The 576,716-nt window shown below is 40.9% G+C and overlaps 5 protein-coding genes and 1 long non-coding RNA gene across 8 annotated transcripts; 5 read left to right on the top strand and 1 right to left on the bottom strand.

The window, feature by feature from the left end:
- Positions 1-76,249: 76,249 nt before the first annotated feature.
- Positions 76,250-138,207, top strand: sema3b (semaphorin 3B). The gene is made up of 18 exons (XM_008105030.2): positions 76,250-76,461; positions 100,966-101,109; positions 108,584-108,741; positions 111,795-111,857; positions 120,481-120,600; positions 120,761-120,854; positions 121,757-121,876; positions 123,888-124,033; positions 124,880-124,994; positions 126,085-126,154; positions 127,282-127,426; positions 127,996-128,215; positions 129,358-129,449; positions 129,624-129,665; positions 130,615-130,772; positions 131,181-131,236; positions 132,332-132,471; positions 133,119-138,207. The coding sequence occupies exons 2-18, from the start codon at positions 101,022-101,024 to the stop codon at positions 133,578-133,580; spliced, it is 2,289 nt and encodes a 762-aa protein (XP_008103237.2). The 5' UTR covers positions 76,250-76,461; positions 100,966-101,021; the 3' UTR covers positions 133,581-138,207.
- A 2,910-nt stretch (positions 138,208-141,117) lies between these two features.
- Positions 141,118-154,779, top strand: LOC100562806 (2'-5'-oligoadenylate synthase 1). Its single transcript, XM_008105031.3, has 6 exons — positions 141,118-141,354; positions 145,945-146,233; positions 149,687-149,871; positions 151,066-151,310; positions 152,236-152,380; positions 153,755-154,779. Exons 1-6 carry the CDS (start codon positions 141,157-141,159, stop codon positions 153,797-153,799), a joined length of 1,107 nt encoding a protein of 368 aa, XP_008103238.2. The 5' UTR covers positions 141,118-141,156; the 3' UTR covers positions 153,800-154,779.
- Positions 154,780-188,047: 33,268 nt separating this feature from the next.
- On the top strand, positions 188,048-519,442 carry LOC100567769 (acylamino-acid-releasing enzyme). Of its 3 annotated transcripts, XM_062970102.1 has the most exons (24): positions 475,846-475,929; positions 477,559-477,613; positions 480,877-480,974; positions 501,784-501,913; positions 503,420-503,546; positions 506,106-506,196; positions 506,519-506,594; positions 507,104-507,264; positions 508,190-508,327; positions 510,397-510,488; positions 511,039-511,079; positions 511,168-511,289; positions 512,573-512,633; positions 513,818-513,915; positions 514,672-514,723; positions 514,908-514,996; positions 516,088-516,226; positions 516,348-516,431; positions 516,525-516,605; positions 517,172-517,260; positions 518,222-518,412; positions 518,502-518,604; positions 518,721-518,827; positions 519,017-519,442. In XM_062970102.1, the coding sequence occupies exons 3-24, from the start codon at positions 480,924-480,926 to the stop codon at positions 519,117-519,119; spliced, it is 2,226 nt and encodes a 741-aa protein (XP_062826172.1). In that variant the 5' UTR covers positions 475,846-475,929; positions 477,559-477,613; positions 480,877-480,923; the 3' UTR covers positions 519,120-519,442. The 3 variants fall into 3 exon arrangements, with proteins under 3 accessions (XP_008103239.2, XP_062826172.1, XP_062826171.1); XM_062970101.1 differs by lacking the exons at positions 475,846-475,929; positions 477,559-477,613; positions 480,877-480,974 and adding an exon at positions 496,790-496,915 and having other exon boundaries at positions 513,779-513,915; XM_008105032.2 differs by lacking the exons at positions 501,784-501,913; positions 503,420-503,546; positions 506,106-506,196; ... (16 more) ...; positions 518,721-518,827; positions 519,017-519,442 and adding exons at positions 188,048-188,394; positions 229,180-229,579; positions 279,040-279,882; ... (4 more) ...; positions 474,699-474,795; positions 482,868-487,743 and having other exon boundaries at positions 475,789-475,929.
- LOC103277915 (uncharacterized) lies at positions 253,374-262,661 on the bottom strand. The gene is made up of 3 exons (XR_505766.3): positions 262,510-262,661; positions 257,987-258,039; positions 253,374-254,205 (listed from the first exon to the last, which is right to left on the bottom strand). It is a non-coding gene; the product is annotated as an uncharacterized LOC103277915 (long non-coding RNA).
- Positions 519,443-530,924: 11,482 nt separating the features above from the next.
- Positions 530,925-576,002, top strand: LOC103277916 (acylamino-acid-releasing enzyme). The gene is made up of 21 exons (XM_062970099.1): positions 530,925-531,244; positions 534,958-535,084; positions 535,494-535,581; positions 537,105-537,180; positions 538,442-538,572; positions 540,238-540,372; positions 544,754-544,845; positions 547,989-548,029; positions 551,120-551,241; positions 551,939-551,999; positions 554,765-554,859; positions 557,141-557,192; positions 561,569-561,657; positions 562,148-562,286; positions 569,074-569,160; positions 569,854-569,934; positions 571,527-571,615; positions 572,958-573,148; positions 573,411-573,513; positions 574,973-575,079; positions 575,637-576,002. The coding sequence occupies exons 1-21, from the start codon at positions 531,031-531,033 to the stop codon at positions 575,770-575,772; spliced, it is 2,256 nt and encodes a 751-aa protein (XP_062826169.1). The 5' UTR covers positions 530,925-531,030; the 3' UTR covers positions 575,773-576,002.
- On the top strand, positions 544,844-547,605 carry LOC134296097 (uncharacterized). Its single transcript, XM_062970100.1, has 2 exons — positions 544,844-546,027; positions 546,227-547,605. The coding sequence occupies exons 1-2, from the start codon at positions 545,628-545,630 to the stop codon at positions 547,282-547,284; spliced, it is 1,458 nt and encodes a 485-aa protein (XP_062826170.1). The 5' UTR covers positions 544,844-545,627; the 3' UTR covers positions 547,285-547,605.
- Positions 576,003-576,716: the final 714 nt, after the last annotated feature.

Genomic DNA, 576,716 nt, shown 5'->3' with positions numbered 1-576,716 from the left:
AAGCAGATGCTATGGTGGGAGAGAGAGACAGATCATAGCCATAAGGAGTTTTGTTTGTTTCATATGTCACACCTAATGGTCTCCAAAATAGTTCTCAGGGATAGCGTAAGATTTAATTGTCAATTTACTCAGTATGTGCAATGGATGGAAGAAAACCCTTTTCTCCTTCGCCACAGACATCAAAATGACTCAAAGGTTCATTGCATGGAAGAGGAAATTGGCTCATCAATACGTGATGCCTATTGCCAGTTTGCCATCCCTCCATGATGAAACCATCCCATCAGTATCCCCTGATCACAGCATGGTTCCCGGATGTACCTTGTGTGATGCAGTCTGGCATTTCTGTGACAGCAAGCTGTCTTCTCGAGCTGAAACTTTTGTTAAAAAAAACAAATACTTTATAATTGTGTGGTGTGTTTTAAAAACTCTATTAACCCTGCAGGGGGACAGGAGAAGAAGGGGCATATTCTTCCCAAGAGGATCAGACAAAAGTAAACTGCTGCCACCTTTCCTAGGTTTTGTGTTCTTTCTCATTAGTAACCTTTGTCACCCTGACCACAATCAGATGTTGCTTGGCCATGCATGTTCCAGTTTTTATTTGTTAAATGTTGGAAATGGTGTGGTTTGTATCAATGGGCTAACAAACCATTATATACCAAGCAAATTGGAAGGAACACTTATGCAGCAGGGAAATGGACATGGAAATGAGAAAATAGTGATAAATCTCCCTGGGAGGGTTAGTCTTTTGACTCTAATGTCTAAGGGCCCCTTCAGACTACACAGTTATAACACTATGATTCCACTTTAACTGCCTTGGCTGGATCCTGTGGAATCTGAGGACTAGTTGTTTGGTGTGGAAGGAGAGTTCTCCAGTTCATAATTCCACATTCTTAAACTACACCACACTCTCTATGCTCCCTAATTTACAAGTTTCAGGATTCCATAGAATGAAACCTTGACAGATGAAGTGGAATCAAAGTGCTATAATTACATAGTGTGAAAGGATCATATAGAACATAATGGGAAAGTCTCATGGCCCTGACTTATCCTCAAAGTGAACAGACACCAATTAATTAAGAAAAGAAAAAACCTTGGAATTCAATGTGACTATCTTATCGAGGGGATGTTTGGCACCCTGTCTCAACTGCTGTTTACAGGGAAAGGAACAGAAGGGCCATTGAAGTCTTCCTTTGGCATGGTGAGTAGTCTGGTCTCTTTGGCACAGAATGGCTTCCTTTTTTATGAAGGGACTGTCAACAGCTATCCCATAGCGGAGTGATATTATGCAAAAAGAGAGAAGCAACATTCACCCGGTACTCTTTCTATCAAAAAACCAAGGCTGGGATAGACAGACCTCACCCTAACCTTTGACACTGAATCACAATTTGACTCCTAATCCAGAGAGGGGATGTTAAGAAATGAAGATGGACACTTCCCACCCCACCTCCAACACACACACTGCAAGTACCTTCCACTTGGTAAGCACCAGTTTCGCAGTTTTTTCCCTCCATCCTTCTCACTCCTGCTTCAATCACATTGTTAAATTGTCATATTTTTTTCCTGCACTCGGCCATTGAACCAGACTCAGTTGGCTGAGGAAGGCAACCACCAGGTAGATGGCGGGTGGCAGCAGTAGTTCTCCAAACCATTATTTCTGAGACTGCTGTCCATTGCCCCTGTTTTAAAGTGGTTGTCACATGGTCTGGTCTGTTCCTTTTGAACTAGCCTACTTCCCTCAGTTATGGTAGTGCAATATTAATTGATTAATTGCTGCAACTTGCAATGATTTGCTAAAAGGTCTATGTATTCACTTGGTTAGCATCCTCTTTGTAGTAAAATATGTATTTCACTCCAAATTTGGTGTCAGGGATCATCCTGCTTTACATCCACCTTCTGGGCAGGGGTGTGTGTGTATGCAGGTGTGTGTGCATTCAAGTTACATGTCAATCTACTGCGATCCCATGCATAGAGTTTTCTTAGTCAAGGAATATTCAGACATGTTTTTGCCATTTTTTCCTTGTTATTCATTAGTGATTACTATCCAAGTACTAACCAGGGTTGACATTGCTTAACTTCCAAGATCAGGCAGGACTTGATGCCTTATGCAAGCTAGTTCTTTTTATCTATTTCATGTCAAAAGCATTGCATAAATAAATAAGTTTAAAACTGATAAAAAAATAAATGGAACACAAGCAGCTAAATAATTTTAGACCAAAAATGGGCAACAGTGACTGCATTGTCTGTAGCTTTAAACACTTCTTCCTCTGTGCATAAGGCAGGGAATTGTAGGTAAGCATACAGATGCTCAGTTGTTTGTTCTACTCCACAGTCACACAAGGCAGAGGATTTTTTTAGGTAGTGCCATTTTGTCAGGATGTCTTTTGATCTACCAATTCCACTTCTACGTCTGTTCAGGGACTTCCAAGTTGCCTGTTCTTGGTTTGCCATTGGACAGAGGTGGTCCAACAGTGAGGTGAATTAAGCCATCACTTGTAGCGCACACCAACAGGGGGTGCACTCGAGGTGCCCCTGTGTAAGCATGGTGTTGCCCATGCTGCCGCTGTTGCTCGCCGCCATCGGCCCATCGCCCATGCTTTTTACTGCCTGCTGGCTGCCTCAGAAGCCCTGCGCGTGTGCACAGGAGTCCCATTGCCCAAAAAAGTTGTTGTTGTTGTTGTTGTTGTTGTTGTTATTATTATTATTATTATTATTATTATTATTATTATCCATCTTTAAAGAAGTCAAAACAATTACTTACCCCCATCAAACAGGATCGCCTCTTCCTGTCTAAACCATCCACATAGAAGAGACCTAAGGGCACAATTCTTAAGACAGACACCACTTCTGGGATATTTGACTTTTCCCCTCAATCCCCTGCTCTGGAGGAGACCCAAGGCACCTTTCTTAAGAACGCCCATTCCTCCACATTACTGAAATGATTCAACACAAGCAAATCTGTAAGATCCCACCCCTGGTGTTTTAAAGCACTTCCTCCTATTTCCAGATGCATCAGGAGATCCAAAGAAGATTTCTTCCTGGCTCCAGTTCCCCATTTCACCACACTTCTGACATAGTTTACTGACAAAACACCATTGATGACATCCAAAAGTCTCTTTTCATCATATGATGGGCTCCCTGGTACTTTGCCTACTATTTTTTTTTATAAGTGTGTGGAAACAGTGTGTGCGTGGAGGGAGGGGGTTGAATATAATGAATGCGATTTCCTGCTTCTTGGCAGGGGGTTGGACTGGATGGCCCATGAGGTCACTTCCAACTCTATGATTCTATGAAGTTGTCCCAGGTTATGTATCTGAAACATCAGGGCCTGGAATGATCCTAAATCACCAACCCTTAAGAAACCTTATTATGCCCATTCTCAGTGGTTTTTAGTTTGCACACATCTCTCAGGGTTTGATGATAGCATGTATCCACAATCTTAGTCACATCTTTCTTTTTCCTACATCAATATACAATTAGGCCAAGTTCATTCATTCACCATTTTGTAATTTGCAGATTACCTGATTATTCCCTTCATGTTTGAAGGGTACATACTACAGCTCTTATCATTGGAAATTATGAAACCTTTAATACTTGTTAGTAAACCTACTTTGTGTGTGTTTTAGAAAGAAGACTAAGCCTGGTTTATATCTCTGCTTGAATGGGAATTGGGGTAGACTGGTTTAATACTAATGGCTGCTTGTGAGATACACAATTATCTCTCACTTTTTCCAAGTGAGGTTTGGTGTACCCATCTTGTCCCTTGGCCCAAATATACAATATATCTTGAGGTATCCCTACCACACAGCTATGGAGATGACAGGTTCTCAGTGTGCAAATTCAATATTTAAAGCAATGATATAAAAGAATGGATTTGGAATGATGCCTCTGAAAATATGCAGTTGCTCACTGCAAAGCATCCGGGTTCACTGTGTGGCTGGCTTTTAAATACATGTTAATCTGCTGGCAAATATTAGTTTGTTGGAGTCCCACCAAGAACTTGATCTTTATTGGGAAATCTACTATAAAAACACGCACACTGAGGTCTCTTTTCTTGCAACAGATAATATGTCAGTGTTCAAGATTTATTATGTAACAATACTTGGTATTTCTACTAACAGATTACAGAAGATTAGAGCTATAGCCACATGACTTTAAAACAGAACAACTAAAAAACTATATTTGTTGTCTTAAGAAATCCTGCAGGGATAGGAGAGAAGAAACAAATGACTCTCGACAAAAGCTCCCAGTGCTAGGTTCTGTGTATACAGTCCCAACATTTGAGTGTCTTGATGAGAAACTTGTACTCAGGACCAGAGTCAGAGTGAGAAAAAATTGGAAGAAACAGAATGATTTCCAATTGTTTGGAAGCCAAGGTTAGTGAAAAATGCAACAGCCAAACTAATGTTGAGTAGGCATTTTAGAAATCATGTAACACTAGTCTTGCCAAAACTACTCAATTCAAAGTGTTAGTGTTGACCTACAAAGCTCTAAATGGCTAAAAGACCACTTCCTCCAATGTGAGTTTGCCATACATTTGAAAAGATGTTCGGAGGAGGCCTTGCTGTGTGTGAAGTTAGATTGATGTGTAACAGGACTTTCTCTGTAGTAATGCCTCAATTGTGGAACTCTCTACTCAAGAAAGTTAGGCTGGTCCTGTCTCTTTTAAGCTTTCAGAGGGCAGACAAATCAGTGCTATTCTGTGTGGCATTCAATGTTTGCAACAGCTGTTTTGACAGTTTAAAGGATGGATTGTAGTAGTGATTTTAAACTTCTCTTAGGAATTTCTAAAGGGTATCTTTGTATTATATGTAATTGGTTTTTATTTTTTCATTGCCTTGGGAACCCTTTTGAGTTGGGAGGCAATATGGAAATACTTCAAATCAACAGTAAATATATAAATAAATCTCTCCCTGTAAGCCAATATGACTACTTTGGACATGACTCACTAGAAAAGACAAGGATGCTTGGTAGAGTAGAAGAGGGAAGAAAAAGGAGTCCTCATTCCAAATGGATAGACTCAGTCAAGGAAGTCAACAACTGCAAGACCTGAGTGGGTTTTGCAATGCCCAAAGGTTTATGATAAGGTTACTTTGAGATCTCTCATTCATAGGCTCACCATAAGTTAAAGTTGACTTGAAGGCACTTAACAACAACAACAATTTACTTATCACTATCGGGGAGACAAAAATTCCCAGTTGCAATCTGGAGTCAAGACAAAAACAATATAGGAGAGATATGGGGATGTGGCAAAAAATGCAATCTCCAAGATTCTCTGGAAGTATGCAGCCCCCTAACAACTACTATTGTCCACCCTTTATGTAGGATGAGTGCCAACATCTTTCTTGAAAAGGTAGACTAACCTCCTTGAAGAAAAACGTGAAATAATCCGTGAAACAACTACTTAGAAAAAGTCAAGACGGAACAAGATGCTTCAGCCTACTTGGTAGTTTCTCCCTCACAGATAATTTGCAGCAATGCTTCAAACCAACCCCAAATTTTGTTGCCCACATAGATAGATTCATAGAATAGTAGAGTTGGAAGAGACCACATGGGCCATCTAGTCCAACCCCCTGCTAAGAAGCAGGAAATCGCATTCAAAGCACCCCCGACAGATGGCCATCCAGCCTCTGCTTGAAAGCCTCCAAGGAAGGAGCCTCCACCACGGCCCCGGGGAGAGAGTTCCACTGTCGAACAGCTCTCACAGTGAGGAAGTTCTTCCTGATGTTCTTCCTGATGTGCCATCAGAGCTATTTCCTCTGCTTCTTTTCTTTTCTGCTAGGCAAGATCAATGTCTACTGTAGTGTGTCTACTCTGCCAGCAGGGCTCAGACTTTTAGCAGTTCTAGTTCAGTCTGGGAGCTGGCAGTCCAGACACAGCATAGTACCCCCTCTCTTTCCCAGCCCATGTCCCAATGAACTTCAGTCTTTGTTCCCTAAGACACTTGTCTTAAGTAAGGAACTAAGGAGAAAGGGACCCCCACTGCTGGCGTCTTACAGAGATATACAAAAACCTTCTCTGCTTAGCTTTGTTCCACTTACACAGGCAAACAGTAAATTTTCCCTGGCTCCCAGGGACAGAATTGATCACAACTTGGCTCAAATGAATACCTTTGCCTGTTCCCTGCTGGGAGATGATACAAGAAAACAAGCTGGGGCTGCTTTGGAGGCTTTTGTTGGCACAGTAAGGAGCAATGCCTCAGTTACCAAGAGGCATCAAGTCTGGTGCAACTTGAATACCACAAACAACTGCAGACACAGAGGGACTTCAAGGCTACAATCCTACATGGCTCAGCACAGCCTAATAGGTCTACATGTGGAACTCTGCTACACTGAGCCATTTGCCACCCTCTATTCAGAATGAAGTTCTTCTGAATAGCAAGTCCTTATCTTCATTGCCGTGGCGGGATAATGAAGATGTAGGAAGGTGTTGCTGGAAACAAAGAAGACCTTGGCTGCTGCTGAAATACGCATCACTTGACCATCAGAAGAAAATAAGTTTTTTTCATGTGGCAGACTTCCTTGTAAATAAAATAGTCTATATCCAGCCTGTGCTGGATGTGGTCATGCTCCCCCTGAAGATACAGGTTCACAGTTTGGGGGTTCTGCTGGACTTGGCACTGAACCTGGAGGCCCAGGTGTCAGAGGTGGCCAGGACACTCTTTGCACAATAAAAACTTGTGTGCCAACTGCGCCTGTTTCTTGGGAAGCCAGATCTGGCCACAGTGGTACATGCCTTAGTCACATCCTGTCTGGATTACTGTAATACTCTCTACATGGGGCTGCCTCTGAAAAGTGCTCGGAAACTTCAGCTGGTCCAAAGAGCTGCAGCCAGGTTGCTAACTGAGGCTGGCTATAGGGAGCGGACAACCCCCTGTTGCAGCAGCTCCACTGGTGGTCAGTCTGTTTCTGAGCATAATTCAAAATGCTGGTTATGACCTTTAAAGCCCTAGACAGTTCAGGTCCAGGCTATTTGGCGAACCACATCTCCTTGTTCAGTCCTGCTTCTTAGCAGGGGGTTGGACTAGATGGCCCATGAGGTCTCTTCCAACTCTACTATTCTATGATTCTATGCCTGAGCCCTGAGATCTTCAGGAGAGGCCCTTCTCTCGGTCCCACCTCCACCTCAAGCTCAGTTGGTGGGATCGAGAGAGTGGGCCTTCCTTCTCAGTGGCTGCCCCCTTGTCTCTGGAACTTCCTTCTTCCTAGGGAAGCCAGAATGGCCCCCTCCCTGCTATCCTTCTGGCGGCTGGCTAAAACCTTTTTATTCAGACAGGCATTTAAGAATGAAGGTGTTTACGATCTAGTCAGGGGGTGCTATGGTTTTATATGCTTTTATGGTTTTAACTTAAATTTTTTAAAATATTAATTATGTTTAATACTGTTTTAATATTTGTATATTTGTATATTTTAAGTTGTATTGTATTGCTTTTAATTGTGAGCTACTGTAAGTCTCTGTATGGAGAGAAAAAGTAGGATATAAATAATAATAATAATAATAATAATAATAATAATAATAATAATAATAATAAAGATGATTTACCATCAGCACATTTCCTTCCTTCCTTCCTTCCTTCCTTCCTTCCTTCCTTCCTTCCTTCCTTCCTTCCTTCCTTCCTTCCTTTATAGTAACCAGTTATCCTAGCTTCTTTTTGGTAATATGCTTCTATTCCTTGAAAGGCTATAGGATTAGCTCTGAAATATTTAGGAGATGACAATTCTTTCTCAAGTTTTTCATGAAAAATTGACCACACAGCTCTCCTTGCTCATGTTATGTGTTATATAATATAACAATATGATTTCCAGGCCTTAATCTGTTTGGCAGGCATAGGCCATGGCATTTTGCTGCCTGAGGCAAAGGATAAAAGAGGAAGACAACCTGATTCCTTGTCCCGCTTGGCTGGTCATCCAGGGAAGAGATGCAATTCGATCTCAAATACAACAAATTATTAATGCATCTCTCAGGAAAGAGAAATTTCTATCCTGTTTAAAAGAAGCAGTAGTTAGACCATTGCTGAAAAACCCCTCCCTGGATCCCTGGATCTTAATAATTACAGACCAGTTAATAACCTTCCTTTTTTGAGCAAAATGATTGAAAAGGCAGTTACCCTCCAACTTCAAACAGTCTTGGATGACACACACTTCCTTGACCCATTTCAAACTGGCTTCAGAGCAGGATACGGAGTTGAGACTGCTATGGTCACCTTAGTGGATGATCTCCATCTTAACACTGACAAGGGATGTGGGTCTCCATTGGTGCTTCTAGACCACTCAGTGGCCTCCGATACTATCGACCATGGTGTCCTTCTGGAATGCGGTGGGTGGGTGGGTGGGGGGTTGAAGGCACTGTGCTGCAGTGGTTCCGATAATACCTCACAGGCAGGTTCCACATGGTGGCACTTGGGGATAGCTGATCCTCAAAAAAGTTGCTGTTATATGGCATCCCACAAGGTGTCATTCTGCCCCCAATGCTCTTTAATATTTACATGAAGCCACTTGGAGAGATCATCCATAGGCATGGGGCAGGGTGTTATCAGTATGCTGATGATACCCAAATATATTTCTCCATGCCTTCAAAAACAGTTTCAATTAATGATAGTGTGTCTCCTCTGAATGCATGCCTGGAGGAGGTAATGGGCTGGATGATGAAAAACAAATTGAAACTCAGTCCAGACAACACAGAGGTGCTTGCCATAAAAGGTTCTCATCTGGGGGTGGAGGCATGTCAACCAGTTCTGGATGGGTTACACACCCCCTGAAAGACTATGTTTGCAGCTTGGGAGTGCTCTTGGATCCATCACTCCAAATGCCAACCCAGGTAGATGCAACAGTCAGGAGTGCTTACTAGCTTCTGCTCATACACCAACTGCGCCCCTTCCTAGATTTGGAGGAACTAAAGATGGTAGTGTACACACTGAAAACCGCAAGGTTGGACTTCTGGAATGCATTTTACGTTGGGCTACCTCTGTACCAAGTTCGGGAACTCCAACTGGTTTAAAATATGGCATCCAGATTGATTACAGGAACATCCAGGAGTGAGCATATTACTCCAATAATAAAGTCACTCCACTCAATTCGTTTCCAGGCAAAGCACAAAGTGTTTGTTTTGACCTTTAAAACTCTACATGGTTTGGGCTCAGATTACCTACAGGATCGCCTTCTCTTGTACAATCCACCCCAAACACTTAGGTCCTCTGGGGGGCGGCTACTCCACCCTGCCATAACCTGACTGATGACTGTCACCTAGAGATTCCATTTCTGCAGTGAATTGAAATTGAGCCCAAACTGTATTTTCAAAAGTCAAGTGTTACCAAACTGGAAAAAAAATGGGAGAAAATGGGGGAAAGATTGGGAAAGGGCATGAGATGTTTGGCCAGATCCAGAAATTCCATATTTTTTCCAGCTTGATTACTTGCATTACTGGCTGAATGGATGTTTAGTCCAGAGAATGATAGTTTTGTTTTCATTTAAAGTTAATTGCTTGGGATTTTCAGTGGAAGAAGGACTGGGTTTTTTTAGGCTGACCTAAAGGCAACCTAAAAATCACTGTTCTTTTTCTACAAGACTGCAAGAAAATTTGGGGGAGAATTTGCTGTGAAATCTTCTCCTAGCTCAAAACTTCTGTTGTGTTGCTATTAGCAGGGCCGTAGCCAGAAAAAAATTTCGGGAGGGGTTTTGAAAATTTCGGGGGGGGGGGGGTTTGAACCCCTAGCACATACCCCTCCCCGCTACAAACCTGTCAATATCCGCTTGAGATAGTGCCTGGAGGGACTCTTAATGTTTTGCATCTCATAGACTTAGCATGGGGATTTGGTTAACCAGTTAAAATTCATGAGTAAACGAGATTTTTTTTATAACTTGAAAAATTTCGGGGGGGGGGGGGGTTGAACCCCTTAAAAAAAAACCTCGCTACAGGCCTGGCTATTAGGTTGTGTTTTTTCAATCAAGAGTACCCAGTACAAAGCAAACTTGGTAGAGCAGACCTTGGGAGATGTGAAGAGCAAAGGTTGAGGAGGCATTTCCCTTTGATCTCTAGAACAGAACCAATTTACTTTCTACTTGAAGAGGCTGAGGGCTTCAGGTGAAAAGGATTTTACTGGGTCAACTTCACTTCAAGGAGATCAGGAGATATACCATTAGGGAATATGTGATCAGGTTTCAAAGCCTTTCCTTCCATGTCAGGGTTGCCATATTTGGAAAAGCTACTTCAAATCACTGATTGCTGTGACGACTCTCACTTTAAATACCCTTACTCACTTAAATACCCTTTCCAGAACTCTGTTTCTGGAAATATTCCTAACTTTTATTGTATTCAAATAACAGAAATTTCAATCAATTATTTGTTTTTATTGTCAACTGCCATCAAGTTGACTTTGATTTATGGGTAACCCTATGAATAAGAGACCTCCACGTCATTTTATCATTATCATTTTATCAGGTCTTGCAGACTCCGAGCCATGGTTTCTTTGACTGGGTCTTTTCATCTGTAATGTTGCCTTCCTCTTTTCCTACTGCCTTCCACTTTCCACCTTGTCTAGAATCATTGCCCCCCCCCCCCCAGGTAAGAGTCATGCTTTCTCATTTTCAAAGTAAAACTGCCTCAGTTTAGTCCTCTTGGTTTCTAGGGACCATTCAGGCTTGATTTGCTCTAAGACTGTGGTATCTGCTGAACTCTTTTCCTGCCTCATATTTAAATAGGTTGGTGTTCTTCCTTTCAGCTTTCTTTTTCTTCACTGTCCAGCTTTCTAAGCCATACATAGAAATGGTCAAATGTGATGCCACGGACATTCCTAACTGTAATATTTCATTATATATCTTTACTCTTCAGGATCTTGTGACAGGAGGAAACAGTGTAAGATGGTTCCCTTCCCTTTCCCCCACTTTCCTGTCTGATGAGGTCTTATAATTCCATTTTAATTGCATCCTATGATATCCCGCTTTTTATAGTCTGGTAGTGTATTAGAATTCTACACACCACTCCCTAAACTATAAATTCCAGAATGCCACAGGATGTTGCCATTGTAGGAAGGTGTGAAATGTCCCCTTGTATATGTATTCATAATACTGTCCTTGGAAGGAAGATCAATTGGAACCTTGAACAGGAACACACCCATCACTGTAACAATCACTTCTTTATTCATCCCATTTATCATGCTTTGATTAATACTTTGATTCTCCCCTCGTCGGATAGTCACCTTATCATGGGGAGAGGGCTTGTGTGTTCCAGGGAACCTATGAGAAAGCCATCAGGAGTCATGGTTTCACAGTGGGGCCACCTGTGGCAGCAAGGGCACAGGAGGAACTAGACAAAGAATGACCCAAAAACTTCAATGGCGGAGTGGACAGATGATAACATCGTACATGTTCCAATGGCTTTGAAGGCAGACAAAGGCTGCAATAGATGAGAGGACAGCAATTGTCATGATTTCCATACAATTGGGTCAGAACCACTTTCTGTGAAGACTATACTGTGCTCCGATCTCCACACATAAAACAAATTCATGCACAGTCTTATAGATTTTGAAGAGACATGAATAGAGGGTGCAATGGAGAAATGTGCCAACAGGAAGGTGTGCCAAACAAACCCTTGTTGTGACTGCCTTCCATCTGGAAATGTATGTCCTCATTGTGAAAGACAATGCAGATCCAGAATAGGCCTCCACAGTCACTTATGGACCCACCACTAAGACTCGACCCTTGGAAGATGATCATACTTGCATTATTCCCATCTCTTGTTAAAAAGGAATAATAAAATGATCATAAAAATAATAATTACAAAGAAAACACGTTTACTCTACCCCACCCCCCACCCTCAAAAATCAGGCTAGAAAATGTTCAAGCAACCATCACAGGGATCACAAGGCCAGGCTGTGGTGCAGGCTGGTTAGCAGCCCGCTGCAACAAATCACTCTGACCAAGAGGTCATGAGTTTGAGGCCCGCCCGTGCCTGCATCTGTCTCTGTCTCTGTCTCTGTTCTATGTTATGGCATTGAATGTTTGCCATATATGTGCAGTGTGATCCGCCCTGAGACCCCTTCGGGGTGAGAAGGGCGGACTATAAATACATACATACATACATACATACATACATACATACAAGCAAGTGCCTATAGATAGAGCTTTGATTCTGTGTTTTTACATGGCAGGGGTTGGACTGGGTTGCTCTTGTGGTCTCTCTCAATTCTATGATTCTATGTGATAGAAATGCAAGAAATATGTTTAACTGGTTCAGGAAATGTATCAGGATAAAGCAAATATTTTTTTAATCTCATGAGAAGAACTTGTTTGGGATGAAGTCTGTTGATCCAAAAGAGGACTAGTCAGGAAAACCAATCCGGCAATGTAAGGTTTTTACACTGGGTAGTTTGGGGAAAGGATGACTGAAATCAGCAGTGCAGATATAGCCATAAGTGCCTGGCAAAAGGCTTGCTCCCTGTGGAAAGTGAAAGTGGAGAAAGGAAAGAATCTTGGCTTGCATAGACAGATAAAATGCTTTAGAAGTTTCCATGATGGGCACACCCAGCTTAAAAACAGCAGCCCAATGGCAGGGTGGAACAAAGACACAGGGGAACTATTTTTAATACTTGGAGGTGTGCCACAATGGCATTGGCTTTCAGCTGGAAGTCAAAGGGAGCAGGAAAGGAGAGAAGAAAGCTATATGATTTGTAGTCAGGTTCTAGTATACAAACTGATACTCTGCTGCAGCAGAACCAACCCTTACAGGACTAATTCTACAGAGATGGAAGACATATAGTCCTTCATATGTTGTTAGATTGGTTCTCCAAACAGTCCTAGCCAGCGGGGAGTGCTTGGAGTTGCATAGGCAGTAAGCACCCTGCCAGATGCTATGCAACTCCCAGCACTCCCAACTTCTGTTTAATTACCATTCAGTTTAATTCAGTTTAATTTCCATTGAAGAAGAATTGGAAAAGAATATATGAAGACCAGGAGACAATGTGAGAAGACAGAAGAAGATACAACCAATTGACTTAAAATTAAAATGATTAGAACCCTCAATATATTATTTATTTACTATTTATTTACTACATTTATATCCCGCTCTTCTCACCCCGAAGGGGACTCAGAGCGGCTTACAAATCAAATGAACATACAATATATTATTAGCATAGCACAATATAAGCATTAAATTACTATATTGTACTAAATCATTATATGATAATATTACTAGTAATATTACATTTAATATATAATATATAATTAATATTATATTGTATTATTAGTAGTATAATATTGTATTCCATTATAATATTATTATCAATATTATATGTATATACAGTATATTATATATTTATAAATTATTATAAATTGCATGTATGTGTGTGTGTGTGTATATATATATATATATATATATACAGTAGAGTCTCACTTATCTAGCGTTCTGGATTATCCAACGCATTTTTGTAGTCAATGATTTCAATATATCATAATATTTTGGTGCTAAATTCGTAAATACAGTAATTACTACATAGCATTACTGCGTATTGAACTACTTTTTCTGTCAAATTTGTTGTAGAACATGATGTTTTGGTGCTTAATTTGTAAAATCATAACCTAATTTAATGTTTAACAGGCATTTCCTTAATCTCTCCTTATTATCCAACATATTTGCTTATCCAACGTTCTGCCGGCCTGTTTACGTTGTATAAGCGAGACTCTTCTGTATATATAATTAGCATAGCATGTTGCTATGGCACAGGAGACAAGATGGAACTATCTTCCTGGCTCTCAGGTAGGTATGATGTCTTCCTGGCCCCCTCCTTCTTCACTCTGGCCCCAGAGTGGCAGTTATTCCTTGAGAGGAGGGGCTCCCAACCAATGACACAGGAGACAGACATATTATGTAATATGTGTTAAAGAAATATAGATGAAGACTTGTTGTAACAATAATAATAATACTGTAAAAGAACCCTCTCATTCCTTAGCAACCTTCACCCTCTTTGTTTTCTCCTTGTGACATACTAGACATTTGTAAAATGCAACTAACCAATATTATCTATTATCCCCATGTTTTTTTTCTTTTTCCTTCCCTTGTCCCCCCAGACCATACTTTCCTAGTGAATTTTTAATTAAAATATTTGGGGGGGGGGGAGAGAAGTTGAGTAAAGGAAGAGACAAAATCTTGCATTTTTCCAGTAGATTTGGCCAAAAATGTACTGTTTCTCCTATTTCTGGGTGCAGATGATAGAAAAGAAAGCAAACTGTCCCAGCTCTGTGCATGCTGTCAAGAGGAAGAGGAGGCAAAACTGCTGTGATCATGCTCTGGTGCACCCAATGGAGAAGAATGCAATGATAAATGGCAGCTGCAGCCATTTGAACACCATGAAAGGCTTCCTTAGTAGCAAAGAAACAATTCTGTCCTTTTGTTGAGGATAAGAGCATCTCTCAGGCATGGCTGCTTTTTAAATTTACCTTCTCATGTTATTTCTGCCTCTCCTACCCTTTCCCCCCAGTTTCTCTCCTCCATATTGTACAATAGGCAAGTTGGAGCCACTAAACTGGGGTCCTGGACCTATTCCACAGAAACCCAACAGCTCATTACCATCCTGAATCACTTCCTGAATCACTTCCAAGTGTCCTTGCTTGAAAAACTCTTGTGCCCAAGCAGAACATCCCCAAAGATTTATTGCAACTTCTTTATCCTTTCTCACTGTGCTTTTTAGGAACAACATTTTTTTTGGCTATAAAGATGCATCTATCTCACTCCAAACAAAAATTAAATTAATGGTGACTTCACGTGGGTTTATTATAATGGCCATTGTGGTTTATTTGTTTTCTTCATGCTTGCTTGGGAGGAAAATGTTCAGTATAAACATGCTGGTGTTCAATTGACTCTTCCTTTATGTTTTAATTTTTTTTATGAAACTCCAGAGCCAAAGTTTTTTACTTGTCTCCTGGAGCATTCATTCCATTCTATCATCTGTCACAGACTGGGGTCCAAGAAGCCAACAATTGAGCCTAAGAGCCCTTCCACACAGCCATATAATCCATAATGTCAAAGCAGAAAATCCCACAATATCTGCTTTGAACTGGGTTATCTGTGTCCACACTGCCATATATTCCAGTTCAAAGCAGAAAATGTTGGATTTTATTCAGCTGTGTAGAAGGGCCCTAAGACTACACAAAAGGTATATCTATCAGATTGAAGCATATGTGAGCCTACTGTATATGCAGTAAATGCTCTAAAGTACACAAAGTATTGCGTGACTACATTCTGCCTCTATGGATTGTCTTTGTGCATTGTGTACTGTAATTTCATAATGACTTGTTATCCATGTGGATTGTTAATAGGTCCACATACATGGCACTGCTTTGGCATTCATTACAGGGGTTGTGTAACTTCACCAATATTTACACTGCAGTGAAACGATGTAAGATCTTGGCTATTGTCTTCACCTAAATTAGTGCTAGGAACATTCTGGCCCAATAGATATTGTGAAATTTGGCTTCCCTAACCAGTATGACCAGTGGTAGAAAATGATGGGAATTGCTGTCCAACAAGATCTGACCCACCCCAGTCCTGAAAGGTTAACCACTACAGAACAAAGACAACATCCCCTGTCTCTTGATCACTGAACACTCCAGTTCTTGCAGCACAAGCTTTCTACCCTGCTTCCTGTTTAATATGCATTCACCTAAGATGCTTCCAGACTGGGTAGTGCAAAGCAAATCTATCCAAGCTGATATCCCTGCTCATTTACTCTCCCCCACTCCTTAGCATAACTACTGACAGCAATGAACATACACAGAACTGTTTCTGCAGTTGACCCACATTCCTCAAGGGACAGGAAAAACCATTTCAACTGCACAGTTGTTGGCGTTGCTCCCTCCCACTAATGGGAGGAACAGTGTCATTCCTGGTCACTTTACCCTCCACATGGACCATCTCCAGCATCATAAGGAATGGGACCTCATGTCCTGGCCACATTCATAATTTTCAGCGCCTTTGCCATGAAAGCAGCCTGGCCAAAACAAAACCACAGCCCGTGCTGTGCAAAACCACAGTAGTTTCTTCTTTCCTAAAAGCAAGCTAACATAAAAGCATATTGCCCTATCTAGCATCCCATTCCTTCTCTTGAAAAACCCGGGAGGGATCTTGGTAAAGAGCAGGCATGGAGGCTGAGATGAGAACTAAGTGTTGTTATTTCTTTTTAGGTTCACTTTTTAAGCTGCTAGGGTAAGAGAGGCTCTTCTCTTTACCAGATTGGAGTGCATAGGTCACAGCTGTATTAGTATGCAGGTTTACAGCAAGTTACTTGGGTTAATAGGAAGAAATCTCCTTTCCCTTTGAACCTCCCCTATAGCAGCAGAGGAGTGTCAGTACTTGTAATGAGCTAAAGAAATAAAGGGATAGAGGAGATGCGGGTGCCATTGTGAATTTTTTGTTGGCATGAGTTGATTTCACTCTCTAGCTCAGGGAAGGAGAAACCAATATATACATATGGACAGGAATGAGTAAAGAGCAGTTTCCCAGATGTCAGTAGGTTTCAAGTCTCATCAACCTTAGCCAGTGTGGTAAAGAATGATAGAGTTTGTTGTCCAGGAAAATTGCCCATCGAATTTGTCAGTCTTGTTCAGCTGATACAGTTGTTTATTTAGTTAATTGTATTTCTCAAAAACAAGAAGGGTTCTTTTCTTTTTATCCCAAGAATGACACTCATATTGACATAATTAAAAGTCATAATGATGGCTGGCTGCCTTCTGGGGAAAAACAGAATCAAAACTTCCTTTCTGAGATGATTCTGTGGCATTTGTTTCATGCCACAAATTCTTTGTGAAATTTTTATATGATGGAGACTTATAAATGTGCTCCACAGACTTTACAGCATTAATGCTTGTGGTCTATAGGTTTTTCAAGAATGATCTCTTTGAGGCCTGGAAAGAGGCTTAATAATTTGGAAATTATTCCTTTTGGAAGTTCAGCCTGATTCTTTTGTCTGGATTTTGTTTGGCTAGAGCATTTCTAGCACAGATATGATAAGAAATTAGAACCCATCATGGTTCTGAAAATTGTTCACCCAATATCAATTGGTATTATGAGCAGCTTCCCCCTAGCTTTGGCAAGAGTATCATGCCCTGCAGTAGTTAACCATTTCTCAGTAGGATAAAAGTATTTTAAAGGGCTTAGTATCAGAGAGTATAGTATCAAATGAAAGGGCTTAGTATTAAAAAAAATGTTCTGAATCTACCGTGGAACTTCAACGGTAGGTGTGAAACAAGAAGCTCAGATTTGGGAGGAGGACTACATGTCTTTAAATCAAAATATTTTGATTTAAATCCCAGCAGGACCACCCAAGATATTTGATTGTATAACATGGGCTCCTTGAAAGTATCTGGGCAATGGATCTTTTCACCACCTTCTGGGATCCCCTTTTCCCTCTGTTCAATCGGGAATCAAAGACCTCTAGGGCCAACTTATTTGGCTGGTATACCCTCTTGTAGGTTCAGAACATTGATTTTACTGTGGCATTATTATGTATTATGATGTGAATTATGTTTCCTTTTGATATTTATGTATCTGTATTTATTGCACCGTATGTATTGTTACCTTATGAGTGCTTTGTAAGCTGCCCGGGTCCCTTTTGAGAGATGGTGGTGGGATAGAAATAAATAAATAAATATAATAATAATAATAATAATAATAATAATAATAATAATAATCATCTTACTTAAGAAAACACTATGATATTGTTAGACTTCTAGTAGTGACAAGATAGCATCCTCCACAGCATCTGAAGATAGCAGGTTAAGTTAGTGAGTATGTTTGTTGTTATTAACCACCATCAAGTCAATGGTAATTTATGGTGACAGGTCACTCAATCTTCGAAAGCCCTAATCAGGAGGACTACAAACTCAGGACTAGGGCTTCTATGACTGAGGTTATCCATCTGCAATGTAGTCTTCCTTTTCTCATGCCTTGCACAAATTTTGCCACATGGTTTTCCATTTTCTTATTTTTAAAGTAGTCATTGATAAAGGATGATAGCAAGCTAGCACCTCACGCCCCACTAGCGGAGCTGTGGCCACTACTGACACACACCTACCACAGAGACTCTGCACATGCTGGTCCCCTCACATCCTGCCATTGGGGAGAAACACTTTTGGCAGACCCACATCCCCTTTGTTAATGGGGCTATCCAGGGTGCTTAATCTATGTGGGATACAGTTCCTATTTGTTGTAGTTTTTAATTAGTATGTTTCTGCATTTGATTTAATTCTTTTAAACCTCTGGTGGTGCAGTGTGTTAAAGCACTGAGCTGCAGAACTTGCAGATTGCAAGATTGCAGGTTCGAATCCAGGGAGCAGAGTGAGCGCCCGCTGTTAGCTCCAGCTTATGCCAACCTAGCAGTTCGAAAACATGCAAATGTGAGTAGATCAATAGGTACCACTCCGGCGGGAAGGTAATGGCATTCCTTGTAGTCATGCCGGCCACATGACCTTGGAGGTGTCTATGGACAACGCCGGCTCTTCAGCTTAGAAATGGAGATGAGCACCAACCCCCAGAGTCGGACACGACTGGACTTAACATCAATGGAAACCTTTACCTTTGCTGCTGCTCAGTCGTTTAGTCATCTCCGACTCTTTGTGACTTCATGGACCAGTCCACGCCAGAGCTCCCTGTCGGCCGTTGCCGCCCCCAGTTCCTTCAAGGTCAAGCCAGTCACTTCAAGGATACCATCCATCCATCTCGCCCTTGGTCGGCCCCTCTTCCTTTTTCCTTCCATTTTCCCCAGCATAGTGATCTTTTCCAAGCTTTCCTGTCTCCTCATGATGTGGCCAAAATACTTCAACTTTGCCTCTAATATACTTCCCGCCAGTGAGCAGCTGGGCATTATTTCCTGGAGGATGGACTGGTTGGATCTTCTTGTGGTCCAAGGCACTCTCAGGATTTTCCTCCAGCACCAAAGTTCAAAAGCGTCTATCTTCCTTCGCTCAGCAGAGCTATTAAGTCAAAGTTATTAAGAAAATTAACCATTTCAGCATTTGAATTTACCCCCGTCCCAGCCACATTCCATGACAGGATCTTCATGTCATTCATGGCTATGTTCCAGGGGATAATCTTTGGATGGGAAGTCTCCTGGAACCCCAAGTGGCTGTGTAGCTTTCATGTTATTTCCACGTTTGACCCCTTACCCACTACTTCAGTATCTAGGGATGTTTCGCCTGAACGTATGATAAAGGAGTTATCAGTGTAAACACAGGGGTTAGTAGTTTGGGTTTTCATAATATTGATCTTCGGGGACAGTGGGAAGTGTTTAGTGATGGTCTTGTCTTTCTCCTCAGGATATAAAAATCTCATCTCTAACCAGTTAGTGTCCTTCGCTCAGCCTTCCTTATGGTCCAGCTCTCGCATCCATAGGTTACTATGGGGAATACCACTGCTTTGACTATGCGGACCTTCGTTGCCAGTGTGATGTCTCTGCTCTTCACTATTTTGTCAAGGTTGGCCATTGCTCTCCTCCCAAGAAGTAATTGTCTTCTGATTTCCTGGCTGCAGTCTGCATCTGCAGTGATCTTCGTGCCTACAAATATAAAGTCTGTCACTGCCTCCACATTTTCTCCTCCTATTTGCCAGTTATCAATAGGTGTAGTTGCCATGATCTTGGTTTTCTTGACGTTTAACTGCAACCCAGCTTTTGCACTTTCTTCTTTCACCTTGGCAATAAGGCTTCTCAGCTCCTCCTCGCTTTCGGCCATCAGAGTGGTATCATCTGCATACCTAAGGTTGTTAATGTTTCTTCCAGCAATTTTAACTCCGGCCTTGGATTCCTCAAGCCCCGCATGTCGCATGATGTGTTCTGCGTACAAGTTGAATAGGGAGGGTGAAAGTATGCAGCCCTGCCGCACTCCTTTACCTTTACTATAATTAAATGATTGCAGGGTTTTAAATAAAGTGAATTTTTTACTTCAATCTGTTTTTATTCCTATAAATAGGCTTGACTTCTAGGGGAAAAAGCTGCTAAATAAATAACTGAGAGGAGGAAGAGGAAGAGGAAGAAGAGAATTGCAGATCCTACTGGCCTTAGCAACATAGGCAATGGTGAAAAAAATCTGGGAGTTGCAGTACATGAACATCCGGAGAGCTACCTGTTTCCCAATCCTCTACTAAACCAGTCATTTAGCAGAAGAAGGAAAGAAAGCCAATTTTCATCCAACAGGTAATTTATTATAATGGTTTATAGCATTCCTAGTTTAAAAATAAAAGCATGCACCTGGCCTGAAGAAACTACATTCAAGTGAAAAGAGAGTTTTCTCACTACAGAGTTGATAAATGAAGTTTAACATCCTAAGCAAGATGGATCTGGAAAAGAGAGAGGAGGATTACCCAAACCAATTCAGTAGAATACAAAGGCCAAACCACATGAGATGTTAGCAAGTCATATTTAGAACTTGGAACTTTAAAACGTTGCTATTTTGGAGCAAGTAAGGAAAGCAATTCTGGGGTGGAAGCATTTAACTTTCTGTCCTATTCTCTTTTCCCAGTTGAATTCACTCAATCTCCATGATATTAGCCCCAATAGGGAATCCTTCCCACCCCACCCCCCTTTTATTCACCTCCAGCAGGGGGAAGAGCATCCTCAGAGGGCTAGTTTAAATTTGGAACAGCACACAAAAGGAGCTAAAATATTCTTTTCCTGTAGTACAACCACTCTGGTTAGGAAAAAAAACCCACTGGATACATTTTCACCTAGTTTGAAGTAAAAAGAATCCATGTCGGTCTAGTAGTCAGAGGTATGAATCATATAACTTTCCAGATGTGATTGAACTGAAATACCATAGTGATAAATATTTGGAGCTGGTGTCCAACTAATCTGCAGAACCACATGATTCAAATGCATGAGTTTAGACCAAAGTATGAGTAATCCATGTTCACCCTCCTGCTCACACAGAATGCCAGGCTGGGAGCCAGCTACTCTCCTTCGGATTGCTTCATATTGTTTTTGTGAAACTCAAAGAAGAAGGGGGGAGAAAATGTAAGCTGCCCAGCATTCCTTGGAGAGAAAGAAAATATAAGCATGTGGTTACACATTGCAAATAACAACATTTAAATTGGCGTCTCCATCTCTTCACCTGCAGTTTAGATCCAAATCTTTTAAACATTCAAAATATAACCTTTCATATTACAGGGTGCCCTTAGTATCTGCCAGAATTAGTTTCCAGGACTGCCATGGATATCGAAATCGTGCCCCTTATATAAAATGGTAAAATCAAAGATTACTTTTTGGATTTTTCTTGTGTGGAGGCATATTTTCAAGCATGGATAGTTGAATCTGTAACTGCACAACTGCATCACACTTCCCTGCTTTATACTAAAGAGTTGGCTCCCCGCACTATACGGATTAAATGAGTGAACTGGATTGGCCTTCATCTTCTAAAGATCCCGTTGCCTATATGTGGCTTCTTCTGGCCTTGATACAATCTTTTCCTCTGAAGGGCCAGTTGGCTTAGTCAATATTTATTCTAGTCCAGGCTTAGATTATCTAAGGGTGTGTATTACCAGGTAATACTGTGATATTATGAAATATGTGCTACAATGTGACCAACATCATCACATCCAAACTTCCATGCCTTTCTCTGGTTTGCCTTCATTCCATTCCATTGTCATTTGTGCCTAAGAGCTATTTAGACTCATTTGTGGGTTCTCTTTAGGTAGGGGATCACAGTGAAATAGAAACTTATTATCTACTCACCGCATTTATCGATGAAAGTCTGTAGCAATGCCAGAATATCCACCCTTAGATTCAATATCTAAGCCTTATTTTTTCAACTTCCTATCAATAGTAGGAATAGTAGGAACAGCAGAACATCTAATGACATTTTATAGAAGAGCAAATGTAGTATGGCAAAAAAAAATGACACCATGGAGCTGTATCAGCTACATATTTCTTTGAATTCAAAGGAAGATCCGGTGGAGTTTACAAATCTTTGATATTTCCAAACCTTGCTTAATTCAACCTGAATCTCTTCCATGGCAGAAACCATACAAGTGCCCAAACTCAGGGAGAGCCCTAAGTTTTGGTTCATTCATTTATTCATCTGTTCATTCATTCATTTTATGTTATTTTGTTATTGTATTTTATTGTTTTATATGCTGCCTTTCTCCAGAGTGTGACTCAAGGTGCCTCCCAGAGACAGTCCATTATATTACCTTTATTATGTTCTAATGACATCTACATAGCAAAACTATAATGAAAGAACAAAAAAAAAGAAAAACAGAACAAGAAACAAATACAGAAACCCCAGAAAAGTCACTAATCTATCCTCCATCCAACCCACCACACATCTAATCAAATTACAAAACATCAATACAAAACTGCCACAAACCTTTTATTACTACATAACTAAATTGTACACTCATGCTTAACAATCAAACAATAAAACACAATCTTCAAGTCCTATGGGTGTTATGATTTCTTCTTTCATATTTATAAAGGATAAAAATGGTTCCCAATATTTTAAGCAAGTAGACTTGTTGATAGATCTCTATGCTTCAATATTTGTGCATGCAGTAGTTCTGCTGCTAAGAACCTAAAACCTGCATTTTGTTATCCACCGCTTTAACTTGCTCATTTGGAAGTCCCAATAAAAATAGTTCTGCTTTCAGATGAATTCTATTTTGAAAAAATTATTTGCATCAGTGCCAGCTTCCGCTATTTCCTAGCTTATTCTCAAGACCGCAACATATGGCAGAGTACGTTCTTGACTTTCACACTTCCATCACACATTTTTGCCCCTTATACATTTTGGATAACTTTGTTGAGGTTACGTATTCCCAATACATCATTTTATAAAAGCTTTCACCTTATTTCCCAAGAAGTTCAATTCAATATTATACCCAAAATTTTGGAACCATTTAACTATACACACTTAATTTGTTCTCATGGATAGTCAATTTAAAAAACCTTCACATTCAATTCATGCCCTTGCTTTCCACTATAAATAGAGCTCAAGACAGTTAATCCTGATCAACCTGCCAAGTGTAAAGAGAATTTTCCCCATATATCTGGTACAGATGTGAAGTAAAATTATTCCCTATGATCACCCACAAACCTCTTCCTGAATTGTGTTCATTATATTTTTATTATGCAGCAGTCATATTGAAGATAAGAAGAAAGAAGTTGAAAAGTGAGACCAAATTTAACAAATTTGTTTAATCAATTGGTTGATTTATTGTATTCATCTTTAAATTTAGTTGTTAAATTATCAACCAGGATTCCTTGTTGAATGGTAAGTTGAATGGTATTAGTGTGAAATGTGTGTATGTGAGATTAAAAGAATCAAGCTGTGCTTGAAATTAATGTGGTTTAAGTAGCTACACACTTTGACTTAAGTGTTTAGTGCAACAAAAGGCTTAGAATGTACAAATAACTTCACATAAACTATTGCTTTCCATATAAGAGTTTCAAAGCCAGGGGCATTTATTCCAATTTTTTCTGAATGCTTTGAGCCAACAAATAAACAAATGCTGGGGAGAAAGAGGTCACTGTTTCTGCTCTTTCATATGAAGCGATCAATGCATCGTACACTCTGTTACAGTATATTGTGCAAGTCCCTTGGCTTTTCCTCTTTCACTGACATGTGTCATCTAACCCTTTCCCTTGGCAACAACATTCATCTATTCCCCATCTCCACAGTGTGCATAACAGCCTGACTTGGATCCTCCAGTCTGTTACTTTTCTGCATCACGTGTAACCTGACCCTCTGAAAACATCCGCATTTCTCATCAATTGCTGGTGCGGCAGTGCTGATCTTCCGTCACAAGATTATTGCACATAAACACAGTGTTATTATTCTCATTGCTTCTGAAAAGTATGAATCAACCCAAATAACAAGAGCAACTGCTCCTTTTGGCCTTTCTGAAGGTTTGCTGAAGAACTAGTGAGGTGTGGTAATTTGAGTGTTGGACTACAAACCTCTTCTGAATAAATCTTGCCAAGTAAAGCCCAGGATAGGGTCACTGTAGGGTCACCACAGGATAGAAACAACTTGAAGGCTCACAGCAACATCAACAACAGTCTGGTCCCTTGTCTGTCTCTGACACATCAGAATGAGAGTTTTCATTCTCACCACGGAAAACAGGGAATAGGCTTTTCTTTACTTTCCAGACAGCTGTAATCTTCCTTCATTTGAGGCAGATAGGATACAATTTTGGTCGCTCTGTTTCATTCCCTGGAGACAAAGGTAATTGACGTACTTCTCACACTGTTTGTTTCTTGGAGCAAATCATCAGTTTGCACCAAGACATACCTTTACCATAAACATGGCTAGCTCTTGTCTATATGGGAAAGAAAGCCTGATCAGATATATCAAACTCTTATGCAAAAGTGCAGTGGAGCCAAGGATCCTGGGGTCAAAGCCCAAAGGCTTTTTTGGTTAGCATTATCTATGACATCATCTGCCACCCTCATAGCACCCCTCTTCCAGTCACAATACCATTTGTGTTTTCTCAGCTTGCTTTTATACAGTTATAAATTGTCATTTTCTATTTCTTAATAATCACATCACTCCAGTTACAAGCCAGCTCTTCAGAACACAAATGGTCACAATTCAAACATTGACTCACTCTGCTCTGCCTCCTACTCCTTCACTCATTGTTTAACCTTCTTTCCTTTTTGTGTCACATTCCTCCTACCCTTCTACAGTTGTTTAGACCTGCCTGCAACATCATAGAAAGTAGGAACAGAAACTATGCCAATTAAGTAGGAAACATGTAAGAGCCAGGGAGTAAATCTCAAGAATGTGCCAACTCTATTATTTCCAGCCAGTGACATTCCCAGCAAGTGAGCACACTATGAGGGTCTGTTGGAGGCTGGGGCAGTGACCTTTCTGCCAAGCAATCCCTCTCTTCTGATTAGTATGTTAGTCAACATTCACTCCCCTTACTACCCTCATTAAGAAGTATTGGATTAGGATGGCAACAACCAAAACAAAAACAGCAAAGCTTTCTACAACCAGCCTTCAAAGAAAATGTTCTGGCACAACTGTGCCTATCGGTGGGCATGAAATGCAATATGTGTTCTTATAGCTTGTTTTAACCCTCCATATCTTCTGCTGAAACGGCAATAGTCGGGACTCATGAGTGGTGTGACAAATCACATAAGTTTCCCATGTATTAATGAAGACTTGAACAATTTCACCTTTTTAACACAACTTTGCGGAATGCAATTTCCCTTTCTAAAAATAAAACAACAACATCAACTACATACAACAGTATTTTCCTGCCTTTACAGAAAGCAGCCTGGGAGAGAAGCAGGTTTGACTGGGAAAATTGGTTAATACCCCTACACCCAAAAGTACAGAAATGTATTAGCAGTTGCTTCTTGCATTGTTTCAGTAAAATGAAAAAATAGGGGAAAAAAAGAAAATATCTGGTAAATCAGGATACACCTACACTGTAGAATTCATGCAGTCTGACAACTTTAACTGCCATGGCTCCATGCTATGGAATCCTGGAAGATGTAGTTGTACAAGGTCTGTAGCCTTCTCTGCCAGAACAACAACTTCCACTACACATGCACCTAAGTCATAAATCTTGCTGTTTGATCCTTTGTAGAAAAAGACATGTATTTCCCCATAAATGTGCTATCTTTTCTTGTGTATCAGTCTTTAGAGTGCCTTTGATATCATCTATCTGGGAGTGGGTTGTTGAGTTAGAGTTAGATTCAGACAATACCTGAAAAGTTCTGATGCCCTGCCTCTTCATCCACCATGAACAGATGCCATACGGGGATGGCTTGTCCAAATGGAGCCATGGACACAAACAATATTCAGAAAACAGAGGAATTCCAGACATGAATCACTCAGTGGCAGCTAACTCTCCCAACTAAGGATTCCCCCAGGCAGTAAACAGCCAGACCCTGAAACTGAATAGGCTAATCAATGCTACTCAAGGTGGTCAATTGCAACATTCACACTTTCCCTCAACAGACAAGAGTTCTTTCTCCCACCCTGGAGTTTCCACAGATATACCTTGCCTAGTTTCCAACAGACCTCACAAGCCCTGAGGATGCCTACCATAGATGTGGGCAAAATGTCAGGAGAAAATGCTTATGGAACATGGTCTTACAGCCCAGAAAACTCACAGCAACCCAGTGATTCCAACCATGAAAGCCTTCAACAACACTTCTGTAAATTGATCTTAACTTTGCAATTGTTTCCCAGATAATCTTCCACACATGAGATTTTGTGTTCATAAAATCAGCACTTTGAAGTACTATCCATGGCCTTTTTGACTGATGAATGTGTACAAATATATGTCAAAACTCAATTCTGCAACATACTAGGAATATAAAGACAAAGCCCACAGCATTGATGTGCAGCCAAAAGAGAATATGAAAGAAGTTCAGCTTCCTTTCAATCCTGATATTTGAACAGTAGACTCTCAGTATCCACTGGAGTTTGGTTCTGAGATTCCTCCTACTGTGGTTACTAACATACAAGTCCCATTAAATGCAATGGTGTAGTAAAGTGGTGTACCTTATATAAAATGGTAAAATCAAGGTGAGGGTTTTGGATCTTTTTAAATATTTTCAAATTTTGGATGGTTGATCTAGTGAATGATATATGGAAAACTGACTGTATTGTAAGTCACTACTGGTAGTATATCTCATGTCAGTGAACTGTTGAATCCGATCCAGCATTTGGTTAGCTTTAAAGGAGCTATCCAATGTGTTGAGTCTGTTTCGAGTCATTGGTTCAGTACCTTGGATAACTCCTTCAAAGAATGAGTGAGAAAAATCAAAAATATATTCACCGCTGACATAGGACCCACCAGCCCAAGACAATGTATCCCAGCTGAATATGATCAGTTCCTAGATACATGGCAGTCGCATCTTTAGGCTTTTTTGCCTAGATGATTAAAGATTATGCAGCTACGTATAACTCATTTTAATAGGCACATCAGCTGTGGTCATCGTGATGACTTTTCCATGTAGCTGCATGAAATACACAGTCTGTCAATACATATGTAATTTAATTCACACTTAGAGACAGAGAATCTCATCTGTAATTCTGCAACCCAGTCACTCAATTTGCTTGGATCATTCCAAACTTTTTTTGCACTCTGCTTTCAATTAAAATGTTCTTCATATTTCAGTTCCATCAATAAATTTGGCTTTACCATCATTAATTCCCTTTTCCAGATTATTCATGAAAACTAAAAGAGCCTGTTTCAATACTGAAATAATAATCAGCCCTTTTGTTTATTTTAAGTTACAGCCAAAAAAACCCACTTTCTATGTCTAGAAAAAAAGGCCAGTGTGGTGGGATGGTTTGGATGTTACACTATCACTCTGGAGACCAGAGAGGCTCACTGGGAGAGTTTAGGGAAGTCACATTCTCTCAGCTCAGAGGAAAGAAAAGGCTCCTGCAATCCCCCTCTGAACAATTCTTGTCAAGAAAACCATGTGTCAGGGTCACCATAAATTGGAAATGACTTAAAGGCACACAATAACATGTATAAGGAAGTATCAACGGGCTTGGAGTCTGAAAAGGAAAAATTAGGAAAAATAAGGAAATTGAGAAGAATTGGAAAATAAAACCTTGAGAAGGGTCCCTTATTCCCTAAATGATAAAATAAAATGATCACAGGAATGAGCCACATGATATCCAATTCATTGGCTTGATTTTCAAGAAAATCAGGTCTATCTAAACCAAATATAGAAAACACATGTCCTTCCAAACATTGTTCGACTCCATCACCCATAATCCCTTACCATTGATTATTATTGAGCCCCAGTGGCGAAGTGCGTTAAAGCACTGAGCTGCTGAACTTGCAGACCGAAAGGTCCCAGGTTCAAATCCCAGGAGCGGCTTGAGCACCCGCTGTTAGCTCCAGCTCCTGCCAACCTAGCAGTTCGAAAACATGCAAATGTGAGTAGATTAATAGGTACCACTCTGGTGGGAAGGTAACAGCGCTCCATGCAGTCAGGCCGGCCACATGACCTTGGAGGTGTCTACGGACAACGCCGGCTCTTCAGCTTAGAAATGGAGATGAGCACTAACCTCCAGAGTCAGACATGACTGGACGTAACGTCAGGGGAAACCTTACTGATTATTATTATTAATTTTATTTGTTACCCGCCTCTCCTTGAGGCAGGTCACAGCATTATTCTGTTTAATGCTGATGGGAGTTGCAGACCCATAATATCTAGAAAAGTGTAGTCCAACCTGTAGCCCATGGGCCGCATGCAGCCCACCAATTCAGGCCCTTGCCCTTCTTACTGGAAAAATATTTTAATTTAATATTGGGGGAAAAAGTTTACCCTTCTTACTGCTTTAAGTTTTTAAGAAATAGCCATATAATGGCCATATTGAAGCTTCACTCTGGCCCTCACATTCCTATAGTAAAGTCTGATTGGCTCTCGGGTAACTAAAGGTTGGACCACACTGATCTAGAAGATAAACCACCCCTGATTACAAGAGAGACCAGGGTTCACAATTCCAGACAGGCTCAAAGAAAAGCATTATGCTTCATTACACAGACTGTAAGGCTGAAGCTACATAGTAGGGAAAAAAGGCAGAAAATAGGGTCACCATGAAATCTGACCTAATGAAAATTGGTTGAGCATGTGAGACCTGACATGTAAAATCAAAACCTGCACTTTTATCTTCCTCAAGAAAGACTTATATCTGCATCTGTCTTCATCTTACACTCGTAATATCTTAGAAGAATTCTGTGGCACTTTTAGTTATTTTCCCTATGACCTCCCAGCCTGTTATTGAACTAAAACAAAAGGCCCTTTCTTCTTAGGATATTGATGTTGCAGTAGCTCATTTGTTATATGAATAAAGCCCAACATTTGAACAAAAAGGTTACAAATAATTAACAACCTATTGCTGTCTCCCTACTAGGAAAAGACCAGAGGCAGGACAGGCATGCATATGAAGAGGATCTGAAAAGAGAATATTTGCATAGTTATTCAATGAATAAAAGGAGCAATAACAAAAAAGAATAATCATAATGAAGGAACAGAAACATCCCAGGAACTCTACTAAAAGTAGAGTTTTCTAAAGAAATCATCACAAAGTGATTCAGTTTAAAGTTGAAAATGGGAATTCTCTCGCATTCGCTGGTGAAATATCTTTCCAAACTGTCTTATAAAATCAAAGGGTTCAGCACACAAAATTTCACTGGACTAGGCTAGACACAGTACACCCTTTGTTAACCACAATTCAAGTAACTGGTAAAAAATCAAAGAAATAATATTTTTTAAATATACAGTAAAACCATGTTACATTAAGTCAGGCTTGTCCTTATCTGTTTAAATTTGCTTTTAGTGTCTGTATTTCACTATCAATATCAAGTCAATACAGAGTGTATGGTGTGTTATAGTGTAGTATGGGGTATAGTATTAGTTAGTCCTACTTTTAATAGTAACTGTCAAACAACCAGAAACTAGATTTTATCCTGTCCCTATCAACCCCAAGGGTGCCAGTTAACTGAGAGTCTACTCAAATATTTTTTATATCCAACTTCTCTTGATAATTTTCCTTTGTAAATATAATTTCTAGATAAGAAAAGTGATTCTATTTCATTGTGATATGCACACAAATGTGGAACCGGGACTCAAGGGAACTGGGACTCAAAAAGATCTTGTGGTGGGTGTCTACTACAGACCTCTGAGTCAGGATGAAGGACTTGATGAAGCCTTCTGTCAACAGCTGACCAAACAGGCACAAAGAAGAGATATAGTAGTCATGGGCGATTTCAATTATCCCGATATCTGCTGGAAAACAAACTCGGCCAAGAGTACAAAGTCCAACAAATTCCTCACTTGCCTTGCAGACAATTTTATGGTACAGAAGGTAGAAGAGGCAACAAGGGGATTGGCTACTCTTGATCTAATCTTAACAAATGTGGAAGACCTGATCAATACAGTCAAAGTGGTTGGATCCTTAGGGGCAAGTGACCATGTGCTCCTGCAGTTTGCCATACAAAGGAAGGCTGAAACTAAGACAAGTCAAACACGCATTCTGGACTTTAAGAGAGCTGACTTCCAAAAATTGAAGGATTAACTGAGCAGCATTCCATGGATGCCAATATTAAAAGACAAGGGAGTTAAGGATGGATGGGAGTTTTTAAAAAGTGAAATACTCAAGGCACAAATGCAAACAGTGCCAACAAAGAAGAAAAATAAGACAAGTGCAGACATGCCAGAATGGATGTCCAAAGAACTTCTAACTGAGCTAAGACTCAAAAGTGACATGCACAAGAAGTGGAAAAGGGGAGAAATCACCAAAGAAGAATTCAAACGTATAGCCAACTCCTGTAGGGAAAAGGTTCGCAAGGCTAAAGTGCAAAATGACCTCAGGCTTGCCAGGGACATAAAAAACAACAAAAAAGGCTTTTTTGCTTACGTTGGTAGAAAAAGGAAGAACAAGGAGGCGATAGGGCCACTGCAAGGAGAAGATGGGGTGATGGTGACAAGGGACAGGGGAAAGGCAGAACTACTTAATGCCTTCTTTGCCTTGGTCTTCTCACAAAAAGAAAGCCATCTTCAACCTCAGCAACATGGAATGGACAAAGGATTGGGGGAAATCCAACCCCAAATAGGGAAACAAGTAGTCCAGGAACACCTGGCCTCTCTAAACGAATTCAAGTCCCCAGGGCCAGATCAGCTACATCCAAGAGTATTAAAGGAACTAGCGAAAGTTATTTCAGAACCACTGGCAATTATCTTCGAGAGTTCTTGGAGAACGGGAGAAGTCCCAGAAGATTGGAGGAGGGTGAATGTGGTCCCTATCTTCAAGAAGGGAAAAAGAATGACTCAAACAATTACTATCTGGTTAGCCTCACGTTGATACCAGGCAAGATTCTGGAAAAGATCATTAAGGAAGTGGTCTGCGAACACTTAGAAACAAATGCGGTCATTGCTAATAGTCAACACGGATTTACCAAAAACAAGTCATGCCAGACTAATCAGATCTTTTTTTTCGATAGAGTTACGAGTTGGGTCAATACAGGGAATGCTGTGGATGTAGCGTACCTGGATTTCAGTAAGGCCTTCGACAAAGTCCCCCACGACCTTCTGGCAAACAAACTAGTAAAATGTGGGCTAGACAAAACTACGGTTAAGTGGATCTGTAATTGGCTAAGCGAACGAACCCAAAGGGTGCTCACCAATGCGTTGTCTTCATCATGGAAAGAAGTAACAAGTGGAGTGCCGCAGGGCTCCGTCCTGGGCCCGGTTCTGTTCAACATCTTTATTAACGACTTAGATGAAGGGTTAGAAGGCATGATCATCAAGTTTGCAGATGACACCAAACTGGGAGGGATAGCCAACACTCCAGAAGACAGGAGCAGAATTCAAAATGATCTTGACAGTTTAGAGAGATGGGCCAAAACTAACAACAGGGACAAATGCAAGACACTTCGGCAGAAAAAACGGAATGCAAAGATACAGAATGCGGGACGCCTGGCTTGACAGCAGTGTGTGCGAAAAAGACCTTGGAGTCCTCGTGGACAACAAGTTAAACATGAGCCAATAATGTGATGCGGCAGCTAAAAAAGCCAACGGGATTCTGGCCTGCATCAATAGGGGTATAGCATCTAGATCCAGGGAAGTCATGCTCCCCCTCTATTCTGCCTTGGTCAGACCACACCTGGAATACTGTGTCCAATTTTGGGCACCGCAGTTTAAGGGAAATGTTGACAAGCTGGAAAACGTCCAGAGGAAGACAACTAAAATGATTAAGGGTCTGGAGAACAAGCCCTATGAGGAGCCGCTTAAAGAGCTGGGCATGTTTAGCCTGCAAAAGAGAAGGCTGAGAGGAGACATGATAGCCATGTACAAATATGTGAGGGGAAGTCATAGGGAAGAGGGAGCAAGCTTGTTTTCTGCTGCCCTGCAGACTAGGACACGGAACAATGGCTTCAAACTACAGGAAAGGAGATTCCACCTGAACATCAGGAAGAACTTCCTCACTGTGAGAGCTGTTCGGCAGTGGAACTCTCTCCCCCGGGCTGTGGTGGAGGCTCCTTCTTTGGAGGCTTTTAAGCAGAGGCTGGATGGCCATCTGTCGGGGGTGCTTTGAATGTGATTTCCTGCTTCTTAGCGGGGGGTTGGACTGGATGGCCCATGAGGTCTCTTCCAGCTCTACTATTCTATGATTCTATGATTCTATGATTCTAATGTATTTACCTGCATTGATACTTATCACAGACCTAGTGTCCTTCTGCTCTACACAATTATAGTGTTATGATTCCGCTATAATTGCCCTGGCTGAATCACTATGGAATCCTGGGGTTTATAATTTGCTCAGAGGCACAAGAGGTGAGCATTCTTGTTCAGAAATTTAAAAACTAAAAATCCCAGGGTTCCATAGGATTTTACTGTGGTAGTTAAAATGGAATACAGGTTGAACATCCCTTGACTAGAATTCTTAAATACAAAATACTCCAAAATCCAAAATACAAATTCATGACTGAGAAAGTACAACTTTTGCTTTCTGATGGTTCAATGCTCAGAAATATTGTGTATAAAATTACCTCCAATCTATGTATTTAAGGTGCATATGGACATTCATGATATCAAAGATATCTCATTACGTATGCATGTCTATTCCAAATCTGACAAAATGTGAAATCCAAAACACTTTCTTGTCCCACATATCTTGGAGAAGAGACACTCAAATTGCAAGAGTGTTATAATAGGAGGACAGTTACAGCAGCAGCAGCAGCAGCAGCAGCAACGTCCTTTTCACTCTATCAGATCTCCATCAGAATTACTGGTTTGAAAATGTTATTTCCTGTTTAATTGTGTAGTAATTACTTTGAAAGTAGTTGTTATGCACAAGAAACTTTGGAACAAAAGTGTTTCATAGTGTTATAAGAGCACTTCTGTAAACTGTTCATTTCCATGATAATTTGTTCCAGAAGGACAGCTTTATTAGACAGTTGTAAGAAAAAGCCACATGGTCTTATACCACCATATAGATCAATACATGTAATATGGCATAAACTTTCTTGGGTCAAAATCCCTTTTATTAAATGCATTTAGGATTGTCCCTAGATGGCAAGACTGGATGTAGAGAAAAAATATTGTATTGTTGAAGGCTTTCATGGCTGGAACCAGTGAGTTGTTGTGAGTTTGCTGGGCTGTATGGCCATGTTCCAGAAATATTATCTCCTGATGTTTCACCCACATCTATGGCAGGCATAGATGTGGGTGAAATGTCAGGAGAGAATACTTCTAGAACATGGCCATACAGCCCAGCAAACTCACAGCAACCCAAAAATATTATAAACAGCCGGGTCCACAGCACGTTAGACAGGAAAATTTATGCTAGAAGTGCTGCATTTGTTATCAATTGATCATAATAAAAATAAACCACAAAAACCTGGCAATGCGCTCTCAAACAAGACTTTGTTAGGATGGAAAATCTTCCATTTCAAAAGAATCCGCAGCCAAGATTAATATCTGTTCTTAACCCAGTCACTGCACTTATTTTGCATTTGTTTGAACATTAATTAAATTGTCACATACTATACTGTTTAAATTTCAGTGTGTGTGGATGCATACTTCTTTGCCATTTGAGTAAATAATACTTCAGTCACCCAATGAAGTGCATTCCAATTGATGGAAGTTTACACCACAGTAAATCTCATAGTCTTCAAGATGCAACAAGACACAGTTGTTGATTTTAGAAACTTGGAAGAAGAGCATGTTCCTTCTTACGCACGAGCTTTTATTTCACTAAATATAGGATCTGCCCTAGAGGTCAAGTTTCCACTTCCATTATCACAATCACTTGTCTGACTGTTAAAGTCAAACTGTGTTCTGATCGGAAAGGAAAGGCAGTGCCAAGATGCTCATCACCGGCCAAACATGGAAAGAGTCAAAGGGTCCCCCTTAGTGGGTTGAGATAGGTTACTCAAGAGCCACATTGAGAATGGTGATGAGTGACAGCATGTCATTTTGACCTCACTGGGGTCTAGATAGTCTATATTAAGGAAGGCAACTTTTCCAGCTCTGGGAGTGGATATTATGTCCCTGAGACCCTTCATGGACTGCCAAGATGAACAACAAAAAACCCCACACAAATGGTTAAGCATCCCCTTCTAGCTTTAAACGATGGCTCTAATTACATTAAACAGGTACTGTGAACCCAATGCAGGCCCGTAGCCAGGATTTTGTTCCGGGAGGGGCTGGGATTTTGGTTTTGGGGGGGGGGGGGGCTGAGTCTGAGCATGAGAGGGTCTGCCCTAGCAAACCTTTTGTATGGTTATCCCAATACTCCCATGCATATGGGATATATTGAGCATGGTGATCAGATCATGATATGAAAAAACATAACAGTTTAAATAATAAATGTAAGGCCTTCTCGTGGACCAACCTGAGAATTTGGGGGGAGGGGGCTGAAGCCCCTCAAGCCCCCCCCCCCCCCCCCCGGCTACATGCCTGACCCAGTGAATTACTCTATTAAAAGGATGAATTGCTGTTCCGTTGGAGGCATTTCAGTCCCTTTTTGCCATTTCCCATAGTCTCTAATAGGGACTCTTAAAGGTTTGTGATAATGCCAATCTGATAAAGGAATATAATAATTTTAGCTTCACACTTAATATCTTCTAGATATGTGAAACTAAATGATAATGGGTTGTCTAAGGCAACCCAGTAAAGCTTGAATCTTGACTTTGGGATCAAAGCTTTGTCAGTGTCTTAGGCCCCTTCTACAATGTCATATAATCCAGTTCAAAATGGATAATCAGGATTTTATATTGCATATGGAGACATTTGGACATTTTTGTTTGATGTATAACATTTGCATCTATTTCAAGATCTTGCAAGCAAAGTGGTAGATGTGTTGCTGTTCCATATGTGAATGTGCATTTTTACACAGTATATATCATCTGCTCCTGCTGAACTTCTTTACTTGTGCATTAGATGCATGTTCTGTTGCACAACATTGTCACTCAACAGAAAACCTGTGCAACACATTCACTGTTTAGTTCCGCATATCGAAATGTATGCTACATAATCCCATACCCAGCAATATTTCACAGATGAAAACCAGAACGTTTATGACCAAGCAAGATCAGAGGGGTCAAAAATGTTATTAATAAAGAAGAACAGATAATAATAATAATAATAATAATAATAATAATAATAATAATTATTATTATTATTATTATTATTATTATTATTATTATTATTATTTTATTTTATTTTTGTACCCTGCCACCATCTCCCCAGAGGGACTCGGGGCGGCTTACAGATATAAAACCAGCATACAGGATACGGTTTTACAAAAACACACAAGTAAATTTAAAAGGCATTAAAAATCACGATCATTATAAAACACATGAAAAACAGCAATAAAAACATAAAATGAGCTGGGCAAAGTGCACTGAGTGGAACTTGTAAACAAGAAGGAAGATTAAGGTGCTACAACGTCATGGGAAGAGCCTTAAACTGGGGTGAACACTGAGGCTATGTCAAGGAGTTAACCAACAACTGGTCAGAAGAACCCGCTAGTACCAGGGTTTAGCGAACAGTGGGCGGTACTTCTTCAAAGGCCTGTTTGAAGAGCCAGGTTTTCAGGCTCTTCCTGAACACTTCCAAGGTGGCAGCTTGCCTAATTTCCCTGGGGAGCGCGTTCCAGAGCCGGTGTGATGCCTCATGGGCCTTGTAGTCCTGTTCCTAGTGCCATCGTGGCAGATGAAGACGAAAACATGGGGTTTTCGCCGGTTCAACAAGAGCCGGAGTCTTTTCACCTGCCGGATGTTGATGTTTGTACCCAAGAATTCAGTAAAACAGACCTTGGACATTCCTCGCCTCCGTTCCCTAAGAGAGAATCCTATTGTGCAGATAGAGGAGTGAGGGAACAGAATCGCAGGAGTTTACGGATTGCAGCCAAACAACAGGCTGATTAGACCTGCTTCCCTTGGGAAATTCTAAGGAGTCTTGCATCTGGACAAAGTTGGGTTTCGCTTCCCGTTCTCTAGGGAAAGAGATTGTTGGCGGGAAAACGAGACCCCAATATAGGTGCCTGACGCGGGAGAATCTTTGCGGAGTCAACAGAGCTGCTTCAGCAGTAAGATCGTGTGTGGACTTCGTAACCCCAGTTCCTTGCTTCCCGGATCAAGAATTCAAGTACTGCCTTGCCTTGCTTTTAACCACGGATCTAGTTCCAAGAATCACTGTTTGCCTTGTTCCTAGTCACGGACCTTGTTAAAGAACCAAGATTATATCCAGCCTTGTTGTCAAGTTACCTTGGACTCCTAAGACTCTGGCATTTCCCCACACTATTGCTTGACAATAGTGTGTGTTTCGGTATTGGATTTAAACTTTGAACTCTAATATCATTTATTGGACAATACATTTTTGGACTATATTTGACCTCATTTGAAAGGTCTGCTTCTGAACTATATTCTTCACTTGTTTTTATTACTTTTATACATTTCTTTAATAAAGATATTAGATAGAGATTGGCCTCCGTGTATGGTTCTTGGTGCCCTGCTGCCAGGGGTCTGACAGCTGGGGGGCCGCCACGGAGAAGGCCCTCTCTCTCGTCCCCACCAACCGTGACTGTGAGAGTGGTGGGAGCGAGAGAAGGGCCTCCCCCGACGAACGAAGAGATCGTGCGGGTTCGTAGGGGGAGATGCGGTCAGAAAGGTAAGTGGGTCCCAAACCGTTCAGGGCTTTGTAGGTCAGCACCTGCACCTTGAATTGGGTCCGGAAGGTGAACGGCAGCCAGTGGAGCTCCTTGAACAGGGGCGTAGACCGCTCCCTGTAATTCGCTCCTGTTAGGAACCTGTCTGCCGCCCGCTGAACTAGTTGGAGTTTCCGGGCCGTCTTCAAAGGCAGCCCCACGTAGAGTGCGTTGCAATAATCCAATCTAGAGGTAACTAAGGCATGGACCACCGTAGCCAGATCAGACTTCACGAGGTATGGTCGCAGCTGGTGCACAAGTTTTATTTGTGCAAAGGCCCTCCCGGCCACTGCCGACACCTGAGCCTCAAGTGTCAGTGATGAGTCCAGGAGGACCCCCAAGCTGCGGACCTGCACCTTCAGGGGGAGTGCGACCCCGTCAATCACAGGTTGCCACCCAATACCCCGATCAGACATGATAAGATAGGAGGGGCTGAAGCAGACTGTATTTGCCTGAGCTTGCTGGGAAGGGCAAGACTTAGGGGACTTCCATACTGCCCTTTATTCCAGGATCTGGTGCCAGATTATCTGCTTTAAACTAGAATATATGATTGCCCACTGCCAGATAACCTGGGATAAGTAGATAATTTGTGATCAGATCCTGGGATAAAGGGGCAGTGTGGAAAGGCCCTTAGATAATAGAATCATAGAATTAGAAGAGACCACATGGGCCATCTAGTTAAACCCCCTGCTATGCAGGAAAAGCACAATAAAAGTACCCCTGACAGATGGCCATCCAGCCTTTGTTTAAATCATCACTGCCCTGCTGAGTTAACTGAGTGAAAAATATTTTTGCAAGTTGAACCTATTTTGCAGCAATTGAAGAAAGATGATGATCATAGGAGATAATGGAGGAGAAGAGAGAAACTGGGATATTTTAAATGTAGTTGAAAAGATGAAAAGAGAGAGGATTAATCAGAACTGTCTCTGCTAACTTTGGGCTTTTGGAAGGCGTGCAATCCTTAATAGAATAGAATCTTCCAAATAAGTACAATAACCATTAAATTTTCTATCTGCCACACCATTGTGTCTAGGGTGATGCTGTAAATAATACTCTTTCTGCTGAACCATCCGTTGAAGGAATAAATAAACAAAACTGGGAGCAAACAAAAATGGTTTAAAAAGAAAACAGATCAGAGGAAGGATATGACAGGTTGGAGAGGCCCAAGTCCTGAAAGAAGCCAGATGTGGTTAATAAGCATGCAGGAAGGGGTTAAAGGCAAGCAAAGCAAAGTACCTGGCCTCCAACTATTTATCAGGAAAATTCCCCTTAAGTAGGGCTGGAAGCAAGCCAGAATTAATTCTCATGCTCATTGCGGTACCAGGCAAACACGCCAAGGATTTCAGCCGTCTGGTTCAGCCCCTGAGTCCCCCCCCCCCCCACATGCGCGCACACACATGCGTGCACGCACACACAGCCTCAGCTCTTTGGTGTGAGCTGCTTTGAACCAATTTCCTATTTTAGGGACCAAACTGATTAGAGAAAAAGAGCACACCCCTTTGCAAAGGAATCTATTTGCATTCCTAAGAGCCCCTTTGCTGTATTTCTGCTTTAAGGGTTACAATTGTCTTTTAGTCTCACTTTTCCTTTCTGGCTCAGAGGAATACTCTTACAGGGGTTTTTACTAATACCCGTCAATACCGCTCTTTTAACAAGCACCGATTTGGGTCTATTCCACCCCTGAGAAATGACACCTGCTGAAGTCTCCCTAATCCAGGATCTAGTTTTTTTTTCAGGTCTGTGTTTCCAACCCACATTGCTTTCTTCAGTACTGAGCCACAGTCTTCATGGAAACTCCTGGGCTCTTTATTGTACACTCTCCTTCTCAGCCCCTTATCCGCTTGGCATAATGGAATATAAAAGTTTAAGAAAGAAAAGCTCTCTAAATCCTGTCTAATCTCCCACCTTTTGTTAGCAGAAGTTTATTTGTTATGGTGCATTTAAAATCCAGCTTCAATCAAGATTTTCTTTATCCCAGTGAAGGCAAGGGGCTTTACCATTTCCTAGTAATATTTTTACTTTCAATGTAAACTTGAACTTTAAAAATGGCCTTTAATGGATTCACAGTTCAGTTTCATCCCAGGCATCTTGTTCAGTATTTTTCTGTCCCCTCATTTCAATAGTCCTGCTGTTAAGGGCTTTTTTCTTTAAGATGTGCCAGCGTTTTATTTTTCACAGAGGTAAACTTGAGTCTGCAGCTATCTCACTTCAGCTTGTTACATTAAGGAGGCAGCTGACATTGTTCAATGCTCCCCTGTATAACATCAGCAAGAAAGGATATAGTGAAGTCTGATTCTTGACATGCTAGTTTTCTATGTGCAGGGAATATTGCAGGGAATATTGCAAAGAGAGACTCTGAAATGGTCCTTTACTGAATCATAAAAGCCAATGTTTTATCTTTAAGTTAAAAATCTGATGACTTGAATGCAGTAATCTAAGCACAGGGGCATAGAATTTCTAATTACATTGACTGCTCATGCTTTCATGACGTGAATTAATTGCCTTCTGATAACTTAGCTGGCTGCCAGTTCCTTTCTCCCACAATGTTATGCATTAATCCTACAGCTTTAATCCACTTTGCACTCCATTTTCACAATCCACAAAGAGGAAATCCAGTCTGTCAATACCCACAGAGGAACTGCAAAGAGGGATGGAGGTTTTCTTCCCATAATGGAAATGCATACAACACCAGGCCAAGAGGTTTATTTACTACTTAGCTTTTATTTACTTGAATTGTAGATGAATACCTACTGTTAGGTAAACTGCTATAATCAGCAGTGCAGCAGTCTTGGTTTATATATAAGAAAATCACCTGCATGCTGCTAAACAATGTCCTTGACTTTATTTTGACTTTACTATAAGGTTAACAAGAGAAAAACGGGAAACATTTACAGGTCAATTTCAGAATATTGTGTTCCATTTTCTTAAAAAGGAAGTTGATGAATAGTTCCACACCTTACCCGTTGTTCTTTGTGTACTTTTCTCTGGTATCAACATTAATTTTACTTCCATTTATTTAGTGATATGCAATGTTAGCAGCCCAGAAATTATTGAAGTCCAAGAACCTATCATCTTCTATCAAGAAACACTCTTGCACATCCAGACATAACTGGGAAGAAGACACCCTAGACACAATACAGGTTGAACAGCCCTTATCCAGAATCGGAAATATTCCTAAATCCAACATTGTCCATAGTGACGATGACACTTTTGCTTTCTGGTGGTTCAGGGTACACAAACATATTGTATAAAATTACCTTCAGGCTCATAAGTGAAAGATGTCAACAAAATTTAAATAAATTTCATGTTTAGACTTGATCCCATCTTTGGGCCTTTCTGCACACTTCCCTAAAACCTGGAAGGAAGTGGGTTAAAATAACTGGCTCCTCCCGGGTTTCTGTCCATACTCGCAACCCAAATTCCAGGCTTTCCCATGAAGGGGAAGCTAGATACCATCTGAACCGTAGCTTTAGGTCTGTACCTTTCCAGGTGTTCAATTAATGCAGAGCAAACTGGGAAATCCCAGTTTTCTCTGCATTATTTCACTTTTACCTGAGGTGTTGTTTGGACGCCTCAGGCAAAAGCAAGACAAGTCCCACATTTTGGGCCTGTTTGGAAGGGTCTTTTAACTCATTATGTACCCATCTCATTATGTGCTTATATGCAAATACAGATATTCCAAGTTCTGGGCAGGGGGGGGGATCTGAAATCCAAAACTCTTCTACTCTCAAGCTTCTTAGATAAGTGACATTCAACCTCTACTCCCTTTTCAATCCATTCTAAGATAAGCATAGGCTGTTTTATGAATAACTTTTTCCAGTGTTACCATCATGTGTGAATTATTACATGGAAATTTATTTCAGCATATAGGTGGAAGCAGAAGTTCTTACTGCTACAGCTTTGAAGAAGGTTACAAATCACGTGTGATGGAAGGTGTAAGCAGGAAGAAATATTGCAATTTTATGATCTATTTCAAAGTGATTGACATTTTTAGCATATTTTTATCCCCACAAATATCCCCTCTGGGAAGGAGGTACAGGACAAAATCCCTGAGCAAAATGAAGATATAAACAAGTGCTGATTACAAACGCAGGCAATATTAAAGTCAGCAGAGAAGTGCCACCATTCCTATGTAAAAACGTAAAAAGTATATAATAAGGGAACGAAAAGAAAATACCGAAAGTCATTATGTTCTACAGAACTACTTGCCAGATTCTAGCACTGAATTGCAATGGATTTGTTATTCTGAAATGGGAACATGGCAGCTCTTACCACTGATTATTTTCACAGGCAGAGCAAAATGTTGAAATACACACAGAGACCATGCATATAGATACAGCAATGAAGTCCACATGTGCGAGGCATTTCTGAAGACTTTGCTGACAGCTCTTGTTATGGTTGAGCCTTCGGGCTCCGGTAATAGACGAAGGGGTCATAAGACTCCTCGAGAGTCAGACTCTTTCGAGGAGCGTGAAAGGAAACGGCTCCGGGATTTGTTTACAGACCTGACAGATGAGGACTCATTTGAGGGTTTTTCTCAGGGTTTGGAGGAAGAGATGGCCAGCTCGGAGGAGGACGACATGGAATGGACTCGTGTGAGGGAGGATTTGGGTGTTGGGGAAACAGGCAATGAAAGCATGGGAGGTGATTGGCGGGTTGCAGGATCAGACCCATGGACTGGCTGGAGGGATGGAGCGGGATCCACAGCTGGGGATGCTGTGGGGCATAGTCAAAGGTGCTTAAGCTCTGATGAGGATGAGGATGTTGGGGCGCCTGGAATTGGGATGGCAGCTGACAGCGATGATGAGCTTGAACTGGGATAAAATGGGGTTTGGGACCAATGTCTAATTGCGTTGGGCAAGGTAATCTGGATGGACGCTTGGGCTTTTGTTGGGGAACTTCCTGAAGACGGGTGTGATTCTTTACTGGATACGTAAGTTTACCAAGGACACTGGGCATCGACGGCGGGAGGAACTGTGCGGGGTTTTTCTCTGTGCAACTTGTGTTTAATCTCGATAGCTTGACCTCCGTCGTCTTTTTGACGGGCAATACCTACTCGCACTGGATTGACGCTGGACTGACTGACTTCGATTCCGGATTATCCCTTCTGCTGGCTATCGGTGAGACCTTTGGATTTCTTGACGACTACGCTTGGCTGCAGACCTCTGGACCGGATTGGGACCCTGCTGACTGCCGTTACCCTGACTGCTGTGCCTGGACCTGGATATCGTTGGCCGCTGAACCCTAAACTGAATCCTGACTGCGACCACTCTTTTCGCTTGCTGCAGGAAGGAATAAACAAGCCTGGTTTATTCCCCTGCTGTTTCTGAGTAGCAGAGAGGAATCTGCCACCAGTCTGTTGTTTACATTTTGTCTCCTGTTGATCCTCTTTTGTTTGCATTGTTTGCCAGGCTGAAGTAAGCACTTTTGATTTAATCCGGATTATACTTCTGTTTAACCCGGTTTATCCCTTTGAACCGTTTAAGCTCAAACTGAGCTGTTTTTTTGTTACTTATCACACTGAAGTCAAGTGTTTGCCCTGTTCTTTGTTTCCTACGGGCGTTTTTAGTTCTGTAACCTCAATAAACTGAGTTTTGTTTTACTTGCTGGCGTTCTGTCTCTGACAGCTCTCAAGTTATATCCTCAATATCCAAAACACCTGCTAGGAATCTGCAACTAACTACGTATGTATACATCTATATATGTATCTACTCACAGTGGATGGTGGTCACAGCAGGAAAAGGCTCAGAAAAAAACTACAGCATGGGTTTTGATTTATTGTATCATGCTAATCCTGTCAAAATGATTTCCAAATAATTGTCTACGTGGAAGAGGAATCAGACTGCAACAGTAAGCACACTGATGTCTGAATAAATAAAAATTGTCCTTCCGTTGATCCATAGAAACTTGGATGAACTGGTCATTGAAACTGCCCAATTTCAAGGAAGAACTGGATCCCTTGAGCATTGTAACAGTGTTTCTTTCCATGCATAATCACTCCTTTTGGAGAACAGAGTGGCTTTCAGTCAGATCTGAACAATTCCAATATTCCAGTTCTCTGCTGATTCAGTAGTGTGTTTGCAAGATCCAGAATGAAATTCAGCAGCAGGCCACTCCCTATATTTCACAAGGAAACTATTGAATTACATTTTTAAAAAAGACTGATTTCAATGCACTATTGAAATTATTGATGATACTGATTATCCAGGCTGGATTTAAAATTGCTGGAAGAAACATTAACAATCTAAGATATGCAGATGATACCACTTTGATGGCTGAAAGTGAGGAGTAGCTGAGGAACCTTATAACCAAGGTGAAAGAAGAAAGTGCAAAAGCTGGGTTACAGTTAAACATCAGGAAAACCAAGATTATGGCAACCAAGGTGGCTGATACCTGTCAAATAGAAGGAGAAAACATGGAGGCAGTAACAGACTTTGTATTTCTAGGCGTGAAGATTACAGCAGATGCAGACTACAGCCAGGAAATCAGAAGATATTTACTTCTTGGGAAGAGAGCAATGAACAATCTCAATAAAATAGTGAAGAGCAGAGACATCACACTGGCAACAAAGGTCCACATAGTTAAAGCAATGTTATTCACCATAGTAACCCATGGATGTAAGAGCTGGACCATAAAAAAGGCTGAGCAAAGGAAGATAGATGCTTTTGAACTGTGGTGTTGGAGGAAAATTCTGAGAGTGCCTTGTACCACAAGAAGATCCAACCAGTCCATACGCCAGGAAATAATGCCTGGAGGGAAGGATATTAGAGGCAAAGATGAAGTACTTTGGCCACATAATGAGAAGACAGGGAAGCCTAGGGAAGAGAATGATGCTGGGGAAAATGGAAGGAAAAAGGAAGACGGGTCAGCCAAGGGCAAGATGGATGGATGGTATCCTTGAAGTGACTGGCTTGATCTTCAAGGAGCTGAGGGTGGCTACCGCCGACAGGGAGCTCTGGCATGCGCTGGTCCATGAGAACACAAAGAGTTGGAAGCAACTGATCGAATAAACAACGAACTGATTATCCATTGCAATAAAACCCCTGCATTTGTACCTACAACGGCAATGTTTTGATAATGAAATTCAGTAGATACATCATTTGAATTTTTTTCACCTACATAAAATGCCATGCCCGGTTAACTAAGCAACATATTAAATAATTATTGTAAAAATAAATACTATTACAATACTGAAAGCATGAAGTCATCATCTTTGGACACAATTCCTCCTTGTCTTATCAGAAGGGAGTGTATCTTTCAACTCCTTCTTTGACCTACAGATTTATCCAAGGGGTATTTTTCCCTCTCCCCCCCCCTCCTCCTCCTCCTCCTCCTTTTTAAACCATGTAATGAAGACAAAACATTTTTAAAAAGCATTTTTTCAAACTTTCTTTGCAAAATAAATGCAGAGTATTTTTTTTTAAAAAAAAATACATTTTAAAATGCACCCTGTGCCTACAGGATCAAGAAGGAAAATGTCAGCTGAAAAGCAGTGTCTGCCCTGGACTAAAGGGTAACCACCAGATCTAGACAAAACATACCTTCCAACTCATTACCTCAGAGAATACATGCACTTATTTGCATATAATATAGAACTTTTCCATCACCCATCAATTTTCTAAAATGCACAGGTTGGTTCATAGTATCACAATATAAAATACAAACAAGAGTACAATTACTCAGCAGAGTCCTGAAAACAACACTTCAGAGTTACGTGTTTTGTTTTGTTTTTAAGAATCCAGATTACAAAACCAGTTAGATAGCATGTTGGAAGAATAAGAAAAGCTCCACTTAGTGCTGGAATGGCATGGAATTTGGTGCCAGAATTATTACTCATGTAACTTCAAACAGATAAAGGCACTGAGAAAAGGGCCTCTGAAGACCATGTTAACATTTGGGTAGATCTGTGCAGAAAACAACTTTTTCTCTAACTTGGCCAGGCATATCAGAACATGTTAATTTAGCAATGGAAATAGTGTCTACACTAAAGATACTCCAGAACCGAGGTTTAGCATAGAACAGCTCTTTTACACACACCTAAATCCAGACCTTTGAAAAGTTATTTTTGGACTCCATATCCCAGAATGCTTGAATCAGTAGCTATACTGCCTATGGGATCCTGGTCATTGTGGTCGAGGAAGTAATTTTTCCAAGCTCTGTACATACTTCCCCTACAGAGGGTTCTTGAAGAAGGACCTGTATGGAAAATCTTAAGATATTGGCAAACTGTAATATTATAGAAATCTAATCTGGAGTCTGCCTAACAGGGCCCTTCTACAGAGCCATATAACCCAGAATATCAAGGCAGATAATCAACAATATCTGCTTTGAACTGGATTATCTGAGTCCACACTGCCATGTAATCCAGTTCAATGTGGATTTTATATAGCTGTGTAGAAGTGGCCTAAATCATGGAACTAATTTAAGAATTCAGGGATTGGTGGAAGAAAATTGAACCAACAATGTGTCACTGGGCTCCCCTTGACATGAGCAAGGCCAACAGGGAAATGCTTTGGAGCTGTGTCAGGTCACCTGAGGACTTCTTTCTCACTGGGCACACAATTCCTGGCACTCTGTCAAACAAGGCACAAGCAGTCACAAGCACAGATGTCCCCTGAAGGCTTCCAAAGCCTCCTACTCTCCATGGGCTCAGCAGCTAAAATCTTATTCTCCTTGTGATTTCTAGGGTGGGAAGTTTTAACTGGGAGAGGAAGCCGAATCGAGAGTTTAGAATGCTCATGAGGGAAAGAAATGGCATCTGGAGCTCATTTTAGAGAAGAAGCTGGGGCAGTCTGCTATGGTCACCCCACCCTCTTCTGACAATTCTGCTGCCTAAACCTAGCAAAATTACAGTTGGTTCTCCATGTTCCAAAAAGCAAACTTTGATTTTGCCATTATAAATAAAGGAAAGCATTTTACTCCACCCTTATATATAATGGGACCTGAGCATCCTCAGATTTTGGATCCAGGAGTCCTGAAACCAAACCTTTACAAATACTGAGGATCCACTGTACTAAGGACTTTATTTGATCTTGGAAGTGAAGCAGAGTTCACCCTGGGTAGTAACTGGATGATTGAGTACCTGAATGCCTAATGCTGATGCTTTATTCCAGGGGAAGGAAGTGGCAAACCACTTCTGAGTATTCTTTTCCTAAGAAAACCCTATGGAATTCATGAGGTTGCCATAAATGAAGAGGCAGCTTAAAGGCACATGTATAAATGCATAGACCATTTATCCCTGGGCCAATCTGGAGCACTGAATGCCAGGTTAATCCTAAAATGGTTTTGATTGCAATTTCCTGTCTCTACAGAGGCAGGAAGGAATCCTGATCATTCAGCAGCACTGAACCTTGTTCACCATAATCAGAGGGCCACCTTTATCATCCTCCTCATTCTTGTCATTGCAGTAGCCAGCAGGCGCGACATGGCCAGTGTCCATCACTTGTTGCTTGGAGTGATATAAGATATTGTTCCAAAAATTGAGAGGTGGCAGTCTTCCCCCCAACCCCTTTTTGTTTTTTATATTTTTGGCAATGTGGAAAGGACACCTTTATCATCCTCCCCATTCTTGTCATTGCAGTAGCCAGCAGGCGCGACATGGCCAGTGTCCATCACTTGTTGCCTGGAGTGATATAAGATGTTGTTCCAGAAATTGAGAGGTGGCAGTCTTCCCCCCAACCCCCTTTTTGTTTTTTATATTTTTGGCAATGTGGAAAAGTGTGAACTTCTCTCTATAAATTTTTGCAAAGTGCATGCTGATGAAAAGTCAGTTCAATCTGGTTTCTAAACTATCATCTTGATTGCAGCAGGATACACTGCCCCTAATGTTACCACAAAGTCAGTTGTCCATCAGGGCCGGTTGAACATGAGGCTGCTGAAGCGGCGGCCTCGGGCGCTGGCCGCTAGGGGTGCTGTCGAAGCGTTGATAGCAGTCCATAGCGCCACAGCAGAGATCGCCCAATTCTCCCTTAGTTCCTGGACACGGCCGCAGATCGCCATGGCGCCAGGGCGATCTGCGGCTGCGTCCAGGAACTAAGGGAGAATTGGGCGATCTCTGCTGTGTGCACGTGCATAGCAGAGATCGCCCAATTCGCCCTTAGGTCCTGGATGCGGCCGCAGATTGCCCTGGCGATCTGCGGCTACGTCCAGGAACTAAGGGAGAATTGGGCGATCTCACAACCTCTGGATACCTCACAACCTCTGAGGATGCCTGCCATAGTTGTGGGCGAAACATCAGGAGAGAATACTTCTGGAACATGGCCACGCAGCCCGAAAGACATACAACAACCCTAAAGGGTAAGTGTTTTCCCCCTGACATTAAGTCCAGTCATGTCTGATTCCGGGGTTTGGTGCTCATCTCCATGTCTAAGCCAAAGAGCCAGCGTTGTCCGTAGACTCCTCCAAGGTCATGTGGGATGACTGCATGGAGCGGCGTTACCTTCCTGCTGGAGCAGTACCTATTGATGCACTCACATTTGCATGTTTTTGAACTTCTGGGTTGGCAGAAGCTGGGGCTAACAGTGAGGGCTCACTCTGGTCCCCCAATTCAAACCCGCTGCGGCCTTTCGGTCCAGAATTTCAGCAGCTCGGCGCTTTCACACGCTGTGCCATCAGGGGATATTATTTCCTAAAGGTTGTGAATATACAATATTTCTGATTGGTTTTTTTTTTTGTCTGTTAGAGGCAAGTATGAATGCTGCAATTAGGAAAAATGATAAGGATGTAAAGGCCTTGCAGCTTTAAAGCCTGGCTGTTTCCTCCCTGAGTGAATTTTTTGTTGGGAGGTGTAAGCTGGCCCTGATTGTTTCCTGTATGGAATTCCCCTGTTTTCAGAGTGGTGTTCTATGCGATATGTTATGTGCTTCTGCCGTCTGTGGCCGTGAGAAAACAGAGCATTTACCAGACTTTGATGATGGGAATACTTTGTTGGGAGGTGTTAGCTGGCCCTCTCACAATATATTGAAAACATTGACTACAAAAATGCGTTGGATAATCCAGAACATTGGATAAGCGAGTGTTGGATAAGTGAGACTCCACTGTAATTACTACATAGCATTACTACGCATGGAACTACTTTTTCTGTCAAATTTGTTGTCCAACATGATGTTTTGGTGCTTAATTTGTAAAATCATAACCTATTTTGATGTTTAATAGGCTTTTTCTTAATCTCTCCTTATTATCCAACATATTTGCTTATCCAACGTTCTGCCGGCCTACTTATGTTGGATAAGTGAAACTCTACTGTACATGTTTAATGTTTAATCCCTTGTTTTGGGAGTTGTAGTTGGTGACTGAATGTTTTGTTAATTAATTAATTGAGTAGGGAGTTGTAGTTTCTGGGATTTATAGTTTTAATAATTATATATTATATATACTAGTTGTGCCCGACCACGCTTTGTTGTGGCGAAGTATGGTGGTATGGGAAATAAAGTATTGAGGAACTGGTGGTAGTTAAGGTAAAGGGTAAATGTGTTGTCGAAGGCTTTCATGGCCGGGATCACAGGGTTGTTGTATGTCTTTCGGGCTGTGTGGCCATGTTCCAGAAGTATTCTCTCCTGACGTTTCGCCCACATCTATGGCAGGCATCCTCAGAGGTTGTGAGGGATACCTCACAACCTCTGAGGATGCCTGCCATAGATATGGGTGAAACGTCAGGAGAGAATACTTCTGGAACATGGCCACACAGCCCGAAAGACATACAACAACCCTAAAGGGTAAATGTTTTCCCCCTGACATTAAGTCCAGTCATGTCTGATTCTGGGGTTTGGTGCTCATCTCCATTTCTAAGCCAAAGAGCCAGCGTTGTCCGTAGACTCCTCCAAGGTCATGTGGGATGACTGCATGGAGCGGTGTTACCTTCCCGCTGGAGCAGTACCTATTGATGCACTCACATTTGCATGTTTTTGAACTTCTGGGTTGGCAGAAGCTGGGGCTAACAGTGAGGGCTCACTCTGGTCCCCCAATTCAAACCCGCTGCGGCCTTTCGGTCCAGAATTTCAGCAGCTCAGCGATTTCACATGCTGTGCCATCAGGGGATATTATTTCTTAAAGGTTGTGAATATGCAATATTTCTGATTGTTTTTTTTTTGTCTGTTAGAGGCAAGTATGAATGCTGCAATTAGGAAAAATGATAAGGATGTAATGGCTTTGCAGATTTACAGCCTGGCTGTTTCCTCTCTGAGTGAATTTTTTGTTGGGAGGTGTTAGCTGGCCCTGATTGTTTCCTGTCTGGAATTCCCCTGTTTTCAGAGTGGTGTTCTTTGCGATATGGTATGTACTTCTACCGTCTGTGGCCATGAGAAAACAGAGGATTTACCAGACTTTGATGATGGGAATACTTTGTTGGGAGGTGTTAGCTGGCCCTGATTGATTCATGACTGGATTTCCCCTGCTTTGCTACACCCATTACAATGGTCCACGCTGGCGTGGCACTTCTGAAGGACAAGAGTTCACTTCCTGAGAAAGGAAGTGTCTATTCTCCTGGGGCTGCGTTCTCCCAAACAAAACTGATCTGAAGCTAGTCCGAAGTCTGAAAAATCTTCTGAAGAGATATCATGAACAGGAAACTTTTGTGTAGTACTTGTAGACTAGAAATAACAAAAAAATAAAATTGTTGCAAAGTTTATTAAAATATTTATTAAAATGCAAGGTTGGTGTTAATTCTATGTAATGTTACTATATGAACATAATGTTGTTAATAAACTTCTGGTTGTAAGGTAAACTCTTTTATCCATTCTATTCACCTCTACCTTCTACCTTTTATTTCTCGGTGATTGGGGGTTTTTTGGGGGGGGGGCACCAAAATCCTGTTTCGCTTACACTTGAAAAATTCCTTGGGCCGGCCCTGTTGCCAATGCATAAACCTGTAACTCAGTAGTCCACCCTTCCGCAAATGAGATTCAGCTAAAAGCCTTCACACTACGTTGCATGAGGAAATATTTTGCAAGCATACACAACTATAAGCAGGTGTGCAACTGATTTCCCCTTGGCTAAATGGTTCCCTCAGCTGGGATCATTTACTGCTCCATGGTGTGATAAGGGTCACATCAAGTAAAGAAAAGCACACTTTCTGCCAGGCCTTGGGCAGGAACTCTTTCCTGCTTTCCAAACCTTACCCCACTCCCATCTCCTCCCCTTCTCTGTGTCTTCTGCCAGTGGTTGGATATTTTTGTCGGTCCTGAAGCAATTCCACAACACTTAATTCCTATATGCTAATGGGTGTTGATTTTTCCAGCAAGAACTGAGCATGTCATTGGCAAGTGCACTAAGAACTTAAATACTTAAATAAGATGGTCCAGACAAGAGAAGCGGAAAGTACAGAGCTTGAGAACTGAAGAAGTATGTCACGGCTTTCTTGCTTTTTGTTTCAGGAACATTTTGTGCATAGACTTTGAGCAATTTACCACATACTAGGCAGGTGACACATTTGACAGGTCTTGCTGTCATCTTGCTCTGACTGGGAATGTAAAAACCTCTGAAGTATTTGAGAGGCCCTTCAGGAAAGTGTCTATCAATTTATTCAAGGAGCTAATATTCTGAACCTCCAGTAAATAGCAGAATAGCTGAAATATTCCATTACTATTATTCTTCTCCTTTTTCAGTGCCTCACCATCTGTTCCAAGAAAGCCTCATCCATGTCCTCATTTTAGGATCTGTAGTGGACACTCACAATGACATCAGTGCTGTTTCTCTGCCCCTTAATTTTTACCCATATGTTTTCAAACTGGCTCTCTAGATTTAGGTCAACACTCTCTTAAGATATGTAAACATCCTTGACATATAATGCTGCTACTCCTTACAGAGAAATAGACCATACCCCTCTATTACTATAATCCAATCATTAGACTCATCTCACCAAATTTCAGTGATGCAACTTGTTTTCAAAGCAGAGTCTGTGTGCTTTTAACATTTTACAATAAACATTTTTCTCAGTATGGACAGTAGTAGGAAGAAAAATATCTCAGTGATATTATTTCAGTAAGTAAGGGAACCTTTTGTAGGAAACCTTTTGTATTCTTGAATTTTTTTAAATGACTACAGTGTCCTACTGAGCTGAAAGGTTAACACCTCTGAGGAGTGGACTGTAAGGCCATAGAAGTACTCCTGGTAAAATTTAGCAGCCATAGCTCTTTAAGAATATGCCAAAATGTCATACATGGCTCAAGTCCTAGGCTATCTCAACATTCTAATCCTATAGTAGCCAAAATCTGTGGGGAGTCCACAAGCAGGATGTGGCCAGTTCTCAAGGTGCTGGTTTAGATCAATCATTCATTTTCATGGTCTAATTATGTGAATGGATATGGTAGCAGATAATCTTTGAAACTAAGGATCAGTAAAAGACTGAGTCTGGAAAAATTATTTTGAGAGACTATCTCCTTGAGTCCCTGCAACCAGCATAGAAATAAAGGGATCTGTTATGCTTTTTTCTATGGATGATTTTTTTTCTTATGTGCCAATTATATTGAGGTTTATGAACATTATCAAATGAATGTATTAAATTACATATGCTCCAAGAAATGCATGGATCTCCAACTGCAAATTGGGTCATTTTCCATGCTCAGTCCAGATAGTGAAGATTTTTTTTAAGAAAAATTGGTACAAGAAAATTCTCATAAATCCCCATTCAGAAATAGAGAATGCGATGTCAGCATCTCAAAACTTGTGGCATGTAGCTGCCAGGCCACTCAAAACTTTATGCCACCACAGCATAAACACTACAAAATGCTTGGTCTTAGGCCAGTTTGAGATACATTATATTCCTAAACATATCTTCTGAGAACTGTATACATTCAAAACTAACAGACTGTCACACAGTTTTCTGAGCTACGGTTTTATATCTATTTTGCACAGTGTATTGCTTGTGCCATATTTAAATCAAAATATATTTGAACAGCCTCGGCCAAAAACAAGACATTCCAAATGTATTTTTTCCCCATTCCATTAATTCAATTGGTGGTGGAATTATTAATTAAATCATTATTCTAGTTTGTTTTGGTCTCTGATATTAGTTGTCCAGAATTGCTTTGCTATTGAGCAATGCCCAGCCTTCTGTCTCTCCATTGTAAAATGTGCCTACGTTGCTAAATATATAACACCACACTCTGAAAAGGTTACTGAGTGAGATGTTTGTGAACGTATGTGCCTTCAAGCTGTCTGTCATGACCACCCCATGGTTTTCTTGGGCAGCAAACACTCCGAGATAGTGCCTTATTCTGATATATAGCCTACAGAACCTGGTTGTTGTTGTTGTTGTTGTTATTATTACCTGCCTCTTCTTGTGGCTCAAGGTGGGTCACAGCACAATCAAAATACACAAACATTGCAAAAATTCTATAAACACACATATTAAAATGTAGTTCTATAAATGATACATATTAAAATGTATTTCTATAAAATACATATTAAATACACAGGACAGAGATTAAAACACTAATTGGCACCCTCCAATCCAAAAACAAACACGGGCTGACTGTTCTGCTTCCAAAATCAGAAATCAGATAGGACAGAATCTGGTGCCTTTAGATTAGGCAAAATTAATGGGCGAGGTACGATCCCAAAAAGAGTGTTTCAGAAGAAAGAACATTTATACAAGGGATGCTAAAAAGGACTTACAGAAGTTGGGGATCTACAGTGGCCTGGACAATTCTCTTTGGTATTCAATTTGAAATTGAATTTTGGTATTCAATTTGGTGCTTTGAATGCGGTTTTCCTGCTTCTTGTCAGGAGGTTGGACTGGATGGCTCATGAGGTCTCTTCCAACTCTGTGATTCTAATTATATTTCTTTACCCTTCAAGATGTTGTTTAGCTCCTTCACAGCTGCTCTTCCAAGTAGTCTTCCTCTAAGTTTTTGACTGCAGTCTCCATTCTGATTAATGACTAAACCAACATATGGAAAATTTTGAAATATTTTATCATATTATTTCAAGGTATGTAAAACATTTGTGATCATTATTTTTGTTTTCTTAATGTTCAGCTGTAGACCTGCCTTTGGACTTTCCTTTTTCATGTTGTTTAGTATTTGTTCCAATTCTTTGCTATTTGATGTGGTGTCATCTGCATATTCCTCCAGTTTTCAAACATCCATACTTTGAGTCTAATCCTGCTTTACATATGATATGTTCAGTTTAAAATGGAGCCTTGCCTGAACTCTTTGCCAGCTTGGAACCATTTCATTTCTTCAAAATCTGTCTTGCGAGTGGCCTCTTCTCTTGGGTAGAGGTTGTTCATCAAAACATTCTAATGTTTTGGTACTCCTATTTCTTTAAGAAAAATCCATATTTTTCATTATTTACACCATCAAAATTTTCTTTTTCTTTTCTTCTGAAATTATTTAGTCTATTATCCAATGTCCCCTAGTAACTCTCCCTTTCCTGAACCAAATTGGGCATTTGGCATTTTCATTCCAGATATGACAAAAGTTTTTTGTTATAGAATTGTCAGCATGACTTTGTTTGCATAGGAGATTAATGCAATGACCCTGTGGTTACTGCAATCCCTGGTGAACTCTCTTTTGGGAATTGAAATGTATATTCAGCATTTCAAATATGTGGGTCAATCTTTTGTTTTTCATATTTATTGACAGATTTTGGCTAGAATAAGAACAGATTCTATCTCTGGGTTTCATTGCCATTTATTTTTGGTGCTTTATTTCTTCCAAGTACTTCTGAGTGCAACTTCCACTTTACTTTCTAAAGTTATGGGTTCATCTTCAAATGTTTCTTCTTCCTTTCATACCTTTTCTATAGTACTTAAGTGCTTTATTTCCATTGGATTTTTCATTGTACTTGATCCATACTTACTGGGATTTGGGGCATAGAGCTCCCGTGAAAGTATTTATTTTATTTATTTATTTACATCACTTTTACGCCGCCCTTCTCACCCGGAGAGACTCAGGGCCGCTTACAACAGTCGACAAGTATATTGTCCAAAATACATTCAATAAAACAGTAACAGAATCCATAAACAATAAAACAGTACCGCATTAATTAAAACTCTAATTAAAATCAGTTAAACCATGAATTATAAAATTTAAAATGCATATATAGTTAAGTTCATCCACTAACACCTTCGAGTACGCCTTGATTCACATCATATCGACTTCAGATGTTACTCCTCAAACGCTTGAGTACATAGCCATGTCTTCACAGCTTTCCTGAAACCTAGGAGAGTTGGAGCTTGTCAACCATTACTGGCCAAATGCCAAATTTATTTAATGCTTAGACCATAGGTCTTTCGCATGCAAGACAAACAAACAAATACACAAAAGCCAGGCCATCAAATACAATATAAAACATGCTATTAAAACCCTATATAAATCATTAAAACATTAAAATGCTGCAAATATCAATCTCAGGATATGCCCTTCAAATACTACATATGTCATGGATTAGCACCAACATAATTAAAAACAAGATAAAACCAAGTACAGCATTATTAAAACCCAAGCAGTGAACACCTTGGATATAAAAAAACACTATTAGTTAAAAGCATCCCCAGCACAGTTGATCGCGACATCGGAGATCAGTTTTGCCCGGATTTTCTGAGCAGCCAGGGCAAAAAGGGCCATCTTATGAGTAACTGCAGGGTTAATGTTGGACAGAAGGTAGGAAATCCTTTCTGACACCGTATTCATTAGGAGGGGATAAAGAATAGGTCCCAGAATTTTAGTTCTTGGCTCAGAATACAGAGGGCAGGAAAACAAATAGTGAGGCAAATCCTCAATTTCTGGGGCCCCACACACACATAAACGAAGAGCCAGAGGGATGCCTGTATGTCTACCATCAATCACAGCTGTGGGCATACTTTGGAAACGAAGGGCTGTGAAGGCTTGCCTAAGTTTTGGAAATGTGAGCCTAGTCAGGTAGATAGCCCTCTCATGGTCAAGTTGTACAGTCTGTACCAGTGAGAAAATTTTGAGTTATTAATAGCCTGCCTATCCAGGTGAACACTGTGATTGAAAATATATTCCTTGAGCTTCTCCCTTGAGTTCAAGATGGAGGGTGTATTGGTCAGAGTGGGGTGAAATTCAAGCAGCTTCTGGTATCTTGTATTCCAGACTGCATTTTGCTATCTGTTCAAAACATCCCCTGGGGAGGACCCTAACTGATGAATCTTTTACACTTCTCCAATAATTAAATAGGGTGAAGTGAATACGTGATCTAATGGAAGGGAGACCAACCTCTGCCCGGACTAAGGCTGCTGGGGCGCCTGGTGGGAGCCTCAGTAGTTTCTTAAGAAATGTATTTTGAAGGGTCTCTAGTTTCACTGTCTGAGTCTCATCCCATCCCCAAACAGCAGCACCATACAAAATCTGGGCTATGACTTTACTCTGGAATATTTTGAGTGCTGGGACAACAAGATGACCCCCTGCAGTGATTGGCAGGGATGAGTGACAGGGTCTTCTCAGTGATGGCCCCTCGGCTGTGGAACTCCCTCCCCAGGGAGATTACATCAGCCCCCTCCATTTGATCTTTCGCAAGAAAGTTAAAACATGGCTCTTTGACCAAGCCTTTGTAAATTTGGTGCAGTAATAGATATGAAGATAAGGAAATGACCAATGGAATGGCCCAGACCACGCTCTTGGATCACGTGTTTTACTCTGCTGTCAGAGTTAAATGTTTATTGTTTTAATTATGTTTTAATTGTATTTTAATGTTTGTTATTATTATTATTTAAATGACTATTTTAGAACTTGTTTTTAAAAGGCATTGAATTATTGCCACACTGTGAAGCCACTGTGAAGCCACACTGTGAAGCCACACTGTGAAGCCCTCCGGGGTGAGAAAGGCAGGGTAAAAGTATCATAAATAAATAAATACATAAATAAGTGGCATTATACATGTGCAAAAAATCACTTCATGCTGGCAACCGAGAGCATATCATTCTGAGACCGAGAACTACCAAAAAGCAACAAGAGAAGAGAAGAGAAGAGAAGAGAAGAGAAGAGAAGAGAAGAGAAGAGAAGAGGGACTATTAGAGCCTTTCCCTGGTCCCCTAATAGTGGGAATGTCTTGGCAACAATTTCGCCCTTCATTCTCTCAGTATGAATTAGTGCCCCCTCTTTCTTCCTCTCAAGTGGTGGAAAGAAACAGACGCACCATTATTAGCACGTGTGCCTTTAGCTGCCACCCAATTTATGGGATGGCCATTGCTAACATCCAGACCCCACAAAATAAGAATTGTATTGAGTCAGCCAAAAATGCACTAAATACATGATGCAAGTTTTCCAAAGTCCCTTGGCTTCTTCATCAGACCAAGATGTTAAAAATCTCACATGAAATGTTCTTATTAACAATTGATAAGATTTGCTATTCACGCAGGGGCAACTTTTGCTTGATAAGTCCAGGGTTTCTAGCTATTGTTCACAAGAACAGGCCGAACCCTACGATCACATCACACGTGAAAAAAATAAGTGTCCTATGATGCTTCTTCCGCAGTTCACTTATGGAGCTCCACGCTGCCCATCAGACAACATAGGACAACTTCTGGTGTGGCTCTGAGGCTGGGGCTCTGTGGGTGAGTTGGGGTGGCAGCGTAGTAGGATGCTGCACTAACACGGTAGCCTCCCTGTGTTCCATTAGAAACAATGGAGCTACTGCAGAATTAAGCCATGTGGAGATGCTTCCCCATGTGCACCAGAATTGGTGACTCACAAAGCTGGACCTCATCCATATGATGGAGTGGGGGTGGGATTTAAATGAATTAAATAAGTGAAAAAATGTAATGCTGGTCTCTAATTTGGAAGGTTATAAAACCTGCTCACAAATTCATGAAGAATAATCAGGCTGTCAATGGCAACTAGACATATGACTCTCCCCCTGTATTCAAGGGAATTTGCTGTTTTTCATACCAAATGCTTGAGAACAGGTAAAAGGAGTGCTATTGTATTTATGTTACATTTGAGGGCTTCTCAAACATTTCTGGCTGGCCATTTGGTTGCTTTGATGCCCAGCAGCATTGACTTTGCTCTGAATTCTAGTCCAAATTTGTTCTTGGATAGCCTCTTTAAGGTGGTTCACTTTGTTGTGCTATCACTGGAGCACTGAAAAACAGAAGTTTGGTCTGTAGTCTGGTCTGGGCCATATGATCTCTCTTAGAATCATAGAGTTTGAAGATCAAGCTCCTGCCATATAAGGAAGCACAACTAAAAACCCCACAAAAGATGGTCATCCAACCTCTGATTAAGAACCACCAAAAAGAGTGTTAATTACCCTCAAAGGGGGTCTATTCCACTGCAGAACATCCCCCCCCCCCCACACACACACACACTATCATGAAGTTCTTACAGTGTCATGTTCTTACTGGGCCTTCTGGAAAGAAAGTGAGAATATTCACTTTTTCCTTCTGGCAAGGCTCCTGAGTCACCTTTAGATGACAGCACAAAGGCAATAATTTAGTATCAATATGTGAGTGACAGAGAAAACTACAGCAACTGCGTTTCCGACTGTTGTGTGCAATGCCATAATTGTACAGACAATAGCAAGGCACCCAAGGGGCATAGTAGGGATATAAAATACTTGTAGCTCAATTTGAATGCCACTCTGAAAAAGTATTTGCAAAGCCTGGGCTACAGAACCTTAGAAGTTATTAAATAAAAGACCAGGGTAGATCTGAACGTAGACAAAAAGAGTTTTTCCCTCCCCAGGGATTTACCTTAACAATTAGCACCAATCTATATGAAAATATGAATTGAGAGAGAAAAGATCTCTCCACCAGTAAGCTCTCCTTTTATAAATTAAGCACTGGAAATGCCTTGCTTAATAAGGTCAGGCATGTGACGGTGGGGAAAGGTTCCAGAATGAGTCTGTGTTAATGTACAAACCAGGGTTCCTCAGGCAGCGGCAGCAGAAGCAGGCCAGAGCTTGTAGGGGGAGCCAGATTACATTCCAAGGCAGAAAAAGAGAAATTAGATCAACAGAGACCCAGGCATGTTGGCGTGGGCTCACCTTCTTTGGCTTTCTTTTCTCTACTCATTTCCTCTTGGTTGACCAGTTCTATCTTCCTTCTCAAATATTCTCATCTAGGTCACATCATATACTCCATTTGAGCATCCAATGAAATCAATACCTGTTAAGTAACCAGGAATAGGTAGGTCACAGGAACTGTGTCAGGAAGCTTGCAAGTAATTTTCATCTCAAGATTGCAATCTGCAATACCAATAATGGACACAGGAGAGAGGGGGGGGGGAAGCAAAGAAGAATGGGATTTGGGCAAGTGAGTCCACATCTCTGTTGATCTAATTTATTCTTTATTTTTCCAGGACATGACATATGTGCAGAATGCTTTAAATGTGCTTGTCACCGTTAAACTATTCTCTGTTCATATTTTGAAAGGATCTGTATTTGCCATGAATATTGCACATGCTAAAATGTACCAACCTACTTGAAATGAGCCAGAAAGGAAAATGAAGGAATAAAATCTGGTGCTCAAAGAAAAGAGAACTAAGAATGTTTATAATATGATACTAAAGCTGTGCCTTTGAGTCTCACCCAAATAGCTTTTTGCTAGCCAGAGTTGTGTACTTTGTAGAAGTGCATGTTCTGCAGGAAATGTGAGTGTTATATTTAAAATCTCACTGGAAAATAATTGTTCTTGTGTGAAAATGCCGTGGAAATTCCTGGCTTTGGAGTCTAGTTTGAACTGGAAATATGATTTTCCTGCAACCCTGGAGGGACTATGTCAGTAAAAATTGACAATACCAGACTAGATAGACCAACGGTTTCTCCTATATATGTCAATTCCCTGTATTCCTATGCTCCTAACCACTTGTTTTTGGATCTTGCTGCAATGTGTGTACAATACATGTTCCTTCAAGTCACCTGTTGACTTATGGAGACCCCATTAATTTCATAAAGTTTTCCTAGGCAAGGAATACTCAGAGGTGATTTTACAACTCCTTCCTCTGAAATAAAGCCAACAGAACTTAGTATGGGTTGGCATTCTCCCGCCCAACTACTAACCAGGGTTGACCTTGCTTAACTTCCAGGGCCAGACAGGATCTGGATACCCGTTAGGGTATTTAGGCCCCTTACTCTTAGTACCAAAATTGCAATAAATTAATTTTCTAAAGTAGCTTTCCATGTTCTGGAAGCAAAGTCTTAGGATTTTTAAGGATTGGGGCTTCAAGAATCCCTTCATCCCTTTCTGTAGCTTTGTGATCTGATATACATTAGAGATTCTCTCATTGCTTAGTTTGGCAACTCTGTTCAAGATCCACATTGCAACATATACAGTAGTAAGACTTAGTTTGCCACATAATACAGAGTACTCACTTGGTAACTATGCTCAATCCTGTCTCTCTAGGGCAGTGGTTCCCAGCCTTTAGGCCTTCAGGTGTTTTGGACTTCAACTCCCAGAAATCCTAGCCAGTTTACTAGCTGTTAGGAACTGTGGGAATTGAAGTTCAAAACACCTGGAGGCCCAAAGGTTGGAAACCACTGATCTAGGGGGTGTACCTGCCCAATGCAAGTATTTGCATCCAGTATGAGTAAGGATTCAGCAGGCACTCTATCCTGAAAAGTGTTATTCACTCTTGAAGCACTATGTACAGAGTAATTTTCGATAGACCAAAGTGTGAACCTTTCATCATCATTGACCCTACAGAAATGATAAAACTAGACTTGTTTGGGGGACAGTGCAATTGTTTGTCCTTGAGAAGCACTTGAGAGGGAAAGGTATTTCAAATGAATTTTCAACAGCCACAACTGTGGAGAAATGGAAATGTTACTTCCCCTTCTACTTACAGTGTAAGTTGATGAGTATAACTAAAATATTTACACATTGTTATTGCTCAGCTAAGATTCTCTATATACAATATTATCCTTTCATGTCATCATGCTACAGATTTTTGATGGCAAGAATACATTAGAGCAGTGGTTCTCAAAGTAGGCTCTGGGAAACAAACTGAGGGGCTCCATGCTTTCCTCCTCCCACTCCAAGCTTTTCCTCCTCTTTCCTGCTCCTCCCCTCCCCCTCTCTTGCCGCTAAAAGCCTTTTTTCCTCACCTTCCTCACCATCCAGATCCTTTCTCTCTTGCCTTGCTTGCTTCCAAAACCCCACCACCACCTAGGGTGTAGTTTGATTGTGATTTTCCTATATGGCAGAAGGGGGTTGGACTAGATGCCCCCTGTGGTTGTTCCAATCATCATCATCATCATCATTATCATCATCATCATCAAACTGATGAAAAACAACAGGAAAAACTCAGCTGTTACCAGGACCTCAAGATGGAACTGCAAAGGATCTGGCATAAACCAGTACAGGTGGTCCTGTAATCGGCACAATGGGTGCCATGCCAAAGGATCTCAGCCAGCCTTTGGAAACAATAAACATTGACAAAATTACAATCTTTCAATTGCAAAAGGCCACCTTACTGGGATTTGCACGCATAATCCGAAAATACATCACACACTTGGGAAGTGTTCGATTTGTGATTTTGTAATACGAAATCCAGCATATTTATCTCGTTTGCTGTGTCATACTATGTCTTTGTGTCGATGATGTTGATGATGATGATGATCATCATCATCATCAAAAGCTGGATGGCCATCTATTGGGGATGCTTTCATTATGCTTTTCCTGCATGGCAGAAAGGGGTTGGATTGGATGGCCCCTGGGATCTTCTACTAAAAAACTGTTGCGTTTATTTTTGTCAAAAGGTTTGCCCATGCCTCATATATGTACATTATATATAATATATAATAACATATATAAACATTTGTGGGGGCTGCAATGGTTTCCAAGATCAGACAGAATCTTGTGCCTTTAGGATGATTCCTTCCAATTTTTTGACAGAACACAAGACAAACATGTATGCCTTGTTGCTGTTGCTTCATCACCACAGAGATGCTAAGAAACATAGGGCAGGAGGAATGCATACATAGAGTAGGCGCTCAGATACAAATGCACACAACACTGTGGTCCCCATGACAATTTTAGAGTACAGTACTATGTAAATACTGTAAACTATGCTTAAAAGATTTTGAAGGGCTCTTCATCAGGGGACTGTCATCTTATGAAACAAGATAGGGTTTACATCAGGGGTTGGGGATTTGCCAGTCATACACCCCACCCCACCCACACACACCGAGAAAGTGGGGGGGGGGGGGACTGATAAAGCTGGCAGGAATTGGGCCTCATTTAAAGGAAACTGCTATGTTGGATCAGAGTCAGCCTGATGATTCATCTAGCCCATATCCTGTCTCTAGGGCCTTGTACCCGTGGACCATAATAACTAGTGGTACGGCAACCAACATCTGTGCTTTTTAAAGTGGGCAATGCTGGCCATGTAAATGCTTTTGCATGCTTCTTACAGGGATGATGTCATAACTTTTTTTAGTTCAGAGCATCAAATTGGCTCTATGCAATAAAGTCAGCGGTGATTAAGGCTCCAATCCAAAGCAGGCTCATTTGGGAAAGACTCATCAATACTACTATTGTCACTAAATATTCCTACCAGCTACGACATCAGAATTTGATTGGAGTTACAAGGAATAACATTTCTAAGGGGGCATCTACACTGAAGAATGAATTCAGTTTGAGCCCTCAGTGGCACAGCAAGTTAAACCACTGAGCTGCTGAACTTGCTGACCAAAAGGTTGGTGGTTCAAATCCGGTGAGTGGGGTGAGCTCCCGCTGTTAGCCCCAGCTTCTGCCAACCTAGCAGTTCGAAAACATGCAAATGTGAGTAGATCAATAGATACCGCCCCGGCGGGAAGGTAACGGCACTCCATGCAGTCATGCTGGCCACATCAGCTTGGAGGTGTCTATGGACAACGGCGGCTCCTTAGGTTAGGAATGGAGATGAGCACCAACCTCCACAGTTGGACATGACTAGACTTAATGTTAGGGGAAAACCTTTACCTTTACCTTTACCTACCACTTTAACTGTCCTGGCCTAATGTTACATATCATGGGATTTTTAGTTTATTGAGTTACCAGCACTCTTTGGCAGAGAAGATCTTGTAATAACACAACTCCCATGATTCTATAGTATTGAGTCATAGCAATTAAGGTATCAAACTGCATTATTTCTACAGTGTAGATACATCTTCAGTCTAGAGCAAAATTATATTACAGAAAAATGCATGCAAAGTCTTCTGGATAAGTTACGTTCCTTAAGATATCAAAGAGATGCTATATTGGTGTTGACCCTTGCTACAGTGAAGAGGGTCAATTTCTCCCATTTTTCTCACTATAACCATATCTCAATTAGCAAAGCCTCTGACAAAGTAGCTTATTTTTACAAAGGTTTTCCCGCTTGCCAAGGGGAGGTCCTTCTTGTCCTTTGTTTAGCTACCATTGGGAGAACAGATAAGGAGGGATGAAGAAACACAGATGGTATTAGGTTGCCACAGGTGTCTGCAGAAAAAAGTACAATAAAACTTGAGCTGAGAAAGAATAGGATTCTGTTCTAGCCCGATCCTACTGTAGTTGTGTGCCTACCTACAGCAGACAAAGTACACAGCAGCTGCCTCCAGAATCCCTTGCTGTGCTCGTGTGAGCGGAAAAAGAGAGACGCTGCTTCATCAACTTCTCCCAGCTCTCTCCTCCCCATGTTAAGTAAGCATAGCCTTGCAAATTTCCCCATAAATGAAAATCATAAGCAGAGTCTGGTAAAAGAAAAAAATGCTCCCTGGTTACAGCTTGGAATACATTTTGAAATTGTCTTTACAAGGCCTTTTGTTATTTCTGCAAGGCTTACCTGACTTAGTTGTTTCATTTCATATATACATATTGTTTTGACCAAAAGGTTTGATGAAATGTGTTGAATTGGTCTTCCTTTTTTGTTATGTGGGAAACTATTCCTATTTTCCCTTTTTATTTTGCTCTGTTAAAGAAGTAATGTCCAGGAACATATCTACTTCATTACTTATAGTCTCCAGTTCCTATTCTGTCTCAGGGACCATAATAACTAGTGGTACGGCAACCAAATTAAATTACCAAGCTATTAAAAATGCCCTTCATCTTAACACTATTATAGAACATTTGGGACCATTTAACAGGTCATTGCATTACAATGAAGCCTTCAGGAACTGGACAACCCTGTTCTACAGAGAGGTATTCTCAGATCTCTATGCCAATGAAGACACTTAGTTTTACTCAATTGGCCCAGAACTTTGGCAGCTCTGTATATGCTGGGGGAGAAGACAGGAGACCTTCACACAGGAAGAGGCTGCCAACAGCCTAAACAACACACGGAAGCCCAGACAGCAAGCGGGTGAAATGCTGGGAAGTGTTTACATCTCACTGTTTTGGAGAGTATGACCTCACTAACTGCTCTAAATGAGGGAGATAAAGCACTGCTGCTTTTGTTACTCATCCCGGATGAACTGGTACTTGAGGCACTGAGTCATTCTTGGTGCACACAGGGTATGCTGGACTAGAATCCTTCTTCAAATAGCTACTCACCATCATAAAAGAGAGATACAGGTTGACCATCACACACACACACAAAACCCTCTCCTTTCCCACATTTATTTTCCTCAATCACTGTCACATTTCAGGGTACTAGTATTCCTCTTGGCTGTCAACAAGTTAGTCCACCAACAGTAGCCACTTCCAAAATATTGTACCCTGGTGTTATCAGAAAAGGTTCTCATGACCAACATTACTGTGATTGAATTTAAATCCCATCCTTAGATGGATTGCCAAATTACTCAGCTGTTCTCACAGAAATCCATGGAACTGGTAGACTGTCAAAGTTCATCTAGTATAGTCCACCACTCTGTTGGTACTACTAAAAAATCTTTAACAGCAAATTTGAAATTAATTGGCCCATTTTCTACATTGTCTATTTGGTTATAACTACTGACTTGTACATCTCTCACCTATTTTACCAGACAGCAGCTGTCCCATCAGCATAGTTGTTGACACATGGCAAAATATTTGTTTTTTGAACCCCCCCCCCCCCAACCCGAAAAATATTTTCAAACCATGCTTGATTGAAATAGTGGATGCAGATAATGTGGATACAAAGGGCTGATTGTGAAATGGTTTCCTTTTATGTTAACTCGTTAGGGTCAGTATTGTGCCATTTTAAATGATATTTTTAAGTTTCATAATCACACAAATTAATGCTGAAAGTAAATTTATTAACATTTTAATATCAATGATTGAAATCTCTTAATGAGTTGACATTGCACTGGCATTAATATTAACATTTCAAGGCTTTGCCCTTCCATCAGACTCATGATATGTAATATTTCTTATCACCAATAAATATATAAATAATATATGTAATTCAAACAACTGTATGGAAAGAAAATATTCAAACCTGCCCCCCCCCAACACACACACACACACACACACACACACAAACACACACACATTTTTCTTGTGGGAGATGGAGGTTAAAATATAGGTCCTGTCTCTTTCTCCCACTGTCGTTAGTCTTCTGTCTGAAAAAAAAATCAGACAAATGGGACTTGTACTCTCAAACAAACATTCGTGCTTTCTTTTCTGCCAATGGGAAATAAGTTAATAGCTACCATTTCTTCACTATCTAAACCTCTTTGAATGTCCATCTCACCACTGAGGCTTCCAGATAGTGTGAATTGCAGCATACAAGCATTACACAAGTTTTGTTGCTAACTGCTTTCAAGTCGCCCTCAATCCACAGTGACATCATCAATGGGGGACCTTCAGGTCACCTTCAGGTCACCGTTGCTCCATGTCCTTCTACCTCATCAGACAGGTGGCTTTCCCTGTCTTAGCATGCTTGAATACGTATGCATCAGCTGCCCATGGGATTCCCTATTCTGCCAGAGCGCACATGTTGCAGGGTGCATCAAAGTCAGTGTAGAGGTCACAATTTGTGTTGTTTGTGCTCTTGGTCCTTCTGATAAAAGGCAGAGAGGTAGTTGCTTGGAAGTTGGACAGAACTTGATAGTCTTGGCAACAGTGGCTGGAAAACTGGAACCTTCAAAATAATTTTGTTTTCATTTATTTGGGAGGAAGCCAGGCATCTGGGATACAGCTGCAGAGAAAGAGAGTAACCAGAGGGAACCTGTGTAGATCACATCATCCAGAGCGGCTTGTCTCCAGAGGTTGTGATATCCCCAGGGAACATCTGTATATCTCTTGGCCTGTTTCCAAATGTGGTTGGTCTTCCTCAGTGCTGTCTTAATGCATAGGCACACTGGATAGTTGTCCAGGAGCCCCATGAATAGGGGGCCCATGCTAATTATGCACAGACAAGAATTTACGGTAATTTTCTAATCATCCGCCTCAACATTAAAATTTCCTGCTAACTCCGTAGAAGAAAAATTACCACTTGTAAATTTTACTAAGTACAATTTTTACATTAAAATGTTGGTTTTTCAAGTAAAAGGCTCATGTTTGTATTGATTAATTTTTGCTGTGCAAGCATGTTTTTAATGGCAAAACATTGATCTTATTGGAGATACCATTAAATATAATTTTATTTTATCAATAATTTACATTTTTATGGAGTGGTTGAGTAAGCAAGGCTCAATGCACTGCTTTGGGGACCTATAATGCCACCCTGATTACCCATTTCTAAAGGTGCAGTTATATGCAAAATGATTGAGTTGCACAGACTACTAAGAACACTTGCCTCTAATCTAGCCTAAATCTCACAATTGAGAGGCTGCAAAAAGAATTCAGCTGAGCATTCCAGAAATTCCAAATTCCACGAAAGCAGCATGTGCTAATCACTTACTTAATATGGGGCATACTTACCAGTACTTTTATTTATCATTTGCTGATAGTTGTAGACTTTTAGTACTCTCTAATCACTCTGTCAGTTCTTGATAATCTCATTTAAAACATATTGCTAATGTGAATATTTTTACATTTTTGAGAAGTCTATTTTACTAGAAGACCACTTACTTCCATATTAATGTTAAATTGCTCTGTGAATGTGAAGTGACATCATGGGAGTATTACTGAGCTCCTTTGTTTGTTTGTTTGTTTTTAAAAAAGCCTCAGTGTCAGATATTTATTTAGTATTAATGATTAAATGGATTTATGTATTGCATTTTTGCCATCAGAGTCCTCCATGTGATTATATACCACTAGCTGTGCCCGGCCATGCGTTGCTGTGGCGTAGTCCTAAGTGGGGTTTTCTTTGTGGCATTCAAGGTGGCCTAGAAAGGATTCCCCTAGGTATAAAGTAGCCAGGCTTTGAAGCTGCAAGGTTATTCAATGGTATTCAAGTTGGCCAACAATGGAGTCCTCTAGGTATGAAGCAACCAGGCTTTGAAGCTGCAAGGCTATTCAATGGTATTCAAGTTGGCAATTCAAATATTATTTTAACAGTCTTAAAAGTCAAAGGTCTTTCAAAGGGATAGAAGAAGAGTACAGCCAGCCCTCCTTATTTGCAGTGTTTAACTTTTGTGGATTTGATTACTGACATACTGTATTTGATTAACATGTTCTCCCTAGGAATGCCTAGGTATTCCAGAATGACTCTGGTGAATTATGATAGTTGATTACTGAATCATCCAGGAGGACATAGAGAATCCTCGAGAAGTCTTATCTGAAGTACAAAAAAATAGCGTTTTTAAAAATGCATGGTTTTCCCACTTGTGCCATGTGCCTAACCCCAATAAAAATGGAGAGGATACTCTACACAGCTTTTTTTACTATCTGTTTAAAACTCAGTGGCAATGCTGCTAACCTGAATTCCCTAAGTTTGTTTCCTCCAGTTCAGGATGAACCAAAGAAAGCCTCTTTTCACCCATAATGCACAGATAAAGATGGGACTCACTGCCACAAAATGTGATGATGGTCACTAACTTTATATAATTTTAAAATAGGATTAGACACATTCATGGCAGGCAGGACTGTCAGTGTCTACTGGACATAATGATTATGTCCTACATTTATGCTCAGAGCTTTCATGAAATTTCTGAGCAACAGCTGTTGGCAAAGGTTCTTAGTTTCATGTCCTATTTGTGGCCTTCTGAGAAGAATGTGGTTTGCCCTGTGGGAAACAGGGCGCTGGATTAGAAAGACCTTTCTTCTGACCCTGCGGGGCTTTCCTCATAACCTTATGCTTGTGACCTTCGATCACAATTGTGGACCAAATTTCAGATTTAGGAAAATATTGGATTTATGAGTAAGGGAGCCTCAATCTGTCTAAGATCTTTTCTGATGGACTAACTCCACATTTTTGACCTATTTACTCACATTTACATCTGGCCAAATAAAATGTGGGTAAGAAAGGAATGCCATTTACCCCAGCAATGTTAACTCTATCCGAGAAACAAAATAACAGCTACAAGGGAAAGGGTGCAGAAAGGATTTGTCAAGGGAAAATACAAGGATATCAGTGTATATGAGGAGAAAAAAATATCTGTCACATTTTTATTGTATCTAAGAAGACCTTTGAATATTTTCAAAAGGGTAGTTGTGTTGGATTTTTACAGCAAATATAACATGAAGTAGTATCCACCTTTATCTGGCCAACAATATCTACGCTACACATTTAACTTGGCGCAAGCTTTTGTGGATTTCAGCACACTTTATCAGAGGCATGGAGTTGCCTCAGCTGTCAGATATTCATACACAAGATTGCGGGAGAGGATGTAATGAATGAGGTAAGAGGGAATTGAAATGTAAGGAGAACAAACATTTGCTATTCCCTTAACTGGCATTAATAACCAGCCATTTGGGTGGATAACCTGGCATGTGAACTGCTTTGCATGTACATTGTGATTAACAGTCAAAGAGGTGAAATGTGTTATAACAGACTGTTTTCTAGCTAAAATAAAATACTTATTCTGTATACATATATGAAATCAGACCATGTATGCCGATGTCACAGGCTTCTTTTCTCAACAGGACAGAGCTTTTATTCACATTTGCTTGTGAATTAAGCAGCAATAGATTTCTGTAAACTTGCACAGAATTGCATGTGAGATCAAACTATGCAGCAATTTTTAAGTTTTATATAATGAAATGTTGAAAGATATACTCTTATTCTAATACCCCTCAGTCATAGTCTCTGCTTCCCTCTCTTTCTATTTCTCATTATCAGCCACTAATCAACAGTCATCATATGTATAGGGCTTTGGGTACATGTATCACATCTATATTCTTCTAAAATAAAATAAAAACCCCTACATTAGGCAACTCTGACAGTCTCCAAAAAGTTGATATTTCCCTTTTATTTCCCAGTAGCCCATTTTGGCTTCATTTCTGTTGGCACTCAAACTCAAACTCTCTGTTTGCTGTTAAAGGAGGTGATTATTATATATTTGGAGTGTGGATAATATAGTCCTCCAGATACTGTTGAACTTCATATCACATGAGTCCTAGTCACTACAGTGTTCCCTCTCTACTTCACAGTTTGCTTTTTGCAGATTTGCTGTTTAGCGGTTTTTCAATAAACTCTAAAATAGTATTATAAATCGTAAAAAATTACAATTTACAGCCTAAGGAAGGGAGGAAGGAGAAGCCGAAGGGAGAGAAAAGGAGCCCAAGCAGCAACGGAAGGAGAAGGAGGCAATTTATCAACACACGATTGGTTGACAAAGACTTAAAATAGTGTATAACTACTAAAATAATGTATAAATATACAGCATCCCTACTTTGCGGATTTTCACTTATTGCGGGTGGTCTTGGAACCTAACCCCCGCAATAAGTGAGGGAACGCTGTATACATAATTAAGAGGACTGACTGGAATTTCAGGCAATAGCATCTGGCAGACAGTAAGGTTCTCATTTGTTATACACATTCTTTCTTTCATATGTTATTTTTGCATTTTTTATGCCTTGGCACATTACATATATTAATACATCAGTTGCTATGTCAGCTGCAAGTGTAACAAAAATTTTCATTGGAAAATGTTTCTATTTCAAGAAATAGACTTTAGGGGAAGCAGATTTTATTATTTCCTCACTTCAGGAGCAAAAGACCTGTCATTTGACAAACCCTCTGAGGATGCCTGCCATAGATGTGGGCGAAACGTCAGGAGAGAATACTTCTGGAACACGGCCACACAGCCCGAAAGACATACAACAACCCTGTGATCCCGGCCATGAAAGCCTTCGACAACACATTAAACCTGGATCACTTTACTTAATTCACTGAAGATTCAAATTATTACAATCTGTATATTTCTGTATCCTGAGATATACAATCTCACTCATCTATTCCAATTATGGTTGCTTAAATACTGTACTTGTAATTTTACTATCACTCCATCAGTGCATTTAAATAAGTAGCTTACAATCCACAAAAACTAATGTTAAAATCATCTAGTACTAAAATGCTAAATACCTCCCCTCCCTTTAACAGACTAAAATGACTTTTTAAAATATTATAGTTACTAGTCTCCACTTAGTCATGTAAATATATTATAGAATCTAAACTTTGACTATAGAATCTAAATGAAACATTTGACTGCATGCGATAGTCCATAGTTTTAGGATCCTTTCTGAGGTTAGCATGTGGTGTGTTCAACAATGAAAATACAACCATGAAGAAGAAGAAAAGTCAAAATGACACACAGAATCACAGTGATTGCAGATACATCTATTTGACTGAAAAGCTACAAATAGCCCCTGCTTTCCTGTACATATGATGAGTGCATGGGTACAACCAGAAGCATGTGCGGTTTACACCAGGAAAGAAAAGAGCTGACTGTCTCTGGTGAGTCCTAGGAAATTTCAAAACACAATAATCTCTGTCTTTCTCTCTGTTTTTAAACAAAAGGGCAGCAAAAGTGTATCAAGCCAAAGTTTATATTATGCCTGTTGCTATGAATTTTTTTAGGTCTCTTACTTTTACTTCTCTTTATTGCAAGGCATCAGATTTTAAATGCCATAAAAGGAAAGTTTACTTATTATGGTATGTTTACAACTAGGAATAGGCATGTGTGCAATTTTATGCCATAGGTATCAAAATCACTTGGCTAATTTTAAGTGTGTACTGGTATGGTGTTGACTTGTGGGCATCTCATGTATCCCCCAGGGTTTCCTTGGGCAAGGAATACTCAGGGGTGGTTTTGCCTGTTCTTTACTCTGAAATGTAACTGACAGCACCTGGTATTTGTTGGCAGTCTTCCATCCAAGTTCTAACTAGGAGTGACCCTGCTTAGCTTCCAAGCTCAGAGAGAATCTGATGGCTTTAGGGTATTTAGGATATTCATAATTTCCTGACTTGATGCTGGTGATTTCAGTGAAAGAAAAGTTGGGTGGTGGTACTGTAATATTTAAAATCAATATACATGAAATTCCATGGAAAATGAATCAAATATTTTTTTAAAAAAGAAAAAACAACATTTTGTTAAGCGCAGAAAAATGAAAGGATTGTCCACATAAATATCAAGTCTGGTCATGTTTGTTTCATAACACCAAACTTGAACAAAATATATAGAAATCAAGAGTGGTTGTTTGACAGATATCAAACTTCAGTTATAGCAGTAACTATATAGGTCCAAAATCTTACTATGATCTTCATTTTCATCCCATTACCTAACATAACAAGACTGAAATCCCAATGGTTAGTCCCAACTAAAATAAAAATCATTCAATCAATTGTTAACAAGTGAATCAACATGTACATACATCAGATTGATTCAATGGGTCTACTGTAGTGAGGATTAAAAATGAATTTACATCAAAATTTGTGAATTCATCAGACATGTGGATTTAAGTAACACAAGAGACAGGGAAATATTTTAAAATCATAGTACAAATTACTTGTTTGTGTGTAAAAGGGGAGACCATTTGATGCTTTTAACAAAGTGCCCTAGGCTGACCCAGACACTCTGGGAAGCCTGTCATAATGGACAGAGGAGCCCTTAGGGTCACTCTGTTGGACATTTCTGCGTAGCAGTTGGACATATCAACAGTCCTTCTCATCTTGCCAAAACATTTTCATCCCACACACATCCTGGAACATCTAGGATAAGCCAGTGAGCGGGAAGACAATCTCAGGCACACAACATTGTGTCCAAGAGATATAATATACACTTGAAGAGAAAAACAGCGGGGGAGAAATTGAAGTTTTTATTCTTTTTCTCTCTTCTCCAAAAGATGTACAGATTCTTTTTTTCTTTTCTTTTCTTTCTTTTTTTGTGTGTGGATATTGTTGAGGGTGGGGGTGGGGGTTAAAGAAAACAATGGAGATATCAGAAGCTGGTGTGGGGTTATTTTTGGTTTGCACCTCAAAGAATGGGTGGTGATGGGATGGGGAGGATGTAGAGTTTATTGGTCCATAAGAATCCTTCAATCAAGCTAATAGTTTTAACTCTATTAAGGAAATAGTTTGTATGACAGGAAATAGTTCACAGAACATAGTTTTTCATCACATCCATGAACATTCCCTAATCAAAATGGGAAATATTAGGATGGGAGACTTTCATTTTGTCAAAACCCATAGATGCAAGAGATGCTCTCTAGATCTTGGCATTTACTCCATATGGCCAAAGCTCTTGAGAAAAAGGTCTTGTCAGCAAAGATATCCAAATTTCAAAACTTATTACAACCCTCTTCCTCACAATCATCACCATACACATAAATACCTTCAGTTCTAGATGTCTAGTATTCCACTTATTAGGATTATCAGGCTCTCTGCACAATGGCATCCCTTATTTGCATTTGCATTCATTTTTGTTCTATGTGGCTTAGAGCAAAGGAAGATAGACGCTTTTGAACTCTGGTGCTGGAGGAAAATCCTGAGAGTGCCTTGGACCGCAGGAAGATCCAACCAGTCCATCCTCCAGGAAATAATGCCCAATGGCTGCTCACTGGGGGGAAGGATATTAGAGGCAAAGTTGAAGTATTTTGGCCACATCATGAGAAGACAGGAAAGCTTGGAGAAGATCATGATGCTGGGGAAAATGGAAGGAAAAAGGAAGAGAGGCTGACCAAGGGTGAGATGGATGGACGGTATCCTTGAACTGGCTCGACCTTGAAGGAACTGGAGACGGTGACGGCCGACAGGGATCTATGGCGTGGACTGGTCCATGAGGTCACAAAGAGTCGAAAACGACTGAACGAGTGAGACGACGACGTGGCTTAGATATTGATATTTACAGAATACATATGATACTTCCACCTTTTAAAATTACAAACTTTGGCTATATATTCTCCCTTTCACCTGTTCTCACAAACAAGATGTTTAAATGTACCCTTAGAGGCAGAGAGAACAAAACTGTTAGAAACAGAAAGAACAATCTTTCTTCATTAAAGTCCATGACCAGCACAAAGTGGGGTAAAAACGCCTTGGGAAGGGGAAATGCAGTTCCCTAGCATAGCAGTTATATATAAAAAAGGATTAGAAAACACAGTTTAAAAACACAAGTTCATGGAGCAGGTATGGAACCGAGGATAGGTGGGGGGGGGAGACTGATAGGAGGGGTCGAAGCACTGAGGAGGGGCACTAAAGGGGACGGGGGTGCATTACAAGTCTAGTAGCATTTCAGCTGTAACAGGTTGCTCTAGCTACATTCCCAACCCGGTGTTGCCTTGCGGGGTCGATAATCATCCGTTTAATTTTAATTACTGCAGCACATAACTTAGCAACACTGTAAGTGATTGTAGTGCAGAGAAAACAGTTGTCTCTTTTAAACATAAAAATCTGACTTAAATTTTGCTTGAGATGGAAACAAATACAATAACAAAAATGGATACAGACACACTTTGGAAGCTATTACTATTCCACCAGAAGCCAGCAGCAGATAAAAACGCCATCACTTGGACCCAGAGCCTGCTTTGCTGAGCAACAGAGGCAGCCAGAGGGTGAGAGCTCTACCTAAGAACTTCTGCCTGGGGCCAGCCTCACCAAACAAACGTGCGATGATCTGGGAATCTTTGGGCGGGCATAAAGACTGGGGCTAGACATTATGGGGAGGGAATTCGGGAGGCAGGTGGGGGAGGGGAATGGTAACCAAACCTTCTTAACTTGGCCCTTTTTATCTTGTGGAATTGTGCAATATAATCTAATTCAGACAGCACTTTAAACACTGACACAATATCTGCCTGTTGGCTTGTTGCAAATTGCCTTTTTACGTTTAATGTTTTAACTGTTTACTAATATTAGATCTATTAGTAAATATGTCCTAAATGTTTGATTTATATATTTAAATTTCTATTTTTGTTAGTTTTGAGTTGTTTGATAAGTACACTTGATGTTGCTCATTTTATTGTTTATGATGTAATCAGTCTGTTATGTTTTCTAATGTATGGTTGGCATTTTGCCATTATGTTGTAAACCGCTTTGAGTCCCCCCAGGGGTGAGAAAAGCGGTATATAAATGCAGTAAATAAATAAATAAATATTACAATTTTATTCAATTGTTACAAGCAGTTTGGGGAAGGCTGTATTTAACAGCACAGATCTGTTATGACTCACTCTTATGTTTGATCAAAAATGTTTTTCTTGAAATCATACAGAAAAATTCAAATCCTAGGTTGCTGTGAGTTTTCCAGGCTTCATGGCCATGTTCCAGAAGCATTTTCTCCTTATGTTTTGCCCACATCTATAGCAGTCATCCTCACAGGTTGTGAGGTCTGTTGGAAACTAGGCAAGTGGGGTTTATATCTCTGTGGAAGATTCAGGGTGGGAGAAAGAACTCTTGTCTGCTTGAGGCAAGTGTGAATGTTGCAGTTAATTACCTTGATTCACATTGAATAGCCTTGCAGCTTCAAGGTCTGGCTACTCACTGCTTTGTTGGGAGATGTTAGCTGGCCTTGATTATTTTCTGTCTGGAATTCCCATTTTTTGAGTATTGTTCCTTATTTACCATCCTAATTTTAGAATTTTTAAATACTGGTAGCTAGATTTTGTTCATTTTCACTGTTTCCTCCTTTCTGTTGAAATGGTCCACCTGCTTGTGGATTTCAGTGGTTTCTCTGTGTAGTCTAACATGGTGGTTGTTAATGCATTTCTGTGTTCTCAAATAATATGCTGTGTCCAGGTTGGATCATTGAGTGCTCTGCTATGGCTGACTTTTCTGGTTGAAGTAGAAACTCAAGCCCTTCAATGAAATGTCCAACCCTGCATACTTCCAACTGAAAAAAGTAAATAAAACCAATCAAAAAAGCTCATATACTCTTTTGTGACATTTTAATTCAAATAATGATATGGCCCAGCTATGGAGTTTTCTTTCTTTCTCTCTATCAGTTCCACAGAGCAATGTTATTGTTGTTTATTAAAAATGTATAAGGAAAAGGATGAGTTGGGAGAGAGAGAGAGAGATGCCACAGAGGTACAGAGAGATTTCCAAAGAAGCAGTAAATTTCCTAAGAAGACAGCAGCCTCCATAGCCCTGCTGATCCCTTAAGCTGCCCTCAGAGGGATCTCTGGCCACGAACATCTGAGAGAAGGGCCATGTCCAAGTGTGGGAGGCAAAGAGAATGCCTTACAGTAAGAACAGACTGCAAGAGCAGCCATGAACTTTCCCAGAACCCTGTGCCAAAGACTGGGCCTCTGTTAGCAGAATGCAAGGTCAGAAGGGCCTGGTGCCCGTTCCACCCCCAGACGCTCTTGCAAAGGAGGCCCAAGAATGGACAATGGAGACAGCAAATACTGAGGTCATCGAGCTCTTGCAAAAAGGGTTGTGTGGGTGGGGGGGGGGGGGGAGAGCGCCTCCTCCCCTAGCCCCACCACCAACACTGGAAAGACGAGTTTGGGGGGGGAGGGGGGCAGGCCTATATTCACAGCGACTTGGACTACTACTTTAGAAACACTGCCTTGGGGAAGATCCAGAGTTCAAAAAGTAACTTTCCCAAACTCTTGGAAACTATGTATCCATAAACATTTATTCGATTTCTATCCCATCTTTTTCATAGAACTGGAAAATGCCTTCCAACATATTTTTAAAGGCACCAATGATGTAGTGACTTTACATCACTGAGGATGCATCTATACTTTACAATGACTGCAGCTTGACACCACTTTAACTGCCATGGCTCAATACTATGGAATCATGGGAACTGAAGACAATAAACAATCAGGGCCAGCTAACACCTCCCAACAAAGGATTACCCTGGGCAGGAATCAGCTAGGCCTTGAAGCTGCAAGGCTTTGCAATGCTAATCAAGGTGATTAATTGCAAAATTCACACTTGCCTCCAACAGACAAGAGTTTTTTCTCCCACCTTGGATCTTTTACAGAGATATAAACCTCCCTTGCCTAGTTTCCAATATGCCTCACAAACTCTGAAGATGCCTGCCATAGATGTGGGTGAAACATCAGGAGGGAATGCTTCTGGAACATGGCCATACAGCCCGGAAAACTCAGCAGCGCAGTGATTCCGGCCATGAAAGCCTTCGACAACACATTGAAGGGGAGGATCGTGGCCAAGGGGTGACTGCCCGCGCCTCGCTTCCCCGGCTGCGCGTTTCCGCCGGAGAGCGGCGGCGTTGGCGTCCCACAACGAGCGACAAGGAAACGGCAGAGGCGCGGGAGAGGGTGGTGCCGGGCTCCTCCCCGGGGCCTGGCTTCCCTGCTGCGCCCTCCGGCTCCCCTCCCTCGGCAGCCACAGCGCCTCGGGTCTGGCTCGAGCGCGCCAACACGGCAGAACGAGGGCGCTTCCAAGCCGCTTCACGGCTCAAGGCTAGGGAATCATTACAACTGGAGCCGCCTCTGCCCAAGAGTGCCGTATTGTCAAAGGCTTTCATGACTGGAATCACTGGGTTGCTGTGTTTTCCGGGCTGTATGCCCATGTTTCAGAAGCGTTATCTCCTGACGTTTCGCCCGCATGTACGGCAAGCATCCTCAGAGGTTGTGAGGTCTGTTGTAAACTAAGCAAGGGAGGTTTATATATCCAGAGTGGGAGAAAGAACCCTGGTCTGCCTGAGGCAAGTGTGAATGTTGCAATTGCCCCCTTGATTAGCAGAGCACCTGATGATCCAACCTGGACAGGGCGTATTATGGGAGAGCACAGAAATGCTGGACCATTCTAACCACCATCATGTCAAGCCACTGAAATCCACAAGCATGTGGACAATTTCAACAGAAAGGAGGAAACCATGAACACGAACAAAATCTGGCTACCAGTATTAAAAAAAACTCTAAAATTAGTAAATAAAAAACAACACTCTGAGAATAGGGGAATTCCAGGCAGGAAACAATCAGGGCCAGATAACACCTCCTAACAAAAGATTCCCTCAGGCAGGAAACTCAATGTTAATCAAGCTACCAGGCTACTCAATGCTAATCAAGCTGGTCAGTTGCTATATTTCATACTTGCCTCAAGCAGACAAGAGTTCTTTCTCCCACCCTGGACTTTCCATAGATATATAAACCCCATTTACATAGTTTCCAACAGACCTCACAGCCTCTAAGGATGCCTGCCTGCCATAGATGTGGGAGAAACGTCAGGAGAGAATGCTTCTGGAACATAACTATACAGCTCAGAAAATTCACAGCAACACAAAACCCAAACAACCCAGGCTTCCATACCCCTGAGCCATGGCGGTGAAAAGCTGTGCCCATTCCCCAATGGAGATGCGCCCTGGGGCGCTACTCCCGCGCTCCGCTCCTGCCTTTCCCCTCTGCGGGCTCCGAGGAGCCCCACCCAGCCCGAGCCGCTCCGGATCCGCCCCCTTTGCGCCTGAGTTGCCAGCGGGGCGGAGAGAGAAGGAGAAGGCGGCGGGGGGGGGGGGGGGACAGCCCTCCCTCCCTCTCTCTCTCCCGCTCGCTCGCTCTGCCCGCAATCTTCGAAGCCTCGGTCATTTGCCGCCGGCAGCAGGAGGCTTCGCACCAGCAGAGGCCTGGGCTCAGGGATTTCGTTGCTTTTCTTCACTTTGCGAGAGAGAGGTCGAGCCTGAGCCGCGGCAGGACACCGAAGAAGGGCTTCAACTGGCCAGGCAGGTGGGTTCCGTTGCCTGATAGGATGCATCTAATCTACACCAGGCACTGGCAAACTTGGGACCCGCCAGGTGTTTTGGACTTCAAATCCCACCATCCGAACAGCCTCAGGCCCCTTCCTTTTTCCCCTCAGCCGCTTAAGCGGCTGAGGGGAAAAAGGAAAGGGCCTGAGGCTGTTCGGAATGGTGGGAGTTGAAGTCCAAAACACCTGGCGGGCCCTAAATTTCCACATGACTGATCTACACTGTAGAATTAATGAATGCAGTTTGACACCTTTGCACTGCTATGACTCAATTCTATGGGGTCCTCGGTGTTGTACTTTGGTGTGGTGCCAGCTCTCTGTGGCAGAGAAGACTGAGGACCTTGTAAAACTCCCACTCCGAAGACTCCACCGCATGCAGGCCTGACAGTTCAAATGGTGTCACTCTGGGGAAGATAACTCCGCAGGGATAATTGATCCCAGTCCAGCAAACAATTTGAGTGTTGGGCCAGGATTGTGGAGACTGGGCAGGATTTCCTGCTCAACTGCGACAGGTCACACACTCTCAGCCTCAGAGGAAGGCAACTTCTTCGGAACAAATCTGACACATGAAACAGTACTGATTTCACACAAAAGAAATGCCCCAAAAAGTGGATTGAAGGGACCGTCTGAGTTCAGGGTGTGGGTGAGGTTGGGTTCAGAGCTCACCCTTCCTGTCTTCTGGGCTTTCCTTTGTTGTGTCAGAAGTTAAGACAAATGTTGTGTAGGTTTAAAGGCTGTGGAAGAGAAGGGGGGTTGTTGTCTTTGTTCAGTACCGCAAGGGGTAGGAGCCCCCTGGAGCGCAGTGGGTTAAACCCTTGTGGCGGCAGGACTGATGACTTGAAGGTTGGGTTGCTGATCTGAAGCTTGCTGGTTTGAATCCAACCCTGGGAGAGCATGGATGAGCTCCCTCTATCAGCTCCAGCTCCATGCAGGGATATAAGAGAAGCCTCCAACAAGGATGGTAAAAACATTAAAACATCAGGGCATCCCCTGGGCAACGTCCTTGCAGGCAGCCAATTCTCTCACACCAGAAGTGACTTGCAGTTTCTCAAGTTGCTCCTGACATGAAAAATCCCCCTGCAAGGGGTGTCCCAAAGAGGTGGGACCAGGTCTAATGGTTTGAAGTTAAGGGAAACTAAATTTTGACTGAACATCAGAAGGAACCCCCAGTGGCATAGCAGTTAAAACCACTGAGCTCCTGAACCTGCTGACCAAAAGGTCAGCAGTTTGAATCCGGGGAGCGGAGTGAGCTTTCACTGCTAGCCCAGCTTCTGCCAATGTAGCAGTTAAAAAACATGCAAATGTGAGTAGATCAATAGGTACCGCTCTGGTGGGAAAGTAATGGTGCTCCATGCAGTCATGCCAGCACATGATGTTGGAGGTGTCTATGGACAACAACGGCTGTTCGGTTTAGAAATGGAGTGGCACCATCTGCCACTTACATGTCTTGCTTGCCAGAAAATATTCTGGGTATCCCAAGTGAAGTCCCCAGCTTCCTGAACCATCGCTATCTGTTATGACAGTTTTCCCCTCACACAACAGACATTTTCCACATGCCCTCCTTGTGCCATGGGTAAAGGAACCATTTCAATTCTTCAGCCTCTGTGAGGTGGACCATGTGAAGTGGGATTGAAGTGGAAAATGTGCTGAAGAGATTGTTTCATTTGCTGTCAGTAACACTGAAAGTCTACTCTGCAGTGTGTGCAAAAAAACCTTGTGAAAGAGTCAGACTCATTCCACACAGCTGAATAAAATCCCACATTATCTGCTTTGAATTGGGATATATGGCAGTGTGAACTCAGATATTCCAGTTCAAAGCAGATATTGTGGGTTATTCTGCCTTGATATTGTGGGTTATATGGCTGTGCGGAAGGGCCCTCAGTCTGCTCTACAGAATCAGGGAATTCCAAAGTGGAGCAGAGTTTAAGGTCACTTGGGGTGCATCTCCATTGTAGAATTAATTGAGTTTGACACACTTTCACTGCCATGGCTCAATGCCAGGATTTGTGAGGCATCAGCTCTCTTTGGCAGAGTAGGTTATAGATTTTGTAAAACTATAGCTCCCTGGATTCCAAAACATTGCACCATGGCAGTTAAAGTGGTATCAAACTGCCTTCTTTTTGCAGTGGAGATGCACCCTTGTCCTCCATCCCTCACCCCAGGCCATCATATCTAAAGAGTTAGAACAGTGGTTCACAACCTGTGGGTCCCCAGATGTTTTGACCTTCAACTCCCAGAAATCCTAACAGCTAGTAAGCTGGCTGGGATTTCTGGGAGTTGTAGGACAAAACACATGGGGACCCACAGGTTGAGAACCACTGGGTTAGAAAACTGGGACAGGAACTAAGAAAAGATCCTGAATTGTGAAAAGGAAACAAAATCTTCTTGTCCTTTGAGGAAGTACGGTAAAACTATAAAAGAATTAGGCAAAGAAACAGAGAAGCAGCCACCTCAGGCAGCAGATAGCTGGGTGTTATGAAATTATATGTTACTGATTTGGTTGTGACTGTTTCTATATTTCCAGGAAGGGGAAGAAACTTTTGTAGGATTTACTGCCTCATGGGCCAAAATAACCATCTAGATTCTGTTTAAGTATATTGTCACTGGATGATGGGATGAGTATCTCCAGCATCAACACTGTTAGAAAGCCAACATTGGGATTCTGTGGGTCTTCCCAGTTTGAGACTACCGTGTATGGGTCTATTGATGTGGTGTCCAAAGAAGCAGATGTCCTTCATTTTGTGGGTGAGATGGCAAAAAGAGGAACAGGTGACTTGACGAAGAAGGTAGAAACAGCAGGCAAATCAGACTCTGTTCTGCTGCATGCAGACTATGTGGCTCAAAGTAGGCCTTCCTTTCTTAGAAATCTTTTTTAGGAGACTTTAACTGGGTATTCCTTGAGTCAGCACTTCTCCCAGCAAAGCCACTGGAGCCAGGCTGAGTGGAAAGAGGCCAGGCCAATGTGGGACAGGGGCATCATTATTTTGGGATAGGGGTTTGGGGAACTACAGAAGCTGCTTCCTTGTGACAGCTCGCTCTGTAATTTTCTCTGCTGTTGCACAGAGCAGCCTGAGATTTAACATTCCCCACATCACGGGATCTAAAACTAAGTATTAAAGCAGCCCTCCTATTTTGTAGCTTTCATGTTGGAAAAACTCAGAGCCCAAGGAGGGATTTTGAAGACCCATCTGGTCTAGGCAGAGAATCAGAGCTAGAGGGTTGTTCCTCCTTGCTTGAAGACTTCCTGGGAAAGAGTGCTCATCATTCACATTCCTTGAACTAAGAATTCATGCAATTAATTAGAATTAATCCAGTTCAACATCGCTTTAACTCCAATGGCTGAATGCTATGGAATCCTAGGATTTGTAGTTTGGTGGCACCCCAGCTCTTTTTGGCAAAGAAAGCTAAAGGCCTCTTAAAACGACAACTCCTATGATTCCATAACATTAAACCATGGAAAGTAAAGCGGTGTCAAATTGCAGTAATTCTACAGTATATTCACCCTGATTCATTTTAGAGCTTGGAATTTGACTGTGAACTAAAATTCCCAACCACTCAGAAATTCTGTAAGTTATAATCCAAAATGTAACTCTGGTACCATTATCAAACTACTCTTCCTGCTTTTCCAATGTTCAACTGAGATGTTGTCCCCTCTAGATGTAGTCTTGCCTTCCAGGGTAGTTGCAAACAAGTCTCACCCTGCTTTGTGCAACAGCCCTTCAGATATTTGAAAAGTGCTATCATATCTTCCTCCGATCTTCTATTTACTGGGCTAAACATGTCTAATTCCTTCAACCTGTCTGTACTGGCCATATTCTTGACCACATTAATTGTACTCTCTTTCCAGTTTGCATCATTACAGCAACAAAACAGAGTACCCATTGAGGACTGACTAATGCACAATAAAAATAGAATACTGTACTGCTGATGACTTAACAACTAGGGTTGTTAACCGAAAAACATTCATTTTGTAGGTTTTTAAAATATTTCTAAGATCCCGTGTTACTGTTAGATCCTCCTTTCTATACATGTGATTTTGATTATTTATATATTGCTCACTTACAATTGAATCAACTTACACTTGATATTTATTTTGTTGGCTTTGGACCAGTTTTCCATTCCTTCAAGGTTGTTTCAAAATGTTTTCAGACATCTGTGATGTTACTGTCCCTGTGTTTGTTTGACCTTATTGTCCTGCTCTAAGTCAGGCATCCTCAAACTGTGGCCTTCCAGCTGTTTGGATCTCCAACTCCCAGAATTCCTGACCATTGAACAAGCTGTCTAGGGCTTCTGGGAGCTGGAGGCTCAGACAGCTGGAGGGCTGCAGCTTGAGGATGCTTGCTCTATGCTATTGACTAAAATATTCCAGAATGCTCAGATGTGGGGACTGAGTTTGGAAAAAGCTGTTTTTTAGAATACAATTCACCAGATCTCTCAGTCAGCATAGCCACTAAGAATTTTGGTCCATAAAAGAGAACTCTTCAAGGCTGTCAAGGACAACATCTAGCAGCAGGTGATTCAAGCTCTTCTATTTCTTGTGATGAGGAACCTGTGGTGAACATTCTTATTTTTTGATATGGTTTTAATACTAGCAACGAACCTTCCTATGTTATTATCTAGTTCACAATTAACAATTTTCCTCACAAAAATATTAAAAAGACATTTGCTGATGATGGAGTTGACTCAGTGAAGAAGATTTTGGATGGAGCTCTTGAACATTTCATTTTTCAGATAGCAAGAAGGTAGCTTGAAAGAGCAAAGAGGGACTTTGGCTGTTCCAAGGGAAGAAACTTTCATGATGTGTTTTGCCTTTGATCTGTACATGTTCCCTTTGTGATGGGAACATGCACACAGCTGGGTAATATTTTACACACGTTTTGTCTAAGCAAGGGATATATTTCTCCTGGCCTCAAAGTGCAAGTAGATCTATAGAGTTTGAAGTCCTGCACCTCAGTAATCTGAATATAGTAATCAAGTAGTATGGATCTTTAGACTTTAACAAGGCCTACATAAGGCATGGAGCTCCCGGTGACACAGCGTGTTAAACCAACTGACTGAAAGGTCAGTGTTTTGAATCTGGAGAGCAGGGTGAGCTTCCACTGTTAGCCCCAGCTTCTGCCAACCAACAGTCTGAAAACATGCAAATGTTAGTAGATCAATAGGTATTGCTCTGATGGGAAAGTAATGGTACTCCACGCAGTCATGCCAGACACATGACCTTAGAGGTCTCTATGGACAGTGCCAGTGCTTCGACTTCGATATGCAGATGAGCACCAACCCCCAGAGTAGGACATGACTAGACTTAATGTCAGGGGAAAACCTTTACCTTTACCTAAGGCATAGAAAGGAGGAGGGGTATTTTAAAACATATCTGCGGTGTATAAGCAGTATATAAAATAAATATAGCCCACTCTTAGGGTAAAAAAGGTAAAGGTTTCCCCTGACATTAAGTGCAGTCATGTCTGACTCTGGGGGTTGGTGCTCATCTCCATTTCTAAGCCGACGAGGCGGCGTTGTCCAGAGCGGTACCTATTGATGTACTCACATTGGTATGTTTTCAAACTGCTAGGTTGGCAGAAGCTGGAGCTAACAATGGGTGCTCACTCCGCTCCTGGGATTTGAACCTGCGACCTTTCGGTCTGCAAGTTCAGCAGCTCAGTGTTTTAACACACTTTGCCACTGGGGCTCCTTTTATTCTTAGGGTACACAACCTATATTCTAAAACTCACTACATCCGTTATAAAATCAAGAAAAAAATAATGCTGTAGGAAAAAGTTTCTCTGTATCATTCAAAAATAGACATAAGGCTTTGCTTGTGGTTTTAGGAGGCTTCAAAATGCTTGTTAAGAGTTAGTGTGGTGAACTATGGGAGGCCAGGTTTTGAATCCTCAGGGAAAGTCAGAATATGGCCTTGGGAAAATCACACTTTCTCAATTTGAAGGAAGGTACGAGTAAAATTCTCCTGAATAAATTTCACTAAAAAAGCCCTAGGGGTAAAGGTCTCCATAACTTACAACTGAAGCAGCAACAAATCTTGTCACGTTAATATCTTTATGATTAAACCACACTATTAGCTTAGGCGATCCCTCGTCGTTCGAGGACGATAGTCTTCCAACCTTGGTATCTTGGGCGTGTGTTCTTAGGTGACTGAAGAGACCGATTTTTGACCCGCATATTCTCCCGCAGTGAGGGCATCGGTTTCCAGGTGGAAGGCGGTCCCGGTCGGGGTTAGCTTGACGCTCCTTCCTCTTGGCACGTTTCTCCCTTAAGCCCTCCGTTCGTGCCTCTTCGAACTCCGCAGCACTGCTGGTCACAGCTGACCTCCAATTAGAGCGCTCAAGGGCCAGGGCTTCCCAGTTCTCAGTGTCTATGCCACAGTTTTTAAGGTTGGCTTTGAGCCCATCTTTAAATCTCTTTTCCTGCCCACCAACATTCCGTTTCCCATTCTTGAGTTCGGAGTAGAGGAGCTGCTTTGGGAGACGGTGATCGGGCATTCGGACAACGTGGCCAGTCCAGCGGAGTTGATGGCGTAGGAGCATCGCTTCAATGCTGGTGGTCTTTGCTTCCTCAAGCACGCTGACATTTGTCCGCCTGTCTTCCCAAGAGATTTGCAGGATTTTCCTGAGGCAACGCTGATGGAAACGCTCCAGGAGTTTGGTGTGACGTCTGTACACAGTCCACGTTTCGCAGGCGTAGAGCAGGGTTGGGAGGACGATGGCTTTATAAACAAGCACCTTGGTCTCTCTACGGATGTCCCGGTCATCAAACACTCCCTGCTTCATACGGAAAAATGCTGCACTCGCAGAGCTCAGGCGGTGTTGTATTTCAGTGTCGATGTTGACTTTTGTGGAGAGGTGGCTACCAAGGTAGCGGAAATGGTCAATGTTTTCTAATGTTACACCGTTAAGCTGTATTCCTGGCTTTGCAGAGGGATTAGCTGGTGCCTGTTGGAAGAGCACTTTGGTTTTCTCAATGTTCAGTGAGAGGCCGAGCTTCTCGTATGCTTCTGCGAAGGTGTTTAGAGTGGCTTGTAGGTCTTCTTCTGAATGTGCACAGACTACGTTGTCATCAGCATATTGGAGTTCTATAACAGATTTTGTGGTGACCTTGGTTTTGGCTCTCAGTCTGCTGAGGTTAAATAGCTTGCCATCTGTCCAATAGATGATTTCCACTCCGGTGGGAAGCTTCCCATCAACAAGGTGAAGTATCATAGCGATGAAGATGGAAAATAAGGCGGGGGCAATAACACATCCCTGCTTGACGCCTGATTCCACCTTAAATGGGTCACTTTGGGAGCCGTTGCTGTCCAAGACTGTTGCCATCATGTCATCATGGAGGAGCCGCAGGATGTTCACAAATTTGTCAGGGCACCCGATTTTTTGGAGGATGGTCCAGAGGTTGGTTTTGTTCCCTGCATTTTTCTTGGAGCTGTCGAGCAGTTAAGATCATGTCCACTGTTCCTCTGGAGGGATGGAAGCCATTCTGGGATTCTGGGAGGGTGTCTTCTGAGACAGGGAGAAGGCGGTTTGCAAGGATTCTTGCAAGGATTTTCCCGGCTGAGGTTAGAAGGGAGATACCACGATAGTTCCCGCAGTCTGTTCTGTCCCCTTTCTTGAAAAGGGTGATGATGGTGGCATCCTTGAAGTCAGCTGGGATTTTCTCGGTCATCCACACCTTTTTAATGAGCTGGTGGAGTTGTTGTATCAGCTCAGGTCCACCCTCTTTGAAGATTTCAGCAGGAATCCCATCAGGTCCGCTGGCTTTGTTGTTTTTTTGTTGGCTGATGGCATTGCTGACTTCTTCCAAACTAGGCAGTGCTGCAAGCTCATCCCTGGTTTGTTGTTGCGGGATTTGTGAGAGGGTCTCTTCGGCTACATTGGAGCTGCGATTCAGCAGGTTCTGGTAGTGCTCTTCCCAACGTAGTGCAATTGATGTTTTGTCCTTCAGAATTTTGGTTCCATCTGATGAGCGTAGGGGCTGTATGCCATGGTTTCTTGTGGCTTTGAAAAATCCCTGAGCGTCATGGGTATCTGCAAGGTGTTGGATTTCTTCAGCCTTCTTTGTCCACCAGATGTTCTTGAGTTCTCTGGTCCTTCTTTGGACCTCAGCTTTTGCACTGGCATAGATCTTTTTCTTGGCTTCTTGTTTCTTAGTTAGGTATCCAATGCTTTCTTTGCAGGCTGTGATGATGGAGGTCTTCAGTTTGTTCCAATGTTCCTCAACATTTTCGGGGTGTTCTGTGGGTAGATGATCTTTGAGTGTTGTTTGGAGAAGGGCTCGTTTGGAGGGCTCCTGAAGGGCTTGGGTGTTCATTTTGCGCCTTGTTTTTCTTCCTTGGAGTCTGCGTTTGGGGACGATCTTGATAGCCATCCTGGATCGGATTAACCTGTGGTCTGTCCAGCAGTCAACAGTACCTGTCATGGCTCTTATGAGAAGCACATCGCGGCGGTCTCTGGCATGTGTGATAACATAGTCCAGGAGGTGCCAATGCTTTGACCGAGGGTGCTTCCATGATGTCTTGAGCTTGTTTTTCTGGCGGAAGAGCGTATTGGTGATGACAAGGTTGTGCTCTCCGCATTTGGTGAGAAGCAAGATGCCATTCGAGTTGCTGTTTCCGACCCCTTCTTTTCCTATGATCCCTGGCCACAGGTCAGAGTCCCTTCCGACTCTTGCATTAAAGTCCCCCAGGAGGATGATTTTGTCCTCCTTAGGTATCTCCGATAGGATGGTATCCAGCTGACAGTAAAAATTTTCCTTGATGTCTTCATCAGCATCTAGAGTTGGTGCATAGGCACATATGATGGTTGCCTGTTGGTTTTTGGCAAGGTTAATTCGGAGGGTTGAAAGTCGTTCGTTGATGCCAGTGGGTGCTTCAGTCAGGTGCTTCACCAGGTCGTTTCTGATCGCAAAGCCAACTCCGTGTATTCTTCACTCTTCTTCAGGCAGTCCCTTCCAGAAGAAGGAGTAGCCTCCCTTTTCTTCCTTCAGCTGTCCCTCTCCTGCTCTCCGGGTCTCCTGAAGGGCTGCTATGTCGATCTTAAAGCGTCCCAGCTCCCTTGCAATGAGAGCAGTCCTGCGTTCGGGGCGTTCGCTGTCAGTGTTATCTAACAATGTCCGTACGTTCCATGTTCCAAAGTTCATTTTTCTTTTTTGGCCGCAGAGTGGTGACCCCTCTGGACGCGGCAGTCCAGTCAGGGTAGGAGAGGCAGACTATGTTTAGGGCACCTTTTCTAGCCCCTTCCCCGTGTGGGGTGAGCAGAGCGGATCCTAAAAAGGGCTGCTCAGTCATGGATACAGCTGCCGGACTACTCAACTGCCTCGGTCCTTGAGGTAGAATGACTGAGTCCATATCCACCGCCCATGTGCCAGTCTGTGACTAGGGGCTTCCAGATTTCACAGTCCTGCCCCCGTCGCCACTCGCTGATCGCCATGGGACTTTTGTAGGTTTGTTTTTATTTTTGTTGGAAGACGCCTGTGCGTGATTTTTTTTAATGTGTGGAGGTCGGTGCACGGCCGGTCAACACACAGTCTTCACAGAGTGAGGTTCCAGCAGTGGTGTGGTTAACACAACGACAGTGGCTTCTCAGTCTGTTGCAGCCTTCTTCCGCCTTCACAGCCGTTGTAACATGTACCATGTTATCCTCCGCCTGCTCCGCCGTTGAGGTCTTTGGGTCTTCGGATTGTGCTTGGTCTGGAACCTCCCCTGCGGCCACTCCTGGGAGTGCATCACTCCAGTGGTTGTGCCCACAGGTTCATCGGAACACGCAAGCCCCCTCACCACGGCAATCCATCGAGGGGGTACCCATTTGATGCCCTCTGTGTATTATCCAGAATTCTTAAATCTAAAATACTCAAAAATCTAAAGTGATTCAGATGGGTGGCTGAGATAGTGTCAACTTTGTTTTCATAGAATCATAGAATAATAGAGCTAGATGAGCCCATGCAGGAAAAGTACGATCAAACCACCTCCCACAGATGGCCATCCAGCCTCTGTTTAAAACCCTCCAAGGAAAGGAGCTTTCTGATGGTTTGGTGTACATCAATCTTTCTTTACATGCACAAATTATTTAAAATGTTATGTATAAAATTACTGTCAGGCTAGATGTATCAAGTTTGTATGAAACATAAGTGAGTTTGGTGTTTAGACTTCACTCCTATCTTCCAGATATCTCACTATGTACATATATGCTAATACAGATATTCCAGAATCCCCCCAAATCCAAAACACTTCTGGTCCTAAAGATTTTGGATAAGGAATACTCAATCTGTATGATCTTCAGTTTCTATTCTCCCAGCCATCATTCCTTACTAAATATTGAAGATCTACTTAGTAGTTAATTCCAGTGAGCAAAATGTCTTTAGCGTGGCTACATCACGATTTTCTCTTGCATGAGCAACATACAGTGCTAAACATGCCTAATATGGACAGGTTTTCTGGGACCACAGAGTTTTCTTCATAATACAGAACATTGCATAATAGCAGCTGAGCATATGATGCAAGTTTTGCTGGAGGCAGCTTCTCCATCTTTTACCCTCTGCCCCCTTTCTCCTCCGTGGAAAAGGGATGGAGTGCCAGGCAGTTCAGAGTAGTTCTTTACCAGCTGACTCTTGTTTTGCTTGTCACCCAGTCCATGTACAGTAATAAACTTTTACAGTCTTCAAGCAGCTTTTTCTGGCACTGCTTTCCTTCGCTGGCAGTCCTGGAGCATTGAACCTCTTGCAGTTAAAGGAACAGTGTGTACTTTTTGAAATAAAATTGGAGGGGAAGTGATGCTGTCCCCATGTTGGCAACACAGGTCTGAAAAGGAGCACCACGTCGTCAAGAAATGCATGCACTACCATCTGGAACAGGTTGCTTTTTCCGCAGGCAGGGAACACATACAGCACCCAATCCCATAGTTTGAGAGCAGTCGTTTATTTTGCAATCAGCATAAACATAGCCAGTTACAAATAGTTTTTTTAAGGAGTTCTACTTAAAATGACCTCAGTCTTCTAGATTTTAAAAACAACATCAGAAAGACTGTAGGAAACTACAAAGAAAAGCTATACAAGTTGAGTAACCCTTATCAAAAAGGCGTGAGAGTAAAATATTTGTATATATGTATAATGAGACATCTTGAAGATAGGACTTAAGTCTAAACTCAACATATCTTTATGTTTTACATACACTTTGAACACATAGCCTGAAAGTAATTTTATACAGTCTTTTAAATAATGTTGTACATGAAACAAAGTTTATGTATACTGAATCATCAGAAAGCAAAAGTGTCAGTATATTCTCAGCCACCCATGTGGTTGGAGTATTTCAGAATTCCAGATAAAGGGTGCTCTACCTGTAATGTAATTCAGCATGAAGGCCATACCTAACTTTGGTGAAAACATGGTCCTATGATTTAATAGATGCCTGTGGTGTCTCTTTTGCAATAATGTTATGAAAACTGAGGAGTGGCTATAGACTCCATAAAGCAGAAATGTGTCAACCACAGCAAAAGCTGCCCTCCTTAGAGCCAAAGAAACCCGGATGTTCTTAGAATGGCGGCATTTTCAGAGCAATTGATTCAGAGCAATTGCTTGGCAGTAAGATTCAGAGCTCTGTCCTCTAACTTGGAGGCAATGATACATAAATAATAACTCCTGAATCTCAAAAGCCCTTTCCACAACTTGGCATTATGCCTCTAGAGGGCAGTGATGGATATTAAAAACATCACTGTAGCTGCTATTAATTTGTGGCAGGATTATAGCGGAGGGGTATGACCAAGCCACCTTTCATTATTGTCCCTATTACAGATACATTAAAAAGTGAATAAACAAAAAAATTACTCTAAGAAAGCAGAATTTCTTCTACTCTCATATGAGAGGCCACAACTTGTTTAGCTCCTTTAATGGTGAGATTATAATCCAGAGCAGATTCACTAACATGAGAACCAGCAGCAGCCATCGCAAGCAGCAGTTGGCAACCATTGTGCCAAGACGGCCACATGTAGGTTCAGAGATCCAGTCCAGTTCAATCTGTACTGTTTGTATAGACAGATGATGAAAATTTGACTGCTCAGGAATTATCTTGAAATTATAATGAAACAACCCACTGAGTTAATTAAACTAAATTACTAAAGCAGACCTCTGACAAATCTTTCTCAATTTCCGCCTTCTTAAATTCCATTACTAACGAGTCTTACCAGTTTCAAAGGGAAATTAAAATGACAAAGGGGTTTCTCCTTCTATATAACAAGTATCTTACAATTAGAAAAAAAAATCCAAGGTAACCTGGATTTGTCAACAGGGAAAGTTGAATCCCACAACCTGATTAAAGTGCACAGATTTGGGGGATTTCTTTCCTGATTTGACTGGCAAGGGGCCAAACAGATCAGGCTTTTTTTTTTTTGCAGCCTGAGGATCTAGTCTAGGTTAGTAATATGATAGGCTATGACACTCTTCAGCTTGACAGTCTTATATTGGCAGTAAATTGAGTAGCTTATTCTCAGGGTACTATATTTGTTATATTAAGTACTGTATCAGAGCTTTCCAAATAGTTGATGTTGGTGACATATTTTTAAGACATGCATCATTTTGTGACACAGTAATCCAGTTTTACTAGCAAAATGGAAGCTAAATCAACCCTTTAAAAGATATACGAACACATTCATAAATTGTAATAACAAAATGTATAGGGACACAACATATAATAATAATAATAATCATCATCATCATCTTGTGGCAGGTTACAATACAATTAAAAACACAAACATTGCAAAATTCAACAAATATACATATTTCTACAAAAGATTCATATTAAACCTGCATTTCTATAAAATACATATTAAAATACACAAAAAGGATATCAAACAAAGGACATGAGTTTAAGATTCATAGTTAAAAACTGTCTGGGTAGGCCTACTGGAAGAGATGGGTCTTGAGATGGTTTTAAAATTCTGACAGCTGATGAAGCTGTCGGAGTTCTACCGGCAGGTCATTCCAGAGTCTTGGGGTGGCTGATGAAAAGGTCCTCTAGGTGGTGGTCAGCAGTCGGATTCTGGGAGGCTGGAGCAGATGCCCCCCAGAGGGCCTAAGTGTTCTGAGCGGATTGTACAGGAGAAGGCAATTCTGACAGTAACCTGGACCTAAATCATGTAGGACAAAACCAACGCCTTGTACTTTGCTTGGGAAATAATGGACAGCCAGTGGAGTGACTTTAGAATAGATGTAATATTATCACTCCTAGATGTTCCCGTAAGCAATCTGGCTGCAATATTTTGAACCAGCTGGAGTTTCTGAACTCATAGTAACCCAATGTAGAGCACATTGCAGAACTCCAACCTTGAGGTCAACAGTGTGTGCACTACCATCTTTAGGTCCTCCAAATCAAGGAAGGGGCGCATTTTAGCCAGACTTTTCCCATGAATTTTTTTTGTGTGCCCTTTTCTATAACATGCATTTTGTATCCTTCATGAGAATATACATTCCTTTATGCATTGTTTGCTTTGCAAATTACATTGAAAACTTCATGAAAGTACATATCCTGATATACAAGCAACTCCTGATGTGTGTTTTAACTATTCTTAATTCACCAGTGTATCTAGTAGAAGATGATGCATGTACAGTTTTTGGTTTTTCTGCTTTAGTTGTTTGAATCCACTAATCCCACAGAGGTTTTCACTGCTATCCTGGGATTGAAAAAGAAAAGCTTCATTATTTTGTCTTTTTCATAGAGGGCAGAGGTCTTTTCTGACCCAGTAGCCACATTAGTCTTACAATTCCCACTTAGTTCAAAACAAAGAGGTGGCCACTTGCCTGCTCCACACTTTTCTTGCAAAGATCAGATCAATCCTGGCTCAGCAGGTGACAGATTTGCACTAGGTGGATGGGCTTATTGCTGCCCTTTTTTCTTGATCCAGTTTTTGGCTCTGGGAAAAGAGACCAACATTTGATGAATGAATGCTAGGCTGGCTGTACTAAACTGCTCAGGCCTAACTGGTCTTATTGTGGGAAAGCAGATCTTACCAAGAGACAGTAAAGACAAGGGTAAGGAAATGGGAAGAGGTTTTGTAGTTCTTAAATAATGGGGTGGAGATGGCAAGTTCTGATATTGAAAGCAGGATCCATGCTCCTTGAGAGTTAAAGAGAATCTGACTAATGTGTAAATAGGATACACCAGGCCTATGGGATTGAAAGAATCAGCTTTGTAAGAAAGAGAGAGAGAAAGAGAGCTCCCCATATCCCCTATTGTGTTTTCCATTTACAGTGTAAGATTCCATTTTCCGGGGGCACTTAACATACCCTTCTGCTTCATCTAAATCCTTTGCTTTTATGTTTGAGCAAACTTTTTTTGCCCCTTTTGCCACAATCACAGCAATCATGGAGAGATGGGTCAGTGGTAATTCTGTTCACCCTTGGGCTGTCTTCTGCATTGATGCCATGTTGAACTTTAGGACTACACTGCCCAAAATGTCATGGGTTTGTTGGCCTGGGAGTTGTAGTAAAAGGGTAGTTTTCCCATGCTCTGATCATTTGGGGCAGGGGGGACAACATACTCTTACTCAGCCTTTTGTTTACTCCTTTTCAAGGAGGAGTGTTGGTGTGCAGTAATCTTAATGTGTTCTCATTAGGCATCTGCTGGGTGGAAAGAAGGGTTTCTCTAGTAATTGCAGCACAAAGCCCCTCCCTGCTGGGTTGAGAGAATGCTCTTGTTTTGGGATGGGGTGAATCTTGACTACAGAAAAATAATACCCACATCCAGTCCTCCAGATCCAATTTGGGCAGTCACCATGCATGTATAGAGATTGTGTGTTTAAGTGCTTTGAGTCCTGATCCTTCTGTAACTAAAACAGTGCCAGATAGAGCACCTGCAAGAGAAAGTGATTGTCACACTTGGGGAAAGTCCAAGGTTTGCAAAAGTACAAAAATGTTGATGGTGAATGTTGTTAACTGGGTTGGGGAATACAACTAAACAGCATAAGGTGAGCAATGCATACATAGGGATATTATAACTGATTATTGGGGGACCAGCATGGTGGGTAAGAAATGAGCAAAGAAAGAATAGAGTGTGGTGCATGAAATTCCAAATAGAAACACTTCACACTTCAACATTTTATTGTAGGCCTCACCAGCTCTACCTAACAGTGATTCTTCTACAGATCCAAGAACATAGAAACCAAGAATAAACCTTTTGCCTGAGGAACAATTATAAGATAATCCTCCAGATGCACATCCACCCCACGTCAGACCTTAGTTAAGACCATCTAGAGTTAATTAAGCAAGTTTGTAAAGGGTTGGTCTTTTTTTTCTTTGCCTCATTATTCATAGCTTAACAGATTCCCTGGGAAGGGAGCCCTGTGCTTGCCTGAGGTCGGGGCAGGCTTCGTTAGCTGACATACCAACCATGGCCTGCTGCTTATCATAAAATCCCCCTCTATTACAGATGGGCTTACATGGCTTCTCTATAATTGCTTGAGGAAGCTGGCATCCTTTAATTGACAGGGAGGCAAGGAAATAATTGCAGCAGACAAATGGGCTCAGAGGTGGCCAACTTTCTCTGAAAAGAACAGGCTGGGGAAGATTCATTGGGGGAAATGCAAAACAGGACTGAAATAAAGGAAGACAGAGAGAAGAAAGGTACTGAATCTATTCTCTTTGCTAGGAGTTTGGCAAGCAGCCCTACTTCTTCACCCAGGAAAGAATTTCTTGCTGAGACCTTCCATATTTCAGAATTATAGCAAATTGAAACTACTTTCTGCCATGGCTTTATGCTATGGAATTCTGTTGTGGCACCAGAGCTTTCCTGAGAGATTAGGATAAATATCTCACAAAACTACAGATCCCATAATTATATAGCATGTGGCATAAAATCTCTATCATTCTGAGTGTGGGTACAACCTTCTGCTCTTGATGGTTGGCATCTACACCAGGTTTGGAAAACAGTCCCAGCCAGTAGAGGCAGTGGTGAGAGATGATGGGAGCTGATGTCCATATTCTCCAGACATGTGCTATATACAATGGGAATAATTTGTTACGAAGACCACTTATTATAATAGAGATGCCATCTTTGCAAAGCCAACAACTCTGGTCGATTTGAGAAGAGAGCCAAACTGGACTGTCATCTGTAGGTTGCTCATACATTTGGCTTCCTGGACCATGGTCTTAGCCAACAATGAGGACCTGATAAATGGATTGGAAGTGGTGGGATATTTAGGTGGGAGTGACCATGTGTTGCTGGAGTTTGTGATAGGTGAAACTAAGAGAAATGAAACATGCATTCTAGACTTTAGGAGAGCTGACTAGGAAATTTAAGAAATACTGAGCGTAATTCCATGGTCAGGAATACTAAAAGAGAAAGGAGTTAATGATGGATGGACATTTCTTAAAAGTGAGATACTAAAGGCACAAATGCAAATAGTGCCAACAATGAGAAAAATGAGAGAAGTATAAAAGAAACCAGAATGGATGTCCAAGGAACTTTCAGCTGAGCTAAGATTTAAAGGAATCATGTACAAGAAATGGAAAGGCTCAGGAATCACCAAAAAGGAATTCAAACAAATAAATAACATATGTAGGGAAAAGGTTGAAAAGGTCAAAAATGAACTCAAGTTTGCCAGAGAGATTAAAAACAAAAAAGGGGGTTCTTTGGTTATGTCAGTAGTAAAAGGAAGAACAAGGAAATTGTAGGGCCTCTGCATGGAGAGGATGGTGAAATCCTGACGGGAAGGGAAAAGGCAGAATTACTCAATACCTGCTTTGCCTCAGTCTTCTTTCAAAAGAAAATTTGTATTCAGTCTGAGAAATATGGGGTGGACTAGGCACTAGGAGATGTGTAATCAAAAACAGGTAAAGAAGTAGTCAAGGAATAACCCAAACAGTCAGCCTGATATCAATACCAGGAAAGATTCTGGAGCAGATAATTAAGGAGACAGTCTGCAGTGACTTAGAAAGGAATGCTGTGATGACTAAAAGTTGCCTAAAGTTGCCTAAAAGTCAACATAGATTTCTCAAAAATAGGTCATGCCAGACTAATTTTATCTCTTTTCTCAATAGAGTTACAAGCTTGGTAGATGCAGGGAATGCTGTGGATATAGCACATCTTGATTTCAGTAAGGCCTTTAACAACGTCCCCCATAACCTTCTTGCAAACAAACTAGTCAAACGTGGGCTAGGCAATGCTAGTGTTAGGTGGATTTGTAATTGGTTAAGCGACCAAGCCCAAAGAGTGCTCACCAATTATTCCTCTTCATCCTGGAAATAAGTGATTAGTGGAGTGCCACAGGGTTCGATATGGGACCAAGTTCTGTTCAACATCTTTATTAATTACTTTGATGAGAGTTTAGAGGGTGTGCTGATCAGGTTTGCAGATGACACCACAAATTGGGAGGGATAGGAGAGGAAGACAGGAGCAGAATTCAAAATGACAGATTAGAGAGCTGGGCCAAAACTAACAAAATATATTTCAACAAGGACAAATGAATGATACTACACTTAGGCTTAAAAAATGAAATGCAAAGATATAGGATGTGTGATGCCTGGCTTGACAACAGTCCATGTGAAAAATATCATGGAGTCTTAGTGGACAAGTTAAACATGAGCCAACAATGTGATTTAGTAGCTAAAAAAAGCCTATGTGATTTTGGTCTCCATCAGAAGGAGTTAAGTCTCTAGAGCAAGCAAGTCATGGTGCCTCTCTATTCTGCTTTGGTCAGACCTCACCTGGAATACTTTGTCTTGTTCTGGGCACAACAATTCAAGAGGGATATTGACAAGCTGAAAGGTGTCCAGAGAAGGGCAACTGAAATGATCAAAGGCCTGGAGACCATGCCTTATGAGGAGCATCTTAAAGAGCTGGGTATGTTTAGCCTGCAGAAGAGAAGGTTGAGAAGAGACATGATAAATGTGTGAAAGGATGTCATAAGGAAGAGGGAGCAGGCTTGTTTTGTGCTGTCCTGGAGACGAGTACTAGGACTCAGAGCAATAAGTTCAAATTAAGGAGAGGAGATTCCACTTGAACATTAGGAAGGACTTCCTTACTGTTAGAGCAGTGGAACTCTCTGCCTCAGAGTGTACTGGAAGCTCCTTCCTTAGAAGTTTTTAAACAGAGGCTGGATGGTGATCTATTAGGTGTTTTTTCTGCATGGCAGGCGGTTGGACTAGATGGCCCATGTGATCTCTTTCAACACTATGATTCTATGAGTCATTAGTCTAGAAAGCTGGTGGTGATCATTCCAAATAGTATAAATTCCAAGCAAGGCAGGGAGAACAGAGTGGTACAGTCTACTGTCTGAGGCTAAATCTACATTGCCATATACTCTTGTTTCAGAATGCGGATTAACTGCATAGAACTGGGTTTTATGAGTCTACACTGCCATATAATACAGTTCAATGCAGTTAATCTGCATTCTGAAACTGAATTATATGGCATTGTAGATCCAGCCTATGTGTAACATGTAGACAACTCATAATTTTGGAATAGATCACCTACTTAATTTATATGCAACTTCAGGTTTGCTCACCAGTGAAGGCAACTATCATAACATCCTGCAAAACCGGAATCAAGATATAGCTGAAGCCAGAATTTGCAAAGGAAGAAAGGTTCACTATGGATTTTTTGGATTATATTCTCACCTAAGAAATCTATCCCACCAAGAACAACACTGGGGTGGGAGCTGGGGGAGGTGTTGCCTCCATTCCCACCTGCTCTTGCCCTGGGTCTTTATAACTCCAGTTTGGGCAAGCAGGGGAAGTCAGGCTGAGAAAAAGGATAAGGGTCAAATCTCTCTATTGGCTGTAATTTTGGGAGCCAATGAGGACCTAAAAGTAATGGATAACAGGACTCGGCCACTGCTTCATATATTTTAACTTGATTTTTTATTTGATAAGCCACTTAGGAGTTTCAACTTTATTTAAGGTTCTAAATAAAGTAATAAAACAATCAAGCAGAACTCTTGACATAATAGTTCAAAGAGGCTAGGGTGATTTACTTAGTTTGTTGGTTTTCTATTTTCCTACTGCCTTTGTTTGCCGTCCTTTATTCACAGTTTGCTTCTGTTTGTCTTTCTCTTCTCTCCTTCACTTCTTCCTACAAGTGGAATTATTCTGCCTTCCTGCCTGCTGCCTGTCTTCTTCTTTTTCATTATTGAGTTCAACTTGTTTGTTTCTTTCCACTTGTTTTCTCCCAATAAATACTAATTAGTTTTATTTACCCATGTATGTATGTTATCTGCATCTTGTTAACTGTGATTTTTGCTTTTTTGAAGGAAGAGTCCTGTTTCAAATAGGATTGTTTGCTAAACTAAACAAAGCCTTACTCCTTTAGAATAGCAGAAATAATTGTTTAAAAGATGCATGAATCTTTGCACTCGTGTGGTCATGGGTAAACAAAGTCAAAAAGTTATTTGAGAGGAGTGAATTTATTACCTTAATGCTCCCATTTGTCTATTAAATTGGTTGCCGTTGTTCCTAACATTGTTTAACATTTTAAAAAAGTCCAATTTAAAATTAAACTGCCTCTGTTTTGGTTCCCCCCTCCCCATTTTTGGTATTTTTGGCTGTCTATGCATCTCCCAGAGGGTTCCAAGACAGAAAATTGGCCCTGTGACTTGCTGCCGTTACCGATCTCTGTTTTACTTGAATAGCATTAAACACTTGGATACTCTCTATGAACTTGGACTATTGAACTTGTGTTATTCTGCAACCAGTTCACATTCAACATTTTAAATTCCAGCATTCAGACCAAATGTAGTTCTGAAAACATTCCTTGACTCAACCCACACATCATATTAAAGGCTATCCATTACTATGATATAAGGGTGTTGCTGTACTGCGTAGCATCTCAGTCTGCATAGTCTTTTTATATGCCCAGATCAGAAACGTAATGCCATTTATCATAGAAGAATAAACTTGAACTGTATTAGAGCACAGTTTACTTCAAAAATCCTTCTGTGATGTTGAATTGTTATAGTTTCTGTGATGAACAAAGTATATGATGCTGCTATGGCTTGGTCTGGAAAAGTTGGAGTACCTGCTATGATATGATTTCATGAAGTTGGAGTAGACCAAAGAAACATAACAACTGTGACAACAACTATGGATGTAGAATTAATGCAGTTTGACACCACTTTATCTGTCATGGCTCAATGCTATGAAATCATGGGAGTTGTGTGTTTTCCGGGCTGTATTGCCATGTTCCATATACCTCACAACCTCTGAGGATGCCTGCCATAGATGTGGGTGAAACGTCAGGAGAGAATACTTCTGGAACCATACAGCCCAGAAAACACACAACAACCCTGTGATCCCGGCCATGAAAGCCTTCGACAACACATCATGGGAGTGGTTTTAGAAGATTTTAGCCTTCTCTGGCAAAGAATGTTGATGCCTCATCAATCTACAAATCCCAGGATTCTATAGCATTGATTCAGGGCAGTTAAAGTGCTGTGAAACTTGATTAATTTTACAATATAGATGCAGCCCATGTTACAAATTACTATCTTCTATTTGATAGAGATGAGGATGAAAGCATTAATAAATGATACGACACATTACTGGAAGCATTCTAGGTGAAAAATAGGCAGCCAAGGATATAAATGTTATATTTAAGCTCCAAAACATCATATTCCAGTAGAGAGGAGAACTGTTAAGCCATTTTATACACTTCTTGGACCTGCTACTTTGCTCCACCCTTCCCCAATCGGCCACTACATCTCGGAAATTCTCCATGGGATATTTCTGTCTCCATGTTTCCAGAAATCCATTATTGTTTAGGTCATGGGCTTCTTGCTCTTTATTCCTCCATATGGGCCAACAACCTGGTACAAGTTGGGCTATCATATTCCTAGGTTGCAAGTTTTATAGCTGTTTTTACCACTATCACATCCAGTAAGGGCTCATCAATTAGATTGCCTAGTAGTAAAAGAGGAACTGAGGCAATGAAGGCATATACAGAAATTTATCCTTATCTCTGTTGGAAAGTCCCGGAAATAAAATTTAAAATAACAACTTTGCCAAATCCCAAAACTTTTGACCAGTCAAAGATGATCTCTTAGTCTGGAGCCCCCAGATGGCGTAGTGGACTAAGTGACTTGAAGGTTGGGTTGCTGACCTGAAAGCTGCCAGGTTCGAATCCCACCTGGGGAGAGTGTGGATGAGCTCCCTCTATCAGCTTCAGCTCCATGCGGGGACACGAGAGAAGCCTCCCACAAGGATGGTAAAAACATCAAAACATCCGGGCGTCCCCTGGGCAACGTCCTTGCAGACGGCCAATTCTCTCACTCCAGAAGCAACTCCGGTTGCTCCTGACACGAAAAAAAAAAGGTCTGGGAATAAACACTATTGCTCTCTGAACTTACTTTTGAGGGGAATGTACAGGATTGTACTCCAAATATGTTTTCCTTGAGTATATCAGTACTTTAAACTCTATGTGTGTGTACCTTCAAGTATCCTGTTAACTTATGGGAGCTTCATGAATTTCATAGGGGTTTCTTAGGCAAGAAACTCCTTGGGCTGTGGCGCAGGCTGGAGAGCAGCTGCAATCAATCACTGCAATGAATCACTCTGACCAGGAGGTCATGAGTTCGAGGCCCGGCTCGGAGCCTATGTTTGTTTGTCTTTGTTCTATGTTAAAAGGCATTGAATGTTTGCCTATATGTGTAATGTGATCCGTCCTGAGTCCCCTTCGGGGTGAGAAGGGTGGAATATTAATGCTGTAAATAAATAAATAGGCAAGAAATACTCACAGGTGTTTCTGCCAATTCCTACTTCTCTAGATAAATAGATAAAAATTATTTTAGGTCAAAAGTTGGAAACTGGTGGCCACAGCAGCATGGTCAATCATGTCAAAATGAGCATCATAGCCCACCAACATCTGGCAAACCATAGTTTCCCCCATCCTTGCTTAAGGCATGGCTTGATAGGGTTTAAAGGCCCATTCATATGGGACTTGCACCCAGCCTTTTGTAGTCAACAGGATGCCTGTGTTCAGCCTTTCCATTCAGTTATGTGATAAATACCTCTGTGTTCCTGTGAGTGGCTATTCTGTGGAATCCAGGTTTATCTTCACAGGATTGTTGGGGAGTACATGACTAAACTATGCTCTCCAGTGCTATGTTTGTACATGTGTTTTTCTGTGTTTCCTGGACTGTTAACAGCATATTGGAATGAATGCAGTACAAAGCCAAAATGTTATAGTTCTGGAGAATTGTTATTATTTTGGCTATGAAACTCAAATGAAATAAGGTAATCTATGAAAGCCACATGACATTTGCTGGTTTTGGGATACTACACAAAGATTGACAACCTGTTAGTGAGATACTCGGATGTAAGTTCAGCTTAATTCTGTGTAACTTGCTTTTCTGTTTGTTGCAGAGATAAAAATTCTCTACCAACCATGTGACAACCAAACTCTCTCACCAAAGCCACCATTTAGCTTCTGCAGCCCTCAACACTAAATAGTTATTTACTGACCTGTGGAGAGGGTGGTGGGGAAGAAGCATGGGGATTAAACATGGTTAGCAATAAATCTCAGTCATGATTGTCATCACTTCCAAGTATTAGAGACAGCATACTTTTTTATATCAGTTGCTGAAGAACATGTGCAGGCTGGTGCTTTTCTGCTCACCATGTTCTGCTTCTGAGTTTTTTTTTATCACATATTGTAGGTCATTATATGCACAGAGTACTAGCCAAAATGCCTCTTCATTTGATGCATCAGAAATTTTATTTTATTGTTTATTGCTGCCATTCAACAAGAAAAGTTACTTCATCATGTGCTGAGTCCCATGGTTGCTCAATTTAAGAAGACATTAACAAAATGGAACAGAAAATGGGATCTGAATGTGTGTGTTCAAGTTAAAATAAAAGTATTTCAGCTAAGTATCAAAAGAACTTCCTGATGGTAAGAGCTGTTAGAAGCGGAACAGACTGCCTCAGGAATTCATAGACTTTCCTTCACTGTTAGATGTCCACCTTTGGGGTACTTTCCAATTTTCTGATTTTATGAGCATTCATCCGATAAGGTGCTTTGCTTTAGAAACTACTGCTGTTGGAAAAAATCTAGATGACACCAGGCTAGGGAAGGCTGGAAGATGTTAAAGCTGACAGTTTGCACATAGTCTCAATGTTTGTGTCATAGCATTGCAGCAGAAGCAGTTGGATCAGCACCAGAATATGACATGGTTCTCAATGTTAATGCTCAGTGGTACCAAACACTATAGATCTGTGACTTAGAAAGTTGAGAGTTTATATTGAAAACAACTGAGAAAAGGGACCCAACTGAGGCATTTGTAGGAAAGTGGTAAAGACATGCATGATAAATATAGATAATTATGGTAACAGCTGTTGGAAATTCTAAGAAAAACCTTGAAAATGCAAAATACTTTTTTATTTATTGTCTTTGTCTCCTTAGTTTTGTTCTATAAACAACATTTTAAATTTTTAATTCTGTGAATCAGTATGATTCAGGTAGATCAGGTAAATTACTGATTGTTGCAAGGTAATGTAGGCTATGTCTACACCAGCTGCATTATACTCCAGACTGGCCCTGGATCAGTTGTGATAACTCACTAGGCCCAACTTTGTGTGTCATCATGTTGGCCAAAACCACATTGGCCCCAATGGCCTGTCCCCTTGTCAATGTTATTGGTCCTTGGCAGCTACAGAGCTCTCCGCAAGCTTCTGGCCATTGGTTGTCATGCCTGCTGAGGTCATAACAGGTCACCTACTCAATCACCAAAGAGAGGTGTAGCACAACCTCCTCCTCCTTGCTATTAAGGCAGGTGCAAAATTCTGACCTTAGCAGATGAGGCACGCAATGGCCAGGTGCTTGCAGGGAGTTCAATGGTTGGCAAGGAGTAGTGGCAGCAACACGTGGATGACTCATCCCTTTTCCCACATTGTTTAACACAGGGAAAGCATAAGTGGCAGCATAAGTGTGGATAACAAATCAGGCCAAACTAAACTTACAAACTCCAGAATATCTTGTGACTTCAGTTAGTGTGTAATAAAGTCAGGCTAAGGGCAGAACATTCCAGATACTTACCCAAAGTCACTATGTATCATGAATACTTCTAGAACTGGATTTGGGGTCTGTATGTTTTGTTTTCTATTCTGTGCAAACAAGCAGTCAGTGAACTTCCTGGCTGAATGGGGGGGGGGGGGGGGGCGGGGTGTTCAGGCCCAAATTATCTGTTCCAAGCGTAATGTTCTAACTGATCTACCTCACTGAACTACTGCCTAATGAAGAATTAAGGTGCATTCCCTTTTGCCTCACCCTCTGTCATACTCCACATTTTTGTAGGAAAGATCTTTTTAGTAATTCTTTTGGATGTGACTAGACAAGTATCAAACAGGCAAGAAGGTCTGGGAGGACTCCAGTGTTTATCTGGATGGGTCTTTCCCTTTCTAAGGCGGGGTGAGGATTTTCCCCTTCACTGCCTCCTCCCCTTCATTCATTCTGCGAAGGCTGTTGTAACCTGATCAGGCAGACCGGCTCACTCTTGCTTCTCTTTCAGCTGCCGGAGGTTCAGAGTCCAGCCCTTGTGAAGGAGGCAAAGGGGCAGTGGATACTATGATCCAGGCACTGGTGCTCCTGTTGCTGGCCGGGAGCAGAGTCACGGGTACCAATACCAACCCACGCCTGAAACTCTCCTTCCATGGTAAGTGGAGGATGTTGATGGGATGGGGAGCTTGCTTTTTCATAATGAAGCTATGAACTAGGTATCAGCTTTGTATTGTTTCTGTAGCCCTTTGAATGGGGAATAATCTGATCAGAAGGTCGACTGCAGGTGATATATTTTCTTGGAGCAAATCTCAGAGAGGCAAGCTTTGAGATGGTAAATGGAGAAGTGGCTCAGGGTGGGAGGGGGGATACACAGTGGTGAAGAAATATAGGTGGATAAATGTTAACATTGTAGTAGATATAAATCAACAGTAGATATAAAAAAATAATGCAAGTATTGTATGATACATTATATATCTGCTAGGTGATAAAAGTAATTATTGTATGAAATTTTTTAAATTCAATAAAAACTATTTAAAAAAGAGATGGTAAATGGAGACAGAAGTTAAAGTTTGTGAAGCAGGGATAAGCACTGGAAAGAAATGTGATGATTGACAGCATGCTGTGTGTTTGCATCTTATGATAACCCACTCTCCCTGCATGCGATGACAGGGCAAGCGGCCTTTACAGTGACACACAATTGTGGACTCTGCACTGTTCTGATACTCCTGGTTGTAGCTGGGACAGACAACTTCTGTTGAAACCACAGATGTGTGAGATCTCTGGAAAGCTAACATTTGTTTAGTTTAGTCGCAGCAATTCTGTTCTTGTAACAGCAGAGTGAAAAACAGATTCTATGTCTTTTTTATCTTATATAAAGCCAGAGAATGAGTTTTCATGGTGTCAGATTTATTTCCTGGTATCACAAAAATCTGTACTTGATAGTTAGTGGATAATTCCAGTTCAGAGGGGGGTAATGCAGACAGTAGACCTGGGGTCTGTACAAATGCAAATACTGTGAGAAAATCCAAAATCAGAACATTTGTTCACTTCTATCTAATGACATGGACTAAATGGTGATATTAATACCCTGCTGGTTTAAAGTGAATAGAAAGAATCTGAGAAAGATTTGATCATGGGCAACAGTACAACTTTAATAATAATAATAACTTTATTTTTATACCCCGCCTCTATCTCCCCGAAGGGGACTCAGGGCGGCTTACATGGGGCCAAGCCCGAATAAAAACAGTAGCAGTATAAAACACAGCAATAGACAACAACTTGCACAATAAAAAAATAAAAAAATAAAAATAAAACATTAGCCAATAAAAAACAAGTACAACTGCACTTTAGAAAGGACTAGACAGACTAATGAACAACAGGCAGATTTGTGGGTGATAATAACCAAGCTGTTTGGAAGATGTAGCTCAGTATTTGGCTTATTTCAGTTTAAATGCTCTACTTATGGGATTTTTTAAAAGCACCACTAGAATCTATTTGGCCTATTACAATGTTTTAAATTTAGGAAGGCATACTCAGGGGTTTTTAATTTTAATGCATAACCATTCATTGCCAAGTGGTCCAGAGTGCATACCTTCTCTTGTGATAGAGAGGGGATATCAATATTTCAAAGAGAGAGAAGAGAAGAAACAATAAGGTTTGAAATTGGATCAGATTAAGATTCACCTAATTGAAGGTCTTGGCATGACTCATAGCAACCAACAAGTATTAAATAGACACAGGCCATATGTTGGCTGAAGGGCGGCCTAACATCATCTACTCAGTTGTCTTGGATGATGGAAATTGTTGTCCAAAACATCTGGAGAGCACCAGGTTGAAGAAAGATATTAGAAAGTATCTGGAAGTGTTTTACAGATGAGATAATCAATTTGTTTGTAATGGGTGTTCTCATATGAAACAAGATATAAAAGCATACGTTTCTCAGAGAGGAAGAAACAATAGATTGATCCCATAATGCACTGAAAGAGATGATCTCACTGAATTTCATGCTGGAATCAACCACAGAATGGCATCTAGTTCATTGCTTAATTTAAGGAGAAACCGGGTCCACTGAAATCAGAGAGGAGGCCCTGCACATGTTGTTGGAATACAATTCCTATCAATGTTCAGTGTTGGCTCTTGTATGCTGTTGTTGGAAATGAAGGCACAATTTCAGACAGTTCCAGTGAAGAGGAAAATACCTATTTACTCAAATCTAATGCTCTTTTTTTGTCTAAATGACCTCACCCAAATTAAGGTGTGCATTAGATTCACATAATAAAGTAATTTTAGTGCAAAGGTTCTTCAGGAGTTTTACCTGGAATTCCTATTTGAGGAACTTCATCTCTAATTAAATGAGCTTAATGCTATGGAATCCTGGGATTTGTAGTTTGATGAGGCGCTAGCATCCTTTAGCAGAGAAGGCTCAAGACCTTATCAAACTGCAAGCCCCCATGACTCCATAGCATTGAACTAAGGCAATTAAAGTAGATTCATTCTACAGCATAGATGCACCTCAAAGCTTTATTTCTCCTGCTGGAAGCTTTGGTGTTTTAAATAACAAAGAGTGCACCTTTTTGCTGCTGTGCATGACATTTGGCAGGAAATCCTTTTTTTGGTTTCAGGCAGGCCTGTAGCGAGGGGGGAGGGTTAGGGGTTCAAACCCCCCCACCCCCAAATTTTTCAGGTTATAAAACAACCCTGCTTTACTCATGAATTTTAACTGGTTAACCAAATCCCCATGCCAAGTCTATGAGACGCAAAACATTAAGAGTCCCTCCAGGCACTATCTCAAGCAGATATTGACAGGTTTGTAGCGGGGGGGGGGGGGGGGGTGCTAGGAGTTCACCCCCCCCCAAATTTTCAAAACCCCCCTCAACATTTATTTCTGGCTACAGCCCTGGTTTCAGGGTTTTGAAAATGGAGGTATGCATTAGATTTGATGGTGCATTACACTCAAGTAAATGGTTGTCTAAACAACCCAGGTAGTGGTTGTCTAAACAACCCAGGATGTATGTCTAAAGAACTTTCAGATGAACTAAGATTTAAAAGGAACATGTATAAGAAATGGAAAAGTGAATGAATGAATGAAAGTTTCCAGAGCTGGATAGCCATCTGTTGGGGAGTGCTTTGATTGTCTATTCCTGCATGGCATGGATTTGGACTGGGTAATCCTTATGATCCTTTCTAGCTGTATGATCTATAATCTCTCATGAGTCACATGTCTTTCATTCCTGTAGACCAGAGATTCTCAAATTGTGCTCCTTCAGATGTTTTGGACCTTAGCTCCCATTGTTCCTAACAGCTGGTAAGCTGGTTGGGATTTATGGGAGCTGAAGTCTAAAACACCTGGAGGAGCAGAGTTTGAGAAATATTGCTATGGACTGTTCTGGATCCATAAAATCCTGCATTTTTAATGGAGTTAAAATGTTTAATAATAGTGACCTAGAATTGTCATACTTCTACTAGTTACAAATTCCTGAGCTATATGTTACTCTGTTTTTGAACATTTTGCTGCAAACATTGGACATGTTAGATTTCTAAAATTCTAAAAATTATTAGATTATTGCTAAAGTCCATGGACACTAGAATACACCCAAGGATAAGTCCATTCTGCCAAAATACTCTATCATTTTGACTGAGTTCTTTTTTGCTCTTTGGGTAAGTCAAATTAGACTCAGTAAGATGCAGGCTTGTCTAGTATCTCTAGTTTTATTCCACATGTGGTGATGAACCACTGGCCCAGGGAGTGGTCTTCAGAGAAACTTTTGCTGAACTCTGTTTACTCCTGCAAATGTTATCCTGAAATTTTCTTATCTTCTGGCATTTGGGCCAAAACTAGCAGTATGTTGGAGTATTTCATCTTGAAAGCTTGGAAGAGTTGTTTGTAGATTCCACATCTCAAAATCCCACCTCCAGCACATACAAAATTGTGGGAGCTATAGTCTAAAATGTATTTTAACAAGCTCTGTTGTTGCTCTGTGCCTACAAATTGTTTCTAGCTTATAACAACAATAAGGTGATCATATCATGAACTTTTCTTGGCAATGCTCGCTCAAAGGAGGATTGCCTTTGCCTTCCTCTGAGTCAAAGAGAATATGACTTTCCCAGCGCCCGTCAGTATGTTTCTTTGACTAAACTATGATCTTGTGCAACCCTTATCATCAGTCAATTGACTGTACCATGATGGTTGTTAAACTCTGCTCATATTTCAGATGAATTCCATGACAAACTTTAGATTGGTCAGCTATCTTGTATCTTGTGGGCCAAATCCTCTGGAGGCTGGCAAATCGACCCAGGGGTCCTCAACAATGTGATGAGGTCCCATGTCCCAACTGGAATTACTTTGGAAGCATTGGTCTCTTGCATTTTAACTCCAGCAACTTGCTTGTGATCCCCCCCCCCTTACTCCCATTTATTTATTTCAGCCTGAACACTCTATCAAAGTAATAAACATTAAAAAGAACACACCAAAAAGAAGAAAAAAGGAAAACAAGTAATATAAAATACTATATATATGGCAGGAACTAATGCTAAATTAAAACTAAAATATGATATTGATACACTGAACACTAACTTACCGCACCCACTCCAGCTGCAGTCTCAAGAGGTCAATTCCTTCCTAGATCAGACAGAAAGAAAGAAAGAGAACAAACAATTTCAAGGGATGTGTGTAGACATACCATGTTGTAGCCTCCTGCCATGTCACAGATCGTCCAGCAATCCCTAGCACTCATTTCAGTTGTCTGTCATTTTACTATGTCATTGAGCATCCAAATATTTTGGTATTTGCAATGGGTCTTGGAATCCAGCAAATACCAAGGATCTACTGAATTGTTGGGCAAATCTACATTGGCCACTCCACCTGAGGTCAGACACACTCAGTCAAGCTCTGTGTGGCATCATGTTGTTATCCATACAGTTCAGCTAGGCCCACATTGGCCTCATTTCACCATCATCTCAACTTCCATGTCATCACAGCTGCTCCCAGCTGACCATGGAATGGCATCTCAGCTAAGCCCGTGTGGCCTGTAAGGAGGAAGGGGCAATCTCCCATCTTGCTTTCTTCTCCTGCTGCTAATTGAAAACAAACTGTTTTTGCACTTTGAACTCAGTTTTGACAATGAAACAAGCTGAGGACCAAGAAAAATAGGAGGGAGATAGAGGAACTGAAAACAACTGAAAAGGTGGATGACAGAGGACTGTCCCCACCAAATCAGGATTGTTGAGAGGTTTCTTATTCTTAATAGAGCTCATGTCGGGGATACAACACAACACAACCCAGTCCTTTGCAGAGAGTCAGTGAATAAAAGCCAGTTTTTTTTTTGTTTTTTTTTTTTTGCAGAGGTACTCTTTCTTGCCTTCCTGACTCATTCTTGCATGGGTTCTCCCTCCCCTCCATGCACTTTATATTTCTCCCACAGAACAGTTAGGGATTGGCCTGGAGGTGAAAATGTAAACATAACAGGTGGAATAACTATGCTGGTCAGGTGCAAAGCAGCATGCCAGTTTATATGCAAATTAAAAGAGATCTATAGCTTTTAAAGGTCAAAGTCAATGAGCTCATTCAAGTTTTGTTTGTACTAGTGTTTGCTGCCATCCCGATAAGCTTTCATTGATAATTCCAGGGATGTGACAGCCAAAGCTCCTTTTAAATCAAAAATGGGATAAGGAAAATATTGGAAGAAAAATATTGGAAGCCTATTATAATATAGCAGTAATAGTGTAGTACTAGGTTCAAATCTACCCTCAGATGTGAAACATGTAGTTATAATCATTATTGTTGTGAGTCTTCAAGTGATATCTGATGTAGAAGACCATAAGTGAACCTATTGTGGATGTTCTGGGAGTTCGTCCAAAAGCTGTGGTGTTTCTGGACCTAAAGGTTCTGAAACCCAGTGCTTACAAGACAGTGAGCCTGACCTGACAGTGACTTCCCTATGGACCTATACACACTCTCTCAAAGGCATTAACTCATTAAGGGGTAGATTGCTCCCCTGTCAGCCACTCTCCTTCACTTCCCCACAATGCTTTATTTGTTTCTGCTGCCGAAAGCAGATTAGGCTCCATGGGGAGAGAAAAAGCCCTTTCTCTATCCAGATGCCTGTTGTGCTGGGAGATTAATGTCATGTTGCTGATGAGGCTGGTAACCTGTTAAAGCTGGCCGGACCAATCGGGGGTCTTTAAAGGGGGGTGTCCTGCAGGAGGGCATCTGACGTAGGTAGGCATTGGTTTTCTCTACCTACCCACCGCCTCCTTCCTGCAAACTATTTGAACCATACACAGTTAAGAGTGTGTTCATGTAATGCTGAGATTATGTTCCTGTTACAAGTCTTGAATCTGCAAGCGGCATGCAAGAGTTTCCAGATCCTGGCTGCCACTCCCTATGTTTCCCAATGGCAGCCTTCACTGGAATATGAAGGCTTCCCCACACTGGCCTTCTAAAGCTAAAATACATGAACCTGGGTACTGCAAAGTGGTAGAGACTTAATGGAGTCTTGCCAAATGTTTGTTTTATCACAAAATGTTGCAAAACTACTACACAACTTTGGCACAGGTTTAGAGTGAATCAGGCAACATCTTATTTGGGATCATCTTTAGGAACTCTGAGCTGAGGTGCCTGTTCTCATTCATAGGGCTTTCATTGTAAAACACTACAAAATGATTGCAAAACTTTGGTGGTTTGGGGTGATTTGAGAATATTGAATTTGCTTGCGGGGGCGGGGGGGGGGGGGGGTTAATAGAAATTCTGGTTTGCAATCTTCATTGCTTCATTTTGTGAATGTTGTAAAAAATATATTGTTTTTAAACATGCAAAATGAATGCATAATTTTGGCTCAGGTTTGGGGGGATTTCAAATGACAAGAGTTTTTAATTGCAAAGGCATTTAATGGCTGCCCTGAGAAACCTTCAGTCTGAAGAAACAAAGGGATGTGAATGAAGAACTCAGGGGCCTAGAAAGGAGCACCAGTTTGAATAGTCACATAAAGGTAATCTATAGAGTCACAACTTGAACATTGCCTTATCTCTCAGAGAATGTTGGACAAACTCTTTTGCTTGCCTCGTGGGCTTGCTGATCAAAGTGACAGACAGATGGCAAGCATCCTCAGAGATTGTGAGGCCTAGTTTCCAACAGACATCAAAACCTCTGAGGATGCTTGCCATAGATGTGGGCGAAACGTCAGGAGAGAATGCTTCTGGAACATGGCCATACAGCCCCAAAAATGCACAACAACCCAGTAACAGACTTTCCATTGCAGTACAAGAACATTAGAAGTCTGTACAAGGACAGTCACTTCCTTATGTACATCAGGATACCCTTGGAATTCACATATGTGGGAATGAGCTCCTTTGACAGCCCTTGGTTTTGCTTGTTTATGTTAACATTTATGACTCTATTCCTCTTTCTGTAGGCAAAGGAAATCTGTAACCATTAAAACCAATTACAAAAACATGAATTAATTATGGATTGTTTACATTCATATCTTTGCTTGAGCTATATTCTGTTGGCTCCAGCTAAGTCTCCCTGGCTTGCCTTTTTCTAAGAATGTAAACAGTACATTGTGTAAAATGCCAACACCTCTGCGCTTAGCAATTTTCAAACATCCTCCTTCTGTCCTTTTGCTCTCCAGATCTACCGGGGCGTCATGGACTACGTACCTATGAGTTGGAACGCTCCTGCTGCTATGATTCCTTGTTACTGGACGAAGAAAGAGGGCGGCTTTTTGTGGGTGGGAAAAACTACCTGGCATCCCTGAGCTTAGACAACATCAGCAAGCAGGACAAGAAGGTAATGAATATCTGGACTGCTGCCATAGGGAACCTCTGGCCTACAAAGCCACCCCTTCCCTTTCTTAAACCACGCACCCCTTAATTCTGGAATGGGAGTCACAGGGGGATGTTATGGAATGGCAGTGGAAATTAGTTCTGGGAGTTGCAATCCAATAACATCTGGAGGTACAAATGATTCCCACCATTGCCTTATTTAGAATTGGCTTCTTGGTGTTTTGGCTCCAAGTACTTTGCCTGCCACTCAGCTTTCCTGCTGGACTGCCCATCCCAAATGTGTTTGAATACATTTGTGGGGAGTGGGCAGCGGTTATTTAACCTAGCTTGGAAAAAATGTGCCGAGCTTCCAGATAATCTGTTGTTTATGTTATTTATCATCAAGCCAATTTTTACTTCTATTATTGTTTGCCTTCATTTCTGACATATGGAAATCCTTAGGCAAACCTTAATGTCCTAAGGCAAAATTCGTTCAGAGAGAATTTGCTTTTACCTTCCTCTGAGGCTGAGACAGTGTATCCTGCCCAAAGTCACCTAATGGGTTTCCATGGCTAAAGAGGTATTCAAACCCTGGCCTCCATGAATGCTCAAATCACTGCACCATATCGCTCTCTTATCATAGTCCTTTAATTGAGAGAATTCCCCCCTCCTTTTTTAATCAAGAGCCCTGTTCAAGTCTTGCAAATTCAGAGTAGTCTTGGCCTGCTTTACTGAATTGATCTATCTATACTATTGCTTCCTTTTTCCTACTACCTCCAACTTTACCAGACATTATAATTGATTTCAATGAATCATGCCATTTCAAGATTTGTCCAAAGTATCACCTCTAAAATTCAAACCTTTTACTTTTAACCATCCTGGGAATTATATATTGAGTGGCAGTATAGAAGTTTTAAAAAATAAATAAAGAGGAAAAATTATTTAACAAGCTGGATGATTGTGTCCATCCTTTCTCTGTCCCTTCTCTGCCCTGGAGTCTCCAGTGACTCCTTTTCCTATATGGAAAGGGCTTTCTGCTTGTCATGACAACAGGTCCTGCATTCCAGACTCCTCCGTGAAATCTCGTATAATAAAACCTCCCTGTTTACTGAAACAGGACAGAGGGTGGCTTGAGTCTGCTGGTGCCCTCACCGCTGGTTGCAAATGGAGGCTGCATTCCAAGCCCAGCAGGGGAAACATTCTGGGGACACAATGGAGCCTCCTCCACTGACCTCTTGCTCTGGGGGGGGGGGCTTTCTTTCTTTTCTTTTTTTGTCATGTAAAGCTGGTGGACAACAGAACACGACTCCAGTTCTGTCCTTTGCTCCTTCGCCGTGTCGCAAGACAGATGGTTAAATGCCCGATCTTCTGACTTACCTTTGATGTCTGCAGTACATACAGAGCTTTGCTCCCAGTTAGTAACATAGGATACCATTCACACTAAATAACTGGTACATTACTGCTTCCTAAGTTGTTTGATGTATGGGACCATCTGGTTCTTATTTCCAGTAACACCCCTGTAGAGCACCCTCTTTCTACCATGGAACACCAAAGTGCTCCCATTGTTCCCATTTGCAGGGCAGGCACACTACAGTTTAGGAAAGTTGTCTTTTTTTGGAATACAACCCTCAGAATCCCTCAACCAGAATCACAACTGACAATACAGACTGGACAATTGTGTAAGTTAGAATCCAAAAAGGCTCTGGAAACTCTGGAAAACAGGATAAAAAACTAAGGTTGAGGTACAAACAGAAGTTGTTTTCTGCACCAGAAAGATGTGATTGCTTCAAGTGTCTTCTTGGGTTCAAGCTTGATCAACAGTAGATGTAAGCCACACTCCCTAAAACTGGGATCATGTTGGTGATGCTGACAGTCTAGTTTTCCTCAAATATCCTATTGTATTTATTTATTTATTTCAATTATTTATACCCCGCCCTTCTCACCCGAGGGGACTCAGGGCGGCTTACAAGTGGCAATTGATGCCGTTACACTGATATAAAATAAACTAAAATGATTAAAACAGTTAAAACAATCATAAAATAGTCATAAAATAGTCATAAAATACAATATACAAAGTTTAAAACAATGCAAAGTGCTTATGCCTTTCATCCACCAGACGTTATACAAGAGCCGTAATTCAGACCGAGTCGAAGCCAACACATGCTTATTCTTCAAATGCCTGCGTACATAGCATACATAGTGTATGCTTCTAAACACAAGAAAAGTGCAAGTTGATGGGTATTGTGAGACAAGTAGAGGTGGGCAAACATATACATGCTTGCTTTTTCTCACATTTAAACTTTTAAAACCTCAACTTCTGTCCATCCAATGTAGGGAAAATGTGCAATTTTTAGTAAGCTGTTATCAGAAATAAAATAAGATGCTTGATAATGTTTTAGTTTCATTTTCTCCTTTTAATGAAATATATAATTATTTCCACTGAATTTATGATAGTTTTTTAAATGGGAAAATTCATGGATATTTGATAGGGGCTATTTTTATGTGTAGCAGAACCTAGTTGCAGAACTGGCCATCAATTTCATGTCTATGATAAATACATGTTTATCTTGATTGTTGTTTTTTTAAACAACAGACCAAGCCTGATTTTATTGTACTCCTCATGAGATTTTATTAGATCTGTTCTTAATCTTTGTTGCTGTTAAAATTGTTTTAATATTTGCTTTGCATACTTCCTGGATGGTCTTATGCCAAAAGGTGATCCATAAATATATCAATCAATTGAAGCAAATCAGTTGGGATGACCTTTGGTATGCAAGGTATTCACCTGCTTAGTCCTGGGCTTGGAACATGAGCCTTACAATTCATCCAGAGGAACCACTGTAGTTGTCACACACTGTTCTGTGTCCCATCCTGTTACAGTGCTTAAATAGCACAGGGACAATGGGCCATGACAAAGGGAATCCAGCAGTGTTATGTTGCATTACATTACAGGCAGGGGCTTGATCTTACTAGGGGTTATATAGTATTTGACTAACATCAAGTGAGATGAACAACAGAGCTGGAAAGCCTCATTAATCTATGTCAATGTCAATGATCTGCCTTGTTTTACTCCCACAGATTTATTGGCCAGCTCCAGTGGAATGGAGAGAAGAATGCAACTGGGCAGGAAAAGACATAAACGTAAGTGGCCCATTAGGATGGGGAGTGGCTAGGGAGAGGGATAATCCTCTGCTCAATTCATGCATGATCCAGAGGGCAAAGCAAAGACAAGATAAAGCACTGGGAAATATGAGACAGGTTAGTGGCTTCCAGAATGTACACAGCAACATCATCATACTGATGGACTGTGATGTGCTGTGGGAGCTTCCCTCTCTCTTATTCACCCATGACCTTCTCTTGCTATTAAAGATGACATGAGTCTATCCACTTGAGGCAAACATGAATATTTTACCCTTAGCTTGCCTTTCCAACAGTACCATTGAGTCCCAGGCCTGTGATCTCTCCCTCCCACTGTTGTGGAGGAGTAAAGTTGATGTGGAAAGACTATTTGATGCACTTAGAGATTCCTGCTGTGCTGTGACCCATCCTGACCTTCCAAGAGATAAGGAGAAGGTTCCCACCATCCTTTGGCAGGAGTAGAGATGAAACAGGACACACTTAGATGGTCTTTGATAACTAAGGGCCACCATCAGAGTACAGCCTTGGATGTATTGGTTGTAACTCATTTTGAAAAGGCACAGCTTTGGAAATGTAAGCATTGTGAGAAACCTTTTTCTTACTTGGTTTTACAGAGTAACCATTGAATCTCTGTTTCTGTGGGGGGGGGGAGGGCAATTTGGGCCTGGATCAGACAAGAGGCCAATGTTCCTCTTGATGGTGTTTAAAGCAGACCAGCCTGAAGAGCACCAAAAGATTTCAGCATATCCCTTTGATGTTGGTTGGTTGCTGTCTATAATGCCAATTAAAGTTCCAGTATAACTTTGTACACCAGCATTGCAGAAGTTGTTGTCTGCCTTTAAATCATTTCAGAGGCAATGCTATCTTGTGATTTTCTATGGCTGAGGGTATGTCATTCACCCAAAGTCTCTCAGTGAATTTCCATAGCCAAACAAAGAATTGAACTCTGGTCTCCAGTATCCTAGTCCAGTGCTCAAACCACTATGTCATGCTGGCTCCCACTGTAGAGGTGGCCAAACCATAAACCTTGCTGCTATTGTTAGTGTCCTGCCCCTGATCCCTCACTACTTCATGCCTTCTTTTGTGACCAAAGTCATGCATATTGATCATATTAAAATACAAACAGATAAAATATATGCGACAGATCTAGATAAACATATCCACAAAGAATTCATACTAAAAAAAATACTTACAAATTGTTGGCTTCCTGGGCCCTTAAAACATTGGTCATCCAGGTGGCTGTCAAATATCCCAAAATAGATATGGCTAATACAAAGCAGAAATAAAACAGTTTAGAGTATGCAGTAAGACTGATGTGTTTTCACAAGGCTCTCTCAATTTTTTCTTGTCACAAGATCAAAGCAGACTGCCTTATTAGGCTCTGATCACTGAGTAAAACTACTTTTTTCTGTATTGGGTCATCCACCAGAACTGTCAGGTAGTAAGATAAAAATCTTTGCCTGGGGGAATTGCAGTGATCAAGAAAAGATATAGTAAAGGAGATCCTCAATTTTTGCCAACTCGACACACACATTCCCTCTGGGTCACAGGGATTTCTGATATCTGCCAGTCAAAACGAAGGTTGACATTGCCCAGAAGTGCAAGTCACTAAATGTTTTCCTTATCTGTGGGACAGTTATTGTCTTGAGATAACTTGGACTAGAGTGATCTTCCATTAGTACAGCATAGCAACTGGAAAAGTGACTAGACTGGATTAAGACGTTATCAATTGATTTTTTTATAGTTCAACACCTGATCTCTTAGTTTTTCCGTTGGACCTAAAACTCAGGACTGATGGGAAATGCAGTAACATTTTGAGGGCTGTAAATTGACCATCGCTGCTGTGGATGCATGGAAAGTATAAGAAGGGATTGCTGAGTTCCCAAGCTGTCAGGAAGCAACACAAGCTCAAGGGCCTTAGCAAAGAGATTGTAGCTGGAATTTAGGAGTTGCATGTGCTGGTTCAATGTATCTAGAGTCCACAATCGATACCCCCCTGCCTCAGCTCACTTCAGTCCCCACAGCAATTGTGCCTGGATGCATTTCCTCTGGCTGAATTTCCCCCATTCATCAGGCTGAAGGGGAAAAGATATTACTTTCTCCCACATGCTTCCCTTCTGTGTTCTGGCACAGAAACTTTGATCAAGTCCCAGTCTCTCAGTCTTAGAGGAAGGGAATGGCAAAGGAACCTCTGAATAAACCATTTCAAGAAATTCCCATGTTTCTGTCCATAAGTCAGAAAAAACTAGAAGGCACACAACAACAAATCCAGCACATCAGTATGGGGAGGTTCCCTATGCAGTTAGTGGTTCCCAAGTGTTTCTGAAAGCCAGTGTCCAACCTGCGACCTTTGGTGTTTTGAAAAGAAGAACTCTTCTCTCCTCAGCCTCTGTCTGAAATACAGCCATATGAATTGGATCAGCTCCACTTGTGAGCTACAGATTTTATTTTGCTCATAAGAAACTGAGGTCTGAATGATAAGCCCAGGATTACTGAAACTATGGATTTTCTCGGAAGGCATTGGATTGTGGAGTAACCAGGAACAATGTTAGCATGAAAGCTACCCACATCATATTGTTTGTCTTTGGTATTAACATTTTACTGAACAAGTTGTTTTATTGATGTGCATAGACAACCCACACCACCCTTTGCCCCTATTTCTCAACAGTTTATCCTCTTCTTCCTATCATCCAAACAAGTTTAAAATAAAATGTAAAAATAACAGCATAAAATAACTCAATGTATAGAAGAAGAAGAAGAAGAAGAAAATGGGCCTGTATAGACATACACCAACTGTCAAAAACAAACATTATACAAAACATCACAAGTTAGAACCATCCTGACAGAGTATTAGATGAAGGTTGGTGAGACCTAGGTTTAAACACAGCTGCTTGAACTACTCTGGACCAGTCTCTCTCAGCTGAACTTCTACCCTAACCTACCTCACAGAGTTGTTGTGGTAAGACATTAATATAGAGGAAGATTAAGTAGGCTTTCTTAAGTTCCTTGGGGAAAAGCGGAATAGAAATATAATGCATAGCAACAGCAGGTGACTCCTTGGACATCAAGAGTCCATGCCAGGTCCTTTCATAGGCTCCCACTTTTTCTTACCTGTTGTAGATCAGCTTCTCCAACTCCATTTGCAGGTGGTGCAGTGGGCTATTCCAGATGTAGCAGAATGGCCTAATGACTCAGAGACATCACCACCATTCCCTTGGCAAACTCAAGAACCTAACACTGGGCATAGTGTCGTATTGTGGCAGTCCCCACCTGACTCCATTCTTTTGCTTCAGAGCTAAGCTCTCCAAAGCCTGGTGTAGGTGGATTGGGAAGCCAGCACCTTGCTCTCTAGTGAGCAAAAATCAAAGTAGATGACCTGGAAACAGCTGGCAGGGAAGCTTTGGTTGCTGGCTGTGAAAAGCAATAGTAGCCTGACATTTCTCTCTGTCAAGGATCCCAGACTTCTTTTTCTCCTCCTGTCAACAGCTCTCAATATTCAGCCTGCTTTATCCATCAGGGCAAAAGGGCAGGAAAACAGAGTCCCAAAGTTGTTTGTCTTCCTAGGCTGGCTCAGCAGTGATGATAGTGGGATGTGACAGTTTCCACCAAGGCTTGTTTACGCCAGGCCTGTTTGGCAGTAGGTAGGTGGGTGAATTGAGACTTGCTTGTCCAGTGGCTAAAAACTCAGTAGTTGTTCTGGAGAAGACACACACACACATACACATGTGTGTATGTGTGTAAGTATAAGAGAAAGAAAACAGCTAGTGACAACCTAATACATTTGGCTGCCTGAGGCAAATGAACAAATGGACAACAGCCTCATCTACTGTAGAAGTGCACAAATCCCAAAGCTAAATAAATCCCACTGGATAGGATTTAGCACCTTGAATACCCCAGTAAATTCCACTTGAGTTGCTATCAGTCTGACTATTTAATGTTAGGGCCTGCCATGATTGCAGTTTATGATCATGTAAGTGCCACCTTCTTGCACCCAATTCAATATCAGAGTACGGTAATTTTTGCAACAAGCAAGTCTGATTCATAGGTTAATAAGATTCTCCCTGATTTCATGCCTTTTCATTTGAGTGCCATAGCTGAGCTTCACTCTGAGAGCAAATCTTACATAAGAGGCATCTGCAGAAAATGAAATAATAGAATCCTAGAGTTTGAAAAGACCCCAAGGGCCATCTAGTTCAACCCCCTGCCATGCAGGGATACTCAATCAAAGGACTCTTGACAGATGGCCAGCCAACCTCTGTTTAAAAACCTCCAAAAAAAGGAGACTCAAGCACACTCGAAGGCAGTGTACTCCATTGTGGAACAGAAACAATAAGAACATTCTTCTATTTTGCTGTGCAAATGATTCAGAAGCAGGGCAATTATTATTGGAGGGGTGCACAACTCCCAATATTTCTTCAGCTGTGAAGAAAGGATCATGGGCCACATGGTGCGCTCACCCCATTCCAGGCTCTTGAAGGGAGAATCATGCTGATGCTAACAGGACTAGGAAAGTGTCCAGCCATTTTTCAGAGCTCAGCCCTCTACGGTGGATGTTCTTTTAAATTCAACACTACAGATTTGGCGCCAGAGTGTTGAGGTTAAGTATTATGGCAAGATCACAACCTCTCACACTCTGGATGAATAAGAATGTTAATGAAGAGGAGATAGGGGAGTTGCAGCAAAGAGCCCAGTGAGAGAAAAAGAGCTGAAAGTACTATTAGGGGAGTGTGATAGGAAAAGAAATGTGGTGAATTTTGAAGTTAGGTTGGATGAACTAGGATATATTTTTCTGTGTAGATAAAATGGCCCTACCATGAACTTGATGCACATTTTGTATATTTGGCTAGAGTTCTTTTTTTAAACTCATCTTGAGTGCCCTGTGTGTGGCCTGCTTTTGCTGTATACCTTTCTCATTGGTATGCACTGTTAGCTATTGCCAAGACCAAGCAAGGGGAGCATGTGGTGGTAGTGCCAAGCATCCCTAGGCAGCATAGCTACACTTGGGAATAATGGGAACTGCAGTCCAACAAAATCAGAAGGCCCACATGCCCCCTGTATAGGCTATAGGTTTTCCTTTGTCTGTGCCAATGATTGACCACAGAGCCATTTGCATGCAAAGTACAGTGCACTATCACTGAACCTAGACTTAACCTGTAACTTGACCTAATTCATTTTGTGTGGTGTGAAAAGCACAGTCTCCCAAAGTGCTTCCCAGCTGCAGCCTTCTAAACTGTGCCACAAGGGTCATTGGCCGCATTATCCTTCCCTAGGACTTACCATCGCTGTGATAGATGGCTTGACAGAGATAGGGGCAGGGAGGAGCTCTGCAGAAGTTTACTGGTTCAGCCTCTGGGAGAGGTGCTCAGACAACTAGGTTGTAACATCTTCCCCACCCCTGATGCATTGATCCATTCATGTTTGTGTCTGGCTCATTTTCCTTTCTCATTAGCTAGGCAGGTGGACAGCCCAAAGGGGTAAGGGAAGCCAAGCCCTTTGTGTATATTGAACGTTGTCCCTCTTCTTAGATTTCAGTTCACTTTGACCTAAATGAGAATGCTTGCTATCAGGAGTCCAAGTCAGTAACTCCAGGTCCAAAGAGAAAGCCTTGGATATGGATGTTTTTTTTCCAAATGAAAAAAGCTTGATTGCATAGTAGAGACAAATGAGTGCAAAACTCATGGACACATGGATGCTGCTGGTTGTGAATATGACTGCAGACTAACAGAAGGGAGAAGGAGGGTTGTGGTTAATTTTAGAGGATTTCCTAGTTCTTTGTTTTGGGTGAGGGATTCCAAACACAGCCAAACTAAATCCTTCCTTGCCAGTTAAAGGGGAAATGATTGGTGGGGGAAAGGATTATTCATCTCTTCTTCCCTTATTGGGCTCAGAATGGTTGCTTCTCAAAAGCACCAGGAACCAATAAACCATCTCATGATTAGTCTGGATGCAATTATATATGCTCTTCTCAGACTCTTCCACACCTCTCTCTCTTACAATTCATCTAAGCTTTCTTTCCTGTTCAGAGTGATTTTGTGCCGATGCCCATTGTCAGCAATGACACCATGTTAATATTTTCTGTAACTTTTAATATTGTAGAATATTGTCTATTTCAAGATGCCCAGGAACATTATGTTGCCTTATTCAGCACCACTGTTGCTTTTGTACTGCTGTTGTAACAGCATTGAAGAGGAGAAAATAAAATGCTTCAGTCCAAACTGTGTGCCTATGGGGGAAAGCAATACAAAACCATGGGAAAGATCCAGCCTTTCCTTTCTGTTCATGGAGTACTTTTAATAGTAGCTGATGGCTTCTATTTCAGCAGGCAAGGAATCTACTCCTGGATTTTTTATCTGCAATGTAAAGCAACTGCCTAAGTTGTTGACATTTTGGACATAAGGAGCAACATCTTGAACAGATCCTTTGAAATTCCAGCTAAAACCTGGAGTGGCTTCTCCATCTCCACTGACATGGGGCTCTTTCAAACTATGCAGTTAAGAGTGTTGTGATTGTGTTTGAATTGCCATGGCTTCATTCAGTGGAATCCTGGTATTTGTAGTTTGGTGCAGCACTTGAGCTCTCTGGCCAAGAATTCTACTTGTCCTTATACTGCAAATCACAGGATTCCCTAGGATGGAACCATGGAAATTAAAGTGGAATCATAGCATTACAATTACGAGGCCCATTTCAGCTTCTTGCTTCACTGCTGTCCATCTGTGGAACTAGGAGTCTATTTCCACAGTACACACACACATGCAATGTGCCCATTGCCCTGAAGCTGTTTCAGGGTGATGCAGAGGACTGAAAAGAGCATCTCTCTAAACATCACTGACTCTGTGCTTTCTTCCTCCTTTGCTGCCTGAAATATATATTTGCTTGCTGCTATGGCTGTGTTTGCCATGTGATTGATGGCCACGTGCAAAGTGGGTCCTTGGGGAGCCAGCCTTCCATTCAGTTCCCTTCAGCCCTTGTTTGCATTGGCTGCTCCTTTTGAGCTTGCCTTCAACAACAAAAAAGATCAAGAGGAGAAACCTCTGCACCACTCATATCCTAGGAACATGGGCAGCTGCTTAAAAGCCTTGGTCCCGCAAGCCTGAGGTTTTCAGCTCCAAATGACAGGAATGATGCTCTGCCACAAAGATGGTTTTCCATAATAAAAAATAATAACCAGGCCTCATCCTGCTTAATTCCCAAAGTCAAAGGAAAGTGGGAGTTCCAGGGCAGCATAGAGATCTGTTGCAAGCCAGGATAGTTTAGAGGTGCTTAGCCATGGAAACTCACTGAGTGAAGTCACTTTTGTTTTACAATCTCCAGGGAAGGCAAAGGCAAGCCCCCCTGAACAAATCCCCCTACCCCACCCCCAAAAACATGGGCTGCCATAGGGTTCTGCATGTTGGAGCTTTGATTTTCTCACCTTCCATGCTTGCTCTAAGTTTTTTTGACTAAAACTCCCAGAATCCTTCCCCTAGTATAGTTGTGTTGGATGAAGGATTCTGAAAGTCATCGTTCAAAAATATCATTTTTTCATGCACCTCCTTTTCTTGCCCATTTATCATGGAGAAGGTGTCCCTTCTGCCTGAGTTATTCCAGACATTTGATGAGTCAGCCACTTTTTAATGAGCTGTCCAGGCAGAAGTGATTTGTCGGCAGCTAATTGTGCTCAGCAGCAAGTCACACAGATGTTCATCCTCTGACCCTGCATCATGCTTTGCAGGAAAAACAAACTGAAGCAGGGTGGTTGAACGGGAGTCTGTGTCTTTTGGTGGAATCTCTCTGCCCTCCAAACTTACTGGGGTGAGGCATGTTGTTCTGTAGACCCTCTGTTTGCAACAGTGCCCTCTACTGTTGAAAGAAAGTGGTGGTAAAATACAAGGATTCCCATCAGCCGCGGATATCATGGCACCTGCTATTCCCACCCACCCAGAGTGGAAATATAGCACAGTCCTGAATGCAAAGAGAGGCTCCCACAGGCTCTGGTATTTCAGCAATGCCATAGGAGGATGCCTGGGAGCAAGAATAGGACTGACATAGCACATGCCAACACCTGGGGGCAAGCAATCTTGCACACTGCTTTTGGCAACTTTCTATGCCCTCTCCCTCTCTATTCCCAGTTTTCTCTCCTCCTTTCTGGCAAGGAGGAGGATGCACATCTGAAATAGTCATTTGGACAGAGTCTGGAGATGGAATGTAATAGGCCAGGAATTGAGAAATCATCTTTTCTTTTTAGCTTCGTTTTTCTGACAGCCATCCAAACCCTTGGCTCCCCTTTTTGGTTGCTCTGCTGATGAAGCCCAGGTATATAACAGTCACACAACACCGTTATAACACCTCAATGCCACTAAAATGCCAGAGCTCCATTCTCTATAATCCTGGGATTTGTAACTTGTTCATGCTTTTTGTCAGAGGATTCTACATTTCCACCCCTAAACTACAAATCTTAGGATTCCTTAGGATGGAGCCATGGCAGTTAAAGTTAAATAAAAGCACTATAGTTGTGTCTATATATTTAGTTCCATGCCCATCCACCCATCTTTCTTTCCATTTTACTTTACAGTTTCTTTTGAATAAGCCAGAAAATCACATCCTGGATTTACAATGAAACAGTTGCTGTTCTTGCTTCATGTTGCAGGCCGAGTGCATGAACTTTGTCAAGATTCTGCACCTCTACAACCGTACACACCTGTATGCCTGTGGCACTGGGGCCTTTCACCCCATCTGTGGCTTTGTAGAAGTTGGGCAGCGTGTGGAGGTAAGTCTGGGAGTAAGAGTTTCATCAAGTGAAGAGAAATGCAGGGGAGAGGGAAGTCCTGAGATGTGGAAAGGCTGAGGCTGGAGAAATAAAAATTCCCAGACTCTCCTGTCAGGTTCTTCTTGTAGACATGTTTACTTTTGCCTTTTTCCTTCTCTAGGATGCTGTATTTAAACTGGACTTTAAGAGCTTGGAGGATGGAAAAGGCAAGAGCCCTTATGACCCACGCCACATGGCTGCCTCAGTGTTTGCAGGTGAGCAACCCATGTGCCTCTCTTTTCCAGATTATTAATAATAACACCAGAAGCATCCTATGAAGTTCTGACCTAGGACACTTCACTGCCACAGGCAAAGGTTTTCCCCACTACCATTGCATGTACCAAAGCAAACTCTGCTTACCAGTGAATCTCACTTCAACATGAGAAGTGGGACAGTGTCCTCTACCACTTCTGAAGTCCACATGATAGCTAAAGGCTTTTCAACTCAAAACAGTGATCCATTGACTGGCACCATCAGATCCCAATCCCTGGAAAATTTCCAAGAAAGAAAGAAGCTGTGGAGAGAGGGACTCGATACTTCTTTTAGGTTCTCCCAGAATAGGCTAAGCTCTTGACTTTTCCCACTCTACTCAGAAAATACCTCACAACCTCTGAGGATGCCTGCCATAGATGTGGGTGAAATGTCAGGAGAGAATGCTTCTGGGAACATCGCCATACAGCCTAGAAAACATACAACAACCCTGTTCTAATAAATTTCTTTGCAACCTTGAGGTTTACCTTAAAGAATAGTTGATACATTTTTGAGACATGTAAAGAATAAGAAAGAGTGTGGTAGTGGCTAGGGTGCCTTGGGCCGGGGGTTGGAAGATTCTTGCCTAGGCCTGGCAAACTTTGACCCTCCAGGTAAGCTGGCTGGGATTTCTGGGAGTTGTAGTCCAAAACACCTGGAGAGCTGATATTTACCTATGCCTTTATCTAGTACCTATGATGATCCCTGAGTGAGCCCAAGACAATCACTTTATGTTAGCTTGACCTGCCTCACTGTTATTCTTGGGATAAACACCCATGCAGCTTTTACCTGGGGTAAAAGCAGGTATAAATGCAACTCATAAATACATGCATAAAGCTGTGTTTCTTTTTTTATCTGTTGTGGCTAGGTGAGGAGCTTTATTCCGGTGTGGCTACTGATCTGATGGGCCGGGACTTTACCATCTTCCGCAGCCTGGGCTCCAGGCCATCCATCCGTACAGAGCAGCATGACTCCCGATGGCTCAATGGTCAGTGAAGGATTTGGCGAGAGCATCCTCAAAAAGGGGGGAAAGGGTCAGAAACTGGGCCAGAGGCTGCAAGATCAGGGATTTTTAATCACTCTTCCTGTTGTCCTTTTTTTAACCATATAAGCTTAGAGATTGTTGGATATAGAAGAAAAAATGTCCTTTAAGTGCCAGAGAAAGCTATGGGTTTTGACAACTCTTTGCCCCTCTGCTTCAGAGTTAGGGCCATCACAGCTACTAAGAGACTGTTTGATAAAGGCTGCCATCTAGCGGCCAGATTCTGATTGGCAGGTTCCTCATCCATCACAGGCCAGAAGGCTGATAAGTTGCTAGGGAGTAGACACAATATGGGAAATCTATCGCTGGCATCCTCCCCAGGGTTTTTGTTTGTCCCTTTTTGTTCTGTTTTATTCATGTGAGGGGAAGTCATAGGGAGGAGGGAGCAAGCTTGTTTTCTGCTGCCCTGCTGACTAGGACGCGGAACAATGGCTTCAAACTACAGGAAAGGAGATTCCACCTGAACATCAGGAAGAACTTCCTCACTGTGAGGGCTGTTCGGCAGTGGAACTCTCTCCCCTAGACTGTGGTGGAAGCTCCTTCTTTGGAGGCTTTTATGCAGATGCTGGATGGCCATCTGTCGGGGGTGCTTTGAATGCGATTTCCTGCTTCTTGGCAGGGGGTTGGACTGGATGGCCCATGAGGTCTCTTCCAACTCTACTGTTCTATGATTCTATGATTAATGGATCCATATTGCTGTTTTGAAGATCAGGGAGATCTCCTGCAGAGAGAACTGTTGGGTAGGACTGAAGTATCAGCCCTACAGTATCCTCCCAGGTGGAACATGAAGCTAGGATGAGCCCCAAAACTGAACAGAAAGACAAACAGACAGCAAACAATAACTTTGGCCAAAAGATCTCCCAAGCCTCAGCGCTGCTTTTAGTTCAACCTATTCACAACAATGATCAAAACTGATAAAGTTTATTACAAGCTTTAGTATTTTGTAGAACTTCAGAGTTGTGCAGACAAAGACAAAGTATGCATGAGTAATATCTAATGCATATATGGTAGTCTTTATCTGAGGTCTGTGTGACCAGTACAAAATGTTTTTAGGACTTCTTGTTGATGAGGATATTTCTCAGAGTCTGTCATTGTATGTAGCCATGACATCAGGTTGGTGGCCGTAGACTCATAATATTGCAGTTACAGCATATCTAACATAGGACAAATAGAAGAGTTCAGTTAAACAATACAGGCCATGACTGAGATGTCAACTTTTGCCAAAATGAAGTTAATCAATGCCCAGAATCCACCACATTTGCTGCAGTTCTGGGAGTTGTGGTCCAAAGATTATGGGGAAAATATTATGTTGGATTGCTGTGGATAAAGGGAAGATGGGCCCTGCGTTTGCAATTGTCTCCTCTCCCTTACGAAGTTCCACAGATTTCAGTCATGAAAATAGTGGGTCCTGGGGACAATTAGCCTTCTACACAGTATTCACATGTCCATCTCTCTCACACACACACACATACACACACACACACATCAACATACATAAAAGGATGGACTTAGTGCTTTGCATGCTGAGAATCCTAATTCAGTTCCTACATAGTTTTAATGTGTAATGAACTACTTTTTCTGTCAAATTTGTTGTATAACATGATGTTTTGGTGCTTAATTTGTAAAATCATAACCTATTTTGATGTTTAATAGGCTTTTTCTTAATCTCTCCTTATTATCCAACATATTTGCTTATCCAACATTCTGCCGGCCCGTTTATGTTGGATAAGTGAGACTCTACTGTATTAAGAAAATGTTGGAGAGCTTGATTGTAGCCCTCCTGTGTTGAGCCTAATTTCTCCCTTGAAAGAACTTGGCACAGATTGTATGGGAGAGCATTGCTAATTGCCAACATTTATGCCAAGTTGGAAGATAAACTACGTGGTAGCTACACTTCCAAATCTCAGTTCCTTGCCTTGTCCTTCACTTACCTTTTTCCTCTTCTTTTTGATCAAAGAGCCTAAGTTTGTAGATGTCTTCTGGATCCCAGAAAGTGAGAACCCAGACGATGACAAGATCTTCTTTTTCTTCCGGGAAACGGCTGTGGAGGGATCCCAAGGGCTGGGCAAGCAGACTTTTGCCCGGATTGGCCAGATTTGCCGGGTGAGAATCCTGCTCCTGCTGGGGGTGAACAGGATCCCTGGACAGAGGGTGGATGCAAGGAGGAGGGCAAGGACCAGTGGGTACTAGTCATACAGGTGTGTGTGTGGAAGAGAGGGAGGTTGCTTTGGCTAAGAGGGATCCCAGCAGAAGGACAGAAGCTTGCAATGGTTCTTGAGGCCAGAAGTAGTGTGTCTCAAGCCCTGAAGCTTCTGACAGATGGTTTACTACCAGAACTTTAGGGGAATGTTCATCTCAGCTATGCTGATAAAGCACCAAAGCTTGGTAAAAAAAATAAGTATCCTTGAACTGCAATCCCCCTAATTCTTCAGCACTAATCATGCTGGTTGGAGGATCATGGGAGATGTAGTCCCAAGCTCTGTTCAAGGTGGGACCAGGTCTAACAAATTCAAGTGAAAAGAAGGGCTAATTTGGCTGAACATTAGAACAAACGTATTCAGAGTAAGCATGGTCCAGCAATGGAATCTGTCCTCTAAAGTGGTGTGGTGGGATCTCCTTCTGTGGATGTCTTCAAAAAGAGGCTGAACCTGCTGTGGGTGCTTTAGCATTGAACAGAAGGTTGGATATGAAGACCTGCAAATCCCCTTCTACCTTTAGGACTCTTTGACTCTTAGGTTCATCCCCACTTTTAGATCTTTCTACTTTGTACATGGTTGGGCCCTTGCTGGGCTGATTGGGTCAATTGGCCTTCCTGGGGATCAAGCTGTGTTGTAACAGCCAGTTGAATTGGAACACCTGACTGAAGGAGAAAAAAACCCTGACGTGTGGGGTAACAGAGGGAAGAGGTGTCTGGCTGGCTTTTTAACCAGTCTCTTTGTCTCCTTGCAGAATGACATGGGTGGGCAAAGGAGCCTGGTGAATAAATGGACAACCTTTCTGAAAGCCCGGCTGGTCTGTGCTGTGCAGGGGAGTGATGGGAGTGACACCTACTTTGACCAACTCCGTGAGTGGCTTGAGAGGTTGGGTTAGGCTGGGCCAAATTAGACCGAGATTGCTGGGGCTGGCTTTCACTGGAATCAGTACACAACAGAAAAAGGAAGGAAGTGATGGGCAGGGAGCAATATTGAAGCTGTCCAGGCAGGATATACATCCTATGCTATTTTTATTTTTCCCACAGAGGATAACTTAAAAGCTATTGAATGTCTCCCATTTTCTAGACTGGAGTAGTGAAACTTCAACCCTCTACCATGGGAGATCTGTGGTCCAATCAGGGAGACACTTGATCCTTCTGGGGTGAAGCTTCCCACTCTATGTATCATGAATTGCCACATCTTTTGGAAGGCCCAGGCAATTTGTCCATTGGTTAGAGATTCTGAGAGTTGTGGGCCAAAACATCTGGCACAATTTGACCAGATATGAGTTCACCACCTCTGGTCTAGATTTTAGCCTAGAATGTTCTGAACATATGTGCCCATAGAGAACCAAGTCAACGGGGAAGATTTTTCAGAACATGACCTAGAAGAATCAAATGTATTTTTTAAAAAACTAGCTTGATGGAGATAATTATAGTTCTAGTACTATATAATATTTTCATGCTAAACCTAGAGTTCTTTCCACAGCAATTATTATTTTTAAAAATCCACATTCGTGCTACTTGCAAATCTCAGCAAGTAACACAATTTACTTTGAAACAATGTGAACCTATAATTTCTTAATTTTAATATTTAATATAGGTTTCTAATACGTATAGCTTCCCAATCCCCTCCCACCTCTGCATCATAGCTTGATCCTTTAAAAACTAAGTTGTAAACTCTAGTATTTTTGTATTCTTGTAGACTGACAATATGATTTTCTACATTTTTAATTTTTTTTAAACCCATAGCTATGGTACCTCTTAGTTCCTATTAAATCACACCAGATAACAGTGAGAGGGCCTTGATTTCTATTTTCCTTGAGGATTTTGGTGAATGGATTACAGAATAATCACTCTTGAGGAAGATCACTGTTTCCTTTGGATGAAGAGGGCATTGCCATGGTTTTGGTTGAAATGTAGAGGCTAATCATTATTTCCATTCATCTTCTGTCCTGTTCAGGTGATGTCTTCCTGCTCCCAACCAGAGAAAAGCGTAACCCATTGCTTTATGCAGTTTTCACTACCTCCAGGTAAGAATAATACTCTCCAGTGAGTGGCTTACATCAGGGCAGGAAGATTTCACTTTTGTCAGCCTTACTTTGTTTTAGTATAAGAATCCCAACATTAACCAGAGCTGGGACACAGTGTACACTTATAGTCATTCCACATCACACAATTATAGCACAGTGGTTCCACTTGAACAGCCATGGTTGCTTCTCATGGAATCCTGGGATTTGCAATATGGGGAGGGAAACTTAGAATTGTTGGCTAGATAGCAATAATGCCTCACAAAACTACAAACCCTATTTATTTATTTATTTATTTATTTATTTATTTATTTACAGCATTTATATTCCGCCCTTCTCACCCCGAAGGGGACTCAGGGCGGATCACATTACACATGGAGGCAAACATTCAATGCCTTTTAACATAGAACAAAGACAGACAAACATAGGCTCCGAGCGGGCCTCGAACTCATGACCTCCTGGTCAGAGTGATTCATTGCAGTGATTCATTGCAGCTGCTCTCCAGCCTGCACCACAGCCCGAGCCCTAGGATTCCATAGGACATTGCAACAACATTTAAGGTGATATAAATGTTCTATAATGATGTATTATGGTAGGACACTCAGACTCAATAATGGAATACCAATGATCATATTTTGAAGTTAGGAACTTGTTTTTGGTGCCAGGCATGAACTGAGCTGCCAGGGGATGTCCCTACTTTAGAAGTCAAAAAAATATGTATTCATTTTGCTATCCAATCCTAGTTACCCAAAGCTTTTTTTTCCATTTCAGCATTTGAATATAAATCAGAAAAGTAATTTTGTCACTGTTCTTGAGAGTTAGGAACACTGTCTGGTTGGTTATAGATCAGTAAATGCCAGTACTTTCTCTCAATCCCATCCTTATCTTATTTTCACTCAAAGTTGTATTTTCCCACCTGACCTTCTAATAAAGGTTTCTCCAGACATGGTGGGTCCAGACTAGTTTCAAACATTACATTTTAGAATACAATTCCTCACATCCTCCAACCAGTATAGACTGTGCCCATGCTGACTCAAGGATTTTAAGAGGTTTATTCTATGGCTACTTCCATATTTCCTCCCAGCTTCTTTATCCTTCCACTAATGGTTCTCTTTACTCTGTACCCACAGCACTGTTTTCAAAGGCTCTGCTGTCTGCGTCTACCACATGAATGACATTCGCAGGGCTTTCTTGGGGCCCTTTGCTCACAAAGAGGGGCCCAATTACCAGTGGGTGTCCTTCCAGGGCCGTGTCCCTTATCCCCGCCCAGGAATGGTACGTGCATTGAACTTAGGAACATGAAATGGGGCAAAGTATTTTTCTTCCCCTGTTGAGATGTGGACACACACAGAACTAGGCCTTTAGAAACTTGAAGTCTAGAAAGATAAAATCAGGCTGAGAAGAAAACTTGGAATATAGATATAAGGGAAGGGAAGGGACTAGGGAAGGTGGGGCAGGATGCAGTACTGAGACTGGACTGCTTTGCCAATATTCTGTGGGACTTAAGAGCTTCAGTAAACAAAGGAAATATAAATCAAAATAGAGGAGCATCAGACAGTCTGCATGGAAGTATACGGGAAGTATTGAAGTTATGACTGGTGCCAATGTAAGCTTTAAAAAGTTAATTGCTGGAGTACCACACCCAGAATCCCCCAGCTAGCATGACTACTGGAATGTTGGGTGCTATATTTCCAAAAGAACTTACTTGCTCAAGTTCCAGAACAGCAAGTGAGCAATGCAGAAAAACATGAAGGACTGCAATTGTGAGTTTCTTGGCATAGATAACCTTGTTATGTTGGGGTATTCTGTCCCCATTCACCTGTCTTTTCTTTCTACCCCCTCAGTGTCCCAGCAAAACCTTTGGCACTTTCAGTTCCACCAAGGATTTCCCAGATGATGTGATCCAATTTGCCCGCAACCACCCATTAATGTACAACCCTGTCTTGCCTCATGGCCAGAAGCCTGTCTTTTTACAAACCAATGTGGGCTACAGCTTCACTCGCATTGCAGTGGACCGCGTAGCAGCTGCAGATGGGCATTATGATGTTCTCTTCATTGGCACAGGTGTGTCTGCTTTCCTCTCCTTCTGATGGGGGCCAGGTTTCTACCAGATGCTCCATAAAGCTGCCTGCCAGGGGATGTCCCTACTTTAGAAGTCAAGAAAATATGTATTTATAAGACCTTTTGCTCATACCAATGTGAGTTATGAGCCACATTTTCCTTACCAGATTTCCTTACCCATTCTGGAACAACCATAGGCAATGTTTGTAGAGTACTGGTGTGATGTGTAAAAGATGTCCCCTTGCCATCATTTCATTTGCTGCATCATTTCTCTGTTTCTCTATGGTCACAGAGATTCACAGATAGCTGCCATGTTTCCTCATGATGCCATTTAACTTCACATAAATGAACACATGCTTACTATAACCAGAGAATAGGGGACCAAAGGTAACATCAGCAAGTAATGAAGCTTGGTTTGGTAATCAAAGAAGGCCCACCTATTGAATGCATTGAATAGCATTTATGTATTTCATTGACAAGAGCAGACTGGGAACATACAATATTGATGGTTTCAATCTGTGGGTCCCCAGGTGTTTTGGCCCACAACTCCCAGAAACCCCAGCCAGTTTACTAGCTGTTAGGATTTGTGGGAATTGAAGGCCAAAACATCTGGGGACCCACAGGTTGAGAACCACTGATATAAATGAAGCTCTAGGAGGTTTCCCATCCTTGTAAGTTAAGCAGAGACCAGAAGCAAAGCCTTGCACGAGAGACTTGAGAACACTTTTTAACCTTGCCCACTTTTGATACATTAAGTAGTTTGGCTGTTAGCCTTTGCTTGGCCTCTGGGAAAACTTTCCTGATATGCAAAGAATGGAGGCGAGAGTAATAATTCTACAGAGCTTCCAGAGAAATACTCTTTTTTGTTTGCTGCCATCAAGTGAACTTTGACTTATGGCAACCCTATGAATGAATCTGGAATGCAGGCCTGCCTCTTTTCCTAGACCTCCGTCTTACCAAGCATTATAATCTTTTCTAGTGAGCCATCGCTTCAAAACAAAACAGCCTCAGTTGTCTTGTCTTCTAAAGAGAGTCTATGCCTGATTTGTTCCATTTATTTGTATTTATAGCAAGTAAAAATTCTCTACCTGCCTGCAACCTCCTTATTTGAGTGCTGTTGTCTTACTTTTCCCCCTGCCTGGCAGATGTTGGCACAGTCCTGAAGGTGGTCTCTGTGCCCAAGGAGACTTGGCAAAACATGGAGGAGCTGCTGCTGGAGGAGCTGCAAGTGTTCAAGGTAGGTTTGGCCAAAAGGAGAGAGGTGGGCTGGAACTGAGGCAAAACCCTGGGTACTCTGGGAAGATGCTTGGATCCTTGATTGCAAATGAGCAGTCATTGAGAGGATATCTGGGAATAGAGGTTACCAGCAATCCAGACATGTTACTTTCCCTTTTCCCCTCTTTATTGACAGGACCCTACTCCAGTTACCAGCATACAAATCTCCTCCAAGCGGGTATGTGGTACTTTGACCCAAAAAGCAACTTACAGATATTCTAGTTTTATTGAATAAATACTGCCAGAGAAAGAATAATATCCATTAGGCCCTGAATAGGGACTGGAATGCATGTATATTTTTCCTCGTGATAATATTAATTCTGTCCCAGCTTTTTCCATACATCCTTTGATATCCATCTATGTGCTTTGTAATGTTAACTCTTTTGAACTACAACATCCAGAATCTCCCAATCAGTGGTTCAATAGTCATGATGACTGAGAGGTTAATCTATAGAATTTAAGGGACCTTCTACTCTGAATCCCTTATCTGTGATTTGGAAATTACTCTTTTGACTTTTTTCTCCCATTGGTTGATGAATCATTGCTTTCATTGTAGCTCACCATTTTCTACAATGCGGAACATAGGAAATTGGCTTATACTGAGTCAGATAATTGACCCATCTAGCTAAGTATTGTTGGTACTGAGTGCTAGCATCTCTCTAAGGTTTCTGTCATGGGTAATTTTCAACCTAATACTACCTGGAGATCTTTAGTATTCCAAACCTTGCTGGGATTCCAAAATCAGACAAGTTCTGGGTGATGTCGTTGGGGAAGTGGGTCTCATGAGAAATGGGACTGATGTTCTGCTAGGAATGACTGGAATAAAAGGGAAATTAAGTCAAGATCTGATTAAATGGGATATGGGAGTTTAGGAGCAGAAGAAGAATACTTCTCCCATGAGAACAAAGAGGCTGCTTCTGTCTGCTTCCATCTATCAGTCATTGTCCAAAAGCACAAGATTGGCCAAGGGCCTGGCTACCATTTCCCACACCAAACCAGGGAGAACTCTTGCCTTTCCTCTCTCTAGAGAAGGGTGGTCTAGGTTGGATCATACTATTGAATGTGATGTGACTGCAGAAAGCACTTAGATGATTTTAATAAGGCTAAGTTACTTTGTCATCTCACAGCAACAGCTCTATGTGGGCTCCAGGACAGCCATCTCCCAGCTGCCTTTGCATCGTTGTGGGATCTATGGCAAAGCCTGTGCAGAATGCTGCCTTGCAAGGGACCCTTACTGTGCTTGGGATGGCACTTCCTGCACTCGCTACATGCACAACACCAAAAGGTAATGGCAGGCCAGGAAACCTCCTCTTGATGATGGGCAGTGTGGGGAGGACAGAGCCTGTTTTCGGCTTTGAACCATTTTTTAATTGCTGAACCTCAAATGAAAACCCTAACATTTCCATTTGTAGGCTTGACATGTGCACAATTCTTCTCTGTTTGAAAGCAATGATTTCTGATAGTCCTGAAAAGGTCCAGAGATTATGTAACTTCCATTACATTATGTAACTGGCATTACTCTATGCAAACTTGCCACACATACTAAAGATTCATCTCTAGATTGTTATTACTGGATTGCTCCTCTTGTATGGCTCCTGCATGGAAAATTGGGAAAGTTCAGAGGAGAAGCCCTCAGGTAGAAACAGAAAGTTCCCAGCTCCCTGACTATTTGTTTCTTTCTCTCATCTGATAGGCGGTTCCGGCGCCAGGATGTGAGGAATGGAGATCCCAGTACCTTGTGCTCTGGAGGTGAGTGTGTTTAAATCCCTTGTTTTGTGCCTTCAGATTGTTTCTGGTTTATGACAACCCTAAGACAAACCTATCACAAGATTTGTTCAGAGGGGGTTTGCCCTTTGCCTTTGATTCAGACCCTGGTCTCCAGGCTCATTGCAGTGATCACATCACTACACCATGCTGACTTTGACTATTGGTACAATGAGTAAATATATTTCTTCTCACCACAATTCTCCCATTCCTTGCCTTCACTCACTGTTTTTCTCAAATTTGATGCACAAGATTTAACACCAGGACACATTGGCAGATAGGGAGTTTACAAGTCTGTCAGTTACTTTGCTATTGGGAGCAAGTTGCCCTAACTTGGAATGGACAACTTGAATCTACTTTGTTTAAATAGCTTCCTGACCTTTTTCTATATAGTAATCTGAAAGATTAGTAAATATTTGTGACTGGATGTACTGTTTTATCAAAATAGATAGCCGAGTAATAAAAGACCACTGAGTAGAATCCATGCTTTGAGGTGAGGATGGACCCAGAGGCCCATGGCTATCTTTCAGAACCCTTGATAGCCTTTGAAATGTAAATTTCCAGACAAAAACACAACTGTTATCTCCTAGAAGCTTTCAGGTATTGTAGGTTTGCAAGGAGATATAACTCTGTGGCCCACATCCCTAACCTCTTTCAGTTTTGATTTTGTTTGTTTGGGGGTTTGTTTGGGGGGGCATTTTCTGGCAACAAAATATTAGCACTTGGACTTTCCAAAATTATCTTCATGTGCTTTAAGCAGAAGTGACTCACAGTGTAAGGGTTTTTGCTTGTTTGCAAGGGGAATAATTCCCTTCCATGTACAAATCCTTTGTATCTTAAAATAGTGAAGCTCCACATATAGCCAGTACTTCATCCTGAAACCATATACTGTAAGGATGCATACAACTGTGTACCAGGAACTGTGGCCTTTTTTTGCCAACAAGGTACAACTGGCATTCAGTCAGGCTTTATCTCTATCTTGGATATCTATGTTTGCTCCTACCTATCCTCGCCTTACTGTGTTCACTGCTAGCAGCATTCCATCACTTATGTTATGTTGCCCCTAATGTATCTGTTCAGATCCCCAACGAAACAGTGTGCAGGAAAAGAAGCTGTATGGAGTAGAGGGCAGCAGTGCCTTCCTGGAGTGTCTTCCTAAATCCCTGCAGGCCCAGATTATGTGGACATACCAGAAAACCAGCAGTGCCCCGTGGAAGGAGGTATGAGTCTGGCTGTTGTGTGAGAGTAGACTGACAGAACAAAATAGAAACAAGCCTGGCAAAATCAAATTATGGCTGTGGGATACAAGAGGAAATGATGCTCCTGCTTCCATTTCCCTTTGTCTCGCTCCTTCTCAGATTAAGGCCCATCCTTTACCACAGTAGTAAGCAACTTCTTTGGGGTCAGGGGCCAGTATGCTCCCAGATGTCCTTATAGACCACACTTCCATCCTATAGCAAGCCCAAATACCTTCCTTTTCCCTCTGCAGTCCCTCTCAAAATGGTGAAAGGAAATATTTGAGTTATTATGGGTAGAATACTGAGCTCTTTATGTGGGGGTATTTTGTATGTTTTCACACATTTGCGTATTTTTCTGTGTGGTTTGGGCCTAAAAGATGACCTTTATTATGGAATGGGGAGATTCAGAGGCCACAAAAATGGGATCAAAGGGCTGCATTCAGACCATGAGCCACACTTTGCCTGCCCCTACTTTGAACCTGTTTTCAAATAGAATTGCTGTTAATGTGACCATTTGCCTCTTGATTGCTAATGCTCACCTACCTCCTCTCAATCTCTCACCCATCCTGATTTCTGATCTCCAGTTCTGTTCCCAGAAATCCATTTCTCTTTCTTGTGTTGACATTCAGGTGTTGTGGGACGATCGAGTCATCAAGATGGAGCGGGGAGTCCTGCTGCGAAGTGTGCAGCGCAAAGATGCCGGCCTCTACCACTGCCAAGCCACAGAGCATGGCTTTACCCAGAATTTGTTGCATCTCAGGCTTGAAGTCATCAATGCCCAGCAGGCTGAAACTATCTCCCTCTCTTGGGAAGAGGAACCCACACAGCCCTTCCATCGCAAGCTTTGGTACCAAGACTTCCTGCAACTGGTAGATCACCCCAACCTCAGCACCATGGACCAGGTCTGTGAGCAACTGTGGAGCCGCAAGAACCAGCAGCCCAAGAGAAAGCCACTGCTGCCCCCTCCACTTAGTGTCAAGGCCAAAAACCACAAGTGGAAGTACTTAGAGGAGAAGAAAAGAGCCCGCAGCCGAAGAACACATGAAGTTCCCCGTTCAGAAAGAGGACCCCGGAGCACAGACTTCTGGTGACCTGCAAAGGCCACAGCTGGACAACGTCTATGGCTGGGAGGGGCAGGGTGAGAGTGTGACTGACAGGAGAGGAGAAAGACAAGTCAGGAGCTGGAGTGACCCATCTGTTTTGCAGGGAGAGAACTTCCTTACCTCCTGCCTTCATGTGTAGCTTGTAGAGGAAGTGTTGTTGTCATCATAGCCACTTAGTTGCTCCCCTTCTGAACTTGGCATGAACAATGGAACCTGATAGGACAAAGAGTTCTTCACCCTGCCTGTTCCACAATTCACAGCCAAAGATGGAGGCACTGGCCTCCAAAGGCCAAATGAACCAAAAGGCCATCTCCTGGGTGCCCTGTGCAGTGGGAATTAAAGTTGGCAGGAGTTGTGGTTCATTTCCATTCACTGACTGCCTGAGGTTTCGTTTTTGATCCAACCTCCAGCTGTGGAGCCTTAATTGGTGCTCAGACATTTCCCAGTGACAAAACAGCCTCATGGAGCCCCTTGCAAAGGGAGCTGAATCCCATGCTCAAAACTCTTCCTCAAAAAGAAGGCTGTTTGCTCCCTTTCCTCTTCCTCCCTTAACATCTCCCCCAGTCCACCAGCCTTGTGTGCATATGTGTAGCAGTGTGAGTCCCACCCCCAGAGACACAACAGAACCACTGATATATTTATTAACAGATTGTTTACTGATGAATGTAAACCCACTATACAATGATCCACTAGAATTTTGCTTCTGACTGAAGGAACAAGACTGCTGTTACCCAAAAGACTATGGGTACATTACTGACAGATTTTCTTGGGCATGTATCTTACATATATGATACATGGAGATGGAAGTGAAGATGAAAGAAGGAGGGAAATGGACAAGTAACTAAACAGTACATACTGCTCTCACTCCTCTCTCTCTCTCCCCCTCCCTCCCCCTCTCTCTGACACACACACACACACACGTGTGTGTGTGTGTGTGTGTGTGTGTGTGTGTGTGTGTTTAGCCAGTGTCTTTTTCAGGGAGCAAACCAGGAAGAAAAACCTCTACTATGAGAAAACCTTTATGAGGACTCCATCCAACGGTGAGGCTGAAGCCCAATCTGTCAACCTCCCAAGCTGTCCCTTTGTCCTGGGACCCCTAAACAAGCCTGTTGTCTGAGGCATAGTGGGAAATAGTATCACATCCCATGTTCAAGAAAGTATCAGCTGTCTATTCATTCAATCCATTTCTTATCCTTCACTTTAGAAAGCAAAATGCAATTACAGGTAAATAATCTATATACCCATCCCAATTTGGCAGTCACAGACCAATGAATTCTTTGTCCATCCACTTTTTCAGCTGTTTTCAAATGTCCCAGTTTTTCAGTCTTCTTTCTTCCTGCTTTCTCATTGTCCTCAGCAGATGGCCAATTCTCTCACTCCAGAAGTGACTTGCAGTTTCTCAAGTTGCTCCTGACACACACACACAAAATTGTTACCAACTGAGTGCAAAAATAGTTTGTACACAATTTAACCGGGGGGGGGGGGGAGAGAGACAGAGAGACAGAGAGAGACAGAGATGGTGGAATTGAGAGTTGGCTTAGACCAGTGGTTCCCAAACTTATTTGGCCTACTGCCTCCTTTCCAGAAAAAAATATTACTCAGTGCCCCTTGGAAATTAATTTTTATTTTATTTTAATAGCAATTAAACACAAAGATATATGTATTGCCTATAGCAAATGCACCTGTGGCCATCACCTGTGGATTGCTGCAGCGCCCACCAGGGGGCGGTAGCGCCCACTTTGGGAATCACTGGCTTAGACAAAAGCAAACTTCTGCAGCCCTCTTCCCAGTTGTGTGCCTTGACCATACTCTGATATTGCTTTGCAACAACATCCCAATTTTCATCTGTGAAATGGTTTTAGATTGTTCTGGGATTTAGGGAGTATTTCTCTGCAGCTAATGTACTTTCTGATTTATGGTATACAAGCAGTGCCTGTGGTGTACAATGCATTATGGAAAGATAGAGTTGGAACTCGTTGGTCTGGCTGAAAGTGAGCAGAATCCAGTCTTTGGGAACAGAGTGGAACAAATAGCTGTTTATAATGTGCATTCAGTGTGCAAGTCAGAAAAGCATGCCTTCTTTAGGGCCCTCTGGCTCTCAGCACCCTGCTCCACGCTTGACCTTCTTGGATGCAGGCTTCCCTCAATTCTCCTGTTGGTGAGAAAAGTCTGAGACGATTAGACCATTTGGAGCCTTAATGAATTCTGACACTGTATTATTTTCTTTCAAAATACTGAATCATTCTTTGTCTTTTACTTCCTTTTAGCTCTAGGGTAGTCTCTGCTGCTGTGGCTTCAGGATTTTAAAGTCAGATTCTGAATACTGAAATACTCTACAAACGGACTCTGCTCCCACTATTTTTCTTTTCTCCTTTGGGGCAAGCTATGACTTAAGAAGGAACAATTATACTATACATGCACTACTCTTTCAGGACATACATCTAAAATCATTACGTTCCTTTGCAGCACTGTAAGCCATGGCTCTCGTGTCAGCAAGGAGATGAACCCAGTCTGCATTTTAATCTGACTCAGAAAATGCTGTCCAAGGTAGTGGACTATTCTGAGGACAGGGGTCACTTCTTTAAAGCTCAAGATAAAGCCTGGAGTTCATTTAGCAAGCTACTGATATGGAAGCTACCAGCTGCCACAAACTTCGGGCTCTATGGGAGTCATGTGTAGAAACACACATGGTAAAAAGAAGCAGTAAACACATGATCCCAGATTTATAGTCTACCATGACTTTTAGACCTTATGACTGAAGTCTGTGAATACTAATGGCTACTGAGAGGGAGATATGCGTTAAAGAACAAGGAAAAACAGTGTTATGAGAAAGATACATTTCCAGTATCTTCATTTCCTGTCACCCTGTTCACTGCCATAGCAGGACCAATGCCTGATAGAGACGAGAGAGAGAGAGGCATATCTCTTGGTTCCCACTGCCAGAATGGCAGCAATAGCCTCAAGTAAGCAAGCATGTAAGTAGTTTGGAAGAGCTTGGTAGGCCCAGCTGTGAAGCATACTACAAAGAGGGATCAGACCTCCTTGCACTCTGAGATGCACAACTATGGCCACAACTGTTGGCTTATGCTGGTGTAATCCCTGCTTGTGCCAGTAGTAACATAGTCTTTTCACCAATGCCTCCCCACATGGTGCCTTTGCCCTGGATACTAAAGGCAGTGAGAACTTGCAAGTCATAGCTGTACTCCCCACAAATACTCTGAGTAGGGATGCCCAGCCACTGTCCAGCTGCCCTTGTGGACCTAGGAATTAAGAAGTATGTTTTGTCCTTAGCAAAGAGGAGGGTACAGTTCCTACTCTGAATAGACTTAACACTTTCCTATGAAAAAAATGGTATGAGTACTTACATTATTTACTGGATTGATTTGTCAAGATAATCATAAAGTTAGTTCTAGCAAATACCAAATAACTGCATCTGTGCTTAGGAACCGCTGCTAATGGCTCCAAATGATGCTGGCAGTGTACTTAAGATATTATCCACCTCAGGACAGTATTCACCTTGCGACCGCTGCTGCATCTTTCTTTGGTGAAAGGGGACAACCCAGAGCATCCCTGCAAAGAACCAAAATGAGGGAGAAAATTGTGATTCCTCTCCCCAAAAAGGATCACAACCTCCCCCCTCATTTTGTTGCATGGAGAAGGGCTGGCTGTGCCATGAATGAGTTTGATTTGCACTTCCTAAGGGTTTTAAGGAGAAGGCTTTGTGAAGTGAGATGGTAATGGCCATGTCTGCAGCCAGCCTCCTAAGTTTGCTGCATATACTGTGTATGGCAGATGTGAAAAATAAAGGTATGTACAATGTAGACTTTTCCCTCCTGTAAAGAATTAGAAGAGGGAGAAAGCCATTTGCCTGTATTTAAATGAGAATACCATAAGCTATGTGTATGTGTAATTTTTACAGCCAGGATGGCTCACATTTCTTTGTATCTGTACAGCAGTCTTCCCCAACTTGGTGTCCTCAAGATGTGTTGGCCTGCAATTCCAAGAAAACATAGCTCATGGTAACAGGAATGGTGGGAGTTGTAGTCCCAAAGCATCAAAGGGATGCCAGATTGGGCAAGGCTGCTGTGTCACTTCAAAGATTTGTAGAAAAAAACCTAATTAAGTCAAGAGGACAAAGTTGCTTCTATTATTTTAAAAGATGCACATACACATGTACAAGGCAAAACTGAATGTAATTGCTACTTATCAAGCAGTTCCTATGTGTTGTTTTCAAAGGTTCCATCCTCTTCTCTTATTCCCATTTGCTCAGGAAGAATAAGTATACAGTATTTCCAATGTAGCCACTAGCACTTTGGGATTCTAGCATGTTGACAACCAAGTTTTTCATATTGAAAAGTAACAGATGTGTAAGCTGGCTTTGGAAATGCTCCACTACTAATTTTGCATTACTACATATATATGTCATCTGTGCCAATGGCAAACTCTAAAGCAAAAAGGAATGAAGGTCAGGAGAATAGAAAAATTAAAAGAAGTTGCAAGAAAGGTGAGATGGCCTTGTGGAATTATAGGTAAATCAAGATGGGTCTCTTAATCCCAGAATGTGCCAATTATGATGTGGTGGGTACGTATTAACACAATAAAGCAGTCATTTTAATGTTTTGTGTTTGTTTTCTATTAGCAGGAATCTCACACACAAAAGAACTGCACACATGACAGGTACTGCCTCCAAAATGGTCATTATTACCATAGGAACTGAATGGTTTTCATGGAATTAGACCATGTTCTCTATTCGTGGTTCTACTGGATGACCTTGTGCAAGTCACATTCTCTCAGCCTCAGAGGAGGCAAAGGTAAATCCCCTGTGAACAAAGCTTGGCAAAAAACTGTGATTAGGTGCACCATAGGGTTGCCATAAGTCAGACTTTAGTGCACACAGTGATAACAGCTGGAATTGAATTATGGATATGCTACGAACAAAGATGTGAGTCGTTGGTGCTAATCAATTTGTAAGATGAAGAAACGGAAGCAGCCCTACCTAGGGCATACATGAGGGCATGACTCATTAAGAAAGCTATAGAAAAAGAAGGAGACCACACTACAGGTAGATTGCATCAAGAAACCAGTGTTCTGAGCTCCCAAGACTTGGAAGACGGGGAATCTTGGAGGCCTCTCAGTCAAAGGTGTCCCACAATTCAAAGTCAACTTCAGGATGAGTGGCATCCAGTAAACAGAAGCTTCGTCCAGATTGCACCACTTTATGAGGATAAAAGGGGATCCCTCTTTTTTATATATAAAAATGTTATGGGTGACAATGACGTTTGGAAGGAGTGTTCTATGCTTCCTCTCTTGGCTACCATCCAAAGAGGTGGGATGGTGGGAGTTGTTGTCTCATACAAACTTCGTCTGTTCAAAGCCCAGAAGGGCCTCATAACGGAAGTATTTTCTCGTTGCTGCCTTTTGGAGATGACCTTGAATGCTGCTTGATCTCCTTTCCTGCTGAGCTTTGCTTCTGCCCAAGCCTTTGTGGCAAAAGCCTGTCCTTTGACACTCCCTCCTCACCGGCTCTCCTTTAACTTTCGTTTCTAACCTTTAAGTTTCATTTCTTGCTGAACTAGAGGGATTCCTTTTGAAGTCTAGGCATTTTTTAAGGTGGACTTAAAAATCCCATGAACAGCAGACCCCGAATTTCAGAAACCAAGTTACCCAATTTAATATTTTTGTTTACATGCTTTCATTGTAGGGTTCCAAAACTATTTTTTAATAATAGTTATGTTTCTAATGATGATTCTGTTGGGGGGTTTTTCAACCTTTTCCAGACAAAGACTACAGTCTTTGAAGCACTATACCAATATTAGTCCTGCCTATAGCAGAGGTGTTGAAATTGTTGGGATTAAGCAGCCTCTTTGTTTCAAAGGGTCTACTCCAAATCAGACAAGTATTGAAATTATCCCCCCTATAGATACCCTGTTTCCCTGAAAATAAGACAGGTTCTTATATTAATATTTGTTCCAAAGGATCCATTAGGGCAGGGGTCCCAAAACTTTTTAAACAGGGGGCCAGTTCACGGTCTCTCAAACCGTTGGAGGGCCGAACTATAGTTTTTTAAAAAACTATGAACAAATTCATATGCACACTGCACATATCTTATTTTAAAGTAAAAAACAAAATGGGAACAAATACAGCCTCTATGTTAATAATCATCATCATCATCATCAAAATAATAAAGGGGGTTGGACCATTTAGTTCAACCCCTTCAGCCTTTGTGCACCAAAAGCACAAACAAAGCACCCCTGACAGATGGCCACCCAGCCTCAATGTTGTTGTTGATAATAATAATAATAATAATAATAATAATAATAATAATAATAATAATAATAATAAATATCACAGAGCCCTAAACGCTTGGGAAACATTCGACTTGTGATTTTGTGATTCGAAATCCAGCATATAGATCTCATTTCCTGTGTTATATTATGTCTTTGTGCCAATAACAACAACAACAACAACAACAACAACAACAACAACAAAGAGAGTTGGAAGAGACCCCTTGTGCTATTTAGTCCAACCCCCTTCTGCTTTTGTGCACCAAAAACACTAGCAAAACACCCCTTAATAATTAATAATTAATTAAATAATAATTAAAATGCCATTATAAATAAGCAAAGCTTTGGAAGGCGCGCACCAGGTGAAGGAGGAGGAGGGAGCCGGTGCTGCAGGGGCCGGATAAATGGCTTGGATGGGCCGCATGTGGCCCCCGGGCCTTAGTTTGGGGACCCCTGCATTAGGGCCTACGTATAGCTGCTGGGACACTATTTAAATTGACTCTTTAATGAACTATAACTACTGTATGACTTATTATTTGAATTAGGGCTTATATTTTGAGCATCCTCAAAAATCCTGAAAAATCATGCTTGGGCTTTTCAGAGTAGGTCTTATTTTCGGGAAAACAGGGTATTATACCCATTATGTCACTCCTTCCTCATGAAATCTTTGGCACTGCACTTCTAGTAAATGTTCAAAAAAATTGAGTCTCTACAAAAAAATCACATTTTGGAATAGTGTTTTCAGTGCAGGTGCTATCATTGAGTGAATCTACACTGCCAGATTAATACAGTTTAACACCACTTTTAACTGCCATGGCTCAGTACTATGGAATCATGGGGGATGTAGATTTACAAGACCTTTAACTATACCTAGCAAATATTGTTGGTGCCTCACCAAACTACTAGGGCAGTTAAAGTGGTGTCAAACTGTAGTAATTCTACAGCAACTCAGATAAAACTGATGTCGAGACCTCAAAATCACTACGCTAAAATGTGGTGTTAATTCTATAGAGACTCAGAAATAGAATCCTACAAAATCCTAAATCCACACAATGGTCATAGTCGTAAAGATGGATTTGGGATTTTGTTGGATGTTGATACATGCCAATGCAGCTAGGCCGAATATGGAAAATCCCTGACGTAGTATTTGCCTAGCAAATGTCCTTCAATGCCACATCAAATCCACCTTAACGGTTTGGGTGTGACACCAGTGATGGGTGTGCCAATAAAAAGGACTGAGCAGAGAGGAAATCTGGCACAGCAGCAGCAGCCAGTGAGAAATGATGGACTTGTGGCAGTGTCAGAGAGAAATGATGGAGCTGTACCAAACCCCCTCCAACAAACTCAATTCTTATATTACTGACCACCTCTTGCCCAATGAGGTCTTCCGCAAAAATGTCCAAGATGCTGTTGATAGAATCTGTTCTTTCCTGAAGGAGAAATGCTCCATGAATGCCAGGGTCATCAAGACCGTCAAGGTAAGCCTGCCCTCCTCTCTGGGGCCTGGTCTCTTTTTACTGAATGCCTCTTATCAGAAAAAGCACCAATGGGTCCTGATGTCAAGCACTGGGGAGACACCCCTCTTTTCCATTCTTTAATAGTCTTTGACTTTAATAGTCAAGTCTCAGGGCTCTATCACACTATACTGTTATAATGCGATTATTCCAATTTAACCACATCCTATGAAATCCTGGGAGTAAGAAGTTTAGGAAGAGGACTTTAGAAATCTGATTCAGAGAGTTCTCCTGTGGTGCCTCTGACCTATACTATATGTCCCAGGAGTGCATGGGATGGAGCCATAGCAGTTAAAGTGTAATTGCAGTGTGAATGGATGCCCAGGAGAGAAACATATGCCCTTGTCACCTTCCATCACTCAGGGAGGCAGTGAGCTCCAGATCGAACTGCTGTTTCTTCTTTGCTTCCCTCTTTCTGAATCAAAAAAGCAACATAGGTGACATTTTGAAGAGATGTTTTACATCTTCTCTCCTAGAATAGAATCATAGAGTTGGAATAAATAACATGGGCTATCCAGGGGTTGTCCTGGATAGGGTGCACATGTATGCGCATGCACACACACATATACACCCAGTAAGTCTATACTTTTTTGTGTATTCTCCACTGTATAAAAGCCTCCAAGGAAGGAGCCTCCACCACACCCCTGAGGCAGAAAGTTCTGTGGGTCAGGAAGTTCTTCCTAATGTTCAGGTGGAATCTCTTTTCTCTAATTTGAACCCATTGCTCTGAAACCTATTAAGTCTCAAGGGCAACAAAAAACAAACCTGCTCCCCTTTCCTTATTATGTGCTTTCAAATATTTAAGCATAGTGATCATGTCTTCTCTCATCCCTCTCTTCGGCAGGATATATAAACAGCTCTTTAAGCCACTCCTCATAGGGCATGGTCTCCAGACCCTTGATCATTTTAGTTGCCTTCCTCTGGACACCTTCCAATTTGCCAATTGTGGTGACCAGAATTGGTGCCCTTGAATTGTGGTGCCCAGAATTGGGTACAGTATTATTCCAGGTGAGGTCTGATCAAAACAGAATAGAGGGGCACTTTTAATCTAGACCAGTGGTTCTCAACTTATGGGTCCCCAGATGTTTTGACCTTCAGCTCCCAGTAATCTTAACAGTTGGTAAACTGGCTGGGATTTCTGGGAGCTGTAGGACAAAACACCTGGGGACCCACAGGCTGAGAACCACTGATCGAGACACACTACTCCTTTTGATACAGCACAAAATCTACACTGAAAAATTAACTCAGTTTGACACCACTTTAATTATCATTGCTCAGTTCTATGGAATCCTGGGAGTTGTACTTTGGTGTGACACCAGCACATTTGTACAGAGAAGAATAAAGACCTTGTAAATCTACAACTCCTATGATTCTATATAGCATTGATCCACATCATTATACTGTTACTAATATAATCATCATCATCATAATCAAACTGCATTATTTCTACAGTATAGTTGTGATCTGAACAGGTGAGATGATGGTGATTGTCGTCCCATACAAACTAGAAGGTTTGGGCTGGATAAGCCTGTTCATTTACTAGCAATATCTCACCAGGAATTCTTTCCTCATGGCTGCCTCTTGGGATTCTTTGTGAACGCAAGAATGCCGGGGGGTGGGGGGGCGGACTTGAATCTAGGACTACCTGCTAGGCTGCTGAGCTCTACTTCTACAGAGACCCTGGAGTAAAATAACTTGCCCTTTGAGACTCCCACCTCCGCTTTCGGCCTCTGGCACGCCTCCAAAAAAAAAAAAGCCTTCCTTTAGGTTTCCTTTCTATTTTTTTGCGGAAAGCGAAACTTTGCCGATCTAGAGGGACGCCTTTTGCCAAGTCTCACATTTTTTAAGGTGGACTTCGAAAGGAACCTCAGAGTTCAGAAATCAAAATACCCAGTGAAACTAAGACTTAATCTTATTGTCTAAATGCTTTGATTTGAGGATTAGAATACAATGTGTTATAATAGTGACATTTCTAATTATGATACTTTCCTTTTGCCATTTTTCTTCTGACAAAGAGGCCAGAAGTTTTGATGTTGGGGGGAGGGGAGTCCCAACTGGTGCCAAAATTGTTTGAAAATAATCTGGGACAGTAGAAACGTCATTTAGAAATGCCCTACATTCTAGAGGACAGAAAGAAAAGTGATTTGCATGGTAGACACATGGAGCAGATCTGTAAACCTCCATTCAAGACTTCCAGAAATGAAATGCCTTCATCCATGGAGTTCTCGGGTATAGAGCCGGAATATGGAGTTGGTATGTGCTTTCAAATTTGAGTTATAGCAGCCCTAAGGCAAACCTATCACAGAGTTTTCTGAGGCTAAGAATGTCAAGGTCTTAACCTGCATTGGGCTTCCAAGGGTGACAAAGACAAGGACAAACAGACTGAGAGATAGCTTTATCCTAGAGCTGTAGCTATGTTGAACTCAATGGTTTTACATTGGTGTGGCATTGGGGGCTGTGCGGTCGTGGTCGGGGTGTAGAGAGATGGGTATGTTATTTTTCGGTGTGTGCTGGGGAAGGCATTTAATTTTGTTGTGCAATAGCAGAATGTCAATAAAGCTATTCTAGTCTATATTCTATATATTGAGCAAGGATCTGAACCTTAATCTCCAGAGTCATAGTTAAATGCACAAACTGGAATATAATCTTAAAATATCTGTAATCATTTCTAGAGGAGTAATGTTGGAGTATCTCTGTTCTATGAGATATGTCAAGTCTCCCATGCATTTTGACATGTAGGTACAACCACTGGCCAAAGAAATCTGTAGGTCTGTATGCCAACTGTATGAAGCTAATTCAGACTCATCTAGCTGTTATTTCCATTAGGTAGTACCATGGGGGCCATGGAAATCACAAAAAGATGTCTTGAGATGGTTTAATAATAGATTAATGTAGTGGAGGGCTTAGGGTAAAGGTAAAGGTTTTCCCCTGACATAAAATCTAGTCGTATCAAACTCTGGGGGGTTGGTGCTCATCTCCATTTCTAAGCCGAAGAATCCGTAGACACCTCCAAGGTCATGTGGCTGGCATGACTGCATGGAATGCCATTACCTTCCCACTGGAGTGGTATCTATTGATATACTCACATTTGCATGTTTTCAAACTGCTAGGTTGGCAGAAGAGTGGGAGCTCACCCCGCTCCCCGGATTCAAACTGCTGACCTTGCCAATCTCAGCAAGTTCAGCAGCAGAGCAGTTTAACCCACTGTGCCACCGGGGCTTAATCCAAGTAAAATAGATGTGCCTGTGAATAGGAAAATCTTCTGGTTTTGGTACAGCTGTCAGAGCAATGTTGGTTGTGATGATGCTCCCCTAAAGAAGCAAGTGTGTAGTCTAGGGTTTTCTCTGGACTTGGTTGTATTGAAGTGGTGGTGCATAGTATACGCATTACAATTATGTTGATCCATTTCAGAAGCAACAGATGAAATTGGGACTTCACTTATAATGACAAAGACTGTTATATGGATAAAGTAGGAGGATATTGGATGAACAGATTTTAAGCATATGTTTTATGTTTTATATTTTATACTGTATTTAATTGGTTGTAATACATTTTTATTTGTTGTTGTTTTTAATGATGTGTCGGCATTGAATTGTTGCCAATTGTACGCCGCCCTGAGTCCCTTCGGGTGAGAAGGGCGGGATAGAAATATAGGAAATAAAATAAATAAATAAATAAATAAATAAATAAAATAATGAGTTAAGAAAGAAGGGAGTTGAGGACCTAATCGGCCATTTCCATTTACCAGAGAAAATTTTGTCAAAACTTAAAAACAAAGTGAAAGAGGGGTTTGACTCTTCTTCCAGTCAGCAGACCTTAGAATGATAGAATCATAGAGTTGGAAGAGACCTCATGGGCCATCCATTCCAATCCCCTGCCAAGAAGCAGGAAAATCGCATTCAAAGTACCTCTGGCACGTGGCCACTCAATCTCTGTTCAAGCCTTATTCTAGACTGTGAACCACTTCCATGCTGAGGATAATGTCCTTACATTGACCTAACGCTGGGTGACAGAATAAAACACAGGTTCAACCAGTGCTGTAACCCTAATTTTTTCAGGGTTTTTTTTTTAAAAAACTGTTTTATTCATGAATTTTAACTGATTAACCAAAACTGATTAACCATGAGTGTCCACTGAAATTTATCAAAAGAACCCGATTTCTAAATTATTTTGCATTATGGAACTACTCTTCATGATTTGCTTTAAAAAAAAGTGTCAACCCCCCCCCCCAAGTTTTTTCTGGCTATGATCCTGGGTGCAACTTCAATGAGTCCAGGGATCTCCTTACTGCACAGACTCCCCAAAACACCACCCAGACCACCACCAGCTCATTTCTGGAAGTGGCTGGTTTTGAAAAACAGAGCCTTTGAAGTTAAATAGTACAGGAAGTACATGCATGCAACTTATTTTTAAAATTAATCAGTAATTTCTGTTGTCATAATGAAAGCAACATGGGAAAACCAAGCCCTTCTCTGCTTTGTGGGGAACATATACAGCCCCAGGATCATATTTTATATGACCCTGTAATGACCATGTTTTTATTCTTTTTTACAGGGGGGTTCTGCAGGAAAAGGGACAACCTTGTATGAAAATTCAGATGTTGACCTGGTTATCTTCCTCGACTGCTTTGACAGCTATGCAGAACAGGCACAGACACGTGATTCTGTGATCAAAATTATCGAGCAGAATCTGGAACATTGCCGCAGGAGTCTAGCTTTCCAAGTTGATATCTCACCCCCACGGTCAAAAGGTGAACTACGACGCTCACTCTCACTCACGATCCAATCAAAAAAGAAAAATGAAGCTGTTGAGGTGGATGTTCTTCCAGCATTTGATGTTTTAGGTAAGATACTTGATCATCATTGTAGTTACAATGACCACAAATCTTGCCTGATTTCAGAAACTAATCAAGAAAGACCCTAGCTATTGCTTGGGGGAAGACTACAGGCAGTCTCCAAGTTACGTACAAGATAAATTCTGTAGGTTTGTTCTTAAGTTGAATTTCTTTGTAAATCCAAACAGGTCCTTTTTAAAGTGAAACTCCACATACACACACACACACACACACACACAAGCTTTGGATAGCATAGGGAAGGGGTTTGCTTTGCTGCCTGTGTTCCTGTTCTGAAAAATTGGCCTCACTTACTATCCCTGTGATAATTGCATTTTGAAAAAAATGACTTGTTGTGGAAACAAGGATTCATGAGAAAAAATATTCAAGAGAGGCCCTTCTCTCGGTCCCACTTGCATCTCAAGCTCGGTTGGTGGGAACGAAAGAGTGGGCCTTCCTTCTTTGTGGCTGCCCCTCAACTCTGGAACTCCCTGCCAAGGGAAGCCAGAGTGGCCCCCTCCCTGCTGTCCTTCTGGCAGCAGCCTAAAACATTTTATTCAGGCAGGCTTTTAAAGAAGAAGGTTTTTAAGATCAAGTCAGGGGCTCCTGTGGTTTTCAGTTTTGAATATGTTTTTATGGATTTTAACTGAGTTTTTAATACTAATGAGATTTAATTCTGTTTTCATGTTTGTATATCTATTGATTTAAATGATATGGAAATGCCTTCAATGTATGCCACTTTGAGTCTTCTGGTAGAGAGAAAAGTGGGGTGTAAATAAACATAATGAACATAATATTAATATTAATATTAATATTAATAATAGCCATTAGAACCTTATCTATGAAGATTGTGTGCTAGTAGTTGTGCACCAGTCTTCACATATAAAACAAATTCATGCACAGGCATCTTTCAAGAAAATGAAAACCAACAACAGTGCCATGGTGATTAGTGAGTGGCGATGGGGGCAGAACTGTGAAATCTGTAAAGCCCAAGTTACAGACCGATGGATATGAATTCATTCATTCTAACTCAAGGTCTGAGACAGTTGAGTAGCTGATAATGTAATCTGTGCTCCTTCAGAGGAAGACCTACAAGCCACTTTAAACACCTTCGCAGAAGCATATGAAAAGCTTGACCTTTCACTTAACACTGAAAACACCAAAGTGCTCTACCAGCAGGCACCAATCGATCTCTCTGCAATGCTCATACCCTGTTTCCCCGAAACTAAGACATCCCCTGAAAATAAAATCTAGTACAGGTTTTGCTGAATTGCTAAATATAAGGCCTCCCCTGAAAGTAAGACCTAGCAAAGTTTTTGTTTGGAAGCTTTCCTGCCGAACAGAACACTAGAGCATGCAGGATTGGTAAATGTACGTACCATAGATGGTTGTACTTGAAATAATGGTAGTAACAAGAAATTTGTGATAAGATTTCACAGTTTGTCTGGTTATGCTGGTTTGTGATGACAACTACTGTACAGTATATAATAAATGTTCACTTTTTTTTGTTCAACAATAAATGTGAAAATAAGACATCCCCTGAAAATAAGATCTAGCACATCTTTGGGAGTAAAAATTATATACTTAATTCCCTCATGGACTTCCACACAGAATATTTAAATTTATTCTGCCTCTGTCATGGGGGCATAATTAAGTCCTCTGGGGGGCATCTGTTCCAGACTGCCAGAACCCAACTGGCAACCACCACCCAGAGGACCTTTTCATCAGCCACCTAAGATTGTGGAATGACCTGCTGGAAGAGTTCCAATATCTAAATGAGCTGCCAGAATTTAAAAATCATCTAAAGACCTATCTCTTCCAGCATGCCTACCCAGCCAGTGTTTAAGCATGAATTTTAAACTTGTGTCCTTTGTTTAATCTCTGGTTTATGTATTTTAATATCTATTTTAAAGAAATACTTTTTAATATGTTTATTTATAGTATTTTTACAATATGTATGTGTTTTATTCTGTAACTCGCCTGGGCCATGAGGAGAGGGGGGTAAGAAATAAGGTAATAATAATAATGATTGGGTTGTTGTGTGTTTTCCAGGCTGTTTGGCCATGTTCCAGAAGTATTCTCTCCTGACATTTTGCCCACATCTATGGCGGGCATCCTCAGAGGTTGTGAGGTATATGACACAACCTCACATATACCTCACAACCTCTGATGATGCCTGCCATAGATGTGGGCAAAACGTCAGGAGAGAATACTTCTGGAACATGGTCATGCAGCTTGGAAAACACACAACAACCCTGTGATTCCAGCCGTGAAAGCCTTCGACAACATCATCATCATCATCATCATCATCATCAACCTGGAATATGATTATATTGATAAGGTTGTTGTATGTCTTTTGGGCTGTGTGGCCATGTTCCAGAAGGTTCCTCACAACCTCTGAGGATGCCTGCCATAGATGTGGGCGAAACGTCAGGAGAGAATACTTCTGGAACATGGCCACACAGCTCGAAAGACATACAACAACCCTGTGATCCCGGCCATGAAAGCCTTCGACAACACATTGATTATATTGATAGCTTGTCCCTGAATTCTTATTGATGTTATTTGCTCAGATTTTGCATTATATTCTGTGACTGCTTTTGCTGCATTTTTCTTCACTATTAATGCAAGCCCATCCGATTTCATCTTAAGATTTTTAATTCCTGAGTAAAACTGACTCAAATTGTCCCATTTCTGTATAGTTTAGCTCACTTGCCTCAATGTTTGTACATTTCATCCCTTGTTTTACTATGTTTGGCTCCCTTGATTCATGCTCCTCACATGCAATGTTCCTATAGGTTGTGCAAGGGCAATAGAACTACTTCTGCTTGGAAGCTGCCTTTTCTCTCCCTTTTAGTCCAGTCAAGAAGGCAGTTGAAAAAAGGTTTTTCTCTCCTCCCACTTGCTATTGCTAAGGCAGGTGCTGAAATCTTTGTACATAATGTAATTGGTTTATAGCAAATGTGGGGAACCTTTGACATCAAAGCAGGGCCATAGCCAGAAAAAAAACTCAGGCGGGGGGGGGGGGGGGTTGAACCCCTAACACACACACACACACACACACACACACACATAGAGCTACAGGTCTGTCAATATTTGCTTGAGATAGTGCTTGCAGTTCTGGAGGGACTCTTAATTTTTTGCGTTTCATAGACTTAGCATGGGGATTTGGTTAATCAGTTAAAATTCATGAGTAAACCAGTTTTTTTTTAACCTGAAAAATTTGGGGGGGGGGGGAGGTTGAATCCCTAAACTCCCCCCCCCCCCACCCCGCTACAGGCCTGCATCCCAGGTGTTCTGGGCAACAACTCACTCACTCCTCCCCACCATTGGCAATCATGAGTTTGATGAGATTTGAAGACCAACACAGATGGTGGGTCAGAGGTTCCCCAATTGTAATTTAGAATACAGCATACATAATACAGTTTTATGATAACCCACTTTGAATTTTTGTTTCTACTTCAGGACAAATAACTGATACATACAAGCCACATCCTAAAGTTTACATAGATCTCATTCATGCTGGTGGAAAACCTGGTGAGTTCAATACTTCTTTCACAGAGCTGCAAAGGAATTTCATAAAGCGTTGCCCAGCCAAATGCAAGGACCTGTTGCGTCTAGTCAAGCACTGGTACAAGATGTACAAGAAGGTGAGCTGTCCCTCATTTCTGGATTGTAGTAAGTATGATAGTAAGGTTCCCCAGTCTATGCTTCAGTCTCTGATTTTTTTATTTTTTTTGTCTTCTTCTCTGCCAATGGAAGAATATGGATTTCATATCAGTGAGTGGTGAAACAGCTATGAATTTAAAACTGAACTTGACAAGTGCTTATCCAAGTGCTGAACCTGTTAGCAAAGTCAGGGGTCACTGCTATGAACATCTTATTTAAAGTCTAGACTAACGCATGGAGCAGATTCACAGCTCCGACTAATATGAAGGCTGTTGGCATTTATGTTTTCCTGCCCCCGAGGAAAATGTAAATGATCTCTTAGGCTTGCCATCCCAACAAGTTCCTGCACTATTCCTCTCTTTCCTTATCCTCACAGAAGAAAACTTTGGAGGTAAGTGTACTTCTTCTATATTTAATTCATGTACAAATGTATCTGTGCTTCAAGATCATAAGAGATCCTATTTATTCCAGTTAAGGGATATAGATAATGCAAAGAGAGAGGGTGCCTTTCTCCCTCTCCTGGTACCTCAGTTGTGGTATTGACAATGCTATCTTTTCAGCTAAAAAGAAAACATAATCCCAAAATTTCAAGTTAGGTATGTCCTTCATTTGATTTTAAGATGGGTTTCAGTTATGACATTATGTTGTTTTATATAACATTACTTGCATAAGTAATCACTAGTATTTGTTTTTGTTGCACGTAGCTTACTGGTAAGTAAGCACAAAGGAATGTGAAAGCTTCCACTCCTGTAAACCACACTGTTTTAAGGTTTCTATTTCCTCTTTCTGGCACTAGTTTTATCTAGGTGTTTCCTTCAGGCACACAAGGCACCACCTGGTGCTGAAGTCCACAAGTGAATAGCGTATTGCAGAGAACTGAAAAAGTTGATTTGTGGAGTTACAATATCCAGAAACAGCTCAGCTAGCAGTTTGCCATACTCTGGAAACTATGGCCCAAAAAGTAATTTTACTAGCTTTGCCATAAAAGTATAATCTCACTTTTACAGTGCGATTGCCACAGAATAAATAGACTGGCAAATAAATAGGATTGTTTGCACACATGCACATACAATTCTATATAATGTGCGATGGTTGCTAGAATGGAAATTGACAAGAAACTGATAAACTTCAGTCTTCTTGATTTAATTTTTTTCATTCCCTCTCTTTTGAAACAGTGCCTGAGAGAGACTTATCAGTCATCAGTGCCCCTTCCATCCAAGTTTGCCTTGGAACTGCTGACCATCTATGCTTGGGAGGAAGGAACTGGCAAAGCAGAACAGTTCAACACAGCAGAAGGGTTTTACACAGTGATGGTGCTGCTTGTTCAATATCAACATCTCTGCATCTATTGGACAGAGTACTACAGCCTTGAAGTGCCTACAATAGGGGAATATGTAAAAAAACAGTTAAGGGGAACACGGTAAGAATACTCACTTTCTCTTGTTGCCCTTCCTGACAGAACCTTTTCTCAGCTTGCCCAAAGACACCATCTGTCTTCCCTTCCATCTCTCTTTAAAGACATCAATGATTTGGTCTTCAGCAAAGTTGTGTTGCCTAGATTTATCCATTTGCAAAATCTACATTTCGGTACACAAGAGCAGCATTGCCTACTAGACTAGACCAAAACAAAATGTTGTTATTATTGTAGTAGTAATGGTTTCTATCTTGCCTTTTTCCTACATTGAGATTCAGGGCCCTTCCAGACAGGTCCCTCTATCCCAGGATCTGATCCCAGGTTTTCTGCTTTAAACTGGATTATATGAGTCTGTGCTGCCAGATAAGGATCTGGAAGGGCCCTCAAAGTGGCTTACAACAAATTTAAAAACATGCAGCTAAAAATCTGAAAGACACAAAAGTTAAAATGAGATTATGCAATGATATTTTTAAAAATAATTTGAAGGAGTTTGTAGGAGTTATTAATAATTTGTAGGAGTTATTAATCTATAACGATGTTTAACTCTCTCATAACACTATGTAATATGATTTCTGTTCCTGGGTTATAAATGTCATTTTCTAATTGCTTCTATTATAAAAACATGGAAAAATTTGTTTTTGTGGTCTGCAAAAAAAGGCTAAAAATGGCATATGAAAAGTTAAAAATGGTGCATTGAAAGGTCAAAAATGGCAGCCACAAAAACGAGGTTTCTGGAGTATAACTTTCAAAGTAAGTACAGCACACTTAAATAGGAAATAACACTTTCAAACCAGGAACAAAACATTTTTCAAATTTTGTTACATAGTGTAATCAAATAGTTACTTGTGTTTTACTTCATAGTTATTTTATGAGAGATTATATATACACTGAAATATTACTTCATTAATATAGTGTGCATTTTTCTTCATAGTCCTGTAATCATGGATCCAGCAGATCCAACAGGAAATGTTGCCCGGGGAAAAGGTTGGAATCTGTTGGCCGAGGAAGCATTAAAGTGCCTAAGCATGCCATGCTGCATGAAAGGTGGTGAGCCTGTGGGTTCCTGGCTTGTACAGGTAATGTTGACACATGTGGAGCTCCTTTTGATACCCATCTTAAAAAACACATACATTTGGGTCATTTTTCATATAATATTTTGTAATCTTCAACTGATTGTTCAAAGATCTCAAAACATTGTGCATGCACAACTAGAGTATGTTTTAGACTCACTCACATGTGCTGCGTTCAATGAAAACAATAGAATTATAAAACTGGAAGATCACAAGGACAATTTAGTCCAACCCCCTTCCATGCAGGAAAATGTAATGAAAGCACTCTCAAACAGCCTCTGTTTAAAAACTTCCAGAGAAGGAAACTTCACCACACTCTGAGGTGATGCATTCAACTGTCTAACAGTATCATCAGGATCCTTAAATATTTTCTTCTTCATCTTGACATTTATGAACCACAATCATATTTTCATGGGAGATTTGCAGTGGCAGAACTGCATGAATAAACTATCCCATAATGATGCGCTGAGTCATTGGAAAGATGTTGTTGTTGTTGTTGTTGTTGTTGTTGTTGTTGTTGTTGTTACATATTCCAATCTTTTTCATAATATCCCATAGCAAACAACAACATCTTTAGAACCACAAATAACTCTTTTTTACCATTACAATTGTAATACTTTCATTTCAGTTTAATTGACATGGCTGCATCTTATGGAATCCTAGGATTTCTGCTTTGGTCAGAGGACTTAGAAGTCTCTGGAAAAGAATTTGAAATGTTTTGTACCTCAAGAGCCTACATATCCTGAGCCACATCAAAGTGGTATATACACTTCAGGGGTATATTTGAGTAGTGTGAAAGGGGCCAAAACCAACACAATACATTCTAATATAACAAGTCAATAGAAAGGAAGATAACACTTACTTATATCCTTAAACCCTGTGCATATAAATACATTTTCAGTTGGATCTGAACTCATAATAAACCATGGAAAGATTATTCGATAACACTTTCTAGTTTAATCTTTCCATATTGTCAATGGTCTTAACAACAGCACATACATTTTCTAAAATGGAGTTGTATAGAGCTAATTCTCAACAATGGCTCCTGCCTTACTCGTAGCAATACACAGAGAACTTATTTCACTCACACACTTTTCATCTAAGCCTTTTCAACATTTCTCTATCATTTGGTTGGGTTTATAAAAAATCATCCAAATGCACTCTTCATGATCCCTGCAAAACAATGATTTCCACTGTATTTAGTGGGTCCTATTTTCAGGTAAAGGTGCATAGGATTGCCACCTAGGGATGGATTTGCTGAAACCTTCTTGATCCTTTTGTTTGGACATTCTTAAATACAAGTCATTGGAGCTTTTCAGTTTTAAAATTTGTACGCTGGCAAATGATGTTCAATATTTTGATCATCTTTTTCTCTTCTAGCCAGCTAAGCCATTCGATGACCCTGGTTTCTGTATTATCATATGAAGCAGAACCAGTTTTTTCTGAACCAGAAAAAAAAGAGGGGGAGGAGGAGATGATGATGATGATGATGATGATGATGATGAAGAAGAAGAAGAAGAAGAAGAAGAAGAAAAGATATAAGCCATGTACTGAATCAGCAGAGCCTACTACAATGTTAAAGAACTAGATGAATAAATATATCCACCATTTATATTATTAGGAGCTAAGATACTGTTTACCTACTACTTTTGAGAGTTAGAGCTGGTCATATTTCCTTTGGAATTGTTATTTTACGGCTGTTTTGGGACTTCAGTTCCCATAACTCATCACCACCAATGATATTGGCTAGGGTTTATAGACGTAAGAAACCAGAAATGTCTGGAAGAACACAGTTATCTACCATTACTTTATACAAAATTATAATCAAAGTGTTTGAGATTTCCAAAACTTTTTAAGTTTTAGCATAGTTGCTCAGTAGCACTTCTGTTTGCTCTAGATATTAAGCTTGATAATTGTACAAATAAATTATACATTGCACAAATAAATTATAAGAAATACAATAAATTTGACAAGAAAAGTCAATATTTGCTGTCATATCATTGTGCAGGTGAAATTCCTAACAGTGTAACCCTTATTCATGTGGATTCAAGGGGACTTCTCTGAATTTTGCCACTTTACCTGAAAAATTGCTGATTATTGTTTTTACAGATTATATCTTACAGGATACGTACTAAAGATAAGTTGCAGAATATATACTGTTCAAATATTCTGTAAACCTTAGCCAAATTTCAGCAAAAGTTAATATGCCAGACATTTCGTCATGCACTTGGACATTTCTCCATTTTAGGGCTTTATGAACTTTTAATCTGATACTCTGTCCCCTTAACATTTGTTTCCAACTTACATTGTAATATTTTCTGTGTTTGATAGTTTGATTAAGAATAATATTTCTGGTAACTTGATATCTCAAAATGACCTCTGAATAAAATCTGATTCAAAACCTTCCCAAATGTGCATGACCATAATCTATTTTAAAGTTTGGGTAGTATTGTATTTCCAGCAATATACACTCTGTTCAACTGGAAAAGTGTAACATACTGACTGTTAAGATAACTTTGTTGCTTAAATGGTGATTCTTCCCCCCCGTTCCACATATAAGGACAACAAAAGTGGTAGCTGACTTTTACTTCAACGTTGGAAACAGAGGTCCATTCACACTACATAGTTATGGCACTATTATTCCACTTTAACTGCACTCGTCCATGCTATGGGATTCTGAAAATAACACACAGTTTGCTGTTTATTCATTTAGTCACTTCAGATTCTTTGTGACCTCATGGACCAGTCCACACCAGAGCTCCCTGTTGATTGTTGCCACCCCCAGCTCCTTCAAGATCAAGCCAGTCCCTTCAAGGATACCATCCATCCATCTTGTCCTTGGTCGGCCTCTCTTCCTTTTTCCTTCCATTTTCCCCAGCATCATTCTCTTCTCCAAGCTTTCCTGTCTTCTCATGATGTGGCCAAAATACTTCATCTTTGCCCCTAGTATCCTTCCCTCCAGTGAGCAGTCAGGCATTATTTCCTGGAGGATGGACTGGTTGGATCTTCTTGAGGTCCAAGGAACTCGCAGAATTTTCCTCTCACACCACAGTTCAAATGAGTCTATCTTCCTTTGCTCAACACAGGAACATTTAGAATTCTCAGTCAAAGGCCTTTCTGTGCCTTTGATCAAACAACAAGGAGCTCCCGGTGGCACAGTGGGTTAAACCCTTGTGCCGGCAGAATTGACAACTTGAAGGTTTGGTTGCTGACCTGAAGCTTGCAGGTTCAAATCCAACCCAGGGAGAGTGTAGATGAGTTCCCTCTATCAGCTCCAGCTCCATGCGGGGACATGAGAGAAGCCTCCCCCAAGGATGGTAAAAACATCAAAACATCCAGGTGTCCCCTGGGCAATGTCCTTGCAGACGGCCAATTCTCTTACACCAATAGTGAATTGCAGTTTCTCAAGTTGCTCCGGACACGAAAAAAACAAACAAACTACAAACTCCAGGGTTCCATAGGATAGAACCACAGAAAATAAAGTCGAATCATAGTTCAATAATTGTGTAGTGTGGGTGACCCCATGTTGTCAGTGTTGAAGTAAGATTCAAATATCAGTACTGTAGCTGTTATATGCAGAATAGGGAAGGAGCCACTACTGAAGCAAGAAAATGACCCTGATAGTCAAAACCTTCAGATGTCATTCACTGCATTGCGCCTTATGCTAATTTAGGCCACATGGGGCTTGCATTGTTTCAAAGCCCATTCCTCCCAAAACTTCACAACCACTACAGCAATTACTGCCTGAGGTGGTTGCTCATGAGCAGTTCTAGCACCCACACATCTATCCATGACTTTAGGTTACAATGGCAGTTCCTTTAGAGTTTAAAAGATGGGATTCCATTCTTTCTCCTTCACTGCTATTAATATTTGAATCAATCCATTTTGATATTGGCCAATTCAGATAGGGCAGTATACGTTTGGAATATAATCCCTTGTTGCTTTTCTTCCAAGAGGAATCCATCCAATTTAGATAATTTGCTCCTCATACTGGCTTGATGCAATTCAACAGTTGTCTGCACTGCAAACATAAAACAGGATCTAGATAAATACTTGCTATTGCTTATGTGACTAAACATCATTGGTGAAACTATCACCAGAAAAACATTGTGGCTTAAACCCAATTGCAAATCCCAGTAGTGTGGCTCAATTTAATCTACTGCTGGATGACAAATCAACACATAAATCTCATTGTTTTGATGAGTTTATTCTTTGTGAGACTAGCAATTGGATATAGGAATGTGATGCCACCCTAACATATGAGTCCCTTCAGCTTTGCTCAGAAATAAAATAATTTAAAAGTACTAAAGCTGGTGTCGAGAGTATATCTATTCTGAATCATAGCCCCTCAGGTGGTAGTGTTAACCAATAATCTCATTTCATAGCTGTCAGAGCTAACAAAATCTGCTGCATTGAATATCCCTTTCCCTACATTCCAGCCCTGGGCTGTCTTGAATCATGCTTGGTCTAAACATACAGTTCATCATGTGGGAAAACTGATTTTGGGCTTAATTGTTAATCATTCTTGACTGTTCACACAGTTACTATTGATTGCATTTTTCACCTTTCATTTCGATCTGACCACACTATTTATCCCTCCACCCCAATATGTATATATAACTGCCAAAGTATATAACTTATATTCATTTTAAAGTGATATAGCCTGGTTTTCTCCTGCAATGGACAAACATGTCACTCTTCTATAAAATTATTAACCAAAGGGGTATATATAGTTATATTATACTTGTTACTCAATCTGTATTAGGCAGAATGCATGGCCATCCAGGTATTTCTGGACTTTCCATCCCATCGCCCCTCTTCATTTTGGCTAACAATGATGTGAGATGTAGTCCAATAACCCCTGGAGAGGCACACACATATCCCAATCTTGACCTGTAGACTGTGCTAGACTCTGTTTGATCTAATCTGCAACCACTTTCCATTTTTGAATGCTACTGCTTGTTCACTGAATCAGAACTGATCTAATATCATGTATACTGAGGAAGCATTGCTTGGTGACAGCTGCCTTATAAAAAAATAAGTCTGTATACTTTGGGATAGAGCCAACTCAGTGTTGTCTTTTGACTGTGGAACAACCACACTGGAAAACCAGCCTCCAGATTAGCCATGGGAACTCACAAGATGACCCTAGGCAAATCATATTCTCTCAACCTTAGAACAGGGCTACATATGTTAGAGTCCTCTTGAAAGCACATAACGACAGAATTTTAAATCTGTGCCCCTCCAGATGTTTTGGGGAAACTTTCATAACTTCTCACTGTTGGCTGTGCTGGTTAAGCTTTACAGGAGCTGTAGGTCAAAGCCATCTGGAAGCCATAGCGTACCTTTTAATTTAAACTCATGGTTTTCAGCCGATGATGCAATTCAGTGCACATTTTTGACAAGTGTCATCTATCCATCACCACCCCTTTTATCCCACTTTCTCTTGGATTTTGAGCCTATGTAGAAGGCCCCTAATGGCTCCCAGTCAAGGAATATAGGGCTTTTTTTTTAGTACAGCCCTCACATTACTTAAACTTTGCATGAATGCTGCGACTGTGTCCCTGAGATGGAAGCAGTTTGAATGCAACATGTATCCTGATTAGCTCCTCGGGAGATGAGGCAAAATGGCCAATTCTGGTATCAGCTGGCAGAAAAGGGTTCTAGCAGAATAGGATTTCTGCTGCCAGAAGGGACTTGTGGCTAACTCTAACTCCTTGCTCCAGAGCTGATAATTTTTTGAGCTAGGGTTGCATTGCCCATCTCTTACTCTCAGCTCAGACACTGCATATATAGGGTTGATTATGGTAGCCTATCTCAAGTTGGTACAATGGTTATTGAGTTTATATAAGCAAAGCACTTTACTTGCTAAAAGAAAAGAAATGATTTATGTCATTCTGGTCCTTTTTTAACCACTAGATTGGAATAGATTACATGCAGCCTTTTCCTAAGAATCAGGCATGTAGCCGGGGGGGGGGGGGCTTGAGGGGGTTCAGCCCCCCCCCCCAAATTCTCATGGTGGTTTATTATCATTTAAACTGTTATGTTTATTCATATCATGATCTGATCACCATGCTCAATATATCCCATATGCATTGGGATAACAATACAAAAGGTTTGCTAGGGTGGATCCTCTCTCACTCAGACTCAGCCTCCCTCCCCGAACCAAAATCCCAGCCCCCCCCCCCCTCCATTAAAATCCTGGCTATGAGCCAGCTAAGAATAATCCTAGATATTTTTCTGCCTGGTGCAAAGTAGAAGATGGCACTCTCCTGTGCCCACTTTCAATGGCATCAAAGTGATAATTTAGGAGAATAGTTTAGGGAGTGTGGGATAAACCTTTTGGCACACAGGTCTGTCTTTCAAGAGAGAGGAATGTCCAAGGGCAAAGAAGATTGCTCCCGCTGGCCTCCACCAACACCTGCCTGAGGCATTGCTCATTTTGTTTATTCACTGGGCCAGCCCTGTCTCTTCCAGCTCTACAGCTTTTTGAAACAAAGAGGAAGACTGTGCTGTCAGTCATTACCTTTAACTATTGTGAAACAGACAATTGTCAGCTCTATATGTATCAAAATAACAAGCAAGAGATTGCTATATAACAATGTCCCCTTACAAACAGAAGTCACTCAGATTCACAGAAATAATGAAAACTTTTTAAAAAACACTCTTATGTGAGCTGCATAAAAATAACCACAGGGAGGCAGAGGAGGACTTTTGAGTTATTATCAAACTCCTTATTTTTGAATATTACTTTGAGATTGTTGCTGCTGGGGTATAGAAACCACTAGACACATGTAAAGAAAGCATTGTCTGTTAAGAAAACTGGTTGCACTGGAGATTCAATTATTGCATTAAATCAATAAAACTGTATGTATAAAATACTTTTTTAAATGTGATTTTTGTTTTCTGAGTGATACATATTTTAGTTAAGCTAAAACCCACAATTTCCCCCCATTCATCTCATGAACTAAGACCCCTTCTATATCCCAGGATCTTATCACAGATTATCTGCTTTAACCTGAATTATATGAGTCTCCACTGCCAGATAATCTAGGATAAGAGATATTCTCGGGTCATATCCTGGGATATAGGGGCAGTGTGGAAGGGGTCTAAGAAACAGATTGAGGGCCCTTCCACAAAGTCATATAACCCAGAATGTCAAGGCAGAAAATCCCACAATATCTGCTTTGAACTGGGTTATCTCATCATCATCATCATCATCATCATCATCATTTAATTACTTATTAATCGCCCTCCATCCAAGATGCTCTAGGCGATTCCCTTCCCTGTGCCACATGAGCATCCCTGTTCCCTCCCCTCCCCTTAATTCCATAAATATTGTTGGGTTTTAATATAATCCTGTATATGGCTTTTAACTTAGCTTAGATTCTTAAGTTAATTATCTTAATGTCCTAACAATAATACACCTATTTTAAAGCTTGTACGGGACTATGTCCCTCTTCTCTCGAACTGGTCATTAACCATAATAAAGTGAATTTGTAAATGACATTGGAGTGCCGCATTCTACCTGTGGACCCCTGGTCTAAATCAAGCTATTTTCTAGCAGAGGAGGAGGGAAGATAGATCTCCTCACTATATTAATGTGTAACTGAGCCAGAACAAGGCCATCACTAGAGAGAGAGAGAGAAAGAATGGCTGAGATTCTGAATAATTAGATGCAATAATGACAGCAGAATTTCACTGCTGTACTTACATGCCTTCACAATCTGATAGCATCCCAATTGAAGGCTTTCCTTCAGATCAGGACTAGTATAGTATAGAAGTTTGAACGTTGGACTGGGACTCTAAGATTGAATCTACACTGCCCTATATCCCAGGATCTGATCCCAGATTATCTGCTTTGAACTGGATTATATGAGTCTACGCTGCCAGATAATCTGGGATAAAAAGATAATCTGGGATCAGATCCTGGGATATAGGGCAATGTAGAAGGGGCCAAAGAGATTGGGAGTCAAATCTCTCCTTGGCCACGGAAACCCCCTGGATAGCCTTGGGCAAGTCACATTTGGCAAGGCTCAGAGGACAGCAGCCACCCTCTGAACAAAGTATACCAAGAAAACCTCATGATGGATTCTACTTAGGGTTGCAATACAATGGAAATGGCTTGAAGGCAAACAACAAGATCAACAGCAGCAGCAGCAGCAGCAGCAGCAACAACAACAACAACAACAACAACAACAACAACAACAACAACAACATGCAGATTTATGCACAAGGCAATGACATCTGCAGTAGTCTCCTGAGACAGTTCAAGATTAGGTAGTTGGAGATACATCCTTGGATACACTACTTATCCCAATATGCTCCATGACTAGGAAAGTGCTGCAAGCATAATTGCCCAATGCTTTGATCTATAGTTCCAGGAGCTCTTCAGTTGGGCTGCTGCTGGGCTGAAAAAGTAGGTTGGGGATCATGTCCAATTGTTTTGAATTGTTTTGCCTTTAGATTATAGAGCAGGGCTTGGAAATATTGCTTTTTTGTTTTGTTTTGTAGACGATGCAATTCATGCTCAGCATGAATAATGGTGCAATGTATACAATAGCTTAAGAACTAAAAGACTTTGGGGTTCTCTTCTTGTTTCAATGTGTGACTCTGAGTTTGTTTTTACTATACATGGGTCAACCATGCTTTTAGAATCAGTGGATTAAAAAGCAGGGTATACAGGTTCTGAATCAGTACTTCTCAATTCTTTTTTTTTCAATATGTTTTTATTGTAAACACAGGTAGAATACTATCAAAATCCATCACCATTTCAATATACTGACCTTGCTGATTCCACCTTTATCTCCCATTTTTTCTATTGGTATTTCACACACACACCCCACAGCCTCTGGGAACAGTACTTTCCTTCATTCAGATATTATTTTAATTGATCATTCATAAAAAGATAATGGTTCAGTTCTTTATATTTTCCTTTTCCTTTGACTTTATCTATCAATCTTCCCCATTTCAGAAGAACTGGGATCTGGAGTGCTTCTCAATTCTGATGTTTTGGGGCATTCTGAACTTTATCTTCCAGAATGCCTTAATATTGGTCATACTGGCTGGGGCTAGTGGGAGCTGAAGTCTAAAACATCTGAAAAGTTAAAGGTTGAGAAATACTTCTTGAAAGCAAAGGCTGTTTTACACAGTATGTTTGCATGCCTAAAACATTTGTACCTGTCATATAATTTATTAAACAAATACATCCATTACAGTTGGGAGGTGGGAAGGTGAAAGCAGAATTTCCCCACACTAATAAACACAGTCAAGAAAATTGGGCTATGAAACCAAAAAGCCAAAGTGAATGTTCCCATACAGGGAAGATTCTGGGAGTTCTAGTCCCCAAAATTAACTTTTAATCATTTTCAATTATAATATGAGTTTATTGGCTACACCAGTTTTTAGACAGAAATGAAAAGATCTTCCAGAAATTATTAACCAAAAGAGTGAGATAAGTAGATGATATACAAAAATTTGCAATGCAAATAGCCAATTAGGATTGCTTCCTTTTAAATTGCAGCCTTCACAGAACATGTTTGGATGATCATTGAACTGAAAAATTATTTTATAGAGAACTATAAAGCATGCCATGAAATAACAAGACTAAAAGTTTTATTTAAAATATAGATCTAACACTTTATGCTATGTATAAAATATTATGGGCACTGGGCTGTTCACAGAAAGTCATTTTGATATTTAATAAAAAAAGACCATCAGGACTTAGGGGTGTAAGATCTTATCAAGTTAAGCAATTAACTTTATGACACTTAGATTAATGCATGAAATTATGTCAGTTGAGATTTACAGACCTGTCTGATATTGTGCTCAATGAGTCTGATACAGCCCTGTTTTAAGCATTTTGAAGCTGAAATCCTAAATTCACTTACATGAAAAAACATACCACTGAACTTAGTAGGATTTACTTAGGAGGAAATGTTAGGTTTGTGGTACAAGCTACATGGATTTCAGTAGAGAATGAATAATTAGATGTTGTGTCTATACAAGTTAAAACAACATTGTAAGACATTTTAAACAGAATAACAAAAATACTACATCTCCTCTGAGTAAAAGATTTATTTTCCACAGCATACTAAAGATCCTTATATAAAAAGGTAGCTACATGTCTATGGAAAGACAGCCAGGAAGAAGCCCAGGGAGAGGAGTTCTATAACTCGGGAGCAGCCACCAAGAAGGCTCTCTTCTGTCCTCACCAAATGTGCTTGGAATGGCAGTGGAGCCAAGAGAAAGCCTTCTCCTGCAAACCTGAGAGCATAAGCATCTTCATGTTGGAAGATATAGTTCTTCAAATACAGTCATCCCTATACATTTTTCTGGTTTCACTTTTATGGATTCCACTACATGCTAATTTGATTAATACGTTCTCCCTAGCAATTTCTAGATCCTCCAGCATAGATTGACCATAGAATTATGCCAGAAAGTCTAGAAATTCCTAGAGAAGTGTTCTTAGGTTTTAAATTTTTTTATTAATTGGTTTTGTACTCTCACGGGGGTTCTGCGCCCTTAATGAATGTGGAGTGTTGACTGTAGTCTGAATCCAAGCCAAGAGGGCTTCAAAGGCCATAGAGAGCACTTTGAATTTTTCCTGGAAACGAGTTAGCGTCCCTTGATCTCTGATTGTTTGATAATTCTTTCATGAAGATTCGACTTTTTTAATAAATGGGCTACAGAAGCATTTTATCCTTGAGCAATTTGTGTTCATTGTGTTTGCATCAATGTTGTGTAAAGTGAGTTTTCTATCCATGGAAAGTGAATTTTTGTGGCTCATTCATTCGGATGAAAGGGCAGGGCCCGACTCACCGGGCCCTGCAGGTTGCTGGGAAGGGCGCTCCCTCCCTCCAGCATGGCGGCGACCAGGGGGCTTCTTCTTCCCAGGAGCCCCCTCGGCGCGGCGGGAAAGTTTCCCGCCGTCAGGGCCCTCCGTGGGCGGGGCCGCACCAGGCTCCGCCCCCAACAAGGTCTTCAACATCCTTAGCAGGCTCATCTCGTCACTGAAGAAAATCTGCACTTCACGTTACGAGGTGAAACTTTTCACAGCAGCTTATACCACAGCTTTCTTCGGGGCACTCAGACTGGGGGAGGTGGTAGCCGACTCCAAGGCTGATGGGTCAGGGAAGGCACTACAGCTCAGGGATGTCTCCATTGGGCATAACTCGTTGGTCATCAGGATCAGACAATCCAAGACCGATCAAGGGGGGAGAGGGGCATCCCTCAGCATTCAAGGGTTAGAACCAGGGCGGTTGTGTCCAGTCAGGGCACTTTCCGAATATCTACACATACGCAGGTCATCCCCAGGTACGCTTTTCATTCATCAAAACGGTACCCCCGCTATCTAGGTACCAGTTCATGGCTATATTCCGCAGCGCCCTAACCGGCCTGGGCCTCCCCGCAGCGGAATACGGAGGGCATTCATTCAGAATAGGAGCAGCCACCACTGCAGCGGTGGGGGGCGTGCCAGTGGACATCATAAAAACTATGGGAAGGTGGAAATCAGAGGCTTATACTTCATACATCAGACCCGGCCTTCTACAGGAGGCTACGAGGTCTGCCGGCCCCTCTCCTCCTTTTCTTCAGGTGTGCTGCCGTGAACTGAGAAGATCGATCGAAGGGACGGAGATGGCATCATACAGTAGTGGTCACTCGGGAGGAGCCGGGCGCCGAGGACGCCACAGGAAGGACAAAATTGCCCGCTAGGCACTGGACGGATTGTCTAGGACTCTCGCATACAGTGGCGAGGTGGTGGAGGACTCAGGTTATCGGACAGCTGCATGGCAGCGCCTCAGGACCACTGCTGGGGCAAGCGGCATCCAGTTACTCACATTGTTTTCAAGTTATTGTTTTATTTGTTGGCTACGGAAGTTAGGGTTGGCGGCAAGGAGAGTGGGGGGTCCCCACCCTCCTTTTGTGGCGTATGACATGGGTCGCGGATCTCGTAAAATACTCCACCCCCCCCCCCCCTTTTCATTGGCATTAGGGGGGAGGGGATATGTTGGCCACCGCCAGGTGGCGCTGGAGACCGACTACCGGGTCAGGTGTCGGTTGTGCCGTGACTCTTGTGGATCAGACAGCATTGGGCTGTCTGATCGTTGATCCGGGACCCATGCAGGCAGCCAACCCTTCTTTCTGTAACCAATAAAATGTTGTGGCCAGTTTTACCCAAAAGCAGTTATTGTCAGTGTGTTTATTGTTAACCAGCATACGACGGGGACAGTCGACCATGCCCACGCAAAGGGCAGGGCCCGACTCACCGGGCCCTGCAGGTTGCTGGGAAGGGCGCTCCCTCCCTCCAGCATGGCGGCGACCAGGGGGCTTCTTCTTCCCAGGAGCCCCCTCGGCGCGGCGGGAAAGTTTCCCGCCGTCAGGGCCCTCCGTGGGCGGGGCCGCACCAGGCTCCGCCCCCAACAAGGTCTTCAGCAGCCATTCTGAGGCTGCAGCTTGCCATCCCGCCCACCCTGCTGGCTTTCATGTTACTTTGTTTGTCACAACTGTTGGTGGCGTATGACATGGGTCGCGGATCTCGTAAAATACTCCACCCCCCCCCCTTTTCATTGGCATTAGGGGGGAGGGGATATGTTGGCCACCGCCAGGTGGCGCTGGAGACCGACTACCGGGTCAGGTGTCGGTTGTGCCGTGACTCTTGTGGATCAGACAGCATTGGGCTGTCTGATCGTTGATCCGGGACCCATGCAGGCAGCCAACCCTTCTTTCTGTAACCAATAAAATGTTGTGGCCAGTTTTACCCAAAAGCAGTTATTGTCAGTGTGTTTATTGTTAACCAGCATACGACGGGGACAGTCGACCATGCCCACGCAATGGTGAATCTCTCTGCCTGTGCAAACAAATCCTCTGTATTGGATCAATAAATCCCTGAATGTTTGGATCAATAAATCCCTGAATGTATACACCTTTTCATTCAATCACATTCATTGATTTTGTCATCAGCTTTTGAGAGGCCTAAATACTAACAAAAGCACCCTGACATGCATCTCCTTTTAAGAATCTTTTCATAAGGGGCATGGCTGTGAGAGAGAGAGACTATCTTTTATTATAGGATATTTTTACGGAATGGACTTCAAAATTTACATACAGCATCTGGATGAAATTATTCTAACAGGCTCTCAGTGTTCTGTTACAAGGTCCCTCATCATATCAGCGATTTGGCATTTCATTACACAGCAATTCTCAGTATCCTTGTTAGGAAATTCAAGTGGCATATTGCACTGCCTGTGTCTGTCACTTTTATAGTTGCTGTTTCTTCTTAGGACACTGGTGCTTTTGAACAATATTGTGGCAAGTCACAGATGTTCTATAGATATTGGGTTTTTTTCCTACCATTGGAATACAATTATATGCAAAAGCTTCTTCTGGTGAATCTGTGCCTGTTATATGACTAACAAAGCACAGAAGTCTATACCTGAAATCAAGATGGCAAACAGTTTTCAGATGAAGTTTTTATCTTCATACAACAGTCTGGAACTCCAGACATCACCACCGTCCCTTTGCAACCTACCTTTGTTTTCCTGCTACTTCTCCCCACACCAGCTTTGTCTGATTCTTACCATCCACCCCCCTACAAAATCCATTAAGACAAAATAGCTGCCTTTGGATTGGTAGCCATCCACCTGAAAGCAACTGCTTCTTGCACTTAATTTCTTGCCTCAGTGCTTTTTATATGGTATCTAAGAGTGGGGGGGAAACTTTAATAGTGATTTACAGGTGGTCTGGGATCCAACTGGGACTATACACTATATATAACTGGCCAGTTGGATTTTTTTTCCTTTGGCTTGTATAAGGAATTCTCAGAGATTCCTTTGTGAAAGCATTTCCAGAGTTGTACTACAATTCATGTCTCTTCTGGAAAGACACATAGACATCTACAATTGTCTCCCACCAGTCTAGATATCTCAGGCCTTGCACAACCCTGTTATGGAAGGAGCTACAACACGATCTTGGCTATGATTCACTCAATGGGTGTTTTATTTTGTTTTTAGAACATATTCATACTGCCTTTTTTTTTAGAAAAACAAATCTCAGAGTGATGTACAAAAATGGGTAAAATAGATCCAATTGATGACATTTAGTGAAACAATAAATAAAGGTAAAGGTTTTCCCCTGACGTTAAGTCCAGTCGTGACCGATTCTGGGGGTTGGTGCTCATCTCAATTTCTAAGCCGAAGAGCCGGCGTTATCTGTAGACACCTCCAAGGTTATGTGGCCAGCATGACTGCATGGAGCGCTGTTACCTTCCTGCCGGAACGGTACCTATTGATCTACTCACATTTGCATGTTTTCAAACTGCTAGGTTGGTAGAAGCTGGGGCTAAGAGCGGGTGCTCATTCCGCTCCCAGGATTTATTTATTTTTATTTATTTATTTATTTACAGCATTTATATTCCGCCATTCTCACCCCGAAGGGGACTCAGGGTGGATCACATTACACATATAGGCAAACATTCAATGCCTTTTAACATACAACAAAGACAAGACAAACATAGCTCCGAGCGGGCCTCGAACTCATGACCTCCTGGTCAGTGATTCATTGCAGTTAATTGCAACTGGTTTGCTCTCCCGTCTGCGCCACAGCCCCGGAACCTTTTGGTCCGCAAGTACAGCAGCTCAGCGCTTTAACGCACTGTGCCACCAGGGCCCCCGAAACAATAAACAATAAATATCCCAGGGGATGTTTTGAACAGATAGCAAAATGCAAAGTCTGGAATACAAGACACCAGAAACTGCTTGAATTTCACCCCACTCTGACCAATACACCCTCCATCTTGAACTCAAGGGAGAAGCTCAAGGAATATATTTTCAATCAGAGTGTTCACCTGGATAGGCAGGCTATTAATAACTCAAAATTTTCTCACTGGTACAGACTGTACAACTTGACCATGAGAGGGCTATCTACCTGACTAGGCTCACATTTCCAAAACTTAGGCAAGCCTTCACAGCCCTTCGTTTCCAAAGTATGCCCACAGCTGTGATTGATGGTAGACATACAGGCATCCCTCTGGCTCTTCGTTTATGTGTGTGGGGGGCCCCAGAAATTGAGGATTTGCCTCACTATTTGTTTTCCTGCCCTTTGTATTCTGAGCCAAGAACTAAAATTCTGGGACCTATTCTTTATCCCCTCCTAATGAATACGGTGTCAGAAAGGATGTTCTACCCTCTGTCCGACATTAACCCTGCAGTTACTCAAAAGGTGGCCCTTTTTGCCCTGGCAGCTCAGAAAATCCGGGCAAAACTGATCTCCGATATCGCGGTCAACTGTGCTGGGGATGCTTTTAACTAATAGTGTTTTTTTAATATCCAAGGTGTTCACTGCTTGGGTTTTAATAATGCTGTACTTACTTGGTTTTATCTTGTTTTTAATTATGTTGGTGCTAATCCATGACATATGTAGTATTTAAAGGGCATATCCTGACATTGATATTTGCAGCATTTTAATGTTTTAATGATTTATATAGGGTTTTAATGGCATGTTTTATATTGTATTTGATGGTCTGGCTTTTGTGTATTTGTTTGTTTGTCTTGCATGCGAAAGACCTATGGTCTAAGCATTAAATAAATTTGGATTTGGATAAACAATAAATAAGACCCATTAAAAGACGTTCTTGAAAATAGTTGTATTTTTAAGAACCAAGGGCCATAGCAAATCAGACTGTTGAGTAACTTGTGTGGGATGTTGTCTTTCACATAGTAATTGAGCTGATATAAAGACATCAATGCTTGTATTACTGACTTATTGGTGGATTATTGTAGTGTCACTATCTGTATTGACTTTTCTTTGCATGAGAACACTGGAGTCTCACAATACAAAAAAATCTATGTAACTGTGGGAGATACTATCCTGGCCAGACCAGTTAACTGAAATCATGGATACGACCAAACACCATTAAATTAACTGATTTCTGGTCCCAATTTATCATAAAGTTGCACTAGAGATTCTAGAAAATCTAGAGATTCCTAGAGAAACAGTAATTTGCTAGGCCCTTAACACAACTCTGAGGTAACATCGGGGGATGGGGGGAGCATAGCATGGAATCACTTGAAGAATCTACCAGATTCTTAAACAGAAATGTAAGATACTTCACTTAAGTAGAAAAAAATTAAATGAACAGATATAGGATGGGTGATGTCTGACTTGACAACAGTACATGTGAAAGATATCTTGGAATCTTAGTACACCACAAGCTGTGTACACAACAGTGTGATGCGGCAGCTAACAGGTCAATATGAATCCAGGCTGCATCAATAAGAGTGTAGTATAGATCGAGGGAAGAAATAGAACCATTCTGTTCTGTTTTGGTCTGACCTCACCTCGAACAAGTTATTTACTTCTGCTTGTTTTTACATTAACACATGAGTATTCCAACAGTTTCTATCTCTAGACTTGTCCACCAAACGCAGCACCCAAACATGAGTCAAAGAACATGAAAGGCACTGCAGACTAACTCAACCAGAGAAATTAGCCATAGCAGAGCACCTGATGAACCATCCTGGACACAGTATATTATTTGAGAACACAGAAATGCTGGACCACTCCAACAACTATCATGTCAGACTACACAGAGAAGCCATTGAAATCCACAAGCATGTGGACAACTTCAACAAAATTTAAAAAATCTAGCTACCAGTATTAAAAATCTCAAAAATCAGAACAGTGGATAGGAAGCAAAACTTTGAAAAAAGAGGAGTTCCAGACATGAATCAACCAGGGGCAGCTAATGACTCTGAACAAAGGATGCCCCCAGGCAGGAAGAAGCCAGGAGATGAAGCTATACAATGCTAATTAAGGTGATTAACTACAATATTCACACTGGCCTCCAACTGACAAGAGTTTTCTCACCCTGGACTTTCCACAGATATATATAAACTTTCCTTGCTTAGTTTCTCCATACCTCACAACCTCTGAGGATGCCTGCCATAGATGTGGGTGAAACGTCAGGAGAGAATACTTCTGGAACATGGCCATACAGCCCGGAAAACATACAACAACCTTGTCCATTAGGTCTCTCTCTCCCTCCCTCCCTCCCTCTCTCTCTCCCTCTCTTCCCCCCCCCCTCCTTCCCTTCCTCTTTCTAATATATATTGATAGAAAGACTTCCATTCTTGTCAGTATTTTTGTCTTAACATTCTTGTCCAACTTGTTTTTTTTAAAAAAACTGTGCTCAAAATAAAGTGGTACTAATACGATTTTATTATTACTTTTGGACACTGTGGTTCTTTTAATACAGCCATAAATTTGCTTAAGCTCTTTGGTGCCATTGCATTACTATGCATAGTAGTTGATCCATTAGGACCCTTACATAATTTTAATGCATACTTCTATCAGTCCAAATACCACATATCTTACATTTGTGCATCTGATTTGTCCACTGTCTAAAATGCAATACAGTGTCTTACATTTATCCTTGTTGAAATTCATTTTGTTACTATTGGCCCAGTTCACCAAGCGGTTAAAGTAATTTTAAATCCTAATTCTGGCATCTGAAATATGAGCTATCCTTCCAAGCTTGGTGTCATCTGCAAATTTGATGGAGAAGTCCTCCATTTCTTCATTAAACTCATCTACATCAGACCTTTGTCAATTCCACAGTGCTCTTCTTCCATTCTTACCTTAAATGAAAAAATATAACATTGTTTTGAAACTCATTTCTTCTTTTCTTTGTTAATGAGAGTAATCCTGTACACATTTGCCTGGAAATTAGAAGCACAGAACTCAACAGGACTTATCTCTGAATAAGTGTGTGTGTGTGTGTGTGTGTGTGTGTGTGTGTATACAAGTCCCCTTTATGGCTCTTAGAAAAAGTTTTCAAAAGTAATACCAGAAGCAATTAACTTTGGAACCATAATGACATGTTTGCTAGCTATAGGAACAGCTTGGCAAAGCTACTTTTTAAACTATACATTCCCAATTCCCTGCCTGCATAGTCATGTTCAACCTGGCTGAAATTTCTTGGGTTGTAATCCAGAAAGAATAACTTTGCCAAGTTTTGGGTATGACTGTTTGCTCTGTTCTAAAACCATTAAGTGAAGCTGGCCCATTCACACTTCTCTGGGATTCTTCCAAAGAGAGCGCTTTGAGAGCTGAAACTTTGTTCACTGTGTGTGGGCATGTGTTACATTCTGGAAACAGATGCTCAGGGACCTTCTATGCCTCTCCTAGTATCTTCTCTTACATTATGTTAATTATTCTTTAAAAATCATAAATAAATAATAAGGTGCCTGATCAAAGGCTAGATTTCTTGCTGTTGTAGCAGAGATGTTAATGAGCCAGTTGAACTCACACAGCAGAAAAGCAACAGGTTTGTTCTTTAATTACAGGGAACTGCTCCCGGGCTCCTTGTGCTGGGCCAGCTGGTCTCCCAGCTTTCATTATGGACCCCTTCCTTAAGCAATGCATTGTGCATATCTACGTGTGTGTCTGCATTCATGTTTACTGTGTTCATTTGTGTTCATGTGTTGTATTTTCACTTACACTTTGCTTAGAGGCATGAAAGCTGACTGGGATTTAGGTCAGTGGTAGGCAAAGGGCAGCTTTCTCAGTGTTGTTAGGTTGCAACTCTCAGCATCCCTATTCAGTGCAGCCGTTGGTGATGAAATCTGGAAGCTGCATTTCTGCATGTCTACAGAGGCATGGAGGCTTCTTCTTGTTGAGGGATGTATAAAATCAAAGGTTGAAAAAAGGATTGGATGATATATTTTGGAGGATAATTTGGGAAGGGGAAACCTGTTTTTTGTCTCTCCAAGGAGTTTCATACTAATCCAAAGTGGAGCAACTGTTTTTTTTTCCTGTTTCCTACGACTTTATCACACATGTATGCGCAAACATCTGAAGACACTTGCAGCACAGTGATCCACAGAGTCACACGCCACACATCACACAACACACTCACTTCTGGCGGGGCTTCATCAATCAACTGTCCTGCAAGCATCATATGTTACTTCACCCAGAATATGAAAGGCTTCCTGTGTTCCATAGCCAGCAACAGGGCCAGGCAGGGGGAAGCCATTGCTGAGGTGAGATGGGCTGTGTGACAATGGGATTGCCTTGCAGATTCGCATTATAGACTGGCAAATCACCCTGCTGCCCCTCATCAATGTGATGAGGTCCTTAGAAGAATCTATGTATCTGTGGGACTCTGGCGATCCATATGAGAGGAACCATATTGAGGCTTTGAGTCTAAGAGAGGAAAGTTGGGCATAAATATAATAACAATAACTAACAAAAACAACAATGAACAATAACAACAACTAACAATTCAACAGTCCCAACCTAAGCTAATAGGTGTCCTGCAGAACCATATTCCTTCCAACAAGATCATGGTCCTGCACCTTCAATTCAGGATATCTAAAGTAGTATTCTATACCATTTAATAATAATTTTAATGAATATTCTTGAATATGGAAAAAGACAATCAAAATGGTTTTCAAGACCAAATTTAGGGCTATACTGTTCAGTATGGTTTCCTACAAATCTGGTTTCCAACTCATGTTCAGTCCTTTTTTATTAGTTATTATTTGAGAAGTCATACAATATGTATAATATTCCCTTCATGTTGTAAACAATATCTAGAGCTAATTCATCATCTTCCAATTTTTAAAATAGCTATCTGTTTTATTCTACCTGCTCTTTGGTGCGTGCCTTCAACTTACAATACTCCTAGGTTTTCTAGAACTGAGAGTATATGACTCTCCATTCCAGAAATGCTGGCCCTAATCTACCAAGGTTTTAATTTAAAGAAATGAAAGCCAATTAATCCTGTATGGATACAAAAGCTGATCCATCTGCTTAAAAGATAAAAGCTTCCTTTCCTTATAAAAATCCATATGTCTGTATAGATTACATGTTCTCCAAATTGTCCAGTTAATTGATCCCAAATCGATAATTGATGGATCTGCTTCCCTCTCCCTCTCTTCCTGTGGCTTGACAGTTTCTGGGCATGGGAAACATTTTTAAAGGGCACAGGTAAAAGATAATGCCCCCTGTGCCCATCGTGCAGGGCACTTCCACATTTGTAAGGTGCACTTATGCCACTAACAAGTTGCCAGCCTATGCATTAATAAAAAGAAGGCATGCATAGCACAAATTGTCATAAAAACTGGATATCCTCATTTTTATTTATACTCGTAGATGCAAATGCAAAAAGGATTCTGAAAGGATGTAATACATCTTGTTACAAAAGGATAAAATGTGATCTGGTCACTTGACTGCTTAGCTTGCTATCCCTTTGGTAACTTTTCTCAGACAAACAAAAGGCTTTTTCTCTGCATGTGTGCACATTCAAGTCACTGATTAATCTATGCTAACCTCACACATTTTGTGGTGTTTTCTTAGGCAAAGAATACTCAGAAGTGGTTCTGCGAGTTGCTTCTTCTGAAATACAGCCTGCAATACCTGGTACCCACTGGAGTTTTCCCATACAAATACTAATCAGAGCTGACCCTGCATAGCTTCCAAGGTCCTCATTACACTGAGGTCCAGCTCCATAGAGCAGTGGGAGAAAACCTTTGCCCTGTGTTGCACATTGGCCGCTACGCCCCTTTAACCTCATCCCACAGGGGAAAGCATCACCACCCAGCTCCCCCCCCCCCCATTCTTTTCCATGGAACATGGGAAGCCTCTGCGGAGCCCCACCATAAGTTGCCTTACATTGTCTGATGGCATCTGGCAGGCTTTGTGAAGGAAGCATCCTGGCAGAATGCTAGGATGCTTCTCAAACTGTGTGTGATGAGGTTGCAAGATCAGACAGAATCCATTGCCTTTATGACCTTCAGCTATAACATGAACTGAGGAAGTGTAGTCCCTGGACAACAAGCAACCCAGAAATCCACTTTCTTTTTTTATTTAATAATATTTCATTAGGGTTTTCTTTACATATCATAAAATTAAAAAAAGAAAAAAGGAAAGAGAAGGAGGGAAAAAAAGATAGCGTGGGAGAAAAGGGGGGGGGGGATTATACCGGAAATATGGTGGGAGTGGGGGAAAGGGATAGGAGTAAATAAAAAGAGTAAAAAGTTGTGTCCTTCTAATCTTCTTCATCTCAGATTAGTTTAGTCCTTTATCTCTTTTATTTCAGACTTTGTGCTTCATCCATTTTGCTTTTCTTTTTTGTGCGGCAAGTTTTCTTTATTTCATGGAATTGATTGTATTAATAAGTTTCTATTCTCTTGTGTCATGTAATTTTAAAGGGTTGTCAATCCATTGTTTTCTTCAATCTTCATTAATGTTTTGTTAATAGTTGTGTCAATTTATCCATGTTCATAACTTCCATTATTTTGAATAGCCATTGTTTTGTTGTAGGTATTTCTTTTTATCTCCAGACTCTTGCATATACTATTCTAGCTGCAGTTACTAGATAGTTAAAAAGTACTTCTTTGTTTGCTTCCATTTTCATATCTGTTTTCCCCAACAGGAAATATTGAGGTTTTAATTGTATTTAACATTTAATATTTTCTGGGATATTTCTTTATTTCCTATATATATATATATGGTAGAAAGTGTCCTCTTGACTTTTCCAACTTTTTTTGCATGTTTTTGTAATATTTTCCTAATTTTTGTGAGATTACACACCACATAATTTTGTACCAATTTTCCTTCAGATCGTATGCATAAGTTTGTTTTCATTTAATTTGTCACTTTACACCAACCAGTCTCTTGTTTTAATTTGGAGGACCAATTTTGAAATAGTGTTTCCCCCCAATTTATGCCAAAACACTCTCAAATGAGTGAGGGCCTGCCTAAATAGAAAGTGTTTTTTCCTTTTGGTGGAAGGACAACAGAGAAAGAACAATAATAGCCTCCTTCGGAATCATAATCTGGAAGCAACCACTAAGAAGACCCTCTCCTGTGTTTGCACCAGCTGTATCACTGAAGGGAGTTGGGCTGAGAAAAGTCCCCTCCTGCATCTGCAGTTTGACACCACTTTGGCTGCCATGACACAATGCTGTGAAAACTTGGGATTTGAACTTTGGTGACATACCAACACTCTGGCAGAGAAGGTTAAGACCATGCAAAATAACAACTCCTATGATTCCATAGCACAAAGAATGGCAATTAATGTCACTGCATTAACTCTATAATGTAGATGCACCCCTATATAGGTTAGATGGGAGACTATAACTATTCAGACAGGCTGACTCCAGATATTGGCCCAAGCAACATGTGGTCCAACGGTTCTCACTTGCTTAAACTTATGATGCTACGTTCAGTGTTTTACTCCTGTGGAGAAGGGACATTTCATGTTCCTGGGCGGAATTTAGATGACACTGGGATACTTATTTTTTTACTTTCTGATAAACATCAGTGACTCAGATTCGTTAGACAGAAAGAGATTCAAGATCAGATTTTTGAGACATCAGCTGCTGTAAAAATAGATGTCTTTTCTTTTCCTGCTTCTGAATCTAGATTCCTATCCTCTCCATCTACACAAAAAGGAAAGCCTAATAAATATAAATTGAATCTTTGATTTTATCATTAGAAAAAATTACTAGTGTCATGAGCAAATCCGAGTGGACAAGTGGCTTTAATCATGTTAATAAGTGGCCCACACGCAGGCGGCACAAGTCAGCGGAATGGTTTAAATCACACAGTTTAATCATTTGCATAACATCAGGGGGAAAAGATTTATTAATTCATTGAATATTTAAGAAGTCTTTTCCCCTAAAACTATATCAGCTTTGCTCATCTGCCTGAGAAGCAGCAGAGATGGGGAAATGGTCATAGATTAGGATAAGATGTTTCAGAAAATTAATCAATGATATTCATACTAGGAAAACAAGACTTGTGTACATTTGAAGCCCACTGGGGACTGTGATAATCAATCCAGTCTAATTTGGTGAATAATCTAGGCCTGGGGATGTCTGTACTTCTGAGGAAACAATTACAGGGATTGTCTCTTTTACTAGATAGCCAGTGTTATCAATAAGTTAGTGTGTTTGATACAGTACACTAAGGCTTGAGTTCAAATTCAGTAGCTAAAAGTCTCTGAGAATGATCTTGAGCCAGTGGTTATCACTTGTTCCCATCACTCTCACAATAATTGTGTTGTGACACAAAAAGACTTGAGGTATCTTCAACAACTTCTGTATCTTCACTGCTGCTGTGCACCTTCAAGTCATTTCTAGTTTATGAAGTACCTGTTTGCTGTTTATTCATTCAGTCGCTTCCGACTCTTTGTGACCTCATGTACCTGCCCACGCCAGAGCTTCCTGTTGACTGTCGGCACCCCCAGTTTCCTTCAAGGTCAAGCAAGACAATTCAAGGATACTATCCATCCATCTTGCCCTTGGTCGGCCTCTCTTCCTTTTCCCTTCCATTTTCCTCAGCATCCTTATCTTCTCTAAGCTTTCCTGTCTTCTCATGATGTGGCCAAAGTAACACCCTATCTCCACAGCGTCATCCAGCCCAGTCTCTGAATGCTAAGTTGAAGTACCTGTTTGCTGTTTATTCATTCAGTCGCTTCCGACTCTTTGTGACCTCATGTACCTGCCCACGCCAGAGCTTCCTGTCGACTGTCGGCACCCCCAGTTTCCTTCAAGGTCAAGCAAGACAATTCAAGGATACTATCCATCCATCTTGCCCTTGGTCGGCCTCTCTTCCTTTTCCCTTCCATTTTCCCCAGCATCCTAATCTTTTCCAAGCTTTCCTGTCTTCTCATGATGTGGCCAAAGTAACACCCTATCTCCACAGCGTCATCCAGCCCAGTCTCTGAATGCTAAGTTGGCACACTCATCCAGCATCACATTCTAAATAACTGAACTATTGTTATCAAAAATAGACCCCAGAAATATGAATTATGAAATGTGGCTCCATTGGGACATACAGTGTGCCCACATTGCCTTTTCTATTTTGCCCTGTAAAAATCTCTCATGAATTTCCTTGGAATGTTGCCTCACCACATTTCAGACTTCAGGAAAGGATTCCCCAAATTATCAATCCTTTCACAATGCACCCCTGGTGGTGCAATGTGTTAAATCCTTGTGCCAGCAGGACTGCTGATCGACAGGTCAACAGTTCAAATCCAGGGAGAGTGGGTGAGCTCCCTCTGTCAGCTCCAGTTCCCCATGTGGGGACATGAGAGAAGCCTCCCAAAAAGATGGTAAAACATCAAACATCTGGGCGTCCCCTGGGCAACGTCCTTGCAAACAGCCAATTCTTTCACACCAGAAGCAATTTGCAGTTTCTCAAGTCACTCCTGACACACACACACACCCCTGCAATAATGCACCAGGGTCAGACAATGGACTTGCATAAGAGCTCCTGGGACTTTTTTCCTGTTTTACCTGATATAATCTGGTTTTATCCTGGAAACATTTCCTCAGGCCAGGCCCCCTTCTGTGAGGTCTCCGTTGAATATGCCGACACCCTCAACAACCTGGCTGGCACCCAGGGACATCAAAACCCATTTCAGCCCATTATCATTTTCCATACCTCATTCCTTTCCACTCACACCCTTCTCCTTGGTGGATCAATAAACACACTTCAAATATACCAGTGATAGATTATTACATTTGCCTCCAAACTCAGAGACCAATCAGCACCAACAACAGGCAGAACATCCCAGCTATCCAGACCGCAGATCCTAGCCTGCCACAATCTGGACCAATCGACATGCAGAGCAACAGAAGTCCTTATTTTCAAATTGCTGTCAAAATGCTATACATATTTCTGTATGTTTGCATTGGGGTATATAAAGTGCTGTCTCTGCTGTCATCTTCTCTGGCCATTGAGAATAAAGCCTCATCTTATCTGCCTTATCTGGTCCTTTGGAAGCTTGGCACTCCAGACCTTGAACCCAGTAGTTTCAACCAAGGGAGACTGGCACCAAGGCTATCCAGACTATATGATTTGTGGGACAGTTTGGGGTCAATGGACACCCTGTTACACTCCTTTCTTCCGTGATATTGCAATTGTCCCTTGCTCTCTCACCTGTCAAGTTTGACTCTATGGCTGCTCCCTAAATCTGTTCACCACCTCCCTCCTCTGACTAATTTTGCCTTTTATTGGACAGACAGACAATGCCCAACATGATATACAGACAAGTAGGTGGTAAAAGCAGGTAACAGCTTTTTCAGAAGGACAAGCTCTTACACTTGTGTACCCCCAAAGTGGTTTCTTCAAAGGGGTGACACACCTTTGGTATTGCCCCTTTCACAAAAACCCCTTTTATGGTGAACTTCCCCACTTCCAGAGTCTTACAGCAGGAACAAATAGTAATCTCTTCCTCCTTCTGCTTCCAGATAGTCTTTGGGCCCCTCTCCCTCTCTGCTCAGGTGCTATATAGCTGAGACCCCTGCAAGAGTCCTGCTGTTATGTCCTAGATAGGCAAGGCAGCTGTGCTGGATGGTGAGCAGTACCTGCTGAGTCAGGGTTTCATTTCTGCAAAGAGCAGAGATCCAAGAAGCTTAGGTAAGCTAGGAAAATCACAGTTCCACCAGGATAACAGCAGGGTTTGTCACATATCATTTATTGTATGTTGTTCTCCAAGTAGGAGACCATTGGAAAGAGTTTCCTTTACAAAAGGAAGTCATTAATGCATTTTAGTGTTTGTAAATGAAATACTTTAAGTCCCAGCCAAAGATGATATTATTCTGCTGTAATTCCAATTTACCTGCTTTGGTGTGATCAGGCTGCAAGAACAAATAGCAGCTTCTTCCGCTCAACAGTGTCCAGATAGTCTATGTGGTCCTCCCCCTTTCTGCTCAGGTTCTGCCTAAAAACTATTTGTTGTTAATTAACTTATAATCCTTATAGGTTAACTTGCCCTGCTCTTTCCTGGCTCCTTTGTCTGCTTCCGAATTTTTGTTTAAAGCCATTAGGACTAATGTAGTACTTCAAAATGTTTTAAGAAAATTGTGGGAAACGTTGCAGATTTTGGATAATGTGTAATTTTTACTTATTATTACAATAATAATTGGCCAGAAAACCTTTGTGAAATTAGGTCTTTGTAAGTGGGCATCTATGGGAATAAGGATTGGGCAGTTCCATTATGTCCATAACCAGTAATACGTTGCTGTTACATTACTGTATACAGTAGCCAGCAACGTGAGTGATGTTCATTGGGACCAATGCCTAATAGGACCTGTGTTCTTTTACACATCTTCAGAATTCACAAACAGGGTTTTTGACATAGCTAAGTATATGTAACATTACATAACAGACTCTGTGGTAGCAAATTCCAGCCAACATTTTTGTGGGATAAACTGGGTCATTTGTGGGATTATTATTATCTTGCAGACTATAATGTACCAGTAACGTGGAATATGACATGGTTCTTGCAAGTGATGTGTCAAGGCTAATCTTACAATAGGCTGGCATGACAATTCAGACTCTGCTCCTTCCTTTTCTAGCCATTTACTTTTCTCCTGAGCAAAATATTTGGCTCACAAGAACAATAATGAATCTTGTGAACCTTTAAACAAATACCTTTAATGTAGTACACACTTTCATGGACATAGTTCCTGTGCATCTTAATGTCCATACTGGATGAAAATTATAGGAGTTGGGGGGGGGGGGGCAAGTTCCAGAAGGGCATTTCACACTATAAAATTATAGTAGTATGACTGCATTTTAACTGTCATGTTTCCAGCCAATTCAATTCTGAGATTTCCAGTTTCGAAGGGAATGCATTTGGCCTTCCATATCCATGGATTCCACCATTCACAGTTTTAAAAATTCCCCCCAAAAACAAAGAACATACTTTGATTTTGCCATTTTATATTAGGCACAATTTTACTATGCCATTGTATACAATGGGACGTGAGCAACTATGGGTTTTGGTATCCATGGGAAGTCTTGGAATCAAACCTCAGTGGATACCAAAAGGTCCATTGTGTCTAGGATTCTCTGCCAGAGAATTCTTGTGCCTCATCAAATGACAAACTCCATGACAGGTTGGAGCCATGGTAGTTAATGTGAAATAACAGTGCTATACTTGTGTAGTGTGAAAAGGATCTTAGAACAAGGCCAGATAATGTTAACATCTCTGTGCTGAGATGGAGAAGGAACTGAGCTTACTGATAATGGCTTGCCTATTTAGTAAGTTTAATTTAAAGCCAATTTGGCTTACAGCTCAACATATGGAAGTGTTTTATGCTGAGACAACAAAAACTGTTATGAGCATATTGATCATGGGAAACAGTGTACACGTGAAATTATCATGATTATGATATATGCCCTCATCCATCAAGCCCACTAGTGATTGGTGGCAGTTGTCCAAAACAATGCTGGCATCAGGGCATGCCATATGTGGCAGCTGCTGTAGATACAGTGCCCAAGCAGGACCTAGAACTGTTAACTGCCTTCTTGTTGTAACAGAATCTGGGCAGCTGGATCTAGTGACCATTTGGATGAAGGACAGAACTAGGGCACTCTTGAAAGGGCAAATTTCCTGGACTGTCAGCCAATTGGAACTTTCTGACATTGTGGGTTTTACCACCTCTTATTTCTTGCCATAGAAGGAAGAAGGGAAGATAAGAACAAAACAGAACCCCGAGGAACCCCACAGGACAATAGCCATGGGTTCAAAGTGGAGTCCCTGAGTACCACCTTCTCAGTATGCCCCTCCAGGAAGGATGGAGCCACTGTAAAACAATGCCTCCCAGTCTCATCCCAGTGAGACGGCCCAAGAGGATACCATGGCCAATGATACTGAAAGCTGCTGAAAGGTCCAGGAGAACCAACAGAGACACACTCTCCCATCTATCTCTCTGTGAAGGTCATTCATCAATACGACCAAAGCTGTCTCTGTTCCACAACCAGGCCTGAAACCAGATGAAATGAATCTAGATCATTTCATCCAGAACTCCCTAGTGTTCCAAAACCTTGCTGAAAAAGGGAATATTGGACACTGGCTGATAGTAGCCCATTATGGAGGGGTTCAGGGATGGCTTTTTAAAAATATAGGTATCACAACTATCTCCTTTAGGCAAGTTGGAATTTTGTCTTGTTACAAGGAGGCATTGACCACCACCACCATTCACTCTGCCAGTCCCCCTCTGGCTTGTTTGGCTAGAAAGAGCAAGGCCCTAGAATACACATGGTAGCTCTTACCTCTCCAAGGATCCTATCCACATCCTTAGGCTACACCAACTGAAAGGTGTCCATCAACCTGAACAAGTAGGAGCCAGAGTTATATCCATTGGAACTGTATCAATAACAGCATCCAAGTCAGAACGAATCTAAGCAACTATCTGCAAAGTGCCATGCAAATTCTTCACAGTGGGTTGTTGAATGGCCAGAATTTTCTCCTTGAGGTTCAGTATGTAATGCTGGACCCTCTGACCACTTGAAACAGCTTAGCTGGACAGTCCCTTGCAAATGCAATTGTAGCAGCAATAAACAATTTCTCTGCTGCCTCCATTGCCACAGAGTAAGCTTTCAAATACACTCTAGCCCGTGCTTGGTCAGATTCACTTCAAGTTTTCCACCGATGTCGCTCTAGTCTCCATCTCACTTGCTTCATCACCACCAACTCCTTGGAAAACCAAGGGGCTGGTTTGGTTCTGCTCCATGAGAGAGAACGTTCAGGAGCAATTGTGTCCACTGTCCTGGCCACTTCCCCATTCCAGAGATCAGCCATAGCTTTGACAGAATCACCTACCAAGGTGACAGGAAAATCCTCAAGAGTTGTCTGGAATCCATCTGGATTCATAAGCCTTCTTGGGTGGACTATCTGAATCAGTCCCCTACTGCTGCAGAGGTTTGAAGTCACAGCGAGTCTAAACCTGACCAGGTAGTGATTAGTCCATGACAACAGAACAACTTTGAACCTTGTTTTCTGTGCAGAACGGGACGATAGTGATTGTGGTGTGGAGGAACTTGTAGCAGTTCCGTTGTCATGGACTAATCACTACCTGGTCAGGTTTAGACTCGCTGGGACTTCAAACCTCTGCATCATGAGTAGGACCAGATATCATTTGGGACAGACCCATGGTTGTCACAGAGGCTATGAAGTCCTGAGCCAGGGCAGTCTTAGCATGGATGCTGAAGTTTCACAGCACTATTAGCCGCTGAGACTCCAACTGTGATACAAACTAGGTCAGCATGCTCATCCAGAATCAAGTCCTAGATGGCAGGGTTTTTTTTCCAATTTACTGACCTGGCATTCCACAGCAGAATTTTCAACCTAGGAGGACCATCACCCTGGTTGTCCAGGCTATTTGATATAGGAAACAGTTTGGAGGCAAGAGGCATTCTATTTTGCTCCCCCTTGGTACTGAGACCATCTCCTCCTTTCTTTTAGCCTGGAAGAGGGCAACTTGCTCAAGGTTACCTACCCTGAGGGCTTCCATGCATGAGTGAAAACTTGAACCCTATCCTAGTCCCATACTTAAAGCCCTACACTGCCCCCATTCCCTGGAGGTAATTCAGACTCCATCAGTAGAGGAAAAGACCTACCAAAGGAAACCTTTGCCATGGTTTCTTATAGAATCTCACCTGCTCCAAGATTTCAGTCTTTGTCAGTTCTCCTTTTTAAGACTTCCATGTAAAGCAGCCAGGGATTGAACCTGTGATCTTCTATGCAGGGTGGGCAAAGTATGTCTCTTTAGACCTTTTGCCTTGACCTTTCAAGCCTCCCTTGAAAGGAATATTATCTGACTATCCCCCCCCCCTCTGAAAGTAAGTGTGTTGTAGGCCCCTTCCAAAAAGTGTTAACATGTTGAAAAAATTGAGCTTTATAATATAGTAGTGGACTTTTGAGCACATTCAGTTGCCAATTTCAGTAGTTACCAATGTCAATGCTGCTTCTAGTTGGTCCCTGGGAGAGAAACCTGGCCTCAGACCCACCACATGTTGCCCTCCCTCTTCTACATGAAGACTATGTGCACTGCTTCTGAGCTATGACTGCTACTAGACATTTAGATTAAAGCTTTAGTAAAGAAAATATATCACAAGAGTAATCTCATGTTTTCTGATGTTTTAATGATAATTACTTTAAATATATTACCCTACTTCCCATACTTTTGCAACGTTAGCAAACCTGTTCTTTGGAATCTGCATTGACCATACCATATAATGGATACAATGAGAGCCCAAGTAGTACCAGGCAGGCATTGGGGCTAGCCATCAGCTGCTGTCTCTCAGAACAGGCCTCCTTGGTGTGAATCCATCAAAAACTAGATCTCTACATAATCTCATGTGCTTCTGTGTATGTTGTCCTGTTGTCTTATTGCAACCCCCTGAATTCCATATTTTTTTTAGGGAAGGAATTACTTAGAGGTGGTTTTGCCTGTTCCTTCTTCTAAAATACAGGTGGCAGCACCTGGTATTCATTGGCAATTTCCATTTGAATCAGGGTTGACCCTGCCTAGCTTCCAAGATCAGATAGAATATCCTTTATGATATTCCTAGAGACATACAACTTCATACGTATGTTCTTAATATATGGCCTTTTTAATTTTATTGATAACCTCTAACAACAGCAAAGCATGTAGTATAATAACAGATACCAAATACTGTTGCTTTTCATGAACCATGAGCTACCTCATGGGTGGCTCTGTATTCTCTTCTGTGGAGTTGGCTATACTATTTAAATCCTAAAGGTGAGATGAAAAACAGCTTATAAAAACACACTGTGCGTCTTCTGGCACATCCACATGCTAGCTGCCATTATTGGAGACAATTATTAATGTTTTGCTGCCTGGGCAGTGAGCCACTAGCCTTTCTAATTGGAACATTTGTTAGCTTGAATTGCAGCAATTCATTTGTTGCTGACATCAGCTTCTTCAATTTAAATAATCTCTCAAACCTTCACTTTTCAATGAAGCAACACTAATAATACATTTGACTCAACTGATCACTTTTAAGCCCAATGTAATTGAAGCCATATATAAAATAAACTTTCCAAAGAAGTTCAAATTTAGATATCAAAATTAAGGGAGTGGACTTTATTTAATATTTAATCGAGCTCGGGCTGTGGCGCAGGCTGGAGAGCAACTGCAATGAATCACTGCAATGAATCACTCTGACCAGGAGGTCATGAGTTCGAGGCCAGCTCGGAGCCTATGTTTGTCTTGTCTTTGTTCTATGTTAAAAAGGCATTGAATGTTTGCCTATATGTGTAATGTGATCCACCCTGAGTCCCCTTCGGGGTGAGAAGGGCGGAATATAAATGCTGTAAATAATAAATAAATAAATAAATATTCAGGTGATACTTGGATGATAGTCGTCTTAGATAAAACAAGGGCCAGAAAAAGAAAATAGATTTTATTCTGTACTAAGATAATTGGCCCATACTTTTTCTGTCAGGATTTGTCTCAGCTGCTACACTTTATGAGATATTGCTACCATGAAATGTCAAAAAAGAAGAGTAAAACAATCCTGAATTATCATTAGAATTCAAAATGAGACAATCACACTTTGGACATATAGTAGAGTCTCACTTATCCAACATAAATGGGCCGGCAGAACGTTGGATAAGTGAATACATTGGATAATAAGGAGGAATTAAGGAAAAGTCTATATTTCCAGTTATTGTGCTGAACTGAAATCACAGGAACGTTTTGGGGGTAGCACAGTCCTAGGATTCTTTACAAAACACATGGCTGTCAAACGGGAATTTTCAAAGTATTTATTATGGAGTTGTATCCTCTTCAGTGAAAGGCTTTGTTTTGAATCATGGTGCTGTAGATAACCCAGTCTTGGTGGTCAAAATATTGTCATGAAGTAGATTTATGAGGATAAATAATGTATGTAGACTAAAATAAATGAGCAAAGAAAGTAACTTGGTAGATGAATCTTTTTAAAATGGGTGTTTGTGTTTAATGAATCTATTATTCAATGGTATTGTTTAAGGATGCACAACCTTACTTACATCAGTAAGTAATGCTACAGTCCCTGCCCTTAGGCTTATGATTTAAACTTAAGACAAGGATGCTCAAGGAATGTGGGAAGGAGGTGAAAAATAATCTTCCAGTAACTGGCTGGAAGGATATAGTAAATTATGTTGGTGGAATGGCTGCTGCTAAGTGGCAGGTGAGAGAGAGGGATAGTTTTGCTTATCCTTTTCCCTCTGTGTTGCAACCAGCTGGAATAGCTACCACACATATTTCATTTTCTGACAGTTAATGCTTTACAGGCAGGGAAAGTTCAGAGGGAAAAAAAGATGGTTGACCATGGAGCAACATGAGGCATATGGCACTGGCTGTTGTTGCTTGTGAAGAATGGGAAAAATATTTGCTGGCAAGACATGGACATGAGATAAAATATGGAATTTGTCTGCTGTCACATTTTATTTAAAGAATCATTAACTGTTTATTAAAAGAATTGCCTATTTATCAATTATTAGAGCTTCACTGATTTGAACAAATTTTGACTGATTGGTTCATCAATCAACTCTGTGGATATTTGGAGTTAAAAAAATAATAGTTGGGATCCACTAAAGTTGTTCCACTGATGGAATTGCTTTTTTCTTTGGAAACTGGAGGTGGATGATTCCCTTCCCCTTGCTTTCTAAAGGCTTGCTCTGAAGAGCTAGCAAACAGGCCAGAACAGTGCTTCTCAGGAGGACTAGCACTTTCTGCCCAGAGCCCCTCTATCTTTCCAAGGACCAGCACTAGAAACTTACCAGGAACCAGCACTGGTTTGTGGACCGCAGTTAGAGTAACACTGCACTAAAATGCATTTTGAGTGTCATGGAAGGCAAGAAAAGGAAAGGAAGACTTATCATGCTTGCAGCATCCACTAATACAACTTTGGATTCAGTCCAGTACTTCTGAAGGAAAAGATATTAAATTAAGACTTCTATATTTGTGCAGGATATGTTAACAGCTGCAACAGTTACCCGAAACTGTGAATATACCTCCAAACCATTAAATTACCTGACTTCCATAGAGTTGCATTGGAGGACCTAGAGTCCTAGAAAGGTATCCTCTCTAGAAATTTTCTAGGTCCTCCAACATAACTCTATGGCAACTTCTGGGGGATGCATACCATATAATTTCCTGGAGGACCTAGTAAATATCTAGAGACAGTTTTTCCACAGCTGCGGAAACTACTGATATGGATTCTGCAGTTACAGAATATCTTACAGTATCTGCTTTTAGTGGATATGTAACTGGCCATTGTTACTCTATATAGGATGTTCACAGAAGGGGCACCTTGGAGGAGGCATTACTTCCTGCGTGAGAGCTAGGAGTCCATGTCACACCAAGCTCTCCTTCTTTATGGTTCTCTCTAGGCTCCCTAGAATGGGTCCCTCCTGATTGTCCTTCCTTCAGCAAGTAAAGAAAACATTTTATTTTACTAAGAACCAACACTTTTTAAGGAAAGAGATTCTAAGCACATGCAGCACTGTTTTAATTTTTTTAAATAATTTAAATTGTATGTTTTTTGTTGCTTTAGTCTTGTTAACAGTTTCAGGCTATTCTAGAGTTGATCTTTTGTATATTTTACTATTATTGTACTTGATTTAATGTGCAAGTTGTTTTGGTTTTGGATAAAAAAAAATGAGATCCACCATGAACGTTGGACGAGAGTTCAGCGTTGAACTCTGGGAAACATAGCCATGCCACAGTCTCTCAGCCAAAGAGGTAGACAATGGCAATGCTCCATATCGACCCTGCTCTTCATCCTTGAAGATTCTCTGGCTAAGTAAACCTCATTGCAGTGTTCTCTTAGGGTTGCCCTACCTCACACACAACTTGAAGGCACACAACAACAACAACAACAACAACGGATTTGCAAGAGGAGAAGGAGAAAGAAAACAAGCATCAAGGAGAAAGCGAACCTTTTCCCCTTCCTTGTTTTGGTTCTGAGAAAATCCCTATACTGGGGTTTTGGAATAAAATTCCTTGGTGAAAATATACATATAATTAGACACATTTAACAATGGACATGTCATTTTGTCCTAAAAGGGCATTGCATGAGCATAAGTCCAATCCTGTCTACCATCACTTTAGTGGCTAGAAAAATAATTTATGCTCAGAGATGGAAGAAACTGTTACCCTAACTCAAGAAGAAGGGCTGACAAAGATTGGTGAACTAGCTGAGATGGAAATACTGACTGTGTTGATTAAGGAGAAATCTTTAACCTTTTCTCAATTGGGACAAATGTCAACCGTAGGCTTCATGAATTACAAGTGTTGCCAAAAGTAGTAGTGTGGTTATATAGTATCATCTAAACTGGGAGAAAACCATCAATGTCAGGTTTGTAGAACTGTTACACTCAGAGTTAACCGCTTTGAACCCCCTAGAAAGAGGGGACGGTCTGTAAATGATGTATTTATTATTATTATTATTATTATTATTATTATTATTATTATTATTATTATTACTGACACAAAGAGTATGACACACCAAATGAGATATATATGCTGGATTTCGTACCACAGAATCACAAGTTGAACACTTCCCAAGCGTTTAGCACTGTGTGATGTATTTTCGGATGATGTGCGCAGATCACAGTAAGGTAGCCTTTTGCAGTTGACAAGTCATAATGTTGTCAATGTTTTTTATTATTATTACTGTTATTATTACGATTATTATTATTTCATACACAACAATATTAGTACACAGCAAACAAGATCACTTGGCTGACTTTTGGATTGGATCACACCTCGGAAACTTCCCAAGTGTTTAGGATTATGTGATGTATTGGCGAATAAAGCGTGCAGATCTGAGTAGGGTGGCCTTTTACAGTTGACAGATGATAATTTCGTCAACATTTATTGTTTCAAGTGCTGGCCAAGGTCTTTAGGCATTTCACCTAGTGTGCCAATCACCCCTGGGGCCACCCTGACTCGCTTGTGCCAGAGTCTTTGCCATTTGATCTCTAAATTCTCCTATCCTGTTAGCTTTTCCAGTTGCTTCTTGTCAACCCTGCTGTCGCCTGGGATTGCAACATCATCATCATCAGTTTTTTGCAGTTAGGTGCTTTGTGTGCCTTGATGTAATTTTGTAGATTGTTGTAACATTATTTATTATAAAGTCCTGCTTCTTTCTGTGTTATTAGTGCTTTTTATATTGCTGCCAAACTAAAAAAAATAGTCCAGATCTGATGGCAAATGGTCCGGCAGGCTTCGCTTTCTGGATCCCTGGCGCGAGAAGACGGTCCCCTCGCGCGCCCTTCTGGCTGCTGGTTGCAGGCACTGGTCAGTCCAAGGGCAAAGGCCCTGCCTGCGGGCCCTGATTGGCCAGGCCAGTCCAGGCGCAGCGGAGCGGGGGAAGCGGCGGGGGCGGAGAGGCGCGAGGAGCCTCCCTCGCCGACTGGGCAAATGTGAGGGAGCGCAGGGGGCACACGCTGAAGGGTGGAGTGAGGCAGGAGAGATCCTGATTGGCCAGCTAGGCGGTGGAGGGAAGGAGCGCGCAATCCCATTGGTCAGGCAAAAGGCGAAGCGTTCCATTCCGGACTGTGCGCCTTCTCCTCTTTCGGACGCCTGAGCGCGCGCCCGCTGTAGCAGCAGTGTGGAGAGAATATCTGACGTCTCAAAGCGCGCGGGGCCGAGAAGGCTTGCGGGCAGCCGGGGGGGGTCGCTTAGCTTAGCTTTCATTGGTCGGCCCACGCACAGGGGAAGTCTTGAACTCTGCGAGAGGCGTCCATTGGTTGCGGGCCGCGAGCCCGTCAGCGTGCCCAAGCCCAGCGCGCGCTTCAGCGTGTGTGTGTGTATGTGTGTGTGTCGTCTCCGCCTGCCCCCGCCCGCGCGCGCGCGTGCCCACGTGTGTGCGCATGCCCAGTTGCGGATGGGGGCAGGCAGCGATGGTGGAGCGAGGCTGATGGCGGCGCAGGCGGCGCTGCGCTGAGGACGCCCCGGGAGCCCGTCCCCATCCCGCCTCGGCCTCGCCATGGGCAACGAGGCCAGCCTGGAGGGCGGGGGAGGCGAGGGGCAGCCCCAACAGCAGCAACTACCCCATGGCCCCGCCGCCGGCCCCTCCGCGCCGCCGGGGAGCGCCAAGCCTCCTACTTCAGCACCAGGAGGCGGCGGACAGCTCCCAGCGGGCAGGGCTCCAGCCGCCGCTCCAGCGCCGGGCCCCGCGTTGCCGCACGGACCCTCCGCCAGGTGGGAGGCCTCCGGGGAGCCCGGGAGGGAGGCAGAGCGGGGTTCAGTCCGCCAGGGAGGGATTGAGGGCGAAGGGCGCGCGCGGGGGAGCCCGAGGTGGGCCCAGGAGGGAGGGAGAAGGGGATTCAACCGCCAGGAATGGTGGATGGGGAGGCACAGAGCCCTGGCCTGGCTTGGTGGTAGCAGAGCCATGTGCACCTAACATTAGCAAAGTCTCCCGTTCCCAAAGTCCCCGCGTCTCTGAGTCCTAGAAAGTCGACAAATTGCCTCCTTGGGTCGCTGCCTCCGCTCATGTTCCCTGCGCCTTTGCGAAGGTTGGCTTGGCTTCAGTCCCCAAGCGCTGCCTTCTTTCTGCAGAACACTATCCCTGCCGTCTAAAGTGGGGAAACGGTTGATAGGTTCTCCCATGGAGTCTCCATGGAAAGGCTTTATCGAGTGTCACTGGAGAGAGAGTCAGCCCTTAGGAGCCGCAAAGGAATCTGTCCTTGTTTGTTGTGATGAAGCAGTGAGGTGGAAGGAACATCCCTCTAGGTGGACGGGGATGGAGGAGCAATGGCAGCGGGTGCATATGCACAGAAGAAGCAGAAGACTCCCTTGCAGAGCCGGTGTCAGGGAGACATGAATGGGATGCTGATCACACGGCATTGGGTGGAATGAGTGTCAAATAGGGAGAGACATATGTGTTGTCGAAGGCTTTCATGGGTTGCTGTGAGTTTTCCGGGCTGTATGGCCATGTTCCAGAAGCGTTCTCTCCTAAGGTTTCATCCACATCTATGGCAGGCATCCTCAGATGTTGTGAGGTATATTGGAAACTAAGCAAGGGAGGTTTTTATATATAACATGAATCAAGGAACATGACAGGCACTGCAGACTAACTCAGCCAGAGATGTCAGCCATAACGGAGTACTTGATGAACCAACTTGGACACAGAATATTATTTGAAAACACAGAAATGCTGTACCACTCTAACCACCATGTTACACTACACATGGAAATGCACAGACATGTGAATAATTTCAACAGAAAAGAGAAAACCATGAAAATGAACAAAATCTGGCTATCAGTTTAAAAAGAAAACCTAAAACCAGGACAGTAAATAAAGAACAGGGGAATTCCAGACATGAAACAATCAGGGACAGCTAACACCTCCCAACAAAGGATTCCCCCAGGCAGCAATCACCCAGGCCTTGAAGCTGCAAGGCTTTTCAATGCTAATCAAGGTGGCCAATTGCAACATTCACATTGGCCTCCAACAGACAAGAGTTCTTTCTCCCACCCTTGACCTTCCACAGATATATAAACCTCACTTGCTTAGTTTCCAACAAACCTCACAACTTCTGAGGATGCCTGCCATAGATGTGGGTAAAACTTCAGGAAAGAATACTTCTGGAACATGGCCATAAATCCCAGAAAACTCACAGCATCCCAGGGAGAGACATAGTTTGTAGCTGCGGAAGCACAACTATCTCTTCTCAGTCTCTGTATTGTCAAGGATACTTTCGGACTCACTTGCCAACAACAAGCATTTCCTTCTTCAACTCTAACCATCACTCCTTTACCAGCTATGTTACGGCAATGCTAGCTTATGACAGTACAATTGATGGTGTAGTGCCTGTGTACACACATACACGTACACACACACATATATGTTAAAAATTGTGGCCTATTTGTAACAGACACATATATATGCACATGTATATACAAGTGCATGTGCACACACATAAAGACACACATACATCTATATACACATATAACGAGAGGTTATGTAACCTGCATGTTCTACATCAGGGTAGAGAAATAATTGAAGTAAAATATCAGCCCTCTTCTAAAGGAAAACAAAAAACATTGGGGAAGGGAATAACATAATGATTAGTTATAATGCAGCAGAACAATGCATTTCTCATAAATTCTAAAAAAATACATAATCATCACCCTCAACAAATGCTTTCTGTTTGTGTTGAAAACAGCACAAATGGAAAAGTAGAAGTTTGTGAAAAATTCAGGAGAATACTATTTTACAGTGATCAGTAGCCTGAAACAAAACATCAAACGTACGTATCTCTACAAACAGGATTCAGCCATTTTCTATTAAGAAGCTGGACAGAAATATATGAATAGGACAAGAAGAATATCATCTATGTTTATGGGTTTAAAAGGGGCTCGCACTGTTGAATGCCCCATTCCAACATGGAGAATGTAATTATGGCTTCTGGAAGAAATCAAATAGCTTGCCATTCTGAGTTAAGGTTCTCTTTTGATTAATACCAGAGATTTCCTTATCACCATTTAGTGATCAAATTATGAACTGAATTTTGCACAAACGTTTGTATAACAAATCTCTTAAGAAGAAGTTTTATCTTGTCATGTAATTTTTATATCTTCTTTCAGGCAATCATTATTCATCTTCAAAGTTGTAAAGATATGTGTTTCGATAGTATCTTTAATTTAAAAAATATTTCTGCGAAGGCAGATCATCTGTTTGTAGAATTGCCTTCTGTAAAGGGAGGTCAGAATTGCAATATGGCAGTTACTTCCATTCTGCAGAATCCCAGGCTTGCACATTTGCCCGTCAGCTGATGTAGGCCAAGCATCAGTAGATATAGCAAGAAAAGTTCATATAGTCATGAGATGTATGGATGTTGGAATGCTTGGGCAGATTGCATTTCCATAAAGCGTGGGAGAACTGTATGGTGTGTCTGATGCTCTGAATAGATGGTGTAGAAAACAAGGGACTGTAACAGAATTATCTGATGTGTGGCCCTGGAAGATTTTCCTCAATTTTTGCAGCTTGTGAACATTGTGAATCTTAAAATGGAGAACAGAGTTCCTTGTTTTGAGGCATCTGTACATTAATTCGTTTTTGTGGCATTCTTGCAAGTGTGTTGAAGAGTCGAACTGGGAAGCAAGCCAAGTATTAATACATTTGTGCAGAAGTGCATTGGACTCTTTTCCAACACTAAACCGTCACTAGAGCCATGTTTTCTTGGAATAAACATTCTGTTCTATTTCTACCCCATTTGAGGTACATTCATTTCCCTCATTATTGAGAAATAATCATGAACATGAACAGTTTCTTTTGGGCAAGAGAGGCTGTCCTGCTCACTTCAAAGGATCAGTCTGAACGCAGATCAGAGATGGCTGCTCTCAAATCCAATCTTTATTGAAGAACACATGACTTTGGAAAAGTCAGGAATGACCCAATGTTTACATACAACTATTTTTATAACTTTTGATGCTACGTAACACCACACGTAAATATCATCATCAAGTCCCACCCCACAATATCACATTACTACTTTACTATTTTCACACACTAGACCAATTATAATTGTTTATACTTTCGGCCCCAAGTTCCCAGGCATATTCTATCTTCTTCTGCCAGGTGCTCCTGGGATTGTTTATGTTATGACTCCCAGTTACAGGGCTGAATTACCAAAGCCCTGTAACTGGGTTCCATGACATGGTGCCCTCCTTTTCTTCGTCCTCCTCTTCGGTTCTTCTTTCATCACAAGCCTGAAACAAAACAATAATTCTATGTGTCCATTTTGTCCAAAGTACCCATATATTTTTTCAGTAAGCTACGATGGAATACAGGGTGTATTTTCCCTAAACTTTTTGGCAATGTCAACTGGAAAGTCACCTCGTTGATAACACCCTGTATTCTAAATGGTCCAATATATTTAGGGCCCAATTTTTTCGAAGGTAGCCCCAGTTTGATGTTTTGGGTACTTAGCCACACTAAATCTCCTTTCTCCAATTTATCACCTTCCACCCTCTTTCTGTCTGCGAATACTTTATACTTTTTATGTGCTTCTTTTAAGGATGCAGTCACTTGACTCCAGCATTCCATCATTTGCGCTTTCCATTTCCCTGCCTCTGTTCCCTCATTCTCTGTCCATCTCGGCAGCTGGGGCAGAGGCTGTATTTCATACCCGTAAACTACCTCAAAGGGGGTTTTATTTGTTGCTGAATGTATAGTCGAATTAAAAGCTAGTTCTGCAAAAGCCAACCACCGAGACCAGTCATTTTGTCTCATGTTAGAGTACATTCGAAGGAACTGCCCAAGTGTCTGCTGAGTACGTTCTGCCGCCCCATTTGTCATGGGGTGAAAAGCAGAACTTAAACTCCTTTCTGCTCCTAGCATTTCCAGGATTTTTTCCCAAAATTTTGCTGTGAATTGTACTCCTCTGTCACTGACAATTCTACTGGGACATCCATGCAGTTTGTAAATGTGGTTTATGTACAATTCAGCTAGTTTCTCGGCTGATGGTAGTTTCGTCAGTGCTATGAAGTGGGCCTGTTTAGAAAACAGGTCCAATACTGTCCAAATATAACGATGTCCTTTGCTAACCGGTAGTTCCCCCACAAAGTCCATAGCTACACATTCCCAAGGTCTGGTAGGTTCTGCTACTGTTTGTAATAATCCCATTGGCTTCCCTCCTCTCGATTTATTTCTGGCACAATCATCACATTGAACAACATAATTTTTTATGTCCTTCCTCATCCCTGGCCACCAGCAATGTTTTGCTATTGCTTTTGTTGTTTTTGTAATTCCTGTATGACCAGCGCTCTGGTTGTTGTGAAAACGATGCAAAATCTTGATCCTTAATGTTGCTGGGATATACAGTTTTTTGTTCACAAACCAAAATCCCCCCTTCTGCTCCCCCTGTTCTGCATTGGATGCGATCCACTGGTCTCCTTCATAAGACTGTTTCAGCTCGTTTCCCCAATTATCTTTTCCGTTGAGTTCAACCATAGCAGTGTTCTCTTTTTGGGTTTGTGCTCTTGTCCTGACAGCTAAGCCCCATTGTTTGTCAGAGAATATTGTTCCCTCTTTTGCTGTGGGTATTCCTTCGTGTTGAGGCATGCGTGAAAGAGCATCCGCCAAGACATTCTGCTTCCCTTGAAAAAACTTTAATTGGAAATCGAATCTGCTGAAGTATTGCGCCCATCTAATTTGTTTGGGGGACAATTTTCTAGGAGACTTTAAATACTGTAGGTTCTTATGGTCAGACCAAATTTCAAATGGGATTCCGCTTCCTTCGAGGAAGTGTCGCCAGCATTCTAAGGCTTTTAATATGGCTAGTGCCTCTTTTTCCCATATCGGCCAACATTTTTCAGTTTCGCTGAACTTCCGGGACAAATATCCACAGGGTTTTAAGTTCCCATTTTGATCCTTTTGCAATAGTACTGCCCCATACGCACAGTCTGAGGCATCGCAATGGATTATGAAAGGGCTCCTGATATCGGGGTGTTTTAGAATGGGTCCTTCTGTGAAGCATTCTTTTAGGGTTTCAAATGCCTTTTGGCATTCTGGCGTCCAACTCAGTTTGGCGCCAGGAGCTTTTACTTTTGCTGTCTCTCCTTTCCCTTTTGTTTTTAAAAGCTCAGTAAGGGGTGCAGTTATTTGCGCGAAGCCTTTTATGAAGGATCTATAAAAATTTGCAAACCCCAGAAACGATTGCAATTGCCTCCTTGTTTGAGGCACTCCCCATTCTTTTACATCTGCTACTTTAGCTGGATCCATAGCTAACCCTTCTGGAGATATCCGATACCCCAGAAAGTCAATTTGAGTTTTATTGAATTCACATTTGGACAGTTTTGCGTACAGCTTTGCTTCTCTTAGTCTCTGCAAAACTTCCCGGACCAATTTTACGTGCTTTTCCTTATCTTCAGTTACGATCAAGATATCATCAAGAAATATGAATACCCCTCTGTACAATAACGGGTGTAGTATTTCATTTATAAGCTGCATAAAGCAGCCGCCTCCGTTTTTTAACCCGAAAGGCAAAATTTCGTATTCAAAATGGCCGAATGCGCAGGAAAATGCAGTTTTCCAAGTATCCTCCGGTTTGATCCTTAATTTATGATACGCTTCAATTAAATCCAGTTTAGTAAATATGCTCCCTTTCTTCAATACGGTAATTAAATCCTTGACTAAGGGCATAGGGTATTTATTGTCCTTAGTAATTGCGTTTAAATTTCGATAATCAATGCACAATCTTAGGGAGTTGTCTTTCTTTCTCCTAAATAACACTGGGGCCCCGAGAGGAGAATTGGATGGCTTAATGAAGCCTCGCGCCAGGTTTTTATCAATGTATTTCCTCAATTCCTCCTTCTCCTGCACAGACATGGGATACACTTTTGGTTTGGGTAAGCTTGCTCCTGGGGTTATTTCAATTTCTACTTCTATATTCCTTTTAGGAGGCAATTTACTGGCCTCTTTCTGATTGAAAACATCCACAAAGTCCCTGTATTCAGGTGGCAATAGCTGTGGGTCTATTTCCCCTGCTTCATCTTCCTCGTCCTCCTCTTCTGCAATTTTGCTTATCTCCCATTGCATCTGCTGTTCTTTGAATGCTAGGCTTTTTCCTCTCCAATCTACTTCAGGATTTGCCTGTTCGAGCCATGGTATCCCTAATATTACGTGGTATGTGGCAATAGGGGCTATCACAAAGGATATTCTTCCTTCCCATTTGCCTATTTTACATGGGATTCCTCGTATTTCCTTTGTAGATACTTCCCCAGCAGCGACTGATCCATCTAGCTGCGAAAATGCAATTGGGGAGTCAAGCGCCATCTGCTGGCATTTCAGCGCTCCTGCTAACTCCGGGGTTATGATATTTCTAGAACACCCACAATCCACAAATGCCTTGCAGGTGGCCCGATTTTCTAGCCCTGAGAGGCAGATTGGCACTACTATCATGCGGTTGTCCCGACTCACCAGTTTTTCTGAAGATTCTGGGGCCTGCACCTCCTCTTCCGCGCGCCTCCCGGTTGCTGGCTTGGGCTTTGGGGCTTTTGGCGGCTCCCCCTTCCGGGCCCAGCATTCTGCTGCTCGATGGCCCGTCTTCCCACATACAAAGCATCCCGGTTTAGGTTTGTTGTCATCTCCTCTGGAGGGAATCCCCGGCCTCCCTCCGGGTCTTTCCTGCTTCCTCGTTTCTCCTCGGCCCCTCGCCACCGGTCTTTGCTGGCCGCTGCCGCTCCTGAAGCGCTTTACTTGGGCCAGGGTGGATTCGACGCGCCCCGCTAGTTGAATCCATCCCTGGAGCGTTTCGGGGTCGTCTCTGTGCGCTGCCCAGCTGAAAATCTCGGGGCGCAGTCCCTCTTTAAATAATTCCACTTTGGTCACTTCAGACCATTCTGGTACCCTTTCCGCGAGGTGAAGGAATTCCTCTGCGTACTCGGGCACTGTTTTGTCCCTCTGCTTTATTCCTTTCAGCTGGTCTCGAGCCCTCAATTGCTCTAGCCGGTCTCTGAACCGGTTTTCCAGTGCGGCGAGGAAGCGGGGCACTGACCTCAGGCATGGGTCGCGTCTGGCATGAAGCTGCACATACCAGCTGGCTGCTCCTCGCTTTAGTGTGTTGCCGATGGCTCGAACCCTGCTTGCCTCGGAGGGGAATGTGTGTGCATTGTCTTCCATGTATCCTCTGATGCTAATTAGAAAAAAGTTCAGTTCATCTGATTCCCCTCCGTATTCTAGTTTGAGGTCTTCCCTTCTAGGCATCCATTCTGCAGCTCGTTGATGCTGTCTGGGAGGCATGGGGAAGGGTTGCATCAGGTTTCCTCGGGCGGCTCCTTGGAACACGCCGCGCCCCACTCCGGTGGTCATTCTGCGCGGCTCCCGAAAGTCTGCCGCCGCTGTCGGCTCTTCCGCCCATCCGCATACTGGCCTTGCTGTAGCCCCCTCATCTCGCCTTTCCTCGTCGTACGGCACATCCTCCTCCTCTTCCTGGATCCCCCGCTCCTCTCCGCCTTCGTCTGCAAATCCACTGGACCCGATCCCTGGCCCCAGTGGCCTTTCCACCCCGACGCCCATTCGGGGGGTTGGGAGCTCTGTTGGAGATGGCGGCCTCAGAGTTCCCAGGGCTCGCTGACGCTCCACTTCTCGCGCCATTCTGTCCCGGAACTCCAGCTCCCGCCAGTATTCCTCATCTCCCTCGTCCCTTGCCGCCACGGGACTCTGCGTTGAAGCTCCCCTCTGGCTCCAATCGCCTCCTTTGCTTGGCTCTCTCTCGGCGCCATATCGGATGTGCTCTTTTTGGAGATTCTCTTCCAATATTGGCACTATTCTCCCCACGGTATCCGACAGCCTGGATAAGTGAGTTTCCAGGATGGATAACCGCAGGGCCACGGTCTCCGGCATGCTTCCTCCAGATCCCCAACTGGTTTCTGCCGCCGCCGGAACGCCTCTTTCCCCTCTGGGAATCCTCTGGGTCACGCCGTCCGGCTTGGGGTACCCCGTAGAGGAAGCTATGGCTTGCAATGTCTCTTCTGCCAACGGCAGAGCTCCCAGCGGAGGCCCCTTTGCTCCGTCATGGCTTTGATCTCCTTCCCTGCTCATTATCACTTCACTGCAAATTTGCAGGAGGGTGAGAACTGGATTCCTGACTTAATTGTCCTGCTCACTTCAAAGGATCAGTCTGAACGCAGATCAGAGATGGCTGCTCTCAAATCCAATCTTTATTGAAGAACACATGACTTTGGAAAAGTCAGGAATGACCCAATGTTTACATACAACTATTTTTATAACTTTTGATGCTACGTAACACCACACGTAAATATCATCATCAAGTCCCACCCCACAATATCACATTACTACTTTACTATTTTCACACACTAGACCAATTATAATTGTTTATACTTTCGGCCCCAAGTTCCCAGGCATATTCTATCTTCTTCTGCCAGGTGCTCCTGGGATTGTTTATGTTATGACTCCCAGTTACAGGGCTGAATTACCAAAGCCCTGTAACTGGGTTCCATGACAGAGGCTATGCTGATTGGTTCTAGAAGAAATAAAGGTTCTTGTGACAGCGTTAAGATAAACAGAAAAATGACAGCTAAGGATGTTAATGAAAATTATATTGGGATGCAGGTCCCAGAAATGTTACTGTACAGAAGAGTATTCTGTTTTGCTTTTTGAAAGGTATATTTTATTAGGTGGGCTTATTTAACAGTATAATTGAGATGTGTTTAACGTCACATATCCACTGCCATTCATGGCTAAGCTTCAGAAGCAGAGGACTCATCTCTGTGAAAAAGTGACAAGAGAAATGTGCTGCTGCATTTACTGCATAATGTGGGGCAGCATATTTGCAGCAAGCTACAATAAGAGCAGAGGACTTTGGCTCAGTAGTAGTACCATGTTTTATGGTAAAGCATCCAAATACCATTCTTGGTATCTGCAGCAGAGGATGAATAAGATTCTTATTTGAAACATTATTACATGAACCATTCTTCATTAGTATTCATTGGTGGTCTTCAATCAGAGCAGACTCTGCTTAGCTTCCAAATCAGATGTAATTGTACCTAATTATGTAAACAGGTTTCTATTGCTCCCTGCTTGGTTTATATTCACACTGGTCCTTGCTTTGGAAAGTTATGCATGCTTACATATGGGAGTAGGCCTCATTTAGCCCCCCCCCCCCCCGGTTACTTTGTACAATGGTACTACTTCTCCTACTTCTACTTATTCTTATGCTGCATTTGAAGATAGGAGTATAAATGGACTAGAAAGCCTAAAGGGATGAATGGGAGTGTGGGATACATAGTATTTTCTTAGAATCATAGAGTTGGAAGAGACCACAAGGGTCATCCAGTCTAACCCGTCATGCAGGAACACACACTCAAAGCACTTCTGACAGATGGCCATCCAGTCTCTGTTTGAAAACTGAAAGATAAGACGATTCTGTTACATTCTGAGGCAACATAGTTCAACAGCTGAACCACTCTTACCATCAGGAAGTCCTTCCTAAAGTTTAGGAGAACTCTCTTTTCCTGCAATTTGAATCCATTTCTATATTCTTGTCTCTATCTGTTCAAATATTTAAACATAGTCATCTTGCCCCCTCTCAACCTACCCATTTCCAAGTTAAACATACCCAGTTCCCTAAACCGTTCCTAGAATCAGAATCATAGAGTTGGAAGAGACCACATGGGCCATCTAGTTCAACTCCCTGCCATGCAGGAAAAGCACAACCAAAGTACCACTAACAGTTGGCCATCCAGCCTCTGTTTAAAAGCTTCCAAGGAAGAAGCTTCCACAACACTCTTGAGACAGAGAGTTCCACTGCTGAACAGCTCTTACAGACAGGAAGCTTTTCCTAAAGTTCAGGTTAAATCTCCTTTTCTGTAATTTGAACCCATTGCTCCAACTCTAAAGGCCCTTCCACACAGCCATATAACCCAGAATATCAAGGCAGATAAAGCCACAATATTTGCTTTGAACTGGGTTATCTGAGTCCACACTGCTGTATAACCCAGTTCAAGGCAGATAATATGAGATTTTATGTATGGAAGGGGCCCTAGCTCCAGGGCAACAGAAAAAAAGCCTGTTCCCTCCTCATGACATCCTTTCACATATTTATACATGGCTATCATGTCTCCTCATAGGCCTTGACTTCCAGAGCTTTGACCATTTTGTTCACCCTTCTCTGGATATGTTCCAGCTTGACAATATCTTCCAATGTAAAAATAGCTAATATTTCTGTCTCAGCAGAATTTACCTCTACAAAACATCCCTATTTGCCTTGCCTGTCCACTGAGTTCCAGGAATTGGCACTGTAGCTGTATAGAGAGCTCCCTCAAGTAAGGCTATGACTCAAGGCCCTTCCACACAGCCACATAACCCAGAATGTCAAGGCTGAAAATCCCACAATATCTGCTTCAAACTGAGTTACCTGAGGGTTGTTGTATTCCGGGCTGTATGGCCATGTTCCAGAAGTATTCTCTCCTGACGTTTCGCCCACATCTATGGCAGGCATCCTCAGAGGTTGTGAGGCATGGAGAAACTAGGCAAGGAATGTTAATATATATCTGTGGAGAGTCATTGGCCATCCCTGGAGCTCCTCTGCCCTCAGAGTGTTGCTTCCCATCTGCTGTTCTGATTTTTGAGTTTTTTTTAATACTGGTAGCCAGATTTTGTTCATTTTCATAGTTTCCTCCTTTCTGTTGAAGTTGTCCACATGTTTGTGGATTTCAGTGGCTTTTCTGTGTAGTCTGACATGATAGTTGTTGGCGTGGTCAAGCATTTCTGTGTTCTCAAATAATATACTGTGTCCAGGTTGGTTCATCAAGTGCTCTGCTATGGCTGATTTCTCTGGTTGAGTTAGCTTGCAGTGCCTTTCATGTTCTTTGACTCATGTTTGGGCGCTGCGTTTGGTGGTCCCTATGTATACTTGTCCACAGCTGCATGGTATCCGGTAGACTCCTGCAGAGTTACCTGAGTTCACACTGCTATATATTCCAATTCAAAGCAGATAATGTGGGATTTTATTCAGCTGTGTGGAAGGGGCCTGAGACTGCAGAGGTTTGACCCAAGAGACACAAGCTCACTTGATGGCATCTCATCCACCACATAGATGTGAATTAATCAGTTTGATCCCAAATTTCTAATGTATATATCATATGGAAATAAAAGTATGTACACAAATACATTTCCAGCTTCTTAGTGTTATCTATGTTAAGATTTCTTTTGCCACATTATCAAATAGATCATTACAATATCATTCAACAATAGCCTTCACAGAATGCTTCTATTTTTTATCCAGTGATTCTCAAGCTTTGGTCCTCCATGTATTTTGGACTTCAACTCCCAGAAACCACAGCTCACTTACCTGCTGTTAGGAATTGTGAGAGCCGAAGTCCAAAACACCTGGAAGACCAAAGGTTGAGAACCACTTAAAAAGGGGTATAACAAATGTATGCGCCATATATTAGTGAGATTTAAACTCACTAAAACCCACCAAAATCAGAGCTGATATTTATTTCTGAAAGTGGCACCTACAGACCACTAAAGACTTCCATGCTATGGCTTAGGATGTTCCTAATCAAAATTTTCCAATCACCTAGATCTTTATCAGATATCTGCTGCAATGTCTGGATGCATGAAGTTCTCAGGTGATACATGATTGTTTTTCATTTTTATCACACAGCCAACCTCAGAAGGGGAAGTATGTTCTCATCTGCTTGTCCAATCCTACAGAAGTTCTTTATAATTTTTGGTATCCTATCATTATTCCGCAAGATTTCCAGATTTCCTTTTTTTTTGTCTGTTCATGTCATAAATTTCAAATGAATTCACAAGCTATAAAGAAAATCTTTGTTAATGCTTAGAGAGTTACTCTCTGGGTGACTAGTGTATTTTCTGTGGTTATTTTATATGCCATTTTGGTAACAGCATCTATGTGATACACAAATGCAACAACGTTTTCTCTTCTGTTTCCTAAAAACCTAGGGCAGTTTAATTTCAAGCATTTGGGAGACTTGTGAAGCTGTCACATCAAAGCAATACAACAATAATCAAATACAAAATGCAAAATAAAATATAAAATAAGAATTCAGTGTTCACATTACTTATTTTTAGTAAAATAAATGGTAAGCTGAAGTACATAGGCTTTCAAAATAAGTATGACTTCATTATGCACATAAAAATAAGATTAATTAGGGGGAAGGGAAAAAAGTCACCTGCTAAATGCCCTACTCAAACAAATGTAAACAAATCTCAGAAAAGTGTAGCAGCACCAGTTAATCTTATGGGCAAAATGAGCCTTTAAGGGGGTCAGTGTCTCAAAGTGCTGCTCTAAGTGGATTTTCAAAAAGATTTCATGCTGCTCTCAATTCTTTCTAGATTTCAAAAAATAATCACATTGCATAGGCAAGAAAAAATTATATTTACATTAGTGTCGTTAAAACCTTGGGACTAATTGACTATGCCCCTCTTATAAATGTTTACTGTAGTTTTATAAACACACATTTCTGCACCCTTTTAATAAGGGTTGGTGCTCCACAACACAGTACCACTGTATATATAGCAGCATCCTTACTGTGTGAAAGCTGAAAGCCTTTCCAGGAAAACCATTCTCTCTTCTATTTTTCAGGCTTTTGTTGTTGCTGCTGCTGCTGCTGCCAACTCTATTCCCCTTCACAGCATTGTTGTATTTCAGACTGCAAACCCTCTGGACAAGGGCCATGTCACTTCTGTGTTCTGTGTGATGTCTGTAAATAAATGTAAAGTACAAGTAGCAGTAGTGCTTTTGCAGCAAAAAGGAACAGAGACTGGTGCAATGAGTAAAAGGCAGCACTGGAAGAATTATACAGGTCCAAGAGGAAGAGCCCAGGTGGCTGGCTGAGATTAAAAACAGAGTATCAATTAATCTATGATCAAGTCATTAATCAGTTAATTGCACAGATTAGTCAATTAATATTGTTAGCTCCCATTTTATTCAAGGAAACATTGTATCTACTCCTATTGGTTTTGTTATCATTTTCTTCCAAATCTCTGATATTCTTATTTTTGAAGAAATGCATTGGGTATTGTCATTGTTGATTCCTTTTCCCTACCTTTTCTAAATGCTTGGCTTTGCCACACTATTCATATTGACAGGTTAAGAATAAAACATAGCTAGATGATGCCAAAATATGGATTTGCATCTTTCTGATGGACTGTACCCAAAGATGGATCTTCATATATGGAGATAATTTTGTTCTAGGCCTTATGTTGTTCAACATATTTAGAAATAGCTTGGTTACAGGTAAGAGTGCTCATCAAATTTTCAGATGATGATACTATACTGGGTGAGATAGTGAATATATTAGAAAACAAAAACAGCATGAAACAAGATAGAGAACTGGCTTAAACTTAGAAAAATTATTTTCATCAGAAATATTGTAAAGCTCTTCAATTAGGTAGCAAAAATTTGTTATGAAAAGATAGCATCAGTTACACATGAATTGATAGCACAACAAGCAAAAAATATTTATGGTTTTGATAAAAGACAAACTAAAGATAATTTAGCAGTGACGTGTGGTGGGCAAGTAAATTGATATAATTCTAAACTGTACCATCAGGAGTACATCTTAGAATCTAGAGCACTGATTCTTAAATTATTTGCCTAATGGCAAATGCAGTTCCCTTCACTCAGTGTTGGGGTCACGAAAAAATTGACAACAGTAAAAGGTTTGAACTCCACTCATTTACACAAATATGTTAGCATAATATGCAGCATTTGTAGTTGACTGGAGAAAATGCTTCAACTGTACTCCACAAAAAGGAAAATCACCCTGTTCAGCAAGAGAAGTGCTGATTTATTGTCAGTGAATGTTTGATTTTTATACCTATTTTATGTATCTATATTCCGAGGGTTACATAAAAAAAGGGGTCACAAGTAGAATTTTTTTTTAAGAAATGCTGATCTAGAGCAGAGAGTTCCAAACATTTCATGTTTGTGAAAACACTTTTTAGATATACTGCAATTCATGACACAGTAATTCAGTTTTACTGGCAAACTGGAGGTTAAACCAATCCCTTATAAGAGATTCAGACACATACATAAATTGTAATAACAGACTCTATGGGGACACAACATATCTCATGAAAACCTTCCATTTATATTTTTTTAAAAATATATTATTTGTAAGATAGTAATATACATTTCCAAGATTTTTATCATTTCTCATTACAGTTTGGGAAGCTCTGATTTAGAGCATGGCGAGTAATGGTGTTTCTCTTTGATTGCATCCTACTTAGAATAGTTCTGACCATTGTAGGTTAAGAATGTTGTTTCAGACTGGGATGTGTTCATATAAGAGTGACCATGGAAACCAAGTCCAGTGAGAAATGGTTGACAGAGTGCTGTATGTTTATCCTGAAAGAGATTATTTAGAACTAATGTGATACTTCGAGAGATGCCAAATAGACAATGGAATAATTTTGCTTTGCTTTACTTACCTTGGAAGAGAATGATTTGAACCAATGAGCTCTGCTTTCCTAAGGAATTTTGACTAACCATTAGGAGGAGAAATTCTGACAGTACAGAATTTATATTCCATAAGGATGGGGCACAGAGTTCATTTAGAACTATTTCCCAAAACTGTTTAGTATATGGGATTCCAGCTTTAAATGCTTAAAGCAAAACAGGTATTCAATGTAGACTATAAGAGAAAAAAGTGTAGACTCTGAAAGAAAGCATAGCCTGCGGGAGAAGGGGAAAGTGTGTTCTTAACTATAGAAAACAATGCTTTCTTTAATGTGCTTGTTATATGGCTGTGGCTGTTAGAATGATATAAAGGAATATATAATGGGAAAGTAGCCCCAGATGTGATAGCACGTCTAGCTCAAAGCCGAAAAGAGGGCTAACGGCCAGCGGTGCTGAAGGTGAATGATGAACCCGATGTTCTTAAAATCGACAAACGATAGGAACCTGGAATATAACATCCATGAGCCAGGGCAAATTGGACGTGGTTATTGGTGAGATGTCAAGATTGAAGATAAGCATTCTGGGGGTCAATGAACTGAAATGGACTGGAATGGGCCACTTCACAACAGATGACCACCAAATTTACTACTGTGCACAAGACGAACACCGAAGAAATGGAGTAGCCCTCATAATTAATAATAAAGTCGCCAAAGCAGTGCTTGGATATAATTAAAAATGATAGAATGATCTCAATTCGAGTTCAAGGTAAACCATTTAACATTAAAGTAATTCAAATATACACCCAAACCACTGCTGCTGAAGAAGCAGAAGTAGATCAATTCTATGAGGATCTGCATCACCTACTGGATAATACACCAAAAATGACATTATTTTCATTACAGAAGACTGGGGTGCTGAATTGGGTAGTCAAATGACAACTGGGATCACAGACAAGCATGGTTGGGGACAACAAAATGAAGCGGGATGTAGGCTGATAGAATTTTGCCAGGAAACCTCACTGCATAACCTTCTCTTCTAATAACCTAAAATACAGCTTTATATATGGACTTCACCAGATGGTCAACACTGAAATCAGATTGACTACATCCTTAGCAGCCAAAGGTGGCGGACATCCATTCAGTCAGTGAAAACAAGACCTGGAGCTGAACTGTAGCTCAGATCACGAACTTCTTATAGCACAATTTAGAATCAGACTAAATAGATTAGGGGAAACACACAGACCAGTTAGATATGAACTCACAGATATTCCTAGTGAATATGCAGTGGATCATAGGATCATAGAATCATAGAGTTGGAAGAGACCTCGTGGGCCATCCAGTCCAACCCCCTGCCAAGAAGCAGGAAACTGCAATCAAAGCATCCCCAACAGATAGCCATCCAGCCTCTGCTTAAAAGCCTCCAGAGAAGGAGCTTCCACCACACTTCAGAGCAGAAAGTTCCAGTGCTGAACAGCTCACACAGGAAGTTCTTCCTAATGTTCAGGTGGAATCTCCTTTCCTGTAGTTTACAGCCATTGTTCCATATCCTAGTCTCTAGGGCGGCAGAAAACAAGCTTGCTCCCTCCTACCTGTGACTTCTCCTCACATATTTATACATGGCTATCATATGTCCTCTCAGCCTTCTCTTCTGCAGGGTTCTCCAGACCCTTTATCATTTTTAGTCACCCTCTTCTGAACATCTTCCAGCTTGTTGACATATCCTTTCAATTGCAGTGCCCAGAATTGGACACAATATTCTAGTTGTGGTCTGACCAAGGCAGAATAGAGGGATAGCATGACTTCCCTGGATCTAAATACTTTACTCCTATTTATGCAGGCCAAAATCTCATTGGCTTTTTTAGCCACTGCATCATATTGTTGGCTCATGTTTAACTTGTTGTCCACAAGGATTCCAAGATCCTTTTCACACATACTGCTGTCGAGCCAGGCATCCCCTGTTCTGTATCTTTGCATTTCATTTTTTCTGCCTAAGTAGAGTAGCTTGCAAAACTTCATTTTGTTAGTTTTGGCCCATCTCTCTAATCTGTTAAGATCATTTTGAATTTTGTTCCTGTCTTCTGGAGTATCCCCTCATGACTTCTTTCCAGGATGAAGAAGACGCATTGGTGAACACCCTTTGGGTTCATTCACTTAGCCAGTTAACAGATCCACCTAACCGTAGTTTTTCCTAGCCCACATTTGACTAGTTTGTTTGTCAGAAGGTCATGGGGGACCTTGTCAAAGACCTTACTGAAATCCAGATACGCTACATCCATGGCATTCCCTGCATCTACCCAACTTGTAACTCTATCAGAAAAAGAGATCAGATTAGAGGGTTGTTGTATGTATTCCGGGCTGTATGGCCATGTTTCAGAAGTATTCTCTCCTGACGTTTCACCCACATCTATGGCAGGCATCCTCAGAGGTTGTGAGGCATAGAGCAACTAAGCAAGGAAAGTTAATATATATCTGTGGAAAGTCCAGGGTGTGAGAAGAACTCTTTGTCAGTTGGAAGCCAGCGTGAATGTTGCAGTTAATCACCTTAATTAGCATTAGTTTCGCATGACTTGTTTTTGATAAATCCATGTTGACTATTAGCAATGACCACATTCCTTTCTAAGTGTTTGCAGACCACTTCCTTAACAATCTTTTGCAAAATCTTGCCTGGTATCGATGTGAGGTATACCAGATGGTAATTGTTTGGGCTGTCTTTTTTCCCCCCTTCTTGAAGATCGGAACCACATTTGGCCTCCTCCAGTCTGCTGGGACTTCTCCCATTCTCTAAGAACTTTGAAAAATGATTGCCAGTGGTTCTGAAATAAGTTCTGAATACCAAGAGTCTTCAACACTCTTGGTATTCAAGAAATTAGCGGTATTGAACAGTGGAGGTGAAGAATAGATTTAAGGGAATGGATTTAATAAATAGAGTTCCTGAAGAACTATGCGCAGAAGTTCGCAACATTGTTCAGGAGGCAGCAACAAAGTATGTCCCAAAGAAAAAGAAAGCCAAGAAGGCAAGATAGTTGCCTGTGAGATACTGGAAGTAGTCCAAAAAAGAAGGAAAGCAAAAGGAGGTTAGCCAGATGAGATAAGGAACAATTTTTAAACAAGCAATGCATGGAAGTGGATGAAGACAATAGAATAGGAAGGACAAGAGACCTCTTCCAGAAAATTAGAAACATCGGAGGTACATTTCAGGCAAAAATGGGCATGATCAAAAACAAAAAAGGCAAGGACCTAACAGAAGTTGAAGAGATTAAGAGAAGCTGGCGAGACCCTACAGAAGATCTGTATAGGAAAGATAATAATATCGAGGATATTTTTAATGTTGTGGTGAGTGAATTAGAACCAGACATCTTAAGAAGTGAGGTTGAATGGGCCTTAAGAAGCATTGCTAATAACAAGGCAGCAGGAGATGACAGGATCCCAGCTGAACTGTTTAAGATCTTGAAAGATGATGCTGTCAAGGTGATGCATGCCATATGCCAGCAAATATGGAAAACACAAGAATGTCAGATGAATCTAGGTTGGGGCCTAGGATTCCCATGCAGCCAGAAGTAAATGATTCTGTACAGCCAGGGTTAGATGAGGCTACTGTTCCTGAGAATTCTGGGAGAAGGCATACAATGGTTTCAAGGAGGCAGCTTGAATCACATTCCTTGGAAGTTATCCCTTGGCAGATGGGCATTCCAGTCTTGATAAGAGTAATGAGGTTGACAGAAAGAAAGCAATAAATCAAAGGAGACAAGAAAGGGAGATTTTGAGAAGGAGCAAACAGTTACTAATGAGAAAGGATTTTGAGCAAACTTCCCATGGAAAAAGGCCTTAATTTTAGCTTTAAGAGGAACCACTTCTGAGAGTGAGCTTAGAGGTGGTAACTTTGCTTATTGAGAGGTTTGATCCTGCTTTATGGACTCTTGTTTCATGTTTCCTTTGGACTTTCATGCCAAGCTCCTGTAAGCCTTGTATCTTGAGTTTTGTTCCAGCTCTTGTTCTTGTTCCTGGGTATTTTGGATTACCAAGTCATGTTCCTGAAAGCCTTGCATTTTGAATCTCTTGTTCCAGATAGAGGGAGAAAACGTGGAGGCAGTGACAGACTTTGTATTTCTAGGAGTGATGATTACTGCAGACAGACTGCAGCCAGGAAATCAGAAGACTTTAACTTCTTGGGAGGGGAGCAATGACCAACCTCGATAAAATAGTGAAGAGTAGAGACATCACACTGGCAATGAAAGTCTGCATAGTTAAAGGAATTGTATTCCCCGTAGTAACCTATGGATGTGAGAGCTGGACCATAAGGAAGGCTGAGCGAAGGAAGATAGATGCTTTTGAACTGTGGTGTTGGAGGAAAATTCTGACAGTGCCTTGGACCACAAGAAGATCAAACCACTCCATACTCCAGGGGGAAGGATATTAGAGGCAAAGATGAAGAAGTACTTTGGCCACATAATGAGAAGACAGGAAAGCTTAGAAAAGATAATGATACTGGGTAAAATGGAAGGAAAAAGGAAGAGGGGCCGACCAAATGCAAGATGGATGGATGTTATCCTTGAAGTGACTGGCTTGACCTTGAAGGAGCTGGTGGTGGTGATGGCCGGCAGGAGGCTCTGGTGTGGGCTGGACCATGAGGTCACAAAGAGTCAGAAGCCACTGAACGAATAAACAACAACAACCGGGCTGTGGCGCAGGCTAGTTAGTAGCCAGCTGTAATAAATCACTCTGACCAAGAGGTCATGAGTTCGAGGCCAGCCCATGGCAGAATGAGCACCCGACCATTAAAATAAAATAAATAGCCCCTGCTCGGTGCTGACCTAAGCAACCCGAAAGATAGTTGCATCTATCAAGTAGGAAATTTAGGTACCACTTATATGTGGGGAGGTTAATTTAATAATTTACGACACCATAATAATTGTCCAGCAAGTGTTTGGAATGAGGAAGTTGCCGTCGGAGTGGATGATGAAGCAGCTGCTCCCCCTGTGGCCAGAATCGAGCATACCCTCAGGAAGCTGGAAGCTGGAGAAGTTTAAATTGCCTCTGTCTGTCTCTGTTCTATATGTATATGGCATTGAATGTTTGTCAATTATGTGTACATTGTGAACTGACCTGAGTCCCTTTCAGGGTGAGAAGGACAGAATATAAATACTGTAAAATAAATAAATAAACATAATGGGAAAATGAACATTATCTGACTACATTGAGCTATTGCTTCCTCACAATAAATTGAATGTTTTGATTTACTGTCAGAAGGTAATTTTGTTGAAATAGCTGAGATCTATCCATAAAATAATTTTATTTTAAATAAAATAAACATCATTCAAATACATTATTTCTGATATAGAAATGGCATTGTTTGGTACTCTTAGAGTGGGTTGATGACTGCTATATAGCACCTATAGTGCTATATAGTTTAGACTTGGAGTTGGTTATTGGCCCTGAACCTGGATGCTTTATTATTTTAATGTGTAGACAGGGAAAAGATGGGAGGAGCTCAAATATGCAAAAAGGTAAATATTATTCTTTCCCCTTTCCTGAAACTTTTCCATCTAAATTTATTGTTAGCATAGATACTGTGCATTAGTGCATTATTTTAAACTTAACGTGTAATGTTAACATTATATTTCAAGTCAAACATGCAACAGTTTAAAATAATATCTATTGAAATCTTTCAATTGTTTGGTGTATTTTGAAGGATAATTATATTACTACTCTTTGCAACACACTACATTTGAGTTATCAGTCCTAAAATGTAAATAAATGTTTTTAATATTGATTCTTGTATTGTGGTTGGAAAATGATCATTGCTCTGATCACACTTATTTAGAACTGTTCCCAAAGCTGTTTATCTAATGATTTCTTCTAAGACAATAGACCTCAGATTTCTTCTAAGACCTATTGTCTTAGAAGAAATCATTGAAAAACAGCTTAGGACTTTTTGAAACCTTGTTGAAACTAATTATTCTTTGGGAGCTTCTGTTGAAGCAGATAGTCATTTTAGGAAAATGGAGCCTCTGGTGGCATAGTAGATTAAAGCCTTGTGACTTGAAGGTTGGATTGCTGATCTGAAAGCTGCCAGGTTCGAATCCCACCCGGGGAGAGCACGGATGAGCTCCCTCTATCAGCTCCAGCTACATGCGGGGATATGAGAGAAGCCTCCCACAAGGATGACAAAAAAAAATCAAAATATCTGGGCGTCCCCTGGGCAACGTCCTTGCAGGCGGCCAATTCTCTCACACCAGAAGCGACTTGCAGTTTCTCAAGCCGCTCCTGACACGAAAAAAAAAAATTAGGAAAATTTTGTGTGCATGTGTCATCCATTCATTCCTACAAGTTTTCTATAATTTCCTGTCTGTCATTTTAAGGATTTTTGAGATATTTAACATAATTCAGGTCTTCTGCTGTAACTTCTGGTATTTCTCTTCTTTACCCCGTCTTTTTGTACTATTCTATTCTCTTTTCACAATCTGATTACACTAATTCTTACTGAAAGCTATTAGGGGGTCCTAATAATTGGAAAGTTTGTGTAAAAAATTCCTTGGAAAAGACAGGCTATAGGCTTGAATCAGATTTCAGCTAAGGCCTTATTTATATGAAAAAATGAAGACACGGCAAGGTCACACAGTGGTACAGTAATGTGTATGAGCAATCAAATGTGGGTCCACAGATGTGTAGAGCTTGTTCTGTTTGAAAGGAGACTTCATGGTCACATTTCTGTATAACAAGGTGTTAATAAGAACTTTCCTCTAAGGTCCAGGCAGTTATCGCAATGTTTGTTTCATCTCTGTTATTCCTCTGGGTTTATGATAGCATGGCTAAAATTACCACTCTGACAAATAGCACACCAAATGAGATATGTAATCATGTGATTTCCCTTCAATGTTTAGCTTTATTTTTATTTATATCCCAAGATTCTATCAAAATACCATATCTGTTAAATAAAATTCAAGTAAAAACAAGTACAATGGGTTTTAAACAGATAATTTTTATGACAGAACCCAGCAAGAACAAAAGGTAAGACCTGCCCTTTCTTGGAATAAGTTCCAGAAACTGGGAATGACCTTCTCTTGCATCCCCACCAAATGTGTTTGATGATCTAGGATCCAGGTTGCCCTCAACTTAGGGACAGCAAAGACGGTCCTAACTGGAACCGGCTACAACTGTCTTCACTACCATCCCACATTTCCTAAGCTCAGGTGGCCCAGGGACATAAGACGAGCCCCATGTTGAAGTTGTCTTCAACCATGACACTCCACCTATCTTGTTCTCATCATTCAGAGTGCTGGGGAGCAGGTAGATGGTATGTCATAGCTGGGGACACCCATGACATAATGGGGGTGGCGGGGACCCCTAAGTTGACTGCCCAGCAGTATCAAACCATGACTGGTGTATCCAGGCAATATGGACCCTCATGCCTTGGATGCCATTTGGGGCTCAAATTTCCTGTTAGTGTAGAAGGGCCTATAGCCTGGACATAGCATTCTGGACTAGTTGAAATTTTTAAACTTTTCGAAAGCACTCCACAAACATTATAATACAAGTGACCCATGTGGGATGAAAAAGTCATGTTTCACTGTAATCCAATCTAATTTTTTTCAGGAAAGGATGTAGTTGATGCATTGACATCAGCTGTGCAAACACACTCTAGCTGTCCTAAATATGAACTTGAATCTTAAAGGAGAGTGAAATCACATATAACACAGATTGCATCTCTGAACCCTGCCTGTCCCTTGGCTGATCAGCAGCTTCTTTGTCTCTATGAACTATCTTTCAGTTTATTACTGACATTGATTAAGAACTTGATTTATATGTTTTGGGTCAAAGACATAAACTTTTGATTATTCTATCACTGAGGCCATGCCAATGTACATTTGGCTAGTTTCTCCTCCATTGTGTTACTAGAGTGATAGAAGCTAAATTGAATCACTGGAAGGAGGACATCTGTCTATAGGCTACATATTCTAACAAATTAATGTATATAGTAATTTACTACTCTTTTCTCTCGTGGCTACAGTCTCCATCATGAGAAGATATTTTAAAACAGAAATTCAAGGATTTGTGTATTGTGATAACATGTTTTGGCACAAAAATATGCTGTAAGATGCACATATCAAAAATTAAATGATTCTGTGAACTAAACCAAAAGAAAAAGATTGCTGCGTTTAGTGATGTGTTGTGCCTAGAATTGTTCTTGTTGTATAATGCCATCAAGTTTATTGTGACTTACAGTGTTCCCATGAATGAGAGACCTCTAAATCACTGTCAGTAACAGCCCTCCTTATATCTGAAGGTCTTAAAGGCAACAGATTCTGTCTGATCTTGAGAGCTAAGCAGGGTCAGTAATTGGAGGGGAAAACACCAGTGGGTTCCAGGCATTGTAGGCTGTATTTCAGAATAAAGAACCTGCAAAATCACTTCTGGGTATTCTTTGCCTAAGAAAACTCCACGGAATGTGTGAGGTTAGCATAGATTAACCAACAGCTGTACCTCTGAAGGAAGTTGGTCTAAGAAAAGCCCCCTCTTGCATCTACACTGTGGAATTAATGCATTGGACACCACTTTCGCTGCCATGACTCAATGCTGTGGAAAACTGGGATTTGTACTTTGTTGAGATACCAGCATTCTGACAGAGAAGGTTGCAAAACAACTCCTGTGATTCTATAGCTTAGAGCATGGAAATTAATGTGGTGTCACTGCATTAATTCTACAATGTAGATGTACCCCTAGACAGGTTTATATGGGAGACAATAACTGTCCAGACAGGCTGGCTCCAGACATTGGCCCAGCAGCATGTGGTCCAAGGGCTCCCACTTGCTTAAGCTTATGATGCTACACTCAATGTTTCACTCATGGGGAGAAGGGAAATTTCACATTTTGGGGTTGAATTTAGAGGAAACTGGGATACTTATTTTTACAGGCTGGATTAGCTCTAGGAGCCATTTATTTGTCTTTTTAGCAGCCCATGGTATCTGTAGAAATCTTCTTCAGCACAATTTTTTCAAATGAGTCAAACTTTCTTTTCTATCCAGCTTTTATAACCATATATAAAATGGAAAATGTATTAGCATGGACAATCCTAACTGAAGTATTCAGTGATAATATCTTGACACTTTAGGATCTTGTCTAATTCTTTCATAGTTTCAGTCTTCTGATTTCGTGTCTGAAATCCCCATTCTCATTCATGACGGAGCCAAGTATGGAAAATCAATGTCTTAGTGTCTTCACTGTCCACTTTAAAGTTATGTAAATCGCTGGTAGTCATTACTTTTGTTTCCTTCATGTTCAGCTGTACACCTGTTTTTGTCTGTGACGTTCTTCAGTAATCATTCCAAATCTTTGCACTTTTCTGCTACTAGTATGGCATCTTCATATCTTACATTTTTGAAGTTCCTTCCTCCAGTTTTCATGCCTTCTTCCTCCAGCAGAAATTCTGTTTAATGTATGATATGTTCACCACGCAAGTTTAACAGATAGAGTGATCAAAACCAGCTTTGGTTAACCTCCTTGCCAATTGGCAACCATTCTGTTTCTCTGTATTCTGTCTTAACAGTAGCCTCTTTTCCTGATTACAATTACACATCAGGACAGTCAAATGTGTTCTTAGCACAGTAGCCATAATCTGCAGTTACTGCAAGGTGATGTGACTTCTTTTATTTACTGCTACTTTATACTTGGATGAAAACAGCATAGCTGTAATCTAACGTCATTCATTACAACAGCCGTGCTATCTTTGTATTTTTCCTGTATCATCTGAAAGTAGTCTATATTTAATGCAGTCTAGTAAGAAATATTAAATATGTTCAGAAATATTCTGAAAAACACAAGCATATTGTAACTCTTGTGTTAAATTTTAAAGTGCACTTTTCTTATTTCTTCTGTGCATTTCCTTTTATTACAATATATATTTTGTAAATGATAGTAGTAAATGATAGTAGTAAAACATATTTCCTAAAGACAACCAGAACTGCCTGCCGCATTTGTATCAATACATAAGATCCAGGTTTTACATTCTGCCCTACAGTTGCCCAGCCTCCCACACTCACTGCTGTAGGGCCCCTATTTGTACCCAGGCATTTTTTGTGGTTTTTCTCCGACCAAGATCCTTCTGTTTAGATTTCATTTTTTTCCTAAGTCTTTGCCTCTACTGACTCTTCCCCACTCCCCCTTGTACTCTGCATTCTGCATCCACAGTTCCTTCTAGTTTTTGTTTTCCAGGCCACTGACTACTGTGTCCTAGTTTCTTCAAATATTCTGATCCTCAGCTCTCTTCACCCTCAGCTTCCTGCCACTTTGTTTCCTTGCTTTTTTTTTGTACTCCTGAAAAACCATATGCAATATAACTGTGTTGATTTCTGTTTCGTTTACCTATCTTCTTAATGAAGTTAACATCTCCTTATTTAGACTCTCTGGGTCCATCTACACTGTAGAAGTAATGCTGTTTGACATCACTTTTACTGCCATGGCTCAATCTTATGGAATCATCATCAGTATTCTTTGGTAGCGAAGGCTGAAGATATTGTAAAACTACAAGTCCCATAATTCCATAGCATTGTCCCATGGCAGTTAAAGTGGTGTCAAGCTGCATTCATTTTACAGTGTAGATTGAGTGTTATGTTGAATGAATAGTTATTTTCTCACATGTTTTTTCAGCATCTTGTTTTCCGTAACTACCTGTCTCCTCCACTTATTTTTTTTTTAATCTCATGTCTTGACAAATATTAGAAGCTGCTTTTAATGTCAGGCCAGCCATAATCAAACAATGGTTGTTACGAGTCAGACGCCAGCCAATATTAATAACTCAGTTTATTGCAAAAAAACAACAACACAAAAGAGCCTAAGAAGCAACCAAAAAAGGGCTCAAAACACTTTCTCTCCAGTGTGAAGTAACAATGCCCAAAAAGAACTTGAAAAACCCAAACTCAGGATATAATCTGGATTATCCTGGGAAATAATCCAGATTAAAACAAACTTAGTTGAAAAGGCTGGGAACTCGCTCCACCTGCTGGTTGGAGCTAAACAAACACAAGAAAGCTACCAGCAATTACCCACAGTGACCAACAGCCACACAATGCCCCAAAACGTAGTTAGAGCTAAATCGCGTTGTAAAGAAGAAGTCACAGCTGCCACATTCAGTCTGCATCGTTAGGAAGAAGTCACAGGCATCGAGTTCCAGTCCAAGTCGTCAGGGAGAAGTCACAGTCACCGAATTCCAGTCCAAGTCGTCAGGGAGAAGTCACAGTCACCGAATTCCAGTCCAAGGTAACACAAAGAGCCAAAGCGACGGAGGCAAGCCGGCAGCTAATGCATAAAACCAACACAGGACAATTCCCGGATTCTCTTCTTTTGTTTCTCTTCATCAGAGTCTTGCTCACGAGCAGTTTTCCTGCCTCTTCTAATACAACTAGTAGGATCTCAAAGACTCCATCACAACAGTGGTAGAATTATGCCCTGAGATACTATTATCCTATTATAATCAGTTATGGGTGGCTTCTGTATGTTGTGGTATTCATTAATTCTTAAAAGTACCTTTCCAAGTTCTGGCTTTCACATAACATAAGAACATTCCATGCCAGAAGTTCTGCTGGATTTGCCTAAATGATTGTTTGGCCCATCATCTCATTTCCCATATTGTTCAATTAGATACATTGTGGGAGGTCTACAAGCAGGAAATTTCTCACATTGTTCTCTGGATAGTTTTGGCCTTTGATCCTGAAGGAAGCATAGGGCTCTTGTGACTAGTAGTCATGAATAACCTGATAACTTGCATCTGAAGTAGAAAAGACAAACATTGTAACATTTCCTTACAGAGGAAGTAGTCATTTTTGACTAGCTTTTCCAGATCTGTACTCTCCTGTTTAAGATGTTGTGACCAACCCTATTTACAGTATTCCAAGTGTCAGGAATCCTGCCTTCATATTATCTCTTGTTTCTTTTCATTCCACTGGGTTTTTTTTTCTTCCGTCATCCAGTCCTGACTAATTTTTCTGCTTGTTTTAACATCCCTATCTATATCCCTTCTTTTTTTAATAAGGTACAATATCTACTGACTCTAGGATCCATGTAGCATTTTTATTCCACACAAACCTTTGAGCTTTTTCACAAGAGTTGTATTCAGTCGTTCCATTGCTAATGTTTTCTATTTCAGTTGATAGAAAGTAGTGGAATATTCTATGACTTCAAAACAGCCCAGCTATCCATCCATTTATATTTACACTAGTTGGACCTCATGGAATAGAAGAGATAGTATTGATACTGTCTACTCCTAGGTGTTGATGCCTGAAGCCACAAGTTGTACCTGAGCATCTGACAGTGATGCCATTTGAGGAAGCTCCAGCAGTTCATTTCTTGACTACAAGGGGTGCCCTAGATATTAGTTGAAGATAACATGGGCATTTGTCCAAAATCCAGTGAATATTTTGCTTGCAGTATTGTATGTTCGTAATATGTCTTGATTTGTTTTAATAATTGATAGCTAACTTCAGTCTTAATTGACTGTGATATTCATAGTCCCTTTCTTTTGACTTTTAAGCATTCATCTGTCTGTTTTAAAGGAATGCTACTTACTCCTTTGGCCTCCATTTTTCATATGACAGTACATAATATATGTGTCAAATATTTCACTATAATAAAAGTGAAGGAATATACCATTCTTGCTTGAGAATGCTTCTGGAACATGGCCATACAGCCCAGAAAATGCACAACCACCCATTCTTGCTTTCTTCATTAAAAATACTGTTTACGTGACTTACTCAAGGTTATAACTCCATTGCTTTCATCTTGCTTGAAACCACTTTAATTGGGATTTGTCCTTTGATGAGGCAGCACCAACACTCTTTAGCAGAAAAAAGCTAAAGACCTTGTAAAAGCACAACTCCCAGGATTCTATAACATTGAGCCACGGCAGTTGAAGTGGTGCACTGATCCTGCAGTATAGTTGTACCCAAAATAGTTAAATTTGTTAGATGCCCTATATGTTTGATCTGTGCATTGTGTTCTTTCTTTGTTTGATATTCCTCAAGGTGTTTCATAAAGATATCATTCAAAAATATTAAAGCAATACATTAGTTGTATCTTTATTCTTCTCTATAAATTAATTTAGAGTATTTTTTAAAATAAATTATTATTTTTTAAAATTAAAAATACCCTCTTTTTGTTCCTTGATAAATTCATATTAACTTTTAGTCAACCATTTCCAGTAGGAAAAATAGCACTCTATGGAAACCCTCTCTAAAGTACCAGTTTATATTTATAGATGATCACACATACCGCATATATTCTATCAACACATATACTGCCTACCTGGTCATGAGTATGTGTATTGGCATTGGCATTAGTTCAACTCATATTTCAGTTTACACATTTAGTGTAAATTGACCAAATTTTCATTTTTAAAATCTAAGTATAATCTTGATTGCCTTTAGGCCTCAACCCCCCCCCCCCCATTCCAATGTTTGTGATATAGGTTGCAAAAAGAAGGAAAATAAAATGAAAGTATTCCAAAATGCAAATATTTGATCCAAAATATGCATATTTGTTTGTTATGAAAATGCCCAGAAAAAATACAGCCACCTGTTTTTGTAGACTGTAGCCCCCAATGTTTGCAACCTAGTTGAAAAACTAGTTGCAAAAATGAGAACCTGAGTCTGAAAGATAAATCCACCCACAATCTAAAACTTTAATGGTTTGCACTAAAGGACTGATCTAATGTTCTTTAGACTCTGTGGATTGGAGAGAATGGATTGTGCTCTTGATATAAACAAAAATAAATAAATATCCCAAGTTCTACTGCCATTTTGGAGATTTCAAAATTTGCCTATAATAAACTTCTTCTAAAATAAAATCTCAACTAATCTTCAGTTTAACACAGTGTTGAAACATATTTGCATATACAGTTGAATCTCGACTATGGCCCCATCTACACATTCCATCAAATCCAGAATGGTGTGGATTATAAGGGAGGGTGGCTAGGAAATTCACATCTCAAGTGTGTGCACATCCACATGGAAAACATGTATTAAAAATGTCAGGAGAAAGTCCAAAATTGCCAAGAAAATGTGCTGTAACCAAACAGTATATGGATGCTGCAAAGCAGAGATTTGGGAAGAACATGCACAGCACTTAAACAGTGTCACCTCTGGAAAATTTGGATAAAGGAACCAGATACGGTGATCTCAGGAAAGTAAACAAACACATTTTTCTTCCCTCCTTGAGATGAAAATGCTTTCTCCTTTTTGTTTTTGTATTGAAAAATGAACTCTGTCTCTGTTTCTCATCCGATGTGCTGCTGCTATTCAGCACATTTCTCCAAACAGGGTAAGAAAAATAATATGTTGTTCTGTTGGATTAATTTGGGATGAGGAGAACTTTGTGGACACTGTGGAGGCTTTTTCACAGTTGGGGGGGGGGTTGGGTGGACACTCTCCAGAGTGGAACTGGATTTTTTTTAATCCACATTCTTATCTGGCTTATGTGGCTATGTAGAAGCAGTCTCTCACATATTTAATTTGATTTGATTATTCATGAATTTGTCATCAAATCAAATTAAATATGTGAGAGACTGCTTCTCTGTTTATAGACTAGCAAAAGTAAAAAAAAAACTGAAAACAGTTTAAGTCCTAAGTACATAAATATATGCATTATAGTTTGTGTTTTAAATATGGTAACAGTGTTAAGATTTGGCGGCCTTGAGATATTTGTGGTTTTCAACATTTTGCTCCCTTTGCCACCTTAAATGTGGAGGGATGACAGTAAGCAAAATTAAATCCAAGGATTTTGCTTCAGATTCTGATTTTCAGACTATTTTGTAAATATGGAACCATAGGCAAAGTGTCCAAAGCTTTGAAGGTGAATTTTGAAAATGAATTACAGTAGAGTCTCACTTATCCAAGCTAAACGGGCCGGCAGAAGCTTGGATAAGCAAATATGTTGGATAATAAGGAGGGATTAAGAAGAATCCTATTAAACATCAAATTAGGTTATGATTTTATAAATTAAGCACCAAAACATCATGTTATACAACACATTTGACAGAAAAAGTAGTTCAATGCGCAGTAATGTTATGTTGTAATTACTGTATTTACGAATTTAGCACCAAAATATTATGATATATTGAAAACATTGTCTACAAAAATGGCTTGGATAATCCAGAGGCTTGGATAAGTGACTCTACTGTAGTTACAGTTATGGCCTCCAAATAGATAGTTAATTACCATTATGATTTTATAAGTAATTCTTCCCTGTTTGTCCAAAATATCAAGGCTACCTTTAATTTAGTTTAACAATTTCAATGCTGTTGGCCTCTGGTACAAAACATACGCTCTACCACTTGCTGCTGCGGGGTGGAGCCCAGCTGGGAGGGCCTTCAGAAATTACGCAGGCTGGGAAGGGATGTAAAGAGGTGATCTTGTTCAAATCATAGCAAAAAAAAAAATACTTCTTTGTTGTAGGTCATTGTGAACCATTTTGCTGAAACTGGTTATGAGCCAGGACTTAAAGAACTTGATTCCCCCTTCAGTTGGCCTTTTGAAGAAGAGAGCTTTTCTGCTGGCCTCCTTTCCTATGCCCTTTTTATGTCTTTCAAACTCTTAAATCTGAGCTATATAGGCTTTCCAGAGCACTCTTGCAAAATCTTCACTTTTCTGAACCTGCCCCTTATTTCTCTTTGGATCACCATTCCAGCATAGTTTCTGATCAGCTGTCAAAACAGCATAGCAGTTCAATTTTGCTTCCCCTCTATTATTCTATGATTCTATGATCTATTATTCTATGACCCCTCTATTATTTTATGATTCTATACTGTATAGTTTTAAATGTATTTATTGCATTTTGTTAAATTATTCAATTGTTTTACTTGCTTATGTTTTATCTTCTTGTATTGTATATTAGCATTGAATTTTTGCCAGATTGTGAGCCGCCCTGAGTCCCTTCGGGTGAGAAGGGTGGGATGGAAATGAGGGAAATAAATAAATAAATAAATAAATATGATCCACTAAGTCCAGATCAGAGTAGATGTGATAAGGTCCTTGAGCTACCCAGTTTTATAACAAATATATTTATCTTGTTCTATTTTTAAAAATGGCTTTAATATTCCCAAAACTCCTTTAGGTGTTGCAGTGTATACCAGTACAAAGGTGCCCCAAAAACAATTGTTTAGCATACTCTTGCAGTAGATCTATCATAGTGGTCTAATTAAATCTGGATGCATTACATTTTTAATGCTCTTTGACAATTCATAGGGAAAGTGATTGCACGTCTACATGACGAGCATTCAGTGAATCCCATATGAGTAGGATAAATAAACATGCGGTAGTTAAGCCAAAATACCTTGCTCATGTTCAAAGCTGTGGTTTAGAACAAAGATAAAAGATCTTTATTACACCAAGAATGTATAAGATAGTCTTGCTAATTAGTTCTACATGTTTGCTGTTTCTGAAATTCAGAATATATTGATACACTAGCTGTGCCCGGCCACGCATTGCTGTGGCAAAGTATGGTGGTATGGGAAATAAAGTATTGAGGAATTGGTGGTAGTTAAGTTAAAGGGTAAACGTTTTCCCCTGACATTAAGTCCAGTCATGTCAGACGCTGGGGGTTGGTGCTCATCTCCATTTCTAAGCTGAAGAGCTGGCGTTGTTCGTAGACTCCTCCAAGGTCATGTGGGATGACTGCATGGAGTGGCGTTACCTTCCCGCCAGAGCAGTACCTATTGATGCATTCACATTTGCATGTTTTTGGACTTCTGGGTTGGCAGAAGCTGGGGCTAACAGTGAGGGCTCACTCTGGTCCCCCGATTCAAACCTTTCAGTCCAGAAGTTCAGCAGGTCAGCGCTTTAACACACTGCGCCATCAGGGGATATTATTTCCTAAAGGTTGTGAATATACAATATTTCAGATTGTTGTTTTTTTCCTATTGGAGGCAAGTATGAATGCTGTAATTAGGGAAAATGATTAGGATGTAATGGCCTTGCAGCTTTAAAGCCTGGCTGTTTCCTCCCTGAGTGAATTTTTTGTTGGGAGGTGTTAGCTGGCCCTGATTGTTTCCTGTCTGGAATTCCCTTGTTTTCAGAGTGGTGTTCTTTATTTAGTGTTCTGATTTTAGAGATTGTATTGTTCTATTTTAATATACCACATTACTTTTTATATATTCTGATTTTAGTGTTTTTGAATACTTGGAGCCAGATTGTATTCATTTTCACAGTTGATCGCAACACAATAATAATAATAATAATAATAATAATAATAATAATAATAATAGTAATAATAATAGTAATAATAATGACTTTGGTAATACACAGTGCTTCACTGCCTTCTCAGCTTCCTTTCTGGAAGAATCCTTTCTTGGGAGGTGTTAATTGGCCCTGATTGTTTCCTTTGTGGAATTTCCAATTTCCCTGCTTTCAGAGTGTTGCTCTTTATTTACTGTCCTGGTTTTAGAGATTATATTGTTCTGCATTATTCTATCCCAGTAATTATTTCATATTAAAGTAGAATCTCACTTATCCAACATTCACTTATACAATGTTCTGGATTATCCAACGCAGTCTGCCTTTTCGTAATCAATATTTTTGTAGTCAGTGTTTTAAATTCATTGTGATATTTTACTGGTAAATTTGTAAATACAGTACAGTAGAGTCTCACTTATCCAACATAAACGGGCTGGCAGAATGTTGGATAAGCAAATATGTTGGATAATAAGGAGGCATTAAGGAAAAACCTATTAAACATCAAATTAGGTTATGATTTTACAAATGAAGCACCAAAACATCATGTTAGACAACAAATTTGGCAGAAAAAGTAGTTCAATATACAGTAATGCTATGTAGTAATTACTGTATTTATGAATTTAGCACCAAAATATCACGATATATTGAAAACATTGACTACAAAAATGCGTTGGATTATCCAACGCAGTCTGCCTTTTCGTAATCAATATTTTTGTAGTCAGTGTTTTAAATTCATTGTGATATTTTACTGGTAAATTTGTAAATACAGTACAGTAGAGTCTCACTTATCCAACATAAACGGGCTGGCAGAATGTTGGATAAGCAAATATGTTGGATAATAAGGAGGCATTAAGGAAAAACCTATTAAACATCAAATTAGGTTATGATTTTACAAATGAAGCACCAAAACATCATGTTAGACAACAAATTTGGCAGAAAAAGTAGTTCAATATACAGTAATGCTATGTAGTAATTACTGTATTTATGAATTTAGCACCAAAATATCACGATATATTGAAAACATTGACTACAAAAATGCGTTGGATAATCCAGAACGTTGGATAAGCGAATGTTGGATAAGCGAGACTCTATTGTAATTACTACATAGCATTACTGTACATGGAGCTACTTTTTCTGTCAAATTTGTTGTATAATATGATGTTTTGGTGCTTAATTTGTATAACGATTACCTAATTTGATGTTTAATCGGTTTTCCTGAATCCCTTCTTATTATCCAACATATTCACTTATCCAACGTTCTGCCGGCCTGTTTATGTTGGATAAGTGAGACTGTACTGTATATTTATAATCTTATATTATCTGCTTAGAACTGGATTATATGAGGCCCCTTCTACACAGCTGTATAAAATGCACACTGAAGTGGATTATATGGCAGTGTGGAGTCAAGATAATCCAGTGCAAAGCAGATAATATAAGATTATAAATGGGTTATATAGCTGTGTGGAAGGGCCTTGAGTCTACACTGCCATATAATCCAGTGCAAATTAAGATAACCTGTGGAAGAAGCCTAAGTGAGGCCTAAATCTGCCTGTCCCCTGGGCTGATTTGGTTGCTACGAGACCAAGTGGGCAGAGATTAGTCTTCTAACTGGCAGCAATTGGATAAAAACAATTCTTCCTTTCCCTCTAATTAGGACTTTATTTTTCTTTTCTTTTTGTTGTATCAACCTAGAGGCGTGGATGATGGGTTGTGTTGTCAAATTTCGAGGTTGGGGGGCCTGTAGTTTTGTTGTTTTGTTGGTCGCCGTGATGCCATCACTCATTTATATATATAGATTTGTTGTGATTGTGTGTTGAGGTCAGGGCCGGCCCCACCATAGAGGCCAGTGACGCCGCCGCCTCGGGCGCAGGTCCCGGGGGGCGCCGTCAGGCTGGGAGGGAGGCGGGGCACTGCTTCTTTCGCCGCCCGGGGAGGGGAGGAGGGATCGCCTCCTTCCCTCCCCGGGCGGCGAAGCCTCCCTCTTTCCAACCCTGGCCGCGCCTCCCACGCTGCGTGGGAGGCGGGGCCAGGGCGAATAGCATGGGAGGCGGGGCCAACCCTGGCCCCGCCTTCCACCCAGCGTGCCCTGGCCCCGCCTCCCACGCAGCGCGGGAGGCGGGGCCAGGGCACGCTGGTTGGGAGGCGGGGCCAGGGCGCAGGAGGCGGGGCCGGCGGGGGGCGCTTTTCAGCGCCCCCGCTTAATATTTAAATTTATCTCCGACCGGCCCTGGTTGAGGTCTAAACATTAGGCATGTTTGATAGCAAAATGTTAAAAGATAATTTGAGTGGAATGTACAACCAAGTATACCTGATTCATTTCTGGTCCATACTGAAATTCTGTAGCTGTGAAGTTGTTTTTATTTTATTTTTTTGATAAAATTATTTCTATCCCCTTGTAGTATGACTCCAGTTCTTATACAGTATTATTGCTACTGCACTGGGGAAAGAACAAAATAGTTGCTTCCCATAGAAGCATTTATGTAGTTCTTAAAAGTATAGAGGCTCCCAGCTGGAAGGTGGAAGTCATGCTCCTGACCCAGTTGCAAGTAAATTGTAGAAGAAAAAAAGCACTCCAGTTTCTAAGGAAAGAAATACTAGAGGGGAAGTTTTTCATCTAGAAACCATAATTGGAAAACAATTGTCATGAGAGAAAGATGCATACCACCTCTCCTGAAAACTACGTGACCATTTTCAAATAAGATTGATTTCCTTCCATATGAAAGGCATTCTTATTAACTTTTAGGAAATTTATATATGGAAGTTTTGCTTTCTCTATATCTTATATTTCATAAATGTGTCATAAAAAGGTTTGGAACAAAGATTCTTTTAGTTATTTTACAATAGCATAAACATTACATTTGATTGTGCCCTTCCTTCTTGCTGTATTCATCATCATTTCACTAAGGGTAGCCTCCTAAGAGGGAACTCTCTCACATTACGTCAAATCAAAAAGCTTTATCTGGACAAAGTTCCAAATTCCTGACAAGACAATTATTTCTATCTTGTTCATGGGGTTGATTTAATGTATAATTCTACCTCATTTATACGTTGAGGGTAGGTTATGGGACCAAAATTATGAATTTTGCTATGCTCCATGCATACATTGAGAGTAAATATTAGGGGTATGTAACAAACAAATTTCTTTTTCTCCTTTTAAAAATGCATAGAGGAAAATACTTAGGAAGACATAAAGGGAAGGAGAGGATCTGTTTGAGGGGTTACAGTCACATTGCTGATCTAAAATGTCTATATCTATACAAATACAGATAGGGAAATAAATCTAAATGAGAAAAGAAGATGGGGTGGGGGGAGAGCAAGTAAAGCAGTCTGCCTTTATTAGGGACCCAGTGCGAAGGTATAAGAGATAAATGTGAAAAGTCCCACTTGGTGTGGTGGGAGATGGAGGCGGTGCTGCCACCCCATTACTACTCCCTTACCCAAATCATTGAAAGAAAACATCTCCTTCTTCTTCCCTCCTTCCTCATCTTTTTATCCTGTCTGAGCAGTGTTTAGAAGCAATGTTGGGGAGCCTGAAGAATGTAGTGTGTCTCCCATTTGGCATGGATCAGAATCATAGTGGCCATTTTAAGTAAGGATATCCTGCATGATCCTCTTGACAGACCTGCAAGGGCCATTTTAATAGGGGCAGACAGGCATAAGCCCCTATTAAAAACGGTTACTGCCATTTCTATATTACCTATCTAGTTCATGACTAAAGATATACTCCATAGAGACATTAGGAAAAAGATTACTGAAGTTTGCAAAATAATGAGATGGTGATTCATATCATGTTGCCAGAATCTGAATAGACTCATTGAGAAATTCCTGTCATCTAATTTTGTTTTAGTTTATGTGTACACTTGATGAACACACTTCTCTTCAGGAATTTCTTACCGTATGTACCATGATGATCAAAGCTAAGTAGTCAAAAAGCTTCTTGGTTTTGCATTCTCTGGTCAAAATCTTCAGATGGTGTCACTTTGCAACTGATTCACATTAGCTGAAAATCTGAGTGTGCAGGTATACTTGGAATGTCAAAGTTTGAATTTTGCTATGATTTTTTGCCTGTATGATTGCTCAATGAGTGCTATGTAAGTACCATTTGGGTGCACGAATGCTAAAAGATTAAATAAGCTGTGAAATGAAATAAACTTGCAGACATTAATAGACATTTTAAAAATAATAAAAGAACATTCCGTACCAAAACATAGTACACATTTCTGTGGAGATGGAACATTAAAAAGACCTTGTAGGGTCTAAAGTAATTTTAAATAAACTTTATTTACAATCTCTTGGCGGTGTTGCTACCAGTTGCAGCTGGTATGTCTAGTAAAAAGCAAATATTAATGCATTTTTGTTTTCACTAGCTGTACCCGGCCACGCGTTGCTGTGGCTAGGACTTTTTCTTTTCTTTTTGTTGTATGAACGTAGAGGCGTGGATGAGAGTTGTGCTGTCAATTTTCGAGGTTGTGGGGTGTTTAGTTTAGTTGTTTTGTCCGGTGCCGTGATTCCATTACCTTTTTATATATATAGATTGGCTTATGTGAGAAAGGGGGAAAATGTGTTTCAAAGGATTTTTATTTAACTTCATAAACAATGTGAGTGAAAATGAAATGTTATCTTGTAAAATTATTTTGTTTGTTTGTGTGTGTGCAGTATTTATTTATTTATTTATTTACCATACTTTTACCCCGCCCTTCTCACCCTGGAGGGGACTCAGGGCTACTTGACAATGTGGCAGTAATTCAATGCCTTTAAAACAAAATACAAAGAAAGTCATTTAAAATAGACATTAAAATACAATTAAAACACAATTGAAACCATTAACATCATGCGACCCAAGAGCAAAGTCTGGGCCATTCCATTGGTCAATTCCGTGTCTTTCATGTCTATTACTGCATCAGGTTTCCAAAGGCTTGGTCAAAGAGCCATGTCTTCACTTTCTTGTGGAAGATCAGGAGGGAGGGGGCTGATCTATCTCCCTGGGGAGAGAGTTTCATAGCCGAGGGGCCACCACTGAGAAGGCCCTGTCTCTCGTCCCCGACAATCGTGTCTGCGAAGAGGGCGGGACCGAGAGCAGGGCCTCCCCAGACGATCTTAGACTCCAAGAAGGTTTATAGGAGGAGATACGTTTGGACAGGTAAACTGGGCCAGAACCATTGGTATATGTTAGGTTACAGATAAACCTTAGCTTATGACATCATAAATTAGTTTATCATAATGAAAAATGCCTTTATGGACATTGCAGAAAGAATACCAGTATAAAGCAGCATCTCTTTCTGAGAAGTAGTTGACTTTTCAGTTTCAAATCAGTACTAATAAAAATACTCCTTATTTCAAGCCAGCCCCAGTACTTTTATTTACCCCAAATCCATTCATAGTGCATGTTTTTATACCTCCAAGTGCAGTATAGAGAAAAAGAAATCATGTATTTGGTTGACCAGATTGGTAGATCATTTTGAGCAAGAAAATAAGGCCTCAAGGCTGGAACTGGATACTCTGAGAAACAGCAAACTGCCTCTCAGAATGGAAGCCTACCATGTTCTGTTGCTAGTAACATGTAGAATCATTACTCCCATGTCATGACATCATTTCATCAGGATATTATAGAGTGATAGCACATTTTACTACTGCACTTAACACTTGGAAGTTGGAAGTTGTTGATCTACTGAACTTATTTCCTTTTTGTCTAAAAGCATAGGTAAGGTAAAGGTTTTCCCCTGACGTTAAGTCCAGTCATGACCGACTCTGTGGGTTGGTGCTCATCTCCATTTCTAAGCCGAAGAGCCGGCGTTGTCCATAGACACCTCCAAGGTCATGTGGCCAGCATGACTGCATGGAGCGCTGTTACCTTCCCGCCGGAGCAGTACCTATTGATCAACTCACATTTGCATGTTTTCGAACTGCTAGGTTGGCAGGAGCTGGGGCTAACAGTGGGCGCTCATTCCACTCCCAGGATTTGAACCTGGGACCTTTCGGTCTGCACGTTCAGCAGCTCAGCGCTTTAACACACTGTGCCACCACCATAATGAAAGCCATTTAGTCCTGCTTCTTTCCTTTCCTTTCTCTTGACCAATTTTCTAGCCATGGGTAAAAAGGGCACTTAAGCATAAATGATACTTATTTATCACTGTGGAGGTCTGGAGAGCTATTAATTTGCCTTGGGCATGGTTGGATGTGGTTCATACTTTACCATTGCATTGTGGCTGTTTCTTCTCTATTGGTGGGTTATATCTAAAATTCATGGGGTTGCTATAAATTGATAGACGGCTTGAGGGCACACACAACATAAAATCTGGATCCCCATCTCAGGAAAAAGACAGATATTTCATATACAGTATATGCTGATCTCCTATATAAGTTGAAGACAGGTTTTGAGGCTGAAATTACATTTTAATATGTATCTTGTATAGAAATATATTTTAATATGTATATTTATAGAATGTTTACAATGTTTATGTGTTTTAATTATTTTGTAACCCACCTCGAGCCACAAGAAGAGGTGGGTAAGAAATAGACTTCTTCTTCTTCTTTTTCTTCTTCTTCTTCTTCTTCTTCTTCTTATTTGAAACACAACAAGATGAGTCCACAGCAGACACTCTGTTGGCTGTTGTATTGGATCACACGTCGGACACTTCCCAAGTGTCTAGGACTGTGTGATGTATCGGCGAATAATGCATGCAGATCCCAGTAAGGTGGCCTTCTGCAGCTGGCAGATGGTAATTTTGTCAGCGCTGATTGTGTTTAAGTACAGGTCAAGGTCTTTAGGCATTGCACCCAGTGTGCCGATCACCACTGGGACCACTTTGACTGGCTTGTGCCAGAGTCTTTGCAATTCAAGCTTTAAATCCTCATATCGTGTCAGCTTTTCCAGTTGTTTCTCCTCAATCCTGCTGTCACCTGGGATTGCTGCTATTGTTGTTGTTGTTGTTGTTGTTGTTGTTGTTGTTATTATTATTATTGTTATTATTATTATTATTATTATTATTATTATTAATAGATTTTGATATGACCTGTGGATATGTTGAGGGCTTATCTGCAGAGAGGGGAAAACAGCTCAGAGTGCTAACCACCCCTAGCTTCCATTTCCTTTTCCCCACCCAGGCATTTTAAAAGACCAGAAGTGGTGCCAAGGCAGAAATTGTACATGGCTTTGTGCTTTTCTTAAGGGTCTTCCAGGACAGCTTTTACCATTCTACTCAGAGAAGGGGATGTTTCTTTTCTTTGATAAATGTTGAAATACACTACTTAAATTGATCCATGAATAAGTCAATCTAAATTTTTGAATTGATTTGTTTTGACTGAAATTTATAGATTTATACATGTGAATATAGCATAAATAAATATGTTTTGTATCTGATTTGTCCAGATTTGTTGAACATTACCCACTCTCATCCTGCTTCCTTCCCAGTTATTAAAACCACTAATGCTGACATGGGAAATGATCCATGTGATCTTGATGACCCAATTAAGGTGCTACCAAACTGCATCCTCCAGAGCAATGGTTCATCAGCCACAAATATCTAGAAATAATCTACCTTATCACAGAAATTTGATTATTAGAATGAAATGTATGTAGATCCCTGTCCTTGTCACAAATGTGTTTTTATGATGAAATTATGGAAGATTTGTCTCAAAGCTAACACTAGACTCGCCTATCTATTTCATTCCGGGTGTGGAGTTCAAAATACTGTAGATAGGCAAGTCAGAAAGTATTTGAGGCAAAGGAAACTCATTTGGGCCTCGGCATGGAATGAGAAATATAGGAAATCTTTGGTTTCTGAATTATAAGAAATTTATTATGTGAACATGGAATTGCAATATGATATTCTGGTGAACATCAAGGTCCTTAAATAACCTTAAACTATGCTTGATCCTGCCAAATACAGAAAATGGATGGAAAAGAGAGAGAGACAGTTCTGCCTCATTTGAATTCTTTCTTACCAATGTTGATATTCTAGATGGTTGGAACATTCCCTAGCAAGGGAAGCAAGAATGAACTGTAACACATATTCATGCTCAAGTGCTAAAGAAGAGATGTTTCTGCAGTCTGTTGATCTATTTTAAAATTGGGAACAGTGAACAAGAAGCAGGAGATCTAGAATTCAATTTTAAATCCTTATGAATTTTTGGCCTACTTGAAAACTTGATTTGTAAAACGTCATGTAACAGTTGTCCTCTAGCCAATGTATACTTTAGATTTTGCATAAAAAGGGTGAGAATCATTTCTATATGCAAGATGGCCTTTTCTCTTCTGCAAGGAGACTAATATTGTTTTACCAAAAGTACAGTAATGCAAATTTGGGTTGAGTTTGCATGATTCCTGTTGGTGTTTGGCTTTGTATTTCCCCCTCTTTGAAATTATGGGTTCCTAATAAAAGAGATAACAGGGTTTTAGTTGATTTGACAGAAAAAATTCCTGAAACCATGGTCAGTGCAACAAATTATTTTCAACAGCATTTTTTTTGGGGGGGGGGATCTTATCTTTAGGAATTCTAAGAAAATGATGCTCCTAATAATGGTGATCATTGTGTCAAAACATCTATAAATACTTTTAAATGTCATTAATTTTTAATCATAAAAATTGCAATATCGTCTTTCAAGCAGGTTATAGAAAATACCTAAAGGTGTTTATGCTACAAATTAAGCATCCCTTATCGAGAATTCTGAAATCCAAAATCATAAATGAATTTTGTGCTTAGACTTGGATCTCAGCTCTAAGTTTTCTTGTAATGCATATATATGCAAATATAAACATTCCAAAATCCAAAACACTTTTGGACCCAATCATTTAACAAATTTTAAACCTGTATTAATGTAACTAAATTATCTGCAGCCCAGTTTATTATATTTCTGTTTAATATATTTCAGCACACCAAGAAGACCAGATCAATCAGACCCCTCCTTTGGACAAAGAGCAGCTTCTCCATCCCTGAAGCAGGCTTCTCAGACCAGTGAAAGCACAAGAGAGATAAGGAGCCATGGCCAGACTCCCCAACAGGCTGATGGGCCCAGAAGGACTCTCCAAGTGGACAGCCGGGACCAGAGACCAGGGCGTTCACCATCTGCATCACCCGATCGAGGCAGCACCCCTACCTCACCGTATTCTGTCCCGCAGATTGCACCCCTTCCCAGTAGCACTCTGTGTCCTATATGCAAGACAACAGAACTCATCTCCTCTCCTAACCAGCCAAACTTCAACACCTGTACACAGTGTCACAACAAGGTCTGCAATCAATGTGGATTCAACCCCAATCCCCATTTGACTGAGGTAATGAATATATCCTTATATACTTTAAATGTGCTCTGTGACATGGTTGCTCTTGTGATTTGCTTTATTACTTTTAATATTTCTGTATGCCATGGATCAGGCTTGCACTTCCACATTCAACTTGCTGGGGATAATTCCTAAAACCTTAAGAACTAGGTGAAGTATGTGCTTGATAACATGGTGTCGGAACTGCGTAAGTGCTATTTGTAATAATAAAAACTAGACAAAAAGATCATATGGAAATACACAGATTCTGCTGAGAGCTGTGAAATACATACTTGATATTTCCTTGCAAAACTATAAACCACTTTTCTACTGGAATTGTAATCTGAGACCAACACATATTCCCTAGCCTCTACAAAGAAGTTGAAATAAATCTTCAATAATGGAAAATCCAATCCAAGCACAAGGTTTAATTTATTCTCTTTTTCAGGACATTATGCTGATCTCCTTGCTGCTTTCCTTTTGTGGGCAGGAAAAGACCTTTTTGTTTAAGCAAGCTTTTAATATATTAGGATGTTTTTGTTATCCTTTTCAACTTTTGTATATTTCGTACTGTTTGATGTGGTGGCTTTAATTGTTTAATTTTATTGTGAAGATTTTTTTTAATTGACTGTCTTTGGAAGCCACCCTTGGTTGTACTTCAGGAGAAAGGTGATACAAATAATACAAACCAGAGAGTTAGGATTCTTCCAGTTTATTAATTTTTCTTTTGCTTATTTGGAATGGATGCCTGCTTTACTGTCTCCTTTTTTTGTTTCCTCTCTCAACATGATCTTATTTGGAAACTTTTAATCATATGCAACTATTCCTGGTCAGGTTCTTCATTACAGTAGAGTCTCACTAATCCAAGCCTCACTTATCCAAGCCTCTGGATAATCCAAGCCATTTTTGTAGTCAATGTTTTCAATATATCGTGATATTTTGGTGCTAAATTCGTAAATACAGTAATTACAACACAACATTACTGCGTATTGAACTACTTTTTCTGTCAAATTTGTTGTATAACATGAAGGTTTGGTGCTTAATTTGTAAAATCATAATGTAATTTGATGTTTAATAGGCTTTTCCTTAATCCCTCCTTATTATCCAAGATATTCGCTTATCCAAGCTTCTGCTGGCCCGTTTAGCTTGGATAAGTGAGACTCTACTGTATCTGTAACAGCTCTTTCTAAAGACAAATCCAAATAATTTAGTAATAGAGAAAACAATTTTATTTGTTTACCAAAGTGAGAAATAAATAGGCATTTTATTTATTTATTTATTTATTTATTTATTTATTTATTGGAAAAAAGCAGAATGCCACAAGCTATTGGGCTGTGGTGTAAAAGGTACCTAAGCAATGAGAATACTCATTCATGATTATAGGCAGTCTCTGCGTTATGAACAAGATACACTCTGTAGGTTTGTTCTTAAGTTGAATTGTATGTAAGTCTAAACAGGTACATTTTTAAAGTGTAACTTCAGTTCAAAGAGTTTTTTAAAAGTTTTGGATAAAATAGTTAACACTCATGACTCATGTAATATTTGCTTTGCTGTCAGTGCCCTTTTTCAGAAGATTTCACCTCACTTTTCTGTCCTTGTGACAAATGGAGTTTGAAATGTTTGACTTGTTGGGGAAACAAGGATTGGTGATAACTCTTCAGTGGAGACACTTCCCCCATGATAATTCTTACAGGAGTGGTTTTTTTAGTGGGGGGTAGATTTTTCTCTCACACGCATTTGTAACTAGGAGTCAGCTGTAAGTTGGATGCTTGTAACTCAGGGATTGCATGTAGTAACTTCTCAACAGTGACACTGCAAAAGGAAAAAGGTATCTCTATGCAAATTACAATTGTAATGTTACACAACTATGGCATAACTATTTCACATAACAAGTAGAATCATTTCATTACAACCTATTATCACCAAGCTCTGTTTTTCACCAAGAAGTGTTTGGACTTGCTTAGCTTTCTGTGTTCAGGTGTCATATACGTTCCACATACAAAACTCAACACCATAAGATGGACACCATAAATCGGAGCGGAAGGGTCACAACTTTGTATAGATATAAGTACTAGACAAGGGTTGTCCCACACATGAGTCTGGACCCATCCCAACTGTTGATCGATGAACCCGCAGATCTGGCCCAGTGTCAGATCCCTTAGAAAATGGCATGAGAGATGTTTGCTAGCCCCTTCCCCCAGCTGTGGTATCTCAGCCACCAGGGTGTGTGGCAAGTGTCAACCCACCACTGGACAAGTCTGATTCTGAACTGCCACCTCCTCTAGTTCCTCCAATAGAACCTCTTATACCAATGCCAGGAGCAAAGTTGTCACCCGATCCTAGATCCATGACCCATGTCAGTTTTAACAATATACAACTATTTCCTCAAGACAAAAGGGTAGAGGGTGGGATGAAGTTCAGAGTGCATTGAGGAGAGCTTGCTCTGGCACCTAAATGTAAACTTGGTCACCTCAACAGAGTGGAAACCACAGCTGGGCCAGCCAGTCCGGTGAATTGTTGCCTGTTTTCCGGTAGACAGGCAGCAAGGAGCCATATTGCCAGCCGGTGGGACTTCTCCAGCCAGCAAGGGCTGCCACAGCAGCCATGAAGCAAACTCCACACACCCCTGAACTGCAACCTGGCTACTCAGTGAGTCAGGCATCAAGCTTATCATCTAATAGAATGGAAAATGGGGGGAAATAAACTGCTACAGTTTTTAAAAATGCTGCTATTTATCATTGAAAATTTGAATTACAATTAGATGATAAAGACATTTAGGCTTGCTGGTTTCAATATAATGATGCATTTTTTCACTGTTCCGCATTATAAATGACATTCCAATGAATAGACAGTTGAATAGAGTGGGAAGCAAAACTAAGTATCCAAAGATCTCAAGTATTGTGGGTGTCCCACTTCATTCCTCTGAGTCATTCTCAAGGAGTGTTCCAATTCAAGTTCAAAATCAGTTTGCAAATGTTACTTGTTTATGTCAGGATTTTGAAAAGATGTCTGTGTTGGTGTGTTTCAGAATAAAACAAAAAGGAAACTAACTGCTCTTCTTTCTGTTTATGTCAGGATTTTGAAAAGACGGTTGTGTTAGTGTTTTTCAGAATAAAGCAAGAAGGAAACTCACTGCTCTTCTTTCTCAGGTCTATTCCAGTCATTCAACTGGAAATTAAGAAAGGATGAACTAGCACTGCAGCTGCCAAACACTACTCAATCCTAATCCCTGGGCATGAATCCTGTGATCTGAATAAAATATATATGAGGGTTCTATGATTATGTCTGGTCCTAGCAAAACATGGCAGCAAGTAACATGTTTGATTGTATTTCATATAACAGTTATTATCAAATAACAAGTTGCTTTGAATTCCCAATACAGTGTGAGGAAAGCACAAGAGTTGGAAAATTTGAAATAAGTGATTGATGATGGGTTGAACAACTTGTTATGTCAGTTAGTTTAGTTCTGCTGGCCATAGTTTAAGAATCCACACAATGATATACCCTAGTTATACATGATTCATATATGATGGTTAAGTCACTTCAGCATGCTTCATGCAAGCAAAGATACCATAATGCATCATTCCTAAACTAACAGCTCTTCATTTATGTTTAAACCAGATGAATGATTTATTGCAACATTTGTTATATACCCTTCTTCATTTTAAAATTGTTTATGTATGAACAAAACACAGCACCCTAACCACTGTTACTATTCAATCTCCATTTATTTCAGTGGATTTGAAATGAATTGTGTTAGTGCAGCAGCTGTGCTTGAATTATGCCCCTGTTGTTTTAATGCATATTTGCCTTAATATACTGCATGAAATATATTTGCCAATAAATGTTCATTATGCTTTTCATTTTAGAGAAATGAAAGCGAATTTCCTGAATGGTATTAAAGTGCATTAAAATATTACAAATAAATTAAAGGATATCTAAATTAAGGATAGTTATCAACCTTTTTCAGAATTTGTCCATTTTATTGTTTGTTCTAGCAAGGCAGAGAACCAATGAACCTGATGATTCCTCTTTGCTTGCTTTGCTTTTAAAGAAGAATTAATTGAATAGCATAAAATAGCAAAACATTATCCAACTGGCACAGCTACAAGCAGACAGTAGTCAATATCACATTATTTTTCAAGAAGAGTGAATTGTGATACAAGTCTGACTGTTTTCAGTAAAATAGAAATAGGATCATAGCATCATAGAGTTTGAAGAGACCACAAGAGCTATGGAGTCCAATCCCATTCTGCCATGCAAGAAAATACAATCAAAGCACTCCTGACAAATGGTCATTCAGCTTTTACTTAAAAGCCCGCAGAGAAGGAAACTCCACCATGCTCCAAGGCAGCAGCATTATTCCACTGTCAAGCAGCTCTAACCATCATGAAGTTCTTCCTAATGTTTAGGTGGAATCCGTTTTCCTGTTTGAATCAGTGCAGTTCAATACCTATTAATTAATAAAACAATGAAGGAAAAGTTCTGATAATTTTTACCATAAGAAATATTGATAATCTGAACATAGTGAATTCTATATTATGCTCCTGCAACAAATCCAAACTGTTAAAGGTGTGAATTTGAATCCTTGTATGAGGTGAGCAACTTCACCAGGGAGGATGGTTGAGACAGTGCTTTATGTGTAGATGCCTAAAATGCATGATCTAAAGGACAGAGCTTTAGCAGACTATTTTAAGAAATAAAAATCTTGCAAATGGCTTAATTTTTCATTTTTTTGTATTATAATTTCATTGAGCCCCATTGGCAAAGTGCGTTAAAGCACTGAGCTGCAGACCGAAAGGTCCCAGGTTCAAGCCCCGGGAGCGCCGGGAGCTGTTAGCTCCAGCTCCTGCCAACCTAGCAGTTCGAAAACATGCCAATGTGAGTAGATCAATAGGTACCGCTCCGGCGGGAAGGTAACGGTGCTCCATGCAGTCATGCCAGCCACATGACCTTGGAGGTGTCTACGGACAAAAACACCACACAACAAAGTTCAACATAATCAACATAATAAACAACATCATAAGACAAAACCAAAACAATTCTATTAAAAAACAGACACAAAATTACAAATCCAACTCAATATACTCCATCAAGGATTCAAATACCAGTAAACAGAAATTCAGGGTAGACATGATCAATTACTTCAGAGGTTACTAACTGGAGCTGCTTATAGGGAGAGGTCAACCCCCCTGTTTAGGCAGCTCCACTGGCTGCCAATTATATTCCGGGCCCAATTTAAGGTGCAGGTTATTACCTATAAAGCTATAAACGGTTCGGGACCTGCCTATCTTCGTGACCGCATCGTCCCCTATGAACCCACCCGGTTGCTGAGCTCTTCCGGGGAGGCCCTCCTCTCCCTTCCGCCCTCCTCAAAACTGCGTTTGGTGGGCCTTCTCGGCCGTGGCCCCCCGACTCTAGAACTCCCTCCCCAGGGAGATTAGGTTGGCTCCCTCTCTACCTTCCTTCAGGAAACAACTGAAGACTTGGATGTTTCGGCAGGCCTTCGGAGATACAGTCATTAATTAATCAGCCCCAGAGGGTTTTTAATAATCTATCCTGTATTTATTACAGTCTTACCATTTATGTGTTTTTAATGTAATTTTTTATCCTGTATTGTTGTTTTAATTAATATATTGTATTACTGTTTTATCTGTTTTATATTGTGATTGTATTATGTTGTTTATATTTTGTCCTTATGTTGTTTGGGCCTCTGCCCCATGTAAGCCACCCCGAGTCCCCACGGGGAGATGGTGGTGGGGTATAAATAAAGTTTTATTTATTATTTATATTTATTTAGGTGATCCCTTGTAGGCCGAGGATGATGGTCCTCCATTTGTGGGGTCTTGGGGGTGGGTCCGTAGGTGGCTGAAGAGACCTATTCTTGTCTGCAAAAAGGACATTGGTTTCCAGGTGGAAGGCGGTCCCGGTCAGGGTTGGCTTGACGCTCCTTTCTCTTGGCACGTTTCTCCCTTAAGCCCTCCATTTGTGCCTCTTCGAACTCCGCAGCACTGCTGGTCACAGCTGACCTCCAATTAGAGCACTCAAGGGCCAGAGTTTCCCAGTCCTCAGTGTCTATGCCACAGTTTTGAAGGTTGGCTTTGAGCCCATCTTTAAATCTCTTTTCCTGCCCACCAGCATTCCATTTTCCATTCTTGAGTTGGGAGGAGAGTAACTGCTTTGGGAGATGGTGATCGGGCATTCGGACAATGTGGCCAGTCCAGCGGAGTTGATGGCGTAGAAGCATTGCTTCAGTGCTGGTGGTCTTTGCTTCTTCCAGCATGCTGACATTTGTCCGCCAGTCTTTCCAAGAGATTTGCAGGATTTTTCTGAGGCAACGCTGATGGAAACACTCCAGGAGTTGAGTGTGATGTCTGTAGACCATCCACGTTTCACAGGCGTAGAGCAGGATTGGGAGGACAATGGCTTTATAAACAAGCACCTTGGTATCTCTACAGATGTCCAGATCATCAAACACTCTCTGCTTCATTCGGAAAAATGCTGCACTCGCAGAGCTCAAGCGGTGTTGTATTTCAGTGTCGATGTTGACTTTTGTGGAGAGGTGGCTGCCAAGGTAGCAGAAATGGTCAACGTTTTCTAATGTGACACCATTAAGCTGTATTCCTGGCATTGCAGCGGGGTTAGTTAGCTGGTGCCTGTTGGAAGAGCACTTTGGTTTTTGTGATGTTCAGTGAGAGGCCGAGCTTCTCGTATGCTTCTGCAAAGGTGTTTAGAGTGGCTTGTAGGTCTTCTTCTGAATGTGCACAGACTACATTGTCATCGGCATATTGGAGTTCTATAACAGATGTTGTGGTGACCTTGGTTTTGGCTCCCAGTCTGCTGAGGTTAAATAGCTTGCCATCTGTCCGATACATGATTTCCACTCTGGTGGGAAGCTTCCCATCAACAAGGTGAAGTATCGTAGTGATGAAGATGGAAAATAAGGTAGGGGCAATAAAACATACCTGAGTGATACCTGATTCCACCTTAAATGGGTCACTTTGGGAGCCGTTGTTGTCAAAGACTGTTGCCATCATGTCATCATGGAGGAGCCGCAGGATGTTCACAAATTTGTCAGGGCACCCGATTTTTTAGAGGATGGTCCAGAGAGCACTGTGATTCACTATGTCAAATGCCTTTGCAAGGTCAATGAATGCCATATACAGAGGTTGATTTTGTTCCCTGCATTTTTCTTGGAGCTGTCGTGCAGTGAAGATCATGTTCACTGTTCCTTTGGAGGGGCGGAAGCCATTCTGGGATTCTGGGAGGGTGTCTTCTGAGACAGGGAGAAGGCGGTTTGCAAGGATTCTTGTGAGGATTTTCCCAGCGGAGCTTAGAAGTGAGAGACCGCAATAGTTTCCACAGTCTGTTCTATCCCCTTTCTTGAAAAGGGTGATGATGGTGGCATCCTTGAAGTCTGCTGGGATTTTTCAATGAGTTGGTGGAGTTGCTGTATCAGCCCAGGTTCACCCTGAGCAATGCCATCATCCAGCAAAAAAATAACAAAGCGAGCGGACCTGATGGGATCCCTGCTGAAATCTTCAAAATTTCAGCAGGGATCCCATCAGGTCCGCTCGCTTTGTTATTTTTTTGCTGGATGATGGCATTGCTGACTTCTTCCAAACTAGGCAGTGCTGCAAGCTCATCCCTGGTTTGTTATTGTGGGATTTGTGAGAGGGCCTCTTCAGCCACATTGGAGCTGTGATTCAGAAGGTTCTGGTAGTGCTCTTTCCAACATAGTGCAATTGATGTTTTGTCCTTCAGAATTTTGGTTCCATCTGATGAGCGTAGAGGCTGTATGCCATGGTTTCTTGGTCCGTAGATGATCTTTGTGGCTTTGAAAAATCCCTGAGCATCATGGGTATCTGCAAAGTGTTGGATTTCTTTTCTTTTTTTAATATTTTTTATTAAGAGAGAAAGTTTTTTAAAAATATTTTTTATTAAGAGAGAAAGTTTTTTTTCCAAAGTGTTGGATGATTTTGTCCTCCTTAGGTATCTCTGATAGGACGGTGTCCAGCTGACAATAAAATTTTTCCTTGATGCCTTCGTCAGCATCTAGTGTTGGTGCATAGGCACTTATGATGGTTGCCTGTTGGGTTTTGGCAAGGTTAATTCGGAGGGTTGAGAGCCATTCACTGATGCCGATGGGGGCTTCAGTCAGGTGCTTCACCAGGTCATTTCTGATCGCAAAGCCAACTCCATGTATTCTTCACTCTTCTTCAGGTAGTCCCTTCCAGAAGAAGGTGTAGCCTCCTTTTCCTTCCTTCAGCTGTCCCTCTCCTAATCTCTGGGTCTCCTGCTATGTTGATGTTAAAGCGTCCCAGCTCCCTTGCAATGATAGCAGTCCTGCATTTGGGGCGTTCACTGTCAGTGTTATCCAACAGTGTCCGTATGTTCCATGTTCCAAAGTTCACTTTTCTTTTTTGGCCGCAGATTGGTGACCCCTCTGGACGCAGCAGTCCAGTTAGGGATAAGAGAGGCAGACTATAATTAGGGTACCTTTTCTAGCCCCTTCCCCATGTGGGGTGAGCAGAACAGATCCTAAAAAGGGCTGCTCAGTCATGGACACAGCTGCCGGATTACTCAACTGTCTCGGTAGAGCGACTGAGTCCATATCCACCACCCATGTGCCAATCTGTGACTAGGGGCTTCCAGATTTCACAATCCTGCCCCTGTTGCCACTCGCTGATCGCCATGAGACTTTTGTTGGTTTGTTTTTATTTTTCTTGGAAGACGCCTGTGCGTGATTTTTTTTTTTAATGTGTGAGGTCGGTGCACGGCCGATCAACACACAGTCTTCACAGAGTGAGGTCCCAGCCAGTGGCATGGTTAACACGACGACGGTGGCTTCTCAGTCTGTTGCAGCCTTCTTCCGCCTTCACAGCCGTTGTAACATGTATCATGTTATCCTCCGCCTGCTCCGCCGTTGAGGTCTTAGGGTCTTTGGATTGTTCTTGGTCTGGATCCTCCCCTGTGGCCCCTCTTGGGAGAGCATGACTCCAGTGGTTGTGCCCGCAGGTTCATTGGAACATGCAAGCCCCCTCACTATGACAAGGTGACAATTAATCGAGGGGGACATGATAAATTATAAGGGATAGGTAAAACTTGTGCATCAGAATATCATAGGGCCAGGGAGTAGATAAAGTGCAGAGTAGACTATAATACATATTACTAAATATTATGTTGATATTAATATTGACTATTTTAAATGCTGGTTTCACTGACTGTAGAGACCAGACAGGAGTCCTAAACCCTGGATTTTTGGCTGGGGGTGTCCAGAATATCCACCCTTGCAGATTTTTGATTGTCCCCCCCCCCCCCCCCAAATGCGGTTTCACTTGGATTTTAGGCTCATGTGAAAGCAACCTCTGTTACACTATAGTAGTGCTTAATGCATTGATAACATATTTTTTTAAAATTCCTCATCTTTAATACCTAAATAATTATTTTGTGCAACCGAATCCTCCCCAAGCACAGGAAGTAGCAATGCCCATTTGATTTGGCATGGAATTTCAAACTACAGTAATTGGTTTCTGGAAAATGTAAATTCTTTGAAAAAACCTAAAGTGAAAAATGGCATTTGCTTGGGACCTTCTTGTGGAGGAGTACTTCAACATTCCTCTCCTCTTCAAACTTTGTTAGGACCACAGTTATTGAAGAAACCCTGAAACTGCTACAGCTGCCCCATAGTGATCTCAGTCTTCCATGTTAGCCAAGTCAAGTGCAATTATGGTGACGAATGAAATATATAAAATGCAAGCAAATGAAACTATGTTGCCAAGCTTCTTGAAGAACTATCTAATCTAGATGCTTTTAAAAAGAGAATAGGTGTTACACATCCTGTTCTACTTCCACCAGTCCACAGTCAGCGAGATAAGGAGTCTTTTCCTTGCTTAGACCATATGCTACTGATACCTACTTATTAAGTCTTTTCCAGGTCAGATTCACTGACTATTAGAATGGGTCCCCTATTCCAGTCTTTGTAAAGTACAACCTGGCAAACATTTATTTAGGGAAATACCTAGTATGAGTATATTTAAACACTTCTACAAGTGCATGCTGTAAGTGTTCTGTTTGCTTAGTTCTCTGATGCTTGACAATTAAGTACGATGCTTCAGCACAAGTCTGCATAGATGCGCTTTCAAGGCTTTGAATATTTTTGACATTATTTTGCTATCTGAAATGTTGATAATTTAGAGAACTACAAATTAAGTGCAGTCTTCAAGGTATATAAACACACTCAGCATTTAATGTTGCCTTGTATGAGAGGAAGCCTATTTTATTTTATTTTTTTCCATTGCACTGTGCTCTGGTTTAATGAACTGGACTATTTTTCAAAGTATGGTGGCATTCTTTTAAAACCATACCAACTTTATTTCTGTTTTGAGAAGAACATTGTAAGTTCAATGAATGAAATTCTGACTAATCATATTTTTACCAAATGAGAAAGCAGTATTAGATGCAGGCAAAGAATGTTAAAAAGAAAGAAAAATAAGGAGAATTTGTGTGTGTAATACGCAGTACCAAAATGAATTTCCCTTAATACTTCATTTTATTGAATGATATAAAACTCATCGAAGCTTGCCATATAATAAAATGCAGATAGAAATCACAAGAAAATCTGGAAGATCCTCCTCCAAATTGAAGTAAAATAGAATCATCAAAAGTATTAGAAATGTGTTTGAAGAATATTCTTTGTTGCTGTATATTCTGTTTGAATTTGAATGGATAAATAACATATATACCAAATTACCCTTTTTTCTTGGATAAAATTAACATGAAATCTGAAAAGTAAGCTTCCTAAGTTGTTAAAAGGTGTGTCAGAAATTAAACGTTTACATAAAAGTTAGTTGGACTTCTATTTTTTCTGTTATACACAACAATTGGTTCCAACTACAACAAATGTTACTATCTAGACACACTGGCTTTAACCACTGTAAAGTGAAAAGTTTGTGGTCTCAAGGAACAGGCTGATCTATGATATATTCTGTCACTTCGCAAGCAGTGTGCTTCTCAAAACACATGCTCTGCAATTTAGTGGACCTTTGAAAGTGGTGTCAGATACAGTGTGGGGACTGCAAATGAATGAGAGTTTGGTGGAAATGAATGAACAGCTTAAAGTCCAAGTCATTATCATAAAAATTCAAATAATTACTCTTTTTCACTTACGTTCCTGTCTTCATTGTTACTCTAAGAACATAAGAAGATCCCTGCTGGATCAGACAGAGGTCCATCTAATCCAACAGTTGGCTATGGGAAGGTCACAGATAGGATCTGAAGACAGTAGCATACATTTTTCTCCCACCAGTGTACAGAGGCACGCTGTCCCTAGTATTGTAGAAAATGTGTAATTTACCTTTTAAAATGCCCTAGTTGGCAGACATCTTTTGGTAGCTAATTTCACAGCTGAAACATATTTTAAGCTCTTCTGAATTGTCCACAATTCAGCTATATTTTCTCCATACCATGCATTATTCAATTTGCTCTATTCATGCTCCTCCTAACAAAAAAATTTTGGGCAAAATAACCCCACTATTTTTACTTTTGCTCACAGGGGATTTGCTGCAAACCCTTTTTGTTTCCCCTTTCCTTACCTTTCTCCTTTCTTTACCTTTCCAACTACGTGCAGGATGTAAAAGATGGTGTAAAGAACTCTGGAGTATGAAATATAGTTGGAAATAATTTTATGCTTCAGAATTCATTATTTATGTCTGAAATGAATCATGATCATTCTCTGCTCCACTCCAAATTTATAATAACTCTGTACGTTCATTAGTCAAATATTTTTAGGTGGCATTTTTATTCTTCTAGAAAGTTAATAAAAATTCTTTAGTATTTTTAATGAAACACAGCCTTTGTGAAAACCCCTATTTTGTCATAAATCCATCAAAAATGGTTCAGCAAGTCTGATTTATCCCTCCAGGCGATAGCACTATCATATGGCATTGATTTGCATCTTTCTTATAAATCTGTTTCTGGTACAAAAACGAATGTTTAGGACATTAGATTTGTGACTGTTTGTCTGGCTTTTGGGGCACCCTGCATATACTCAGCTGCATTCTCATCCCACAGATGGGATTATTGGAAAGTTTCCCAGGACATCTACCCCCTAGAACACCCCCCCCCCCCCCCAGGATTTGAGACCCACCATTGTAGCAAAATAATTGGGGTTTCTTTGCTGTAAGAGTTCTGATGAATTGATTCCCAATCAGTGGTTCCATTTAATTTTGATAATGCATAGAGATAATACAGATCAACAAAAAGCCTGAATATGTTCCAGCATTGTGACTGTGTCCCAGAGCCGGCCCTAGGTATTTTTCAAGTGTAGGCGAACAGAATTTTGGCGCCCCCCCCCCCCCCCTAAACCAATCACTGAAAAATAAAAGCATTGGATACGCAAAAATGTTGGATAATAAGAAAGGATAAAGGAAAAGCCTATTAAACATCAAATTACATTATGATTTTACAAATTAAGCACCAAAACATCATGTTTTACAACAAATCAATAGAAAAAGCAGTTCAATACATGGTAATGTTATGTAGGAATTACTATATTTGCGAATTTAGAACTAAACATTGAACAAGGATATAGGGCAGTGTGGACTTAGATAACCCAGATAGCCCTCAGTATTAAAAAAAACTCTAAAATCAGAACAATAAATAAAGAACAACACTCTGAAAACAGAAGAAATCCAGACAGTAAACAATCAGGGACAGCTAACTCCTCCCAAAAAAAGATTATCCCAGGCAAGAAGAAGCCAGGCCTTGAAGCCACAGGGCCATTAAATGCTAATCAAGGTGATTAATTACAACATTCACACCTGCTTCAAAGAAAAGTTCTTTCTCCCACCCTGGATCTTTTACAGATATATAAACCCCACATACCTAACTTTCAACTTCCCACAGACCTCACAATCTCTGAAGGCCCCAAAGGTGGGCTCACGTGGTGCGAAAGTGGGTCCATGCTGGCCGGAAGGCCCATTGCGGTGTGATGACCCATGGGCCTTGTAGTCCTGCTCAGGACATTGTAATTCCTGATGAAGATGAAAACTTGGGTTTTTTACCTTCCCAGTCTGAACTGGATTCCTCTCAGCCAGATCTTTCCCAGGCAGATCTGGGAACCTTGCACCTGCAAGAAAGTTGTCTCCCAGAAGTATGTCAAACAAGCCCAGAGCCTACTTCTCCCGTGTTCTTGCGCCGGGAGTTTTGTAAACAACAGAGAAGTTTGGAATCAGCTTCGCGCAGGAGTGCGAGGATTGCAGCTAAGAATGTAGCCAATTAAGACTGCTTCTCGTGAGAATCTTTAAGGAGTTTAACATCTGGTCTCAGAGTTTAGCTTTCGTTTCTGATTCCCAGAGAACTGCTTCGGTGGGAAAGATAGACTCTATATAGGTTTTTTACCCGCGTAGTAACTTCGCGGAGTCAATTCGTCAGCCTACGGAGCGAGTTGTGTCTGGACAGCGCGCTCCGATTCAAGCCTCGCTCCTGCTCAAGCCTTGCCTTGCTATCCAGCCTTCGCCTTGCTACCCAGCCTTTGTTTATCTACGGACTTTGCCTTGTTTCCCAGGACCAATCCTTGCCTTGTTCCACGGATTTTACCAAGTTACTCCACGGACCTTGTTCTTGTTCCTAGTTACCTTGTTCCACGTTTTAAGCCTTGTTTCAAGTATCAAGTTATTTCCTAGCCTTGCTCAAGTTTATGGACTAAAGGACCTTGTCATCTCCCCTCACTTTGCCTGGCAAAGTGAGTGTTTCGGTTATTGGATTACAACTTTGGACCTCAATATTTCATTTTGGACATTATTTCTTTGGACTAATTTTGACCTTTCCTGAAAGGTCTGCTTCTGGACTAACTTTTACATTTGCTTTTACTAACTTTATATATTTCCTTAATAAAGATATTAGATAGAATCTGGCCTCTGCGTATGGTTATTGGTGCTCTGTAGCCAGGGTCGTGACAGTTTGACTCCGCCACCCTAAGCACCAATTAACCTCGGCCAGAATGTCTACCGGAACCGTGCCCGGTGGGCAGCCACTGAGCTACACCATCAGCAAGGACGAAGTGGATCGCATCCGCGACAGACTCAACGCCCAGGATGGAGAAATAAAGGGCTTGCGGGAGCGCGGAATCCGCCTCCCGGCCATGGCGTTGCCTACCAAGTTTACTGGAGAAGCTTCTAAGGTTCATGTTTTCCGTCGCCAATGTCAAGCTTATCTAGAGGCCCGTGATGCCGAGTTTCCCCAAGAAGACATCAAAGTGGCGTGGGTTTACAGTCTTCTAGACGGGCCAGCGGCCAATTGGGCGACGGCACTGTTCGACCAAGCCTCTCCACACCTAAGATCAGCGCAACACTTCTTGGACCACCTCAAGGAGACTTGGGGAATCGAGGACAATTTGGAGGCAGCCGGTCACAAACTCCGTCGCCTTTTCCAAGGAGACAGACCTATGTCTCAGTATATAGCCGAGTTCCGAGTGCTGGCCCACAACACCGGCTGGAACGATGTAGCCCTCAGAGGACAATTCCGAGAGGGTCTCAACATTGAAATGCTGGAAGAAATCTCCAAGGTGGATCCTCCCCAGACCCTCGAGGCACTCATTGATCAATGTTTACGGGCTGAAGTCATGATTGCCAACAGGAAACAGTGGGTTCGAGGCCAGGGCAGTAGAGCCGGGGCAAAACCCCCCGCTCCCGCCAGCATTCAGCCACGTCCAGTGTGGAGACCCCCACCGCCAACCCCATACCCCAGAGGAGGCGAGGAGGTGCCGATGCAGTTGGGCAATGTGCGTCCCAGACTAGATGCCGCCGAGAAGGCCCGTCGTCAACGCTTAAACCTCTGTTGGTACTGCGGGAACGGGGGCCACTTCGCCAGAGAGTGCCCAGCCAAAGGGAAGCCTGCCGCCCGTCTTGCGGCGGCGTCCTCCACGGAGACGAAGGCGTCTGAGCCGACTGGCACACAGCCGGCGGGGGAAGCCAACGACCGGGTGTAGAGAGGCTCGCCAACCCGGTCAAAAAATCCATTCAAGAGCCGCCAACCGGGGTCCTGTTCCTTCTCGTGGTCACATTATGGTCAGCAAAAAGGGGACCCGTCATGATCCACGCCATGATAGACTCTGGAGCTACCAACAATTTCATTGATAGAGAGTATGCCGACTCTCTGGGATTACAATATCATGATTTCAAGAATGCCCGTGTGGTGCAAGCCATAGACGGCCGCCCCCTCAAGACGGGCCCCGTAAGTCAGTGGTCGGAACCCACCAGGATGTGGATAAGGGAACATATGGAAGAGATTTCCTTCTTTGTTACCGAGGTTCCCCATTTCCCTGTGATTTTGGGAATTCCATGGCTGACTCTCCACGACCCTAACATCTCCTGGTCCAACAGAGAACTGCAGTTTGCTTCACCGTACTGCCAAAACCATTGCCTCGTAGCCAAGGTCTGCCATGCCACAGACACCGAGCCCATCATCACCTTGCCAAAGAAGTACTCCGAGTATTGGGATGTATTCAATGAGAAAGAAGCCGAAAAATTACCCCCACATAGACCTTATGACTGTGCCATTGACTTGGTGGAGGGGGCCCCGATCCCGCGAGGGCATCTCTACTCCCTGACTGAACCAGAGCAAGAAGCTCTCAGGGAATTCCTAGAGACAAACCTTCGCAAGGGATTCATCAGACCCTCTCAATCCCCAGCCGCCTCCCCAGTGATGTTTGTGAAGAAGAAGTCAGGGGAACTACGCTTGGTGGTGGACTACAGAGCATTGAACAATATCACCAAGCGGAACAGCTATCCCCTGCCTTTAATCTCGGATCTACTGGATCGGCTTCGAGGAGCCAAGGTTTACACCAAGCTGGATCTTCGGGGGGCTTACAACTTAGTTCGCATCAGGGAAGGGGACGAGTGGAAGACCGCCTTCCAGACCAAATTCGGATTATTCGAGTCCCGAGTTATGAATTTCGGTTTATGCGGAGCTCCCGCAACGTTCCAGCATTTTGTCAATGACATTTTTCAGGACTATCTAGACAGGTTCTTGATAATCTACCTGGACGATTTTTTGGTGTTTTCTAGATCACAATCAGAACATGAGAACCACGTCAAAATGGTGTTACAACGATTGCGGGATCATGGACTTTATGCCAAGCTGGAAAAATGCGCCTTTGATCTACAAGAGGTAGATTTCCTTGGTTACCGCATCTCGCCTCTAGGGCTTTCCATGGATCCAGCCAAGGTTTCAGCAGTATTGGAATGGCGGGCGCCAACTAACAAGAAAGAGGTGCAGCGTTTCTTGGGGTTCGCGAACTATTACCGCAAGTTCATTCCAGATTTTGCCCGCTGGTCCGACCCCATCACTAGCTGCATCCGTGGAAAGCAGCCTTTCCGCTGGACTGATCAAGCAGAGAAAGGGTTCCAGCAACTAAAGAAACTATTCACCTCCCAGCCAATTCTACAGCACCCAGATCCTGGAACCCCTTTTGTTGTGCAAGCGGACGCCTCTGATGTGGCAATTGGGGCTGTACTCTTACAACCGGTGGGAGATCACCTCCATCCCTGTGCCTTTTACTCTCGTCAACTAACCACACCAGAGAGGAATTACACCATTTGGGAAAAAGAACTACTGGCCATAAAGGCAGCCTTTGAAACTTGGAGACATTGGCTAGAAGGGGCCAAATTTCCCATTGAAGTCCACACTGATCATCGTAATCTAGAACATCTAAGAACTGCCCGCAAACTAAATCAGAGGCAGCAACGTTGGGCTTTATTCTTCGAACGTTTCGACTTCCAGATTCATTATGTGACCCCAGCCCAGACCAAGCAAGCAGACGCCCTGTCACGTAAACCGGAATACGCTGCAGGACGCAAGGAGTCCTTTGAATCCCAACTATTACAACCCGGGAACTTTGCCACGCTCACAGTGGGGAACACCAAATCCATTCCCATTGGTTCAACTTCCTCTACTCCAGGACCCCTCTGTGCTCAAGAAATCAGGGCTAGTCAGCAAGCAGATGCCTGGGCGCGGGACCAACTTCGCCAAGGTCTGCATTTTCCCTTTTCGCTTAAGGATGGGCTGCTTTGCTATAGAAATCATGTTTATATCCCACCCGGACCGGGCAGGGAAAAAGCGCTTCGTCTGTGTCATGATTGCAAACCAGCAGGACACTTCGGACTATTTAAAACCATGCATCTGATCCTAAGGGACTTTTGGTGGCCCAAGATCCGCAAGGACGTGGAAAAATATGTCAACACCTGCCCAGTATGCCAGCGCTCCAAGATAAGAAGGGAGAAGCCCTCAGGGCTTTTACACCCCCTTCCTACCCCATCTCGCCCATGGGAAATAATTTCTGCGGATTTCATCACTGACCTACCACCTTCCTGTGGATTCACCACGATCTTAGTGGTGGTGGACCTTTTCACCAAGTTAGCCCATTTCATTCCCTGCGAAGGCCTCCCCACGGCCAAAGAGACTGCGGATCTATTCCTTCAACATGTTTTCAGACTACATGGATTGCCCAAGAGTTTAGTCACAGACCGTGGATCTCAATTCACCTCTCGTTTTTGGAAGGCGCTACAAAAACTATTGGGCATAGACTCTCGCTTATCTTCAGCTCATCATCCCCAAACAGATGGGCAAACGGAGCGCACCAATGCCACTTTGGAGCAGTATCTTCGCTGTTATGTAAACTACCAACAGGACAATTGGGCTTCTCTGTTACCACTGTCTGAGTTTGCCTACAACAATGGAATTCAAGCTTCTACAAAGGAAACGCCGTTCTTTGCAAACTACGGCTTCCATCCACGTTTCTTTCCCCCTGTCATTGAAACTTCAGAAGTTCCCGCAGCGGAGGATTGGCTGCAGGAACTCACAGCGGTGCAACAACTTTTGCTCCAGCAACTGGACCAAGCCAAGGAGGACTATAAACGTCACGCGGACAAACACCGCCAGCCGGGCCCCGAAATCAAGGTAGGAGATCGGGTTTTTCTGTCCACTCGCTTCCTGCCCTCCCACCGCCCTTGCCGGAAGTTAGATGCCCGTTTCATTGGCCCCTATCCAGTGGTGGCGCAATTAAACCCCGTGACTTTCAAACTCCAACTTCCGCGTTCAATGCGCATTCACCCAGTGTTTCACCGTTCCCTGCTCCTTCCGGCGGATGGTGTGCGTCCTGATACAGACCAACCGGCCCCCCCTCCTGTTTTGATGAATGGGGAGGAGGAGTTCGAGGTTGAGGACATTTTGGATTCTCGCTTTCACCGCCGCCGCCTACAATATCTCATTGACTGGGTGGGTTTTGGCCCTGAGGAACGCTCTTGGGAAGACGCCTCCACAGTCCATGCTCCTGAACTAACCCGTCGCTTTCATCAGACCTATCCCGCCAAGCCGCGACCTCGCGCCTCGGGGAGAGGGCCCCAGTTTGGGAGGGGCCTTGAGGAGGGGGATAGTGTGATGACCCATGGGCCTTGTAGTCCTGCTCAGGACATTGTAATTCCTGATGAAGATGAAAACTTGGGTTTTTTACCTTCCCAGTCTGAACTGGATTCCTCTCAGCCAGATCTTTCCCAGGCAGATCTGGGAACCTTGCACCTGCAAGAAAGTTGTCTCCCAGAAGTATGTCAAACAAGCCCAGAGCCTACTTCTCCCGTGTTCTTGCGCCGGGAGTTTTGTAAACAACAGAGAAGTTTGGAATCAGCTTCGCGCAGGAGTGCGAGGATTGCAGCTAAGAATGTAGCCAATTAAGACTGCTTCTCGTGAGAATCTTTAAGGAGTTTAACATCTGGTCTCAGAGTTTAGCTTTCGTTTCTGATTCCCAGAGAACTGCTTCGGTGGGAAAGATAGACTCTATATAGGTTTTTTACCCGCGTAGTAACTTCGCGGAGTCAATTCGTCAGCCTACGGAGCGAGTTGTGTCTGGACAGCGCGCTCCGATTCAAGCCTCGCTCCTGCTCAAGCCTTGCCTTGCTATCCAGCCTTCGCCTTGCTACCCAGCCTTTGTTTATCTACGGACTTTGCCTTGTTTCCCAGGACCAATCCTTGCCTTGTTCCACGGATTTTACCAAGTTACTCCACGGACCTTGTTCTTGTTCCTAGTTACCTTGTTCCACGTTTTAAGCCTTGTTTCAAGTATCAAGTTATTTCCTAGCCTTGCTCAAGTTTATGGACTAAAGGACCTTGTCATCTCCCCTCACTTTGCCTGGCAAAGTGAGTGTTTCGGTTATTGGATTACAACTTTGGACCTCAATATTTCATTTTGGACATTATTTCTTTGGACTAATTTTGACCTTTCCTGAAAGGTCTGCTTCTGGACTAACTTTTACATTTGCTTTTACTAACTTTATATATTTCCTTAATAAAGATATTAGATAGAATCTGGCCTCTGCGTATGGTTATTGGTGCTCTGTAGCCAGGGTCGTGACATGCGGGCACCGGGAGGCCCAGCACGGAAGGCCCGAAAGAGAAGGAGGTGGAGAATGGTGCCCTCCTCCCAGGACGATGGCGCCCCCGGGATGATGGCGCCACAGGCAAGTGCCTAGTTCGCCTTATGGTTGGACCGCCTCTGCTGTGTCCCTACGCTGGAAGACATTGAGGTGTGGTGTAATCCTGCTAATTTTGTAGTTTGACTCTTTTCCAGCCTTTTGGGGGTTCTTTTGCTAACAGAACAGTTCTGCTGGAAGATTGTTCTGTTTCGCAGATGAACTGGAAGATAAGAACTGTAGTTAACAGGAAATCATTTTCCCCAGCAAAAACTGTTTTCTGCCTTATCCTAACCCTATGTGTTTATGGGTTGGCATTGTACTGTTAAACCTTTTTCGTATCTAGTTTAAATTTAAAAATGTATTTTAAAATGTTCCAGTGTAGGAACTAAAAGACAAAAAATAAACTCAATTGGCATTTTTGTGTGTTTTGTGTCCCCATGTTAGTCTTTTATATAAGAAATATATAAGCATCTGGCATTCTTTTTATAGATCTACTTTGTTATGTTCCCCAGATGCACTACCTAGCTTGACTGTGAACTAAATATACCTGTTCTTTTAAGTTTCTGTAATTTGAAATTTCTTGCTTTTTTAGTTGTTACTGAATTTTTAATCTTTTTTAGAAGGAACTATAGCTGAGTAATGTTTTACATAATGGCTTGATTCTTAGCATCAGTTTTGTGAATTCTTTGCTTTGTATACTTTTCTATCTATTAAATAGAAATAACAAGTTATCACCACTATACAGTGGATGGTATTTTTCAGAATCAATAACATTCAAGGTTGTTTTATGTGCAAAGAGTTCAAATTGCTTCCCTGCTCAGTTTCCCTAGTTTGATGTGAAGACTAGCGGAAAGTAATGAACAGGGTGTTGTAGCAAAACAAAAAGGTGAAGCGAGTGCTAATAAATAGGTTGGATGCATTATTTGCTGTGAATTAGACAAGTAGTTTTACTGACAGTCCTCTTTAGATTCTGTCATCCATAGGCTGCCACATATTCTGCCACTATTAAAAAAAATGAGTAAGACGAAGCAGGAGTTCTGATGCATTTAAAGAGGTATTACAAACAGTATGGGCGGCTCAAATGGAAACATTAGGCTTTCTTCAGAGGATGTAGGCGTAAGGGTTTTTCTTTGTGAGAGTGTGAACATTGGGGTGAAAAGTAATTAAAGCAGCAGGTAGCAAAGGCAACAACTGTTGTATGTCAAAAGCTGTGTGCATTCCTTGCAATTGCTGTTTTGTCAAGGGCAGCATGAAGAGCATTTAACAAGGATATCTGAATGCTCTCAGATTTCAAGCTTATGATTTTAGGAGGCCATTGAAGCATGGATTTGTGATATCTGCCATTGAAATTATCTCAGTTGTTTATAATTAAAAGAAAAACTAGTTATTAATATTTTCAGCAGGATCACTAATGTCAACCACAGGACAAGTGACTTGGAATGAAACCTATTGAAGTAGTACGCAACTATGTGCTAGTCTTTTAATTTTAACTGCATGGAGCCAGTGGTGTATACAGGTGTACCATGCTGAACTCTACTCTGCCTCATTAATGAAAACATGCTGTAGAGTGGTAAAGATCAGAGCTCTTGGATGGTGAACCAGTATACTTTACTGGATCTCTGAACAACTGTAATCCATTTGATATTTCTAGAGTTTCTAGGGACAATATAATTTAAGTACTCTTGAACAAAGAAAAATATATTTAGAAGATTGAGGCAGGGTACACAAACTAGAAGCTCAAGAATTTACTTTTGCACAAGCCTGTTGGAGAAAGAAACTGGGATATTTTAAAGGCAGCTTCAAATGTGGGACAGATTATCCCAGCCAAATTAAGACACTTGGAGGGTAGAGAATCCCTACTCATCCATGAAAACTTATTTGGTAATCTTGGGCATACCATATTCTCTAATAGGCTTGAGCGATCCATGAAAAAATTGATTCTAAACTCGTTTCAAAAGTAGGGGGCGCCAGCATTTCGTTTCTGATGTCATTTCCGAATTTTGCCCCCCCAAAAATTCGAAATTAACGAAAATTCGTTAGTTTCAAAAGTAATTCGTTAATGGTGGACGCGCATGCGCAGTGGCCAAAAAAAAACAGCACGAGGGGAGATTTTACAGGACTCTCCCGCCCTCATTTTTTGAGTGATCTTCTTCAAACTTGGTACAGTGGTAGAACACATTTAACACTGATAGCCCACCAAAATTTGGAACGTTTCCCTTGTCCTCTGATTTTTGGCGAATTTTCATAGCCTTTATAATAAACCATTTTTTAATAATTGCCGAAATCTGTTCCTGGTTTGAAAGTCTTATTTCCTGTTAAATTGGGTTGTCTTTACTGTGAAAGTCATTGTTCTACTTCAGAAACTTTGTTTTTGTGGCTGAAACTTTGTTAAATTGGTGTGTGTGTGATATATATATATATATATATATATATATATATATATATATAGTCCCTGCATATGTGTGTGTGTGTGTGTATATAGGTAAAGGTAAAGGTATCCCTTGACGTTAAGTTCAGTCATGTCTGACTCTGGGGGTTGGTGCTCATCTCCATTTCTAAGCCCAAGAGCCAGTGTTGTCCATAGACACCTCCAAGGTCATGTGGCCGGCATGACTACATGGAGTGCCATTACCTTCCCTCCACAGATCAATTACCTATTGATCTACTCACATTGGCATGTTTTCAAGCTGCTAGGTTGGCAGAAGCTGGAGCTAACAGCGGGCACTCACTCTGCTCCCGGGATTTGAACCTGGGACCTTTTGGTCTGCAAGTTCAGCAGCTCAGTGCTTTAACACACTTCGCCATCGGGACTCATGTATATATAATATACATACACATACACACAATGTGGAGAATATGTGGAAAGGTAGATAGATAAGTTGGGAGCCACAGCGAAGGCACCTTCCTGGGAGCAAGGTCTAATAATAATAATAATAATAATAATAATAATAATAATAATAATAATAATAATAATAAATCCCTTACAATATCCAAGATGGCTCACTGCTACAGAATCTTGGGAGCTTTAGTTTGGTATGGTACCATTATTGGCAGAGAAAGCTAAGCTGTAGGAGTTGAAATCCAATCATTTATCCTCCCTATAGAATCAATTTTATATGCATTTTTAGCTACAGAAAAGCTACAATCAGGACAGTAAAAGAACAACACCCAGAAAATGGGAATTCCAGACAGGAAACAATCAGGGCCAGCTAATACCTCCCAACAAAGGATTCCCCCAGGTAGGAAGCAGCCAGGCTTTGAAGCTGCAAGGCTATTCAATGCTAATCAAGGTGACCAATTGAAACATTCACACTTGCCTCCCACAGACAAGAGTTCTTTCTCCCACCCTGGACCTTCCACAGATATAAACCCCACTTGCCTAGCTTCGCACAGACGTCAAAACCTCTGAGTATGTCTGCCACAGATGTGGGTGAAACGTCAGGAGAGAATGCTTCTGGCACATGGCCATAGAGCCCGGAAAACTCATAGCAACCCAGCCAGTAGGCTGTTGCTGAACAACCTATGAACTTTTAGCATTAAAGGAAAAAATGCCCAAGATTTTATCACTTAATACTGTTGGCATGTCTGGAGAAGAATAGAATGCTTCTATACCAGGCAAGGGCAAACTTTGCCCATGTCTGGAGTTAGGAATTGTAGGAGTAGAAATCCAAAACAATTTGACAGAAAACTGGGAGTTGTAGTTTGGCATGGTACTGGCTCTCTTCTGCAGGGAAGGCTAGGGACTTTGTAAAACTACAGCTCACATGACATGGCACTGAATCTGTTGCAATTGAGCTGGTGCCAGAATCCTTTCCGGGAGATCTCCTCAGTGGAGATATCTCTTAAAGGGATATCCTCTGGCTCTAAGGATTCCGTTTAGGAAGGCAAGCCTTGTTTTGGTATTCCCCTTTAAGCCTGGCTGAAGAAGCAAAACCAAACGGCGGCTCCAGGGCGAGGCAGGGCGAGGAGAAGACCAAGCGCAGGCAGGCATGGCTCTTCTCTCTTCTCTTCGCTCCCTCCCTGCTTCACGGAAGGCTTCTACTGAGCTGGTGTGGTCCCCGCAGGGGGGGGGGATCCGAAGACATCAGAAACAAACGAAAAAAAGGTACTTTTATTATTCAAATTCGTAATATTTGTAAGGCAGTGAGCAGATGTTTCAATATCAATTCAAAAGTAATTACGAAACGAATTTTAAACGAATTTAATGAACTAACGAAAAATTTGCTCAAGCCTGTTCTCTAAGCATCAAAGGCAGACAATCTCTAAACAAACCTTGCCAATTAAACTGCATGCTAGGTTCACCATAGGGTCACTGTGACTTGGAAATGACTTGAAAGAATACAATGATTGCAACTCTGTTTAATCTTGAATAATATTCTTGTTTTTCTTCAAAATATGTTAGAGCTTCAGTTTAACTCATTATTTCTTTGATTCTTAGAAGCCTAGAGAATGTAACTTCAAATATTTCATTCAAATATTCTGGTAAGAAATGACTTCCAGGGCAGAATTATACATGGTGAAGAACTTTACCAGAGGAAAAAGTGACTTTTGCAGATATAGGGGACCCAAGTTACTTTTCAGATGTAAGATGCGTTTCTTAAAAATGAAGAGGTCAGTAGCATGATCTCTTCATGGCACAGTCTGTCACCAAAATTCGAGGATAGATTTTTGAAGCAGTTTTCCATGGCAGCAAATCTGCAACAGAGAACTCAAAGCTCCTCACCCCCCCCCCCCCCCCACGAGTCCAAAGATAGTGGGTAAACCTCTCCCACAACTTCCAACTTTGCCTGGAAGAATGAGGCATCCCCCACACCACTAGAAGAAAACAATCCATAGATTGTACAAGAAAAGTAGATGCACCCCAGAAATGTGGGGGGAAAGTTTAAAATGTGATCGGATTTCTTCATCTATGTATTTTATATAATATTTAAAAAATTATATAATTTTTAACAAAGTTTCCTTCACCCTGAGGTACCTTTTTCAGTTTTACTGTCTTCCTTGCTAGTTGCCCTAAATGAGCTTAATGACCACCTTTCTCATATCTTATGTTGCCTCCTCCTTTAACCTTTCTTCCTTCTTCCTCCTGTTGCTTTTCTACTTCAGCTCACAGTAATTGGTGATGGCAGGAAGAGTGACCTGATTTGTCTTGATGGGTGAGGCATATTACTTCTCATACTGTTGAGAGGGGAGAGAATTAAATCTTCATTAGTTCCAAAATTTTCAGTTCATATAAGATGTACAACTATCAAATAAAGAAAATAACACAAACTATAAAATGGGAAATTAAACTAAACAATGCCTAATAATTAAAAATACATGGATAATAAATTGATTCATTAAAATTAATTGTTGCCATAGGCCTTCCAGTTACTTCCAATTTATGGCAAACTAAGGGACTTTCTGGAGCGAAGGTGTGTATCTCCCCAAGTCATCCAATGGGTTTCCATGGTTGGGTGAGGAATTGAACTGTGGTTTCTAGATCTGTAGTCCAGTGGCCAAAACACTATAGCATGCTACCCCACAGTAATTAAATTTCAACACTGTAATCTATATATATAAAAGAGTGATGGCATCACGGCAATTCACAAAACAACAAAAGTACAGGCCCCCCAACCTCAAAATTTGACAACACAACCCATCATCCACGCCTCAGGGTTGATACAACAAAAAGAAAAGAAAAATAAAGTCCGAATTAGAGGGAGAGCAATAATTTTTTATCCAATTGCTGCCAGTTTAGAGGGCTAATCTCTGCCCACTTGGTTGCCTAGCAACCAAGGGACAGCCAGGTTTCAGTTAGGGGACAGGCAGATTTAGGCCTCACTTAGACTTCTTCCACAGATTATCTAATTTGCACTGGATTATATGGCAGTGTAGACTCAAGGCCCTTCCACACAGCTATATAACCCATTTATAATCTTATATTATCTGCTTTGCACTGGATTATCTTGACTCCACACTACCATATAATCCACTTCAGTGTGCATTTTATACAGCTGTGAAGAAGGAGCCTCATATAATCCAGTTCTGAGCAGATAATATAAGATTAGAAATATACAGTAGAGTCTCACTTATCCAACGTAAACAGGCTGGCAGGATAAGTGAATATGTTGGATAATAAGAAGGGATTCAGGAAAAGCCAATTAAACATCAAATTAGGTAATCGTTATACAAATTAAGCACCAAAACATCATATTATACAACAAATTTGACAGAAAAAGTAGTTCCATGCGCAGTAATGCTATTTATTATTTACAGTAGAGTCTCACTTATCCAACACTCGCTTATCCAACGTTCTGGATTATCCAACGCATTTTTGTAGTCAATGCTTTCAATATATCGTGATATTTTGGTGCTAAATTCATAAATACAGTAATTACTATATAGCATTACTGCGTATTGAACTACTTTTTCTGCCAAATTTGTTGTCTAACATGATGTTTTGGTGCTTCATTTGTAAAATCATAACTTAATTTGATGTTTAATAGGGTTATCCTTAATTCCTCATTATCCAACATATTCGCTTATCCAACGTTCTTCCGGCCCGTTTATGTTGGATAAGTGAGACTCTACTGTACTGTATTTACAAATTTACCACTAAAATATCACAATGAATTTAAAACACTGACTACAAAAACATTGATTATGAAAAGGCAGACTGCGTTGGATAATCCAGAACATTGTATAAGCGAATGTTGGATAAGTGAGATTCTTCTTTAATATGAAATAATTACTGGGATAGAATAATGCAGAACAATATAATCTCTAAAACCAGGACAGTAAATAAACAGGGGAATTCCACACAGGAAACAATCAGGGCCAGCTAACACCTCCCAACAAAGTATTCCCATCATCAAAGTCTGGCAAATCCTGTTTTCTCAGGGCCACAGACAGTAGAAGCACATAAAATATCGCAAACAACACCACTCTGAAAACAAGGGAATTACAAACAGGAAAGAATCAGGGCCAGCTAACACCTCCCAACAAAGTATTCCCATCATCAAAGTCTGGAAAATCCTCTGTTTTCTCAGGGCCACACACAGTAGAAGCACATAAAATATCGCAAACAACACCACTCTGAAAACAAGGGAATTCCAGACAGGAAACAATCAGGGCCAGTTAACACCTCCCAACAAAAAATTCACTCAGGGAGGAAACAGCCAGGCTTTAAAGCTGCAAGGCCATTACATCCTAATCATTTTTCCTAATTGCAGCATTCATACTTGCCTCCAACAAACAAAAAAAACCAATCAGAAATATTGTATATTCACAACCTTTAGGAAATAATATCCCCTGATGGCGCAGCGTGTTAAAGCGCTGAGCTGCTGAACTTCTGGACCGAAAGGCCACAGGTTTGAATTGGGGGAGCGGAGAGAGCCCCCACTGTTAGCCCCAGCTTCTGCCAACCCAGAAGTTCGAAAACATGCAAATGTGAGTGCATCAATAGGTACTGCTCCGGCGGGAAGGTAACGCCGCTCCATGTAGTCATCCCACATGACCTTGGAGGAGTCTACGGACAACGCCGGCTCTTCGGGTTAGAAATGGAGATGAGCACCAACCTCCAGAGTCAGACACGACTGGACTTAATGTCTGGGGAAAACCTTTACCCTTGACCTTAACTACCACCAATTCCTCAATACTTTATTTCCCATACCACCAGACTTCGCCACAGCAACGCGTGGCCGGGCACAGCTAGTAATTTATATGCAGAGGAAATAATAATTGAAAACAAGGATAACAAGAAACAACTATAACCATCAGTAGCATCAAACAAAAAAGTTGCTCTCAACTAAGGCAAGCCTATAGCCCATTCTTGACTTAAACACACAGGGACTACATGGAAAGAGCACATTTTCCCATTAAAAACCATCAGAGGATATCTTGCTTGTTTTTTAGCACTGGGCCAGCTTGTAGGAGACATTCAATTGCAGAAGGGATGAAGTTTGGCCCTAATGAATGTCTCATAGGGGTCTGTAAAATCTTATGGATCCAGCCATGTCTTCCTTGAAGTTATGAGATTTTGCTCTTAGTCATAATTTAGTTTTTAATAAATATGGAAATGTTATCAGCAAGTTTGTATTAAAGACGAATGAGACATTTAATACATTCTATCAGAGGGAGCAAGATATGTGTTTGCTCTATCACTTGTCTGAGATATATTTGATTAGCCTCAGGTTTTATAAAGAAATAAGGAGAAATGAAGTGTTCTGAAGTAAGTGAAGCAGCTAAGTTAATAAGCGATACTATAAGAGAAGAGAAAAGTTGGAATTAGTCTGAGAAACTGACTAAAATAGATGACATTTCCAGCCATATCCACCAGTTCCATTGTGTCTGCAGCATTTGCCTTTATTTTGAAAGGATTGCTGTGCTAATTGGACTATGAAGAATAAGATATTTTTAGCTTTGATTTAAAATGTCACTTTTATTTGTCCTGTGAATGCTTTTGATCAAAGATAGCCCCAAGGATGTAGGTCTTTACTGCAAATGTATAATAAGCAAGTGTATTCCTATTAGAAAGCACTTTTCACTGGAGTCAAATGAAAACCTTGGTTTAGCTGAGCAAAGACAGCATAAACAACACATATAATTGTTATTAAATACAACAAACTGACATAACATTGGGCTCAATCCACAGTCATAATTTTGTTGGCCTATATAGTAATTTTGCTGTTTACCAAGAGGTTGTAAAAAATGGGGTGCATCTTAGAATCATGGGTGCAAACATAAAACCTTTTGTTGGTGGTACTGAAATGAGTGTGTTTCTTCAAAACAATGGCATTTTAGAATTAGTATTGCTGCAAGGGACAAGGTTAATTGAATTGAAGGGAAAAGAGGAGTCTTTTAAAAAATATATTTAAAAAAGTCTATTTGCTGATACATTTCACAAAGTTTGTGATACCTGACATGTTTGTATAATGTAACTAGTGATCAAGATTAATAAATATTACCAAAATATTACCTTTTGGCAAAAGGGTATGGGAAACCTTCTGTATGCCAGCATAGCTGTTGTCACTGCAGCCAAAGAAGTAAAAAAGAGTAAGAGGAATTAACTATTACCAAACTTTAATTAGAAAATTAGTGGAAACACTTGGGGAGCAAAATATCAAGTTATCGAAGTTCCCATTCTGAGCCAAGGACGTATGAACCTTGATGACAACATGCATACAGGCAATCCCTGAGTTACAAACAACTGACTTACAAACAATTCATCATTAAGAGCAGGTGCAAGACAACAGGAAGTGAGAGAAATCTATACCTAGGAAGGAGAATTCACCCCTGAAAGAGTTATTATGGGGGAAAGGTGTCTCCATGGAAGTTTTACCAGCAATTCTTGTTTCCACAACAAGGCTTTTTTTTTTTCCAAAATCCAATTCTCACAGGGACAGAAAGAGAGGTGAAATCTTCTCAACAGGGGCACAGACATTGAAACAAACACTGCAGGGATGTTAGCCCTTCCTTGTGCTATCTAAAGCTCTATCTATCTATCTATCTATCTATCTATCTATCTATCTATCTATCTATCTATCTATCTATCTATTTGGAGTTATATTTTTAAAATACTGTATACCTGTTCTGACTTACACATTCACATGAAGAACAAACCTACTTACTTACTTACTTAGACAATCCCTCGTAGTTCGAGGATGTACTGCCAGGTGTACTGTCTTGACGGTGGATGTGTAGGTGGCTGTGGAGACCTATTCTTGACCTGCATGTTTTCTGCAGTGAAGACATCAGTTTCCAGACGGAAGGCGGTCCCAGTCAGGGTTGGCTTGACGTGCCTTCCTCTTGGCACATTTCTCCCTGTCATCCTCCATTTGTGCCTCTTCGAATTCTGCAGCACTGTTGGTAACAGCTGACCTCCAATTAGATCACTCAAGGGCCAGGGCTTCCCAGTTTTTTGTGTCTATGCCACAATTTTTAAGGTTGGCTTTGAGCCCATATTTAAATATCTTTTGCTGTCCACCAACATTACGTTGCCCGTTCTTGAGTTAGGAGTAGAGTAACTCTTTGGGAGACGGTGATCGGGCATTCGGACAACATAGCCAGTCCAGTGGAGTTGATGGTATAGGAGCATCACTTCAATGCTGGTGGTCTTTGCTTCTTCCAGCATGCTGACATTTGTCTGCCTGTCTTCCCAAGAGATTTGCAGGATATTTGGAGACAGTGCTGATGGAATCTTTCCAGGAGATGAACGTGATGTCTGTAGACAGTACATGTTTTGCAGGCATATAGCAGGGTTGGGAAGACAATAGTTTTATAGACAAACACCTTGGTATCCCTACAGATATCCCAATCCTCAAACACTCTCTGCTTCATTCGGAGAATTGCTGCTCTTGCAAAGCTTAGGTGGTGTTGACAATGTTGACTTTTGTGGAGAGGTGGCTGCCAAGGTAATGTAAATGGTCAACATTTTTTAATGTTACACCATTAAGCTGTATTCCTGGCATTGCAGATGGATTGGATGGTGCCTGCTGGAAGAGCACTTTAGTTTATTCGATGTTCAATGAGAAGCCGAGCTTCTCGTATGCTTCTGCAAAGGTGTTTAGAGTGCCGTGTAGATCTTCTTCTGAATGCACACAGGCTACATTGTCATCAGCATATTGGAGTTCTATAACAGATGTTGTTGTGCCCTTGGTTTTGGCTTTCAGTCTGCTGAGGTTAAATAGCTTGCCATCTGTCCAATAGATGATTTCCACTCTGGTGGGAAGCTTCCCATCAACAAGGTGAAGTATCATAGCAATGAAGATGGAAAATAAGGTGAGGGACAATAAGACATCCCTGTTTGACACCTGATTCCACTTTAAATGAGTCACTTTGGGAACTGCTGCTGTCCAAGACTGTTGCCATCTTGTAGGATCCTCAGGATGTTCACAAAGTTGCCAGGGCACCCGATTTTTCAGAGGATGGTCCAGAGAGCACTGCGATTCACTGTTTCAAGTGCTTTTGCCAGGTCGATGAATGCCATGTACAGAGGTTGATCTTGTTCCTTGCTTTTTTCGTGGAGCTGCCGTGCAGTGAAGATCATGTCCACTGTTTCTCTGGAGGGGCAGAGGGCATTCGGGGATTCTGGGAAGGTGTCTCCTGAGACAGGTAGAAGGCTGATTGCAAGGATTCTTGCAAAGATTTTCCCAGCAGAGGTTAGAAGGGAGATACCTCAATAGTTTCCACAGCCTGTTCTATCTCCTATTTTGAAAAGAGTGATGATGGTGGCATCCTTGAAGTCTGCTGGGATTTTCTCAGTGACCCACACTTTTTCAATGAGCTGGTGGAGCTGCAATTCAGGAAGTTGTGGTAGTGCTCTTTCCAACATAGTGCGATTGACTTTTTGTCCTTCAGTAGTTTGGTTCCGTCTGATGAGCGTAGAGGGTGTATGCCATGATTTCGTGGTCTGTAGATGATCTTGGTGGCTTAAAAAAATTCCTAAGCATCATAGGTATCTGCCAAGTGTTTCATTTCTTCAGCCTTCTTTGTCCACTAGATGTTCTTAAGTTGTCTGGTCCTTCTTTGGACCTCAGCTTTTGCACTGGCAGTGCAGTTGGTGTCTCTCTGCCATGTTTGGAAGGCTTTCCTTTTCTTATCAATTAACTGTTAGATCTCTTTATCATTATTGTCAAACCATTCTTGATGTTTCTTTGTTTGGTATCCAATGGTTTCTTCACAGGCTGTGATGATGGAGGTCTTCAGTTTGTTCCAGTGCTCCTCCACATTTTTGGGGTGTTCTGTGGGTAAATGATCCTTGAGAGTTTTTTGGAGAAGGGCTCATTTGCAGGGCTCCGGAAGGGCTTTGGTATTCATTTTGCACCTCATCTTTCTTCCTTGGAGTCTGTGATGGGGTTGATGTTGATAGTCATGGTGGATTGGATTAACCTGTGGTCTGTCTAGCAGTCATCAGCACCTGTCATGGCTCTTGTGAGAAGCATGTCACAGCGGTCTCTGGCACGTGTAATTACAAACCTACAGAACCTATCTTGTTCATAACTTGGGGATTGTGTGTACTTAAAATCAGTTGTTATTTTCCTTATATTATTTGTTATCAAAATGTACAATTATTCTCATTTATTCCTGCACAAAGGTTTGACTTAGGAAATCTATGGAGACGGTCTTTGGGGGCAAGATAGAAAGGCCCAGGCCAGTGAAATGGTCTTTTAAAAACCCTGAGGCTTTTTAGTTTTGACAGTATGTTTTACTTTTATATATAAAATATTTTCAAATAACTTTAATAGGTGTTCTATGTTTAGGTTATTTTATGTATTATTTATGCTATGGTGTGTTAAATATTTTATTGTTAGCTTCCCTGATAATGTGCTTGAAGGGAGGGGTAGAAATCTTAATAATAAATAAAGTGACACTGTGTACAGTGGTGATGGCTCAACCCTACACAAATGTGATCAGTATTTCTGTACTGGGGTTTTCATTTAGGGGGAAAAAGGTAAAAGAGTGTGACAGAGGTGTATATAATTACAGTATGTATGATTTGAAGGAAGATAGTGCAGATTTATCCTTCAGAGATGAGAATTTGAGGGTACTCCAATTAAATTTGATTTAGGGTAAGTAAACAGGCATGGCACATATAATTAATTTGTGGAATTGACTGTCATAAGATGTGAGGTAACCATTAGCTGAGAAAGTTCTTAAAGGGATTTTACACTTTCATGATGGATAGGGTTATCAGCTGCAGTTATGCATGATGGCTGGCTGGAATCTCCAGATTTGAAGTCAGGGTATCGTTGGGTGCTAGAACAATAGTTTCCTCAGAGCAGTTTTTGCACATTTCCCAGAGGCATTTCATTGCCCAATGTGAGAATCATTATTCTGTACTTGAGATATATTTAGTCTGGTCTATCTCAGAAGCTCTAAATGAGAGCTCCATCTAAAGATCCTCAGATTCTGGTTGCCAATACCAAAGAGGCAGGATGCAGCAAACCTTCCACCCTTCACTGTGGTCATTTCTTCCCTGTATTATTCTTAGTAAGGGAGGAGAAGGCTTACACTTCCAACACACCATATTTTCAACAAAAATGTTTTAGCAATATCAGTTGGAAATGTGGGGAGATACCTCATAGACATGCCTTGTAATTACAATGACATATAGATAATGCATGTTTCCTGCATTTCCTGAGGCATTTTCAATTTTTTTCTGGTTCTAGAGTTTGTACATCACTTTGAGATCAAAGGTTTAGGTCATAGAAATGATATTTTCTACATGTCACAGCTGATTTTTCCCCACCACAGAAATAAAACTAAAGAAATTAAACATGAACCCCCTTTCCTCCAAAGACATAGATGCGTCAATTCTTGTAGTACAAGTAATTTACCATTACCTACTGATGACAGTTCAAATATATGTTAAGACACACAATAGCTTATAGTGGGAAGAAATGTTATCCTGCTTTGTGTGTTTGCAATTGTTTCACTCTTAAATATGATGAATCATACACACACACACACACACACACAAACCAGAAACAGTAGACATACCAGCTTTAATGTTGAGCAACATCTTATTCAGGGACATCTAATGTTCTTATCAGAATGGTGCAGACATTGCTTATATCAGTCATGGTTCTGTATTGGAGTCAGCTGCAGAGCTCTTCCAATTTAATAGTCACAACCAGGCAGCTAGCTGAAACACTGTCTTGATAAAGCAGAAGTTCTTGTTACTATACATAATTCAACCTTGCAGAAAACAGGAAGGTTTATAAAACATATTAGCTGACAGCAACATTTTAAAGGATCTGAAAGTAAGGATGGATGTAAGTATATGAATAGAATGTGCCTTTGCCCACCTTGTGGTCTTATTGCAATGGTGTTATGTGCTGGCAAGGCTGATGGTTCCAGTGTCACTGCAGCAGTGCATGTGCTCCAGATTTTAATGTGAATTTTAAAGGATCATAGAGCTGGGGATAAAACACCAGAACTATCCAGTCCAGTCTCCTGCCATGCCAGGGCCTTTCCAGTCAGGGCCCATGCGGGGGGGGGGGGGGGGGTGGCCCCATGCCAGTGCAGAGGTTACTGTGCTGGCATGGGGACAACCCCTGGGAAAGCCTGCTTCTTTTGAGCACCCGTGGGGACAGCAACATGGGTGAAAACAGGTTACTTTAATCCCGTTTTGCCCGCAATAAATTGCTGTCTGGAAGTGCCCTAAGAACACTCTGTTTAAAAACCTCAAGGGCAGGGAGACTACAACACATGTAGGACCCATCTACACTGCCATATAATCCAGTGTCTTATCCTAGATTATCTGCTTTGGCTTGGATTATGTGTCAGTGTAGACTCCTATAATCAAAGCAGATAATCTGGCATCAGACTCTGGATTATATGGCAGTGTAGATCCAGCCTTAGAGGCAGAATTTCCACTGTTAAAACTATTCAGGGTGCTGAATCTGTTTGGGGCCTGGGATTCTTTACAATTTGGACTTAAACTTGGAATAGTTTTGTGGCTCCATTGATGTTGGAGGCAGCTGATTGTTGGAGGTGTTGCTGTTGAAAATCTGCTGTTTTCTCTGACCATAGGAGGTAACAGTTTTCACTTCAGGAACTTCAAAATGTCACAGGAGAATACTTTAAGAAACTCTGCTGGAGCTTGAAAATTGTGAGCTTTCTGTTTAATTGAAGCAACTTGCCCCAGTGAGGCAGTTACTAGTACACAAATTAACATCTTTTTGGTAATAATAATCCAGCTAGGCAAGCCAGCGTGGTGTAGTGGTATGCATGTTAAACTAGGGCATTGGAGACCAGGGTCTGAAAATTTGCTTGGCCGTGTATGTTCACTGGGCAACATTGGACAAATCACATGCTCTCATCCTCAGAGGAAGGCAGTGGCAAGGCCAACAATGTGATGCAGCTGCTAAAAAAGCCAACGGGATTTTGGCCTGCATCAATTGGAGTATAGTGTCTAGATCCAGGGAAGTCATGCTATCCCTCTATTCTGCCTTGGTCAGACCACACCTGGAATACTGCGTCCAATTCTGGGCACCGCAGTTGAAGAGAGATGTTGACAAACTGGAATGTGTCCAGAGGAGGGCAACTAAAATGATCAAGGGTCTGGAGAACAAGCCCTATGAGAAGCGGCTTAAAGAACTGGGCATGTTTAGCCTGCAGAAGAGAAGGTTGAGAGGAGACATGATAGCCATGTACAAATATGTGAGGGGAAGTCATAGGGAGGAGGGAGCAAGCTTGTTTTCTGCTGCCCTGGAGACTAGGACGCAGAACAATGGCTTCAAACTACAGGAAAGGAGATTTCACCTGAACATCAGGAAGAACTTCCTCACTGTGAGAGCTGTTCGGCAGTGGAACTCTCTGCCCCGGACTGTGGTGGAGGCTCCTTCTTTGGAGGCTTTTAAGCAGAGGCTGGATGGCCATCTGTCAGGGGTGCTTTGAATGCGATTTCCTGCTTCTTGGCAGGGGGTTGGACTGGATGGCCCATGAGGTCTCTTTCAACTCTTCTATTCTATACTATTCTATACTATTCTATACTCTCTGAACAAATCATGTCAAGAAAAATCTGTGATAGGGGCACCTTAGCATCACAATGATGCTAAGGAGCACAGCAACAAACTAATTTATTCAGGCCTACTTTTCATGTATGAATTGTGCTTATATAAAACTAATGCAAGCATCAGGTCATATATGCACAATAAAATAATAGAACCAATAAAGGGTTTTATTTAAATAGATAAATATAAAGGTAGTCAAATATGGTATAGAACTTGTTCAGACATATCATTGTATCGCCATTGTTTTCATTTGTGAAAGTAATTGAATATATTTAAAATAGCTTTAATGTCAGGTATTGTGAGCTGGGACTAATTCATAGGTTAATGTCTGCCATATACTCAAAATAAAAACCTACTGAGTTCAGTGAAATTTACTACCAGATGAACAAACATAGGATGGGAGCCTTATTTTCTTTTCCTATCTCTCCAGAGTGTTCAGCTTTTATATTCTATGCAAAATGAATTAGAATGAACCTGAACTGTACACTAACAAAACATCTAAATTGAATTGGTACGCTGAAACTGTAGACTGAATATATAGAAATGTAAGTGTCCTTTTGTTAACTGAAGAAAGATATAGTGATTTGATGTAGTCCCGCTGCATATTTGCATGACACCTTGCTTCTGATTCATGGCTTGATCACCCAGCCGTACAGCATCGTCTGTGTGGTTACAACTAAGATACCGTGAAGTTAAGTTATGGATTTCTGTTGACTCACTGATTTTATGTGAATTTATCACATGCTCTATGCTAGCAGAAGCTTGTGCTTCAGGCATATGACAGCTTAAAGCTGATAGTACCAGACACCAGATTGCAATTGTTCCTGTGGTTGCCTGTTCAGCAACAGGAACTACACCAGTATTTAGCAGTATTGGGCATATCCATCCCTTCTCAGAACACATTATCATGGATGTGAAGAATTCCCAATACAGAAGAAAATAAGCGTCCTAGGATGCTTAGAGCCTTCTTCAGGTCAGAGCCCTACAGCAACGATCAGATGGTGTTGCCTGTGGCTCTGCCCCAAACCAGGGTATATGTGTCATCAAATTATTTCCCTGCTTCCTGTGTTGTGCTTAGAATGATAGAATCATAGAGTTGGAAGAGACCTTGTGAGCCATCCAGTCCAACCCCCTGCCAAGAAGCAGGAAGATCACATTCAAAGTAGATGACCATCCAGCCTCTGTTTAAAAGCTATTAAGGTGGTCCTGGTGCATAGAAATTCTGGGCCAGGAGGCCAGGGGGGAGGCAAAAAGGAAAATTGCTCCCCCCCCTTTCCTGGTGTGTCATTTCTATGTGCCAGGAGGACTTCAGGACCACATTAATAGTGGGCCAATAATTTTTTTAAGTTTTTAGGGTAATTTTGGGGGTTTTGAGGAGAAGGTGGGTGTCATCTCACACCTTTGGGCTCCAGAAGACCAAAAGATGTGAGGTGCCAATGGGGACTCACTCCCGGGTAGTTCTGGTTGATCCTGGAACTACCTAGGGGTGTGTCGCCACAGGCCCAATATCCCATTAGACCCGGACCTTTCAGGAAGGCCCAGATCTAATCTAATTAATTAGGAACAAAGCAGCATTTACCTGCTTTTTATTGAATTTATTTTCGCTTTTATCTAAAACATCAGGTAAAAGTGCATGAAAGCTCCTTCTTTGGCAGCGTTTAAACAGAGGCAGGATGGTCATCTGTCAGGGGCACTTTGACTGTATTTTTCCTGCATGGCAAGGGGTTGTACTAAATGGCCAATGTGGTCTTTTCCAGCTCCTATTATTCTTTGATTCTATAAGTCTCAGTACAAACATATAATAACTTTATTTATTTGTTTATGTATTTGCTTTCTATCCCACTTTTCACCCAAAGTGAGATCCAAAACTATTGTAAATATGATAAGAGAAGAGTTTCTTGTATTCACTTCAGGTGCTAGTGAGAATACAGTTGGTAAAGAGATTGTGTTATGCTTCACGAGAATACCCACACTGCCATAGGCAATTTTTGTGAAAATAATGCCATCCGTGATGACATCTGTTCAGTAGTGTATACACACAGTAATGTATACACACAGTAGTGTATACATTTGAAATATATATTTGATGTATCTCTTCATGTATAATGGCTAGATCACTGAATTTACTCAGGAGCAATTTTATTCATTTCCGAAAGTTAAACTACAGCATCTGGACGATGTGAGAAGTTGTGCCTGAGACTACATACATATGTATACAGCTTCCACCAAAATTATGCACATTATATAGCTGCAAGTTATTTTGGCCTTACTCAGCTCCTGCATGGATTAAAGCTGTTGGGAATTTTATAAAGTCAGAAACAAAACAAACAAGCAAAAGATAGAAAAAGAGAGAGAAACTAAATGTCAGCTTTGGAAGTTAAATAGCAATCATGTTTTACTATTTAAAAATGGAGAAGTTATAACAGTACAAGAAGAGTTGTGACAGGGGTGACTTAAGGTTTCTTCTACACTGCCATATAATCCAGATTATCCACATTATTTGCTTTGAACTGGATTATTGGTGTCTACACTGCCATATAATCTAGTTCAAAGCAGATAATCTCAATTTTTATGGCAGTATTCAAGGGACCTAAATCATGCTGGGACCCAAGCTATTTCTGGCATTATTTTTTAAAAAACATAATTATGTAAAACTTGAAACTGAGTTATTGTTTATTGCACTTAGAATCATCCCACTCTCAATAATATTTGGCCCTAAACTATAACTTTCCTAGTTTGTGCACATTTTTCACCCTGAGAGATAGGATGTCACGAGAAGCAGGTTTTTGGGAAAGTTAAGGCTTGTTCCATGGAGATAAAAAGTAGAAGGAGAACACTAATTTAGATCTATTATTAGGTGCAGACCTTTCATACGTGATGAGTGTTTCAAGACCTAGTCCTTATTTTCCTCTTTGGCTCATTTTCCTTCGGCTTTGGGGGGCAGCTGTCCACTGCATCTACAAAAGCTACTACAAGAAAGGGGCACCTTTGTATTTGGAAGAATTGGTGGTGGGATGTGTTTGGCGACTCCCAGTACAAGAAGGAAGGGAATATGGAAGCAAGTGCCCAAGGGGGGGGGGGGGGGAGTTGTGAGACAATGTGGCTCAGGTGCATCATTATTTCTATCAGTAAACCCTGCCCTGATGATTGTTGGAATTCAATATATGAGCGTGTTTTCTGCTGCTTTTAGTTTGATAGAGAATAATGCACCTACATTTTGTCCTCTTGTAACACTGTTGCTGTGACAGACTTTGAATATAACACTGACTTAAATTGTAATATGTTGATTCTAATGTATTTTCTACTACTGGTTAGTTAGTGAAATGTTTGGGTGATAATTGTTCTGATATATGAAATGGGTGTTTAATATATTTGGAAAAATTTTAATTATAGTGTTTTAGGTTGCTAATGAAGATATAAATATTGTGTTATGAAGAGTTATATTTATGACTACACAGATTTTATTTATGACTGCCTTTCTTCTGTACCTATATATTGCTGACTTGTTTTCTATGAACTATTTTGATCATGTTGAAAATGCTGGTGGTAGTGATGAAGGTGGAAACGACAATGATTATAGTGTCTGCTGCTTGGAGTTACAAATTGCATAAAACTGTGCTGGTGTATTGATTGCTTTGAAAATCAGAGAAACTTTATTTTGCCAGTGCTGCTTCTCTATAATCTTGGCTTATTTTAGAAAATCTAGTATTTGGGACATTTTCACAACAAGCAACTGCAAATAGCCTTTATTAGAAACAATTGTGAACCTAGGATTTTAAAGCAGAGTTGCAAAGCACTGTCTGGAAAAAATAATGTTAATTTCAAGGGCTCCAGAATAAACCGTTTATAAAAAGAGAAAAAAACCCTCTACATGTCCACATTGATAGTGGTATGTATGTAAGAAGGAAGAGACTGTGGTGTATCATGACAAAGAGGAGGGTTATGATACATATGACCCAATGTGTTGTCGAAGGCTTTCATGGCCGGAATCACAGGGTTGTTGTATGTCTTTCGGGCTGTGTGGCCATGTTCCAGAAGTATTCTCTCCTGATGTTTCTCCCACATCTATGGCAGATGTGGGTGAAACATCAGGAGAGAATACTTCTGGAACATGGCCACACAGCCCGAAAGACATACAACAACCATATGACCCAGATTTATCTTTATTTGAATCAGTTAACTCCCTCAGCCTGGGTTATGTTGATATAAAATATTCTAAAACAATTTGAAATAGTCAAACTATAATAAATAAATTAAAAATTTGAGCAAGAGGGGGAATAATGTCTGTGTTTTCAGTGGGTGTTTGAAGGCAGACACTGTTTGTCTCCCTCAGACTATCTGTAACAAACAAACTATTCTAGTGTGTGGGCACCATCAGTGAGAAGCCCCACCTTTCAGAACTCACTTGATGATATTTTGTCAACTGTAAAATAATAATCAATGAAGCCCCCATTGCAGATCTCAATGCTTGACTGCCAAAATAGGGAGGGCAGTGTGCTAGGCATCCTTCCCCGGGGTCTTTAGGACTTTGTATCTCAGCAGTAAGGCGTTGAACATAATACGTAGCAGTGACTGACATGCAGCTGCTGTTGTTCTTTCAGTTCAGTTTGGTGTTCTACTGACCACCTTAGCTTTAGCTTCAAAACCAGATATCCTGTATTTAGCTATAGTTTCCAGCCCAATCATTCCTCTGCAGGCTTTTGCAGTTTGATTACAACTTGAGTAAAATTATGTACAATCTCAGGAATCTTCCAATATAAAATTAACTACTTCATATTTATATCTATGTCTGGCTATGCTTAACCTTTTGTTATGTATCGTGCTACTGAGAGCCAGATATTTTGGCTTTTACTTGATGCGTATGCCCTGCGATATCTGTCTAAAGAAGGGACTGTAAAAATATAGAGAGAGGACATAATATTTTCTTGTATTTTTAAATACTTATGCTCCATAAGTATTCCATCCTATACTTTGTTTTGGCAAATAGACACAAAGAAATAAAATAAAATATAGTGTGTTGCCTAGTTCTATCTTAACTGGCATAGTATCCCTTGACTAGTAATTGTCCCCAGGAGTTCAAGTCGAAGCTTTTTCTGAGAGTCTTCAAATGCCGAAGTTAACTTGGCATTTTGTATTTTTGTTGTTGTGTTAACTGCCATCATTAATTTTAATGAGAAGCTACTATTACACCCAATCCTCAACAGTTCTGCTCAGCTCCTGCAGACTCAGGGCCATGGCTTATTTCACTGAGCCTATCTACCTGGAATTCTGTCATCTTCTTTTTCAGCTTCCTTCTACCTAACCAAGCATTATTGTCATTTGTATTAAAAAGTATGTTTACTCATCAGCACTTTAATTGGCAATGCTAACTGGTACTTGTCTCCACTGGTCTCAAATCACTGATTTAGAATTGATAACAACAACAACAACAACATCCCAGGTGACAGTCGCATTGACAAAAAACAACAGGAAAAACTCAGCCGCTATCAGGACCTCAAGATTGAACTTCAAAGACTCTGGCAGAAACGAGTGCAGGTGGTCCCGGTGGTGATCGGCACACTGGGTGCCGTGCCAAAAGATCTCAGCCGGCATTTGGAAACAATAGACATTGACAAAATTACAATCTCTCAACTGCAAAAGGCCACCCTACTGGGATCTGCACGCATCATCCGAAAATACATCACACAGTCCTAGACACTTGGGAAGTGTTCGACTTATGATTTTGTGAAACGAAATCCAGCATATCTGTCTTGTTTGCTGTGTCATACAATAAAATAATAATAATAATGTTTATTTCTTACCCATCTCTCCTAACAGCTTGAGACAGGGTACAACAACATATGAACATAAAATACATACAATAAAATACATTGATAGACCACACCATTATAAAAAATATACACTAAACACAGGGTATAAAAAGTAACATATGGTGGCAATAGAATGCTGGAAAAGACAGGTCTTTAATTCTGTTTTAAATTTTGACAGCTTGTTTTTCTTCAAAGCAAATCATTCTAGTCTTGAGACAGCCAATGAAAAGGTCCTCTAGGTGGCGGTTGCCAATTGAGTTCTGGATGGTTGGAGTAAGTGTCCCTCAGAGGACCTCAGTGTTCGGGGTGGATTGTATGGGAGAAGTTGATCCTATAGGTAACTTGGACCCTAACCATATAGGGCTTTAAAGGTCACAAATTAATTGGCAACCATGACTTGAATATGGGTGCTATATGGTCACTTCTTGATATTCTTATAAACAATCTGGCTGCTATATTTTGAACTTTATATTTTGTGACTGTCTAGTGTTGGTCTTTGATGTGCCATTACTGTGAGTGGGAGATGACTGTGTAGCTGCCCTTGAACTAGACTGCAGCATTGCTACTCTGGACTGTCCTCAGATTATAGGGTACATGTAGATTAACCTTGAAACTTCCAAAGAGTATTCCAAAATATTTCCCATTATGTCCTCTCTGAGTATTTTCTTCTTGAAATGTCTATTTGTAATGTTAAGGTCTGTTGTTAGCCTTATTTCACCAAATTCTGGAACATTACGTCATTTGGACCTTCCTTAGCCCTTATTTATTTTCATCTAATCTGCCTCTGCAATATTGATTTATAATCTGTACATGGAGTAGGTAGCCTTGCACACTATGAATGTTTGAAGAATATGAGAACTGCTTTTACCCAGTCAGACTATTGATCCATCTTGCTCATTACTGTCTGCATTGCATTGACCATTAGTTACTCCCTTTGGCTTCATGTGGGAGGTTTCTTATAGTTTTCTTACAGCCTTATCACACTTCTGCCCCCTTCCGGTGGGGCTCCATGGGCAAACTGGGGCGGCAGCAGCTTGATGGAATGCTGCCACCACCAACACAGAAGCCTCCCTGTGTTTCATTAGAAACAACAGGGCTTCAGCATACTGGCAAAACTTTCCCACGTGGGATGGGAAAAAAATCAGCTGGCAGCTGGGGCACCAGGACTACCCTGTTGCTGCCCTGCTGCCACTCAGATTTGCCACTGAGGTTGGAAAATCATGACGCTGAACCTCATCAATATGAGGTCCTTAGTCCTTCCTAAAGACGTCATATATTGAGCCTGCAACTGTATGAGGAACATGGAGTCTATCTTTAGATTACAATCCCTCTATGGCTTACCCATTAAAAAGCAGGAGGTGAGTACCCAAGGCAGATCAGTGTCGTTCTACTCATTCTCATTTCCTAGTTTTCTTAACCTAAGGGACATTTGTGGCTACAGTTCCTTTTGTATTAATTGAAGTGGCCTGATCTAAGACTTTTAGAAACTTCTAGAAATATGTTGAGTCTCATCCATTTTTCATCTTGGATGTGAAAAAATCTGCTTTTATTTTGAAGCAACTTATTCAATTTATATATTGAATGCCTTATGATTCTGAATACCCAAATATGGATTGATTTTTAACTGCCTTGGATTAGGCTAGTGGTATGTGCCTATGACCATTTGCCTGTATTGTGCTTCTTGTAGCTTTTGGAATCTCTAGTAGGGTGATCAGAGCCTACTGTCAGCTTTCATTCTCTTTTGCCTTTTTTCAAAGATCTGTTTAGGAGTTCACAGCTGAGGAGTTTAATACATTTCCATTATTATTCCTGTGGTCTTCTCAGAATCATCCTGGGGAAATGCAATATTGCACAAACAAATCCTAAGATATTGGACAGATTGGTTCAGCTGACCTTCCTAATTCTCAAGATTTATATTTTGCTGCCTAGTAAGTAAATAATGGAAAAAGTATATGGACAGTTTGCAACCATATATAATTCAGCCACATCTGAACATATGTATGTTGTTAGCAATATGCTTTTTCAGTTCTCTGTCTGAAATTTAAGAGTTATAAAGAAAAGTTGTATTTTCATGCAGCCTATACAGATACAGCTCTTCTCTGTTCTTTGTGCTTTACCACTTTTACATAGGCCCTTTATACAAAATGACATTTTACCACAAGACATAATAGGACAACTACCTTTTAAAACTGAAACAAACTACATAGGATCTAAATCCATTCTATTGGATATTCCTTGTTTGTGTTACTTTATTTATGGCTCCATAATAATCTCTGGCACAGTATATAGTAAAATGGCCTCCTTATATAGGATACACGGATATGGGAGAGATCGATTCTATAATGTACAGAATTATTTCCTGCCATGAACTGAGAGTACTATTTATTACTGGTTTCCTGCTCTGTTATCCTTATGCTTGTGAAGTGGATTAGAAGGAAAGAAAGTGACTGTCCCAGGAACATCCAATGAGCCTCACTGACTTGAAAAGGAGCTTCATGGAGTTGTGACTATACCATACAATTTCCCAGAGCTTGGAAACTACTTATTATGGACTGTAAGACCTAGACTGGCTTGAGCATTAGTTTCACCATAGTTATCATCCAAAAACACCTTTTTTCGTGTTATACAGATGAAGTCTTTTCTTATGAAGATTCATCAAAGACCATGCTTTAAAACAGCATTAAAGAAGCATTTAAACAGACTTCAAACAAAAATACAAAACAGCTGCCATTGCTAACTGGGGTGAAATGTGTGTGTGGTAGGAAAAGGGTTTTAGTATATTTTAATTGGTTTTGTTTAGATATTTTACAAGACTTTCTACCAGTGATGTTTAGAGCTACTAGATAATTGAGCCTAACTGTGTTTCAACATTAGTTTCTCACCTTGAGCTTTTATTATGAATTCTTGGGAACAGAAATACATTGCAAAGATAATTAACCAATAACAATATTTCACAAGCAGTCCTATATTGTCCCCATTGAATATGGGTGGATTTACATTTGAGTAAACATACTTACAATTGTACTATGAATAAACACAATTATAATTGCACTTATTAATTTTAGTATAAAAGTATACTTTTATATAATTTCATATATTTGAAGGTACAAGGTGGGTGATTTATTTAGTAAGTTTATTACATTTCTCTGCTAATTTTCATGAGAGCTAATAATGTGCAAACTAATACTAACACCTACAAGTTTTTCTGGAAGGTGCGTTCATCCCTCTGTGTCCATGGGTTCTGCATCCATGAATTCAACCAATCATGACTCCAAAACATTATTTAAAGCAGTGGTTCTCAACCTATGGGTCCCCAGGTGTTTTGGCCTACAACTCCCAGAAATTCCAGCCAGTTTACCAGCTGTTAGGATTTCTATTTTTTTATTTTATAGTGTATATAAAAAAATAAAACAGACAGTAAAAAAAGGAAAAAACAGAAAAAAGAAAAAGAAAAAAGAAAAAAAGAGGAAAAAGAAAAAATACAACAGAGCTCGTAACTCCGCCCATCCCAGTCCTGGCCACCCATTTGTGGCCCCACCCACCTCCCCTCCCCCTCCCAACCCTACATCTTGGAGTAGGGGAGGGGCTCAGCCCCACCCACCCCTCTAAGCCATGCCCCCTTTCCAGGGGGCACTGAGTAATATTTTTTCTGGAAAGGGGGCAGTAGCCAAATAAGTTTGGGAACCACTGCTCTAAGCCCACACCCGTGAACCCCACCCCCCTGACCTCCAACGGGGGGTTGGGTTCTGGGAGTTGAAGGCCAAAACATCTGGGGACCCACAGGTTGAGAACCACTGCTTTAAGGAAATCCAAAAGGCAAATCTTGATTTGGATATGTGATGAGCACTTCCCTGATGTGTAAGCAATACACATAACCTGCTGTAGCATCCTGCCATTTCCCAAATCCTCAGTTTCTAACTTGCTCTAATTTGAGTTGTTCACTATTTTGTATAAAGCAGGGATCCTCAAACTTTTTAAGCCGAGGGTCCCTCATACTTGGGAGCTGGACTATAAAAAAATGAATGAATTCCAATGCACATTGCACATATTTTATTTGTAGTGCTGGAGGAATGTTCTGCCACTCAATCACAGCTCAGTGCTTTGATTGGAAGACTTGCCTTCAGCCAACAGAGATGGTGTTGAGTCCATAAAAGGTGGGAAGGCCCCCTTCATATCATGCATAGATATATTCTGTACTGTTGGTGACTGTGGGTGAGAAGCTGCAGCAAGGTACAATTATGTCTAAATTTAGTGTAGTGGTTTGAATGTTGGAGTAGGACACTGGAAACTAGGACTTGAATCTCCGGTTAACAATGAAAACCCACTGGCTGACCTGGGTAACTCATATTTTTTCAGCCTTAGAAGGCAAACACTTTTTGAACAAATTCTGCCAAGACAACCCTGTGATAAGTTCCCCTTAGGGTCACCATAAGTCAGAAATCAAAATTTATTTGATTTTTTAAATAAAAACCAACAGTTTCATTTTTCAGGCAATCCCTAGAAAGTTTGCAAAAAGTACATAGTGTGCAATACGTCTGGGTTAATTTTAAATATGTGGCCTTGACTATATTGCTAATCAGTGCTAAGAAAACTTTGGTCCTCTAGATATTTTGGTGAACATCTCCCATCCCTTGTGCTTAGTCCAAGGGTAAGGGACTGTTGTGATCCCAAACATCCAGAGGGACAGGACTAGTTTTAATTGTTTTAATTTTATGCTGAATAAGCACTGGTGAATTCAGTAATATGTCCAAATAAATATTCAAAGAAGAAGGCTCTTAGAATCACAAAAATGAGATTTATATTCTAAAGTTATGCCCCTGCAAAATAGGAGACCTGTGAATAGATACTGGATCTATTAATAAATCTGAAGTTGACATGTGCAGAGTCCTTAGGGCAAACTACATTTTACTCCAAATGGCATTTTTTCTTAATTAAACAAAGGAACCATTTTTGAATAAAGAAGTAGGAAAAGGGTGCTACTTATCCTTTCTTCTGGGTTTTTTATGCCAAATTTGCTTCCTCCAGTTGCTTTTACAGATACGAGAAAACAACACAGTTGTCAGGTAGAGGTGAACGTAGGTGTTATTTGTACAGATGAGAACAGAGTAGAATCTTGACAGCACTTTGAGCTGGAACGTCTAGTTCAGTCTCCCCTGGTAGGTTGCTGTCTTCATACGGTTTTTGCAGCTTTCCAGCAATTACTAACTGCTGTGTCAGAGTGATTGGAAGCATCTCTGATCACTGCACCGCTTCAAAGATTGGTATACACTAGGGCCACCAATTGCACAACAGATGCTTATGGAACACAGATGTGGCTGTGCATTGTAACTCTTGGGGATTGTTTGCTTTTGCATATATCAAAGTAGAGCTTGTCTTCATGGAAGAGAAATTATTTACCTTTTCCTTTCTGCTCCCATTCTTTTTGGTGTAGTCCACCCACTTGGAAGTGTCTTTCTGACAGTGTAAAAAGGATCAGACTGGGAACTAGATATCTTAGAAATTAGGATAAATTAATACAGAGACATTATGAAGCTGCTTTATATGAAGACAAGTCAGCATAGACATATTTTGGAATGTACTGGCAGCAGCCCCTTAGGGTGAGAAATGCAAAAACGAAAATAACCGACTTTTGCTCTAATTTACACATGATCAGGTCTATGTGATAAAGAAGTATGATTTTCTAACACTGAGTTCAAATTGATAGAAATTATCATTTGCAAGCCCAATCTTAATAATAATAATAATAATAACAACAACAACAACAACAACAATAACAACAACAACTACTACTACTACTACTACTACTACTTTATTTTTGTACCCCGCCTCCATCTTCGCCGAAGCGACTTGGCACAGCTAACAAACCCAGGCAATTATAATAAAACAAAATAAAATACATATAAGTCATTGTCTTTCTGCCAATGATAAGCAGACTCAGGGCATATCTACAATGACCACTTAATCTGGCAGAAACCAGCATAAAAGAAAGCAGTTTCATTCTGTAGATAATTACGGTATGCTGGTTCAAGGACCCATAATATCTTTAGCTTGATGTGTTTGTGTGTGTTTTCAACTTTTCCCACCAGAATGCACATGTACAAATCAGTGGAGCTCTTTGGGTGTCTACATAATAAAGGTAAAGGTTTTCCCCTGACATTAAGTCTAGTCATGTCCGACTCTGGGAGTTGGTGCTCATCTCCATTTCTAAGCTGAAGAGCTGGCATTGTCCATAGACACCTCCAAGGTCATATGGCCAGCATGACTGCATGGAGCGCCATTACCTTCCCACCGAGCAGTACCTATTGATCTACTCACATTTGCATGTTTTCATACTGTTAGTTTGGCAGAAGCTGGGGCTAATAGTGGGAGCTCATCCCGCTTTGGATTCAAACCACCGACCTTTCAGTCAGCAAGTTCAGCAGCTCAGCAGTTTAACCTGCTGTGCCACGAGGGGCTCCATAGCAAATTGCATTCTGAGGAGTTGCTTTCATCATGCGATGTTTATACTAGAGCACACTGGTGCGCTTTAAGGGCTTCATTTCAGAGTACCCCCTGACTTTCCTTGTCCCAGTGTAAAGGTCTTAAAATGCAGCACACATTCGCACTGTGTGACCACCGCACTGTCAATCTGCATTCAGAGTGCATTACATGTTCAGCGTAGATGTGCCCCTAAATACTATTTGTTACTTTCAGTAGTTTTGGGTCTTTAACATTGTTACACAATAAGAGAGGAAGAGGTTTAAAGGGTATGGAGAAAAGAATAGGATTTGACACAGACTTTTTATTTGATGTATAAAAGAGCATCTGGCCTCATTGCGGGTGCCACTAGTTTCCTCCATAACATTCTTAAAACTCTTTGCTGATTTTTCTTTTCTTTATGCAGACCTTTCTTGAATTTTCAGGGCTACCATTGCTTACCTAAGGAGAAAAAATCTGAAGAACTGTATTATTCAGCAGTATGTTACATATTCTTGTTATATATTAATATTCATTCAGTCACGTGGTATCCCAGGGATTTCAAGAATTAAAAGACTTACATCTCCCATAAAGTGTCTTTAATTAACTTTATTCAGAAATTATTTTTAATATGGGTATATCTCTCATGGGGAAGATGTTCCATTTGTTAGTACTTAGCCAAGGCATGTCACAATTTTCATTCTGTATTTAAGGGGTTTCACATTTTTGACTGAACAATAGAGTGTCTTGAGCTCAGTAATGAGAAAGGTGGTAGCTTACCTTCTTGCCTCTGACAGATTTCTATGTTTGCAACTTTTCAAACCTCTGGAGCAGAGAATTGTTAAATAGTAGCACTGTTCCCAAACAGAATGAGTTTGTGAAATGATTCTACTGGTAAGTTGAACATTTATTGAAGAGGTTTTCTCAGATAACCTACTACACTGAAGAATATGAACTAATAATCACTACTAAATATTCTTACTTGTTAGATGTTTCCTTGGAGCATATGAGACAGCTGTAGCTACTGATGATGTCCCAGTTTGTCTGTGGAATATGTTTATCTTGCTGAAGGGCTGAGTGAATCAGTGAGGTTTACAGGATATGGCTGGAGTGATTTGCCTGACCCCGGAAACTTTTTAAAGTTCCCACAAACAGTGCATAAATTGACATACTCAGATGGATGACACCAGAGAATATACACCAGCTCATGAAAAAAAGACTTTGCTCCATAAGTTCAATAAATGGGGACTTCGGCCGATATACCAACTGTGCCCTTCCTAGAATTGAAAGATCTAAAGATGGTAGTGCACACACTGGTAACCTTATGGTTGGACTTCTGAAGTGTACTGTTCATTAAATGGCTACCTCTGTAACAAGCTTGAAAACTCTAGTGAGGCCAAAATGTAGCAGCCAGATTTATTATGGGAACACCTAGGAGTGAGCATATTACATCTCTACTAAAATTACTCATTGGTTGCCAATTAGTTCCTGGGCAGCGCAAACAGTATTGGTTATGACCTTTAAACCCTACATGATTTGGGACCAGGTTATCTACAGAATGGCCATCTCCTGTATAATCTACCCCAAACACTCAGGTCCTCTTACTCCTGCTTACTCCAACAAGCCAAAACTTTACTGGCAGACATCACATAGAGGACATTTTCATCGACCACCCCAAGACTGTAGGATGACTTACCAGAAGAGATTTAACAGTTAAATGAACTGTCAAACTGCAAGACACAATTAAAGACATTTCTCTTCTAGCAGGCCTACACAGTCAATTTTGAACAATGATCTTTAATAAGTATTGGTGTTTTAATTTGTGTTCTATGTTTTTTTATATTTGTATTTTTATGGTCCTCTATTTCATCTATGTATTCTATCTATGTTGTACCCCATTTTGAGTTGTAAGAAGTGGTGGGTAATAAATAGAATTGATGATGATGATGATGATGATGATGATGATGATGATACACAAAAAGCTTTCGAACAACTATGTTCGTTATCAGATGAACCACATATGTTTTTGAGCAGTAAAAAGGTGAAGAGGTATGATGGCATGCATTAATCTTGTGCTTCTGTGAAGTGCTTTGCTGTTTGGGTAGAAAGCTAAAATTAAATACTTTTGTAGTTGGTTTACCAAATAATTGTCAGCCAAGATCTGTTGCATAGTGACTTTAATGTCCTTTTTGGATTTGTCCTTGTTTGATTATCTTTTTTTCTTTTGTTAATTTTTTGTCTTTTAGGTTCAAGAATGGTTATGTTTAAATTGCCAGATGCAAAGAGCTTTGGGGATGGACATGACCACAGCTCCCCGCTCCAAAAGCCAGCAGCAGCTACATTCCCCTTCACTTTCCCCATCTCATTCCCCAGCCAAACAGCCACCACCACAGCCGCAAGCAGCAATAGGACCAGAGAAACAACCAGGAACTATGCAGCCAGGCCTCAGGCCAGGTGCTGGTGCTGTGCAGCCGGAAACTCCCAAACCACCCCCAGCTTCAGCACAGAGGGAACCACACAGCCAAGTCCAGCCAAAACCTGCTGCTCCTCAGGAAGTGGTGAGGTCTTCTCCTCAGCATCAGCAAGCAAAGCCTTCATCCACTGATCAGAGAAAGACTGTGGGAGATTCCCCAGCTAAAACTCCAGCCCCACCTCCTGGCACTGGGGCACCAGAGCAACCCCAAGAGGGCCTCACTGGAAAGCTCTTTGGATTTGGGGCTTCTCTCTTGACCCAAGCAAGCACACTTATGTCTGTCCAGCCAGAGGCCACCCCACCGAGTCAGCAATCCCCTGGCAAAGTGCCTCCAAAAATTGTCTTCAGTGATGGCAGCAAAGAAGCTGGCACAAAAGCCCCAGGCACTGCACCTGGAACGCAGGGTAAGGCTGGAACTATCCCAGCAGCAAAGCCAGTGAAAGCAGAACAAGTAATCAAGCCAAAGGAAGTGCCGAAAGAAAGGGTCTTATGCCCCCTCTGCAAAGTGCAGCTCAATGTGGGCTCTGGGGAACCTTCCAACTATAATAATTGTACATCCTGTAAGCAGCGGGTCTGCAACATGTGTGGATTCAATCCAACACCTCATCTGGTGGAGGTAAGAGGACTTCCCATTCACTGTAATTTATTGTAAAAAAAATTGCATCCATAACTGCATTGGAAAGCAACATGTATATTGTGATGGATTTGGATGAAGTTTGTGTTGACATTGATTTGTTGGGTCTAATTGACAGCAGCGGTAATATGATAAAAAGCAAGTGATTTGTTCAGTTTCCCATTTGACCACACCTTTTTGTTGGGCTAGCGTTTGCTGAGAATTGAGTGATAGTGTTGTCTTGCGCAATGAAAGATAGCATAATGGCAACTGCAGTGTGCAGTTTTCAATGGGTTAGCCATATTATTCTTCTGTAGCAGAAATAGCAAAGAGTTTTGTGATTTTAAAGATCAATCAAGTTTTATTAGGTGTAACATTTAATGGATTTCAGCAGCATCTGAAAACATGAGGTGAGGTCCACAAAATTCTGTGCCCCATAAACCTATAAGTTTTAAAGGGCATAAGAATTTTAGTTGTTTTTGGAACAGGCATATAAAAAAGAACACAAAGAAGATGCAGATAGGTGGTAAGAAATGTTTTTGATTTGGTTGCAGTTTTGCTCCACTTGTTTTAGATAGCAAATTGAAAGAGTGGTCTATAATGGGCCCAGGCTGTGGCGCAGGCTGGTGAGCAGCCAGACAGCTGCAGCCAGCTGCAACAAATCACTCTGACCAAGAGGTCATGAGTTCAAGACCAGCTTGGAGCCTATGTTTGTCTTGTCTTTGTTCTATGTTAAAGGCATTGAATGTTTGCCTTATATGTGTAACTAGCTGTGCCCGGCCACGCGTTGCTGTGGCGAAGTCTGGTGGTATGGGAAATAAAGTATTGAGGAATTGGTGGTAGTTAAGGTCAAGGGTAAAGGTTTTCCCCAGAGATTAAGTCCAGTCGTGTCTTACTCTGGAGGTTGGTGCTCATCTCCATTTCTAAGCCGAAGAGCCGGCGTTGTCCGTAGATTCCTCCAAGGTCATGTGGGATGACTACATGGAGCGGCGTTACCTTCCCGCCGGAGCAGTACCTATTGATGCACTCACATTTGCATGTTTTCGAACTTCTGGGTTGGCAGAAGCTGGGGTTAACAGTGGGGGCTCTCTCCGCTCTCCCAATTCAAACCTGTGGCCTTTCGGTCCAGAAGTTCAGCAGCTCAGTGCTTTAACATGCTGTGCCATCAGGGGATATTATTTCCTAAAGGTTGTGAATATACAATATTTCTGATTGGTTTTTTTTTGTTTGTTGGAGGCAAGTATGAATGCTGCAATTAGGAAAAATGATTAGAATGTAATGGCCTTGCTGCTTTAAAGCCTGGCTGTTTCCTCCCTGAGTGAATTTTTTGTTGGGAGGTGTTAGCTGGCCCTGATTGTTTCCTGTCTGGAATTCCCTTGTTTTCAGAGTGGTGTTGTTTGCGATATTTTATGTGCTTCTACTGTCTGTGGCCCTGAGAAAATAGAGGATTTTCCAGACTTTGATGATGGGAATACTTTGTTGGGAGGTGTTAGCTGGCCCTGATTCTTTCCTGTTTGGAATTCCCTTGTTTTCAGAGTGGTGTTGTTTGCGATATTTTATGTGCTTCTACTGTCTGTGGCCCTGAGAAAACAGGATTTGCCAGACTTTGATGATGGGAATACTTTGTTGGGAGGTGTTAGCTGGCCCTGATTGTTTCCTGTGTGGAATTCCCCTGTTTATTTACTGTCCTGGTTTTAGAGATTATATTGTTCTTCATTATTCTATCCCAGTAATTATTTCATATTAAAGAAGAATCTCACTTATCCAACATTCGCTTATACAATGTTCTGGATTATCCAACGCAGTCTGCCTTTTCATAATCAATGTTTTTGTAGTCAGTGTTTTAAATTCATTGTGATATTTTAGTGGTAAATTTGTAAATACAGTACAGTAGAGTCTCACTTATCCAACATAAACGGGCCGGCAGAACGTTGGATAAGTGAATATGTTGGATAATGAGGAATTAAGGATAACCCTATTAAACATCAAATTAAGTTATGATTTTGCAAATTAAGCACCAAAACATCATGTTAGACAACAAATTTGTCAGAAAAAGTAGTTCAGTACACAGTAATGCTATATAGTAATTACTGTATTTATGAATTTAGCACCAAAATATCACGATATATTGAAAGCATTGACTACAAAAATGCGTTGGATAATCCAGAACGTTGGATAAGCGAGTGTTGGATAAGCGAGACTCTACTGTAAATAATAAATAGCATTACTGCGCATGGAACTACTTTTTCCTGTCAAATTTGTTGTATAATAGGATGTTTTGGTGCTTAATTTGTATAACGATTACCTAATTTGATGTTTAATTGGCTTTTCCTGAATCCCTTCTTATTATCCAACATATTCACTTATCCTGCCGGCCTGTTTACGTTGGATAAGTGAGACTCTACTGTATATTTCTAATCTTATATTATCTGCTTAGAACTGGATTATATGAGGCCCCTTCTTCACAGCTGTATAAAATGCACACGGAAGTGGATTATATGGCAGTGTGGAGTCAAGATAATCCAGTGCAAAGCAGATAATATAAGATTCTAAATGGGTTATATAGCTGTGTTGAAGGGCCTGGAGTCTACACTGCCATATAATTCAGTGCAAATTAGATAATCTGTGGAAGAAGTCTAAGTGAGGCCTAAATCTGCCTGTCCCCTAACTGAAACCTGGCTGTCCCTTGGTTGCTAGGCAACCAAGTGGGCAGAGATTAGCCCTCTAAACTGGCAGCAATTGGATAAAAAAAAAATTATTGTTCTCCCTCTAATTAGGACTTTATTTTTCTTTTCTTTTTGTTGTATCAACCTTGAGGCGTGGATGATGGGTTGTGTTGTCAAATTTTGAGGTTGGGGGGCCTGTACTTTTGTTGTTTTGTGAATTGCCGTGATGCCATCACTCTTTTATGTATATATAGATGTGATCCGCCCTGAGTCCCCTTCGGGGTGAGAAGGGTGGAATATAAATACTGTAAATAAATAATAAATAAATAATTCAGTGGAAGAAACCATGACAATATACTCATTGGTTGCCAAAGAGAAAATAAGTAATAGTTGGCCTGTTAAATATATGGATGCTGGGGTTGGCTTTGTGGGACTGTAAGTAAGGGCAGAAAAACAGCAAGTAGGGAAAACTCTTTATCTACCTATAGTTTTTTAGTACCACATTGACATCTATTTCATTTTCTTCAGGGGGAAAACTGTGCTTATCATACATTCTAGACTTGGGCTTTTAGTATTTATAAGAATAAAAAATATGGAAATAAATGAGTCAACCACCATTTCCTAATGACCCCGGTGGCACAGTGTGTTAAAGTGCTGAGCTGCTGAACTTGCAGACCAAAAGGTCGCAGGTTCGAATCCGGGGAGCAGAATGAGCGCCCGCTGTTAGCCCCAGCTTCTGCCAACCTAGCAGTTCGAAAACATGGAAATGTGAGTAGATCAATAGGTACCTCTTCAGTAGGAAGCTAACAGTGTTCCATGCAGTCATGCTGGTCACATGACCTTGGAGGTGTCTACGGACAATGCTGGCTCTTCAGCTTAGAAATGGAGATGAGCACCAACCCCCAGAGTCGGATACAACTGGACTTAACATCAGGGGAAACCTTTACCTTTACCTTATTTCTAACTTTATATATGAAGATGACTTGTGCCTGGAAAGTGTCCTGCAGATCTCAGAAGGGAGTCTAGTGCACTATAAAATGTAAAAGGTAAATTTTAGTGGAAAATTGTATGGCCATATTTATCCAACATTCACTTATCCAATGTTCTGGATTATCCAACGCAGACTGCTTCCCATCCAGATCACAGCTGTTTCTCTAGGCAGTAAGGACTGAACTTTTCGTGGATTTAACTTCTGACAATGTGTTACTGTAACTTCATTTTATGCAATTCTATCTTCATTTGTAGTCAATTTTTTAGTAGTCAATGTTTTTGTAGTCAATGTTTTCAATACATTATGATGTTTTGGTGCTAAATTTCCTTATTTCCTCCTTATTATCCAATGTTTTTGTTTATCCAACATTCTGCCGGCCCGTTTATGTTGGATAAGTGAGACTCTACTGTATTTGGAAAGCGAACATGCACCACTTCTACATGAAAAAGTGCTAGTGAATTGGAGATGACTGTGTTAAACTGCAAGCTCCACTATGAATATGATCAGGATGAACAGAAATTCAGAATACTCTTTCATTATTTTTGTCAATGCCAGATATTCTAATCATTATTAGAAAACTCGTAGCTGCAGATTATGATTTCAATAATCAGAAAAATGTACAGCTAAAATCAACCACCCAGTCTGTAGATCAGCAACAAACAGCCTGTCACCCTTTAGATGTATTGGACTGAAATAATCCTTTTAACATCACATTGGCTGTCCTACTTAGGTATGATGCAGTTTGCAGCATCTTGAGGATCACCCATTATCCACTCCTTCTAAGGGGACATCTGCATTGACAATTTAGGTCAATATGAGTTTGGATCAGTCTGTGGGCAGCCCCAAAATGAACATGGGCTGATTCGGTTTCACCTGGGGAAAGCCTCTTAATGCAGCTGCATTCCTATTTAAAATAACTCAGGACAAAACTTGATGATACGGCTTCCTAGCTTATGCCTGGAAGCTGCTGTGTGTCGAGACTCACCTGGTATTAAGGGCTGAAATTTATCAAACCAACAGAAGGCGATCCAAGACCATATTTCGTTGTAAGAAAAACTAAGCCCTGAGTCTTTCAAAAGTCTGTCCAACAAAATTGTAGCACATAACTGGACTAAAAAGGGACACAAGTCAAGGTCAAAAGTCAAACTAAGGCTGACAAGTCAAGTATTACAAAGCCAGGCCAGGAGCAAGAATAAACAGTAGCCAAGGTTGTAGACCATTAGTCAGATGCCAGAAACTTATTGAGAATTCACAAGTTCAAGGGTACAAACCAAAATTCAAGTCCATAAATCAAATCAGAAAGTCAGTTCAGAAATCAGAGTCATGGAATAAGGCTATAATAGAGTTCAGAACAGGATTATAGGAACAACAGGGTCCAGCACAAGATTAGAAGAACAAGGTCAGAGTCTGGAATTCTAAATCAAGGGGCAGCAGAGCCAAGATCCATAACAAGGGCATCAAGTTACAATGTTACCTGCTACTAAAGAGCTATCTCTTCCAGACCATTTTTAATCAAGAGATCTCAGCTTCTGCTCATTTCAGCAAGCCTTCACAGATAATCCCAGAAGCCTGTGATGCTTTCCTTGAGGAGGAGGTGAGGTTAACCCCTTCTAAGCTTGCTGCAACACTCAGAAGGTTCCTCCTCTGATGGAGACCTGTTCCAAGTAGCAACCAGACAAACTGGTGACCATGACACCAGTCCCTCTTTCTGGGGGTGAGACAACAGGAAGTGAAAAAAAATCTACCACTCAGAAGGAAAATCCACTACTATAATAGTTATCATGGGGAAAAGGGGTTTCCACTGAAACTTTATCACCAATCCTTGTTTACACAAGTCAAATTTTCAAAATCCAAATATCACAAGGACAGAAAGTGAGGTGAAATCTTCTGAACAGAGGCACAGATAGCAAAGCAAACACCACAGGGGTGTTAACCCTTCCCTATGATATCCAAAGCATGCCTGTACTTTCAAGTTCAAATTCTACATTAAAGTGAGGAGCATTTAAATCTGCTCAGTTGGGGGAAAATAGTTTGATCAAAACTGATATAATGGTTTAAATCATTTTGGCTCTTCTATGCATATTTTCCATACAAGCATGCCTCAGTTAACCAGCATTGGGAGAATGGTGGAATAGGGACAGAGAAGCATAGACTTTAGGCCAGTGGTTCTCAACCTGTGGATCCCCGGGTGTTTTGGCTTACAACTCCCAGAAATCCAGGCCAGTAGGATTTCTGGGAGTTGAAGGCCAAAACATCTGGTGACCCACAGGTTTAGAACCACTTCTTTAGACACTGGATTGCAGCAGCATATATGCAGTCAACAGTGCAGCAAATAAAGCTTAAGTTGGGAAAGAAAGTCCTTCTAGCCAACAGACAATATTCAGCAGCTCTTTCAGAATCCTTTATTTAACGTGAATGAGCACAAAAGAATAGATGACAAGATAACACTATATAACACTATTTTTGATCCTGGGTTATAAATGTCATTTCCTGATTGGGTCTATCATAAAAACATGGAAAAAGTTTATTAAGCTGCAAAAACTTCATTTTCATAGAACCTCCTACAGCACATTTTACTATAGTTTTCCAATGAATATCTCATCGAGTCTCAACCAATTCAACATGGTTTGTGGCAGCCACAAAAATGACATTTCTGGAGTATAACAACTACTTTCAAAATAAGTACCTCACAATTAAATAGGAATAACATGTTCAAACCAAGAATATTATTTTTTTCTAATTTTGTTACATAAATTTTTCTAATTTTGTAATTTTGCTTCACTAGCTATCTCCAACATGCTAAAAAAGCATAAGTCTATGTGTTTGGCCATCAAAATGAAAATAATAAGAAGTGTGGTTTGGGTAGGGGAGAGAAAAAGTAATTATTGGATGCATTTTGGAAGATCCTTTCAAGTGGTTATTACAAAGTTCCTAATGTTTTTGCTTTCCTATGCAAGGGTTACGCAATGTGTCTGTTTCATTTTGCTCTTAAGAGTTGATCTTACAAGTGTGACTTCTTCCCTACTGTAAAATGATGCTATGGATCAGTCCCTAGTTCTTGATGCTCTGGGAATCGGTATCACTGACTGCATAGCTGGTGGCCTCTAAATTACCACTGAAGATGCATGAAGATAATATTGTTAGATGCTGCACTGCTGCTGGCACATCTGTTACTTGGATGGGACATAAAATCCAATCTCTGATTAACTGGGCCAGGTCCAAGTTGCATATATCTGTTATCATCCCTCTTCCTGCCCTCCAATCTTCATCTTCCAAAATGAGAGAGTAATGGCATTATGATATATTAAGTATATATATGGCAGTTACTCACACCTTCAGATTCTTTTGGGTTAATTTTCACTGGTTAACTTTTCTGCTGTTAAACAGCTATTAAATTCCACCAGGGCTGCATTTCAATAGCAGAACTGAAGTGATATTATTTAAGATGCCCTGTCTTTAATAGAAGTTTTTCCATGGAAATCCAAGAAGCCCCTTATTCCTCACTTATCAAACTCTCTTCCTGCAATAATCAGTAGAAGCAATATAGACAGAGAATGGCAGTTAAGCGTATCTATGATTAGTTTAGCTTCACAATAGCTTTCCTATGAACCCCTTCTCTTCTGTTCTTTCACAGAGGGTAATTTTGCACATATCATGAAGGATCACGAGAAGATGTTTCATTAAACATGGTAAAACAAGTCGTGCCACACACCCAAGTTGGTTAGTTTGTTGCTGAGATTCTTTATGTTTCCAGCTTATGAGGACCCTAAGGTTTTCTTGGGAAGGTTCAGAGGTGGTTTACCTTATTCTGAGACTTGAGACTGTGGCTGGCCCAATATGCCCTGGTGGATTTCCTTGGCTGAGCAGGGATTTAAACCCTGGTCTCCAGAGTTATAGTCCCAAATCATTCTTCCATGTTCCACTTTGGCAGAAGTCTTTGACATCCTTTCACACAAGTTGCAGATTTATGGTTCCACTTTAATTTCATGGTTCTATTGTATGAGATCCTGGGGTTTTCAGTTGAGGCAGAAACATCCAGAATCCTCAGCCAGAGGACTCCTCTGGTGCCTCTGACCAAACTACAAATCCCAGGCTTCCTTAGGAAAAGGGAATTGTAGTACTATAAAAGGTTATGTGAAAAGTCTTTAAAATCCAGAACTATAGCATAGAATGGAACAGTATATGAATTCCATGTACCCAGAGAGACTAAGGAGTAGCAAAGTTGAGACCAAGGAAAGAACAGTATTGGTTAAAATGGGACAAAGAATGTTGGGGGGGGGGAGTGATACATAAGGTTAAATAGCATACAGCATAAGTAGATATCTGTTCATAATTAAATAGGTTCCTAAGTCAGGTTGACAGTTGTATTATTTCCTGGAGTGGAAATCCCCAGCAAAATTTGGGAAATTAGATACTTTAAAAGCTGCTGAAAAAGTGGGATGACAGAGGATTGTAATAGGGAGGGTCGAAGGGTATGTTGAAGCTACTGCTTGTTTGGGGAGGTGGGGTGAATCCTGCACTGATTCTGAGAAAATGAGAAAAACTCTGCAGTTCTATGCAATCATATTTGCTAATATTCATTGTTTTGATCCATGTATAATTATGTACAAGTGTGGTTAAATGTAGATGAGAGGTTTAGGCCTGAAAATGAAAAAGTTAGATAATATATCTAACTTATTGAGCTAGCAGGGCTTCAGGGGAAGAGAGAGGGAGAGAGAAAGCAAAAGTGAAGACTTCAAACATGCTTGCTGGTCTGATTATTCTTATACTTAGGAAACTTAGGAAGATAGGAAACTGCCAATTCCGGAATCAGACAGCAGTCCCTCAGGCCTAGACAGGGAGCATCAACTGGAGATTCCTTCTGTTGCAAGATCCATCTAAATAGTAACAAGGCCTAGTCCTGATCAGATGTATCTAGTGGAGTGTGATTCAGACTATTGACATTTGACTAGTCCAGGGTATCCTGATGATTCCCACAGCAGAGGTGGAATGTATATACAGGCAGTCCCCTGTTAAGAACATGGGTGAGACAACAGGAAGTGAGAGAAATCTACCCCTCGTAAGGGAAATTCACTCCTGACAGAGTTATCATGAGGGAAAAGTGTATCCACTGATACTTTATCACCAAGCCTTGTTTCCATAAGCCAAATTTTTCAAAATGCAACTATCACAAGGACAGAAAGTGAGGTGAAATTTTCTGAACAGGGGCACAGATAGCAGCCCTTCCCTATTCTATCCAAAGTGTGTGTGTGTATCTGGAGTGACACTGAAAAAATGTACCTTTTCAACTTACATACAAATTCAACTTAAGAACAAACTTGGGATATGCTTGTATAGGCTTTTTTTGGTCTAAGCCCAGCACTCTTACAGATAATATACTGTATCAGTCCAATATAGGAGTACTTTGGAGTGCTGGCCCTTCTTACCCATCTTGACAGTATCAGTGCAAGCCATGTGCCTGTGCTTTTAGATGAATTTAGATTAATCTATGCAGCAAATACTATGTGCTTCTGTTGATTGCATTTAAAAACCTACATGGTTGAAAAATAAAAGAACCTGTGCTCAGTTATAGCCCATATGAACTTGCTCCTTTGTTAACATTAAAAATTAATGTTCAACAGCAGCTCTATCGGCTTGTGTAGCTGCTTTCTATACTCACAGAAAAACAGAATGTAGCTGTACTGCTGGGTGGTTCTTTTTCTGCTTATACAGTGTCTGTTCAAAAGCTAATTTTAATTGTAGACCAAGAAATAAACCAAAGACTACCCAGAAAACTAAAAAAGGCAGCATCATTTTCTGCACAAGGAAAGGAAAGCTGCTGAGCTTCCGAGGTTCTTTTATTTGTTTCAAATTTACAGTTGCATCAATATTTGTAATTAAAATTGTATTTATATTGGCTCTGAAAGATGGAGATCTGTCATGTAAATTCTGTGATTTTAATTTAAGGTGATAATCATCTTGGTTTGTTGCAGCAAAAACAAAGTCTCATGGGGTTTAAAATATTAATAGCACAGTCCTTGTTAGAGTGAGGATGGAGCTAACAAGGAAAAAGGGATGAGCATGTTTCCTCACCTTTGTCTTTCCAGTGAAACTAACAGAACTGCTGTGTGGCTGCTTTGTGGATCCAGTATGAAACTGTGTGCAAGATAACGAGGAAGGTTGGGGTTTAATAAACCTAAGGCCATCCCAAAGGCCATGGAAGCCTTCCCCGATAAGAAAACAGTTGCCAGTACATCTATGTTTAGAAAATGTTCTGAAGCAATTCAGGGGTATTGTTGCAAATCAACTGTCCGGTTAATAAGAATATTTGGACTCCAGTGGAGGTTAAGATTGCTCTATCCATCACCCATCATTATCACCACTGAAGTTCCCCATCCCCATGGACCCCAGATAAATGATTTGAGCCTGGTTATATTACCTGTTTGAAAATTATTATTATTATTATTATTATTATTATTATTATTATTATTGGTATTGTTATTTGTATCCTGCTTTTTCTCTTTTAGAGGAGACACAAACAGTTTATAATGTTTTTAAAAATGTACAATTTAAAACTGAAAACACAGCAATATGTTTTTTAAAAAATAAACTTAGGAGTATTAAAAATGAACAGTTAAAATGATTTAAATATTTTATGAACTATTAAAAGCACCCTCTGTTTCAGTCTTAAAAACGTCCTTCTTCAAAAGCCTACTTGAAAGATTTTAACCTGCGCCTGGAAGGACAGCAGGGAGGGGGCCATTTCAGTTTCCCTAGGCAAGGAGTTCCAGAGTCAACAGCAGCCACCAAGAAGGCCCACCAATGTTCTCACCAATTGAGCTTTCAATGGTGGTAGGACCAAGAGGAGAGCCTCCCCTGAGGAGTTCAGGGCCCAGGCAGGTTTGTACAAGAAGATGTAATCTGCCAAATAGCCTGGATCTGAGCCTTACGGGGATTTATAGGTTATGACCAACACTTTGAATTGTACCCAAAACCTATCTTCTCTGAATTTTCTGATTTTCTTATAAAGCCGTTGGCAGCTATTTCTGCATTTTCTAGTGGTCAGTTCTACATTTTAATTATGTATTTTGTAAAGTACAATACTTTCTTTGGTTTGTTCTTAAGTTACATAATGAAGCATGTCTCCAACATTAATTAAGGAGTGGAATGTGCCTCCGGTATCAGATATATGCAAAATGGTGCATTAAATTGAAAATTCATGCACTGAACATAAGGAGTCCTCCCGTATATAAGAGAATAGATTGAATGATGTTTTTGATCCTGCCCCAAGTTAATTTTGATACAGTAGAGTCTCACTTATCCAAGCCTCGCTTATCCAAGCTTCTGGATTATCCAAGTCATTTTGTAGTCAATGTTTTCAATATATCATGATATTTTGGTGCTAAATTCGTAAATACAGTAATTACAACATAACATTACTGCGTATTGGACTACTTTTTCTGTCAAATTTGTTGTATAACATGATGTTTTGGCACTTAATTTGTAAAATCATAACCTAATTTGATGTTTAATAGGCTTTTCCTTAATCCCTCCTTATTATCCAAGATATTCGCTTATCCAAGCTTCTGCCGGCCCATTTAGCTTGGATAAGTGAGACTCTATTGCATTTTTATAAGATTTATTTGGTTATCTTGACATCATCCAAATTCTTGATAAAATGATTACATTGTCCATTTATTTGGAATTTGATAAGTCAATAATTCCTCAGAACCACCTTAGAAAAGCCCTGTGTTGTGTAAAACCTTTTTCAGATTGTTTTCAGTGAGAGAGGGAGGGAGGGAGGGAGGGCAAGAGAGAGAGAGAGAGAGAGAGAGAGAGAGAGAGAGAGAGAGAGAGAGTGAGTTATGGATAGGATCTGCAGGAGACCTGAACTTATTTTGCAAAAAGCAGAGCCATAGATTGCAGCTCTTTCTTTTTTTCTGCAGAAGTGTTACACTGCAGCTGTTTCCTTCCTTATCTGTCCTGGCTCCACAGTCGAGGAGGTCAGTAGATGCTGTCCTGACATAACAGAAGCCTGAACTGTTGAGGGAGATGAACCCACTTGAAACTGTTAATGGATAATGCAGGCAGTTCTCCCAATGTAATGTAGGTTTCTATTCCAGGTAGTACTGTGGGTTGGTCTCTCAAACATGCTGGGTACAATATATTTCAAGAATTTCCACACATGATCAAAATGGGAAGGCTTGACTGGTGAGAGTGACATGCTACTCTGTGAAGCAGAAGATTTGGGGGAAAGCACTGCCACGTAACAATCACATTCAGAAACAGCAAAGTAAATGCAAACTGAAATGAAAGGGACTTAGCTTTAGCCTTCGAGGTAAAGAAAGATGGGAACTGGATGTGACACATAGGATTATAGCCAAGGGCATTGCCTGAGCCTGTTTCACAGAGGCAGTGAACTCCCATCTACCTGCTACTGTCAGTGCTGAAAAGCAAATTTCTAATTGTGCTGTAAAGAAGAGTGGTGGCTGTACTAGTTAACTAGATACTTGAAGCAACTACAGAGAACACCTTTTATCCCCCTATGGCAAGCTCCGTTTTAGAATAGCAGCAGTTGGTCTGATGATCTCCAGATGTTTTTGTACTACAACTCCTGCAACCCATGGTAGGTAACAGGTTGTCTATTCCTGCTATAGAATAGGTGAAATGACATTTCCAGGCCCATGCAACTTGTTCCTAATGTCTTCTCAGGCCTGAAGTGGAAGGAAATTGGTGAGAGGCTGGCTAGGCAACAAAGGAATTACACAAAGCAAAAGAGTAATGAAGGAAATGGAGCATTGTTTGGCAGAATGTTAAAATGCTAAAATATCCTAAGGAAAAAGGCAGAATTTGTTCAATTTAGATTTTCCCACAAGGAGAACTGTGTATATCCATGTTTCAGCAGAGACCTTTGTAAAGAGTTTATGTTGCAAGTCAAGATTGATAAAGGGCTAGTCAGGAATCACCTAGTTAACCTAAATGAGTTCATATCTGCAGGGCCAAATGCATCCTAGGATGTTGAAGGAATATGTGGTCGTACTTGCAAAATCACTTGTCATCATTTCTGAGAAATCTCAAAGAATGGGTGGAGTGCCAGAGGACTGGATATGAGTAAATGATTCCTCAATAGCAAGACAAATATTAAAACAAATATAGGAATCTGTCTGCAAGTATCTTGATGCCAATGAAGTGATTAGTAGAAACAGCATTGGTTTGTCAAGAACAAATTCTACCAAAATGACTATATATATCCATTTTAAATAGGGTCAGTATTTTAGTAGATAGTGGGGATTATAGGATGTCATTCAGCTGGATGTCAGTAAAGCATTTGATAAGGTACTCCATGATATTTTGATTAGCAAACTGATTAAATATGGACTATATGGAAACGTTTTCAGATAGATCCATAATTGATTGGAAAACTGTGCTGAAAGAGTTGTCATTGGTGGCTGTGCTCCTATTTGGATCTCAAGTGGAGTCCTGCCAGTTCTGTCCTAGAGCCAACATTCTTCAGTATTTTTATCAAGAGATTTAAATGATGGGATGGGGGAATCCTTATCAAATTTGCAGATGACAGAAAACTAGGACTAGCCAACACATTGTAAAGATAAGAACAGCTTTCAAAAAGACCTTGATAAATTATGTAGAGAACTGAAATAAAATAAATAAAATAACATTCAACAGAGACAAATTTAAAATTCTATACTTAGATCACAAAAGCTCCACAGGTTGCCAGTCTGCTACCGAGTACAATTCCAAGTGCTGGCTTTAGCCTATAAAGCCCTAAATGGTTCTGGCCTAACTTACCTGTTCAAATGTATTTTCCCCCTGTGAACCACCTCAGAGATTAAGATCATCTGTGGAGGCCCTGCTCTTTGTCCTGTCTGCTTCACAAGCGCGACTGGTGGGGATGAGAAACACGGCCTTCTCAGTGGTGGCCCCTCGGCTGTGAAACTCCCTCCCCATCAACATTAGATTAGCCCTCTACCTCCTCGCCTTCAGAAGGAAAGTAAAACCTGGCTCTTGGATCAGGCTTTCGGAGAATAGCACAGTGCAGTAATAGATTTGGAATATGTGTAATGACTACGGAATGGCCTTAGACTACGATTTCTGGGTGGCATGATTTTAATATTGAATGTAATGTTTTAAATGCATAATATGTATTAATTTTAATTCAATTTATTTTAAGCATGTTTTGTATGTGTTTAAGGCATTGTATAATTGGGGTTGTTGTGTGTTGTGTGTTTTCTGGGCAGGCATCCTCAGAGGTTGTGAACATGGCCATATAGCATGGAAAACACACAACAACCCTGTGATTTCGGCCATGAAAGCCTTTGACAACACATTGTATAATTGCCTTATGTAAGCCGTGCCCTGTGAGTGTGTCTGCATGTCTCCCTCTTTTCCCGACCAAGGTCCGTGGGGTCCTAACACCCGTCCTCTCTTCCTCTTATTTCCAGGGTTTTTTTAGACTAGCTTGGGTACCTGGCGATTCCCAGGTTATTTGAAAGAGGCATTGTTTGTTTTTTGGAAGTTAATATCATATGTTACACACACTATGTCTTAGGAAAAACTCAGTCTTTCCTTTTGTTTTTTATGTATGCTCCCATGAGAAAATGTATAACGATGTGATTGAACTACAATTTCCAAAAATCTTGGGTCAACCCTCCCAAAACTCCCCCAGGATTCACAGTGGCCATGTTGGGTATGTATATCAAGTTTGGTCCAGATACATTATCAGCTGAGTTCAGTGTTCTCTGGATAAGAGTGAACTACAACTCCCAGAATCCCAGGGCAATCCATACCTCACAACCTCTGAGGATGCCTGCCATAGATGTGGGCGAAACGTCAGGAGAGAATACTTCTGGAACATGGCCACACAGCCCGAAAGACATACAACAACCCTGTGATCCCGGCTATGAAAGCCTTCGACAACATGTTTACCCTTTACCTTAACTACCACCAGTTCCTCAATACTTTATTTCCCATACCACCATACTTCGCCACAACAAAGCGTGGTCGGGCACAACTAGTATATATAATATATAATTATTAAAACTATAAATCCCAGCAACTACAACTCCCTACTCAATTAATTAATTAACAAAACATTCAGTCACCAACTACAACTCCCAAAACAAGGGATTAAAAATTAAACATGTACAGTAGAGTTTCACTTATCCAACATAAGTAGGCCGGCAGAACGTTGGATAAGCAAATATGTTGGATAATAAGGAGAGATTAAGAAAAAGCCTATTGAACATCAAAATAGGTTATGATTTTACAAATTAAGCACCAAAACATCATGTTGGACAACAAATTTGACAGAAAAAGTAGTTCCATGCGTAGTAATGCTATGTAGTAATTACAGTGGAGTCTCACTTATCCAACACTCGCTTATCCAATGTTCTGGATTATCCAATGCATTTTTGTAGTCAATGTTTTCAATATATCGTGAGAGGGCCAGCTAACACCTCCCAACAAAGTATTCCCATCATCAAAGTCTGGTAAATGCTCTGTTTTCTCACGGCCACAGATGGCAGAAGCACATAACATATCGCATAGAACACCACTCTGAAAACAAGGGAATTCCATACAGGAAACAATCAGGGCCAGCTAACACCTCCCAACAAAAAAATTCACTCAGGGAGGAAACAGCCAGGCTTTAAAGCTGCAAGGCCTTTACATCCTTATCATTTTTCCTAATTGCAGCATTCATACTTGCCTCTAACAGACAAAAAAAAACCAATCAGAAATATTGTATATTCACAACCTTTAGGAAATAATATCCCCTGATGGCACAGCGTGTGAAAGCGCTGAGCTGCTGAAATTCTGGACCGAAAGGCCGCAGCAGGTTTGAATTGGGGGACCAGAGTGAGCCCTCACTGTTAGCCCCAGCTTCTGCCAACCCAGAAGTTCAAAAACATGCAAATGTGAGTCTATCAATAGGTACTGCTCCAGCGGGAAGGTAACGCCACTCCATGCAGTCATCCCACATGACCTTGGAGGAGTCTACGGACAACGCTGGCTCTTTGGCTTAGAAATGGAGATGAGCACCAAACCCCAGAATCAGACATGACTGGACTTAATCTCAGGAGGAAAACATTTACCCTTTAGGGTTGTTGTATGTCTTTCGGGCTGCGTGGCCATGTTCCAGAAGTATTCTCTCCTGACGTTTCGCCCACATCTATGGCAGGCATCCTCTGAGGTTGTGAGGTCTGTTGGAAACTAAGCAAGAGAGGTTTATATATCTGTGGAAGGTCCAGGGTGGGAGAAAGAATTCTTGTCTGTTGGAGGCAAGTGTGAATGTTGCAATTAATCACCTTGATTAGCAGTGAAAAGCCTTGCAGCTTCAAGGTCTGGCTGATTCCTACCTGTGGGAATCCTTTGTTGGGAGGTGTTACCTGGTTGTTTCATGTCTGGAATTCCCGTTTTCAGAGTGTGTTTCTTTATTTACTGTCCTGATTTTGGAGTTTTAAAATGCTGTTTGCCAGATTTTGTTCATTTTCATGGTTTCCTCCTTTCTGTTGATATTGTCCACTTGCCTCCTCAAAGATTGTGAGTTATATTGGAAACTAAGCAAGTGGGATTTATATATCTGTGGAAGGTCCAGGGAGGGAGAAAGAACTCTTGTCTGTTGGGGGCAAGTGTGAATGTTGCAGCTTCAATGATTAGCTTTTTTTGTCTTGTTGAGGTTGTCAGGTATCCAGAGCAGTGATCGCAACGTCCAGGAAGTAAGGGAGAATTGGGCGATCTCTGCTGTGTGCACGCGCACAGCAGAGATCGCCCAATTCTCCCTTACTTCCTGGACGCAGCCGCAGGTCGCCAGGGTGATCTGCGGCCGCATCCAGGAACTAAGGGCAAATTGGGCAATCTCAGCTGTGTGCGTGCACACAGCAGAGATCGCCCAATTCTCCCTTCCTAGACGCGGCCGCAGGTCGCCAGGGCGATCTGCGGCCGCATCCAGGAACTAAGGGCGAATTGGGCGATCTCTGCTGTGTGCGTGCACACAGCAGAGATCGCCCAATTCTCCCTTAGTTCCGGGACGCAGCCGCAGGTCGCCAGGGCGATCTGCGGCCGCGTGCAGGAACTAAGGGTGAATTGGGCGATCTCTGCTGTGCGCGTGCACACAGCAGAGATCGCCCAATTCTCCCTTCCTGGACGCGGCCGCAGGTCGCCAGGGCGATCTGCAGCCGCGTCCAGGAACTAAGGGCGAATTGGGCGAACTCTGCTGTGGCACCAGCGCCCGAGGCCGCTGCTTCAGCAGCTTCATATGTTCAACCGGCCCTGGTTATAAGGCTCCTCAGCTCCTCCTCACTTTCAGCCATCAGAGTAGTATCATCTGTGTATCTAAGGTTGTTAATGTTTCTTCCAACAATTTTAACTCCAGCCTTGGATTTGTCAAGCCCCGCATGTTGCATGATGTGTTCTACATACAAGTTGAATAGGTAGGGTGAAAGTATACAGCCCTGTCGTACTAGGATGTATGTGTGCACATATCCTTCTCCTACATTGTTATTATTATATTTATTATATTTATTTATACCCCGCTTTATCTCCCCTGAAGGGGACTCATAAACACTTTCAAATCACATGCTATCTCTGCATATGTTTGAGGAGAGGAAGAGAAAGATTGTTCCATATGAATCCCTTGGCACTAAAATTCTTAATATAAACAACAGATGCATCAAATCTCAAAGGATATTTCACAACTTCCCTCCCTAGGCAGCTTCTTGTCTTTAGCTACAAAGTTGACTATTTAGATCTCTTGGGAGCCCATTTTAAGCAACAGAAACAGACCCATTGTAGACTTGCACTTCCTTTTCCCCTGGGGAGAAAAATCCATGTAGTTCCACATCTCTCTGACCAACAGAAGGCAGTAAGGCCATAGACTTTTTGTTTAAGTCTATGGCAAAACACTGCAAATTGTGCAATTTACATTATATAGGTCGCTATTCAAACTCCATGAAGAAAAAGCTACCCAGCTCCAAAGAATGAGAGAGGAAGTAAGAAAACAAATCTGATCACAGTCACATATTTAACATTTAATTCGTAATATTGTTGCAGCCCCTTCTCTGGAGGGCTTACTGTCTACACTAAACTGGCAATACAGAGGTTGGGGTCTGTCATATAAGCAATGGGAATGAGATAAGGAAGAATTGGGTATAATTTAAAGCATGGTTTAAGCTAGTTCAGGAAGCTTCTAGGAAAGAAATTGGTCTTGAGGAATCAGAGAAATAGCTTGATGAAAAGGGGAGACTGTTCCATATGTAGACAAGAGGTGTGAGGGCAAATGGCATGGAACAGATCTCCATGTAAAGACTAGGAAGAGTAATGTAGAATCAAAGGGGAAGTTGGTCTAATGGGAAGATCAGATTTTTTTATGTGTGTCAGGAGCGACTTGAGAAACCACAAGTCACTTCTGGTGTAGAAGAATTGGCTGTCTGCAAGGATGTTGCCTAGGGGACGCACTGATGTTTAATGTTTTACCATCCTTGTGGGAGGCTTCTCTCATGTCCCCACATGGAGAGCTGAAGTTGGCCGAGGTAGCTCACCCATTCTCCCCGGATTCGACCTACCGACATGTTAGTCAGCAGTCCTGCTGGCAAAAGGTTTAACCTATTGTGCCACCTGGATCAGGTGAACCAGTCTAATTCTAGCGATGATGAGATAACCTTCTTGGGAGATGAAACCAGAGCATGTGCAAGATTTCTCTTTGAAGATTTAATGTTGGAACAGTCAGCTGAATTTTAAAGATGCTCACAGAACATAAAACCTTTCTTGTTAGGTCAGAAAGATCCTCCACCATCTTAAATGCGGGGAAAAAATCTTTTTTAAAAAAACAAACGGAAACCTGATGTCATATAGTATATCACTTGGTGGTTATATCAGTTGCAATTCTCATATAATTCTAAACTAGTCTTTGCAAAGTGGATATCCTCCAGATGTATTTGATGCCAACTGCCTGCACTTTCTGCTGGCATAGCCAATGACCATGCTGGCTATGAAAACTGAATTAGAGACTGTCCTTCTTGTTTGAAATGGTTGCAATTAGATTGGTGTTGAACAGAGACCTTTCTTACCACTTTGTCACAAAACTTAAATTCCACTGACTTCTACACTTAAAATATGGTATTCTGTGGGTCCACTACATTCATTTTGGTTAAAGTGTAATGTTTGTGTCTTTTAAACATTGAGGGCAGCATTTTTTTCCAACGTATCAGGAAGAGGTGATGAAATTGATTTTTCTCAAAACTCCAGATTTTTTGCCAAATTTCGAATGAAGTAGCACCTGTTGCTCTCAGGTTAGAATCACCTAATTTGTGGGAGGAGAAATTGGGGGAGGTGTCAAAATAATTTTTTGGGGGCAATTCCCTTTTGTTCCCCAAGCAGGAAGGTTTGGTTGTAAGCTACCTCATAACGCTTCTACTTTGCAAAAAAATAAAATAACCTTTTAGGATACCTTTTTCCTTTCTTCCATGATTTGTCTGTGTCCTGTGCTGGGAGAGTCAGTGCTGCTGCTGTTCCAAATGGGATTCCCTCCCACCCCTTCTCTCTCCCTCTCCCTCTCAGCTGTTGGGAATTGTGGGAGTTGAAGTACCAAAAAGCACTGAGAGGGATGGTGGGCGGGGCCAAATGTCTGCAGTGTGGAAACCTCTTCATTGAAAAATATGCAAGACAACGAGTGCACTAAACAGTGTGATTGTAAGGTAAGGGAAAACTCCTTTTTATTACGGAATGGAGTTAGATTGAACTCTCTTCTTCTGAACACTTCTGAACACCTCCCAGTATAATCTGATGAAGTCCTTAGTCAGATTAATGAGAACCCCTCCCCACCCCCCAAAAAAAAGAATGGGAGGAGATAGGCAAAATGTGGCTCTCAACTGTGTATGCATCTCTCCAATTTTTTGTTTGCTGCTTGCAACCCTCTTGATTCTAGCAGAATCGTTTAGCCTTTTAAGCAAAGCACCATTCAACATTTTTTTCAACAGCCTAATTTTTCAAAATGAGAATTTGTGTCCTGGCTACTTCCAGTTTGAGTTATGGGGAAGAGAGGATTTTGCAAATTTGGGGATAGTTTATATAGTCTGGAACAACCTGATCTAAGTACATAAAATGTTCAAGCTCTGCACATAACTGATCTGTTACTTCTAGTGTAATTTGATAAAGCTCATGTAATCAGTTTGATGCCCTACATATTGGTATGCAAAACAATATTTTTGTTGGAAAAGCTGCAAAAACTTTTCATTTGAAGAATATATTTGCTTGAGACATACACACCCCTGAAATATTATTTTAGTATTTTTAATGGGAAGCCATATATCCAGTGCTCCAGAAGACGAAAACAAATCCTGTACCTTCTCTTGGTGACAGAATAGTGCTCATCAAGACAATATTTTTGCAACACATCGTAGTAGAGTTTGGTTTGTTAAAAGCAGCAACAAAGAGGATATTACAATAGTAGATAGGATGACTAACTGATCAAAATATCTACTTTATGAAAAAAAATCACTTGTGTAGAAGTCTACAATGAGATAAAGATGACAAACAGAACAAGTGATTGCTTAGAAGAGGTTTTAGAGGTAATTTTCTGGCACTGCCTTGTGTATTCCCTGGAGTCTTAAACACCTCCCTCCTGGTTCTGAAGCAAGAAAGAATGTACAAAATAATCTGCTGCAGCATAACCCTTCAGCTAGTGAGCAAGAGTGACATATGACTTGTGTCAACTTTCCAGTGCAGACAATTACAGCATCCAAATGGGAAATTGAAAGAAGAGTAGGAAAAACAAACATGCACTAATAGTTTTGCTCTTGACATCTTAATGTTCTATTACAACTATTTTTCATATACTTATTACATGAATGAAATATTTCTGGAATTTCACAATTGAGGTTTTTAATTGTACTGCTTGATTTTTGCAGCAACATTCATAAACGGGTAACTATATGTTCACCAGTCAACTAAATGTCATTTCTAATAGTGATATGGGGACATGGATTTTCCTATGGATATGTGAAGTAGTGTAATTGTGGAATCAAAAAGTAATTGAGTGTAACTTTTTTCTAGAAGTACAATTATTATATTCATTCCTGAAATTATTCACTATTGAACGCTTATATCTGAGTAAACATGTTTAAGATTACGATACACATTAACAAGATTGTCTAATGTATACATTCATCTTGGTTTAGCATCACCAAGTTTGAAGGGGCCTCATGCTCAGTGTAGGATCTCCAATTAAAGCAGTGGTTCTCAGCCTTCCTAATTCCATGACCCCTTAATAGAGTTCCTCATGTTGTGGTGACCCCCAACCATAAAATTATTTTCGTTACTACTTCATAACTGTAATTTTGCTACTGTTCACTGACCAAATTTGGTACAAATACCCAATACGCCCAATACTGGCGGGGTTAGGAGGGGGATTGATTTTGTCATTTGCGAGTTATAGTTGCTGTAATTTATAGTTAAACTACATTCTGAATTCCACCAATGAATTGAATCAAACTTGGCACACAGAACTTCCATGACCAACAGAAAATACTGGAAGGGCTTGGGGGGCATTGACCTTGAGGTTTGGAGTTGTAGTTCACCTACATCCAGAGATCACTGGGGACTAAAACAATGATGGATCTGAACCAAACTTGGCACAGATCTTTGGTGACCCATCTGACACCACCTCGTGACCACCCCCACGGGTCCCAACCCCCAGGTTGAGAAACACTGAACTCAAGTGTCACCAGCAGGTAGCTCTCTAGCCACTTTTTGAAGATATTCTGAGAAGATAGTAACCCCACTTCAACCATTTCTTCTTCTAGTGTGTGGCCATGCTTGATTAGATTTTGGACCAATTTGGCAGTTCACAGTATTCTCAGAACTTTCTTCCAGCACTGTATTGCATAGGTGTTAATTGTTTATACCCCACTTCAGTATATAGGCAGTTCCCAAGTTACAAACATCTGACTTACAAATGATTCCTAGTTAAGAACAGGGATGAGACAACAGAAAGTGAGAGAAATTTACCTCTAGGAAGGGAAATTCCCTCCTATAAGAGTTGTCATAGGGAAAAGGCATCTCAACTGAAGTTTTATCACCAATCCTTCTTTCCACAGCAAGCCAAATTTTTCAAAAATGCAATTATCACAGGGACAGAAAGGGAGTTGAAATCTTCTGAACAGGGGTACAGACAGCAAAACAAGCACCACAGGGGTGTTAATCCTTCCCTATGTTATCCAAATCATTTGTGTGTTTGTGTGTGTTTGGAATTACACTAAAAATGTTACATGTTCTGACTTACAAACAAATTCAGCTTAAGAACAAACCTACAGAACCTATCTTGTTCGTAACTTGGCGACTGCCTGTATATGATAGTAAAGAAATGTTAAACTTTAAATAAATAAATCCTACAAAGATCTCTCCCCTGCTTTGTAATAAAGCAGTATCAGCAGCCAGCTCTACATTACCTTTCATGATGCCCTAGTATTACTGCCTAAGGCAACTGGTGCTATTATTGGCCTATCTGGTAACTCCTATAGTGGGAGATATAATGGCACAGAATTTTTGCCAGTTTCTGGTGAAGAATTACAGCAACTCCTCCCATCCTTCCAGCAACAGAATGCTATTTGAAATGCCATGGGAAATGTAACACTTATAAAACATCATTTAGCAAAACTGCTTTAACTTTAACTGTGAATATATTTTTAATAGATTTTAACTGTGCTTTCAAGTCAATTCTGATTTATGGCATCTTGGAAAAAAATAATCAGAAGAGATTTTCCATTGTCTTCTTACACTGAGGCCCCATCTACACTGCCATATAATCAAGTTTCTGAATACAGATTAACTGAATTGAACTGGATTATATAGCAGTATAGACTAAATAATCCAGCAATTAATCTACATTCTGAAACTGGATTATATGGAAGTGTTGCACCTCAGAGTTCACCTTGCCCTTAGCATCAACCAGGAACCCAAAAGTAGTATTAAAACAGTATATTAAAGAAAGTACATATAAAAAGGGGGAAATCACCAAAAGGAATAAGGAAGGCAAAATCCAACAGATAATCAGAAAATATAGTCAATATATAAAACCCCAACCAAGCTGGTGAGGAGTGAAAACACTTCAAAGGCAATAATCCAAATAATTCAAAGTGTACAGGAAAAAAAGAATCATAACATGAACATGAATCCAGAAAAACCAAGGCTATAAGAACTTCTTAAAACATGAATCAAAACTCCCAAGAAGTAAAACATGAACTGGACGTCCTTACTATTCAGCAGTGTTGCCTAACCTAAAATTTCAATTAACGCTTTCTGATTTAAGGGCTGCAAAGCATGAAAGCATTTTTTACCTTGAGGTCCCTTTCTCTGTGCTTATTTCTCACACATTTTTTTGGATTTCCTGCACCTGATGCCCCCCCCCCCCCCCTCAGATGCAGCCTTGTATCTCTGGTTAACCCAGCTGTTGCCACAGAGGAGCTATCTTGGTCTGTCAGATATTTATCAGAGGTTGCTAAGATTCTTGTGGGTGAAAGGTCCTCTCCCTGTCTGCTGGGCTCGAAAACTGTTCCACTTTCAAACTCTGTCTCACAGTCTGAATCTTGCTCTGAAATCCTCACATTTTCCTCATCTAAAGAATCATTTATCACTCTCCCAGGCTCTGAAACCCCAATCCCCTCATCTTTATCTAGCTAAACCACAACAGGCAGTGTAGATCCATCCTGATGCTTGCTCAGGATCACCCTGGGACCCATCTACACTGCTATATAATGCCATTTGAACTGCATTATATGGTCAGTATAGACCAGGCATGGGCAAACCTCATCCCTCCATGTGTTTTGGACTTGAACTCCCATAATATCTAACAGCCAGTAAGCTGGCTGGGTTTTCTGGGAGTTGAAATTCAAAACACCTGGAGGGCCGATATTTGCCCATGCCTGGTGTCAGGGCCATAGCCAGAAAAAAAATGGGGGGGGGGGGCTTTTTTTAGCAAATCATGAAGAGTACAGTAGAGTCTCACTTATCCAACACAAACGGGCTGGCAGAAAGTTGGATGAGCAAAAATGTTGGATAATAAGGAGGGATTAAGGAAAAGCCTATTAAACGTCAAATTCTATTATGAATTTACAAATTGAGCAGCAAAAACATTATGTTTTACAACAAATCGACAGAAAAAGCAGTCCAAAACATGGTAACGTTATGTAGTAATTACTGTATTTATGAATTTAGCACCAAAACATTGCAATATATTGAAAACATTGACTACAAAAACATTGGCTACTAACAAATTGACTACCAATAAAGATAGAATTGCATAAAATGAACTTACAGTAGCAACATTGTTGGAAATTAAATCCAAGTTCAATCTTTGCTGTCTAGAGAAACAGCTGTGGATCGGGGTGGGAGGCAAACTGCGTTGGATAATCCAGAATGTTGGATAAGTGGATGTTGGATAAGTGAGACTCTACTGTAGTTCCATAATGCAAACTAATTTAGAAATCAGGCTTCATCAATAAACTTCAGTGGACACTCAAGACAGATAATCTTCAGTGGACACACATTGGGATTTGGTTAACCAGTTAAAATTAATGAGTAAACCAGGTTTTTAAAAAAAACTGAAAAATTTCGGAGGGGGGGGTTGAACCCCAAACCGCCCCACTCCCCCTTGCTTGGCTACAGCCCTGCCTGGTGTAGGCCCATATAATGCAGATTGAATTCATTGATTTTATAAAACTACACTGTTATATAGTCCAATTCCATCTTCTTTATAATGACAGTGTAGATGGGACCAGAGACAGAAACCAAACCTTGTCTCCTAGAGTCCTAGTTGAACACTCAGTCTATAATGCTACGTTGCATTTCATTCCCTTTGCTCATTATCTATCTTTTCATTCACCTGGTACAAAATGTTAAATTGAGTGAGCTAAGTATTAAAAATGGATTAATTAAAATGGCAGTGTAATGGTAATGATCAAGAAAATGAGACTTCTGTCCAGCCAGTTAATTGAAGAGTTGGGATCTTTTAAATAAGATAGACATTGTTACTTTTTTTCTTGTACAACATCCTCCCCACTTTCTGCTTATAGATTTAGTGTGATATGCTGTACCTCCTTACTTGATCTTTGAGCCTCAACTGCTGCTTCTCTTTCATATGCAGAAAAAGAGTGGCATTGAAACACTGTAAACTGTCCATACTATACATGCTCAGTGCATGATTATCAGCTACAAATTGTCACAGGTCTGAAAACATTTAAAGTAATTTTGTAACTTTACTGTGAATTATGTGGTTTACATTGTTTTCACAGTTATAATTATTTCTATTTCTGTTTCATTGTTTGCACAGTCTCTAGGATTTCCATCTCTCAACATCTATTTCTGTGCTTTGTATATCAAGTAGCTTCTGATGACTAAGTCTGTGAAAGCTTATGACAGAGACATCTTTCTCTCAGTTAGCCTCAAAGATGCTACAAAATCTTTTGCATCAGTTAGCAAACATATTGAACTTTTTACAGATTGAGTATCTGCAATGCTTGGGACCAGAATTGTTTTGAATTTTACATATTGTTCCTGAGGACTCTTAGTCTCCTTGCCAAGCTTCAGGGGCCTAGGTTCTATGGCAAAGAGAGATAGGACATGCACACACGCGCACACACACACATTCACTGCTATTACTACAGCATTTTAAGAGAAACATGACCTTTAGGGAAATATTTAGGCACAGCTTGTGTATGGGCATGCAAAGGTTCCCTTTAGAGACAACAGATGGTAGTGTCTCTTTCCCTCCCCACCAAATACCATATCCAAAATAGGTATCTGTTGGGATATTGAGCTGTAACTAGAATTCAGAGTCTGTGCACGTAGCTCTCTAAAACTAACAATTTAAGACACCATGGGTTACATGTTATATAGTGTTCCTTTTCAATAGAATAATAGTCAATTTTAGTAACCTTGGATATTTAATAATGCAGCATTTCCCTCACCATTTCTCCTATTTTCAAATTGAGTGTCTGATATACTGATGATTTGGTGCCAAAAAATAAAACAAAAAAGACAGGGGAAAAGGCTCCAGTCACTGCAGATGCACTTTGTATTCCTTCTTCCTCCTCTTTCCCTGCTGCTTCAGTGACACTAGTCAGAGGATTTGAATGATAACGGCACTGGACCAAATTGGTCTTCTTCATGTCCTGTTAAGGGGATTCTCATCAGGTTGGCCACTGTAGAAAACAGTGTGTGTCTTATGTTCCTCCAGGTCACCTGTTGACTCCCTCACTAAAGAAATTAGAACAGCCCCTTCACTCCTCTCCTTCAGGAAACAACTAAAAACTACTTTTGTATGTTAGCCTATGGAGAGGAAGAAGAATAGTTCACCATCAATTTCACCTCATCTGATGATGTTGACAACAATTACTTTAACTTATTGAAGAGCTATATTTTTATATTTTATAGATATTTTAAGTGTTCAATGTGTTATTTATGATGCTTGACTGACTTGTGTGTTTTAGCCCAGGTGTTTAATTTGTTTAACTGTCTGTTTTAATGTTTTATTGTGTTGTTGCACATGGCATTGAATTTTTTGCCTTTGGAAGCTGCCCTGAGACCCTTCGGGGAGAGAGGGTAGGTTAAAAATAAAAATTGTTGCTTTTGTTGTTATATACACAACAAGTTTAGTACACAGCAAATAAGATCACTATGCTGGTTTTTGTATTGGATCACATGTCGGACACTTCCCAAATGACTAGGAGTATATGATGTATTGGCGAATTATGCATTCAGGTCCGAATATGGTGGCCATATTCTCAGCTGCCCTGAGAATTTCATATGGCTTTCTTTGGAAAGAAACTCTCAGAGGTGGTTTTGCCAGTTCTTTCTTCTGAAATATAGCCTACAGTATTTGTGTTCATTGGCATTCCCCCATCCAAGTACTAACCAAGATTGACTCTGCTTAGCTTTCAAAATCAGGTTATGGTGCCTTCAGAGTATTGGCTTGGATGTTGCATTAAGGAGAATGTTGGTTTAGATTTAGAGCTTGAACCACATACCCTCAAGGAACTCTTGGAGTTATGGACAAAAAAAATAATTTCTCCACATTCTGCTTAGAGCCATCTGGGTTTTTTTTTTCTTTCTTTCTTATACCATAATTCTTGTTTGTGCCATCAAGTTGGTTTCAAGATCTGGAGACTCTATAGATGAGAGATCTATAGGAGACCTTAGTATTAGTAGTTCTGTTCAGGTCTTGCAAATTCAGGACTGTGGATTTCTTGAATCAATCCATATGCAATGCATTCTCCCTCTGTGATGACTGGAGGGTAATGTTTGGTTTTCCATAGAGCCATAAAATTCACATGACAGACAGTAACCACTTTTTAATATGATCTACACAGGATTCCTCTGTGGATAGAATGTATAGGGCAGGACCTTTGTGCTCCTTGGATGAAAAGCAGAATGTAAAGGAAGAAACGAGGTAAAAGGAAGTTATGTTACCCTGGATTTGGCAGCAATAGTGAGGGTTTTGGAGATTGCTGCTTTCTTGTTTTCATAGCTTGAAGCATGTTACTCAGTTCTTGCTGTGGTGCCACATCTTGTTACAAGCTCACATTTCGAATGCATTCAGATCATCGTCGCAAGATTCTTCTTGGCATGACTACCCAGCCTCTTGTTTTTCTTTCTGTATTATTTACTCAATAAGGATTTACTGCATTTTCTCATTCAAAATCCCATGCTATTTTGAAAATATCTATTCTTTCAGTGACCTTAATAATTCTTCTTTAATTGTTATAATGTTTAGAATTAACAGTGAATGGCACTACAATACTCATTATCTGGTATTTTACCATTAGACAGGGGAGCATAGGTCTAACAGTAGACAATTGCTAGACATTTTCCTCGCTGATCCACTTAGCACACACTGGTTAATCAGCCTGGTTTCATGCCGTCTGCCAGCAAGTCTGTTCAAACAGATTTTTGAAGCCAGAGTGTGTATCTCTATGCAAGTGCTATCCGGATTTTCAGAGGTCCTGATTTCTGATCAGGAACCAATGATTCATATTGGAGTTGAAAAGAATTAGTCATATCAAATGGAGAATGAACCTCAGTTATCTATCATCTACCAGAAAATGCCCTCTAAAATGCAGGTTTGAAGTTATAATGAAAGGCAGGGGGAAGGGAAGAACAGTACCGTCTGTCCTACTTCCTTTTTTTCCCAATTTGGCTGTAGTGAATAATGCTTATAAATTACATAAAGCACTCTGTTAGCTCAGCAGTTGAGAGGAGCATTTTACATCCCAAGGCATCAAAAGAACTGACAGAAGAAAAGGGCAGGGAGGGAGGTGCCAACATTTAAATTCTTTTAATATCTGCACATAGGCTTTTGGAAAATAAATTACATGGCCAAATGCTGCCGCCACTGTTAAGCAGCTATAATATAGAAGTGATCTTAGCCCTCATTTCCTACTTTCAGCTCTGAAGCATTTCTACTTTGCTTTTGTGAAGGGTGTGGCTGTGTGAGAAAGAGACATAACTGTTTGGTTTGGTTTTGAAAACAGAAGCTCTGCAACTGCACTAGGAATTTGTTCAATTTAGAATTTGGCTTTTTGGTTTTGTCAGAGCACCTTCTGGTACCCCGGGTGGTGTACGTTGCTACTGGACATGTAATTATATAGTAATTCCTGGCCAAAGAGGATTAGCTGCCCACTGGTTACGGCAATTCCAGAGGGCAGCTTGGTGTTACTCATTTCCTGGGCTGATATTAGTTTTTTCAAGTGCAGGGAATCAAGAAGGGACAAAAGAAATTTCCAGATTGGCGATAGTAATCAACATGAGCTGTTTGTAAATGGAGGGTTCATACAGCTGTCTCTAAAAAAACATTTTTAATGTCAGTTGGCTTGGAAATTTGGGGAACTATGGTCCCAAAAGTAATTTTCTCAATCTCTGGTCTGGAATGCTTGTCGAATTCTATGAATAAGGCAGTTCAGTTGTATAGTAAAAGTCTGAAAGATAGCTTATATGAAATAGAGACTTTCAACAACTCATAGAATCATAGAATCATAGAATAGTAGAGTTGGAAGAGACCACATGGGCCATCTAGTCCAACCCCCTGCTAAGAAGCAGGAAATCGCATTCAAAGCACCCCCGACAGATGGCCATCCAGCCTCTGCTTAAAAGCCTCCAAGGAAGGAGCCTCCACCACGGCCCCGGGGAGAGAGTTCCACTGTCGAACAGCTCTCACAGTGAGGAAGTTCTTCCTGATGTTCAGGTGGAATCTCCTTTCCTGTAGTTTGAAGCCATTGTTCCGTGTCCTAGTCTGCAGGGCAGCAGAAAACAAGCTTGCTCCCTCTTCCCTATGACTTCCCTTCACGTATTTGTACATGGCTATCATGTCTCCTCTCAGCCTTCTCTTCTGCAGGCTAAACATGCCCAGCTCTTTAAGCCGCTCCTCATAGGGCTTGTTCTCCAGACCCTTAATCATTTTAGTCGCCCTCCTCTGGACGCTTTCCAGCTTGTCAACATCTCCCTTCAACTGTGGTGCCCAAAATTGGACACAGTATTCCAGGTGTGGTCTGACCAAGGCAGAATAGAGGGGGAGCATAACTTCCCTGGATCTAGACGCTATTCCCCTATTGATGCAGGCCAGAATCCCATTGGCCTTTTTTAGCAGCCGCATCACATTGTTGGCTCATGTTTAACTTGTTGTCCACGAGGACTCCAAGGTCTTTTTCGCACACACTGCTGTCAAGCCAGGCGTCCCCCATTCTGTATCTTTGATTTCCATTTTTTCTGCCGAAGTGAAGTATCTTGCATTTGTCCCTGTTGAACTTCATTTTGTTAGTTTTGGCCCATCTCTCTAGTCTGTCAAGATCGTTTTGAATTCTGCTCCTGTCTTCTGGAGTGTTAGCTATCCCTCCCAGTTTTGTGTCGTCTGCAAACTTGATGATCGTGCCTTCTAACCCTTCGTCTAAGTCGTTAATAAAGATGTTGAACAGAACCAGGCCCAGGACGGAGCCCTGCGGCACTCCACTTGTCACTTCCTTCCATGATGAAGACGACGCATTGGTGAGCACCCTTTGGGTTCGTTCGCTTAGCCAATTACAGATCCACCTAACCGTAGTTTTGTCTAGCCCACATTTTACTAGTTTGTTTGCCAGAAGGTCGTGGGGGACTTTGTCGAAGGCCTTACTGAAATCCAGGTAGGCTACATCCACAGCATTCCCTGTATCGACCCAACTCGTAACTCTATCGAAAAAAGAGATCAGATTAGTCTGGCATGACTTGTTTTTGGTAAATCCGTGTTGACTATTAGCAATGACCGCATTTGTTTCTAAGTGTTCTCAGACCACTTCCTTAATGATCTTTTCCAGAATTTTGCCTGGTATTGATGTGAGGCTGACCGGACGGTAATTGTTTGGGTCGTTCTTTTTTCCCTTCTTGAAGATAGGGACCACATTCGCCCTCCTCCAATCTGCTGGGACTTCTCCCGTTCTCCAAGAACTCTCGAAGATAATTGCCAGTGGTTCTGAAATAACTTCCGCTAGTTCCTTCAGTACTCTTGGGTGTAGCTGATCTGGCCCTGGGGACTTGAATTCGTTTAGAGAGCCCAAGTGTTCCTGGACAACTTGTTTCCCTATTTGGGGTTGGATTTCCCCCAATCCTTCGTCCATTCCGTGTTGCTGAGGTTGAAGATGGCTTTCTTTTTCTGAGAAGACCGAGGCAAAGAAGGCATTAAGTAGTTCTGCCTTTTCCCTGTCCCCTGTCGCCATCACCCCATCTTCTCCTTGCAATGGCCCTATCGCCTCCTTTTTCTTCCTTTTTCTACCAACGTAAGCAAAAAAGCCTTTTTTGTTGTTTTTTATGTCCCTGGCAAGCCTGAGCTCATTTTGCGCTTTAGCCTTGCGAACCTTTTCCCTACAGGTGTTGGCTATACGTTTGAATTCTTCTTTGGTGATTTCTCCCCTTTTCCACTTCTTGTGCATGTCACTTTTGAGCTTCAGCTCAGTTAGAAGTTCTTTGGACATCCATTCTGGCTTCTTTGCACTTGTCTTATTTTTCTTCTTTGTTGGCACTGTTTGCATTTGCGCCTTGAGTATTTCACTTTTGAAAAACTCCCATCCATCCTTAACTCCCTTGTTTTTTAATATCGGCGTCCATGGAATGCCGCTCAGTAATTCCTTCATTTTTTGGAAGTCAGCTCTCTTAAAGTCCAGAATGCGTGTTTGACTTGTCTTAGTTTCAGCATTCCTTTGTATTGCAAACTGCAGGAGCACATGGTCACTTGCCCCTAAGGATCCAACCACTTCAACTGTATTGATCAGGTCTTCCACATTTGTTAAGATTAGATCAAGAGTTGCTGATCCCCTTGTTGCCTCTTCTACCTTCTGGACCATAAAATTGTCTGCAAGGCAAGTGAGGAATTTGTTGGACTTTGTACTCTTGGCTGAGTTTGTTTTCCAGCAGATATCGGGATAATTGAAATTGCCCATGACTACTATATCTCTTCTTTGTGCCTGTTTGGTCAGCTGTTGACAGAAGGCTTCATCAAGTCCTTCATCCTGACTCAGAGGTCTGTAGTAGACACCCACGACAAGATCTTTTTGAGTCCCGGTTCCCTTGATTCTTATCCAGATGCTTTCAAGCTGGTTTCCCGGATTACAGTCTTGCATTTCTTCTGCAACGTAACTGTTTTTGACATATAAAGCTACTCCCCCTCCTCTCCCCTTTGTTCTATTTCTGTGAAAGAGGTTATAGCCCTCAATGGTTAAATTCCAGTGATGGGAGTCATCCCACCAGGTTTCAGTGATGCCTATGACATCGTATGTGTGGTGCTGTGCTAGGAGTTTGAGTTCGTCTTGCTTATTTCCCATGCTCTGAGCATTAGTGTAAAGACATGTAAGCCCCTGTGACCTCCCCTCGAACTGTTTATTTGGGATTATTCTGCTCTCTGTACTTGGTCCTTGCTGTGTTTGTGCAGCCCTCCGTTTAGCCTTTCGGCGGTTCCCTGTGGTCGTGGGTAATATAGTGTTCGCCAGGCTGTTGTTCCCCTCCCCCAGTGGATCTAGTTTAAAGTGCGCCTGATGAGGTTTGTGAGTCTGTGTGCAAAAAGATGTTTTCCTACTTGTGTGAGATGCACCCCATCGCTTGCCAGTAGTCCATCCTCTTGGAAGAGTAGACCATGGTCAAGGAAGCCAAAATGCTCCTCTTGACACCATTTTCTGAGCCAGTTATTGACCTGTACTATTTTTCCGGCCCTTGTAGAGCCGTGTCCTACAACGGGGAGGAGGGATGAAAAGATCACATGTACATTATACAGTTTTAGCTTTGTTCCCAGAGCTCGAAAATCATTTGTGATCTTTTGAAAAGTATGCCTAGTGGTGTCATTGGTACCTACATGAATCAACATAAGGTGGGGAGGGTGATGGGGCTTTAGGAGCCTGCTGAGCCTCTGAGTGATATGGTGTATTTTTGCCCCCGGGAGGCAGCATGTTTCTCGAGCCATCCCATCCGGTCTGGAAATGATGGCTTCCGTTCCTCTAAGGAGGGAGTCACCTACTACCAAGACCTGTTTCCTTTGAGGATTGACAGGGTCCCTTTTGTGCAAGACAGTGTGTATGTCCCCTGAAGAGTGTTCCTGTTGAAGTGAATCATGTAGGTGTAAAGTGTTGTCCTCCTCCTCAACATCCCCAGTGCATTCATCAATGACAATCCATTGAGATACATCCGAGAGCCCATTACTCTCCCAAGGATGTTCCTGTTGCTCCTGGTCTATGATTGGGGATGGAGCATTTTCATGATTACATAAGTGTGACTGTGGTGATGCACTGTCCCCGTCAGGGCTATCCCCTGCGCATTGATCCAGGGTGGTCCACTGAGTGTTATCTAAGAAACTGTGGTCCTCCACAAGATGTGTTTCCTGATTGTATGTTAATGATGTAAGAATTTCAAATCTGTTGTGTAAATGCAGCTGAGCAGAGGAGTTCTGCGGAGGCTGCCTGGTCCTGCGTCTCCTTCTATGGGTGACCTCCTTCCAAGCCTGAGGGTTGTCTACCTTTGAGTTGATCTCCCCATAAGGCTCCTGATCATGGTCTTGGTGGTGTTGGTGTGATGCAGGCTGCTGATCTACAGCAGCGTGTTGTGCAGTGTCCAAGAAGAGCTCGAGTGCCTGAACTGTTGTGTTCTCATACGCAGGGGAAGTCAGATTATATTAGGGCCAAACTAGATGTATCAGGGTTATTTCTGCTGATTTACTCAATTCACACTCAAAATGGGTAGTAGTATTTTCTCCTTTTGTAAAAGGGAAGGAAAAGGGGAGATGCCCTGGACCTAGACATTGTAGTGAAAAAGAGTGGCGCACTTTACCTAGGCTTGAACATTGTGAAGTACCGTTATGCCTTGACTTAAGGGTTTAATTCATTCTGTGGCTGAACTCGTAACTCATAACCCTCTTATCTCAAAGCACAGTTCCCCATTGAAATGCTACTAATCCATTTTGCACTCCCCCCCCCCAAAAAAACCACACCAGGTTTTGTTACATGTTTTTAAATAAGAAAAATATACTTTATAAATAACAAATAATGTACAAAAGGTACTTCTAAGAAAACAAAGATCATCACCCTTCCAAACCAGATAGAAATCAATGGGAGATCATCTGTGCCACCAATCAATGCCTTTCAGAGTCTCTGCTCATCACCTTATCGCTCTTCTTCATCCTGATCTTGGACGCAAAGCTGGGTGAGCCCTGGTTTGGCCTTAGATAGAAAACTGCACAAAGATCCCAGGCACAGGAGAAGGCTATATTTCAGAGGAAGGAACTGGCAAACACCAGCCCCGTAAAATCCACTTGAAATAAAGATTTGAAAGCACAGCCAGAAAGGCTAGGCCCGGTGTTCCCTGCATGGACCCCTTTCAATTCCACCCAGCTCATGAGTTTCCATTCGTTATTTGGGAAGGAGAAGCCCCTACTCGGCCACTGTGATGTTTTGCAGACAAAGGACACGACAGCACTGCCCTGGACCTCCTGCAGCCTCCCTCCTGGTGCTGATGCTGGCGAAAGCCACCTCCCCCCCCCCTTCCATGGAAAAGCCTGAAAAGGGTGGGGGAGCCCACCTCCCAGCCCCCTGTCTTTGCTTGAATAAGGACAAGAGCAATCTCCCAAAGCAAACAAAAGCAAGACACTTTCCCTTGAAGCCCTGGTTAAGATGGTGGGTGGCGTTCTCTTGCACTAGCTTGTACCTCTCGTGCTAGCTTGTCTTCATGCTAACTTGTGCCTCTTGTGCTAGCTTGTAACCTGGAGCGAAAACGAGCCAAGCGATTACTTGTATATCGAAAAGCTCACAAGTTGGGTCACTCATAAGTTGAGGTTTCACTGTACAATATCCAGTCTGGGCTGCAAGACTCAGCTCTGAGGAAAATATTTAAGTATCTTCAGGCAACCCTTTTTAACTCTATCAACATCATTACTCAATCTACTCAAAATAACAATAGAACAAGTAATTTTTTTTGAACAGTGCTCCAGCCTCTCTACTAAAACTGGAATGAAAGCTGTGTTGTGTGTGTATGAGAGAGAGGGGGGGGGGGGAGAGGGAGGGAGAGGGAGATTGCCTAGAAATTTACCAGACTTGTGGTATAAAATATAGAGAGAAGAATTCTGCCTACTGTACCTAGACCTAGTGTTCCTCATTTTTTCCTGGCATTTTCTGACATGGGAAGGATAGACTAACAGGGTGTAAGTACAGGAGAGTGGAAGATAATCAGGGACATTGAGGAAGTTCCTCCTTTTTCTAATGATGAGAAATAAGGATGATGATGAGATTTACAGAATCTATATGTGAATAAACAAGTTAGGCCTCTGATATCTAAAACATATTCAAAAACTGACATTCCAACTGAAACAGGGAAAATTGCATTCCTTATCATTCATGTCCTAGCCAGAACTACTCATATGTACAGATTGGACAGCCAAACATATACGACAGTTAAACAAAGTGCCCTAAAGATGCAAAAGTAATCAGTCTTCTGTTTTGTTTTTTTTGTTTGTTTTTTTACAATACACAAAGTCTTTCTGGGAGAAAGGAGGAAATTTGGATTGGACTAAGAAAAATAATATTTGGGCATTTTGGAAGAACCAAACCCATTCTAATCTTCAGCTTACTTCAATGTATTCTTCTTTATAGCACTTTCTTCTGAGCATGGCTCTGGGATGACAGATAAATGACTCGATATAAATTTTAAAATGCCATAGCTGCTCCATCACATCTAATTGGAAACTTACCCACACACTCTTTCTCACTTATTTGTGCCTCGGCGCTGTGCGTTGTGAATGCCATCTTGCTGTTGCTGTGTGCCTTCAAATTGTTTCCAGTTTATGGCAACACTGACAAGAATCTCTCACAGTGTTTTCTTAGCAAGACTTTTTTGGTGGAGGTCCTCTGAGGTTGAGAGGCTATAACCTGCACAAGGTCAGCCAATGGGTTTCCATATCTGAGTGGAGATTTGAACCCTGTATTGAACTGCATTATATGAGTTTACACTTACCATCTCATACAGTTTCAAACTGCATTGTGTGACACTGTTGATGAGGATCCAGAATCCTAGCTCCACATTCAAACCACTATATTTTGCTGACTTTCACCTGCTCAAGAATAACATTCCCTTATCCAAGAATACAGATCATTAAATTCTCTACACTTTTGCTTCTCATAACATAACAAACAAACAAAACAACTGCCTGTTACTATTTAACAACAGTTTTATCTTGCTTTGCTTTCTAATTAGCCATATTATCATGTCAGCAGATAAGAAGCATGTTAAAGGGCATTATACAAAGATAAATTAAAATGTGAATAATAAAGTTATATTACATTAAGATGTCATAGTTGTTGTTTTATCAATTGTCTTCCTGGCCTTGTGACATTCATTGCCTGGCATGCAAAAATGGATCCTGTCCGCCTGTCCAAAACCAAGAAATTAGTTGTCATGAATGGAAATTTTACATTGCATTCTTCATATGTGGGTAAATTAATTCCATGAAAAAGAAGAAATCTGAACAATCTCTCCATACTTTTCTGCACAAAATCTGTAGATTTTGAACTCTACAATATGCCTGTCAAACTGAATGCCTGTCAGCTTGTCAGCCCGAATTTCAGCATGATGAAGAAAGAACTCCAATGGTTACAGTGGTTTTAAAAAGGCAGTGATGGACATACCAGGAATGATGGCAGCATTCAGTGTTTTCCCTAACTATAGTAAGCTCTTATAATTTGTGTTCCCTTTACCATTTTTAATTAGCTAAATATAGCTCCTGTTTTTCAATGCAATTTAGAAATGCTTTGATATTTTGTATAAATCCTTGTTCATAGTGCTTGACAGTAATGATATCATAAGGTATCTATTGACTTTATTTTGAGACCAAAGTATAAATGCATAATGAGAACAACAGAAGCTACACAGTATGCCTACTATTTTTTTCTTGCACCACACATATTCTTCTCATTTTGCATGCTTTAAAATATTTTAAAGATATAACACCTGTATTTTACCAAACTGCGACTTTTTGCTCTGATAGAGTTGTCGATACTCTCACTTTTAGGAATTTTAATGAGATGCAGCACATATTTCTTCTATGTGACATACTAACAGAGGTCCAGAAGGATTGTGTTCCATTCTACATCTGTTAATCACAAGACCATTAATTCTTCATTGACCCGAGTCAATACATTTGTTTATAGTTTCTTACACTGATTGATCCCAGGATGGGGCATGCTTCTATTTTGTACAGAATAGTACACAGTAATACTCAGTATTCTCCCATTCTCCATTCCCGGAGACTCACTAGCTTTCCCTTGTGTATTGTTATTTGTACATATTGTGCTGGCTGTCCTTGGTTGTTTACAGCCCAGCATTTTGATTCATCGGAACCATTAGGATTTTTGTGTCTTTTAAAAAAAAATGAAGGTAATTTATTCTGGTTTTGTAAAATCTAAATTTCAGTCACATTTGGAGATTTGGGAGCAAAGTAAACAAAACAAACAAGCTGATTTCAAATGTTTTGCTGGGAATTGTGTTTTCTGGGAGTTTTCTGCTTTTAAGTGTGTAGAAATTCTGAAGAGACCACTGCAAAGAAGGCAGCATTTTTATTATCAATAGATGCCCTTTGTGTAAAATTCTGGATAACCTATTCCTCCTGTAATTATGCAGACTCGGTAATTTTACCTGCTTAATGTTTCAAGGGTCAGATGCAAAATGTTGCTAAGTCTATAAATGAATGGATAACATAGACTGTGGCTCTGAAGGGATTATGGTGTTAAGAGATACTTATACATGAAGCCAGACTGGAAATAGTATTTGATCTTTGCTGTCTATCCTACATTAAGTGTTAAATCAACAAAGATTCTTTGAAAATCTCTTGCCATGAGTCTGTGGGACTGATTTATATGAACTTTCTAACTGGGTTAATTGGTATTTAGTGGTGTGAATTTAATATGGGTTAGTTAACCATTATTAAGACTGTGCTGACATGGTTCCTGGAAAGCCAGTCTTAACTAGTGATTGTCTGCAATCTAGTGAATGTCTGAGTTAGGATGTGTTACACAACCCATATTAACTGGGAAACAGGATTAAATAAATTAAGATACACCTGTTTTGGGGTAGAACTGTGTGATTGCATGAAGCTTCCTTCATCTCTATGGCAAATAACTTTTATTGTGGGAATTTGGATCTGTGATGTGGTAGTTGAAAATATTTGAATCTCAATAGGGGAAGGATAAAAATTATGTTTACATTTACTACACAATGATTCCCAAAATTGGACCACTATATGATGTTGGAATATAATTCCCAGAATGATGACCATTGTGTTGCTGCCAAGGGCTTCTAGAAGTTGAACATCTATTATGTTTGAGAAGACAAAAACATGAAAAAGAGTGCACTGACATAACTTTTTAAAGTTTGTTTTTTTAAAAAAAAATCTCTGTTTGGAAAAGCAAATTTGAAATTCAGTAAACACTATTTACAAATTAACTGATACCATTGCAAAACATTCACATGTACTAAAAACAGGTTAAATACAACACAGTACAAAATTCACAAAAGAGAAATGCCTTTATTGGCTGATCAAAATGCAGAAGACACATTGCGCATGATTAAAAAGGTTCACTGGCTTCTCTACCAAGCAAAGAGGTTAAAATTATACAAGAGAAGAAAAATGATGACATTAGAGTCACAGACCTACATTTTGTCTCAGATGTTATTTCTGAGGAGCAGAGAACTCAAGAACATCTGGTGGACAAAAAGGCTCAAGAAATCCAACACTTTGCAGATGTCCATGATGCATGGGGATTCTTTAATACCACAAAGGTCTTCTATGGCCCAACAAATTATGGCATACACCCTCTACATTTATCAGATGGAACCAAACTTCTGAAGGATAAAAAATGAATTGCACTACATTAGAAAAGCACTACCATAACCTCCTTAATCACAGCTCCAAATCCCTCGCAAATCCCACAATAACAAACTACGGATGAGCTTGCAGCACTGCCTAGTTTGGAGGAAGACAGCAAAGCCAAATAAAAACATAACAGAAATATAGCTTAATGATGTAATGTTAGAAAAAGGTTGACAATTTTTGCTACCTTGGCAGCCACTTCTCCACAAAAGTTAACATTGACACTGAAATACAACTGTCTGAGCTCTGTGAGTACAGCATTTTTCCAAATGAAGTAATGAGAGTATTTGAGGATCGGGACATTCATAGCAATACCAAGCTGCTTGTTTATAAAATTGTCTGCAAACATCACACTAAACTCCTGGAATGATTCCACCAGCGTTGCCTCCATAGGCCTCTACAGTCACCTATGGATCCACCGCCAAGACCCTACACTTGGAAGTCAATCATACTCGGACACAAGCGATCTCCGATGATGATGATTTCTGTAGTCAGCTAAGATGGGATATCGATGTAGACAGAAACCTTATTGGCTGATTTAACTTTTCTGTTGCTAATAGAGATGAAATGTTATTTACTATCGTTTTGTCCCAGTCTCCATGGGGCCAAGAAGGGAAGAAGCCTTTGTCTGCATTTTGGCTGGCCAAAAAGGTATATCTGTTTGTGGATTTTGAATTTTGTTGTATTTTTGCTGCAAGGTCAATACAGCTGCATCTGCATTTGTTCTCTAGAGAGAGATTAGTATCAGATTTTTGTATTCAGGTGGTTATTCACCTGATAGCAGGGTGAGGAACAAAATAAAACCTTCAAATCAACATCTGGTACTAGCCTGTGCTTTTGCCATCATATATTCTAATTGCTGAAGTTTCCAGATAGTCTTCAGGGACAGCCACATGCACATTACAGTGTTTTCATTTAAATAGCAGAGGATGGATAACCGAAACCAGACTTATGTATTTAATTTTTGCTATAGATACCTCAACCACAGTTAGCATACATTGCGGTATGTCACAGAAGGTAAAAGGTAGGTAATAGCAGAGCAACTTTTATGGGACTAACTCTGCTACTACTCTCTCAATGGACTATTAATATATTGTATTATTGAAGATTTGACTTCTACATTGACCTCTCCCACCCCAGTTGTACAGGAAGCATACATAGGTTGGTAACCAGAGACCCAAAATGACAAGTATATGCTCAGTCACATCGCAACCATCTTTTGGAAACCAATGTCAGAAGGTTACTCTCAACTGTCTCTTAGTATTTGTTCTGTAGCACTTTGCTGACAAAGAGTTTGGTTCATGAGAACAATTAATTTATCAAGGATTTAGTCTGCCACTCCCAGAGCTTTTGGCTCATGAAGAAAAGGCAATGCTCCTTTTGATACATGTTTTTCTGATGCATCAGCTCAGCTTCAAACAGCAACATACTATGATGTTCTCAGTGTTCAGAAATAACCACTTTTTTCTTTGCTTCCTCACCTTATTTGTTCCTGAAGTGATAACACCTTATTTCTTAAATAACACATCGGTGGTGTATTTTTAATTTGCTTTGATTCCAAGCTGAGAGTGCAAAGAAATTAGCAGCATTTGAAAAGAGTCGGATGTCTGGATTCAGTTGTCCGTGCTGTATGCAGTTGGTTTCCTGGCTTCTGTTTCAAAAGCAGTACATACAGCAGATTCAAACAGGTAGCAGGGGGTTATAAATAATTGGCAGCATGAAGCAAAGTAAATATTAGGAATGATACATGTCTCTTGAAATGTCGGAACTATTTGAAGGTATATGTCCGAGACAAGGAGGGCTGGTGTCTTCCATAAATGGTACCTAATTTTTATAGAGTCATAGTTGGAAAGAGACCACATGGACCATCCAGTCCAATCCCCTGCCATGCAGGAAATGCATAATCAAAGCAGCTCTGACAATGAGAACGAGGGGGTATTGGAAGGACCAGTGTTGGAGTTGGAGACCACCAGCTCTCAGCAGCTCTCCCAGCCTACTTTAGTTATTGCATGAGAAGAGCCTTCAGCAGAGCTACCACTTTCCAGCAGGAAGAGTAAGCAGAAGCCAGTACATCAGGGCAGGCTGATGAAGGGGTTTGGTGTTCTGTCTCTTTTACAATACAGACATAAGCATGCTGCAACTTTCAGGTCTGCCTGATTAACAGAAGAAATTGGCTCTTCACAAGCAACACCTGAGAACATAGATGTATATATTTTAATTAATTGCAGGCTGTTTTATAACAGAGCTCAGGGAGCATTTGAGAAGTGCAGCGAGTCACACTGCAACATGATTAGAGCATAGGTTAAATTTCTTTTAAAATGGGTAACATAGTGCTCAGAATGCCTTTCACTCTGCTTGTGCCTGCAGTGATACTGGCTCTTGCATTTGATGTCCTCATGTGCATACCTGCATTTGATAAAAGGAAACAGGAGCAGATTAAATGCAGAAACTCAGTATGCTCAGATAGAAATTCATGGTACATGCAAGCATCCTGTTTGGGTTATGTGCAGCTCCTTTGGAAGTCAGTCCTGAAATTGCAAGTCACAATACAATGGGCAGATTTCAGTGAGAGAAACTATGAAAATATTTCCTGGTTTGTTTTTGGACCAAGTGGACTTTGCAGAAGATGCTATGCAAATGCTGATTTATTATCAGTAGATATTTGTTTTTTATACCTATTTTATATACCTATCTACCTGGGGTTACATAAAATTTTCTCAGGCCAAAAGGGGTCACACGTGGAAAAGTTTAAGAACCCCAATCTAGATCAGGTCATCTTAAGCCTTTTCAACTTGCAACCCCTCTTTGTCCAAGAAATTTTTATGTGACCCTGGGTTTATATAGGTGTATAAAATAGGTACACACACCAGACATTTTTTGCATATCAGATAGTTAAATCCATGGATATGGAGGACCAATTGTACAACAGCAAGAATGACAGTTAGGACATGCTTAACTTCCAAGTACATAAAAATTAAACCCATTACGTAATATACTGCGGTTATCCAGTATCTGCTGGGATTTAGTTCCAGCATCTACAGTATCCATTAAAACCCATAGATGCTCAAATCCCGTGATATACAAGGGTGTAGTAAAATGATGTCCCTTATATAAAATGGCAAAGTCAAGGTTTATCTACCTCAATCAAATATGTTGGCGTTTGAAATAGTAGACTCACATTTAAATAGAGGTAGATGGACCTCTAAGAGAGCTGTTCAGAAGTCCCTGACTCAGATACTTTCTACGAGCCCAAATGTAGTCAGAATTAAGACCATCTCCTGGCTACGCAGGGACTTTCAAGCTCGGGACCGCTCTACATGCCTCGTTGTCACCTTCGAGGATAGTTCATTAATTGAAGAGCTTTGGGCACGTAAACCTTTATTAAATTTATGGGAAATTAGTATCAGGAAGGTGTTTTTCGATCCCATAATTCGGCCTCTGATGGCAGGTTTCGAACTGCCTCCTCATATTACCACCAGACCCAAAACGGATAGTTCCCGTAATCATCGAGTTAGGTCTCCATCCCCTCCAAGAAATAGTTTAGTATTCCCCAGTTCAACCCCAGTCCCTTCTCAATCTACTTCCGAGCCCTGCCCACAGACATTGCTTTTGTTCAGTTCTCCTGACTGCTCCCTCCCTCTGTCAGCGCATGATACATTCTTAGACCATACCTATGATAAAATCCCGAGTAGCTCCCTGACAGCGGAGAGCTGACTAGGGCCACCCAATTCCATCTCCATTCTGCCTGTTGCCCAAGGGGTGGGGGGTGGACCGGAGCCGGGGGGTACCATTGAGGTCGTGTGGGGGAGGAGGAGGAGTGGTTACTGTCATCCCAGGGAGAAGCGCAACAGAGTTCTTGCGACCCTGGAAAAGGTTAAGTGCGGTAGCACCCATGACGGTCCCCTTGGATTGAGGATCCTGCTGTTCAATGCCAGGTCCGTCAATGGTAAATCAGCTATCATCCAGGATCTTATCTTGGATGAAGCGGCGGACCTGGCTTGCATCACTGAGACCTGGTTGGATGAGCTGGGTGGGGTAAATCTCACCCAGCTCTGTCCTCTGGGTTTTGGGGTGCAACAGCAGGCCAGATCTGGGGGAAGGGGAGGCAGGGTCGCGGGGTCTCGGTGGTCTTTCGGCAGTCCATCTCCCTGGTCAGGTGTGCCGTCCTGCAATCTACAGGTTTTGAGTGTGTACCTCTTAGGGTGGGTGCCCGGGACAGTCTGGGGATTCTGCTAGTGTACCGACCACCCGGCAACACTCCAGTTTCCCTGCCTGAGCTAGCAGAGGTGATCTCTGGTGTGGCATTGGTCTCCCAGCGACTGGTAGTGCTGGGGACTTTAACATCCATGCCGAGACCACCTTGATAGGTGCTGCTCAGGATTTCATGGTTGCCATGACGACCATGGGGCTGTCCCAAGTGATATCTGGTCCCATCCATCAAGCTGATCACATGCTCGACCTGGTTTTTGTTGCGATGGACGGTGAGGTTGGAGTGGAAGAGAAAAACATTCTTCCGTTGTCATGGTCCGACCATCCCCTGATCAGTCTAAGACTCACCGTGTCCCCAAAAAACCTCCGCAGGGGTGGGGGACCCATTAAGATGGTCCACCCCAGGAGACAGATGGATCCTGATGGATTCCTGAGATCTCTTGGGGATTCTCCTGTCTTGGGTGCTGATAATCCTGTCGATGCCATGGTAGATCGCTATAATAGTGAGATGTCCAGGGCAATTGACACTATTGCCCCCGAACATCCTCTCTCTTTGCGCAGAGTTACTTCAGCTCCCTGGTTCTCAGAGGAGTTGGCAGTGATGAAGCGCAAGAGAAGAGGACTAGAGTGCCACTGGCGGAAGACTCAGGACGCCTCTGACCGAGCACGGGCTAGTGCTGCTATTAGTGCCTACTCCGCGGCTTTGCGGGCAGCCAGGAAGACCTTCACGACTGCCCGCATAGCGTCTGCAACTAATAGACCATCGGAGTTGTTCCGTGTCGTCAGGGAGCTCCTCTACCCTCCTGAGGGTGGGGAGGCACCTGAGGACGCGGCAACTCGGTGCAGCAAATTCGCGCACCATTTTGCAGACAAAGTCGCTCAGATCCGTCATGACTTGGACGCTAGCTTGGATGCAATGCCATGTGAGTTAACCGAGGCACCTGTCTGTCCTATCTTGTGGGATTCGTTTCAGCTTGTTCACCTGGATGACGTGGACAAGATCCTTGGAGCTGTGAGGGCGACCACTTGTGCCAAGCCCTTCTTGGCTTATAAAATCAGCCAGAGGAGGATTGGGAGATTGGTTTGCGAGTATAATTAATGCCTCTCTGGTTCAAGGCAAATTCCCATCTGCCCTAAAACAGGCTATAGTGAGGCCAATTTTGAAGAAAGCCTCCCTTGATTTGACCATCCTAAATAACTACAGACCAATCTCGAATCTTCCTTTTTTGGGCAAGGTCCTGGAGCGGGTGGTTGCCTCTCAGCTCCAGGGGTTCTTGGATGACACCGATTTTCTGGATCCATCGCAGTCCGGCTTTAGACCTGGGCACAGCACCGAGACGGCTTTGGTCGCCTTGGTGGATGACCTCCGCAGGGAACTGGACAGGGGGAGTGTGACCCTGCTGGTTCTCTTGGACATCTCAGCGGCTTTCGATACCATCGACCATGGTATCCTTCTGGGACGGCTCTCCGGGATGGGCCTTGGGGGTTCTGCTCTGCAGTGGCTCCAGTCCTTCCTGGAGGGCCGATCCCAGTTGGTGAAGCTGGGGGACACCTGCTCGGACCCCTGGCCATTGACCTGTGGGGTCCCACAAGGTTCCATTTTGTCCCCCATGCTTTTTAACATCTACATGAAACCGCTGGGAGAGGTCATCCGGAGTTTTGGAGTACGGTGCCATCTCTACGCGGATGACACCCAACTCTACTACTCTTTTCCACCGAACTCCAAGGAAGCCCCTCGGATTCTGGACCAGTGCTTGGCGGCTGTCATGGGCTGGATGAGGGCGAACAAGCTGAAACTTAATCCTGATAAGACAGAGGTCCTCCAGGTCAGTTGCATGTCTGATCGGGGTATTGGGTGGCAACCTGTGCTTGACGGGGTCGCACTCCCCCTGAAGGCGCAGGTCCGCAGCTTGGGGGTCCTCCTGGACTCATCTCTGACACTTGAGGCTCAGGTGTCGGCAGTGGCCGGGAGGGCCTTTGCACAACTTAAAATTGTGTGCCAGCTGCGACCATACCTCGTGAAGTCTGATCTGGCTATGGTGGTCCATGCCTTAGTTACCTCTAGATTGGATTATTGCAACGCACTCTACATGGGGCTGCCTTTGAAGACGGCCTGGAAACTCCAACTAGTTCAGCGGGTGGCAGCCAGGTTCCTAACAGGAGCGAATTACAGGGAGCGGTCTACGCCCCTGTTCAAGGAGCTCCACTGGCTGCCGTTCACCTTCCGGACCCAATTCAAGGTGCAGGTCCTGACCTACAAAGCCCTGAACGGTTTGGGACCCACTTACCTTTCTGACCGCATCTCCCCCTACGAACCTGCACGATCTCTTTGTTCATCGGGGGAGGCCCTCCTCTCGCTTCCGCCTCCGTCACAAGTGCGGTTGGTGGGGACGAGGGAGAGGGCCTTCTCTGTGGCAGCCCCCCGGCTCTGGAACGCACTCCCCAGGGAAATTAGGCAAGCTACCACCTTGGAAGTGTTCAGGAAGAGCCTGAAAACCTGGCTCTTCAAACAGGCCTTTGAAGAAGTTCCGCCCACTGTATACAGGTACTAGTGGGTTCTTCTGACCAGTTGTACCTCTTGGTTAACTCCCTGACATAGCCTCAGTGTTCACCCCAGTCTAAGGCTCTTCCCATGACCTTGTAGTACCTTAACTTCCTTCTTGTTTACAAGTTCCACTCAGTGCACTTTGCCCAGCTCATTTTATGTTTTTACTGCTATGTTTCTCAAGTGTTTTGTAATGATTGTGATTTTTAATGCCTTTTAAATTTATTTGTGTGTTTTTGTATTTGATATTATTGTATGTTGGTTTTATATCTGTAAGCCGCCCCGAGTCCCTCTGGGGAGATGGTGGCAGGGTACAAAAATAAAATTATTATTATTATTATTATGATAAGGTTTAAGAAATGTATACTAATTTAAGCTGTGGATGGTTGAATCTGTCCTATTGCAAGCCAAACTCTGTAGGAAGATTAAGGTGCAAACAAAATAATCAGATTTCCTTCAGGCAAAGGGGTGTGGTTGTGAAGAAGGAAAGACAGTAAATGCTTGGAGAGGCCGGCAGGGTTCTTTTTCCTTCTCCCTTTTCCGCCAATACATATCTCCTTTACCTGTCTGCATCCCTTCTCCTCTTCCTCCTCCAATGCCTGGCTGCTTTCTTACATCCTCTTCCATGTGGCCTGCTGCCTTGCTGGAACCTTTTCCCTTTTGTAGCAACTTGAGCTGCCCCCCCCCCCAATAGAAGCAGCCATTGCTTCTATTTGACAGGAGGGGTGCATTCATAACCCCACCATTGATCTAAGGGGACCCTATTTGGGGTCAGAACCCATGGTTTAAGGAGCACTGGCCTAGACAAAGATATGGACTCCTCTCTCTCTTCTGAGAGAAGCTCCACACATTCCAGCTAAAAAGAAAAGCTGTACCCAAGCCCAAAAGGGGATTGAGGGGACAGAAAGGTGTTTCAGTTTCTCAGACAGGGTTATTTGATGCCTGCATTGCTATTATTCTGGTGCTTGGTGAAGGTATTTTTTTATGTTTCTAGGTCTTTAACTCTTGCTTGATTATTATTTTGCTTTGTGTTTGTACATGCTGTTTTTATTCTGCTACTTTCTGTTTGTATGTATGTGTAGATTTGTTGAATTTTATTTATTTTATATCACTGGAATCTACTCACTCAGGAACCAGCCATTTTTCTCTCTGATGCACGTTTCATCATGGAAATTTCCCTCTGCCAAACCACCCAAGTTGCCCAAAGGGACAAAGTTGATATATTTTAACTTCAGAAACTGTGAACAAATTCCAGCTAGAGATACACCTTTGCAATATGCTTGAATATTTGACATAATCTAAATTGCCTCAAGGAGAAGTTTTAGATAAGTTTTGGATAGGCACAGGATTGGTGGCAAGCTTGACATGGCTGCCCTAAAACAAGATATTTGAATAACTCAGCTAATACTCATGAACATTATCTGACCTTTTGTCAGTTTATATCCCACAGAAAGTAGATTACTCATTCTAGATCCTCCATCGATTTGGGAAGATTGCTTCAATTTTGTGGGTAGAAATGTCAGAGGGTTTTCCCCAAGACAGAGGCTCTATAGCTATTTTTTGCCCAACATGAATCAACAGAATTGTTGGGGTGGTTGTGTGTTTTCCGGGCTGTATGGCCATGTTCCAGAATCATTCTCTTCTTACATGGCCATACATCCCAGAAAACACACAACCCTGTGATTCCGGCCATGAAAGCTTTCAACAACAGAATTGTTGCTAAAATGAGTTATTTGCCTTTGTTTTAGTGTTTTGTTAAGCCTGTTCTTATTTTTATATAAAGTAGGACCCCAGCATTTGCAGGATAGGCACCATTGTTTTACTTACCCACATCCAAAAAAAAAAAATGATCTCGAGGAATTTTCTTGGCCCTCAAGTGCAATTCTGTGGTGTGCTTCTGATGTCATTTGTTGGATCTGCTATTATCTGCAGTTTCATGTTTCCACAGTAAGTCAAAATACATACCTAATTGCAGGTGTGGGGGTCATAATATATTTGTGGCGCTTTTCCCCAAAGGTATCAAATCCATCTGAACAAATTTTACAGGAATAAAAAAGCATGTTGATGATATGCATTTTTCAAGCCTTGTACCAAAGCAATTGGATACATTATGATAGTTTTCATCTGTACATAATATTATATTTCTAGCCAACAATGTGCTGCCATCTATATCTCATTTTGGGGGATTTGGTATGTTCTGGAAACAAATTCTACAGTTTGCCTTTTAGACCTATATTACAGGGTGTCCAAAAATAATCTTTACCATTTCAATTATTTAGGCAGTTGAAATTGTACACATAATTTTCAGATACCCAGTACTTTTCCTTTAGAGTGTTAAACCAGTAAATGTTATATAATATTGGAAGGGCTTCCTATTTTTATACATGCAGAACAATCTATATGCAGTGGATACAGATCAGTGTCAGGATGCATTATTATGCAGAAGCATTTGCCTTTCCAAACATCTTTTCCTGAACATTTTAGGTATTCTGAATGTTGCATCTTTCCAATAGAAATGCAGCTTTGAAAGCAAACAGGGAGGAAATGTTTCTCTATTGCACTGTAAATGACTACTCAAATATTAAGCCTCATGGTTCTGACACTGAATTTTTTCTTGTCAAAGTGAAGTTAGATGCTGAATCCCCACTATCTGTTTATGAGGTGTGTTTTTAAAAAAGAAAAAAAGAAACCAGTTTAATTTCTATCTTCCCCTGCTAGGGACAAAGTCTTTGAGTTCCCTTGGGAGAAAATTGAGACAGTGGTTGCATGTTAGCTCTCTTTGCGGCATGATCTTTTTCTTATAAGCACATCTTTCCTTCTGTGGTAAAAATAGCACATCTTTACTATAATGGCCCATCTTCCATCTGCTCCATAGCTTTGTTTTCAGAGCGACACACTGCACCAAACCAAATTTAAACAGAGCACTAATGGCAAGGCTAATAATAGGATTATTGGCAAAGGACGATTTTACAGAATATATATACACAACCCCATTTGTAAAGAAATATTATTATTATTATTATTATTATTATTATTATTATTATTATTATTATTATTATATTGTTAATAAAGACACTGGTCTTGAAGTTTAAGAACATTTGTGAAAATACATTATCTCTTTAAACATTCCCCTTCCCGCAGCCTCTGTATTGCATTTTCATTGCATTCAATCCTCTTCATCTTGCAACTGTGAAGTGACTAACCATTATCCTTGCTTCCAGTTATCCCTACCATATTATCTTACTATCACTTCAGCACCCCACTGTACATTCCGTGCTCTCTCATCCATTAAGTACCCTCCTTTATGCATGCTCATGGAAACAAATGGCATATTGATATTTACAAAATCATGCTAATAACATTAAATTCTATTTGCAATAAAATGCATTGGTCCTTGATATAATTCCTTGGAGTATTTACTGAGAGTTAATGTGGTGTAATGGTCTGAGTATTGGGCTATGACTCTGAGGCCATGTCCACACTGAGCAGGTGACTTTTGTGTATATAAAACAGCTACAGATTCATCATAGATATGCTGAATCTAGGGCTGTGGTACAGACAATACAACTAGGGCAGGACTGTGTCTCTCTTTCAACACTGCCTTTCCCCTTTTGAGGGAGCTCCATGCAAGTGTCTGGCTTTTGCATGTTGCATTTGCTGATTTCAGAACAAGACATCCACATAACTTGCAAGAAGGATTCAGCTGATCCTTGCAGGGAAAAGATGATGGTGGCAGAACGGGATCAGACTGAAATGGACCTGATCCAACTTTTCTGCTGTGAAGCCCCAGGATACTGCAGAATTTCCGGATAATTCTGTAGTCTCCCCCAACTTTGCCTAAAGTGGGTCAAAGACATCTTAAAGCCAAAATACCTGGGGTACTAACCAGAAATCTCTATGTATCATAGTGACAGCCAGCTGTGGATTCAAGGTGGGTCCATGTTTTTTATTAGTTTTGTTTGGGAGAACATAGTTTGATATGTTGCTTGGCCATGGAAACATGCTGGATGTTCACATTCTTTTAGTGTTAGGGGAAAACAAGATCTAACTACCTCTGGATAAGTCTGAGAAAACCCATAAGTAGGAGTGTTAACATGAAGGCACATAATGACAGGATTTTAAAATCAAAGAAATATAAATCCTAGGCAGCTAAACTCAGTGGCATCATATCCATGGAAGGAGGCGCAGCGCTGGGCAGAAGATTTACTCATAGGTAGTTTGCATGTAGGATAGTATCCTCCACTATTTTCTTTTTTAAAAAACTGTTATTCAGCAGGCAGATTCAAGGCAAGTTTGCAATATCAGAGGAAATAAGATAAGAACCAAAATCTGAAGCAACAGAGACTGCAGATGAAGTTTTAATTGCTAATCATTCTAGGTCTTGTTTTATTGCCTTGAGAAGGGAGAAGCAGAGATATTATTTTAAAGAACCATTGTCAAGAAAACAAACTGGCTACTGGAATGCATTTTTAAAGGAAAGAAAATAACTTTTGAAATTATGCCATTATACAAGTCAGTGATTCATTCTTTTATAAAATGTAGTGTTCAGCATTAGTTAACTCATCTCAAAATGAATAATACAGAATTTTAGGTGACTCAGAGATGGATAATAATTGGAAACTCATCAAGAAGTTGTAAAAAGGCAACTTGAAGTGAATTATTTGAGTCCCTAATCTTGTTGGCATGCTTTGCTAGTCTAAGGTCTGTTATGTTGACATAGCACACCTTTTGGAATTGCGTAGGCATTGCTGTCATTTGCAATACCTTGTGAACTGAGTTGGTTACGATCCTGAGGAATGCTCATGGGAGGGTGCTCAAGATGTTTGTGCCCCTGACTTGATTGCTTGTTTTCATCATTCTTACCCTGATAAGACCTTGAGGGCAAGTCGTGGAGGGGGAGACTTGGAGGGGGGAAGCAATGTTGAGGCCTGGTCTGAGAAGGAGGGGGACCCTTTGGTAGTGGGGCCTTGTGCTCCTGAATTGGAGTCTGAATTGGAGGCCATCACTCCTCTAATGCCTCATGGAGAAATAGCTTTTCTTTGGATGATGGGAATTGCCTCACAGACAGTTCTGCTTTGAGTGAGAATGTTTCCCATGAAACGCTGCCGAGGCTCTTCCTGACCCTGAGAAAGAGGCAAGGGAGGTGGAAGATGCTGGGTTGTTGCCTATAACTCAGCACCTCAAGTTACAGAGAGATAGTGGCAAGGAAAGGCAATTAAGGTTGTCCCAGTATTTGAAAGATAAACAGCAGGATTCCAGGTGTTAGACTGATAGTGTCTTTATGGGAATGAATTCAGTTTCTAAAGTTAGCCCCTTGAGTTCTTCTGTGTGAGAGCAACTTTGAATTTTCAAAAGAAAGTCACCTTTTTCATGTGCTCCAGCATAGGAGCTTCTGGCCTTGTTTTCATGCCATTTTTTTTTTGTTTGGTATTGGAGAATCATGTTTTGGATACAGTTCTTAGTCTAAGTTCTATGGATGTTTGGCTTTACTTTAAGTATTGAACTCTGCTGTTTTGCTGCATCAAAAAATGTTATGACTGTACCCTATATTTTGGAATGTTTTTTGAAGCCAGCATTTAGGATGTATTTCTGCTTTTGCCCTTTATGTATACCTTAGAAATACTTTGCTATTTTGTACTCTGGAATGTACTACTGAACTAGTTTTTTCTTTAATAAACTTTAAATCAGTTGATTGATTCCTGATTTGATTTGATTCCTGATTGACTGAGCTATGATTGGACTAATTAGTTCTTCATTTTGGATGAAAAGGTGTCACGTAGGTGGCTGGGTTGCAAAAATACCTTTTTCCAGGGTGTAGTAGTGGCAGGGGGAAGGCAGAGAAAAGCTACTGGTTTCTAAGCAACCAGTCTCCATGCTGCTTGTCTTCTACATGAGTCCTCAAAGCTAGAAGTGCTCTGGGATGGTGCCTTGGAAAGCCATCTGTACCTATTCATTCATAGGTTATCACTCATGGCTGAGTATGATTGTCTTTTAAGGGTAGAGTCTTGATGATGGGTGCGTAAGTGACCCTAGAGACCCATTCTGGATCTGCATGGTCTTTCACAATGAGGACATAGATTTGCTTTGTGTGCCTTTTTCCTCTCAGTACATTTCTCCCTTTCTCCCTCCATTCATGCCTCTTCAAAATCCATAGCTCTGTTGGTGACAGCTGACCTCCAGTTACAACACTCAAGGGCTCGATCTTCTCAGTTCTTCATGTTTATTCCACAGATCTTTTTAGGTTAGCTTTAAGCTCATCTATAAATTTCTTTTGTTGTCCACCGACATTCCATTTTCCATTCTTGACCTGAGAGTAAGGTAACTGCTTTGGGAGATGGTGAGCAGGCATTCGGACATGGTCAGTCCAGTGGAATTGATGGTGAAGGATCATCGCTTCAGTGCTGGTTTAGAATACCTATGACCAGTAGTCCCTTGAATATTAATGTGCATACAGGGGAAGAAGAGGCTGATACAATAAAGCATATCCCTCCCTTTCATCCTTCCTGTCTTCCATCTTTTCTGCCTTTCTTGGACTGGATCTACACTGCCATATAATATAGTTTCAGAATGCAGATTAGCTGCATTAAAATGGATTGTATGGCAGTGTAAAATCATGGCAGTGTAGATTCCCCCCATAATATCTGAAAGCAGCAATAAATCAACTGGACTAGGCATAAATACCTGGATATTTCAAAAAAAATAATTCTATCCTAGAGTTATTTGCTAAGTGCAAAAGGCTGAATCCACCAAATGGCATCATCCAATTTCGGTGGTTTGAATCTGAAAGAGAAGGCAGAGTGGATGCTAGTGAGTGGAAGGAAGAGATGTTATAATGCTTCAGAGACTATTTCTCTCAGAGGGCTACTGTGTAGAACTGAGCTAAGATGTCAGTACAAACTGCTTGCAAAAATCATTTAGAAATGCTGCAGAGGCAGATGAGTGTCATGTGTGCAGCAGGATCTGCAGAAGCACGGCAGCCCCTGTGATTGCCTAAAGCACATTAGGACGCAATGATAGGAAAAGTGGGACAGTGCAGCAGGAGAACAGAGGGTGGGTTCAGCATTTCTCTGGGTGTGTTCTTACCTTTCTTATTGAGTCCAGTACATTGCAATGGTTTTGATAAACTTTCATTGAGTCTCAACACGTCACTCTTGACCCTTCTCAGAAACAATGAGTTCACTTGTGAGACACATTGAGACAGAAATCCCAGATAAATAAACCACAATGTGAATTGAAAGCATACCGAGCCCATTTGCTCTCTTTTATTTGCTTTTTCCTTCAGGTGAATGGAAAAAAGGAAGTGATAGTGTCACCATTCATTTCAAGTCAGGGTTATTCTTAATTGCCCCTGAACCATTTAGGATTAGAAGAGGACTTTTAATCAGGTTTAAATGGAAATCGGCAGCTAGTGTATAAACTCACTTTTGATGGTGATATGTGTTTAATAATCTGTAAAACCTACTCTAAAATGTTCTCAAGCACTGGATCATATGTGAGTATTTACTTACAATATTCATGTTAACATAGTTTCTGGGCAGCTGAAATAAACAAGTATAAAACCTATTTTAATATAAAAATAGAACCTAGAGCATCAATATTAAAATAATATTAAAATAAATAATTAGCTGCAAATTAGGCATTTAAAATAGAGATGTCACATTACTTGAGTTATTTAATAGACTTGTGTGAAAGGCCTTTCCCCTGCTTGAGGTAAATGGGAAGTTTGGGACTAATTGTAATTCTTTTAATTAATTCCTTGTCCCAATAAGGAATACATAATTACATTGTACTACAGTTTTAACTTAACAAGAATAACTTTACTTCTTTTGCAGTGCAAGTAGAATTTTTAAGTTGCTTTTACATTAACAAATTTATGGTCTTAGTAAAAGACAGCATATGAAGATGGCTGAAAGTGGTACCTCACTCTCCATGGTGAGATTTGTTGGAACAGTGGTTTATTTACACTGTAGAATTAATGCAGTTTGACAACATGTTATCTGAGATGGCACAATGCTATGGAATCATGGGAGCTGTAGTTTCATCATGTGTCAGCACTCTTTGGTAAAGAAGACCAAAAAGCCATGTTAAGCTACAATTTCCAGGAGTTCATAGCAGTAAGCCATGACAGTAAAAATTGTATCAAACTGTATTATATCTAAAGTGTGGAGATACATTCAATGGGATAGTTAATGGGGTACTTTGTTTTCCAGACCAATGGCTTATAGCATGCTTTAAGTAATTTAACCCTTTTTTAATGTATGAGAAAATTGCAAAGTTACTACCTTTTAACAACTTCAACTATATCAACAAGTAACGACTTGGAGAGGCCTTGGAAAAAGAACTACTGTACTGTGTAATTACTTTTAAAAATTATTTCCTAAGCTTTGGAAAAGGCCACTGGTATGGTCCCTGGTGAACCTCTCTGGGAAAGCTGTTGCATAACATTTTGCATAATGGGGATTCACTAATGAGTAATTTAAGTACACTGCAGCACTCTGTTTATATCTGAAACAGCAGCCACTGTTCATGCAAAATGCTACATTTTAAGTCATCTGAGGTTGGGAGTAAGTGTCCAGTCACATTAAAATAAGAAATGTGGCTGGGGAAAAAGTGCCACGGGGCATATCCAGACATTCTAGACAAAATGTTCATTGTTAGCACAGTGTTAAGGTAAGGTTTAAGACTTAAGAAATATAGCCATTTTCTTGCATCGAAGTGCCTAAAGGCTCTTAAAGGAAGCACTGTGCCTTGAACAGTAATTTTTATGCATCCCATAATTTCTAACTTACCCATGGTTTTGTAGGGTTGTTGAATATCTCACAAGCACTATCCTTTATTTTAAAAATAAGGGGCTCTTACCCTCCCACAGTCACAGTTCTTCTCAGGCCCACATCTACACTGCCATATAATGCGGTTTCAGGGTGTTGTTTAATGCTTTCAACTGGATTATATTACTCTAGACTGGTATATAATGCAGTTCAATTAAGTTAAACTGCATTCTGAAACTGCATTATATGGCAGTGTAGATGGAGCCTCTGAAGAAATCGATATTCTGAAATTCCGAAAGGTTAGTTGGCATACTTCAGCCTTATATGATTTTTTCCCTCTTGGAAATGTTACTGTGCTTGTTGCTCTGCAACTTCTGTTTCTACTCTTCCAGGTAGCACTCTGCTGATCCTAAGAAAATACCATTTTGATCTTGTGTGTGTATATGTGCTTTCAAATCTCCTGATGACCCCATGAATTTCATAGGGTTTTCATGGATAATGAATATGTAGAAGTTGTTTTTGCAGCTACTTTCTCTGAAATGTAGACTTTACATGCAATAAATTTACTCTCTCCTTGTTAAACAAGCCTACTGCTATCCCTTCATCTGACCCTTAGCTCAGCAGACCAGTTGTCACTTTGATGAGCTCCTCAAGGATCCATTTCTCCCCTTACACACAATTTCTAAGAATCTGCGAACCTCACCTCCTCCAAGGTGAACTCAACCACCTAAACTGGGCTCTACAGGCCAATGGATACTCCACCACAGACATCAGAAGAGCTGCAAGGCCACGAACAAGCCATGAGAGTCAAGACAAAGATCCACCCAGAGGAAAGGTGTTCTTACCATACATCAAGGGAACCACTGACCGCATAGGGAAGCTGATGAAGAAGCACAACCTACAAACTATCTACAGACCCACGAAGAAAATCCAACAAATGCTACGGTCAGCGAAGGACAAGAGGGATCCTCTCTCTTCTGCAGGAGTCTACCGGATACCATGCAGCTGTGGACAAGTCTACATAGGGACCACCAAACGCAGCGCCCAAACAAGAGTCAAAGAACATGAAAGGCACTGCAGACTAATTCAACCAGAGAAATCAGCCATAGCAGAGCATTTGATGAACCAGCCTGGACACAGAATACTATTTGAGAACACAAAAATGCTGGACCATTCTAACAACTATCATGTCAGACTACACAGAGAAGCCATTGAAATCCACAAGCATGTGGACAACTTCAACAGAAAGGAAGAAACCATGAAAATGAACAAAATCTGGCTACCAGTATTAAAAAAACTCAAAAATCAGAACAGTAAATAAAAAGCAATACTCTGAAAACAGGATTTCCAGACATGAATCAACCAAGGGCAGTTAACGACTCTAAACAAAGGATGCCCCAGAGGCAGGAAGAAGACAGCAGATAAGCTTTTCAATGCTAATTAAAGTGATTAACTACACAACATTCACACTGACCTCTCTCACCCTAGACTTTCCACAGATATATATTAACCTCTTTGCTTAGTTTTCTCCATACCTCACAACCTCTGAGGATGCCTGCCATAGATGTGGGCGAAACGTCAGGAGAGAATGCTTCTGGAACATGGCCACACAGCCTGAAAGACATACAACAACCCAATTTCTAAGATGCTTAGCAGGGCCGGTCCAACAATGAGGCGAATTAAGCGGTCGCATCAGGCGCAAAACATATGGGGGCGCAGTTGAGACTGCTTTTTCTGTTGATTTCTTGTAAAACAAGATGTTTTGGTGCTTAATTTGTAAAATCTTAATGTAATTTGATGTTTAATAGGCTTTTCCTTAATCCCTCCTTATTATCCAACATTTTTGCTTATCCAACGCTTTTATTTTTCAGTGATTGGTTTGGGGGGGGGGGCGCCAAAATTCTGTTCGCCTACACTTGAAAAATACCTAGAGCCGGCTCTGATGCTTAGTCAGACAGAATATGAATTGACATACCTCATGCCTTCCCCACACTTTTTATTTGTAACCTTTGTATTTCCTGACCTCATCTGCTTAATTTCTGCTTCCAAATAACATATCATCTCTTTCTCCATTTTTTTCTCTTTCTACCTTGTCCTTTCTCTCTGTCATCATAAGCTCCTGTTTCACTATGCAAAGGGATCTTGTACCACCTTTGAAACTATTGAGAAAAACAAGTTGGTACTACATACTTCCATAGATTAGGTCTGTTTCATCAAAAACATGGAGTTAAGTGCCTAATAACAGACATTTATATCTATTTTATAAGTGATTTTTATTCAAGAAAGAAAAACCCATAATGGCAAACTTGAGGTATATTTATTTTGGATAACAATGTGCTTGTTTGTGGCTCCTGGGTATTTCAGTCCTGTGGGAGGGAGCAAGTGGATTTGAAATTTTACTTTTCTGCATGCTGTTTGATTCAATTGAAAGATTGGATTGTGTTGACTAATAAAATATTATTGGATTTGGAAAGTCATGACCTGAAGTTTGGGTAGCATGGATATTTACAGTATGATGGATATAGTGAATATAATAAATGTAGAAAATAATAATCATTTTGTGAGATGTGCTTTGTCAAGAAAATGGAACAGATACAAGCCAAGGTTATGCCCTAAGATGCCTTTATGGATCTGAACACAAGAAACCTCTTGTAGCAAGGAAACATCAGCAAAGGAAAAGTGGGTAACTCATCAAGACCTTTTGGAATTTGACTAAGAATATAGAATTACATCAAAGGAAGAGAGATTGACAGTTTTCAATTGACAAATATTTGAAATATTTCAAATGGATAAAAGTGTAAGGTTTCGAAAAGACCAACTCTGAATGCTGTTATGTGCAGATGAGGAACATTTGATTGGTGAGATGTATAAAGTCTCATTAAAATTGATTTGGGAGAAAAACCAGTTAAAAATTTTATGATCATTTTGGATATAATATACAGGTGGAACAATGGGGAAAATATTGTCAAAGGAAGTGATATTTACATTATATTGTTTACATTATGTTTGGCCAGTCCATGACCAGTTCAAGTGACATTTACATTCTATTATTTGTATTCTGCTTGGCCGGTCCATGATGTCTTTTCCTTCCACCTGGTGAAGGTGTCTGGAAACTCTACAAGTGCAGTGTGGATTGGCTGGTAGCTGGAGCTTTATAGCATTCTCTGAGTCAGCAGTTAGCCAGGTGCATTTGGATTTTCCCTCCCCAATGCCTTCTTTTTACAGTGGATTTGTTTAAGTTTTTCAACAGAACCGAGTTTCGCTCCTTCCCTTTCCTGCACCCAATTTCTGACTGTGGAGGATAGACAACTTCTAAAGAAAAACTCATCAGGGCTGGACGTGTAACTAGCCCATTTCCTCTTTATCCCTTATTTATGTATATGTAAATACAGGTATTATGCACTAGCTAGTTTTCTGACTTTGGCAGCAGAGATGGATAACCTGTGGCCCACCCGATGTTGTTGGATTGTAGCTCCCAACATCCATCACCATTGACTATGCTGACTAGGGTTGATGGGAGTTGCAGTCGAGTAATTTATTTAGGGCCACAGCATGCCTACCCTTCAAAGTAGCAGTGATGGAGAATCTCCAGCCTCTGTGCCAGACAATGATTAACATCTTGTCAAGTAGCAAACTATGACTGAGTTTAGTGATGCAGATCCCTGCAAGAAAGGAACAAAATGCAAATAGAAAACACTTTTTTAAAAAAAAAAACTTAAAGAACACCTTTCTTGAAATCCTTAGAGTCTCCAGTATCACTCTGTGGTCAACTTCCAGCTTTTGGGTAGGCCTGAGACAAGATGGTTATTAGGATCTTATTTTTTTTTACTCTTTGCTTGTTTGATCTAGCAGATGCTTTTGTTATCTTTATACATTGGCCTGGATAAAATCATATTATATTGGCTCAATAATTAATTTGTTCTTATTTAGAACTGAGTGTGGTGATGTGGGTCGAATGAATTTGGATCAGGGAAACCTCATGTCCCTGTTACTTTCTAAATTTAGAAATTGGGTGGCCTTAGGAAAGTCACTATTTCTTAGTCTAAATCTAGCCAGCTGTACAGAATAGTTAGTGGCTAAATGATTTGTTCAGAGTGCCTTGAAGTTATGGTGAAATTTAAATGTAGTAAATACATTCAAATATTTGTTTTAGTTGTCTACTTCTGATCAAAATTAAAACGTCAGAAAGACTATTATCCTGTATTATTTTTTTAGCTGCAGAGTGTGCATTGAAACTAAAAACATATAATACAGCGAATCCCCGAGTTTCAAACATCTGACATACAAACAACTAATAGTTAAGAATGGGGAAGAGACAACAGGAAGTGAGAGAAATCTATCCCTCAGAAGGGAAATTCACTCCTGAAAGAGTTATCGTGAAGGAAAGGTGTTTCCACTGAAAATTTCTCACAAATCCTTGTTTCCACAACAAGACAAATTTTTCAAAAAAAAAAATTAGTTGGAGTTGCACTGAAAAATTGTACCTGTTCCAACTTACAAACAAGTTCCACCTGAACATTAGGAAGAATTTCCTAACTGTGAGAACTGTTCGGCGCTGAAACTCTCTGCCCCGGAGTGTGGTTGACGCTCCTTCTTTGGAGACTTTTAAGCAGAGGCTGCATGGCCATCTGTCAAGGGTGCTTTGAATGTCATCTTCCTGCTTCTTGGCAGGGGGTTGGACTGGATGGCCCATGAGGTCTCTTCCAACTCTATGATTCTATGATTCTAAGTTCAACTTAAGAACAAACCTACAGAAGCTATCTTGTTCGTAATTTGGGGACACCTGTAATACCTGTAATTGTATTAGGTTTAAAGTAGGCCAAATCATCTAAGAGTGCTGGATTCAGTTTTGTGTTGGCTTATTCTGAACACCAGGGAGCAGATTCAATTATACTTATCAGTATTAAATGGAACAATGTTTATGATGCATTGAATTTATGTACAGCTGTAACTAGGGCCAGAAGATGTCTCTGCGCTCTACTGAAGTAACCTATTTGTTTAGTGAGAGAGTGAAACACTGCAAATGCTATGCTGGAAAACAGCACCTTAACAATTATCTAAAGCTGAACGAACAAAATGAAACAGTAAATAAAAGAGTTTGTAGATGGGCTGGGAAAGCAGTGAAAAGAGGGTGACAAGTACAATAGCAGACTGAGAGGTGAAATCTGGAAACAGAAATGCTCTGACAATATGTGCAGGCAGAAAGGGATGGGAAAAGTGCCTTCTTTGTTTCTGCTTTCCCTAGTTTCCCAAACTTTCTTGAAATCCATTGGACCTAACAACAACCTATACATAAGAGCAGTGAAAAAAATACTTTAGGATATATTTGGATTTATATTTAGGATCTATAACATACAATTAAATGGATAGTAGAATGAAGCACACCCATGTTTGCTTTCTGTATGCCATCTTTAGCTCCATGGAGTAAAAGTCGAATATTTGTGATTTTTAAAAAGGCAGTTGTATGGTTTTGTATGTTTAAATATAGATAAAAAAATAAATAACTTATAATTAGAACTCTGTTTTCTACACTTGTTTTCTTTTTTGCTTTAGCTTAGCCGTATAGTATATTTTGAATAACAAGAGCTAGAGGCACAGTTCATAGCAGGAAACTGTCATTTTCTTAAAAGTGAAAACAGAAACTGTTGTTTCACATCCAAGGGAGAATAAAAGGAGAGGGTGAGCCCAAATCTTTTGCACATTATTTATAATTATTATTTTAATCTGAACTCTAGTTTTAAAATGGTGGAGTCAACTGGGTCAGTTTTCTGCTGATTTCTTTAGAGTTTGATTTGATGGCACTGAGTCCTGAACCCCTTATGAAAGCCATGTGTTATGTGAGATCATAACAAACTAGTAATTATGAGCATATCCAGAATACCTGCTTCCTCACTACTGAAAACCCACTGTTAGAAACTGCATACAGTATATCATTATAGGACTTTGGAGGAGGGCTTCCAAAACAGGCAGCATGACTTCCATGCCACAATTCATTTCAGAAAACACTGGATTTCTTATAGTCTCAGAGTACTTCCTCTAAGCTATTTCTTCACTGGCTTCCTTGAAAGCAGCCTCCTCTATAGCATGACATGAAGCAGTAAGTAAAATGAACATGTGATGTCTTCTGGGTGAAGAAGAAACCTGATCGCTTACTTAGTGTTCATAACTATCAGCTAAACAGCAAGATAAAGGCGGACTCTTAATATTTAATGCTGAAGGAGACCACTTTCTTTGGCTTTCCATAACAAGCCCATACCCATTGAATAAGAATATGGGCAAATAAAATTTAGCTTTGATATAATAATATATATAGGACCCCTGCAACAATTAGAATCACCATATGGATCAGTACTAATGGGCAGTCATGTTATTTGCCAGCAAAGGGGAGGAAATAAGAAATTGCATGTATAGATTTTGCCCTCCATGTCCGCTCCCCTCAATTGGACTCTGCCTTTAAAGGCATTTTGAAAACCTTTTCTGTGAAAGATACTAATGGACTAATGGCACATGTCGTTACAGCTGTTTGGTAGGAAAAGTGGCAGTCCCAGAATAATGGTTGGGGTGGAAGTATCACCTTAAAATCTGCTTCTAAAGTGATAATCAGCAATGTCATTAGTGATCATCAGCATTTTCCTGTTATAATTAACTGTTACCTGTTATAATTAATGGGCAAAAACCCTACACACTGTTATACCCTGCAAAAGTAGTTTGCACTTTGCTGACATACCAGCAAAATTTCCTATGCAGGGAATCATTTCCAAATTGATTTTGCAGATGATGTTGGAAAGGGACCAGAAGGCCAGCAGTTCCAGAGGCAGATGACTGTGTTAATTTCTAACATCATTGATATGCAGTTGCTTTATCTGCCCCATTTTTTCAGCATACTCACTTGGGAAGTCTTGCAATGATACAAATGAATGGGCTCTTTAGTATTTGCAGTGATACTGCTGGAGACTAAGAGGTGAAGACACAGATTGGCATCGCAGTGCAGGGCTGTAAGTCAGCTGTTGACAAGTTAGAACTGCATGTTTGAAAGAAAACACTGAGACTTTTACTTGGTCTTCTGAATAATAAATGTGACTGTACAGAGGAACGTTATGCAACCCACTCGCATCTTGACTTTGCTTGTGCACTGGAATAGAACTCCATTCAGTGTTTGACTGTAAAATTGACATAGTAAAAAAAAACTCAGTAAATAGTAATCAAAATGTTAAAAAGCTGGAAAATACTTTAAGACAGGATGAAATAGGATATGCTGAAATGCAGGTGTCAACAAAGTTAATGAACTGAACACATCTAATAAAATTGGATTTATGCATCTGTAGGCATTTGATTTCAGGGATGGCCAACATCTCAACTTTTATTAAAAGTTTTCCTGCTGCAGATTCAAACTGAGATTTAGCATAATATAAATATATGTCAGCATAGTCATACTGTATTCCACAGTTGAAGAACCAGTTAGCCAATGGCAGAACCAGTGTGGCAGATGGAGCAAGGAAGGAGGCCCTAGTCAATAGGGAAGGAGAAGGCAAGCAGAACAGCTTACTGTGCCAGTTCTCTGCAGCACAAGGGCCATTGCTCTGGCTCTGAGAGAGCGAAGAGCAGCTACTCACAGCGCCAGCATGTCTTGGCCTCAGCAGTGGAGGGAGGCCCTCCTTGATTGGCCCATTGGCCACTGCTGAGCCTCTGAGGGAGAGAAGAGCAGTGAGCATCTTCAGGACTCAATCTTCTTCCTCACTGCCATACCCTGTTTCTTACATGCCATGTTTTCTTAAAATGTTTGTTGAATTACAAATAATACAAAGCACTAAACCACTACTAACATTTTAACCTTAACTAAACATACCACACTCTAACAACTTATCGAGCACACATACTACTCCATGTCATATTTTATTTAGATGTGTAAGCAGAGGGCAGGGAACTATCAAATTAATGATTTGTAAGCTTTTCTGTGAGTCATTTTGGCTGAGGGCAGGGCATACAGTAAATATTCTAAATATTTTTTTCAATTATTTTGCTTTTTTATTTTAATTTCTAAAAGATATGCAGGAGGTGCTATGACTATCTTTAGCATTCATTAAGATAGTACACTTAATTGAAAACCTTTTTCTTCTTTCCCTTTGCATAGCTAAATGTCTTTTGTCACTGTTAGGTATTTCCTTTTTGCATTAACAGTCCACATGTAAGGTAGACCTTTTAAACATAGGTTTGATTGTTTTTTAAATTGATCTTTAATGCTAAAACTTGTTAGGTGGTGACTGTATTTTGTTTCATTTCATAATGTTGCAATGTTGCCATATTACCCAGTTGGTGGATTTTGCCTGGATTTTAGGAATAATCCCCAATAACTGCTTGAGTCATTACTTGGACCACATTCCAAACTTTCAGGGATTTTATCTACCATTTTGGAAGCTATAAGTGCTCATCAACATTGGCAGGTAAACAGTTTGTGCATTTGACCTTTTTGTAGATTGCTGCATTTGCCATTGACTCTTCTGCTGCTGCTGTACATGTAACCTCTGGTAGAGGACATACAAATGTTTGGAAAGGGTTTTCTCAGGTAGAAAAAAATCCATGGCCCTTTTTTAGTGGGTTACCCACTTTTTCCACTTTCTTTGCGGGGAGGGGATTCCTACACTCCTTACCCCGTGTATATGGAAGGTCAGCTCTATTGTTTTGCAAGTAACAAAACTGTCAGAGCTTTTTAATATTTATACAATAAGTGGGTTCTTCTGACTCGCTTCATGTCCTGTCCCAGCTTTCTGGGTAAAAATAGTGATTTTGGGAGAAATCTAGTGTCTTCACACATAACTGCAGTCTGTTTTGTATAGACTGTCCATGTAGAAAGTATAGAAAGCATTGGGGTAATGCCACAGGAATGAATAAGGAGGGAAAGAAACAGAACAAATTACCAGGATAAGACAAGGTAAAATGATCGAATACATAAGAAAGTGCTTTATATTTAAGGTGCTGTGGACTCTGTTGTTTTTGGTGCAACAGACATGATACGTTGATATTATTTATCCTCATCCGATAAATCATCAGCGGTTCATACAACAAATTCTGTTGGCTTTCCAAAAGACTGCAAGTCTTTCTAGCCATTATTCTGCTGGTGCTGTCTGCTAATGGGCCACTACAGACACTAGAATTAATGTGATTAAAAAAAAAACCTCTAAGAAGTATTTAAACATGATCAAGTTGCTCCAATCCCTCTTGGGAGTATTTATGTAGATCATCCAAAACAATGTCTCTTTCAAACCTGATCTTGAATTATACATACTAAAATTAAGCTACTTTCATCTAATCTCTGGAATTGTCCAACAATGAACCTTCCTGAGCACCTCAGTCAAAAAGAGAATACTTACTGTGTTTCCCCGAAAATAAGACAGTGTCTTATATTAATTTTTGCTCCCAAAGATGCGCTAGGTCTTATCTTCAGGGGATGTCTTATTTTTCTATGAAGAAGAATTCACATTTATTTTTGAACAAAAAAATGAACATTTCTTATATAATGTAAAGTAGTTGTCATCACAAACCACACAAACTGTGAGTCCTATCAAGAATTTCTTGTTACTACCATTATTTCCATGTACAACACCCTATGGTACGTACATTTACCAATCCTGCATGGTCTGGTGTTCTGTTCGGCAGGCATGCTTCCAAACAAAACTTTTGCTAGGTCTTACTTTCAGGGGAGGCCTTATATTTAGCAATTCAGCAAAATCTCTACTAGGTCTTATTTTCTGGGGATGTCTTATTTTAGGGGAAACAGGGTATATTGCAGGCATGTGAAGCTGGCAGTTGTAGTACAATACAATTGGAGGACACGACAACGGACAAAGGTGTTTTAGCAGAAGTATTGGTTTTCAAATCTTTCTGAAGACTAGAGATGGGTACAGGGTCCCATACAGGTTTCCAAAGTGTATCTTTTGACACGGTAATTGAGTCTGTATAATCCTTGCAGTAAACGGGAGGAATGAGGTAAAATTGTTAGAAATGCTATTCAGATTTAAATGCCCTCAATACATAAGGGAAATACATGCAGATGATCCATTTTCTTCTCTCATTTGTTCAAGCAAAATAATAAATAGCCTTGACATTCTACTGCAGAGATCCATTATACAAGCATTGTTACCTATTATTCAAATCCCATTATGATATTTACTTTCTGGTTCCTTAGTAAGCTCAAACATAAGGTTATACTTCAACTTAGTTTTCCTGTTACTTTTGAAAACCATGGTTACACATTCTGGTTTTGTTTCAGTGTATGTTTTTCTTGAATCAGAAACACAAAACATCTGAAATTTCTTCTGGAATTTTTCACTAGAGAATCACGTTGTTAAGATTTCATTTGCTTATACATGTAAGACATGAGAAAAAGGTCCCAGAATGCACCCACAATTTCAAAAACTAAAATGAAAAAGAACCCTTGTAAATCAGTCATACACAGTTTTATAGCTATGTTCACAGTTCAGAAAAAATCTGTGATGCTTACAGGATGGGATTCTTTATGTTTTTGGTTTTTGTCTCTCTGTGTATGTGTTCAGTGCTTGCTTGAAGAAACAGTAAAGCTTGGTGCCTTTCTTTTGAACACTTGCTACATTTCAGTGACTTAGAGGAATAGAGGACATCTTTATCAAATTTGCAAATGTTACCAAAATAGAGGGGCAATGCTCCAGAGGACAGGATCAGCTATCAAAATGATCTTAACAGAGTAGAAAGATTTGCCAGAATTTACAATATGTAATGTGCTACACTGAAGCAGAAAAACGGAAGTGCACAGATATGGAATGGGTGACACTGGGCATGTCAGCAGTACATATGTGTGAAAGGGATCTTGGGGTTTTAGTAGACCACATGCTGAAGGGTGTGATGCAGAAGCTAAAAGTGATTCTAGGCTGCATTGAGAGGAGCATAGTGTCTAGAGCAGGCATGAGCAAACTAAGGTCTAGGGGCCAGATGCGGCTTCCTGGGTAATTATCTCAGGCCCTCCGTGTCCTTATGCCAAAAAGGTGGGAGAGGAAGGCACATAGAAGGACATTCCACCGGACTCTCCACTGCCTTATAGCTGTTACCATCAGGACGTTCTTCCTAATATTTAGGTGGAATCTCTTTTCCTGCAATTTGACTCCATTGCTCGGTTGGGCCCTGCTGCAGGAGAGACTATGGGGCCTGAGTATTTGCCACCCAGCTTTATTGCCTTGCTCAGCCCTGAGCTTACTCACAAGGAGATCTGCAGCCACACCCTCATTCCATCCAGCTGACCCAACAGCCTCCAAGAAGAGAACATAAAAGGACTGACCTAGAGGCCTGGGAGAGCTCTGCTACAGGAGAGACCCTGGGGCCTGAGTATTTGACATCCATCTTTGTTCAGCCCTGGGTTTACCCACAGGTAGATCACAAGGCCAGTGGCCGCGCCTCATTACATCTAGGGCCACTGGCCTGCAGCTGTTTCAGTCATTATGGGGTCTTTTCCATCGCCCCTCTGCTGTCTTCTCTGCCTCCGGTGCCACCAGCGCATGGCCCTTCTGGGCCTAAACCAGTCAGACTGCTCCTGAAGGCCCTCTCCAACTGGCCTTAAATATCATCCCAGAATTCTTTTAATAATTGTCCATTTAAGTTTTAATTGCATTTAATCATTGTGGCCTGGTCAGTGAATTCCACTCTAAACTGGACGTTGAGTACTGATACCAAATACTTTACTTTATGATCTGAACTTCAGCCCTCCTGCATTTTAAGATCTTGTGTTTTAAAATTGTAGCACCTGTACCCAAATCCTATAACCTTTTACACTAGCACTTTATATCACCTTACCCCATGGTAATAACACATAAAACCACTTTTACTAGCAGGCTTATGTTTGGCCTGTGGGGGGAATGTGATTGGGAAACTATGTTTTTAATTTGTTTTATTGCATGTATATGTTTTAACAGTTTTATAATTTGAAATTTTATAATTATTATTTGTATATATAATGTGGCATTGAATTTTACCATAATCTGTAAGCCGCTCTGAGTCCCCTTTGGGGTGAGATATAGTAAAAAAAAAAAATAAACATAGCAGCTGAGAGCCCTCATAACAACAACAACAACAACAACAACAACAAAAACAACAACAACAACTTTATTTTTATACCCCACCTCTATCTCCCCAAAGGGGACTCAGGGCGGCTTACATGGGGCCAAGCCCGAATAAAAACAATAGCAATATAAGACACAACAGTAGACAAGAGACATGCACAATTATAAAAATTTAAACATTACCCAATAAAAATAAATGACAAAAAACTAATAAAAACATGGATTAAAATGGAGAGGTTGTAAAAGTAGACTGGGTAAAGTGTATCATATGAATATTGTAAACACGAGGAGATAAAGTGCTGCAAATTCTTGGAAGTGCAAATTGGGATGGGAGTAGACCCTGTGTCTATATCAAGTTGACAAAGGTAAAAAGTGCAAACCGGTGCAAAAATGGGCATATGAACGATATGAGTGGCCCTGTCCTTATGCCAGGAGGACAACTCGAAGAAGGCATGCAGCAGCTGAGAGCCCTTGGAGCACTCTCAGCCATCGTGTCTCACCCTCCTCTCAGCATAAGGACAGTATGAGCGGCCTGTCCTTATGCCAGGAGGACGGCTTGAGTAAGGCATGCAATGGCTGAGAGACCTCCAGAGCATTCTCATCTGCTGCCTTTCTCACCCTCCTCCCTCTTGGCATAATAGCAAGAGGACAGCCCAAGGATCGCGGGAGGAGGATCGTATCGGGGCAGTCACTGTGTGTCCCGTCTACCTCTCAGCATAAGGATGGGGCAAGTGGCTAGGAGGCCAACCTGAGGATGACAGGGGCCCGGCCCTGCCCCCTCCTGGCCGTGCCCTTTCCTGGGCCCTCCCCACCCAGCGTGTGCCCACCCCTCCCTTGCCTGGCCCTCATGGTCAGGCCTGCAATGCAGCTCCAATGCAAAAAAGTTTGCCCATTCCTGGTCTAGAGGATTATCTATGAGGGATATCTGGAAAGTAAGGTTACAAGATTTTTTTAAAAAAAATACAAAGAATGAATATATTTTAATAAAACTTATATGGATTATAACATAAGTATTATATTATTTTTCCACATAATCACCATTCAGTTCAATACATTTTGTCATGTCTTGGACAAGTTTTTTTATGCCTATGTCTAGACATCTCCTGTCACCTTTTTCAACCAGTTTGTCACTTCAAGGAACCCCCAGACCCCATTTGCAGGAGCTGGCAATGGTGGAAGAGGAGGAGGAGAAGGAGGAAGAAACAGCAACAACAGAGCTGGAGTTGGAAGCGGGTGACAGAGGCGAGGCTGAGGCTGTCTCTTGGCTGGAGAGGCTCCCCAAGCTGCTGAGCCTCCCCCCCCCCCACGAGTTGTGTCATGGCCAAGCGCACTTGGCCCAACATGCTACCATCAGAGTGAGGAGGAGGAGGAGGAGGAGGAGGAGGAGGAGGAGGAGGAGGAGGAGGAGGAACGAGGAGGAGGAGGTGGCAGCGGAAGCTGTTCAACAGCAGTTCCTCCTCTTCCTCCCCATCGCCTTTCTCCTCCTCCTCCTATTCACAGTCCTGCCCCTGTTGCCACTTGCTGTTCCCCATGGGACTTTTGTTGGTTTTGTTTTATTTTTCTTGGAAGAAGTCTGTGCATGAGGTTTTTTAATGTGTGGAGGTCAGTGCACAGCCGATGAACACAAAGTTTTCACAGAATGCCCATCCAGTGGCATAGTTAACACAACAACGGTGGCTTCTCATCTGTTGCAGCATGCTTCTGCCTTCACAGAAGTTGAAACAAGTACCCGCCGTTACATGTTGCTTCACAGTTGAGGTCTTCACATTTTTCTTGGTCTGGATTCTCCTCTGTGGCCCCTCCTGGGAATACATGACTCCAAAGGTTAGACCCGTATGTTGATTGGAACACGCAAGTCCCCTCACCACAACAAGGTGACAATCCATTGAGAGACTGATAATAGGGACTCCTGGCTATCACACTTAGCTTGGAGTGATGGATTAAACCCCAAGTTGCAAACACAGGCTTTCAAAAAGACTGACACACTTCCAAAACCAGTTTAAGGCATTAAGTACTGCCATCTTGTTGGATTCAGCTTAACAACTCATGATGGTGCTGATGATGACAACGCTGAGAATTTTAATAGTAATGCTAAATATTGATAAATGTGTATAATTTTGGCTCCTTGTCTTCTATGTTCTTTGTCTTCCACATTCTTTTTGTTTTCCTTTTTGTCATCTGCCTTTGACCTCAAAATAGGCCTTCAAGGCCACAAGATAAAGAAAGCTCAATATGCTAAAGTTTCCAGCCTGTTAGGCATTTTCCCGTCGTCTTCCTTAGTAAGGAAGAGTGTGCATTAAACAGGCCTGTTATGATTCAAACTTTCTATCGGAGTGGGAGGTGAGTGAGAGTGTGTAGGCTGATAAACTAGGAACGATTTTTGCTGTCTAAATGTTCTGCTAACATTAAAAGTCCTTTTAGGTGCTTCTAGAAATGGTTTTACAACAAAGCAAACATGTTCACCTAATTAAGAACCTGTTTCATAAGCTCCAGCTAATACTTTGCAACTTAAACAGTTTCTCCAGTGCTTTTGGAACAGAAATAGTTTTAAAGGAGCAGCTGTTGCTATTTATCAATCTGGGTATGTATGATTAGAATAATTACTAGATACTATTCATTTTGGCGCTTCATGATGTGATCTGAGACAATAAATAGGGCTGTCTGAATGTACCATAACTTTATATAGGGGAAAAAAGATTCTAAGATAGATCTCATAGCAGTGATCTCTAGTGTTTGATTCTAGACATGAATGCCTGCAATTCAAAATGGCATGAGGTAGATGCAGTTGAGCATCTTGCCACTGGAGGAGGTAACTTTGGAGGTGTCCAGATGCAGCAGGGAGGAGCCAGGGTGAAGTTCCCTATAAAGGTAAAGGTTTCCCCTGACGTTAAGTCCAGTCATGTCTGACTCTGGTGGTTGGTGCTCATCTCCATTTCTAAGCCGAAGAACCGGCGTTGTCTGTAGACACCTCCTAGGTCATGTGGTCGGCATGACTACATGGAGCGCCATTCCCTATAGTAGAATGGAAAGCAAACTGATTGAGTTGTCCCAAGGAGAAGTACCTGATAGATGACAGAGAGGATCCAGAATCTGCCTCCCCTGTCACTAGCACCCATTAGCTGTGTCTTCCCATTGAGGTAGATAGAGCAGACACACTACCTAGAGAGAAATCTGATGAAGTGGAATAGTTTAACCACTTGTGCCATTGTATGGTTCGTCCTTGCCCTGGGTAGCCAGGGTGAGCTCAGGCAATGACACAGGTGCTTTGCCATTGCACCTATGTCATTGCTTGAGCTGATGGTTCTAATTCAGTAGCATCCCCAAGACTATCTGTAGAGCCTGAGACATCAAGCAAACAGCTTGCTATGATTTCCCATTTAGAGAATCCTATATCTATGCAATCTTGTCATCCCATGGAAATTTGGCCAACTTACTAACTCTATTGCCCTGCATCTTAGTCAACATATCATCTACATGGGACATAGAATCCTGAGACATAGCATCCTAAGAGACCTGAATCAGGCCCCTATTGATTCCCTATTGATCCGGGGTCCCCAGATATTTTTTTGGCCATCAACTCCCAGAAATCCTAACCGCTGGTAAAACTGGCTGGGATTTCTGGAAGTTGTGAGCCAAAACCATCTGGGGCCCCCACATTGAGAACCACTGCCTTAGGAGGACTTTGTTTCTGTTGGTATTTGAGTATCCCTTAATACATCTGCAGTGAGTGGTCTGCCAAAGTGGGATTGTAAAGCTGTGCTTCCTGCTCCAATAGCGCCAGATACCATCATTCTCCATCCCAGTAGGGTTTATTTGGCCCAGTTGTCTCTAAGGGAAGGTGCCTATGGGAAACCAAAGGACTTTCTAGATACCACAATACAGGGCCACCTTGTATAAAGTTCTTTATAAAGAGCACATCTAAATAAAGCATTCCCCAAGCACTTAATTTTCCAGATAGCTATGCAGGAAGATGAACATTGCACGTTCCTCAACAATGGATAAGTTGAGTCCATCCTCACTTTCCACTCACCTCTTTGTGGTACCTGCCTCTGCCTGCCTAATGCTAACATTCAGCAGTGGATTGACCCATTAAAGTTTTTGTTTATTCTTCTTTGCCTTTAATTTCCCATGACATCAATTCTTGTCAAGATGAAAACCAAGCCGTGTTTCCAGTTATACAATTTTTTGCTTGCAGTTACGTATTGTGAGTTTTTGTTCCACTTAGCACTGATGTCCCTTTGATCAGGGAAATATAAGAATCATTTGGACACAGGCAAGATACACAAAATGTGATGTACTGGGAACTTTTGTTCTTGAGAAAATTCTTTCAAACTTCCACACCAGTGTATTATAGTTTGCATATCATGAAGAACGAGAGCTTCAAATTCAGATATGAAGGCTCTTAATGAGAACAAATGACCAACCTAAGGTGTGGATTTTTTGTGGTGGTTTTCCAGCTTCTTGCTCTCAGGTGCCATCTGCTGGCATGCTTGCAGCAAGTTTATTTCCTAGTTTATAGATCAAAACTGGGATTGAAGAGTTAGCACCTTAAACCTGCAAGTACATAGGGATATGCTAAATGTGTATTAAAAATAAAAATAGTTGCATGCCTTGTGCAGTCAGATGGGTGACATCATGAAATGGCAAAAGGGGGTGTAGAAAGCAATAACACGAATATTATGCAAGCTGTGGAGCAGGTCCTTGTTTCTTTTCTAACAATTCCATATGAAACATGAAAAGTTTAAACTGTAATGATAACCAAAATTGAATTTCCTATACATTATTATGAAATTCCTATTTTTCCAAATATCAGTTCCAAATTTCATTTATGTTGTTTTTGTGTCTTGAACCTTAGAGGAGAAGGAACCTTAAATTTTGGAAGATCAGGTTAATATGTCACTCTCTTCCTGCATGCTATTTAACCACCTACATATATTTAATAATAAATATTATTAAAATAGTCATATTCCACCTTTTAGCTTAAGATCTCAAGAAATATTATAGCACTTAATTTTGTTCTAATACATTCCATCTTGTAAGAGCCAGCAGGGTGCGGTGGTTTGAATACTGGACCATGACTATGGAGACCAGGGTTTGAATCCCCGCTCGTCATCTGTCTGACCTTGGGCAAGTCACACACTCTCCATCAATCAAGAGCAGTAAGGAGCTCAGGCGCAAAAATACTTTGAAGAATTATACTAGGGGGAAAAAGAATTCCCAGTATATATTTTCTGTACTATATTTTGAAAAAGAAATCTTCCTCTATTAAGTATTGCACATAAATTTGGAAACCTGTCAATGCTTTCAATATGCAATAATTCACACTAGTCGGGGGGTGCTATATTGTATGACTTTGGGTCTAAACCACTAGGAGAAGTTATGTCCGGATGCCTGTTCTTAATTGCTAATACCATACACATCCTCCATTAAGCAATCAATAGAATAAGTGTATTAATTCAGTAAAATATCTAGGATCATGCTGAGAAAATGTGAACTCCCTGCTGCTTTCTCTTTTCTTTTATTAGCAGTGACTCATTAAATTGCAAAAGACTGGAGCTGGTAGTCATTCTTTAGGATTATAGGAAAAGAGTACAAACCTTTTTAAACTTAACATTAGTTGGGGCCAGTAAAAAGCTCTGGTTGTCAAAACTGCATCATCGGTTGCTTTGTTAATTAACATTATTGAACAAGATACATGCTCATCCAAATAAGCTGATGCTGTTTATCTTTTCTTTCTCATTCTCACTTCCTGCAGCTGTCTCTTTAACTTAAAAATCTCTTTCTATCACTTTATCATTCTGTATGTTGTATATCTGCACCGCATGGATTTGAGAGCTCTGCTGATTTATTACTTCGCTTGGAAACCATTTTACATACATAATTTCTCATACATATATATATATATATATATATATATATATATATATATATATATTTGGATCCTTCTCTTGCAGAATGTTGTTGTGCTGACCTTGCATGCTCCCTACCTGTTTCCTGTATGTCTTCATTAGATTGGATTCAGAATATTGATACACCATGATTCAAGTGAAAGCAGGAGTCATATCTCATCATTGTAGGATGAGGTCTCCTTCATCTGCTCAGACCACAGGCTGCTAATGGTTCAGGGAAGGGTGAAGGAGATACACAGAGGTATAGTGCATGTGTCCTGCAGAGAAAGGCTGAAAGTGTCAAACATATTTTGCCAGGAGAAGACTTGAGGACTGAGGACCTTGATAGCATCCTTCAAAACCCTGAAACACTGTCATGTGGAAGAAACCAAAATTTAGTTTCTTCTGGTCTTAAATTATAGAAGGGTGGATGTCAGTTGAACATTAGGAGAAACATCTGAATCTGCGAGAGCAGTTGAACAATGTTGATGAGTTTTGACTTGCTGGAGAAGTGTCTAGGCAGCTCTGCAGTAGAGATACTCTTGCTGTTGCTTTCTTGTGTCAAGCAGTTAGTTGGACTAAATGGTTCAACCTAGTGCTCCTATAGAATCCAATTATATGATTTCATGACTAGATAGTTGTATAAATCCAGTACTTTAGCAGGTGGTTCTTTGTAAGGAGATGGAATATTTACGGTCTTTATTAGGTACTAGATCATTAATCCTTTGATAGCTCTTATATCTTGTACTCCATAAAGGCTAGGGGGGCACACTAATTGCATCATTAATTGTATGAAAGTGATTAATACATGCATATTGGTAACGTAAACTGTTAACTGTTAACACTGGGAGGCTATGTTAGCTACATAAATCCTCATACTGCTCGCTCTATGACAAAACCCTCTACATGTTCCAAGTAAGAGCTTCACTGAAATTTGTGGGCTGTCTTCAAAAGCAGTTTTATATAAATCACATTAAAGTAACTAAGTATGTGTGACTATGCCAGAACTTTATTATTTAAAAATTTGGTATATTTGGAACAACAGCCACTATTCCAAGAACACCTCCAGCTGCAGTTTCATAAAGACATCTGAAAGCAAGGCTGAGTCCTAGATTGCAAGTGTACAACTCTGCAAGGGGAGCATAATCTCATTTAAAGCAGGCTGTGGCTCCACTGCTAACTCTGGTAACAGGCCTAAACTCCTTGGTAATTAATTCCATTGCAGATGACACAACTGTTTCCAGCCATCAAGCATGTGAAACTGTGAAATGATCTCCACAGAATGATCGTGGAAGCAAAGAGGCTTCTTCATTTAAAAACTAAGCTGTTAAATTAATGAGATAAACTCTGGGATGAATGTTAATTTGCTCTCTTGTTCAGAATCTGCTTCAGTCAGGAAATACATTTTGTTCTCATTGCAAAGGAGCCCCCGTTCACAGACAAACATTTTTTGTCTGAAATATCCAGTATGTCCAAAGCTATAGTGTTTAAAGGTTTATTACCTTCCTTATTCCTCTTACTTGAACCACCTATATTTATTTGTGTTCATACAATTTACTACCAAATGTTTCACTGAGATGTATGTCTGTTTTATAGTAAGGCATATTTGTCATACAAATGGGTCTCATTTTAAACACCAGCACCTCTTACAGGCTAAATGACCAGATATGATAGAAGCAAGGAAATTTCAATTGGATCTCAATTTCAAATGTACACAGCTCATGTCTACTTTTGTACAGGTTAAATTTCTGCTCCTTTTTGTTCAATGGGTAAGTAGATCAGGGAGAACCAAGCCATGCAAAATTAACTGCAATAGTGGTTAGGCGTTTTTGCAGTGCTCTATGAGTTGGTCCCAGATGGACCTCCTGAGGCTAATCCATCTGTCCTATCTACCAGCTTCTTCCCTGTTGTATTTTCTATCTATAAGGTTTTTGCTAGCCATATCATTTCTTCCTCTTCCTCCCCTCCTTCTGTTCTCACGTGCTATTTTCTTTCTCTATTGCTTCTCATGTTACAACCCCAAATTGAGAAGACCCCCCAACTTCTATTCTGATTGGTTGTAGCCATTGTTTTATCTCTACCACCCAAGTAGGAAGAGGAGTTGGCCCCTTGCTATTTGTTTTTTCTGTTTAGCAAAACAGAAAATTCAGTGGGTTGTTGTATGTATTCGGGTTGTATGGCCATGTTCTAGAAGTATCATGATCCTTTTTACTTAAAAATGAAAACCACCAGATGATATTCTGTCATAAGTGTGCTCTCAAAATGACTTCCAGAAGTTTCAGCAGCTCCATGTCTGGTTCACAAATAGATGATTCCTTAACTCCTTGTCTCCAGAATGATTTGTGGGCAATCATTTTTCTGAACTGAAATGTGGTGAGAATCTGAAAAAAACAATATTTCAGGAAAATGCGAGGAAGTATAAAAAGAAAGTTATTCTCAGAACAAAATCTAGGGGAACCTGTGAATAGCTGATGTGCACAACAGGCTATGATGTTTTGGAAAACCATGAACTAGCAATATCAATGATGTGTATGAATCCTTCAGCAGTTACAAAAGCATTTCATAATGTGATATGGTATAGTGTTCTAGCAGGTATATTTGTTTTTCAGATAAAAATTACATGTGCTCACAATGCTTTCTGAATTGAAAACTCACTAAGAACTGTCTAGGATTATCAAAAGTATAATTGAAATTTGCTAAACAAGCAGGGAATTTTATCACATGTAGTGGACTTATGGCTAAAAGAAAAAGGGTTCAAATGCACAGTTGTACTTAAAACAGTTTTAAAAATTAATATTCAATTTAAACCTGAATATTTTTTCTCCTGGGTTTGATGGACAATCAATTAGAAACAAGCCATAGAAAAATACTACATATATGGTAACAGGTGTAAAATATTATATACTCAGAACTTAAAATGTGATTTATCACTGGTTATTGGAATGCAATGATTTAGCAAAAAATGACAAATTATCTATCTTAATTAAAGAAACGCCATTGACAATGGTTTTGAAAAAAATTAAAACCCCTGATTGAATTCTTGAAATTCAAGTGATTTGATTAGCGCTGGTTTTGTTAATGAGTCTTAAATGCATAGATGAAGTGTGACATAGATACAATAGAAAGGTAGTGTCATGCCACGAGCAGGCAAAACATTACCTACTGCCCTGTCTCTTTAAGGTTCCAAAGGGGCGGAGCTTAGCCTTGGCTCCTGCCAGCCTGAAATGGCAGTTATTTTTTGTCAGTTAGAATTTGTCAGTTGGTAAGGCACTGGAAGGAAGTGTAGGAAGTAAAAGGATCACAGAAATTCACGTCACGTTTGAACTGTATTCAAATTAGATTAAAAAGCCATAGACTACAGCAATAGAGAAAGTCATGACAACATTGCATTGAAGTCATCTCAAAGATACAAAGAATCCAGTCATAACAAGACTTTATACTCTGTGGCAATATCTATCCAGAACTGCATAGACTTAAAGATTTCTTTCCTCACAAGAGACTTCATAGTGGCAACAAGAGGAAAAGAGATCAATTTTGTCTATTAATAAAATATTTTGTTTTACATAACACAGTGTCCAATCTGTCCTTCGTGTTATGGTTCCTTCCAGTTCATTTAGTTCAGCATGGAGGCAGAACAGGTAGGATCTTAAGAAATAAATTAAACGTGCAGAAAAGATAGTTGGGAGTGATCCATTTTTGTTCTAATTTTTTAGTTGTAGTATTTAAGTAATTTAAAAAGGTAAAGGTTTCACCTGACGTTAAGTCCAGTCATGTCTGACTCTGGGGGTTGGTGCTCATCTCCATTTCTAAGCCGAAGAGCCGGCGTTGTCCATAGACACCTCCAAGGTCATGTGGCCGGCATGACTGCATGGAGCGCCCTTACCTTCCCGCTGGAGCGGTACCTATTGATCTACTCACATTGACATGTTTTCGAACTGCTAGGTTGGCAGAAGCTGGAGCTAACAGCGGACGCTCACTCCGCTCCCGGGATTTGAACCTGGGACTTTTCAGTCTGCAAGTTCAGCAGCTCAGTGCTTTAACACACTTCGCCACCAGGGCTCTAAGTAATTTAGATGTGTATTATTTGTGTGTTTTGAAAGGGGTAGATTTTAGTTGGTTTATAATGTATGTTTTATTTAATTTTTATTATATTTAGAATTTTAGTCAAAAAAAACTTTTAAAAAATGAACTATAGGGCTAAAAACTAACAAACCAGACATGAATTTGCAGTATATTCCTATGAGGAGGAAATAGATCTGGTGAAAAAAGGAGGTAATTTTTAACCCTTTCATACATTTTTCTGAATCTAATTGCTTTCTAGCTACAAAAAAGGTAAGTATTTTTCCCCATCCCACCTCCACTGAAAAGGTAGTTGGGAGGGATGAACTGGGCAAGAAAAGTAGCTTAATGCAACACACACACACACTGCCACCGATCATGTGTTGCCCTCTTTCCTATTTAGTTTGACCACCCCAGCGATCAAAGGGAAGAAAGATTAGCTGGATGATAGAGTTAAAGTATTCCCATCTTTTACAATAAATGCTGTGATCACATTGTCCTTCCCTGCATACACCACAGAAATAAAAACCTGAATGATACCATGTTATACATTCCCATTCCTTTCTGATTAAAAACAATTATCTTCAATAGCTGGACTAATTAAAAATGAGACTGACTAGACAGAAGTCTCATAAAAGAAATTTGCTCTTGTTATCCTTTTATTTCTTCTGGCATTTCAAATCAAAATGTCCAGGTTTTAAAATTAGTCTGGAACTTTTAAAAACCTACAGAAAAAGAGTCAGACTTTTCTGATTTTCTGTCCTACTGAGCAGCATTCAGGAAGTCTGAACATAAGATTACCACAATCTTCTTAGTAGTATATGAACCTAGTAACTATTGGGGGGGGGGGGTGGCTCAGCGTGTTAAAGCACTGAGCAGGTTCGAATCCTGGGAGCGGAGGGAGCACACTCTGTTAGCCCCAGTTTCTGCCAACCTAGCAGTTTGGAAACATGCAAATGTGAGCAGATCAATAGATCTGGCGGGAAGGTAATGGCGCTCCATGCAGTCATGCTGGTCACATGACCTTGGAGGTGTCTATGGACAACGCCAGCTCTTCGGCTTAGAAATGGAGATAAGCACCAACACCCAGAGTCAGACATGACTGGACTTAATGTCAGGGGAAAACCTTTACCTACCTAACTATTAGGAATATAATTATTTACTAAATTTGTTCTTCAAGGAAGCAAAAAGTAGCTTTTGCAATTTATTCCCACAGTGTGAAAAACTTCAAAGACTATTAGCTATTTAGGACTAAAATCAGTACAAAATTCACACATTTTTTGCATAGGAAAAATGTTTCATGCACAGAAAATATTTTTTTTTTGTGTAGAAAATAGTTTTTTCTGTGCAGAACATGATGTTTTCTCTTCACAAATTGCTGTTTTCTGCACAAAAAACCACACTTTTTGAACTGCCAAAATTCTCAGTCCAGAATTCTCTTCACCAGAATTTCCTCAATTAAAAATACAAGCTGTCAAAACTTTTCACCCCCATATCTTTGATTATCCTTCCCATTCCTAGTAGCTATACACAAAGCTTAACCCACTCTCATTTTTAGCTTGTTGTGTAAAATCTATTAAAAGATGTAAATTCAAATTAGGCATTTAGGGCTAGAAATTAAACGTTTCTGTTCAGTCAGTTCTGGGAGAGGCAATGACATGCATACAGGAAACACACAAAGATTATTTTAGGTCAGGAAGGACTGAAATGGTGGAATGAAATGAAATGTGACAGGAATGTTGGCACAGTCAAAACCTTAGACTCTGAGGGCCGTAAAGGGTGCAGTGGGGTTCCTGGACAGCAGTTTGGATAGGAAAAAACGTTTGCACATGTGCAGTAGAGTTTTTGAAATCAACTTATATGGAAAAAAATTGTACAGAGCTAGGAGAAAGACATGGGATAAATAAACAAAAAACAGGAGCTCTGAACTTAATGCGTAAAACAGAAAAAGCAGACTTTATGTGCTGCAGTGCATATGTGTTTACAACTCTGCATTATAGTTGAAGCTTTAAAGGAGCTCTCCAGAGTGCTGAACCTATTTTAAAAGATCAGATTCAGCATCAAGTCAAAACTCAGAGCAGATTCACGACAGCACTGGCATGGGAGCCACCAGCCGCCACTCTGCCTCACATCTCTGGAAGAGGCTCTTTCCAACTAGACTCCCCTCTCTGAACAAAAACAAAACAAAAACAAAACCTTGGCACTTAAATGGTAAAAGAGATGAGAAAGAACCTCAATCCTATCAGAAAGTCAAAGAAAGGATTTTTTATATACCCCCAGTCTCTTTGTTAGATTTTCTAGAGCTTGGTTTTAGTAGGGAAAGAAGTTAGGCATTTCATGCAACAATGCAAAGTGCATAGGAGTGCCCACCCAGCAGCTCATTTCACAGCTTTCATACCATCAAAAGACAAAAAGAATTCTTAGTTCAAACTAAAATTCAGACTGCCATGTTTTTATTTCACATATTACAGTTCTGGCTATTGTAGGCATCCCAAATGAAAAATTTCAATAAGCTTCTAAGGCAACAACCAAAGCATAAGCAGTAAGTTGCCATCAGTAACAAAGACAATCTGATATTTTCATTAACTGGTTTTTTTAATGTATTATTGTTTAGTTTAGCTTGACTCAGTCCAGCCTCTGCATTGTAATTTAGTTTGTGATTAAAAAGACTTATTCATGGGAGCTGCCTGGGCTTATCTGTAATGGTAATCGATACCAAGATTAATTTCCTCCTCTCTGAGAATGGCAGTAAGACATCAGCCTAGGTTATGCAGCAGCAGCTTTGAAGTGATGTTTCAAAATGTGCAGCATATTGGGATTGACAGGCACGGTGTCTTGAACTTTAATAGGTCTTTCAATTTTTTAGTTCTGAAATGCCTATATTATAGTGTATTGATGTGGCTTATTGAAGAAATGTAGCTACATTTTCTTTTATATGGCAGAATAGGTGTATTCACATTATTGGATTAACTTAAAGTAGATTTCTCTTGGATTGGTGAAGGAATTCACTGGCAATGAAAGTTTAGTGTTTGGTTTCTGACAATCAGTCTCTGAAAAAAAGCCTTATTAGAATGGTTTTAAAGTTTAAATTGTGTCTGAGTAGGCAGCTGAAAAATCCAGGTAAGTGTAGTGATTTGAGTGTTGAGGTGTGACTCTGGAGACCATTGTTTGATTCTCCACTTAGTCATGGAAACCTACAATCAGTCTCTGAAAAAAAGCCTTATTAGAATGGTTTTAAAGTTTAAATTGTGTCTGAGTAGGCAGCTGAAAAATCCAGGTAAGTGTAGTGATTTGAGTGTTGAGGTGTGACTCTGGAGACCATTGTTTGATTCTCCACTTAGTCATGGAAACCTACTGTCTAGCCTTTGGTAAATCACATACTCTCAGCCTCAGAAAACCCCACATTGGGATTACCATGTCGGAAAAAACTTGAAGGCACACAACAACAACAACAACAACAACAAGACAGCTAAATGGCTTTACTCAACATGAGAGATTCACAATTTTGAGCAACCATTTGTGTAATTTGCCACTTGGATCTACACCTGATGTTCTGCACTTGGATCTACACCTGAGACTGCTGCAGGTGTCCTTTGGAGTGAATGAAGATACATATTTGCATCTGGGCTCCATTTGTCGTTAAGAGCATAAGAAGTGCCATTCAAAAGCCTTCTTTGTTCCATCATTAGCTTCCCACAGCAGCCAACCACAAGCACTCATAAGCACCCACTGGAACTGAAATTTGATACTGGCATACAATAACTACATGGTATTATCCATTAATGTATATAATTTCCTTTAAAAGACATCTAAGCTGGTGTGGTTTTTAAAACTTTATTATTATTGGTGAGTAGGTCAAGATCACAGGTGCAAATGAGAAATATGTACAGATACAGAGGAGAGGGAGGTACAGAAGTTTATCCTTGCTTCAGCATTAACATAGGAAATTTCCTTCAAAAGGCATCAGGCATATCTAGAAAACTCAGAATTTGTGTGGAAGAAGAAAGAAGAAAAGTGGAGTAACAATATGCTCCAACTTGTGCCTCAGAGAACTACTGTCTGAGGCAATTGCTTCATTCTGCCTAATAGCAGGACCCGTCTCTGAGTACTTTTTTTATAATGGTACAAGTTGGATGGCTGTTCAGTGCAATTTAACTGAAACATATTCTAGAGTACTGGTGTTGAAATACTATTCTACCTGCTTCACCTTCCCTAGCCCCATAGCTTCCAGCAATTCCCTAGATTGCTGTCTCTTTCCATGAATTGAAAATTTATAAATAGCTTCTTCCAGCGTGTTAACACTTCCCCTCTCCAGCTTGGCTGGAAGCGATTAACTAATAATCCAGTGTCTGGACTGTTCATCCTGGCATTTCTATTCCCAACAGAATGCTCCCTTCAGCAATACTGTATTGCTCTTGATGTACTGCTAGTTATGGTGTGTGTGTGTGTGTGTGTGTGAGAGAGAGAGAGAGAGAGAGAGAGAGAGAGAGAGAGAGAGAGAGAGAGAGAGAGAATGAATTTCCTCTCCAATTCATATAGAATTATATGTTTCCCTACCCTGTAGACAATAAATCGTCATAATTTGCTATCTGTTTCTGCTCAGCCTCTTGAGCCATGTTTAGTTAAGCTCTCCCTTGAAGTTAAAACAGAAAGACAGACAGTTAAGAGCTTAGTGAGCTAGAAAAATGACTTTCTGATACTTCTTGCTATCTTGCTTCAGCATGGTGTTCTCCCTCTCCCTTCTTCTTCTGAGGGTAAGCCAGACTCAAAGGAAGACAGTGTATCTGCTTTCCATTTCCATCTTCAGGAGTTTATACAATGGAGTCTTTATTTTAATTTCCAAGATCCCACAGCAGAAGAAGATCAGATGGCTCCTGGGATTCCCTTGGAATTTTACTTTTGTCCTTGCCCTATTTCTTTCTGGTTTTAAAACTGCTTTGCATCCTCTAATTTCGTTTCTCACCCTAGGTGTTGTAGCAAAGAGGCATTTCCCATTTTATATACTTATTTCCTTTTGGGGTATGGCTTATTGTTGGGTTCAGCCAGACCTTTATCAGTAAGGAGCAAAGAGATCAACACAGTTTGCAATCACACAATAATGTCTACCCACTTTGTTTTGGGTATGAGAATTGACCCTATGTACAAACTTACTGTTTATCCAAGTGTTAAAATACGTTAATTTGAATTCGGAACACTCCACATGTTGCTTTACCAGCCTGGCAAGCTGCATTTTTTCATGCTAATAACCATTTGAGAGGGTATTAATTTTGTGATGAACTGCAAGAACAATTTGTAAAGCATGAATTCTAGGGCCCCTTCCACACAATCATATAAACCAGACTATCAAGGCAGATAATCCACAATATCTGCTTTGAACTAGGTTATCTGAGTCCACACTTCCATATAATCCAGTTTAATGCGGATTTTGTACAGCTGTGTGGAAGGGGCCTAGGAAAGGCACAGCAATAGATTAAAGCAAATTACCAGATTAAGGAAAAGACTCAGTCTTTTGTTTCTTACATCTTTGGGTTACATGAAGATGGTTATTTTTGTTTAGTGCTTGCACAGACCATCTTCTGTAACTCAAAGATGTTTTGTGAAAGATTAGCACCTACATTTGTTATCCTGTTGTCCAGAGCGATACATAAAATTTCCTATTGTACTTTCATTCATTGAGTTTTATGAAAGAATGTTACATGTCCAAAATTCATGTTTTGTCTAGTAGCAGTAACTTGCAGTTTGATGAGCTTAGCATGAATAAAGGCAAAGTTAAACAGTATACCAATCAAAAACCAAACCAGAGTCTTAGATTTTAAAACACAGCAAATCCTACCCACACCATAGAGGCTTTGGCTGATTTAAAACATGAAGCAGGTCATCAGTATTCACTGGATTTAGGTCCAGGACTCAAATCCTATTATAGACAGTCAGGAGCGGCCCTAGGTTTTCTCAGTATCTAAGCAAACCTAGGGCTGTGTGCCCACCCCCCGAAATTATGCCCCCCCATCCCAAAGTTACCGGCGGCAGCGGCGGTGACCATTGGGTCACTCACCGCGGTACAAGGAAGTACTTGGTATTCTCGCGAGATTATGTAGCTATAGGTATTAAAAACAATCATACTGATTTATATATCTCTACTTTTGGACTGTGAAAGAACAGAGTATTTCAGAGTTGAAAAACAAGGTTATTTGATTCTTTATTTGGAAAGTGTTGAGTATTGATCATGAGTCTGAGAACTGTGAGATGATACAATTTAACTCCTGCTCTTGACAAGTTAGGACATGGAGTCTCTTAACATTGTAAAATGTTCAGTCTTGATCACGTTAACCCCAATATACTAATCTGTTAACCTCCTCACCTTTCTGTTAACTGATGTGTTCTTTTTCATCATAACTCAAGTTTGATGTATGAAAGCTGATGCAGAGATGAAATAATAGCAGATGTTATTATCTGCCTTCAACAAACTGAATACTTGTGAAGCACGATCAAACTTTGCAGTGCTACACAGTAATATTCCCAAGTAAAATATAAACAGAAATGCAGTAAGCCTTCAGTAGCCACTGGCTACCAAGATCCATGGTTGTTAAAGTCCCATTATATACAATGGCATAGTAAAAATGGTGTTCCTTATATAAAATGGTGAACAACTCAAACAAGTGCTGGAGAGAGCCTGATGATATGTGAAATTGTGGGAGGCTACAGCAAGGTATGCCAACACATCAGCATAGTGTTTGACATGTAGCAAAATCAAGATTTGCTTTTTGAATTGAAAAAAAATCATGATATTCCTTCTACTGGTGAATACTGATATATGGTATTCCACGTTTATTCATCTACATTTGGAGTACAGATTAATTGTCTTCAGGGAGTGAAAATTATTGATGTCTGCTTGCCTAACTGTCCATGACTCAGTCCTGAGGAAAATATTACAAGACATGAAGCAGTATATATGAGTAGACTTAAACAAAATATCTAAGTTCCTATACTGAAAACATGCGTACTTTGTATGGGACCTCTTGATCCACCAAAGCACCTATTGATTCATCTGTTTTGAAATTCCAGATATCAGGTTTAATCCAGACAAGACAGTTTGAAGACAGATCAGGGAATAGGGATCCAACCTGTCCTGGAAGGAGTCACACTCATCCTGAAGACACAGTTTGGGGGTCCACCTGGACTCGGCTTTGAACCTAGAGGCCCAGGTGTCAGAAGTGGCCAGGAGGGCCTTTGCACTTGTGCCCTATCTGAACCCGTTCCTTGAGAAGCCAGATCTGGCCACAGTGGTACACACCTTAGTTACATCCCATCTGGATTACTGGAATGTTCTGTATGTGAAGCTGCCTCTGAAGATTGATCAGAAACTTCAGCTGGTCCAAAGAGGTGCAGCCAGGTTGCTAACCTGCTGGCTACCAGGAACAGATAATCCCCTATTGAAGCAGCTCCACTGGCTGCCAGTGTGTTTCCGAGCATAATTCACGAGTGAGGTTTCAGAGGGGTTGCCAAAGCCCATCAGAAAACATGTATTTCTGATGGTCTTAGGAATCCAAATCCCTCCAGTATTTCCTGTTGGTCATGGGGTTCTGTGTGGGAAGTGTAGCCCAATTCTATCATTGGTGGGGATCAAAGGACTCTTTGATTGAAGGTGAACTATAAATCCCAGCAACTATAACTCCTAAATGTCAAGATCTGTTTTCCCCAAACTCCATCAGTGCTCAAATTTGGGCATATTGAGTATTGTGCCAAGTTTGGTCCAGATCCATCATTGTTTGGAGTCCATAGTGTTTTCTGGATGGAGGTGAAATACAACTCCAAAACTGAAGGCCAATGCCCACAAACCCTTCCAGTATTTTCTGTTGGTCATGGGAGTTCTGTGTGCCAAGTTTGATTCAATTCCATCATTGGTGGAATTCATAATGGTCTTTGATTGTAAGTTAACTATAAATCCCAGCAACTACAACTCCCAAATGGCAAACTCAATTCCCTCCCAACCCTACCAGTATTCAAATTTGAGTGCATCAGGTATTTGGGCCAAATATGGCCCAGTGAAAGAAAATACATCTTGCATATCAGATATTTACATTAGAATTCCTAACAGTAGCAAAATTACAGTTACGAAGTAGCAATGAAAATAATTTTATGGTTGAGGTTTACCACAACATGAGGGAACTGTATTAAGGGATTGCGGCATTAGGAAAATTGAGAATCACTACCCTAGACACTTTAGGTCCCCTCGTACGAACCTTCCCGGGCCCTAAGACCTTCAGAAGAGGTCCTTCTCTCAGTTTCACCTCCATCATAAGCTCAGTTGGTGATAATGAGAGAGCGGGCCTTCCTTCTCGTTGGCTGCTCCTTGACTCTGGAACTCCCTGCCAGTGGCCCCTTCCCTGCTCTCCTTTTTATTCAAACAGATGTTTAAAGATGAAGATGTTTAAGTCATGGGGTGCTGTAGTTTTATGTGCTTTTATGGTTTTAACTTTAATTCTTTTTAATATTAATGATGTTTAATGCTGTTTCAATATTTGTATATTGTATATTTTAAATTGTATTATAATACTTTTAATTGTGAGCTGCTTTGAGCCTCTGTATGGAGAGAAAAGGTGGAATATAAATAAACATAATAACAATAATAATAACAATAATACTAATAATAATAATAGAGTTTTTGAAAGTTGTAGTCCAACAACATGGAGAGCTGCACATTTCTCCCCTCTGATTTGGGCCAAAAATAACCACTGGAGTCCAAACCGTAAAATAAAAACTATAATCCAACAGTGAGCTTGAGCCGCCTCAATTGTCGTTTGGTAAACAAATGGTTATTAGGCTGTGTTGATTGCTGTTTGGTGTTGCTTCTCCTGAGAAATCCTTCAACACAGTGTCACACAGCGAATTTCAATGGATTTCCTTTTTGAGAATATGCCAACATGTCAGGGCGAGAAATGAATATTCCGTTGCCCTTTGCTCTTAGAACAAAGCCTGGTCAGTACCAGAGAAAGCCACAAATGTCTGGCAAAAGTGAAATAGCATTTTCCTTTCGCATGTAGAGAGGGTTCTAATGCAAGCAAGTCCTATGCAGCAAATTGTTGTCCTCTATACCTAAAGCTGGTATAGCTGTCATTTTGTTTTCATAATCTGGGATAAAGTACCAAGGGAAACTGATCATATCAGCTTTGAAGAATAAGATTGTCATTTCCACTTGCATGCTTGACTTTTGTTTCAGTACATAATTCCTGAGCAAAATAGTTTGGAAGGATAATTCTAAAATAGGCCTAGCCATTACTTTTTTTAAAAAAATTCATAGCTTAGTTAAAAAAGTTAAAAAAAATAGTTAAAAAAATAGCTCAACAAACTGGTGGTGGGGTGGAGTAGTCCGTTTATTTTACCTTATATAAACATTACTATAGTTATGTTCCTTTTGTGAGATAATGAAGGACTTTTGGGAATTCTATATTTCTCAGAAGGGGAAAGGGTAAAAGATGCTCTCAAACTATGTTGATTTTTATTAAGACTTTACTGCGAGAGATGGAACTGTAACAATTTTATTTGACTTCACAAACTGTACAACAGTTCTAATTTTAACAATAAAATCAGGAAAATTCATAGTAATTCCTGGAGCCATAAGAATTATAATTGCTTCAGTATTTCATAAAAATTATTCAAAGATAATATCGTGCTTGGAGTATTGTGGTTCAGAGCCCCCCCCCCCCCCTAGATATTGTGACAGCTTCACTGATATCTGTAAAGATTTCCTTTGAAATAATCTACTTGATGTTCATCCTGGAAATGTTTTGATTGTTGTTACAGTTTTATTAATGAGTGTTCTGTAGCTTTATGGCATTTGCACTCTCACAATAGTTTAATCATTTTGTCCCATGTCTTGTTCATTTTCTTACTTTAATCCTTCTGTGCCAGATATATTGTATTCTACATGTGTGCTTCCATATAAACTACAATTCAGCAACTCTACATAATGAACACTAAACATCACAATCTTTGGATGGGAGGAAAGTGGCGGTATGGAGGAGCTTACCATCGTTCCATTGCCATGGACCGACCATCACCTGATCAGGTTTAGACTTACTGTGCCCCCCAACCTTCGCAGGGGTGGAGGACCTACTAAAATGGTTCACCCCAGGAGGCTTATGGATCCGGATTGATTCCTGATGGCTCATGGGGAGTTTCCCGCCACCTCGGCTGGTGATTCTGTCTCTGGAACAAGGAGGCAACTAGGGCATTAGATACGATCGCCCCGGAACGTCCCCTCTTGAGTACCTGAGCTAAACCCTCTCCTCAGTTCACCGAGGAGCTGGCAGCGATGAAGCGAAAGAAGAGGGAACTAGAGTGTGTGTGGCGCTCTGAGCTGAGCGAGTCAAACCAAGCACGGCTATGTTCCTATCTTAAGGCATATGCCGCGGCAATAGATGCTCCAAATAATTCTTTCTTTGTAGCTAATATTGCGTCCACAAAGAACCGTCCGGTGGAGCTGTTCCAAGTTGTCAGAGGTTTGTTACATCCCGTCTCCCGAGATGGGATCCCTGACAACTCAGCAGCCTGCTGTGAAGCATTTGCTCGGTTCTTTGTGGACAAAGTCGCTTTGATCCGTTCTGGCTTTGACACCATATTAACGGCAGCTTCCGAGGATGTAGCACAGCACCTGCTTGTCCCATTTTGATGGATTTGTTTCAATTGGTTCAGCCTGAGGATGTGGACAAGGTGTTTGGAGAGGTGAGGGCTACCACATGCATCCTAGACCCCTGCCTATCCTGGCTGGTGAGAGAAGCCAGAGGGGGATTGGCCGAGTGGGTGGAGGTGGTGGTGAAATTGCCTGAAATTGGCTGTGATCAAAGTGCTGTTGAAAAAGCCATCACTGGATCCCACTCAATTGGACAGCTATCAGCCTATTTCCAATCTCCCCTTTTTGGGCAAGGTCGTTAAAAGTGTGGTGGCTATTGCACAACTCCAGGCATTCTTGGTAGACACTGATTTTCTAGATCCGGCACAGTCTGGCTTCAGGTAGGGGCATGGTACCGAGACAGCCTTGGTCGCCTTAGTCGATGATCTACGCCGGGAACTGGACAGGGGGAGTGTGTCCCTGCTGGTCCTCTCAGTGGCCTTCGATACTGTCAATCACCGTATCCTTCTGGGATGCCTTGCTAGGATGGGTCTTGGAGGTACTGTTTTGCAGTGGCTCCGGTCCTTCCTGGAGTGTCGTTCCCAGATGGTGTCACTGGAGGACACCTGCTTGACCCCACAACCATTGACTTGGGGGGTCCCGCCGGGTTCAGTACTGTCCCCCATGTTGTTCAACATATACATGAAGCCACTGGGAGAGATCATCCAGAGTTTCAGGGTGAGGTGTCATCTGTACACAGATGATGTCCAGCTGTCACTCCTTCCTACCTGTTACTAAGGAGGCTGAACCGCTGTGTCGGACTGGATGAGAGCGAACAAATTGAAATTGAATCCAGATAAGACAGAGGTCCTCCTGGTCAATCGCAAGGCCGAACATTGTATAGGGTTACAGCCTGTGTTGGAAGGGGTCGCACTCCCCCTGAAGACACAGGTTCACAGTCTGGGTGTTCTCCTGGATTCATCACTGAGCCTGGAGCCCCAGGTCTCAGTGGTGGCCAGGGGAGCATTTGCACAACTAAGACTTGTGCGCCAGCTGTGCCCATCCCTTGGGAGGTCTGACTTGGCCACGGTGGTCTGTGCTCTGGCTACATCCCGTTTGGATTACTGCAACGCGCTCTACGTGGGGCTGCCTTTGAAGACGGCCCGGACTTCAACGGTACAACGGGCGGCAGCCAGATTAATGACTGGGGCAGCATACAGGGAGCGTACTACCCCCCTACTAAGCCAGCTCCACTGGCTGCTAATATGCTACCGAGCCCAATTCAAAGTGCTGGTTTTGACCTACAAAGCCCTAAATGGTTCTGGTCCAACTTACCTGTCCAAACGTATCTCCTCCTATGAACCATCAAGAACACTAAGATCATCTGGAGAGGCCCTGCTCTTGTTCCCACCTGCCTCACAGGCGCAGCTGATGGGAACGAGGGACAGGGCCTTCTCAGTGGTGGGTCCTCGGCTGTGGAACACCCTCCCCAGTAATATCTGGCAGGCCCAAACTCTGCTGGGCTTCAGGAAGAACGTTAAGACATGGCTTTGTGTGCAAGCATTTAATGAATAAGTACTATATTGACATGGTCTGAACTTAGGTTTATGTGCAATGGTTCCTTGGAAGAATGGTATGAAGTAACTATATGTTTTAAGCTTGACTAATATATTTTATGGATTATTGTTAATGGTTTTAAATGTGTTTAAATCTGTTTGGCATTGAATTTTGTGGGTGGTGGTAAGCCTCCCTGAGTCCCCTCGAGTGAGAAGGGGGGTAGAAATGTTGTAAATAAATAAATAAAATAAATTCCCCACTTTCAGTCTAATGGGGTTAAAATAGTCCAGAGAAAATTCCTTCCTTGCTTTTTGACCCAAGAATCTCTAGTTTTCCCAGGGATTCAAATATGTTTTCCTTCATAAAAAGAGGGAAAATATCCAGTGGGACTTTAATAGTTTCCTAATCTTTCATTGCTGAAAGCAAATCTCTTTTTTTTACCCTACTTACTCAGCAAGATTGAAGTGGGAAGCCATCCACAGTCTATAACAGTGTTTCTCACCCTGTGGGTCCCCAGGTGTTTTAGCCTACAATTCCCAAAAATCCCAGCCAGTTTACCAGCTGTTAGGATTTCTGGAAGTTGAAGGCCAAAACATCTGGAGACCCACATATTGAGAACCACTGGACAATAAGATAAGCTGAGAAAAAAGAGGCAAAAAGCCTCCTTAATCATTGTCTTTCACTAAAGCAAAAGTAGATAACTATTTTGTTCCACTAAAACTCCCATAATCCATCACCATTGGCTACGCTCATTGGTGATACTGGCATGTTTTGATTAGGATTGCCAAGTTCCCATTTTTTCTGATTGTCACTTGTTTTTAAGATACGCCTCTTGATACATATTTGGATTATTAGATGACCCAGATTGCAAGCTTTTATTTTAAAAAGTGAGCCTCTGCCCCTGTAGAAGCAGAGTTATAGGGCAAAGTATACATTCCTCTCTCCAGTAATTTAAGAGAGATAAATCTCCCTGCCTTTAGTTGACTTCAACCAGTGAACGAAGTCTCACACATATGAATCATTGTCTTTCGATATGTGATTTTCCGGGTGAATGTTAAAATCTAGCATTTAAAGGAAAGTCCAGTTCAAGAAATTGTTGTTGTTGTTGTCGTCCTCCTCCTCCTCTTATTCCATCCCCCCTCCCCCTCCTCCTGAAGACGTCCTTGGAAAATCTTTTTAGGAAGCAGTAAAATCATGGGAATAAAGGAGGATGGATACAGTAAATCTGGCTAGACTTGAAATGTAATCATTATCATTTATGGTTTGTTGTTATTTATGACTTGTTTGCCATGGTAATTTTATGGGTTTTATTAGATGTTCAGCAGGGGAAAAAACAAGTTCTGCTTTATGTAGGTAGTTAGAGCTCTCCCACAGCCGGTGGATAAAAACCTATAATGGGATATTTTTGAAAGAGATGGATGCCAAAGAAAGTGAATGGCAAAATACCATCTATTTTGTTTTTGTTTTTTATTGTTTAATTTTAGAATTTATATCCCTCTTTTTCCTGGTATAGGACCCAATGATATGTTTACAATAATCTAGTATTAGAAGTGGTTTTTATGAGAAGGGGTTTTGTCTCTATTCCAAGCTCAAAACTATAAACATTAATTTATTAGGTCCTTAGAGGAGACGCTACTACGAAAATGGTATCAAAGGTGAAACATAGCGGTAAAAATAAATGCAGTGATTGATGTGTTAAATTTGCACAGTTGGAATGCATATTAATAATATGCACAAGTATTTTGCACAGTATGCAAAAACCAGATGTCTAGATTTTAGAAATTGGAACCCTAGTTTTGATCTCAGTAATAAAATAGATACTGATTGAAGAAGGGATACAGGACGTTTCTGTTTGTTGGATAATATCAGCTCTATCACCAACATTTTCGAAATTTTGAAATGCAAAAAAGGGCTCCCAATCATAAATAGCTATAAGAAAGCATGAAAACTATAAAAGGCAAAGCAGGTAGTGTAACTTAATGACCAAGATAATAAAGCAGTCCTTGCCAGGACATGATTCAAGTCTAATAAGATTACAGTCTGCTGCCTTGTGCTTTTAATCAAATTATTTGTTGTGTGAAGACCTGTAGAACATCACTAGCCCATCTTAAATAGTTACTGGAGAGATTATCAACTTCATCACTGAAAGGGAATTGGCACAGCTAGTTTGACCCTTGAAAATGCACTGCTCAATCATAGTGATGTGTGTTTAAAATGTCTGTTAGTGTTTCTGCTTTGCTTTTTGTACTCTACACTAGATGTTCTTGACTGACATTGGTAAAATTGATAGATTTAGAAAGTGCATTGTTGATGCACCATTTGTTTTTCAATGACTGAAGGGTAGAATAAAATAATTCAGGCTTGACATATAGAATAGGTTTCCCAATATAGAAAGAAGTGGGCAGCTATTGCTGAGATTGACAGGTTCATTATTTGACAAGATCATTAAGTAATTCAAACAGACATCTCAAAATCATCTGTGTTTCAGATGTAAAAGAGGCTCCCCAACTCCCCTTTGAAAGCCCCAGATGAAATCAACAAGTTATTTACTGATTTAGGAACAGTAACAAATTCATTCATGCTTCAACAGCAATGTGTAATATACTCTTAATTTATCAAAGGAGCAGTCATGTATAAATCTAAATTATCAAATGAGCACACATGTGTAAGTCTAGAAATTTTAATCAAAAATGGAACAAAAAACCTGGGTCAACTTATCCATGGATTAAAATATGCCATAACTCTTATTAAAAAATGAGCCATACTTTTGTTTGAATAAAGTCGCAAAAGGTAAGAGCTTAGTCCATCCTGGGAGAACCTAAAAGAAGTATTTGACCTCTCTGCCACAGTGCTGTATCTGGCCTTTTTGAATGCTTGGGTAGGAAAACGGCAGAGGTGGTGGCTGCGGGTGGCTGGTCCCCACTTTCCCCTCTTCGTGGAATGGCCCTTGACTTATTAAAGTCAATACTTTTGGCATCAAAATCTGCCTTCAACATAAACATGAGTATATATGGTAATTAGATGATTCAAAAACAGTATATGGTTTATCTAGGAAGGGTACACAATTATGTAGTTCACCAAAAGGGCACAGCTGCAGGTTCGGTAGATTGGCACATTGATTCATTAGTTCTGCTCTAGTTCCAGTTTGTTAGTTCTAGGTTGTTAGGGAATTCCAGGAACAATTATATTTATTTTCCATGCCTTACATCTCCAGGGAAACTAGGTGGAACCCCATGGCTAGACAAGCTAAGGGAAAAACACACTCTGCAAGGGTGGGAGTTCTTGAAGGAGTTGCAAAAAGCATCATAAGGAAAAAGATTTAGAAGAAGAAAAAGGGGGGGGGGGGGGAAACAGTATAGATGACAGCAAACACCAGGAGGAAGTGAAAAATAAAAGGAGTATGCATATAGAATGGGAGAACAAATCACAAAGGAAGAGTACCCATGTGCAGCCCCAGCTTGTAGAAATACGACATCATTTCAGATATTTAAATATGGCTATCATGGCCCTTCTCAGTCTTTTCTTCTCCAAACAAACATAGCAAGCCTTTTAAGCTCCTCATAAGCCCATGGCTTCCAAATCTTCGATTGTTTTGGACAGCCTTCCCTGGAAATGCTCTAGATTGTCAATATCCTTCTTAAATTGTATTCCAGGTGAGGTCTGATCAAAGCAGAATAGAGTAGTGCTATTACTTACCGTGATCTTAGCCAGGAGTGGGGAACATCGAGCTTGAGGGCCATATAAGGCCCCCAGAAATCATTTGGTCTGGCCCTTGGTCTCCCACCCAAATATTAACCAAGTACTGACTCAGATCTGGTACCTTTAACAATCCCTACAAAAACTGAATCTGAGATGAAAATTAAGGAAACTATAGTACACAGAAAAGATCACAAAAGTTGAGGATATGAACATTGGATATGTTTCAAATCCAAGATGCAAGATTAGAATAGCGATCAAAGCTAAATAATTTGCAAGACTACAATCTGTGGCTGCTGCAGGTGAGGGAGCAGCTTTAATGGCCTCCCCCGATTGAGACCAGGGATAAACTGCCTGTTGTGTCTTCCTGCAAAGGTGAATCACATGGGCAGGGCATGGCCAGAGGTTTTATAAGCCCTGGCTGCCCTCCTCCTCTGGCCCTTTTTCTCCTGTTTTTGAGGCTGGAAGTGCTAATTCGGTGCACATGATCCCTGGCCATCATTTGTGTGGATCCTTTTTGCCAGCTTTGTTGTGGTTGCAGTGTTGGCATACGTTAAGGATAAAGGTGGGCTGTTGAATTGGTAGCACTGTAGGAGGTGGGTGGCAGGTTGCTATTTTCGAACTCAACCTTTCCCTCTATGCGTTGAATAAAATGGAGTTTGGAAAGAGCAATATTTTGTTGTTGAAAAGCACAATATATTTTAACATAACAATGTAGACTTGTAACCATATCCATGTCTTTACCTATCTGTCATCTTTTTTTAAAAAAACCACACAACAACAACAACAACAACAACAACAACAACAACAACAACAATGGAGCCTTCGGTGGCCTAGGGGATAAAAGCCTTGTGATTTGAAGGTTGGGTTGCTGACCTGAAGGCTACCAGGTTCGAATCCCGCCCGGGGAGAGCACGGATGAGCTCCCTCTATCAGCTCCAGCTCCATGCAGGGACATGAGAGAAGCCTCCCACAAGGATGGTAAAACATCAAAACATCTGTGGCGTCCCCTGGGCAACGTCCTTACAGACGGCCAATTCTTTCACTCCAGAAGCTACTTCGGTTACTCCTGACACGAAAAACAAAACAAAAACACAGCAAAAAAACCCAACAACAACAGCAGCAGCAGCAGCAGCGCAAGTGGAAGAAGTTGTGGCAAGCAGCCTCAACTCTAGAAGGGCAGGACGGGCTGATTTAGAGCTCATTTACCCCAGTCCCTGTCACCTGTCCCTCTCTGGGTAGTCACTCAGATGTGAGGCCTAAACAATAATGCCCTGGCCTTCTAAACCGGACTGCACCGCGGAGGTGATAAGATCAATGCTTCTACTTAAGATCTTAGACCAATAGTTTAAGCATCTGAGAGCAGGGTAGAAGTTCTAAATCACCAGCTAAGCTTTCTACAAAGCAGTTGGACATTGATCATGGGAAGTTAGAGCTGTTGTCTCTGAATCTTGGCAGAGGTACAAGGGCACCCTGGCACGGGAAAGCCCATTCACTTTCTAAGGCTATTATTGTGCATCAGCTAATTCAATTATGAAGACGGTAAATGTTTTTCAGATGATATGAAGAACCTGAGTGGTTTTCAAGAGTGGGAAAGGAAATGACAATGACATTCTTCCTCAGGACAAATGGCCTCGGTTAATTAATAGAAAATATGTAATTTCAATCTGTTTTAAAACAATGGTGCATTCAACAAATATTTAATCATTAGCTTACAGACCTTGGCAGGAATCTACTTAGAAGTGAAAATAAGCAAGGTACATATAATGTAACTTGACTTCAGAAAAGCACTTGGAGAATTAATTCCAATTGGCTTAGCTGCTAGGCTTGTCACATGTTATTACTAGATGATGTATGCAGGCATTTCTAGGGCATTTATTCTCTCTTTTCCATTACAGACAACTTACAAATTCTATATATATTTCTTTCTTGAAGTTAATAACAATTATATTATATCCATATTTGATTAATTTTGATGAAGACTGGAACAGTGGGATTGCCTTCATTTTTGCAACTTGAAATGATTGAAAATACCAACCATATACTTACCTGGAAGTAAGTCCATTTTCCATTGAGCTTTCCTCTGATTACACGTACAAAATTGCATGGTAAGTTAGATTTTTGCACCAAATCTAACTCCCACAATCTCCACATCAATTTGATTTTCTGGAAAAGTCACTCACATGCACAGATTAGGTAATGTAATGCTTTAATGGGTCTCTCTTGATCCTCTACCAGTTGGCCTCAAAGCAGGGTGATGTTGCAGCTTTGTACCTCCAAGAACCAAAGTAAAATTGTTATTCAATGAAGTGGGAAGATTCAGCCCCTTGCTTATGCTTGGAACGGGAGAGGGGGGAATAAAACCACCCTTGAAGCCTGAACTTGTTCAGTGTGTAATATTCTTCTCACATACATTGTGACTCTCAGTTTAGTAACATTAAGGAGAAATTCCTAACAATAAGACCTGTTCGATAGCGGATATGTGGTCTGGGAGTGTGCTGGAGTCTCCTTCTCTGGAGGTTTTTAAGCAGAGGCTGGAGGGTCATCTGTCAGAAGTGCTTTGATTGTATGTATGTGTGTATAGCAGAGGACTGGACTGAATGGCCCTTGTGGTCTCTTCCAACTCTATGATTCTATTATCACCATCTTGGTGCCCCTTTCCCCCTGAAAATTGTATGCTATGGCATATTTGGACACTATCCTTTTTAGTTTTGAAGTAATGCTGATTACAAGTATCTAATTTATTAATATAACAGAAACCGGAGCAAGGAAAAGCAATGAACATAAATTAGGAATGTTTATTTTCTTTTATTTATTCATTTACTTTTGGTAAAGGCTGTTTCAGGAAAGTAAATTGAGATGGTGCTAAAAATGTGGACCACTTAATCAGATATTACAGCTGACAGCCCTTTTTGTTTGTTTTTCTTGAGAGCTGTGTTGAATGAGAAACTAAGAAATGTGTTGTCATGATATATTACTTTCAGAGTCTTGGTAATGCTGCCTTGGTTTCTGACAGAAACAAATAGGGGCACATAGACTTGTAGCATTCCTATATGCAACAGACATTAATAAACTACTTGAAATTTTGGACAAAATTTCAAATTTGTAATCAAACAGAACTGAAGCCTGTTCCATACACTACCACCATTCAGCAACAGTAGATGGGATACAAAAGGACAGCAGTATCTCAAGTTTTTTTAAAGGCCGGAACATTAATTTGAAATTGCTTTTAAATCTAATGGCATTATTTTCTCTTCTGGTAATCTTGGTACTCTGTTTGGCTGGGGAGTGTACTTAATATTTAGTACATGTCTTAACATTTAGTTTACAGGTTAGTTTGCCTCTCTCCCTAATGGTGCAGTTAGGAATCTCAGGTCCCATCTACAGTGCTAAGTTTCTGAATCCAGATTATCTGCATTGAACTGGATTATATGGCTGTGTAGAATCAGTCATATAATCCAGATAATCTGGAGTCGGAAAGTGGATTGCATGGCAATGTAGATAGAGCCTTAGATGCTCATCCTAACAATCTCACAACTTCACGCCTGTGCCCAGTCTTGTAAGAGTGAAGCTCTTTAGATGGTAACATGTATCACCTCACCTACTTCTAAGTGTTGTTGTTGTTCAGTAATTTAAATATAATGGCCTAGCAGGCCTCCTTTAAATGGCAATGTGGCTTGCTTTACTCGCTTCGAGGTATAATGCACAAGCTGTGATGCTGCTTCTGTATTTGGGGGTCTGCATTCTGCTGGGTGGCTTCCCCGACTTGTTCAACTCTACAGAGCCTTCCTCCAACAGCTCTTCCACTTAGTTAAATATGTGGTCAGGCAGCCATCAATGTATTTGGGGCTCACCCTGATAATGCTGCTGAGTGGTGCAATAAGGATAGTCTTATTCTCATTGCACCTCTGTCTGGGTAGACAACGCCTCTGAATGCAGAATGTTTTTTTTCCTGAACCTCTTTCTTTTTTCAGCTTACTCATCATAATCTTCTTGTCTTGTCAAAGGTTTGTACTGCTGTGGATGAAACAGTGTCCTAAAAATGCTAAATGATGCCGAAAGCTTCAGCTGTACCACATTTGTCATTGGAAAATTCTGTGAAACATAAAGGCCATGTATTTACTTTCTACCTTATTTACAAACATGATTGTGAAAGGAACATTATCTGCTTTGAACTGGATTATCTGAGTCCACACTGCCATATAATCCAGTCCAAAGCAGATAATCTGGATTTTATATGGCAGTGTAGAAGGGGCCTAAGGGGAATTTGCCATTTTCTGAAGAAATCTGTTCCACTTTTAACCATCAGGAATTCCTTCCTTCCTTACCTACATAATTTCCTTCCCACCTTCAGCATAACTTTACATTTCCGGGGCAGCTGACTAAGAACCTTGTCACATGGGCAGGGGTAAAGCGGGGGCCTGCCAAAAGTAGCCTTGCGTCATCTGATGGGCTCCAGTGGTCTAAAACTACAGGGATTGATACCTGAAGAAGACATTTCAAAAGTGCGAAGTCACCAAAGGAAAAAGCTTGCTTTCTGGGTGTTACCTACAGCAGTTCAGCTAGTGGGGGTCTCTTGGACTTTAGAGCTACAGTGAGCTGCCAGTGTCCCTGTTCAGAGTACAATGCCCCTTGTCTCACACAGCAAGTCATGGCAGAGGATGAAATCAAGGTTGTTCAGTAGCACCATCCCTAGAAACAGGAGGATTTGGAATATGTTCCTTGGACTGAAGCAAGCGAGTGGGTTATGCTCCAGTGCTGATGCCCACCCACCTCTGTCAGCAGAGTAGCTCATAAAACTGGGCCACTAAAAGGCATGCTAACCGTTGTCTTGAAAATAAATATCCTAGCTGGAGAGCAACCAACCAAGTCAGTGAGTAATTTTTTATTGCATAGGGAAGTAGCAATGATTGAAGTGGCCTTTCCACCTGTCACAATCATTAATTGATGAATAGTCAGGAACCTTACAGATTGGAATAGAGGGGTATTAGCAAAACTGCAGGTGGCGAGAGCTGATGAGATGAATAGCATTCCCTGAGCATTCAGAAGTGACTCTGGGAAAGACAAGAATAATGTAGAGGAAACAAGTCAGATATAAGAGTTACGGTTGTACAGTCAGAAATGAATTGCCTAGTAGGGTTTGCTGTAACTAATTTTGGCTTTGGGAAATTCCTATTACAGAAGTGGCATACATTAGATTCATTTGCAAAATACACAACCTATAAAATGTCATTGTAGCTTGGCCTCATGCTTAGAAACAGCATGTAAGTAATGAAGTGGTGATGTTGATCCTAAACTGCGAGAACAGCTTTATTTTTTTAAATTACAATTTTATGCGCCATTCATTAGGAAAGGAAAACAATTGCTGAGTTGGAACTTTTTGTTGACTGAAAATATATCGGCCAAATGCCAGTGGGCATTTGTTGACTATATCAGTGCAGAGGCTAAATACAGAACAGCTAAAATAGCAAAGGGGGTGGGGAGAGAAACAGAAAGACATAACTCAGTTTAAATCTTGAAATAAATTGTACCATTGCTACTGCAGAGCTTTGCTTTTCTTAGCACTGGCAGCTGGTTTCAAATTAATTTAAGTGAAAATGAGTGAAAATCAGGTCGTGGGAAATATGTTTTCGACAGCTGATAGTCTCTCTTGGCATAGTTGTAGAAGCCCAAGTCTGCAGGTCTTGAATTGGAATTGGGCTTAGGTTAACAAATGTGGTGGTCATGGTTATTGCCCGTTCAGAAGGTAAACTGCTCTAAATGAAAATTATTTTTCTAGATAGGTCTGATTTTGATAAATGATAGACTGAAATTCCTTTTTGAGAACACATGCTTCCAGTTAGAAGGCAGTAGGGATATGTAACTAGGTAAAAAAACCATACCATTTTTGGTCCTGTTTTCAGCCCCAGGAAATGCCAAAAATCAGGGGGAAGGTGCTGTTTTTGTGCTGTAAGATTTGGTCAATGGGGAAACTTTAGAGGCACGTTTCTTCATCATTTTTAGGCCTATCAACATGGAACCTGCCTCACTTGTAAACCACATTTACAACTGCAAGCTTGCCAAGTTTCAGAATGTTTCACCAATCTACTGATTTTTGGGAAATGTTTAAAGTTTTTACCATAACATTAAAAAAAACACACACAAAACGGGGCTCTGGGAATTAAAAGCCCAACCAGTGCACACCACAAGGGGAGATGAGAATTGACACAGTCAACCAGGCCTCTGGTTGGCTGAGAAAGAAATGTGAGAAACAGAGAGAGAGAGAAACAACTCCCATCATGTCTTGGGAGGGCGCACAGAGACTCCTTCAATGCCCATGCTGGACAAAGTGCTACTGAGAAAGTGAATTCCTGGTGGGGTCTGCTTTGGAGGAGTGGCCTAGGGAAGCCTTTCTTTCTCTCCAGCCTTATTTGCCTCAAGCGGGTGCTCCGTTGGGAGGGGGCCCTTTGGGAAATGGTAGAGGAGGCTGCCGGGGAAGAAAGAAGTTGAGCCGCTGCTGCCTGGTGCCCTCTCTAGCCTGATGCCTCAGGTAGAGTGTCACTCAGTCCCACTGGCCCCAATTAACTGAAAGATCCGGCTGTTAGTGATCTAAATCAGTTGGGCCTTCAGCTACCCTCCTCCCGGTCCATTTTCATAGGTCCTGAAGCTGGATCGACGAATTTCCCCAAATCCAGCATTGCCAAAAGGAATCGTGCACACCCCTAGAAGGCAGTATATCCCAAATGTATCTCTTCTATAACCTTCTAACCCCAGCTGTCAAGAGATGCAGGGAGGGAGGTGAGTTTGGACAGAATGGATAGTAAACTGTGCATTTGAGTTTCATTCCTTCCTGACAAATTGCTATTTTTGCTGTGTGTATCTATGACAGGTTCTGGGCAAAAGAGCCATGATGGACCATGACATAAAAATGTAACACACAAATTGGGCCAGCCATTGAGGGGCATTGGCATTCATAGGTTTCAGATATTTATGTTTGCCCCTACATCCATAATGAGAAAGAGAGTGATAGTAATTAATACATAGAGAACTTGAAAAAGTTACTTTGTTAGACTACAACTCCTGCCAGCTGGGAAATATGGTCCCAGTTACCTACCAAGCTCTGGAAAATTCATGGAAATATTTATGCTACTGGAACTCAATAATACAAGATTGGAGGAAGCAATTTATCCATTAGAGCCACATACAGAGTAGAACCAGGTAGTTCTAGAGTAATGAGCAAGTGATACTTGGCAAAACCAGCTTCCTAAGCAGAGCCATCTGCCCACTTCCCAGCTGCCAGCAGTCTCCTCCTCCACCTTTCCCTCGCTGTTTCTCAGAACAATGTGACAGGATGGAGCAATACAGGTCTGATCATTGAAGTGGAGAGAGAAAGTCCTTTTTCTCTCCTGACTCTCCTCATCTATCCCATCTTTTTTCTGTCTTCTGGGTAGGGACAAAGACAAGTGGGAAGTGTAGTTTAGATTGCAACTAGCCATCAAGAGGCATTTTCTTTCATGCGGGGCACACTTCAGTCTTATTCCCCTATTTCAGGTACTATGGATTCTATGTGGGGAAAGACAGAAAGGTGGGGAATTTTTCTTTCTTTCTGTTTTTAAGGGGCACTTGGTTTTCTAGTTGCCAGGCAGGATGTTGTCACTGGATTACAAAAAAAAATAAAAAAAAAATAGCTGCAAAGTATGTACAACTGTATTTAGTTTAAGCAGTATCCTCTCATAGGTAAAGAAGCAGGGATATCTAAGCATACTACATGGAAGCTGAAGTACTATTGTCATGAGTTACTTCCAATAGTTTCATTCGTTCTGTGAGGGGTCACATGTATCAGAGTCCTGCATATATAAATTGTCTCTACTTGTAGTCATTATCACTCATTATTGTCGTTGAATGGCCTACCTATTTCTGGTTGAATAAAAAATTTAACAGTTAGCAGGTCCTGACACGTGAAGGCTTAGCATAAAGTTCTGCCAGCAGTGTATCTAGCTATAGGAATGTAGCCAGACACTTCTCTTCCATCATCACTCTCCCCTCGCCAACAAATTAGGGGAATGGATCCAGTCGCTAGCTAAAAGGTTTAGTTCAGCAGTGAGGGGAAGGATGTTGCATAGTTCCACTTGACAAAACTTTATGCTATGTCTTCCTTCTCCCTGATCTCTTAGATATATCGTAGTGTTATTTCAAGCCATTGTGTGAGTTTGATCCGGAATCAGAATGAACAAGCAGAACATTGTTAAGGGGAATCTAAAACTTTGGGTAGATAGCTAGGAAACAGAATGAGATGAGTGAAAAGTCATGTATCAACTCCGGAAAATACTAATGTAATCCAAATTGGTAGCATGTTTCAGGGCAGAAAAAAATGATGTAATTCTTCACATAAGCAGTAATCGCGGGATGAATTGTCATAAAACTTGGTGGTAACAGGAATCTTATAAGACTTTAAAAGGAGGATTAGATTATTGAATAGAAGACAGTTTTGTGCATGAGCATTATGTATGATGACAGAATTCACCATCATATTCCAAGTCAGGATATCCTTCATTTGTCGATAAGAGAGCAGATCACCACCACCATCATCACTACCACCCCACAGAAAAGTGCTTGAAGTGAACATACTTAACTCTGTGTCACATATGGTTTCCTCTTGGTTTTTTCTATGTCACTTTCATAATAGCCGTATCATTATCCAACAAATAATTGTGCAGCTTTTACTGTTTCCATTCTCAGCTCCTTTCACATACACCTGTCATTCAGAATATCAGGCACTGTTAAGTTGATTCAAAAATATATCTTGCATTGGCTTCTTTCTTACTATTGCTTACACAGATCGCTGTCAAACCATTTGGGAAAAGTGCAGTCAGACACAATTAAGAATTTTTGGGGCATTCCCCTGCTCACAGCATAACCTTGTTCATTAATATACTTGTACAATAAAAAATCTCATTATTACTTGTTTTGCTTTTCACTTTCTAACCTGTTATTATGAATGTTCTGGAAATTACTATCTTTTCTCTGGATGAAATTTAGAGTGTGCATATTAACAGTATGATCCCCCTCCCTTTTTTCCTTCAATGTACTGACTTCTCATGCGAGAGGGAGCAAATGAGACAAGGAGTATAAGGTCACACTGTGACTCTTTGGCATACAGTGAAGTTCACACACTGTTTGCCGCCAACCTTTATACCCACTCATAGGAGTATTTTCCTCTCATTACTCTGTAATAGGATGTCTTTATTTGCAGCAGCAAACAGTCAGAGCTACATCCACCGACTTTTTAAACATTGATATTGCACATTTGAAAACATTTCGTACATAGTTCCCCTCCACAAGTTATTTGTGGAGTGTCACAGGGTTTGGTCCTGGGCCCAGTACTGTGCAACGTATTTATTAATGACTTGGATGAAGGTTAAGAGGGCATACTTATCAAGTTTGCAGATGACACCAAATTGAGGGAGAAAGCTAACACTCCAGAGGACAGGATCAGAATTCAAAATTACCTTAACAGATTAGGGGGGGGGGCAATACCAACTAGCTTATAGAGTCTATCAACAGATGTAGGTTTGAGGCATCCTGTGATTATCCTACATGTTTCGTTCAGTGCTATATTCTCCTGCTTTGTGTGGGCAAACTTGTGCCAAACAGGGCAAGCATACTCAGCAGTTGAGTAAGACAAGGCCAGGGCGATGTTCTTATTAATTTTGGGTCTGCATCCCATGTGCTACCAGTAAATTTCCACAGGATGTTATTGCGTGCAACTACTTTGTGCTTGGTGTTCATACAGTGTTTCCTAAATGTTTGTGTTCGATCTAAGGTGATGCCGAGATATTTAGGATGGGAGCAGTGTTCGAGCTCTTGGCCTTCCCCAGTAACTTTAAATTTCCTGTTGGCTTCATGGTTACGTAGGTGGAAAGCACGCACTTGTGTCTTGGCAAGGTTAGGCTTCGGGTAATCTTTTTAATAGCTGTAGAGATATTTCAGGGCATTAGTAAGTTGGTTTTCAACTGTTTAAAGTCTTTTGCTTGTGTTGTTAGGCCAAGGTCATCAGCATATAAAAATGTACTTGTGAGTGGTGGTTGTGGCTGATCGTTAGTAAAGATGTTAAACAAGGTCGGTGCAAGAACGCTGCCTAGAGGTAAACCATTATTTTTGCCTTGAAATACCACATAGAAGCTGTGATTGTCTGGATAGTTTTTGTAAAATCATAGTCCCAGGTAATATGATAACTTTATACAGCATTTTTCTATGTTGCATCATGTCATAGCTGCCGTAAAGTCCACACAAACCCCATAATGCAACCTTTCTCATAGCCTTCCTCGATATACTCAGTCAGATTAAGAATTTGAGGTGTACAGTTTTTCCATGGTCTGAAACCTGTTTTTTGTGCAATAAGCTGGCGTTCAAAAAGAGGTCTTAATCGATTTAATAGCATCCTCTTATATACTTTATAAGAGAGGGAGGGGGAGGGGCATCTTTACCAGGTTTTAAAATGGCAGTGATCTTAGTTTTCCTCCATAATCTGGGAATCTGTTTGTATTGCAAGCATTGATTGTAAAAATTTCAAAAGCCAGTTTTCAGCTCTGGGGCCCAAGTGTTTGATTTGCTCCATTATTAAGTCATCTTGGCCAGATGTTTTACCAGTTTTACATCGCTTAATAGCTTCTCTGAGTTCTTTCAGGTTTAGGGGAGATGACAACTGGTGGATCTGACTTTCTCTACAATGCTTATAGATTCTATTATAAAGTGTAAAATAACTTTTAAAAATACTAATAGGCCCTCTTTTTTCTTTCCTTTGGATTTGATTTAAATTTCCCCCTTATTTTTCATTAATAACTTCCTCTCTTCTAGTGAAATGATTAGTAGATTTGTATGAGAGGTGAGGAGCTTATTGTACTCACTCTAGATATTTAATCCCCAGACTTTCTCATGCCTCTCTGCTATCAGTGCTTTTAATGTGAAAAATCAGATTTTTTTTCCCCATGGCCATTTTGCTGCATTAACCTTCTGGCTTGTTTTGGCAGAAGAGTGGTTCCTTTATTATAAGTTCATTTTGTCTCTGTTCTAAATAATTAATTATCTTTGGCTGAACTAAGAATTCATTCTCTCTTAATCATTTGCCAGAGTTCATTTCTCATCGCTACATAACCAGCATGAGAGAAATTTTATTTAATACGTACATTTGCAGCAAATGTTGGCAAACTAATTAAATGGCAAATACCCTTTCATTTTTGTACCATTTGGAGTTGAATATATCCATTCTTTATGAACATTTTTGTTGTTGTCTATTCCCTCACCCCTTCAGAGAGGACAGTGCTAGAAACATTTCACAACCACACACTTTCATGCAAATGCATCTTATGTTGGGGATGTTGAATTACTAGTACTCCTATTGCCTGCCAGTTTTTGGATTCAGCCCACTGCCTTTCCTCAAGATTTGTTTTATCAGAACCTGGAAAATATATCTCTTTAAGCATCAAACTAATCACTCAATACATCCATATATCATGTGTTTTCCAAAAAGGGGACAGAGTAAATATATCTCTAAAAATAATGACACAGAAAATGTTAAGATATGCTTAAACACACACACAAATGGAAATAATTACCAGGTATGCTAATATGGATCACGGATCTAACCCAGTTATAGAATATTTTGGCTTCTAGTGATTATTATGTGGATAAGCAAAGCAATAACTTCCAAAGTACGGGCAGGAAGAGTTCTAAATAAATGGGCTTGTGTAGATAAATTCTCAGCCCGAGCTCATAATTCTCCATTTTTAATACAGTTTTTGTCGTCATCTCTACAGACAGTACCTATCAGAATTTATATTCAGAGGCGGTCCAACCATAAGGCAAACTAGGCTTTTGCCTGTGGCGCCATTGTCCTGGGGGCACCATCGTCCTGGGAGGAGGGCGCCAATCTCTGCCTCCTTCTCCTTCGGGCCTCCCAGTGCCCGCGCTGGGCCTTCCAGCCGGCGCAGGCCCGCCTTCGCACCATGCGAGCCCACCTTTGGGGCCTTCAGAGATTGTGAGGTTTGTGGGAACTTGGAAGCTAGGTATGTGGGGTTTATATATCTGTAGAAGATAAGAGAAAGAACTCTTCTTTGAAGCAGGTGTGAATGTTGTAATTAATCACCTTGATTAGCATTTAATGGCCCTGTGGCTTCAAGGCCTGACTTCTTCTTGTCTGGGAGAATCTTTCTTTGGGAGGTGTTAGCTGTCCCTGATTGTTTACTGTCTGGATTTCTTCTGTTTTCAGAGTGTTGTTCTTTATTTATTGTCCTGATTTTAGAGGTTTTTTTTTTAATACTGAGTGTTATCTGGGTTATCTAAGTCCACACTGCCCTATATCCCTGTTCAATGTTTAGTGCTAAATTCGCAAATATAGTAATTCCTACATAACATTACCATGTATTGAACTGCTTTTTCTATTGATTTGTTGTAAAACATGATGTTTTGGTGCTTAATTTGTAAAATCATAATGTAATTTGATGTTTAATAGGCTTTTCCTTAATCCTTCCTTATTATCCAACATTTTCACTTATCCAACGCTTTTATTTTTCAGTGATTGGTTTGGGGGGGGGGGTGCCAAAATTCTGTTTGCCTACACTTGAAAAATACCTGGGGCCGGCTCTGTTTATATTATGCTGCATTTCTCTCTAGGATATAACTCAAAGCCATGAGGGGGTTTTGTGTGGATCAATGACAAACTTAAAGATATTTCTACTTAAAATTAGAAGAATTAACAGAAAAGCTTCATGGTGTGGTATATTTTTCGTAGACTTCTATTACGGTAGATTAGGTCTCATCTGCATCCATTAAGAAATGAGAGTAATCTTATTTATTCAAGTTTTGCATCATATTTTAAGCCAAAATTCTATATCTATGAATAGATATCTCAACCGCATACCCCCTAGCAATAGTAGGATTATTGTGATGTTTGTGCTATGTTTTGAAAATCTTAAATACACATTAACTGCTATTTGTTATTTGTTGAATCTTCTGAACCTTTATGTGAGTTTTAGTTGCTAGCAGATCCATGGGGCAATTAGCACCTTTCTCCAGAGACAGCATAATTTGTATTTTGTATCAGGTGTTATATAGCAGCAATAATACAATTTTTGCCTTCAAATCTTCCTTATCAGTGCATGAGTTTGCTCAAGTCAGAGTAGAAGCCTTGCTGTAGCAAGGATACTATGAAGATTCTCTGCTGAATCATTCGTCTTCTGCTGGACCTGTGTGCTGGTACTGATTTTTTACTCATCAGATGAGAGAAATAATCTATTTAGCTATTGGACATAGAGTCAATATTATATAGCAGTTAGGATTTGGGGTCAAAATTTGAGAGATCTAAAATTAAATCTTCCTTCAACCATGAACTTCACTGAACCAATCTGTTTCTCTCAGCCTACCCTACCTCACAAGACTCTTGTAGGAATGAAGGTGAGAGAGTAATGTATGCTACCTTCAACTCATTATAAAAATAAGGCAGGAGGCTATGTTTCAGAGGAAGGAACTACCAAACCATCTCAGAGTATTCCTTGTCTAATTTGTGAAGTCACAATAAATTGACAGATGACTGAAAAGTGTGTGCGCGCACGCACACACACAGGCTAGAAGATATTGTTTACTGCAACACCCACTGCCAACATGAAAACTGTAAACCCATAGGTAGGAAGTAAGCATTGCTTGTAACAAATTACTTTGGCAACTAGTTTTTTGCGGGTGAGAATAGGAAAAGAAGAAATGAGTTATTAAAAGTTGCTTTTTTTGCCTGTTAAAGCAAAAACTGTAATTCACTGGGTTGCTGTGAGTTTTTCGGGCTGTATGGCCATGATCCAGTAGCATTCTTTCCTGATCTGTGGCTGGCATTTGTTGCTAGTGAGGCAAGTGGGGTGTGTGTATATATGTGTGTGTGTGTGTGTCTGTGAAAGGTCTATAGTGGGACCTGTTTGAAGCAAGTGTGAGTGTTACAATTAGCAAGCTTGATTAGCATTGAGTAGCCTTGCAGCTGCAAAGTCAGTCAGTGAGGATATTTGGATAGAGATAGCTTGGCTGTTGTGCCTGAAGGCATCCTTTGTTTGGAAGGTGCTAACTGACCCCTTAGTTGGGTTGTTGTGAGTTTTCCGGGCTGTATGGCCATGTTCCAGAAGCATCCTCTCCTGACGTTTTGCCCACAGGCATCCTCAGAATTTATGAGGACCTCACAACTTCTGAGGATGCCTGTCATAGATGCAGGCAAAACGTGAGGAGACAATGCTACTGGAACATAGCCACTTGCCTCACTGCCAACAGTTAAGTTTCCAACAAACCTCACAACCTCTGAGATGCCAGCCACAGATGCAGGCGAAATGTCAGGAGACAATGCTACTGGAACATAGCCATACAGCCCAGTACAGCCATACAGCCCAAAAAACTCACAGCAACCCAGTAATTCTGGTCATGAAAGCCTTTGACAACACTTTAATTCACTATTTTTCAAGGTGCCAATGATGGCATTCATAGCACTAAATAATAACTTGGACGTTAATACCTGAAGGCACACCTCTTTGTATCCATGACTGCCCAAAGACTGGTCTGTTGGAGTGATCCTGCTTTCTCTTTCACCAGTGGCCTCCCAGCTTCAGGAGCTCCTGGATGAAACACAGGACTGCTAAGCTGAGGGTTGTATCTCAGTTAAGATGCAATCCATGTGCAAGTAAAATCCATATCTCCTAAAGAAAGATGCCTGTTTGTATAGCCAATCTGGTATTTGCATGGTGTGCTACATTACAGATCAAATCTCATCTACAATTTGATTGGGGGAATTATAATACAAGGAATTTGGGTGGAAAGAAAGTGCCAAGAGAGGCTTGCTTTGAAATGTCTTTTTCTATCTCAGAATTTCAAAAGTGCAATATCTGAATTTTACACCTGGTGGAACCAGAGAGTATTTTCCTGTATTTCCCAATGACAGCAACAGTAACATGTTGGTAGACGCGTGTGTCATTTTCCTGACTGTAGTAATAGTAGCAAGAAGTCATCTATTGAATTATTACAGTAACAAAAGGTAACAGTAAACTCAACTTTAAGCAGATAGGCTCACTTTTCTTAACAGTAGCATTCTATTCACATCTTCTATAGGCAAGACTGTATGTAGGTTTATACACCATTATTCCTGTAAATTATTTTAAAAATACTTCTCAAGGGTTTATTTTCTTTGAATGTGATGCTGTCTTGATGGCCTTTCAGGATTTTATTTGTTGACTTATGAATAACTGTTGCAGCCAAAATGTTTTTTGATTGGCGTGTGCTACTTCATCCACATGTTTCTCTTTAAGTCGTTTCATGAATCTGCTTCCTGTTAAACCAGCTCATGAGTTCTCCTTCAGCAGTAGGTAGTCACTGTGCATTTCCCACTAGAACTGTCTCCAGCCAAATCTGCATCCATTTATTTTCTTCAGGTCATAGTGGCAGCAGTAGTTTGATGGTTGCTTTCAAATTGCTGGGGTTATAGGAACAGGGGCCCTGCAGAAGTGTAAAAACTTAATTAAAAACACTTTTTTACCTGCGTGAACACCTCTCTGGGAGTGTCTGGGTCCTCCAGGACAGCCCTGTGGTCAATTTCTGTCAGATGTAGAATTACACTGGATAATCAACAAATGCCTAGAGAAACTAGGTTTTCCAGCTCAAATCTATGAGAAAAATTGAACATAGTATCATACTTGATGGCACAGAGATCCCTTAAGAGAAAATACCATATTAATCAAATCAACAAATAATCAAATCTACAAAAGTCAAGCCCACAAATGTAAAGGGACAACTGTAATGCATGGATGTTGTCTCTATATTCTATTTTTTCTTCATTGGTCCTAAGATCTTCCTGCATATTTCTGTTGCAATATCCAGTCTTGTAATTGGACCAAAATACAATAATTTGACAGATATACTTTCGTGTTATTGTTATTAGATACTAGTAAAGTATGTTCTTTGGTCTCTTTTAAGTAACTTTCAGTAGCAACCTTGGAATCTTTTATTTGAAACCTTTCTATTTTGTCTTTCACTAAGAAGATCACTGCTATTGTTTTCTAATTCTAATTTGTAATCCTTGGTAATAGATTATGTTACACAGATATTTTATCAGAAGTTTTTCATTTAATGTTCTTATTATTTTGCAATCATCCCCTTCTTGATCACAGTATATCTCTAGATCTAGATAGACTAATATAGCTCGCACCATGTATTTAATTATGGGCAGAGATCTTCTTCAGTTCTGATGAAGCAGTACTTCCTAACTGACTTTCCTTAAAGACTATTCCTCCATTCCATGCTCTGGAAGCTTTCATGAACCTGCATATGCTTTTTTACAATTTGTATAGAGAGCTAGTGCTTTTTGTATTTGAATATGGATGGCTATTCCTTTAACATCTTGCTGTTTTCACATCCAAACATTTGTCTTGCACCGCATTTAACAGTGTGCCAATAATTGTGGGTTTGACTATAGGACCAAAATATTTCATTACAGTCCTCCTTCCTATATCTTTATAAGGGGATTCATCGGCTTTTATCATAAATGAACCATTATACTAGCATGGTATCTCCAGATCCCTGCTTCTGTTCCCTGTTTTCCTTCCGTCCTTCCTTCCTTCCTTCCTTCCTTCCTTCCTTCCTTCCTTCCTTCCTTCCTTCCTTCCTTCCTTCCTTCCTTCCTGTTCTTGTGAAAATGTTGTGTTCCCAACTACATTTATTTAATAAGAACCATATCAACCTTTTATTTTAATAACTGGTAATTCACACTATTCAATTTTTTCACTAAGAAAACTAATTCAAGACTGTTGATCATGATTGCATCTTCTTCCTTCCTTTGGGAATAGTTGTTTAACTTGCAGTCAGCAGACCTTAATCTTAGTTTTCATGTGATCAAGTTACAAATCATCAAGGTTGTTCTATAATGTAAACTAAATTGTCCTGAAGACTCTTGGAGACTTCTGAGGAAAGCCTGGGCCCATCACCTGTAAAATAAACCATATATGATTACACTTGAGACATAAAGTTCTTAAATAATTTAAACAGTATTTTAATATCTTAATGAGGCTTTTGTTTGTTTGTATAAAGCACTTCTTGACTGCTTTTTTATCTAATAACTCTTTGTATCAACATCCCATTAACCCTTTAATAACTTCATGGCCACAGAACAATAATTCTTAACTAGTGGTTCACAGTTCTCTCATTGAAAAACAGTTTGCAACTTTTTTTTTATTCCACCAACATCTGACCCCAGTATTATTTTGACTAAGGGCTGGGTCACATTGTCATTTTCACAAATGAAATTTCTCTTATGGACACATGAATTTCTGTGATAGCATGGAGAAAATACCATCTAACCATGTACTGTCGAAGGCTTTCACAGCTGGAATCATTCAAGTGTTGTGTGGTTTCCGGGCTGTATGGCCGTGTTCTTGCAGCATTTTTTTCTGATGTTTCACCTGCATCTGTGGCTGGCTTCTTCAGAGGATCATCTGAAGATGCCAGACACAGATGCAGGTGAAAGGTCAGGAGAAAATACTGCTAGAACATTGCCACATAGCCTGGAAACCAGACAACACTCCTATCATTTAACTATTTACGTTTTCCTGCACTGTTTCTTATAATTGTTTTGCTGCAGTTATGGAAACTTATGCAAAACAAGAGAAACATACATATGGTTCAAGGTATGTTTTCCCCAAGCAGTTGTTTACCTAGGAACTATTCGCATAGAGAAAATACGGTAGCAAATTTCATGTAAACTTGTCCTAATTTTAGTAGTGGTCTTGTTTACGAAAATGAAGGTTAACTGAGCTGTTCATTTAAAACCTGTGCATTCTACATCATAGCTGGCTTGACCTTTTGGGCATGGCATTGAGAACAGCTTCTGCAACAAAAGAAACATTTTCTGTGTTGTATTCCAGCACTGTGTAAATAGGAACAGTGGTAAACACTTCAGAGACACAATTAGAACAGGAATTATTATTCAATTTCTTTTTATCAGAACTCCAAAAGGATCTGAGGGTAAGTTTCTTAACTGTTGCAGTCAGCACAGAAAACGAAAAATTCTGCCAAGTGACAGAAAAATTGTAGTTGCTCCTTTGCAGAAGGATCGCAGCTTCTTTTTATAGGCAACAGGGAAGAGATATGTTAAGCCTCAAGTACTTAAAGACAGTAGTCTATATCAAAGGACTATCCTACTAGGTTGAAATTTAGAATAAGACCCATTCAGTAAACAATCAGCATTTTGTCAGCCATTTACTCTCAGGAGATGGTATGACAGGAGTTGGATGGATCAGAAGGCCTTTCCACACATTCCTCGAAATGATGCCACAAGTGCATTGTTGCCCAAGAATAAACAGGACATGTCAGGCAAAGGACAACAACTTGACCTCATCTGCAGTTAACTCCAGCGACTAAGCCATATGCTCATTCCCTAATGGGAAACCTAGACAGAATAAAAGATGGCCACAACACTCCTAGGAAACTGAATGTCACATCACTTTTTTAGAAATGCATTCAGTTAGTGACAAGCAATTACATTTTCTTTTATGGTTCCAAATAATTGCATTGCAGCCTGTTGTGTAGGAGAAATCTGATTCTGAAGCAAGCTGATGAGAATGAATTCTAAACTAAAGGAGACAAATGCAATCATTAAGATATAACAGGCTGCATTTGCCCTCTAATTAGACTTTCTTTTTGATTATGCAGTAATTAAATATAGCACTGCTGAAAGCGATTTTATGGCCAGCTTCATCAGCATCCTTCTTAAGATGTTTATGCGATGAAGAGTCAGCAGCATGCACTCTGCGGCCTGCTGTGTAATAGAGCTTTTTATATTCATGAGTCAAATCTGACTATTCCTTTACTTGGACAAATATTTAAATTGGTTACCAGTGAATCGTTTAAAACACTTTCAACCTGCAGTTTCTAGAGCTCCTGTGAATTCAGCTTATTCTTAGCAAATGTAATGGGCTTATTCTATATTTGATTAATTCTGATGCAAATGAATAAACCAACTGATTTTTCCCCAGTTTAATTCACTAATTTAAATTATTGTGTTTGTGCTCCCTGATTTATTTAAAGGTGTTCAGAGGATAGGGAAAAGAAATATAGCTTTACTCTAGAAGGATATTCAAGCTAACATGCAGACAGATAAGAATTGCATTGCTGTAGCAAAAGTCCCCATAATGTTGTATTTTGTCTTTAAAAGTCAATCAGCTATCACATGACCACAAGTTACCACTACTTGTCCTAGCAGTTAATTTTGGGTTAAGGAACACCTGCTTTACCCCCCGATATTGTCTTTGGCTATTGATTATACTTGCCAAGAGATTATTGAAATAAGAGCATATTTATTTATTTATTTATTTACAATATTTCTATCCCACCTTTCTCCACCCCAAAGGGGACTCAAGACAGCTTTACATGTTGGCAGCTATTTGATGCCATAAGAACAATACAAAATTAAAACAGATATTTAAAATAGGATAATAAAATACAATTAAAACAATTAGAAACATTTAAAACCAAACAATCACAGATAATCACATAATCCATGAGTATATCTCTAACCTACCATTCTTGGGCAAGGTCTTGGAGTGGGTGGTTGCTTCTCAGCTCCAGGGATTCTTGGAAGATACGGATTTTCTGGACCAATCGCAGTCTGGCTTCAGGCCTGGGTTCAATACCGAGACGGCTTTGGTCGCCTTGGTGGATGACCTCCGCAGGGAACTGGACAGGGGGAGTGTGACCCTGCTGGTTCTCTTAGACATCTCAGCGGCTTTCAATACCATCGACCATTGTATCCTTCTGGGGCGGCTCTCTGGGATGGGCCTTGGGGGTACTGCACTGCAGTGGCTCCAGTCCTTTCTGGAGGGCCGTTCCCAGTTGGTGAAGCTGGGGGACTCCTGCTCGGACCCCTGGCCATTGACCTGTGGGGTCCCGCAAGGTTCTATTCTGTCCCCCATGCTTTTTAACATTTACATGAAACCTCTGGGAGAGGTCATCCAGAGTTTTGGAGTGCGGTGCCATCTCTACGCGGATGACACCCAACTCTACTACTCTTTTCCACCTAAATCCAAGGAAGCCCCTCAGATTCTGGACCAGTGCCTGGCCACTGTATTGGCCTGGATGAGGGTGAACAAGCTGAGACTTAATCCCGACAAGACAGAGGTTCTCCAGGTCAGTCGTATGTCTGATCGGGGCATTGGGTGGCAACCTGTGCTTGACGGGGTCGCACTCCCCTTGAAGGCCCAGGTCCGCAGTTTGGGGGTCCTCCTGGATTCGGGGCTGACGCTTGAGGCCCAGGTGTCGGCCGTGGCCGGCAGGGCCTTTGCACAATTAAATCTTGTGCGCCAGCTGCGACCATACCTCGAGAAGTCTGATCTGACCATGGTGATCCACGCCTTAGTTACCTCTAGACTGGATTATTGCAATGCGCTCTACGTGGGGCTGCCTTTGAAGACGGCCCGGAAACTACAACTAGTACAGCGTTCGGCAGCCAGGCTTCTAACTGGAGCGAATTACAGGGCGCGTTCGACGCCTCTGTTTAAGGAGCTCCACTGGCTGCCATTTACTTTCCGGGCCCAATTCAAGGTGCTGGTTATCACCTACAGAGCCCTAAACGGTTTGGGACCCATCTACCTTAGAGACCGCATCTCCCCCTATGAACCCGCACGTTCTCTTCGCTCGTCGGGGGAGGCCCTTCTCTCGCTCCCACCACCCTTGCAGTCTCGGTTGGTGGGGACGAGAGAGAGGGCCTTCTCCGTCGTGGCCCCCCGTCTCTGGAATTCGCTCCCCAGGGAGATCAGGCAGGCCCCTACCCTCCTCTCATTCCGGAAGAGCTTAAAAACCTGGCTCTTCCAAAAGGTCTTTGACATTTAATCGTTGTTGGATTGACCTGTCTACCCATTCTATAATTGCCCCATTCCTGATGTTTTTACCATTATTACACCGCACTTTATTGTCCATTTTAACTGTGAAATTACCTGTCTCCATTTAGTATTCTCTGCACTTTGATCGGGATCTATGAATTTAGTCCCCCGATTTTAATATTGCATGATTTATGCTTTTTAATGATTGTTTTTATTGATGTTGATGTTTTTATCGGGTTAATTGTGTCATGGCTTTGCAATTGGTTTTTTTATTGTTGTATTGGGCATGGCCCCATGTGAGCCGCCCCGAGTCCCTTCGGGGAGATGGGTCGGGGTATAAAAATAAAGTTGTTGTTGTTGTTGTTGTTATTATTATTATTATTATTATTATTATTATTATTATTATTATTATTATATGCTTAAGAACTTTCAAAAGGCCACAAATGCCCCACTTCTTCCATGGTGTGGTGAAGTGCTTCAAATGTGATTTCCTCATACCAAGCATAGCAACAATGCAAAAAAATGATAGAATGGTTGTAAGATCCATAACACTCCACAAAAGAAAGGAGCTGGTTGCTGACTCAGTGATTCCTACAGTTTTATTTCATTGCAGATGACAGTATTTTGACTGAAGACCTCAAAAACTGGCAAAAATCTTTCTGAATTGTTATCCTGTAAAAGTGGATTCATCTTTCACCAGCTATTTATGAGGTATCATAACTACAATTTATGAAATAACACAAAATGCAGAATTGTCATTATGTGCCTTCAAATTATTTCTGGCTTTTGGCAACCCTACGCTAAACTTAACATGGGGCTTCTCGGCAGCCTGGTCTCCTGGATCCTAGTCATACACTCATACCACTACAGCACACGGGCTAGTTGCAGAGGAATGAGAGGACTAGGAATTTCTTTACCTTTCAGTATCCGATATCTAGACTAGGAAGGGAAGGAGAGATAATATCCCACTTTCTATCAATCCTGGAACCGCTCCTTATGTCTTCTCATTGGGCTGGAAGATAGAATGTTATTGGAAGAACTGTTTTTGTACGGGCCTAAACTCCAACAGTGGGGCATCATTCTTAAGAGGGTATTAGTAGACCCATTGATTCGCCCTCTAGACATCGGGCTGAATCGCGATATACAAGAGTCCCCAACTTCAAGCCATGTCTGTTCGACCCCCCAGCCCCGCCATCAGTCATCAGTTGTACCGAGTCCCCCTCCCACATTAGATGATGTTATCATATCTCTCATACCAGCGGAGATAAGTCTCTCCTTTAAACAATCAAGTACACTTGGAGGCCTTTCATCCCAGGACAGTTGACTATCCCCCTTAAATGGCAATTTTAATCAGCCAATCCCTCAGGAGGAAGAGGGTTCTCACGGGTGGGGCCCCATTGAGGTGGTGTGGGGGAGAAGGAAGAGCGGTCACCAACGACCCAGGGAGAAGCGCAACAGAGTTATTGCGACCCTGGAGAGGAATAGGTGTGGTAGTCTTCAGGACAGACCCCCCAGCCTTAAGGTCCTGCTTCTGAATGCCAGATCCGTCAATGGTAAGACAGCTATCATCCAGGATTTGATCCTGGATGAGGGGGCGGATCTGGCATGTATTACCGAGATGTGGTTGGATGAACTGGGTGGGGTGAATCTCACCCAGCTGTGTCCACCGGGTTTCAGGGTTCATCAGCAGGCCAGGGTTGAGGGGCGGGGAGGAGGAGTTGCAGTGATCTTCCAGCAGTCCATTGCCCTGATCAGATGCGCCGTTCCACAATCTACGAGATTTGAATGTGTCCTGCTGAAGGTGGGAGCCCGAGACAGCTTGGGGATTCTGCTGGTGTACCGTCCACCTCGCGACCCAGCAGTCTCTCTGTCTGAGCTAGCAGAAGTGGTCTCTAATGCGGCCTTGGTCTCCCAACAACTCATAGTTTTGGGAGACTTTAACATCCATGCTGAGACCACATTAACAGGTGCAGCTCAGGATTTCATGGTTGCCATGACGACCATGGGGCTGACTCAAGTTATATTTAGGCCCACACATCAGGCGGGGCACACGTTGGACCTTGTTTTTATTGTGGACGGTGGGACAGTCAGAGTGGAAGAACAAAATATCCTTCCATTGTCATGGTCTGACCATCATCTGATCTGTTTAAGTTTCGCCGTGTCCTCTAACCTCCGCAGGGGTGGTGGACCCATTAAGATGGTCCGCCCCAGGAGGCTGATGGATCCGGATGGACTCCTGAGGTCTCTTGGGGATCTTCCTGTTCTGGAGACTGGCGATCCTGTCGATGTCCTGGCTGATCGCTATAATAGTGAGCTGACAAGGGCACTGGACACGCTCGCTCCTGAACGTCCCCTTTCGCTGCGTAGAGTCACGTCGACTTCTTGGTTCACTGAGGAGCTGGCTGTGATGAAGCGTGCGAGGAGGGGACTAGAGTGCATCTGGAGGAAATCTCAGGATGTGTCCGAACAAGCACGGGCTAAAGCCGCTATTAAGGCTTACTCCGTGGCTCTGCGAGCAGCCAGGAAAGCTTTCACGACTGCCCGCATAGCGTCTGCGGCCAATAGGCCATCGGAGTTGTTCCGAGTAGTAGGGGAGCTCCTACGGCCCCCCGAGACCCAGGAGCTTCCCGATGACTCGGCAACTAGGTGCAGTGAGTTCGCCCATCATTTCGCAGGCAAAGTTGCTCAGATACGTCGTGAGTTGGACTCCAGCTTAACTGTGGTTTCAGCGGAGGTAACCGAGGTACCTGTCGGTTCGATCTTATGGGATTCTTTCCGGCTTGTTCTTCCTGATGACGTGGAGGGGATTCTTGGGTCTGTGAGGGCGACCACTTGCGCTCTGGATCCTTGTCCCTCTTGGCTGGTTAAACTGGCCAAGGATGGGTTGTTGGAGTGGTTTGTGGCTATAATAAATGCCTCCTTGGGTCAGGGGTCATTTCCATCTTGTTTTAAGCAAGCGGTGGTAAAACCACTACTAAAAAAGACCTCGTTAGACCCATTGGTTTGTGACAATTACAGATCAATCTCCAACCTCCCATTTTTGGGCAAGGTTCTGGAGCGGGTGGTTGCCACGCAGCTCCAGGGGTTTCTCGATGACACCGATTTTCTGGACTGCTCGCAGTCTGGCTTCAGGCCTGGGCACAGTACCGAGACGGCTCTGGTTACCTTGGTGGATGACCTCCGCAGGGAACTGGACAGGGGGAGCATGACCCTGTTGGTTCTCCTGGATATCTCAGCGGCTTTCGATACCATCGACCATGGTATCCTTCTGGGGCGGCTCTCTGGGATGGGGCTGGGTGGCACGGTTCTGCAGTGGCTCCAGTCCTTCCTGGAGGGCCGCTCCCAGATGGTGAAGCTGGGGGACACCTGCTCGGACCCCTGGCCATTGACCTGTGGGGTTCCGCAGGGGTCTATCTTATCCCCCATGCTATTTAACATCTACATGAAACCACTGGGAGAGGTAATCCGGAGTTTTGGAGGGCGTTGCCATCTCTACGCAGATGACACGCAAATCCACTACTTGTTTCCATCTGATTCCAAGGAAGCCCCTCGGATGCTGAACCAGTGCCTGGCCGCTGTGGCGGACTGGATGAGGAGGAACAAGCTGAGAATCAATCCCGACAAGACAGAGGCCCTCCTGGTCAGTCGTGCGTCGGATTGGGGCATTGGGTGGCAACCTGTGCTGGATGGGGTTACACTCCCCCTGAAACCACAGGTCCGCAGTTTGGGGGGCCTCCTGGATTCAGCGTTGACGCTTGAAGCACAGGTGTCGGCGGTGGCCAGGAGGGCCTTTGCACAACTCAAACTTGTGCGCCAACTGCGACCATACCTCGTGAAGTCTAACTTGATCACGGTGGTCCATGCCTTAGTTACCTCTAGACTGGACTACTGTAATGCGCTCTACGTGGGGCTTCCCTTGAAGACGGCCCGGAAATTACAATTGGTCCAACGCTCGGCTGCCAGATTAATAACGGGGGCAAGTTACAGGGAGAGATCCACTCCCTTGTTTAAGGAGCTCCACTGGCTGCCGTTCATCTTCCGGTCCCAATTCAAGGTGCAGACCATCATCTATAAAGCCCTAAACGGTTTGGGACCCACCTACCTCCGTGACCGTATCTCCCTCCATAAACCTGCCCGATCTTTACGATCATCCAGGGAGGCCCTTTTATCACCACTGTCTATATCCCAGGCCCGCCTTGTGAGTACAAGGGAGAGGGCCTTTTCTGCTGTGGCCCCCCGACTATGGAACTCACTGCCTACTGAAATCAGGCAAGCTCCCACTTTGTTAGCTTTTAGGAAAGACCTGAAAACATGGCTCTTTCGCTGTGCTTTCGGTGAGTAATTTCTGTTATATATTTCTGTGTTACTCTCCCCGAACATCTATCCTCTAAACTGCCCCACTTTCATATGTCCCTGTCCACATTGGAGTACCCCTCTGTCCCTCTCACTCCGGGTTTTATCTTTGTGTTCATGTGGCCTGCTCTTGTTTTACTGTTTCTTGATTCCTTGATGTGATGTTTATTATTATCTATTGTATTACTTTTAATTATGCTATGATATGCTGTTTTTATATTTTATTATATTGTATTGCTCTGGGCATGGCCCCATGTTAGCCGCCCCGAGTCCCCGCTGGGGAGATGGTGGCGGGGTATAAATAAAGTTTTATTATTATTATTATTATTGACACAACGACGTTGTATGACACAGCAAACAAGATAGATATGCTGGGTTTCGTTTCACAAAATCACAAGTCGAACACTTCCCAAGTGTCTAGGACTGTGTGATGTATTTTCGGATGATGCGTGCAGATCCCAGCAAGGTGGCTTTTTGCAGTTGGCAGATCGTAATTTTGTCAATGCCTATTGTTTCCAAATGCCGGCTGAGATCTTTCGGCACGGCACCCAGTGTGCCCATCACCACCGGGACCACCTGCACTGGTTTCTGCCAGAGTCTTTGCAGTTCAATCTTGAGGTCCTGATAGCGGCTGAGTTTTTCCTGTTTTTCGTCAATGCGACTGTCACCTGGGATGGCAACATCAATGATCCAAACCTTGTTCTTTTCCACAACTGTAATGTCTGGTGTGTTGTGTTCCAGAACTTTGTCAGTCTGGATTCGGAAGTCCCACAGTATCTTTGCGTGCTCATTTTCCAATACTTTTGCAGGTTTGTGATCCCACCAGTTCTTTGCTGCTGGCAGGTGGTACTTGAGGCATAAGTTCCAATGAATCATTTGGGCCACATAGTTGTGCCTCTGTTTGTAGTCTGTCTGTGCAATTTTCTTACAGCAGCTGAGGATATGATCAATGGTTTCATCGGTTTCCTTGCACAGTCTGCATTTTGGGTCATCAGCTGATTTTTCGATCTTGGCCTTAATTGCATTTGTCCTGATGGCTTGCTCCTGGGCTGCAAGGATCAGGCCTTCTGTCTCCTTCTTCAGGGTCCCATTTGTGAGCCAGAGCCAGGTCTTCTCCTTATCAGCTTTTCCTTCAATTTTGTCAAGGAACTTTCCATGCAATGTTTTGTTGTGCCAGTTGTCAGCTCTAGTTTGTAGTGTGGTTTTCTTGTACTGGTTTTTTGTCTGCTGTGCTTTGAGGAGTTTCTGATTTTTGACTTCAATCAAAGCAGGTTCTTCACTTTGCTTTACATATTCTGCCAGGGCATGTTCTTCTTCTTTGACTGCTTGTTTTACTTGTAAGAGTCCTCTGCCCCCTGATCTTCTAGGCAGATAGAGCCGGTCAACATTGCTGCGGGGGTGCAGGGAATGATGGATGGTCATGAGTTTTCTTGTTTTTCTGTCCAAATTGTCCAGTTCCATCTGTGTCCAGTTTATGATGCCAGCAGTATATCTTATGACAGATATGGCCCAGGTGTTTATGGCCTTGATGGTGTTGCCTCCATTGAGCTTGCTTTTGAGAATTTTTCTGACCCTTTGTGTGTATTCTTTGCTGACCACAGTTTTCACATGTTCATGCTTGATGTTGTCCAGCTGTAATATGCCCAGATATTTATAGGCCTCTGGCTGGTGACACTTTATTGTTTGGCCATTAGGCATATTTATGCCCTCACTTTCAATTATTTTTTCCTTCTTCAATGCCACTGTCGAACATTTCTCCAAACCAAACTCCATGTTGATATCAGTGCTAAAAATTCAGACAGTGTTGGTCAGAGACTGAATTTCAGTTTCTGTTTTCCCATATAGCTTCAGGTCATCCATGTACATCAAATGTGAAATTTTGTGAGAATTCTTAGATGTTTGGTAGCCGAGATTTGTTTTTTGTAAGATTGTTGACAGAGGGATCATGGCAATAATAAAAAGCAGAGGGGACAATGAATCTCCCTGGAAAATTCCTCTCCTGATGTTGACAAGTCCATAGCTTTCATTTCCAACAAACAGTTCAGTTTCCAGTGCTCCATCATGTTTTCAATGAAGGTGCCAATGTTTTTACAAATCCCGATGGCGTCCAGGCACTTGATGATCCAGCTGTGTGGGAGTGAGTCAAAGGCCTTTTTGTAGTCAATCCATGTCATGTGAAGATTAGCTTTTCGGCTCTTACAGTTCTCCAGGATCATTTTGTCAATCAATAACTGGTCTTTTGTGCCCCTGCTTTTCCGTTTGTTGCCTTTCTGTTCATCTGGCAAGATGTTTTTTTTTCTTCAAGATAGTCTTGAATTCTGTCAGCTATGATGCCAGTCAGTAGTTTAAACATAGTGGGCAGACACGTTATTGGCCTGTAGTTTCCTGGTGCTGCTCCTTTTGTTGGATCCTTTTGTATCAGGTATGTTCTTCCAGTTGTTAGCCATTCACTGATACTTCCTTTCTGCAGCATCTCATTGAATTGTTGGGCCATTTTTCCATGTAAACTAATCAGATGTTTGAGCCAAAATCCATGAAGTTGATCACTACCAGGCGATGTCCAGTTCTTGACTTTTTGCACTCGTTTGCTGATCATTTCAGTTGTTATTTCCATCAGTTCCATTTTGTTCTGTGAGAATTTTCCTTCAAACTCCTTTATCCACCCAGCGTTTTTGTTGTAGTTTTTATTGTTTTCCCAAAGTTCTTTCCAGAACTTTGTTGTTGCAGTTTTCTCTGGTTTTATGGTTACTGTGTCTGTTGTTTGGTTCAGACTCTGGTAAAACCGTCTTTGGTCTGATTGAAACAGTTGATTTTGTCTGTACTGGATGATTCTGGCTTCATACCTTTCAATTTTTCTGGCTGTTGCTGTAATTTGTTCTTTCACGATCTCCAAAGCTTCTTCAATTTTTCTGGTGTTCAGCCAGTACTTTCGGATCAGGTATTGCTTGATTTTGTCATTCTTCAGTTTCTTCTCTTTCATATTTTTCAGGTTACTTGCATCTGATCTAAACTTTTTGATTTTCAACTCCAGCCTGACCTTCCACTTTGGTTTTCCAGTCGATTTTTTTGGGGGCTGCCTTGGTTGTAGGAGCCCAAGCTCTTCTGTTACTATCACTGCTGCACTGTAGGCATACTGGTTTGTTTGTTCAATTGATGTTATTTGGACAGTGGAGAGTACTGTATTCACATCTTTCATGAGAGGTGCCAGTTGTCTCTTGGGCACTGTTTTTAGAGTTGGGAGCCGCTTTCTTATTGCATTTGCTGCAGCATGAGCCACGATCTTATCCTTGAGCTCTTGTTGTCTTGCTGTCAAGGTTCCTGGTGGTTCAACGGGTGTTTCAAGTGCTGGTTCTTCAAATTCTTGCAAAAACTCCACTCTTTTTTCTGGTTCAATCTGTTCCACCATTCCAAGTGTTGCTGGAGTCTCTGCTGCTGTCTGTGCTGTGGTCTGATGGTGATTTACTTTGCAAATTTTCTGTATTTCTTCAAGTTCAACTTCACTGAACACTTTGTTTCTGATTATGAATCTTCGTTGGTCAGCCAGTCGGGGTTCTGTTATCTGTGAGTCAGGGTACTCTTGTTTCCACAGTTGATGCATCCTTTTTTGGTAGCCACGCCTTTGAGGTTCAGATTTGTAGTAGCATTTCATAATTGTGCGGTTTTCTGGCATTGTGTATTTCTGCCGCTTCTGTGACTGTTCATTTGGGTTTTGATGATTCCGTAGCCCACTTGTCGATGGATGTCCAGAATCAGCAGCATCCACCGCGGTCCTTTTTATCCTGGGCGACGACCGAGCCAGTATAGACTTCGTTTGGGTTTGATTCTCCATAATGCTAATGGGTTAGGTGCTCTTAGTTCTGCTCCTCAGCTGAGGCCTCTCTGGCTTGGTTGGACCTGCCGGTAGTTACACTACCGCCAGCACAGCCCTCAGTCATCATTGGAGCAGGTAAGCCCCCCCACCACGTCAAGGTGGCACCTGCGGAGGGGATTATTATTATTATTATTATTTCTAGTGCAAGTAAATATGTTCCCCTCTTCACATTTAATTGGAATCACCCTTCCCTTCTGCATAAACCTACATTTCCTACTTTTCCCTTATTGGTGTATTCTGTTTTCAAAGCAATCAGAGTCTGTTTTCATTTTCACTTGCACCTTTGCTAATGTTATTTTCTGACTTGTCCTCATATATAATTTAAATAATCAAAATAAAAAGTTTTTAAAATAGGTAGTATCATTTTCTCCCTGGAGCCAATGTGCCTCTCCTGGAGGTTACTTGCTGGAAAACGTGCTCTTGTTACTGTTTTTCAGGTTCATATGCTCACTTTAATCTGAGATTAAGAGTGAGCTGTCTAAATGTCAATAATATCAATAATAGCTCTGACAGAAAGTTGGTGGGTAGCAATATGAGATGTAGGCTTGGTATACTTATGACTCTTCTCCGCAATAGCTTGGACTGGCATGTGGCATGGAATAACAAGGCATCTTCTGAACTCTCCTCAGCCTTAGATTAATGTTGTTGTGTTTTATTCATATAAATCCCATTTTATTTTTTCCCAGTAATGGGATTCATTACAAATAATTAAAGCAGGTCCCAATTAAAAACATACAAAGACACAGTAAACAGGGAGAGAAGAGGAGACAGAGAGAGAGACAGAGAGAAAGATAGAAAGACAGACCATATATATATATATTAAATAAAACTTTTTTAAATGAATTTAAAAAACAAAAAATAAGGACATGAAGACATTATGAAGACATGTCCTCATGTCATGCATACAGATGAATGATCCTCTTGTTACCAGGTGAGAGTATAGCGGAATCAGTAGCGTCCAGTTAACACCATGTGCAAAGAAAACTCAGACCAGGCAGAGGAATTGAAAAGAACAAAGGAAACTTTACTCTTGGTTGTTGAGTTGAAATCAAATAAACAGTTCTGCAATCGTACAATGTCCATGTAGTTGCATAAGATCAATAACCAATCAATCAGCATCAATATATATACAGCATAGCATATTCAAAACTACTACTTGACCATAGCTAGAGAGCCCTGTCTTTTTCTGTGCTCTCGCTCCAAGCTCAAATTCCAACTGACATTCTCAGCCACCTGCCAGCAAAAAGATACATTGTTTTAGGCATGGCTCTGCCTCTGCAAAAAGGCTGAGCTCTTTTGCCGAGTTCCCTTTGCAAACCAACTTTGCAAGGATTTCTTTACACACACACATACACATTAGCATTTTGGCGCAATACCCCTCCTTGTGTAAAGAAATCTCTTATAACTGAAATTCAAATATTCCCAGGTCTTTCTGGAATTGACTATGCTTTTGGGCCCCAAATGGCTTCGTTAGAATATCTGCTTCTCTGTTTTACCCTTTGCCTGAGTGGCCATTAAAATACATGTTTGGTTGTCCTCAAAAATATTAGTTGGTTCCTCCACCGGAATCACCAGGTCTTTCAAAAGCTGCTTTAGGACACATGACTCTGTGTAAGCCTGAGACAGAGCACCAAACTCGGCTTCACTCAAACTCAGAGCCACAAAACTTTGCTTCTTAGATCTCCAGTCAATGACTGCGCCACTTAGCTTAAACAACATTCCTGTTGTTGATTTTCTATCAGGGCTGTTTCCAAAGTCACTATCTACATAGCCTTCTAAAATTAAAGAATTACCAGGGTTCAAAACTAAACAGAAATTCTGGGTCTCTTTAAAATATCTTAACAACCGTTTGAGACCGTTCCATGCTGCTGTGGTCGGATTACTTACATACCTGCTTAAGAAATTTACACAGAAAGCAACATCAACACGTGTGTAATTACTTATGTACAGTAACTGACCAATTACACTTCTGTATAAATCCTTCTGTTGAAGTGGTTCAGCATTCTCAACTTCATTTTGAAATCCCAAAATCATAGGTGACTGGACACCCTTGCAATCTCCCATTCTCATGGCTTTTAACACATGCAATATCTTTCCTTTCTGACTTAGCACAAAACCTCCTTGCTCAGTCCTCATGATATGCAACCCCAGGAAATACTGCATTGGCCCAAGATCTTTTATCTGGAACTTTTGCTTTAATTCATCAGCAAAATGATTGACCTCTTTATCAGTCTTCGCAATAAAACATAGGTCATCTACATAAAATTAAAAGAACTTGAGTCTAACATGCCCAATTCTCAATTTTTCAGGAATCCTCCTAACTCTTGTGGATCTCCTGAGTTCTGTGTCTTTACTTGTGCCTTCCCCAGGATCTTCTTGGTCACTCTCTACCTGATCCTCATCTGACTCAGATTTCTTAAATTCTCCAGTCTCTTGACCCTTCATGTGTTGAGGAGAAACAGGAGTTACTGCACTAGCACTTTCCTCCGAGGTTTGTGTTTTCCCTAGAGTTCCCTCATTTAACATTGGGAGAAACACCTCATGGTTTGCATGAATTTTGTCCCAACTTTGTGGACAGGCAAAATTTGCAGATCTGGAAATCACTATAGATCCGTCCCTGTCTAAAAATCTCCATGCCTTTGCTCCTTGAGCAAATCCCACCATGACTAGCTTCCTCGACTTCTCCTGCCCTTTTCTCCTGATTGCTTTCGGCACTAAAACCCACGCTTGTGTCCCAAATGCTCTCAAATGTCCTAAGGGTGGCCTCTTGCCATACAACAAAAAATATGGGGTGTTTTGAACAGGTTCAGACCATATTCTATTTATCAAATAATTTGCTGTGATCATTGCCTCGCCCCACAAATCACTGTCAAGTCCAGAGTCTTTTAAAAGAGAGTCCTTAACCGTTTGGATTTTCCTCACAAACCTCTCTATTTTACCATTCTCAGCACTTTGGTATGGGCACGTTTTCTATGTTTGATTCCTTGACTTTGCAAGAATCTTTGCAAACTGTGTGATGTAAATTCACCTCCCCTGTCTGTCTGCAAGGTCTTTACATCAACTCCGAACTGTCTTTTCACATAAGCAACCCAGTTCTTAAATATTTCAAAAACTTCACTCTTATTCTTTAACAAAAAGCTCCATGCAAAATTAGAATGGTCATCAAGAATACACAAACAATAAGATGCCCCTCCTTTGCTAGGATGGAATGGACCTATCAAATCTGCATGCACCAATTGAAAAGGCTTCTCTGAATTCCTCAAGCTTTTCTTACTCACTGGTGCAGACTGGGCTTTTGTCCCTTTGCAAAAACTGTACAATCTAGAAAAAGTTTGCAGTTTTCCAATTTCAGACCTTCACTGTACTCCTGCATCTTGTACAGCACTTTAAAACTTTGCAATGTCTGCAGATGGTCTCTCAGCTCCTCTCCTCTCTGGAGACGCTTTCTGTACAACCTCCTGGCTAGTACAGCCACTGTTGCTGCAGAGTCCGAGACATGCACTTCTTCAGCCGCTTCCAAATGGCATATGCAGTGGGCAAACTGCTGACATGGATAAGTTGGTCATCGTCCACCCCAATGATGAGACTTGCTTTTGCCTTGTCCAAGGCCCTATGCTGTTCCCCTGATGGTTCCTGTGGTGGTGGGTTCACTACCCATTCCCACAGAGATTCCCTCCTCAGGTAACTCTCCATGCGAATCTTCCACACAGAGTAGTTCCCGCCATTCAACCTGGCGATAGGGAATGCTGCAATGTTCACTCCTGGATCCATTCTTCAGAGTCCAGACTCACAAAAAAGTAAAGTCCAAAAATAGATTCCTCTCCTAAAGTCTTTCAAAAAAAATGGGTTAAACTGGTTTGTACTGGGCTAAACTGGGCCATAACCTGTTACCAGGTGAGAGTATAGCGGAATCAGTAGCGTCCAGTTAACACCATGTGCAAAGAAAACTCAGACCAGGCAGAGGAATTGAAAAGAACAAAGGAAACTTTACTCTTGGTTGTTGAGTTGAAATCAAATAAACAGTTCTGCAATCGTACAATGTCCATGTAGTTGCATAAGATCAATAACCAATCAATCAGCATCAATATATATACAGCATAGCATATTCAAAACTTCTACTTGACCGTAGCTAGAGAGCCCTGTCTTTTTCTGTGCTCTCCCTCCAAGCTCAAATTCCAACTGACATTCTCAGCCACCTGCCAGCAAAAAGATACTTTTAGGCGTGGCTTTGCCTCTGCAAAAAGGCTGAGCTCTTTTGCCGAGTTCCCTTTGCAAACCAACTTTGCAAGGATTTCTTTACACACACACATACACATTAGCATTTTGGCGCAATACCTCTTTCCATAATTTGCTTCACAATAACTTCCAGGAGCTTTCAGTAGACTTCATTTTGTGGTGCAGACTGATGGCCTTGTGGGAGATCAGCCTCATCTATCCTGGGGTCATTTTGAAGCTCTTTCTCTGAAGAACAGTTTAATATTCCATTGCCCCACCCAAATTATACTTAACGATCATTTAGAACAGTGCCCATAAACCCGGACCTTCCTCAGAAATTATTCAGAGTTGTTATGAGATGACACCAAGAGAACGAGGAACACCTTTAAGCTGAAGGAATGGGACAGGGAGTTCTCATATAACTGACAGGTTTAGTGCATCCTAAAATAATAAGACTTACAGAACAAGGGGTTATAGGGAAAAATAGCTTTCCACTTAGCAGAAAGGGGGGAAGGATTTTAAGTGGTGAAGCATCAAAGGGCAACAAAAATGCCAGACCCTATCTTTCTGGCTATGGTAGAGATAAAAATAGTCATTTCAAGGCTGTGTCTGATCTATTAGCACAGCTCTCATTTCAAGCCCTGCAGGCTTTCTACCACATGCATCCCTTGTTGCAAGCTGTGCTTTTCCAGTTGACCAAGGCTGCATTCATGCTCCATCTTTCACTGGAGAAAGGCTGGCTTATTTGTTTTTGTGTGCCATGCTCTAGTTGCTGTTTCTAACCTCTTTGTTATGAATTTCTTTCCCTCCTCTTCTTTGTTATTACAGCACTTTTGTAGGGCATTTGTAATCATGCACATACCCGCCCACAACTGAACACCATAAACCAGAGGATTTGTTTTGTCTGTCAAATACCTGCTCTATTTTGAGCTCATTGGTTGGTCCTGGACAAATCATAATCTCTCAGTCTCACCTGCCTTACAGACTTGTGTTGAGATGAAAATGGTACTATGAGCATCTTGCCAAAAGGGTGGGATACACATGTAGTTGATATGGCTTGTGATTTCTATAGGGGAACAAAGTGGAACGAGAAGTTATATGCTGTGGTGATTTCTGGAAGAGCTGCAGTTTCCCCATGTGTTTTGACCAACACATGCTGAAATTCCCTCCTTTTTACAACCATTAATGTCACAGAACACTGTCTCATATTTCATCAGGCAGGCCTAGTGAGAATATACAGTATAGATTTACCCTCACTCTACTGGTTCAATATTCAAAACAGTCCAACTTGTTGTTGTAAATAAATGAGATTGCAAGGAAATGGTATAAAGCAGGAGTGGGTAATCCCAGAAGGTCCAGGGGCAGAACCCACTTCCATCTACACATCCCTGTACCCTCAAATTATAGTTTCTTCAATATTATTCCAGTTTTTGTTTAAAGTGGGGATGGGAGGAGTTACAATGAAATGATCCAAGAATCATACTCCCATAGGTTCTCTGAGTCCCCTTCTACACTGCCATATAAAATCCAGATTATCTGCTTTGAACTGTATTATATGAGTCTATACTGCCATATAATCCAGTTCAAAACAGATAATTTGGATTTTATATGGCAGTGTAGAAGGAGCATGATCTCTATCTTTCAGATTGTATTTGAGAGCTACACAAATGGCCCTGGAGGATTGCATTTTGTCCAGAACTCTAATTCTTCTTGTTAAGCAGAGAGAGAGATTATGGACAGATAACCTAGTCCATATCATACCAAGCATTTTATTGATCTGAATGCAAATACAGAGTAGCAACAATTTCCAGAAGTTTAGAGTACTCATCAAAAAATACTTAATATTCTTTAACACACCAAGTCTAAGTGATAGCTGTTCATCATCATCACCATCATTATCATCCAAATCTGTTTAAAAAAGGAAAAGAAAAAAATCAGTAAAGCAGCACACTTGTAATTCATCCCTAAAAGCCTGTCACTAATTTCACAGGAAGAAGGGAGCCTTTTTAGCATCTGTAGGCAGGGAATTCTGAAGTCTGGGAGAAGCCTCAAGAAGGTCCTTTCCAATGCCTGAAGGTACTGAGAAAAGAACCTCCTTTCTGATGCTTCTGGGTTAATAGTTAGATAACCCAGTTTCATTCTACCCTGCATAGAAGTACTCTATATCATTATAGTAACACACATCATTGTGGTAAGGTTTCTGCCTCTATATTACTAATACACTGCCTTCTCTTTAGACAGCTTAAAATAGCTATAAAAACAAAAATTAGTTCTGTTTGCTGTTAATTTTACTTTATAAACTCTGTTTCCAGTTAGCAAGACTTGACAAGGCCTGATTGTGCAAAAGATAATCAGGTAGTCTGGATCCTTCCTTGCGGCTTTAACCAAACCAGAGATTTTGAATTATATCACTTTGGGAGCATACAAATGGGGAGAGAGATTGGTTGCTGTAAAATTCTGCAAAAAAATCAATAGTAAGCGTTATTCACCTGGGAGATGTATATTGTACTGCTTTGCAGAGCATTAAAATACATATTATGAATTTTAACTGATCTGTCAAATGTGTTGGGATAGCTGAGCACCATCACACATTTCACTTTGGGGAATTTGTTCCATGCCCGAAAGCCTTTGTAATAGGGAGTAATCGTGTGTTCCCTCTGTGTGAAGTATGTCGTTGCTGTTGTTTTACTGTATTTATGTATTGCTACAGGCAAACATTAAGCTTTACACATAAATATAACTAACCTTGTCCCTGCCTCCATCTGCGTAAAAATGCATAAAATTGTGAAACACATTGTCAGCAGGACCTCATTGACAGCAGTATTAATATGCAACATTTAAAAACTCACGAATATATTGTGACATGGAGCCTCCAGTGGCACAGTGAGTTAAACCGCTGAGCTACTGAACTTGCTGATCGAAAGGTCGGCAGTTCGAATCCGGGGAGCAGGGTGAGCTCCTGCTGTTAGTCCCAGCTTCTGCCAACCCAGCAATTCAAAAACATGCAAATGTGAGTAGATCAATAGGTCTACTCACGCTACGGCGTGAAGGTAACGGTACTCCATGCAATCATGCCGGCCACATGACCTTGTAGACATCTACGGACAATGCCGGCCCTTCGGCTTAGAAATGGAGATGAGCACCAATCTCCAGAGTCAGACACGACTAGGCTTAATATCAGGGGAAAACCTTTACCTTTTACCTATACTGTATTGGGACATATTTATTCCTGATGCTAGTGGCCAGTCCATGGCATCAAAATTGTAGTTTTGTCATGGCATCTAATTTCTATCTACAATGTATCTTTAAATAACACTATGTAACAAAATGTGAAAAAAATATAGTCCTGGTCTGAAAGGGTTATTTCCTATTTAATTGTGTGGTACGTCCTCTGAATGTAGTTGTTATACTCCAAAAATTTCATTTTTGCGGCTGCCACAAACTATGTTGAATTAGATGAGGCTCTATGGACCTCTTCACACGGGGTTTTTTGGGGCCTACGGAGCATCAAGGAATGGGTGCAGTTGGTGCACAAGTTTTATTGTGCAAAGGCCCTCCTGGCCACTGCAGATACCTGGGCCTCAAGGTTCAATGCCGAGTCCAGGAAGACCCCCAAGCTGTGAACCTGTGTCTTCAGGGGAAGTGTGACCCCATCCAGCACAGGCTGAATCCCTGTTCCCTGATCTGCCTTCTATGGGACCAGGAGTATCTCTGTCTTGTCTGGATTGAGTTTCAATTTGTTTTCCCTCATCTAATCCACTACTGATGGGTCAGGATAGCTTCCTTGGCTTTTGATGGAAAGGAGTATTAGAGTTGGGTGTCATCCGCATATAGGTGACACTGTACTCCAAAATTCTGGATGACCTCTCCCAGTGGTTTCATATATATGTTAAACAGCATGGAGGACAAAATGGAACCCTGAGGAACCCCACAGGTCAACAGCCAAGGGTTCAAACAGCAGTCCCCCTGATAAAAAATATATGGTGGATAGCAGAAGATGAATACAAGTTTCTGTATATCATGTACAACGGGGGTTTGAGGTCTCTTCTACACTGCCATATAATCCAGATTATCAAAGCAAATAATCCACATTGTCTGGATTGTGTGAGTCTACACTATCATATAATCCAGTTCAAAGCAGATAATCTGGATTTTATACAGCTATGTAGAAGGGGCCTGACTCTCCAAACATGACAAAGGTAGCCAAGTAGGTGTAATTTATTTTATCTTTTCTTGACTTATCTTTTGACTTTCTTCAAAATAAGGAACGGTATGAGAGATTTACTATTGCTTCTCAGCAAGAGAGAGATAGTATCACATTGTAAGCTTATTTTAATTTTAGACATCTGGAAGTAATATTTTGTCATTTATCAGAAATGATCAATCTACTTAAATAATAAGTCTCTTTGTACAGATCACAGCTTATTTTGATCAAACAATTCAAGTCTGGTTGAACATAGTTCTTGGTGATTCTTAGTTATATACATTTGTCACTTGTTTTTTAAACAAACTCTTGAGGCTTTGTACTAATATTATCATTTCAGGACTCCGTCATGGTGCCTTTTTCATATCAGTAAAATTGTTTTAATATTTTATAAAGCAGTAACTTATTAACCTATCACTATGAAGATCTTTTGAGAAACTTGAGCTTAAATTAGTTTATAATGCTAGTAATAGTTATTAGAACGGGGTTATAAATGTGAAGCTAGAGAACATCTTGTGGCAGGGGGCAGCTGAGGGGATGGGGGCGGGACTCTATCAAGATACAAGGTCTGGCACTGTCTTTCATTAGCTTATGTGCATTTGCAAGAGAGGTAAGTTTAACAGTCAGTTCAGTGGTCCTTGAAATATAGTTTTCTATGCGTGAGTTCTGAACCAGAAGACCCTTGATTAAATCCTGACCTTAGCGGACATATCAGGTAGTCTATTATTATTATTATTATTATTATTATTATTATTATTATTATTATTTATATAACAAAAAAGAAGAAAATAACAAAAGGGGGAGGTGGAGTTATTGTTAGTAGATTAAACTGTGACAATTATTAAATATGTCACAAAAGAAGAAGGAAGGGTGTAAAAAAAAAAGAGGAGAGACAATTATCAATGTACAAAATTTTCTTAATGTCCTTATTACATTAACATTTTTATTAAACCATTTTTTCCTTTTTAATACAATTATTTCTTCATATCAATTACAAGAATTATATAAAATACCAAAAGTTTCCATGTATCTACTATAGTAATGAAAGGAATGTTGTTACCAAACAATAAATCCAATACCGTATCTTCTTCCTATATTATCTTGTGGTCATCTAGTCTCTTCTTCCAGTTCCTCTTCATTAAGAGTTTGTCTTCATTATTATTATAAATAACAGCGCCACTCCAAATGTTCTTTTCATGCTTTTGCAGTATAAATTGCATTGACTTCTTCCAAGGGCCATGAGGCCATGGTGCAAAACTAATGCAGAACATGATATAGAATGATGTTCACTTCTTTCCTTTGGCAAGATAGATGAGTCTCTAGAGATCTTTGTTACCATTAAATAAAGTTCTTCTGAACTGGTCACATCCGGCCCAGGTATTCTATCAATATTACCAGTATTCAATCAATATTCAACGCCTCTGTTTAAGGAGCTTCACTGGCTGCCATTTACTTTCCGGGCCCAATTCAAGGTGCAGGTTATCACCTACAAAGCCCTAAACGGTTTGGGACCCACCTACCTTAGAGACCGCATCTCCCTCTATGAACCCACACGTTCTCTTCGCTCGTCGGGGGAGGCCCTTCTCTTGCTCCCACCACCCTCACAGTCTCGGTTGGTGGGGACGAGAGAGAGGGCCTTCTCCGTCGTGGCCCCCCGGCTTTGGAACTCTCTACCTAGAGAGATCAGGCAGGCCCCTACCCTCCTCTCCTTCCGGAAGAGCTTAAAAACCTGGCTGTTTCAAAAGGCCTTCGATGTTTAGTTGTTGCTGGATTCATCTATCTGTCCATTCCATAATAGTCCCATTGTTGTTGTCTTGCCATTTTATACCGCACTTTATTGTCCAACTGTGAAATTTCCTTTTCCCATTTCGTATCACTCTGCATTTCGCCTGGGATCTACAAATTAGTCTCCTGTTTTTAACACTGTATCCTGCTTGTTGATTTTAATGATTGTTTTAATTGATGTTGATGTTTTTACTGGGATAATTGTTTTATTGCTTTGTTACTCTTTTGTTTGTTTTATCGGGCCTGGCCCCATGTAAGCTGCCCCGAGTCCCTTCGGGGAGATGGGGCGGGGTATAAAAATAAAGTTATTATTATTATTATTAGATTTTGAATAAGGGGGATGTTCCTATCACAGTGTTAGGCGAGACTTAAATATCAGCCCTCCAGTATCTTCTGAGGTGCACGAAACTAGGATAAACCCTAAAACTGAGCTAGAAGACATACAGACAACAAGCAGTAACTTTGGTTAAAGGATCTACCAGAACACAATGCTGCCTCCAGTCTAGCATACTAACTGGTTGAAACAGATAAAGTTTATTCCAAGCGTCAGTATTTTTATAGAACTTCGGAGTTACATAGTTAACAACAAAGTGTGCACAAGAAATATCTATTTCATCCATGTCAATTGTTATCTAAGGTCTACATGACTAGCGTAGAATATATCCAGGTAGTATTTGTTGTTTACGAGGGTATTATCAGGAACTGGTGCTTTAGCCATAATATAGATGGAATGGCCTTGGCACATAATATTGTTATGACAGCATTTTTTACGTACCAGAAACGGCAGAGCTGTCAGTTATGGAAAAATTGAGTTAATCAGACCAATCACAACAAACCAGTTGAATCCGTAAGTCTTGTTGTATGTCAAGACTGGGGGATTTAAAATTGTTCAGAAAATATTATGTTGCTGCTTATAGACTTTGTACACACCATCCACTTGTATAACAGGACAGGCAATTTTAGAAGTAATTTATATGCAGAACATATCGGGCACAAAGCAGGATTAGTCTTGGAGGAAAGAGGTGTGAAGATTGGGGGAAGTAACATCAACAATTTAAGATCAGCAGATGACATGTTACTAGCAAAAAATAGCAAAGACTTGATACAAGTACTGATGGAAGCTATGGAAGAAACAGCAAAGACAAGTTTACCGTTGAACATTAAGAGAACATAAATAATTACCACAAATAATTTAAATAATGTTAAAGGGCGCTTCCTGACTACACTAAAACCCACTTTGGAGCAGGTTTAAGTCCCCACACCCCATGGGGAAAATGGGCTTTGCCTGTTGAGTGTTCGTATGCCCTCCTGGTAACTTTCAGGAGGGCATGGGGACACCGAAGAAAACCCCCAAAAGCCCCAAAAAGTCAGAAACCTTATCAGGCCACCATGATGCCCCTCTGTAGGCCTCCTGGAACATACCAATGATGTGCCAGAGGCAGGGGGGAGCGATCCCCCCAGTCTCCTGGTGTGTCTGTGGTATATTCCAGGAGACCTGCAGAGAGGCATCATGGTGTCCCAGTAAGTTTTCTGTTGTTTTCAGGGATTTTGGGGGAGGGGGATTTGGGGAGAGGGTGGCTGCTCTCTTCGCCTCGTTGGGCTCATTGAGCCCGACTGTGGAAGCAGTCCCAGAAGTCTGTTCCCTAAATAATTTCAGACAAAGCAGGGTTTACCCCCCTTTGTCTCGCATTACTTCACTTTTACTTTTGTCTTTTGGCTGCCTCGGGTAAAAATCTGACAGGGCCAAAATGAGTGATGAAGATATCAAAATAATTAAAGATTTTCTATACCTTGAGTCACGCACGTATCAAAATGGAGACTATACTCAAAAAAATTCTGGATATGGTAGTGAAAGGTAGATAATGAATAAACCTAACACAAAATGAAAAAATACATTTGAAGTATGGTGCTAGAAGAGTGATCTAAATAACCATTTAAAGGCAAATCAGCCCAAATACGAATGAATGAATTTGTATGAATCAGAGTGAACCTTAAATAGAAGCTGAAATGACTAAACTGAAGAAATCATGCTTCAAATAAATCTGCAAGTTTGGTACAAGAATTGAATGCAGTTAATGTAACATAGCTTGATTTCAGTAAGACCTTTGAGAGGACCCCCATGATAATCTTGCAAACAAGCTGGTAAAATGCGTTAGGTGGATTTGTAATTGGTTGACTGGTTAAATCCAAAGGCTGCTTACCAATTATTCCTTTTCATTCTGAAGAGAAGTGACAGGTAGAGCACCACAGAGTTCAGTCTTGTGCCCAGTGCTATCAAATTTGCCACCGACACCAAATTAGAAGGAGGAGCTAATTACTTGAGGACTCTGTCAGAATTCAAAATGACCGTAACAGATCAGAGAACTGAGCCAAAACTAACAATTCTGTTTTATTGCAGAAGTTGTTATCATTCTACGGTCTTCTTTTTTTTGTGTGGCTTCTTTTACTGAATCCACCCATCTGTAATACACCCCTTACCTTTTTATTTACGTCCTTCTACCTTATTAAGCATTATCATATTTTTTCAAAGGAAATAATACTGACTAAAAACAAGAGAACACTATTATTTAGACAATATTCACTTAAACATCAATTAAAGAGTCAGGCAATTATGTAGAATATAGTTCATATGGGCAATTTTGTCCTGCTTTTGGATATTTTAATAAGATTTTAATGCAGCTAATGTACTGTTAAAATTGTTTATAGATATCCCATTATTTCATGAATATGGTTTTACAATTTCAGATATCCATGTTCTCTGTAGGAATTGATGGATCATTCTGTTTCCTATCTCTGTCACTTTCACTAGTTAGTTTTGAGCCTTTTCTACATTACGCTGTAGTTTTTTTAAAAAAAAAACTGTCCAAAAGTATCATGTAAATATTTACGGTATTTAAATATGCTTTCCCTCTACCCCCATACATATTTTAAACACAGTTAAAATACTGGATTTATGCAGCAAAAACAAGAGTATTATAGCAGTTTGGAGGCTTCCACGTTTGTTATGACTTGAGCTTTCATTGACCACAGCAGTCCTAATAAATGTGCTGGTGTTTAAGATACAGTACTACCTGAATGTCTTTTGTTTGTAATAGTGATAATATTTTTTAGTTGAGAATTGCACAATAACATGGGCAGTATGAACATAGAGGGATAACTAAGTTCAAATCACTCTGTCCAAGAACTGTGGATCAAGTTATCTTATATTAGAATTCACAAAGTTGGACAATTCAAAGATACAGCAGCGCTAGGTCTGTATCACTATACAAAGACATTCTGTAGCACCTATAAGACTGAGGCCCCATCTATACTGGCAATTTAATGCAATTTGAAACAGATATTGAAGAAAGTGGTTTCATTGCACAGATGATGGGCCCTTCTACACTGACCTACAATGCACTTTAAAGTCAACTTGAGGCTGCGGTGGTTACAAAATCCACACCGCAAGGGAGAGCTGCAGTGTGCATCCAAGGGTGTAAAGTGCATTTTACAAATACCAGAAAAGTCCAAGTTCACCCAAAAATGTGCTGTGGCAAATGCCAGTGTATTCCAGATCCAGGACAAAATTGGCTCCGCAAAATGTGGAGCACATTGAAAACGCTCATCCTTGCTGAAACAAGGGGGTGTCCAATAACCACCCAAAGGCATGGCTGGGCAACAGGGGGCTAATTGAGCCCTTGGGAGAGGAAATTGGTTGCCTCCATTCCTAATTGTCACTTTCTCCTTTCCCCCCATTGGCATGCCTCTGGTGCATTGAGGCGCATCTCTCAGGAAATGCAAAAAAAATCCACAAAACAGTATGAAGACATGTTCAATTTAATAATCTTTCTGGCTTTAAACAGGTTCCAGGCCTAACAATCTGTTTCATTTGTACAGTGAAACCGATGATACCCAAACCAGTTCCGAGCTGGATTGTAGTGTCAGTGTACAAGTGCCCAATTACATAGGAAATTCTTGGAACCAATTTCAGACCCAGATGGGAAGCCACAGAGCACTGATGATCAACATGAATGCTTAACTATTAAATTAATTCCATTCTTGGAATGGTGTATTGGTATGGGCTCAAGATGAGAAAAGAGATGTAATAAAGTGGGCTTGAGAATCTGTTTGTGGCTGGGATGTCAACTAGTGCTAAAGTATGTGTAGTCCCAGGAAAATTGTCTGTTCAAACCATTGTCAATGAACTGACGTTTGTAGGCATATTCTAAATGAGATGAATCATCCTTTTCAATCATTGCTGAAACCAAACTTGTCACCCCATCATAATACCTGCAAGTTTTACACTTCCCCCTTGCCATTCCACTGATATAAATCCATTGGTATAAATAACTGTGCAGAAGTGCTTTGACTAACTCTATAAAAGCATATGCTATGAACTTCTTTCTCTCAGGCCTCATCTTCACTGACCAATCAAAACTAGTTTCAAACTGCAGCAGCCACACAACAAACCCCCACCAAAGCGAATGAAAGAAAATCCTTTGTCTCCCATCTACCCTTTGTAGAAACTGAATTTGTGACCTCATTATCATTCCCAAAGCTTTTGGATTTCTATTTCCATTGCCACACACTGGCATAAAGATTGTTAAGAGGTCTTTCATTCCATGTCTCTAATGAGGAAGAGTGAGTCTACAAAAGCTTATCCTGCAAACCTTTTAATATCCCTTTGTATAGAATTCATAAAGACCTGATTTCTTCCATCTGCATTTCTCTGTTTTTAGAAAAACTGAAACTTTGAAAGGTGAAAAACAAACATGGTGCTAGGAACATTCACATTTAAAATGTGGAGCATTTAAAGCAATAAACTCTTTTGATGGAGATCTTTTTTTGTTCTTTAACTGTTTTTGTATGGAAAGTAAGCAGTTAAATGCATTTGGGTGCCTAAACATCCCTGTCCCTGTTTATTCAGATACAAGTCTCACTGCATTAAATTTGGGCTTATTGCCTAGCAGTTTCGGAATTCAGCCTTAAGCGGCATCTATAACGACACATACAAACTCTGCTTTAACAACCATTTTCTTTTGAAGTCATCTGAACATTTCATCAGTATAAATTAAAAAAAATGTAAAATGTGTATAGACACACGTTTCTCATGCACCACTGGAAATTTCATGATGAAACCTTTACTTTTTCTCTGTTGTCTTTATTCAATCTTCATGGTAACTGTAAATGTGTATACAGTAAAACCCCGCTCGTTCGGGCCCCGCTCGTTCGAGCCTCCGTGCAATCCGAGCAGGTGAATGGGGAGGGCCGTAAAGGCCCTCCCCGTTCACCTGCTCGCTGGCGTGCGTGTTGCTAGGTAGATAGCAAGCTACCTAGCAACATGCACCAGGCGCTCGCCCCTTGGGAGGCGGCCCCTGCGTGTTGCTAGGTAGATAGTAAGCTACCTAGCAACATGCAGGAGGCACCTCCCAAGGGGCGAGCGCCCTGTGCGTGTTGCTAGGTAGCTTGTTATCTACCTAGCAACACGCAGGTCCGACTCCTTCGCCTCGCCGGGCACCGGTGTTGCCGCCCCGGTGGGACGAAGGAGCCAAGGCATGGGCGGGGGGGGTGAACGGGGAGGGCTTTTGCGGCCCTCCCCGTTCACCCACCCACCGAACGAAGGGGCTTTCTTCCTTTGGCGAAGGCTTGGAAGCAGGGAAGCGAGAGTCACTTCCCTGGCTCCAGGCCTCCGCCAAAGGGAGGGAGAGCCCCTTCATTGCGGGGGTGCTCCCAACCGCGGGGAGGCCTCTCCATGAGGACGAGGACTGAACCGGGAGGCGCTGCAAACAGCGGCTCCCAATCCAGCCTTCATCCCCATGGAGAGGCCTCTCCATGGGGGCGAGGGCTGAACCGGGAGGCGCTGCAAACAGCGGCTCCCGATCCAGCTTTCGCCCCAATGGAGAGACCTCTCCATGGGGGCGAGGGCTGAACCGGGAGGCGCTGCAAACAGCGGCTCCCGATCCAGCCTTTCTCCCCATGGAAAGGCCTCTCCATGGGGACGAGGACTGAACCGGGAGGCATTTGCAGCGCCTCCCAGTCCAGCCTTTCTCCCGCCTGGTAATCCGAGTTATCCGGTTGACCGAGTTGCGGTCCGCCGGTTTAACTCGGAGTACCGGGGTTCTACTGTATTTTTTTTTAAAAAAAACCTCTGCTGGTTTGTTGTTCTCTCTCCCTCCCCCACTGCCCCAGTCCCTTTCCTCTTCTTGGCTTGTTGTACAGTTTTGTACAAGCAAAAACAGGATAACATGTGCCTTATTCAGGCATAATCAACATAAAGTAAATATACATAAGGCAGAGGAGATTTTCCACCCACCTTCTTCTTTACATTTCTCTGTCATTCTCCATGTGGAGGAGTTTTCCATGCAAGTTTGCATGCTGTTTTTCTGGGTTGTATGCAGAGCCTGCCTACATCAGTTAGAGTTTCCTTGTCAGAAAGTTGCTTGTCATGTGAGAATGGCAGAAGCGTGAACAATCAGGTGGGGGCCAATATACTCCTTCTGTTTAATTGTTTATGTAACCCGCATTGCTAATAAAAGTCAGAGCTGTATTGCTTTCATCACTGAACGTTACTTGTGTGAAATCAAAACAGGCCAACTTATAATGTGTGACCGTTTATAGTCCAAGTCTAATCATATTACTCACAAGCATGCTGAGTAGCCTTCAGTAGTATTTACCATCAAATGAGGATATTGAGGGTTATAACTTGAGCCCCTAACACAGGAGAGGCATCCACACATTCAGTTGTTTTCTTCAGCATTTCTCTGTATTCTGGCTTGAGGGTACAGTTTGTTTTGGATAGTGCTGCATAGAACTGCTGTGCAGAAGACTGTCTCTTGCATGCCTTGGGCTCATGCAGTCCATATCCATTAAATGTTGAAAACATTTTCTTTCATGGCTATGAAGTAGAAGTATATTGGGCTTTTCCTTGACTAAATTAGATGGAGATCCTTATAAGTACAGAGCTGAATTCTATTTTATATTTTGGATGTAAACATCTGTATCCTCTACCCTATGCACTTCAGATCAGGGAATGGTGTCAAGAGACAATTACTTGTCAAAACTTAGACTTCTTTGTATTGTCCTTCATTATCATCGTATGAGAAACGATATCACCTGGAGCATGTACATCTCTCCAACCTCTTTTGAAGTTTCAGAATTTGCTTTTCAGAATTGGAAGTACCAGCTATTCTGAAACTGGACTGGACTGGTGAATTCCTAATTGGGTTAACCTGAGATCAGTTCTCACTTTGACCACCCATTGCCTCAAAGCTGTTCTTCTGGCAGCTAAAAAGACTGTGGAACATGAGACTGCCAAACCTTGTGGGAACTATTTGAGTGGCATTGAAGTTCTTTACTCTTTGTCCATCAGAGACCCAGTCAGTACCAAGAAGAAATAAGCACTTTTTTTCATGGTGGTAAACATGCTGAGGAATTCCTGCCCAGTTGTGATTTGCCACACCTCACATCTTCACAATTTTAGGAATCTGCCTGAGACTTAGACCTCTTCTACACTTCCATATAATTCAGATTATCTAAGCAGATAATCCATTTTGAACTGGATTATATGAGTCTACACTGCTATATAATCCATTCAAAGCAGATACCATATATACTCGAAGATAAGCCCAGTTTTTCAGCCCTTCTTTATGAGCTGAAAAAGCCTCCCCCGGCTTAAAATTGGGTCAAGGTCAAGCCGGCAGTGGAGCCTGGAGGCGTTGCTTGCAATATATGATATATTTCTCTCTTACCTTACCCTCTCTTATCAGTGTTTTCTTTTCCACATCCTCCCTTGCTCTTAACCAAGGGAATATTTTGAAAAGGGAAGAAGTCCTTGCAAGTCAGGGAGAAGAATATATATATACCCATTAATCTTATAAAAGCATTTTCCCCTGAAATATTTGTTAATCTCTGCTACTGTGCATTTTGAAGGGAACTTTTATATAGCTGTATAATTTGACAAAATCTCCATGATAGATCCACCATAGGATCACCATAAATTGGAAAGTATTTGAAGGCATAGAACAACACATAATTTGTAAGGCTTCAGAAGAGTTTGTTTTTGTATGGCATGTGATTGCTATAACCCATCCTGCAGGCTGTAAGTGGGATGCCAGTTCAATATTCAAAATAATGTCCTCTTACAGACCTCTGAAGGGTGAACATAAGCAGGACTTTATAAAGGTGTGGTGAAGAAAGTGCAATGGATAACTTTTTCCTCCTGTCACTTTCCTCTGGTGAAGCTTTCTCACTTGATTTATATTTAACTACATCCTGAAAACTCATTGAGAACTAACCTTTTTCAGGTCACCCTCACTCACCCTCTGATGGATGCTTCTAGCTATAGGATTTAATTAAAGAGGAAGTGGGTGGACAGGCCTGGCTATTTATACTTCTGTGAGTGGCACACTTATATTGTCTTAATTTGCTCTTTCCTAGCTGAAGATTTTGATGCTCATTAGAACTGGATCTCCTCCCACATTAATAAGTGATATTAAGGATTACCACAAAATGTTAGGAAGTTTGTGTCAATACAAGAAAGGGGAATTATTTAAGATGTGACATGAAAGTCATATGCAGCATAGAATCCTATTCTGGGGATTGCTGATTTTCCAGAGCAAATTTCTAATGACTTATTGCAAGGAGTAAAATAAATCTGGAGGTTGGGGCACATATCCTAGCCTCTGAATTGTGGAGGTCACTGAAGAAAAGATAGCAGATTGATGGTGAAGTCAGGTTGATGGTGGGGGCAGGTTGACATGGTGGTATGATTACTTCTGAACACTCCCAAAGAATCAACAGTGTACATCCTGTAGAAGAAAAAAAGTACTTCATTGGATAAATCTCATAGTTCTTGCTTAAGTCAGTAATTTAGCAATTTATAGAAGCAGGTTCATGAATGCATACTTTGCACTATAGCAGCAGGTTGTTGTATTGTCTGTAGAGATAGGCTTATGGATTTAGCCACCTGGTTATTCCTCCAAGATGCCACCACTGGATAACACATATACACTTCCCAAACTTATCAGTTACTCAGGATGAAACATTCTCAAGATCTTGCTTAGCATAGATAGCAAAGAACTAGGAAACTGAGCATGAAATCCTTGCTTTGAAAAAGGGATAACTTCACTAGATAGCTCTATAAGGTTTTTCTCATGCTTAGCTACACATTCCTCCCCCACATTCTATAATCTAGAGATAATAATATGACCTACTTGACAATTTTGTTATGCAAATGAGAAGTAATATATGCAAAGCACTCTAAAGTATTAGGTAAGGGTCAAGATACATGTTATACTATTAATATGCTAACGATTGGCCACTACTCTTTTTTAACCAGAAGCAGCTGTGATTTAACTCAGAGTGTCACTTGCATCTGGTTTTATTATTAAGTATGGGTCTCAACTAAAATAAATGATTTAGACATGTTCTCAGTGTAACTTGTAGTTTGGAATGAAGTGGGTAGGTATCATTATTTCTTGTGGCTGAGTTCATCTCCCGTTAATGAATTTACTGTGCCTCACTAATCCTACCTGTACTTTGTAGTCATGTTGGTTTGTTCCTCCATGGTCTAAAGTTATGCATGTTATAACTAAGGAAAGAGCTTTCCTTCTTGGTACTGTCACTCTGTCCCTTGAATGAGTTCATGGCAACTACATGAAACCAATTCTCAGATCATTTGGAAGCAATTTATTTCAATTAAAAGGCATCATTTAGCATAGTGACAAAGGACTCTTTCTAGCTTACTCATTTTCTTCATGGTGTATTCTTTTCCTGCAAAAAAGTTTCTAAAAATTCTACCTTTCCAGTTCTTATGTTCCTGTTCTCAATCATACAATCAGAATGGTAAGGTTTTCAGTGTGCTCTTCCATATAAGCTATGGTATATTAACTTGCAGGCTATTTTATGCTTGGTGCTCCACATCTGTAAAATTGACCTGTCATAGTATCTCAGGGGAAATGCTGGATCCCCACAATTATGTATTAAAATTACAAGGTAGAAATCTGAACATACCGCTTCTGCCAAAAATCTTAGTCTGTAAATTTCCTGTCCTACCTCAGAGAGAAAAGCAAAAGAGACAGGCTATATTTATACATTGCGTCAGGAAAATGTCAGTTTTCAGCTTGATTTTTTTAAATGTACTTATCGGATGTACAGCTGAATCAAGCCCAAACCAAACTGTTTATTACATATATCATTTTGTGTAGATTTCCAGGGTCTTGAGATGGTTTTGTGAATATCTGGTTCATGAAGTGTGTACAGAAATGGCACAGAGATGATTAGGAGAAGGCAAGCTTTTCTTTCTCCCGCTTGTCCATCTCCGTGTCTCTGTTTCTCCTGTCACCATGGCAACTTTCTTTTTTTCAATGGTGTTATTTTTGCTCCCAGTTCCTACAGTACCATCCATCTCCCTGGGGACTAGCACTTACTTTTTCTCACCAGGAGAAGGCTATAATCATGCTAACAAACTTCACCACACAGCAGGAACTAATGGATCTCCTGGAAAAGCTAGAGTCATCAACAGCGATAATTGGTTTGTTACCTGAAGTGTAGTGAGCACAACTGGTGCAGCACTGAATGAATGTGCCTTGAGATCACCGGAGGGAAAGGCTACAAAATAGATTCATACATAAGTGATGGTATGTTCTAGCTGGGGATTGTCCTAATGGTCAGCAGTCTTGTATCTCCGGGTGAAGGAAGGCATGCACTTAAATTATTGCCATCAAAGCAAACACTATGCGGTGTACAAACTCCAAAATTCCAAAGAGCCTCAGTGTGCAGGAGACTTCTTGCAGGAAACTTGTGGGATTATCCTGGCTTTTTCAGAAAAAAATGGGTAGGGGCATGAGATGGCTGGACACAGTACCATTTTAATTCCTCAGAAGTATTCTGAGGAAATTTGTTGTCATATATGGGATAGCAGACCTCTCAGAGATATAGTTTCATCCATATGTATACCTTTCCATTTCCCTATATGGAAGGAAAATAGGGAGCAATATAGTGCTGCACAATTTTGAAGGAAATCAGTGAAACTCTCTATATATCATAGACATTCAGTCTGGAGAGGCAGCTGAGCTAAGAGTACAAACATAAAACACACTCCTCGAATCTGTTATATATGATGCTCTGAAATTTTAATATAGACTTTTTTGAGGCAACACTGCCAAAATATATCAGTGTTGATAGGAAACAGGATTTTTGAAAGGCTTGAATTAAAACCTGTATAGTACATCCTTCTTTCTAGATGGAAGATCTCACAGCTCAAAGAGAACCATTTTTCTGCTGTCGTAAGGGTCATTGTTCATGTCAGTCTGTGACATTTACTGATGATCCTTTTAAGTTTGCTTGGGAACTAGAATGGCCTCTGGGGAATAGGATTAGAAATGCAGTTATCACTGGCTATGAAGGCACAACTTACTAAACCATGGATTTTACCATGATGTATTCAAGAACAGTTTCCAGAACATCAATCATTGATTCAGAAAAGGATAGAAGGGAAAAAACTGAAAACTCTGCCCTCTCAGATCATATATAGATGATCCAAAATTAGGAAACTGGTCAAAATCTCTCAAATATGTGCTTGTACTTTACATGAGAATCATCAGAAATGTAAACAAAATGACAAAAGGCTCTCCTAACAGGTGCTACATTTCAGTCTCTATGTACAGAACATGACTAGTTTCCTTGTGACTTCTTCCCAGTCATGGATCAATTGCTACTATTGCTTTTCAACTAATCTGTTATTGACAAGGATGTAAAGAACATAGACAGAGTGATATTCCCCGAGATTCTGAGTGCTAAATTGGTATGCTGCTGAGAAAATACTTTACATACTAAAAACAGGTCTTGTGTATTGATGGAAAAACATGAGGCAGATAGGACAATGACTTGAAAACTATTGAAATTCTTTTTGAAGCATGGAGGGATTGAGGCAGGGCGGAGCAGATTCCCAGATGACTAGGATTAATACTTGGAGTCAACATTTATAGTCAGTCCTCCACATTCTATGGGGTTAGAGATGCAGGGCTCCCACAAAAGTGGGAGAAATGCTACTTTTTACCTGAGAGAAGACCTCCCAAGGATCTCTAGGTCTTCCAATTTGATTCTGTAGTCAGCTTCTGTCAGAAGGTGTCTACAGAGTTTAACTGAAAGACCTAGAGATTCTTACAAAGACCATATTAATCAAATTGATTGTCATCTGAGTGTGGAGGAGCTTTCTGTCATTCTGTCATCATGGGGTTCAGATTCACTGGGACACAAAACCTCTGTGGTGTTAGAGGTGGAGCAATTAAAATAGTCCATCCCAGGAGGCTTATGGATCCAGATGGATTCCTGATGGCTCTTGCCTTACCAAGTGATCCTGTAGAACCTCTGGAAACAGGAATGGTCAGGGTGATGGACACAGTTTCCCTTAAGAATGCTTCTCACAAAGTGGAGCCCAGAAAAACCTAGGGATCTGGCGGGGATGGAACAAATGGGATGGTGACTAGTGCACCGATGCTGGGAGTCTGGAACAAGTCAGACTCAAAATGGGGTAGAGATCACTGGAAGTCATACATCATGGCAATGGCGACAATGAAGAAGTTGTAATGTAATAATAATACATTTTATTTCTTACCCACCTCTCCTCACAGCTCGAAGTGGGGTACAACATAGATAAAACAAAAAACCCCATATATATATATATATATATATATATATATATATATATATATATATATAATATTAGAAAAAATCTTAAAACACCAATACTAATAAAATATAAATTTAAAAGTCAAAGTTTAAAATTAATGAGGTAGATCTGCCAGAATTATACTTCTCTGCCACCATTGTGCCTGGACAGTGTCATTCAGCAGAGTTGTCTCAAGTGGCCAGGGGTCTTTTACACTCTGGCCCACAAGATGAAAGAAAAGTTGACTTGATTATTATTATTGTTATTATTATATTTATTTATACCCTGCTTTATCTCCCCAAAGGGGACTCAAAGTGGCTTGACAGAAAAACATTTTATACAATTTAAAATATACAAAAATGCAAACATTAAAATAGAATTAAACACAAGCAGCTTTACAAAAATCACATTTAAAATTAATCAAAACGGTTAAAAACCACAGCACCCCCTGATTAGCTCTTAGACACCTTCATCTTTAAAATCAACTTGAATAAAAAGGTTTTAGCCTGCTGCCTGAAGGACAGCAGGGAAGGGGCCATTCAGAGTCAAGGGGCAGCCACTGAGAAGGAAAGCCCACTCTCTCGTTCCCACCAACTAAGCTTGAGATGGAGTGGGATCAAGAGAAGGGCCTCTCCTGAAGATCTTGGGGCCCAGGCAGATTTGTACAAGGGGATGCAGTCAGCCAAATAGCCCACTGCAAAGACTTTTTAAAACTTCTGTATGTCTTTTAAACGATTTAATGTCATTTAATGTGGAGATTTTAATTGTTTTAATTTTTTATTGTTAAGATATTCTATTTACTGTCGTTAGGAGCCATATTTTCAAATATATATTAAATATGTATTAAATAAATTATTATTATTATTATTATTATTATTATTATTATTATTTCAGTAATTGGTAGACGAGATTCAAGGTTTCATGTGCTATCAATTGAATATATTAATCCCTGAAGAAACCAAATAATATTTATTACTCATCCCTCATCAAAGGCTTTAAATTTCTCCCTTATATTTATAACCTCCAGGGATACCATTCATCAAAGTAATGTGAACTTTTAGTAATAGCCCTGAACGTCTTGTTGCATTAGTGACCTATCACTGGAACATCTTTGAAACCCCGAGTGCATGTTGGAGCATACTAATAATGCCTGACTATATGTCAGCTTCATCCAGGGAGAAATTTCCCTTTTCTCATTTCTTTAAAAAAAGATTGATCACAAAGCTACAGTTTATCAAAAAGAAAAGAAATTAAGTCAAGAGCATGATGTGTCTTTTACTGCTGTTAAGGAAATTGTAGTTGCCTCTCTAGAGATTTAAGATTATCAAATTTCCAAGTATCACTAGGTCTTGTTTTGTAGCACACATGTTGTTGTTTATTCGTTCAGTCGCTTCTGACTTTTTGTGACCTCATGGACCAGCCCACGCCAGAGGTCCCTGTAGGCCGTGGCCACCCCCAGCTCCTTCAAGGCCAAGCCAGTCACTTCAAGGATAACATCCATCCATTTTACCCTTGGTCAGTCCCTCTTCCTTTTTCCTTCAATTTTCCCATCATAGTCTTCTCCAAGTTTTTCTGACTTCTCATGATGTGGCCAAAGTACTTCATCTTTGCCTCTAATATCCTTCCCTCCAGGATATGTAGCCCACATAAGATTGAATTTTGCCATCCCAGAATACTAAGAACTGCAATTACAGGCTTCCAACTTTTAAGTTTCCTGCTCTCTGTTTGATTTGCAATCTGGGATCTGAGAAAGATCTTAAGAAATTCAGAAAAATTTGGGTAGAATTTAGTCTTTGGGCTATTTAACATTTGATTTGTGCCCAGGATAAGTGATCTGTAAGAATTTCATCACATACACATCAAATCATGGGTCTAATATATAGCAGATGTGTAGCTATTACGTGCTTGGCCATCCTAACTTGCCAAGGTGATCATAGGCCTGCTGAACCTAAACTGGATCATCTGGAGCTATGCTGAATCCTAACCACTGAGTATATTGGAAAATACTTAGCACTGTCTTAGGAATTGTGCTATCTGCCAATACACTTCTGGTCAGGATTCAAGGTGCTGGTGACAATGAAACAAAGTTTGTACATTGAACCATTAAAAAACAATAGTATCACTATCAGAGCCACCCAGGTGAACAATTTTGGATTTTGGAGCATTTTGAAATTTGGAATTCAGAATTAGGGATGCTCAATCTGCATAATGTAATATATTTTAGATTGTATTTCTTTTCCATTTAAAATTGTAAATTGTTCTAAATGGTTTCATTTCATTATTATTGGGTTGTTGTGAGTTTTCCGGGCTGTATGCCCATGTTCCAGAAGCATTCCCTCCTGACATTTCACCCACATCTATAGTAGGCATCCTCAGAGATTGTGAGCTTTGCAGCGTCAAAGCTTGGCTGCTTCTTGCGTGGGGGAATCCTTTGTTGGGAGGTGTTAGTTGTCCCTGACTGTTTCTTGTCTGGAGTTCCCATTTTCTAGATGTTCTTTATTTATTGTCCTGATTTTAGAGGGTTTTTTTAATATTGGTTGCCAGATTTTATTCATTTTCATGGTTTCCTTCTTTCTGTTGAAATTGTCCACACGCTTGTGGATTTCAATGGCTTCTCTGTGTAGTTTGACATGGTAGTTGTTAGAGTGGTCCAGTATTTCTGTGTTCTCAGATAATATGCTGTATCCAGGTTGGTTCATCAGGTGCTCTACTATGGCTGACTTCTCTGGTTGAATCGGTCTGCAGTGCCTTTTATGTTCCTTGATTTGTGTTTGTGCACTGTGTTTGGTGGTCCCTATGTATATGGTATATGGTAGACTCCTGTAGAAGTGAGAGGATCCCTCTTGTCCTTTGCCTCAAACAGACAAGAGTTCTTTCTTCCACCTTGGACATTCCACGGATATATAACCCCACTTAACTAGTTTCCAACAAACCTCACAACCTCTGAGGATGCCTGCCATCGATGTGGGTGAAACGTCAGGAGAGAATGCTTCTGGAACATGGCCATACAGGCCAGAAAACTCACAGCAACCCAGTAATTTTGACCATGAAAACCTTCGACAACACATTATTATTATTATTATTATTATTATTATTAATAATAATAATAATTTGATATTCCTGTTTAATATGTTCTCACCTGTTTACAATCATTTATTGCTTTCCTGTACTTTGCAGCATCGAATGTTGGTTGCTTATGTTGTAACCCCCCCCCCCTCCGAGTCTCCCCGGGGAGAGAGGGCAGGATAGAAAGAAAATTTTATTATCATTTATTCCTTGTACAGTGCTCTGAAATTAGTATTCTATTTTCATTCTATTTTGTTTTTTAATTATTGAATTTCTTTATTTCATCTTGGCCTAATTTTGTGTTGACATTTGGGTTGTGTTCCTGAGCTGGGGAAAACTTGAGTGGGGTGCTTCCTGTAACCCTTTTGGCTTTTCTAGTACATCTTTACCAGCAGACCTGTTCTGCTGACAGACTGCTCTCTTAGCCGATCTCTCGGGGGTAATTCAGCTGAAAGGTGTTTATACAATTTCCTAAACTTCTTCAGTGGTGTGTCTGTTAGGATTGCATTGTTAACATTACAAAAAGTCTAAAATCATCTACCTGAATACTGAAGATCAGTTCAATGACATGTTACCCTTTTACATAAAGTTTTCATACCCCTCCTTGAATGAACCATAGCTTCGTTTTAATATCTGGCCGTCTGTAGACTTGTTATAACAATAGAATATATCACAGAAATAAAAATAAAATTTGCCTTAAAAATCCTTCATGGTGAATTTTGATCAATCTTAAATCTTACATATTTGGTTCTCATTTGATGGGAAGTGTCAGAATTTCACTTAATAAAAGTTTTGTTACAGCAACCAGCATTTGTCAGTATCTGACAGCTGACATGCAATTATTGTCAGTTTTGAGCTATATGTGACATATAGCAGGTAGTCTTTGACAGTGACAGCTGCTATGTAATAGCAGTCAAATATTTGCCAGTGTTTGACAGCTTTCTAAAACTTAAAACATTTAATATTAACTTACTGTAGTCAGTCAAAACAGGTAGTGTTTCAAATTTTATTTCACATTCTGAGTCTAAATTTCAACAGTATTTATATATTCCTGATAACATTTTGCCTTCTATATATAGCTTTGGAAATTTGAAAAATGTGCACATTTTGGCATTTTATCGCATTTAATTTCACCGTCATGCTTCCTTTTGATATTATTTCATTTATATTCATTTTATCTCAGTCTCCTGGGAAGTCTCAGTCAAACCTAAAGATCAAAATAAATATTGGCGTGTAATGGATCAGCCTTTATACTCAGATAACAAAGGATTATAGGCTCTCCTGCGTATCTCTGTGTGCCATTGCTGGAATCACTGCAGTGCCGTCAGTCTTCTGAACCTCATTTAAGTCATTTTGGCAACTGAGGCTGTGAAAGCTAACATGGTATTGATAGAAGCTTACATTATTTATAAAGACATTATAGTTCCACCTTTTAGATCCTAAGAACCCTGAAGGCACACATTAAAAAACAAGGCACACATACACAAAGGAAACAAGCACAACACAATTTAGGTAGTAAGAGAACAAAAAAGCTCAGTATTAAAACCAAAAATAGGAGAGATGAAACCTGGAGCCTGACTTTTTAAAGAAGAAATGTCAGCTGAAATTTCAAAAAGGGTGTCATGAGTCAGTAACTGTTTTGGAAGGCAAATTCCTTAACCGGGATCTCTCACAGGAAATGGCTTTCTTTGCTTTGGATTAATATTTGCTGTTTTGTATCACAGCCACATTGTTCGATCCAACACAATGTCCAAATGTCTCAAGAACATCTCAGTACCCATACTCTGCCCATTAAAGCAAAAGGCCTTGTTCTTAACGTTGTACCAAGGAGAAAAACAAATGTGAGAAGGGAAAGATCCTGCAAATAGTGGCACAAGGAGCTGATACAATCTGCAACATCTCCAGTTCTGTGTTTTGTTTTGTTTTTTGCTCAAAGCATTTCAGCAAATGGAGGGGAAGCCATATGATTTGATGGGGATTGTGTTTTCTTTTTCAACATTGTTACCTCTCTCTTCTTTCCTGTCTTTCTTGTTGTTATGTGCCCTCAAGGTTTTCCTGGCAAAGATTTCTTCGGAGGGGATTTGCTCCCTGAGAGCTGGGAGGGTGTGACTTGCCCACGGTCAACCTTGGTATTTTGGCATCCATATCCAACACTCAGGGTGCATCTACACTGACTCAGTTTGACATAACTATAACAACCATGGCTCAATGCTATAGAATCCTAGGAGCTGTTTTTTCACAAGCCTTTTCTGCCAAAGAAACTACAAATCCTGGGATTCCATGGTGTCTAGCCATGACAGTCAAAGTACTGCTGAACTGCTACAATTCCGCAGTGTAGATGTACACCACACTGGCTACTTTCATCCACTTCCTTTGCATTTATACCATTGGGCACTCTGGTGGCACGGTGGGTTAAACAGTCAAGCTGTTGAACTTGCTGACCAAAAGGTCAGTGGTTCAAATCCGGGGAGCGGGGTGAGCTCCCGCTGTTAGCCTCAGCTTCTGCCAACCTAACAGTTTGAAAACATGCAAATGTGAATAGTTCAGTTGGTACCACTCTGGCGGGAAGGTAACGGTACTCCATGCAGTTATGCCAGCCACATGAACCTACGGGCAACACCAGCTCTTCAGCTTAAAAATTGAGATGAGCACCAACCCTCAGAGTTGGACATGACTACACTTAATGTCAAGGGAAAATCTTTACATTACCATGGTTAATGTATTTATTTTAGCTTGAGCACTCATGTATATGTCAAATCATTTTCTATAATTATTACTTATGTGTCGAAAGTTCTGGTTTTCTTCCATTGACATCTTATTTTCTTGGTATTTGTCTCACTTATTTAGTATAAGCTTCCATACATTGAGTCTTATCTTCTTTTCATTCCCCAACTACCCCCCCCACATGCGCACGCACGCACGCACGCACGCACACACACACACACACTTTTTCTGAGCTGCATAGGGATATATATATGAGCTGTGCTTTTGCACTGACCTGAATTAAGAGAACAGCCGGTTACATTAATTACAGTCCCAGAGGAAAATAAATACAGCAGGATTTTTTAAATGATTGTCTCATCATTTTAACTATGCATTTACCTTCCCACACAACTGGGCGATGGAAGAAAATTGTTTGCTTTGTATTCTTATCACAGTTGTCACAAAGTCTCAGGGGTGTCCGTGCATGGTTTCATACATATTCTTTTGTACTTATGAGGATATTTAAAATGTTCAGAAAATCATCTGAATCAAAAAACTGTATCTCCAGGTGTTTTGGACATCAGCTCCCGCATTTCCTAACAGCAAGTAAGCTGGCTGGGATTTCTGGGAGTTGAAGTTCAAGACACCTGGAGGCCCAAAGCTTGGGAACCACTGCTTTAGTCCATTGTTATCTTTTTCCAGATGAACAAACTGGAGGTTCACCAACCCTTCAGCAGAGAGTCTTTTATAGATATCTTTAAAGGCTCCATGGTCGGTGGCATTGCATGCCACTTCATATTGCATGCCAAATGAGCCTCTGTGAATTCAAATATGAAGCATATACAGTGGAGGGGGAAGTATTTAATCAGATACCAATTGTACAAGTTCTCCTACTTAAAAGATGAGAGAGGCCTGTAATTGACATCATAGGTAGACCTCAACTAGGAGAGACAACATGAAAAAACACATCCAGAAAATCACATTGTCTGATTTTTCACGATTTTATTTGAAAATTATGATGGAAAATAAGAATTTGGTCCATAACAAAAGTGAAATATGTTATTGTAAATTTAAATATTAGTGGTTGGCAAGGTATTAATGTGTATGTGTGGAGAAAGAGACATCTTTGCTGTTCTCCCTCCCTACAGTAGCCAAATCAACAGACTTAAGGAGCCCTCATTGTAGAAAATAATCTCTCAATAAAATACAGTTTGTCCTGCGAGTTTCAGAGCTAAAAATAAAAGGACAAGAGAAGAAATTCTGCTGTTATACATACAGCAGACACGCTGCACACAAGGGAGCCATTATGAGCAAAATGAGTGCAGGCAATTAACGGTGCTAAAGTGACTAAGCATTGCATAAAAATCCTGATGGATCAAAGTAAAGCTGCTGGTGTATTTGTATTTGCATTAGCATCTTTAACAAGAGGAGACACACAAATAATTTTACAGAATGTTAGGGTATTAAGGCATCACCCCACAAAATGTTTCATTATTCAGACAATTATCCTTTGTATATTATATTTGCCTGAGAAATACATTAAGCAGAATCTCATCAGTTTAAGCTTTGGTTCTTGAGACAAAAAGGACTATTTTCACATGGCTATCTTTTCTACCATTGCAGTAGAACTTAACTTTGTAAAAATATTCAGTGGATGTTTGGTTCCACAGCCAATGTAACCTTTAATGGGTACAAATGTAGATTTTAGAGCTTTCAGATTCACTCAAACTTTTCACAGCCCAATCTGAAACATATTTATTTTGAAATATGTTAGACTGAAGACAATATATGCAGCATTTTCTCTTTTAGGTGGTTGCTATTTCAACATAGCTTTCCTACAAGAGTTTAGAAGTATTACTGTGAGAGATTGTAGATCCTTAAATCCCCAGTCAGTATTGCCATCGGGGGATTCCGGAAGTTGTATTCCAAAAAGGTAAGCTTTCCAGGCTTTGCTCTAAAGCTAACAGGCACATGTGACAAACAGCTCTCAGGAGATGTTCCCTTGCCAGTGCTCTACTTATCCATGGTTTTGCTGTAGTGACATCCCACATGCTTATGGGATTAAGATATTGGCAGTGTAGTGAGATCAGCCAAGTGGAAACAGGAGTCACGATGCAGAGTTTACATAGGAATTGGTCCTGTATTGGGCAGCACTTGTGTTGTTTTGTTATGCCTGCATATCTCTGATGGTGAGCTAACAATGAGCATGCAGTGGTGCCCTATTTCCAAGATCTGTCACACGGAAGCTTACCCCAAATACAACAGCTCTCTTGCTAGCACAAATTGAACAAAAGATAGTATTCTAAATATCATGATAAGGATTTTTTTTAAATCCTAAAATTTGTAGAATTTCTGGGTTGAGTGTCTATGTTCATTTGTTAAAAAGAAACAAAGAACTAGTAGCATTCAGAAGTTTCATTTGACACAAACTTTTGTAGATTGCAGCCTATTGTTATTTGACAAGGTTGTCTATAGTCTATGGCAACAAGTTCCAAATAAAACTGTTTCATGTCAGAGATCTTTTGGGGGGTTTTATGTTGTGGGTACTTTATTCAGTGAGACATCCAGTGAGCAGACAACTTTTCTACATCATTATGTTTGAGCTTGTTTCCAAGCTAGTTTTAAAACGTTATTTTTAAAAACCATGCAATATTTAGAGAAGTAGAACCTAGGCCATTTGTTTTATGATCCAGTGTCATTCATGCTCCAACTTAGATCCTTGTAATATTTTAAATGATTTTATTTTAGAGTTCTGCATGACATTGCCCTCAAAGTACTCTCAGGGAACATCCAGCATTATCTTCCCTGCCTTACCAAGGATGTCTGGCAATGAGTCTAATTTTGGCACTTGTAAAACTATGAATATGCAAGCAAAATCAAAACAAAAATAGATGGACAGTCTCAATACTTTGAAAGTGTATTTTTTCCTTTTTGGATAAGCTCATAATGAACCATCACAATGCAGAGGGTTGCATTACATTTCAATTACTTAAGGAATACATGCTTGATTCAAGACTTGCAATGCATCCCACAGAGCCTTAAAATAACCAAGTGATTGTTACCTGGACTTCTGATTAGCTCACACAGAGTTCACAAACCAAAAATATATAAAGCATCCCATTTTCAGAAAAATATATACCGGTTTAAAACTATTTGTACAATTTATCTTCTTATTTTAAAAATGGTTAAAGAAATAGCTACCGCAAATAACTGTTGGTCTTTAAAAAAGAAATAAAGAAATTTAAGTTTCTGTACTTAGTGAAGAGGAAAATTTAAATGTTTAATATTCCACTTCAGAGATCTTTGTTACTCATAATAATGAATCTATTATTAATTGTTTTGTAATTCTAGCTTGACTAGACATCAGCCTTAGAAAGCTAATCACTTTTAATTCTATTTTATATATGGTAAAGTGAGAGTGATACATAGAAACATGCCTAACTTTTAGATAGTTAGATTTGTGGCTGAGATAGCATTTGAATTGAGATCTAAGCCAGGTTCACAGCTAAGGGAGACAGCATTTTGAAATCAGACTGGGAAAGACTAACCTGAAAACCCAAAGAACTGCTTGAGGTTTCTGTAGACAATAGTCAGCCTGGTAGACCAACAGACTGACTCAGATCAAGCTAGATAAGATAATATATTCCTCTCTAGCACTGAGATTTCCTCAAAGATACTTATTTCAGCAGACTTGCAAATTAAGCCCATGTTAAGTTCCAGTGACAAAACCAAGGCAGCATATATGTAAGATACATGACTAGAAAATCACATGCTGTGACAAACAGACATCTTTCATCATAGGTAGGGCACCTCTTCAAACAAAAACCATGATAAGCAATTAGCTTCTTGTACGAAAGCTTATTGCTAGGTATAAACAGCAACAAACCTGCTGAAAGCCATAGGGCTTACTTCTAGTAAATACTTCTATTTATAAGCATATAAATAGTATCCATTAAACCTAAAGCATGACTTGAGGATTATGGGAACTGCAGTCAAAAAATAACCTTTCTAAACGGTGTACTTGTTTTTGCATAGTTTACAGAGTTATTTTGAGGCCTGTCAAATAATGGGATTGATACAATCTTGATTATTCAAAAGATGGGCCAGAAAACAATAACAATAACAACAACAACAACAACACATTTTTATAGAGTGCCCTAAATACCCTATCTCCTAAAAGGGACTCAAGGAGGTTCCCAACATGTACAACAAACATTCAATGCCAAAAAGAGAAAGCAATTCAGAACAAATGGTTGGGACTACTGCCTATGTATGAATAGGATAGACTGTAAGGTTTTAAAAGAAATTAAAGGGGGCTCAATGATCTCCTCCATGAAATGTTGGAAAAATGGCAAAATAAATTCCTAGGGATATTAAATAACAAAAATAAACAGCAAGTGATAAAAAATTATAACGAAGTAGAATGAGGTTGACTGGTGACCTCCTAAACTCAGATGGGACAATAAAAGATTGGGATATGATAAAAGACAACTGTGGACAAAGCATTGGCTGTTATGGAATGGTATAAAAAAGAATTATAGAGTAGAGGAGAAAGGAAAGTCCAGAAAAAGATTTTGATCAGATATTAAAATAGAAATTGGGGCGGAGCATGGGAAGCGAACGGTGCTAGATCCACGCTCTCCCCTCCGCTGAAATGCAATTAAAGTCCTAATTTAATATGTAGCCGGCTGAAAAGTTATCTACAAGTGTTTTGAAAGCTCAACGCAGAAAGCGGGAGAATCTTCTGAAGCCTTTCTGTGTGCTCAGAGCAAGACAGACATAAATCAGCCAGGCTCATCTTGACTCCTCCAGCCCTTCAGCGTCCGGAGACCGGAGCCGTCATAAATCAGCATGGAACAAGCTGGTGATAACTCCGACATCCCAGGAAAGGTAATGTCGTCGGATGAGAAACTGGACTTTTTGATGACTTTGATGACAGAGATGAACTCATCGATTAAAAGTTTAGCATCTGAATTTGTGGATATTAAAACAACCTTGTCAGAAATTAAACACCATGCTGATGATAATGAGTCAAGAATTGAGCAGTTAGAAAAAGAGACTAAGTTTTTGAAAACTAAACTTTTGAAAACGACTCTGAGAACCGGATGAGGAGAAGAAATCTGCGGGTGAAGGGGGTCCCCGAGAATATTAAGGACATAAGTCAGTTTGTGATAGAACTGTGTGCTAACTATGGCATAAGCCTCTCAGAAAATGATATTGAGAGAGCTCATAAATCACCCCCCTTCAAGAAGCCTCAGTCTGCATTCCCTCGGGATACCATTGTGGCTTTCGCCAGAGAGAAAACTAGAGACCTAATCTTTAAAAAGCTGAGATCTATTTGGAACCTACACTATAAGGATTACAAAATATTTATATACCCAGACTTGGCAAAGGAAACGAGGCAGGACCGGGAGGCTCTACGTCCGATAACTAGAAGCTTAAATAAGGCTGGAATTAGATTTATGTGGAGTTTCCCTGCCACAATATTGTTCCATAGAGATGGAAAAAAATTTACAGTTAAGACTTTAAGAGAAGGCATTGAACTGCTCAAAGATCTGGGTATTTACCAAGACATGGCCGGAGATAAGACATTTGGCAGAGGGCCAGAAGATGGACGAGAAGTGCCGAAGGACACCACACGAGAGGAGAGAGGGGGAGGAGAAGAGGCAGAGAGAAAGAAAAGACAAAAAACAGGGAAGAAAGATAATTATCAACGCATGCAAACCAGAAGCACAGACAAACAGTCCAACTTTAAAGTCCAAGGGGGCAGCAGAATTATGCTACCCAGCAATTTCAGTTTAAAGGAAAGATTGTGAATAACTATAAGGGAAAATCTACAATCTACAATGAGGGGGAGGTTGGGTTTTGGTATATTGTATAATGGTGTAGGGAAGGTGATTTTCTTCGAGACAAACTGAGGTATAATTTTATGAGGGCTTTGCCCTTGAAGTTAAGATAAGGGACTAGGATAAGGGATCAGTGTTGACCAAAACAATCAAGGAGGGGAGGGTAGGCAAGACACCGGCCCTGAGCAAGCTGTCTGGTAAATGGTAGGAAGTAGCTTCCTTGCCATTCCTTCCATAGTCAGCAGGGAGGAATCGAAATCCAGACAGGGAGGGGGGGAAGGGAAGGGAGGAGGGGAAGGGAAGGGAAAGAAGGGAACAGTTACTCAGAATCATGAAATAAAGGGAATGAAAAGTAAATGGAATGTTAAGCAAAATGAATGTTATTTAAATGTTGATGGGTGATTTAAACATTATGTCAGTGAATATTAACGGTCTGAAATCAGAAGTCAAAAAGCATAGATTATCCAAACTTTTATCTGAAAATCAGATTAGAGTCGCCCTCTTGCAAGAAACACACAGACAGGATACAAGAACTAAGCTGTTAAACTTGACTAATTGGGAAACTCAGTATGAATCTAAGGGTTCAAGCAGATCTCGAGGAGTAGCTATTATTATAAAAAATGACCTAAATTTTGAAACAGGGAAAGTAATCACAGATGGGGAAGGGAGGTTTATAATGGTATGTGGGAAAATAAATAATTGTAAAGTTTCATTTATCAGTGTTTACGGTCCCAACCAGAGGCAAAAAAGATTCATTAATAAAATCTTTAAAAAAATAGATCAAGAGGCAGAGGGGGATATCATTATTGGAGGGGATCTGAATTTAGATCTGTATAAGAAAAGAAAGAATGGGGAGAAAAATAAAGTTAATTTTAAGAAATGGAATATTCAGGAAGTCAATGAAAGAACTGGAAGAAGAGTGGACATCCCCACATTTTATTCAGCCAGGCACAATTCATTTTCTACATTAGATTATTTTTTTGTGGGTAATAACAATACATGGCCTATAATTGAAACATCAGTGGGAAGTAGGTGGCCAGGAGATCATGCTCCACTCTTTCTTAAATTAGGAATTAGCAGTAGGAAGATAGAATATAAATGGAGATTTAACCCATTGGTTACGTTCAAGGATCAAGATAAACAGGAGCTAAAAGAAGAAATAAAACATTATTTTAGAATTAATAGATCGCCTGACTTAAAGGAAAACACAATTTGGGATGCCTTTAAAGCAGTGATTAGGGGAAAATGTATCACAATGGAATGGGGTATTAAAAAAAGATTAAAAGAGAGAGGAGAGGAACTAAAACAGGAAGGAGACAAATTATTTCAGAATTTCCAAAAAAACCCTTCAGTTCAAAATAAAGAAAGATGGAAAGAGAATAAGAAGGTATTAGAAGATTTGGAAAAAATTGAAGTAACAAAAAAATACTTATTCGTAAAGAATGATTTCCATGTTAACTCTATAAATAACACAAAGAGATTAGCAAGCTATTTAAAAAAAAAGAAAGGGAGAAACATGGTAAAAAAATTAAAGGATGAGAATGGTCAAATTAAAACCAAGGAAGAAGACTTGAGGGAAATAATGGCAAGTTATTATGAAAAGTTGTATGCAAACAAAGAAACAGAAAGGTCAGAGGGAGTTGTTGTAAGAAAATTAGACCCACAGGACCAAATAGGACTAAATAAAACTATTACTAGTAAGGAAATTGAAGAAGTTATTAATAATCTTAAACCAAACTCTTCCCCCGGACCTGATGGTTTTACCTCTAACTTTTATAAAATATTTCAACCAGAAATTACTCCAAATTTAGAAATCTTATTTAATGAGATACTAAAGAATAGAACAATCCCTGAAACATGGAAAAGATCCGAAATAATCACAATCTTAAAACCCAATAAAGACGAGTCCGATCCCAATTCTTACAGGCCAATCACCCTATGCAACGTTGATTATAAAAATTTTACAAAACTCCTTGCTAATAGATTAACAGACATGATCCCAAAACTGATAGGGGAAGACCAATACAGTTTTACTAAAAATAGAAGACTTGCAGACCCAATTAGAAATATACTCAATGTAATCAATCAAGCTACTAGAGAAAAAGAAAAACTGTTGTTATTAAAATTGGATGTCTACAAAGCGTTCGACACGGTCAACCATCATTATCTTCAGCAAGTCTGTGAAGAATATAATCTGGGGAGAGAGTTCTGTGAAGTAATTAAGGAACTTTACAAAGATAACCTAGCACAATTACTTATAAATGGAACCAGGACAAGAATAATCAAGATTAATAGTGGAACTAAACAAGGCTGTCCACTCTCCCCCATTCTATTTGCTTTGGCAATAGAACCGTTAGCAAATTTTATTAGGGAGGATGACAAAATTAAAGGTTTCAAAATTGCAAGGGAATTAATCAAAATTAATTTATTTGCGGATGATGCCATGGTTTTAATGGGATCACCAATGGAATCTATAAAAGAAGTTATTCAGACCATAAAAAAATTTGAGAATCTGTCAGGATTGGCCGTTAATATCCAAAAATCAGAAATTTTACATAAAAATCTATCTTGGAAAGAGTTAAAAGAAATACAGACCATATCTGGGATAAGATTAGGAGAAAAGAAGTTAAAATATTTAGGCGTTTATATTCCCAAAAATTTAAACAATATAATTCAATTCAATTATAACCATTTATGGAAAAAAGTAAACAATCAAATTCGTAATTGGAATAATCGGAACTGGGATATATCAAACAAAATTAAGATAGTTAAAATGATGATTCTCCCCAAATTTCTATTCCTATTTCAAGCCCTTCCATATAGTATCCCCAGTAAAATAATTAAGAAATGGGACAACTCAATAAAAACCTGGATAACAGGTAGAAATAAAAATAGAATTCCCAATTCAGTATTCTATTCCTCAGAACAGCACGGAGGATGGGGGGCACCCAATCTACAAGACTATTATGAAGCCTGTCAACTAACAAGATTGTTTGAATTAGATTTTGATGACTCAAGAAGATGGGTCAGAATCGAAAAAACAATAAACGGATGGCACAATTGCCTATGTTTAAAAGGATGGGTAGATAATAAAATTCTAAAAGAAATTAAAGGAGGGCCAATGATCTCATCCATGGAGTGTTGGAAAAAATGGCAAGGTAAACTGCCAATAAATAAAGTAGATATACTCCCAATAGCGTTTTTAAATAATAAAAAGGAACAGATATTTGGTAAAGCGATAACAAATTTTAAACAAAATGGAATGAAATTGATAAAAGACCTCTTAAACCCAGATGGGACAATCAAGGATTGGGAAATGATAAAAGACATTTGTGGGCAAAGTAACTGGCTTCTTTGGAGTGGACTGAAACAAAGGATTATGAATTGGAAGAAAAAGGAAGGTCCAGAAACAGATTTTGACCAAATTTTAAAATGGAAATTAGAAAAGGAAAAAGGCCTGATGGGTTTTATTTATAAGATATTAATTGAAAAACAATATAAATTGAAACAAACATTGGCCGAGATATGGAAAGAAGACATGAATATTAACGACTCTGATATCGAATACTGGATCAACTCAATTAAAAAAATCAAGCAGATAAGGATAAGAGAAACCCAAAGGAAAATACTGACTAAATGGTATAGAACCCCAATCCAATTGGCTTATATAACTAAAACAACCACAAAATTGTGTTGGCACGGATGTGGGATAACTGGCTCATATATTCATATGTGGTGGGAATGTGATAAAGTGCAAAAATTTTATAACAAGGTAAAGAAGGAAATGGAAGATTTAACAGGACATAAATTGATTTTGAAAAATAAAGAATTCTTCATCCAGAAATTAGATAAGAATAAAATTACTAAGGACTGGGGGGAAATCATAAAATACATGTTAGTTGCCGCTCAAGCAACAGTTGCCTTGGGTTGGAAAGAACAAACAAAATGGGAAGTTAAAAAATGGTATGAATACCTAGCTGATTTTATGCTTCAAGATTATATCCTTGAAAGGAGAACTAAATATATATCAGGCCGAATCAAAAAGAATTGGGATCTGAAATGGGGAAGATTGATAGATAGAGTCAAAGGACAAAGAAAATATAAAGAATTGAATCATTCTCTACTTACGATTGATCAATTAAAATAATATCTGAATGGAAGAAAGTACTGTTCCCAGAGGGAGGGGGAGGGGGAGGGGTGAAAAACTACTGGACATAAGTGGGAGATAAAAGTGGAACTAACAAGTGTAATGTTACGGAGAATATGTAATTGGTGTGTATGTTGATGGATTTTGTTGTTGTTTCGCTGATATCTACAATAAAAACATATTTAAAAAAAAATAGAAATTAGAAAAAGAGAAAGACTTGATGGGTTTCATTTATAAGAAAATAGTTGAAAAATAATATCAGCTGAAACAAACATTAGTTGGGATATGGAAAGACAAAATAATAATAATAATAATAATAATAATAATAATAATAATAATAATAATAATAATAACGTGGGGATTAAAAAAGGTTTGAATATTTAGCAGACTGTATGCTCCAGATTTTTTTTTAAAAAGAGTTAAAATATACAACAAGCAGCTGTAAAAAGAATTGGGATTTGAAATGGGGAACACTGATAGCTAGAGTAAAAGGGAAAAGAAAATATAAAGAACCAAATCATACTCTCTTCACAATTGATCATTTCAAATAATACTCAGATTGAAGTTACAACTGTTCCCAGTGGGTGGGAGGTGAAGAGAAGGGGAAAGAAAGAAAAACTGTTAATCACAAGAGGCTGATAACTATGGAATTGGGATTGGTAAGGTTAATGTAAATAAGATACATAATACTGAGTGAAAAAGTAAGTGGAATTTCATTATCAAGATTTGTATTACCTTACTTGTGTCCACGGTTAATAAAAAATACAAGAAAAAACTTTTTTGCATAGTTTATTAAAATAACCATATTTTATATAAAGAGGTAGGGCCCCCTGGAGGCATTTGCTGACCAAAAAGTTGGTTGTTTACCTTACATAAAGAGGTGTTATGTTGCATTTTCTATGATAGAAGTCTACATGCTGATTTTTCAATGAAGTTTGAGGATGGGTGACACCTGGCCTGAAAACCGTACATGTGAAAGGTGGGCCCAGGCTGTGGCGCAGGCTGTTGAGCAGCCAGCTGCAACAAATCACTCTGACCAAGAGGTCATGAGTTCGAGGCCAGCTCGGAGCCTGCGTTTGTCTTCTGTCTTTGTTCTATCTTAAGGCATTGAATGTTCGCCTGTATGTGTAATGTGATCCGCCCTGAGTCCCCTTCGAGGTGAGAAGGGCGGAATATAAATACTGTAAATAAAATAAATAAATATCTAGGAATCTAAGTATACCACAAGCTGAACATGTGTCAACTTAAAAAGCCAGAGTGCTTCTAGGCTGCATCAATAGGAGTGTAGTATCAAGATCGGAGGAAGTCATAATCCCACTCTATTCTGCCTTGATCAGACCTCACTTAGAATACTGTGTCCAGTTTTCTGTACCACAAGTCAGGAAGGATATTGACAAGCTGGATAAGAGAAGGGTGACCAAAATGATCAAAGGTTTAGAAGCCAAGCCCTAGGAGGAACAACTTAGGGAACTGCATATGTTTTGCTTAGAGAAAAGAAGGCTGAAAGGACATATGATAGCCATGTTTAAATGTTTGAAACGATGTCATATTGAGGAGGGGACAAACTTGTTTTCTGCTGCTCTGGAGACTAGGACAAGGAGCAAGGGATTCAAATTGCAGGAAACACAGGGGAAAATTATAATGGTAATTATAATTTGACAGTGGAAGATGATGCCTCAGAGTGTGGTGGAGTCTCCTTCTCTGGAGGTTTTTAAACAAAGGCTGGCTGGCCATCCATCAGATGTGCTTTGCTTGTATTTTCCTTCAAGGCAGGGGGTGGAACTAGGTGGCCCTTGTGGTTTCTTTCAGCAATTGATTCTGTGAAAACATTTAGATGTACTATTGATTATTACCCATTATTTTTCAGAAAAACGAATGGCTGTGTTTGAACTGCCAAACTCAGAGGCTGCTAGAAGGAAGCCTAGGAGACCCTGCTCCGATGCCACTGCCTACTCCAAAGCAACAGCCAACTGGATCCCCTCGACACCAACCTGGAGGAACTGGCCAGCAACAGAGAGGACCCCTTCCGCATGTAACACCCCAACACCCACCACCATCAACTCTTCAAGACAGGCTGCCTTCACACCTCAGGACTTCAGAACAGAGCAAAGTACCAAACACTGTTCCAGAGAAAAGGCCTCCTGCTCTATCAGAAGAAAAGCCACTGCCCAAACTACCCGAAGAGCCTCCAAAAGCTTCTGAAGGTCCATTGCCAAAGGGGAAAAGTATGGTCACAAAACCAGATACAGATTTCAAAGACAGCACGATTATATCTGAGTCTCAGAAAAGCAGAGAACAGGAGGTAAGGAATTTTCAATTGGCTACAACAGTGCATAATAAATAAAAAGTAGAGTGTTACCAAGGGAGCCTAGAAGAAGGGGTTTCAGCTAGCAGTAGTTATATGAGGGCTAAACACATTTCTGAAGGGGAGTGGAAGTTTGCCATTGATCATATTTCTTTAGAAAATGACCTGAGGTTTCAGAATGGCCAATATTTTGATGTAACATGGGAAAAGTCCTGCTAAAAAATCTGGATTCTAGATACACTTGTCTCAAAAATATAGTCATCACTCCATATTTGCGGTTTTAATTATTCATAAATTCGAGTGAAAATATTCTAAGAATCTCTAAGGTTGTATCCACACTGTAGATTTAATGCAGTTTGACACCACTTTAACTGCTATGCTCCAATGCTATGGAATCCTGGGAACTGTAGTAGTTTGGTAAGACAGCAACACTCTTTGGTAGAAAAAGTTAAACACCTTGTAAAAATACATATCCCGTGACTCCACAGCATTGCATTAATTTTACAGTGTAGGTGTACCCTAAGTTCTTTACTGTGATCCACCAGTCATGCTGAAGGACCTAGAGATTTCTAAAAAGAATACACCTCTAGGAACCTCTTCGTCTTTCAATGTGATTTTGTGGCCATAGATCCAAGTTGGGAGAGCTAGAAATTGCTAGAGAAGTGTTCTCCCAGGTAAATTAAAATAGATTTTTTTTTATTTCTGGTTTTTAATTTTCATGGGGTTCTGTGCCCGTAACCATAACAAATGTGGAGGGCTGCGTGTACAAATGATGTTCACACTTCTTCCCTAGGATGTAAATGGAGAGTACTTTCATTTGTGGATATACTAGTGTTAAAATGCATGGGATTTATTGTCAGTTTCTCTTCCTCGTAAATGAATGAGGAAAGCATAATTAAAATTTCTTGAGAGACCATAGCTTGGATTCATAATACCACAGGGGAGTACTTTCTGTAAACCCTGGTTGTGATCTTAAGGCTTTTAAATCCAAATGCAAGAGCCATGTTGTTGAATCTGACCAAGATTCCTGAAAAACCATGTATCAAAGAGTGCCAACCCCCAGATGCTTCTGGAAACTTGTAGGCAGAGTATGGAGATTGTTTCTTCTTCATTCCGAGCAAGTCATATTCATGCCTGTGCTCTCCCTGTATGTCTGCCCAACTATCATGTTAATGGCTAGTGATTTAGAGAACTATCCTGAGTGTATTACATCAGGGTTTAGATCGATGCAGTGACAGATCACTCATCAAACCCCTGCTGAGCCATTCCAAGTCAGACAGTGAAGAATGAAAAGCAGTCTTTTCCCTTGTTTTAGATTTTTTTAAAAAAATTCTCTGCCATGGCTTTTGGTAGGAAAGCTAATACAAATCTCAGGCTGGTACAGGCTAAGGGACTATCTGATCATGATGAAGTGGAGATGGGGGACCATCACCCCAAATCCATGTTTCATGTTTTGTTGCTTGTGGTAACACCAGCAGAGGTAAACTCGCTACTCATGATAGATTTACATTATACCAAGTCAGTAATAGACTCGGGGTGGCTACTGGCTTCATTTTCAGTGGAATTGTTCCAGCCAGGGTTTTATTACAAGATGTGATGTCCTTCAAATCACTTCAAGATTTGAATAGCTTTTTTTAAATCTAGAAAAAACTGCAGCAGTGTGGGTACCCTCCTACCTTATTTAAATCCACTCTAACTGGCAGATTTAAGAGGCATAATATTTATTTGTTACGGCCTTCCCATTAAAAATGCCCAAGAGAGCTAACAATAACCTATCTATCTATCTATCTATCTATCTATCTATCTATCTACCTATCTATCTCAATAAAACATGCAGAAGAGATGGCAGGACATAATGAAAAAGTGACAGCAAGTTAAAACAAAGTAAAAAATAATCATAAAGTAACATATAAAGTTTAAAAATGCGGATTGAAGCACCAAAACAAAGGAAAAACAAATCACCCCGGTGATGAATAGGTTGTGACAATAAAAAGGCCATAAGAAGCCAAAAAAGGTCTTCCTCAAAAGGAAGTATGGGAGGATGGGGGCAAACCCTGAGCAGACTTCCTGTATTTCATGCCAAATACATGTCACATGTTGATGGGACAGAGAAAGAAGCATTTCTGGAAGACTCCTACCTGATAGCCATGTGAAAGGATGTCATAAGGAAGAGGGGTTAGGCTTTTTTGTGCTGCCCTGGAGACTGGGACTCATAGCAATGGGTTCGAATTACATGAAAGGAGATTCCACCTGAACATTAGGAAGAACATCCTGACCATTAGAGCTGTGCAACATGAAACTCTTTGAATAAAGTTTACACCTATGATTCATTTAAAAAAAAATCATAGGTGATACGAAATAAATAAAATGTATCATGATGGTATCAGGTTCGTGTCTGGAGCTTCTGCTAAGCCAGGAGTTAACAGAGTTCAGTTGAACACAGAGAAAATGGCAAACAAGGTATCACATTAGGTACCATGTGCACAGTGTGAAACTAATTATGAGACTCTCCAGAGAAAAACAAGAGGGAGACTGAGTGCCTTAGAGAGAGATGGAAAGCTCTTGCTAGCAGATGGATCAAGGTGGCAGAGAGCAAGAAAAAGTGAAAGCATTTCTATACAGGGGGTCTACACAGCAATTCCACCTTTCTCTCCTTAATGAGTTTTTTTTTGGTAAGGATTAAATATGAAAGAAGGAGTGGAAAAACATTGTAGGATTGTGAGTGGAGTACACTGCCTCCCATAAAATTCAGCAATTGAAAAAGCTGCTACAAATGTTGAACATGTCATTGCATGCAGCCACAGGATACAGCTTTAAGCAGGCCCACTTGTGAATGCTCTCTCTCCTCTCTCTCAACACACACATACATAACTAAGTATTGCTAATATATTAGCTATTAAAGAAAAGGGGGATTATTTAAAAAATCTAAATACTCGTTGAATACTTAAACATTATCAAGCCATAGGATTCTTTTTCTGTCATTCTGCCAGTTGGAAGTAACCATACCACAGTTGATGCTCAGCACCTGCTTGTTATGGGCTCTGTGGCACTTCCGCATTAGGCAGGACCATTCCATTACCAATATTCTGAGTATTGGTTAAAAGCACACTTTTATTTGTGTGACTATCTAATAAACTCCCTTGTCTCTATCTCCCTTGTTTTCTCTGCAAAATTGCCAGTCCCTGAACTTAAGCCCCATAAAGTAATAATAATAATAATAATAATAATAATAATAATAATAATAATAATAATAATAATAAAAACTTTATTTATACCCCGCCACCATCTCCCCACGGGGACTCGGGGCGGCTCACATGGGGCAAGGCCCAACTAGCACAATTTACAAAAACAAAAGCATAAATACATTGAACAATATACAATAAAAATAAAATACAGTAAGACAATAAAACAAGAGTTAATACAACAGTAATAATATCAATCAACCACCAAGTGTAATTCTTGACCCTCTGCTCTTCTGTCCCTTTGGCCTTTTTACAACCCTTGTTACTTTGTGAGCCAGTCTTGGCATCTGTAGCGCACAAGAATTAAGGTCTTCAGTCTCTTGCCTTTCACAGCATGAACAGAACTCCCTTTCTAGATCTCAGATTCTAATAATAGGTTCTATGTGTTCTGTGTGGAGAACATGAGCATTTCAGTGCTGTGGGATTGCATTTAGCCAGGGAATAAACATAGCGCTTCACTGAACTGCAGTAACATTTCTGAAATGCCCTTCTGGACTACCGTCTGCAAGAAGGAATTTAATTGACAAGAATTTGTGTTGCAACACAAATTAATAGCAAATTAAAATGCCCATCAGGTATTTGCATGGATATACTATAAGGTGGGGTTGGCCACAGAGTATCAGAAAGGTAAATGCATGTGGGGAGTGGGGGGAAGAGGCTGGAACAAGGAACTACATCTCCACTTCTGCTCTTTTCCTGGATTTTGCCAAACACAAGGAAACGGCTTTCCTTGTGTTTGTCGGAGCATAAGTGGCTCATGATGTTGTATTCTAAAAAACCTTACATAAAAGAGGAAGATGGCCCTGATATATGTCAGTTTTAAAGAGACTTGATTGCTCTGATCTTCTCAAACCATAATTGCTTTTACAGCAGCTTTTGCTAAATATGGATAACATCCACGTTCTGTGTTAAGTACAGTTGCTTTTGTGTGTATAAGGGAAGGGGGAATATTTCCCCTAGATAACAGGCTATTTGTCCAAGATTCTGGTAATATGTTGTGGGTAAGGGTCTGATGGCATATTTTAGGACCACTTTGGTCTCCCTTGGGAGCCCTGGTGGCAAAGTGTGTCAAAGCACTGAGCTGCTGAACTTGCAGACCGAAAGGTCCCAGGTTCAAATCCCGGGAGCGGAGTGAGCTAATAAGCTCCAGCTTCTGCCAACTTAGCAGTTCGAAAATATGCCAATGTGAGTAGATCAATAGGTACCACTCCAGCGGGAAGGTAATGGCGCTCCATGCAGTCATGCCGGCCACATGATCTTGGAGGTGTCTACGGACAACACCAGCTCTTCGGCTTAGAAATTGAGATGAGCACCAATCCCGAGAGTCAGACATCACTGGACTTAACGTCAGGGGAAAACCTTTACCCATTAACTTGCTCTCCCATGCCTCTCTCCACCCCCCTCTACCCATATGCATTTGCTGTCACGTGCATGGAGTTGAATCTATAACACAGCAAACAGGGAGACCATGGAGAGCACAGAATTATGAATAATAATAATAATTTTATTTCTTACTTGTCTCTCCCCATGGCTCAAAGAGGGCCACAGCACAGTCAAAAACACACAAGTACTATAAAAAAATTTACAAACACACATAATAAAATGCAGTTCCATAAAAGAAACATATCAAAACATTTCTATAAAATACACATTAAAAACACAGGACAGAGACCAAAACACAGGACACAAGTTTAAAATTCATTCTTTCAACTGCCTAGGTAGGCCTACCAGGAGAAAGAGGTTTTTAGATGGTTTTTAAATTCCAACAGACGATGTAGCTGTCGGAGCTCTTCTGTGAGGGTCGTTCCACAGTCTTGGGGCAGCCAATGAAAAGATCCTCTGGGTGGTAGTTGCCAGTCGGGTTTTGGCTGGTTGGAGCAGATGCCCCACAGAAGACCGAAGTGTGGTGCGGGGCGGATTTTATAGGAGAAGGCAATCCTATAGGTAACATACAGATGGCTTGCGAATAAAAAATTTAAAAAATAACATCAACATAAATATATAAATATATTTATAAATATATAATTTCATTGAAACATGAAGACAAAGAAATTAAGGAAGACCAAAATATAAAACAGCATCTTAAAGATTTTTATAAGGATCTATACAAAAATGAAGAGGGTCCAACAGAAGCAGTAGTAAAATACATAAAATATCAAAAGCTACCAACCCTCTCTGAAGCGGATGAAGAATGATCGAACAGATCAATTACAATACAAGAAATGGATGAGACTATTCAGAATTTAAAAATAGATAAATCTCCAGGCCTAGGTGGCTATATGGCAATATACTATAAGATGATGAAAGGTGAAATAACACAAATATTACAAAATTATTAATTTTGTACTGGAAGCAAATCTCATTGTTAAATATTGATTATAAAATATTTTCATCCATATTGGCAAACAGATTCAAAACAATATTGAGCAATTTGATTAAATCTGATAAAGCAGGCTTTCTACCTGGAAGGCAAATTAAAGATAATACAAAGATAATCCTAAACCTAATACAGCATATTCAAAATGTTAAACTTTAAAAGGGTGCACCTTTATTACTGGACACTGAAAAGGACTTTGATAGATTGAATTGGAATTTCATTATAGAATTACTAAAGGATTAAGATATGGTGAAAAAATCATCAACAGACTACAAGCAATATACACAGAACAAAAAGCTTAAAACCAGATTCAATGGAAACAGGACATAAACCTTTCCAATACAGAGAGGCATGACACAGGGATGCCCCCTCTCACCCCTATTATTTATACTTGCAATAGAAATTTTAGCAAAGAAAGTATGCCAAGATGAAGATCTATTAGGAATAAAAGTGAAAAGCCAAAAATACAAATTAAAGTTATTTGTGGATAACATTATTCTGATGTTGGAAACCCCACTGAATGAATTTCTAAAAATGGTACACCAGGTTAACCATTTTGGTCCAGTTGCTTGACTCTTAATCAATTTACGCAAAACCAAAATATTAGCAGCAAAGCTAAATAACAAAGACAAAGAACTAAGTCAGAAAAGGGAATTTAAAACAACCCCCAAGCAAACATAACATAATGGTGAATAATAAGGATCTATATAAAAATAACTTCAAAAACAGAAGACTTGAAAAAATTGATGAATCTGGAGATCTCTCTTCTAGGACAGATAGCTCCAATAGAAATAAACATCCTACCCAAACTATGGTTTTTGTTCAAAATATCCCAACTAATATTAAGGAAAAAAAATATAAAAATTGGAATGTTGAACTTGCAAGATGAATTTACAGAAGGAAAAAACCTAGAATAAAAAGGAAAAAAAATCCAAGATGCTAAACAAAGAGGAGTTGCCTTCCCAAACTTGAAACTATACCGAGAAGCAGCAATAATAATAATAATAATAATAATAATAATAATAATAATAATAATAGCAGCAGCAAATACTTTATTCTTATATCCCACTCCATCTCCTTGAAGGGATTCAGGGTGGCTTACATGGGGGCCAAGCCCAGTGGATTGGTTAAAAGAATGGATCTATCTCATCTCGATAGTTAAAGCCTAATAGTTCTTGAAGGAGCAGACTTAAACTTTGGCTTACATGCATACCAATTTATGGGAAAGTGGCAGAAAACCCAAACTTTCATAAATACCCAATTAAGAAAATTCTGATGAGAACTTCGAACAAACACAAAAGAAAATTTAATGCAAAAATATTACAATGGAGGTTGATTTATGAAACCTTTAAGCAAAGTGGAAAATCCTAAGGGTAACGAAAGATGGTTAACCTATGCAGATTTATTCAAGAAGACACAAGGCAATTTCCAACGAAAAACGAGGACGGAAACATTTTGAGTAATTGACACTGTGACAAACAAAAAATCATGCTGCTCATATAAACATAGAATTGGAAGAGACCAAAGGGGCCATCTAATCCAACCCCCTGCCACTGAGGAAAGCATAGTGAAAGCCCCTGCAACAGATGGCCATCCAGCCTCTGTTTTAAAACCTCTGGAGGAGACTCGACTACAGAGGCAGTATATTCCACTGCCAAACAGCTCTCACCACCAGGAAGTTCTTCCTAACATTTAGGTTCAATCTTTTTTCCTCCAATTTGAATCCATTGCTCTGTCATAGTCTCCAGAGCAGTAGAAAACAGAGCAGATGTGACATCCATTCAAATATTTAAACATGGTTCCTATGGACTTGTTGAAAACAAGATTTGGATTCAAATTGGAAATTGCTCTGTGTCCTAGTATCTAGAGCAGCAGAAAAAAAAGTTTGCCCACTCCTCATCCTTTCAGATATTTCAACATTAATATGTTCCCTCTTAGACTTTTTTTCTCCAAGCTAAACATACCCAGCTCCCTCAGCTGTTCCTCATGAGGCTTGGTGTTCAAACCTTTGATCATTTTGGCTGCTCTTCTCTGAACCTGTTCTAGCTTGACAATATCCAGAACTGGAAACAATTTTCAAGGTGAGGTCTGATCAATGATGCCCTCAATGACTTTTAGCCATGAAGGCCAAGTGAAGTATCTGTATACAGAGGAATGATACCCCTAACAACCAGATGCAGGTTGGAAACAGGTTGTTAAATGTGATAGACTTTGGCCTGAGCTAGTAAGGAAATCCTTATAGTCCGTTGTGTTTATGATTAGCTTTAAAACATTCATGACTATGAAGGGTACTGTTGAGATAAAGTACTTTGTAAGAGAGACATGCTTGCTAGCCTCTCTAGTTTCTTTCTAAGTTATAATGCCAATGAGATGGAAGAACATCTTTAAAAGTGGCATGAGTAATTTATTGCAATTTTCATCCGTTATGTGATGTGCTGTGTGTAGGTTGATCAAGTAGGCAACATAAAAGTCTTCTTTTTTGTTTGGGTAATTTGCTGTGTTATATATTTAAAATAAAAAAGCTCCTATTTGTTCATACTGTGGTAGATAGCAAACATGTGGTCAAAAAAACACTGGTACTGCCAACATGTATTCAGGCATGCTTCTTCCCAACAGAAAATATTTTCCAAAGACAAGCATGGGCATGATTTTATTCATCGAGTATGGAGTTGCCCCCAGACACTTTGGGTCATTTACCCAAAGATTTGGTATGGCCCCTTCTCAAATCTGAAATGCAAATGTGTAGGCAGATTCTGTTCCTACCATACTAGAAAACGTCAGAGGTGTCTGTGCACATAAAAATCTTACTGTTTAAATACATTCTTAAGGAGAAGTGTGATTTTTTTAAAAAGAGATTCTTGTACAAATCTCCAGACAGAGAAGTGCTTCTCAGTGATTTACTTTTAAAACTGGTTGCATTTCAAGGGTGTTCTTCCTCCTCATTGCAAACTGGAAAGTTGCATTTTCTCTAGGCAATGAAAATGGCTTGAGCATACAACTTTGGAGCTGACCAGCCTTGGGCAAACCAGATGGCCCTTTTTAAAAAGGAAGGAACCAACCAGTAAGATATTGTAAATCTCAGCCCCTGGCATGAAAGCTGATTACACAGATTTGGAAAATGCAGGGCCGCTTTTTGGATTTTACAGATTATTTTCTGTTATAGAATCATAGAATCATTTAGTTGGAAGAGACCCCAATAGCCATCCAATCCAACCCCTTGCTGTACACGAACACAGAATCAAAGCACTCTCGACAGATGGCTATCCAGCCTCTGTTTAAAAACTTCCAGAGAAGGGAGACTCCACCCTCCTCCAAAGCAGCATATTCCACTGCCGAACAGCTTTTTTAGAAGTTCTTTCTAATATTTAGGTAGACTTTTTTTTCCTGCAGTTTGAATCCATTGCTCCATGTCGTAGTCTCCAGAGTAGCAGAAAACAGAGCAGATGTGACATCCATTCAAATATTTAAACATGGTTCCTAGCGACAGGTTGAAAACAAGATTTCTCACAGCAAATCGATTCTTTGACATTTAACAGCAATGTCTCCATTAGAGATTTGAGCGACAAACAACATACTTTAATTTTTAAAGGAAAATGTGTAAGGTGGGACAATAAGATTTTTTAAAGTATATTAAATTTATCATGCATAACCAGCTATTACCAGAACAATCAACCAGAAAAAGTGATTTACTAGCACAGTGTAGGGGAAAATAACATTTTTGTATTAACAAATCCTTTTCATTTGGATGCTGAGAAAAATAATATTTTTCAGAATGAAAGCACTACCAAAGAACTGGCCCGAGTAATAATTACTCCTTCATTAGTTTGTAAATGTAAATTGGTCTGGAAGGGTTTTGATCCCCTTGATTCACTGATATGAGCCTAGGAGTAAAGCATCTTTAACTAAAAATGTTGCACACTGTGATACTTCTCTTATGTCAGTTTACAAGCCTGCTAGTTCATAAAACCTTATGTTTTTGACATCTAAACAGCAAGGGATAGGATGGGATGAAAATAAGAAGAAATTACTTGTTTATATTCCTTGAAGTTAGGAACTATTCCCATATGAGTTATAAAATGTTGCTACAATTCCAGCTGACACTTTTATCTCTTGATAGATGGCAATAAATCTTGCTTGGAATTTTACGGAATGTATGGGGGACATCAAGGAAACCATGGCACTGGGTTTGAAAGGATAGGATGACTTGGAGGTCTCTCAGTCATATGATTGCCATAAGTTGAAGTTGACTTGATGGTTTTTAGCAAGAAATGCCATTCTGGGAATGTCAAAGTTAACTGCTGCCACAGGTTTGTTGTAACTCTGTACAAGAAAATGGCTCACTAGTCCATTACAATAGAATCTGATGTTTTTCTTCTTTTCTTCTCTTTGTAGGATTCCAGTAAGCCTTATCCCTCAGACCTGTCCCGTAGTCCCCAAAGCTTGAGTGACACTGGCTATTCATCCGATGGGATCTCTAGCTCCCAGAGTGAGATCACAGGCTTGGTGCAGCAAGAAGGAGAGCAGTTAAATGAAACAGGAATTGCAGAGCCCAGTCCTCCAAGTCCTTCTGAACTCACTAAGCTGGAAAGCAGCATGCGTCCTCTACTGGAGTCAAAGGGCTTGACCCAAGAGCCAACTGACAGGGGGAAATCATACCATGAGTTACGGGAGGAACAGAAACAGAGACAGAGGCCTCGGTCTCTTTCTATCACCCCAGAAGCCTTTGATTCAGATGAGGAACTAGAAGACATCATGGAAGAAGATGAAGACTCTATAGAATGGGAGAACCAGAGAGAACAGAGGGATAGCATGGAGTCTTCAGATGAATTTGGCAGCAAGTTACGTCATGACTATGTCGAAGACAGCAGTGAAGGAGGGTTCTCGCCCTTGCCAACTAGGCAGAAAGTCAAGCAGCCTCAGATGACTGATGAAGAGTTCATGAGGAGGCAGCTCCTGGAGATGAGTGCAGAAGAAGATAATCTGGAAGAGGAGGAAGAGGAAGAATATGACCGTGAAAAATACAGCATTATAAAAAATGGACATAAGCCAGACTCTGAAAAAATCTCATCCAAGAGGCGCCTTCCTCACAGCTCTGGCAGTATATATGAGGAGGAAAGAAAAGAGCTTGAAAGTACTGAGAGTGATGACGTGACTGCCTCTCAGGGAGGTTTGCGCCGTTTCAAGACCATTGAATTAAACAGCACCAACAACTATGGCAGAGACATGGAGATTAGCCAGGAGGCAGACATCAGCCTGGATAGAGAACCTGAACTGGAGATGGAGAGCCTAACAGGATCCCCAGAAGACAGATCCAGGGGGGAATATTCCTCCACCTTGCCAGCAACAACTCCCAGCTACACATCAGGCACCTCTCCCACCTCTATCTCTTCCCTGGAAGAGGATAGTGATAGCAGCCCAAGCCGTAGGCAGAGGCTAGAAGAAGTTAAGCAGCAGAGGAAAGCCCGGCATCGCTCCCATGGGCCTCTACTGCCAACCATAGAAGATTCTTCTGAGGAAGAGGAGCTGCGTGAGGAGGAGGAGCTTTTGAGAGAGCAGGAAAAAATGCGAGAGGTGGAACAGCAGCGAATCAGAAGTACTGCACGCAAAACGAAACGAGACAAAGAAGAGCTGAGGGCTCAGAGGAGGAGAGAGAGATCAAAAACACCACCCAGCAATCTGTCTCCTATTGAAGATGCTTCACCCACTGAGGAGCTAAGGCAGGCTGCCGAGATGGAAGAGTTGCACAGATCTTCCTGTTCAGAATACTCGCCCTCCATTGATTCAGAAGCAGAAGGATTTGATGTCATTGCTTCCAAGTTGTACAAATCTGGCAGTGAGTACAATCTTCCAACATTTATGTCCCTCTATTCACCAACAGAAAAAACTGCTAGCTCTGCTTATCCATCCAGCAAGCCCCTGAAGAGTGCAGAAGAAGCGTATGAAGAGATGATGAGGAAGGCAGAAATGTTCCAAAAACAGCAACCATCCCAACAAAGTATCTCCTACAGCAGCACTTTCCAGCAAGTAGGTTATCGTAGTTCAGATAGTCAGAATAATTTTGACTACCAGTACATAGATGATTACGGCTATGATAATCGGGGCATGGATTCTTCTCAGTCTGATTACCAGAATGAGCTTTCCAAATCTGGAGCAGTTTATGAAGAAATCCTTCAGACATCACAGAATATTTCTAGGATGCATCAGTCCTCTTCTCTGGATCTGACTCTTGAACAGGAAGTAAAGAAGAAAGGGAGGGAAGACCTATATCAAGAGAAACAGTTTCTGAATGCAGAGAGTGCTTATGAAAGTGGCCCACTCACTCCTGGGACGAGTCCTACACAGCTGTCTGCTCCTGTCTCTTTTTCCTCCACTGAAAGCACCACAGGCAGAATAATTCCTGATGTAAGAGTCACTCAGCATTTTGCAAAAGAGAGTCAGGAGCATTCAAAGCTTCCTAGTTCTGCTACTGCACCTAGCTCTGTTTCAAAGAGTGTAACAACACCTTATTCATATGCAAAATGCTCGAGCACAGTCACTACTGTTGTATCTAGTCCAGCAAGCGCACCACGGATGTACAGTACTTCATCTCTGAGTGGTTCGGATGCACCCTCTGTGTCCACCACTAGCCGAAGTTATAGTCAAACAAAAATGACAGCAAATTATGGCTCTCAAACAGAAAACATTTCCAGGGTCAAAAATATGGCAGAGATGAGTGGGTCATCAGCAAGAGAGAAACTCCAGAGCATGGCTGAGAGCAAAACAAATGTACCTATGTCTACACCTAAAATGTATTCTTTCTTCAAAAGCTCCAGCCCACCGCTTTCCCCTTCTTCTCCTACCCAAAGTCCCACCCATTCTTCTCCAAGGATTGGGATGCCAACCAGTTCGGGTGTGGAAGCAAAATCAACAGCTGAATTTTCCACCCAAACACATAGCACAATTATCTTCTATGATGTTCCAACTACTAGTGCTGCTGTATCAACATCTTCTCCAATGGTAGCTCAAGGAACACAAACCCCTCACCGATCAAGTTCCCCTCGCCTTGCCAGACAGCAGTCTTCACAAGAATCCCCCTTTATGGTCATCACTTTAGCATCCGATGTAGCTATTCAAACCAAGCCAATTGGTTCTGGTTCTTCTGTTTCACCAGCCTCATCACCAACTCAACCAAGTCGCCAGCAGACAGTGCACAGTTACAGCCAGACTGTAATCAATGCAGCACAACTCCAGCAAGAGCAGCTGCAGTCCACTTACACAAAGGCACAAACAGTACTAGAAAGAGCCTCTGCTTATACTGCTGCAATGCAGAAAGTGCAGAGCCCTGCTGCTGCAGCAGACAGCTTTCCTGGTACATACAGCTGGGGAACCCTTCCTGCAGAGAATATTTCTTTGTGTAGAATCTCCTCAATACCTGGGACATCCAGAGTAGAACCTGGACCTAGGCCACCAGGTAGTAACATTGTAGACTTGAGAACTGCAATAAAGTCAGCCCCAATCATCATAACAGACCAGGGCATGGATCTCACATCCTTAGCTACAGAGAGTAGGAAGTACTGCCTCACCATGGACCAGTCTCCCGGTCGGCAGTCCACAGCCATCCAGCCCTTAATTATCAATCTCAATGCTCAGGAACAACCCCATGCTATCATAAGCACAGCCACTACGGTCAGTATAACAGTCGCATCTTCCATGCTCGTGTCTCAACCAAAGCAGCCTGCCGTCTATGGAGACCCTTTTCAGAACAGGATGGACTTTGGCCAAGGGACAGGAAGCCCAGTCTGTCTGACACAGATTAAACAGGTAGAGCAAGCGGTACAAACTGGCACCTTCAGAGGAGCTACAAGTGGTCCTGACATGGCTGCTTCAGTGGGCCGGCCAGAAGCTGCAGGTCCACAGCAGGCCAAGTTTGCCAGGTATAATTTGCCCAACCAGATGACATCCTTAATGAAAAAAGATACTCTGATCACTCAGACCACTAATGCACAAAGTATTATCAGTGCCATTCCCAGACAGTTTCCACAGGATCAAAGTGCAGAAGTATATAGAGGGATCCCAGTGGAAATGAAGACTCCAGCACCTCCAGTCGCCCTCACAAGTAAGAAATCCCAGGTGATGATGGTGCAAATGGAGGATATAGCAGCAGGCCCCATCACAAAACTGATCAAAGAGGAACCTCCTCCCAATGCCCTGGATCTCACAGGGATGAAGACTGAAAGTCAAGTGGCATGCTGTGATGTAGTGTACAAATTTCCATTTGCAGGAAGCTGCACTGGGGCTTTTAACCCTCCTTCCAAGGTGCCAGAGAAAAATGTTGGGGACCCAGCTCATGCTGGCAAACCCAGTGGCCCATATTATGGAAAGAGAGAACAGGAGGTGTCAGAGGTATATCCTTATAGAGAGCAATCAGCACCAGGCCCTAATCCTTATGAAGAGCACAGGTTCTATCCCCATGGCCTGTTTGGGAGACTGTATTCATCCATGTCAGATACCAACCTTTCTGAAATGGGTTTGAACTACTATTCAGTTAAAGGAGAGCAGCCCTTCCACTCCCTTGCTGGAGATTCTGCTGTAGATTTGACAACCATGAAACCTTCATACAGCCACAGTTTTACTGATGGAGGTTACATAGGCCATGGATTGCAGTATGGCTCTTTCTCTGATCTCCGACAACCTAGTGATTTGCTAAGCCATTCATACCCAATGCGAAGGTACAGCTCAGCCTCAAATATCTACTCTGATTACAGATTTTCACCAAGAGGGGATATGGCAAATTTCCAGGAAGCCAGTCTAGCTCATTATAGCGCTACTACAGCTCGGGAAATCAGCCGCATGTGTGCAGCACTCAACTCCATGGACCAGTATGGGGGTAGGCATGCAAACAGCCCAGATCTTCTCCAGTATGGACATGGAGGACTTGGTGCTGGACCAGGTGCGAGTGGCAGCATGTCAACACAGCAGGGTGTCATGAAAGCAAACATGATGTATAACCCCAATTTTCCAGAGAATCGCCCAGGTTTTGGCAACTTACCCCAATACAATTTTACCAGACTTGGAGCTGTCAGGCAAGCACTCCCTTCCACAGCCACTGTGAGAGCTGCCGACGGCATGATTTATTCTACCATTAATACGCCTATAGCATCTACTCTGCCCATCACCACCCAGCCAGCTTCTGTACTGCGGCCCATGCTTCGGGGTCTATATAGACCCTATGGTCCAGGTATCACAGCTGTCCCTCTGGCCAGTCTGACCAGAGTGCCTCTAGTTGCTCCAAGGATGCCCCTTGCAACACAAGGCTTGTATAGATATCCGGCACCCAGTAGGCTCCCAGCAGCTCCCACATCATCTGTAATGGAAACACCAATGTATTTGGGAAAGCCTGGTAGTACCACTACAGCCAGCACTGCTGCCAGTAGTTTAAGCGCAGTGCCAGTTTCTAAGCCTTCAGCTCCCACTGCTGTTGGCTTGCCAAGGCAAGAACAGACAGGGACTGGCATACGAGAGGAGACACCTGTAGCAACCTCAGGGGCACAGAGTACTATCAGTCAGCCACAGCAGCAGCAGCAGCCGCAACAGCAGCAACAGCCTCCGCCACAAATTCCAATCCAAAAGCAGCAAGAAGCCCCACAGGCCAGTGCTGCAAGCAAAGGAGCTATGGAAAAAGAGGAAAAAGAGAAGGAAGAAGAGAGACTAAGGAAGCAACAAGAACATATCCTGCAGATGGAAAGGGAAAGAGTAGAGCTAGAGAAGCTGAGACAGATGAGGCTGCATGAGGAGCTGGAGAGAGAACGTGTTGAGCTGCAGAGACACAGAGAGAAGGAGCAACTTTTGATGCACAGGGAGATCCAGGAGTTACAGTCTATCAAGCATCAGGTCTTGCAACAGCAGCAGGAGGAACGCCAGGTCCAGTTCGTCCTGCAGCGGGAGCAACTGGCCCAGCAACGCTTGCAGTTGGAGCAAATCCAGCAACTGCAGCAACAGCTGCAGCAGCAATTGGAAGAACAAAAGAGGCAAAAGGGCCCCTTTCCTCCTCCAGTATGTGACCCAGCAGGAAGGATGCCTCCCCAGGTCACCTCAGAGATGCCCGTAGAAATGCAAAGGACCCTGGCCCAAAATGGGCAATACTGGCCACCTATAAACCAAGCCTTCATAGCAACTGCAGCCCCAGATGGGCAAGCACAACCCCGTTATACAGGGCTCCAGAGGCCTCTCACCAATTCAGCCTCTGAAATGTCTCTACAGACGGAGGAACAGTGGGAAACCAATCGAGGGATAAAGAAGAGGAATTCCATGCCACGCCTCCGGGATGCCTATGATAAGGAGCCTGGTCATGAGCCCTACATTGTGAAGAAGATCACGGACAGCAGTGTCCAGACTGATGAGGAGGATGGTGAGGAGCGTCTTTATGCAAGCCGGCGACGCCGTACCCGCCGCAGCACAGACTGCAGTGTTCAGACAGATGAGGAAGACAATGGCGAGTGGGAACAGCCTGTGAGGCGCCGACGATCCCGCTTTTCACGGCACTCTGATTCAGGTGCAGAAAGCAAACAAGACTCATCCTCCAAAGGCATGGCCAGCATAGCAATCCAAACCATCAGTGATTGCTCAGTCCAGACAGAGCCTGACCAGCTACACAGAGTGTCCCCATCCATCCATATCACTACTCCTGACCCCAAGGTGGAAATTGTGAAATACATCTCTGCCCCCGAGAAGACCCACCGAGGAGAAAGCCTGGCCTGTCAGACCGAGCCAGAGGTACAGCCCCAGCCGGGCATTGTAGTCCCTCAGCTCACTGTGCCTACAACAATTTCGCCTTACTCCTCCAACCTCCAGATTGTAAGTACGGGGCCTCTGGATCCCCATTCAGTCCGACAGCAAGTCCTGGCAAAAAAAAAGCCTGACCCCCTTGAAATCGGTTACCAGTCCCATCTGCCTACAGATTCCTTGTCTCAACTGGTGTCTCGTCAACCTCCCAAGTCACCCCAGGTGCTCTACTCTCCAGTCTCTCCCCTCTCTCCACATCGGCTGTTGGAGTCATCCTTCACAACCAGTGAAAGGCTCAACAAGGCCCATGTGACCCCACAGAAGCACTTCATGGCTGACTCCACCCAGCGCCAGCATACTCTCCCTCGCCCCATCAAAACCATGCAGAGGTCCTTATCTGATCCCAAGCCCATCAGCCCGACATCAGAGGAAGCTGCGAAAGACAGGTTCTCTTTGTATCAACACACACTGCTCCCCGGCAGCCAGGTAAGATTGCTGCTTGTCTGACAAATTGGATGAGATTATAACATTTTTGGCTTTTCAAAGTCCCTAAGCTCTGCTCCCTGGTACTTATATTTGGCTTGTCAAATAATCACTATATGAGCCAGCATGCAGCAGTCAAAGAACAGAAGGGGACTGCTTTTGATTTTGGGAGAGACAGACATATCATTCTTAATGGTAGCAGCAGGTTCCAGAGTCACAGGTTGAATCCAAATTCACAATTTTCTTCATGAATATAACTTAGTCAAATGTGAGATCAGCAATGAGTCACATTTCCTCATTAGTGCTATTGGCAGATTGGCCACCTTTCAAAGAAAGCCAAAAACTTAAAAAGAGAGAACATTTTAACACCAGTTGCAACATTGTTTTAAGATTGGTGAGGAAATGGGAATGGCTGCCAGCCAATATGGACCTACCAACGGTGAGGGTTTTTTAAAAACCTTAACATGCTGCAGTTTTTTAGAATTCACTGTGATACATATTAAAGAGTGTCAGTTTTAAGAGTGCCAGAAGCACTTTCATACCACTCTTGTTAACTTTAAAAGGCCTTAGACACCATAAAGTTAGACAATCTAATACCACTCCTCATGTCTCTAGTGTGATAGTATATACTGGTAAATCTCCAGAACCTAGAGATGATGGGGGGACTCACTTTTCTCATGCAACATTGCAGGTGTTTAGGAGCCTGCTCAAGTTTTGAATGGCATTGCATCTTTATTAAATTTTCACAACAGATATATTGTGAGATTCATTGGCTTAAGAACCTTAGTTCTCACTATTTTTCTATGTGTTACCAAGAATTTGTGGTTTTGTGATGCTTTTGTAAATCATGGCTAGGGAAATAGAAGCATATACTGTTACATTGTGCCTTCTTCCTTATAGTTAACTCCTTCTGGTTCCTTTTGTCTTTAATATGCATTTTATAGTCTTTATTGTGCATGTTTCCAGATACTGAAAGAAATCAAAATCAAACTCTGCATCTTTAAAAATATCGAAGGACAGAAGCAAAGCTGAGTTCTTTTCTGTGCCATCTAGTGGCAATAAAATGCACTGATAAAGACAGGTCTCTGCTGTAAATTTAACTGTGAAGTTTTGTTAGATGATTAGAAAACAATATATACATGTGGGAATAGCCATGAAATATTTAACTGCCATAGATAATAGAGCAACACTAAACCACTTACCCCAAAATGGTCATCAACTCAACTCCCACAAGTCCAAGAAAGAGGCATTTTAGAGCAGCATCTCTGTGTATCATCCGAGACGGGAGTGGAATGAGAAAGCAGGCAAGCAAAAGTAAGGCTCTCTAGAATTGGTAAACTGTAATGTTAACAAGTCATTTCCTTTCCTTCCTCCTCACATAAAATACCAAATTATCTAGTACCTATCAAGTGACTGCATCTATCATGGGTAAAATCAGTTGATAGGTAAAAAAAATCTTATGATTCTGGAAGGACTTTTCCATGAAGAGAGTACAACCCATCTTTCTACAAGCCTTTCCATAGCTCTGTTCCTGGTAGTTCACTCATGAAGACAACTTACCACCATCACTGGCAAGAGCCCTAAGTGTAAACCAATACCTGGGGCTACATCCTGCACCAGGGTAATGATTTCCATTGTTGTTGGACACTAATAACAATGGGCAATAGAAAAAGAAGCCACAAAACAAAAGCCTTTAGAGAGTTCCTAGTTTTTGCCAGGCATTCATGTTGATTGGAGGAGGAAAGTGTCTTTGGTGAGTGCTTGAAAATCTTGGTCCTAGATGATTTGGGCAAAGTGCTGTGCAAAGTCCAGGAAACAAAAAAAAGTTGCAGAACAACATAGGCATCCAGCTGAATTTTATAGTAAGTTTTAACCAGCAGTATCTTTTCCTTGTAGACTTTCCATGTTTCCCTAATATGCCCCCCCCCCCAATCTCTTTAAGATAATATTGGTTCCTTGATATATTTATCTATAAGCACTCAGCAGAGAATGTATAGTTTTATTTTGAGGGACTTATATCATGTTCTTCTCCCAGTTTCTTCCTTTTCTCCTTCCTACGTGCTTTGACTTAGTGTGACTTTAAATGTGAAGAAATCTTGTTGTATGTTTTGTTAATGTCAAGGCAGGCTGTCTTGATACATTGATGTCCCCTGCTAAGACTTTTAATTTTTACCCTGACGCTCTCTAAAAATGAATCTCAAAGTGCCTTGAGAATTGTTAACCCCTGAGAGATTTCTCACCTCCAGCAGAAGAAGCAATAATTTATTGTTTAAGCTTCTATAATTTGTACAAACTGTTTCTGCACAAAATGAGTGCCCTTTACATAGCAAGGGACACTTAGCAACAAGAGACTTCTGGCTGACTTATCAAAAAATATAAACAATACCATCCTGGACTTCTAGTGTTTCAAAACCTATGGAGCAAAGCAGCAATCATATTTAGCTATGAAATTCATGAAGTGTAAAAAAATTATCAAGTTGTTCTCTGTGAGAACAATGTGAGAACTTTCAAGACTGACCAAAAACATCTTGCTGTCACAAAAAATTGTGGTTTCTTGTACTCAAACATGGCAATGAGGCAAACAAGGATTTACATCCCAGCTGTACTCAAAATTGAGAACAGAACTCTGAACAGGAGAGAAGATCAAAAATAATTGCCCAAATGGGACTTCTATATGCCTTTGCCTGAGAGATCACAAGCCTAACCTTGATAGCAAAAATCACATTGAAACCTTGTGTTCTGAAACTTGTGTACAATATTTGAAAAGCTATGGAAAAGAATGGGAATTGTGGAAAAAAGTGAAGCAAACACTTTAACAATAGCAACAATTCTTGTTTTAATTTCAAACTATAAGAAACAATGATTAATAAGAAGGTCATATAGAACACACACATTTATTGTACGAAACCGGTGTTGTTGCTGCTGCACTTTTAAAACAGTCAGAAAGAGATATACAGGTTAACGTGCTGCAACTAATTTTCAGGACTGCATCACAAAGCAGAGAGCTGAATAAAAAAAATTACCTCAGCATTCACATCACTGAGGTATATACAGTTTCTCAAGACATTTCACAAATAGCTGCCACTTGGTCCCCCCCACCACCGCCCCAGTTATAAGAACTGCGATCAAACTGTGATGCTGGAAATCCATGCTGAGATGTGGGGTAGGGTTGATGCCAATGTGCTGTGTGTGCAGTTTCTCCAGTTATTTCACATACCGATTAGCAAATGAGGTCCTAGGCAACCCTCCTGCTACTGCTGAATAGCTTATGCATTTAAAGTGTATACTGGGAAACCAACAGCTTCACTGCTCTTGCCTTACTATAACCCTGGAAGCATCACTCATTTTCTGGGTTCACCCAAATGATTCAAGAACTTGGTTTCTCCTTGATTTGTTTGACTGCTGTTTCAACATTTCTTAGTTCCTATTATGAAAGAGTATTAGTTGTCAGTGGGGGCTTCTACACGTGCCAGAAACACTGATGCTGATCTGGAGTGGGGTACCATGGATTCCCCCACCCCACCAATCAATGGCTTGTTAGAAATCTAATTTTTAACATGTCTGAATCACTGGTAAGTATGCTCAGAACTAAGCAAGATTGTTCCAGTGCATGATTTACGAGCCAACATTCAAACATGTTTTCAAAGTAGTTGTCTGGAAGCATGTCTAGTTAGCTCCAGTTCTGATGCAATGGCAAACTATGACTATAACAAGCCACAAAAGTAAAAGAAGGAACCTGCAAACAAGGTAGAATAGATGGAAATATGTGAACCTGAGGCAGTTGTGGGGGGAATCTGGAGACATGCCTGAGTTGTGCTTGTATGCTCAGTTAGAGCTTTAATAATACGCACTTGGTTTGTCTGCTCACTCCTACATTTATATGCCTCCCAGCTAATAATTTTGCACTGTCTGAAGTGTCTCTCATTAATCATTAAAGGTATTTGCTAATTACAGATTTGGAATGACTGCTAATTTATATGCATGTTTTGGTCACAAGTGATATTTGGAATTTCCCAGTCTTTTCCTGCCTACCTGGAGATCTTGTCATACTGTAAGCTGATTGTGAGGCTGTTTGGTAGATTCTTTTGATAAAGCCATGGTGTATACTTTTTGATTAAATGACACCATGCTTTATTATTTTTCCATTTCAAGTCTTAATAAGATGTTCCTCAGTTTAACTAAAGAATTACCTGAGATTTACTAAAGCCAATAACAAAAACAGATCAACTTTAGGCCATGTGTACTCACTGTACAGAATAACCTGTCTCTGGAAGGCTGTCCTCAGCAGCTAAAACCTGGGCATTTCCATTTGGTTAATGTTCCAGCAATTAATATTTCAAAAAGCTAACTTCAAATTAAATCCTGGTTGTGTGCACATACATTGTCACTTACTGAGGCAGTTGTGGTGCATCTCCGTGCAGGCAGTGTTAGTATCCACTTTCTTCATCAAAAGAGGCTGGTAAAATCCCTCATTCCCTGAACATAATCTCTTCAGTGCATTTAACAAACTATGAATCTTGGGTGATAAAAATAGCTGATAGCCGGAATTATATAATGTTCTTTTATAGTGGTTGCTAGAGAGATACTAATTTCAGAAAGATTACTATGCTTCCTAGCTTTCTAGGAATTGTTGCAAAATTCATCCTAGTCCAAAAAGAGCACTGCTGGATAGAGACAAAGACCCACTTTTTAGTATCCTATTCCCCTTAGTTGGTAAATAGATGTCCTAAAAATTCTACAAGTAGGGCATAATATTCAAGGTAGAGGCCTAGATACCCTAAAGGCACCAGATTCTGTCTGATCTTAGAAGCTAAGTAGGGTCAGCCATAGTTAGAACTTGGATGGAAAGTGGTCAATGAATTCCAGGTGCTGTTTGCTATATTTCAGAGGAAGAAAGTGGCAAAACCATACCTGAGTATTCCTTGTCTAAGAAAACTCCATGAAATGTCAACAAACAGTTTGAAGGCACACAAACACATATCCTTTGAAAGAGCCAGCACAGTGGTTTGATTGTCAGACTACAACTTTGGAGACCAGGATTTGAATATCCAGTCAGCTATGGAAACCCCTTAGATGACCTTGGACAAGTCACACTCTCTCACCCTCAGGCCACCTCTGAACAAACCTTGCCAAGAAAACCTTATGATAGAACCTTATCATAGAACCTATTAGGGCTGTCAAAAGTTGGAAATGAGTTGGAGGCACACAATAACCACACATCATCTAAACGCAAAGTTTCAGTTGATTCATTTACCCTGTATACTCATACATAAATCTAGAAATTTTCATCAAATGATCAACCCAAAAAACTTGGGTTGACTTATCCAAGTGTCAGTGTCAGGTCCCACATTTTGGACTTGTGTGGAAGAGCCCTGAGTAGAATGGCAAAAGGCAAGAGCTTAGTTCATCCCGTGAGAACCTAAAATATTGCAAAGAATTACTGACCCCCCCCCCCCCAGTCCTCTCTCTGCTGTGATACTGCTTTTGTTTCCTCAGCAGGAAACTATCAATAGCAGCTACCAGGGATAGCTCCAAGGCAGCATCCGTGCTTTCCCCTCTCTGTATAATGAACCTTGACTTATCTACAGGCCATATCCCCAAAACCTGTCTTCAGCTTATACATGAAGTTGTCTTATACATAAGTGTGTCAATCAATAACATATATATCCCACTCTTCTCCGGTCTGCTCAAAATGGTATTTGTGGCTCTTCTCCTTTCTCCTCAAAAGAACCCTCTGAGGTAGATCAGGCTAAGTGAGAATAGGCCATATTCACCCAGTTCTAAGCAGATAATATAAGATTATAAATATACAGTAGAGTCTCACTTATCCAACATAAACACTCTGGCAGAATTTTGGATTAGTGAATATGTTGGATAATAAGAAGGGATTAAGAAAAAGTCAATTAAACGTCAAATTACATTATGATTTTACAAATTAAGCACCAAAACATCATGCTATACAACAAATTTGACAAAAAAGCTAGTTCAATGTGCAGTAATGCTATGTAGTAATTATTGTATTTACGAATTTAGCACCAAAACATCACAATGTATTGAAAACATTGACTACAAAAACATTGACTACTAAAAGGGCGACTGCGTTGGATAATCCAGAACATTGGATAAGCGAATGTTGTATAAGTGAGACTTTACTGTAATTGAAATATTTACTGTGGTATAATAATACAGAACAATATAATCTCTAAAACGAGGACAGTAAATAAAGAGAAACACTCTGAAAGCAGGGAAATTGGGAATTCCAGAAAGGAAACACTAACACTTCCCAACAAAGGATTTTCCCAGGCAGGAAGCAAACAGGCTTTGAAGCTGCAAGACCATTAAATGCTAGTCAAGGTGGCTAATTGCAGCATTCATACCTGTCACACGAAGACTATTAATTGCTATTCAACCTGGCCAACCAAGGATTCCGCAAGGTAGAAAGCGGCCAGGCTTGCAAACAGCAAGGCTATTCAGGGCTATTCAACCTAGCCAACCAAGATTTCCCCTAGATAGAAAACCCCCAAGCTCTGAAGCCACGAAGTTACTCTGTCCCATACAACCAGGCCTAGAAAGGATGCCCTATGTAGAAAGCGGCCAGGCTTTAAAGCTGCAAGACTATTCAGTGCAGTTCAAGCTGGCCAAACAAGGATTCCTCTACTAAGGAAGTAGCCAGGCTTCAAAGCAGCTCTTTGATTGAGGGTGCTACTCCAGCTACTCCAGAAAACGGCCAGGTTTTGAGGCTGCAAGGCTATTCACTGCTATTTCACCTGGTCAACAAATGTTTCCCATAAGCCACAGCAACGCGTGGCCGGGCAAAGCTAGTTTATTATAATTTTATTAATATACATAATTATTAGCAATTATGTCTATTAATAAAAATGATAATAAACTATCCTCCACCTTGTGTGACTGTGGAGCAGAACAAACAACTCTGCATATGTACGCTTGCCTACAATGCCCTGCCTCATGCACGGAGGAGGAGTTGTTCAAAGCCACGGACAACGTGGTCACTTTTGGTCTAAAACTATTTAGCTGTTGGTGATTCCTTTATTTTATCACTTTTGAACTTGTTTGTTGTGCAGTGCTTTTGACACAAAATAAATGAATAAATTTATTTATTTATTTACTATCCATTTTCTTATTTGTATATTTTATCTAACAGGCCCTAATGCAAAATTTGTTTTTCTCACTACTGCCCCACTGAATTGTATTATTCATTGGATTCTTGTTTTCATTTATTATCCCCTACAGTCCTGGGCTTTTTCCTGGCTAGGTGCAACCACTACAGATTCCATCAATGTGGTTGGGATTTTTTATCCCAATGTTAATTACTTTCTTTTTTCTTCTATAATGTATTTGCATTTTTCTTGAGGCTTCAGACAAGGGTTTGAGATTAGTAATGCCCTACCTCTTTCACTAAATTTTCTGATTGTTTATGAAGATGTTGTTTCTTACTGATAACCATTCCTCATTTTTTCCTGCCATTTTCTTTGTTAAGGAGAAAAAACAGAATAGTGGATTAGTGCATTTGAACTGCTAGTATGAAGAGCCCTCCATCTGGGATGTACACTCCTTCTTGGTCACTTCTGTCTTGATCCTTCTAACAAGAGCTTCCTGCTCTTCATTAGGCACTCAATTTCATCTTTGTTTTCCTCTGGAGTTATCTGTTGCCTTCTTACTCTGCTTGGAGAGCTCCTTTGGACGTGTATTAGAATCCATTTAGGGCCCCATTCTGAATAATTTGATTTCATCTTGAAATTTGACAGTCTTTTGGCATTACCCAGTTACCTGGAAAAATGCAAACAAGTTGAATAAACCCTGGTTCCTTCTAATACACACTTTTAGATGCTCCTGTTTGCTTTTTCCCTTAATGAAGGCTAAGTCCAACAACATGCTTATTTTAATCAGTTAAAATCTGGCCACAGTGGTATTTGTCTTGATTACATCCCAATGGGTTACTGAAACGTGTTCTTTGTAGGACTGCCTTTGAGAACTGCTCAGAAACTTCAGTTGGCTCATAGAACTGCAGCCAGGTGAAGGGGAAGGCTACAAGGAGCACACAACTCCTTGTTGTAACAACTCTATTGGCATGATTCAGTGGACTGGTTTTGATCTGTAAAGTGTGATATCACTTGGGTCCAGGTTATTTGAAGGAGCATATTTCCTTGTAGGAACTAATTAGAGCTCCAAGGTTGTCTGGAGAACATTTGGCAAACCCCACTCAGAGAGGTCAGGACGATTTTGCTCTCCCTCCAGCAGTAGATCAAAACATTTTTCTGCCACCAAACCTTTACAGATGGATGAGCTTGGGCTTTAAATTGTGGAGTGCTATTTATAAGGTTTTTAAAGTGTTTGCATAGAGGTTTTTCATAAATTTTAATTTTTAGTGTTTTAACTTATACATTGTTTCATTGTCCTTTGAATCTTTTATTTATACTTATTTTACTTTTGAATTGCTTTTAACTTGTATTGTTTTAAATATGTGACTGGTTGCCTAAACTTTTTTTTTTTTTGGAAGAAAAGGAGGATACAAATGAACAAAATAATAATAACAGCATTCAATTATGATGATGATGATGATGATGATGATTTCTATGAATGCTGTTTTCTTGCTAATTTTTGGTGAGGGACTTTGTCAAAAAAAATTAGAAGTTAAAATACATTTCTCCACATAAATTGAAGTAGTTACTCTTTTGAACGACATGTTCAAAAATCACATATTTAGCAAGGATTCTGAAAGATTTTTTAAAAAATAATAAGACTTTTCCAGACTCTTTTTCTATATTAGAGAAAGACTGTAGTCAAGAAAGCAGACTTTAAAATCTGACTCATAATAGCCAATGAATTGCCCCAAAGATAAGTCAGGCTTGCCCACTGCAAAGGTGACAGTGACTCTTCTTCATTCAGGCTTGTTGTTCTATGTGCTGAAGAATAATAACATTTAATAATCTTTTATGCAAAATTAACCAAGACAAATGGGCTTGAAAGTTCCCTCTACCTTTTTATTTTAAAAAAACATGCTGTCTATCTTGTAGGCCTATTCCTTGGTAAGGCTTGTTTTAATGACAACATACACATTTTAGTTGGGTGGTGAAGGGTTTTATATTTTAGGGTCTTTTAATGAACTGTTGGATGCATACCACCTGAACCTAGTGAGTTAAATGTTTTGTATTGTTGTTAATTAGCCTAGACCATAATCTTGTCACATCTAATGAGCATTAATGTCCCCCAGAGAAAACGCCAAGAGGACAATCTTCATAACAGGTTAAGGATGGTAACTCTGAGATCTCCTTAATGAGGGAAGAACAACTTCATTTCTTTTCCTACCTTCTTTGTTTAAAATAGTATTTATGCCTCCTTGCAGGGGACTAGTCTAAATCTTTCCACGAGTTGGGGGCATGGTGGAAAGCAGGGTGGGTTGCTGTCTCTCTAGTGCCTCCTGCATATTTCACCCCCAGCCCACCTATTTTGTCACAGCTCCAGGTTACAAAAAAGATTCATGGGGCAGGAAGGAGATGAGAGGCTGACTTTCTTCATCTAACACTGGAACTGTTTGATTTCAGAAAGGACCTTCCTGTTCCGTCATCTAAACCCCATGACATTAGAATAACAGCCTCATCGTGAGAACCTGTTCAAAATCTTTCACAGAAAAAGAAAACAATGCAAATGGTTTTTTATGATCTTTCTATCTTCCACTGACAATCTTTTCACATCTTGGTTGAATACAAATTTGACTGCTTCACTCATTTCCTATTTCTGATATATCTAAAACATTTTTATTGTTTATCTTTATGTTTCTAAAAGCATATTCCTCAGCTCTCGCCCGTTTGCCTTATTGCTAATTTACATTTCTTATACTAGATTTTGCACTCTTTCCAGCTGGAGGTGTGCAGAAAACTTGAGCTAGTTATATGTCTCAAAGAGACATATACCTTTCAGGGAGGAAAAGGGAAAAATCCCCTAAATGCATAAAAATAGCTTTGAGTATTCAGCACAAGAAAGTGTAAAGATAATTGAGTGAAGCAGACTCATACCCAAGCTTAGTCCTTGTGTATTAAAGGAAGGCTTCACGATTTGGAGCTTGCCCTAAATCCAGTTTATATTCCCTTTTCTTTCACATTTCTCTTGTCTTTCTTTGATCAAATGGTTGTCTTCCTTTGATACGGGATTGATTCACTGGCCAACACACATTTTGGTGCCCCAAATGTTAGCCCTGTTTCTGTGTGTGTTTGACCTGCTGATTCAAAAAATGGCACGTTTTCCCCTATCGGCTCTGGTTTTGATATACAGAAAATATGCCACATACCACACTTCACTCTGCTCACCCATAAAAAACAGGATATTTTAATGTAGTGTTTAAATTAATATCCTTTAAGCATGAAGGAAACATATTAAACATTAAAAGAAAAATGTACTGCATGAAAATCTACTTATTTCATACCAAAAGCACATATTTATGATACAAAGTTTCTATTATAAATTCAAGCATATCTAAAAAATTATCCAATACAATTTTCTAAATCAGTGCCCCAAATAACCCCAGGAACAGACCTAAAAACCAAGATACCCAAGAAAAAAAACTTTGTTGGCTGTGTTATGTGTTTGCTGGGTTTCCCAGTACATACTCATCCAAAGATTATGTGTATAGAGAAAACATCTCCCGGTAGTTCTGATAATAGCCTTCTAATGCACATAATTTTGTAGGCAAGCCTCTGCTTCACATCAGAAGGTCATGTGGCTGAGCCTCCATTTATGTCAGACATCTTTTGTTCCCTCCTGTCCACTATTGCACCTTTCTCTTATAGCCCTTAACTTTTACCATACAATATAGCTTTTACCTTATAGACTGTTACTTGCACATTTCTTAACTATTTGGGGTTCACGTAGGTAGTAATAAGTCCTAGGTTTGTAAAAAAAAAAAAAAAACAACCCCCCCCCCCCCCAAGCCTACTGTTATGGAGGCAAACAAGGCAAACTTTTTAAAGTTATTTATTTTAGCTCATAAAAATTCATGCAAAATGAATAGTCCCAGTAGAGCTGTTAGGTTCCCCCCCTTTCCACCCCTCCCATTTTAGCCCTAAAAATGCATAACAAAAGATTCATATTTAGATTTATTCAAATCTCTAAACCAGATGGGGTTAATTTTTTCTGATTCATTAGGAGAAAATATTCAAGCAGATTCTTAATTTTTTGAGACATCATTTTCTGAGAGTCAGTATCTGTGGTTATTTATATAGTAGAAACTTGGCAGCAGCATCATTATTTGACCTAGCAATTCTAAAATCAGTAAGCAGTCCTCTCCCCAATCAGGACTACTTTAAACAGTGTATTTTAGTCATCCATTTTGCTCTCAGTAAAACCACCAACCAACTTTATAAACTGGACATCCTGATCCAGGGCTTCGCCAAATTTTAAAATCTCTATCTTCTTGTGATTTGCTTAATACATTTTTTATAAGACAGACAAAGAAAATACAGTATCTTTTGGGGAAAATGACATAGTTTCAGGACCCTGGAATTCATGGTTCAAATACTTTTGAAGCCCCAGCATGCTTTATCAGATATGTGGCCCAATCACTTTTACGTAATGTACCAGCTTTAGAATAAACACAGACCACTGCTGAAATATAGATTTCAGTGAGTTCTTTCAAATGCAATGATGGTTTCCTTTGCCTTTTAGATTTCAACCCTGCAATCTAACACTCTCATGAGGAAAGTAAAGCGAACACTGCCCAGTCCCCCACCAGAAGAAGCTCATCTCCCTCTGGCCAGCCAAGCTCACTCGCAGATGTACATGCCTGGCCTGCTGCAGAAGGGATTGGGGGGGCAGCCTGTTCAAGTGACCAAGGCCAGCCTCCTCAGAGAACTTGACCGTGACTTGAAGCTGGTTGAGCATGAGTCCACTAAACTGCGGAAAAAACAAGCCGAGCTGGATGAGGAAGAGAAGGAGATTGATGCCAAGCTCAAGTATCTGGAACTGGGGATCCATCACAGAAAGGAGTCTTTGCTGAAGGATCGGAACGTCCGTGACTATCCCTACCTAAGATGCCTTGGAGAGAACAGGGACTACATGTCTGACAGTGAGCTCAACAATCTTCGCCTATCTGGCTATGAGAGCACCAGTCTCCTGACGAGGCCCAGCACTGCCCCTTCTAACCAATATGCAGAATTCTCCAGTTCACAGTATACATCAGCCTCCTCCTACACCCCATATCAGTACTCCTCGGGTCATGCTGCCCCACCAAGTGCAGCCACATTCCAGCAAACAAGATTTCAGCCTCCACATTACCCCCCTGCAAGCACGGGCCCTGCTCAAAATGGCTTCCAAGCAAGCCAGATGCCTGCCTACCCCTCTCAAACTACTTACCAGACACACAGCTTCACTCCAAGCACCGGGTATCAGTCTGAACTGGGCTTGCAGAGCCACCAAGCTTTTCGGCCACCTTATCAATCTCCCACCACATATCCCAGCCAAACTCCTATGCAGCCTGCACAGAGCAGTCTTTACCAGACCCACACAGACACCCACACAACCTCCCAGAAACCACGGCAGACATCATTAGCTGACCTAGAACAAAAGATCCCTACCAATTATGAAGTCATCAGCAATCCCACTGTGGTCATCTCTGCTGCAACTCCAGAAGTGACATATAGCACCACAACAGTGACCAGCAGCTATGACCAATACAAGGCTCCAGAAGTAAGGCCAGCAGACAGGAGTGGTGCAGCACAAAGTCCCTCCACCAGCTATTCCTCTGATTCTCTCTACACAAATCTAGAGCAGAACATTCCTCGGAACTATGTAATGATTGATGACATCAGTGAACTGACCAAAGAAAGCACTGCAGGAGAGAGCCATAAAGGAGATCTGCAGTCGCAGAGCAGCAATGGACGACACATCAAAGAAAAGAGTGACCTAACAGATGCAGATATCTCCAGCAGGCCTTGCTGTTACTCGAAAGGAGAGGAAGAGTCTGAGGAGGACATGTATGACCATCTAAGCTCTGATCACCGGGGGAAGAGCTACCACAGGGGCACAGAGAACAATGGGAGGATGTCAGGTAGTTCTGGCTCATATTACTATGGGGACAGTGATTACAGGCATCCCTCTCGTCAGGATAAGCATGGGTCCAGTATGGGAATACAGAAGCACTCTTCAAAAAATCTGGCTCCAGCTGTCATCTCTTCAAAACGCAGCAAGCATCGGAAGCAAGGTATGGAACAAAAGATCTCCAAGTTTTCCCCTATAGAGGAAGCCAAAGATGTAGAATCAGATTTGGCCTCTTATGCAGTGACCACATCTGTCAGTAGCAGCAATGTGGCATCTAGAGCAAAGAAACTACAAGATGACATTACGTATGGCCTCAAGAAAAATGTTTATGAACAGCAGAAATATTACAGTGTGTCCAGTAGGGATATGATGGAAGAAGATGATAGAGCATACAGTGGTGGCCGATCCAGGTCTTCTGGCTATGTGTCAGACAAAATGTCAAGTCGTGAGATTAGGAGCAGGTCCTATGAGAGAGAGAGCATGGAAAGGCCTCAGAAAGGAAGCTCCAAGCCCTCATCCCTTAGTATGAGCCAGAGTCGCGGGCGACCACCAATTCGCACACAAACTTCAGAAGAAGAGAGTCCTATTAGTCCTTTGGGGAAATCCATGGGTGTGTCACGGTCCTCAGGGGGACCTCTCCCTCAGTCTGCTGGAGACAGCTGCTCCCAGTTCTGCTCTAGTCATTCATTGCCTGATGTACAAGAACATATCAAAGATGTGCCAAGAACCCACTCTTACAAGCATGAAGAAGGTTATCTTATGGATGATTCACATTGTGTTGTTTCAGACAGTGAAGGTAATGGTTACCTGTGGTGACTTACCCTAGAGCATGCTGAAGTGGGTCGTATTTGCAAAGACAATGCCACAGCCTGAGTTTGCTTGCCATGTGCCTTTCCCCCTATTTTTATTTCTGTTTTGGTGGCTCTGTGTTGGCTTGTTGCACTCTGCCTGTCCTACTGGTGCTGGATGCTTGCTCAGTGTGAATATGTGCTAAGATATGTCTTTATATTTGCTGAGTGGCTCCTGTGAAATACCCTGTGTGCATGTGGTAAGCTCCCTGCATTCTGTTATTTCATTGCATGGCTTCAGCCTGGGTTCCATCCCCATCTTTGGACAAGGAGATTGACTGTGATCTGTTTTTTGGTTTCTGAAGCCTATCACTTGGGCCAGGAGGAGACAGACTGGTTTGATAAGCCAAGAGAACCTCGCTCGGAGAGGATGAGGCATTATGGTGGCCACTCCTCCTCCTCCCAGAAGAGAGGTCCAGTTAAGCACACCTATCACGACTATGATGAACCTCCAGATGAAGACATGTGGCATCATGATGACTACTCCCACCCACGTCACTCCTCTTCCAAAGAACATAGGCATCATGGAGACTATGGGAGGCATTCATCCTCCCGCCACTCCAGTGATGATCTGCCCAGGAGGTCATCCAGGCAACATCCCAGAGATCCAGGCCGTCATGAGTCACGTGGTCATGGGCAGCCCTCTTCCCAGAAGAAAGCTCAGCAGGCGGACATGAGAGCACAGCCAGGTTATCCTTCCAGTTCCTCAGAGTACTCCCAGCAAACCCGGCAACCATCTGGCTACCATCCTACCTCAGAGTCCCAAAAATCGCAGAGGCAGCATGGGCCACCACCATCTCACCAGCCAAAATCAGAGTCTCTTTCCCACCAACAGCAGCAGCAGCAACCAAGGCAGCAACAAATTGGGCAGCAGCAACCGCCATCAACCAGGCAGCAGCAGCAGCAGCAGCAGCAAACAAGCAGACAGCCTCAACAGCAGCAGCAACATCAGACAGGTCCTTCACAGCCGTCTTCTCAGCAGCAATCCCAGCAAGCTAGGATTCAGCAGCAGCAGCAGCAACCACCACCACAGCAGCAGCAGCAGCAGCAGCCAGGGACTCAAACCCAACCCTCCTCACGGCCAGCCCAACAACAGCCTGGCCAGCCCCAGCCAGGAGGCAAACCACAGTCAACCCTCCAAGCACAACCTGGCACTCACCAAACAGGACCAGTAAGTCCCAGTTTCTCTTTGTTTAATGTCAGTTATGCAGTAGGTCCACCAAAGCTGGGAGTATGTTTTCTGGTTCTGGGCTAAGGTGAGAGTATTCAATAAAGCATTATCTTATTCTGCCATAGAGGTGTGTTAGGAAGAGATGGCACCTATTTAAATATTTTGAAATAAAAGAAATATTAGTTTACTGGCTGTGTATTTGTATAGATCAGGAATAGGGTTCATGCCTGCAGATGTTGTTGGATTGCAGCTCCCAGTATTCCTCACCAAGGGAACTGCTGAATAAGGCTGTTGGAAGAAATCTGTATTTTGCCTACCTAGATTTTTGCATTCTAGATTGTTGTACTATGCAAAATATTATCTTCCCAGAATATAATTTGCAAAATAATAATAATAATAAAGGATGACTATGTGGGTTAGTTGCTCATCAAGGCAGTGGGATGGCAGTGGGAGACAGTCAAAGACAAGAAGTAAGGAAAGATCAGAAACTAAAAAGAACACTCATTAATATCCATATTTTTGTTGAGAAAAGTACATCTCGGCATTGAAGACACCCTGCCAGGGGGGGGAAAAGACTATCCACACAATTCTATGCACTTAAGGACTTCATTGAGGAATGTTTCTTTGTGCAACAGTGCACATTATTTTCCTGAATTAGAAACATATTTTGAGGCAAAAACATGTATTTTTGCAAAACACATAGATTATTTCACAAAGCATACTTTTTTAATGCAAAAAGCGCATTCAAGAAACTCGCAAGTTTTTATGGTTGCAGGAATCCACATATTTATTTAAGTCCTCTAATTGTATGCAGTTTGCATAGATATACAGATGTCTGAAAAGAAAACCACATTTGTACAGTAAGTTGTATAATTTGTAGAAAAAAACATTTTCTGTTTCCAAACACGTTTTCTCCATGGGAAACTTGTGTATTTTAGTACACAGTTTCCCAGGGAAGTCCCAGAACACAGTTGTTATTTGAAAATAGCACATAAACCCTAATATTCCTGTGATTATTCAGTCTTGCATTAAGGAAAGAAAGAAATTAATATCAACATCCCTGTTGGAAACAATGTACAATTATAGGATGGGCCAGTCTATACCTAGATTTAAGATACAGGCATCATTTACATGTAGTTTTGAATGGGGGCATAAGTAAATTAGTAAAGGGAAGGGAGTGCAGAAGTACAGCATCTGAAGATGGATACATTTGGATACCAGCCAACCCAGATTACCTAGTGAGGTTACACTGAGAAGAAAACTCTGCAAAATATCTCAGAATGTGAATTTCATATTACTTATTTGTTCCTAATATGCATAATTGCCCACCAAGCACCTGCTGCCCAAACCTTAGGAAAGACAGCATTTCTTAAATCAAAATCTTTTTAATATTACAGCCTAAAGCAGAGCATATGGATGCATCTAAGCCTACCACAAAAGTGCCACAGGTGGGGAAAGCACCCCAAACGCAGCCACAAGGAATAGCAGCCGGAGGTCAGTAAACACTCTGCTTTTGTATGTGGACCTTTTCTGTTGTTGGCATAAAAGTGAACTCTAAAACCATTCAGTGCAGACAAACTAAAAATATTCTGAGAGAGATCCATGAAAGGATAAATGCTTTTGGACAAATCATAGTCTAGCCATGATTGGTCATAAAGGATAGTACAGAACGTATAAATTCTGTTCTGAGGAAGCTAGCCTTGAGCAGTTCACAGAAAAGACTGTGAAAATTATGATGCCTAAAAGCCACCTCCCAACATTGCATGTTGGATATATGGGTCTTTCTTATAAGACTGTGGAAAATGAAGGTCTCCACTTCCTGTCCCATTGGAGAATGTTTTTTTGTCATTCAGCTTATTTTTACTGAGAAGTTTGAACCCTTTTTTGCATTTTTGTGGCTCTATATTGATTCCCCTCAAGATGTCACACATATTGACATATTAATCTTTTTATAGTCTTTTTTTCAATTATAGTTTTTTATTGTGATTTTTCATATAAGTACATCGAAAGAGTGAGAACAAAAAATATAGGCAGAGCAGGGAAGAAGGGGGGGGGGGAAGAAAGGAGACAAAAAAAGGTGTACATGTCCACAGTGAAGTGACTTCCCATCTTCATTCCAAGAGTTTCTTTCTCGTTTTATTGTTTATTTTAAAATAAATCAGCTTTCTTTTGTTAATCATATTGTGTTAATCATAGGCAAGATCTATTGGGAAAGTACTCCTGTTTTTTTTTAATAAAGTCTTTAAATCCTAACCAATCAGGTTTTTTCCCTCCTTTTCTTATTTTTGTTAAGTCTTAATCCTAATCCAGTATTTTCTGTTATAAGTGATTGGAACGACACAGAGAGGAGATAAACAATGTATGTGAAACAAGTCAAAAGGAAAATTGCAAAATTACCCAAACTTAACCACCTTCACCTGTCCAAGGTGACAAAATGGCTACACACTGAAATCAATGTACTCAAATCAACATCTGATCCTTCAACAGGTATTAGATTGGGTCCTAAACCAGCTGGAGCACCCACCTCTGCAGGCGCAGCAGCTGGGCAGCCAGGAGCCGAAGGTGAAAGTGTCTTCTCCAAAATCCTGCCAGGAGGAGCAGCAGAACAAGCAGGCAAACTGACTGAAGGTAGGATGCTTCTGGGCTATGTTTCCTTTACGTCCTATCTCAAAAGCTTGAATAATGTAAAGCTTTTTGCAGGATAACTAACAAGACCACAATGCAAGCTTTAAGGAGAAAAACTGTGTTTTAGTTTAGATCCACATGAAACTGAGGGGGGAAAAATAAATTTACAAGCAAGCACAAAAGAGAGCAATTGCATGAAGATTGTATGCAGTCACAATGTCAACATACTTATGAGATAGTAATAATAAAAACTTTATTCATACCCCCACCACCATCTCCCCGTGGGGACTCAGGGCAGCTTACATGGGGCAAAAGCCCGAACAATATAATTGAACAAAATAAACAACAACATAAACATGCCCTGTGCTACAGCCTCTCTTATGTCACAAGCTAACTTTTTCAAAAAGTGTAAACAAAAATAGGAACAAACAACTTGCATGGATACAGATATAGAAACTACCATAGATGAACCAGGTACAAAGCCTGGAATCCTAATTCTAGAATCCAAAAAAGCAAATATGGGCAGGTAATATATGCCTTAGTTGCCTCCGTATTATATTACTAAAAAGTGTTCTACATAAGGCTGCTCTTTAAAAGAGCGTTCAAAAATTGCAGTTAGCAAGGAATCATTTTGTTTAAAAATGCAGCAGTCAGGATATTTTGCTTATTCATGGTAAGGTTATATTAAACAAAATCTGCCTCATTTACACAGGCTTCTTTTTTCTTTGGGCCTGATGGAAGATGCTGACAAAGTCTTGAATAGTAAGACTCCAACATATGAGTGAGATGCAGGCCATGGGAAGCCCACCTCTGGCCCATCAGCTTCCTTGTTATATCTGTAATGCTGAATAACTTGAGATGAGGATATCTGAAGGACGGCTTCTGCCTGCATGAACCCTGCCTACCAGTTATAGTCAGCATAGAAAGATCTACTCTGTATTACATTGCTGATAAACATGCAAGTAGAATGAATATAAGAGAGGGATTTCTTGACAGGCAGGCAGAATATTTTTTATTTCACCAACCTTTTAAAATATTTAAGACTTTTATTGACTGCAATTCCTGCTGATTCATCTTCAGGAATTTTATTGGTGCCCAAAAGTGGAAAAGGGGGACAGAAAGAGAGGCAGACACTATATTACAGAGGTGGAAAGCCTTTTCCAGGGTGACAGCCCAATAAGTTCCAGACTGGCACACTGGTGGCTCTGTGCCATTAGTAGGTGAGGCCACATCTGAAAGCTGTCAGAATGCCCAGCCACAGATCTCTTTCTCTCACACACACACACCCCTTCGTATACAGATGCATGCACACTACTTTGCTTCCACTGCATTCAGGATTTTTTAAAAAATGCATTAGTGCAAATGGGGAAAGGGTTGTTTTCAGGGTGGCTATAGCTTTCCTGTCATGACAAGCCCTGCCCCCCAAATGTTCCCTGTGCTGCTTTTGGAGAGCTTCTTTGGAGCATAATAAGGAAGAAACCCTTGTCTCTAGTTACGGAATGAATGTAACAACAAAAGGGAAGCTGATGGGCTGGATGGGGGCCTCAATCTCTATCATATAAACTGAAGAATGCTAGATGTGGTGTTGATATGGTATTTCAGACATATGTTTTCTTTTCTTTACACCCATAGCTGTGTCAGCTTTTGGCAAGAAATTCACATCATTTTGGTGAGAAAACACCACTGGGTAAGTCGCTTTGAGCCATGTATATTTCCAACATTCAATGACCTAATAATAAACATACCAGCATATCTACCTTGATTATTGAAATATTCCTGAAATCATTTTGTATTTCATATCTGGGTTCTATTGGTGCTCTCCAAAGAATCCTTTAATGGCCTGGCGAGCAGTGTTTTACCCACGACCACAGGGAATCGCCATAAGGCTAAATGGAGGGTTGCACAAACACAAGGACCAATTACCAAGAACACAATAATCCCAAAGGAACAGCTCAGGGGAAGGTCCCAGGGGCTTACATGTCTTTACACTAATGCACAGAGCATGGGGAATAAACAAGATGAACTCCAACTTTTAGCACAACACCACACTTACGATGTCATAGGCATCACTGAAACATGGTGGGATGACTCCCATCACTGGAATGTAGTCATTGAAGGCTATAACCTCTTCCACAGAAACAGAACAAAGGGGAGAGGAGGGGGAGTAACGCTATATGTCAAAAACATTTACATTGCAGAAGAGATGCAAGAGAGCAATCCGGGAAAACAGCTTGAAAGCATCTGGATAAGAATCAAGGGAACTGGGACTCAAAAAGATCTTGTTGTGGGTGTCTACTACAGACCTCCGAACCAGGATGAAGAATTTGATGAAGCCTTCTGTCAGCAGCTGACCAAACAGGCACAAAGAAGAGATATAGTAGTCATGGGCAATTTCAACTATCCTGATATCTGCTGGAAAACAAACTCAGCCAAGAGTACAAAGTCCAACAAATTCCTCACTTGCCTTGCAGACAATTTTATGGTCCAGAAGGTAGAAGAGGCAACAAGGGGATCGGCTACTCTTGACCTCATCCTAACAAACACGGAGGACCAGATTAATGCAGTTGAAGTGGCAAGCGACCATGTGCTCCTGCAGTTTGCAATACAAAGGAAGGCCGAAACGGAAAAAAAGTCAAACCCGCATTCTGGACTTTAGGAGAGCTGACTTCCAAAAAATGATTGAAATACTGAGCGGCATTCCATGGACGCCAATACTAAAAGACAAGGGAGTCAAGGATGGATGGGAGTTTTTCAAAAGTGAAATACTCAAGGTGCAAATGCAAACAGTGCCAAAAAAGAATAAAAACAAGACAAGTGCAAAGAAACCAGAATGGAAACCAGAACTTCTAACTGGTCTAAGACTAAAAAAAAGACATGCATAAGAAGTGGGAAAAGGGAAAAATCACCAAAGAAGAATTCAAACGAATAGTCAACTCCTGTAGGGAAAAGGTTTGCAAGGCCAAAGCGCAAAATGAACTCAGGCTTGCCAGAGACATTGAAAACAATAAAAAGGCCTTCTTTGCTTACATCGGTAGGAAAAGGAAGAAGAAGGAGGCGATAGGGCCTCTGCGAGAAGATGGGGAAATTCTGACAGGGGATAGGGAAAAGGCAGAACTATTTAATGCCTTCTTTGCCTCAGTCTTCTCACAAAAAGAAAGCCAGCCTCAACCTCAGCAAAATGGAGTGGATGAAGGATTGGGGGAAATCCAACCCCAAATAGGGAAAGAAGTCATCCAGGAATACCTGGCTGCTCTAAATTAATTTAAGTCCCCAGGGCCAGATCAACTACACCCAAGAGTATTGAAGGAACTAGCAGAAGTTATTTCAGAACCACTAGCAATCATTTTTTAGAGTTCTTTGAGAACGGGAGAAGTCCCAGCAGATTGGAGGAGGGCGAATGTGGTCCCTATCTTCAAGAAGGGAAAAAAGAACGACCCAAACAATTACCATCTGGTTAGCCTCATGTTGATACCAGGCAAGATTCTGGAAAAGATCATTAAGGAAGTGGTCTGCAAACACTTAGAAACAAATGCAGTAATTGCTAATAGTCAACACGAATTTACCAAAAACAAATCATGCCAGATTAATCTGATCTCTTTTTTCAATAGAGTTACAAGCTGGGTAGATGCGGGGAATGCCATGGATGTAGCCTATTTCAGTAAGGCCTTCGACAAGGTCCCCCATGACCTTCTGACAAACAAGCTAGTCAAATGTGGGCTAGGCAAAACTATGGTTAGGTGGATCTGTAATGCTAAGAGAACGAACCCAAAGGGTGCTCACCAATACATCTTCTTCATCTTGGAAAGAAGTCACAAATAGAGTGCCGCAGGGTTCCATCCTGGGCCCGGTTCTGTTCAACATCTTTATTAACGACTTAGACGAAGGGTTAGAAGGCACGATCATCAAGTTTGCAGACGACACCAAACTGGGAGGGATAACTACTCCAGAAGACAGGAGTAGAATTCAAGACGATCTTGACAGATTAGAGAGATGGGCTGAAACTAACAAAATTCAAGTTCAACAGGGTCAAATGCAAGATACTTCATTTAGGCAGAAAAAAATGAAATGCAAAGATACAGAATGGGGGACGATGCCTGGCTTGACAGCAGTATGTGTGAAAAAGACCTTGGAGTCCTCGTGGACAACAAATTAAACATGAGCCTACAATTTGATGCGGCTGCTAAAAAGCCAACGGGATTCTGGCCTGCATAAATAGAGGTATAGCATCTAGATCCAGGGAAGTCATGCTACCCCTCTATTCTGCCTTGGTCAGACCACACCTGGAATACTGTGTCCAATTCTGGGCACCGCAATTGAAGGGAGATGTTGACAAGCTGGAAAGCATCCAGAGGAGGGCAACTAAAATGATCAAGGGTCTGGAGAACAAGCCCTACGAGGAGCGGCTTAAAGAACTGGGTATGTTTAGCCTGCAGAAGAGAAGGCTGAGAGGAGACATGATAGCCATGCACAAATATGTGAGGGGAAGTCATAGGGAGGAGGGAGCAAGCTTGTTTTCTGCTGCCCTGCAGATCAGGACACGGAACAATGGCTTCAAACTACAGGAAAGGAGATTCCACCTGAACATCAGGAAGAACTTCCTCACTGTGAGAGCTGTTCGGCAATGGAACTCTCTGCCCCAGAGTGTGGTGGAGGCTCCTTCTTTGGAGGTTTTTAAGCAGAGGCTGGATGGCCACCTGTCGAGGTGCTTTGAATGAGTTTTTCCTGCTTCTTGCAGGCGGTTGGACTGGATGGCCCGTGAGGTCTCTTCCAACTCTATGATTCTATGGTTCCAGTACATCAGTTAACTAATTGCTCCCTTACAACTCTTTGTCCCTCTCCCTCTCATATTTGCAGTTTAACTGATAATTTCCAATCTTTTTTAGTAGATGTGCTCTTTTCTTTATGAATAAAAATCACTTTCTCACATGTCTCTCTCTCTTACCCTAATAGGAGTTTGAGAGAATAGTGGAAATCTCATCATTGCACTGGAAAAACCTATGAAGAATCCATTGGAATTCAGTCTGCTGCTCCAGACTCTGGGTATAACAGTAAGTGTCATCTGATTAGCTTTTTCTTTTATCAGTCTCATTTGATCTAGAATAAAAATGGAATCAGATCTTTGACTTTCATCATCAAGTTCCTCTCCCCTTTTTTCTGAGTTCCCTTCATTCTATTTTAGCACATGTCCTGTTCCGCCATTTCTGTCTCTCTGCTTCTTCTCATGCTGCTCCTGGTGACAACAGCAGGGATGGAAATTTTGCAGCCCTCTGGATGTAGCTCCTGTTAGCTATAGGTAGCATAGTGAATGGTGAGGAATGCTGGAAGCTGCAGTGCAGCACTGTCTGCACAATTTACATCCTTGCCATTTAAAGTCATTTGACACTTATGTTATCCTGAAAATCTCTTCTCAAAATCATTGTGGTTCTCAGAACTTGAAAATAATGTTGTCTGAAAAAATTCACAGAATTCTTCAGCCAGCTTGGCTACTGGCTGTGATATTTGAGGACTTAAGAGTCCAATGAAATTTTTTTCCAAGATCTGGACTCAAGGGGGGGGGGGGATGTAAGACTGGTGATGGAAAGCAAATGGCCAACAGATTGACAAAGAGGAAAGGCTCGTGCAGTGGAACAAGTTAGGGTTGTAATCGCTGGGAGAGGAGAAATTCTTAAAGAAAGAGAGAGATGGAAAGGAAAGATGAAATTCCCAAGCAGTAAGAGCAGAAGACAGAGGAAAAGAAGTGTTGATATATTTCTCATACAAATGTACCAGAAGCCACAGACCATAGGAAGAGATAATAATAATAATAATAATAATAATAATAATAATAATAATAATAATTTTATTTTATACCCCGCCTCCATCTCCCCAGGGGGACTCGTGGCGGCTTACAAATACAAAACGAACATACAATAACATCAAGTACCGAAAAACACGCAAATGTAAATTAAAAAGACATAAAATAAAGTCACAATCATTAATAAAACACAGGTTAAAATACAGCAATGAAATCATACAATGAACTGGGAAAAATGTAAATTGATACCAGATGGCATAATATGTAAAGATATCTGTGTTGCCGGCTTCTTATTTTTACTAAGCGAGACCACCATCCCTTCATGTAAAATAATTTTGTGACAGCAATTTCTCTTGGAGCAGAAACTATTATTTGCTACAGAAAGAAGCAACAATTCTATTCCATACACTTCACCTCTCTGTAGAATTGACAGGCTCTTATAGGAACAGAAAAATAAAATGCTGTTTTGTCCATTACTTGGTTTACATTCACTGAGAAAGGCAGCGAGCCCATATAATGAATAATTTTCCCCCATGGAGGGACTGAAAAATGCACAGCACGTAGTTATGCTTCCTCTGTACGCCTTTCAGTTCCAGTACACTGGCAGTACAGGGTTGTTTAAGTGTTTAGCCATTAGGGTTGCAGCCTGAAACCAAGAATTGAGAGAACATCCTTGTCCTGCTGTCCCGATTCCAGTCCATGGGTGTCCTTAGAGCTTTTCCACTTACAACACAGTCGTCTTTCATGGCTTGGTCCGGGTTGTTTAATCAATTATAGAAAGTTCCCTGAAAAGACTGCATGATTTCTGATTTGGGGGCAATATAAACTTATCCCAGCTGAAGTAAGTGAGTAGCTTCTTTCCCTTCCTCTTTCAATGTATAAAATGCAATTGAAACTGGACTTGTAGTTCAAATGAAGAGGAGAGATTGAAAAGTCAGTCTCCTATGGAAATGCCTGGGTTTGTTTCAATCCTAATCTTAACATAAGCACACTATAGTCATACAGGACAAATGGGATGCTATTGGTGAACACCCAAAAGGGATCAGAAAATTTGTGCCAAACCATGATAGGGCAAGAAATTTTGTTTCCTTTTATTGAATCCTGTAAATATAATAGACTTATGTTTTTGTTTTGTTTTCCTATGAAGCTTTTGAAACCATGGAAAACAGTAGACTGCTGAAAGTGGAGATGTATATGCAGATGTCTGCCTGTGGATCCTTAGGGCATCTGAGTCAACTATCAGAAGAGGCTTTCGATGCCACTCAGTATCAGCCCTCTGGTTCGTACTGTCTGAGCCCCAAAAGGTGGAGACAGGATCTTAGCCTAAGAAGATGTACATAAGAGATGTGTTTACAGACCATGGATGGGCCTTTTGCAACTTGTCACGCAGACTGGCCACTACCCTGATGCTAGAGGCAATGTCTGGCACTCCAGAGACTATTCATGGCTGTGGTTCCATTTGTGCCTAGGATCTAATGCTGGGAGCCATGGCCCTTTCTTGAGATTATACACAGAGTTTCACTTACTGAATTTTAACTCTAGAATCTTCATAGGTTTTTCTCACTTTCCAAGATATGCTTGAGCTGAGGGCTGGGAGCTAGATGCTCCATTCTCCTTCACATTCCAGTTTGCCCCGTCAATCCCTCCACCTGCACAGTGTTTGTTCCCTCTCATCATCCCTGCCAGTGGAAAGCATGGGACGAAGAGAACTCCGACTAGGACCTAACACTGTTTCACTACTGAGATAAGAGGCCATAGGACTCTGAAAGGCAGTGCGAACTGGCTGACTATTGACTGAAGCAAATGCTGGCCAGGCATGTCTATCAGCCACCCAAAGCCATCCTGAAGCCATTCTAAAGCATTCAAGTGGCAGTGCTTTCCATTGTTAGTGTTGAGCATTGTTTTATGTATGCCTGGGGAGTATTTTTATTTTTAAAACAGCCTTAATCATTCCACTTTTATTTATGTGTATACCTCATTGACACCCAAGAATTGAGGGTCTGGATTTTTGTGTGTGTGAGGTTCCTTTTTTGTTTGTTTGTTTTTTTACTTTGTATCCAACATACTGCTTTCCTCTTTGCTTTGTACTGAGTTAGCATATGGGCTGTTGTCGGTAGAAGCAATAGAGTGCAGAAGGCTATCAAGAGCACAATCTAGTGTTGATGAGATCAGGAAAGCTTGCCTCTGCCATTCCTCCTTCCTACTACTGTGCAATTCAAGTCCTTCTTAAGCCATTACTAGTGGGCATGCTCAGATCGATGGAGGAGCTACTTGGAGCAGATTATTGTCGAACCTGCTAGTACAGAGCTCTTAGCACTGTAACTTGTGCGAGAGCCAAAAGAAACCCCTGTGAAACAGCTCCTTTCTTTTGCTGTAAAGAATTCCGCACGTGTACAGATGCTCTGGTTCCCATTTGTCTCTGTTGTCTGTTTCCTGCCCGTCTCTTGTCCACGCTGAGCATGCTCAAGAACAACAATTCATTGGTGTGACCCATAGGAGCTTCCATTTACCATGGGTAACAACAAAATGATTCTCATGTCTAATGTTCTATGCAATGAAATAACAAAAAAATTTAAAGAACAACTGTTAATATTTAATAAGTTCAATGTTATGTATAAGGATTTAATTGCAAATGTGCTATCAAGAAACTGGATAGATATCTTTATATCAAACACCTGTGTGTATGAAGTTTTCAATTAGTGGCATGCTTGACCCGTTCGAGGGACACTTTTGCCAAAGGGTAGCCATAGAGCCGGTGACTGTCTCCGTCTGTTGTAGAGCATGGCTTGCTACTTCTCTGCACGGTTTCATCTACTTAGAGTGCTTGCCGTTCGTTGCTTGAGGTTAATTTTTTTCTCTCCAGTTGGTTCATTTTCTCTATTGAATGCCATTAGCAGATTTATGCACTTGTTATTGAAGGCCTATCAGTGACACCATTATGTGTAATTATCCTGCCGAATGTAACACCAGATGTTCTCCTCTGTACTACATTAACTCTCCTACCTTTGCTGCATCCGTCCCTGCAGTAGCCATTAGTGTACACTTCTAGGGGATCCTAGGCATTGTTTAGATCTTAAGCCAATTCATCCTGTCCAAGAAATTGATCAAAGTCTTCTCTAGATGTGAGAGCACCAAGCTAGGGAAGGTGCTACAAGTATGGGAGTTACTATCAAATTGTGCAAGCACAATTAAAACAGCTCTTGCATAAGGAAGTGCAGATATGCAATCAAATTTGCTTTCCTAGATTCAGAACCTGAGGATGCAGTGATGACAGCTGTTTCCACTAAAGCGTTAGTAATTAATAAAGAGCCCCTGAACCACATCTTCTGAAACCTGGAGAGTGAGAGCTAGTGAAAGGTGTAATTTAAGGTGAGGCAGATTTCAAAATATGGAACAATTATTTCCAACATGCCCGTACTGTTGGTGCAATAATGGCATAACAACTTTTCCTGCACAACTAGACAGACAGTAGACCTCTCCAAAACTGGGGGGGGGGGGGGGATCAGTGGACCTTTTTAACTCAGAGAAAGGTGAGGAAGAAAGTTTAAGATCCTAACATCTCTTGAAAGCATAAGACTTTCCTTTCTTATGATTGATGCACTTGACAAGGACATTCCATGTCCTGAATGCTGCTGTCCACTTCATAATGGCATGGGCTCATCACGAAAGGCTACAATGTATAAGGGAGACTATTTCTCATAGACCAACCTGGCATATATTATAGATTCTTGAGACACTTCTGCTCCTGCAGAGACTGAAATGAAGGTCACTGAGTCAAAGAGAAGCTGGCTGGTCAGTCTGTATAAGGCCAATTTCACACATCATCACATAGAAGTAAACCTGAGCACCAGTAGCACACTGAATATGGATCAGCCTCCAGCTAGCACTCCTGTATGATACTGACACAAGCTTGCAGCTGTGTTGCATACCCTCAGACTTTATGTTTAAAATATAAGAAACCTGACATGGCCCTTTGACAGCTGGTGGAATCAAATGAACTTTCCACAGTTATTTGTCTGAACCTACATTTTTAATAAGCCTTGGTGTTATGAAAGAATAAGTTGAACAATTAGCACTCAAAGTGATACAACACGTCACCAAAAAGCACTACTTTGAAACTCTTCAGAAAGACAACAGCCTTCCACGGTCACCAACGGCTCAGGGCAAGATCATACTTTACAATGCGTTTGGACAGCAATGATTAACAGCAATTACCTACACTCCTGATTACTCACATTTGTGTCCACCAGGAGGTGTAAGGACAAAGCCTTAGAAAAAGCAGACATCTTTTCACATCAGGCACATATGCATTGGCAGCAGGCATCTGCCTGAGGAAGAGGCACAGTCATGTCCACTTCTGTGTGAACTTGAGAAGGGCAACCAGGGCAGATTGAATTCCTATGAACTAAGTGAACTTCAGGCATTGTGAACCTGGCCTTTGGTTGCATGTGCAAAATTAGCACTTTCTGCCCCTGCTGGTCTGGTAGTCCGAGTGACCATAAAGTTTGAATACCTCTAAGCCTTAAGCTAATACCTTCTAGAAGAGGTAAGATTACAAAGTCGGGAGTTCTTGCTTTTGTGTGTATGTAGAATAGAAGCTGTTTTCTGAAGTAGCCAACCTATTGGTTTTTGCTAGCACTTATGAGAAACAAAGACATTTCATAAAGTAGTTGATTATGACCTTGAAAATTCAGGGAATAGAGAAAAGCAGGGATAACATGAGTTCTCTCTCATAACTGGTAATGCTCTTAAAAGCATAATCAAAACCTTGGAATATAAAGTCTGAGAGCAACAAGAGAATCCAGAAAACATCATTTTAGAAACACTACTTGCATTCTCTATGGATAAATTAATTGCATGCTCACACTGCTCCCAGTTAAAGACTTGGTATTACCATCAATATTTAGGTTGCATAGTCTTAGTTCACACAAGGCTTGTGGCCTTCAGCAGCTAAAGGCATTAATCTTTCAAAAAGGCACAATGGAAATTGTTCCCAAAAGAAGAGAAAGAAGACAGGAAAGGAAGTTAATTACTCCCGATAGAACTACATCCCGTGTGAAAGGTTTGTGCAGCAGGCATTGCTTCTTAGCTGTTGCCTCGGTTGGATGGCAAGCTGGGCCAGAGAGACTCCCATCTCCCTCATGTTGCATCCTGGAACAAGCCTTTGCTTCCATCTTGAGCTGAATGAGGCATTTGGCAGTGGCAACTGCCGCTCTCTCACCACCCAGCTCCATCCCATCCTCATCAGGACTCCCAGCAATGACAAGTGCATAATCTGAGGGTGCTTCTTCAGGGCTCTAGGTTGACTTTGTGTCCCCTACAGGTTTTCTCAACAGTGGCTGCTACAATCTCCTTCCATCTGCACCCCCATCCCTCCCATTGTAAATATATGTACAGTGTGTAAAAAAAGAAATAAAATAAAAATTCTCATGTGAAGAACAAAAAAAGTAAAAAGAAAACAATCAATTCACAGGTCCCTTTTGTGGGGCTCCATCTTAATGACCAGCACACCTGCCAACTCTTGCTTTTGTGTACAAAAAAGAAAAGATCAACAAACAAAGCCTGGTGTTTGTGTCTGGCTCCTTTGGACTATTCCTCTTCTTGCGAAGCATAGCAGAGTCTTGTAAAGTTGTTGTGGCTGTCACATGGCACATACCTTCCATGCCCTCCTCCTGCCTTCCATGTATCTTGAGTTCCCTACTCTTTTTTATTTTGTTTTTTAAATTATTATTATTATTATTATTATTATTATTATTATTATTATTGTTGTTTTGGAGGTGGGAGAGGTTCTGTATAACAATCAAACAAAACAAACAACCCATCCAACAAAAGAAGAAGTTTACAGTTGTAAGTGCAATGACCTAAATCCTTTATCTGAACATTGTAAATGATGTGTGTGTCCTGCTGTGCTCTGTGAGAACTTGTAGTAATTTCAGTGTACCACCTCATGTATTGTGATTCCGTATGGCAAGTTGCCCTACAAAGTATTTCTGTGGAAAACAGAATAAAAGGACTTGATATGATTCACAAGCTACTCTGGCTTCATCCCTGCCTGCTGGGGACATAAGAATTTGGGGGCAGGTGCTCACTCACCTAAAGTCAATATTAGACCCATTTTTAAAAAAATAACTAAGTAACAAATTATAACAAAATAACTTAATGGAACTAGCTCTAATTAGAGTACCAGTTAGCGCTAACAATTGGGCCTAGTCCTCTAGGACTCACTTGCTTTGAGAGTCCAGCAGGGGAGTCAACTCTATCCTACTTCACTATACATTTTACTTCAAGACCTACTACACAGAGAGATGATAAATGTGGATCTGGAGCAAAATTTGGAAGTAGTGAGCTCTAGATAACATAGGTCTAGATCCTACATTGTCCCAGCATAGCATAAATATCTGCTGAAGTATGTAATGCTAACACTATGCATTCCCTATACTGAATACCACTTACAGTGTATTGTGTAAAAAAACAGCAAATGTGCACAGCTTTCACCTTATTTCACGAAGTGCAGTGCGTAGTGAAATATGGCTCATATTTACCCAGCAAGGGTAAATATACAATATATACAGTACATTATTGAAGATTTCCCCATCATTTTGTATTTGATTCAAGTGCTTTATATAACTACAGTAGAGTCTCACTTATCCAACACTCGCTTATCCAACGTTCTGGATTATCCAACGCATTTTTGTAGACAATGTTTACAATATATCATGATATTTTGGTGCTAAATTCATAAATACAGTGATTACTACATAGTATTACTACATATTGAACTACTTTTTCTGTCAAATTTGTTGTCTAACGTGATGTTTTGGTGCTTAATTTGTAAAATCATAACCTAATTTGATGTTTAATAGGCTTTTCCTTAATGCCTCCTTATTATCCAACATATTCGCTTATCCAACATTCTGCCGGCCCGTTTATGTTGGATAAGTGAGACTCTACTGTATTCAAAGAACAAAAATGTGGTTGAGAAAATTACAGATTGTCCTCACATTTGTATAATGCCGTACTTTTTTGTACTTGAAAACATAACTCATCACCACCTTGTAAGAGAAATTTTCAGATAGCCACATTAGTCTATTTCAGTGTAAGCAGTGAAGAAGTAAACTATGACAAGAAGCCCTTCCCATTTCCTGCCTAGAGCATATATGTCTCTGTTAATCAGACACTCTAGCCCCATCAGAAAGTGGGGGAGACTGAAATCCAGGTCATAGAATCAAACAATTGGAAGGGATCCCAAGGACCATCCAGTCCATTCCCCTGCTGTGCAAATGTGCACAATCAAAACACTCCAGAGGAGACTCCACCACTCTCCCAGGCACTGCCAAACAGGAGGTACTTCCAAACGTTTAGGGGAAATCTCTTTCCCCCCATGAGTTTTAGCCTAGGGATGAACAGAATGCTCTTTTGCTCCTTCTCTGCACTGGTCCCTTTACAGTTTTTTCAGTATATTGATACTGGGTGCACAGATATACATGATGCAGACTATTAACAGATCGTCAAAAAACAGGGGACACGTAATCTTTAAACACAAGCATAACTCATTCGACCCAAGGCTTGAAGCATGGACATTCAGCACATATTCCTCAGGAAGAGGATGGGATTTGCTGTGACTTCATGTACAGGAATTTGCAGTGAGGCCTGCTGAAGACTTTGTGCTTCTCAATAGAATGACTTCTCTTATCTTTTACTGCTTACTCTCCATCCTTCCCCCACCCACCCCTTGTGTTACCCTGCCGAGGTCTTTCTCACCACCCACCCTGTGAGGATGCAGCTCCCACTCTGCGTTCACACAGCCATCTGCCACCCAGTGCTTCATGTTGCTGTTCAGCTGATTAGGAACACACTGGCAATGCCAATCAGCTGAGGTTTCGCTTGTCATTACCCTCCAAGCACACTGTCATGGGGTCAGCTTCACACCCAGCTTTGTCAGGGGGGAATCTTTTGACAGCTGAAATACCGTTGACCATCTCAGTGGGGGAATGGCTCCCACAGAGACCTAAGTCATTAGTGAGCTGGGCAGGGGGTTGACGCCTGTTGCTTGCTGAAGCGGCTTCCTGCTAGGATCCCCCATCCATTCACAGTGCCAATGAGCTGCCTGCAGGCCGAGAGATGCACAGCTTTCCTGTGGGAGTCACACGGCATGTGCTATTCCCCATTCAGTACTGGCACAGGAACACTTGAGTCCCACGCAGCCAGTGCTGGCAGGGAACAGCGTCAGGCACCCTTTGTTTGTCAAGCATCTCCGCTATTCCACAGTGCGCTGAAAATGACATGTGTCAACTTTAGAGAGAAATCACTTTGGGTTCTGAGTGGCTCTACAAAGTACAGTATACACAGCAGAGCTTGTGAACATTACTTTTCAGACTGCATCTCCCAGAATGGCAGTAGCCATGTTTGTTAAGGACTTCTGGGAGTTGTAATCCGAAAGATAACATTCCTAGGCTTTGACTCATGGCAAGAGTAAAAAGGAAATGAAGCCACAGACTGCTATTACTAATTCTTTATGGGCTTGAGTATATCTACCTATAAGATTTGTGTTTCTTTTAATACTTCCCACTGTCTTGGTTGAAGCTAATGGGACATGGAGCAGCTGGAATACCCTTTCCTTGTGTTCACTTTGAAGGCAGCTAAAGGGTGCAATGCTCCTTTAACCAACATAAGACTACTATGGAAACAATCTGTGTCCATGAAACACTATCCAGGAAAATGACTTGGTATCTGACATGTCTAGCTTGAGCTAGGAAGGGAGGAAAAGGATCAATGCAAAAGTAACTGAGGAGTTCAAACTAGTACAACTGCCAACATGGTAGCGTGACAAGAGGGCTACAGCCTCATCACTGATGAAATACAAGCCTAAAGGTGGATGATTTAGAATTGTCTTTCATGTGCAATAGACATAAAGGGGAATAAGTTTTAACAACTGGCTCACCACTCTCTCCAGAGATGAGCTGCTAAAATTGTAAATAAGGTGCCGAGGTCAAAGAGGCATGAGCTATGTGTGCAGGTGTTCATTTTTATTATTAGGCTTTGATCTCACACTGGACAGCTGCCTCCTGGCCACCTGAGTCTTTTATTCTACTAGACTGAACAATTCCAATGTGGCTGAATATTGAAGTAGCCCTGTTGTCACACCAAAGGCTATAGAACCAGATCAAAAACCGGACAACTAATGGCACTGATATTAAAAGTGTTCCTGCTCTCATTTGCATTAGAACTCAGCAGAATGGAAAAATACATTTTCAATTTGAAACCGGAAGAGTAACAATCTCAACAAGCTGAATATGACTACAGAAAAAATAAATTACTCACCTAAATTACTTGATAAAAATTGAAGGGGGAAATGGAGGAAAACCCTCTGTAGAATGAATGGGCTCAGACTCCTATCAGTTCAGCGCGCACACCCTAACAATGCAGAAAATGAATGGATTTTAAAATATAGAATTTATCTTTTAAAAATAAGAAGGCAGCATTTTTGGTATAACTATTTGAATGTTGGTCTAGGATAGTGGGGAACCAGGGCTTGAATCCCTGCTCACATGGGAGCTCACTGGGTGAGCTAGAGCAAGTCACACACTCTCAGCTTCATATAAAGGCAAGCTCAAACCCCCTCTGAATAAATTTTACAGAGAAAATCCAATTTAGAGTCACTGGAAGTCAGAAATGACGGCACACAACAAAGGAGGAAATTGTGCTATTTAGTTTCGGAGACTAGTAGGAAATAAAAGGCCTATATAGGAATAACACATTTTTTCATTGTACTTATACATACTGTAATACATTGGTTCACTTTTATCCTTTTTCACAGCTCAGATATGCACATGGAGAACTCTACTACCCAAAATACTCCATCTGATTTCCCACCTCACCCACCTCTTTTGTAGAGGCCAATATCTTGGAGAAAGCTTGATTATTTTTACTCCATTTTTGTATCCATGGTGACACAAAGCTGCCTAAAAAATACGAAGTACAAAATAAACAGCAAAAGTTTTTGCAAAACATTTTAAAATAACAGAAGAGAGACAGTGGGGTGTACTGATTTAGATGTTGGAATACAATGGATGACCTTTTGCAAACCACACTGTCTCAGTCTCCAAGGAAGGCAAAGGCAAACCCCCTCTGAACAAATATTGTCAAGAAAATCCCATGATAGGTTCACTTTAGTGTCACCATAAGACCTGAAGGCATACAACAAAATAAAAAGTACAGTAAATCCAAAACCAGCCGATTGAAAACACCTGAAAGCAAAGCCTGCTGAAGTAAATATTTTTCAATAAATGTCTGAGGGTGCATATATACTGCAGAAGTAATGCAGTTTGACCACACGTTATCTGCTATATACTATGGGATCTTGGGAGTTGTAGTTTGGTGAGACAAGAGCACTCTTTAGCAGAGAAGGCTAAAGACCTTGTAAACCCACAACTGTCATGATTCCATACGACTGAGCCATGGCAATTAAAGTGGTGTCAAATTGCATTACTTCTACAGTGTATATGCACCCTTAGACATTTATTGAAAAATACTTGCTACTATGGTGTATATGTACCCGTGCAGATTAAACCCATCTCTACTTGATACCCAAAGCCAAGGAAGCTGTTGTGGTCCTAAACCAATGTCTGTCGTCAGTAATGGACTGGATTAGGGTAAACAAACTGAAATAAAACAGAGGCGCTCCTGGTCAGTCAGAAGGCAGATCAGGGAGTAGGGATTCAGCCTGTGCTAGATGGGGTTACACTACCCCTGAAGACACAGGTCCACAGTCAGGGGGTCCTCCTGGACTCAGCCTTGAACTTACAGATCCAGGTATCATTGATGGCCAGGAGTGCCTTTGCACATTTAAAACTTGTGCACCAACTACACGAGTTCCTTGAGATGCAGGATCTGTCCATGGTGGTGCATGCCCTCGTCACATCTTGTCTGGATTACTGTAACACACTCTATGTGGGGCTGCCTTCGAAGAGTTTTTGGAAACTTCAACTGGTCCAAAGAGCTGCTGCCAGGTTGCTAACTGGGACTGGCTACAGGGAGCGGACAATCCCCTAGTTACAACAGCTCAATGGCCACCAGTCTGTTTCCAGGCACAAAGTGCTGGTTATGACATTTAAAGCCTTAGAACAGCTCAGGTCCAGGCTATTTGGTTGATCGCATCTCTCTATATGAATCTGTCTGGCCCACAGTTAACAAGAAGCTAAGCAATCATTCTTCTTTTCCAGAGACCATGGCAAATGCACAGGAAATGGGGTTACACCAGTGAAGACAATGAGACTAGAAGTGACATCATGTCACTACTAGTGTCATTTTTTGCTGCATATGTGAGGATTTCAAGCACAGTGGCAGAATACATGGATCGATTTTGTTGCATTTTGTGATATTCAGTATGATTTTGACATTTTAGCTAAATCACTCTGATTTTTTTCAAAAAGAAATGAGAGAGGGAGGGATCCTGGAGACTGCAGAGACCAGATTGAATCTGACAATTGTAAAATTATGAACTTATATAAAATTGATATTTTAGTGTTTGGGGTTTTTTGCGGGGGGGGGGGGGGATTGAATATTTTCAAGCTGTAGATAGTTGAATCCATTCATCTGGAATCTGTGGAGGGCCAACCGTCTATCCAAATTTCCCTAGTAGCCACCGACACGAATAGACCAGAGGCAAAGAATGAAGAAAGAGTAATTGCTTCCACACTGCAGGACTTTCAAGAACTATTTTGTCCGTGAGCCACAAAGCATGTGTGAGATTATCTTAAATGCAAAGTGACACAGGGCTACGTGGAAAACTTCCTCCATCCATCTTAGTGTTTCCCTCCTCTTAGACAGACACAGAAAATATTTATCGGGCATCTACAAATCCCCATGGGTGCCAGTGAACCAAGAGCCTATGTATATTAGAAGCTAATCTTTAAAATTAATAAGGCATTCCCTCCAACCTTCTGCTTGCCCTGCAAATATCGTGAGGCCACTGGGTCACCTTATTCTGAACTGCCTTGCAAGACTAGACTAAGCTTAGTTATCTGGAGTGATTTATAACAAGCATAACTGAAATCCTAATTTTTTCCAGTGATTTCTTTGTAGTGGTCTTACTGTAAAACCACGGTAACCCTCCCCCCCCCCAGATTAATAGTTCACTAAGGGCTCAGAAAAAATATTTCCTTTTTTTTAAAAAAAGGCCTTTTCTGAACTTGCACTAGTTTGAAGCATGTGAACTAGTTTGATGTAAACCCCTAAACGCCATGGTATCCAACCCTTCAATAAACTGTAACAACTTTATGATTTTGTGCAACTTATATCTTTAAACTGTACACTGTATCTCCTATATACATGGTATATGAACCTCTTTAAAACTCATAAGAATGTAGCCTAGAGACAGCCACCCTCCATGACCCTGCTAAAATAATCCCCTAAGAATAGAAAGGTGCGACAAATTCCGCTGGCTGTTTTCCAAGCCAGATAATCATCAGATTCATTGTTTATATGTAAAGACAGATGATTTTCCATGCCTGCAAGGTTAACCCAGAAATGCTTGTGTGATTCCCTTGAAACTGAGAGCCCGTTATCCCTGTGGAAACAGAGACTTAAAAATAGAGGGTTAGAATATGTACATCTGTTAATTGTTATTCGACAGCCCTGTCCTTGATTGTCCAGGATTGGCACCTTTGTTTCCTGAGCCCTCAGTTGCAGAGATAGGGCAGACTGGACACACTGGTGCCCAAACTGGGAGTGTGGATTTATGGAAATGGATGATGGGATGCCCTATAATAGGCTAGAACTGGTGGAGTTGCTCAGCTCTGCCTATATAGAATCCTTATAGGAATCTGCTTGCTATCTCCAGAGTTGTCTACTCCAGAACTTTCCAAACTGTATGTTGAGGCACATTAGTGTCAGTTGCAGCACATGTTACATGAACGTAACAAGAAACCTCTAAGATTATGTGAAATAAGCCATAACTCGTATAATAAAAATATACATAAAAGGTTTTCCTGAGGTACGTTGTGTCTCCATACACTTACTATAATTTATGCATATGTCTGCATCTCTTATACGGGCTGTTTGAACCTCTGGTTTGCCAGTAAAACTGAATTACTGTGTTGCAAAATAATGCATGTTAAAAACTGAAATGCTTGGAAAGTTCAAGGGATCGAATACAGAGCTGGTAACAAAGGATCAAGCTGGAATCAAAGGTTGGCACAGCAAGTTTTTGAACTTTGGTATTCTTTAATTTCCATACTAAAATGCACACCTCCAGACAGTTCAGGTCCAGGCTATTTGGCCGACCACATCCCTTTGTACAAGCCTGCCTGGACCCCGAGATCTTCAGGAGAGGCCCTTCTCTCGGTCCCACGAGAGAGTGGGCCTTCCTTCTCGGTAGCTGCCCCTTGACTCTGGAACTCCTTTCTTCCCAGGGAAGCGAGAATGGCCCCTTTCCTGCTGTCCTTCTGGCAGCAGGCTTTATTTATTTCGTGTCAAAAGCATTGCATAATAAATAAGTTTAAAAGTGATAAAATAAAGGAATCACAAACAGCTAAATATTTTAGACCAAAAGTGGGCAACAGCAATCGCATTGTCCATAGCTTTAAACAACTCCTCCTCCGTGCATGAGGCAGGGCATTGTGGGCAAGCATATACAGTTGTTTGTTCTGCTCCACAGTCACACAAGGTGGACAATTCCTCAAGGTACTGCTATCTTGCCAGGTTGTCTTTTGATCTGCCCACTCTGCTTCTGAATTTGTTCAGGGACTTCCAAGTTGCCCATTCATGGTTTGCTCCTGGAGGGCAAACTCATGGGGAGCCATCCAGTTGGGATTGCCTGGTTTAGCTGCCCAGAGGGATACCCTTGCTGTTGCTGGAGGAACATCAAGAGGAGTGGTGGTTCTCATCAAACTCCTCCTTGACCTGAGTCTACTGGAAGGAGGCTGATAGTCATGCAGTGGGTGGCTTTCACACTGTTCGACCTTATTTCTCTCACCATTAGCAGCAACTTCCTGTTACAGATCAGGGGGCAATTCCAGCTAGCTTAAAGAGTTTATCAACAGGCGTAGGTTTGCTTCACATGGACAGACTTGTGCCAGGCAGGACAGGCGGCAGGCTAAAACCTTCTTATTCAGGCAGGTTTTAAAAGAAGGTGGTTAAGATCAATTCAGGAGGTGCTGTGGTTTTTAATTTTGAATTTGTTTTAATTGTTTTGAATTGGAAATTTTAAATACTGGTAGAGTATAATTATCTGTATAACGACCAAGAGGCAACAGTAAGAACAGACCACAGAACAGACTAGTTCAGAATTGGGAAAGGAGTACGGCAGGGCTATATACTCTCAACCTACCAATTCAACTTGTATGCAGAACACATCATGCGACGTGCAGGACTTGATGAATCCAAGGCTGGAGTTAAAAATGCTGTAAGAAACATTAACAACCTTAGATATGCAGATGATACCATTTTGATGGCTGGCTGAAAGTGAGGTGTTGAGGAGCCTTATCACCAAGGTGAAAGAAGAAACTGCAAATGCTGGGTTTCACTTAAAAAATAAAAAACCAAGATGATGGCAACCAGACTGATTGATAACTAGCAAATAGAGGGAGAAAACATGGAGGCAGTGACAGACTTTGTATTTCTAGGCAGGAAAATTACTGCAAACACAGACTGCAGCCAGGAAATCAGAAGACGTTTACTTCTTGGGAGGAGAGCAATGAGCAAACTCGATAAAATAGTAAAGAGTAGAGACATCACACTAGCAATGAAGGTCTGCATAATAAAAGCAATGGTATTCCCCATAGTAACCTATGGATGCGAGAGCTGGACCATAAGGAAGGCTGAGCGAAGGAAGATAGACGTTTTTGAACTGTGGTATTGGAGGAAAATTTCTGAGAATGCCTTGGACCACAACACCAAACCAGTCCATACTCCCAGAAAATAATGCCCAACTGCTCACTGGAAGGAAGGATATTAGAGGCAAAAATGCAATACTTTGGCCACATCATGAGCATCCACGGGACCAGGAAGTTCTGTCTTCCGATCAAAGGCGCTGACTAGACTTCCCACGCCTTCGGGTTGACGGGCAGGGCCGGAGCCAATGACAGGGGCCGGCCTCCAGAAGCCCCGCCCACCCGGCTCTGAAGAGTGGCGCTTAGAGCGGAAGTTTCGGAGGAGGTTTCGCCGGCGGAGGAGGCCGAGATGGAGGAGGCGGCGGTAAGGGCGGCAGGAAGGAAGGAAGGCGCGCGCGCGGAAAGGGGGCGGGGGGGGGGGGAGAGGCTAGGGGACAGCGCGTGCGATGGCGCGCGAGGGTCGCGTCGACGGTAGGCCCCCGCTGGGCGTTTGGTGCTGAACTTCCCACAGTGCTTCGCGCGGGAAGTGGGCGGGGCCTTGGAAAGAAACAGAGGGGAGAAGGAGCAGCCTGCCAGTGTTAGCTGAGCCGTGGGTTTCCTCTGCAAAACCAACGTATCTTTCTCGCACCTTTGTTGAAGGGGCCAGGTCCCATAATACAGGAACTGTTTATTTTTTTTTATTTTTTTTGCATCTTACCCTCAAATGAGGGGGGTGCTTCTTATATCCGTGTTTCCCAAGGTGGTCTGGACTTCATCTCCCAGAATCCCTGCTCATTGGCGAAGGCAGCTAACGCCTCTGGGAGCTGAAGTCCAAAACACTTGGAGAACTACAGTATGGGAATCATTGGCTTTATCGCAGGCATGGGCAAACTTGGGCCCTCCAGGGGTTTTGGACTTCAACTCCCGCAATTCCTAACAGCCGGTTAGGACCCAAGTTTGCCCATGCCTGTGCTAACCCTATAAGGGTCAGGCTCCGTCGCCCCTAAATAAATTATTCAGAACTCTCAAGCAACAGCAAAAAGTAAGAAATAATACTGCATTCACAGAGCTTTTTTATAATGCTGAAAACCGTGTTACATTAAGTTTGTATTTATTTACCTTTAATTACTGCATTTCCATGGTAATATAAAGTCAATGGTATGGCACAGTATGGGGCATATATTAGCTAGGCTTATTTTTAATAGTAACTCTCAAGCAACCAGAATTTGCACTTTTCTGGTCCTTCCCAATCCCCAGGGTGCCAGTTAACCAAGAGTCTATTAAGTGACAACCAGAACTTTTATCGTCCCTTTAATGTATTACTTAATGTAACATCATTAACATGTTAAGAGACTGAAGCTGACAATAATGATTTTATTGTAAATTATTGAAGAGCTATATTTTTATATTCCATACAATTCAATTACTCAGCTGTATGTTCCATGATGTTGATTGCCAGATTCTCAGATATTGTTTTAATCTATTTTTTATAAATGTATTATATTATTAAAATGGCATTGAATGTTTGCCACTTGTATGCTTTATGTCTGGAAGCTGGCCTGAGTCCTTTCAAGGACATAGAGCGGGTTAAAAATAAACGTTTATTATTTATTATTCTGTGCACCTTCAAGAATGTCTGGTGCACCCCACTTCTTATACTTTTGATAGTTGTTTAACAAATAGCAATTCAAGTTAAACATCCCCTCATAGTTCAAAGATTTCACCTTTTCCCCTGAGTCCCCTTTGGGGAGATAGAGGTGGGGTATAAAAATAAAGTTATTATTATTATTATTATTATTATTATTATTGGTTAGCTGCTTGCTGTGGGCATCTTGCAAGATAGAGGCAGGTTGGGATTATACGTATTTCCTTCTCCATTAAATAAATTTTCTAAAAGTGCTGTGTTGCAACGCTAGAATGTGTTTTTCTTGGCAAGATTTGATTAAAGGGGGTTTGCCTTTGCCTTCCTCTGAGGCTGAAATTGGGTGACTTCCAGAGTCACCAAGTAAGTTTCCATGGCTGAGCAGGATCAAATGCTGCATAAATCGTACACTGCCATATCATCCAGTTCAAAGCAGATAATCTGGAATCAGAAACTGGGTTATATGGCAGTGCAGATAGGGCAATAGTCCAATGCTCAAATAACTGCAGCAAGGTGGCTGTGTTAATATGTTTCATTAGAAAAAGGAGTCTTGTGACACCCTTAAAACTGATTTATTTTATCATGACCCTTAGCATGGATTGCATCCCACTCCCTCAGATGTACTTCAACCTCTTTCCTGCTATTGCAAAGTTCTTCATTTAAAAAAATGCTCGCCTGGAATTCAGAAATTGAAGAGCACTTGATTGGCTGTAAAAACAGCACAAAAACACCTGAAGCAGCTTTAAGTCGAGATCTTGAGAAAAGGTGGAATGGGGCAATTTTTCCTGATTCAAGCTGACTTGTAATTGCCAGTTTGAAAACTGGAAGGAGATTCTTTTATCTTTAATGTTTGTCTACAAATTGGAAGAGACCCCAAGGGCCATCCAGTCCAACCCCTGCCTTGCAGGAAAACATGACCAAAGCACCCCAACCAGATGGGCATCCAGCCAAATGGGTGTTGGTAAAATGATTAAAGATACAGGGGCCATCTGCGCTTTTTTTTTTTACCCTGGCAATCTTCTATTTGGGAAATATAAGGAAATGTGCTTAAGCAAGGGAAGCAATGGAGTAGCACTGATCTCTATCTCAACTGCAACATTTCCTGCTCTCCACTCCTCTCAGTTTCCTAAGCATTATTATTATTCTATATTTATACTCTGCTTTTATCTTAGGAAGTTAGACTCAAAGTGACTCACTGTTCAGTTCAAAAACTTATAAAACAGAAATCCGCCCTGAGTCCCTTTGGGTGAGAAGGGCGGGATATCAATGTTGTAAATAAATTTAAAAAATAGAATTGAATGTTACCATTATTAAAATAACTCATTTAAAATCACATAAAATGAATAAAACAATTTAAAACAATTTCAACATCATATAGCACCCCCTGGCCCATTCTTACATACTTATAATATACTGTATATACTCGAGTATAAGCGTAGTTTTTCAGCCCTTTTTTTAAGACTGAAAAAGCCCCCCTCGGCTTATACTCGGGTAAGGGTCCTGGTTGGTTTATATTTGGGTCAGCTTATACTGATGTTATTACTATTGCATTTATTTTATTTATTATTATATGTATTATTTTGCTGTATTTATTATTATTATTACATGCATTATTTTACTCTATTATTATTAAAACAATACCTAAGCACATTTACATATTGAAGAAGATGAGAATAATGATTTGAACAGAGTTGGACAGTCTTATCTTAAATTTGAGCTTTATGTAAATATTCAAAAACATTTAACCTACTGATGCCTCAGTTAATGTAATTTTATTGGTATCTATTTTTATTTCTGAAATTTACCACCCTCGACTGATACTGAAGTCAATATTTTCCCAGGTTTTTTGTGGTAAAATTAGGTGCCTCGGTTTATATTCGGTCAGTTTATACTCGAGTATATACGGTACTTATAATAATAATATAATAACTTTATTTTTGTATGCCACCACCATCTCCCCGAAGGGACTTGGAGCGGCTTACATGAGAATAAACACAATCAGTCACATTTACATTTATATACAAAATACAATTACAACACTTTCTGCTTTAAAGGCCATCCTGATGGACATCCCATTTTAAAAACAAAGAACTTGAACCAACAACAAAATACTGCACTGTGGAGCATTATTGTTCTGTATTAAAGCCAGTTGAATCCTCTACTGGGATCTGTAAATTAATTCTCCTTCCTAGTCACTTGCTCTCCTTTTTTTATTCCTCCCATCTGCAAAGAGCAGTTCATATTTCATATCTCTTCAGACTTCTGTGCTTCTACAAACATTTGTGTTCCCTCCAAGACAGAGATTATTGCTCTGATTCTTCAAGCAAGGCTTTGGACCCTAGTCTCCAGAGTAGTAGGCTACATCTACACTGCCATATAATCCAGCTTCTGAATCCAGATTACCTGCTTTGAACTGGATTATCTGGCAGTGAAGATCCAGCCATAGTCCATGCTGGCTCTCCACAAACAGAGCAGATAATTGCTCTGATATTACTACACAATTGTTTTTCCAAAGTAAATAGTGTGCTGGCTGCCAACCAGTCCCTCCCCAAACAGTATTCCATTTAGTACTGGGCAAGGTATGTCACATATTAACTTGGACTAGGTTGCAAAGTTTCTTGGTCCTTCAAAGAAATATCTGCCATAAAGTCTGCATTGTACAGAAGAGACTTTTGATCCTTTCTAAACGAAGCCAAACAACTATACTAAAGAGAAGAACTTTATTGCTGTTTGCTTCTGGGTTATAAATTTCAGCCAAGATGCAAAGAAACCTTGTGTTGCCTCACCTGCAGGTGGCAGCTGAGGTGCTTCCATGGGGCAGTTGACCCAGAAATGGTGGGGAAACTCACAAAAATTACCCTTCAAAGTTTTGAAACTAGAAATGGCTGAACCTCCACTTCTGGACTGTCTGGTGGTGTCCAACCTGCAGCCCTCTAGGTTTTGAGACTCCAACTCCCAGAAGCCCTGGCAGCTTGTCTGGTGGTCAGGAATTCAGGGAACTGAAATCCAAAACACCTAGAGGACCAAAGGTTGGACGCCACTGGTCCAGGACATTTATTTCCAAACTCTTGCCTTCCGGGTGTTTTGGACTTCAACTCCCAGAAGTGTCAGCTGTCATGGCCAGTGATCAGGGATTCTAGGAGATGAAGTCCAAAATACTGGCCTAGAACCGTTTTCTAGGTGCACTTGGTTTAAGACCGATAGTTAGTCTGTGTCAACCAGCAGTACAATAACGCATAAAGAATTGTCAATAAAATAGTAGATCACATATGTTTCATTTAAATGAACTCCCTAATTTATATAATTCCCCTCATACCTTTGGTATTTATCATTAAACTAGAGAGGAAGAGAAAATAGTAGCTACCATATTTCTCCTATTCAAGATCCAAAGCCCATTTTGTTAGATTAGAACTAACGCTCTATATTAGCTGCTGTGTCTTCTATTTTGCAGGTCACCCAAGTGGGCCCTTGTCAAACATTTCTTTGCTCCATTTTGTCACTCCTAACTGTTGTTACTCTCTGGAAAAAATGATAATTGTGACGATCCTAATGTTGCTTTCACTTGGAAGGCATTGCAGTTAATGATGCTTCTTCCTATTTTTAATGTTTAGTTGCTGATTGATCCTGAGGAAATAGCTGCTTTATACCGGGAGCTATGTCAGTTCCCATCTCTTTCAAGTGCCTGTATTGGGCCTGAAGTAACAACGCAGTATGGTGGCAAATATTGCAACATTTACACAGGTATGCTCCACCCCCACTTTGGTCTGCATTGTTGGGACTGATATTCACGATACAGAAGTATTATTGCCATGATCACATTTTCCCCCCACTTTGCTTTGGGTCTTCTCTTTTGTGCACAAGCCTATATCTTAGTTCCCGGAGGACTCTAGGGAGTAGAAATATAGGCAGTGCCAGACATTGATGGACATTCAGCACATTCAACATTTTTTCCCTAAAATCAGAAGGTATTAAATCCTAAAGCAAGAATAGATCTGAACCCTCCAGGACTTCTGTTGTGTCTCAGTAAACATTTGTTGCTATGACAAGAGTGTTTCACATTTCTCAGAGGCTTCTAGGAATATGATTCAATTTGAAATCAGTGGTATTGGATGGTATTTGATCCCTGTAAGAAGTGTGGCAAAGAACCTGGAACTTCCTTACACATGTGGTGGACCTGCTCTAAAGCAAGACAGTTTTGGATTTTGAAACAAAAGCTACTGCAAAAAAATCTTCACAACTACAATTCAGTTAGATCCTGAACTATTCTTATTAAGAGTACTAAACAAACCGGTCAAATTTATAAATTCCAAAACATTGCAATATATGTTAATTGGAGCAAAAGGTTATATGCGCAAATTGAAACACCGACAGCTGAAGAGTGGATTATAAAAAAAAAATTAAATGGCAAAAATGGATAAATTGATAATGATGTTCAGCCAAAAATACTGAAGTTATTTTGAAAAGGACTGAGAATCATGTTAGAACTTTTATTTTAAAAATAAACACAACTGTGGATTGAGGGCTTCAGATACATTTGACACAGGAGTAATTTTACACTAGAAATATCTAGAAACACCATTCAGCCAGAGGGTTTAACCTAGTCCTGTTATCATGGAAAATATCCCTTATATATATCCAAAGTAGTAACAGTAAGGAAACTGACAGAGAAGATGGGGGAAGCAATTGTACTACTGTATCATATTTAATGGTGAACTAAACATGCAATGTCTGCAATACAATTGTAAAATAATTGGAGGGAGGGGGAAAGACAAGTTGTTCAAGCGTCTTGCTTTAAAGGGAAATTTTGAGTGCCCCTCCCCCCCCTCCCCCCCCCCCCCCCCCGCAACTCCTGTGGCAAATCCAGCATCAGGCATGGTAACAGGACACCAGGGCCTTGAATAATGACCACAGCTTCACTAGCCCAAAGGTAGTTGTTATCTTCACCATGGGCTAAGAACAGGACATTTTGAAAGTAACTGAACAATTTTTTTCTTCAATTTTCTGAAGCTATTTGTCTTGTAAGGCCACCCATGTATCTCTTCTCTGTATGGGTATACAATAGATTGGCCAAGTTTGAGCTCATACCTTGCACTGGGCTAGAAAATAGAAATAAATGGAAGGGATATTAGGTCTCCCTCTTTTCCCTTTGGTTGTGTGTATATCCATGTATAGAGACAGATATTTGTAATAGAAGATGCTGGGTTGTAATTGTGCCAGGCTGAACAGGAGCTTTTCCTTTATTTACAGAGTGGTCTCAGCGGGACTTGGAAAGAGCCGAAAATGTGAAATTCTGCCGCCAGTACCTCATTTTCCATGACAGCCAGTCTATCGTGTTTTCAAGTCCCTCTGGCAACTGCACTGAAATCAAGGGAGAGTAAGTAAATTTTGTATTGCTTTCACCTTTCCGGATGAGTATCAGTCCATCAACCTAAACCTTCTGTTATGTGCAGGATGCTACAGGCTCTAGGAGAAGATCATTACCCTCATGGATTAGCATAATACACAATTCTATTATGTGAGCTGTATCTGCAACAAAATGAATTTATATTTTGCATCTAGGTCACTCTAAATTCTGCAAGAGAAATAATAATTATTTAGTAAATATTTTGATTATTTGATATTCATGCTTCTGTTTTCGAGGGGCTTCCTAATACAGACTATAGAAACAGTATAAAAATAATACAACAATTCTGAAGTGTAATATAGTTTTATCTACAAAATGCAGCAGCAGTAGCATAACAGTAAAACATCACATCAAAACATGAAACTACACATCTGTCCATCCCATTCAAATTGCATTAAAAATAGAAGTTAACACTGCTAATCAAAAATTGAGCAGGCAGGTTTCCTTTGGGATGGTATTCCAGAGTAGTGGTACCACACTTGAAAAGGCTCTGTCATTTGTGCTGCACATGTTAAAGGCAAAGGGATATAATTGAGCTGGGGATACAAGGAGGCGTGTTCAGGATTAGGCGATCTTTCTGATACATTACAAAAATCTATTTCCATGTGTTACATGTGTTATATTTTCCACAATTTAATTGCTTCCAAGATTTGGATTTTCTAAATAACTTGAAATGTTTTGAATGTGCAGCAGTCTTAAGAGGAAGTTGCTTATTTTTCTCTTAGTAAAGCTTGCATTATTTTAATTTGAAATATCAGCAGTTAAAATCGTGTGGGTAAGCCACTGTAATGAAAAACCTAATTATAATAGATATTTTGTTTAAGTTTGTTGATGTTGGTATATGGCATGGGTAGACTGTAGTTGGCTACTTCTAATTGGTTGATCCATCACCATGGTAACATAGTTGCTGCAGTAGAAATGTATCCATTTGAGAGGGGCTAGCAAGAAAGGGGTGGAGCTAGCTGGAAGGGAAAAAAAGAGAGGGGACATTTTTAAAAGTTTTGCTCAATTTCTAGCCAGGTGAGCTAGAAGGAAGATGTCTGTGTTCAGTTTCTAGCCAGGTGAGCTAGAAGGAAGATACCAGTGTTAAAGTTTGTAGCTTCCACTGTTATATTGAAGTAAAAAGTGACTATTGAGAGTCTAATTCCTCAGTTAAGTGAAACTGAGAGGTAAAGAGAGTCTTTTGAGACTAAGTTTCAGTCAGGTTTGCTATAGTAAATAATAATTTAAGAAATAAGATACCCAGTCAGAAAGGCTGAGGAGAAACATATAAAGTTTGTTGTCAAGTCAAACTAAGTTAAACTGTTCTGAAAAGTAAATAGTAACAACTTTATGTATCTGAGAGAGTGAAAGATAATATCTATAACATCTAAGGAGAACTGAAGTAAAGAACTTTGTAACAAGATTCGCTTTATGTGCCAAAGAACTCATAAATAAACATATATTTGTTTCAACATATGTCCTGAAGTCTTGTGTCAGGTTATAGGAAAGAAGGTACACATCAGACAGTCAGTCAGAGAACATATAGGAGTGGTCTGTGAGAAGAAATTTGAAAGCTGCATATTGGCTCCAGGTTTGGTTTGCACATTTAAGAAACACATACAGACATTTTTAAAGAGACTCCTGCAACAAGCACACAAAAGACAAGTGACACCATATTTCAGGTGTGAACCACAATTCACAAAGTTTGCAAGGTTTCTTCCATCATTCTCCCCTCATCCCCTCATTGCCTCATACACACACACACGTATGTGTTTATCACTGACAGTGACTGGGATTTTGAAATAATCACCCCCTACCTTAGTGGATCTCTTGTTACATATTTATTGGTGGCAGCAGTGGGGTAACAAAACTCCCGCTGCCTGGCTGAGAAGATCTCAGATCCTTTTGTTACACCCACCTATCCTGCCTGCTCCCATCCCCACCTTAGCATTGTATCCAGCCCTTGACACCGCTGATATGCACACTGGCCCCTTGCAGCTGCATTCTTTCTGTTTTTTTGTTTTCAGAACATAGGCTGCATCTTCTAGTATGGGGTGAGTAAATTCCAATAATCAGGAGATCACATTGAACCCACTCCATCGGTACTGCTGCATTTAAGGGTGCCTTGCTCACCACCATTGTAAGAAAGCATTCTTTAAGAAAATGAAATAGTGAAGTACATAGCTTCCTTCCTCATTTATATTCAACTTAGCACTTCAGAGAAATCTTTGGGGGTACAGATCTACTCGTACACCAAATAAGAAGTGTGTTTTTCAATTCAGAAAGGGAGGGGGAGTGGAATAATCTCCTAAAGCCAAATAGTGGCTTTTTGCTACCTTTTTCAGAGAGAGAGAGTACATTGTGGGGAGCCTGACAGAGCCTGCAAAAATAAATTGGGGGTGGGTGACTATATGTGGACTGCATGTTCCTCATCTTTGTCCTAAAAGAACAATCACAGTTGGAAGCTTTCTGCTACCTTAGCATTCAGACCAATTCCTGCAAGGACAGCTTTTCCATAAATGTTAATAAGTTGCTTTTCCTTCTTAGGCTTCTGAGCCGGGACTCTCCCAGCGGAGCACAAAAAGCTGTACTACGAAAGATTACCAACAGCAAAGGAGAAGAAAAGCAGTTCCTAGAGGTATGCCATTTCGAAGGAAGGCGCCAAGGATGTTTCCTTCTATCCCTTTAGCAATCACATCTTGTACAAAGCTCTTTCCCTAGGGATGCTTTATTCCTTTATTCCTAGCTTAACATACAGTTCTCCAGCCTTGAAAACACTTCTTTTTTCCATTTCACAAAGACAGGTTTCTAGCACTTACCATTTCTGTGGCATTTGTTTCTTTTTAATGAGAGAAAAAAGAACAGGTTAATGATGCTTCTTTGGGTCTTCTAATGGGGAAGATGTAAGGTACCTGAAGAAAGGTGTCAGAGATCTAAGCTGCATTATGCTTGTTTCACAGGTTTGGGAAAAGAGCCGCAAAGTGAAGAGCATTGAGTTGACAGCCCTGGAGAAGCATGGCCAAGTGTATGAAGATGGTAAGACTACAGTCTGCTAAAGCTTTTAAGATGCAAAAAATTAGCAGGGAGTGGGAAGCATATCCCAGCAACCTAAGCCAGCCTGTCCAGTGCTGTCCAGTGCTGAGAAATTCTGGGATTTGGAGCCCAACAACAGCCGGTAGACCACTTTATTCTGATGAGCTAGAGAACCAGCATGATACAGCAGTCCCACAGTGAGGTCTTTAAAAACCTAGGTTTGTCTCCATTGGGCCCTTCGGATCCTCCTTCACTGTTAGCCCAGCCTCTCTCACAGAGTTCTTCTGATAATAAAGTGAAGAGTAGCAAAGTGTTTTCCATCATTTGCAGCTTATCAGAGAAAAGGTGGAATATAAAAGGAGTTCTACACTTAGCTTGTGTAATTGAAAAAGTGACAGATAAATTGTCTAGGGTAAGAAATGAGGAATAGGATACTGTAGTCCCAGGGCTTTATATATTGACGAAATTTGGTATGTACTTGAGTCTGTTGTTATCTTTTTCCCTTTGCCCAGATCAGTTTGGCTGCTTAGCCTGGTCACACTCCGAGACTCACCTTCTCTATGTGGCAGAAAAGAAACGCCCCAAGGCTGAGTCTTTCTTTAAACCAAAAGCCCCTGAGCTGAGCAATGAAGAAGAACTGACCAAGGCAGAGCGACGAGACAAAGCTGTTAAGGTGTGATGTAGAGCCTCATTTTCAACCTGTATCCCAGTATTTCTGTTAGTGTTTTCACATGAAAGACAGCTTGATAGGATAACTTCGGTGTGATGCTGTCTGAGGTCATCCTTCAGTGTGAACATCCTTTTAGTACCCATGTAAAGCAAACAGTTTTTTTCTGTCCTGTGGCTTACTTTCCAGTATTTGTTTGTAACACCTATTCTGACCTAGTCTTTACTTGCAGGTCTTTTTTGTTGAAAGCTGCTTTATTGGTCTCTATATGGCACAACACTACAGGCTTCACTGGGATAGCCATTTTTTCAACCTATGAATATACATTCTAATATGATACTTCTGTAGTTTCACTTATGTTTGGAATATGGTAAACATGAAACTGGGATGGCATGTTTTGGAATGTAGTAAACCTGAAACTGGAATGGCATCCACCATCTGCAGCAGCTGCCTTCGTGATACAAGTTGCTTGTAGAAGAGGCTGAGCTCCTTATCTACTCTTTGGGTGGGAAATGCTCTGAAGTCCTCAATGTCATGACCAAAGCCGGAGCTCCCGGTAGCGCAGTGGGTTGAACCCTTCTGCCGGCAGACTACTGACTTGAAGGTTGGGTTGCTGACTTGAAGGTTGCTGGTTTGAATCAAACCCAGGGAGAGCGCATATGAGCTCCCTCTGTCAGCTCCAGCTCCATGCGGGGACATGAGAGAAGCCTCCCACAAGGATGGTAACACATCAAACATCCGGGTGTCCACTAGGAAATGTTCTTGCAGACAGCCAATTATTTCACACCAAAAATGACTTGCAGTTTTTCAAGTTGCTCCTGACACACACAAAAAATGACCAAAGCCAAGCTAAAACCTGCTGATGAGAGTCCTGGTAATCAATCAGGCAAACAATAATTCTGTGTCCTCCCTTGCTCTTTGCTTTTCTTAGGGGGAGCAGTTTGTGTTCTATGAAGACTGGGGGGAGACCCTGGTGTCTAAGAGTGTTCCTGTACTTTGTGTTTTGGACATCGAGAGCAACAACGTGTCGGTGCTGGAAGGTGTTCCAGATCACATCTCCCCTGGACAGGTTAGTCAGTGCCTCTGCAGAGCTCATGATGTAGTAATAATCATCATCATCATCATCAACAACAACTTTATTTGTACCCTGACACCATCTCCCAGAGGGACTCGGGGCATCTCACAAAGCACTCAAAGGCGCAACCACACAAAATACAAAAAATGTAAAAAAAACAGTAACATAAAACAATAAACAACCAACATAAATATCACAATTTCACAATGCCCCCTGGTTAAAATCAATAAAATCCAGCGATCTCTGCAGGCAAAGACAACAGTAATCAATCTGTCTTGTAACGTGCTTGGCAAAAATCTGTAGGTCCTCACGTATATTCATTGAAGGAATCCAAATATGGTCAAAGGCTTGTCAGGAAAAAAACTTGTCTTCAATTGTGAACAGAAAGCTTGGAGAGTGAATGATCTCCCTTGGGAGGGCATTCCAAAGTCAGTGGTCCACTACCAAGAAGGCCCTCTCTCTCTCGTGCCGGTTCATAGAAAGAGGTAGCTTACTTCATAACCTGGTTTCTGTAATACCCTGTTTCCCCGAAAATAAGACAGGGTCTTATATTAATTTTTGCTCCCAAAGATGCACTAGGTCTTATTTTCAGGGGATGTCTTATTTTTCCATGAAGAAGAGCTCACATTTATTGTTGAACAACAAAATGAACATTTATTATATACTGTAAAGTAGTTGTCATCACAAACCAGCATAACCAGACAAACTATGAATCCTATCAAGAATTTCTTGTTACTAACATTATTTACATGTACAACAATCTATGGTACCTCTTGCAATTTAGGTTTCACAAGGTTTCCACGCTGATTTCTTTCTATTCTAGTTTCAATGTAGTCATGAATGATGAATAATATAATATACTATAATAATAATATGATAATATAATAATATAATGATATACAATATATTAATGAGATAATATAATATAGGATATAATAATAACAGAATATGATAATAATATGGTATTAATAGGATAATATAATAGAATAATAGAATGGAATAGAATGATATAAAATATATTAATAGCATAATATAAAATGGAATATAATAATAACAGAATATGCTAATAATAATAAAATAATAATATGAAAATATAATAGAATAATAATAGAATAATATAATGATATAATAATAATAATAGAAAAATATAATGATTTAAAATATATTATTAGGATAATATAATAATGGGATATAATAATAGTAACAGAATATGATAATAATATGGCAATAGAATAATAGTATAAAATAATCAGTTTCATGGCATAGGATAGGAATGATGAGAGGAGAAGCCCAATGCGTCCTGTACCTTTAAGGAGCAAAAGCAGCAGGACGAAAGCCCTCTTCCTTCCCTCCCTCCCACCCTCCCTTGCCCTGGCTCCAGGAGCCAATCAGAAGCCTCTGGGAAGCAAGGGAGCATGGCCAGGAACGGAGCCTTCTCTCGGAAGGAAGAAACGGCAGCGCAACAGCAGCCACAGAGGCTGGGGGAAAGGAAAGGCAAGGCAAGGAGGGAGGGAGGCACAGAAAGCAAGCACTTTCCCTCCCTCCGGTGTATGAATGAGTGCTGCTTCTGCCCTGCAGCCATGCTTCCCAATGGAACTCTGCTGCAGCCTTAGTTGCTAGGTCTTACTTTCAGGGGAGGCCTTATATTTGGCAATCCCCCCAAACCCCTGCTACGTCTTATTCTTTGGGGGGGTGTTATTTTCGGGGAAACACGGTAACAGAAAATAAGTTTTTACTGTTTTCTACATGGCATCCCTTCAAATAATTAAAGATGTTTATGTTGTTTCTCAGTCTTCTCTTCTCCAAGCTAAACATACCTACCTAAATTGTTCATCTTAAGGCTGGGTTTCTAAACCTTTGGTAATTTTGGTTGCACTTACCTGGGTATATTCTAGCTGGTCAATATCCTTAAATTGTGGTGCTCAGCACTGGGCACAATATTCTAGATGAGATATGACCAAAGCAGAATTGAGTAAGATTACTTTAATCAGTCTTCACATGATTCCACTAAAATTGTGTTACATTAGCTTATTTGCCTCTTCACATTCCATTCCTTCTACTAGGCCTTCTGGACTCCAGGTGACACAGGAGTGGTGTTCACAGGGTGGTGGCATGAGCCGTTTCGTCTTGGGTTGAGGCATTGCACCCAGCGAAGGTGTGTTTTCTGACAGGGCCAATATGAATCCACATATGGCTTTATCCTTTATATTATGAAACAGATAGTGGCCTGAATGATGGGGAACTGTACCTAAGAATATTCCACAGTCAATCTGCTGCAGTGATGATCTGAGGTTGATGTAGCCTTTGTCTGTAGAAAAGCACAAGGAACAGACTATAATGCAGCCTTTCCCAACTTGATGCCACCATCTGACATAGTACAATACATCTGGAGATCTAGAGGGCTGTGGAAAGCTGCTGTAATCTTATGACTAAGAAAGTACCATGTAGTTTTGTACTGATTAAATGGCTTCACAAAGTAGATGTGGACACTTGTGACTACTAAGCCTATATGAGAAGTGCTTGGCTCCCTTGTCAGAAACAAATCTGCTACACCAAAGTAATTATGCTTCTGTTCAGAAGACATTGAAACAAACTAGTGTCCATTCTTTCCCTGTGAGCCTTCTCCCAAATTCACTGTTTCATTCTGTTCTTCCACATATCCATCATCCATAAAGGTTTTTGTTCATCTTTTTTTTCCTTTCTAGATCGGCTCTATTCTATGTGGACCTGACAGGTGGCCGTTGTGGTGAGAAGCCTTTTCCTGTTACTTACTTCATAGTCACTAGTTTTCCATAACACTGTTTCTTAATCCATTACCTCCCATCCTATTCCAGAGCTGCTGACAGGTGACACCAAGGCCATTTGGTCTCCCCGCTTGAGTCCTGACCAATGTCGCATTGTATACCTGGAAAACCAAGCTTCTGGGCCCCACCAACAGTGCAGCCGCCTCTGCATGGTGAGTATTGCCTTCAAGCCTCATTTGTGCCACTTTCAGACCAAATGATGCCATTTGGAAGTTAGGCATCCCATTTGTAGAATCATAGAATTGGAAGAGACCTCATGGGCCATCCAGTCCAACCCCCTGCTAAGAAGCAGGGAAATCACATTCCAAGCACCTTCAACAGATGGCCATCTTGTTTAAAAGCCTCCAAAGAAGGAGCCTCCACCACATGCCAAGGCAGAGAGTTCCACTGCTGAACAACTCTCACAGTGAGGAAGATCTTCCTAATGTTCAGGCTGTCATGTCTCCTCTCAGCCTTCTCTTCTGCAGGCTAAACATACCCAGTTCTTTAAGCCGCTTCTCATAAGGCTTGTTATCCAGTACCTTGATCATTTTAGTTGCCCTCCTCTAGACACATTCCAGCTTGTCAACATCTCCCTTAACCCGCGGTGCCCAGAATTAGACACAGTATTCCAGGTGTGGTCTGACCAAGGCAGAATAGAGGGGTAGCATGACTTCCCTGGAGCCTCCGGTGGCGCGGCGGATTAAAGCACTGAGCTGCTGAACTTGCTGACTGAAAGGCTGGCGGTTTGAATCCGCAGAGCGGGGTGAGCTCCAGCTGTTAGCCCCAGCTTCTGCCAACCTAGCATTTCAAAAACATGCAAATGTGAGTAGATCAATACGTATCACTTCTGTGGGAAGGCAACGGTGCTCCATACAGTCATGCTGGCCACATAACCTAGGAGGTGTCTATGGACAACGCTGGCTCTTGGCTTAGGAATGGAGATGAGCACCAACCCCCTGAATTAGACACAACTCGACTTAATGTCAGGGGAAAACCTTTACCTATGATTTCCCTAGGTCTAGACACTATACTCCTATTTATGCAGGCTAAAATTCCATTGGCTTTTTCTGCTGCCGCATCGCATTGTTGGCTCATGTTCAACTTGTTGTCCATGAGGACTCCAAGATCTTTTTCACATGCACTGTTGTTGAGCCAGTCGTTCCCCATTCTGTATCTTTGCATTTCATTTTTTTCTGCCTAAGTGGAGTATCGTATTCATGAAGAGGAGGTCAAACAGGCTCTTTCTATATAGAATCAAGAAAAGGTCTTTTATATAAGCTGAGCCTTTGAGGTGCTTCTAAGTTCACATTGTTGCTGCTTTTATCAGTTACACTGAAGGAGTCTATACCCTCAATTCTCCATGGGACATGTTCAGATGCTGAAAAAAGAAATTTTATTCCCTATTTCATTTTCTCACTATTTTTAACTCCTCTCTTTTTAACTTCTCTTTCAGTATGACTGGTACACAAAACTCACTTCTGTCATTGTTGATGTTGTGCCTCGCCAGAGTCAAGGTGAGTATATGGCAGAACTGAAGGATTTGCTTGAGATTTGAGGAGATCCTGTGAAACCCTTTCATGTTTCAAAGGTTTTATATGCATCAAATGAGCAAAGCCAAATATTGTGACCCCTTTATAGTCAGCTTCTCAAAGCAAGTGAGTGGGGTCCCTTGAATAGTCCCATTAAGCTTATATCATACACTCCTGCTCCTAACATCCATGCATCTGATACAGACTTTGACTTATTGCTTGGTTTGATTTTATACCCCACCTTTCTTCCAAAATGGGATTCAAAGCAGCTTACAAGATAGCTAAAATATTTTTATCAATATGTATTACAAACAGTCCAATTCAAATGCTATTTTAAGACTTTTAAAATAAAATAAAAATACAATACACCCTTCACCTTCATAGGAGTTGTGGCACAGATTCCTCTGAAAATGGACGAGCCAGAATTTTTTTTTACCTGAGAGAACAGAACTCTAGGAATCTCTAGATCCTCCACTGCAAATGTATGGTGATGTTCTGTCAGAAATTGACCATAGAGCTGTTCTGGAGAAACTAGAGATTCCGAACATATTGATCAAATCTGAATAATCAAATCTCAATAGTTAAATCCACAAATATGGATGTCTAACTGTATTATATATTATGTATTCAGAAGAATCATTGCACATCCTAACCATTTGGAGACTGAAGGCCTGTTTAAATAGGAGGGACTTTGCTGGCCAGAGAGAACAGAGAGAGCCAAATGAGCCTCTCTTATAAGTAAATTCATAATCACAGCCACTTGATCTCACCAGAGGTGCCCAGGAGCATGATAATTGGGGATATTTATGTGTGTATATGTATATGTGTGTATATATGCGCATAGTCCTCTGTGAATCAGGGATCTCATACTGTAGGTGTTCTGCATCATGTGCAAACATCTGCTTGCTGTCATTCACCTGCAACATTCTGTGGAGAGGGGGTAGTATGTTACATTTGCAATGTTTTTAGGGATTTGGGGGACTCCATAGCACATCTCCGTGGCACATTTCCATTTGTTAAGTATCCTGGCTGCAGTCTGTAATGACTGAACCAGACATTATCTGGTGGAGTTTGCAGTGGTTGCCCCATTACTTAGTTCCCATCTTGGTCCCTGTTTCTTGTCATATCAGATGGCCTCTGCTTGGGTGAACATGTTGTACCTCTTGCAGGTGAATTTACTGGGATTTATAGCACAACACTACCTGAGCGTTGTTGGGCAGCAGACAGCCAAAGGGTTGTTCTAGACACAGCTCAACGCAGTAGACAGGTAAGAAAGAACTGTAGAATACCTTGAGCTTTTGGCTGTACCAGGGTAAATTGGCTTGCTATGCAGTTTCAAGGCCCTTTCACCCAACAGAGTTATAGCAGTTTAATTCCATTTGAACTGCCATGACGAGATTGTATAAAAAGGTGGTTTCTAGTTTATGGAAGCACTAGAGCTCTGTGGCAATGAATTCTTAAACTAGAGCCCTGAAGGTACCTATTATAGGCAATCATTCTTGACTATCATTGTCTTCCAAGGCAGATCCTGCCTAATCTTGGAAGTTAAACAGAGTCAGGTCTGGTTAGTACTTGGACGGGAAGCCACTATAGATAGAATAAAGGTACCATCAGCAATGTTTCAGAAGTGACAAACAAACTCTGAGTATTCCTTGAGTATGAAATTCAAAGAATTTCTATAAGTCAGCGTATGACTGGAAGACATTTACACACACATAAACTTCAAATTTTCAGGTTCCATAGGCTGCTGCTATGGCAGTTAAGAGGGAATTGTAGTACTATAATTGCACAGTGTAAAAGGCCCATCAATCCAACAATATTTGGAGGACCATAATTGATCATTCCAATGTAAAAGTGATTGATGCATGTTACTACTATGGAGTTTTGACTTCCTTTTTAAATTTATGGAGCATGGTGTCCCACATTTCTAGTTCAGCACTGAAACATTCAGTCATCTGAGTCGGAATCTTCTGTTGGTCTGCATCCTACTAATAGATCTGTCTCATTCTGTTTTTTCCTCTAGGAGCTGATTGTGATTGATACTTTGTCTGGCAGTGTCTGTTCTCTCACCAAGGGTAAGTACTGGAAACTTTGTCCAAGGCCTCATTAATTAGATCCCCTTGGGTAGCATCCTGCTCAGCACCAAAGTCCCATGGCCAAATGCCAACATGTCACATCAGAAACAAAGCGGAGCAAGCTCTTCCTATGCCAGCTAAATGTAGTAGACAGTAATCAGACTCTGTTTCTTTCCTAACCTAGGCTGCCCCCTCGGAAGCTGGGCAATCCTCACCGTTGACCGAGATCTGCTGGTGGCCAGATTCTCCACTCCAAACTGTCCGCCCAAACTTGTAAGTGCCACACAATGAGAAAAAAGCTGTATTTAACATCCCACAAAACTCTTGACCTGTGCTTCCTACAGTTACAATGGTACAATTTTTTACTCTGAATTTTACTAAGATTACCTGTGTTAAATGGATCAATTTCTACAATTCTGTGTAGGAAGTAATCTGTACTAACTAAAACAGGCTGTCTACCCTTAACCACCAATTTAGAAGACTTTTCGTGTTCTGCTAAGTCTGATTATGATTACAAGTCCTACAGAAAAGACATAACATACTGTAACTCAGTGCTTAACTCAAAAGTGAAAAAGATTTGGCAGTCTGAATGTGGGACTGCAACCTCTTTCAGCCCTACCTAGCATAACCAGTGGTGAGGAATGCTAGGAGCTCTAATCCAACAGTGACATATCACATGCTCATATATGTGGCTTAACCAATTATTTATAATTTTAATGAGTCAGAATATGGTATGAGAACTACTGAAGTGCAGAGACAGAGTGTGATATTGTCTGTGGAATGACTTTTGCAGGGCCATGCTAAAACAATAGAGGTTTTAGGGATTGTCAGGGCGTTCAGAGTTAAGAGCCTAGATATAAGAGCTGCAGCAGAAACGGGGTTATCAGTCCACCTGCCGGTAGCTTTACTGAATCTCATTAATGTATTAGCATATTGATCAATCTCATCCCAATTGATCCAGTCAATTTTAATTTGTGAATTTCAACCTATATTTTATCAGTACATTTTGAGCTGCATTTTATCTGTGTGTATTTGTTATACATATTTTAATAGTGTCTAGTTCTACTTTGCCGTTTTAACTATGTTGAACCCTTCCTCGAGCTGCAAGGAGAGAATGGTAATAAATATTATTATTATTATTATTATTAATAATAATAATAATAATAATAATAATAATAATAATAATAATAATAAATATAATATTTCCACTGTGCCTGTACCTATTTCCAGGTTTAAATTGCCATTTAAAGGTGAATGCTTTAGACAGAATTTCTGATTCACTTCTAGTGAATTTCATAAATGTTGTGCCCGGTGGTTTTGGGTTCCTCTGTACCTTGTCTGAATATTATTTTCTTATCTTGCAGATGGTGGCTTTCCTTCCTCCTGCTGGCAAGGAGGCTGAAATCAACTGGGTCTGTCTGGAAGAAGCCAGCCCAATTCAAGGCATCACTTGGGATGTCCGGACATTCCAGCCCCCTCCAGAGCAAATCAACCCCCAGTATGGTGAGTGTCCAGTTCGGAAAAAATAGGGAAACGTTGCTCAGCCAGCATTGGCTTTTATTACCTCCCCTGGGCTGGACATGCAGGCTGCATATCTATCACACATGATGGTCTGTCTTCACAGAGGGCCTTGATTTTGAAGCCATCCTACTCCGGCCAACTCAAATTCCACAAACAGGAAAGATTCCATTAGTGGTGACACCACATGGTGAGTTCCTCTCTCATTCTCTCATCCAGGGTGCATGATCATTCATGTACCATTTGTTTTAGCATGGTTCCATATTCTTTCTGTCCTTCTCAGGAGGCCCACACTCAGTATTTACCACTAGCTGGACACTGTACCCAGCGGTACTCTGTCGGATGGGTTTTGCTGTACTATTGGGTAAGCAAACTTTTTTTTCCTTTTCTCAGCTATTCAGGGAGCTGCTGGGATCTCGGTATAAGATAGAATACCCATTACGGTTAGAAAAGCTGAGCCTCGAGAATTAAAGATGTCCCATATTCAAATAATGAAGGCCTGCATTGCTGTGATAACCTAGTCAAAACTTTTAAAACTCGTTTTTACATCTCCTTACCTATTGCTTCAATAGAATCCCTTAAGTGCAAAAGCAGTGAAATTTGGAACAGGAATTGCATCATTAGTATGGGCGTCTTTCAGCAGTTAGGCTTCAGACTATAGACAGCTTTGGGCAGTAAAGATTGTGGCATTTTTGAAACTAGAACAGCCTCAAAACCTTCAGGTAACGAAATCTGAGGCTTCCTGACAAGCTATCTTCCCCCAAATAAAAGAAATATCCCCATGTCAAGTGATTCATTTATTGGACTCATCTGGTTAGGCAAATCAGACTAAACCCCAAGCTTATTGCCTGGTAACATCTCATCAGACTCTTACGTTTGGAACTTTCAAGGAACTGCTAATGGTTTTAATAAGCTGTTTTTCCTCATAAGTGAATTATCGAGGATCACTGGGCTTTGGCCAAGACTGTGTAGACTGCTTACCAGGGAATGTGGGCAGCCAGGATGTCAAAGATGTGCAAGTAAGTGGAACTTCATCTGCCATTTCCTACATCTCCACAACTTAAGTATGAGGAATTCATGTCTTCTCACCAGAGAAAGATAGCATGGAATGAGACTCAGCCTAGTCCTCATTGTTATGGTGTGCCTTCAAGTCATTTCTGACTTGTGGCAACCTTAAGGATAACCTATCATGAGTTTCTTTTTTGACAAGCTTTGTTCACAGGGGTTTTACCCTTGCCTTCCTCTGAGGCTGAGAGATTATGACTTGCCCCAAATCAACCAATAGGTTTCATGACTGATCAGAGATTTGAACCCACGTTACCACCTCTAAATATGCATCCAATATCTCTTTGTTCAATTTACAGAGCCCCATCTCATGTTATCTAGGGAACAGATATGAGGACTGTCTTATTTCTATGTCAATGCCTTCTTCCAACATGCACCAATTTATTTATTTATTTATTTACAGTATTTATATTCCGCCCTTCTCACCCCGAAGGGCGGATCACATTGTACACATATAAGGCAAACATTCAGTGCCATATAACATATAACAGAGACAGACGCAGAGGCAATTTAAACCTTCTCCAACTTCCAGCTTCCTGAGGGTATGCTTGATTCCGGCCACAGGGGGAGCAGCTGCTTCATCATCCACTGCGACGGCACTTCCTCATTCCAACGGCAGCTGGGTGATTTTTATAGTGTTGTAAATTAGCCCCCCCCCCCCCCACATATAAGTGATACCTAAATTTCCTGTTTGGTAGATGCAACTATCTTTCGGGTTGCTTAGGTCAGCAACAAGCAGGGGCTACATATATTATTATTTTTTTTTTAATTGTCAGGTGCTCACCCCGACACGGACTGGCCTCGAACTCATGACTTCTTGGTCATGACTAACCAGCTTGAGCCACAGCCTGGCCCCCAACCACCAATTATGTTATCTCCCTTAGAATTGTTGCATCTCTCTTCTCTCCTTTTCAGTTCTGTGTGCAGAAGGTACTAGAGGAGGATCCTTTGAATCCACAGAGAGTAGCCTTACTTGGTGGCTCTCATGGAGGCTTCCTATCTTGCCATCTCATTGGCCAATACCCTGAAACTTACAAAGCCTGTGTGGTCAGGAATCCTGTGGTCAACATAGCCTCTATGGTTGGAAGCACTGACATCCCTGATTGGTAAGCACTCCCAACCGGTGCACTTCCACGTTCAAGCCAAGCTAAAGGCTGCTGCACTTGTTTGACCCTTGAAATGCTGTTGCTTGTAGGTGCCTGACTGAGGCAGGCTTGGAATATGACCAGGCTGCTTTGCCAGATCCTGCACAATGGACAAAGATGCTGCTCCATTCACCTATGCAATATGTTGATAAGGTATAGAATATCCCCTTGCCCAGTTTACATCCACTTAAAAAATGCCATGCTTTTCCCAACTTTACTTGCCAACCCTTTTTCTGGCAACTATCTATCTTGTTCTTTCCCCCCCATAGGTTCAGGCACCTGTTCTCTTAATGATAGGAGAAGATGATAGACGTGTACCTCCCAAACAAGGGTTGGAGTATTACCATGCTCTCAAGGCCAGGGGAGTTCCAGCTCGGTAAGCAAGCTAAGAAAGAAATGCCAAGGGAGAGAAAGCTGGGTGGTTTTCATGGAAGCGAAAGAGGCTGTAAAAATATGGGACTGGGACTGAAGAGAGACTAGTCTATTGGGGGGGGGGGTATTTGCTGGGAGTGGTAGCAAGTTCTTAACTATATTAATACTTATGACTGTCTGTTTCCTTTCCTAGGATGCTGTGGTATCCAGGAAATAACCATGCACTATCTGGTGTGGAGGCTGAATCAGATGGCTTCATGAATATTGCACTCTGGCTGATCAAGCACCTGAAATGATGACAGTGCTTCACTTTTTGTAGTCCTTCTCTGTTAAGCAGTGTGGCTAACAAACTGAGATCCAAGTCCAAACAGCCACTGCTCTTCAGAATAGGTACATGATAGTGGCTGGGGTACAGGTCTACTCCGTTGTAGAAAAAACCATGTGCTTTTTGCCAAATCTTGCACTCTTACAAGTAGTTCCAACATAGTAAATGGCTATACATAATCTGATAATATTAATGACATTTTGTTGTTAATGCTAGTGTTTGGAAGCTCCAAAGCGTCTAGCTGCAAAAAAAAATGAATAAAACATTTGATTAAAGTTCTTTCCTAAAAACCAATTTGCAAAGTAAATGTGGGAATTTCTAAACCTGAAATGACTGAGACACACACCTACTACCGTGTTTCCCCGAAAATAAGACAGTGTCTTATATTAATTTTTGCTGCCAAAGATGCTCTAGGTCTTATTTTCAGGGGGTCTTATTTTTCCATGAAGAAGAATTCACATTTATTGTTGAACAAAAAAATGAACATTTATTATATACTGTACAGTAGTTGTCATCATAAACCAGCATAACCAGACAAATGCTGAATCCTATCAAGAATTTCTTGTTACTACCAATATTCCCATGTACAACATTTTATGGTACGTACATTTACCAATTCTGCATGCTCTGGTGTTCTGTTCGTTGGGCATGCTTCCAAACAAAAACTTTGCTAGGTCTTACTTTTGGGGGAGGCCTTATATTTAGCAATTCAGCAAAACCTCTACTAGGTCTTATTTTCTGGGGATGTCTTATTTTAGGGGAAACAGGGTAGTTAAATGCTTCATCTTCAGTATAGAGAGTATCAGATATTTTTGGAAAAGAAAAGGTGGTGGCATCGTCAGCTTGTAGTGTGGGTTCACAAATACTTTATCTAAAATAGTACATTTTTTTCTTTTTTAAAATAAAACGTAGATTTGCAATACAAGCTGAACTGACAATCTGAGATAACTGACAATCTGACTCTTCAGTCTGTAGCTACATATAAACATTACCAAGACCCAAATTCTGATCTGGGTACTTTATTTTTGTTTGATCAGTGATTATGCATACCACCTTTTTGCTGGACAAGGAAACATATGCTTCTTGTCTCAACACAAGATTTCTGTCAAGGACAGAACGCCACAAGATTCAAAGTAACAGAGTTTATTAGATTACAGAACTCAAAAATGCCCGTAAAAACACAAGGGCCAGGCAGTTTTTGCCTTTAGGAGCAAAAAGGGACAAAAGTAAATGTTCAAAAGATAAACCGGATTAAACCGGAGTTTAATCCGGGTAAAAACAAACTGCTTGCTTCAGCCTAGGTTTTAACAGAACGAAAGCCAAGGAACAAAAGATACAAAGAATGCAACTAATTGGCAGCAGATTCCTCTCTGCTGCCAGCACTGTGCTTAGAGTAACTTGCGTCGCTCCCACACACACACAGTAGACAGGATCTCCAACACGAGCAATTCAGCCAAGGATTGTAGAAGTAGAGTAGACCAGTTCCGTTCCGTAAATCAAAGCCAGAAGCAGACGTTTGTAGTTTTTCCAAGTCCAAGAAGGGGGGAAGACAAGCCGTGGTCAGTTCAGTCCGGGTTCTCAAAGCAGGAGATGGCGTCCGTCAGAAAGACGACGGAAGGTCAAGCTAATAAGAGTAAGCACAGGTTTGCACAAACAAATGCCCACACAATCCCTCCCGCCGTCTGACCCTGGATTTCAATCAACTTACGTCACAGCACAGGAAAGCACACAAGTCTTCAGGGAAGCGTCCCACACACACACGGATCCCAAGCGTTTGCCCAGATTACCTTGCCCGACGCAATTTGCAATTGCTCCCAAGCCCCATTTTATGCCAGTTACAAATCTTCATCACTGTCAGCTGTCCTCCTTAACCCGGGCGTTTCCTCATCACTTTCCTCGTCAGAGCTGGAACACCTCTGACTACGCCCAACAGCATCTCCAGCTGTGGATCCCGTCCCATCCCTCCAGCTAAGCCATGGGTCTAATCCTGAAGGTCCCCATTCATCTTCTGTCCCATCATGGCCAGTGGCCCCCAATTCCTCCCTTACCCGAGTCCAATCCATCTCATCCTCCTCTGAGCTAACCAGCCCTTCCTCCATTCTCTCCGTGAACCCTTCGAAAGACTCTTCGTCAGAGGGTGCTGCAAATATGTCTCGCAGTCTTTTTCTCTCTCGCTCCTCGAGAGTATCCGACTCTCGAGGAGTCTTACGCCCACGCCTGTCAGAAACAGAGCCACGAGGCTCAATCATAACACTATCCCCTCTCACAAAGGCCTCCTCCCCCGATGGCGGAGAAGTGGCAGTGATACCCTCCGCTATAGCACCACGACGACTAGAGGTATCAAGTTTCAACAGCGAACGATGAAAGACTGGATGGACCTTTAAACTAGACGGTAAACGCAAACGAAACGCAACAGAAGAAATCTTTTTAACGATAGGAAAGGGACCCAAATACCGAGGCGCAAACTTTCCCCCAGCCTGTTTAATATGTTTGGAAGATAACCACACCAAATCCCCTTCTTCCAACTCCTCCCCTGCCTGCCTGTGGCGGTCAGCCTGAGTCTTCTGCGTTGCCTTAGCTTCCAGCAGTAAGCGACGGGCAACATCATGCAATGCAGCCATTTCCGTAGAGCGGTACACAGGGTCCGAAGAGACCACATTGGTCGACGGCGCCACACCTCCCCGTGGGTGAAAACCATAAGTTAGCTCAAACGGCGTATGCTGACTAGATGTGTGCACCGCATTGTTATAAGCAAATTCCGCCACCGGTAGCCACTTCACCCAAGCCGTGGGTTGATCTAAACAAAAACAACGCAGATATTGCTCTAAGAGCCCATTAACCCGTTCCGACTGTCCATCCGTTTGCGGATGAAAGGCTGAAGAAACGTTTAACTTAGTCCCCAAGCACTCATGGAAATGTTTCCAAAAGCGTGACACAAATTGCGGAGCCCTATCTGAAATAATCACCTCGGGTGCTCCGTGCAAACGATAGATGTGCTTAGTAAATAGTAAGGCCAACGTAGGGGCCGCCGGAATGGTTGAACAAGGAATAAAATGAGCCAGTTTACTAAATAAATCCACCACCACCCAAATACAAGTATAACCCCCAGACTTAGGCAAATCTGAAATGAAATCCATGGAAATGATTTGCCATGGCCTGTCCGGAACAGGTAAAGACGACAACAACCCTCTAGGGCGCCCAACAGGCGTCTTACTCTGCTGGCAAACGGCGCAGCTGTCACAAAAGCGCAGAATGTCTTGCCGCATCTTTGGCCACCAATAGCTCCTGGTAATGAGCTGCACGGTCTTGAATCTGCCAAAGTGCCCAGCCATGGGTTCGTCATGGTGGGCTCTAATCACCTCCAACCTGAGGGCCCCCACTGGTACGTAGACCTGCCCCCTGCGTACCAATACTCCGTCTTGATCTTGTAGATGCGGCAGTATGGTACGATTACCTGCTGAGAGCAGCATCAGTTGCTCCTGTGTCCACACATCATCCCTCTGAGCCTCAAGGATCTGGTCATGTAACCCGAGCTCATTATCTACAACACACAGAGAGGCAGTAGGCAAGATGGTCTGACATACAACCTGCTCATTGGTCTTAAACTCCGGCTTGCGGGATAAAGCATCGGCCCGCAAGTTTGCCTTCCCCTCTACGAACTGCACCTTGAAGTTAAACCTGGAGAAAAACAAAGCCCATCGGATTTGACGCTGGTTTAACTTCTTTGCTGTTTGCAAGTGCTCTAAATTCTTGTGATCAGATCTGACCACGATCTGGTGCCGTGCCCCTTCAAGCCAGTGCCGCCACACCTCAAACGCCACCTTAATCGCCAACAACTCCTTCTCCCATATGGTATAGTTCTGCTCGAAGGGTGTTAGTTGCCGCGAGTAAAATCCACAGGGACGCAAGGTCCCTGAGGAATCTTTCTGAGACAATACAGCCCCCAACGCGTAGCTAGAAGCGTCCGCTTCTACCACGAACGGTTTGTCAACATCAGGATGGGTTAGTATGTTGTCTGATTGAAAACTAGACTTAAGTTGTAGAAACGCCTCGTGAGCTTCCCGCCCCCACACAAATGGCTGTTTCTTGCGCAGAAGCTGCGTCAAAGGTACCGTGAGCTTTGCAAAATTCGGAATAAACTCCCGGTAGTAATTAGCAAAACCTAAGAACCTTTGTACATCCTTCTTAGTTTTCAGCTCCTGCCATGAGTTGACGGCGTCAACCTTATGTGGGTCCATTTTAAGTTCCCTACCTGACACTACATGACCTAGGAACTCCACTTCAGGCACATGAAAGACGCACTTGGAAGCCTTGGCGAAAAGCCCATTAGCCCGCAGTCGGTGCAGAACCTGCTTGACATGTTGACGATGTTCTTTCTCGTCCTTAGAAAAAATCAAGATATCATCCAAATAAATCACTAAAAATTGGTCAATTAGGTCCCTGAACACATCGTTCATGAACCTCTGGAAGACCGCAGGAGCATTACAAAGCCCAAAAGGCATGACTCGGAACTCGTGGCATCCGAAACACGTGTTAAATGCCGTCTTCCATTCATCCCCTTCCCGTATACGGATTAAGTTATAGGCCCCCCGCAGGTCAAGCTTGGTAAAGACCTTAGCCCCTTGCACCCTTGATAACAGTTCCGAGATTAAAGGGAGCGGGTACCTATCCCGAATGGTGTATTTGTTTAGGATCCGATAGTCGCAGACCAGCCTAAGTTCCCCAGTCTTTTTGGCTACAAAGAATACTGGTGCCGCAGTTGGAGAACTAGATGGGCGAATAAACCCCTTGGCTAAATTGTCATCTAAAAACTCCCGCAAAGCTTGCCTTTCCGGTACAGTCAAGGCATACAGCCTCCCTGCTGGCAGTTTCGCACCTTCTGCCAACTTGATGGCGCAATCATATGGCCTGTGCGGTGGTAATTTGTCCGCTTCTCTTTTACAAAATACATCAGAGAACTCCCCATACTCAGCAGGCACTCCCTCCATATCAGCATGAGTAACGTTTAGAGTGCAACAATCCTGCCTCTTTAAGATCACTTTACGTGTTGCCCAGTCCACTTGTGGGTTTACTACAGCTAGCCAATCCATCCCCAGGATCACATCATATCTAGGCAAGCTCGTAATATCCCACACAAACGTTCCCGTTACTCCCTGCACCTCCCACGTTACTGCTGAGGTTTCCTGGTTAACCACCCCAGTCTCCAGCAGTCTCCCATCTGCTCCCTCCACCCACACGTCGCATGCCTTGCGCACTCTAGGAATGCCATGCTTCTTAGCAAACTCAATATCTACATAGGAGACCGTAGCTCCTGAGTCCAGCAGTGCCAGAGTAGAAACAAGTTCCCTTCCCCCAACAGATAATGTAATGGGTACGAAAACATGCTTCCTCCCCTCAGTTGACTGCTTGAGGAGCCCTAGTGCGTTGGACTCACGTCGCACTAGGGCTGGCCTTTTCCCGAAAGCTGGGAAGGTTTCACATTACAATTTTTGGCAAAATGCCCAGCATTCCCACAGTACAAACACAAGCCCAGCTGCCTCCTACGGCTCTTTTCCTCTGTAGACAGTTTTTTAAAGACCCCAAGCTCCATGGGCTCTTCCCCCATCACCACAGGTGCCCTGGTTACATGCATAGGTGGCGCACACATTGCTTTTGAGTGTTTACGAGCCTCGAACCTTGCGTCTAAACGCAACACCTTAGCTACTAAGGCGTCCCAGCTTTCAGCCGGCTCCAAGCGTGCTAATTCATCCTGGAGCATATCACTTAACCCGGCAGTAAATAAAAGCATGAATGCATTTTCCCCCCAATCCAGCTGGTGGCGATACAGGTTAAACTTATTTAAGTAATCCAAAACAGTCCCCTTTCCCTGTTTCAACCGATACAGAGCCCACCCAGCGTTCTCCGTGCGGAGAGGATCCCCAAAAGTATCAGTTAACAACCTTTTGAAATTATTCAAATTGTCCTTGACTGGGTCATTTCCCAAAATTAAATTAGTGGCCCATTGTCCTGCGGGACCGGTCAACAAACTCAAAATAAAAGCCACCTTGCTAGTGTCAGTAGGAAAAGCATGAGCACTGAGCTGAGAAAAATAAAGCTCCACTTGTGCCAAAAAGGTTGGCAACTTGCACCTGGTTCCGTCAAAGCGTTCAGGAGTCAAAACATGTCCTTTCACAGCAAAAGCTGTTTGGCTTAAGGCCGTTTGCAATTGGTCTACTTTGGCTCTTAACTCATCCATCGTCTTCCTGACGGGTTTATTGCTGCAATAAACTTTTTTATGGCGTCGGGCAATCTGTCAAGGACAGAACGCCACAAGATTCAAAGTAACAGAGTTTATTAGATTACAGAACTCAAAAATGCCCGTAAAAACACAAGGGCCAGGCAGTTTTTGCCTTTAGGAGCAAAAAGGGACAAAAGTAAATGTTCAAAAGATAAACCGGATTAAACCGGAGTTTAATCCGGGTAAAAACAAACTGCTTGCTTCAGCCTAGGTTTTAACAGAACGAAAGCCAAGGAACAAAAGATACAAAGAATGCAACTAATTGGCAGCAGATTCCTCTCTGCTGCCAGCACTGTGCTTAGAGTAACTTGCGTCGCTCCCACACACACACAGTAGACAGGATCTCCAACACGAGCAATTCAGCCAAGGATTGTAGAAGTAGAGTAGACCAGTTCCGTTCCGTAAATCAAAGCCAGAAGCAGACGTTTGTAGTTTTTCCAAGTCCAAGAAGGGGGGAAGACAAGCCGTGGTCAGTTCAGTCCGGGTTCTCAAAGCAGGAGATGGCGTCCGTCAGAAAGACGACGGAAGGTCAAGCTAATAAGAGTAAGCACAGGTTTGCACAAACAAATGCCCACACAATCCCTCCCGCCGTCTGACCCTGGATTTCAATCAACTTACGTCACAGCACAGGAAAGCACACAAGTCTTCAGGGAAGCGTCCCACACACACACGGATCCCAAGCGTTTGCCCAGATTACCTTGCCCGACGCAATTTGCAATTGCTCCCAAGCCCCATTTTATGCCAGTTACAAATCTTCATCACTGTCAGCTGTCCTCCTTAACCCGGGCGTTTCCTCATCACTTTCCTCGTCAGAGCTGGAACACCTCTGACTACGCCCAACAGCATCTCCAGCTGTGGATCCCGTCCCATCCCTCCAGCTAAGCCATGGGTCTAATCCTGAAGGTCCCCATTCATCTTCTGTCCCATCATGGCCAGTGGCCCCCAATTCCTCCCTTACCCGAGTCCAATCCATCTCATCCTCCTCTGAGCTAACCAGCCCTTCCTCCATTCTCTCCGTGAACCCTTCGAAAGACTCTTCGTCAGAGGGTGCTGCAAATATGTCTCGCAGTCTTTTTCTCTCTCGCTCCTCGAGAGTATCCGACTCTCGAGGAGTCTTACGCCCACGCCTGTCAGAAACAGAGCCACGAGGCTCAATCATAACAATTTCTGCTTGAAAATTGTCATAATTTTGACTTGTTTTCAATACCCCCCACCCCAGATTTTGGGAAGATTTTTTTATTTGTTTAGAGGCTGAATTTTACTTAGCTTTTCTTGGTGCTCATAGTACTTCATCTATGTACTTTTAACATTCAAATAGAGAAAGTTGATGAAAAATGGACTGATATAGGCTAGCTTCATACTGTCTACAGCTAGCATGAACTTAGTATAGGTTGTAACTAGTAGTATGTAAGGAAGTCCCCAGGTAAAAAAAAAAACTACACTGCTACACCATAGCATCCTCTCATAGGCTATCTAATTGCCATTAAAGCTGCAATTCTATGTGTAGTATTCAAAGCTGAGAATAATTCCTATATTTCAGTGTAGGAATTAACTTTGGCATGAATATTTATAAAACTGAGGTGCATAGCTATTACTTCTCAAAGTGGAATAAGGGTTCATGCTTTCATCTTGTTTGTGCATTAAGAAATTATTTTCAACAGGGTATAGTTAATAAGAAAGTGTGTGTATAGTTAGAGCTATTGCTCTAGAATCATGTCTTGCAAATGTATAGAACTCCAATCACTATTTCAAATTCAGTCCTTCAAAAAATGTGTTGTCTGCTATATATCCCAACAATTTGGGCAGGTCAAAATACTATTTTATTTTTATAGCTTGTGAAAGATATACTATCACAGGTTGTTTATTCTGTCTTTCTTCTTATATTGTGCATTGTTTTCAACAGTGCTGCATAGTATATTTAACCTTATTCAGCTCCATTGATTGTAAAGGAAAGGCTGCAGCAGTGAAGGATTACTGAGATTCTGCCCTTCCCTGGACTCAGCTTACCTTTCTGATTCTGAAGAAAACGTGTTTAGAAAACATGCACACATTCACAACTTTTAAAAGTATTGTAAGCTGAGGTTCAGAAAGCCTATATAATATGTGTTCCCTTCATACTTTTATTTGTTGAACTCTTTTGTTTCTCAAAATAGAATTCAAGCCATTGCACAGTAATGTTAAATAAGAATACAATTTGAATTCAAGACAATAATTTCATAGGAAGTGACTAGTACACAGATGGCAAAATAGGTCTATGCAGGCGGGAACGGGGTTCTAGTAGTTCAGAAAGGAGGGGAAAGACTAGTGCGCCGTCTTGCATTTGTTCGAACTAAAAACCCATTTGTTACCTAATCCAGAGGGAGAGGAAACAGTAACTCTGACTTTGTATTTAGAACCAGTTTTGTGAACAGGCGAATTGCTATTTATCATGGAGGTAAGCTTTGGAGAAAGGAAAGTCAAACTAATTTAACTATGCTTAGAAAGTCTATTCTAACTATGGAGTTCAGGTTCATCTCAATTAAGTTCATCTGGGCACCCCTTTGTTAATTTCCTTATTTTAGTTAGTGCTAACTGGATTGTATCCAGTGTTGCATGGATAAGTACCTAATACTCGAAAAGGAACCCATGGAGCCTGCTGTTACCTTCCCTGTCGTTTTATACCTCATATATCTTGGCAGCGGTGTTTCAGAAAGCCTTTCAAAATTCTTAATAAATTACAGCAAATGTCTTCCTTCTGTGTCCTAGAAAACCCTCCTGTTTGGAATTTCAATATTCACAATTCTAAAACAGCAGGATCCTTGAAGCAAAATCTGGGCATTGCAACTTGCATGACATGCAGAGACATCCTTTCAAAGGTTGTGGTGTCAATCATGATGCCTTCATGTGTTACAGCAGGTGCTTTACTTCCAGGAAGTCCCCTTCCACTTGGAATTTTAGCTTTTTCAACTTGAAATTGGAAATTGCTATTCAGATTACTCTCCTATCACATTTTGAGGCATTTACCATAAATCCCTCATCAGTTATGATTGCCAGTTATCTTGCTTCTGCTGAATGTGTTTGTTCATTCACTCAGTCGTCTCTGACTCTTCGTGACCTCATGGACCAGTCCACGCCAGAGCTCCCTGTCGGCCGTCACTGCCCCCAGTTCCTTCAAGATCAAGCCAGTCACTTAAAGGATACCATACATCCATCTTGTCCTTGGTCGGCCTCTCTTCCTTTTTCCTTTCATTTTCCCCAGCATCATGGTCTTTTCCAAGCTTTCCTGTCGTCTCATGATGTGGCCAAAATACTTCATCTTTGCCTCTAATATCCTTCCCTCCAGTGAGCAGCCAGGCATTATTTCCTGGAGGATGGACTGGTTGGATCTTCTTGCGGTCCAAGGCACTCTCAGAATTTTTCTACAGTTCAAAAGCACCTATTTTCCTTCGCTCAGCCTTCCTTATGGTCCAGCTCTCGCATCCATAGGTTACTATGGAGAATACCATTGCTTTAACTATGCGGACCTTCGTTGCCAGTGTGATGTTTCTGCTTTTCACTATTTTATCGAGGTTGGCCATTGCTCTCCTCCTTCTCCTTCTGCTGAATATAGGCCTGAAATTAAAGTTTGGACAACATCTGAAAATACTGTTGGATTTTGTGATGCCTTTTTTCCTTTAAAAAATATATGCTGAAAGCCTCAAAGCCATGCATGAGGTTCCTGCCTACACAATTTATTCTCTCAATTCTGTGAAAGTGAACAAATGTTTGTCTAATACTGCTACTGTATATAGATAGCAGTGCCCTTGTTTGGAGCTGGGGCACTTTCTTGGCAAAAGCAAATCCTGACTCCCAGCAGCTTAGTCATTTCTAGATGCTAGGGATCATATGAAGGTCATAGAGTTGCTGCCACAAGTCATCTTATGCCTCCTTCTTTGTTATATATGTGTGTGTGTCATATACTCTCCCACACCCATTACGGGCTAGCTTCAACCTTTTTGCTATCTTGACAGGCAGTGGGTGGATGAAATGCAAAAATGACCTAAAGAAACTAATCCATCACATAATAGTTATACAGTACCATGAGCCCACTTTAATGTCATAGTGGAATCCTGGGAGAGATTGGTCAGAAGCACTAGGGCATTTATTATTATTATTCTGCTTTCCTGTCTTAAATGAGAGGAGTCCTAAGAATTCTAAATAATTGCCCCCTAAAGCTGCAAATCCCAGGTTTCTATAAGATGTTAAAGCAGAATAATCGCAACACAATTGTATAGTGTGGCACAAAAGGTTTCATATCAGTGGAGATGGGGGGAACCCAACTTGATATGACAAGTTAGGAGGCAATGTTGCTAGTTGCTCACAGGGACACTGAGCTGTGAGAGCTGAAATACCCCGGGCACAGTGTTTCTTAAACTCTGCTCCTCCAGTTGTTTTGGCCTTCAGTTCCCAGAAATCACAGCCAGTTTACCAGTGGTTACGAATTGTGGGAGCTGAAGTCCAACACAACACCTGGAGGAGCAGAGGTTGAAAAACACTGTGGGCCTAAAGGCATCAGATCCCATTTGATCTTTGGGAGCTAAGCAGTCAGCCCTGGGTAGTACTTGGATGGGAGACCCATGAACCCCAGGTGCTGCAGGCTGCATTTCAGAGGAAGGAACTGGCGTCATCACTGCTGAAGATTCTTTGCCCAAGAAAATCCTAAAGAACCAGCAAGGTGTAGCAGTTTGAAGCCCCTTCCACACAGTTGTATAAAATCCCACATTGTCTGCTTTGTACTGGGTTATATGGCAGTGTGGACTCAGATAACCCAATGCAAAGCAGATATTGTGAGTTATCTGCCTTCATATTCTGGGTAATACGGCTGTGTGGAAGGGCCCGGAGTATTGGAAAAGAAGACCAGGATTGAAATCTGCTCAGTGCAAACCCACTATGTGGCATCCGGCAAGTCACATTCTCTCAGCCTCAGAGGAAGGCGAAAGCAAGCAACCCCTTTTGAACAAACCTTCTCTAGAAACCTCGGGGTGCATCTGTTCTACACCAGACATGGGCAAACTTCGGCCTCCAGGTGTTTTGGATGTCAACTCCCACAATTCCTAATAGCTGTGTTGTCGAAAGCTTTCATGGCTGGAATCACTGGGTTACTGTGAGTTTTCCGGGCTGTGTGGCCATGTTCCAGAAGCATTCTCTCCTAACGTTTCACCTGCATCTAGGGCAGGCATCCTCAGAGGTTGCGAGGTCTGTTGAAAATTAGGCAAGCGGGGTTTATATATCTGTGGAAAGTCCAGGGTGGGAGAAAGCACTCTTGTCTCTTTGAGGCATGGGTGAATAGCAATTGGCCACCTTGGTTAGCATTGAGTGGCCTTGCAGATTCAAGGACTCTGCCTACTGCCTGGGGGAATACTTCGTTAGGTGTTAGCTGGCCCTGATTGTTTCTTGTCTGGAATTCCTTTGTTTCAGAGTGCCGTTCTTTATTTGTTGTCCTGATTTTGGCCACAAGAGGGAAGCCCCATGGGTGGCAGGCAGGCAGGCAAGCGTGGGCCTTCCGCCACGCCTTCCCTCCCTCGGCCTCCCCGCCCAGGCCCTTTTCTGGAAGCGGAGGCCCCGCTGCTCTGTCCTTGTCTCTCTCATGGCTGGCAACCGCGAGGAAGCGGTGGGAGAACCGCGGCCGGGCGCCTCGCAAGGCCTTCAAGGCGCACCTTTTCCTTCCCCGACGCGGGCCACTTTGGCCCCATTGGCCGCCGTGTACCAGGCGCTGGGCCGCTTCCCTTCCGTGTCTTCTGCCTGGCTGGCAGCGGGCTTCGTGGGCGGCGGCGGGGCCCAGTACCTCTCCCTGTTCACGGGTGAGCCGCCTGTTACAAATCCCCTCCGCAAACTACAGACTGCAGGACTCCGAGGCATGGCCAGGCATGGGCAAACTTCGGCCCTCCGGGTGTTTTGGACTTCAACTCCCACCATTCCTAACAGCCGGTAGGCTGTTAGGAATGGTGGGAGTTGCAGTCCAAAACACCCGGAGGGCCGAAGTTTGCCCATGCCTGGCCTTGAGCCTTTGTTCTACAGTTAAAAGGGTCCCAAACTCTATGTAGCTACAAATCATGTCCACCCTTCCGTGTTATTCAAAATCTTGACCTTTTCGGGCTTCCCAATATCTTCGAAAACAATGCCTTTTTTAGTCCCCAGGGTGTTAGCAAAGTGAAGAAGACCTTGGCTCAGTCTTGTGGAAATTCACACGGGTTATGATTACGCTACGTAACAAAATTTGGAAAAAATAATCTGTTCTCTGTTTGAAAGTGTTACTTCCCGTTTAGTTGTGTGGTCCTTACTTTGAAAGTAATAGTTGTTATACTCCAGAAACTTCGTCTTTGTGGCTGTCACAAGCTATGATGAATTGTGTTGTTGAAGGATTTCGTGGCCAGAAACACCAAGTTGCTGTGAGTTTTCCAGGCTGTATAGCCATGTTCCTGAAGTATTCTCTCCTGACATTTTGCCCAAATCTATGGCAGGCATCCCCAGACGTTGTGAGGTCTGTTGGAAACTAGGCAAGTGGTGTTTATATATCTCTGGAAAGTCCAGATATATTTTTAAAAAACTCCAAAATCAGGACAGTAAATAAAGAACAACACTCTGAAAACAAGGGAATCCCAGACAAGAAACAATCACCTCCCAACAAAGGATTCCCTCAGGCAGGAAGCAGGCAGACTTTGAATCTGCAAGGCCATTAAATGTTAATCAAGGTGATCAATTGCAACATTCATACTAGCCTCCAACAGACAAGAGTTCTTTCTCCCACCCTGAACATTATTCCACAGATATATAAACCTCACTTGTCTAGTTTCCAACAGACCTCATAATCTCTGAGGATGCTGGCCATACAGCCCAGAAAACTCACAGCACCCCTATGTTGAATTGGTTGAAACTCTAGTCATTGAAAAACTATATCAAAAAGTTTTTTGGCAGTTTTCCATGTTTTTATAATAGAACCAATAAGGAAATGGCATTTGTAACCCAGGAATAAAAATGGTATTACATAGTGATTTGTCCTCCAAAATAGCTGACACAAGAATCTAAAAATAACTCGCCCATACATCTCAAATTCGTAGTTACTTCCAATTTGTAAACATAAAAACCATATCTCCTTTGTTGGAAAGCAAGAAAAATGATGGGATGTCTTTCTGTCTGTGTGTCCCCATGGTAAAAGAATCTCTATATACATTGTGTTAAATCCCAAAGTCTGTATCCTTATTTGTTTTGTAGCTTTTTGTACTCTTGCTACATTTTAATTGTATTTGTTCTGTGTTATGTTGCTTCTAATTTGTTGCAAAAAAAGGCAGGATATAATTAAGGGAGAATGTAAATAAAATAAAATTCAGCCTTGTGTCATGACCATACATCATCATATCTTGTACTTTTGTTGTAGGGCCTGGCTCTATTAAGGGTTGAAAATGCACACTACATAAAAACAGCACCTGAGCATTGCGTCCTGTTTTAGGGTACTTTACCCAGGATTTGCAAAGTTAGCACTCCATTTAGTTTCCCCTCTTGGCACTGTGTCTAATTTATTTATTTATTTTATTATTATTATTTTTTGCTTCACCCTTTATTTCCCCTGCCCTCTGTCTTCTAATTTCTTCCTCTCCTTGAACTTCCACAAATGTCTTTTGGCCTCTGTCAAGAGCCAAAGCATAGAATGGGAGCCAATAACCTTTTGCTGCATTATTGCACTCACATGTTCTCTGCAACTGACATGTTAATCTCATCTGCCTGTCTCTTCCCCCACAAAATCTAATGACCCTGTAAACCAAAGCTTGAATTCCTGCTTAGCCATGGAAGCCCACTGGCTGATCTTGGACACAGCACACTCTCTCAGCCTCAGGGGAAGGCAAAAGCAAACCCCCTCTGAACCAATCTTGCCAAGAAAATCCAGTCACCAGAGTTTGGAAATGGAAAGTGACCACTACTATCCAGTGTAGTTTGTTCCACTGATGAGTAGCTCTTACTTTTCTAATGTTTTATCCAATTACAATCTATTGATTTGTATCCTATCCTCTGGGGCAGCAGAAAACAAACTTGCTCTGTTTTCTCCAAAACAGCCAATCAGATATTTCAAGCTGACTGTCATATGTCATCACAGTATTTTCTTCTCCAGGGAAGCATACTTGATTCCCTTAACAATTTGTCATAGAACTTAGCTTCCAGGCCCTTTGTCAGCCAGATCACTTTCTGGACATTTTGCAACCTTCTTAAATTAGGGTATCAAGAACTGGATGCAGAACTCTATGGGAGATTTGATTGAAGCAGATAAGAGGGGTTTTTTCTGCTTCTCCCCACAATCTGGAAATGAGTTCTGATGATATTTGTATATTTTAAACTGTATTGTAATGCTTTGAATGTTTACTGCTTTGAGTTCCCTTATGGAGAGAAAAAGTGGGATATAAATAAACATAATAATGATAATAATACAGCTTAGAATCACATTGGCTTTGCTTGTTTGTTTTTGGTTCACCATGTCATCATAGTGTTGACTCATGCTTAACTTGTAGTCTATTGAGACCCCTAACCCTCTTTTGTGTGTACTGCTATAAAGCCAGGCATCACCCAGCCACTCATGCTATAATTGTGCATGTGAATATTTTGCATGGATGAATATTGCATTTCATCCTGTTGACATTCATTTCGTTAATTTTGGTCATATTCTCCAATCCATTCAGGTCATTTTTTACTCAGAATCTGTTGTAATATCTTGTCAGTCTTGTGTCCCCTGCAAATTTGTCAGTGTACCCTCTATTCCTTGATTTAAATAAATTATAAAAATAAATGCTCCCAAGATAGAATCCAGAGTCACTTTCTTAAGGATATTTTTTCTATCAGGGGCAACTTGAGAAACTGCAAGAAGCTTTCTTAAGGATAATCAGGAAACACTGATGAGCACTCTAGGTTCAAACTATCAACCAACTATGTATCTATCTAGCAGTCCCATTATCTCTAACCCACATTTCACCACATTTTGTTACTTTAAAAACCTTGCTAATCAATATTGAATTTCAGACATAAGAAGAGGTTGGTCCCTAAATACATGTGTAACTACTAAATACATGTAAATACATGTATATGTGTGTCAGTGTGTGCAAAGAAGTGTCCTGCTTGGAACTAAAGGCTTCCAGAATTCTTAAGTGTGATATTTGCTTGCCGCTTCATTTCTGTTGAGCTACACTCTTTAAATATAGAATGTGTGCTTATCTTTAACAGAATTAATTTTTCTCTCCCACCTCATTAACTCTAACATAATACATTTTATGCAAATCCATTTTTCCCTCAGATCAGATGTTCCTTGTAATTCTCGTCTTCTGTGTCTGAACTGCGATAAACCTATTCATGTGCCTTCAGTTACAATCACTCTGGCTTTCTTTGCTTTCTCGACTGTGTAACTTTTCTCCACATTTACACATGATCTCTATCAGTCTATACATACACAGACAGCAAAACATAGGTGGGAATTTCCTGACTCAGAAACCCAATCTGCATATGTTTTCCCATTTTATCTTCTTCCTTTCTGCAGAATGGTGCCAACCTGATCTTGAGCGCTGTCAGCTGCTGCAGTTCAGTCGCCAGTATATCCTTCATTATGATGGCAAAGCGGTTGTCTCAGTCACTCCTTTTGGTTTACCAGCTGAGATCCAAAACCAGTATGTAGAACACACAGTTGTCCCCAATATGTGTAACCACCATACATGAAAAATTCAAGCCAAGCTTGTCTTGGATATTTGGTGAGGGAGGTCTGTGTGTGTATGATTAACTTGGCACACATAAAGATGGGTCTTATAAGAAGGATACCATCTGTTAAACTCATATGCACACATTTGCATGTTGTATCTTTCTGGGCAAAAAAGCTTTGCCAGCCACACAAGTTGTAATCTTTAAGCCAGAGGTGGGAAAGGTCATGTGGGTCAAACTTTCATTTTCTTCCCCTTCCTAGGTTGGAGGATTTTCCTTGAGAAGGTGAAAGTAATAGGCTTTTTGTTATCTTTTCATGTAAAGATACATTGGAGTTGGCTCTACTGCTTATGCTGTCCCCTCCTGTCTCTTGTGCCACAGGCTGTTGACCTCAGTGTCACCCACTGGAAAGCATAAGGCTATTCTGACTCACCACTTTGAGAAGGGACAGAAACAAGAAGTGCTGGAGGTAAAATAGTGTAATTTATCCATATTATCAAGAGGATGGGTGGAGATGGTGTGGCCCTTCAGATGATGTTGAACCACAGTCCCCAGCATCCCTCACCATTCTTTTTCCTAGCTAGGAGTTCAGCAAAATCTGGAGAGTCACACAATTATCACCTTCAGTCTAGAGCAGGAGTTGGCAAAGTTGACAAACTTTTGTCTTTCTTGAGGCCCCACCAATCCCCCAGAGTCCTCAACCCAGAATAATAATAATAATAGCTCACAAAGGCCACCAAAGCACATGTAAACATGCAAAAATATTTCCACCCCATCAGTACAGAGTCCCATAATACCAAAGTATATCTATTTTTTTGAAAGTGAGTGCAGTACTTCTGCTGTCACTTTCAAAATGGCAACAGAAGAAGACACACCTTCACTTTCTGATGCCATTTTGAGAGGCCTGCAGATAAAATGCCTGTTTTCATTTACACTCATTCTCAAAATAGTAACAGAAGAGATTGGCCTTCACATCCTGTTACAATATTGTGAATGAAAATGGAGATATTTGGACTTTCTCTGGAGTGTGTGTGTGGAACCTGTGTGGAGATCATCAGAGAACATGGCCTCTGGCCCTCACAGTTGTCCACCGTGGTCTAAAGCAATATGCCATCCCCAGAGACTAGGAGTAATGCAAACACAGCACACTGCAATGAATTGTGTAAGTGGAAGCAGTAATGATCCATGCAGTAGTCACTGTCAGACATAGAATCACAGAGTTGAAAGAGACCTCATGAGCCATCCAGTTCAACCCCCTGCCAAAAATCAGGAAAATCACAACCAAAGCACCCCCAACAGATGGCCATCCAGCCTCTGCTTAAAAGCCTCCAAAGAAGGAGTCTCCACCACACTCCAGGGCAGAGAGTTCCACTGCTGAGCAGCTCTCACAGTTAGGAAGTCCTACAAGACATGGTTATTGTAGGCTTTATGGTGTTAAAAAGGACTTTTCATTAACATGAAAGTCAGCACCTTAAAAGTAAGAAGCTTTGGACTAGAATATCTATATAGAAGTTGCAAGTCCAAAGGTGTGTATATAGGTTTACCAACATTGTTCCATTACAGCGGAGGCCCATGACTCTTAACTGCCTGTGCATAAATTGCAATTTGAATCTCAAAGAAATTCAGTAGAGTTTCAAGGCCAAAACATATTCTAACACTGTTTTTATTCAGGAGTAAGCATTGTCCATTTCTGACTTATGTCAACTGTATGAATTATAGATCTGTAAGATACTCTTGTGGTTAACTGCTGTATGTGTTGATGGCTTCTTGGTTGAGTTGAATCACTTGTATTGCTTCCATCATCTTTAGCTATTGCCATCCACTTTACTAAGCATTATTATGCTTTCCAATGAACCATGTTGTGTCATGGTATGTCTAAAATATGATAGCCTCAGTTTAGTCACCTTGGCTTCTGGAAGGTCCAGTCTTGATTTGTTCTTGGGCCCATTTATATGTCTTTTTGGCAATTTATGCTTATCTGTATCCCAACAGGTCTGGAGCAACAGTGGGAAAGTGAGACACATCAACCTCACGGCTCTGGATAAACATGGCAAAGTATACACAGATGGTAAAAGCAGTAGCTGTAATACCTGCAGGCAGAGCTAATCATACTCTGTGCAATGTTGTCTACCAATGTAGCACATGACTAAGATCCTATTAGCATCTTCTTCCCTATGTCAAAAGAGACTGTGCTACTTGTCTTTTCCTTGCCCTTTCAGATCTGTGAAAGTTTTTTCTGGAAGGCATGCCTGAATGTCACTGCATGCTGGCAATCTGGGAGCAACCCAAGCTTTGCAGTATTACTTACAATCCTAGGCTGAGATTCTTCTAACCTTCTCATTCCTAGGTGAGCTTTAGGCTCATAGAGTTCTACTATAGCGAACAAGTTGACATTCTATATTAATTTATTTGGACACAAATTCTACTAAATCAGGCGCTGAACAAACAAGGAAAGGCTTGCATTGTCCATTTTGTATTAATTTAGTCACTAAATGCCATCTCAAACGTTGAATAAATATCAGGTAGCTATGAAGTAACAATCTGCTTGCTGTTCTTGCTACTATGCTTTCATGTAACTATGCCCAATAGTATTCTATATCTTGAAGGGGGTACTGGATTGGCCAATACAGTAGAGAAGGTTCCAAAGAAAAAAAAGATGAGAGAAGTTTCATGTTGCTGTCCTTTCTTTCTTTCTTTTTTTTAAAAAAAGTTTTTATTAAGTGAATTAATGGCTTACAGAACATGGGAAAGAAAAATGTTTAAAGATAATTTTTCTTTAATTTCCTTCCACATTTTTTTCATAATTATTTTGAAATAATTTGTTATTTTTGTTGGTTAGTCACAAAGACATCTCTGGGGGCCACTTGTAACTGCACTTTGCTCCTTCCCTTGCCCTCCATATCAGTGTCTCATTCCCTTGAATCAACCAGTCATTTTTTTTATCCATGGTTATTGTGGTTACAACTGTCCTCCCACTTAGATTCTCCTTGGTAACATTGTGGTACTGATTTTCCAGAACTTGGAAAATTATGTTTGATGAATTTATTTTAATGAATTAATTAATTTAAGAAATGAATACAATGGCCTCTTGATATTCAGTGGGGTTTGATTGTAGGACTCTCAGTGGATACCAAAATCCGTGGATGCTAAAGTCCATTATATATCATGGCATGGCAAAATCAAATTTTGGCTTTTGGAATATTTTTAAGCCTTAGATAGTTGAATCTGAATCCAGATCCTGTGTGCCTAGAGGGCCAACTGTACATGAAATACTGAAGCCATCTTTAACTGATCAGTGATATTTTTTCCATCTGTCCTTCTACCACCAGGGCATTTTGGATGTCTTGCTTGGTCTGGCACAGAAAAAAGGATCTTGTATGTGGCAGAGAGAAGGCGACAAAAAAAGCATCCCCTTTTTCCTCAAGAGAGAAAAATGGAGGAGCCAAGTGAAGCAGGAGAGGTATTTCCTTCATGATGTATCATTCAAATGTCTGCTCTGAGCCAGGTGCTTGGCAATCTTTGTTTTTCTACTTTTAATCTGGGAGGCAGGCCAAAATGATACAGTCTACCACAGTTCCCAGAGCAGATATATGTGTTTTTTATATGAATTGAGCAAAAAAGTTAAAATACTGAAGAAGCTAAATTAGCAAGCCATTTCCATAAAATCTGGCAAAATGCCCTGCAGCATAAAATGCCCTGGAACATTCAGCTTGACTATGATTAAAATGGGCCCCTGGTGGTGGCGCGGTGTGTTAAAGCACTGAACTGCTGAACTTGCAGACCGAAAGGTCCCAGGTTCAAATCCCGGGAGCAGAATGAGCACCCGCTGTTAACCCCAGCTCCTGCCAACCTAGCAGTTCAAAAACATGCAAATGTGAGTAGATCAATAGGTACCGCTCCAGCGGGAAGATAACGGCGCTCCATGCAGTCATGCCGGCCACATGACCTTGGAGGTGTCTACGGACAATGCTGGCTCTTCGGCTTAGAAATGGAGATGAGCACCACACGATTGGACTTAATGTCAGGGGAAAAACTTTACCTTTACCTTTTATGATTAAAATAAGATGGCCCTGTGCCTCTCACAGGACCACACGAAGATAACAAAAGTACTTATTTACCATATATGTTGAATACTGGATGGTTGTGAGTTTTTCAGGCTGTATGGCCATGTTCCATTCTCTACTGACGTTTCGCCCACATCTATGGCAGGCATCCCCAGAGGTTGAGGGGTCTGTTGAATACTGATTTACCCAAGGTATCCTGTTCTGTTTTTTAAAGTGTCACCAGAGAGAATTGCTAGGTGATGGGACATTTTGGTGCACCCACTCAAACATTATTCTGTCAAAGTATTTGAGAACCTTGGGGTTTCAAGAAAACCTTCTAAAGCTGTGTCTGCAGTGCCAGATTCCCTCATTATAAAAACTTAGAAAGGCAGAGGGCCTCCATACATTGGACACCTAGTACCGTTTTGGGTTCTGTGAATCCAGAACAGCATAAAATTAGTTAGGGGCCTTTGTAAAAATCCTTTGGGGCCAGTTTGCATTGAATTTCTTTTTATAGATGCAGGCCCGTAGCCAAGATTTTGATTCAGGAAAGGCTGGGATTTTGGTTTTGGGGGGGGGGGGGGGGGCTGAGTCTGTGTGAGAGAGGAACTACCCTAGCAAAACTTTGGTATCGTTATCCCAATACCCCCATGCATATGGGATATATTGAGCATGGTGATCAGATCATGATATGAATAAACATAACAGTTTAAATAATAAATGTAAGGCCTTCTCACAGACCACCCTGAGAATTTCAGGGGTGGGCTGAAGCCCCTCAAGCCCCCCCCCCCCCGACTACATGCCTGTATAGATGCAGACCCCCCCCCCCTCCCCCAATTTTGCAGAAGTATTTCACTATCCCTGTTGTATGGGAAACTGTTGGGGTCATATAGATCAGTTTGAAGCTTTTAGATGCATAAGTTAGAAGCAAACCATTCAGCCTTCCTTCATCTGGAAAATTGCCTGGTTGTCTGCATCAAGTCCTGTTGAGTGCACTCACCCTGCTTTTCTTTTTGCGGAGAATGAAGATTTTCAGGGTAGGATGCACCCCAGTACTTATACTTCTGATTTTGTCTTAGCAGGAGCAGTTTGTGTACTATGACAATTGGGGAGAGGCACTGAGTGACAAGAGCGTCCCAGTCCTGTGTGTGGTGAATACCGAAACCAGTGAAGTTTCAATACTGGATGACATCCCAGAGTACGTTTCCCCTGGGCAGGTTAGTGCAATGCAGAGTGGAATGATAGCGGGAAATTAACAGCAGCTTGGAAGAAATCACAGGCATTTTAGAGTAACTGAGAGAAGACGGATTTAAACAGTAAAGAGAAAGAGGGCTATGACCCACTTTTGCTGGTCTTGCATTATGTTTTTCTCTACAGAAGAGTGCATAAAGAGCACAGTGGAAGGGCCCCAGGTCCTAGATACTGGTGTATACTTCTCATAATGTTTTGTGTATTTTTGTAAGCATGAAGTACCAGCCTTTGAGCCTTGCTCTTTGAATTGGGGATCAATTTTGAGCTGTCTCTTCCTCCGAAAATCTAAGATTGAGCAAATGAAGCTTTGCGTTCTAAGACAAACAGATTGAAGGCAGCCATCTACAGGTAAAATTAGACAGCACATTTTTACATAACTACAGTTGGTAATCTGCTCCGCATAAGATGTCACATTAACACTCTACACAAATGTGAACATTCACACTGGGTACTTACAGACAGTTGCTCACTCTCGCAGTCAGAAGATATTGTGCAGGTATTTTGTCGTTCTTCCCTTATAGATTTTCAGTGGAAAGAATAAATGAAGTAACAGCAAGAAAACACAGGAGGGTTATAAATGGAAGATACAACATATGTTATCGTTAACTGCTATTGAGTCGATTTTGACATGTCAGTCCTATGAACAAAAGTCCTCCAACTCTGTCACAATCCAGCTTAGATCTTGCAGACTCAGGGCTGTTGTTTCCTTGAGTGAGTCTATCAATCTGGAATGCAGTCTTCCTCTTTTCCAGCTGCCTTCTACCAGGCATCATTGTCCTTTTATTGTTATTTTTATTTTCTATTATTGTGTTTATTTATATCCCGCTATTTCTTTCCATAAGGAGACCCAAAGCAATTAACACTGAAAGCATTACAATACAATTTAAAATATACAAATATTAAAACAGCATTAAACATCATTAGTATTAAAACAATTTAGATTAAATTCATAAAAACATATTAAATCACAGCAGCCCCTGACAATCTTAAGACCCTTCTTTAAAAGCCTGCCTGAATAAAAAAGTTTTATCCTATCACTGGAAGGACAACAGGGAGGGGGCCATTCTGACTTCCCTGGGAAGAAGGGAGATCCAGAGTTGTGGGGCAGCCACCGAGAAGGCCCGCTTTCTTGTTCCCACCAACCGAGCTTGAGATGGAGGTGGAACCGAGAGAAGGGCCTCTCCTGAAGATCTTAGGACCCAGGCAGGTTCGTACAAGGGGATGCGGTCAGCCAAGTAGCCTGGACCTGAAATGTCTAGGGCTCTAAAGGTCATAACCTGCACTTTCAGGTTCCAATTTGTTTTCCCTCATCCAGTCCATTAGTGATGACAGGTAGTGATTTAGGGTAAGGACAGCTTCCTTGGCATCACATGGAAAGGAGTAGTAGAGTTGGGTGTCATCTGCAAATAGGTAGCACCATACTCCTAAACTCCAGATGACCTCTCCCTGTGGTTTCATGTATATGTTCAACAGCATGGAGGACAAAATGGAACCCTGAGGAACCCCACAGGTCAACGCCAGGGGTTTGAATAGGAGTCCCCTAGCACCATCTTCTGTGTACATCCCTCCAAGAAGGACCAGAGCCACTGCAAAACTGTGCCTTCCGCTCCCATCCCAGTGAAACAACCCAGAAGGATACCATGGTCAATAATATTGAAAGCCACTGAGAGATCCAGGAGAACCAACAGAGACACACACCCCCTGTCTAGCTCTATTTGTAGGTCACCCAATGAGGCAACCAAAGCTGCCTGTGTTCCATAGCCAGGCCTGATACCAGATTGAAATGGATCTAGATAATTCGTTTCTTGTTAGTCATGTCTTCTTTGATAAGTATGACAACCCCAATAACAATAATACTGCATATACAGAACTAGAATAATAGAATCATAGAAGTTGGAAGAGACCTCATGGGCCGTCCAGTCCAACCCCCTGCTAAGAAGCAGGAAATCGCATTCAAAGCACCCCCGACATATGGCCATCCAGCCTCTGCTTAAAAGCCTCCAAAGAAGGAGCCTCCACCACGGCCCGGGGGAGAGAGTTCCACTGCCGAACAGCCCTCACAGTGAGGAAGTTCTTCCTGATGTTCAGGTGGAATCTCCTTTCCTGTAGTTTGAAGCCATTGTTCCGTGTCCTAGTCTGCAGGGCAGCAGAACACAAGCTTGCTCCCTCCTCCCTATGACTTCCCCTCACATATTTGTACATGGCTATCATGTCTCCTCTCAGCCTTAACATGCCCAGCTCTTTAAACTGCTCCTCATAGGGCTTGTTCTCCAGACCCTTAATCATTTTAGCCGCCCTCCTCTGGACGCTTTCCAGCTTGTCAACGTCTCCCTTCAACTGTGGTGCCCAGAATTGGACGCAGTATTCCAGGTGTGGTCTGACCAAGGCAGAATAGAGGGGGAGCATGACTTCCCTGGATCTAGACACTATACCCCTATTTATGCAGGCCAGAATCCCGTTGGCTTTTTTAGCTGCTGCATCACAGCTAAAAAAGTCAACGGGATTCTGAATATATATCCACTAAAGCTCATCCACTAAAGCTCATGTGAAAATAAAAATCAATTAACCTTAAAGGAGGTGCCATGTATCTTTTCTCCTCTCCCCTTCTAGTCTTAGTTTAGTCATCTTGGCTTCTAGGGAAATTTCAGATTTTCTCCATTTATTTGTCTTCATGTTAGTATTCATACTATCTACAGAACCTTTCTCCAGTGCCACATTTCCCCTGTGTATCATTGGAAACCATTCTGTTTCTCCATATTTTGTCCCAACAGTGGCCTCTTTTCTTGAGTACAGGTTATGCATCAAGGCACTCAAAGAGCGGCCCATAGCTTTTCAGCAAATACTTTGTTATAATCTAAAAAGCACAGGATGATCTTTTTCTGATATGCTTTGATGTGCTACGTTATCTAATGTTTGTTTGCGATATGATCCCTTGAGTTCTGACCGCATTTCTGTCACGTACACTTGCATTTGGTCTATCCTTAACTGCTAGAAGAGATTCAACTGCTATCTAATTCATCTCTTTTTTCTTTTTCTTTTTTTGCATTCCTCTCTCACTGTGCTCCTGGCATCAGTCTAGAGTTCTTATGACCCCAAGGTAATTACACTTAGAAGTGCAAATCTATTTTATATTATATTTAAATGTTATGGGGATAGTCTTCAGGCTGTGTTTTCCTCCTGGACTCCATCATGAAATCTTTCAATTTCTTCTTCTTCTGTCTCTTCTTCTGCATAAACTTGGATTATGGTTATTAAAAGTTTTTTCCTGAAGTCTTATTGATATTCATCAATCAGACTTTGTATTATATTCTTTAACTGCTTTTGCTACATCCCTCATCACTATTGGTGCCATCCCATTTAATAATAATATTAACAACAACAACAACAACAACAACAATAATAATTTTATCTCTTATCCTTTTTATTCTTAGATTTCCATTTCCTGAATAAAACATGTAATTATGTGGCTAATGTCCCATTCCTTTCCACTTTAGTTTGCTTAGAATCATAGAATAATAGAGTTGGAAGAGACCTCATGGGCCATCCAGTCCAACCCCCTGCCAAGAAGCAGGAAATCGTATTCAAAGCATCCCTGACAGATGGCCATCCAGCTTCTGCTTAAAAGCCTCCAAAGAAGGAGCCTCCACCACAGTCCAGGGTAGAGAGTTCCACTGCTTATCCTACGTATTGCAATATTTATATATTCCACTTTCTGTTTTACTATGCCTAGCCTCCCCTGATTCATGCTTCTTACATCTCTGGAATATATGTTGTGCATCTTTGGACTTTCCTTTCACCTTTCACAATGTCAGCAGCCCTTTTTTTATCAACAGAAAGTAGCCAAAAGTCATTCCCTGTTTTAGAAAAAATCCTTCTCTGAATCTAAAATTATATTGGCTAGAATGTGCCATTTTGGGACAATTCTTTGACACTTATGTGGCTCTAGGGGGGCACATGATGAGTGACATGCAACCCACAAGCCACTAGGTGCTCTTTCCTGCTCTATGGACAGCATTTTGCGATTTTAATCCATTGGTTCTTACTATGAAGTGCATGTGAGTCCATGAAGTTACTGCAGGCTAGAGCCTGCTGGAGGTGATAGATAGATGGTCTTACTTATAATAGTTTTCTGCCATCCTGCCTTCCAGGCAATTTCCAAATGCTTCTGATTAGGAAGCAGTCTAGGGGATATAGTTCTTGGGAAATTTCTGTCAGACAGCAGTCTAAAAGAACTTTTAACAGAGAGTTTTGTGGAAGAATTTTTAAGCTGCAATCATATTCTACAGATCACTTATCATCAAGCTCCAATGCTACTGACTAATATTTTGCTTTTTCTCACTCAACCAGGCCCTTTGGTCCCCAGACAACAAGAGTATAGTTTTTGTAGGTTGGTGGCATGAGCCCTTCAGATTGGGATTGAGTGCCTGCTCCAACAGAAGGTAAGTAAGGTCTCATTGACCCAGTTTAGGTCTCATGTTGGAGTGAAGCAAGAATAAAATAAAAGACCAATTTGACTCTGGATCCTACCAGCTATTACTTCAAGGAAAATTCAAAGGCAAAATTTCAGTCAACTTTAGGGCAGGCTGAAATGGGAGAACCCCGTATCTTAAAATCAAATGAGATATCAGTTGGCAATTACTCCTGAAATTCATCGTCATTATTGAAGATTAGATATGTAAACATAATGATCAAAGATTTGAAAGTAGTCCAGTGAGTAACTACACCAGCTTCAGCTTATGAATACTAAGAATCACTGATAGTTACCAAGCCAAGATTTCCTTAATGAATCCCTTTATTAAGCTTCCCTGTGGTAGTTTGTTCTGCAGAAGAAAATATAAACAATTAGTCCTGCAGGCTTCTCTAAATCACTTTGTAATAAAGAATGAATTGTTTTCTCCATTTTCCCAGCATCATGTTCTGTTAAGCCAGGAATTAAACGGAAGGAAGGGACGCTACGAACAGGGCTGGCCCAAGGTAATTTTCAAGTGCAGGCGAACAGAATTTTGGCGCCCGCCCCCAAACCAATCACTGAAAAATAAAAGTGTTGGATAAGCAAAAATGTTGGATAATAAGGAGGGATTAAGGAAAAGCCTAAATAAAGAACAACACTCTGAAAACAGGGGAAATCCAGACAGGAAACAATCAGGTCCAGCTAACACCTCCTAAACAAGGATGCCCGCAGGGAGGAAGCAGCCAGGCTTTGAATCTGCAAGGCCATTAAATGCTAATCAAGCTGGCCAATTGCAACATTAACATTAGCCTCAAACAGACAAGAGCTCTTTCTCCCAGCCTGGACTTTCCACAGATATATAAACCCCACTTACCTAGCTTTCAACAGACCTCAGAACCTCTGAGGATGCCTGCCATAGATGTGGGTGAAATGTCAGGGGAGAATGCTTCTGGAACATGGCCAGGCAGCCCGGAGAACTGGCCTCGAAGGCGAAGCAGCCGCATGGCGCATGCGCAGTGGTCAGAGAGGGCGCCCCACCCATCTCACCTATCCACCAGAGGCAGGGTGGGGCCGCAACGGCCGCATGGCTCAAGCAACTGCCCATCTTGGCGCCGGTTTACCACTAGGTCCTGCCGCCTGCCTCGGGACGGGTCGACAGAGGCTCCGGCAGGTAAGAGGCCTTCCTGCCTCCACAGCCTGGCCTGGCCTCCAACCAGGCCACCCTGCTGCCCCTTTAAGGACAGGTGTCCTTGGGAAGGCGTCTTTGGCGGGGAGGAGACAGCCCTCAAGCGCAGGCCAGGATGGCTTCTCTGTCCTTAAAGGGGTAGTAGGGGGGCCTGGTTGGAGGCCAGGCCAGGCTGTGGAGGCAGGAAGGCCACGTCTGGGTGGAGGTGCCTCAATGGTTGCTGAAGGTGCCATGGAGGCAGGCCAGGCCGCGGCCGCGGAGGCAGGAAGGCCACGCCTGGGCAGAGTTGCCTCAACAGCACCCCCTAGAGGATGGAGCCTCAGGCAACCACCTAGCTACGAACCGCCCCTGGCTACGAATCATCTGGCCAAGCCTCTGCCAGTGCATGAAACTACAATGGAGGCATCCCTGATGAATTACCATCCAATCTCTGCTTTAATCTCTGCCCCTCGGATTCTGAACCAGTGCCTGGCCGCTGTGGTGGACTGGATGAGGAGGAACAAGCTGAGGATCAATCCTGATAAGACAGAGGCCCTCCTGGTCAGTCGCTCGTCAGATCGGGGTATTGGGTGGCAACCTGTGCTGGACGGGGTTGCACTCCCCCTGAAATCACAGGTCCGCAGTTTGGGGGTCCTCCTGGACTCAGCGTTGACGCTTGAGGCTCAGGTGTCGGCGGTGGCCGGGAGGGCCTTCGCACAACTCAAACTTGTGCGCCAACTGCGACCATACCTCGTGAAGTCTGACTTGACCACGGTGGTGCATGCCTTAGTTACCTCTAGACTGGACTACTGTAATGCGCTCTACGTGGGGCTTCCCTTGAAGACGGCCCGGAAACTACAATTGGTTCAGCGTTCGGCGGCCAGATTAATAACAGGGGCGAGCTACAGGGAACGATCTACTCCCCTGTTCAAAGAGCTCCACTGGCTGCCGTTCACTTTCCGGTCCCAATTCAAGGTGCAGACCATCATCTATAAAGCCCTAAACGGTTTGGGACCCACCTACCTTAGTGACCGTATCTCCTATCATAAACCTGCCCGATCCCTTCGTTCATCCGGGGAGGCCCTTCTTTCGCCACTGCCTTTATCCGAGGCCCGTCTTGTGGGAACGAGGGAGAGGGCCTTTTCTGCTGTGGCCCCCCGACTCTGGAATTCACTGCCCACTGAGATCAGGCAAGCCCCCACCTTGTTAGCCTTTAAGAAAGATCTAAAAACATGGCTTTTCCGAAGTGCCTTTGGGGAGTAAATGTTATATACCTCTTTGGTTATTCCTCTTGGATTCTATCCTTTAGACTGCTCCACCATTTTATATCCCTGTTCCCTTTATTCGTATGCCTCTCTCTCCCGAGTTTTTAATTAAGTGTTCATGTGGCCCGCCCTGTTTTTTACTGTTTTCTCTGATTTGTGCTGTAATGTATATGATTATTTTTGCACTGTTATATTGTGTTATGATATGTTGTTTTATTTTGTTATATTGTATGGTGTCTGGGCATGGCCCCATGTAAGCCGCCCCGAGTCCCCGTTGGGGAGATGGTGGCGGGGTATAAATAAAGTTTTATTATTATTATTATTATTATTATTATTATTATTATTATTATTATTATTATTAAGATCTCTTACAGTCTGCCATATTTTGGTATAATCCATTCTTCTGCAAAATGGCTCTTACTGCCAGGAAGTGCTTCCTCATGTTTAGAAAGAATCTGCTTTGGTTGGTTTTCAATAAATCAAGTAATTTGGGCTCTCTGGAAGGATAGCAAACAGCCTCGCTCCATTTCTCACATGACAGTCTTTCAGATTTTCAAAGATGGCTGTCTTTTTGCTATGGTAATGGTTCTTTGCACTGTGTGAAATGTCCTGTGGTAATATATTTATAGTTTGGTAGTTGGTGAAGGTAAAATACATGTTCCCTTTTGGAGATTTCCTACCATTCCCATCTTCTTGCCATAGGTCAGCCTTGTTTCTCTTGGATCTTACTGAAAAGAGCTGTGGTAAGTCAACCTCAGGGGTGGTCTTTTTGTTTGCTGCTTGCTCCTCCATGTTTTACAGTTCCTTTCTGTGCGAATGACTGAATGCATCTCAGATACATAGAACCAAGAGTGAATTTCCTTCCATAATAATCTTGCCACAAAAATGCAAAGTTACATCTGTGACTTTCAAATAAATTCTGTACTGTGTTGGCTGTATCAAAGAAAAAAGGTGGGTTGGTGCAACTTTTACAGCTATAGTACTACAGAAGAAAAGAGATTTGCCAATACTTCTCCTGTGTTACATTAAAGTCTTTGAGATATACCGTATATACTTGAGTATAAGCCGGCCCGAATATAAGCCGAGGCACCTAATTTTACCACAAAAACTGGGAAAACGTATTGACTTGAGTATAAGACGAGGGTGGGAAATGCAGCAGCTACGAGTCAAATTAAATAATAAAAATAGATATTAATAAAATTGCATTATTTGAGGCATCAGTAGGTTAAATGTTTTTGAATATTTATATAAAACTGTAATTTAAGATCATAATAAGACTTTAATAAGGTAAGATTGTCCAACTCTGAATACCTTTATTGTGATGACTCATGGGCCATGTAGTCCTGTTCCATGTACTATTGTGGCAGATGAAGAGGAAAACTTGGGTTTCCCACCGTTTCTGCCAGATTTGGAGCCCTTGCACCTGCAAGATGTTTGCCCACAAGAAGTCAGCCAAACAAGCCTTGAGCAGAAATCTCCCCCATTTTCTCGCCGGGATTATTATAATCAAGATAGGGGCGCTCGAGAGGCGACTCGCCGGAGCGCCAGGATAGCTGCCAGACAATTAGCTGATTAAGTCTGTTTCCCTTGGGAAACTTTAAGGAGTCATGCATCTGGACACAGTATAGGTTTCGTTTTTTGTTCCCCAGAGAAAGTGTTCCTTGGCGGGAAAACAAGATCCTATATAGGTGTTTGCCCGCAAAGAAATCCTTGCGGAGTCAATTCGTCGGCTTGAGGAGTGAGATCGTGTGTAGACTTCGTACTCCAGTTCCCAGATCCCGGATCAAGTTTCCAGCCCAGCCTTGTACCATGGACTTCTATGGACTCAGTTTTTGATTCATGTTTGCCAAGTTTCAAGTTTGATCTTGCCAAGTTTCAAGTCTTGCCTTGCCTTGCGTTTTAAACCACGGACCTTGCTTCTCTGATTCAAGCCTTGTTTTCCAGTTTCCTTCGGATTTACCTTAAGCCTCAAAGACTATGGACAGTTCCCCACACTATTGCTTGCCAAATAGTGTGTGTTTCGGTGAAGTGGATTATAACTTTGGACTTTAATATCACATATTGGACATTGTTTTCCTGGACTATATTTGACCTTTCCTGAAAGGTCTACTTCTGAACTATATTCTACACTTGTTTTTATTGACTTTATATATTTCCCTAATAAAGATATTAGATAGATTCTGGTCTCTGCGCATGGTTATTGGTGTTCTGCAGCCTGGGTCCTGACATTTATACTCAAGTATAAGCCGACTTGAATAGAAGCCGGCCAGGACCCTCACTGAAGTATAAGCCGAGGGGAGCTTTTTCAGCCCTAAAAAAGGGCTGAAAAACTAGGCTTATACTCGAGTATATACTGTAACTTCCGTGTGATTGTGCAGTCTTCCAGTGGTCACTTTAGACATATTTTTCGTGTATTTGTTTCGAAACGTATATAAAATCAAATGCCCAGAGAGGGAACCCTCAAAGTCTGAACAGTCAGTAGCAAAATTTTAGACAATATGGCTGCAGGCTCATAGATATTCTCAAACACATGTCGCATTCCAAAGATATGCATGCTTTCTCAGCCATCATATTTCTTCTTGCCCACATGTTTTGTTTTTTTCAAACTATCAGTTAGGGAATATAATGCCAGAAGAAGCCATGGAAGAGCAGTTGTTTGGATTTCTTGAAGATGACCAAGCTGTTTGTATCCCGAACTCATGAGTTGGGAGCTTCATACTGATTGTTTCCTCAAGGTTAACCCATATGCATCAATTTTTTAATGTATTGTGTGCATTCTGACTCCAATGAGAATTCAAATATATTGGGGTTAGGACTAGTGCTGTGGGACTTTTCCTTGCCCCAAAGAGAATTCTAGCATCATCCTGTCTTGTCTTGAAAAAAATTTAGACTTTTTTTGAACCTACTGGAACAACCTATGGCACATCCTAAATTTCTCCACATCATCGTTTATTTATTTATTTACAACATTTCTACCCTGCCTTTCTCAACACTGGAGGGGACTCAAGGTGGCTTTACACATAGACAACTATTATATGCCTTAAAACAATGTACGTTTAATTAACATTTAAAATAAAATTATAACTACATTAAGACAATTAAAACATTTAAAACAATACAATCACGATTAATCACATAGTAGTTTGTGGATTATTGTTCTTGCAAAGAAGTGGGAGAGGGGCACAAACTGGAACAAAAAAACTCTGCCTAAGTAGCATAAATCAAGAGATTTGTTTGTTTTTGTGATTTTCTCTTTGTAAAATAATGGAAATGAAATAGAATCATTAGAACACATCTTGTTGCAGTGCCGCTATTACTCAGCCCAACGAGGTCAACTCATACACCCAGTCCTGACCCAATTGTCTGACCATGCCCCGCAAGGGAAGGTCAGATATCTTATGGAGGATAAACACCATGAGGTGACCCTCACAGTGGCAAAGTTCCTTGCAATTGCAGCAAGGCTGAGAAAGAGCCTAGTCTCCGATCAGGGTATTAACTGATATTGTGTAGTATGTGTCTGTTTAGCACACTTCTGTTTTGAATGTTCTGTAAATTCCTGTATGTTATATACTTAACAGCTGCAGGTCCATGGACTGTAATAAAGTTTATTGTATTGTATTGTATATACTTAAATAACTATGATTGGGTTTTATGTACAACTGTTCAAGTGACAATACTGCAGATATATATATATTGTAGGTCTGATTCTACAACAAAATCTAGAAATGTCCCATCTTAGTAATAAGGATTAGGAAGCTCTCATGATCTTCATGATTGTAGCTTTGCTTAGACATGTCTGTGCCTCTGATTTAGTGCCATCATTGTGTTTGCAGAACTGCTTTCCTCGGATGATAAAGCTGTCTCCTCTCCCCGTCTCAGTCCAGACGGAGCTCGCCTGATATACTTGGAGGGACCAGTATTTGGGCCACATCGTCATTGCCTGAAACTAAAGATGGTGAGTGCCTAGAGAGGGTTTTCTCTTCCTTCCTTTAGGGCTGTGGTATCAAACTTGTGGCCCTCCAGGTGTTTTGGATTTCAGTTCCCAGAATTCCTGGCCATTGGACAAGCATGCTAGAACTTCTGGGAACTGGATATTCAAACATCAGGAGGGCCACAACTTTGACACCTCTGTTTATGGCCAAGGCAGCAAATCAAAGAAACTTAAACTGACACACTGCTCCCCACTCTCCCAGTTCCTAGGTACAACTTGGGAGACAATCAAGATCTCAGATCATGTTTACCACATATATGTACATATATTCTTATATGTGTACATATATCCTTATATGTAGTAAGCATTATTTAATAATAAATAATCTTTATTCTTATGCCCCGCCTCCATCTCCCCGAAGGGACTCAAGGCAGCTTACATAGGGCGAAAGCCCAGGCAAATACAATAAGAAACACAAAACACATCAAATAACAAAAACCACACGTTAATGAAAATTAAGCATTAACATAAAAAAATCCATGCTGTTGCTTAATAATATTTAACAACCATTTAATTTAAAACTAATAGTTACAAGAACAAGGATTGTTTCTTTAACTTCTGTGTATTGGTAATTTAAATGTGCTATGCGATTGGGACTGATACATGAAAGGATAGGTGAAATGCTCACTGTATGTTTTGTCTGGTCTCATCTCTTATCTAGCTCAACTGGCAAACAAAGCACACATCTATAGTGGTGGATGTAGTCAGGACTGCAACAGATGGTAAGTCACAATTTCTGATAGTGACTAATTGAAGGTAAGGTTTCTTTTTCTAATTACTTTTCTACTTTGCTTCAGTTCATCCACAAATCTATCACTCCCTAGCTCCTTTGTTGATACCTTTCATACTCACTAAGGCAGAAACCTAGCCTCATGATCTGGGTAGATTATATGCTATAGTTCTTGGACGTAGTTCTTGGCATCCGTCTGTCCAATGCAATTTGTGCCCAGTTGTGTTGAAAGGCCAACAACCTTCCACCCAAAGGGAGTCTGGGTGGTCAGTAGTAATGTGCGTAGTATTTGTTTTATCTGTTCCATTCGTCTATTTTTTTTTAATATTGTCCATTTGGATGCACAAAACAAAAGATGCAATTTTTGGACAAAACAAAAGGCAACACAAAAGAGAAAGGTACACAGTCACCGTGCTTGCTTTTGGTTTCGTTTTGGGTTGCGTAACAATAAGCAGACACTGACAAAGGGCTGCTTCCCCATGACAGCTGATGTGTACCAATGGGTGTTAATAATAATATTAAAAACAATAGTACGTTTTAAAAGTTGGTGGGCCAAAGAGGTCGAAATGCCCTCTGTGTGTGGCAGTTTTCACCCCTCTAGCCCAAAAACTGAACGGGGTGGGTAGGCCTCAGAAGCCCACCCATTGCTGCCAATGGTCCAAAATGTTTTGTGGGGGTTTTTTTTTGTAAGTGAGATGAAAATTCTATTTGTATAGGCACCCTGTTTTTGAAAACGGGGACAAATACAAAACTGATACAAAACAAATGAAACTAAACAAAACGAACAGTGATTCCATACAAATGCACATCACTAGTGGTCGGTATACTTGCTTCCTGCCACTATGGAATAGATCAAGAGCCCTTCCTTTTATCTTTCCCAAGAATTATGGGCTCTTGAAAAAAGGAAGAACCAGAAGATGGTATTTAAATGGCTTTTTATGTAATTTTTAAAGAATGCATGGAGGACATGTTAGAAATTTATGGCTGAAGTGGTTTGACTTCAAACAAACCCAGCAGCTTCATTTTCTGCTCACTCAGAGCGGCAATTAGCTTTTATTTCCATTCCCAAACTACAGTAGAGTCTCACTTATCCAAGCTTCACTTATCCAAGGTTCTGTATTATCCAAGGCAATCTGCCTTTTAGTAGTCATTGTTTTTGTAGTAAATGTTGCAATGTTTTGGTGCTAAATTCATAAATACAGTAATTACTACATAACATTACTGTGTATTGAACTGCTTTTTCTGTCAATTTCTTGTAAAACATGATGTTTTGGTGCTTAATTTGTAAAATCATAATGTAATTTTATGTTTAATGGGCTTTTTTCTTAATCCCTCCTTATTATCCAAGACTTTCGCTTATCCAATGTTCTGCCGGCCCGTTTATCTTGGATAAATGAGACCCTACTGTATATACAAGTTTGTTGTGTGTTTTCCGGGCTGTATGGCCATGTTCCACCCACATCTATGGCAGGCATCCTTAGAGGTTGTGAGGTATCATACCTCACAACCTCTGAGGATGCCGGCCTGCCATAGATGTGGGTGTTAGGAGAGAATACTTCTGGAACATCGCCATACACACAACAATCCTGTGATTCCAGCCATGAAAGCCTTTGACAACACATATATACAAGTTTATACTCACTTGTCAGCAAGTCTGTAAAAAAGAAATAAATTATGGCACCTGAGACATATATTTTGACCTCATTAGATCTCATTATTCAGAGTCAATCCCCAGAAGTAACATTTAGGCATTTCTTTTGAGTCTAGGCTTGTCATGTCCCCTTCTATATCTTAACCCATTCATGCCTGGTTTTGGACACTGCATGATTAGCAGAAATTGATTTTTAACTGTTTCACTTTCATCTATTGAAAGCCTTAACATGACATAGTCTGTTTTTTAAAGACCAAAATATATTTAAGCACACGATCCCCAAGGAATTTGATTAACTTAATGGATGCTGTGAAGGTCACAGCATCCAAGAAGGAGCGCTCACTTCCTAGCGTTTGACACAGTTTGACCACCTAGCAACTGTAATGGCACCAGTCGCTGTGGCCGAAAGACAAAAAGCATCTCAAGTGGCATTTACTGTGAATGGCAAGACATCGTACATTTTGATTCGACCCCCTAGGCAGAGTTCTCACATCCTTATTTTCAGTTTCTAGAATAATTCCTTGCAAAGGAGAGAAATTTCAGTTAGCAGAGAACTTGAAGCGGCCTTTTCGATGGAGAGAATAGTTATCTCATGAGCCTTGTTTAATGAACATTTTGTATGTTTCTCTTCAGGGTCTTTATAAGGCATGCTTTTTCTCTTTACATTCTCAGAATAAGAGCCAGTATTAGTATTCATCTAAAGGAACCATCTGTGGCCTTGTTATTAAGAATTTGGGCATCCAATATAGTGCCTTATAATCCATTGTGACTGAATTAACTAAATGAATAAATAAGAGTAGGATATTGCTGGGATGGCTATAGAGAAAATAGTGAATTGTAGTCAAGCTTCCCCTCCCCTCTAATCAACTAGACCAATCAACTTTGAAATGTATAATGTCCTTTCCTGTTTCTGTAGTGTAACCCACTATATGTAAGTTTCTCCTCTCAATTCACCCAGTGAATGGAGAGTTACGGTGTCAAATATAACACTACTCAAATCACATTTTGATGTGGATTTTTAAAAAATCTCTTCCCTTTTACCTATAGTTCCCAACTTTGAGCCAGTTTTACTTGAGTTATATCATGACTGTCTTCTCCATTTTAAGGTTTTTATGGAATTTACCCTGGGGCACTTCCTCTGCTTTGTTGGGCTACTGACAATAACAGAGTCCTACTTAGCACACCTCAGAGGAGCAGGAAGGTATGTTGAATCCTGCAGGAGAGACATGAAAGCAGGTCAGCCAAAGGACTTTTGATCTGTTATCACTGTTCCTAAATATCAGTTATATCATGAAGAAAATCTGAGAGAGAGAGCTATACTAAATGTCCAGAGGTTTGTGGTATACATACAGAACCGTTGGCCTTAGCATACATGTGTATTTTTTAATATTTGTCCAGTAGAGTCTCACTTATCCAACATAAACAAGACGGCAGAACATTGGATAAGTGAAAATGTTGGATAATAAGGAGGGATTAAGGAAAAGCCTATCAAACATCAAATTACATTATGATTTTACAAATTAAGCACGAAAACAGCATGTTTTACAACAAATTGACAGAAAAAGCAGTTCAATACATTACAAGGTTATGTAATAATTACTGTATTTACGTATTTAGCACCAAAACTTCACAATGTATTGAGAAATTTATTACAAAAACATTGACTACTAAAAGACAAACAGCGTTGGATAATACAGAACATTGGATAAGCAAGACTCTACTGTATTTGTACTTCATCAAGGAGCTTAGAGATTCACAGCTCACACTGAGAGACAGTAACTTGATCAATCTTTTAGCTAAACCTGGGCTCCCCATGTCTTAGAATACTTCCACACCTGCTTTGGCCCACGTTTAAGTCCCCCCCCCCCAAATCTGGGCTTTCCTGGGGGGATGTCTAGATGCCATCCCGAAATCCCACAAAACAACTCTTACAATTTTAAAAAACATACCGGCCACCATTAAGGTGTTCCTTCAGCCCAAAAGATGCAAGATGGCTGTGGGGATTCACCCCCAAGTATTTCTGGTTGGTCCTGGAACTACCCAGGGGTGAATCCCCACAGGCCCAATACCCCACTAGACCATGATGTTTTGGTGCTTAATTTGTAAAATCATAACCTAATTTGGTGTTTAATAGGCTTCTCCTTAATCTCTCCTTATTATCCAACATATTCGCTTATCCAACGTTCTGCCGGCCTGTTTATGTTGGATAAGTGAGACTCTACTGTGTCATGCTCACTTCAAACGACCGGCATGAAGACAGACCACTGGTAGCTGTTATCAAACAGGATCTTTATTGAAGAACACTCGACATGAACAAAGTCGAGAATGACATAATGTTTACATACAATCACCTTTATCACCTTTGTTTCAACGTCACATCACACGTAAATATCATCACTACAAAACAGTTACTCATCAAAAATGTTTTGGTTTCTCTCCTGAGTTTCCCAGGCTTCGCTGCCAGGTGTTCCGTGTGAAATGTAGAGGAGTGTAATTTGTTATGGCTCCGATTCAAGAGCTTGCAAACTCAGCTCTTGGAATTGGTCCCATGACACTACTGTATAACCAAGATTATTCAGAATTACCATTCATTTTTTAACTGAGGGTGTTGTAAAACCCCCAGTAAAAACCCTGTCAGGTCCTACTTTTTGAGTATTTCTGGATAGGCCTAAAATAATACTGCATATATATAATGCAAAGATTTTTCACATATCCAATATGTGCTCACAGCCAGAGCCGTTCTTAGGTTATTTTTGAGAGTAGGCAATCATAATTTTGCCCCCCCCCCCCGCCGAATTTTGGCACCCCCTCCCAAACCGGGGGGGGGCTGAGGGGAGGGGAGGGGTCTGCAACGTGCCGAGGAATGAGAAGGAAACTGTTTCTCGGCGCTTTGCAGACCAGGGAAGCGGGCACTGCTTCTCTGCTAAGCAGAGCACCAAGGAACGCCTTCCTGGCAAGAAGGAAGGCGTTCGGTGCTTTGAAGACCAGAGAAGCAAACGCCGCTTCTCTGGTCTGCAAAGCGCAGAACGCCTTCCTGGTGGAGCCAGGATTTGCCTGTGGTGCCCCCAACAAGATGGCGCCACGGGCAAATGCCTAGTTTGCCTGGCGGGTGAACCGCCCCTGCTCACAGCTATGAAAGAATAATCAGTGGTACTTAACTTAAAATGGCATAAAATGAAGAGATACAGATTCCTAGAAGGTGTTTGAAGAGGAAAATGCTTAATCTGAAATTGAGCCTGTTAGGGGGACAGCTTTATCTCTCCTTTCACATACAAGAATAGCCCAACCCTTTCTCTGGGCTAGAGAAGTAAAGTGAAAAACATTCATACCAAAGTGTGTTTTATTGGGTTCCCATAGCTTAGCAGCCTTTTTTGCAAATAGATTTACATATGGATGCATTTATTTGCTTATAGTTTTTATTTATTACCTCTCAGTCAAAGGGGCTGCTAATGTGATGCTCATACTTTTTTCATGTCTTCTAGGAGCTGCTAGTTGTGGATATCAATATGGGAAGTGTAAAGTCTATTACAGCAGGTACAGCCAAAAGTTTGTAGACTGCAGGAGCTCTGTCGTGTTTTCTGAGATCTCTTCCATAGATAAGACACAATCATAACTGTTCCCATATCCAATTTTTCAGTCTTCTGTAATGGCCACAAACTACCATACCTCATTCACTTTTCACATTGTTATATTTGCAAAAGGCCCTATGAGAGAAGAGATTGATTCCACCAATCTCCTGGTTCTTTTGCCTCATTGAGTTCTAAGTTCACGACACCGCTGCAACTACAATGTTAGTCCAGTAATGAAATGGTCAGCTTCTCAGTATAATACTGTTGCCATTATATTTTTTCTCATGTACATTCCAAATTGGTTACTTTGTAAATCATCCCTCATGCTCTTCTGCAATTCCTTCGCATGTGCAAATGAAGGCCAACAGCAAATGGGAGCCATATGAGTCATAAAATGTAGACCATTCTCCCACACACATACCATGCTTACTGTTTAGTCTGGGGTTGAAGAAGCTGCAGCTGTTTGTTTCTGTCACTGTTCCTGGAAGTCTTCTTTGAAGAACTGAGCCAAAATTGTTATTTTTGTTCCATTCAGAATGAGACTCCTATTCAATACTAATAGCTGACTAAGCTGATTCTTACTCCACTGTTACCCTGACATAAGAATGTTCATCTAGCAGTAAAAAAATGTCTCTTTCATCTGTATTTGCAGTGTAACCCACTTGCAATGGAACTGTTCACCATTTCTTTGTGACCTCTCTGTATATCTCACATATCTCACTCTTTTGTCCTTTTCATTCACTGCTACAGCATCACAGTTGGGATTTCATTTCCTTTTGGAAATGTTTTGTGGATAGATGAACATTTTATTCTACATTTTCTTAGGAGATCCAGATCTTTTATTTCTCTTGAATTTTTATTTGTTTATTAGTGATATTATTCAAAACTGCCTTCCTGGTTTCAATTGTCATTGAGGCATTGGTCTTTTCTCCAAATGTATAAAGTGAGGTAAGAGGATGTCTCAGTCTGGCAGTGGAACATCTATCATGTAAAGACATATTGTTGAGAAATGTCATTTCTACCATTTCTTCAAGCAAACCTTTTACAATTGCCTCTCTCTGGGATTGAAAACTACCTTAAAGTGTCAAGACTGAAGGATATATGTAGTTATTCTCACTCTTCTAAAGAGTAACTCACATAAGCTTGCCTATCAAACATTCTTCATGTCAGCATCCTTTTCAGAAGGTGATTTTCTTGATTTGTTTCGGCATAGGAATGGATCACACTCAGCATCAGTTTGATTCTGCTGAAGTCACTATCAGTCCCCAACTTTAACATAGACTTGAAGGTTGGAGACTCCCAGTTTCCTACAATGTCCTTCTGGCTGTTGTCAGTCTCCAGGATGTTCACAAAGTTGATGGTGGCATTGGTCACTCACCTTAGATTGCAGAAGGTATGCAGGTTCCTCTGTTTAGATTATATTATTTTGGGGAAAGGCTCATGATAGCAGACACAACACAATCTGAATATTTATCTCTCATACCTTCAGGAAAATGGTTTGTTGGCATTTAAAACAAAAAACAAAACAAAAACAAAAAAAAAACACTTTGTCTCATCTCAGTTCCTTACCCAACCAGATATTTTTCTTGATCGAGATGTTCAAGGCCCTTCTGAAAGATTTCAGAAGGATTATGTGTCTGTGTCTGGTTGATCTCACAAGCCTAACACATATTCTGGGTTTTATGATTTTGCCATTCAAATACTTCTGTTATTATGACAGACCTCTACAGACATTTCTATGTCCCTAGCAACTTCTCAGTGGCCATTGCAGTCATCTATGCTTTTTCTTTCTCATATCAGGCTTTCTCTATGTTGGTAGTCCTGGGAGGCCAGTCTGATTCCCATCACATTTGTATCACCAGCCTCCTGAGGTGAGAAGCTCATAGACACAAGCCTCCTGGGGTGGGATGGTCATTGCAGGGCCTGGAATTATGGACAACCAGTTTGTCCCTGCTCCACATTGAGTACTTACTGTGGAGGTGCATTGAGAAGAAGAACCCACCACTCCCTTCATGACTATGTTTTTCAGAGAAATTTTTCTTTGGATAGAAGGGATGTTTCTTTTTCCAGTGTTCTTTCTGTGTCTTCTCTGTTGCATGGGTGAGACATGAGCTAATGAGCCAAGATGGTAGTTGCTGGAAAACACTTCACAGATAATTGTTTTCCCTTTTTTCAGGTGTTGCTTGATTGAACTCCAGCCCATAAGTAGATAGATTAAAAATGTATCCAAGCAGTCCTCCTGGACAGGATTTGGAAAATGAGGTCTGAACATTAATTTGATAATGATAGATGTTAGAAATTGAAAAATGAGTTCACTAACAAAAGTATTAACGATCAGAATCATTATTGTCATATTGCTAATTAACTAAGTGGTCAAACCATTCATTTGAGGACAGACTATGGGTATTACAGAGAATGAGGTGGAAGTTCTTACTTTAGGGAATTACATTTTGTTTTTGGCTTCTTCAAAAGGTGTCATTTCTTTTGAAATTGCCAACCTCCATGTGGATTTTATTTTCACACATGGATTACAAAGTTCATAATGAAACTGATGCTTGGAAATATTGAAAGCTCCAATATGCCTGAGTACTCTAAGGATAGGAAATGCTGTTCCCACGGAAACACCTATCTTAGAAATTACTCAATTCAGTTTGTAACTTATCTGTACCTCTCTTTTTAGCCCCCAACAGTACTTCACTCACTCTTAAAATAACTTGTTGGTGAAAAAATTAATAAGGAGTGATTTATTTCAATTAAAGGAGACATACATCATAAATAGACCAGTCACTGAATTCTTAATCAAAATTGTTTTGAGAATTTCTCAGCATATACAAAACATTTTCTATGCAATTGAATAATTTATGTTTCTCTGATCCCAATTCAGAAATATGGTCTGTAAAAGATCGATGAGAAGGCACATGTTTGGCATGCAGGAGCCAGAGGCTCCAAATTCAGTCTGTGATATCTCTTGTTTAAAGATCACACATCTGACAGCCTCAATATTCTCTCAATTCATTTTACTCTAATACCTATTTCTTTGGATCTCTTAGCCTTGTGTTTTAAAGCTAATGGAATTAAGCACCAATTGCACTCATTCATTTTGAATACATGAATCATGGGCCTGAATTGCTGAAGTGTGGAAAAACGAATACATCTTAGTGATCTAAGAACCTTAAAATGTGTGATCAGACTAGATAAAAAGGAGATCAATTTAAAAAGTGCAGTGGTGGAGAAGCCAAGAAAGAAGAAAAAAGGAAAGGGATTTAGGGGAAGATTTTTACTTAATTATTCAGAAGCCAGAACTATGTGAGTAACACACTAAAGACTTGCAAAGAAGTTTACCGCAACTGACCTCAAATAATATTACAAAATGATATTAAGTATATTAAGTAATTATATACAATGTAAACTGCTTCAAAATATCAACAGAGAAGGTGAAGTTACTGAAGAAAGTTACAGTGCATTTTAATTCCCTAGAAAAATCCCAAACAATTTGCTTCTGTACAGGCCCATGGTAGGGATGGGGACATTTGAGGCCTAAAAAGTCTGATATTTAAAAAGAGTTGCAGCTGCTTGAGGATTCCGGTTCTTCTGCTAAGAAAATAAATCCACCCCCATTTTGTTCCAAGATTTGCTTTCCCCTTTCTTTTCAATTTGTTCCTAAACACATTTCTTCTGCTTCAGAAAGCTCCCCATCTCTGTCTTCCCAAAGAAATCACACAGGTTAGCCTAATTCCAAATCTCAATACAGTAGTCTTCTCGTCATTCTTTGTGATCATACTTTTTGTCTAAATATCAAGCCCAATGTACATGTTGGTCCATTCTATATAGGAGGAAGCTTCAAAAGATCACTCTTGACTCACTGGTTGCTTTGATTTCACGTTGTCATATATTTTCTCTCCTTCAGCCATGACCTCTGATAAAAATCAGGTCCTTCATTTGTCAAGTTTCTGGATACTTTTGCTTTTTGAAGGATATTTCTCTGTGAGGCCATGGGCACACCCATCTATATTTATCTGCAATGAAAATACACGAATGATTATACCCTTATAAGAATGATGCTGTTATTGATATGTCATTATACACAACCTCGTTCTGATAAATTATCTTGCTGTCCATCTATCTGATTTCTGGCATTGCAGTGTAAATGGGTATAAAAATATTCAGACAAGGGTTCCTGCCCAAATTACATCATAGAATCACTTCACTCAGCTCTAGAATTTGTATATGTGATTTCAGATGTTGTCACTTCAAAAACCACAGATAGAGAAAATCAAACTGTTCTTGGATATTCAAGAGTCCAGATTAATGCTGAATAATTTTCTTGGTTCCTCTTCCAAGGAGAGCCAGAAGGTAGCTGGACTCTTCTGGGAATTCATCAGGATCTCCTTCTGGCAAGTTGTTCATCGCCCAATTGTCCTCCGAGCCTGGTAAGAGACTTTCCTTCCTGATCAAGGTGTATGTTGCTGCAGACTTCCATTTTGAATTTCATAAAATAAATAGAGACCAATAATAAATGAATACTATTGTACCACCCATTTCCATAATGCTCAAATTGTGGCAACATGTTGCAGGTCTCATATTTCTGTTACATATGAGGGGACTACGGTTAGCACAAATCAATTTGCTATTTAGTTTTGAATTTTAGCTTGATATAAAAAACATGGTTTGCCAAGTGAACTGACGTATATTCAGACATATAAACAAACCATGTCTCGGTTTAACAGATAACTATTTTGTATACAGGTATAAAAGAACAAACCAATTAAGAAATTTCCTTGTGATTTTAAGTAGCTACAGAAAACATTGAGGACAAATCAAACATAAATGTAGGCCACTAAAATGCTAAGATATGTTGTTAGAATATATAACACTTCTGTCTAGTACTTCTAATAACAAAATACTATATCTGCTTTGTAGAAGGTGGGCATGCTTCCTATTACTGGGAATGAACTTGGACTACAGTGGATAACTGTGGAGAAAACTTCAGTATTGTCCAATATGGAATGGCAAATTCTGGCAGTGCACCCTCCAGTGTCTCAGGAAGGCAGTCCTTACAGTAAGGAAACTGTAGCATGGAATTTCAATCTAGATCCATAACTCTCATTTACTTCTCTAATTGTCTAGATTTTCATGTGGTTGGGTAGACCTAAGAGTCAGCATGGTGTAATGGTTTCACTATAACTCTGGAGGCCAGGTTTCAAATCCCTACTCAGCCATGGATACCCACTGGGTGACCCTGAGCAAGTCCCAAATACTGCGCCTCAGTCACCCCCATGATAGGGTCAACTTGGGGTAACTGCAAGTCATAAATGACTTGAAGGCACACAACAGCAACCAAGTCTTAAATGATAGAAATATTTGGATGGGTGGCATATCAGAGACCAGGAGCACAACCAAGCTTTTGTGGGATTGTGAAGGCTACAGCATAGAGATGCTGCATCATTTATTAATTTCTTGACAGATGGCCAAAGTTAAAAATAAATAAATTCAGCAACATGTTCCGAGTTTTGAAGGAATCCAAATACAAAATGGAAATGTAAGAGATCACTGAACCTAGATTCAAGTTTGAGCTGTAGCAAACAGGAAATACTTGGTATTGCATATATTGTTTTGCAATCTGGAGTTTGTAGCTTCTTCCTCCTTGTATTTTAATTCAGATGTGAGATACATTGAAGATCTTTAGAGTCCTGGGGCGTGGCCTAGGAGAATGGCCGGCATTCTCCCGGAGCTCCGGAATGTTATACAAAGATTGTGGAGCAATAAAATAAATAAGAGAGATTCCAGCTCTGTTTAAGAGAGAATCTGCTGCTAAAACTCCAGAGAATTAAAGGAAGAAAAGAGGAGGCAATCTACCAGTGGCGATTTGGGAAAAGTACACTCAGAGGGAAGATAACCCCGAGAGAGACATAAACCAGACGCCATTAAGACGCCGATAAGGAAGCAACAAAGTAAGTAAACCTCTGGAAGTTGAAACAGGCAGCAGATAAGACTCCTCTATCTCCCACTTAAACTATATGAAAAAGGGACTGCAGAAAAAAAAGTGGGTCAGACCATCGGACCAAAGGTTACAAAGACTGCAGGAACAACAAGAGGACTCTGAGACTGTAGATCACAGTCAATTAAATATGTCAAAGAGTCCACCGAAGACCTCCACCCTCCCCCATTGGAGCAGTGTTAAAAATAGCAATGGCAATAGAGCAAACCCTAAACAGGGAGAAGTAAAGCCATCCGAAGGGGGAAGAGAAGGGGGGGAAGAAGACTGGATGGAAAAATTAACTCTAATAATGAGGAGGCAAAATGAGGACCAGATGAAACGAATAGAAGCTCTATTCGCAGATCAGACACGGGACCTAGAAATGAGATTTGACCAAAAAATTAAGGACACTGTATCCAAATTTGAGAGTCTGATAATGCAAGAGAAACAACGAACTATGGAAATGTTTGAAACTCTTAAAAAAGATACATCAGAACAACTGCAAACTCTATGTCAAGAGCAAAAGGACTATATTAAACAACAGGATAAGATACAAAGGGAAAAAGAAATTAAACTCTCTGAAATAGAGAAGCAACTAATATACATTAAGGATGCACAGAGGAGGAACAACTTTATTCTGAAAAACTGGCCAGAGTCAGAGAGGAATGAACGGGATGGGAACTTGGCAGAGGAGATTCTAAAATGGCTTCAGAGAGTCACTCCGATGCAAAACTGGACTGAGATGGACATTCAACGTGCTCACAGGCTCCCAGGAGGGAGGAGTAAAGCAATGCCCAGGGGCATAATAGTCAAGGTCACACACTATAAGAAAAAAGAACAGCTGATGGCAATACTGAGGAAAGAACCTGAAAGGTTAAGATCTGGAGGAGTGAATCTACAAATCTACAATGACTTCTGTGCTGAAACAAAAAGTTGGAGACAATCAATGAAACCATGTACAGTATATTTAAGAGACAAAGAGATTCATTATCACTGGGGTTACCCAGTACACTTGAAAAAAATTTTCAAGGGAAAAAAATATAAAATTGACTCTCAAAGACAAGGCTTCCAGCTACTGAAGGAACTAGGAATTTGTAAGGACAAAAGTGAGGCTGAGACCAACGCCAGGAAAGCAAAGGAAGGAAAGGAAGAAGGGGGGAAAGGAAAGGAAAAAGGAGGAGGAGGAGGCGAAGGAGAACTAATAGGAGCTGTTGGAGGACAGGACTAGGCAATAAGACATTCCACAGTCTAAACAAAGAAGAAAAGAAACTATGGAGCATGGGGGGAGGGGGGGTCTTCTGGCTGGACTTTTGAGGAAACATGGCTCCACTCCCCACAATGGCCCTTGTGGCAGGGTATGGGGCAGAGTGCCTCATAAGTGGGGAGGAGGGAAGGAACGAGGGGAGGGGGGGACAAGCGGCACAAAGGTAATGTGTTTAAGGGGAAGTGGGATGGGAAACACAGTATGGAGTACACAAGTTAATATAATATGGTATAAGAATGATGGGTAAACTAAAAGTGACAACACTAAATGTCCGAGGTCTTGGGAATGTGTATAAGAGGAGGAGAATTGAAGGTTTGCTTTAAAAAAATGCTGCACATATCTACTTTCTCCAAGAAACTCACAAAAACAGGAAGGAGTGAATGAACTAAAATTAAACTGGGCAAAATACTATGAGAAAGCATATGGCAATTCTGAATCTAGAGGTGTGGCTATAATCATATCGAAAAAATGTAATTTTGTGAAAACAGGGGTGTTAAAAGACACAGAAGGTAGATATATAATAATGGAAGGGGAAATTGGACAAGACAAATATGTATTAGTAAATATTTATGCTCCCAATGAAAAACAAGAAGAATTCTATGAGAAAGTGTTAAAGAGAATAACTAACTGGCAACAAAAATATATAATTTTTGGAGGAGATATGAATATGGTAATGGACACGGTAAAAGATAAATCTAATCCAACAGTTAAAGATAAAAGTAATAACATGACAAAATTAAGTATGACTATGGGTAAATGGGGATTGAAAGATGTTTGGAGACTTTTTAAAGGAGATGAGAGAAAGTATACATACTTTTCAGAAGTGCATAAAACATATACAAGGATTGACTACATGTTTATTACAAAAAATATACTAGACAAGGTTGTAAATACAGAAATAGGAAACATAAGGATTAGTGATCATGCTCCAGTTAGTATAGAAGTTGAAATCAAGCAAGATTACAATCAGATAAAAAGATGGAGATTCAATCCTAGTATACTGAAACAAGAGGAAACGGTAAATGAATTAGCAAAACAATGGCAAGAAATTTGGGATTTAAATAACAAAGAGATATCAAGAGCTTTATTATGGGATACAATGAAAGCGGTGATGAGAGGGTTAATAATAAAAGAAGCATCAAAGGTAAGAAAGAAACAGGAAGAAAGGAAAATTTATTAGAAAAAGAGATAGGAAAATTGGAAAATCAGTATATAACAAAAAGAACTAAACTCATATATAATGAATTAAGGGCAAAAAAAGAAGAATTGAATAAAATGGAGATGGACCAGGTAGAAAGAAACTTGATATACCCAAGGAGAGAATTCTTTGAATTTAGCAATAAAAATTCAAAAACGTTGGCGAGGGCAGTACAAAGGAAAAAAATGGAAAACACGATAAATGAGATAAAAGATACATCAGGAAAGATATGCAGACAAATGAAAGAAAAGTTAAAAATATTTGAGGAATTCTATTCGAAGTTATACCAAGCAGGAGAACATTCAATTGACAAAATAAATGAATATGTGGAAGGTAATTGGAATATAAAATTAAGGGAGGAGGATAGGAAATTGCTAGAAGCCCCAATAAAAGAGGAAGAAATAGAGAAAGTAATAATGAAACTGAAAAATGGGAAAGCCCCAGGGTGGGATGGATTTGGACCAGAGTATTATAAAATATTTGGGAAAAAGCTAATCCCAAAACTGGCAGAATTATATAACGCAATATTAAATGGAGAAAAAATTCCAGAATCTTGGAAACAGGCATTAGTAGTACTCATCCCTAAAATCAATAGAGATGAAACAGACCCAGGGTCTTACAGACCAATTTCATTAATAAATCAGGATGCCAAAATATTGTCAGCAATTATAGCAAATAGAATGAATAATTGGATATATAAATATATTAATAATGACCAATGTGGCTTCATAAAAGGGAGACAAATGTCAAGTTTAGTAGGGAAATTAATAAATAAAATTCAGATAATAAAAAATCAGCAGATAAAAGCAGGAATTGTAGCCTTAGACATATTTAAAGCATTCGATTGCGTAGAGTGGCCAACGTTAAAATGCATTTTGAATAAATTTGGATTGGGAAGTAGAACAATGGGATTAGTGAACCAACTATATTCAGACAGTTACATTCAGGTATTAGTAAACGATGGGATAACAGATAGAATAAAAGTAACAAGAGGGACTAGGCAGGGATGCCCTATGTTACCAATATTATTTGCAATTACAATAGAAATATTGGCAAATGTAATTAGAAATGATAATAAATTAATAGGGATAGGAAAAGACTCAGATAAAATTAGCTTGTTTGCCGATGACACAATTTTGACTTTAAAAGGAATAGCAGATAAAATGGAAATAATAGGGGAGCATATAAGGAAGTTTGGAGAAATAACAGGGCTGAAAATAAATTGGAAAAAATCAGAAATGATACTATTTAACTACACAAAACAAGAAGAGGAAGAATTCAAAATCGGAGGGATATAAAAATAACTTTAAAAGAAAACATAAAATATCTAGGAATAGTAGTAACCAAGGGCCTAAGTGAAATGGAAAGGAAAAACTTAGAGGCATTGAGGAAAGAAACAGAAAAAAATTAAATGAATATAACAACATACACTTGTCCTGGTTTGGTAGAATTGCCTTATTCAAAATGAAAATACTACCTAAAGTAAATTTCTTATTTAGAATGATACCCCTTAAAATATCAGAAATTGAATTGAACAAATGGCAACAATTAACAAACAAATTTTGTAATAATGGGGAAAAAACAGAATAAACAAATGCTATTGGTACAAACCACAAAAGGAAGGAGGACTAGGATTACCCGAAATCAAAAGTTATTATGAAGCAAACCAATTGAGACATGTGGTAGAAGGGATGCTAAACAAAGTAGAAATAAACTGGATGGAAATAATTACTAAAGATACAGAAATGAGATTAGAAAATATATTTTTTAAGGAATATTCAAAAAAGGAAATCAACCAAATGGGAAATGTATCATTAAAAACATATTAACAATATGGAATAAATATAAAAGCCACTTCATTAAAGAGGACTCTAAAATAATGCCAGTGATAATGGAGAAGAAATTTCCTAAAAACTTAAAAAATGTGATGGATAAGGAATTGAAAAGGAAGAAATTAGACAAAATTGGAAGCTGGAGGGAACAAATAAAGGAGGAAAACAACATAAAGGGAATCCTAGGTGATTTAAATATATCATGGCTTCATTGGGTCCAATTAGATCAATGGTTCCAAAATTGGCAAAGAAAGAGCTGGGAGGAAAGAGAACCAACAAAATTTGAAAATATAGTATTAAAAGAACAGACTAAAGAGGGAAATGAATATCCGAAAGGGATAACCAGTATGATATATAAAATATTAATAGAGATTAAAGGTGGGAGGAAAGGGATATTAACAAGGGAAATATGGGAGGAAGAACTGGGAATAAAAGTAGGAGAAAGAAATTGGGAAAAATTATGGAAAGCAAGGCACCTCAAAAATTTATCAATTAGAATAAAAGAAAACTACTACAAGATAGTATGGAAGTGGTATTTGACCCCAATAAAGATACATAATATGGATAAGAGTTGTTCAGAAAAATGTTGGAGGGGTTGTCAAGAAAGGGGGACATATATTCATATGTGGTGGGAATGTAAGTATGTACAGAGTTTTTGGGGAAAGGTCATAGTAGAAATAGAGAGTATCATGAAGAAAAAAATCAATATAAACCCAGCGACTATACTATTATCTATTTATAATACAGAGGGATGGAAAGAAAATGAAAAGAATTTGGTAACAATGTTGCTAACGGCTGCAAGGTTATTAATAGCAAGAAATTGGAAAGGGGAGGTGGAAATTAAAATAGAAGATTGGTACAAGGAAATTTGGAAATTAGCAATAAATGATAAGTTAACATGCAATTTAAATGTCAAAAAAGGCCTAAGGAAGAAAAATGATTTTGAAAGCATATGGAAGAAATTTATTGAAGAAACATTAAGGAGAGAAGATGGGAATCAACCCCCACCAGAAGAAATGAGGTTCTGGTTGGACTATAAAGAAATGGACTCCGGTGATGGGGAGCACAACGGGTAGAACACTGGGGGAAGGAAAAGACTTAATTATATGAATTGTAAAGATTTTTCTTTTCTTTGTAACAAATTAATAGTAATGTAATAAAAATATTTAAAAAAAGAAGATATTTAGAGTCCTGCTGGCTATTATAAAACAGAGAAGGTCTAAAGCCGTGTGTTGGCAACCTGCTCAGATTACCCAGGCAGAAGATTTGAGTTGGCTTAGTAGCAAGCAGAGTACATCAGTACCATAGAAAATGGTACTTAGTTAAATATGGAATGTAACTAAGGCAAGCAGGGTGTTGTGGTTGTGAAGTATTGCCATATAATTTTAATAGAGCTGTGGATTGGATTTGAGTTTTTTCTTCAGAATCAAAATCTCTTGGGCTGGCTATTACAGAAAAGACTGTTACATGTGCATAAAATTGTCAAAATTATTCATTGCTCCCTTTGAAAAGAAAATTACCAAATAAATATATCTCTGGGTGGTGCTTGCCATGAAATGTATTCCTTTATTGCAGCTGATCAAACATTTGAAGCTGTGTTGCTGAGTCCTCAAGTAAGCAAAGAAAGAGAAAAGACCTTTCCGCTTATTGTTTCCCCACATGGTGAGTTATAGCAGCTCTTTTTTGTTGTTTTAGTTGTTGTCTGATGGGTGAGTCCATGCTTCCCAACTTATTTCCAAATTTTATTAGAGCACCATTAAAGATGTTTAATCTTTAGGAGCCCCCAGTGGCACAGCGGGTTAAACCACTGAGCTGCTGAACTTGCTGATCAAAAGGTCAGTGGTTCGAATCCAATGAGCAGGGTGAGCTCGTGCTGTTAGCCCCAGCTTCTGCCAACCTAGCAATTCGAAAATGTGCATGTAGATCAATAGGTATCACTCCAGTGGGAAGGTAACAGTGCTCCATGCAGTCATGCCGGCCACATGACCTTGGAGGTGTCTATGGACAACACTAGTTCTTTGGCATAGAAATTGAGATGAGCACCAATTCCCAGAGTCGGATACGACTAGACGTAATGTCAGGGGAACACCTTTACCTTTACCTTAAAAGTGTTTATTTTTTTCTTAGGAAGGAATTCTGAATTCCTTCTGAAGTCTGAAGGAATTCCATGTATTTCCATGGTCAGAACCAATCCAGATCAATGGTTTCAGCCTATAGCCAAGACTCTCTTTTTCCCCAATCCTAATTCTCTCAGCTCCTGATGAGGCAATGCTGTTTGGCTTCTCTGGTCTTTTCTTCCAGACCTGGAGATATCCTAGTCCTTTTTTGGATTATTATTTTGTATTCTGTTTCCAGGTGGCCCACATGCTGTTTTTGATGCCTGTTGGCATCCAACCATGGCATGTCTCTGCCAGCTGGGCTTTGCTGTGCTCATGGGTGAGTTGCCCAAGAATCATTCACTTTTTACACTCACTATTCTAAAACCCCATCTAGCATGCAACGTGATCAGATGTAGATCCAAAAGGCCGATAAAGGTATAATGTACCACATCATAGCACTCAGCGAAATTAATTTCGTTCTTAGAACTTGGAAAAGTTACTTTTTAGACCTACAACTTTCAGAATCATTCAAACAAACTGATTTTGGGAATTGCAGTCTAAGCAGTAATATTTCCATCCTTTTATCACTCGCATGAAACCTCACCCCATTCTCACTATCTTTTTGATTTTCCTCTGCTTTGATGCCCACTTTCTGCTGTGGTTGTAAAGTTAGCAATGTGTGGGCTCCTGAAACCCCAGGCTGAATCTTTATCTATTCCTTCTGTGAACAAATTTTCTTTACTATATTAGCCTGAGACTGATCAAACTTGGTTTCTGGGAATCCCTTAAAGCATTATTAAAGCATTATTTTTGGAGCTGAGACATTAGAAGAAACTGATTTGACACATCTTTACATCCAAAGCTAAGCACATACAGGAAAGAGTGGCAGAAAAATGCTTGCGCTTATCAGTTAATACTGTACAGTTTTTGTAATTCTGCCATAAAAAGTTTAAAGGAGCATGCCACTTTGTACTTGGTTAGTAATACCATATATACTCGAGCATAAGCCAACCCAAATATAAGCTGAGGCACCTAATTTTACCACAAAAAACTGGGAAAATTATTGACTCAAGTACAAACCGAGGGTGGGAAATGCAGCAGCTACTGGTAAATTTCAAAATAAAAAATAGATACCAATAAAATTACAATAACTCAAGCATCAGTAGGTTAAATGTTTTTGAATATTTACATAAAACTATAATTTAAGATAAGACTGTGCAACTATGATTAAATCATTATTGTAACCATCTTCAGTGTAAATGTGCTTATGTATTCTCCCAATAATAATAAATAGAGTTAAATAATAAATGTAATAATAACAATAATAGAGTTAAAACTAAATGTAATAATAATAGAGTAAAATAATAAATGTAGTAATAATAATATCAGAGTAAAACAATAAATATAATAATAATAGAATAAAATAATAAATGTAATAATAACAACAATAATAGGAAAAAATAATAAATGTACCATATATACTCAAGTATAAGTCGATCCGAATATAAGCCAACCAGGACCCTCACTCGAGTATAAGCTGAGGGGAGCTTTTTCAGCTCTAAAGAAGGGCTGAAAAACTCAGCTTATACGCAAAGATATACGATAGTTTCACATTCAGCATGGGTTATCCTTGCACTGCAAATTTATTAGCTACTTGCCTCATCAGTGGTGTAGCAAGATCATAGACTCATAGAAAAAAAGAGACCACGTGGCCCATCTAGTCCAACCCCCCTGCCATGCAGGAAAAGCACAGTTGAAGTACCCCTGACAGATAACCATTCAGCCTCTGTTTAAAAGCCTACAAGGAAGGAGCTTGGGGAAGCTACGGGGGCAATTACTTGTAAACCAACCTTGAGGGCAGGAATTGCTCTGCACATCTTCTGAGGGCATCCCTCACTCAACCTTTTTGACTTGCCTTTTTCTGAGCAGTGAATTACAGAGACTCCCTGGGTTTTGGCCAGGCTAGCATCGACTCACTGATCTCCCACGTTGGTGTACAAGATGTGGAAGACACTCAGGTCAGCCCTACTTTTTTCTTATTTTGTGTAAGAGTAGGCCCAATTTTGAATAACAAATGGATAAAGGATGATATTACACTGCATATGATCTCGCCCTATTTCTAATAAGTTTCCCCTTTAAATGGAGAGGTGATCTATGATCGCATCTATTGTGAAGCCATCTAGAATCTACTATGGTCTACTGTGGACATCTCTCCCACACCATCTATTTTTGGATCACGTTATGCCTGTATATGTGAGGTCCTTGCAATGCCATCCCAACCAGCTTGATGGACCCATGCAGGTTTTTCTTCTTGGGTATGAGCAGTGTTTGAGGAATTGCACATCCTGTTCTTGAATCCAGCAGCAGTAATGAAACATTTCCATCCATGGAGTTTCCACAGTCTATCAGCATCTCTTTGCCAATATCCATCAAGATGTTAGTGAGTCATGTATGTGAGTGAAGAGATGTGATACTGCTAGTTCAGTTTTGAAAGCTGAATTTCCCTTTGTTGGAAGACCACAATGCCCAAAACAGCCAGTGAAACATCCCTATCCCATTTTTCATATGTATAAATGTGTTTGGATGCATATAAAGATATGACTCATACCTAAAATATGGAAGAACACCATTATAGAACCAGTCAGTCATATAAGCCAGAGGGTCAGGAAAGGCCAAATGGAGCAAGTGTCAAATGCATATGATTAGTAGAACAGCTCAACATGGAGACAAGATTAATGATCAGTCTTTAATTGGGAAGTGCTATCAGTATGGTTCTTCCCCAGGTTCAGGATGTAAATGTGAATACACGATGAAAAAATACATTCCACCTTCCATGCTTAAATATTTTGCTATCAACCTGTTGTATTTTTTGTTTGTCCTGGCCACTTCTTTGAAGTTTCAAGAAAGATGGTTGGGAGGTCATGACACTGTTTCCCTTAAAAAACACTACAAAAAGCATGGAATTTTAGTATCCAATGCCTTGTGTTTGTCAAAGATCTATCATTCATGTTTTTTTCAGTGTCCCTGCATTTCAGAGAGCCCTGTGCACTTAATTTTCCTAGAATGATTTTATTCTCTTTTTTAGTGTTTGTATTAATATGTTTTTATATACTCGAGTCTTTATTACAAGCCATAGACTCAACAAGGTGTTTACATGTTTATGGAAGGATCAAGCCTTTTGAAATAATGAATGAATGACTTAAGCTGGTTTGGGTTAGCAGACCAGCCATATGGGGCACACTTTTTGTTTAGCCCTTTCCCTTCTAATTGTAGCTTCCTTATGTACACCTTCCTATCTAATATGTGTGTGCAGTGGTGTCCGGCATTCTGCCTGGCCTTCTGTCTTTCTTGCTCTTACAGCTGGCAGTGGAAATAGCCCTGCAGATAGGAACTCTGGACCCAAAGAGGATTGCCCTGTTTGGAGGCTCTCATGGTGGCTTCATCTGTTGCCATTTGATTGGCCGATATCCAGACATGTACAAAGCCTGTGCAGTCAGAAGCCCTGTCATCAACATGGCTACTCTATTGGGCACCTCTGACATCCCTGACTGGTAAGGAATCCATCTTCCTGAACTCTTCTGTGTCAGTCATCCTATGAACCTGGCTTATTTTCTCCCCAAATTAACCTATTACCATGGCCTTGTGTATCAGCTCATGAATCAGTCTTTCTAATCATCCCACCATTCCTTTTGCATGCATCCGTTCTCTCTGATCCCCTCTACAAATGCCACATTTACAACTGTCAAAAGTTTGGGTTGTTTGACAGAGATCAGAAATTCAAATGATATACTAATGGCTACATCATTTCCACAGGCGGTATTCAGCTCTAGGTCTGCCTTACTTCTCTGATCAGATTCCCACAGAAGTGGATCTGGCTACCATGTTGCTCAGTTCCCCCATAATTCATGCTGCAAAGGTAAGAGCAAGGTGATGGAACCATTATTTGGCTCTGTCATATGTATCCCTACTAAGTAAATGTCCTGTGGGTTGTGTCATTGTGTCACGTGCAGAGCTGTATGGACTCCCCCAAATATTCACTTGCTACAATACGAGTTTTGCATTAGCCCCAAATCTTAATTTTAAAATTTTGAGATGCATCATAGTCTTTAAAAAATTCTAGCCCATTCAGCACTAATAGTGCTGGTTATGCTCTTTAAAGCCCTAGATGGTTCAGGTCCAGGCTATTTGGCCAACCACATCCCTTTGTACGAACCTGCCCAGACCCTGAGATCTTCTCTTGGTCCCACCTCCTTCTCAAGCCTGATAGGTGGGAACGAGAGAGTGGGCCTTTCTTCTCAATGGCTGCCCCTCAACTCTGAAATCCCTGGCCAGGGAAGCCAGAATGGTTCCTTCCTGCTGTTCTTCCGGCGGCAGGCTAAAACCTTTTTATTCAGGCAGGCTTTTAAAAATGAAGGTGTTTTAAGACCATCACATGTGATGTGATTTTATATGCTTTTACGGTTTTACCCTGGATTGTTTTAATATTAATGTTGTTTAATACTGCTTTAATATTTATATATTTTAAGTTGTACTGAAATGCTTTTAGTTGTGAGCTGCTTTGAGTCTCAGTATGGAGAGAAAAAGCAGAATACAAATAAACAAAATTAATAAATAATAAATAATAGATTTTCTTGCACAGTACAACCCCTGTATCGATAAAAGATATATTTCTAGACTTTGCTTTGATACATGAAACCAGATAATAGCAAACCCTATTAAAATGAAAGACTTCTGATCAAAGAATACTATAGGGTCACACTGAAAATGACCTAGAAAATGCCTGAAGAGAAGATGATGTTTCGAACATAGGTGCCAATCCCATGTATACTGGGTCTTATGGTATGTGGAATATGCTTCCTGAGTTTTCAGCAACCGGACAAAGAAGTAAACACAATTTTAATACTGTATGTATGTGTGCCAGTATCCACCAAAAGTCACAGTATATCAAAATATTGTGCCATAAAATGATAGCCAGCACCCTGTATCGGTTCTGTGGTTCATAAAGCTCTGCAAGCATACCTCTGCTTTCTCTTTTCCTTGGTTCATTTACAATGGACAAATAAAGAAATTAATTGCCATGTCACTGGCCCCTATAGCGTACATGCCCTAAGGGACCAGATCCCATTTGATCATGGAAGCTAAGCAAGATCCACTCTGGTTAGTGCTTTGGTGGGAGACCACTAGGTCCTATAGTTTTAATTTCAGAGGAAGGAACAGGCAAAACCACACTGAGCATTTCTTACCTAAGAAAGCCTTTAAAAATTCATGTCACCGTATGTTGACAGGTGACTTGAAGGTGCACACACACACACACACAAGTGACTAGAGGAATCTCCTTCATAATATTCACAAACTGGGTTCTTCTTCTCTGACAGGTACAAGCACCTGTTTTGCTCTGTGTGGGTGCCAAGGACCGTCGAGTATCTCCATGTCAAGCTCTGGAATATTATCGTGTGCTGAGAGCCAGAGGTGTCCCTGTGCGGTGAGTTCTCAGCTTTTTCTGCTTACTAAATACACAGATGATGATCTCTTAATTCTTGCTGAAATAGAGGGCCATATCTGGAAGCAAGGTTACACTCTTACTCAGGTTGTATTGCATTGAGCAGTTTTTCAGAACTTAAATCCCTGGATCTGAGTGCAGCTGCATTTGGGAAGGAAACATATGGAGGGTATGATCACACTCAACTTGAGGCTTTCCTCAATAGTAATTCCAAGTCTTCACTGTTTTCTACAAGTGATATGGTGTCATCTGCTTATCTGAAATTGCTCATGTCCTCCCAGTTTTCATGCCTTCTTCCTCTGGTGCTCTAAAGAGATGGGCTAGGCAACAAGATGGGTGTGTGATGGAAGAACCAATTTTAGCAGCATTGTGAGATAATGTCTGTAGTCCAACACTCAAATAACTATTCGCAGAGGCTGAAGAAAGACTGGGGAGGAAAAGAGATGGGATGGAAAAGACCACCATAAAGACCCTATGCTCAGGCAATAACTTCCTGCTCCATATAGAAATTGGTAAAATTTTTGTTATTATTTTTGCAGCCTTCTGTGGTATCCTGAAGAGAATCATGTCATAAGTGGTGTGGAGGCCAAAGCAGATGTCTTTATTAATTGCGCACAGTGGATTATGCATCACCTCTCAGTGGAAGCAGATACTGGAGGCCAGCAGCTATCTTAAAAAACCAAAGCCTAACAGTGCTAAAAAAGCAAATAGTGTATGAAAATATATATGCCATAAAAGGACCCACCCATGTAAATGTAGACTTCACACTGCTTCTCTACCTTTTACCTCCAGCAAGCAAACAAGTTGTTAGTTTTTGATGACTTTTCCATTTCTAGCATTATTGTGACACCAGGTGCAACAGACAGTACAACAGTCTACTCTGAAATAAAACTGCCTTGAAAGACTTTGTATTGCAAGGAAAATTTCTACTATAGACCTCAGCTCTACAGTTGTTTGTTTAAAGTCTATATTTGCACTAAGAAAATAGCCATGATAGCATTTCATTACAGTGTTTTCTCAAATAAAATTTACCAGCAGGAATTCGAATTATGTCTAGGAAAGCTAACATTCTAGTTTTCCCTTTCCAAGTTTCCAAGTGATGCAGTTGCTGTTGACTGTTATTCTTCCATGTAGTGCCATTGCCCACACTCTTCCTTGATAATGTCATTTATGGATATTGCAAATTACTTTCCAATCATTTTCCTTTACATGTATTAGTCACCAGCTTTCTTTTAACTTTATATTTCCAACAGTTATCATTTCCCCAAACTTCTCACATTCTCAAAATGCAACCTTACAATCAGTGTTAAAACTTAAAAACATGGATGTGAAAAGAAAAGCAAGAGGTGAAGGATCAAATTTTCAAGCCAGACCAAGGTTGGAAGCTATTAAGTGAGCATTTAATTGCAGTTTGGGCTGATCTATCTTTGTTGGGATTCTTGATTTAATAACAATTTGTATCACTATTTCTTTTGACTGATGGATGAAGCAACAGCACATTTCCCCCTTACTTTCACCCCAGGGATACATTAAGTTGGACTTAGATGTTTCAACCAGGGTGAGAGTAAGCCACTTTGATCCTCAAAATTTGGTGACAGTGAATTATATTTTCATTTGTA

The sequence above is a fragment of the Anolis carolinensis genome, chromosome 2 (assembly GCF_035594765.1).
Source record: "Anolis carolinensis isolate JA03-04 chromosome 2, rAnoCar3.1.pri, whole genome shotgun sequence".
NCBI classification, from domain to species: Eukaryota; Metazoa; Chordata; class Lepidosauria; order Squamata; family Dactyloidae; genus Anolis; species Anolis carolinensis.
The sequence above is the reverse complement of the archived record's forward strand: the minus strand, read 5'-3'. Positions and strand labels throughout refer to the sequence as shown.

Coding starts and splice junctions, on each gene's coding strand:
- sema3b (XM_008105030.2), top strand. CDS start 101,022: ATGATCCAGGCACTGGTGCTCCTGTTGCTGGCCGGGAGCAGAGTCACG. Junction 101,110..108,583: donor CCTGAAACTCTCCTTCCATG/GTAAGTGGAGGA, acceptor TTTGCTCTCCAG/ATCTACCGGGGCGTCATGGA. Junction 126,155..127,281: donor GCAGTTTTCACTACCTCCAG/GTAAGAATAATA, acceptor CTGTACCCACAG/CACTGTTTTCAAAGGCTCTG.
- LOC100562806 (XM_008105031.3), top strand. CDS start 141,157: ATGATGGACTTGTGGCAGTGTCAGAGAGAAATGATGGAGCTGTACCAA. Junction 149,872..151,065: donor GGTACAAGATGTACAAGAAG/GTGAGCTGTCCC, acceptor CTTTTGAAACAG/TGCCTGAGAGAGACTTATCA. Junction 152,381..153,754: donor TGGGTTCCTGGCTTGTACAG/GTAATGTTGACA, acceptor TTTCTCTTCTAG/CCAGCTAAGCCATTCGATGA.
- LOC100567769 (XM_008105032.2), top strand. CDS start 188,180: ATGGGCAACGAGGCCAGCCTGGAGGGCGGGGGAGGCGAGGGGCAGCCC. Junction 279,883..440,931: donor CAACACCTCATCTGGTGGAG/GTAAGAGGACTT, acceptor ATTATTTTTCAG/AAAAACGAATGGCTGTGTTT. Junction 474,796..475,788: donor ACAAGGAATAGCAGCCGGAG/GTCAGTAAACAC, acceptor ATCCTTCAACAG/GTATTAGATTGGGTCCTAAA.
- LOC103277916 (XM_062970099.1), top strand. CDS start 531,031: ATGGCTGGCAACCGCGAGGAAGCGGTGGGAGAACCGCGGCCGGGCGCC. Junction 531,245..534,957: donor GTACCTCTCCCTGTTCACGG/GTGAGCCGCCTG, acceptor TCCTTTCTGCAG/AATGGTGCCAACCTGATCTT. Junction 535,582..537,104: donor AGAAACAAGAAGTGCTGGAG/GTAAAATAGTGT, acceptor GTATCCCAACAG/GTCTGGAGCAACAGTGGGAA.
- LOC134296097 (XM_062970100.1), top strand. CDS start 545,628: ATGCTAATCAAGCTGGCCAATTGCAACATTAACATTAGCCTCAAACAG. Junction 546,028..546,226: donor GTCGACAGAGGCTCCGGCAG/GTAAGAGGCCTT, acceptor CTGTGGAGGCAG/GAAGGCCACGTCTGGGTGGA.